At 50.3% G+C, this 493,596-nt stretch overlaps 17 protein-coding genes, 1 long non-coding RNA gene and 1 other non-coding gene across 33 annotated transcripts; 8 read left to right on the top strand and 11 right to left on the bottom strand.

Annotated features, from left to right (window-relative positions):
• Positions 1 to 163,220: 163,220 nt before the first annotated feature.
• LOC133354907 (flap endonuclease 1-like) lies at positions 163,221 to 185,525 on the bottom strand. Its single transcript, XM_061572090.1, has 13 exons — positions 185,169 to 185,525; positions 177,279 to 177,351; positions 176,438 to 176,540; positions 175,268 to 175,307; positions 173,548 to 173,579; positions 172,715 to 172,778; positions 170,730 to 170,812; positions 169,741 to 169,877; positions 169,201 to 169,261; positions 166,497 to 166,628; positions 165,889 to 166,046; positions 165,048 to 165,177; positions 163,221 to 164,351 (listed from the first exon to the last, which is right to left on the bottom strand). Exons 1-13 carry the CDS (start codon positions 185,248 to 185,250, stop codon positions 164,244 to 164,246), a joined length of 1,203 nt encoding a protein of 400 aa, XP_061428074.1. The 5' UTR covers positions 185,251 to 185,525; the 3' UTR covers positions 163,221 to 164,243.
• A 3,021-nt stretch (positions 185,526 to 188,546) lies between these two features.
• Positions 188,547 to 236,179, bottom strand: LOC133354798 (kinesin-like protein KIFC3). Of its 5 annotated transcripts, none has more exons than XM_061571918.1 (20): positions 235,511 to 236,179; positions 231,246 to 231,359; positions 227,993 to 228,077; positions 213,379 to 213,821; positions 210,851 to 210,925; positions 208,252 to 208,386; positions 206,056 to 206,253; positions 204,328 to 204,501; positions 202,003 to 202,150; positions 201,112 to 201,242; positions 200,546 to 200,693; positions 199,033 to 199,214; positions 198,509 to 198,613; positions 198,171 to 198,301; positions 197,512 to 197,635; positions 196,112 to 196,241; positions 194,684 to 194,913; positions 193,749 to 193,877; positions 192,362 to 192,421; positions 188,547 to 190,504 (listed from the first exon to the last, which is right to left on the bottom strand). In XM_061571918.1, exons 2-19 carry the CDS (start codon positions 231,321 to 231,323, stop codon positions 192,395 to 192,397), a joined length of 2,673 nt encoding a protein of 890 aa, XP_061427902.1. In that variant the 5' UTR covers positions 231,324 to 231,359; positions 235,511 to 236,179; the 3' UTR covers positions 188,547 to 190,504; positions 192,362 to 192,394. The 5 variants fall into 5 exon arrangements, with proteins under 5 accessions (XP_061427902.1, XP_061427903.1, XP_061427904.1 ...); XM_061571919.1 differs by having other exon boundaries at positions 200,546 to 200,657; positions 235,511 to 236,178; XM_061571920.1 differs by lacking the exon at positions 210,851 to 210,925.
• Positions 236,180 to 239,718: 3,539 nt separating this feature from the next.
• OGFOD1 (2-oxoglutarate and iron dependent oxygenase domain containing 1) lies at positions 239,719 to 252,872 on the bottom strand. The gene is made up of 14 exons (XM_061571999.1): positions 252,537 to 252,872; positions 251,175 to 251,326; positions 250,339 to 250,385; positions 249,724 to 249,824; positions 249,056 to 249,172; positions 247,551 to 247,642; positions 247,005 to 247,133; positions 246,106 to 246,219; positions 245,345 to 245,424; positions 244,962 to 245,155; positions 244,260 to 244,556; positions 242,703 to 242,837; positions 242,190 to 242,248; positions 239,719 to 241,213 (listed from the first exon to the last, which is right to left on the bottom strand). Exons 1-14 carry the CDS (start codon positions 252,802 to 252,804, stop codon positions 241,034 to 241,036), a joined length of 1,965 nt encoding a protein of 654 aa, XP_061427983.1. The 5' UTR covers positions 252,805 to 252,872; the 3' UTR covers positions 239,719 to 241,033.
• A 921-nt stretch (positions 252,873 to 253,793) lies between these two features.
• Positions 253,794 to 265,430, top strand: FBXL6 (F-box and leucine rich repeat protein 6). Of its 4 annotated transcripts, XM_061572004.1 has the most exons (13): positions 253,804 to 254,038; positions 254,377 to 254,535; positions 254,593 to 254,615; positions 255,762 to 256,226; positions 257,079 to 257,179; positions 257,680 to 257,838; positions 258,249 to 258,318; positions 259,401 to 259,532; positions 260,303 to 260,410; positions 261,060 to 261,191; positions 261,522 to 261,753; positions 262,299 to 262,539; positions 263,027 to 265,430. In XM_061572004.1, exons 4-13 carry the CDS (start codon positions 255,837 to 255,839, stop codon positions 263,187 to 263,189), a joined length of 1,728 nt encoding a protein of 575 aa, XP_061427988.1. In that variant the 5' UTR covers positions 253,804 to 254,038; positions 254,377 to 254,535; positions 254,593 to 254,615; positions 255,762 to 255,836; the 3' UTR covers positions 263,190 to 265,430. The 4 variants fall into 4 exon arrangements, with proteins under 4 accessions (XP_061427987.1, XP_061427988.1, XP_061427986.1 ...); XM_061572003.1 differs by having other exon boundaries at positions 253,794 to 253,860; positions 254,377 to 254,615; XM_061572002.1 differs by having other exon boundaries at positions 253,804 to 254,237; positions 254,377 to 254,615.
• Positions 265,431 to 265,568: 138 nt separating this feature from the next.
• LRRC14B (leucine rich repeat containing 14B) lies at positions 265,569 to 269,567 on the top strand. Its single transcript, XM_061572005.1, has 2 exons — positions 265,569 to 266,731; positions 267,936 to 269,567. The coding sequence occupies exons 1-2, from the start codon at positions 265,797 to 265,799 to the stop codon at positions 268,573 to 268,575; spliced, it is 1,575 nt and encodes a 524-aa protein (XP_061427989.1). The 5' UTR covers positions 265,569 to 265,796; the 3' UTR covers positions 268,576 to 269,567.
• A 744-nt stretch (positions 269,568 to 270,311) lies between these two features.
• LOC133354847 (sphingomyelin phosphodiesterase 5-like) lies at positions 270,312 to 307,248 on the bottom strand. The gene is made up of 8 exons (XM_061572000.1): positions 307,030 to 307,248; positions 286,960 to 288,331; positions 285,050 to 285,125; positions 284,591 to 284,740; positions 284,075 to 284,164; positions 275,007 to 275,070; positions 274,516 to 274,663; positions 270,312 to 274,145 (listed from the first exon to the last, which is right to left on the bottom strand). The coding sequence occupies exons 2-8, from the start codon at positions 288,199 to 288,201 to the stop codon at positions 274,047 to 274,049; spliced, it is 1,869 nt and encodes a 622-aa protein (XP_061427984.1). The 5' UTR covers positions 288,202 to 288,331; positions 307,030 to 307,248; the 3' UTR covers positions 270,312 to 274,046.
• Positions 307,249 to 312,606: 5,358 nt separating this feature from the next.
• GSS (glutathione synthetase) lies at positions 312,607 to 334,494 on the top strand. Of its 2 annotated transcripts, XM_061571964.1 has the most exons (14): positions 312,607 to 312,706; positions 312,881 to 313,025; positions 320,320 to 320,472; positions 321,505 to 321,650; positions 323,808 to 323,883; positions 325,654 to 325,793; positions 326,592 to 326,708; positions 327,523 to 327,603; positions 328,349 to 328,426; positions 328,736 to 328,805; positions 329,346 to 329,537; positions 330,822 to 330,903; positions 332,066 to 332,255; positions 333,869 to 334,494. In XM_061571964.1, exons 1-14 carry the CDS (start codon positions 312,612 to 312,614, stop codon positions 333,990 to 333,992), a joined length of 1,689 nt encoding a protein of 562 aa, XP_061427948.1. In that variant the 5' UTR covers positions 312,607 to 312,611; the 3' UTR covers positions 333,993 to 334,494. The 2 variants fall into 2 exon arrangements, with proteins under 2 accessions (XP_061427948.1, XP_061427949.1); XM_061571965.1 differs by lacking the exons at positions 312,607 to 312,706; positions 312,881 to 313,025 and adding an exon at positions 316,726 to 316,866.
• Positions 334,495 to 335,056: 562 nt separating this feature from the next.
• LOC133354826 (protein lifeguard 1-like) lies at positions 335,057 to 350,407 on the bottom strand. Its single transcript, XM_061571974.1, has 7 exons — positions 350,227 to 350,407; positions 345,188 to 345,381; positions 344,523 to 344,635; positions 343,737 to 343,937; positions 342,719 to 342,847; positions 342,162 to 342,305; positions 335,057 to 341,349 (listed from the first exon to the last, which is right to left on the bottom strand). The coding sequence occupies exons 2-7, from the start codon at positions 345,369 to 345,371 to the stop codon at positions 341,200 to 341,202; spliced, it is 921 nt and encodes a 306-aa protein (XP_061427958.1). The 5' UTR covers positions 345,372 to 345,381; positions 350,227 to 350,407; the 3' UTR covers positions 335,057 to 341,199.
• A 2,334-nt stretch (positions 350,408 to 352,741) lies between these two features.
• LOC133354823 (chondroadherin-like protein) lies at positions 352,742 to 363,774 on the bottom strand. Its single transcript, XM_061571968.1, has 7 exons — positions 363,145 to 363,774; positions 359,740 to 359,961; positions 359,166 to 359,410; positions 358,525 to 358,930; positions 356,136 to 356,314; positions 354,833 to 354,890; positions 352,742 to 354,121 (listed from the first exon to the last, which is right to left on the bottom strand). The coding sequence occupies exons 1-7, from the start codon at positions 363,226 to 363,228 to the stop codon at positions 353,780 to 353,782; spliced, it is 1,536 nt and encodes a 511-aa protein (XP_061427952.1). The 5' UTR covers positions 363,229 to 363,774; the 3' UTR covers positions 352,742 to 353,779.
• LOC133354965 (U5 spliceosomal RNA) lies at positions 362,156 to 362,273 on the top strand. Its single transcript, XR_009756653.1, has one exon. It is a non-coding gene; the product is annotated as a U5 spliceosomal RNA (small nuclear RNA).
• A 2,023-nt stretch (positions 363,775 to 365,797) lies between the features above and the next one.
• LOC133354825 (sulfotransferase 2A1-like) lies at positions 365,798 to 373,626 on the top strand. Of its 2 annotated transcripts, none has more exons than XM_061571973.1 (7): positions 365,798 to 366,220; positions 368,875 to 369,107; positions 369,934 to 370,142; positions 370,580 to 370,706; positions 371,162 to 371,256; positions 371,858 to 372,038; positions 372,639 to 373,626. In XM_061571973.1, the coding sequence occupies exons 2-7, from the start codon at positions 368,897 to 368,899 to the stop codon at positions 372,758 to 372,760; spliced, it is 945 nt and encodes a 314-aa protein (XP_061427957.1). In that variant the 5' UTR covers positions 365,798 to 366,220; positions 368,875 to 368,896; the 3' UTR covers positions 372,761 to 373,626. The 2 variants fall into 2 exon arrangements, with proteins under 2 accessions (XP_061427957.1, XP_061427956.1); XM_061571972.1 differs by having other exon boundaries at positions 365,799 to 366,220; positions 368,870 to 369,107.
• A 2,560-nt stretch (positions 373,627 to 376,186) lies between these two features.
• RMDN1 (regulator of microtubule dynamics 1) lies at positions 376,187 to 384,530 on the top strand. Of its 2 annotated transcripts, none has more exons than XM_061571969.1 (11): positions 376,187 to 376,726; positions 378,867 to 378,973; positions 379,576 to 379,691; positions 380,283 to 380,379; positions 381,103 to 381,265; positions 381,575 to 381,664; positions 381,762 to 381,817; positions 382,176 to 382,263; positions 382,379 to 382,409; positions 383,054 to 383,187; positions 384,298 to 384,530. In XM_061571969.1, the coding sequence occupies exons 1-11, from the start codon at positions 376,616 to 376,618 to the stop codon at positions 384,316 to 384,318; spliced, it is 1,014 nt and encodes a 337-aa protein (XP_061427953.1). In that variant the 5' UTR covers positions 376,187 to 376,615; the 3' UTR covers positions 384,319 to 384,530. The 2 variants fall into 2 exon arrangements, with proteins under 2 accessions (XP_061427953.1, XP_061427954.1); XM_061571970.1 differs by having other exon boundaries at positions 376,193 to 376,726; positions 379,579 to 379,691.
• A 171-nt stretch (positions 384,531 to 384,701) lies between these two features.
• LOC133354821 (beta,beta-carotene 15,15'-dioxygenase-like) lies at positions 384,702 to 396,883 on the bottom strand. 2 transcript variants are annotated; one of them, XM_061571966.1, is made up of 11 exons: positions 396,695 to 396,883; positions 395,188 to 395,316; positions 393,772 to 393,901; positions 393,309 to 393,456; positions 391,733 to 391,880; positions 390,712 to 390,929; positions 388,604 to 388,873; positions 387,659 to 387,764; positions 387,064 to 387,158; positions 386,433 to 386,544; positions 384,702 to 384,929 (listed from the first exon to the last, which is right to left on the bottom strand). In XM_061571966.1, the coding sequence occupies exons 1-11, from the start codon at positions 396,756 to 396,758 to the stop codon at positions 384,772 to 384,774; spliced, it is 1,578 nt and encodes a 525-aa protein (XP_061427950.1). In that variant the 5' UTR covers positions 396,759 to 396,883; the 3' UTR covers positions 384,702 to 384,771. The 2 variants fall into 2 exon arrangements, with proteins under 2 accessions (XP_061427950.1, XP_061427951.1); XM_061571967.1 differs by lacking the exon at positions 384,702 to 384,929 and having other exon boundaries at positions 387,059 to 387,158.
• Positions 396,884 to 399,846: 2,963 nt separating this feature from the next.
• Positions 399,847 to 411,476, bottom strand: LOC133354814 (V-type proton ATPase subunit d 1). The gene is made up of 8 exons (XM_061571955.1): positions 411,255 to 411,476; positions 406,797 to 406,968; positions 405,856 to 406,034; positions 403,638 to 403,717; positions 402,863 to 402,940; positions 402,509 to 402,685; positions 402,153 to 402,230; positions 399,847 to 401,582 (listed from the first exon to the last, which is right to left on the bottom strand). The coding sequence occupies exons 1-8, from the start codon at positions 411,382 to 411,384 to the stop codon at positions 401,421 to 401,423; spliced, it is 1,056 nt and encodes a 351-aa protein (XP_061427939.1). The 5' UTR covers positions 411,385 to 411,476; the 3' UTR covers positions 399,847 to 401,420.
• Positions 411,477 to 413,394: 1,918 nt separating this feature from the next.
• On the bottom strand, positions 413,395 to 441,426 carry LOC133354879 (cadherin-2-like). Its single transcript, XM_061572031.1, is given in 17 exon segments — positions 413,395 to 418,724; positions 419,272 to 419,621; positions 420,017 to 420,247; positions 420,894 to 420,939; positions 420,941 to 421,125; positions 421,525 to 421,667; positions 422,245 to 422,495; positions 422,894 to 423,079; positions 423,532 to 423,666; positions 425,981 to 426,153; positions 428,814 to 428,958; positions 429,879 to 430,034; positions 431,419 to 431,565; positions 433,573 to 433,700; positions 434,347 to 434,413; positions 436,766 to 436,936; positions 441,358 to 441,426. Coding segments are annotated over 17 exon segments (2,802 nt in total). The 5' UTR covers positions 441,412 to 441,426; the 3' UTR covers positions 413,395 to 418,490.
• Positions 441,427 to 444,747: 3,321 nt separating this feature from the next.
• LOC133354881 (E3 ubiquitin-protein ligase RNF166-like) lies at positions 444,748 to 453,185 on the top strand. The gene is made up of 7 exons (XM_061572033.1): positions 444,748 to 444,930; positions 447,815 to 447,971; positions 448,745 to 448,869; positions 449,851 to 449,965; positions 450,985 to 451,092; positions 451,984 to 452,045; positions 452,543 to 453,185. Exons 1-7 carry the CDS (start codon positions 444,818 to 444,820, stop codon positions 452,568 to 452,570), a joined length of 708 nt encoding a protein of 235 aa, XP_061428017.1. The 5' UTR covers positions 444,748 to 444,817; the 3' UTR covers positions 452,571 to 453,185.
• NELFCD (negative elongation factor complex member C/D) lies at positions 452,249 to 473,298 on the bottom strand. The gene is made up of 15 exons (XM_061572032.1): positions 473,075 to 473,298; positions 469,822 to 469,931; positions 460,169 to 460,278; positions 459,857 to 459,966; positions 459,533 to 459,640; positions 459,160 to 459,312; positions 458,687 to 458,817; positions 457,898 to 458,063; positions 456,489 to 456,623; positions 456,010 to 456,149; positions 455,493 to 455,607; positions 455,219 to 455,314; positions 454,203 to 454,343; positions 453,213 to 453,342; positions 452,249 to 452,784 (listed from the first exon to the last, which is right to left on the bottom strand). The coding sequence occupies exons 1-15, from the start codon at positions 473,144 to 473,146 to the stop codon at positions 452,753 to 452,755; spliced, it is 1,749 nt and encodes a 582-aa protein (XP_061428016.1). The 5' UTR covers positions 473,147 to 473,298; the 3' UTR covers positions 452,249 to 452,752.
• Positions 473,299 to 473,613: 315 nt separating this feature from the next.
• C49H5orf22 (chromosome 49 C5orf22 homolog) lies at positions 473,614 to 487,382 on the top strand. Of its 4 annotated transcripts, none has more exons than XR_009756634.1 (9): positions 473,614 to 473,947; positions 476,312 to 476,457; positions 476,965 to 477,114; positions 477,786 to 478,689; positions 481,090 to 481,152; positions 482,093 to 482,211; positions 484,665 to 484,769; positions 486,208 to 486,347; positions 487,154 to 487,326. XR_009756634.1 is itself a non-coding variant. In XM_061571988.1 (9 exons), exons 2-9 carry the CDS (start codon positions 476,336 to 476,338, stop codon positions 487,263 to 487,265), a joined length of 1,680 nt encoding a protein of 559 aa, XP_061427972.1. In that variant the 5' UTR covers positions 473,615 to 473,954; positions 476,312 to 476,335; the 3' UTR covers positions 487,266 to 487,382. The 4 variants fall into 4 exon arrangements, 3 of the variants coding, with proteins under 3 accessions (XP_061427972.1, XP_061427971.1, XP_061427973.1); XM_061571988.1 differs by having other exon boundaries at positions 473,615 to 473,954; positions 484,665 to 484,734; positions 487,154 to 487,382; XM_061571987.1 differs by having other exon boundaries at positions 473,615 to 473,947; positions 484,665 to 484,734; positions 487,154 to 487,382.
• On the bottom strand, positions 482,134 to 484,103 carry LOC133354837 (uncharacterized). The gene is made up of 3 exons (XR_009756635.1): positions 483,032 to 484,103; positions 482,547 to 482,592; positions 482,134 to 482,225 (listed from the first exon to the last, which is right to left on the bottom strand). It is a non-coding gene; the product is annotated as an uncharacterized LOC133354837 (long non-coding RNA).
• Positions 487,383 to 493,596: the final 6,214 nt, after the last annotated feature.

Raw genomic sequence — 493,596 nt, forward strand, 5'->3', positions numbered from 1 at the left:
CCCATAGCCACACGTGTTGTTCGGGAAAATGTCTGACATTTTGCTCCACATGCTGGGATATTCAGGAAATTAATTGGGTATTTCGGAGAAACGTCAGACATCACGTCGAACAACGTGGTCCAAAACTCCTATCGGAGAGAGCCGTACGGCGCAACCTCGACAAATCGCACACAATGGCATTACTGGGGACTATTTAGACGGGAGGGAATTGTCCCAGCACACTCTCCCTTGCTGCTGTTCCGCATTCATCATGCATTGCTGGCTCTGCTCACCAACACGAGGGCCACCCATGGCTCACGCCCTTGGACACCCTGTTAGCGAAACGTTGACTATGGTGCGAAATTAAATGAGAGAGATATTTTACTCCAGCTCACAACACCCGGACAAACATGTGCTCCTTGCAGTGTTTGCCACGCCACGTCACCTCCTGGTGTACCCCTCAAAAGTCCGTGGAAGCATTGCGCAAATGATGAACCTTGTTCAATAACAGAAAATGCAAAAAAAATACAAGGCAATTATAATTTGCCTGCGGGGGATATAACTACAGGTTCAACTAAGAGAGATGTTTTTTTACGGCCAATCAGCCACAGCATTCACTTTTGTGTGCTGTACTTTTAATTTCGTGCATCGCCATTAACACCTTGTAATATTGCCAAGTGTAACAAGCTATCAGATGCAAGGGCTAGCTTTCTCAGTAATTTTGGAGGATTCCGTGAAATAATTTAATCACCAACACTGTACGATCTAGCATGATAACATGTGCAACCATTGTATTTAATGTTAACCAAATAGATCTTGTAAAAATCTGCATTTATAAAAAAAAAAAGAATCACACATTTTTATTCTGTACTCAAATCAACGACCTCATGAGACCCATTCATCTGAGAATGTGTCCCAACATGCATTGTTGTATTTTTTTTGAAAGTTGCTCAGCCTGGCGCCCGAGGCCTAAAAAGTGAATTTGCCGGAAGCAATCATCACGATTACAGTTGCAAGAGATAAAAGCTAACACATTTATTTAATTGAGCGAAGTTATTACGTGAGTTTATGAAAATGACGATGGCAAGGATCAGTAAAGAGAAGCGTAGTAGTAAAACACGGAAAAGATGAGATGTATGTATGTTGAACTTCTTTTACACCATGCGTTATCCAATCGTGCTAATCGGCAGTGCGGGAGAAGGACACCACGCGAAATACAACAAGCCGTAAAAACAGTCAGAGGTGAGACAGCCAGTCTGGTAGACTGAGCCCTCATTATGGATGAAGGAATCGATGTCACAGGAATGGTAACCAAGGTAGTAGCAATCGAAGAGTGATAAGGAGGAAACTGACTCCTGGTGAGCGAGTGACTGGAGTAACTCAGTGAATGCTGGACCATCAATCAACCCGAGTGCCTTACGTTCAATTCTACCACCACCAATCAATGCACTTAAACTCAAATTAACTTGATATACACAAGTAAGAGACGTCACTTTGACTGTTAAGAAATGCCAGCGAGCTTGGACAGGATCCGTCACTCTGGGACGCTGTTCTTTCCGTTGTGAGTAAGCCACCAGAGCTGTGCGCTTTTAAAATCTAGATTTATAACTCACTTCTGTATTACTTCTTCTTGTGTTTAGTTTGTTGTCCTTCCCACCGGCACCTCCGATTAGCAACGGTTGGCTACGCACGGTGCGAAAGAAGTTCAACATACATACGTATATGGCCAGAGAATGATGGAGTGGAAGCCAATTGATAGAGCGTGGTCAAGAATGCATCTACTGTCGAGATAAAGCAATGAAATAAGCCCATGTGCAGGGGCTGTATGGACCAGTAAAGTACATCATGTGACCATGGGGAGGAGTTATCCAGCAGTGGATCAATCAAAACTGCTGCTGATGATGATGATGACATGCTACAACATGAATGTAACACCGTTATGACAAAAAAACACAATCGCGAAAGTATAAAATTAACGATCCCTTGTACGACAAAACAACAATGTAAAACGGGTGTGAAAACAAGGCCTCGAGTCTTCACCAGCACAAGCACCTGTATTGGGTGACGAGAAGCAGACACAAGAGACCCCACACACGTGACGCAACACCGATTCCAATGCGACCCGGGAAAGAGTGTAATTTTAGAAAATGAATGATGATCACCATCTGTAATTTAAAATATAAACCCAAGTGAAAAGCCGACAAAAGCCTTGAGAATTGAACAGCGAAATTAAATCACGAGAACCTGATGCGAGGCTTATTTTGAAGGGTGCAGTATATGCCCTACACAATTTGTTGTTGTTGCTATTACTTGACAGCTCTTTATCAATCCACTGCTTTATGAAAGCCTCCCCATGCCACATTGGTCAGGGGGCGGGGGGGGTGTTCGACCAACCTGAGCCATTGCTAGTTGGTGGAGGAGGGAAGGGGGTTCACGACCAGTACCGATACCAGACGTGACGAAGAATCAAACTCAAGCAGCCAGATTCAGAGCAGAGTGCGCCAACTACTGCACCACCACTCCCTCTATGAAAACCAAAATGGTGGGGGGGGGCGTATTTGGTAATAATAAAGCTGAATAAGTATAAGGATATCAGCTCCAGTCTAGCCCATGGGACCCCAAGTGGCAGCTAACCCTGTGCGCCAAAAGGTGGACGCAGCAACCAGCCTGCACATGGAAGAAAAGGGGGCAATTTTGCTATCGGCGTTTCCGAACACGTACATCAAGTGCTTGGACGTTACGGGTGAACGGATTACGTTCTCGGACCAGGGGGGCTTTGTGCCTCTCTCGTGGCTGGTCCCAGAATGGTGGGCACGGTGGCATCGCAATTTGCGTGGGGTGGCTTCAAGACGGCATCAATCTCTCTGGCCCTCTCTCTCTCTTTCTCCCGTGGGCCGCTGACTGCACGTCGGAGTACTTGGCAGAGCGTTATGCAGACGGGGACCTTTGTTTCCATTTTGAATCGACTTATTTTAATAAAAGCTCTGAACGGGGGAATAACATGGTCCAAATATTTTCCTACAATTTATTTTCATTTCTTTGACGATTTTAAGTGATGAATGCACAATGCCGGCAAAACTTGAACGCGCACTTTTTAGAATTGTGTTTTATTTGCTCGCCGCGTACATCTCTAAGCTAATCGAAAAAACAGCCCTCTCGGGGCCAGAGAAGCACATGCGAAATGGTAATTTGGTTTAATTGTCTAAAGGGAGATTTTCTACATTATTGTTCCTGTAAATAACTCTAGCAGGCTATGCATACAAAAGGAAATGCATAAATGCATGACGTGCAGGGATTTTATATGATACAGTATGAATAATGCAAGCTCTGCGCAAGGCATGTTGCTGAAACTTGCTTTATTATTTGGGGGATTCATAAATGATGAAATCACTTGGAGGAAAGCAAGAAGAGCTCCATATTAATGTGTGTTCAATAGTTCACTTTGTTGAATAAATAGAATTCCAATGTCTTTTTACATTAGTGCCAGATGTATGGTTATGACAAGTGACTGTAAATGTAATAAGCGGAGCTCAAACTCCCGACAACACTGCATCGAACACACAAGAAATGTTCCCGGAGAGAAGATGGCGCGCAATCAGATTATTACTCAGAGAACACACACACACACATGCCATCTTTCAGTGACTGCAATGTGTGTTTGCGTGTGTGCCCCACGGCTCCCGGATTCGCCAATATGTTGGCGTTAAAAACTGTTATTGTATGGAAACATGTGTTTACCAAGATAGCTGTCAAAACGTCCCCTGCGAGATTGGTTGTTATTCCAATTTTCCTTTCTGCGCCATCCTCCCATCAATGAATTATGGTCATTCATAATTCATTCACAATCCGCGCACGAATGGGAACTGTCCGTCACCTGCCAGATAATCGAGATTTTTTAAGTTCCTCTGCCTGCAAAGATGGTCACGTTGGAAATGGTGTGGCTAAGCAATCGATTATTCTAAAGTTAAACGGATGTGGAAGGGTAGAAGAAGTGTGCATTAGGTCGGCGCAGCACAGAACAAAGGTGCAGCGTTTTAGCGAAAGAGCAAAAGCAGCAATTGGTGCCAAATGGCTTTGGTTTTTTTCACATTAAATATGTTGTTGCCTCAAGCCAACAATGCAAAAGATAAAAAAAAATGTCATGGCTGTCAATTTCTCTTGTCTCTGAAAACTCCACCAAGAGTAAACTGTTGGTGAACGACGTCTCCCCCTTCACCACAGACATCTCCCTTCGTCACTACAGACGTCGTCTGGACCGCTCTGGCAATGTGCACAGGCATACCGTGCCGGTGGGTCTACACCCAACATTCAAATGTCCACGTGCCGCTCTGCGATGGGCATTCCGGTTCGAACCGCATTTCGTTTAGCACGACGTCCAATGATTTGTCTTCCCGGTGCGCGAAGCGAAACATCGGACGTCGGGACGAACAACACACGGGCTACAGCCGCATCAAGGCGTCGGAGAGCTGTCGAGCACATCCGCGGACAACTCGCGCGGTGTTGGAATATGTTTGTCTAGTTATTGTGCGCTTGCCTTTACCGAAAGCAAAGTTTTAGCAGAGGAAAGGTCAAACGCCCACCAGTGCCCAGTCATTAATGTCGCGGGTAATTAGCAGAGTGTGTTCGCTTGACATGCTTGTGTGCAAAGACAAAGATCCCCGCGTAGCCTTAACAGACTGCAGGGGCAAGTGCTGTTAGCGGGCACCGAAAAGGCCGGCACGGCACACGGGGGGGTGGGTGGACAGAACCACGCCCGGCCGCCTTTGTCTCCCTAGTGGCGATGTTTACACACCACACTAGGTACTCATTCGAGGCGTGTGTTTAGCCATACACGGGTAAATATATTCATAACCCATGCTCCCCTACAGGTCACAATACATGGACATTAAATTCCACCAAGAATGGCAGAACTAACTATGCTCTTGAATCCCGCTGTATGAAACGGCATTTATTTTCCTTGTTCGTGAGTGATAAAGAAAGAAAAAACTTCTACAACGGCTTTTAGAGCTAAAATGTGACTCAACTAACATACATGTTTGTGAAACATCAAACAATGAGCCCAATTCGACAGAACTTCCTGAAAGCAGTATCATTACTCTCGAAAAAATAAACCAGGCAAGCTATGGCGCATTACCCAAGTCGCCACACAACAGTACGCAGACAAACCCCATATCCACATTTGTATTGCGAACGAGTTAACTCGCCCGAGCGAGTGGCAAGCTGATTGGCTGGAAGCCAGAGATGATGGATGGGCGCTCCAACTCGCTCAGCATGTCGGGAGGGTCAAAACCCTGCGTGTTAGCCTACAATGCTCCTGGCCACCCATTGACGGGCTCTGACAGGGCTCTCCGTTAGAGAGTCCTTGGCTCATTACAGCCTAGGTCAAACCACCTGCTTCAGGGCTCGCTCTCCATTCTACTGAGACATTGGACTCTGGGATCTGGAGAGCGAGAGAGAGAGAGGGAGTGCAAGAAAGCGAGGCGGCGAGAAAAAATCGCGAAGAGGAGATGGTCAGATAACGATACAGTATACACGGAGAGAAATACGAAGGCAGCAACGAGAGGTAACAAAGCAACAGGTAACAAAGCAAGGGGCTGAACGTGAAAAGGAAGGAAGACGCATCATTTTGTGCAGTCAAATTTGTGCAGGTCTCAAGTTGCACTTACAAAAATTGACCGCATGAATCTTAGGTGGGAATAATGAAAATGGTAGGGAAAGCAACATTTACCAAAACAGATTTTGACATTTTACCAAGATAAAAACGCCTTGTGGCAAAACATCTTATGAAACAAAAAGCTCACGTGTGAAATTCTACGAACTCAAACGGGAGGTCTCGAATCCCTCCAAAGATGTTGAGTGGCGTTCTAAAAAAGCCGATCTCTCATTGCGCAGTTGATTATTAGAATGGCTGTGATAAAAGTGAAACTTGAAGTAAGTGAATTAGAGATGTTGACAATCCCCAGCACCAGCCCTCACTCTCAAACAAGCCTCCATCCTGCCATCATCTGGCACTCGTGTAGGCGCATCAACAGGTTTATATTTAAATGCAACCCCGAGGAGGCGTATATAATCATGAAAGTGTAAAATCTAACTGTGTGTTAGGTCTAAAAGCTTGGTGGGAAATATAGCCGCAGTGGTTATGAACAAAAATAAATAAAACGTTACCACATTGGCGTTGGCAAAAGTTTAAGTCTGCTTACAACCAAATCATTCAATCTGCACCCGATCTTAAGCTCAGCAGATTTTAGCCTGATAGGTACGGATGATCACCGAGGCTTGCCAGATGACGCCGTGGGGCTGTTATACGATCAGGAGATGGCAGTATTGGGCGCTCCCAGTATTGGGTGTGCCTGGTGGGTTGTCGCCGACTTATCAATGTCCTCTCAAGAGAACTCTCAAAATCTCCGATGTAGGACCCTCCCTGAAAATGTTTAATCTTGAGACTCAGTGATGCTGACCTGCGAATATAGTTGTACTAACCGTCATAGAATCAGAATCTGTATTTATACTGGAGGAATCCGATGAGGTATAAAACACTTTTTTACAGATGTCCAGTAGGGGCAGGTAAGAGCGTTACAACAACAAACAATACAAACACACGATCGGAGTGCAAAGTACAAGAAAGGTAAACAAATCACCCAAAAACACACAAACACACACAAAAGTAAAGCATCCCCATCCTACCAGTCAAAGTCCGCTGAATTTTTTATTTATTGTTCAGAAGTGACTTGGCCACAAATGATAACATAAGCGAGCAATTACAGCACTGCTTGATTACACTAAATGTTCTGACATTTTAATGGCATTTTTTTACCCCTAGACAACCAACGCTCTCGTGTTTGAGACCATTGTGTGCCCACCCATAAGACGTCGCGCTTGACGACACTGCGGTTCTCACGTCAGACTCATTTTGATTATTCAGAAGCGGTGCTGGCAGCCGTGGCACGCCAGTCTGCACCGTGCAACGATCCCCGCCCTCGCCTGCCACCAGCCAATGTGCATCTACCAGCAGAGCCCATACCAATCCACAGCTGGATGAACGCGTGCTCAAAATCGTGCAGTTCAGTTGCTCGGCCGTCCGTCACCACGCTGATCAGCGCGGCTCTTGAAGCCGGGAAGCATAAACACGAGGGAATGCACGTTGAGTGCAACGTTGTATTTTTCCTGCACTGCAGTCCGCTGTCCACACAGTAGTAATTCTGCAGCCAGTAACACCTGTTACTGGTAGGAACCTCCTGGTTACACCAGCCCACATGGGATTATTGTGTCCGTCTGTACGTCGTGCATCCAAAAATGGGAGTGGTGGGGCTGAGTGGAGAGGGGAGGGTGGGGAAGGGCTGGGTGGGGCTGGGTGGGGAGGGAAGTGTGGGGAGGGGAGTGTGGGGAGGGGCTGGGTGGGGAGGGGCTGGGTGGGGAGGGTGGGGCTGGGTGGGGAGGGGCTGGTCACCCCGTGGTGCCCTTATAAAACTCAACGTTTAACCTACTCACGCCGGCTTGTGCCCGCCCTCACAGTCGGGTATATTTGCGGAATACACCACGCCGCCGTTGACCCTGGCCATTGACCGAGCAACCCAACGTTCCTACCAGCTCCCTCCGCAGGAATGTGTTATGTATGGCAGTCCCTCATCCAAGCACAATCCAGGCTCAACTGTGCTTAGCTTTCTAAGATCAAAATGTGTTAATAGGCACCAACATGTACGAATTAATTTTTGCAGGGTGTTCTAACAAAGTGCTGTCTTAATTTTGGAGCTTTCGTGACTGCAGGAATTATTCTTTGGTTTTTTCGGTAAAGTCACGTATAAAAATAAAATAATAAATTAAATAATAGCATACGACGTTCTGTCTCCCTCTAAGCCTGCTTACCTTACTCCCCTCCCTTCGTACTCATTGACATGTAAATGTTTTCCCTACCCCCTCCCTCTCTCTGCCTCCGCCCCCCTCTGTCTATTTAAGGCCACCCCACAGAGACGATCACCTCTCTCTGTACCTGGGTTGCTCTCTCTATGTATCTTGGTGATATCTGTCTGCTTACATGTCTGTCTATAGTTTTCTGGTTATATTCTATGTCGCTATTTCATTATACCTGATGATGATTGCTTGTGTTGCAATCGAAACGTCGTATGCTATTATTTAATTTATTATTTTATTTTTATACGTGACTTTACCGAAAAAACCAAAGAATAAAGTGCTGTCTGCATATTTAATGTCAATAAACAGGGTCCTGTGGGGTCGAGAATGGCAATTTAAAATAAGCAAGATTCCACTTTATATCATTCCTTTGTTTCAGCAAAAGCAATTTGCACGTTCAAGATGTGGCAACGCAGCCTAATGAATGGGATCACATTATAGCCTCTGCTTTGTGCACAGGTTTTAAACAATACTTAAAGTTCAATTCCAATTAAGGCAAAGTTTTAAAATGAATCTTAATTCACTACGTCAATCGGGGGAAAATTGTGCTTGATATGGGTTGGCAATTGCTGAGAAAAATGAATGAGGGGGTAAAACTTGGCATCGGAAAACACATTGCATTTAGAGCGTACAAACATGCCCCGAATACGCACAGCAGGCGCCTTTCATTGCCACTGCAGTGTATTGCACAATATATCGTCTCAAATTACAGGAGCAACCTGACCCATTACCTAACCCGAGCCTCATCCATTACGCGACCTGACCCATGACCAAATCTTCATTTCTCACTGAATACTTGACGGGTCGCTGGGAGACTGAATGTGGTGTGCCAGGTATCCACAATATTTGCCGATATGGAGTCGAGCTCCACGATCCATCAACTGGCTGTGCTCGGTAGTGCACTCCCGTGATCCAGCACTGTCGCGAGGCAACGTGTTGGCTGGAGGATGTCGATGAGCGAAACTCCCAAACCTGCTCGGCTGAGAGATGTGCAGATGCAGCAACTCATTTTGTGAGCCCATCTGTGTGGAACATCGAGGGGTCAACGCATCACATATGTGGTGGGTTTCGCCAAGTACTCCAGTTCCCCCCCCCACACTCACACTCCATATTTATAAAGGAACCAGGCCCACATCCCATTGCAGAACCCGTACGGAAAAATAGTTTTGAGTCTCGTTAAGGTTTTGCAGATTGCAATTGGCATTGTTGTAATCTAGTCGCAAAAGCACGTTTTCAGTATTCTTTGGTTCTTTCGGTAAAGTCACGTAGGTGAAAAATAAAAATAACAAATACATTAATTAAATCACGACGTTTCGATTGCAACACAATCAATCGTCATCAGGTGTGACAACCACAGCAAGAAAAGTGTATTCATCAACGAAGCATGTTCTGCAAAGCTATCCATGCTACTTAAAAAAGGGGCAAAAACAACCTTGTGCTGGAGCAAGTTTTAGTGTCCAGAGCGGAGATTCACAGAGCATGACAAATAACTCACAAAAGGACGAGCGCGGCCGGTGTAGCTGAAATCAGTTCAGGCGTCTCTGCAATGCCTTCTTGTGATCTCAGCCGCAGATATATATTTGCAAATACATACGTTTTTTGGGACACTAAATATCCCATCTCTTTATGTAAAGAAAAGGCCACTTAACATTTTCTACTGCTTACAAAATTGTGCCCTTTTTTTAATGCCGACAAATATACAACATATTCACTACCGTTGTGGCATATAATTGGATACGACCTTTGCAAAAAGAATTCATCCCGACAAAATTATTGTGAAAGATGTTTATGTTTGCCTTGTAATTGGAATGTGACAGAAAAAAAACCCGGATCCAGTACCACAATTCAGACCTCGGGGAGAAACAATCGGCAATTGATTTGATCGTGGTCATGCAAATTGTATAAAACTGTTGTGTTCCCCTGCTCCAACAAGAGATTAACAAACAAGGCGGAGACGTCATCGAGTTCATGCACGGTTTCTCTTACGCATCCCAAAATGTGATTGTACACTTAGGTACGGTCTTTAATTAGCGATAATAACGGTGACGAAACAAGATGTCACCCAGTACGTGACGCGTGACGTTGCATAATGATGTCACACGTGACGATGTCATGGAGGAGGTGAGCACGCCCAGGCCTGCGATGTCAATGCTAAGGCCGAAAAGGCTTACTACTCATTATAGAAAGGGTTTTTGTTTGCTACATTTTTAGTACCCACTTAATACATTTTCGACAGCGCAAGTCCATAATACCAAACTCAAATTTCATTCGTATTGGACTCATCATTACGAGAGTTATCGCGAGCCCATGTCGCAGATGGACAGATCTTCAAAACAAACAAACGTCGCAGCTTTCTTTTCGTCCCAGTCAAGGTCACAACGCACAACATCGGCCCCACCTTACCGTGCTTGGTTTCAGTTTCGCAATCAAATGGACGTCAAATGTCGAAGCCGACAGGACCCCGCGCCCAGCGCAACATATAAGCTCACTCACCCTCCCATGTGCCACCTCTGCCCGGCCCTCCTCACACGCAGTGGAGGCCACAATCCACCAAGTGGACCACCGGTGCTAAGCTCGCCATTGTTGGAATTTAACTAAATACAGGACACACGGACCGCGCACGAAAGTGCGTCGCGTTCATTTATGGCATTTGACATTTGTTAAATGTATTACGTTCCGCGCCATTCTTTTCGTGCGAGGCTATGCTATAAAGACGCTGCGTTTCACAGACACGGTATGCAGTAACTTCACAAAAATCTGTGGAGGGGGGAGAATTTAAGTTTAACCCAATTGCTTAATTAGCAGTTAATTTTGCTAATTTAGACCGTGACGCTGGCACACAATGGCCTATTTTGGAATAATGTCAGAGGATCTTTAACGTATATGCCGTAGAAGCATATGGCACGCATTTTTCAGGAAATACACTTGCAGCAATAATTCAGGGCAGCCTGCCTGATTTGAAACCACGAACCTATGCAACGAGTCGACTACGTGCCATCGAGTGTGCAACGTCCGTGCTGTAGCAATAAACCGGGAAACATGAGATAGAAACCTTTTGCAAGGAATCACGTCGGCATTAACCACACGTACTTGTGGCGAACATGCAAACAAACACGCTCTGATAATATATGCATTGTTTTTATTGCCAGAAAGGTTAAAAACGATTCTTACTGTCCATACTTTGATACTGGCAAACAGGTCTCATGATATAGCTGCTAACCCCGAGCTATAAATGATCTGATACGCACGCATTGTCTTCGTACTGTTTGCCTTTTGGCGTTCTCTGGTCTGACACCGGTGAGACTCGGCCCTAGAGAAGGCTGTCTCTGGTGTAGGCCAATCGGCTTCAAAGACAATGCATGTATTTGCATGTTTACCACAAGTACGTGTGGTTAATGCAGACGTGATTCCTTGCAAAAGGTTTCTATATGGTCAGTTTAACACGTAGACTTTCGTGACCAATATCATCCATAATAGAGGTTTTTTTTGGGTTAGATCGCGTGAATATATAAATGTGTCGTTAAACCCGCCACCACCCGACACAGCCAACTAGTAAGGGTTGTCACGTAAACAGAACGTGGCCAATTCGTCACTCGTACATCACTAACCGGTATGTTGGAGAGCCAAGCCACAACATTTACAATCTGTGTACGAAGTTTCGCCAGTAATTACAACTAGCTTCATCAGGCGACAGCCAGATTTGTGTAGAAGTCTAACTGTTTCGTTCCTTGAACATCTTAAAACCTATTTTATTGCTAGAAAGGGTACAACCTATTCTTATTTTTCATAACGTGCTGCAGCTAGTCCACGTACTTAAAATATACTGGCACATGGGTGCTTGATATAACAATGCCATACAATTCAAGCTAGCTATTTATATAATTAAAGAGAGTATTATAGTGAACAAAACCCCATCTGAAATATGCACTGACCATAATAATGATTGACAGGTGGGAAGGGCGGGTCACTAATCTGCCCGATGGTTGGCGAGTGAGAGCAGAGGAACACGACGTGGATTAGAGAACACGCGCAGAAGGGATAACGGCCAACGGCAAAGCAATGGACGCAGTAGCAGCCAACGGAGCGAGCGCACCGAGAATGATGTCCACCACAGAGTTGCGAGGATCAGATCCGCTCGTGCCCAGGTGCCAGGTGGATTGTTGCATCCCAAGACAATGATAAATCGCGAGGGCTTTGGGAGGCCTTCATCCAGCAGTCCATTGATCATGGCTGATGATGTTTGCAATCCTCACAGTGCTGGCAAGTGAAAGCAGGCAATCACAGATTGCCAAAGTGGAGAGTATGAAATAGAGCAGCCTTGGCTTGTCTGCTTCGCCGCTTTCTCATTCCCCAAACCTCCTCCATCTCGCCCACATCCTTCCCGAGCCCCAGTTCTTACCCCAAGAGCCCCCCAGGGCTTCTATCTAGAATAAGGGCCGCAAAAATTGACTTTTGCAGTCGGCCTCAAGGCTCAGGTTGTGGGCTCGCATTCATTCCGTACACTTACGATCGGCTTGCCACTCCACGTAATCAAATTGTTCTCACAGATAACATTGCAGAGAGGGGGAAAGGGGAAGGGAAAAAAACAAATTAAACGAACAGGGAAAATAAAATAGAGAGCAATTGAAAAACGAAAGTTAAATTGCATTTAAAGACATTGTACCATCCCAGATGATACCAACAAACATCCCCCCACCCCTTTATTCTATAAGATGCCAAAAAACGCCGTCTGTTCCTGACATCGAGCAGGAGTCGTATATTTTTGAAGAGGTCCTTCAGGGTGTGCTCAAGTCAGCCCTATGCTGTGCACGACGGCCTGGCAGTGAGCAAGAATGTTAACAAGAAGGAAAGTGACAAGACGCTTGCCCTGCCTCGGGGCAAAGCGAGAGTGCTGACCGCAACACGTGAGCTTCTTCTCAGCGCAAGCCACTGTCATTGCAAGCCTCCACGCCAGCGGTGATCTGTCAGCGAGCAATCTCATTTAGTCAACCGAATGCATCTCAGGATTACAAGATCTTCGAAATGTTTTTTTTAGACGCGTAAGAAAAAATATCACTACGACTAAAGCCATGGCTATTTCAAGTACTGTATACGACAAGGCTTTTTGCATGGTATTGATTAGGAAAATACGTAATTGCAACACTACGCATTCTGCATTTATAAAGCATTCTAAATGTGGCCGCGTCTTTCAAGGCGATGTAGGAATTGACATGCAAGTAGAGATCGTTTAAAGATTATGAAAAAAAATGTAATGGAATATGCGTAATTGGTCCTCCAAGATATTCATCAATTGTAAAGATTCGGAAGAAAATTACAATTAATCAGCCGCGGCTTGTGCAGGCTTTCCATCCGCAGTTTTTTGTGAATTCTCATCAAGGCACAAAATCCCACCAGCACAAAAATATATCTGGTCAGATAAAAAATTGGGATCCAATTTTGGTTTCAATACCGAAAGTAAAAATAATTACCCTGTTATCAGTTAATTCCCACGACATTTTTTGCAAATAGCCTCTTTTGAGTTGAGTTTAGTGCTACATCATGCCACAGCAACGCTATGAAGTGAACTGGCATTTCTAACACTCGCCTTTGCAATAAACCATCGTTTCTCAAAAAACCCTACGAGAGTATAGATTTATGATGCTGTACCAATGGCCACAACTGCAATGGACATTTCCTTTGGTCTGATATCAGATGGACCCCTTTAAGAGTAAGCTAAATAGAACGTATGATGATTTTATAACAATAGTCAATTGAAAGCAATTTGTCAATCTACCTCTAGATAATGGCCTCTCCAAGCCACCGGCGTCTCACGATGCTGCGATGTTACTATTCACCCAGCACGTGCATATGAACTGATATATTCATAATAATATATAGTAGTTAATGTACAGCCTTTTGTCAATTCTACGCGGAACGAATGCCTTCCCATGCCACGTTGGTCATAGGGGTTGTTTGACCATACTTCAGTATGCTGGTCAAGTACGCGTTAGTTAAGTGGGCAACGATAGATGGGCGCCACAGTGTTGAGATGTTAACTACCTCGCCTGGTGTACAGGCGGTCCTGGGTTCGATCCCGACCCTGACGCCTGCTGCTGTATATTTGGAGTTTGCATTTTTCTCCGCGTCCTCCGGTTTCCCCCCCCCCACATTTAGAGACATGCGTTCAGAGTATTTGGCTGCTACAAATGTCCACGTGATACTGTCACTTCGTTAAGCTATCATTTGAGGGATCGGTTCTTTTTTCCAGGTAAAATAAAACATTTTAGTTTAGTTTGATATCAGCCATGGCCAGGAATCAAACTTAGAGCGCCATGTGGAAAGGGCAGTGGGCTAACCACTGCACTATCCGCCTTGGTCAATCCACGACTGGGTGAAAGCCTACCCCAAGCTGCTGCTGCTGCCACCACTCACAGTCCTGTGATGTAACACTTCGACACGTGCTTGCACCCACACACACACACCGATGTATGTATATAGTTAAAACAAATTCTCAAAGAACAGCTGGGATATTGTGTAAAAAGAAATAACATAGCAATGTGGTTGAAAGCATTCGCAAACTCTGTTGTGCAAATTACAATAAAAAAAAAGTTTTGGCCCTCGTGAAATCCCACTGGTGCTTTCATGACATTGCTTGCGCTCTTGGGTAGAGGACACAGCAAAGCACACATCTTGTGATATTTTAAAACCATAAATACGTATCAAATAAAGTCATCCGCAATGCCGCAGAAGAGTAAAACAAAAATGCCGCTTCTTATTCGTCTGGGATATGGTTTTCAATTCGGAACTACGGGAATGTTAGTCTGATAACTTGTCTTTCATGTTGCCGATCAGAGGAGTAAAGGATGTGGCATATTCTAAATCATTAAATTGCCTGCATAGGCACACAGGCACTCCTGTGCAAACTCCCGCAACTCAGCAAGACACAAACCTTATCCGCTCGTCTTCTCATCAGCATTTTAAGAAAAGACCCAGTAGGAGGGAACACGATCTCCATTCTCGAGGCACCAATGCAAGAGTAGCAGAGCTTTTGAGTTTCGGGCATCAAAAATAGGAAATGTCCTGGCAGCGACAGCGAGTTCTTTGGTGGGAGCTGCTCTTTAGACCGGTCAAGATCAAGGCATATCTCAGATCTACACACGCACGTTCATTCTCAGCTATCACGCATTAGCCCTGCCCAACATCCACAGTCACTCAACTTCCCAAAAGATGCATCACAAAAGGTGTCTGCGGATGTACTCTATGGCCCTCCGCTTTGTTCTTAGGTTGGAGCATTGTGTCCTGGACCGTTTGGCACAATGTCCGACGTTTCTTCAAGAACCGACGCTTCCGAGCGAAAACTCCCAGCACCCGAACTGATGCGTCAGACATCGTGCCGAAGAAGAAGACGAAGACGACGCAGTACAACAGGACCACACATCGCACGGCTAAAAAAACAGAGATCTCACTTTTTTAAATGGACGCTATACCCCGATCCAGTCAACAACCCACACGCTGGATCAAGTCATCCGATTGCACGACACGTACAACATTAAACGGCATCACCACTTATCGTCTCCCTCCTGGAGGGGATGGTGCACTGTACCGCGAAACGGAAGACAAAACCCTCGCTAAATCCTAATTGCGTGCAACAATAGGTGGCCTCCAGGTGCATCGCCATCAACACGTGTTGGCAAAGCAGCGGCGGTATATATTGTTGTTTGTTTATGCTCACTTGGCCGAAATCAAAAGGCAAAAACACATTAAACTGTGATTATTCATGAAATGCAAAATAATGCATTGCGCGATAATGCGTCTATGCTACCGTCTTTCGGACGGTAGCATGAGAAAGAGCTTCATAGCTCATCGTATTTCTCCAGAACAGATAAAGATTCTGATTCCGATTGTTTGGCACGATGTTCCGTCGTGCTGAGAGGTTTCCTCAGGAACTGAGTAACACATCTGAGCGCTTTGGTATTTATTTTTTTCTAAATAGTTGTTCTGGGATAATTTAGCAGAAGATTCATTGCAAACCTGTAGAATGAGATGTGACAAGCAAGGAATATTGACTACATTGCCATCATGTGTGAACATGTTATTACACATTGGTAGAGTTTATCAAAACAAGGACATTTCTTCAACGCATCCACTTGTTTCTTGTCAAAAAGCACTTTCTTTACAAGATGTTTACAACAACAAAAACAATGACAATATTTGAACAAGGTACCTTAGACACCTCTTACAAAAGATGACAATCTTAATGAACAATGCACGTTAAAATGTTGAACTTGCTTTCCAACATGGAAATTTTTGCTAACCACACATTAAAAAATTACGCAGGAGTTGGAGAGGCATTGCTGCTCTCTGCGCAACAAATCCGCGCGGAGGGTTTTGTTTTGGCCAGCGGCGAAAAAAAATGGTTTGTGAAAAGAGCAAAATATAAATCAACAAGCTCTCCGCGTGCATTATTATTTTAAGATAAATTTGCGAAATGACTCGGCGCGCATAAACTCACGCACATTTCTCAGCAATTACACATTGCTAAGTAATTCATATTCTAGCCCCCCCCCCCCCCCCCGACATAACAATTGCGCTGCTGTGGATTTCAATTGCCCCCACATGAGAGTGATAGGGGGGGCTCATTTCCATTTCCCTCCCCAGACCCAGTGCCATTATATTATTTTTTTACTCCCTTCCGAAAGGCAGTACCTGGGGGATAGCTTGAGATGCGCTAAACTCCCCGGCCATCTGGCAACGGGGAATTGCAGCTGTGTGAATAAGAGCGTGCAGATGTGTCGAGCGCGCAAGTCTGTCGGCGCGGCTGGCTGAGTCTTTCTTGTTATCCGCGCGCTGTCGATGCCGCGATCGCGATTAGGCAACGGGGTGTCGTGTCGCTGCCGAGGTCTCACGATGCAGATAGCCCACATAAAGGATGTAATTCACATGTTTTTATCCCCGTCGTAAAGTCTACAGATCCGTCAAACGGGAACTATGGCGGAGGTAAGCGAATGGTCTGCTCGGTGGCAAAGTCTCGAGTCCCAACTTTGCTGACATCGAAGAACTCCGATCGACGCACAGTTGCTCTTCTCGCACGCTACGCAGTGGATGCTGCTGCTGCTGCTACAGCTGCTACTGCTGCTGCCACTCGACGACCTCAACGCCGGCGACTCAGGGGCCCACACGTCTTTGTCCAACAGTCGAGGGAAGAGCGCGCGGGCAAACGAGGCGGCGAGCGATTCAACGAATTATTTCCGCCCGTAATGGGATCGGACAGGAAATGTAACGCTTCACAAGACGTCGAATTTACAACAACAACAACAGTGACATGCTTGGCAAATCACGCTGATGACCTTGAGGTCAGGTACACACCGTTCTGAAAAGTAAACAAAGGGACGATTTTCAGGAGCATCAGCGAGCGAAGCGGGGGCAGGCGCCGCATTCCCACATCACCGCCCCGGAGGATGTCTGCTGCAAGTACAAAGTGGATTACACAGCTCCGAGTTCTTTACTAATAGAAAGGGCGATAAATTATTGACAACTCACTTGACATTGCGCCACTTTTAAATGCAGATCATTTGATTTCCAATGCCGCACGCCCTGCGTGCGTTCTTTTTTTTTGCCTTTCGGAGAAGCAGCTTGGGTGGTGATCAGCGGGGATTAGGCTTGCTCTTCTGTCAGCAACTCATACACTTTTGATACACATCCATACGCCGCGTCACTCTCTTCACCTCTATTTCCCCAGTGTGCATTATACAGTAGATGGCAGCTGTGCAGTGATGCGTGGCAATTTTGAACATGCTTGCAGAGGCTCAAATAGTGGCAACTTTACCTCTCCCCTGCCCCCCCCCCCCCCCGATGCATTAAAATTGATATAGAATATGCAGTATATTAGATAATATATGAGATGTGCGAACTGTAACGAGATATTATTCAAGAGCCAAGCACACACACACATACCGTACTTTGAGGTTGCAGGCTTTAGAGACGAATTTGTGGCCAGGAACTGAATTTAAAAAATTATCTGGGTGAATAAGCGTTAATCGTCCTTGCTATCTACAAACAAAAAACGCTTACATTCTCAAATAAGTGGGTGGGCCTTCATTGGCTTTGAGTCACCCCCACCTCGCCCCACACACATCGCTAAATGTCAGTTGTGCCGTAGGCAACGTGTCATGAGACAGAATTCATTCGGAAACCTCAGAGAATTGCTGCGGAAGACGCCTTTCCACGCGCAACTTCTGAAAAAAGCATTATCAGAATCAAAGTATTTGTTTATACTGGAGGAATCCGATGGGCCATGAAGCTCTTATCACACATGTCCAGTTGGAGCGGGTAAGAACGTTGCAACAATAAACAATACAAACACACGATATAGAGTGTAAAGCACAAGAAAGGTGAACAAATGACCCTAGAACAAGCATTAAAACCATCCCCATTCTACCAGACAGAGCCCGCTGAGGAATTAACTTATTTTTCAAAAGCGACCTGGCCACTAATTATCATTTGGACATTTATAGCAGCAAATAATCTAAATAGTCTAAACGCATGTTTCTAAATATGAACAAACATACGTAACATGTTTTACTCTAGAAAATGATTGAATATGCTGTTGATAATGGAGGATATATTAAATAAGTTTAAATATGTTGACGAAAATCAAACATTATAAAGACTTAAAGCTTTCGTGACTGCAGGAATTCATATTCTTTGGGTCATTAATCGAAAAAAGACCTGATCGATTAATGGGAGACTGTCTACAGGAAAGCCACCCATACGGATGCCTACCTAAAACCTGACTCCCACCACCATCCATCCCAGAAGAATTCCCTCATCAAAACTCTACACCATAGAGCTCGATGTATTTCCGACCATCACCACCGAGCCAGTGAACTGGAGCACATACACCAAGCCCTCAAGAAGAATGAATATTCAGACTACACAATCCGTAAAGCTATCACCCCAACCGTTGGGAAAAAAAAACATCTGAGGACCCAATCAAAACCATCACCTTACCATACATAGCAGAGGTCACCAAAAATATTTCAAAAATCATGAGCAAACACAAGATCCAGGTACGATTCAACACAGTACATAAAATTCGTGATCTGATCCCATCTGTGAAGGATGTGATCCCTGACATGCAATACCCCGGCCTCTACAAACTTAGCTGTCTGCGGCAGCAGCTACATTGGGGAAACCAAGCGACATGTCTCGGACCGGGTTCGCGAACACAAGGCAGATCTGAAGCACGGTAGGACCAATACCTCGGCCGTGGCTGCTCATTGTTTTAATGCTGTGGGCACACACGAAATTGATATTGCCAAGACGAAAGTACTCTGCAAACCCACTGGCTATCAGCAAAGATTCGTCCATGAAGCCATCCAAATATATAAACGCAGACACAATTTCAACCGAGAAGATGGGTACAAACTGAGCAATCATTGGAAGAACGTTATTAACCTGTTGAAGTCATGACTGGCTGTGATGTTCCCTTCCTACCTCCCTATGTTAGCAGTTATTTTCGACTCTCTGAGTTACAGTCACTAACACAGCCACCGCTAACTGTGTTAGTAAATGGCGGCTTGCCATCCTTTTCCACCTCCATGTGGCGATGTTCTCTTCCGAGCTCTCTCTGAGCTTACATTTACAAGCAATGTTTTAAATTGACATGCTAATCTCTCACAATACAATGGCCACCCCCACAGCTTCGTTTGTAAAGACTTCTCCAATCTTACATTTACATGCAAATTTCATCTCTAGCCCTGCCAACTGACCCTTGGGCTACACCCATCTCAAACCTTTATAACTCCTGACCTTAGCAGCGCTCCCACCATATCCTTGTCCTGCCCCAGCAGCTCTCCCACTATATTTTTCACCTGACGACGATTGCTTGTGTTGCGATCAAAACGTCGTGATATTGTAATTTTTTTTATTTGATCTATCTACGTGGCTTTACCGAAAGACCCATAGAATATAAATTAAGACTCAAACATAGCAATACATATCATGCCATAGTAGATGTGGCAGTTACAGGTACAGAAGACCGACCCGGTTAATTTCAATTGTCTCTAACACTTCAATGTTTACTTATATTAAGGGAATTCTTTCGCCCGAATACTCTATTCATTAATAGAGTATTCTTTAAATCCTAGGAGAATTATGTTTTTAAAATTACGTATTATCGTGCCATTTTACCACACGAAGAGGCAGATTACTCTTCGTGCTCAGAGTACAGGGTTGTGAGAAGAACAAGAACGTGAGTCAATTCTTATTGTGTTGCAGAGCAACGAATTCGCACTTTGTGTGCATACACATATATTTTAAATCTACAAAATGCCGGGTCCGCAATACTGAAATGTGTTCAGCAAGGGCTGTTACCAGCATGTGCACTAGTTGACCCGGCGTCCTCCCTGCTCACTGCGGCAATGATCACGCTTAGCAGAGATAATAAGTGGTTCACACTTGCATGCTAGAGCAAGGGTATAATGAAGAGGAATATCGCCAAAATATATTAACTCTGAGGACATCAAAATGAAAGCTGCAAAAGCGGTATTGTTCTCTTATGAAAAGTCAGCGCACTAGCGGTGGTGTGTCATTTTCTGTTGATGAAAATGCGACAGTTTTTACAATGCCATGCTATTACTTTGCGAATATTTGGCTTCAGACACCGTTCACAACATTGATTATGATATTCTTGTGTTTGTGTTTTTTGTTATTACATCATTGGCATAGCTAAAAAATAAAACGTGCATATTAATGTTACATTATAGCTTTGCAAGCATTGACTTTCAGCGACCAATCACAAATAAAACGTATATTATTAATTCTTATTTTTCATTTAAGGCAGTGGTATTGCGGAATGCGTTGAGTTTATGTTATTCACAAGTAAAATCATCAGCATTTCAATCAATCTGTCCACAATATATGTGTAGTGACTTTGAATGAGTCACTGTAGCGCGTGGCGCTGGGATATTGGTAGCCAATGGAATTATGGGTAGCAGTCCGTTCTACCAGTTGGACCTGTGGGCAAGGCGCGGAGCCTTCTGGGGAATCCAGAAGGGGGCGTGGCCATGGGCGGAGCCTGGCTGCGCTGGGGAGGATAAAAGTCGAGCTCCGACTCACAGTCGGGGCTGCTGCGATCTGGAGTGGAACTTGTCGTGCCGTCGTCATCGTGATCCTTCACCCTCTTCAAGCTGTGGGTCTGGCAGCGTGTTGGCCGTCCCGAACCGGTGTGTGGTTATCCTCTACGGAAGTGAAGGCTGGAATAATAGAGAGAGTACCTCCTATTAGTGTCTGTGAATTAGTACACTACAGATGTAAGCAAGCAATCCCTATATTGATCCAAAGCAATGGCTCAATTGTAATCAAGAGCTTACACTGTAAAAAAGAATGCTTTTACGCTCTTTAAATGTCTCAACATCCCTGCAGCTTCGACAGGAACAGAAGGAAAACAATCCACAGTGCATACAAAATCACGCCAGACAAATACAAATACCAAAAGGGGCCACACATCAGTGACACACAGCCGTCTTGAGTAGCGATAGGTTCCTCTTCAACGTAATACATACACACACATACACACACATACACACACATACACACACGTACACACACATACACACACATACACATACACACACATACACACACACATACACACACATACACACACATACACACATACACACACATACACACACACATACACACACATACACACACATACACACACACATACACACACATACACACATACACACACATACACACACATACACACACACACATATACACACACATACACACACATACATACACACACACACATACACACATACACACACACATACACACACATACACACACATACACACACATACACACACATACACACACATACACACACACACACACGTCCAGCAAGTTTTGGTGCGTATTGTTCCAGGATTTCATTTTATGCATTTTTGTAACTGCATTTTAAAAGGGCGAGGAGTGTCCTGTGAGCCATTAGCATTCGGCCATGGGCCCAGACTGGATAATTCACTTGGTGGTGCCACCTGAGGTGACACATTTAGTCGTTCAAATTTTATGATTTTATTATATGATTCCCCCCCCCCCCCCGCAATAACAGTGAATTATGCGATGGCCGTTTGAAATGAGTGAATTATCAAGGAATTCACTCTTATTCGCTTCATAAATAAATCAGCAAAGTTCGTATTAATGGCCAGCAATGTGTGTGCTATAAAATGAACATCCAATGACACAATTAGGTCATGAAATGAGTACATACTAATACTCTTTGTTTGTTTTTCGGTAAAGTCACGTAGGTAAAAATTAAATGAAAAACAACTCAATTAAATCACTTAAATGTGATTTAATTTGGTTGATTTTTCATTTACAACTAAAATTAAATCACTTAAATGTGATTTAATTTGGTTGTTTTTTCATTTATTTTTTACATACGTGACTTTACCGAAAACACCAAAGAGTATGAATCCTTGCAGTCACGAAAACTTCAAATCTAGAATACATACTAATAATGACAACAACTCGCTCAATTAGCAAAGTAGACACGAGTGTCGATATGCAAACAACTGAACAAATGCAGTCGTACAAATATTGGTTTATCTACCACAATCGATCATTTGCAATTCATGAAAAGCGCCCTAAGAAGCATTCTTTGAATCGAATTGAAATTAGCCAACATGTAAAACAAGTTACTAACACGTGCCGATTAGTTTTGAGAAGCGTGATCGAACAACCCCCGAGACCGCCGTGGTGTGGGAAGGCCTTAATCATCTAGCAGTAGATTGAAAAGGGCTCTAAATCATTATTGAATTTAGTTAGTGTGCAGGTGCTAGGCGGAGTGTTGTATCGCAAGACCATGAGAGATGGTGACAGCCTTGGGGAAGATCTTTATCCAGCAGTGGATGGATCATGGCTCATGATGAAAGTGTATTGGGCACATTATATTGCTACGATCCACATCTACTATCTGTGCAAAATAATCTGCAAACATCCCTTTAACAATATTTCATTTAGTGCTGACCATCGCACTTTTAAAAACACTCAAAGGACAATGCATAGGTGGGCTTCTCTGCAGTACACATTAAATACAGTAAATGCCAACTTAATATGAAATAATCTTTAATACATTAATTGTTCTATTGTCCAAATATAGTAGGACTCCCATAAGCTTGAGTACTTTAATATATTCAGTGAATATCAACCCAAAAGCAGCAAAATATATATATATAATGGTAACACTAATCCTATTAAGGGTTATATCTCTTGCAAAATAAGCCAAATTACGTGTCGTTTTTCTCATTGGGATTCAAGCCAGCGAAATACCCCGAGGCCATGTAACTAACTGTGAACATATAAAACAAGCAACAAAAAAATTGTGAGCGGAGATACATTTCAGCAGGGGATTGTGCCAGCCTTGCATACATTCGTCTTGCGGACAGGACTTGCGGCGCAGACACCAGTATCAGGTCACCGCACTAACAGCTTACGAGGCGCCACGGTCTGTGTGGCACTTGTACTGCTTGCACATGTGTGTACATATATATACATACACGCTAGAGTTGCCACCTTGGACATACAAAAAAAAGGGACATTTCATGCAACGAAGAATTTCATCTCGTAACGCACGGCACCATATTCGCTCCCACAGACAATCAGGAAACCAGCCGCACATGAGCCGACACGAACAGTTGCCCAAGATCTCACAGTCCTCTACACATTGATTACAAACCCACACGTTCGAGGGGGAAACACCATGCCACACCGACGGAACAGACGGAAAACCACTTTTCTTTTTTGCTCCACCACCTTGTCCTTAGCTAGCCAGCGTATGAGCACCTACTCGACACACCCACAGGGAACAGAAGTCCCGCAGGTTTTTCGTGCAATTCCCCAACACTCGCCCTCCACAGTGCTGAATTACACGCGTGCATTGCTACCACCACCGCCCAAAAATAATTATAGCTCACAATATCGAAAGAGAAGAATTAGCTGTAAATGTTTTTTTTTACAAGAACAAATATCCTCCCCCCTCCTATAGCGTCAATGGATTGCTGTGGCAAGTGCTGTTAGCAGACCACGTTCATTGATGTGCTGATTTTATATACAACATTGGCAACGGATACATTCAAAGGATCCAGTTTAACGGAAAACTCCGCACCCGCCTTTATCAGTCACGTTAAGTATTTTTTTTATTCTTATAAAAACAAAAAAGTGCAGGTCCAACTGACCCCAAATATGTTATGCTTCGCATGGCTCATCAAGCCAGGAGGGAAAGGAAAAGCATATTTTCTAAATACCCTTAGTTCACAGAATTCTTACAGTCGACTGCAAAGAACGTGCACAAATTTACGAGCTTTATAATAGGTCAGAACGGACGCCACTTAGTTTAATAATTCAGAGAGTCGCTTCAATGGGTTGGCCATGTCTTGAGAACTCCAGATAGCAGAATCCCTACGGTCACATTAGTCACAAAAGCAGCAGCAGAGGGGAAAAAATCATTATAGACAGTGGGTGTAGATAGGAAGATTTTGATAAGATACATGCGTGGAGGCAAGGTTTTCTTGCGGTGACCTTGAAAAGCAGATCCTTTTATTACAAGCACAACGTGAATGCTGGTCCGTAACACTTCGATTACAAGCTGCGTTCGATAGCTTCAGGCTAATCACTTTGATTTCACTACATAATGCCACTGTCAGAGAAACAGTTTGCATTTCGTAACATGTGAAAATTCCAGACCGGCTGCAATGAACAAATGCCATCACTGTGACAAAAAATACATGTTTATTAACGTAGCCAAAGATGGAAAAAAACGACTCAAATTCGCCATCAAAGTGAACGTGCGCGTGACAATGGTCAGATAATTCATGGATAAACATAATGCCTCGTGTGGAATATTAGAAACATAAAAAATAACCTGACAATTGATCAAAATATGAGATATAGCCGACCTTAACGCGTGTGCAAACAATGCGATGATTTTTTTTACATTTCCATAAGCAATTATGCCTGGTTGTATATTGCATCTTACCGTAAATGTTGAAAAAAGTGTTTTTATTGCTTTTCAGATAGAGGAAATGAATGCACTACTTTCTTGCACATAAATCAAAATTGCGGGTGATGAAATATTCACAGCTCCTCATAGCTGGAAGTAATGCATTAGAATATTTCCATTAATTATTAAGAGAAGGTCATCAAATGAGACGAATGGGTGTAACAAAAAAAATCCGAAAATTTCCGTTTCAGAAGAACACTGAAATTTCACCTTGACACAGGGCACGTGGTCCCAGGACGATTGGGGAAACGCAGCAGGTTCGTGAAAAGCAAGCCGCCACAGCAGCCGTTCCCGACAACTGCTCTCGACTGCAGGCCCCGTTAATGCAACACGCAACTGGAAACACACATGGCGTGCGTGCGTGCGTGCGAAAAAACAAATTTTCCCCAGCGCCAAACGTTTGGCCTGCGATGTTTTAAGAACAAAATTTCACGCACGAGAAATCACAATGTGGTAAAAGGCAATCTGTAATCCATTTACACTCACAAAAAGTGATGTGAAGGTAATATCACATTTCTTACATATGTGCATTTAAACGTATTTTTTTTGTATTAAGAAAATATACTCCAATCGACAACACAACACTTATACAAGTTCCTCAGGCTACGCCCTGAATACCAATTATTTATTCAATTCATTTGTGAGTTTGAATAGGATTTTTTTTTCTAAGCCATACACTGCATTCAAGTGCTGTTCGTCCACGATTTGCCAAAAGGCCAATTAATAATCTGCGTGGAGTGGCACCACTCTGCTCTTCTTATGCCAGAATGTAAAAGCTTGTTATGTCAGCCAAACAAACCCCCCACTTTCAAACTGCTGCATATTAACACTTTAATAACTCTCGTTAAATATGGTCAAGGTCAATAAGGTCACTGCAGTCAAAAGCTGGTGATGGCCATGGCACCTTGCAGTCAAATCCTTCTTTTTGCCAAGTCCTGCAGCGGTTCCAAAGTCAATATCCACCTCCAAAGGTCTGTGCTCTTACACTACCCCCACCATTTGGCTCGAGGGCTTTGTCCCGTTAAGTCGCTGATCCCTGTGTGTGCCACTCCAATTCCCGTCTTGGCGAAACTGCCATATTCCATTTGTGCAGATGTGTCCCACCCATCACAACCTCCCCAGTTCCCGAATCGTGTACCCTTGCCACATTCCATTCCGAGCCCTCAAAGTCGCGTCGCCTATGTCCCTACCGTGGGGCGGCAGGCCACCTACGGCATTAAACCTGCCGTCGGTAGCTTCTGAGACCAGCGCGAGCATCTATTCGATTCCAGCTGATTTTTATTAAAGCGCAGCTCACCAAAAGTTTTTTGTCTTCAGTGCGTTTCAAAACCAAAACACACATCATTGTCACTCGTATTGCACAGACCCATCTACGATTCAGCACCCACCGCGACGCATTGCCTCAGTTTGTGATGCAAACTCGGAAACAGACACGACACCTAGAGGCTTATAGCTTCCACGAGAAGTCCTTATGCGGAAAGGGGAGATTACGGTTAGGCCTCCTTAGCCCTCTGGTTATGTAAATATTTTAGACGCGAATAAGCATGCGTGAGTCGTATCCTAGCACGACGATACAAGCATGTCCCTTCAACTGATAGCGCACTTCAATTGTATCATTTTGTGGTTCAGCAAGATTGCCACATTTACACGCTTAAATGGTGTTAAACCGGCCCAACGTGGTTTACCGATAACAGTAATTTAACGCAAATTACTGAATCTTTAAACTGACAAAAAGTGGCGACTTCAATACTGTGTTGCAACGCACGCAGGCGCGCGCGCACACGGGAAATGACGTGCAGATACAGTTGGGAAGGGAAGATGCCTGTTACCTTTCATGGCCAAGTTGATTGGAGTTGCCAGGAAAGTTGCCACCGGTTCTTAGTTTTCCCAGGATCATCCTCTTTTTAAGGTAGCTGCTGTCTTGGCAAAGCTGGGCAAAAAAGGTGTGTTTCCAATGCATTAAATTACAGCTGTTTGTCAGTTGCATAATAGTCAATAATCCACCACTCAAGACAAGGCATGTACATGCATTTCTACCCCGCTTCCAGCATTGCGAGATATTCGTTTTCCCATGACATCCTGCTTTTTTTGTACCTTAGAATGTGGCACCCCTACTTGACAAGCATGTTGTGTTTTTTACACTATGAGATCTCTTTTACCAGTGGCAAAATATAATAGTAGGTTTTTACCCTTTTAACTGGTACAAAACTGACACCTTTATTCAAGGCATCATGTTTGCAATGACCACAACACAAGTAGTCAAAAAAGCAAACAAAAAGAAGCAACTCTGATAAGGATGATAATATGCACTGTCCTTGAAGTTGATTGGCCCACACCCGAGACGGCTTTCTTTAGAGCCTAGTCCCCATTGGTGTAGGGCCAGATGACACCAGAAGGCGTACAACTCAAACACAGTGCAATATCAGAGTATTGAGAGCTCGGGGTAAGCATTTACACTATGAGATCTCTTTTACCAGTGGCAAAATATAATAGTAGGTTTTTACCCTTTTAACTGGTAGTTTAACTGGTACCAGTTAAAAGGGTAAAAACCTACTATTATGTTGTGTTTTCTTTTTTATGTATAAGTATCCAGAGTTTCACAGCTTATATTACACTCCAAAACGGAGGTCAAACACTGCCATTGCTTCCCACGGCGAATGCTCGTTGCGTTTCCCAGCAGGTGTCCACACTGAATCCCAACACAGCTGGGGGAACATGGGGAAAACCAAGTTCTCCCCAAATTCAACACGGAGGCTTTGCGCGTCAACGTTGTGATTCCTACTTAAATCGGTCCTCCTTCCCCGCACTTTGCCAACGTTAGATGTGGCCAATTGTCACGCTGATGAGATGAAACGTCTCTTTTGTATGCAGCCATTGTTCAAAGCACCGTCCACACCCGTTGAGAACGTACAAAAGATGCTCAAATCTTATTTTATATTTATCAGATTTTTATTTATCAAAGAGGAATTCAAAAGTGTGAAATAAACCCATTCTGTGTAAATTTCTGCCTATTTTAGTGTCATTAGTTGTACCTCACATTTAATTCTCAGTCATCTCGGCCTTCGGAATGTAGGGCGAATAAATAATGTAATTATTGACATTGTGATTGGTCCCAAGTGGATGGTGCCTTCTCACAAGAATAAACCTTCCCACAATGCACTGTGCCAGCAACATTTTACAATTATATGTTTCATATCAATTCGTTTATTTGGGAGTTATACTTTTTTATATAATTCCAGGATTTGTCTGTTACTCAATAGCTACTGATCGGTAACTATCCATACGCCTCTTTAAAAATTGGTCATCAGAAAACATTTTAAAAAGTAATCATCATCAGGCCCCATGGTGTTAAGTGCAGACTCCAACTATTATTAACACTCTGGCGTCTCGAGTTACGTGCTATGAAGAAGGGACATTTTCCAACACAGCACGAAGTTTACGAATAATAAGCCTTCGATTCATTACCATTATAATATATTAAGAGTAAAACATATCTGTACGCATGCATAACACAGTTATCCAATTACACAGTACTGCTGGCATCCCTTGACTTACGAACCCCTGACTTTACGAATACCCGTACTTACCAACCAGCTTCCATGAAATATAAACAAATTAACATTGACTTAAAACGCGAAGTCGCAATTTCAAACTGAACCGCGGAGCTATTTTGTTCAGAGGAGTGATGCTCCGCCAGATATAAAGAGTCAGCCTCGCGCTGGGAGTGAGTTTTGCCAGTAATTGCAGCTTGCATCATCACGTGACAGCCTGGCAAAAAGTCGTACTCGAATTGTAAATTTTGTGGGTGTGCTCTCCAACACACCGGTGTGCTGTATTAGTAACGAATTGGCATGTTCTGTTAATGTGACAAACCTTACTAATTGGCTGTGTCGGGTGGTAGCAGGTTAAACGACGCATTTATATCATGAGCCCTCCTTTGCCCGTACCAAAATATACTAATAGGGATTTTCCCCTTTTTTCTGGCAACAAAACTGACACCTTTTGCAAGGAATCATGTTAATATTAACCACAATACTTGCAGTCAAATGCAAAAAAAAACAATGTGTGTGAATATATATTACAATACACTATGTTTATTTGATTTATGTCACTTTTTAATACTGTACAGTATAAAATATAGTCTTCTTTTTAATATAAATTGCCTTTGTTTATAATATTAATGCTAAGTTATTAAGTATGAAATGGTAAGTTAGGAAGGCTGGGAACGCATCCTCATGGTACCAATGTTATAAGTTATTCAGTATACGAAGTTGTGATATGGAAATGAAGATCCATCGAGATATTATTGTATTATATGTTTATTTTGAAGGCCAAAGTGTAGTGAAGTGAATTGAGTGTACATTAATTGTGCATCACTGCCAATGAAGCAGCAATACTTTATTTGTTTAAGCTAGATTACAAATGTATGTGCATGCTAAAAAAATTGTTACATATCTTAACTTGCTAACCATATCGAATTAACTTGTATGCTGGCAATGTTTAATCTCCCGTGACTGCACACCGATTTTCAAAGGACAAATGGCGTTCAAATATTTAGTTTTCTTCATAAAATATATGCGATTCGTTCCGATTGGAGCGGCATAATTAGTTTTAGAAATAAGTGTGACAGCCCTACTCCCTCACATTAGCGGTGTTGGTGTGTATGAGATCCATTATGTAAACATGTGTCTTCACACGACAAACCATAACGAAAATCCCGGCATGCTTTGCATGGTCATAATTACTTTGCCGTGCTTTGCGCATATTCCAGCAAACAGTCTCGTGATTAAATTTGTATTTAAAGCTTTCGTGACTGCGCGGATTCATATTCTTGGTTCTTTCGGTAAAGTCACGTAGAAGGGAAAGCAACACAAGCAATCGTCATCAGGTGTGAAAAACAAACTCGTGATTGCCACCGGCTCCGCAGAGTTGGACAAAAAACACATTCGCGTCTCGCGATATTTCATAGGGCGGGGAGGGGTGGGATACAAATGAAACATAAATTGCCGTCTTAAGTTCAAGTCCGCCACCTAATATCTCATCTGAAAATCTTTAGAATATCTACATCCGCTGAAGCGTGGTGCGATTGGTGCAGCCAAAGTGCTGAAGATGATTCAACAATTGCATTGGGGTCGAGCCAGCAACGGGTGCGTGCCGATGCTCGGAGCTCAATGCTGCTGGTGCCAAAAAGCCGGGCACGGGTTTTTTTTCTCTGCGACAAATGCGTGGCCCTTGTTGTGCAATGTTGTACACAACAGAAGGAAATAAGTGGCTGATGAACGCTTGGCTCCCCGTGGGGCTTCTCTCTCCCACTCTGACCCACAATCTCCCCAATGAATAAGCAGCCGATCTATCCCTGACATGTCGGCAACTTTTTTTTACTTTTACACTTTTAGAATAAAGCTTACCTTTTCTGCTTTTTTTAAATACGCCCTGCAGCCATTTAGGATATAACCTTCTTGACATTTCCTATTTCTTAATACTGTATTCCATTTCTGAATGGATTAAAATGGCTGTGCTTATTTAACGGCTGCCAAAACACTTGCTGTATCTCAGAAGCTAACTGAAATGGAATTTTAAATTATACACACTGTTTACGTATCCACACACGGGCTCGTGTGTTTTCCACCAGCTGCCAATCATCATGAAGTTATTTTGCCTGACAGTGACTTTTCTCTCCCCCCACCACCACCCCTTCATTCAGCCAAAACAATTTTACACGCGCGTATACACATTGGCGGCGCACTGTCGCTATTAACTTCGACAAACCGAGTTGGATTTCTGGCCACAGCTAGCACCAGTGGCAAGTGATATCTGAACTGGTCTTGTCCCCCCCCCACCCTCTCCCTCGCCACCCTTTCACCATCCCGTATGAACCTGTGTAGTGAGGTTATCATCTTGCCCCTACCAACGCGGTGTTGGGAGGACTTTATTGTGATGCATTGTATTATCTAGCAGGGGATAGGCAAAGGATGTAAAATAATTAATACATTGGCATACATATTTAAGGTGTTTGACAAAATTGCCTGTAATGAGCTCAGCTGGCTTGAGCCTGGATATATATATAATTCGTATTGTATTATTATATTCTTGAAAGGCACCTCTGATTAGCATGGATGGATATGTATGGTGCGGGAAAAGGTCTACGTACATACGTAGTGTCATTGATGAAATAAAATAGTAAAAAATGTATATTCTTGGTTCTTTCGGTAAAGTCACGTAGAAGGAAAATAATAAAATAATAAATCTATCAACGAAAAGTCGATTTTATTCTTTTATTATTTCCCTTCTACGTGACTTTACCGAAAGAACCAAGAATATGAATCCCTGCAGTCACGAAAGCTTTAAATCAAAAGTAAAAAATGTGTTTAAGGCCAGTGTTACTGATGAATGGGAGTGCTTTGTTAATTGTGGCTATGCACCCCTGCCAACGCAGCAGCATCACCAAATAGTCGATTTTAATGTCCGCACGTTTGTGTGCGATGAGTGCGTTCACGCGATGAAGCTTCCAATCGTAGCCAAACACTCCACTAGTCAGTGAGACCCAAAACTCGATGACCCCTCTTATGAATAAACACACGATATCATAACATTATATAGCACTTATAGAGCCCAGATGGGACACCAATCATCAAATAGTGTTTTGTTTTAATACATAAGCTGGCGTTTCAAAGTATTAAATGCCACGCATTATGAGATAGTGTTTGTGTAATGTGCATTAAATGAGAACCGCTTGTCTGGGATTTCCTAAGTGATCGCTATAACCATATCTATTTTAACAGCAATTTATGATGGCCTGAATATCTTACATTGTATGCATATATATAAAACACTGTAAACATATCAGTCCTATTGCTCTCCGATGGGATTTCTGAGTATACCGCGTGTGGTTTCGGCATCATATCCGATGTTTAGTTCCATGTGCTGGAAGCTTCCTTCAAGAACTGGATCATTTCACTCTGGTTATGTCATTTGCTGAAGAATTGAAGTAATCCGTTGCTGATGAAGCTTCAAGCACGTGGTGTGAAACGTCAGACGTCATGCCAAACAGCACGCGGTACAACCAGTGAGCACATCGGAGAGTTGCGCAGCGCAACTGAGGACATCTGCGTTGCAACGTCAGTCGTATTCTGCGGCAGTTTCTAACTATCGATTTAAAGCTTTCTTGACTGCAGGGATTCATATTGTTGGATCTTTCGGTAAAGTCACAGGTGAGGAGGGCTGCTTGTGTTGTGGCCGAAACGTCATGAGAATTGTAATATTTTTTATTTATTTTATTTCATTATTTCTCTTCTACGTGACTTTACCGAAAGATCCAAGAATAGTTTATAATTTCTCTATAAATAATTGCGTCACTCTTTCAATGTCGCATGCATCCTCTACTGCTATTCTGTTGTATCCATCCCAGCTTTGTTAAAGTCACCCGCAAGAATCTGTGGCGTTTTGAGATTGAAAGCTTTTTCAGTATGGCACCCTGTATGTGTGTGTGTTGAACTTCTTTCGCCCCGTATGTAGCCAACCGTGCTACTCGGAGGTGCGCCTAGCCCCTCTGTCGCTATCTCGGCCACAGCCCGTTTGAAATCCTTCCCAAAGTCTATTCTATTCTGCCTCGTCTTCTCATTCCAAGTCACCGTTTCCCGCCAGGCTTTGAAGGGCCTCAACTCCATGTACAAGTTGTGTCAATTAAATCGGCGAAGGAGCAGCCCTGCCCTGGCTCGTTCCATTGCCGGCATAAGGGTCTCCACTAGAAGCGGCGTCCTGGAGAGGGTACTTGGCCTACTTTTCCACGCTGGCCAGATGTCCCGGAGGAGGCGTTAAGCACCCACACTCAAATGAACAAAGATGACAATTGGTGAATCTCTCATTTACTTGATACAGCAAGCGTGCTGTGACGGTTCCACCTGAAGACGGAAGCTTGTGTTGCCTCCGAAACGTCGTGATTTTTATTTTATTTTTATTTTACTTTTATTAATTTTAATTTTACATTTTTTTACCTACGTGACTTTACCGAAAAAAACCGAAGAATATGAATCCTTGCAGTCACGAAAGCTTCAAATCTAGAAACAATTGGGTGAATCGTACAACCTTACGTAAGCCATGTTGGCGAACAAATACGCGGCAGTTCCGCGACCGACGGCACCCTGCGGAGAGCAAAAGACCGCCACGAGTCTGTTGGGATGCACACAGTTGGAAATTGATAGCCAGAAAAACTCAAACATATTTTTACATCTTATTGTTCCCTTTTTCTAACTCCTTTTTATTTCATTTTTTGCTGCAGCTGCTATGTACATGAATGATGTGCGTACACCAGGGAAGCCACGATGTTGTCTACCGCAGCAATCACATTCTCATCAGTGGAAAGTAAAACAAGAGCTTATTGCATTTAGACATCATAACCTTCGTGTTTATTCTTTATTTTCATTTCATATACATATGAGGAGGCTGAGGTGTGGAGGTGGAGTGGTGCCACAGCTTTCATTCAGACGCTGTCTTTCCGACAGACCTGTTCTTCACCTGAGGACGGCTGCTTGCGTTGTGGCCGAAACGTCGTGAGAATTATTTTATTATGTTTTATTTTTATTATTTTATCATTTCCCTTCTACGTGATGACTTTACCGAAAGAACTAAGAAGATGAATCCCTGCAGTCACGAAAGCTTCAAATCGAAATTTGGTGCCACAGTGTTTTGCACACTTGTGCCGCAAACCTTGAGCTTGAGTTTGATTTCTTACCATCGGAGACATCAGTTGCATGTGATACCGAAACAGTGCGAGCTCTTCTCCAGCATAAACCCAACATCGTGGTGAAGTATGGTCAAACAACTCCCATGACTGGCATGGTATGGGGATCATAAAGGGATGTACATTATACATAATTATTATACATTTTGTAATATGGACCTATTTCTAATATATATGCACTTACACTGAGTAATCTTAATCTACATGTTTTTTCTATTGTGAGGATTCCATAAGCATGCTGATGATGTTTAAAACACAGTACTCAATCAGCACGAGCAAACTCCTACTTTTTAAAATTAACATTTGGATTATTTTAATGACATCTTTTTGGCCAACGAATAGTCTGTTCAATCTTACTTCTCTGTGCTAAATTGTCCCTGTGCGCTTCTTAAAACCAACAGTGCCAGGTCTTCACCTCGCCGATTGAGATTCTCTTAATCCCAGAATAAATCCCGATTTTCTCCTGTCAATCCGCTCGGTGTCGAGTGAGAATTTCTCACGCGTCACTCGCTGCCAGCATGATCACTCGCAAGCATCGGCTCTATTTAAAATGTATTTTGCCATTTTGCTCATTTCTGAAACTATTTTCAGAGCATTAACAAAAACAATCTTCACGTTTTTTTCCTTCTGATTCACAATATTTCTGAGTCATCTTTTTTTTAATTTGTTAAGTCAATTGAATATTTTTGTGATATTTGAATTTTCTAGCAATCCTTTCCTCCGAGGCATTCACCAAACATGGTTCTGATATCAGGCCAATTATGAAAGGGAGATGCCAAAGCAATTTGTCACCCACTCGTAACAGATGGCTGGCGTATTGAGAAACTCTGAATTAACCTGCGGAAGAGAGGCCCAGTCTGGAGAATATGGAGAGTGACCCTGACTTTGCCTTCACAGTCCCGACTTGACAGAGCAAAGTCAAACGCGACGCTTATCCGCGGTGGGCACACTCAACCGCCGGTTAAATATGCCCGTCACTCCGAGGTCACCTTTTAACGCTCACCGATGCTTTTTTTTCTGTTGTTGCGTTTGCAAGTCGGCTTAAATTAGTGGCGCTAACCAAAAACCTCTCTTTTTAGACCCCCCCCCACCCCCCCAACTCCCAAAATCCTCAATCACCCCACGAGCCGAACGCCGTTTCAAAGGGAACAGCAAAAAAACACTGCTCGTTGGTAGCCAGTGGAGATCTTCAAAGATATGAACAAACAGCTCGTGTTAAGGGCATAAAAAAGGCTATCAGCCTTCACTGACTAAAGGCTGAAATAAATTAAATAACGTTCTTAGTTTGCAGACATTTAGCTAAAAAGGATGGTGGTTTGCGTCTTATCGGACAGTTAACCTTGAATGCATGCAGCCGCCTTCTTTTAGAACACCAACGGAGGCCTGACACAGAAATGGCAGCAGGTGATAACAGAATTACAGATATAAATTATTTGATGTATATCTGGGCGTCAGTTTTTTTTTAATCTGCGTATCAATGTACATCGTTTTAAACAATTCGCTGCGTTAAATCGATAAAAAGGGGATTTCAATATCAAAAGTGATATCATATAGAGTGCCTCACGGAATGAAAATATTAGTTGGAGAAAAGGCTGCGTTATTTGTAATGTGCCTTGTTCTAGCAATATAAGCGTGCTGAATTATGTGTGAGTTTTACAATGTGCCCACGCATGTTTTAAGTGCTGTGACTGTGCATGTGTCCCACTGGCTGGATGTAACGAAACGCAATTGTCATACAAACCAGTGGTGCTTGAAAATGTGTAATTTACCAACGTGTTCTATAATTTGAAAGAGAAAATTGGGACCAATCTAAATTCCTTCAGCCACCAAAAGAAATGTGTGTACCGACTGTCCAGACGCCGCCTGTGGCTTCGTGATTTATCTCCACGCTGTTCTTGCAACTCAGAGGTGGCTTTTTCAACCCAACCTCCTGGCGCAGCAAGTTTTGTAAACTCCACAATCCTAGATTTGAAGCTTTCGTGACTGCAAGGATTCATACTCTTTGTTTTTTCGGTAAAGTCACGTAGGTAAAAAAAATTTTCTATATATATATAAAATAATTATTTTATTTTTATTAATTTTTATTTAATTTTTTACCTACGTGACTTTACCGAAAAAATCTAAGAGTATAAACCCCACAATGCCTGTCCATCCAGCCGTGGAAATGGGTGCGCCACGGTGAGCGGGTCACGTGTCGTTAAGTAAAGTGTAGGCATTCCTACTTCTACCGTGGCAGCTGGGCCAGTGTGGAAGAGTAGACCAAAATAATCGCGAGGGGTGCTCTCTAGAGCTCTGTCTAGTGGAGGCCCATCCACAATTGCCTAAACTCACCTCCACCGTTACATTTTTACTGCAGCAGAATTTTTAAATGGCAATTGAATGAGCTCTAATTCAATCTATAGGACAGATTTTTAAGTACTGATGCAGCTATAAATACATCCCTTCACAGCTAACTGAATCAGCAATGACAAATATCTACATTCTCTGCTACACAATTGTATTTGGATGTTTGTTTCATTCAAATGACAAAACCAACGAAAAATGAAATGGTGCTGTCGGTAGCATTTCCCAGAATAGTTCTTCAACTGTTTTCATTGCATTCTTTTTTACTTGATTAATGGGGCAAACCGTTGATATTAAATACAATTTTATGTATACACTGTAATCGATTTGTACAGCCCTAAATGAAATGGAAAGGCACGTATGAAACAGGGGCAAAGAGGTGGTGCGGTAATCTTTTTAAAGGACTTGGTCTCATCAAACACTTACAGAAATATCCAAATTTTCTACGATTGGCTTCATGACCACATTAAATTCCCTTGCTTATTTCAGAGGCGAAAATTGTATAATTTAAACCACATTTGTATCGGCTCTTTTTCTTTACATATATTGTATACCTCATAAAAATAGGTAACGTCAATTAAAGGGCCCTCTCTCTCTCTATCTTTTATACAAAGCCGCTCTACCTTATCGAAGACACTGTTGTGTGGGTTTCCTGAATGTGAATTTAAAAGGTCTACGTGTCACTGACAGGAGGGGGAGCCCAGGCAAATGGTGTGTCTGTCATTCCAGCTGTGAGATTAGTTGAATCATTTAACCCAGGCTGCATGTGGCCACCATCCGAAAATATGGCTCTTAGTTACAGGCAGCTGCCGCCCCTCAATATTATGAACGAGAGTGGGCCATTTCCGTGACAAATACCCAAGTCAATTTCCAGTGCCAAACAGCCCTGACGACACATTACGTGCGAGTGTGTGCGTGGTGCATTGTAAGAAAAGCCACGTACCCAAACAAGAATTTCCTCTCTACTTAAAAAAATGTATTTGTATTTTTTTTTATTTCACAATAATAAATTATGCATTAGTCCCGTAGCGAAATTGTACGGACTCTTTATATGTATAATTAGCATGTAACCTTAATATAACAATTTAAATGCCAAAAGCATCTTTATACCAGAGAATCTCAAAACGCTGTGCAAGGCATCCATATAAAAGATGTAAGCAGTGTCCACACACACACGCGTGAAACACAAACCTAAAATGTGTGTAACGTAGCAGTGGTATCACAGAGGAGGCTCCTCGGCAAGGCTGGCATGGACCTCCACTTGTACAACAGCCCTTTGTCAATCGACTGCTCGATAACAAAGTCCCCCCATGATGTGGAGGTTGTGTGGGGGTTACTATGCCATACTTCACCACGATGGTCAATGCGGGTTGAAGGGAGGGGTTTAAAGATATGGGAGCATCGAAGTACAGAATAAGCATGTATGTTTCTGCACTGCCGTTTGCTGCCTGCAGCGTGTTGTGTAATGTATGTAGGAAATCAATCAACAATGCAACTAAAACTTTAATGGTTATAAGGGTCCCACATTTAGCAAAATATATGTATACATAATCACACGTAAAACTAACATTCCTCTGTACATATTGTGTGCAAATTAGTGTAAAGTATATATGTGCCAATTTTCTGAGCGTGTAGGGAAAAATAATAATTTCCGTGGGTATTTTTTTTCTTAAGTAATGGAGCCACGATATGTAACTCATATTTGTCCAAGGGATGTTAGACCAGTGCAGGGCCGAGGTAAAATAATGACCATTAATCATACTTCAATTTCATGTCAGCACTGAGTAAATCAATTAAAGCCGTCGGAGCCTCTCATTTCTCTTTTAATGCACAGTTATTTATGGCCTGAAAGGACAGACTTTTTTTCCCCTAATAAATTGTATACCTGGGCACCTGCTTTATTAACATCATAATTTTTACAATCAATCACCTGAGTCAATTATCATCACAATCACCGCCATTACGATCAGCAAGATACCGCTCCCATCATGACTGCGGCAGCCTGGCGCAGCTGTACTACTTGCGATTCGCAGCCGCAAGAAGGCTCTGGGTTTTATTCCTCACTTCTTCCTCCACTCTGCATGTGTTTCCTCCGGATTGTCTGGTTTCCTTCCATAGCTAAAAACAAAAACAAAAAAACATGCAATAATAAAACTAGCATTGGGTCAAACATCCCAGCGCTGAAAGCCTACCTGCACATTTCTCAATTTTGGGATGACAATTTAGCAAAAGAATTGTTGGTGGGAGCCTCCTAAGATAGGGTCCTAGGACTCGGAATACATCCCCAGGTAAACAAGCGGAGTAATAACAACAACTGTGCCATCACTATCAGCATCTGCAATATCATTAAATCCTTTATATTAAGTTCGCTTGCTTGCTTACGACCGTGCAAATCTTTCGGTCGTTTTTTAACCCACTTCCCGTGATCCAATCGAGCTGACATTTTCCACACAGACTCGTTGTGCGTGACAATTAATGTTCGTGAAAAAAATTTCCAAAATGTTACACTTTTTAGGACAAAAATATTATATTTAATTATCAATTGCTTAACTGTGCAATGCAATCATCTGACCCATAGGTGGTAGCCATCTCAAGCCAGAGGACGAGAGGACTCTAGCCGCCACGCATATAAAGGATTTATAGTGAAAAACTTTGTTTTTACGGGTTATACTTGTTATCATCACGGCCCTACCTTCACAATGCTGTATACGCAATGAAAGCACTCTCATTACCACACTTGGTAAATTGGATTTGCTGGACTTTGTGACCACTCGATATTGGCACATACAATAGAAGAAAAACATCTGTTGAATGAGAATAGTAAGAATAAAATCTAATAATTTTCAGCCTTACATCATTCCACTGCTGGATGACAACTTCTCCACATCGTGTCTGCAAAGGGGCTGCTTGAACATACTTCACCACACTGATCAGTGTTAGCTGATAAAGTAGAGCCCGTCCGGTTGAGGTATCGCACGCCACTGACATTAGCCATGACGGAGAATCAAACTCGGGTCACTTACGTAAGATCATTCATCCTTTATTAAGGATATATAAACACAGGCGAGGCATTTACTAAAACGATGAAAATAAAACAAAAGCTGTAAAACTAGCTAAGTCTAATTTGTGAATTCAATTATAATGACAAACATCCTTGATTTGTTGTGAAAATCTACCAATATTAAATATATTCGTTTTTAAATGTTACACTATTTTCTGCTGTTCAACATTCAAATAACTACATTGGTAATGCATTTAGCAAAAATGAAAAAGGTAAAGGTGCAGCCCTGGAAGGGCCTCCACTCGAGGAAGCTCTCGGAAGCCACTCAGGAGTAGGTTTGGCCTACTCTTCCAAAGCTGGACCAGGCATGATAATTGTTTTTTTACCCTTCTATCTGGCAACAAAACTGACACCTGTTTTTACAAGGAGTCATGTTTACATAGACCACAATACCTGCAGTCATAATGCAAACCAAAAACATAACTCTGATAATGTATGCACTGTCCTTGAAGTTGATTGGTCCACACCCGAGACAGCTTTCCTTAGAGCCTAGTCTCACATGGGTTGGACCAGATGACGCCAAAAGGCGCGCAACTCAAAGACAATGCACCATCAGAGTATGAGAGCTCGGGGTAAGCATTTACACCATTGGAACCTCATTTGCCAGTAAAAATGATAATTGTTTTTTTACCCTTCTATCTGGCAACAAAACTGACACCTTTTCTTACAAGGAGTCATGTTTACACAGACCAAAACACCTGGCCAGGCATCTTTGAAGAGTTGGGGGTGCCCACGCTTTACCCCCACCGCATTCGACCTGCCGATCAACTGTGGCGGTGCCCATTTCTCACCGCCGATGAGCACGGTTGGCTGCGTCGCGGGTGTCAAAGAAGTTCAATGCACACGCGCTGCTGCCGCTTGGGTGGACAGAGGAAAGTAAAGAACTTGCACGGTTGATTCAATGGATGACCTCTATATTCATACCACACCCCCCCAACCGGCCTGTCCCACCTCCAAAAAAACTTGGAATAAGCCACCACAGCCATCACGGGGACTAATGCCTCAGCGACGGCAGTGCGCTCAAAGGAGGGGCAACATGAATATGTTTGCCAATGCGGATACGTTTTTGAAATGTTTACGCCATATGGGGGGGGGGGGGGGCATTTGTGTTAACGATCTCGAACGCAGATAACACCGAAATCAACCGCTGAGATCGTCGCGTGAACCGTGAACATCGCGGCCATTAACGAATAAGACGCAGCAGCGAAAAGTGTTTGTGTGTGATGGCAGCGATGGTGGTGCCGCACACACAATTTGTAAACCCACCACCGAGACGATATTACTGCACGAGCCATGGACAAGCAAGTAACATTCAATAAATGTTTGCAGCAAAACAATTACTTTGCGGGGAGAGAAGTGTAATTTAAAAACGATCAGGTCTTGCCAATTTAAAGGGCTAATTTCATATCGCTGTATTGGTGCAAGACGCGAGGCAATATCTACTGGTTGAAAATGAAGGCGCACAGCACCGTACGGGCACTATTTAATTAGCAAAAATATGAGTTGATTGCATTTTTCTGGTAGAACAAATCAGCATATTTATTTATTTTTAGACTGCAGGAGGAATCCGATGACCTATGAAGCTCTTTTTCACAGATGTGCAGTCAGCAAGTTACAACAAACGATACAAAATCAAATGGTGGGGTACAGTGTGTGTGGCAGTACTGTCAAAACTTTTCCAGCGTGGAAGAGTAGACCAAGTACCACTCTATCGATCGGGGTTCTCTCTCTCCAGAGCTTGCCCCCAAATGAACTTAAACTAAATTACAGTATTTTTATTTTACCAGGTAAGGCCCATTGAGTTCTCTCCCTGCATAAGAACTTAAAATAAAAATGAAAGCACGTGCCCTTTCGGCCATGTGTGGACAGCATGACTGTTGTTGATTTCGATCGGCCAATGCAGATCAACTATTGGGGGCGTCAGTTGCAACTGTTTGCATTCTCTCATCATCATCTCAGAGTCATAATCCTGCATGTAGGCTGAGGAATCCGATGAGCGAATGTAGATCGCACGCTGTAAAGTGACATTCTGAACACAAACCTCCACATCTCATTGCCGTTAAAAGACGCTCGCTCTGTTAGAGTTACCCACTGACACGCAAGGACCGAGAGCCGCCGACCTAAACGGTGGAGTAACGGGCGTTAACGCCGTTCCATTATGAACGCGGCACTGGATTGTGCTTGGCCGCAAGGTGAGTCAAAATATCCCTTAGTTAGACCACTGTGCACTGACCTATGAGAAGGATACATTTAGGATTTATTGGAAATGCCTCAATTGTTGGGCTAAGTGGGTGGAACTGAGCTCATCCGACATTAACGTTTTCCGCAAAGGAGCCTTTGTCCTTCATCTGAGTAAAAGGAGCAAACGCAAGCCCAAAAACTATATCATTTGCGTTGCTACCTTGGAGATATGATGTATAAAAAAACCAGGACATGTCATGGGAAGAATACTCTCACACAATACCAGAAAGTTGGGAGATCTGCTTGTAAATGCGTTGTCTTGAGTAGTGTATTATTATTATTATGCAAGTGACTCAATCCAAGACTATTAACGCCGCGGGAAGAAGAATGGATTTTTCAGAATAGCTGCTTTAAAATGAGGATGTTCTAGGAAAACGTGGACAAGTGGCAATCTCACATAGAAGCTATCACCACAGATTGGCCACCATCCGTGCTGCTATCCGATCGCCTACGCAGCGGCAGCTACATTTGCCGGTACAATGGTTTTGTGCATCACACTTTGCTTCATGTTTTTTTGGGATGTCTGAATCACTCTACCGATCAAGCACTTCTGCATGGATAAGTGAGTGGGTAACTAGGTGGGTGGTTGAGTGAGTAGGTGGGTAGGTGAGTGGATGAGTGGGTGGGTCGATGGGTGAGTGAGTAGGTGGGTGGGTGGGCTGGTGAGTGGATGAGGGGGTGGACAACTAGGTGGGTGGTTGAGTGAGTAAGTGGGTAGGTGAGTGGATGAGTGGGTGGGCCGGTGGGTGAGTGAGTAGGTGGGTGAGTGGATGAGTGGGTGGGAAACTAGGTGAGTAGGTGAGTGAGTAGGTGGGTGAATGAGTGGGTGAGTAGGTGGGTGAGTGAGTGAGTAGGTGGGTAAATACGTGGGTGGGTGGTTGAGTGTGGGGAGTGGTGGCGCAGTGGTTAGTGACCAGTTGAAACAATGGGTACAGGTTTTTTTTATCCTCTCACCGCTTCTGTCCACGCAGCAGTATACCACAGTGAGTCATGTGTGGTGTGGTGAGGTACGGGTACGCGCAGCTCTTCCAAGATGTGTGCCCAGTATGGAAGAGCAGGCTTAAATGCCCTCTAGAGATGCTCTCGAGTGCTCCCTCGACTGGAGACCCTTTCGCCAGCAGTGGCTTCAGCAGATACTTGCAGGAGTGCACTTACCAAGAGGAATATGCCCACGTTTCCTGATATTGTTTAACAACTGTGTCCACCGGACCGCAACGTTCAGAATCCATTGCATCGTGAAAACGATCATGGCCAGGGGTCGAGCCTAGGGGGAAGAGTGGCAGTCAAAGGAGGGAATGCACCCGAGGTCACGTCCAACCCTGGAGATCGTATTGCACGCATGATTATAGATTGCATGTCCTCATACTCGATATCATGTACGTGCCCCTAATCCATATCATTGCATACACATTGTAACACTCTTTTTTTTGTAGACGTATTTAAACGGCCTTGCATCTATTAACATGCCAATCGCAGCAGCACAAATCGCGCTCTGAAGTTTAATGCGGCGGGAGCGGCTGCTGCTCACTCCGTTCCTGAGATTGCCACATTGTCGTGAATGTATAATAAGCCCCGGTTTGACCAGGTGCTCTTACGAAGCCCTGTGCCTCTTGCCCCCTATTTAAATAGTAATTGCAAATTGAAATTATCTAAAATTGTTAAAATAATAACTTCCCAGTACATGCAATGTCAAAGCTGAATTTTTTAAATTGCTACACAGGTCGGCTCTGTTTTCATGCTTGAAACGTTATCTCATCTTAATTCTGTTACACCTTATCCAAATATATGTATGAATAATCACACTGTACTCATCATTTATAGCCCTTTTGTAAACCAACTGCTGAGTGCACAGCGTCGCAAATTGAGTAATTTTTGCGGTGTCATTTTCAAAAATCGAACAAAAATTGGACCCTGACGCCAGCACACGATGGCCTCCTCTTGTGATTGACCTCAGTAGATCTTTAACGTCCGCTGTGAGTGAAGCAAACGGCGCGTGTTGGTGGTGGTGGTGGTGTTATTATCATCATTATCGACTGCCGCAGTAATAATGAGCTTTGTGAAGAAGAAGATCTTCGGGAGAATCGGTGCAGGCACCACTTTGCTGCCGGCCTCAGCTCGCGGGTTCGTAGCGCGTGGCACGAACCACGGTGCCACGTGTCCCATCACAGACATGTTACATGTGGCGACAGTCACGCTAATCACTTGCAACGGGAGGGAGGGGGGGATTTAAAATTTATAGCGTCAATTCCTGGTCCAGAGCTCTCTATGTTTTTACGTAATGCAGGGGCTTCCGAATGACTAATTGTTAGCACTAATTATATCTGTGGTGAAACATTTTCCACATCAACATTGCCGTTAGCTTTGCTTAGCACGGGAAATGGATGTGGTGTACAGTCATCATTAAATTCTTTTTTTTTTAAACAAGAGAAGTCGATCATTTCAGAAGCCACTATTTACATATGCAAATAAATACATGTTACACGAGTGGGAAGTCTGTTGAGATTAAATGACTTGCCCCTGCTCACACACACACACCTACTCCCCAACAGCATTCTCCGATCCATTGTATGGTTGTGAAATGAGGCCCACAGCACACGCCCCTTAGTGGATTTATATCATCATCAGCCATGGTCAATCCACTGCTGGATGAAAGGCTCCCCAAGTAACCGCCACCTCTCACAGTCCTGTGATGCAATAGTCCACCCAGGACCTGCACGCCAACTGAGTTGGTCGCTCCATCTCCTCGGACGTGGGACTTCCTGGATGCGTTCCGCTCCCTTGCGACCACTCCGTTGTTACTCTTAGCCATTGGCCATCACGATGTGACCTCTCCAAGCCCACTTACCTTTCTAACAGGACGCCTCGGCACGCTTCTTTGTGCACGTTCAAGTTTTTGATTCTGTATTTTTTTTTATTGGTGACCGTGTGTCTGAAGCGTACGTCCATAGAAGAGAGTACACACCGATAAAAAAAACTAAAGTACACGTTACAAATATACAGTAAGATCATGAAAGTAATAATGGTAAGATACAGCCCTTTCATCAGCCAGATGCCACGAGTCACAACACCACCCTGACTAGTTGTTTCTTGCCGTGCACTCCTCGACTTTTGAATTCCCCCCTTCAACTCTTTGTTGCAAGCGCTGATATCACCTTGCCCGATTCAAGAAACGCGTTGTGCAACTTGTCGCCGTTTGTTGCTCTCCGCTTGACATTTTGGGTCTTTGGGCCTGTGCCCAAAAACTGTTGTTTTTTAAATATATATATAACATGAATTAAAAGATGTCTGGCCAACAAAGAAGAGTAGGCATTTCACAAGTAGTACTAATCGCATATCTGCATTTCCATAAATATGCTAAATTCCTATTTATATGCAAATTCTTTTGTCAAGGCGCCCTTCCCCCCTCCATCCCAGCTTAAATAGTCGCTCCAAGCCTGGAGTGTGTCATTCAGACTTTGTCTTCTCGACAGACCTGCTCTCCACCTGAGGACCGATGCTTGCGTTGTGGCCGAAACGTCGTGAGAATTATTTAATTGTTTTATTTTTATTATTTTATTATTTCCATTCTACGTGACTTTACCGAAAGCACCAAGAAGAAGAGTAGGCCAATGTACCCTCCACAGCGGCTATTTAGAGCTCCCTCTGCTGCAAGCTCTTCTGCTTGGAGTGGTGTGACCAAGATTCTTGACAAAATTAATTTCAAACGTTGTCCTCTCGCTGGTGTCGCGCCTGTTCCTTTACAATGCTCGGCGACTATTTCCGAGTGAAATATTCCTTCGTAGAAATTAAAACAGCGACTATATGAAGATGATGTTCGCTCTATTGACTTCGGTCTCACGCTATGCAGTCGTTACTGTGGTTCATTAAGCTTTCGCACATATTCATGTGAATAAAAACCAAATGTGAAGCAATCACAAGTATGTGTGTGTGTGTTTTAAATGAACACGTTGCAATGTTGTGGATGCAGTGGGCTGTGCACGCCACGGCAATTGCTACGCAGCGCTTTGCCGTACATCCTCCACTCTTGCTCCTGGCACTCCCCCTCCACCTCTCGTTCACGCCGCACAGCCGTAACTTATTCTGTGTGGACAAAGTGCATTTTTAGTTTGGATTTAACACCAAACGCCGTGTGTCTACGAGGTTGCCGCGTGAGCTTAAAACTTTCATGAGCCAAACGAAAGCACAAACAACAACAACAACAACAAAAAACGCTCCCACCAGCTCGCTCTCAAAAAGCGCTCACCTCCTGTTCATATCCCTGAGCCAGCGGTGACAATTCCACATTCTTATGGTGGGGACGAGTCTATCCATGGGAAAAGCACTGTTGACTTTCACACAAAGTGGTACTCACTTTATCGACCCCCTCCTAGAAGGATGATTGGCTGCATCAACCTGCAACCATAATGATGAACTCGCAGTATTCTCTGATGCTCTTCCGCCGAGCCACCTGGCTCTCGGCAACGTTACACCTGGCGGCATGTGGCAATTTCTTATGGGGCCCGCGCATGATGTAAATAATTGGCAAATCCCTGTGCAGGCTGACATCCCTTCCTCGCCGTGATTTCGTGTTCGACCGCTGCGGTAGGAGGCCAAGCCGTGCAATCGGCACCGAGCAACTCGTAAACACCGCCACAAGACACCCTCGCAGCAGAGGCGGCTTCCCATCTGCTCGCCACGTGTCGTGGGGGGGGGGGGGAGGATCTGGCGTAGTCATGCCCAGGGAAAGTTTCGGGGGAATTGACTGATAATTTGGGAACGCTTGCAAAACTCATTAAGGGGGAGGAAGAAAAGAGGGTGTAAAAAAAAAAAGTTAAAACAAATGTTCGGTTTTAGAGACGCGGATCCCTTCCCGCCACGCAGCGCGGATATACCAGAGGCGCTGCCAGATGCGTGAATGCTGTAAACACAGCAGGGGGAATTGCACAATTTGGTGCGGCAGGGGGCAAGTGGCAGTAGCTCATGCTCGCTCGTCGTTAGCGGAGCGGGGTCTCGCAAACAGGCCGCAGAGTGCGGGAGGTGAGGCGCAGAACGCGAGCGTCATGCCAAGTGCGCTTCGCTCACGCGTGCCTTTTACGCGCAGCGCAAAGTCCTTGGCGCAGAGGTTCGCGCTGCCTTTCCACCCACGCAAATGCCCGTGCAGGCGGCTTTGGCTCCGAAGGCTAGAAGCGTGCCGTGCGAGTTCCTGCTCCGCTGAGCACGCCGTGCCCCGTGATGCACAGGGAGGACACACTCAGCTCGACGCCGCGACTGCACGCGAATCACAAATGCTCACGACGCGTAAACAATAGCAGTTTATTAATACGTGTATTTGTCGATCTAATGAACTTCCTTCGTGTATATTTTGTGCCTGATATTTTTAACTGTCGTTTATTGTACTCCACAGTTAATGAATATTGGTGTTGCCTTTATTGCATAAACCTGAAGAAAATTCCATATTTGAAACAACAGTGCATTTTTATCCCAACAAAAGAAGCGCGAAAATTTGACTTCCATATGCGCATTACGTTTTTTTTCGTTTTTTTATGCTTAAATTTGTATAATTTAACCATAATTCTCAACATTTCACTCTATGCAGGACACTGAACAGGAAGCCAGCCTGGTTCTCAAACTGGCGAATCCAACACTGACCGCTTTCACGTGGGAGCAACTCGCCTTCGGAAACCATGATGACATCACCGGGTCACGGGGTCAGGGGGTCGAGTGTGTTGTGAAGACAAGTTCAAAATGACAAATTATATTAAAGTTTTTTTTACTGTTATAGCATAAGCCAAGGGCAGGGGAACCCTTTTTTTACCCCTCACTGAGGATCGAATAGGACTTTAAAAATGCAGACCAAACGTCGGTCATTTCCGTCGCTGCAAAGAAGCCGTTGCAGTAGGAAGTGCCCAAGCACGGTGTTAAAATCAACGACACCAATCTCAGTACACGTTCGTCAACAACGCTGCCTTAAAAGAATAAACAATATAGAATATGCACCGCTGGAAGCGATAGCCTTCTACAAAACACATTAACGGACAGGCCAGAGATGGCAATCAATTACGGGTTTAAGACTGGACTTAACACCATGGGGCCTAATGAGAATTACATTTTAAAAATGTTTTCTGATCACCAATTTGGAAATTAGCATTTGCATATTGACCGAATAGAAGTGATTGAGTACCAGGACACGCCTTTCAATAATCAAACGTTCATTCGTTTCTCAGTCCGCTTGTCCTGGTGAAGGTCGCAGCGCCAGCGTGTTGAGTAGGGCGGTCCAGACCTCCCTTTCCCTGGCGACAGACTCTTATCTCTTCCTTGGGACTTCCCAGGCGTTCCCAGGCCAGCTGAGCGACATTGTCCTACCAGGGCATCCTGGGCCGGCCCTGGGTTCTTCGCTCGTATTACTCAATAAAGTAATTTATATTAAAAGTATTTTTTTTCAATGTTGCTGCCACAATATTCAAATCAAGATTGGCACAATATTGTTCTTGTGAGAACAAAGGTGGCAGGACCCCTGGTAGTGCATTCCTGGGCCCAATCACCATCTCACGAAAATAAATTTTGCTGCCAAACATTCCTCTAGTTGAGAAGTCTCAGAAATAAAAAGTGGAGCAGAACTATGTCACTAAAATAAACGAAATTAAACTAAAGAATAAAGTTTGGCCAGCACTTATCAATGAAGTTATGTTGTAAGTAAAGGTGATGCATTAATTCAGTCCTGTCGGCTGAATGGTATGATGAATGGTATTCAGTTTAAATATTAGGGGGCCTGTCCTCTTTCTGGTCGCATTCCCACCAGCGGCCAAGACAAGGCCACACATCAGCAGAGTCATTTGGGGCTGTGGTCCCCACCACCGCAGCGACGAGCCACCGATTGAACGTGGCTGCATAGCGAGTCGACAGATGTTGGACAAATCTATCACCAAGGCCTTACCGGTTTCTCCAGTGTAATGGAGGCCACAGCGTTTGCACGTGATGCAATACACCAGATTGGTGGAGGTGCGTGGAAGCCCATGGTGCATTTTTTGTATCCGCGTATGAGTTTATGCGAAGATACACGTGCTGCATCTTCTCCGTTTGATGGGACGGTGCCTGGCTTGCGATTATGTATTGCTTGTGTTTCACTTGGAGCTGTGTACTAGCAGGCCCATGAGGTTTGTGTTTCTGCGGAACGCACATAGAGAAATCCAATTGTTAAATGTTGTTGATTTCTCTATCACTCCGATATGCTGAAAGCAGTAATTATTTGGCTACATTTGTTCACGTAATTACTTCATTAATTAGCTGTCGGGTGGAGAAGGGTGCACGACACACATTTTATTCACGCGACCTGATCCAAAAATAAATTAGCCTCAATATTGTTGTAGTTGACATCCGCGTGGCTTTACCGCAAGACCCAACGATTTTAACAGGGTCTGTTCAACTTATCTGTTGCAAAAATGTGCAAGTGCACTTGCACATTTCCATTGTTAAAACCAAACCTTGAGAATCTGTGAACCTAAGGTTATTGAAGACCTGGGAAGCATGGTTGGTGTGTTATTGCCAGGTTGAAAACACTCCCCTATAGAATCCAATTAGTGTGGCTAAGAAGCTTGCTGTGATGGATAAATATCGTTTGCGGGCCATTTCAAAGTGGTAGGTTTTAAGTGGCCGAGGGCTGTATAGAATGAAGTCTGGTTCGTGAGCAATGGGTTTCCCACCGCTGCCTTCACCTAATCCAACTGTATGTTAAACCTAGGAGGCATATTATCATTATTATAACACAACTTACAAAAAAATATAGGACGTTTAATGTCCAAGGAAGAATTGCAAATTTCCCAGGACAGCTAACTCAAAAGATGACGATCATGGGGAGAAAGAGAAAACTAAAACAGGACAGGTTGCAACACCGGGCTGGAGGAGCCAAATCCACGGAGTCACGTGACTTTTGAAATGTTGGGATAAGAAAAAAAGAGCCCAAAATGGCACAACACGGCTTGGGCCTTTCATCGGTTGCCATGGAAACACAGCGGCAGAGGTTGCCTTGGCCCTTCTGCACTACTGCTTTTGTTCTTCAACTTGGAGAAATGGGATGACAAAATAACTTCCATTCAGATGCAGAAAAATACTTGTGTTTAGCACCGGCGGTGTTATGGGCAGGCATCATAGGCGGTTGTCTTGGAAATAAAATATATAGGAGCATCTCTGGAAGTGTTGCCGCGGCGCGGATAAATCTCATACCAGCACTCAACCTGCTGCTGCTGCTAGCTGCTGCTGCTGTTAACTGCTGCTGCTGCTAGTTGCTGCTGCTGCTGCTGTTAACTGCTGCTGCTGCTAGCTGCTGCTGCTGTTAACTGCTGCTGCTGCTGCTAGTTGCTGATGCTAGCTGCTGCTGCTGTTAGCTGCTGCTGCTGTTAGCTGCTGCTGCTGTTAACTGCTGCTGCTGCTAGTTGCTGATGCTGCTGTTAGCTGCTGCTGCTGTTAACTGCTGCTGCTGCTAGTTGCTGATGCTGCTGCTAGTTGCTGATGCTAGCTGCTGCTGCTGTTAGCTGCTGCTGCTGCTGTTAGCTGCTGCTGCTGTTTGCTGCTGCTGTTAGCTGCTGCTGCTAGTTGCTGATGCTAGCTGCTGCTGCTGCTAAGATTGCAATTTATGACATTAATTGTGAATCCTAACTGTTAACAATGCATGGTAACAGTGTCCTTGAGAAATTTAAGGAAAAGAGATTGTCATTCAAAATCACCGTGTAATTAAATGTCATTAACTTTGAGCAGTAGAAAATCCAGCTTGAGGACTCTTACAGACAGCACTAAATAGGACATGGTTATGACAAACATCTTATACAATGCCGACATAATTTGAGATAATGTCACTGCTTGTGGTCCTGGATCCTTAGGACATTAGTGATGCATAATGGCTTTATGATGGCTGTGACAGAATTTATATGCATAATTGGAGACAAACTTACATTTTGTCCCGGGTTTGAAGCATGTAGTGATTTAAAGCATAAGGGCAGGGCAGTTATTTGGATTAAAAACAGAAATTTGTTAAGAAACAAAAACAATTAAGAAATACAAATATAAATGTAATTGCAGCGCAGAATATTTAGTTTCGAGTTGGAAATTTGGAGTCGGAAATATTTATTCAAAACTAAGGCTGCAATGATGCTTCGGTGCATGAATTAACAAAAAAACATTCTTGACCAAACTGACACATGCATCGATTTATTTATCAAAGAATCAATGTTGCTCTTCGCAATGTATCCCTCATATTGTTCTCAATGCAAATGACCGGTTGATGCAATGACCAACGCAGCACAGGGAGTTGGGCAATGTGATGGAGCCAGAATGTGGCTGGATGTTACGGGACGGAGATATTTGTGTGGATGGACGCAATGGTGTACACAGCACAACCGTTCAAAAGAGGAGACATTACAAGAAAGTCTATGCACAAGAGAGTACAAACAACAATTCAGTACAGACAAGACGAAAAAAAAAGTCAGTTACAAACGTGATATTACTGAAACATTCTGGACACACGAAGACTGTGCTCCCTATGTATGCCAGACGGGACAGAGATAAGAAGACGTTAGGCAATAGTTAGCGGTCAGTAGCACTTTCTACCTTGAAACCGTATTAATAGGGAACGGGTTTAGCTTGTATTAACTGAGTCCCGTGATTAATACACGGTATAATTATACAATTGAGGTATTTTCTAAGTTTGTAAAAAAATAAAAAATTCCCTAAAAATTCCCAAAATTCCCAAAAAATTATCATAGGCAAATGAATTATTTGAATAAAGAATCAATAATCGGATCCACACAGGCTCCTTTGATGTGGCCGGTGCCATCATCAAATTGCCCAAAGACGGTTTGTTCTGGATGCGAAACGATTGCATCCGCTCGGGATGCAGGCTGCTTGGTGCATTGTTACATCGCAGAGACCTGGGACGATGATCAACAGCTTCATAGGGAGGCCTTCATTCAGCAGTGGATTGCTCATGGCTCATGATTATACTACAGGTAGGAACAACAGTTCCACATTGCCCACCAGGGATTATTTTTCTGTCGTGCATCGCCCCTCCCAAACATGTACACTCCCGGATTGGTTGAAGTGCGTCACGTGACGGCGAGCTTTCTGTCGTGCACGAATGCGCTGTCCAACCAAGTTCCTACCCCTCGCCAAACTTCCTACGCATTTCACAAGTAGTACTAATCGCATATCTGCATTTTCCATAAATATGCTAAATTCCTCTTGATATGCAAATTATTTTGTCAAGGCGCTCTCCCCCCCTCCATCCCAGCTTAAAAAAGACGCTCCAAGCCTGGGGTTGTCATTCAGACTGTCTTCTTGACAGACCTGTTCTTCACCTGAGGACGGCTGCTTGCGTTGTGGCCGAAACGTCGTGAGAATGACTCTATTATGTTTAATTTGTATTATTTTATTATTTCCATTCTACGTGACTTTACCGAAAGAACCAAGAAGAAGTTCCTACCTGTCCACTCCGAAGGAACGTGTTGACGACGACGATGATGATGATGAGAGCTCATTGAGACAGACTCTTTTTCCAGGGAGACCTGGGATGCAACGGACACATACAAACAACACGCAAGGGGAACGAGGAACAACGGGAAAACATTTTGACAATTGCAAAACACAAAAATGTAAAGAAAAAAAAATCCATAACCGAACTCTCTTAATAATACAGTTGTTTGACGGTGTGAAATATGAACACAAGCCAACAAACTAACATAGAGACAGCAGCAGATGGTAGTGATCGAAAGTATTCACATTGAGGCTATCGAAACAACTAGCTATGAATCAAATGTATCCTGCCTCTGCTGTCTAGACACTGAATGTCGAACCCGGTCCAAAGTTTGGTTGTCTTGAGACAACGCTACTGTGCACGCCAAGAAGGTCGTGCGACTGATTGGTGGCATATGAAATACCGCACGGAACTTGTATATGTTGTATGTGGACAAGACGGTTCGGTGCAGGAGGACAGTGTTGTCAGCGTGTCTGTTTATTTATATTCTCCAGCACGATGCTTGTTGTTATATTTGATCAATGTGCCATCGATGTTTTCAGACTTTGTTCACCCCTAAAAAAACATTTCGATTTACTTGTGATTGGACTTTAGAGTTTTCTCTTTAATATTCACACTTGGCAAGTTCACAAAGCGAATGTGCTTCTTGCGGGAGCGGCTCGCTCCTTCGCGTCTCTGCAGTGCACCCTGGCGGCCACTACGCGTAACGTCCACGCCCGCCGCGTGGCGCGCACGATTCAAGCACGCGCCTCTCTCACACGCCTGGCTGGCCACTCGCTCCTGGCCACTCGCCCCTGGCTTGCCAGGCACTCGCCCCTGGCCACTCGCCCCTGGCTTGCCAGGCACCCGCTCCGGTTGGCCAGGCACTCGCCCCTGGCCACTCGCCCCGACTGGCCAGACAAAACAATACAAGTGATGTGCTGGTTGCACCATTGCATATTTTCTTCACGTTTTATTGCGTTAAATAATGAAGACTGTTCCAGCTTTCTTTCTTGCGACCTATTGTTTTCCGTGAGCTCATTTTCTTTGGTTGTTAAATTCAGCCGAAGCTGTTACAGGCAGAGCTCCAGAAAATATATTTGCCTAGCCCCACCTCCCCCTCCAAACGCTGTGCAATACAATCCATTGTTGTACTGTACTTCTGTGCCTCCAAGTCTATGCTGCCCTCCGTTACCAACCCACATGGTGAAGCACGGCCATATACGACCTGCACGTCATGAGATCGATTTTTTTTTACGAAGGTTCGTGGTGAGTTCGAACCTGGTGGGCCATCGTGGTTAATACTGCACGTGTCTTAACCACGCCGTGGTAGACGCCTGCCGCTGCACGGACATGAAAGATCATCTTGAAGTCATTCAAAATGAGCAGTCCACTGTGTGCTGCTGGCATCATGGTCCACATTTGAAAACGAATTAATCCTAAAATGACTCAATAGGGATGAACACACAGCAACATCCCGGCCGATTAGCAAGACGATACCCCCACACAAGTGACGACATCACATTTGCCCCCTCTAGTTAAGACGAGCGGAGCAGGGGGGGTTTCTTACACAACGTTGGCTGTCCGACTGATGATGCTGTCTGTTAATTACTGTCGAGACGTCACGGTAATCGAATCGTAAATGCTGTGGGTTTCCTCTCCAACACACGGGCGGTGTGCCTAACTAGTGACGCATTGGTATGTTTCGTTTACGTGACAAACCTTACTGAGTGGCTGTGTCGGATGGTGGCGGGTTTAACGACGCATTTATATTTACGCAATCTAACCCAAACGCCTCCATGATGTCTGTGAATCACATGGCACCTTTGCGATCGCGCTGAGCTAAATTGAATTGAGCAAAATGCCAAAAGTGCTACATTATGAAAATCATGAATTCATCCTCCGATAAAAAAAAAACCCGTGTCACTTCTTGTAACGTATCCGTCACGTGACGTGCTGCTTGTACGGCGTTCACAGTCTCCGTCGATGCATCCGTAGAACTCGATGTAAACCAGGCAGGTATCTCTGTGCCGTCCTTAGCGAACCCGTCTCGTTCCGGCGATAAATTAACATCTGGATCACCGTGGCTCCTGCTTGCGGGTGACACAGCAGTGGGGGTGTGAGCAGCAGGATTTGTCAGCCTGGTTTTTTTTGTGCAAATAAAAGTGTGTGCATTGAAAACTCTTTTTTTTACTTTTTCTTTTTACCTTTTTTACGTGATCCCCTACACACCGTCATCCCAAAAATCAAAGTAACCATATCATATGGTAGATTGGCCATGCACCGAGTACATGTATCAGTCCACTTATACTAAAACCAAATTGTGTACATGTATTTTTTCGATATATATTTAATCAAATAGCAAAAACATAATGGTCCTTCTCCTGTTAAATGTTCAGTGATAAGGCACGTTGAGTCTGGATGGAATTCACAGTGGAAATATGCATCTTATTTTAATCCGCACACCTTCTTTCATAATTAGACGATATTCTCGCACACTTCGACACACATGTGACTCGTGTGTAGTAGTGTGCGCGAAGGAGCGTGTTTCTCTCTCTCTCTCTCGCAGATCTGCCGCAAAACACTCTGCCTGCTCCGGCGGTTAACTAACGAGAGATGTGTTAACATGAAGCAATATATTAACACAATTTATTCAGCTGTCAGTCAAGACAGCGCAAACAGCAATGCAACGGGAGGTCTTGTTATTCCAGCGCACGCCCTTAATGATATGCAACTGCTGGAGGTTGCCTACAAACACACCTCCCAAACAGCTGTGCAATCACATTGCTATACACTTGCTCCCGTCATTATTAGCAGTAGCAAATATCTTGTGACCGGCCCTCGCATAAACTGTTATATTTTTAATGAAGTCATGCATTTAACCTTTTAATTTTTTTTAATCCTGACTTCAAATCCACCCCCCCCCCCGTCCTGCCATACCAATCGTATTTAACACCTCTGTGAGAAACATCGATTGTTACACTGAGACCGAGAGAGGGCGGGGCGCATGGATTACAGAACATATGCAAGTCAGAGACATCACACTGAGTGCACAAAACAGATGGGGGGGGGGGGGGGGGCTTGGGCAGAATCCGTCCTGGAAGGGATGATGACCGGTGGTTGAGACGAATCGCGCAGTGGGAGCTCAACGTTGCCCAAGAGGACATCCATCGCGGAGATGGAGCAGACACACTCCAAATCGTGTGCGGGAGCAATGCGGATTGCAACATCGTTAGACTCTGACAGATGGCGGACAGCGGTAGAAGGCCGTCGTGCAGCAGCGGAGAGCTCATGGCTGATTATGACGGTGATTGATGTTGTGAGGATTCCACTGCCTCTTCTCACATCCACTGTGCTTTTGATTTCAATGGAGAGGACGTTGAAGAGTGAAGCAGCTGTGCAAAGGCAATGCTCGTTCAGACGTCGTATCGAGACGATGAGCTGATTGCACCAGACTTTGTGATTGCGCGCTGAGTTGGCACATCGGCTCGCCTCTCAAAGACGGGTGCAGTACAACATCGCGTATCCCACTTGCTGGGCACTGAGGTATAGGCGGATATGTGAAAGGGTCGGATAAGTGAATATATATGCAATGACAGTCGCACCTTGGACAAATCCTGGACTGGGTGTGGGCGGTGAATAGGTCAGGGTGGATATTTGACGGTCGGATATGCGACGTTGTACTGCGACTCTAAACGATACGGATATAAAAGGACATTTTAAATTGTGGCGATTCAAGGTAAAATGAATTACAACGGGCATCTTTCTTCATGCTGTCAAATTTAACTGCCTGTTTAAATATGTGGCTGCATTTTTTTTCAGCGAAATTTGCGAAACAATGTGAAATACCTATCAAGTGGTGATTGCTGCCTGTAGAAAAGACATACATTCTGGAAAATGTAATTTCACTCAGGTCAACCATACATCTTACTTTGTTTTCTATGTCCAGGGGTGTTGCCCTCAGAGAGGACAATTGTTAATAATGGTCACTTGTAAAGAAATGCAACAATAAATGAATGTGGGGCAAATCTACCGTGAACATTTGCATAATTATCACCACAATTTCCTTGTTGTTTGTATTGCAGTGAAACAAGTCTTCTGCAGGTTAGCACCTCAATAAAACCTTTGTCCCTATAAATAAACCATCAGCCCACAGCGGTCCAGCTGCTAATGTAGGCTGCGCACAATAAGGAAACGGCATAATTTACTCAGGGAATGAAATTTAAATTATTAATGCGTCCAATATTTCTGGCATTGATTTAAATTATGGCCCACTCCAAGGTTAATGTGTTGCCAATGCGGGAATTCATCTTAACGGGGAGGCTTTTAACGGACAGGTTTGAGTGTATTGCACCTACGTGACACATACCACGTAGAAAGGGCCCAACAATGCAAAGGTGATCGCACTAATTCGTCTGCAAAATGTTTTTCTCACATTCGCTCGTTGTTAATAAAGATTAAACCGGTTGTGCTGCATAGCTCTCCGATATGTTTCAGGGTCGTGCTGCGTTGTTTGCGCGGCACGATGTCTGACGTTTGGGAGCTTTTTTTCGATTTAAAGCTTTCGTGACTGCAGGGATTCATCTTCTTGGTTCTTTCGGTAAAGTCACGTAGAAGGGAAGTAATAAAATAATAAAAATAAAACATAATAAAACAATTCTCACGACGTTTCGGCTACAACGCAAGCAGCCGTCTTCAGGTGAAGAATGAGACAATGCCAAGCTAGGAGCTTATATATAAGCTGCGTTGGAGGTGGAGGAAAGAGCGCCTTAACAAAAGAATGTGCATGTGAAGAGGAATTTAGCATATTCATGGAAAATGCGTAGGAGGTGGGCGGGGGGGTTTCAAAGTCATATTATGCCCATGCATTATGCAGGATCAACAGCACCAAGGGGGGGGGTGCAGGGATTAGCAGTAACAAAGGAAAGGAATGTTAATGATATGTAGCTGCAGTTACTCAACCACCACGTAGAAAACTAAAGTATAAACTACATAAAAAACTAAAGTATAAATAGCATAGCACCATCAGTATACTTACTATACTCTACACTAAGCTGAGTTACTAACAGCAAGTAATACATTACAATTCTACGTCGTAAAAATTATATAATATGCTTCCATCTAAACTTTATTCTATTGCATCAACGAGCATATACCGTACTATATACTGCCAACATTAAATTATATACTGTATTGCTGTAAACCAACCTATATCTTATACATTTAATATAACACTATGTATTATTCTACCCACCCTAATGTGTGTCGAAATGGTTTATTACGTCCTTCCAATGATTGCTAAGCCAGAATCCATCTTCTCGGTTAAAATTGTCTCTGTGTTTGTATATGTGGATCGCCTCATGAACGAATCTCTCATGATAGCCAGATGGCTTGCAGAGAACCTCTGTCTTGGAGAAGTCAATGTCATGTGAGCCCACTGAATTGTAACAGTGATCTGCCACGGCTGAGGTGTTTGTCCTACCGTGTTTCAGGTCTGCCTTATGTTCACGGATGCGGTCCGAGACATGTCGTTTGGTTTCCCCAATGTAACTGCTACCACAGAGGCAACTTAGTTTGTAGACGCCAGGGTACTGTATGTCTGGAACCACATCTTTTACAGACGGGACCAGATCACGGATTTTATGTACTGTGTTGAATCGGACCTGGATCTTGTGTTTAATCAGGATTTTGGAGATCTTTTTTGTGACCCCAGCAATGTAGGGTAAGGTGATGGTCTTGAAAGGCTCCTCAACAGGATCCTTCTTGATGGTTGGAGTGATGGCTTTGCGGATTGTGTAGTCGGAGTAACCATTAGCCTTAAGAGCTTGGCGTACGTGTTTGAGTTCACTGGAAATGTGTTCATGGTCGGAGATGCATTGGGCTCTATGATATAGAGTCTTGATGAGGGAATTCTTCTGGGATGGATGGTGGTGGGAATCCGGTTTTAGATAAGCATCCGTGTGGGTGGCTTTCCTGTAGACAGAGTGGCTCATTGAACCATCAGGTCTCCTTTTGATTAGGACATCCAAAAAGGGTAGCTTGCCATCATTTTCGACTTCCATGGTGAATCTGATGGCTGGGTGTATGGAATTGATGTGGTCGAGAAATTGGTCTAGAGCAGGCCGGCCATGTGGCCAGATGACAAAAGTGTCGTCTACGTACCTCTTCCATAAGGTCGGGCGTAGAGTGGCAGTCTGGATGGCGTCCGTCTCAAATTTCTCCATGAAGATGTTGGCTAAACCAAACGACATGTCTCGGACCGCATCCGTGAACATAAGGCAGACCTGAAACACGGTAGGACAAACACCTCAGCCGTGGCAGATCACTGTTACAATTCAGTGGGCTCACATGACATTGACTTCTCCAAGACAGAGGTTCTCTGCAAGCCATCTGGCTATCATGAGAGATTCGTTCATGAGGCGATCCACATATACAAACACAGAGACAATTTTAACCGAGAAGATGGATTCTGGCTTAGCAATCATTGGAAGGACGTAATAAACCATTTCGACACACATTAGGGTGGGTAGAATAATACATAGTGTTATATTAAATGTATAAGATATAGGTTGGTTTACAGCAATACAGTATATAATTTAATGTTGGCAGTATATAGTACGGTATATGCTCGTTGATGCAATAGAATAAAGTTTAGATGGAAGCATATTATATAATTTTTACGACGTAAAATTGTAATGTATTACTTGCTGTTAGTAACTCAGCTTAGTGTAGAGTATAGTAAGTATACTGATGGTGCTATGCTATTTATACTTTAGTTTTTTATGTAGTTTATACTTTAGTTTTCTACGTGGTGGTTGAGTAACTGCAGCTACATATCATTAACATTCCTTTCCTTTGTTACTGCTAATCCCTGCACCCCCCCCCCTTGGTGCTGTTGATCCTGCATAATGCATGGGCATAATATGACTTTGAAACCCCCCCGCCCACCTCCTACGCATTTTCCATGAATATGCTAAATTCCTCTTCACATGCACATTCTTTTGTTAAGGCGCTCTTTCCTCCACCTCCAACGCAGCTTATATATAAGCTCCTAGCTTGGCATTGTCTCATTCTTCACCTGAAGACGGCTGCTTGCGTTGTAGCCGAAACGTCGTGAGAATTGTTTTATTATGTTTTATTTTTATTATTTTATTACTTCCCTTCTACGTGACTTTACCGAAAGAACCAAGAAGATGAATCCCTGCAGTCACGAAAGCTTTAAATCGAAATTTAACCGCCTCTACGGGGAGGGTTTCCACATAACTTTGAGATCCTTCAACAAGCTCCGGGATAAGAAGGCTCAGCTAATCGAGTCTCTCACCTTTCTGAAGAGATGCCGCGACTCTAAGGTAATACCAAACGCATTTACACTAACATCTGCTGCTGTAACTTCTTCTAATGCGAAACGAATTCTGTCTAGAACTAGTTTAGCCCTTATCTCAGAGAAAATCAGACTTACGCGCACCGAACTAGATCAGTTAGACAAGACACTCTACAAATCACACTTATCTTTGAGTGTAACAATGTCCACATCGGATTGGGAACATGTGGAAAAAATGACTGCCTCTTCAGCTGCCGCTATGTCGACTAAATGTAAGGACAACTTGATTTCCAAATTCAACCGCCTCTCAAACAAGAAACCGGACCCACACATTGAAAAGCTAGATGTTAACAAAGTCGTAATTAATCGCAGTAACAGTCCTATTTCTGAAGGTTTGAAATCCGTTTTAGCTAAAGGACTAAACTTTGCAGTCACACCTAGACACATACCAGTTAATGATATAATTGCTCGAGTAGATGTAGCTCTCAAGGGCTTGAGTCACATCGCTGCAGACGTAGCAAGATCTGAAATCTCTGTAACCCTCAAAAACGCTAAGATGCCAGCTAGCAACATTAGCAAAGATGAGCGTTTTGAATTAGCTCAATTAAAAAAGAGGGATGACATTGTCATCCTCTCAGCCGACAAAGGCAATGCCACTGTCATCATGGACAAAATAGAATACAACAACAAAATTCAAGAACTACTCAACGATGGCAGCTATACAAAAATAAAAAGAGACCCCACCAACAGCCTCGTCTCCAAAACCAACAACATCATTTCTGCTTCAACCGCATTAATTGATCAGACCAAACAGTTCTCGTTGAAACCTTCTGCAGCCAGGCCACCAAGATTGTACGGCTTGCCAAAGATACATAAAGAAGATACACCTCTTCGTCCCATTGTCTCTACTATCAACTCCCCCACTTACAAACTGGCTCGTTTTTTGTCCGAAATCCTACGGCCTTTCACTGGAAAAACCACCTCTGCAGTACTAAACTCTACTGACCTGGTATCGACAATCAAGGGGATTGCCCTGTCCCCAGACGACCTGCTTGTCAGTTTTGATGTGGTTTCCTTGTTCACCAAGGTGCCTGTGCCTGACACCATCGCAATCATTGAAGACTTGGTTCATCAAGGACTGAATGCTGGGGTACCCCCCCTGGTGAGACACTGCTTAACCAATACATACTTCACCTGGAATGGAACCTTCTACAAGCAAATTGAGGGCACCCCAATGGGCTCCCCCCTATCTCCGGTTGTAGCCAACATCTTCATGGAAAAATTTGAGACGGACGCCATCCAGACTGCCACTCTACGCCCGACCTTATGGAAGAGGTACGTAGACGACACTTTTGTCATCTGGCCACATGGCCGGCCTGCTCTAGACCAATTTCTCGACCACATCAATTCCATACACCCAGCCATCAGATTCACCATGGAAGTCGAAAATGATGGCAAGCTACCCTTTTTGGATGTCCTAATCAAAAGGAGACCTGATGGTTCAATGAGCCACTCTGTCTACAGGAAAGCCACCCACACGGATGCTTATCTAAAACCGGATTCCCACCACCATCCATCCCAGAAGAATTCCCTCATCAAGACTCTATATCATAGAGCCCAATGCATCTCCGACCATGAACACATTTCCAGTGAACTCAAACACGTACGCCAAGCTCTTAAGGCTAATGGTTACTCCGACTACACAATCCGCAAAGCCATCACTCCAACCATCAAGAAGGATCCTGTTGAGGAGCCTTTCAAGACCATCACCTTACCCTACATTGCTGGGGTCACAAAAAAGATCTCCAAAATCCTGATTAAACACAAGATCCAGGTCCGATTCAACACAGTACATAAAATCAGTGATCTGGTCCCGTCTGTAAAAGATGTGGTTCCAGACATACAGTACCCTGGCGTCTACAAACTAAGTTGCCTCTGTGGTAGCAGTTACATTGGGGAAACCAAACGACATGTCTCGGACCGCATCCGTGAACATAAGGCAGACCTGAAACACGGTAGGACAAACACCTCAGCCGTGGCAGATCACTGTTACAATTCAGTGGGCTCACATGACATTGACTTCTCCAAGACAGAGGTTCTCTGCAAGCCATCTGGCTATCATGAGAGATTCGTTCATGAGGCGATCCACATATACAAACACAGAGACAATTTTAACCGAGAAGATGGATTCTGGCTTAGCAATCATTGGAAGGACGTAATAAACCATTTCGACACACATTAGGGTGGGTAGAATAATACATAGTGTTATATTAAATGTATAAGATATAGGTTGGTTTACAGCAATACAGTATATAATTTAATGTTGGCAGTATATAGTACGGTATATGCTCGTTGATGCAATAGAATAAAGTTTAGATGGAAGCATATTATATAATTTTTACGACGTAGAATTGTAATGTATTACTTGCTGTTAGTAACTCAGCTTAGTGTAGAGTATAGTAAGTATACTGATGGTGCTATGCTATTTATACTTTAGTTTTTTATGTAGTTTATACTTTAGTTTTCTACGTGGTGGTTGAGTAACTGCAGCTACATATCATTAACATTCCTTTCCTTTGTTACTGCTAATCCCTGCACCCCCCCCCCTTGGTGCTGTTGATCCTGCATAATGCATGGGCATAATATGACTTTGAAACCCCCCCGCCCACCTCCTACGCATTTTCCATGAATATGCTAAATTCCTCTTCACATGCACATTCTTTTGTTAAGGCGCTCTTTCCTCCACCTCCAACGCAGCTTATATATAAGCTCCTAGCTTGGCATTGTCTCATTCTTCACCTGAAGACGGCTGCTTGCGTTGTAGCCGAAACGTCGTGAGAATTGTTTTATTATGTTTTATTTTTATTATTTTATTACTTCCCTTCTACGTGACTTTACCGAAAGAACCAAGAAGATGAATCCCTGCAGTCACGAAAGCTTTAAATCGAAAATTATTTTATTATGTTTTATTTTTATTATTTTATTATTTCCCTTCTCCGTGACTTTACCGAAAGAACCAAGAAGGAGTTTGGGAGCTTCTTCGGGAACTGAATCTAAGCGCTCGCTTCCTCCCGCGGTGATATCCGTTGCTGGCTGCTGCTGGCATTGCACGTTGCAGAGCAACATCGGACATCATGCCGAACAACACTTGGCACTGGGGAGCTTTGTGAAGATTATATTTATACTCGTGTCCCATTACCTTAGAGTCCATGAGCCTATTAGTAACAAAATGCAATCAATTGGGTCTACATCTGGGTGAGTGAAACAATACTTTTATGCTAAGCTCCGATTAGAATGGGTTGGCTACGTATGGTTCGAAATAAGTTCGACATACACAAGCTTTATCTACTGCCAAAGGGAACACGTATTAATGCTGTGTGCACAGATGAATATCAGGGAAAATTGCTTGCTCACAGCACTGTTGGCGGAAGGGCCTCCATAGGCAGAGCTCTAGAGGCCCAATGTTGGCCTAATCTCAAAAGGTGGGTGTGTGCACATTTATATATTCACACACGTTTCCCTTCACTAACTGTTCTCTGTTAAAAAGAACATCTAAGTGTTCTGCAGTTCCACCAAGGTAAACCCTCATATACGCACAAAGTATTGTAATAGAGTAATAGCGTTCCACTCGACCCTGGGCCCGTGTCAATTTTGTGGGAGCCATCCCATTGCACTGCTTGGTAACAACTCCTGCCGACACGGTTAAGCTTCCACTGCCGAGACCCTCACTCGTGACCCCAATACCCCCTACCTTGCTTTCTGAAACTCTTACCTCCCAAGGACCCCCCTAAATCATTAATCTCCTAACTTCAGATGACACAGAATGCTCCAGCGCGCTTCCTCAACCTCGTACGAGGCCTCGCATTACCCCGGTCCTCGGGTCTACCCCCACGTGATATCCGTGAGCACGAATCCAAACATTCTCACGTCTCCCACAATCCCTCGCGGCCCTACTTCTACTGATCATTTCTGCGCACATTCCACCTGAATCTATTTACGACCGCTCTCCAAAACATCCTAGTCTATATATATAAAAAAGGCTAAAGGTGCACCCATGTGATTGCTTACTAACACCGCTGCTGTCAGGAGAGACAAATATCTCGCAAGGGGGAGCTCTCGAGAGCCACTCTCGAAAAGTAGTCAATGTGGACCACTGTTAACTCGAAATAAACATTTGCAGACCACCATGTAATGATAAATAAGTATAACCAGTAAAAACAAAGTTTTTCACTATAAATCCTTTATATGCGTGGCGGCTAGAGTCCTCTCGTCCTCTGGCTTGAGATGGCTGCCACCTATGGGTCAGATGATTGCATTGCACCATTAAGCAATTGGTAATTAAATATAATTAGTTTTTTCCCTAAAAAGTGTAAAATTATGGAATTTTTTTTCACAAAAATAAATTGTCACGCACAACGAGTCTGTGTGCAAAATGTCAGCTCGATTGGATCACGGGAAGTGGGTAAAAAAACGATCGAAAGATTTGCACGGTCGTAAGCGCGCAAGCAAGCAAGTGAACTTAATATAAAGGATTTAAAAAGGAATGTTTCGTGAAGAAATATCTGCAACAGTTCACACCGTCACAGGTTAGGACCACTGCTCTGATGGGTCGGTTGATCTACTCTGCCAAGCTGGTCAAGATGTCCTAGTGGAAGTCGGAGTACCCACACTTTACCCCCACCACATGCGGCACGTCAATCATCACGTCTGTCTCGCCTTTCTCCTGACTGGATAACTGCACTCGGTGGGATCACCTTTGTGTGCAAGTTGAAATCAAAGAATAAAAATAATACACGTTGGGATCTGGAACATTCAGGACCCTCATGGACGACAAGTCTAATCGCGAGTGCCCATTTGGAGAGGAGCTCAACTCGTGAACGGATCACAACCTGCTTAACCCCAATTGTAGTCCAGAATCAAGAACCACCCTGGCTTCAGTCATCGAGCTCCAGGACACTGACAGTAGCGGCGTGTGTGCTCACTCGGGCGATCATTGAGGTCTTTACTGAGGCGATGCGCGGTCCCCCAACTCCCGCCAAATAAAATTCAAGGCGATACTCTGGAAACCTGCTGAGCATTGCCTGCTACTCAAACTCCATCTCTCACAGAATGCTGCATTTCCATAAATATGCTAAATTCCTCTTGATATGCAAATCATTTTGTCGAAGCGCCCTTTCCCCCCCCCCTCCCAACCCAGCTTATATATATGCTCCAAGCACGTGTGCTGTTTCATTCAGACGCTGTCTCCCCGACAGACCTGGTTTTCACCTGAGGACGGCTGCTTGCGTTGTGGCCGAAACGTCGTGAGAATTATTTTATTATGTTTTATTTTTATCATTGTATTACTTCCCTTCTACGTGACTCAAATGTGCAAGCACAGCCTTCGGCCACCTGACGAAATGGGTGTTCTAAGATGGCGACGTGGGATCCGACACCAAGCTCGTGGTTTATCAAAGCAGTCGCGATCCCCACCCTACTCTGCAGAGCCGAGATGTGGACAAGACACACGAGACGCCTCAAGGCGCTGGAGAAGTAGCATCAATGCTGCCCGCAAGAAGACTCTTCGAGTCCCGTCAGAAGGCGTGCAGATCGACGTTCGCGTCCGCTCGCAAGCAAACGCCACGAACATCGGGGCAATGATTAGCTGACACCAGCTTGGCTGGGCAGGTTTCAAAGACGTCCTCAAGGCCAAGATGAAGAAGTGCAACATTGGCACCCAACTCGTGGGAGACTATTGTCCAGAACCGCCCCATTTGGAGACGGAGGCTGTACTTCAAAAACCCACGACCACAACAAGGGGAGGGCAAAGCGAGAGGGGCAAGGAAGAGCGTGCCGCTGACCGAATCAACAACCCGGGGTCGACCATCCTGCTCGGAATGGTGAGCTGCGGCAGCCTGTCGATGCCGCATCGGCCTCATCAGCCGTATTCGGACCCACAGATGAGAGACACTGACACAAGGAAATCATTCTCCACTGCAAGGAATTGTCGAAGAGGAATACTTCAAGGGTTCCTCGCATAGGCGTCAAGAACCGGAAATGACGACAGCAGCCAGCCACCGCCTACAATCAGGGGAAGAAAGTGGAGCTGTTCGATTCCACATCCGAAGAAGCTCCCAGCACGTGGAGGGAAACGTCAGACAACGTGCCGAGTAACGCGCGGCACAACACGGAAAGCACATTGGAGAGCTCAAGTGATAAAGGTCCCTTTGAATAAGTGGCCACCACCGCCCCAACTATGACACCACACACACACACCCCCACCTCATTATTTTTCCCCAGCTCAATTTTTACACGCAACTTCCCCCCAAATTTAGTGGGAATAAAATTAAAACTAGTAGCCGATGGATGACCCGCGGTGGAGTGACAGCGCGGCGGAGTGATGGATTGTGCGACGTCTACGTGAACCCTGGTGGCTCTGACGTGCTTTGTTTTGCTTGACAGATGAGTGCGAGGCCTGATTCGTGGGCCTCATTGACAGGTTTTTAAAGATGTGTATTGTGGGCTTTGATTTTCTGTTTTTTGCATCCCAGAGCAAATCACTTTTAAGTGAGTGTGCATCGATCACACTTCTAATGTATTCACCAAGTCCTTTCTCTGAGCCCAACCCTTTTTTAAAATGCGGTGGTATTTTTTTCCCTGGTTCTGTGTTTTGAAAAACAAACGTGGTCAAGCATATTTATAAATAAAAACAAGAGACAGTGTGTATGTATGTACGTTGAACTTCTTTCGCATCGTACGTAGCCAACCGTGCTAATTGGAAACCATCTCCTTCTGCTTGCTGGACAGCTCCTCCTGGAATCTCGGCGTGTGTGAATGGGTTAAACGTGACGGGCGTAAATGGTTGCCAAAAAATGCATCCTCTTTTACTTAAAAAGTACTAATTCTGAGCAGGAAATTTGGTACGTAAGCTGCTCTCCCACATGCGCTTAACCCGTCAACCCGTCCCAATTAGAAATATCAGATGCGGTGTTCATCAATTCAACGGGGAAGTATGCACCTTTAACACTAAGCACACCCCCTGTGGCTTTTCCCCTCGACTCCACGTGGAATCAACTTGACCGCGCCGTTGTGATGGTCCCATTGACGTGAAATCAATCGACCATCCAATCGGTAGAGGGCGAATCATGCCTTCAAATATAAACGCACTAATAGTGAGGGAGGTGTTTTTTTTAAAGAACTACCATACATTTAACTTGTGAGTGAAGTGCATTGAATATAAAAACAACGATGTAACAGGTATTGTCCAAACATCCGATGCAAAACGATTATCTACATATGGCTAAATTTGTATCGTGCATCGCGACATCTTTTGGCCTCCGGTGAAACCTGCCAGGACTCTCCTAAAAAAGAGTCTTGAGACTCGTTAAGGTTTTCCAGGGTAAGCACGCGTAATAGTAGCAATAATAACAATTACCACATGTGTTTCTCACGTTGCGAGTCCGAATTAAAGTTTAATTAAGCAGGGTGCACACCTAAAGCGATCGATCGCGCAGACACATTGCTCTCAAAATTCGTCCAACTCAATCACCCGCAACTTCCTTGTCCACATCTGGGGGAGTGGTTGCGCAAAAAAAAAGGGAAGTGAAACGGCACATTCAGGATCGTCACAGCCGATCAGGGTGCGCGAACGTGCAGCACGTGATGAAGCGCGTCGCTAAAAATCGCCGAGCAGATTGCTTCAACGCCGAGTCCGTCTCTGCTGCGAACAACCGGTTGCGCAACTGCTCGAAACTGGTTGCAGAGAGACGTCCGCACGCAGACGTGTCGGTTGCAAGTTGCGCAACTGATGGCTTAGGTGCGGACCCACTTTGAGAACTCAAGCTTGATCACAACATCATGAATGAGATGACCTGCTGCTCACTCGTACGCGATTCGTCATCATCATTCACTCAAAATGATGCTGGTCTAAGAACTGAAAAGTAGTGTGGGCGATCCTGACGATTTGCAGTTATTTAGTTTTGAATTATGTCGGCGTGTTTCACAATGTTATTCCAACTGTGCTCTCTGCTTCAAGCCATGCGATGGAACCGATCGTTCAGAGTGGACAGTGGAAGTGGATCTCACAGAACTCCTTCTTATATCCATGCACGAGGGAGACGAGGGAGGGAGGGGGGGTCACACTCTCGCATGCTCTGCTACAGGTTGATTGCTTGTAAAAGAGCTGGCTCCGTATTGTCGTAAGAAAGCAAACAAGCTTTGGCGAGAGAGCGAGGCGTTGAGCTTGACATCCTGCGCTACTGCCAGTTAGCAAGCACTTTGACCCCCTGTGCTAAACATGCCGCATCAATATTGTAGTAGCTCGTGACTACTTGCGGGAACTGGGGGTGCATGGCAAGGGAGAGCAGTGGGGTGAAACGTGAACAAAAAATCCTCCAGTGTGTCACCTTGAGAATCGGAAATCTATGCAAACAGCCTCAATCCGTATTACCCACACCGTGTCTTTGTGGAGCATTGTGGGTAATCTAATATACTGCATGAGCAGAATTTAAAAAAAATTGTATTCCTACATTGAATGACTAACCAATACACGAGACCATAGTGCACATTGCGTCAAGATACATATTTTAAAACTCCGTTCTGGGTGTCCACATTCTTTTTAATCCATTAGCCGATTGACTTTCCAGACCAATGTTGTCCAATAGCATGTGTTTATATGTATGTTGAACTTCTTTCACAAAGTAAGTCGCCAAACGTGCTAATGGGAGATGTGGGGGAAGGACTACAGACCAAACGCAAAAAGCAATTCTCAAGAAATTCGATTTCAATCTAGATTTAAAAGTGAATACCTCCGGTGGCTTCCTAATATCGGAAGGAAGAGCGTTCCAGACGGCCGCAGAAGTACATCTGAAAGCGCGCGATGCAGTGGCCGTCATTGGTCGATGGCGAGCCAAAAGCCGCTGTGTGGATGACCAGAGTTCACGCGACGGTGTATACTCCTTGTCGAGAGCAGCAAGGTAATGTGGTTAATTTATTCTTACAAATCTGGTTGTTTCTGATGAGGCCCAGAAGGTTGAAACCATCCCAGAGTTTTCTTGCTTGAACAAGTGCTGTTGAGCAATATTTCTCTGGAAAGCCAACAAGCTGATGGACTGAATAATGCCGTTTTATTTACGTGTGGATTTGTACTTTGCACGACTATCGTGTTTTTGTATTGTTTGTTGTTGAAACGTTCTTGCCCCGTGTCTCTAATGGACATCTGTGAAAAAGAGCTTTATAGCTCATCGGATTCCTCCAGGGCAAATAAATATCCTGATTCTGAGAATAGACACCTAAAACATATGAATATTTATGTAATGGGAACTATAGATCTCGTGTATGGATTCAGTGTCATGTTAAATGTAGAACATTTTGTTTCAAGAAATCCGTTGTCTTGCTTGGAATGTGGCCAATATGTCTCAGAGACGATGTCCTGGCCCATTGGGACATCGTCCCAAAGATGTATGACCATCTGCAATTTATTTTATAGCAGCTTAGGCGTTTAAAATATAATGAAAACTTGAAAAAAAGCATCCATATAATAATCAAATCTACTTCTTGAGGTGATTCCGCGGCATAATTTTGAAGAATAGGTCGTATGGCGATGGTATTACATAGCAAGTTTTTTTTTTTTTACAAAATTCGTAATGTTCCTTAAAGCATTCATTTTCATTCATCAGGCATTGGAAATGCCCCGCAGTCGAGGGGACTAAATGGACCATACGTCTTTCTTGTAAGCATGCTCAAGCCAAATTCAATAACGGATGTCAGATATCGTCGTGTTGACAGCAACATACATCAATAAATATAGGATTTATGGCTATGAATTATTGCGTCGTAAAAGCGCATTGCAAGAAAACAAGATTATTGTTTAGAGTTTTCTTTGTACCGGCCATTAAAATTGACGTGTCTTAAGCTTTGCCAGGCACATTTCAGCAATGTAATCTCGTGCACACCGGTGTGTTGGAAGCCTATCACATTTAAGAACATTGCCTGTCTGCTGGCTTTGATTTCTGTATGCTTATTGCCTTCTAAATGAATTCCATCCGGGAAGAAGGCATTACCTTAAATGGAAAAAAGAAACACCATTTTTTTCCTGCAGAGAAACAATACAGATTGAATGCAAATGCAGCAAATGTTATACACCAACACAAACATCCAAGGAGAGAGATCAGTGGGGGCTTGGACAGTTGGACAGGACGCTGCTCTGAAAGGAGGATCGATGGCCGAGGGTCAAAAATAATAACAAAGTGACAACAAAGGAACGGGGACGCATCCGATAAGAACGGTCGCCTCGGTGTACGTCTATTGGAGAACGTTGCATACAGTGAGGTTCGACTGCTGCACGGTTGTTGACGCTGAGAAACCCCACAGCGCCTCACGGGCCACACATCACCATAGCGCTCAACGCCAGCTTGTGCCGCATTCAAACGAAACGCCTCGAAATCGCGACGAGAATCGGCGGAGGTGTCAGACGTCGCAGCCGAAGAAGAAAGAGGGACTACGGGCAGCTTGGCGAAGCCTTCATTCGGCAGTGGATAAACCACGGTAGATCATGGTGATGGTGCTGGTGGCAATGAGAACAAGGCACGGTTTGTTTTTGCCCTCAACCGACCATCACCGTTCATTTTCACGCTCCGTCCTCGGGCAAGGAGGGTGTCCCACAATGCAATGTCGACGAACTGCATTATGGATCTCCCTGCGGAGCAGCAGTCAAATTGGCTCTTCACACTTCCAGGCTCTCATTCCTGAAATCGTGGCCATGGCATTTATAGCCTCTGAAGAGTATTGCTTATTTAGGCACCTATTTAATACGGTAGTATTTTTACCTGCAGCATTGGTATTTCTACACAATTACCTTGATACCTTGCGGTTTATATACTGTAGTTCACTACTTGCGGTAGTTCTGTCATCCTTGTAAAGTGGGTCACAGTGGTGCAGTGGTTGGTGCTTTGCACTATGAGACCTACCAGCTAAGTTCAATTCCCGACCATGACTAATCATTCCTAAACAAGTCCCGGACCCAACCTCTCCCATTCACCAACTCGTGTGGCAAAGTGTGGTAAAACCACCTCCGCGTGGGGTAGTTTTACCACTCCACCAGCAGTAACCCGATGATGTAATTGCAGTACTGCACCTTCACCTTTTAATATCCACGTGCAAAAAGATGTGGGGGTTTTTTTTTTATCAGAGTAACAAACTCTTGCATTTGTACCCCGAGAATGTGGGCAATGTATTGTTGCCATAAAACAAAAGTGTCCCTGTGCGTTCCTCCCAGAAAAAGCCGAGGCAGAAAAAACACAAACATCAGCCAGCCGGTCCACACCACAGAGCGGAGCCAACCCACCAGCATGAAGAAAGCAGAAACGCTAACATCAGCCAGCAGTGGAATATACATCGATTAAGGAAGGACGTGAGCCGCTCATTTCAATTTCTCGAGAAGCTTCCATCAGCACGCGGTCCGAAACGTCAAGACACCGTGCCGAACAAACACGCAGTGCAACCCAGCGAATTATTTTGTAGGTCTGATAGATAAAAAAAAAACAGGCAGTGCGGCTTGCTCGTGAGTAGCTCACTCCGTGGTGACTCTGGGAGCACAAATTGTACTTCAATTGCACCGCAGGTTTTGACGTTTACCGCGGAAATGGACTTTGCGAGCTCACTGGAGCCATCCGCAAAGTTTCCTTGCCTCGGTGCGATATCACAGACATCTCTCCTCAAGCTCCGTCACAGCCATCGGCGGGCTGCAATTTTAAAGGGCGTTCACAAAGAAACGTTCTGCACACTTACAATGAGCATGTCAAAAATCTCATTAATAGCAACTCATTCAGCGGTCATGCAACTACACTCAGCTGAAACTAACCTTTAAGCTCACTAAAGCTGCAGAGAAGCCTTGGATAAGCCGCCACGCACAGCAACTGACAATTTAAGGAAAATATTGCCACAACGCACACTTTAAAATGTCACTCGCGTATTTGAAGGGGCTCAACATCAGTTGGACACACGTAGCAATATGCGCTCGCTATGCACATGCCAACCATCCCAACATAAATATAGCAAACCAGAGATAGCAGTAGAGACAAGGACGTTGTTCTTTCATTTAGACCGTGTCTAAATGCAGCCACATCTCAAGATGCCAGTTCAATAACGCGTAAGTTTTCCCGTGTGATTTCGGCAAGTGCCACGTGTTGTTCGACATGACGTTCCTATGTTTAGCTCCGTGTGCTAGGAGCTTCTTCGGGAACGAAACGATGAGCTGATGAAGCTTCCAGCACCTAGAGTGAAACGTCGGACATCATGTCAAACAAAACGTAGCGTAACCCGGAAACATAGCAGAGCTGTACAGAACTGCCGCAAAAAACCTGAACGGGAACCAATGCAGAATTTCTGTCATCGGCCATGATGTGTGGGACCAACATCAGGAATCCTGTTATCTGTGGCGTTAGCCACACGCTTACGCCACTTACCCGCTGCAAAGATGTGCAGATAATCGTGGACAATTGGAAGACGTTTGCTGCTCAACTCCTTTAAAACTGCAACAATATTTACGCATAATTTCATACCATTCCGCAAATAAACATTGGATGTATTCGTCGATTGAAGGGCGGGACACTTTGAACGAACAGGGCCCACTGGTGATCTGAGTTGTTTGCGGACCCAATGTTCCCACAGTAACGGGGGTCGGCAGAGCACTCGGGCGATGGATCAGTGGAGAGTCCCTCCTGTAATTCATAATCAACGTTTTTGGGTTTAGATCGCGTTATTTATAAATGTGTCGTAACCCTCCACCACCCGAAACGGCCAATCAGTAAAAAAGTATCACGTTGACAAAAGACAAATAGTTCACTGCTTTAGCCCACCGGTGTGTTGAAGCGTGAAACCACAACATTTACAATTTTTGAGTACGACGTTTCGCTGGTAATTGCATCCAGCATCATCGGGCAATTCGCCTCCTGTAAGTTTATTTCGGAGTGAAGCCTCCAACAGGTGCACGTCAGCGCTCAGAAAATGAGGGCCCGCATTGCCAAGATTAGCCATTGGACAGTCTCGCTGCTGGGCCCCCATCGACGGGTAAAAGCTCAACGAGTGACGCACGAAACGGGGGCAGGTTGTGCCCTCTGGGACGCGTTTAAAACCACGTTCCCGCTTTACACGACAGCCCCTCTGATCCAAGCACTGCCGTGAGCTCCGGCTGAGACCCTCTAAGCCGCCAAGACGAATCAAAGGTAATGAACGCCCCACCCACCCACCCCCAAATAACCACCCACTCTTTCTGAAACTTCACCCCTCAGCATTGTGACCTTGACCCCACGTCATTGATGTTCACCGACTGGCAGTGTCCTTTTATTGTCTCGTTTTCACTCAGAGGCTTGGACCTGATCCAGTTTTAAATGCTGGAGTCAATCGTGTAACGGAATTATCAAGCAGACCCACACACAACAAACACGCAAGATCCCTTGTAACCCTTCAGACTTTTGGGGCGAGTGCTGTTAGCTATTGCCAATCTTAATAAGGGCAGCATGGCACGGAAGAGGGCGATGTGGCCAGTATCGCAGCTGGACACCTTACGTCTCCACAGTGCTGATATTTGCACACCACACCAGGTACTTAAGGCTGGGTCGACCTAGGAGAGGCCCAGAACTGGTTGAAATAATTGCCACCTATGTCAACCGTGGCCGAGAATGTCATTTTGGTTGATGGGTTCGTAGCGCAATTTGACAACCTGAGAGCAATCACTCCACACCTTGATACTCCTACTGATGCTCCTCCTGCTGTTGTGGAGTGACTCGTGCAGCCAGCTATGGCTACAGGGTTTGGTGGTACATGTTATGTCGTTTGTGACATTTCGGTCAGTTCCTATGATCACTGTTACATTGCTTTTATGGCTTTATTTTGGTGCTTTCGAAAAGTGTTTTGGTTTGGCCATGTTTGTTTGGAGTACAGAGTTAAACTGATGGCTTTAATCTAAGTTGTCTTGCATCCCACTGGGATTTTTGCACACAGCGTTGGTGTACCGTGCTTTTTCTGGAAGATTTAGCCGTTTTTTCCTGGATTTTTCTGTTTGCGCATAGTAACTTTAAGATGTTTTCTTGTTCATGTTTTTTGTTTGTTGCGGTTGCACCCGATTCAAGAACCGAATGGCTCACAGGGCTATACCAAATAAATAAAACCGAAACCTACACACACACAAACACAAATATCCTCCACATAGCCGAATACGCTGTTGGGGCGAATGCTCTAAGCAAGCACCTGTTAAGACCAGTGCATCACACGAAGGGGTGGGTGGCTGGCATCACACCTGGGAATCTTTATCTACCGACTTATGTTTACACACCACACCGAGTACTCATTTAAGACTGATTCAACCTAGGGGAGGCCCAGGACCAGTTCCGATAGCCGTCACTGGTCTTGGCCAACTCGAGTCGCCGGGTTCGTAGTGCAGCGCGCAAACCGCTGTGCCACCGCTCCCCCTTGTGTGCACACCACTGGAAGAAGGCCGTCCACACCCCGTGGTCCGAGGTCGCTTCATCTCAAGTAATGATGTCGTTTCCAGAAAATGGCCATATGGTAACAAAAGTACAATGTCAACTTCAAACAATTATGAAATTCGCCAGGGAATGTGTCTGCGACAACAAGTTTGTTCGGCAAGGTTATTAAGGCGTGACTTCCAAGGAGTTGAAATAACCCCTCTGGCAGCAAGTTGTTAATGATGACACCCTTCCTCAGAGCTCCGTAAACCATGAAAGTAAAGAGTTCAGCCTATGACTGTCAATGTGTGGGAGTAGTAGCACAGTGGCCGGAACACTGGTATGAACCTCATGACCCGAGTTTGATTCCCAGACACGGCTAACGTCAGTGGCGAGCGTTATCTGAACAGCTCCTGGGCTCCCCTTTCACCAACCCTGCAATGACCAGCAAGGCGAGTGAGGTATGGTCAAAAACCTCCACGATTGACACAGCAAGGATTTTGATCTCATGACGTGACGATAGAATTAATCAATTATAGACAAAGACGAGAACGTGACAAATATGGCCAATAAAAACAGTCGCAGCAGGCTAGCACAGATTCCTTCGTTAACTTAATTATTGACCGATGGGCGACTGCGTGTAGTGTCTATTTAATATTCGTTCGAATGCCATTGTTTATTAATGAATAAATTGTGTCACGTTGACAAAACACAAACAGTTCACTACTTTAGCCCACCGGTGTGTTGAAGAGTGGATCCACAGCATTTACAATTTGAGTGCGCCGTTTCGCTGGAAATTACATCCAGCATCTTCGGGTGATTTGTCAGAATAGCGAAGCCGTCCAACTGCTCATAATTGTTGAACCCCATCAAAATTCGAGGTCAAAGGTGGGGGTGGGGGTATATGCAATTAAGTAATAGATCAGTAATCAGCCACTTAGCATGTGACTCACCTGTAAGGAATTGCAATATGTGTTGTGTATTTACTTATTAATACACTTCCTGGCTGCGCTGAGTCTATACTGTAGCTATCACAGCGATTGAAATTATTTGAATTCTCAATTTCAATTGATTCTCTAACTGATCTTGGCCAGTAATAATTAGTTCTGCATAACACTTCAACGTTTTCAAAATCAATTGAATGACCTTGTTTGCAAGCTAACAGCAGTGTTTGGGATAATGTAATGTTCCTTTGGTGTTCTTTTAGTCTTACGCTGATGTTACGTCCCGTCTGTCAACGTGACACAAGTTTTTTTTACTGATTGGCCGTGTCGGGTGGTGGAGGGTTGCGACACATTTATAAATAACGCGATCTAACCCAAAAACCTTTATTGTGAATAATACTGGTCGCGAAAGGCCAACGTGTTAAACTGTGTATTAATGTTGACTTAAAGCTTTCGTGACTGCAGGAATTCATACGCGTATTCATGGTCTGATTTTGCACAGAGTTAGCGGTGGGAGGTGGGGGGGAGGGGGGGGAACCACCGCAACAAACGGCGACTTATTTTTACTTCCCATGCAGCCGCTTTCGTTCTGAGGGTTCACGCCCAAAGCGCCCCCCCCCCCACCTCCCAAGACTTTGCGGAGTGGCCGACAGCGAGAGAGGGACAAAGCGCACAGCGACATCGTCTGTAGCTCGGCGCTGTGCACCCTCCACCGCCTCCACCTCCTCCGTCCACGACCGCTGCGAGTGGGAAATTGGTTCTTCCTCTTCCTATTATTATTTTTTCTTCAGCAATGTAGAAATTGCAGCGCGTGTGCCAGAGTGAAGATCGTCCAATGGACGCACATTGGCACCAACCCCCCCGATGCATAATATATTTGCCAGAGGTTATCCGACAGTGGCAAGTGTGGCCCACATCCATATTATTTACGTCGAGGATGGTGTATAATGAGGGTAGTTTATACATGCTGTCTCCACGCTGACAGTCTTGTTAGATGCGACCAAAGGGAAAGCCTTCAAAGGTGAACAGATAATGCCAGCTTTCTTTAACCCCAAAGGAAAGATTTTTGATGTTGAGGGCTGGCATAAGGGTTATAAACAATGAATTATGAATTCTAGCTCAGCCCTTTTAAAAAAAGTTTGCCCTGGAAAAATAAAAATAAAAAGGAAGCCCTTTTATAGCATGGAAACATGAAATATTAATAGTTTTGGTAATGTTCTTGCCTCGGGCTGCAAGTGCCATTGCATTTTGCGGAGATACTAGGTCAAACTTAACCTTTAAACTGCCAGAATTCCTAATCTGATGAATGAAATCCATCCTCTATATGTATCATTCACACTCGGGATGAGAATGTTTAAACAAATAAATGTCACGTTCAATTGCTTTACACACGGCTGAGAATTTTCAGAGGAAGCTTTGAAATAAAAACACACACACGGCAATCTTCGTTTTCATGTAATTATCCAATTCACAGACACCGTTTTTTTGCCTTCTTAATTTACAATCACTGTATAATTAAACTAACAATATAACGCAACACCTGCTACAATATTAATTGCTGCGGTAATTGCATTGCAAAAAATAAATAAAAATAAGTCCACGTAAATTAAATTTTAAAAATGTACGCAGATGATTTTCAACAATTACGGTGTCAATGTGTACCAAGGGCTGTCCATCGATAAGGGACACACAAATGTGTGGCTGGGCCCTGTGGAATAGACACATTGCAATTCGTTTAACTTTCATCACTGTTGCTGAGCACAGGATCAAAGATCCAAAACACGAACCGTCCAGCAACAAGCAGCACTATGGAAGGTATAATGGGTCACGGGTGATGTTTGTTTGGTTTAATCAAGAGAGGTTCTAGAGCCTGAACATTGCAAGAGTCGAGCAATGTGAGGAAAGGAGCGGAAAGAGAAGTGTGACCCTGAGCGTGGTGGTGGAACACAGCTTGAGTGAGACAACGTCAGTCAGTCCGGTGCACTGAGCCCTCGACACGAATGGAGGCATCAACGTTCACGGGACCCTGTAATCAAGAGAGTAGCGATCGAATGGCGATACGGAGGTGACTGACTGCTCGGAGGCATGCAGATTGGAGTGGACTCCAAATGACGAAGTGAGCATCCGATTCCAGACGCGATCCAAACGAGGGAGCGCGAACGGCAGTGGGGGGGGTGGGGGGTGCATCCGGTGTCGCTCCCACAGGTCACCTGCCGGTCGCGGCCGCCTCTGTGAGCTGCAGCCCCCCCCCCCCCCCCCCCCGCTTGCTTTTTTTGTCACGATAAAGTTTGGCGGCGGATTCCCGCATTGGGGGGGGGGGGGTGGCACGTGCCCCCCCCCCCCCAATGATCCGATCGAAATCCCTAATTTCGATCTGATCATTTGGGGTTTATTAGTAATAAATCAGCATTTTGAGACGGCCACTGCCACTGTGTAGCATATTATTAAGTGCCAGAGACTCTATGAGATGATTGGACAATAATCTGAGTCCATAATTAGCAATAAGTAACGGCAAAGCAGTTATACGCGACTCAGAATTGTGCGCAGTTGCGTATACAGCACACGGCTTCCCTGAAGGCATCAACACCTTCAGCGAGCGCGATGCCGATCACACCACGCGCTTCGAATTCGACCCTCGATCGATGGCTGCGCCATCGCCGCACACGCGTCGAATAAAAAGCAAGGCACAAGTCCTTACGTACTAACAACTCCTATCATTTTACATTGCTGGAGGGGTTGCCCCCCCCCCCCCCGCTACCTGAAATTCCTGGCTCCGCCATTGCGCATTTCGCTTATCGCACGGGCTTCGGCGCGCCGATCGAATGCGCAGGTGCGCGCGGGGGGGGGGGGGGGTCTCGTGACTCGCCGCTAACAATCGGCGGCATCGCGCCGCTCTGCGACGGCTGCACGCGCGTTGTGGCCGGGGCTTTCGCCTTCGCGGCCACGTGGGGAGAGGGGGCATCGCGAGGGCATTGGCTCGGCAAGGGACGGCGGAGCGCGAGAGGATGAGGACGCTTCTTTTTTGCAGAGGTCTGCGTGACGAGCCGCAACCTTTGACAGAATTTCGGGCATATTGTGTTATCCGGCTGCCCAAATTGGATGTCGTGGACGTGGTGAGAAACGGGCTCGGGCAAGCATAGCCGAGAGGTGTAAACCAGCATAGGGAACGCAAACAAATTGCTACGACAACAAAAATAATCAACACTCGTTCACAATGTGTGAGAGCACGAAAATAGCGGAACGTTAACGTGAACAGCCTTAAATGGAATGGAAATTGGGGAAAAAATCAACGAATGCATACGCTCCTTCTGAATATGCACAAAAAGATACGTGCGTCTCGTCTTTTTCACACATCGCAAATGCATCTCACGTGACTTTAGTCGAATGCAGTCTCTCACTCCTCTCTAACGTGACAACCGATGTTGAGCTCCCTTTTCAGCGTTCCCCTAGATTTAGCAACGTGTACGAACAAACAGTGGGGGATTTGATGGCTCGGAAAGGCTTGGGCGAGCTTCTATTACGGCTGATTTTGACCTCGCGCGGTTGCTGAATCGTGTTCAACACGGGCCCTCGTTTCCCCCGCAGCCCACATCGACTGCACACGAAGCAAATGTGGCACATTTAGCAGTTATTTACACATTATGTCGTTATCCACTTGTCGAGCACAAACACCATTTCCCCCCCCCCCCCCCCCCAGGTTTTCCTACTGCGTTTCAACATTGGAACAAATTGTAATGGGAGACTCGAGATGCCACGTTAGCATTACCACTAAAGGCAACAGTTGGAGTTTAACGCGGCGCCGCGTGGCACACCTAAAATGAAGCAACAAATCACACAGCTGGGCCAAACTCTAATAGCGCGGCAAAGCCGAAGAGGCTGGGAGCGCCGCGGCGCGCACGACGCGGTGAACTTGTGACCCCTGCGGTGAACTTGTGACCCCTGCCGTGAACTTGTGACCCCTGCCGTGAACTTGTGACCCCTGCAGTGAACTCCACTCGCTTCCTCGGGCACACCGCGAGACGGGCGCGGCGCCGCTGACGGCTGCGGAAGGGTGAAATCGCTCTTCGTGACTGCGCTGTCGTTAGCCACCTGCAGTTGGTTTCCCCCAACGGCGTTTTTTTTGTTTTGGCCCCGGCGGTTCAATTGAAAAGGGAGATTAGAAATGCTTGAGGCTTCACATTTCTAGCGCGACGCGGCGGACGCGCGACAAGCGGGACTGGGGCCTCCTCGGGGCGGGCGATTCAGAAAGCCAGCGCCGATAGCTGCGTCCTGGGTACGGGTGGGGTGGGGGCCTTCACGTTCTGTTTTTTTTTGTCCGGCGAACGCTGCGCGGCCGTCTGCTTCGCAGCGGACGCGAATCATCCCGTGAGGTTATTCGCAGAAGTAGTTAGGCCCCGCGTGTGCCTGCATCACGGTCCAAATTTGCTACGTTTCCAAAACGACTCGCAAATTACTTAATTTGGTTAAAGTACCGTTGCAACATTGCCGCTCCACCCCCCCCCCCCCCCCCCCCATTGCCAGGCAATACCCATTTGCAGCTCGGTGTTGTGCACATCTTGTGCCATGTGGGGTTGGCTGCCACTGGGGGGGGGGTCTCTTGTTGCCCAGACTGCTGCAGCAGGTCATTGGAATGGTCGAGATGTAATGTGGTGCAAGGTGCATTTAAGCAACGGTCCTGTGAATCCGTATTCCTTAGGACAGTGCTTCTTCTTAACCTGGGGTGCACGCACCCCCTCGGAGTGCGAGATTCCCTTTCTGGGGGTGTTGGACATGGTCAGGTTTTTTTGCGAAGGTAAATCACCGAAAGACAAACTAAGCACGAACACGTAAGTACAACTCACTTTGTTTCATCAAACCCTGTGCATTTATTGACATTACACATTTTTAACGATTGGGAACCGAAGGGGTGAAAGGCTGTGGTGAAGGTTAAGAACGCTTAGGAGCAAGTGGTGATGAAATACACCGCCTACATGTGTGTTATTAATGCGAGTAATTATGGCGTACGAATCTGTTTAAAATGTAAGCTTTACAAAAAAGATCGGGCTGCAATCAAGTGCATAGATTGTGAGCGCAAACGGAGATAAAAAATGAAATTAAAATTAATAAAAATAATAATAAAAAATCACGACGTTTCGGAGGCAACATTTCGGAGGCAACATTTCATTTTCTACCTACGTGACTTTACCGAAAAAACTAAGAGTATGAATCCTTGCAGTCACGAAAGCTTCAAATCTAGAATGCAAACAGAGAGCCCACCATTGGTGGTTGTGTGTTGGGGATTGTCCTCCAGATGGGTCTCCTGGCTTGGTGCTGTAGGATCCGGCGAGGCCCTCTTATAATTCTCATCGCAGTCAGTCTGGTCCATTCAGTCCCACCCACTGTGACAAGCAGTGGCCTGGATTGTATGGGCCTCTGGTGCACGGAATTAAATGGACCCCCGCCTCGCTATCCCTGTCCAATGTTCCCGTTCGTCTTCAAAGCCTGGCATCTGGGACCCTCCGGCTCGTAGGCCCTGGTGCAGTGGCACCACCTGCACACTCAATAACTCATGCCACTGTTGCCAAGTTGTAGCACGTGTGCCACTCACCCAATGCCAACACACAATAAGTCTTCATGCTTCAGCACCCAAGGTCCTTTCTTAAAACCTTCAGTCAACCTCTAGTCGATGGAAGGTTACCCATACTCCGCTGCTCCTTTAGTATCTGGCACGCTAACTTTACATCCCTGTATCGTCACTTTAACTGGGGCCTAAGTGGCCATTACGTTAAGTTACTTGCAATAACTGATTCGGCGTGAAAAACAGCCCAAAGGCAGCTTGCTCGGACCGTATTGGTTAAGGCCGCCCGCTAACGCTGCGGTTGTGGAGATTTCAGTCTTTGTACACCGCAGGGCGTTGTGGGTGTAGAGCTGCACTCGGAGGCATTGCGCTGACCTCTGCGTGTGAGGGGTCACTGGCTTAAGAATCCGTCTGGGGCGCGTTGTTGCTCGAACTGGCCTTCAGAGGGAACTGCCTGTGTGCTTCACTTACCGACGTTTCAAACCCGATAACGCGAACGGTGTGACAAGGTCACTGGGAGTCAGTGTCGTGGGAAACTGCAAAATTCAGGATTTGCATTCTTTTCAAGCACACAATCGCAACAAAATACTGACCGCTTAACAGGACTACCGCATACCGTTTTGTGCAATAAATAATATAGCTTCATCTTATACGTAGGTGATAGGGATGTGTTCAAATTTTTTTTACAAATTTAAGGACACATTTGGATCATTAGTTCACCGTATTGCTAACTCTTACGCCAGCCCTGAACATAATTTACCATCGGTAATAATATATTTGCACGTGCATTCGTGCTTACAACAGTGACATCACCCCCTGCCACGTGACACGACTTTTGGCAGGAGGAGCACAGAAGTGACGTAATAAGTGAAGACGCTTCTCGTGATGTCAAATAATCATATAATTAGTTTTTGTCCGCATCATCTGAAATGTTGAATCTTGGCTTGATTTTTTTTATTTTATTGTTGTAATTAAAACGATAATTGGGAGTACATGCTAACCCTCTCACCATTCTGTTCGATAATGCAATTAAGAATACGCGTGTTACACAGCCCCGTTTTCCAGGGTCGTTAAAAATCCGAACGCAATAAGTGGCGAGCTTCGTAACTGCCTCGTTGTTGTTGCTGTGTGTGCATCATCGACTCCACATTCTCAATGGGGCATCGCTTCGCAAGCCACCGCACCCGCCGCTTCGGGCGAGCTCGTGAACAGCGGGATGCGAGGGGCATCTGAGAAATCACACGCGCGGTCTCTCTCCGCGAACGGGCACGTGTCTCCAAGCAGTTCGTCGTACACTCCCCCCCCCCCCGCCCAGAGAAATGCAAGCGACTGCGTAAAACATTTATACGCCTCTAAATATTAATGGAACGCATCGTACGTGCGATATATTAACATAATTTAAAACCGCATTCCCCGCAAGAGCTTGCCGGAATGTAAAGTATCTTTCTGTACGTATCGTCACGCGCCTCTCCGGTGTTGTAGATTATTACAAGAAGATACTGTAACATCTAAGCGTTCCAAGATGTGATTTTAAATAAATAAAAAATACTGAACGGATATTTAAAATTACCTTTCCACTTTAGGTATACATTTTTGTATTGCTCTGCAACCATTTATTTGGACTCAAATTGCTTTCATTAGCCACTTTACATTGAGCTGGGCAGATGGTTCAGCGGTAGAGAAAGTGACCCAAAATCGGAAGGTTCGGTGGCTGCCTCTGCCCATCATCTCTCCAGGGCCATTCAAATTAGTACCACTTTATGGTTAAGTCCAAAGTGGTTGTCCTATGGATAGACCCGCCCCCGCCATAGAAATGTGGAAATTCCACCACTTGGCTAAAGGCTGTAAACAGTAATAGCCGCAACCTCAACGCTATTTTGAGCAGTGAATCAATTTGACGTGACCTTGCCTGCTTAAGATGCTTGCAAACACTCATTTTACACGAATCCCAATTGCATCCAAATGAAATATGAGTTTTATTTGAATTCGACATTAAAACCTAGCCACGGCGTCAAAGCAATTGACACCTCCTGCATTAGTGTGCAGCTTTAATCGGTGCTTAGTTCATTATCGGGGCAACATGAATACGGCAATTGTACCACAATCAATGGTGTTCGATTTAACCAGATCAATGCCGGCCAAGTCAATGCAGTGGGTGTTCACAATTAGATTGATCATAGACGATAGTGAACAATTACAAACGCCAATCATTTTTTTGAGACGAGCGGGGGGAAGAAAAAAAATGTTCTCAGTAGTTCACTGTGGTTCTGTTTGCGTTGCTTTTCAAAGGGACTGGATTCATTGAATGTCGCAAGTCCGACGCAAATGCGCCGGCATTTGAGAACGATAAAACGAATAATACGGGGATTTTTTTTGGGTTAAATCGCGTAAATATAAATGTGTCGTTAAACCCGCCACCACCCGACACAGCCAATTAGTAAGGTTTGTCACGTAAACAGAACGTACCAATTCATTAGGAGTACAGCACACCGGTGTGTTGGAGAGTAAGTCCTTTAATTACGCAGGAGAGCTTCACTGAATTTCGAGACTTGAGTTTTTAGGAGGGTCCTGCTTTGGGCTGTTTGGCCAATTTCATCAATACGTGTTTGACTTTGTAGGGGGGGAAAGTACACGGAGAAACTCTGCACCGACAGATTAAATCATATTTTTATAAATTTACTGTCGTCTGGCCACTAAACCCCATCCTGCAACACCGGGTAATTTCAGGCAGTCTCCCAGACAACTACTTAAAAAAACTATTTTTTATTTTACCAGGTAAGGCCCACTGAGCTACATAGCTCTTTTTCAGAAGCGACCTGGCTCCAAATGATTGCTTGACGAAGTGGCTCATTATCATGTGCTAATTTATAGCAGCCAAATATTCTAAACGCACGTTGAGTCTACATGTGGAGGGAAAAGCTGGAGGACCCACAGAAAAATCCACGCGACCACAGGGAAGGAAGACAAGCAAACTCCACATATAAATACGTCAGGGACGGGATCGAACCCACGACCTCCTGTATACTAGGCGAGGGAGTTAACATCTCGCCACCGCGTTCTCTAACCAGGCTCAATAACCACGCTTGTATCCTATGTATACTCTAAGTAAGATTATAGAGCAGGGTCGAGGAGCATGTGGGAATGGGGCGGGGAGCGGGGGTGACAGTCATTAACGTTCACAAGCATGCACAGTGGCCCATACCTATGGGGCAGAGTGCAATGCGGTGAGTTCAGTTTAATGGGAGAAACATTGTGTGTCGGCCTACTGGATCGCCTTGTCTTGACATGCATGCGAATGTGGTAATGTCAGGTTCCCGTTCAATGCTTTTGAATAGAGGATCTATAACATCTTTTGATGAATTGCAATGAATACAAAACAGCCCCTTGCATTCTCGATCACCCTTTGTGGCTCCAGAAACACAGAGGCAAGAAGTACACGTTGACAGCACATGGAGGAATAATAGAGCTATTGTAATTGGCACTGAATGTAAGTGATGCTTTGTCATTGGACACTCAAACATATAAACGTGCAAGAGTGCCACGGGATTGTTTCACACTTCTAGCTTGTTAAAGGGACAAATATAATTTTCAGCAGTGCAAATTTGTCACTGCAGTGCCGAAAAGTAGGCATAACCGCTGCCTTCCACTGGCAAATTGTTCGCTACAATGGGCCTCGCTAGGTTACGGGGGCCAAGTAATGGCTTAAAATTTTGATCGCAGGGGTGAAGTCAAAGGAGGAGAAGATACGGGGGACTCGATATGAGGCGCGGCCTCGGATGCACTCCGCACGGATAATAACACACACAGACACAACACGCAAATATCCCTCCTATAGACTTCAACAGACTGTTGGTGCCAAGTGCTGTTGGAAAGTGTCTACGAAGGCTGGCAAGGCACATTCGGGGGGTGCTGTAGACTAGCACCACACACCCACCCATCCACCTTTGTATCCCTCCCCTCTGTTGATGTTTACACCACACCAGCTACAGTACTCATTTTAGGCTGAGTTGATTTAGCGGAGGTATAGAATGAGTTCAGGTAAACTGTAACAAAAACATACCTTACCAAGTAAGGCCCACTGAGCGATATACCTGTAGCTCTTTTTCAGGCCACAAATGATAGCCCAACGAAGTGGCTTTTCACGGGGACATTTATAGCAGCCAAATACTCGAAGCACATGTTGATTCTAAATGTAGAAGGAAAACCCGGATGACCCGGAGAAAAATCCACGCAACCACGAGGAGAGAAACATACAGACTCCGAATTTACAGGCGTCAGAGTGAGGATCAAACCCACGACCTCCTGCATACCGGGCGACGGAGTTAACATCTCGCCAGCGTGACGTGAGCGGTCATCGTGATGCCGGGGATTCGTAGCACATTGCGCCGTAACCACTGCGCCACCGCTCCCCGCTACACGTGCGTAGCACGCCGCAGGCGAAGTGATCAGCCACCAATCTCGAGGACACCAGCTTGCGTCATGTTTTGTTCAATGCCGAAACGCAGTGCACGTGGGGCTTCCGTTGAGCACAAATGAAGCTCGCGGAGCATTTTATCCGCGTGGAATGCACGTAGCGTTCCGTACACAATCGCAACAGATGGCAATTAGCTTTGTGCACGTCGTTGAACAACAAGACATAACCATCACAATCAGCATTGGCTCCCTGTGTGCGGTAAAGCGGCATTTTTCCTAATCTAGATATTTCTCGTGTTGTTATTACACACGCGCGCGCGTGTGTGTGTGTGTATGTTTGTTTTTTTTGCTTTAACTAGCGACAGAAGAACATCCACGGCATTAAAATATGATCGACGGTATTTAGAGCACTAATGAATGTTCGGGAATTAACAAAATTGCCTGAAATAATAATAACGCTCGCAAACAAGCAAACGAGCACAATCATAACAACGACGTCAATGACAACTTTTCAGAATTGGCATCCAAATGCGACTTGTTCGGCTTAACATCGGGGGGGGGGGCTTTAAATTCCCCCCCCCCCCACTAACCCATATCAAAATTTGAAACCGCTTCAATTTTCTCCTAATTGGCTTCTTGAACCCAGTGGGGGCCCCCTTCCCAGGTCGACTCAGCCTGAAAACGAGCACCTGGCGTGGCATTTGCCGGCACCGGGGGGTGGTGGTGGTTGTGAAATTGGGTCACTTGAGCAGGAAGGAGGGGGGGGGGGCTCGGTGCAGCAGGGAGGAGGCAGCCTAGGGGCTGAGGGAACGGGACACTTATGGCAAGAGCAAGGCAAGCAGTTGCAGCGGCAGCAGCAGCAGCAGCCAAAGCCCCATTTGGCAAGAAACCGCAGCAGCTGGGGCCTCGTGGCCCGTGCACACGTTACCACTCACTGGAGAGACAAAGGTGACCGGGCACGGCCTGTAGTCGCACGCCCCCCTGCCGTGCTAACGGCCTACAACTCTCCGATGAGTTTCCGGGTTGTTAGCGCTCGCTGTCCGATGTGTTCGCTTCGCGAACCCGGGAGCACCTTCAGTCCTTGAAGCAAGCTGCCCGACGTTTCGCTCCACGTGCGCCGCGAGCTTCTTCGGGAACTGAATGGATCTGCTCACTTGCTTGTCCCCAGTTTGTATGGCACATGTAAAATGCCGCACACGATACGACGCGGCGTACGTCGCAGATGTGCCTGAGATGTGCGTAATTGTGCGGTGGGCTGCCAAAGGTATTTCAAATTCCAATTTGGCCCTCGGGAAGGAAAGTTTCCCCACCCTTATTATAAGGCAATTGACAAACATCTAAGAGTAGCAGTTGATTGATCGTAGTCGCAGGCGTCAACTAAGAGGCACATAGCAGATAGATCTATGGAAACAATTACGTTGTCAAAGGGACAAATGAGGGATGAAATAGTAAGAAGGAGAATGAAAATAAGAGGGGGTCACCAATGATGTCGTAGTCAAAGCGACGACAAAAAGCAAGTGCACATGGGCAGCAACGGTGTCATGAGAACAAAGAGACAAAAACGAACTGTGGAGTGGACACCGAGGGGAGAGAAGAGAAGCGGGGGGGGGGGGAGCGGAGAACGGTTGAAAGAGACGGACGGCAGCGAAGCGACTATTGCAGAGTTTGGAGGCCGCTGCTGCACAGGAGTAACTACGGAGCAAAGGAAGGAATGGGAGAGAACAAGGCAAGGTCGAGGCCCTCCGGTGGGCAGTCACAGGCTGGCGACAGCAGCAACAACTTGACGAGTGACGAACTTACCGCAAGCAACGCGGGTCACGTGTTGCCCAGGGCGGCGGACGCGTGCGAGAAGTTGTGTCGAGAGAAGGCGCTTTCGCCGCGTTATTAAAATGACAAGGAGCGGTGAAATTTTGGGCACCCCGAGCAGGTGGCGAGCTCTCTTCAAGTGTCACCTAAAGTTCCATTTCGTTAAAACACGCAATAGAAAGACAGATGGCGTGAGAACATGTTTTAATTAGAAAGTCCCAAAAAAATGCCCATTTCGACAAAAGCAATTTCAACTTTAAATAGGCAATGTGTAGTCAACATCGTGTGGCCTTTGAAAGGAGGGCATATGCAGCTACACGGGCCTGACATATCGCTTGTATAATTAGCATAGATTTTGTGGACAAATTGGCTGCTCTGTTCTTCCTAATAACCTTTGAGACTGAAGCGACAATACATCATATTAACTCTCTCACGCGCAGCTGCCTTAGGTGCAGCGATGAACTTTAATCACGGAACGGTGGCTTTGCACTTGTTTTTCCAGCAGCGTTTATGCAAACTGTCACGAGGGCAAACAACTGCATGTCGCTCAAACCTTCCACAGATGCTGGACTCAGTGACTTTATATTCATCGGTGGCGTTGTCCCGCAAGCCCTTCACTTGCACGGCAGTCAAAACCCCGCGCGGCACGTGCGGTGCACTGTGCGGTTAAGTTCCGGTGTTTTTTGGGAGGCGTCTTTTTTTTTCGGCACATTTACAGCCCGGGAGAAACTGCCGGTAGTTCCAGGGCTCTTAAAGCCCTCCAATAGCAGTGTCCCCTGATTCATTGTAAAATATAAGGGTGCTTAAAACACAACTATTTGTCTCTTTTATGTGAATTCCTCATCCACCCCAAGAAGTGTTAACCACTAATAAGCTCCACCGAGATTATGCATCGCATTCAAATACATCTCGGAATAATGACCAAGGAACAATTGTGGAAAATATTTTGTTTTATTCAAGCTAATTACACAGAAAGTTATTTAAGGTACAATTAGACAAAATTCCCAAACGCTCCTTTTTGCCAAAAAAAACTTTGAGAATACGCAGTCTACCCTGTATAACCGTTGTATTATTAGTCGTCTAGGTTTAAGATTTCAAAGATTCAGAGCAAATGAAAGTCGTAAACGCGCGCACGCACACACACTCGCACGCTCCGGCATCATTCGGCTGATGTCTACATTAATGACCAAGGACATAACGAAGTAAAAAAAAAATCCGTACATTATAAAAAAAGATGAAGTAACTCCGTGTGTGTATTATTAAACGAGAGTGGGTATTGGTGTATAAGATAGTTGCAGTGACACTTTGAAAACAATGGGGGAGTTCCCGTCATAATTAAGCATAATTAATTAATGGGTGTTCTGAATTATGGCGTTTTTTCCCCACCGTAATGAATAGAGTGTTTTAAATTATCTTTAAGTGATAAACTCTGTGCTATAATTGGGCCAGAATGCACACGAGCAATTGTCCTCAATGATTAAGAAATAATTTTTGGTATTTAAGGACAATTTGGCGCCACTACGACCACCAAAGCCAGCTCGTTATCCTCCCACACAAGCCACATCACTTTCATGATTGTCAATTTTTAAGCTGGCAGGAAAGTTTAATTTCAATGCAACTAGTGTTAGAATTACATTTTAAATGTAGTTTTAACAAAATTAATACTGTACGGGCACAGTATAATATTCTTAGCCAGCTGGCTGAGCAGTCGAGTAAATGGCTCCGAATTGGACAGTTTGCGAGTTAAATTCTTGATTGGGGGGGGGGGGGGGGGTTACTCAGCCCATCATTACCTTTGGGGTGGATAAAATTTGTTTCACATTGTGGGGAAGTCAACAGCTTTGTCCTGCAGAGAGGAACGTTGAATTTCCACCACAGGCTCAATAGCTGCAATCAGGAAATGAGCACTGCCTCAATCCTGATTTTGAGCAGGATATCACTTTGATGTGACTCACACATTACTACCAGACAAAAATATTTACATAAAGATGCGGACTTCTATTTTTTGTTTGGAAATTTTGAAAATAATGGGAGGTCAACAAATGTGTAAGGAACAAAGAAGTCGAGGCCATCCAGCTGGGAATTGCTCTCTCCGAGGTACAAAAAACCAGGACAGATGATGGATGTGAAAATATCTCAATACGGGAAGAGGAGAGAACTGAACGGAAATAGTTTTTTTTTCTCGAGCGGATGTCTTATTATGCAACTAACACAAAAAACCTGGAAATTAAATTACCCCCCCCCCCCAATCCCCCGAGATAATATTTACGAACTTCCCAGGAAAACTACCTAAAAAAAAGAGGGCCATAGTGGGAAAATCAGTTCAGGTGGATGGTGGCATAGATGATTACTTAAAAGTGAATCGTGCAGATCGACAGAAAGTGACTTTCGCCAACCGCAGAGGGAAAGGAGTGGAAGAAATGTGCAAAGACCCAGCGTCAGACCCATCATCAGACCCATCATCATACCTATTGCCAGACCCATCACCAAACCTAATGCCAGGCCCATCATAAGACCCATCATCAGACCCATCATCATACCTATTGCCAGACCCATCACCAAGCCTAATGCCAGGCCCATCGTCAGACCCATCATAAGACCCATCACCAGATCCATTCCCAGATCCATTGCCAGATCCATCACCAGACCCATCGCGAGATCCATCACCAGACCTATCACCACACCCATCACCACACCCATCACGAGACCCATCGCGGGCCCATCGTCAGACCCATCGTCAGACCCATCACCAGAATTATCGCCAGATCCATTACCAGTTCCATCGCCAGCCACCGTGTGCAAGGATGATGGAAGAAATAGAGGTAGAGATTATACATGTAATGTTTTTCTTTGTTGAAGCTGATACTATGAACTCATTGCTTGAAATTATAAATATTTATTTAATTCCACGGGTAAATCTCAACAGATGGTAGCCGCAGGTGGTGGTGGGGCTGACACTTCGGTGAAATATTAAAAGTAAATGGTTTCAAATAAGCATCAAAAACAAATTCCATCACTGCTATTTTTTTTAGCCGACACGCTTTTTAAAGCAAATAAATTAATAAACAGATCATTCCCATCCAATTATCCAGTGTACTGAACACATGGCACGCATTAAATTAATTTACATATCCTGGTGAACTCATACTCAAGTGTGCTGAGGAGGCTTCAAGGGTTCGTAAATAAGCACACGCGAGGGAGTAGAAGAAGACCGTTTAGACATGAATGAAATAATAACGCACGCATATGAAATACACAAGAATAATAATAAAACCCACCCCTGACCCCAATTAGTAGAATCCCATTGCAGAGGATCCACTTACTTCTGTCGGAGCTGCACTTTGGGCTCGCACGGCTACACAGAGTGCTCTCGCCCGCGTGTGATAAAATAGTCGCGCAAACTTCCGAACAGGGAGAAGCAGGTGTGCCGCTGGTGAACCCATCTCCCGGCTCTCACATTCAGCGTCCTCGGCTTGCAAGCGCGGAGGACCAGGAGGTGAAGCGCTCCAGACTTTACGGTGGCAGCAGGGGACAAGATCCCTGTTAATTAGTGCTGTGCCAAGCGGCAAGCGATGCCTTAGTCAGCCCTCCACGGGCACATACATCACACACCCTGCGACGCGTCGCACTCCAGTGTGTCCAATTGTTTTATGACCTCATTAAATCCTACTCCGACTTCTCTTAATCAGCATGCTCCCAGATATTTGAAAATATATTGTAATGATGGCAATTAAGTTCCCCATTTCTCTTATTAAAATGCCAACGATGATCATGCAATACTTTAAGCCATTTCTCCCCATTGGCTTGTGTAAGGTAATGACATTAGGCTGTAACTGAATTTGTTAACCTTTGCGATGATGTATCATCTAATAACCGATACAATTTCCCTATCAATTACGCTATTTGCCGTGCCCTGTAACCAAGAGAAGTCACCTTTTTGTGATAAATAATGGGAAAATACAGCCTCGGCCTCTTTTCATTGTACACATACATTGTCCAAGAACGAACTTCACTGTTATACAAAGTCATGGGTCGTCCCTTTAGCTTCACTGCCTCGTCCACACAGAGCAAGGATACGAAGCGGTGGGGTTGTAAAATAATAGATTTTAGAATTCTACAAAAGCCCGCGGCTCAGAATCGAACTGCGGTATGCTCAGAGGGCTACTACCTAGGGGACCCCATGGAGACATGGAGGTACAATGCCACATACCCCCCCCCCCCCCCATTCATTAGCCACCAAAAAAACACGGGTGCATTGTGGGACACTCTTTTGTGTGACGCTGGAATCAAATGTATACCTCTCACCCCCAACCCTTCCTCTGGGCAGCCCTGTATGCTAATTAGGTAGAATGACAGCACAGTAGTGTAAGCAAAACCCCATGGAATATTTATTGAGGAAATAAAAAGTTGTTGTTTTTTTAAAGGGACCACACATTTGTAACGGTATTTTCGTTCAAACAAAAGTACATTTTCTCTGGCTTTGTTATTGCCTTTGTGTTCCACCAAAAGCATTCGTACATTGGGTGTGATAAATGCGTTGAGCAAAGCTCGATAGAGGATTGCACAATTATTTCTGCCTCATTGAGAGATAATCAGAGATTGGCTTCTTGCGAAACTGCAGCTCCATTACCATCGGTGTGATCAGCGTAATGTTAACGGATTGGTAGGGTGGGTGCCCTTTTGCTAACTCCCTAAGCACCTTCGCTTAACGACCCCATCACGGCTATTATACCAGCATTGGCCAAGCGCAATAACTTGTTAATATGGCTTTTACCAAAAAAGAAAGGTTTAGGGTGAATTGAGGTTTTTTTTTTTGCCGGTCGTGTTATTGCCGTGGCCTCATTGGTTCATACGATCGTGCGTCATCTCCAACGAGCCTACGAATGCCGTGCGTTGGACTGGAACTGCAGGATTGGAGCTGGATGCACGCTCAGTGTGGAATGGACCTCTTAACCAAAGGTAATTTCATTTGTCGAATTTGATTGATTGAATTTGAATAAAACTGTTTCATTAGCCTTGGGACCGAGTTTTTATACTTCAGCCACACTTAAGCCGCACACACATTCAAGTTTCAGGATTATTCTGTTTTAACCAGGTGAGAACTCAAAAGACCCAGATAGTCTCATTTTCAAGAGCGACCTGGGCCATTCGTCTACCAGTAGGGAGCAGTGGTTGATGAGTATACATCCAAATGAGTCATTTGCGAGTAATTTTCGAATTTTGGACAAAAATTTGTGGCTTTATTCCGGCACACGACGTGACGACACAATGGCAAATGACGTCACGGAGATCTCTGTTTTTCATTTAGAAACAAAACGCAGGCTCGCAACAGCGTATCACGAGACTTGTACGATCCAACGTGGCTGTTCGTGCGGGATACTCCCCAACGCAGCTGTACATATCCGATAGGTATGGGGGAGGGGGGGGGAGACGTCACTGAGATCTTTAACGTCCATTCCGATCGGACGGCGCATATTCTGGTTATGACACCGCAGTATTAATTGGGGCGGTCGCTGGATCCAAACCGTCAACCTCTGCACGGATCGGCAAAATGGGCGACCACAATGCCCCCCCCCCCCCCCTCGGTGACCCAAGTGCGGCAACCAGGGCAGCCGCTATGTCACTCTTCAGGACGCGAAAAGCAATTTTTCGCGACATAGCAAATATCACAGAGTCACTTTCCCCTAACTTTGTGTTTCTAAACGTTATTGTATCGCTCGTACGCTTTTCTGCACTGCCAGTATATATGAAGATTACTTATAAGTTTTTCAACCGCAGTTCGCTGAACAAAAGCCTTTATTTTGCGACTTTGCAACCTATAAAAACGTGGCACGCACGTGCTGTCAGCTACACAAGATGTAACGAAATAGCTTGCGGAAATCACGGCGTCATGTGACCACGTGCCGTCAATTATCCTGGAAACCACCTTGCTCAGGACAACTGCTGGCAGAAGGACTTTCACTGGATGGAGCCCAATGGATGCCCCTTTATAGGATATCAACCCTAATCTTAAATGCTTTTCGTACCTCTTCCAAAAACGTACTCGTGCTTTACCCCACCACACGTGGACTTGCAATCGACGAACTGAGGCGTTCCCATTTGTACTGCTGCTGGTGGACAGAAGCGGCGGGGTGAGGGCATTTAAGAAACCTTGCAGCGATGTACGTGTGTTGAACTTCTTTCGGCCCCGTCCGTAAGGCAACCGTGCTGATCGCACCGGGAGGTGGAGTCAAACCGGCCGATAGCTAAATGGCAATCAGTTGGGAATGTATTCATTCTGAATCAGGCTCTAGCGCGGTGCAGGAAGGTGAGCGATAACAGCGGTGGTCTGAGACGCACAGACACTTCCCTCCCAGATGCTCCTCGCGTAATGAGCCGCCCCGTGTGAGCTCGTGACCAAGCTTGACAATGGCATTAATGAACAGCACCTGCTATGAGCCCCATGTCAATAGCACAACCATTCCCCCGTAAGATTAAAAAAGAAAATGTAAACGAAATAAAACGTGCAACAATTCCAAAGTGCGCCGCAGCGTGGGAAGATCTGAAAGGAAATCTTCTCCGACCTCATCGAAACGTGACCTAATTCTACGTATTGCACGCCTATAACGTGCCGTGAGTATGCTCATTTGATGCCCGTAACATGCAGCTGTTTAAGTGTTTATCTGAAAGAGAGATATTATTTAATGTGGCAAAGGTATTTTTTTGTTGTACAGATGCAGACTGGCAAGCCGCGTGGAGTATTGCACCGAATCGAATGCGGTGGTTTTACATTTTCAGTTCGAATAATTTCATAGGTGTCTCTCACCGGTAACAATACAAAAAAAATTATCCAGCAATCTAACCATTAAAAAATAGGAATCGGTCTCATTTTTCACGGAAAAATAGCAATTTTCAAATTAGTGAAGTGAGATCTTCGTCTTACGCCGTGTCGACCAGAAGTGATTTTTCTTTCTCTAATTATATGTTAACTTAATTTCGTAAATGAAATGAAGGCTTCTGAGGATGTTATCCTGCGCAGCTGGCGAGCAATGCCTCTTTCTGCAATCTTTCTTGGCCTGGGCCATTCCCCAAAAGGCCACGTCTCCTTGCTCCCTAATGATGCCTCCAGCATGGCATTGATTTTTTTGGGTTATGTTAAAAAAAATGACCCTTTGCTCTTTTTTTGCTGACAACACACATCTTATATCGCACAACAGATTTACCGTGCCGTCAGCCTCACACTGCCAAATCCCTGCAAGATGATCTGGATTCCATCAATAGATGGAGTTCCTGAGAGGACTTTCAATCTCTCTCCGTACATCTGTCACGCAAAAAAAACAGCAGGATTTTCCCTTCACTCACATGAACTCAACCATAGAAACCTGATTATCCGTTTCTTCTAGACCCATGATTTATCTCCTCAATGTCCAGTGGCGTATCGAGGGATTATTAACCGAGGGACACGGGCTGGTTCCCTTAAGGCAGCGCTGTATCATTTGGTCTCGTGGCCATCAATTGTGACCGCAGGAGCCATCAAAGTTTTGCGTGGCCAGCTCGCACGGCCGAGTAGGCGCCTACCTTCGGGGGAGGGGGTGGCGGTGATGCTGGCCCCGGCGGCAAGTCACGTGTTCGCCGCTTGTCACGGAGATTCTCTGCTCGAATCCGGAAGGCTGCCCTGGTGAATGTCGCGGTGTGTGTGTATTAACCGCAGACTACCAGCAGCCATAGCTGGTGCCGGATTAAGCTTGTACGGGGCCTGTAGCATATGTTAGAAAGGGGCCTGAATAAAAAAGAAACATGTAAATATTAAAACACACATCTTTTACTTGCATAGTAAAGTAATTGTATTTTTTCATTTGCTATACAGACAGATAATACGATAAATCGCTAACCTTAAACACCCAGTCGTTCATAAAAGTTAAAGGCAGTATAGTACTATAGTAATAGAGCAAGTGCAGAGTCACTTAACTGGAAATGATAGCTTGAAAGCATTTAAGGCGGGTCCCTTGAAAGTGCGGGGCCCGTAGCATATGCAGCTATTTTTGCTACTAGGATAATCCGGCACTGGCCATAGGCCTTGACAACAATTGTTTAAAGGCGCTTTATACATTTAAATTATTATTGTTATTATTATTTGCTGGCAAGGTGGACGTGAGAGGTCCCGTGAGGTCGCACCGGAACAGTGAGCACGCCGTGCGTGTCGGCGTCACAGTGGAAATTCGCTCGGCTTGAGAAAATACCGGCAAAGTTACTCTGTTGGGATGACACACACAGCTACGTCGGCCCCTGCTGTGAAACTCCTGCAGCACCCTTTGTTGATAGCCTCGTGCGAAAGGAAGGGCGGGAATAGCAAATGCACTACATTGTTTCGCTCGTATTCCTATGTCGCCGTGACACAAAACGCTGCTTGTGTCGCGCTGCCTGGAAGAAGCGGCGTGCTTCAGCGTTTATTGGGCACGGATGGGGCGGGAGGGACCGCGATCTGAACTCGAGATTCGCCCAACTGGAGAGGGCTCTGGGACAAATAAATTGGGATGCAAGTGAGCTCAGTAATGAGGAGTTAACGAGAGAATTCCACACGTTTAAACGGCGGAATACTCGTTTTTTTGTCATAGAGGGGAAACATTACGGTTGTTATGGAGGAGTGGGATTCTTGGTCTCTCCGAGATTCAAATATGGATTATTAGTTAGGATTCAAAGCCAAGGATCTCCTACACTTTCACTCTGTGTGTGTGTACTGTATGTATACGTGTGTGACCAAAGGGGAGCGGTAGTGTAGCGGGTAGCGCAGCGACCCGGGTTCGATTCCCGATCACGGCCAACACCCAGTGACGATTATCTGAACCGATCCTGGGCCTCCCGTAGGTCAACTCAGCCTCAAACGAGTACCTGGTGCGATGTGTAAACATCGCCACTGGGGAGACAAAGGCGATCGGGCGTGGTGCTGGCCACCCACCCCTTCATGTACCGTGCCAGGCTTTCAGAGGTGCTCGCTAACAGCACTTGCCCCAACAGTTTGTTACAGGCTATACGGGGGACCTTTATATTTGTCTTACTCTCTAACACGAGCTCAATGTCCCCAATTCCATAGCAGTTGTGTGTTCCAGGCGTCACGTCACGAGACAAAGTGCCCACTCAGATTTCTCGCGGAGCAATGCCGACAGAGACTAATAAGGTAGAATCAGAATATGTATTGATATTGGAAGAATCCGATGAGCTTCAAACCTCTTTTTCACACATGCCCAGTAGGGGCACAGGGAAAAAAACTTTACAACAAACAGTATTTTTAAAAAAATCACCCAAACACATACAAATTAAACTAAACCATCCTGATCCCACCAGGCAAAGCGCAGTTCTCATATAAGCAACACAAGCTCGATTTGGACTCGGTGGTGCGGAAGGCCGTGGGCAACTTCTTTGACATCGGCACACTGCGTGGAATTTAGGCGAATGCCGCTCGCTTGCTCCGGAGCTGCGCACCGACACCCAAGCCCCCCGCTGCACCCACAGAGCCGAGGGGAACGTCCTCGCGTAATCGCGTGATCCTTTTGCACAACAACAACAACAACAAAACAGCTCGGTCGTGCAGTATGCGGTACAAACGAAGTTTCCGATTTGGGTTGGTTCAAACTCGAATCGACCGAACATTTTCATCAGATGCGGTGTGCCGCGTGAGCTAGTTGTGCCTGCACGTGTTTTGGTGACGGTACCCATCGCATTGGTCGCGCGCGCATGGCGAGGTGTGTGGCGCGCGCATGGCGAGGTGTGTGGCGCGCGCATGGTCAGGTGTTCGGCACGAGTGGAGTACTCGTGCTCGACTCACGCCAAGAGGTCGCTATCTATGTAGTGATGATGATGACGCCGAAATCTTCACCACTTCCGGCGACAGAGCAGGTGTTTGGATGTTCGAACACCTGAATAGATACGTTTTGCAAAGGCAGCAAGCCTGCGTTAACCACACACCACGCTTGTGGCAAAATATGCAAACAAAACATGCTCTGATGCGTTGACTTAGAAATGTATTAGCCTGCACCAGAGAGAGCCGTCGTTTTGGCCTTGCCTCATCACCAGTGTTAGACTCGAGGACGCCAAAGGGCGGACAGTACAAAGGCAATGCAAGAATCAAAGTATTAACAGCTCGGGTTGAGCAGTTAAAGAAGGCTGTCGCTTTAAAAAAATGCAATTGATGGGAGTGGTAGTGCAGTGGTTGGCTTGCCGCACTGTGGATATGGCGACCCGAGATTGATTCACTGCTCGCGCCACTGGCGAATGATGTCCAAACTTTTAGAAACAGAATCTTGATTTATTTAAACTGGTCTCGGACCCCCTCCCTCCCCCACCGCCTTCGCCAGCCGACACTGACCAGCATAGGGAAATATGGTCAAACAACCCTTCATGACGGACACGGCAATGAGACGTCGTCATCCAGCAGTGGATTAGACGACGCTTCCTTTCTTCCACCTGCCCGACCAGGATGCATCGTACTCTGCCGCCGCTTTTATTGAACGATCACACTCATTAATCCACAGAGCAAAAAAAAATAGATAATAATAATCCCCGCACCCACCGTTACAATTCATGTTGGCCCGTGAAAAATACCACAACAGAGAGTTCAAACAAAGCCAGAGCATGCTGAATTGTCTCCTGCAAGGAATCCTTCTCCATTAGCAGTGCCCGGTGAGGACGACATCGCTCCTCTCCTTGCCATCATCCATTGATTCATCGCGCCGTTCGGCATTGTGATGTCACACGGAAGAGGTTAAATCAATCTCGAGAACCCCGCCGACGTAACTGCGCCGCACCTCGTGAACTCTTCACTCCGTGACCTCGGCGCAGCACGGCAGGGCACGTGGGACCACTGCCGTCACCTCCGCACGTCACGCTTCGGTTTGTGTTGTTGGGTCGGTGTGCATTATTAAAACCTGCCCAAGAACCTCGCCGTTCCTCATTGCTGTCCCGTCTCCTGCTCTCCTTTTGGCCTCTCATCACACTCACACTTGCCCTCCCCACCCCCCACCACCACCACCCTTCGTTACACTCCCAGTGACACGGTAGCGCGTTTGCCCTTTGTTGCAGAGGTTCGTGTTTCGTGCCCAGCGGCCGCCCTGGTTAATACTGTGGGTGTCATCATCATCACCCACAGCAGCATCGCTCACACCATCACCCACAGCATCATCACCCACAGCACCATCACCCACAGCATCATCACCCACACCATCATCACTCACAGCATCACCACCCACACCATCATCACCCACAGCATCATCACCCACACCATCATCACCCACACCATCATCACCCACAGCATCATCACCCACAGCATCATCACCCACAGCATCATCACCCACAGCATCATCACCCACAGAATCATCACCCACAGCATCATCACCCACACCATCATCACCCACGCCATCATCACCCACAGCATCATCACTCACAGCATCATCACCCACAGCATCACCACCCACACCATCATCACCCACAGCATCATCACTCACAGCATCACCACCCACACCATCATCACCCACAGCATCATCACCCACAACGTCATCATCATCATGCACGGCGGCAGCCCTGGTGGGTAATGCGGTGTGTTACCCGTAAGCACGTGTGCTATACGCTTCGAAGTGGAAGTCAATGATCCCCAGACAATGTTAAAAAAATAACAGGCCATGTGTGCCTGCGTCACATTGCAAATATGCCACATATTGAAATTTACTTGAAAACTACTTAATTTGGAAAACGCTACAATGCCTCCTGTTTGCAAAACCACTGCGGAGCCTGCTTGCTGTAACCCCGTGCTTTCGCGATAACCTCTCGTTGTACCAGCGGTGACAACAGCAACAATTGTATCCATGTTTTGATTTGATTTGCCACCAGCAATCTGCTGGGTTTTTTTGAAGTTCCAGTTTTGATATTCACGTATTTCTACACTGAGACGTTGATTTCCTGACCTCCTTTAACCCCACTCTTCCTGATATCCATGCACCCAGATCGATCTGGTGGACCTCACTAATTCTCCACCGGTCCATTCTTCTGATTGCTTATGACCAATTCACCAACAATAAACCACATTGGCAAGAAAAAAGCGTATCTGTTTATGGCCGTGTTTTTTTATCGTCAAGTTTTAGGCAACCCTTTGATCAATTTATCCAGCTTCCAATAGGGTACGTTCCTCGTATATAAATTCCCCAAATAAATGGATACAGTATTCATTATATATTTAATAATGTGTGTTTACGTTTAATAAAATGTCTGCTATTGTGTGTGTCAATCAACACCCTGGACAACCTTGCAAATGAGATGTTCCATCTCAAGGGATTTTGCAGCTGAAAATATTTCTTCGTAATAAATTAAAGAGAAAATAAAAGGCGTTACAAACGTGCGTTGGTGGCTATGAGCGCCTGTAATCCAGCGCTTGGGAAGCAGCGAGGGCTCGGTGGATCGCACAAATGTTGTGAAACTCCAAAAGAGAGGTTTGTGGGTTAGATCGCATAAATAGAAATGTGTCGTTAAAGCCGCGACCACCCGACACAGCACACTGGTGTGTTGGAGAGTAAACCCACAACATTTACAATTCGAGTACAACATTTTGCCAGTAATTACAACGAGCATCATCAGGCGACAGACAACGCTCGCTTCATCACACGACAATCAACTCTAATTGTCACCTGAGGATGACCCAAAAACCTCTATTATGGTCGCGAAAGCCGACGTGTTGTGACCTGCATTCGCGCGTGCATCAAGGTGCCATACTCTGGCTCGCCAGGAGAAGGTGGTACAGCAAGTGGACGAATCCCCATCCGTTTCCATCTGTATGGGGATAGAGTTTTGCTTCCTCGCGCGTGCGGATTATCATCGGGTGCTCCGGTTTTCCTCCCCCTTGTATAAACACTTGCGAATTGACTGAAAACGTCTGAAAATTAAAAGCGAAGACCAAGACCCTCTCGAAATAGTCCGACGAATCGGTGTGGCTATCCTGGATGAATACGTAAATTAATATTCGTTTTATTAAGATTGTGTTCGTGTTGGATACTCCTTGGGAGTTGTCGCCTAACCGTCACAGACAGACAGGGAGCTGACGGTTTTCAACCTTAATTGGAAAGCGTTCACATTCAGTTCCTTTAATTCATGAAGACTCTGGGCAGCCCCCACTGCATGGCAACACTACAGGGGGCTCCGTGAGCTGAACGGAGAAAGGAACATGACAGAGCATTTAAAGAGAAGCACCCACACACACACAGGGAGAGAACGCGCAATCATTATGGCAGAGGAGAGGCAATGTTGCCAGTAAAAACCGCAGCTCTGTCGCATTTACTAAGGCATTCAGCAGGTGTTACAGCCATTGTACACACTGGCACCCAATTCCATTGTTTATAATTAAACCATATGTTGAGTGCTGGAACGCTGCAGAGAGTGGGGGCTTGTGTGCGCAGGGAGACAAAGCGTGTTTACTGTTGAACTGCGATAAGGACATTTTAGAAGTGTGTTCTTCGTATGCCTGGGAGCGATTTTTAAAGGCACGTTTTTTGTCACACTATTTTTTTTTTGCTTATTTTTTTTTCGAATCAAACACGGGCACATGATGCATGCTCGGCTCGTACATTAAAGGGCGTATAAAATAACTGGTCAGCAAAGAGTAACAACCGCGCGAATGTGAACTTTAATGCAAGCATAATTCGCGAACAATCCCTCCATCTCCATTCAATTGCAGCCGTGAATGGATTGATCAAACCTAAAAGCCAATCCATTATGTGAGCCTAAGCCTATATAAATGCTGTCCATAAATTCATGTATACATCACAAATATCAATAATGCAGCTCCTGCGGGATTAGTCTCAAGCATAATGGCGACCTGTTAGGCTTTAAGAAAACCACTCCAATTGTTACTGGAGTGCATAATAATGATGATAATAATATATAGCCCTTGGTCAATCGACTACTGGATAAAGCTCTCCCTGGTACTGTGTCGGTCATGGAGGCTGTTTGACCATATTTCACCACGCTGGTCAGTGAGGGTTAGCAAAGGAGACGCAGCACCGGTTCAGATACCACTCGCCACTGATTTTAGTCGTGGCCAGGAATCAAAGTCAGATCGCCGGATCCATGCACCACCATGCCGTGCGTGTTGAATATGGTACACAATGCAGCTGCAAGCACTGAGCATACGATATACCAGTTAACACTGGTATCTTATCGCTGTCGTCATTACACGACGAATCTATTCGGAAATCTCGCAGAGCAGTACGAGGATGTGTGTGTGTGCCCGTTAAACTGGCTCCCCGAGGGATTTCCATAGAAAGTGTTCTGAAAAATCCTTCAAGTGTCCTTTTTATCTTTACACACTTTGTGTGGGGGGGGGGGTAGGGGAAGATGGGACACATTCACACATATTCGGCTATAAAATCGTTGGTATAATTCTCCGAGCTCGAATTTAATGACGGTTGATTTTTTTTTTTGTTGAGTGGCCATTGGAGGCTTGGGTTTAGCCCGGCAACTAGCCACAGTTGAGAAGCTCGTTGAGTCGCAGGTGGCTGTGGCATGGCTGTCGAGTGCACCAGGCGGTGCAACTGCATCGGGGTCCACAGGCTCTGGAGGAATTAGACAGGGTGAGGACCCACTGAAATTCGTGCGCCATGGCCCCGTGGCAATTTACGCGACACCAATGCCAGTCCGGATGCGAACCGAGGCTCCCATCAGTGCCAGCACAGCGCTTGTTCTGACCTCTTAGCCACCTCGAAATCGTGATTTTTTTTTTCGTGTGGCCAGTCCATTCGTGGTCAATAGTAATGTTAGAATGATCCAGATATCTCTATTTTCAAAGACGGCGGGGTAGGATGTGTAACAGCGAGCCTTGGACTGAGTAATGGCAATGTTGCATGCTATGTCTGAGCGTGCCCTGCAGCCCCTGAAATGATCATGATGCACATTTCACTCCAGTCTGTCCCGTAGGATCAGAGATATTGATGTTTAAAATGTGGACACCACTTTCGCGCCGCCCTGTATATGAAGCTAAATTCAAAGTGTAACTGAGCATGGCAACGTTGTGTTGCCATGATCCGGTATCCACTCTATTAAATAATAACCGCATACTTTCCAACCGTGTAGATTCCAGCGGTAGGTTCTTGCTGATTTCTAAAACTTTTTCTCCAGTATAACGGAATTTCAAAGAGCATCACACCCAGGGCTTAATTCCTCACTGAACCCCGCTAGCTGGGCTGCGTGCATGGATAATTATCAGCGTAAGACGCTACCAAGGCATGCGTATCTGCGATTATTTTCTATCATTGTACCCTACATTCCTATAATCCTATAAACAGCCTTATAAAAAGTATATGCAGTATTAAGCAGTGACTTTTTAACATTTTAAGTGGAATTTTTGCGATGAAAATTGGTATGCTGTAAACGCGTTTCACAATCGTTAGCACGCCTTTCAAATTGGTGAGATTGGCAAGTACACAACAGTGTTCTACGGCATTGTGTGTGTCTTACTTAATCGAAGCATGGTCTAGTACCGAGTCAATGGTGTTTCACATCGTATCGTATCTGCAAGTCGTGTAATGACACTTATGATGCATCGATCAATATCGATGCTCACAGATGCACGCATCAGATCGCGCCGTACGAGAATTTATATTTTATTAATTTAGCATGCGACATGTCACATGTGATGGGTTCGCAGAGTAACTGCAGTAACAATGTTAAACGAATGATCACGACACGTTATTATTATATTTATTATTTTTATTGAATTTCCAAGGGATTGACTATTCACAAATCTGCTAGTCACGTGACTTTCTCTAAATATACTGTGTGTGTTTGTTGTGCGTGTGATAAATTGCTCAGCTTAGCTCTGTAACAAAATAATCATCACAATCGTACACCTATATATAAGTAACATACATTAGCACAGCATTGGGCAGTTGCCCTACAACGACTGTGGGCCTTTTCATTCTGCCCGAATTTAAATGTACGCCTAATTTGACAGCGAAATGCAGTTTGGCTGGCAGAGTTATTTGTGGAGGCTACGCGCGCAAGGGAGAGTAATTAGTAAGTGGGAGGAAGAGATCGCAACCTTTGAAATTAAATATGCCCTAATCTTCATGCGGAGAATAAAAACCCCTGTTGACGCAATTACATAAATTAAGTGTGTCAATAAACAGCCCACGGGCCACCACTTGATTCAAGATGAACATCACAGTTAACCGTGTTGTCATACCAAATTAAACGGCCAGCACGAGAAAGCCCGTTCCGCCGTGAGATTAGACGGGCGCCTTGTACAGATATATGAATAGCAATGCCTAAAAGGGGCTCACAAATGGCGCGCGAACATTCCACACGACCACCACCACCCTGCTCGGACAATACAATGCTCTCGGCATTGCACAGACCACCAACTCAGAAGAGCTTCAAGTCTTGCCCGTCCGTCCCGTCGGGCAACAAGTGAGCCGAGCCAGAACCCAGCGCAGATGTGGGTAGCGTTAGGAGAAGGGGGAGGGGGCAGATGGGGGGAGGAGGGGGGAGGAGGAGGAGTGACTTACGGTAAATGCTTGACAGGGCTGCATTGCCATGAAGTATTTGTGTAGAGGCGTGGGAGGAAGGGTCGTAGTCTGATGGTGGAGCGGCGGTTGGGAAGGTGAACAGCGAAAAGAACAATGTTGGGTGTGAAGCCAAACCGTTAATAACTTTGATCGTCTGACAGCAGAAAGCATTTTTGCGAAATGTGTATGGGAAAGATGAACCCGTACTTCCCACCCACAACAGGCCACTGTGATATAAATCAAAGGCAACGTTGTCCGAGCCTGCTCTGCAAGGCAAGCAAGCATACTTTTGAACAGATACAAGTTTACACTTTTTTTTTACAAGCATTGGCAGGAGTGTCACACAATGATTTGGACCACAAACTCAAGAGACGTCTCACCGCCTACTGGAATATTGGTTATTTTAGAGCAGGAGTCGAAACGCTGTGGGAAAAAATCCGTTTGCAAGAACGCAATTTACCGCAGGCTTTTTTTGAGAGTGTCCACAATAGGCGGGGGCTTTGTGCAGTTTTGTGCTCTTTCAATAGAAATGTCCTAGGTAATTGACCGAAGCAGTTGACATTTTTCTTGCATACTACAAAACAAGTTTGAATCGGGGCCATATTTACGGGCATCACAAACCACGCAGCATTCACGAGTTTTGACTTGTTTTGCTGTTTATGCAGTTGCTTGGCACATACGCTAAAATGCCAAGCGGCCAGCAACAAATTGGAATATCAGAGTTGTAATCGATAAGAGTTCACAAGTTTCTTGAATTGAGCAAGATTATAATTATGGCTTGGGAAAATAGATCATGGGAGGAAATTCCAAAGTGGAGCAGAGCGAGAGAGGAATCAGAACGAAAAGCGTTGTGAGCTGCAGTGTGGTGAGTGGGTGTGTGGTGTGTGGGTGCATGGGTCGGTGAGTGTGTGAGCGAGTGGATGAGCGAATATGTCTGAGTGATTGGGTGAGTAAGTGAGTGGGTGGGTTGTTGTGACCTACAGTGTGGCGGTTGGAACACGGTGGATCATATGAAACGGTCAGTCTGACAAAATAAGTCATCAGCATGGGAGGATGAATCAATAAGTTAAGTTCACGGGGACAGTAACCATGGTAGTAGTAGCGATAGAAAAGCGATAAGAATGTGACTGACCCCCAGTGAGCAAGAGACAGGAGTACATCATCAATCACCCTGACTTCTTTACTCTGAGTTAGGAACTGGGAGCTCTATTTCAGATGTGACTGCATCTTTGGCCGAATACGCAGAAAAAAAACAAGCTTCTTAAATTTATTCTGACCCAAATTAGTAGTATAATCATTCCTTTTTTGGGAATCTATAATATTATCCAAGATATTATCTCTAAATTTACTCCACTTATGCGTGAGCAAAAATTACCTTGGTTAATAATAAATGAATTATACTGCAAAAAATTGCCAGATGGGCTCATGTCAACGTATTTGTTCATAATTATAGGACATCATACACTAAAAATTAATGACCAAACTCTGTGTTTTTTTTTGTTCTTGGCATTTTAATGGCCACAGTTGCATTGTTGTTCTTGGACGCTGAAGGAAAAAGGAAATCTGATGGCTTCTGAGCAGTTCCACTTGAGGATAACATGAAATTGCAGGAACATTGCGTGGAAAATAGAAACTCCTATTTCAGTTTTCGCTGAACGCTTTTTGACAACCGACGACACTTTGCTCTTGATAAACGGTCCGCGTTGACACATTTATTTTTGGAACGCGGTTCTATTATTTTAAGAATGTATGAAAAATATGTTTTGGGCCAAGAGGTTAATATGGTTAGTGGCAAGCATTGGTTCACGAGCATTTAAGTGACAGGCAGGGCAGCAGTCCTCAGTCAATCCATCACATGCACATCAAACTTTCAAACTGCTGCATAACATCGCACGTTTCCGTTCCCAAGCTTCATGCAAGTTAACCTCTTCGGCACAAAAAGTTTCTTACTCCAGGTGGCCAAGAGGGCACGTCAATGATTGTTATTTGTTTACCTCGTTCTTGTGAGAGCGCTTTTGACAATCCACTGCTGGATGAGGGCCTCCCCACAGCTGTGTAGGACACACTGTGTATTTTATTTTGCCTCACTCACCACGCCGGTCAGTGCGGGTGATATTAGCCACGATCAGGAATAGAACTCAGGTTATCAGGTCGATAACACAGTGCGCTAACCACTGTGCCACTGCTCCACCCGCAACTTGTTTTGAGATTTGTAAAACATTAATAAAGCACGGTACTTTATACGAGTTTGCGAGAACGATTAAGAGCAAATGCACAATTAATGTGACCATATTTTAACTCCTGGTTTAAATACAGTATATAACAAGTTGCACAATTCACTTTCACTTAACTCTTTTAAACACGCCTTTTGTTATGAACTGAAATTAATTGAGCTTAATAAAGCGGGCATAGTTGTTCAATCTCTGGAAAGCACTGCAACAACAGCCGCCATTCACCGCGAAGTGACGGTGACGCCACCAAGGCGCCTGTGCCAGGCTAGGTGCACTTTCATGGCCACGTGAAGTCTCAAACGCCCGCTGGCAGGAGGTCACGGGATAGAGCCAGGAGGTGCCGTGGCTTGACTGCCTGAGATGACTGCCCTATGCGCCACCTGTGCCCCCTCCTGTGCCAACTGTGCTCACAGTGGCGCCCACCTGTGATCTGGAACTTTGGAGGCGGCAGTTTTGGTGGATTCACACAGATTTGTGAAACTTCCCAAACCCCGCTGGCTGCCAGGGCAGCGAGGCAATGGCAGGACCGCAGGTTGATGGGAATCCATCTGTACGGAGCATAAGAATGTTGCCTCCTCGCGGCGAGGGTGGGTTGGATGGGTGGACGACCGTAGCCTCCACCCCCCCTTGTCACCCACAGGTGACGATCGGGGATGGCTGCTGCGGTCGGATTCCTCGCTCGCTCATCCACCACGAGGGATCCACCACGAGGGATCCACCACGAGACACCCCCCACACTTTGGCCGGCACCTTTCCAACTCAATGGTACCCAGAGTCCGACCACCACCTGCGCGGGCAAGATGTGTTGTCGGTCGACTTGAGGGCAAAGAGGCAACTCCGACTCAATGAGGCTCAGCATGCCCCCCGGAAACACGGGGTCGAGGCTGGATTAGGATGATGCGGGCAGCAAGCTGCTTCTGCCCGCTCCAACAGTGCAAAGTGAATGTACAACTCGGACCTCGCGCCACGACTGCCAAGCGACAGCCGCCACCTCCTCCCCCAACACCACAACCACCCACCCCCAACACCACAACCACCCACGATCACCACCACCACCACCACCACCCAACAAAATACATTTTCGAACTAAGTTTGGAATCATAAAAGGGCTTGCTTGCTGCTGCTCCGTGCGGCCCTGGCGTGTCGCGGCACGGCCGCCCCGGTGATTGGCACTGGCCGAGCGAGGGTGGAGACGACAGAGAGTGGGGAGGGTAGCTGCTCAATAATCCATTAGCCCTGCTCTTCAGCTCAGCAATCAACAATCAGACAGCGCGCGCTCCGCTCCTTCGCATGACACTTCCACCGAAGGGCCGATATTCAGCCAGGCAGCACAGAGGCACTCCACGGCATACCCTCACTCAACGATCAATCAGGCCCGCCGCGTATTACACTGTAGCACAGTGCAATCAGCAATACAATCCGACTCCATGCTGACCCGTGTGCTCTCTGTAAGATGACTGCTCGCTGTGTGCGCGTGTGTGCGCGGGGTTGTTTCATGGACAATTAAAAGTCCAGTGGAGCGAGTATTTCTCACCTCGTCTCCGTTTGGAAATCCGACACTAAATTGACGGACGTATCAAAGTAAGTCACTGAAGCAGCTCCGAAACTGTCGCGTACAATGTCGAGCGGCTATATTACGCCTGTCCAAAGCAAAATACGTCTATAAATTATACATGTCCGTTTGATGAAGGTGGGGGAGGGGGGAGCAGTGGTTGAGTGGTTAGCACACTGGACTTTAAACTCAGTCGCCCCAGATCAACTCCCAACATCAGTGGTGAGCTTTGAATCTCATCTGGCCCTGGTCCTGACCTAGCCCCCCCCTCGCCCCTGCTCTTCAGTAACCGTCATGGTGAAGTATGGTCAAACAATCTGACAGACAGTGTGGGGAGGCCCTCATTCATCTGTGGCTTGCCAATAATGTCTGTAAACTACTGTTTATTTTATATGTATAAATTTATCTATGAGCTTATGCTAACTCTGCTACTGTAGTTTTTGTTTGTATGTGTTACTGAAATGTACATTACAAATGTCCCGTCTTGCGAAATGTTTTATTATATTCATTATTTCGCTAGATTGATGAGCCTAAGCTTTTGCCAAATGTTTAATCATTCTATTCAACCAGGCAGTTATAATGGATTTTATGACCAATACGCTCTCGTGTCAACACTACAAAGCAGGACATTGATTGGCCCATCACTCTTAAAAATATGCCAATCAACCAAGCAGTAAAGTGGCCTTTCCCGTGACACTCCCGACTCTTCATGCATACAAACGTCCAATACGCAACGATCAGAATGATAAACACCTGAAGCCAAAATACTAATCCAGCAGCCTTCATACCTAATGCGCGGACATAAGACAATCCGTGAAATCACGCAACACCAATGTGCGAGGATTTGTTGTGCTGCCCTGCAGCTACTCTCTCGTGTGTTTTCGATTTGTGCCGTGTGTTATTTTGGCACGATGTCCGACGTTTCGTTCTTCCGCTCCTGACCAGCATGTGGAGCGAAACGTCAGACATCATGCCGGACAAACACGAGGTACACCCCGAAGACACGTCCGGGAGCTAAGGTCAAACGGTTTCGTGCGATGGCTTTTGAATGAAGTTGCAACAGCTGCATTTTCCTCTCCCGATTTCCCACTTTAACACTGATTCACAAAAGACAAATCCAAAATAATCGAGGGTTTGTTTTGGGTTAGATCGCGTAAATATAAATGTGTCGTTAAACCCTGCCACCACCCGTCACGTAAACAAAACATGCCAATTATGATCATTGGTTTTTTACCCTTCTATCTGGCAACAAAACTGACACCTTCTTTTACAAGGAGTCATGTTTACATAGACCACAATACCTGCAGTCATAATGCAAACAAAAAACATAACTCTGATAATGTATACACTGTCCTTGAAGTTAATTGGTCCACACCCGAGACAGCTTTCCTTAGAGCCTAGTCTCACATGGGTTGGACCAGATGACGCCAAAAGGCGCAGAGGTTCCAATGGTGTACATGCCAGTTGGTTACTAGTTCAGCACCCCCGTGTGTCGGAGAGTAAACCCGCGACATTTACACTTCGAGCACGACGTTTTCGCCAGTGATTACAATCGGCCGATCAACCTGGTGGCGGATTTAACGACTCAGTTATATTGACGCGATATAACCACCCCACCCCATCCCACAACGTCTATTATGGACCAAATTGGTCGCCAAAGCCGACGCGTTAAACGAATGAAACAGGCACACGAATGTGAACTAATGCCGATTGCCGGATTCTTTTTGCTCAACGCTCTCTCGCAACATTCGTCTCTGAGCCGAAAGTCCGATCGCTGTACTGGGTCGTCTGCTTCGGATTTTCTTTCTGCCCCTGCATCATTTCCACGCCTCTTCTCTCGTCGCATCCACCGTCTTTGTACCTCGCGCCGCCGCATCCTCCCACGTCACCCTCGGTCTCCCTCGACTCCGTCGGCCTTGCACTGGCGGCATCTTGCATCCACCTTCTCACCGCACCTTCTTTGTATTTTCCCCAAGGCTATTTGGTAAAAAAAGGACGAAAAATATATCGCGCGTGCTTGCACACTTTAACACCTCGTCGTTGGTTATTCTAAAGGAGCCTGGGCTCGAATTAAACTGCTGACATGTCAATATTACCGCAGTGTGGACCTCGCGGCAAGGTAAGCCACCAGTGGCCTCCCATCGCGCGGATTTTTTTACTTCCTAATCGCGCCTCGTGTCACCGTTTGTCGACACCCTGCCAGGGACCCATTTGCGTCTCATTTGTTCCAACTCATTGGTCTAACAAATGGCGCACTGTGAGCAGCTGTCCTTCCAGACGCATCCTCCCCACCGCCACGAGATTATCGACGTGGCTGAATATTTCCGAGCGTGGGCACGAAGACACGTGTCCGCTGCCACGACGCGCGCGCACACGACGCGCGCGCACACGACGCGCGCACACACGACGCGGTACAGGCGGCAGGGCAGGGCAGTCCGGCGCGTCGGGCGGGATTAGTCGCCAACTCGGGTTGCCACCTCCTCGCTACGAAAAACACCGGCACACGTCAAGGAAATTCATAATTATCTGTCGCAAGAGGTGTGAACTCCAACTGACTGAAACCCGTGATCTTTAATGTCTCAGGAAGGCTGCATCGGAATGGTTGGCCAGTTGCATTCATATGTTTCTGAAGGAAATCAAAGTACCCACATAAAATCCCACCTGCATGCGATGCTAATGCTCCTGGCCAAATCAGGAGAGGTGGCAACCCCTTATTGCCAATGGACGAGCACTGCTACGTTGTCATTGGTTTCCCGACCATCAAAGCACTCGGGGTCCGCTTGATCACGCGAGAAGGGCAGCGTTGCAGTTGTCATTAAATAAAAATGCAAGGGCACTTAAGTGTTCAAAATCGTCAAAAAGAACCCAGAGCCAGACGCATACTCTGAGTCAAGGGCCTTTTCGAAATTACGGACTAAGTTCTCGTGTGATTTCCAGTTTGAAGCAATCACGGTGCATAATGTAAGGGAGTCAGGATTAGACCCTGTCATGCTGGAGACAAACGGTTGACGAAAGGTAGAAATAATGAGTGTAAAGAACGACAGTTTTGGATTTTCCTACAAACCCTCTTGGTCTCCATTGGTAAATGTTGGGGGGTGCACACTGTACAATCTGGCAACCTGAGTTTGATTCCTGGCGAAGGCCAACATCAGTTGCGAGTAAGCTTCACCAATCCACATTGACCAGCGTGGTGATGTATGATGAATAACCCTCACGACTGACTGTAGAGAGACCATCGTCCAACAGCAAATTGACAATGAGGTGTACATTATAAGCGTGATACGTGATTAAACACTCCATTTGTTCCTTTGTTTTAAATATTTCTTACCCAATGTTCGCACTCTTAAATGAATACTAAATGTTGCATCAACAAATGTGTAAGTTGCGTCCCGCTTCGATGTTGTATTTTAACTTACTGATGTCCCATGAAGACGGGCCAATGCGCAAAACGTCACGGATTAAATCATGTTTGATTTAAAGGCAGTATTGTGAACAAATGTGTTGAATTTTGATTCAAAGCTTTCGTGACTGCAAGGATTCATATTCTTGGTTCTTTCGGTAAAGTCACGTAGAAGGGAAACAATAAAATAATTAATAAAAATATAAAACAATACAATTCTCACGACGTTTCGACTGCAACACAAGCAATCATCATCAGGTGTGAAATCCACAGCAAGACAATTTTTTAAAAGTGGCGTTTTTTTCTTAACGTCAGGACCACAGACAGCGATTTGGCAGTTGTTCAGATGGACGAGTCCATCTATGTTCGGAAAAGAGGAGGGGGGAGAGAAAGAAAATGGAATGCGGTCTGAAAGTTACCGTAAGCGTGAACATAATAAATTAAGACCCGAAATGGTTTATCAAATCCTTCCAATGATTGCTAAGCCAGAATCCATCGTTCATGAGGCTATCCACATATACAAATACAGAGAAAATTTCAACCGAGAAGATGGATTCTGGCTTAGCAATCATTTGAAGGATTTAATAAACAATTTCGGGTCTTAATTGATTGTGTTCACGCTCACGGTGACTTTCAGACCGCATTCCATTATCTTCCTCTCCCCCCTCCTCTTTTCCGAGCATAGATGGACTCGTCCATCTGGCCAACTGCCAAATCGCTGTCCGTGGTGCTGGCGTTAAGAAAAAAACGCCACTTTTTTCACATTTTCTTGCTGTGGATTTCACACCTGATGATGATTGCTTGTGTTGCAGTCGAAACGTCGTGAGAATTGTATTGTTTTATATTTTTCTTATTTTATTGTTTCCCTTCTACATGACTTTACCGAAAGAACCAAGAATATAAATGTGTTGAATGTTTTCGTTCACCGTGCTTGTGCAACACCGCAATGCGACATCGTAAAACAGCATGTATAATTTTAACTTGCTGTACGTTTAAAAAAAACTTTTGCAGTCCAAATGTGTAAACCTTTTATGACTTTAGTTAAAAGAAATAAAGGGATGCTATTGATCATCTCTCATTTTTTTACCATGACCTTAAAAAGGAAAACCATTACGGCTTCACGTGCAGCTGAATCAGCGTTGCTTTCCAACGGATGCCTTTCATCGTGTATCTTGGAAGAGATTGTTGGTTTGTGCTACTTAAAAATTAAATATAAAGACATAAACACACATTAATTATCCCTCATTAGCATGCATCCCTATTTAAAAAGAAAGCGGGAAATTTGTCGTCAACAGAATTTCAGGTTTAATTACAGTAAATCAAACGCATTCACAGTTGTCACGCGCTATAATTAAAATGGAATTTTCCTTCAAAGTGTACTCCAATGTATGTTTGCCATGTGGAATGCTGTTATTAAAACATTCCTAATGCCAACCGTGAAACCAGGTTACAAAGACAGAGCAATTTATAAGGGCCTGGCACATGCGAAATTAGATTAAAAGTGTCTTGGTTTGGCTCTGCGAGCTCCAAGTTCTTTGCCCAAGGGGCAGGTTCATGGCTTAAGCCCTCTAAAGATAGTATCTTTCTCACAGAGTGTACAGGAGGTTGTGGGTTCGATCCGAACCCTGACGCCTGTATATTTGGAGTTTGCGCGTCTCTCTCCAAATGATCGTGTGGATTTTTCTCAGGGTGCCTCCGGTTTTTCCTTACACATTTAGAATGAACATGTGTTGAGAGTGTTTGGCTGCTATACATTTCCACGTAATACGCCGCTTCGTTGAGCTATCATTCTTAAAAGGTCGCTTCTGAAAAAGAGTTATATAAGTGAGTGGGCCCTACCTGGTAAAACATTTTTTTAATAGTTATTGCCTCCAAAATCACTACCCCCACCTTCACCTGGCAACACCACACTCCATTGTGTAAGCAAAACTTGGTTCTATGTCTCTGCATGTAAATAAACACTTTCTTTGTCCATTTGGTTTTCCAGAATAGTATTATCCTTAATATGAAAAGATGTCGGAGGTGGTTTACCCCTTGTCTTCCTCAACAGTGTTTAATAGATGACGCCATCACTGGACTATGTTTAATATTATACGCACGCCCGAGATATGATACAATTACTTTTTTTCCCAAAAATGATGTTTGTCTCTTGCAACGAAATACATACGACACAATGTAGTGCTGGTCAAACTGCTTTGAAAGACACACAACAACAACCGCGGTTCGCCACTAAGTGGCGGTGACATCGCCATGGCGCTTGTGCCAGACTAGGTGCACCTTGAGGCCACGTGAAGTGTCGATGCAGATGCACCACCTGTGCACCCCACTGTGCCAACTGGCTGTGTTTTAGCTTCTGGCACTGTTCATTATTGTGAACATCGTTCCCTCTGCCCTCCGTTGTTTTGGAGGGCAACTGCCTCCAACTGCTTAGTAGGGGGCCGATATTGACACTGCTGGTACCAGTCATTGGCAAGTGCAATAAGCTCCACATCCGTCTTCCCACATAAGTGCATCTCTTCTCTAGCCAATGCTGCGCCTGTTTAACCAAGCTGCTTTGCCATGCGATGGCTGGACATGAAACTATATGCCCCAGCCAATGCTGTGTAATGATTGCGGGCAACCAAGGCAGTTTCCATCTACTCAGCAACCCGCGACCACTGCTCACCCTTGCAGCATTGCACGGCTTTCCGAACCTCCGAGCGAAAGCTGCAGCAAGCCTCCTAGTTTGTGGACGTGGGATGTTGTAGACGGGTCAGAGCCGGCCTGCAGCTTTCTCCCAGCTAGCACAGCGCCTTCACCATCATTGGGGGGCTCATCTTCGTCACACGAGTCACAGCACGACTTGCCCTGAATACAGCCACTGAGTGGGTCTTGTGCATCCACTGAGAAAGGACTCGAGCACTGGAAAATGCGAGAGAGAGAGAGACTGAGGAAGCACCGTGCCATCATTTGTCTTGAGACTCATTGAGATTTTCCCAGGCAAATAACTAAATAAATGGGTGTCAATAAGTAAAGACAAATTAATGTTATCAAAATAAAAAAATTGTCAGTGTTTGCTAAAAAAACTTTTACTAAAATGTAATCCGTGGTATGTGTTGCCCAAACTTACATAGATGTAATCTTGAATTGAAGCTTTCGTTACACAGATGCACCTTCCATCACCATCAATGGACGAAAACTAAAGTTGCGTGTGAATACATAGCAACGTGAAGCAGAAAGCTGCGTTGTAAATAGAAACATATTTTATATTCAGAATACGTTGTTGATTTTTTTTTATGAATTATCCAATAGCAGTTGTGGCACATTCTGTAATAATTAATGTTGAAGCCAATTATTATTTGGAATCAAGGTGATTATATAAATAATCCATTACCTTGCTATTGGTACAGAATGTTTAAGCCCACATTAAATACACATAATTGTGTACGTGTTTTAATATAATCCATTAATTCTTAGTAAATACCAGCAGGATTACACAGGTTCGGTACATTTAACCTGTATATTGACAATTTAAATATTTGAACATCACCGCGTAAGATTGTGCTCACATAATTTAACTAAAACCCACGGTGTTTTCATGTTTTTCCAGAGGAGGTTTCCATGAATAAATGTGTATTAATATACCCCCAATTATAAATGTTTTCAACTCCTAAGCCTGCCTACGGGCGCACGTTAACTCCTCTCTGAGCAATCTACCTAAAAATTATCGTGTGAGGGTACAAAGAGGACATTAATGAGCCCAGCGCAGCATCCATGTCACGGATGAGTTACCGGATGCAAGAAGAAGTTAGCGAGAAAAGAACACAATGATATTTCTATGACTTATATTCATGCTTGAATTTACAGCCTCGCAATAATGAAAATTCAGAGTGAGAAAGCTCATTGCATGCAGACTGGTATTTCGCAGCATCTTAAATCACTATCGCGCAGCAATCACGACCGCACAATACATGATTGTGAACTCAAACTGTCCTCTTGCTCCCGTAGAAATATTAACACGTTTTAAAAAAAAAAAACGACACAAAGCAGATGTCAAGCGCTTCCAATTATCAATAATGAAGCCACGGACTAGGGCGACGATTGTATTACTGGCATCCGTCGCGGACGTCAAAAGGGTTAATTTTTAAGCGCCGGCTGAGATTGCCGACTCGAACGCGAGAGATAAAAGGCCAGTTTGATCCAAACTGACTTCGCACCTCACGGGTGAGGCCTCTCGGGACGAGATCAAGCGCGGTGGCGTCTCCCACCCGGGCCCCCGGTGAAGCGAGCGTGAATCAAGGCCCTGCGAAGGAACGTGGCCACGAACAAGTGACCCCCCACCCACCTCTCTCTCCAAACCTCGATCCCTCCCCCCCCCTCGCCCTCCGCGCCGCACCTCCCTCCGGAGATCGTTAGTCTTGGCCTGTGATGCCGGTGTCGGCGCCGAGATGCGGCTCCTCCGGCGACTGACGCGTGCCTGTCTCTGAGCCTGAGGGTCGTGCACGCCGCGCATCGAATGCGCCGCGCGGCCGTCGCGACGAGTATAAGGGTTCATCAAAAGGGAAGAGCACGCTTCGGTGTACCCGCGTGTGTGTGGGGTTTTTTGTTTGTTTGTCTGTCCGGAGAGGGGGCACACAATCCGCCAGGACGTGTCGTCGTCTCGTGGTGGGAAGGAGAAGACGGAGAGAGAAGACTGTCTCTCTCACGGACTGAATGGAGAGCTACAATCACGTGTAAATGTGTCGACTCGTGGTGAGAGTTGTAGATGTCAAAAAAGGCAAAAACGGCAGCGCTGGGTGGGACGTTGTGTGCATGATGGGGGGTGGGGAGGAGGATAGGGCCGGTTACCGAGACTGGCATTGGAGTGGTCTCCACGCGTGCTGAGACTCACGTAAAGACCAAAGGACCAGATGGAAGGATCCTGTCGGGAACATATCTTTGAGGTCACGCGACTCCTGCGAAGCAGCCGCGCTATATGTCAGAGGGTAGAACATATTTCTTGGTGTGGGTGGCATCAATGGCTTTGGCCACGATGACATCTTTGGTCTTGATCTCGAGCGGCGTACTCACACTATGCAACTGACAAACGCCACCAGGGGACGTTAATCTCCTGGAGTGGCTTACACATTCCCGAGGAGAGCAACAAAAAAGGACAATCCTGGGAAAACCGCGACAGTTTCAGCAGAAGTCTGCATTCGCATCCGTGCGGAACGCCTCTCTGAGTCTACGCCGGCCACTTACTGGGGCGGGGGGCTATATATACACGGAGCAGCGTGCCGAGTGACAGATACCGAGGAGGTCGTCTTTGTGTGAAACAAAAAATACGGTGCGCAAAGCCTCGACGAGCAAAACCTTCATACCACGAACGAAAAGGCAATGGGACTTGTGGCACGGTCGCGTGCCCCGAGTTTTTGTTTCTACGCAATAGCGGGATTCCAGCGTAGAACCGCGTCTCCGTACATGTATGCAGAGTATAAACTCTAAATGTGTTTTAGTACATCGGCATTCGGATTTCAAAACCAACATTATCTATCAGCATTAGTTCAAGCAAACAAACTCTGGACCGGTTTTGATCATCTGGGTCTCATTAACAGAGTCAGGCTTGTGAAATGTGATGGACACAATTCAACATTTTAATGAATCTGCCTTAATACCATCCACTTTTGAGCTATTCCACAAATGTGTAGCAAGTAGGGGTGCAATGGGCCTGTTTTTATGTGGATTTGGGGCACGCAAGAATTACAAATTCCGGAATTTCCACAATTTTTATCCGGAATCGGCCGTCATTTGCGCTTTAAAAGTGGCGGCATCCTGGCAAAAAATTCCCGCATGAATCAAGTCCTCGAAACAGCACTCCAGTCCTAATTAAAAATCCATTTCATACAATTAATTTACAATTAATTTTCATAATTACAGTTTCAGGCAGTGTATTTTAAAATGGGTTTGGCGTTAATTAGGCATGATCGAGTTGATGTTTACTTACATTAATTCCGTTTAATAGGCTAGAGCACAGGAATACTTCAGTGGTGTCGACACGGCATACCCAACTCAAAGATATATATATATATAAATACTTAAATAAGTCAAATCATATTTACCAATACTACAGCATTGCACCAAAAGTCATACTTGTAATCTTGGCTTAAGTTCTCTGCAATATTTAATGCCCCAACCTCAACTCCAACTCTCCACCATTCCACCGTCTCCCCCTCGCCACCACAACAGCGGGGTGAGCTGCAGGGAAATATTCAAAATGTTCCAGAGCTCAGACCTGTACAGACAGCTCGAGTTGAAATTAAACCCTGGATGTAGCGATAAAATACAAGTTCAGAAACCATCATATATTCTTGGGTCAGATGGCTGTGTCAGGTGGAGGGTGCCCGACACACGCTTTGCAATGCACGATCTGACCCAATCATCAATTGTGAATCATAACAATGGTCGCAAAAAAACTCCGTGTTACGAGTGCAGAACACAACGTGAAATTATTCACTTCCCTGAATAAAATCATTTATCTTTGAAATATTACACCTTACTCCAGGACCACTGCGCGTCTTTGGCAAGTCTCACCCACGGGCATCGCCACACCGCGCAGTTTGCCGACAAGAGGGCACGCTGTCGCTCACGTGGGCCGTGCGAACATCCATCGGTGGTTGGCGTGGTGGTGATGGGTCATATTCCAAGTCATACGTCGTGAGCCGCCACGTCACGTTGTCTCGGCTGGCCATACGCTCGCTCGCTCGCTTGCAGAGAAGGGCGGTTCGACGTACGGTGCGGCGTTTCATTCGGCGTGATGTCAGGCAAGCTGCTCCCGCTGGCTTGGCTCTTCCCGATGTCTCTAAGAGAAGAGGAAGAAGAGGAGGAGGAGGAGGGCGGAGGGAGGAGGACTCAAAGCAGGCGGCTCTCACTGTCCAGCGGTTCCTCCGGCGTGTGCGTTACTGCCGAGCCGTGCAGGTCGCGTCCTCGGTGGCTGCGCGTAGTTCTCGTAACCCTCCGCTGAACTTGGTCGGTGGACCATCATCAACAATACGCCTCAGCTGCAGTTCGGGTTGCCAAGAGGACCACAGTGGTGGGAGTTGGCCGCACAGAGACCTCGCCCTGTGACCGGAAGCTGTCCAGCAAGTCCCACAGACGGCGTGGCAGCTTCAAGACAGCTGGACGGACTGTATCATCCACGCTAGGGCACTGGTTTGGTTGAGATTTCCCCTCTCTTCCTCCTGCCAGGCGGTCTCTCCCAGCGGTGAAGGAGCAAGAATGAGCCTGCACAATCCTCCGTCAAACTAGGGAGACGCGACCCCCCCCCTCAATGCAATTGTTACAATTGTATCATTAATCAAACGGTAATTGCCGTATTTCTAAAGACAGTAAATTGGCTGTGTCATCCAAATTTAGATTATCTGGTTCCTTCAGGGCTTATGGAAATGCGCCATTAGTTTGTGTGGAGAAAATTGCGCGTTCGGATCTAAAATTAACGATCAGAAGGCAGTTAGCCCGAATAATCCAGCAGCCGTTACGATTTCGGCGTCTCGGCACAAATGAGGGTAGGTGCAATGAAGTCTCCTGTGATTTTGCCACAAGAGGAATGACCTTTCACTCTGTTAAACAAGGCAGAAAGCCAACACCTATCCACGCGGACAGCAGCCGGCGCCGTGGTAATTGGTTTAATGATGAGCCCATCTCTGTGGGCATTTTCCAGCATTAACTTAAGTACCGGGTTTGATGGACAAACATAGATGAGGAGAGGGAGATAAAACAAAATCATGCTTTGGACGGCTTATTTAAGCTTAGCAACCTGTTCGTTGTGACATTCTTCAAAAGGAAAAACAAAACGGCGGGCGAAGAAAAAATCTTTACCAAATCCCCAAAAGCGGCACTGATAAATAATGTTTCCTATTACCGCGTGGCAGCTTCTGGTGCCACCAATCAACTGTGCAGGTGAACGATCGATACGGCCCATGATCGCTGTTGCGTTTTGTCTCGGGCAGAAATGTGTTGGGGAACGACGCCTCCATCAGCATCAGCGGGTTACTAATTGCCGCCCCGTTTGCTGCAGACATTCGATAAACAGCAACGAAAATAAACCTTGAGCACTGGCGGCGGTCGACCGGACTCGGCTCGATGTTTACACTTTCGGTATCGTTTCTGAAAGTGTGGACATGTTGATACGTTTTTTGTTTGTTTTGTTTTGTTTCCCATCTTTTCACAAGATTGGCTTAGAATGTGATGACTACATGGGCCAATATGTCTTGTTTTTGAGAGACTGAAAAAGGAACTACAATCGACAGATATGCCTCTTTAAACGTCCTTCTGTATACATTTTCGCCATCAATTGTTAATGCATGCTTTTTATATACGTGTATAGAAATTCACCAGCTGAGCTCAAAAGTATTGAAAGTTCACGGCCAAAAAACTTAATGCGAAATGAAACTCTTTAAATGTTACAGTTTGTTTGTTTTGGCGTCACAAGGTTTTCCGTAACCTTTAAATACACAGGAGCGCCATACGCAGCAGGCTCAGGACTGAACCAGCAGCCACTCGTTGTGTAGAATTCGTTTAATAGTTTTTATTGGTATTCCACTTGTTTACCTAGAGAAATCTTAAGTCTGTATGTCTCCCATTTTTTTGGAGGATCCTGCAAAGCTATAGTAGTAGGGGGGGGGTCATGCATGATTGCTATTTATAATTTCTCAAGTTAGTTATTTGTGGTGCCATTTTTCGATTGTGGTTGTTGTGAGCGTCACTCCTCCGCTCTCCGTTGTTAATGTTGGAGGGCGACTGCCTCCAACTGCCCAGGGACATTCTTCTCGAGCCTCCTCCACAGAGGCCAATCGTGACACCGCTGGCAACAGTCATTGGCAAGTTAAATCAGCTCCACATTATTGTGCACCACGTAAATTAATCTCTTCTTTAGCTCATACTGCACCCATTTAGCCCCCTCTATCCAACCAATTAGAAGCGTATTTGGCATGCGGTAGCTGGGCATGCAGGCTACATGAGCGAGCCGATGCAGCCTCGCCTGCCAGAGGAGATCACTGATGGGATTGTCTACAGATCTTTCAAGGATCTGTGAGCTCCTTGCACAATCAAGTCTGTTTCAACCCAGGATGGATCGTAGGCAGGCAGTCTGAATATGTCAAACCGGTGCAGATGTTCCTTTAAAGGGCATCACCTTTTGCAAGCAAAGATAATGGAGGGCATTCATGTGGCTGAGAATACCTGGAGCTTCGTATGGAGCGATAGGCCAACTAGCTTCTACACAGCGTCACACAGTTGATGGAAAGATAATGCCACTCAACTGCCCCATCATTCATGGGGAGTTGAGGGATGTGAGTGTTGATGACATAAAATACCCAGGTAGGTGCTTTGTTATTATGGAGCTGATGGTAAGGCCCCATCTCTTCGTAGCAGACACCAGCTTCAGCGGTAATGTGTCCAACTCCTTCTCAGAGTGAGCAGCAATTACCAAATCATGTGTATAGCATTGGTTGAGCAATAGAGAACCATTTCTTAACTGGACCCGACCATTAATCAGCCTCCCCTTTTATCTTTACGAGATGGAAATTCCTGCGCTACAACCATGAGAAGCTTCTCGAACTATTTTGTCAAAGAAGATTTGAGAAAATGGCCAAGGACTCCGAAATCATGAAGAATAACTCAGAGCACTAGCCTGTTGATGGTATCATAGGCCTTGACCAGTTCAATAAAGCAGAGATATAGGTCATGTTGAAATTCCCTACACCATTGCTGTAGCAGACAAACAGAGATAATGGCGTCCGCGCAAGTCCGCGTGGTCTGAACCCACAATGGGGCTCTGCAAGCCTCTCCTCAGCGTGCTGCCTGGCAAGGCGATGTTGAATAATCCTTGCGAGGACCTTTCCCGGCACACTGAGGAGGAAGCAGTTGTCGCAATCAATGCGGTCCCCCTTTTTTGTAAAATTGAGGACCACCGGGGCATCCTTCCGATCCTGTGCCGCTCCCCCTGTGTTGCACCACACACGCCGCACAATCAGCACGCACACATTCACACAGTCGACATACACTGTCGGCACACACACACAGTCGTCATACACTGTCGGCACACACACACACAGTCGCCATACACTGTCGGCACACACACAGTCGTCAGCACAATGCGCAGCCAGCACGACACGCCACTCTCCAAACTGTGGACGTAGCCCCACAATCAGTGCCCTACCACCGCCCGCAGACGTAGCGGCCACTGCAACCTATTGGGCTGCATAGGGAAAGTGGCCCAAAGGACGTTAATGTCAGGACTGAGACAGAAGAGGCTGTTTCCGTGTCTCAATATTGCACACTTAGCAAGGGTTCATTGTAACAACACAAATAATTGGTCCGGGACCGGTTCTCTCATCTGCCTGGCTGGGACTAGCTGCCCGGGTAATTTCGCCGATCGTACATTACGGTTGGAATAAACCTTCACAATGAATACACTTTTGCGTGGATTGCAAACACGTGTATGTTTGCTGAAAGCCGTTACAATGCCCCTACCTATATTATTGCGTATTCAATCACGCAACATCACAGAGCGTGCCACTGGACATTGTAAACAGCTTTGCCAACCTTCTTGGTTCTTTCGGTAAAGTCACGTAGAAGGGAAATAATAAAACGATAAAAATAAAACATAATAAAATAATTCTCACGACGTTTCGGCCACAACGCTGTCTTCCCCGACAGACCTGTTCTTCACCTGAGGACGGCTGCTTGCGTTGTGGCCGAAACGTCGTGAGAATTATTTTATTATGTTTTATTTTTATCGTTTTATTATTTCCCTTCTACGTGACTTTACCGAAAGAACCAAGAAGATGAATCCCTGCAGTCACGAAAGCTTCAAATCGAGCTTTGCCAACAACAACAACAAAGACCGCCCGTGCATCCTGTTGGGGAAAGTGCCGTTTGCCAGCACATGGCAAGGTCGGCGCTGAGCAGGAGGAGGAGGCGTAACCAGGACAACGCCTGGACGTCTTTGTCTCTCTGGTACTGGTTTGAACACACTCTAGAGATGGCTCACCTTTCCGTTTGCAGCCTACGTATGTGCCAAGCACGAACGCATTTGATTTGGAGCACTGACTGAGAAGGAGACATTGGACAGGGTGCACGCTTGGACGGAGGAGCACGTGGTCCAGAGAACTCACGCGAGCTAGACTCCGGTATGCTTTGACTGCTCGGGAAATTCTGCTTGGGTCGGGGACGCATTGCTCTAAGGGACAACTTCTGTGGTTAGGCTAACGAGGGAGGAGCAGTCGATGGAGGGCAAACAGTCAGTGCGTGGACGGAAAACGGAATCAGCCTCGTGTCGTGGTGCCGAGATGGATTGTTGCATCGAGTGACTCTGGGCGTAATTGCGGCAGCTTTGGGGAGACCTTCATCCAGCAGTGGAAAGATCGTGACTAATGGTGATAACGACTCACAAAGAACAGTGTTTCACTCCAGGGGGTTGTGAAGGGTGGGAGCCATGGATGAAGGATGTGAGCAAAGAAAATGGATTACTGGGCTCGCTCACTGTTGTTATAATCATCATCGTCATCATCATCGTCGTCCTGCATTATCGCAATGCATGTCCCCCGATGTAGCCGAGCGTGAGATGAACTGCCTGCCCCGATGCGCTCTCGCCTGGTTTAAGTAAGACCCCGTGCCGCCTGCATTACAGCACGCGCACGCAATCACAAAACCCGTGTATTCAGATGTCACACGAATGCGCAATGCATTGGATTTTAATTGGTTTTAATTAACAAATATCACACACGCTAAAAACCCCGCTTATTATCAATTTACAACTGAGCACGTGGGGAGCTTGTGAGTCTGCGGTGCTGTCGCCCTCCAGTGTGAATTACCGACAGTGCAGGGGACGTTTTGGCACAATACAACCGTGTTAAGTGTCTTCTTCTTTTTTTTTACTTCCAACTAAATTATTCACACGATCTGCGCGTTTTAGAAAAAGCAGAATTGCTGTCAGCTGTGCCACTGCGCGTCAGCTAATGTGGATTGTGAGACTCAGCCACATTAATGCGAAGAGGCCCCCAAGCAAAATAAGCACGCGCATGCACATCCCTGTCTCGTTCCACTGCTGGACTAAGGCCTATCCGAGCCGTTGCCATCACGCGTGGGTTTTTTCCTCCGGATACCCCCAGTTTCCTCCTCATTCATTGGCCGATAACACCTTAACATAGAGAGGGCTGCAGAGCTCAGACACTTGTTGGCACCGGCTCATAACGCTGCTGCCTTGCCGCTTTGTCTGTGGCTCTTCCTCGCGCCTCTGAGTCGCTCTCTCTCTCTGTCTCTCTCTCTTCGCGGCCCGTCACAAGTTGACATTATTGCCAACAACACCGCACGCAAACTGAATATCCGCATTCGATATTCGTGACGAACGTCTCTCCACAATATGTTTTTCTCCCCCTTGGTGGCTGCTACTCCATCGTGCGTCTCGATCCCTTTCCAGTGACGCGTCCTGCCTAAACCCACGCACAGTCAAAAGCACACCTCTGACCTGCGTGTGTTCTCCACTCCACGTGGTCCAAAAAAAACTCTCTTCTTTAAACCGGTATGCCACCTTGTTTAATTGAACCTTTTATTTCCCCAAACATACTTCGTCAAATATGTGGACGATTAATTTTAAAGTAACTGAGTTTTTAAGAATAAATATCTGCACACACACACACAAACCCCCGATGAGAGATATAAAAGTTTTGCCCAATATTATCAAAGTTGCGCGCGTGTTGGATGCAAGCACACACTTCACCCATCAAGGCAGATCGATAGCGCGAGGAGGCAAACGCTCACAGGCAAAGCCAGGGGTCTAATTGACAGAAGTGAAAATCTATCTGTTCCAAATGTAATCGCCCGAAACGGGGAATTCCCGCTGTGCAAATGTTCACATTTGTAATGCACTTATTTAGCTTCCAGCGCGGTGCGTTGGGAGGGTGGATTGGACGCACGCGCACGAGTCGATGCGCCGAGTCAACACAGTTGCATTCGTCACGTGGAGGCGCGGCCGCAGTGGGGGCGTGGAGGAAGCTTAAGCGAACGAAGGCAAAAACTCAGAGCCCCCAATAACTCAAGCCCCCCCCCCACCCCCGAATTTATGATAAAAAGGTATACGTGCGCTCTGAATATCCACTGCTGGATGAGGGGGGGGTCCCATACAGCGAGTGTCCTGTGGCCATGGATCAGCACCCACCAAACATGACGGGCGTTAAAGGCTCGTGGCGGGCAACGTTGCGGGCAACGGAGAGCAGTGCAGCAAATTCCATTGTTGTTGTGATGCGCTTCTAAGCTCCCATGTTTCTCTTCCCCCCCCCCTTTGCCAAGCCCCCACTGACCGCAGTGTTGACGTACGGTCGTATAGCCCCCCATGACACCCACGTGGCATGGATAGGCCCTCATCCAGCAGTGGGTTGACAAAAGGGCTGTCTGTACATTCGCATGGGCCATAGCATCCTCTGGGCGGACGGATCGAGCATCAACCTCTGGCACATCCTGCACGTGAGCGGCACGCTTGGGTCGGAGGAGCCAGAGAATAACATCGCGTTGGTGTTCGTAGCGCTGAGGAGCAGTATTCGGGCATCCAGTTGACGTTGAACATCATCTAAGTCCTGTCGTCGAAGTTGTTGTAACGCCGTCAGAGCTGCGGCCATCAGAATAACGGCAAATGTGCAGAGCGCAGGTTGGAGATGCCTCGATTGTTTGATGTGCACACACAAAAAAGCAGGATATGGCCAAGCGCAGAGTGCCGTGGAAGTAATTTAGTAAACAGGGATCCTGTCAGATGGTGTGTTATTAACGGAGATAATTTTAAATTGGGCAGATTAGTATTTGCAAAAGCCAGTTGATGGCGCAAACTGAAACATGTCGGTGTGTTAGCTTTGACAACATTACACTCTCCGATGCTTTAGACAAGTCGAGGAACAGGATGGGACAATGACGACGAGATTCGAGGCTGGTGAAGATGAAGGCAAGGCTATAGAGAGAGAGAGGCTGCGCCGCATTTTTTTTAATCGAAATCCAGATCGCTTAGGATGGAACAGGGCATAATCTGAGATTGCATTGCTGATTTTAAGATCGTCTCAAAGATCGTGATGAGAGGGGAGAGCGTTTAAATATGGCGGTAACAGTTGGGGTCGTCTGTAGCACCACCTTTGTGTGTAATTGTGTATGCTGAACTTATTTTGCACCGTTTCGTAGCCAAGCGTGCCAATCGGAGGTGCGGGGCACACGACATCCAGAAAGGATGGATGCTTCTAGAATGGAAATGGGCTATCAATTTTCCAAGGTGGATGGACAACGTTTTAGTTTCATGGCTTATTGTTCAGCTGAGTTGCCTGCTGCTGTGTCTTGTACTGCGCTTTAAGATCCTTGATCTAGGTCGACTCAGCCCTCAAATGGCTACCTGGTGCTGTGTGTAAACACCGCCACTGGGGATGCAAAGGCGATCGGGCGTGGTGTTGGCCATCCACCCCCGATCGTGCACCGTGCCGGCTTTCAGAGGTGCTCGCAAGCAACGCCTGCCCCAAAAAGTCCGTTAAGGCTACGAGGGAGATCGTTGTAAGATCCTTAACGGGAGGCGCTTCGTGAAGATTATTATCGTCATCATGATGCCACGTGTGCAGTGCCAGGACCCCGTCAACAGCGTTTGTCACGACAGCGTCCAACGCTCGCGAGGCAAAGACCCCCCCCCCCCCCCCCCCCAGTAGTTCCACACAGCTCGCTCAGCTTCTGGGAGGACGGCAAGAGGGACACTAATTCCTTCAAGAATCAATAAATAAACAGCCATTCACAAGACGGCTGGCCTTGTTTGTTTCTTTGTGCCACACCCCCGGAGTACACGACGTTACACATCGCTCACGGCCAGCCGGTAATGGTCGAGCGTGCCATGCGAAGTCTTGCGACGCCTGCCCGCACGAGGCAGCCACCACTCCGCTGCCGGCCCTGCATGTCAGACCCCGAACCCGCAGTGCGAGGATGGAGAGAAAGTCATTTCGAGATCTTCGGGGGCGCCCCCAAGCAGCTGAACGGCTGAAGGGAGCCTCCGGATTTGTGTGTGAGAGAGAGAAAAATATTAATTATGGGTGCATAAAATATCCTTGGGTTTTTTCGGTAAAGTCACGTAGGTAAAAAATATAATAAAAATTAATAAAAGTAAAATTTTATTTTTTACCTACGTGACTTTACCGGAAAAAACCTAAGAGTATGAATCCTTGCAGTCACGAAAGCTTCAAATCTAGAAGCATAAAATATCAGCTCAAATTCAAATCCGAATAATAATCGGAAGACACAACGAAGCCCAATGAATCTCTCTCACCTCTCTATCTTGTCAGCATCGTTTTCTCTTATCTCACTACGCCGCTAACTATTGTCTATTTCTCTTTAATCGTCTGCCATACATCTACAACCTTTAGTCTCGATGTATCTCTTTATCACTCCACATGTATCATTTTGCTATATCTCTTCAATCATCTCCTGGGATGTTTTTTTCAGAAAAACGTCTGCTGTTACAGCCCCCCAATGAGGGCAGCAGCACCACTGCCGTCCGTTCCGCTGCACCCACCTAATCCGTGCATCGCAAGGCAGTGCGGGACAGCGGTGGGGAGAGACGTTCAGGACAGCATTGCCTGGTCCGTGCCTTTGGTTCCTAGACAATGTCTGTGCCGTCTGAGCCAAATCGCGCCGAGATGAGATGTAAATATTTATCTGTGTGATCTCACCCCCTTCAGCGCGACATTATCCGGTATTAATCGCACATGTTGGTTGCTACTGGATGTATTATTCATTTCCAGAAGCGACGCGTTTTAATGTGTAAAGAATGTCTCGTGGCAAAAAAAGAAAGAAAATACCCAATAAGGTGGACCGTGTCTTCCGTATATTCTGCCGAAGCACGCGCAGCATTTTACAATGGTTATGGCTACATTGCGATAATGTTAAATGATAAGTTCATTATAATGACCGTTAACTTCTACTGCGTGTGTGTGTGAAGTGGTCTTTTTTTCACTTCAATGCAACATTTTTGTGCTACATTTGCAGCATATTAAATGTATTTCTTGTGCAAATATTAAAACAAGCAAGTTACACGGTGTCAATTTATATGCAGCGATGTCAGAACAAAACGACTGTCAGATATGAGGCCTGTATTATGTGTACTGCTGCTGTAGTGTAACGCTTAGCAGACTGGACTTGCAAAGCAGCAGTCGCCAGTCCAACTTCATACGCTACAGTAATTTTGCTGGAGCAGTCACACCTGATGACGGCTGCTTGTGTTGCTTCCGAAACGTCGTGATTTCATTTAGTCGTTTTATTTTGGCACTGAACTTGAAACAATGGAACAAGTGTTTTAATCCCCCCCCTGCACCCCATCTCTGCCCACCCAGCGATATAAATGAGCATCAACGCAGTCAATCGACAGGTCGCTTATGATGGGATAAAGTATGAGTACTGCCACCTCTTCCCCAGATGGCGAGTTAGCATGAAAAGAGTCGGGAAAATACCCCCCAGAGCTCCCGCTAGTGGATGGCCTTCTACCAGCCGTGGCGTGAGAAAGCAATTGCAGGACTGCACCTTTACCTATTAATCGAGTCATCAAATCTTTCAAATGGTGAAACTGCCGTGACGGTTTATACTTACCCAACGAGATGTTGTTGGAGTGGGGGAATTTTCTCTCAACATAAACGTGGCTATCGGAACAAAATGCCGATTATTTCCGGACAGGATCACAGAAATGCTAAATGTGAACATTAAATAAACTGCCTGTGGGTTTTATCTCCATAACAACGTTAACGCAGGGTATTACTTTTCCACGTGACTTTTGGGGTCATTGGGGATAAGCACCAATTGTGGATAAGAGGTTCAGTGTTACACATATATATGTGTGTAATAAAGCTCTTTGAGGCAACTTCTGGATTTCGTCTTTTGTTCAACTTATCTTACAGTTTACTCCACGCTGCTCATAGGCAGCGTGAGAGGGACAGATATAAAGAGAGAGACGCACTGCCACGTGGCAACTCGGAGCCCCGCTCCCGCGTGGCCTCCCCCCTCTGTTCGTTCCCGTTCTGACCCAGTGTCGTTCGTCTCCACCCCTATTTAATACCCGGGTCACGTGGTACGTTTCCGCCAATCCTCGTTAGCCTGCATGGAATCTTCCAGGCTCCCTCGTAAGCTCCCGGGACCACGCCCCTGACTCATCTCCCCATTGGCTGTGGCCAAAGCCAGCAGAACCAATCCTTACAGCTGTCACCTTTCCATCACGTCAGGGCCATGCCCCTAGGCTTCCCCCCATTGGCTGTAAACCAGGACCGGCAGAGCCAATCACCATGACGAGTTGTGATACGTCAGTGAGCCGGATATATCCTCATATTACATTACATGTGTATATATTTGTGTGTAGTGTAGCGGTTAGCGCGCTGCGCTACGAACCTGGCGACCCGGGTTCGATTCCCGCTCACGGCCAACACCAGTGAAGATTACCTGAACCGGTCTCCCCTAGGTCGACTCAGTCTCAAATGAATACCTGGTGCGATGTGTAAACATCGCTACTGTGGAGACAAAGGCGGCCGGCCGTGGTGCTGGCCACTCACCTCCTCGTGTGCCGTTCCAGCCTTCATCGGCGCTCACTAACAGCACTTACCCCAACAGCCTAGTAAGGCTATGCAGGGGATCTTTGTCTTTGTGTATAAATATATACAGTATATGTATTGGGGACTTGATTTGCCAATATTAACATTTTCACAATGGTAGACTATAGTAGGTGGCACGTGACTAGTAGCCAGCCACAGCCATAGCTATACTGGATGTGGTGTGCCGTGTTCATAATATAATCCTGATTGCTGGTAAACTGAAATAGGTGGCGCGTGACGAGTAGCCACAGCCAAAGAGAGCGATATACTGGATGTGTTGTGCTGGTGTGGAATAAAATACAAGTAGCTGGTAAATTGGAGTAGACGAACGGCAAGTAGCCACGGCTACAGACGAAGCTATGCTCGGTGTGGACTTTCTTTCTGGGGAGCCGTGCCAGACAGATCTGGCTGGAATTAAGCCGCGTTTATATCACGATACCAGTATGCAATACAACGTAGATTTAAATAGCTTCTAAATACAACCACATCTCAATATTCCATACAGAAACAGAGGTACATGGGCATTATCAAAACATGTATGCCTGTTTACCCAAGAAATCCTCAGTGAGTCTCAAGACTCCTTTTCAGGAGGGTCCTGCACGCATTCGAGGGGCAAGGTTGCTGCTGTGCGTAATCGCAATCGAGTAAAAAACAAACCGAGACGTTTATTTACGTATTTGTATTGTGCTTTAAGTATGGGTCCTGCCAGGCGAATGCACAGCGGTAGCGATATATCCGCAGCGATGCTTCACGTGAAATATTGCAAGGGCAATATTCCTAGCGGACAAGAAGAAAAAAGCAATAAAAAGAAGCCTAGAGGACATTCCATTTAATCGTCCTACGAGACCCCCATAACAAATTTAAACAAATCCTCTAGGAATCCTAAATGCATTTTCTAGGAATCAAATAGGAATTTGGAACCATTGTGGAATATTCAATGAGAATGTTGAGGTCGTGTATATATTTCCTGTAAGGAATGGATGCTTCTCCAGTTGCATTTGCGGGACCCCCTAATGAGACAGCCATGCAAGCTCCCTCCTGTTTAGCAGCGCATGATCTTACCATCGTTTTCATAGGAAATCAGTTGCTTCATTTGCCTTGTTAATGATAGTGTTAAAGAACGTAACAATAGACCGCTTGCCTGACGTGTACGCGTGCTGACGGACAGTCAAGAAGTGTTTTAGGGGGGCTTTGGTTGGTGCAGGGAGGCCTCAAAGACGATTGGTTACGGCCGGAGACTTCAGCTGACTGGAAGAGAAATTCCAAGTTAAAAAGGTGGGGAAACGAGGGTGGACTGTCGGGGGCTAACGGTTGACAACCATCAGAGAAGGAGGACGAGGATTGACGGAGGAAAATTGGGGTGAGCGAACCTTCGAGAAAGGGGGCCTCGAGGAATAGACGAAGCTCCAGCGTCAAGAATAGAAGACCGAACTTAAGAACAGTGTTGGTGTCCACAGCAAAGGCTCTTAGTAAAGCACGAACGTGCGTTGGCGTCACTGCAGTAGTGCACTACGACACAATCACTGATACCCCAGACGCAAAGTGTCATTACCGGCAAACCGACCTCTTCTTGTACGAGTCCCTCGCCCTTTCCAGGCCGTTGAGGCCATGACCGTTCCCTTCACCGACATCTCCTTGCGGTCGTCTCTCCGCTTCTCTATCTCTGTCCGTCGCTGCATCCTTGAACTGGGCCAGCTTCTATCCCGCCCAATGTTCGACGTTGGACTCCCAGTGAGATCGTGGTCTTCCCTCGCTTCCTCAAGCACCTTGGCACGTCCATTCTATCGCCATCCTCTACAGCCGATCCCAATTCCTCCTTGTAACGTGCCTGCAATAGTGCAGTTGGCTCCACTTGACCTGAATTTGTAGGCCTTGAGTCTTTGTGATATCTCTCTGGGACTGCTCTTTGTGATAACTGTTAAGAATTATCCAGAAGGCGTTCATCTCAAAGAGCGGCTGACCGCCCTGTGCATACATCCCAGAATGCCTCAGCAACATTGTGTGTGGACCAGGTCCAAGGCACCGCACGCGCTGGTGCTGGACCCCGAATGGAATGTAGCGATGTCTCTGTCGTACCTGGCAATCAAGATCAAGCTCACGTAGACACACATATGTGGCAGTACAGAAAGTTGGTTAGTGGACCATCTGGGGAGTGCGATCACGCTCGTGCACATGGCGGTGAGCCGTCTCTGATTACTCTGTTTTCACGTTGTAGGCACAAGTGACGATCTTTCTTCGGGTGCTCCAGTTTACAAATTAACATCATTGGCCGGCCTACGCGAAACACCAGCAACGGCCTGGCAACGCCGGTGTTTCATGCTGCCAAAAACTTAAGTTCCTCAAGATGCTCCCAAAAAAACGGTGGAGGGAGACGTGAGACATTATTCTGGACAGCACGCGGTACAACCCGAAAAACACATCAGAGGGATGCGCGGTACAATCGCAGAAAGCTACGCGGTGGCATCCGAAATCTTTCTGGTTTGTTTCAACTGAAGCCGCTGTGCACCCAGGCACCGTTCGAATGTAAATGTAATCTCACGGAGAGTTAAAACTTAATACATTCTACTATTTGGAATTCATATTCATAAAAACAAATACGTACAAATTGGGCTTTAGCCATGTTGAGTGATTGGCAACCTAAGCGATTAATTCTGGTAGAATTGTGTCCCTTTACAATAAGTAGATACAGGGAAGAGCAACATTAATTTCCTTACTTTGTTTGCCCGACTTTACACGCCGTGACAGATTCAGATGTTTTTTTTCCGCAGGTTTACGTGAAACCTCCATTACCCAGCCTACGTGCTATTTAAGTAAACAAAATAAGCACGTGTCCCACACACGTGCCGGTACACACTTTGTTACAGCGCTTCACGTGCAAACGATGAAAACGAAAATTTGATCGCACGCATTTCTTTACCGCACATAAATATCGAAAATTAGATTTTCCCTAAAATAACCTGTGCACCATTTAGCCGAAAAATCTACTTCATCTTACCCACCGTAACAATATTTCCATTTTGACTAACACTTTCACGAGCAGGAGAGTACAATGACGCACAGTACGTAGGGAGTACATGTCATCCACTGCACGTCCGTCCGTACGCATGCGGCATGCTCGTGCAACGCACGTACATGCGCACGAACATATATAGGAAAACAATGATGATTTGAAAGAAATAAGCAACCTCTTGAGCCGCGACCCCATGACCTCGCCACCTCGACGTGGGTGCCCTAACCATCACACCAGTGGGAATAAGTGCGTCGAACATGAGAAAATTAGATTCTGTAAAACAAGCACTGTTATGGCTGATTTAGGCATAAAGGGCTTACTGGATGCGGCCACGGCAAACATATGGGCTTAGAGGTGCTGATTTACACACGTAATATCATTCTGCTGCGAGGGATTAGTCACACTCGAGCACGGGTAATCCGCACTGCGGGACAGACTGGCCAGACTTCGATCATCTTCTTCCCGGCTCGATTCCCGGCTATCTTACTCAGCACTCCGCTCACACGCACACAATAAAAACGCTGAAGGCATTTAGTCCGCGCCATCCTTCGGAATATCACACCGGCGGCCAAATAAAATAGCAAATCATAACGCTACAAGGGCATTCAAAGTAAATCAATGCCTCGCCACCTATTAACCTACAAATTTGCAAGAGGGCTCCGGCAATACATTTCAAAATGTACAGGACCACAGGTGCCGATTCTGCCTCGAGGGGGGGGGGGGTGGGGGGGCTGTGTGCACTCGTGTCCAATTTTGAATATGCTGCTGCTGCCCTCCACAACTGGCCCCCAGTGTGTGTCAGCTCGGATTTGATGTCGGACGGTTAACCATATTGGCTCAAGAGTGGATCGTGGTGGTCGCGAAACGGAAAGGGGGTTTTGCGTGGGGGGTGCGATGGGCTCATTTGCCGCGGTGCAACAGCCGAGCCTCGCTCTGGGCCACGACGGCCGTGGCCTTCTGCCCCTTCTCGCTAAACGCGAGGCCACGACCTATCGGAGGCAGCCGCGCCGCATTCCTTTGAGCCCGCCGTGATGCCTTACATTTTGCACTTTGAAAGGTGAGGTGCGTGCGGTACAGGTCCAGCCCTGCAATTGCCTGCTCGCGTCCTTGCTGGCGGAGGTGGCTCCACTCGAGGCGGCTCTTGAGAGAGTATCTCGAGCGAGTGATGTTTGGCCTATTCCTTCACGCCGGCTGAACAGCGTGGATAAGGTGGCGGTACCCGCACTTTACCCCACCACGCGCCACTTGCAGATCGACTGTGGCGTGACCATTTATACATACTGCTGCTGGGTGGAAAGAGGCGGGTGGGGGGGGGTTAAGAATCTGAGAATTGTTTCAACTGCCGTGCCGGGAGAGAGAATGGAACTGGTGGCTTCTGGTTTGTGAATCGAGTGTGTCAGCCATTACGCCATAGAATTTCCCCCTTTCAAAAGATGTTAATAAAACTCAGAGAACGACTGTTTGCAAAACATATTGAGGCTTTTGTGTGCCTGTCCCACGGTGTGCTGTGATGCATTTACATTTTCAGGGAATAAATCAGTGTAATGGTGCATTGTCATTACTCGGCTTTATCCCCGAGTCAATGGAGTGGCAGGTGAGATAAAGGGCTTACGGCATCAGTGTATGGGAGTTTGAGAGATTTGTCCATCCCCTTAGGTTGATTTAGTTTCCACTGTGGAGATGGAGCGATAAGATCAGCTCATTTGCGGGAGTGGGTTGGGTTTGCGACATCGTGGAACTGTGTGGCGATGGCGTGGAAAGGCCTTCATCCAGCAGTGGATTGGCAATGTCTGATGACGATGGTCTACTCGGGTGAGACTCACTCGGGCGTCAAATCATCTCCACGCTTCTATGCGCACTTTTCAGTTGAAAAAAAAATGTGTTTGTTTAATGACTGTGTTTCTGAACCGTGAGACCCTCTTAATATTACGCGTTTATGTATACCATAATTAAATATCCCATGACACATTAAACCTAAAATTACACCAAGCGCATTTGAGGATTTCATAATAAGTCCATCGCCTGGCTAAATAAGAAGGCAGACAAAAGCAGGAAGCTTTCCACGTATTTCCACTCACGCTGACACACACAAATGGAAGAATTTGTAGCCATAGAGGAACACACCAAAATTGAATACCACATTTTGTTGAAGACGGGATTTGGCGTGTTTGATTACCATCATTAGGAAATGTCACATCCTTCTGTGTGTGCATATGAAAGGATGGTGTATTATTCAAAATTAGGCGACGTGAAAATAGGAGCTCATTATTTTAATTGCTCCGTGATGGCATCTATTAACGTTATTGTTAATTGGAGATTCTTTATTTCATGAAAAAAAGTAAAACATAATGCACACTATATGGTGTATTGTATTTATAATGTGCAGTGAAAGCTCTCTTTTACATTCGATGTCACCGAAGCAAAAATGTACAGATAAATGCATCGTAGGTATCATCATGGATTTCAATAACAAATTCACTGAAGCTGAATTTTGTTTTCCGCCCAAGAATAACACGTGCTGTGTATGTAGGTTTAAAACATTCTCACAGGTAGACAGAGGCAAGTCCGTTGAGAATATTGTAGGCGATAAATACAAAGTCCATGCTGGATTGGATGAGGACGCCAGTGCAGGGATTGTAGTATTGGGGGGGGGGGGGGTTGGTGGTGACGTGGTTTGATTAATGGGATCGATGCGAGTTGTCTTGCTGTAAAATATGTGCATCACCTGCAGTTGTATTTTTGTGAAGGGTTGGGAGAGGCCATAGACGGTTTGTGGAGGCCTTAGAGGCAAGAGTCGTAGTTCAGACGCAGTGTCCCATGGGTCTCTGCACATGCATACCTGATAGACAGAATCAATTGCTGAGAGTGGTGGGTGATTGAACGCACGCAAATATTTTCCATGCTAATAATCGACATTCAAAATGTTGCACTGATTTTTTTTGTTTTTCCACGCATGTGTCAGCGGCCTTGTCTACGTCTCAATAACGTGTGTTACTCATAACAGCACGAGTGCCAATATCCCACTGTGCACACCCTAATATTCATTTGGCAGTGTTAATTAACAGAAACGGTGTTTAATACACAACAAACAAAACATACGCAGGTAATATTATCTTCCCGCGTTGTGAGATATTCTTGGCCAGATGATTAAACACATTTTTAGCTCAATTGTGTTTTTAGAAAAAGTTGAATTCTTGTGCTCTTGTTATATCATACGTATTTGGGTCAAGGAAATAAAACACTAAGAATTAAACGAACAACGATCATCACACATGGCAATATTTTCCAAAACCGACGATATCATTATCATGGATTTTTTTGTTATCATACGATACATCATAACACAAAATCGCCATACTGTGGCAATCCTCCCAGGTCACTCTTGCAAATGAGACCCTATCCTGGTCTCTTGAGTTTACACCTGGTTAAGCAAATAAAACTCGAAGCCCAAGTCAAACCCAGTGTTGTAGCATCGTTTATGGAATCGATGGAGGAATTGATTTGGGGAGCCACGTGGTACATAGTTCTCCAAGCCGAGACAAAAGTACCGTTCTTCGTTCACTTCAACCACCCAAACTCTGCTCATCAAAGCTGCAATCACAATCAAGGGAGGAAAAATTGACAACTGTGTTTTCGTCCGAATCATGCCGGCCGCTTGATTAGTGGCAGCAGTTGCTCTTATGTAAATGCTCGTTACGGAGCAGCAGTGCCACTTGCGAGTTGGCCGTGAACACAAAAGGCCATCCACGTTTCCATCTCCAGATTGATTTTCTTCTTTTTACGTGGGTGGGTGGGAGAAATGTGACACATCTCTTGTCAATCTCACACCGAGCATCGATTGTTCTCCTCGCGATAGCTTCATCATCGTCTAAAATCATGTCGATTGCAGTCATCAGGCAGTGAAGTATTTGTGTTCTTTTTTGATGTTCTCTTCGCTCCCTGTGAACATTTTAATTTATGGCCAGCATGGAAGAGTAGGCCAAATATCTCCTAGATGAAAGGCTCACTTTAGCTCCCTCTCGTGGAGGCCACTTCGCTAGCAGTCTTCTTGTGGACAACAGAAAGCCGAGAAAACATGTCCTTACAGGCAGATCACTTGATTTTGTAAACATAATGAAATCTTCACTCAAAATCCATCTCAGTTTTATTTTTTCCAATGCTATAACCTCTCCTTAACATTAATTCTGTAAATATATAACGGTACAAAACATAATTCAAGTGGCCCAATACGTCGGGTTCCTGCTCTTCAAGATTGCTCTGGAATCTGATAACCTCACTGGCATTATGGCAAGGCGTCTGTCAATGTAATTTTAATAAGTAAAACATTGCACCCAATATTCTCCACAGCTAGAACTGCACATGAAAGTGACCTTATTTAAGTTAACCTCCTCATTTCATAAGAAATCAGATTTTTTTTTACTGAAGCGAGTAGTTTAAATTTGAGGTATGAAATGTGAGAGAAAAATACACAAATAAAATACAACCAATTCGTCTCCCCAGAAATAAAACATTATTTTAAATATAATTACAATGCACATTCCAAGTAAAGCCCTGATATTAGTTCTTCACTCCACTGCTGACAGAAGAAGGGCCTCCATTAGATGGATCTTTACGGAGCTCCACTCGACGGTAATTTGGCCTACTCTTCCACGATGGTCAGACGCCTTGGAAGAGCGGGGGGAGTACCCACGCTTTTCCCCACTACACCCCGACCTGCCGGTTGCCTTAAGTGTGATGAACCCATTTATACTACTCGGTGAATAGATGCGAGTGGGATCTAATATATATTCACCATTCTTTCATCTGCCACGCCAGGAGATCGAACCAAAACCCTCTGTCATGCAAGTCGAGTTTGGCTAAGCATTACACCATGACAACATCAACCTTGTTACACGATTCCACCTTTTCAAGGCGTATCTTTGTATTAGTTGTAGATGAGGCAATGCCGCTGAAGTTGAAGGTGCCCGTGGTGGGCATTGCGTAATGCGCACTGATTGAATGTATCAGAGACTCGGGCCACAGACTGAAATCCAGGTGCAACCCTTAGGCACAAGGCACGCAGGACGCAAAACAGATTCGTCTACGATCATAATCTTTTATTCCTTACGTCTGCGGGAAATTCTCTCAAACCCTATCAGATGTTGTTTACTAACAGGAAACAACACGGTAATATGAAAAAAACTAAAATGACAAGGGTGTTGTGTTTCATGGTTCTTACGTCATGAATGACTTGACAGCCAGATAATCTCCTTGTAAAGTTATTCATTATATCGCCGTAAAAATAAAGCAATAATTATTACATTAAAACAAATTTTCAAAACCCCACGTCCCACTTTCCTGCCAACTTTTTGGGTAATTACGTTCCCTGTGATGTGCTCCGAAACCCAGTTCTTCTTTTTTGTTTAACTCTTAATCACGTGGCCACTGAAGCAGACAGGAAATTAATAACGAGCTCCTAATTATATCACATGGGGGCCGGTCGTGGAATATGGCAGGCGTTACTCCAGCCGCCGTGACGAATGGGACGTGATTTGCGATTCGATCTCGCGAGCCTGAAGGTCACCAGGAGTCATTCATTATCAGCGTGACCATATGGCGCGCGCAGACAGGCAACTCCCGGCTATGAAGAGGCACTCGCGAAGGGGAGTGAGCATCCGCCTGTGATACACGGCGGGAGCCTCGCAAGACAGCCGCTGCTTGCGACCGAGAGATACCTTGCAACGTGCTCGGGCATCTCTGCGAACGCAAAAAACAACAACAAGAATGCATTGGCAGAAAAAATGCACGAAGATGCATTTATTCGTTTTGTTATGGGTAGGGCGAAATTTGCAAGCGATGTCCTGCCCTGTTGTAGAAGTCTCCCACACCGGGCTTGCGAGCCTGTGGTCGCCCTGTGTAATGCAATGCCGAGCGCGACGGTCGAAACAACGGAGCGGATTTATCAAATCCCATCCCGCCACCTGTGATTACCCGGCAGTCAAAAACAAACAAATTGGTTAGTCAATCCACTGGCTGCCTTGCGGTGAGGTAAAGCGTTAGGTATGGCCTGCTCTTCCGAGATGTCTGAAGAGCGTGAAAGAGTAGACCAAGTTTCCTCGAGATGGATTATCTGTGAAGCTCGCACGAATAGAAGCCATCCCAGCAGCAATGGGCTGCACCTTGACCTATTCACCTCTACATTGCCACAGTTGTTTCGGATTTTGCCATCGCCTCCGATTAGCGGGGTTGGCTAAGTACGGTGCGAAAGAAGTTCTACATACGTAGAAATTATTTTTGAACACGTGATAATAATAAAAACACACGCACGGAGGAGGCGGTGTCACAGCACACTGCGCTATGAACCCCGTGACCTGAGTTCGATTCCGGGCCACGACTAACATCAGTGGCGAGCAATATCCAGAACTGGTCCTATGCTCCTCTCACCGGCGTGGTGAATCATGGGAAAACAACACCCCCATGGCAGACATGGCGTGGGTACAGGCCTTAATTACCTCCAAAAAAATAAGTATCTGGACCAAAAGGTCTCGTGAAAATAAAGCAGTGTTCACATTTGTATTGAATTGAGCGCGATGGTTTTTAAAATCGAGGCTTGATGTATTTGTGCCGTTGTAATTAATTGCAATATTTGCAACAATGGGAATGAATATCTAATTTATTGCTTTGTGATTCTTCCCCTCTGGAGGAGATTTGCGGTTGTCATGTTAAATTGCCGCTCTAATTTTAATTAATTACTTCTTATGAACAAAAATTTAACTTCAGCCTTAATTGGGAATAAGCCATCGCGATTGTAATTCCAATTCTTTTCAACACCCCGTAACGTAATTGACTGCATTCTGAAGACCCTGTTCTTATATCAGTGACCTTTTCACGTGCTTTAATTCACCATTTCTATATTTCTTAAAGGCCCGGAACATATTGCCAAGGCTTTACCGATTAGTTTCCGATACATCTTTTACACGACGCGGCTCTTTTACGTTTTCACCCGATTATTGTAATGGGAGGAACAACTGCGCCGCCGATGTCTCATTGAATGAAGGGGGCCGCAAGACCCAAAGTGTCGACCCCGCCCCTCTTGCTCCTGCGTCAGACCAAGCTGACGACCCCCCAACGGTGTGCGATCAGAATCGGAATCTTTGTTGATGCTGGAGGAATCCGATGAGCTATGAAGCTCTTTGACACAGATGTCCAGTGATGCAGGAGCGCAGCCACTGGCTAAGAGACACCATCTTGAACAACATTCATTTAAATTTCTTCGCAAGCAAGGTTACAAATTAACGACGATTGTGCCCATGACGGAACCTTCAATCACGCGGTAGCGAGCAAACAGCAGGAGGCGCGTTACTGAGTCGGTAGCCAGTACGTTGTGTGGATTTAATCGAAGTATAATGCAACAGAACTACTCTGTTGTTTTTCTTTGCCAACGACGTAATCACAATCGAGACAACCGTTCGCTCGCTGGACAAGCCCGACTCCCGAAGTATGTCTGTGCCTCTGGGGTATAATGCCACCCGTATCTCGTTTGGATGCAAGTGGCAGATATCGGACACTTTCGTGGCTGATAGTTGAGAAAACTATCAGTCAAACTTAATCCCTGATACTGCCCTTGCTTAGATGGTATCCGCCAGAGTGGTTATCGCACACTAGAATCACTGCCCCTCGCCTCGATATTTCAAGGGTTTTAAGAGAAATGCCCAGAGCCAACCGGTTAAGAAGACATTGTTCGCAAGATATGGGCCACCATGGCACAACAGCACTCTTACAATACCCACTGAACGATATGGCTGTTATAGACATGTGCTATCTATATTTGGATATAATTCGAAACGCAAACAAAACATCGGGGCATTGATACACCATTTTTGATCCCCAAAAAAAAGATGAATTCTGGATTTAACCGAATGAATGACACCACAGGAAGTGACGTAACTTCGATGATGTCATGCCAATGCTTTATCCACCAAAACTGATGTGAAGTGCGACCAGGCATCGTCACTGTTTGTTGGCACAAAGACACGCCGAATCCGCGGTGGCCAATAAGCGGATCACAATCCACAGATGCGCGTGCAACTCGGGGCTCGCATATTTGTAATCATAATCTAAGGTCATCCGGAATTACAGAGCAATAAAACTCACGTGCCTAGATTCTGTAAATAGACATCTAAAGTTGCTGAAGACAAAATGGCAATTCTTGCTCTGCCAAAATTGGCTGATATTTTTGAGAAACTCACACCTTAGAAAATATGTTCTTTAAAATGTATCAAGAGCAGAGACCGAGCAGAAAGACGGGGCATCCACATATTCTCTTGTAAATCATTGACAAAGGTGTGCAGGACACCTGCTAGTCAAGTTTATTGTTTGTCATATTAGAAGGTGCCCTAATAATAACATTTTAGTTGGTTCTAGCGACATTCATGCAGATTGCATCTCACAACGCTTGACAATTTGTCACGCATTGTGGCACGAGGAAGCTGCAAGTGGGTGAGCTGGCACTAACACTTTTCCAAGCTCTGTGATCCTCCACGTACTAAGATGTTTTCGGCCCATTGATGAGTGTTTATACATGATCTATCAAGCTCAACCCACTGCTAGATGGAGGTCGCCACAAGAAGTGGACCATCTGCAATGTAACAATCCACCCGGCACCTGCACACAAGCTGCGTCCATTACGTTCATCCCACGGGGAGCCAGGACGTAAGGACGAAAGTACGGCTCTCTCGGGTTTGTTTTTCTTCTCTCGGGTTTGTTTTTCTTCCAAAAAACAAACCCGAGAACACTTGCTAAGAGGGCAAGTTGGGAGACAGGGAGTGCTCCAATTAGTGCTGAGTGGTGGTTATACGCAGTGGCGGATTAAGCTAGTGCAGGGCCTGTAGCATATGTCATAAAGGGGCCATAAATAACATAAAAACACCTAAATATAAAAACACAAAGTTTAACTTGCATAGTAAAGTAATTCTATTTTTTCATTTGCTATACAGCCAGATAATACGACAAATCGCTCACCTTAAACACCCAGTCGTTCATAAAAGTTGAAGGCAGTATAGTACTATAGTAATAGAGCAAGTGCAGAATCACTGAACCGAAATTGATAGCTTGAAAGCATTTAACGCGGGGCCCTTGAAAGTGCGGTGCCCGTAGCATTATGTAGCTACTTTTGCTACTAGGATAATTCGGCACTGGTTATACGTGGATAGCGAGTCGCACGTTTTCTGCATCGAGTGGCCTGACTGCGCGTTGAGCCCACGGCCAAGGTGCAGGAGATTAATCACGCACGGCAAACACGCCGCCTTCTTTATCTTACGTAACAATGCGACATCAATCAGCCTCGCGAGCCAGTCATCGCTCGTGTCACCTCCGCTGTATCCTCTATTGCTTCTGACTTGCCGAGTGTCAAGGCCACATGCGGTTGAGTTTCCGTCCGCATGTGTATGCGTGCGTGTGTGTTCAAATCCAGCACTTCGTGCAAATGATGAGAAACCCTCCATTGCAGCAGAGACATGCGTGCGCTGGAACGGCGTGCTGCTAAGTTGGTGGTCTTTGCAAGCCTGACGGGCATTGTACTCCCAGTGTAGTGGTCACATGACATGCTCGCAAGGAAACTGAGTCGTGCCTTCACGCCGCTTTGCGTGTTGCAAAATCCGTACGCGTGCATTGCGTTGCGTGCATTTGCATGACTGGTGCCAGCGGTGCCACCCCGCAAAGGATGCCACTGGGCGGTTGGAAGCGATCAGAGGACGCAGGGGCGACGCTCACAAGAGTGAGCGGTGCGCCCAGCGTGGCAAAAAAACGCAGATTGGGTGTCACAGTGGGGGGGGGGAGCTCAGTCAACCCATCTGGGTGATGTCACTGTCATTTAAGTAGTGATGTCACCGCCACGTATACAAGCTGTTGTTGTGGTGGTGGGTCGTGTTTTCTGCGCCGTATGGGTTAAGATCACTGCACTACGAACTCCGAAATCTGAGTTTGATTCTGGGCCATGGCGAACATCAATGGCGAGTGATATCTAACCCCGCACTCTGCCTCCCTTAGGTCTACTCAGCCATAAATGACTAACTGGTGCGGTATGTAAACATCAGCTCTTAGGATACACGGGAGATATTCACATATTTGTATGCGATTGCAATTAGGGCATGCATTGAACGGGAGTGGCTTGCTGAATGAGGTGATCGGGCAGGTCACAGTGAGAATGAATGAGGTGAAGGAGGTGCTCGTAGGAAGAAAATGTCGTAACCCTCCACCACCCGACACAGCCAATCAGTACGTGGCTTTACCGAAAGAACCAAATAGTAATTCCTGCAATCACGAAAGCTCCAAATTAAAATTAGTAAGGGATTTGTCACGTAAACAAAACGCCAATTAGTTACTACTGCAGCCCACCGGCGTGTTGGAGAGGACTCAACTTGTAAATGTTGTGGATTTACTCTCCATCACACCGGTGGGCTGAAGTAGTAACTAATTGACCACGTGACACATCCCTTACTGATTTGCTGTGTCGGGTGGTGGAGGGCCAGGACGCATTTGTACTCACGCGATCTAACCCAAAAACCTTTATTATGAATCATATTGGACGCGAAAGCCTCCGACGCGTGAAACAAGAAGAGACGGGACGGCGATGTGAGACATCGTCTACGGAAGGGCTGCGGAGAGACGGGGAGACGAAGAGGACGGAGAGAGACGCGTGCCTCCGTCCTGTCTGTGGACAGGACAATGAATGCGTGCAATGAGAGGGCGCCAAATGGACGTGTGGATCGAGCCACGAGGCGAGCCTTGTCCCACCCCTCCCCACTGGGGGCGCGCGCTTGGCTATCGTCAGCGCGCGTGCCCGTGTGTGTGTGTCCATGGTGGGCAACAAGGGGAGCGGTGGCGTAGCGGTTAGCGCGTTGCGCTACGAACCCGGCGACCCGAGTCGATTCCCGCTCACCAACATGACGATTATCTGAATCGGTCCTGGACCTCCCCTAGGTCGACTCAGCCCCAAAGTGAGTACCTGGTGCGATGTGTGAACATCGCCACTGGGGAGACAAATGTGGTGCTGGCCACCCACCCCCTCGTGTGCCGTGCCAGCCATCAATAGGTGCTCACTAATAGCACTTGCCCCCACAGTCTGTTAAAGGCTATACGGGGGATATCATCTGGTCGGCATCACACTGGCAGGTGAAGACTGCCCCCTGCTGCCCCATAGCATGTGGGACCGCGGTTTGCCTTCAACGAGCTGGTAGGAGTGCTGTTGGTTTATTGAGCTAATTAAATCATTCACTCGCTCATTTGTTTATTTAATTTTGCAACGCGTAGGTGCAGTCATTGTACTTTTCATTGTTTTACTTATGTAGCCATGATTCTTATTGAGCCCTGATTCTCATTTAGCCCTGATCCTTATTTAGCCCTGATTCTCATTTAGCCCTGATTCTTATTGAGCCCTGATTCTGTCACCCCAAAACGTCGGGTGCGCTTCGATGTTTATGTGCCAGCTTCAGTGAACCTTATGGCGGTACCCCGAGGTACCACAGTACCACAGTACCCCGGCTCTCGCACAATTTCCGTGATGCAGTCATGTTTAGTCTGTTGATGGTCGGCGATGAAGGCAATCGACTCATCTCGACGAGCTGTACTCACGATGCACCGCTACGGTGCGTACGAGCGTTCAGGGTTTCGGCGCAATCGTCCTCGCTGCGTTTGGACATTGCGGAGTAGCACCGATTTCGCATTGATTAGTACCCCAGTCGCGGAGTGAAGTACACCCCTGGAAAAATAGTGTCCCAAAAATAAAATATTAAATTGCCTCGGTCCATTTGGTATTATTTGGTACCCCGGGATACCGCCATGAGGATCAATTGTCGAGCGAGCAATTTTTCTTTTGAACACGCTGGTAGCAGATAATCGGGTTTTCCCCTTTCTGGCAAAGGAGGTATCATGATGACGCTGGAAGGAGACTTTCGCCACCAATATTATTCGGAAGAGGTTATTTTTTCGGGGGGCGGAGGGGGGTTAGATCGTGTAAAAATATAAATGTGTCGATCAACCCGCCCAACACCAGACACGGCCAATTAGTGAGGTTTTGTCACGCAAACAAAACATGCCAATCGGTTACTAGTTCCGTGTTGGAGAGTAAACCCACACCATTCTGGCCGTCGCCTGATGAGGCTGGTTGTATTTACCGGCGAAACGTCGTACTCGAATTGTAAATGTGGGTTTACTCTCCAACACACCACCGGCGTGCTCAAGTAGTTACTAATTGGGCAAGTTTTGTTTACGTGACAACCCTTACTAATTGACTTGTTGACTGTGTCGGGTGGTGACGGGTTTAACGACACAGCCCAAACAAGCATCTACTATGGACAATTGGACTCTTTATACTGGTAGGAACCTCCTGGTAACAGGGGATTATTCTGTCCGTCGTGCAGGGAGGGGCTGGGTGGGGAAGGAGGGGCTGGGTGGGGAGGGGAGGGTGGGGAGGGGAGGGGCTGGGTGGGGAGGGTGGGGCTGGGTGGGGAGGGGAGGGGCTGGGTGGGAAGGGTGGGGCTGGGTGGGGCTGGGTGGGGAGGGGCTGGTCACCCCGTGGTGCCCTTATAAACCGCAACGTTTAACCTACTCACACCGGCTTGTGCCCGCCCTCACAGTCGGGCATATTTGCGGAATACACCACGCCGCCGTTGACCCTGGCCATTGACCGAGCAACCCAACGTTCCTACCAGCTCCCTCCGCAGGAATGTGTTTGCGATGGCCGCAGGTTGCATCTCCTCCTCCACAGAATGAACAAACTCAAAAAGCGCGCAGCCCCAAGCCATCACGTTGATAAAGGAGCGGTCCAATCACAGCATCGCTACACCAATACACACACACAGCAAACGCCAAAGCACCTCCACCGACATCCATTGACGTGTGCTGCTCATACGAGCTGAATTAATAGTAATGATCAGATATTACCTCGCATCACACCCTCCAGCACTCACCCGCATGTACCCGCCCCACACCTGCTTTCTGAAAACACGGCCATGGTTAAAATTCATCTTCATGTGGCAGGCAGACGGCTAATTTCATTACACCGTCCATAAATATTCCTCTCTCTCTCTGTAATCGCATTACGTGCTTTTGAATTGTGCGTTATGGCTTCGTCTGTGTGTGTGACAATAACGCATTTGCCACACAAACCATGCAGACATGTAAACACACAGGCAAGCACAATGTGCGAGACGAACACACACAAAAATTACAATCAATTAATTCCAATGCCGACGAGTACCCCAAGAAAATATATTCATAGAAAGGAGGAGATGTGAAGACGATTAGTCACTCCTCGGATTAGTCACTCCTCGGAGTGACGAATATTCTCAAGCAGGTGAGGAAGCTGATACTTTGATGGTGTGGGCACGTGTTGAGAGAGAAAACGGAGATGCAACCAGGAGGGCTTTGGAGATTAGAGACTCAAACTGACACAGAACCATCGACACACACACACAGACAATCACATATACAGAGACTCATATACTCGAATAGAGACCCAGAGACTCGCACAGAGACTTATAGACGAGCAACACTGTGGAGATGCGACCGGTGCAGAACAGAAGGAGGACCGAGGGGGAGATGGAAGGATGCGGTGGAACGAGATACGAGGACAGTGGATGTGAGCAGAGAGGAGGCACAGACTAGAGCAGTGGTTCTTGACCTTAGCTGCAGCCTTGTGCACCCCTTTGATTCACAAGCATTTAAAAAATATCATGTTAACAAATAAATTGGTTTGATGAAACAAAGTAGTTGTATTTTGATTTAAAGCTTTCGTGACTGCAGGGATTCATATTCTTGGTTCTTTCGGTAAAGTCAAGTAGAAGGGAAATAATAAAATAATATAAATATTAAACAATAAAAAATATCACGACGTTTCGACTGCAACACAAGCAATCATCATCAGGTGTGAAATCCACAGCAAGAAAATTTTCTCGCTGTGGATTTCACACCTGATGATGATTGCTGTGGATTTCACACTTGATGATGATTGCTTGTGTTGCAGACGAAACGTCGTGAGAATTTTTATTGTTTTATATTAATATTATTTTATTATTTCCCTTCTACGTGACTTTACCGAAAGAACCAATAATATAAAGTAGTTGTACTTACTCTTTGGTTCTTTCGGAAAAGTCACGTAGGTGAAAATAAAATAAAAAATACGAAATAATGTTTATTAATTTTATTACTTATTTTTTATTTTATTTTCACTTAGGTGACTTTACCGAAAGAACCAAAGAGTATGGATCCTTGCAGTCACGAAAACTTCAAATCAAGAATTAGTTGTATTTACGTACCCGTGCTTAATTTGTGCTTCGATTATTTACCTTCAAAAAAAAATCCGTCCACGTCTCGCACCCCCAGAAAGGGCATCTCGCACCCCCAGGGCGTGCAGCCAGGTCAAGAACCGCTGGACCAGAGGCGCGTGCAGACAGACAATCTGAGCAGCTGACCCCGAGCAAGAATGGGACCTTTGGCTTAGCAGTGCAATTCGAAGGACGAGACACCACCGCCTTGCCATCAGGACAGAGCAATAAAACACCCAAGGGCGTCACGCCGGCAGGTGTATCATCATCATCATCACCACTCTCCGTGTCTGCACAGCGACGGCGCTGGCCCAGACGCAGCTGCCGGGCTCACCCCCCCCCCCCCCCCCAGCTAGAGGGGGGGGGGCAGAGGCCCTCCCTCAACGCCAACGCGAAGTGGCAGACGCGGCTTCCGGCCCCGAGCAGCGCCGCGGTCCCCAGGCGGACGTGAACGAGGCGGGGTCCCCTCGGCCGGACCCGCGCCCCGCGATGTTCCTCCTCGTCGTGAGCCCTCGTGGCGTGCGGTCAGCGGTTTTTTTTTGGGGGGGGGGGGGAGAAGAGGGAGGTCAGTGCCGGGGGAATGATTTTGCTTTGCCGGACTTTGCAATTACGATGCACGCTGGGCACGAATCCCAACTCGACGCTAGTCAAGACGCTCTCTCACACCCCGTCTTGGTTGGGGGGGGGGGGGGGCGCGGGCAGGTGGCGTTGGTGTTCTTTGCCGAAAATCAGAGGAGCCGGGAATGTATCCGAGATGGAGCAGACGCCACCCGCAGGGTCTGTCGTCACGTGACTGGGGAAGACGTGTGCACGCTGCGTGTTAGAGACCCTGGATCCAAGACCCGTGGAGCAAGACGAAGAGACAAGAGGCACGTTAAGCTAAAGGTTCAGCCCTGCAATTGATCTCTCACGCCCCTGCCTGAAGGGGTTGCTCAAAAGAGTAAGTTGGTCTACTCTTCCTGGCTGACCACGCATCTGGGAATAGGTGGACGTACCCGCACCCTTCGGCACCACAGGCCACTTGCTGATTAACGAACTGTGGTGCGGGGAGGGGGGTTTAAGAAACGTGTCGCTTTGCTTCAACTGGGCGCTCACAGCGAGCTGGCGACGTCTCGTGATTGCAAGTGCTGTGTGCTAGAACCATTGCAACACGACAGACGATTAGCTCGGTTGGACACGTACGGTGCGAAATAAGTTCCAACTTGCATGCGGTGTGGGGGAGAGGCATACAAGGACTTAATAATAATAGCAAGAATTAATACGAAAGTAATAATAACGCATCCCAAAAACATCCACATATTTTCCACAGATTTTGGCCCCGTGACATTTCAATGCTTCCCCGCGTTTCCGCCGTGGAATGGGGGATGCCTTTTGGATAACGGAGCAATTTGAGCCTCGTCGAGCACAGAGTCAATTCACTCCCACGGGGCCCAGGTGATGCGAGCTGGAAGAACCAGAAAAATCCGGAGACCCAATTCCACTCTAATCTTCCAAATGCGTGTGATCATTCTGGTGGCCATATATGCATGACGTTAATACCCTGGTGGGAGGAGAACTGGGCCGCGGATGATCGTTTGAGTGAAGCGTGAGATATGTAACCCTGTGGCGGCGAGTGAGCACTCCGCATGCGAGTGTGTGTGCGTGGGGAGCGGTGCTCGCTAACAGCACTTAGCCCCGACAGTTTGTTAAGGTTATGAGGGGGTGGGGGGGTCTTTGTGTTTTGTGGGGAGCGGTGGCGTAGCGGTGAGCGCGCCGCACTACGAACCCGGCGACACGAGTGCGATTCGGCCACCAACACCGGTTATGTTTATCTTAACCGGTCCTGGACCTCCCCTAGAGACAAAGACGGCCGGGCGTAGTGCTGGACATGGCTAATATCAGTGGTGATAGTCTGAACCAGTATTGGAGCTTGCCCAATTCGATTCAGCATGAACATTTTCCCATAATAGAGGTGTTTTTAGTTAGATCGCGTGAACATATAAATGTGTCGTTAAAACCCGCCACCACCCGACCACAGCCAACTAGTAAGGGTTGTCACGTAAACAGAACGTGCCAATTCGTCACTAGTACAGCACGCCGTTGTGTTGGAGAGCCAAGCCACAACATTTACAATCTGAGTTGGCTGTGTCGGGTGGTGGCGGGTGTAATGACACATTTACATATTTACGCGATCTAACACAAAACCCCTCTATTGTGGATGCTATTGCTCGCGAGAGCCTGCTGCGTGTTAAACAGTAAATGTGCAACTGGTGCGGTGCTTACGCATCGGCGCTGGGCAGACAGCGGTGACCGCGGCAACTTCTGTCCAGTGTCCACAGCTCCTCCCTCGATGCGTGCTGCTCACCTTGACAGGCGCTCACGTGACAAGCACTTGGCCACAACCGCGTGCACTGCTGTGTGGGGCGGGAGGCGGCGGGTGGTTTGTGTTGCGCGTGCACAAAGAACCCACGTGTACACCACGTGCGCGCTGAGCTCGGTCGGCTTGATTCATCCCAACTCCAGCGGCCGATGCCCCTGACCTGGCTTCCTAAAGGCTCCGGTGTACACTCTAGACGACGCTTTCCCAGTGCAATGGCTGCTGGATGATGACCTCCCTATGCCCGATGTCGTCTGGGTGTTGGTTGTTTGTCCAAACATCACCGCGATGGGTCAGCGAGGGCTGGTGAATGCGTTGAGCATCGTTGTGATACCGTGGAAGAACGGCACAGAACAAACCCCGTGCAGCCTACGGCATCTGGTTTGTAAGGTGGTGGATAGGATGAAGGCCCGTCATGGTTCGACGCTTCGTACTTTTCCAACCTCCACTCCCCGGGGCAAGCTTTCTTGTGTGTGTGGTCCTGAGCTCAACACGTTTTCTCAGCTCTAAGCGTCCCCCTGCCCACGGCAAAGAGAAGTCGTTCTGGTGGGAGACACACAGCTTTGTGCAAATGTACCCTTTCGTGTGGGCTCACACACGGGCAGCAGAATAAAGTTGCGCAAATTTTGGGGGGAACATTTTTCTCTCACGATTCTGTAAATTCGCCACCCTGAGCGGTGTTTTATTACGCAACGGACAAAAATCCAGCGCTTCTCATGTCAAGGGAAGACGATTGCCTCAAAAATGGGGGTGACCCTGGGAAAACCAGGACAAGTGGAAACCCTGTGAGCAGTTCAGAAGCGCGAAACGCACATGCGGAGGTTTCACAGAGTCTCGTTATCAATGCAGAACCTTTTTGACCCGATCGCCCAAAAATACAGACGAAAGCGTGCAGCGAGTGCGTCCGTGGTACGGAAAAGTTTACATTTCATTACGGGTCCTAAAATTATGTTGCTACAGTGGGCGAGTTTGTATTTAATTGTGCTCGGTAATTTGAATCTACCCTCTCTTGTGGGCCAATTACCCTGCTGCCCTTTACGCATCTCCAATTAAGCTCCGTTGCTTCCATTCTTTCCCCGCTGAGTTCTAATTGGGCTTAACTCGTTAGCCTGCAGGTCCCCCCCCCCCCCCCCACCGTGCGTGCGGCCGAATTAAACCCACGTGACATGAGGCCCCCCCGCCGGCCTTGGCCATCAACCCCCCCCCCCCTCTCTCCCTCCACCACCACGCGCCCCGTGCATCACCACAGGCCACTGACAAAGTGAACGGGGCAGTGGAAAAATTAACCCTTAAAAACAAAGTTTTTCACTATAAATCCTTAATATGCGTGGCGGCTAGAGTCCTCTCGTCCTCTGGCTTGAGATGGCTGCCACCTATGGGTCAGATGATTGCCTGCCACCATTAAGCAATTGGTAATTAAATATATTTTTTTTCCTAAAAAGTGTAAAATTTTGGAAAAAACTTTTCACGAAAATAAATTGTCACGCACAACGAATCTGTGTGCAAAATGTCAGCTCGATTGGATCACGGGAAGTGGGTTAAAAAACGACCGAAAGATTTGCACGGTCGTAAGCGCGCAAGCAAGCAAGTGAACTTAATATAAAGGATTTAAAAAAGCGATTAGAATGCGTCGGCCCCCTCTTCTTTTTCCCTCCGTCGGAAATTTATCCCAACAGTCTCCATCGTGGGGCGGCAGTTTGTTTGTTAAGACAGGGAATGCTCGACAAAACCCGTTTAATGTAACACGTGGGCTTTCGCGACCAATATAAAACCCGTTTAAGTTGGCAACAGAAACGAGTTAGAACAGCACCAGCCACCGCTCCTTCGGCCTTCAAATAAACCGGACTGCTCGCTTTAATTCGACAAGCAATCGAACACACGGATTGGGGGTTTAGCTAATCATCGTTTCACATCACCCGATCTCACTTTCGCGTCGTGATCTTCCGGGCACAATGGGACCTCTTCCCGTGTCGTTCTCCCACTTTTCCAGAGTTCGGAGTTCGGAAGCGAGCGACGGTGACTACACCTCCGATTAGCACGGTTGGCTGCATACGGTGCGAAAAAAGTTGCAACGTACGTGCATGCATACATTCGGCTGTAATTTTTCGATTTAAAGCTTTCGTGACTGCAGGGATTCCTCTTCTTGGTTCTTTCGGTAAAGTCACGTAGAAGGGAAATAATAAAATAATAAAAATAAAACATAATAAAATACAATACTCACAATTATATTTTGTATTTTATTATGTTTTATTATGTTTTGTTTTTACTATTTTATTATTTCCCTTCTACGTGACTTTACCAAAAGAACCAAAAAGAGATTCGGCTGGAATTTTTTTTTTTATGAAGATTGAAGGTGTCGCGATTTGGCGACATAAATCTTAACCGCGTGAACAATTAAAATGCAAGCGGTTCGTATTCTCGCTACGTTCGCTTGTGTATTCACGTATTCAGCGCGTTGACGGCAGCGAGGGGTAATGACACCCGTGAAAAGAGAGGACTCTGCAAAGTGTCGCACACGGCGTTAACTTCATGTTCGACGCACGCGCCTTCATTTTCAACCGCGTGCCCATCCAACAAACAACGCGACATTGCCACGATGTCCGCAGACGACCCCCGCATTTGTATTTCCATTTTCTTTTACATAATCTATTTACGGGGTTTATTTATTTCTTTATTATTTTCAAACAACCCATCTTTGAAAAATGCAATCTCCATCCCATTTGGAATTGCATGAAGCCCCGACCCCCTTGTGACAAGATACACGAGAGATGCCATCATCGGTTTTAAATGGGGCCGACAATATTCTCGCTTTATATATTTATTTTATTTTAACAACCTTCTCGGAGCAAACGGAAACTAAACAACGGCAACAACCCACGACAACAACAACAACAACAAACCCATAGCCGTGCTCGGGCTTTGCGATTGGGATCATTTTGACATCGTTATTATGGAAGAACAAACGTAAAAAATTTACGAATGAGAAGGGGACACTCGAAACCCATTACCATCACACTTGTTCCGTCGTGAAGCGAATCTACCAAGAACACACGGACCACGATGCCTCCGTGAGCACGCCCCAGACCTCTTGTAATCTACTTTTTTGGAGTCGAACATCGGACAAAGATGCGTCCGTGTCTCCAGCCTACTATGACCCGAGCATCCTCTGCATTCCATTTACGAGCCTCATATTCAACTGTGAATGCAGTGAAGTGTTTCACTTGTCCACCGCTCGCTCGCTCTCCCCTCTCTCTCTGTCCGTGAAAATAACCCCTTTCTGAAAACACTGACACTCGGCTTTTTCTAATCATGCGCTGAATTCGTGAGAAAATCATTTGCTAACGCAAAAGTTGCGTAGGCTTTATACAGCGTACAATCGATATCATGCCTCTCAAGTGTATGTGTGTGCCGCGTTCCTCACTACCTTTAGCCACACGCTTTCATCATGTCCCATAAATGCATGGATGACGTTTATTTATCGCCCCGTAAAAGCCCATTGAGATCAGACGCTTCTCCAAGGTAGACCTGGGTCACACAGATACACCCTAGCAGCACACAGGCTCCAGAGAAACGCATGCAAGTCTATAATTAAACACAGAATAACAATACAAACTGTAGGGACAATTTAAAATGTCACCTGAATTTAAAGTTATTGTTATTGCATCTATGTATGTACAATGTCTGTGACCAAATCAACCATAATGCGCCCAACCTCATCGCTTTGATACTGAAAGCAAAACAGGGTTGAGCTGAACCTGGATAACACTCGGATGTCAAGATCCTATGTTATACTGTACAGTCTATGCTACCCGCTTTGACCAAACCGCATTCACCAGCAAAGTGAGGTCGGGTCAAATAACCACAACGATTCGCACAGCAATGGGGAGGCCCTCAACCAGCAGTGTATTCACAGATGGACCGTAGAATGTGCATCTACATTAAAATAACTGAAGAGTTGATGAGGGATAAAAAATCAAAAATCAGAGGCATTTTCTATATATATACGAAATTAATTACAACTTAAGACGTCACTCTTACACTACATTTCACCACTCAAATCGAAAGGAGTGCTTTGAGGGCTGTAGGTACCACTGCCACCTCCGATGCACAATACACCGGGCCAGATAATGGGAAGAGGAATATATATAACAAAACTGCAAGAGCGGAAGAACTGCATTTAAATGCATCATCTCGAGTGGTGTATTATTACACAACTGTCAAAAAAAACCAGGCGATATTAATGTCCTGGAAAGAATTCGAGATTTCCCAGGATGGCCGTGGGGAAAGCAGGACAGGAGGCAGCCCTAACTGGAGCGGTTGTGGCGTCGAAGGGGATCGGAGGTGGTCCTGGTGTCCACGATTGTCGTCAAATGGGGCCCTGTACCCTGGCGGGCTGGCGCAAGGGCAAATCCGTGCGGCAGCGTTTGGGCAGCCAGAGTGACCGCGGCCAAGTCTCCACTGCCCTGAAGTCCGCGTGGTTATTATTTTTATTCCGCCGGTTAATCACGAACGTTCATTTGGGGCACTTTTTATCTGTTCACAGCATAAAACACCACGGCGGTTATTGTGATTTCACAGTAATCACCCGAGTTGCTGAGCAAACTCCCTTCGGCGGCCCATGGCCTCTTGCCCCCCCCTCCTCCTATCCCCAGCCACAGGACAGCCGCGGTTGGCTACGTACGGTGCGAAAGAAGTTCAACATACATACACCTCAGCGGCCTGTCCGCAACCAGCGCCGCGTCCACCTCCTATCTGCCTCCCAGTCGGCATCCCACACTCACCCGTGACCTCAAATGTAAAACATCATCAACAAGCAAAACAAGAATCAACAAAACAGCAATAGAAAATGAACACGCACTTCTCGCTTTCAACTTTATAATTGTCCCACAATTTCTCAGCACCCCCGTCCCTGCCCCACCCCCCATCCAAACGCCTCCGCCCCGCCGCTCTCCCTCTGTCCCTACGCGACGTAGAGAGAGAGAGGGAGACACCCCCCCCCCCCCCCCCGTGTGTGAAACTGAAGGCATTGGTGGCGATCACCGGGCGCAAGCCGTGAAGTGACGCCGCTGGGAATGGGAGCCTGACAAGCCGCCTCTGTCAGAGGGGACCCATGTGCCGCTAAAGTGCACTCCGCCGCTGCTGCGGAGGAGGAGGAGGGGCATGGCTCGTCGGGAGCCGTGAAGATGTCTGATGAAACATGTGCCCTGTAAAATCGTGTCGTTGCCCGCTGTGTGGTGTGTGTTTGTTGTTGTTGTTGTTGTGCCTCGTTGCTTTTGCGCGCCCTGTTTGCGTTCGTGGCCTCGAGTGTCGCGCAAATCTGCAAAACCAGCAGTGGACGTGCCGCTCGTTGCGCGGCTGTAAAATTCTCTCCCACGTCACAAAAGCCCCCACGTGTCCCGAGCAGACTGTGGGGGCGGCCAAGCGTTGTTCGCGAGCGCATCTGAAGGCCGCCACGCGAAGAGGAGTGGGGTGGTCCAGCACCACGCCTGGCCGCCTTTGTCTCCCCCCTCCCCCCCCCCCCCCAGTGCTAATTAGTAGAAACACAACGCAGCAAGGCTGACTCGACCTCGGTTCTAATATCACCACTGTTACTGGCCGTGGGCGGAAATCCCACTCGCGATGGCTCACACACACACGCGCGCGTGGCATCGTGTTATGGCCATCGTCTCCCCTGATTGAAATGATTGTTGCTTGAATACCGATTCCTCAATGAGACGCAGTCAATTTCAACGTACGCGGCCTTCTCTGACAAACCAAATGTTTTCAGATGCTGCCGCTGGTCATTCGAGCTCAATGTTCGTTTCCATGCAACGCTTTAAGTGAGAGCCTCCGCTGGTTTCTGCAGCCACCACCCCCTCGTGAACAGGCTGAGCGCCACTGATCTGTAAAGGTGAAACGAGGGGGACGTGGGAGACGGGACAGGAGCGAGCTGCAGTGGTCCAGGGGAGGAGTCGTGGATTGGGGTCTCGGCAGCCGGAGGAGGCAGGCGGGCGGCACGCGGGCGGTGTTCGGCAGGTGCATGTTGGGAAGGAGAGCCCCCTGGTGCTCTCACATCGACAGTGCAAGCGGATTCCGCGCGCGCCTCCGAGGCAGAGGTCGCAACCGAGTACGCGATACCCGTACCCTACCCGTACCCGGCCAGGTACGGGTACGGGTACCCGTTTGCGACCCTGGTGCGGCCGGGTACGGGTAGGCCGTGAGTCACTGGTGAGTAACCGTTTGTCACTCATTTCGGGTAGGGTACGGGTGCGACCCTGGTGCGGCCAAGGAATCTAAACCCGTTTGCGACCTCTGCTCCGAGGCAACCAACCACGGACCCCATCATGGGGGTGGAGAGGGGGGAGCTGTCATTTCCTGCGTTCGTTGTAAGTTCATGAAGTATAAATGCGCGGCATTTATACTTGATGGACACGAGGCTTTCGCCACACGTGCGGCGTATGACTTTAACTAACCCAAGGTGGCAGGGGGTGACCAGCCGGCAGCAGCGCCTGCAGTTGCCAAAAGCATTAAAAGCAACATATTAGCGAGGGGGGCAGCCCTGCATCATCTCACTCACGCCACTGGTGGCTGAAGGGCTCTAGACAGCCTATGTACAGGGTATATTGGTTCTTTACTTTCTTGGAAGAGAAGGAAATACCCACACTGTATCCCACGACACATTAGGGGCCGTCCATAAATGACGTCACGCATTTTGGACGATTTTTTACCCCCCCCCCCCCCACATCGTCACACGGCGTCACAAAAAGTCAAACTCCCCTCAAATATGACGTCACAAAGCTCTGCCCCGCCCCCCAAAAAAATATAAAACATGCTTCAAATCGCTTTAAACTATTGTCATTGTTGTGCGTATGTTGTTATAAGAATTAGTGTTGTTATAACAAGTCAATATTTATTTAAAGTTGCGCATTTTCATGTGACGTCATATTTCTCAACCCCCCCCCTCGTCACACATCGTCACAAATGTCTGACCCCCCCCCCCGCCCCAGGTGCATGACGTCATTTATGGACGGCCGCTTACCTGTCAATGGATGAATACATTTCTAAAAGTATATTTATTATTATGCTTCCTTACCCAAAAAGCCATCCCAGAGTCTCAAGACTATTTTTTAGAAGTGTCCTGCTAAGTTTTCAGAGCAGAGGGCGATGTTGCTATGTATAATTCCAATTGAGCAATATGCAGAAGTGTTTTTTTTTGCATTGGAATGTTTGGCCAATACCAGTTGCATTGCAATTTTATTTTAGCTATGGAAGAAAGCCCGATAACCCATGCAGACCAGGAGGAGAACATACACATTCTACACAGATAAGTTCCCGAGTTGTAAATCGAACCCAGGTCATTCTTGCTGTGCGTCCCAAGTGTTAGCACTGCGCCACCCTCGGTGTGCTCGGGCAATGTTCGGCTGATCATGCTGGCAAATCGTGACTCGAAAAACGTCAAAGATCTTATGAGATCCGGTGCATTCCGAGTGATTCTTATCAGGTCATAGCCACTCCAGTGTAGCATGACCTAGATTGCGGGTACCTCCAACTGTGCAGATCTGACCATCGCAGTGAGTGTGTCTCTGCGTACGTCGAAACGTGCGTCTCCAGCAGGCGTCGCCCGGTCACGTGCCTTCTGATCGCCAAACCAGGGCCCGTGGGCTGGCCGCGGAGTGGCTGAAACTTGCACAAATAAGCAGGTGGCACAGGCAACCCAATTTCGCCAGCAATACAACGTGGCATCTGAATGCAACCACGTCTCCAGGCCCATCACATGAAACAAAAACAAATGTAGCTAAATGCACATGCGAACAAATTGAGTCTTAAGTGTTAACTGCACGGAGTTTTGGAGCGGTAGAGAATTCCAGACAAAAGGAGTAGAAGCTGAGAAGGAGTGACCTCCCGTGGAACGAAGCTTCACCGTGGGCTTTGTAAGAAGGACTTCATTACCGGAGTGGGGACAATGTGTCGGGGAGTAGAGTGAGGTGCGGGGGGAGAGGTCGAGGCAGGGGCAAGACCATGACGAATTGTAATAATAATCGTTGCAATCTTAACGTGAATCCGAGACTCCACAAAAAGCCGGGCGACAGCTATTGCAGTTCTTGGAGTCACGTGATCACGTTTTCTTACAACGGCGGAGGAGCCTTGCGGCGGCACTGTGGATGATCTGTAAAGTTGAAACGAGGGGACGTGGGAGACGGGGCAGGAGCGAGCTGCAGTGGTCCAGGCGAAAAGTCGTGGATTGGGGTCTCGGCAGCCGGAGGAGGCAGGCGGGGGGCACGCGGGCGGTGTTCGGCAGGTGCATGTCGGGAAGGAAAGCCCCCTGCTGTTCTCGCTTTGCAGTGATGCCCCCCCCCAGCTTTATGTCGCCCCCCCCCCCCCCAGCTACGAACGGGCCTATCCCAACCTCTCCTTATCAATCCCGATTGTTTTACTGCATCGAAACTACACCGCCGCTTGCAATGACCCAATTTTTCATTTCAAATCATGATCATGCTATGGACAAATGTTATAGCTGCTGTAAAGCGCCTTGGTAAAGGCGCTCTATAAACATCATTACGATAAGATAAGAAGGGGACATTACAGACCGTGGGTGAATGAGAGCTCCGGATATAAAATAGCCCCATTGGTTGAGTTTGTCTTTTTTTGCCAAAATAATATCTGAGTCCAGGAGATGCACACTTGACTTGGGAGATTTTATTTAGAACTTGTTTTTTTTGTACCAATTTGAAGGATCTCAGTCTTGTCGGTGTTTGAATGAAGATAGTTCGAGCCAATCCAGTCTAAAATTGCATCAAGGCAGCCTTGAAGATTGCAGACTGTGGATGGTTGACATGAATCTGTAGAAATCTGCATCTGGATGTCATCAAGCACAGAAATAACGTTCCACATTTTAAATGTGATGTAATTTTACCTGGTTGAATGTAAGACATTGAAAATAGCAGTGGGACAAATAAGGAGCCCTAAGGCATAAGTTACTGGTTTAAAAATATATTTTTATGCCAAATTTATGATTTAAAAAAACAACGATTTGATAAATAAGAACAGATGCAAGAGAGTAAAGTGCTTGACATGCCTACGTATGTCTGAAGGCGCTGCATGAGAATGCGATGGTCCACGATGTGAAATTCGGTTTTGAGATCGGGGAGGAAGAAACGCGAGAGACCCAGGACGCACGAAAGGAGCGTCTCTCCATAGGATGTTGGCCTCGTCAAGAAGCCAGGTTCCAGGGGATCGTCGATGGCAAGAGGCTAACTTTAAGATCAGTAGAGGTGGCGGTGGAGCCTCTGGTGTAGGCCAATCAACGCATATATAATTATCAGAGCATGTTTGTGTGCATGTTCACCACAAGTACGCGTGGTAAATGCAGACGTGATTCCTTGCAAAATTTATCTATTTGGTGTTTGAACATCTTGGCACCTGTTTTATTTACAGAAAGCGTAAAACGTATTATTATTTTTTTCTACCAGGAGAGTGTACACATTTGCATACATTACTTTGAAATCCATAAGCAGGTTTTTGGGTTAGATCGCGTAAATATATAAATGTGTCGTTAAACCCACCACCACCCGACACAGCCAACTAGTAAGGGTTGTCACGTAAACAGAACGTGCCAATTCGTCACTAGTACAGCACACCGGTGTGTTTAAGAGCAAATCTACAGCTTTTTTACAATCTGAGTACGACGTTTCGCCAGTAATTACGAGCACATTTATATATTTACGCGATCTAACCCAAAAAAAACTCAATTATGGATATTGGTCGCGAAAGCGTCCGTGTTAAACAGTACTTTGAAACCCTGGGAAACTGCTTCTGCTAATGAAAGCAGACCCAGAGGATCACCCCAAGTCTCGACTACACAGACAACGTCTCCCTCTTGTAGAAGATCTAAAACAAAACAGCGATCCGTAAAGGTCGGATGTTGACAGTTCAACAACCAACCGCATCGAGCGGGAGGAGGCGATGTTGAGGTGCGGTGCCACCAACAGCATTTGCCGTGACGACCTCTTTGACCTCGAACTTGCCTTCGCTGCGTCTGCCACGTGCAAATGCGGTGCTCGAGCGCGCGCGCCTGTGCAATTTCACCCAAAAACTGCAAACGAAGACCACATACACACATCCATTTTGTGGCTTTTATTTGTTATGTTAGCTGGACATTATTTCAAGTTACAACACACAGCTACAGCTACGTTGATTAGAAATATGCTCTCTTACGGTTAAAGCATGAACCACTCTCAATGGAACTTCACTTATCCAGGGATGCGGAGAAAAGCTGCGGCACATCCAAGCCGAGTCAGCGAGGGCGATTTGCCGTGCCGAGCCAGCACCAGACCGTGATACGCTGCTGGCATTAGCGAGACCTCTTAATCTGGCTTGGGGCCAAGCAGGGCCAGGAGCGGGGCAAAATGATGCATTAATTTGCGGGACGCGAGCCGGTAGACTGAGAGAACGCAGTGTCACCGCGACATCTACTCACATCTCGGCTCACTGGCGTGTCACATGAATCGGCAACAACTCGGAACACGGTGTCAAGGCGTTGACAACAATGCCTCGAAACTATGCTTCTGCAGTGGGAGGAGGGGAGGGAGAATAAAAACCAACCTGACGCCTCCCGAGCCGCGCCGCGCTGGTTCGGCACAGCCCCCGGTGCGGTTTCGGTTGCACAGGTCTCGAGGGATGAAAAGTAACAAATGTGGGAACACTTTGATGCAGCCCATTCGCTACGAGACGGCTGGGTATAGGATAAGGCAGGTTCCATTGCGTATGGCTTTGGCTAACACAACGGCAACGACGCGGTACAGACCGCCCATCTACTGCAACAGACACCACATCACAAAATATTGCACATGACACAGCACTGCCAAAGCACACAAGCGCTCGCATGTGGCACACAGCTTCATCTAAGGCAGGGCTTCCCATGCGCCGGTTCTCGCGACTCGCCGCAGTCCGTCTTTCCGAGCTGACCAATTTACTTAATCAGATTAAGTTGTTGCACACTAAACGCACCCGTCGATTGTTAAACACGTCCCACACACACACACACGCGCGCTCATGGGTGGTTTCTCTGCTCATTTTGAAATGGGAATCATTGCCCTCGAGTGCAGTGGCTCTTCACATGGGGTGCACGCATGCCCTGGGGGTGCGAGATGCCCTTTCTGGGAGTGCGAGACATGGCCACATTTGTGTTTAGAAGATAAATCATCGACACACAAATTAAGCACGGGCCCGTGAGTACAACTACTTTGTTTAATCAAACACTATGTATTTATTAGCATTGTACTGCAAGGCTGCAGTAAAGGTTAAGAACCACTGCTCTACATAATACTGGACACGTGAACACACACACACTGGTCTCTCTATCCTTCGATATCATCCCTTCCAAATCACTTGTCACACACATGTACAGCGACAAAGGTCCATCCATATAGCCTCAACCAACTGATGGCGCAAGTGTTGTTAGCGAACACCCACAAAGGGGTGGGTGGTCACTACTATGCCCGGCCGCCTTTGTCTCTCTTGTGGCTATGTTTACACATTCGCACCCGGCACTCATTTGAGGCTGAGACGACCTCGTGCAGGGCCTGGGACCGGTTCAGATAATCGTCATCGGTGTTGACCGTGAGCGGGAATCATGCGCATACATATACAAAGACACACACACACACGATGTTTCGACATTGATTCAAAGCGATGTTCCTATGCATCACCTGAAACGAGTGTGGCGATCAGGAGGCATGTACGGCGTATGTACGGCGTTGTGCATTGGGACGGAATTTTAAATTGGTCAGCTCGCAAAAGGTGCGTCGGTCGCGGCTTACGAGGATGGAGTTTGGGAGACGCTGCTCTAGGCTCTAAGCCGTTCCTTTAGGAAACATAGAACGAAAAAACGACACAAAGCAACACACACTACAAATCTTAGTTACTTTTTTTCTTTAAAAAAAAAAACCTTGCTTATAGAAACCTAAAAAAACCTCTATATAAATCTACAGAGACACTATTAAGAAATGTAAAATGTTCGTGTAATCGTGTACAGGTTGCCGTTCAATTTAAAACGGAGAAACGTGATGTCCGTGTGCTGGGCACTGACAATCGTAAGCAGGGACTCAACCGCAGCTTGGTTCGGTGCCGCGTCGGCGGCGTGGAAAATATTTCCGCACCGGCAACAGCCGCATCGAGTAATACAACCTCACGATGGCTGGCAGGCTACTAGTCACGCGCCTACCGCAAAGTCTACCAGCGTGTCGCAAAAATGTTGTCAGTGAGAGGTTAAGTCCTGGTTACCACCAGCACAAAGGGGGCAGGGGTCAGGGTTGGTTCACGTTGGGTGCAGGAATCTCAATGACTGGGGCACGGCACAGCCATTCCCGAACCAACGAAACCAGCCGCGCTGGCCCAGGTTTGTGCTTTTTATCATCATTACGATGTTGGCAGCTCCTTGGTCGGTTGGTTCCTTTATGGTGGGGAGAGGTTGGAGATAGGTCATCGAAAATGTTGCAACTGCAATACGATGCGGATTCGTTGAGCGACTGTGACCGCACCTCGATACGGTCTACGGAAAAAAGTTGCGCATGTCGTGTATTATAAAGAGTGTCTGTCAAGTCATAGGCAGAGGGGAAAAACAGGACATGAGTTTGGGCTTAAGCGCAAAGCACCAACATGACTCAAATGCACCAATCACGCACCATTGCCCGGACCTCTCAAGTCTCACATGCTCGTTGTTTTGCATTCCCCCCCCCCCCCCACGCGCTTCACATGCATGATAATCAGAACTCGTTTACACATTGGACACAGAAATTCCACTCCGGCCACTTAAATCTGTGGCTGGTCTCACGCCACCACGTGTCAATCCCACACCAGTCGCCCGAATAAACTCAATGCTTCGCCGCTTTTCCATCGTGAGAGGTCAGCATTAAATTATTCTCTCATGATTACGTGAATTTAGTTCTTACCTAACTTTATAGACCACGATTTTTTCAAAAGCTCAGTTTCGATACCGGTTAGTGCTTAGGAATACAACGATTTCAAGTGTGCTTCAATAAACAAAATATTATTTCGGTTTTCACGAGCACCATTTGTAATCCTAACCCGATTTCAAGCATTTTCGTCTTCTCATGCTCTCAATTGATTAAGGCTCTCTACTACAAGGTCGTAAAGACTACAACGCTGGTTGTTTTTGTTGTTGTTGTCGCATCTGTAATCGGACACCCCAACAATTTTGGCCTACGTCCTTTCAAAAGTTTTTTTTTAAGTGTGTCACAGAATATTACCGTATCCGGTATATATCGCGGGTCTACGTGGGAACAAAAAAAACATCTACAGCCTGTAGCTATATTTGGAGGTAAAAAAAATTAGAAATGTAAATAGTCAACAATGTACAAGTCATTAGATATCCTAAATATACAGGGGATTAATGAAGGTTTCATCCATTATTAAACAATTAGACGGCAGTTTCAGCTCTGTCAATTAAACTATGCGTGTCAGCAAGCACCTATTAAGGCCGGAATGGCAAATGAGGGTGTGGGTGGACAGCATCACAACCGGCCCCATTTGTCTGCCCAGTGGCGATGTTTACACACGCAACAGGTACTCATTTGGTGCTGAGTAGACGTAGGCGAGGCCCAAGGACTGGTACAGATAATCTTCACTGGTATTGGCCATGAATGGGTATCGAACTCGGAATCAATGGGTTTGTGATGCTGCGCGCTTACCACTGCGCCACTGACTCTCCCCTGTGCTTTGGCGATCAGACCTGGACACCGACTTGTGAATTGCTCCACACATCTAAACTCAACAGGAATAAATGCCTACAAAACGCCACGTGTCTGCCACTTCATTGGCAACACACACCGTGGATTTAAGAGGGCCCCAGGTGTTGTCCAACCCCTTGGGTTTGAGCGATTTGGACGCTTCTGCAGAGTCACCTTGAAGACCGCTCAAGTTTGTATGGGATAATATTCAACCGCACAGTTCAAACTGCTGTATAAATTTATATATGTATATTTCATAACAGATGAAATCTTCATGGTCACCCTGCATTCTCTACCGAAAAAGTCTAATTCCCGTAGGATGCTCCTTTCATTAAAGAGTCCTGCCGCAAACTGACGTTAAGAGCATCTACATGAGCAAGTGCTTAGTGAGGGTTTTACATCTCGACAAATGATTTGGTTCTCAATTTTCATGGCTGCACGAGAGACGGGAGGCCTGGCTGCAAAGCCAATGTCAGGCTAAAGATGTCCTCTCACCCTGCCACAAGGCACAGTCGCCTCCAAACACTCACGGCCCCCGGCAGCCCAACCTCTCTGCTTCAACAGCCTCCGCTTTCTAAACGCCGCAATTTAGGCTGTGATTTTGGTTCTCGAAAATCGTGACTTTTAAGATAGTCCGTGAAATCTCGGAAAATGCGGAAATACATTGGGTTACACGCTCCCTTTCTTTCCTTTCGAAAGTGTCGTACGTCAGGGGTAACGGGTGAGCCGTCCGAGCTAATCCCATTATCATTCCGTGAATGTTATCAACGGCTACCATGCCAAAATCTTAGCCTTAGGCATGATACACTGGGGCCAGTGTAGGGCAATTGTCTCAGCCTCCCTTGTACTATGAGTGACTGGCAACTCGGAAAGGAAATGGCATGGAGTGCCGGAGTTCTGTCTAACCAACAAGAAAAGAGATTGTTTAAAAGTCTGTTTTCGAATCATTGATTGAACTCCTTTTCGTGTTTGGTTTGTTTTAATTCCCCTGCACCTCCTACTAGCACGGTTGGCTATGTACGGTGCGAAAGAAGTTCTACATACATACATACAGACCTAGGCAGCATACAACCATGGGAAGTCATGTGAATTCTGGCTACAAGCCGAATGGAAATTGCCATCCAAGTTGCCTGCAATGGAAAGCGGTGATCAAATTTGTCCAAATTTGAGAAAATTATCACCTATGTTGAATGTCACCCACGATTGACCTAAAATCACCACTGCGTAGTTTTTTCGGATTTTACCACGTAATGTTCGGCATGATGTCAGGACGTTTCACTCCAGCATGTAGAGAGTGCTATTGCCCTCAAAGCGTTTGAGTGTATCATGGACTTTAGAGTAAAAATATATGCACTATCAATCTCATGATCACAACTCGGGAGCCCGAGATCGCGACTCGATTGAGTCGCGATCTTAGTTCCGGGGCTGGTCGCAGCAGTGAGCTATGTGACCAGTACTGCCGGACTTGAGCCGTATGGTTTTGGACCTCAGAGGTGAGGGCTTTAGATTAAAATGTCACAAACGTTATTACAAGAATGCTGGAGATTCCATTAAAATTATTCCAAGAATAATAACATTTCATTTAAAAATTATTCCAAAATGAAGGACTTTTCATAAAAACATTTCCAGGAAGGGCAATGTTCCCATTAAAAAATTATTCCAGGAATAATGGATTTTTCATTCCAAAAGTGATTCCGGGAATGCTGAAGTTTCCATTAAATTATTCCAGGAATAACAATGTTTCCATATCATTCGAGGAATTATGAAATTTCAGTGAAAATTATTCCCTGAATGACAGTGGCCATTAAAATTATTTCAGGAATGACAGTAATCGTGATAATTATTCCAAGAATGATGGAATTTCCTTTAAAAAATATGCCCAGGAACGATGAAATTCCTATATAAACTATTCCAGGAATGATAGAGATTCTTTTAAAATGATTCCGGAAATCCTGAAACCATACTATATTATTTTTAAAAAAGTTTTGCTGGCTGGATTCATGGCTGCCTGGCTGGATTTCTGTCTGGTGCACAAGTGCATGTGCACGGTGGTGACATCACCAAGCGTATCTGTATGACCGTCGCCCGTATTCCCCAGCGTTGAGCCAGGTTTGTGAATCTCGCTGGCGTAACGCTCCCCCACCCACCCTCCACCCCATGTGATAGGGGAGAGAGATAGAGGGAGGGAGGGAGGGAGGGAGGGAGGGAGGGAGGGAGGGAGGGAGGGAGGGAGGGAGGGAGGGAGGGAGGGAGGGAGGGAGGGAGGGAGGGAGGTAATAGAGCAAAATGGAAAGAGAGAGTGAGGTATAGCAACAAGCAGTGGGAGGGAATATTAGGGAGAGGCAAGAGAGGAAAGGGAGATGTGGGAATAAGGAGAGCGAGAGTGAGAGTAGAGAGAGATACAGGGAGGGAGACAGGGGGGAGGGAAGTGAGACATAGTGGAGGGGGGAGAGGAATATTGAGGGGGAGGGAGAAGAGGGGGCATGAAGAGAGACACAGACAGAGACAACGTGAGAAATAGAGATTCATCTCGATATACAGTGCAGAGTAGCGAAGAAAAAGGTTGTGAGAAACAAGGCTCTCGTTATCAGATAACGTTTTGCTGGCTGGGTGGGAGAGACGGACAAACAAGTGGTCACGTCGAAAGAACATGCTGGTTGCTGTTTTTTTCAAGTATTCCATAAATTATGGAATATGTTTACAACTCATCCCAGGAAAGGTTCAATCTCGATCGAAATTATTGCAGAAATTTGGAAATGTCCATATAATTATTCCATAAATGATGGAATTCCATGTAAATATTCCCAGAAATCATGGAATATTGATGCAAATCATTCCAGAATTCATGGAGTTTCCATCCATAAACTACTAAAAACCCTATTGTAAGAGTTAATGACAATAGTGTCATTAAGGCAAAACAAATGTTCCGTTGTTTTCTTCAAATGGAGAAAAAAATATCAAATCACTTTTTTTCGTTGTCCTCACCTCCGACTCAACTCTGCTCCACGACCCCAGCCCAACGAACCGATACCAACCACTAACCCCCAGATGCTGACCGCACGAGAACCAGCACCTATCCTTCTCTCCCTACCACCACCACTACCACTCACCCACTACCCGCACATCACTAAACCCCAAGCGTTGTGCTCCTCCCTTCTTCTAAAGGAAGGTCACAGCCGCCCTCGATGTGCACTACTGTCACTACAGGAATGAGAGTGGTGGCGGAGTGGCCTCAGTGCTGCGGGGGTGCGTTACAGAACGCAGGCCGGAGAGTTGATGGGCAGTGGTGGCCCAGTATCTTCCTCCTTCTCGTCGTCGACTTCCTCCGCATCCTCCAGTTTTCCCATCTTCCCGCCCGCCTGCGACAAGAGGGAGCGTCGCAAGTGAGCCACGTGCACAGCGGAAATTGACTAAATAACGATGCCAGTGAAAGCGATTCGAGACGGACAGTATGTACCTCGAATTATTGTAAATAACTCGAATGAAAAGAGCTTTTTCCGTTAATTATAAGAATGTCAGAAGAGATTAAGAATCACTAAATGTCTTGGCACCAAATTTCTGCACAAATGTCAGATTAACTTGAATCTATTTTATTTAGATAGCGTGTGAACAAGTCACGTGAATTGGACAGCAAAGAGAGAAGGATCGAGGATTCGGACTGTCATCCCACTCCTGTGCCCAGCATCGCCGATTGCCCCTCTTGACCCTCTCGTCCGATTGTTTGGGACCCCCACGTTGTGCAGCGTCCCAATGGCGACCGGGAATAGCTCCACGTGGGTGAGCGGGGTCACATCCCTGTCAACGCCTTATCAGTGCCCTACCTTGTTACAGACCAATTCAGACCTTAGTGGTCACCCCGTGCCCTTATAAATCTCAACGTTCATCCTACAAAGTCCCATCGCAAGGGGGAAACACAAACAGACAAATATATATATATGCCCGTATTGAAACGGCTGTACGCCGTATGGAACTGGAAACTGAATTTCCCTGCACAAGAATTCGGGGTAAAGCGTGTGGGTTGACAGCTGTGGGGTCGCGATGGGTGCTCTCGCTACCGCATCCTCCTCCGCTTGTTCCGCCTTCCGCTGCCGCTTGCTGGATTTGAAGATGCTGTCAATCCTCTTCTGCTTGGTCGCCTGCGAGTAAAACCTCAGTCGCTCCACACCCTTGCGGATGCGATCCTCCCTGCGCTCCGTGATGCGCACGCACGCGCGAGCACGCACACACACAAAGATCCTGTTTTAGCTTTATACAGCATCGCGACGAGAGCTTTTTTGTTATTCCAGTTCGATCCTGATTGTGCAATCACTGTCATGTCATGAGATACGTGATCCATTTGGAGCTCTCTCACAACATGAAGGCCCATGAAAGCAGATATCGCAGAACTATTTCTGAGATCCCTGCAAGTGGCAGCACTTTCCCATCCACCCTGCTGCAGAGTAATACTGATAATAATGCTTTCATTTTATATAACGTTATTCATGCCAACAGCATCCTACAATGCTTTGCAATGCTGTTCATCACATGACAGTCAAAGCGATCATTTAAATTCGAAGATTAAAATGTATACGACGATGTCACGTGGCATATGATGTGTTACGTTGGGAGATGATGTCACGCAATGACGTCAACAAAAACACCAAGACAAATTATTTAAATCTTATTGCCCAGTTTTTGGGGACTATTACCTCAATGAATGTGGCCGGTTTTCTCTGGGGTAAGTCCCCAGTTGCAACACAACTTGACGCTAAGCTTCCATTCATATTGAATCGCCTTTACGAGCGCCAACGTGACTCCCCCCCCCCACCCTGCAGCCCATTCGAGGCAGATAAACGGCGCCGACGCGTTGGTCGGAAAAGCGTGAGGTCGCAAAAAGAACAAGAAGGAAGGCCTCACTTGATGACATGCTTCTCCACCGCGAGGAACTGCACCAGGCCCTCCTCGTCCGGAGTAGAGGCCACCAGGCTCTCGGGAACCCCCTCCAGACACACGGACGGGTTCTTGAAGAGTTCACGGGCTCCCTTGAAGTCCCAAGCGGTGGGCACAGTAAACTTCTGCAATGCACCGACAAAGTCACCGCCCGTTGTCCTGTCAGAATCGGCCAAACGCAATCGCACTGCAACGCACCTCTGTGGTTGCGTTACACTGTTGTGTTATTACTCGGCAATTTCTGCAGAAAATCTCACTGAGTCTCAAGACACTTTTTTCAGGAGGCTCCTGCCGAGTGTTTTGCAGGAGGGGGTCGATGCTGCGACTGCTGCTGTTGCGTGTGATCTCCAATAAGTAATATACACCACTTGTATTGGGTACGCATTTAGTTTTTTCAGCTTGCTTTTTTTACTTTACTGCCGCTCCATTGTTAGTCATGCCCACCTAGCCAAGGCATTTCCTGCCCACTCACTGACATGATTTGCGTTCTCGAATCCGTTTGTTCGTCTTTCTGTCTCTCGGCGTGCTACACCACCACCACGTTGGCCGGTGTTTGTCGCGAGCCCTCGTCTCACCTTGGTATCCAGGTGCTTCAGGATGCCCTCAATGCTGTGGTACTTCCTGATGAGGGGCAGGGCCTTCTTAGGGCCCATGCCAGTGATGGACTCGCAATAGTCACAGCCCAGCAGGATGCAAAGGTCAATGAACTGCACAACGCAGGGAACACACGGTGCAAGCACAGGACACGCGTACGCCGTTAGCCCAGGCGGTGGCCTGGTTCGGACCCAGGTTTCGGCCACCTGTGATTACAACTCGAGTTCTCTCGTGCAGTGAGTTGATGATCTCAGCTCGGTCACCAATTCCTGCATAATTTTATTTAATTCCAGGTCTTAGAAATAAATACAATTTGGTTACAGGGCAGGCGGGAAAGTGCTGTCCCCTACTGTGTGGACCAGCGGTAACTAGAAGTGATCTCAGAGGAAGGTCTGTGATATCCGCATCTGCGGACCATTTCCTAACATGAATGGTTGCACTGATCTGCGAGAGCTATGAATAGATTCTTTGTTTCATTGACGTGATGCCAATAACACGATTTGGATTAAATTTGGAGGGAATTTTTTTTTTATGTACATTAACACATTTAAAGGCATGCATCAATGAGACAGAGAATAAGTGAGCCTATTGTATTTGGAAGTGAACAAAATATGATTGCAAAAAATATATACTTGGTGACATAGCTGCATTGGCAGTGGTGCACAAGCACACGTAACATAAACATTCAACACGTCTCCAAATACTACCACTGCAGCTTTAAAAGAAAGGTTTGAAATGTGAGATTTTGGGCAGTGCCGCTTCTTTACAGCACACAAATAGACACCATTCTACCCCTGCGGCCTCTCTACGCTCGCTGACTTAGACACATTGCTTGATATTAACCAATGTTGAGGGGTTTTTCACGATTTCGGAAGATTCTTTTTAGCCTGACAGTTCACAATCTCTAAACGCACCACGCGTTACGCCGATTCGCTATTAACGACGCGGGCGACAAACCTCCACCTGTAATTTCCCCATCAAACCCACGGTCCGGCGACATTCAAACACCCCTGCTGGCAGATAAATCCATTTACATTGGGGTGGATAACCCCCGCTGCTTTTTTGGCCATGAACCCTCCTGCCAAATTCATCGCCAAACAGACAACAGGCATCACTGTAACCTTCCACGTAAAGCTCTTCCGTCACGCACGATGAGGCCCAATTAAAGTGAGTGTGCTGATCCCTCTGCTCCCCTGAGCTGTCTTTAAAAAGAACCTGGGGCCTGGGCTGCGTGAACGGAGGAGAATATTAAACGCGCCACCACCTGAGACGCAACAGCGAGACGAGCCATTCCCCACCCCCCGCCCCCAGCAAGCGTGACATGCACACTGACACGATCTTTAATCTAAGGGATGCTTTCCAGAAGTTTGGTGGGGGGAAAGAAAGAGAAAAGTGAAGTGGTAAAAAGGTGCTTCCGTGCAACAGCTTGGCTTCCACGCCACTGCTGACAGAATATTCTCCAATAGAGGGAGCTCTAGAGAGTCCTAGAAACTCTGAACAGTAATTGGCCTTCTCTTCCATGCTGGCCAGATTAAAATAAACTATTACACTTTTATTTTATTTAAGCAGGTAAGGCCCCACTGAGCTACGTAGCTATTTTTTTCAGAAGCGATCTGGCCACCACAAACGATAGCTACATTAAGTGGCTTGTCATCGTGTGGAAATTTAGAACAGCCAACTTCTCTAAGCGCATGTTGATTCTAAATATGGAGGGAAAAACAGGAGGAAAAATTCACGCCACCATGGGGAGAACATGCAAACTCCAAATATACAGCAGGTGTCAGGGTTTGTTTAGAACCCACAACCTCCTGTATACCAGGCGAGGTCGTTAACATCTCGCAACCTATTGTCTGTGGTGAAGAAATTTACCCAGCTGGGTGGAAAGAGGCGCTGGGGGGGGGGGGGAGGTGAGTTAAGAAACTTGCAACTTTTTTTCAAGTGCCACGCCGTGAGGTCGAATCAACCCAGCGACCTCCAGATTTCAAGTCCAGTTTTCTAACCATTGTGTAGTGTCATTGATGATGTGAGCGGTACTGTGTGTGTGGTGTCATTGGTGACGGCACTGTAGTGTAGTGACAGTACAGTGTGAGCGGTACTGTATGGGCGGAGCTTCTCCCTGGCACCGGATGGGCATACCAGGGAAGAGGCTGGGTAAACACGAGGGGGCACGTGACCAGATGAGGTGGTAACGAGGACCAGGGTAAGGGTGAGAGGAACACGTGAGGTGGATCCTGAACCCTCACGAAGGATCTGGGAAAGGGGCGTGGCCAAGGGCGGGGCCTGGCCACCCCGCAGAGGATAAAAGCCGAGTCCCGGGGGCGACCGGGGTTGGTCCTGGCTGGGAAGAAACCTTCGTGGTCGTGATCCTCGATCTCTGGGTGTCGCACACGTGGACCAGGCAGCGCATTGGCTGTCCTGGTCCGATGTAGTAGTTGTCCCGTCCAGAGTGTAATTAGCCATTTCCCCCAAGTGTATAGAGTTAAGTATAGGACAGATGGGTTACCACCCTATGTCGTTATCCCGTTAGTGTTAAGAGTTTGTGATGTTAGTTAATAAAACATGTTGCCTCCAAGTTCTAGTGTGCGCCTCGATTGAACCCATTACAATTACACCGCAGCAGCAGCATCTCTCTTTGTACTATATTAGCGTGCGCGGTTAACCCCGCTTCTGTGTGTAGAATCCCACCTCTTCTTGCGTCAGCTTCAGACCGGCGAGCACCTCCGACAGGCAAATTTCTTTGAGAGTCCTGTGCACAAGAATAGAGAGATCACCAAAACAATGAAGAAGAATCGCACGTATGTGTGGATTCTCTAGCGTTTTCCAACACGCGTTTGTCCTCGGATCTCTTAGCAGTATACGGATGCCAATGCAAGTATTTTATGCCATTTTATCACCGAACTGTGTGCAAGTTTTGGACAACCATCTATTTAATATGGACAGTTTTCTAGAGGGCAAGTCCCTAACTGATGGACAACTTTAAACTAAACTTCCATGTACATTGGATCATCTGTACAAAGAGTTATAATGTCCTGCAAGTTAAAGACGGACGGCCAAAACCTAATTCAGCCAAGACTTCAAACCGGAGTTAGAAAGTGGTGAAACAAAAAACATCCCAGTCGCTACGAGGAAGACCGCCGCTGCCTCGCGCGCCGCGTGGGTGAGAGACGCGTCGCAGCGCCGGTGACGACGATGAGGGGGTGTCACGCGACCTGCGTTCGCTCTTACGGGTTGTTGTGAATCTTGAGGCCACGCACGAGCACCGGCGTGCCGAAGGGCAGCGCATCCATGTCCTCGGTGGCCACCGCATACGCCTTCCCAGCGAGCACTAGCGCCGCGCACGTGGCCTCCGCCTCGCTCTTGGCCTGTGCCGGGCCGGGAGACAGAGAGAAGAGATTTAGCAGACGGGACCACAGCTCAGGTCGCATGCAACATTAAAATATTTCAACCGTAGAATTAAAATCTGTAAATGACAAGAAAGCCCATCACAATAGAGAAATCAGCGCCGGCAAAAAAACAAAAGGTTTCAGGAAACACACAAACACGTGCACTATGTGTGTCAAAAGCTGTCAGCCTTGTATGGGAAACCATCGGTTCAGAAGAACTGCATTGTGGTCCATTTGTCTTGATAGTGATCGAGGGTTCCCACGTGTAAGCATCACAGCTGGGCAGATTCCTAGATTCACTCCTCATCAGCGTTCTTGTGAACCACCACCCGGTCACCCCGAGCACCAAATCTTAGTCCAAGCGCCCAGATTAAATATTTTAATTCTTGGTACCACCTGAGCTGACAAAAATAGTGCTGTGCCAACATCTTTGAATTGCCAGTAAGAGTGAAACGTGCAATAACCCTATTTAATAAACAAGTCATCAAATAATCCACTTGTATTATTCACATACAGAAACTGGTATCACTAAATATTTGCTACCTCTAGTGGTAATTAAAGTTTGTAAGTCACTAGAAAATGCATCACAAGAGAAAAATTCGTGAAGGCCGGAACCAACCGATTTAATGAAGCACAATTGTGTGCATTGCATGTACAAAAACTTTCAGACAAAAAAATTCTGTTCTTTTGAGCTGGTGGTCTGGATAAGGCTGAGAGCTTTTGTACATGCACTGCTGCACATCTCTGTGTGCTGTTAAACCTCGAGTGGTAGCGAATTCCGCTGTGGCTCATGGGCCAACTTGTGGAGCAAACCCCCAGTGCGTGGTCTACCTTAATGACGGGCACTCCCATGAGCTTCAGCATCCTCATGCACTCCTGCTCAAACGTGTCCCTCTTCTCGGCACTGGTGAGCTCTGCACGTCACACACGGAGGGCAACGAGCGATCACGACAAACCAGGTGACAACCTCCATCGCGCTCGTCTCCTCCAGGTGCGCGATCATCGCTCACCTCTTCACAGAACCCATCTCAGATTTGCCCCCCCCCCCGTGAGTCTTCCCCCACTGGTCACCCGAGGACAGGTGCACGCCGGTTGGGCGCGGGTTTTAGTGGCGTGGCTATTGAATGCGCTGACGGCGCAACTGCCACCCGAGGCCTGCGGGCAGGAGGAGCCCAGGCGCCAGGCTACAAAGAGGGGGGAGATCGGAGAGGAAGGGGGGGAGGAGCCCTGTTTCATTCCGTGCAACAGGTCCCGTGCTGACCACACTCCACCGCTGGGCATGGCTCACGTGCCCGACTTCTGAAGAGGTCCATTACATCACCGTTATGATAGCGAATCGTTATGATTCATATGTGTGTTAACATATTTCGTGGTGTTAATATTCTTTTTTCTTCTCGGAGCTTTCGCGATAAAATTACATAATTGCCAAAATACATGAACGTGATTACGGTTAAAGTACATGTAAGACGTGTTGCACTCTACTCCTCTCTGAGGCATAAGTTTAGAAAAATAACGAGAGAGCTGACCAAGCGATCGGGGAGAAGAGGGGAGCGGACAAGGAGACCTTTGAGGGAGAAGGAAAAAAAGTGGGCAATCCGGCACGGCCTGCATGCGTCGCAGAGAAGAGTCGAGAGCCAGCGCGTCCAGACGACTAAAGCGTTCAGGCCTCGGCAAACCTCGTGAAACGAGGACGTCGTACACCAGTGGGGAACATTGAACAATGGGAATGTTTCCCGATTCTGTAATGTCAAGAAGCTCTTCCAGCGGTCTCTGTCCAAGCGCGTGCCAACCCCATCCCATGAGTGCGCTCGCACTCTTCTTCTACGGCAGCGGTGGCCAACTGGCGTCTCCATAAGCCGCATGCGTCTCTTTAATCCACCAGATGTGGCTCTATAAAAGGGGCATAACGTAGGGCGCCATGGTGGCGAGATGTTAACTACCTCGCCTGGCATACAGGTCATGGGTTCGATCCCGACCCTGACGCCAGTATATTTGGAGTTTGCAAGTGTCTCTCCCCGTGGTAGTGTGGATTTTTCTCCAGGTCCTCCGGTTTTTACCTCCATATTTAGAATCATGCGTTGAGAGTATTTGGCTGCTACTATAAATTTCCACGCGACAAGCCACTTCGTTGAGCTATCATGTGTGGCCAGGTCGCTTCTGAAAATAGAGCTAGACAGCTCAGTGTGCATTACCTGGTAAAATAAAGTTGACTAGTTTATAGAACGCACTATCACAGTAGCAAAGAACAATGAATGTCTCCTCTGCTGTGCCGAAAACTGTAAAGATATAAATACACACTTATATATACACATATATATACACTTGGCTCTTTGCAGAACTCAGAGGTACTTTTTGCCTCTTGGCCTGTTACAGGTTCTTCTACGCCACCATCTGTACAACAGCTGCCTCTCCACCACATGCTCAGAACCAAGAGCTCCCTGTCCAACAGCTACCCGACACTGTTTTCCACTCCCGTTGCATTCCTCAAGGTTGCGTGTAAAATGCAGGGCACCGTGTTTATGCGGAGGGGCCAACCGGAGCCCGGCGCTGTGAACACGCTGGATTGGGCCATGCATCGACGTCATTCCGCGGGCCACCGTGCAGTTCAACACACCGGTGTGTAACGAATTGGCATGTTTCGTTTACGTGACAAACCTCACTAAATGGCTGTGCCGGGTGTTGGAGGGTTTAACGACACAGTTATATATTTACGTGATCTAACCCGAGAAAAAAAACCTCTGTTATGGACAATAGTGGTCGCGAAAGCCTACGTGAAGGGTAACTGGTTTCCTCGTGTTCCCCGCCGCGTTACTCACCGGTCCACCCTGGGGTCGTCGAAGTCTCCGCCGGAACTGGCGAATCGGTGGCCTCGGCGTTTGCCTGCGACGGAGAGAGACAGCGGTCAGAACCCGGCAGGATCCGCACTCCTTCACCAAACGGCACTGAGCAATACAACCACTAAGTGGCGGTGAGGTCACCACGGCGCTTGTGCCAGGCTAGGTGCACTTTAAGGCCACGAGAAGTGTTGAAAGCCGGCTGGCAGGTCATGGGACAGACCCATGTGCCATGGGTTGACTGACTTGGGATGAGCAGCACAGCGCATTACGGTCAAACAACCAGAAGACTACTACCACGGAATCTGCTTGGTCAACTGCAGTGGATCGACAAAGCTGATGATAATTATTACCGATTATTGATACGTGTAATACTATATTTACACCAAAGTTTTTTTTTTCTTGATAAAGAGATTCTGAGCTCTTGGCTTGGTCAGTGACATAATGTTTATATTTTGTAGCAACGCATCACGCCGCCCCGGGAGAAGATCACCCCAGTTGCATTACACCGTGCCCAAGGCCACAAAAAGGTTCTTATATTACTATAGTACTATACTGCCTTCAACTTTTATGAACGGCTGGGTGTTTAAGGTTAGCGATTTGTCGTATTATCTGCCTGTATAGCAAATGAAAAAATAGAATTACTTTACTATGCAAGTTACAAATTTGAGTTTAATATGCGTTTTTAATTTATTTTGGGCCCCTTTATAACAATATATGCTACAGGCCCCGCACTAGCTTAATCCGGCACTGGGTAGTGATGATGATAGTAGTGATCTAAACACCCAGGCAAGAACTTGATAATGCCTACCGACCTTTGCTGCAGCCTCCTTGGCCGCCCGAAAAGCTGAAAACAAACAAAGAGAAGAACAAAGTTTTCACAGTCGTTCTACAAACTCAAAGACACTTTAGTGATAAATAAATGTTTGTTGATGTTTAAACCAAATACAGCAGACTGTCAATTATCCGCGCAATCGACGCAGAGCACGGCTGTGGATAATCCCAAATTGCGGATAACACAAAAATTTTAATTTGCCGCGGATCTCTGTGCCAAAAACTAACCATCGACTGATCGATGCCAGTGCTCAGTGAAAATAATATCACTTCCCTGCTCCGGCCTACCAGAAGAGTCTTTCCACTAAGTGGACAGCAGAGCCACGCCAATCAAAATCAATCAAACTCTGCCCATTGTTATAAAGATATGGAACTACTGTATTGGAGAGGCGATCACGTGGATTTCGGATTAACCGGAGCACATATTTTTTCGGTTTTAGCACGTGACTTGTAATACACATTTCCATGAATAACAATCTATCACTGTTTTTAGATGATTAATTTGTGCTTAAGGGAAAGTCCACGGGTTATTAATTTATGTCAAAATGTCAGGCACGTGTGTGGCACATTAGGAATGGATCACTCTTTTAATTATATCCTTGTGCAGCAAGGGAGTAAAGTATGGTTCTGTGAAGGTCCTGATGTGCTGTGCAGTGCATCAATGCATGTGTGTACAGCAGCATGTGGTGACCGAGTCGGGCCTGTAGGTGGCTGGCAGGGTTAATGAATAACCGCACGTGTAAACCAGCCACATAGTTAATGGCGTCTCGGAAGAATTGCTGCGTGTAACGCGCGTTGTTGCATTTTACAGAGTGACGGTGCTGTTCTTCACAAGATTAATATTAACTACAATAAATAAATGTGCTTGCCCTCGATTTGGAGCACCTGCCCACGTCCTTCATTTCGAGTGTGCAACACGTGGTTAATGCGCAAATCGGATAAACCGCACGCGGATAATCGAGAGTCTACTGTAATTGTCTCTTTTCGTACTGGTTACCTTCCCAACTGTACGTGGTCTGGTAACAACAATCAAGTCTTTATTGACGAAAAGCAAAGGTCAACCGCAAAGCACAGCCTTCCAACAGGCAGCATCACCACTCCAACCATGCCGTCCCAAAAAAACAGGGAGAAAAACGCAAACTCCATCCCGTTTTAACGCAATGCACACGTGTGCACCTAACAATGCATTGTTGCATGGAGCTGGGTACAAGACAACAGTTAGCCGATTGGCAGGTCGTGAGCAGTGGAGTAATGTGCAGTCACTCCCACCTATCCCAACGTGTCTGATCAACGTGAAAGGGAAGACAAAATGCCCTCTTTATTTTGCTGTTATGGAAGCCCTTCTGCCAGCAGTGGCATGAGAAAGCAAATTGCAGGGCTGCGCATTTACCTTCTCTAAAAGTGCTGTTGTAAAGGAGTCGGGGTGCTCGACTCAAGATGTCCAGGTACCGCATCACGTGACGTACCGTAGTGTTCAACAACAACAGCAGCAACGGGTACTTCCACTGCTACGCGAGTCGAAAGGATCAGCACCACGTTCGTCACAGACACTGTCCTTGGAGCAACAGCGACAAATCATAGGAGCCTGATGATGTTTGGGACAATTAGCTGTTGTTCAAAAAGAGAGAGACTTTGACCGAATTACAAATGGAGAAGCTGCTCGCATCGCAGTTGTTTAATTCTTTTTATTTCAATCAATACCTTCGATGGCGACTTGCCTCACCGCTGCGCGCTTTTTCAGCTGAAAAACAAACGCGGCAGAATCCACGGTTACGACGCAGTTCACACGAGTCTTCGCTTGAATTTAGATTTAAAGCTTTCGTGACTGCAGGGATTCATATTCTTGGTTCTTTCGGTAAAATCACGTAGAAGGGAAATAATATATTTTTTATTATTTTATTATTTCCCTTCTACGTGACTTTACCGAAAGAACCAAGAATATAGCCTTCACTTGCATGAGAGAATCACAGCAGACATTTATTTGTATGTGCTGTGATATTTGCTCGAAACATCTCAAATATTTTATATCATCGAGTTTGCAGAGAGTGATGGTGCAGTGGCTAGTGCATCGCACTGCGAACCTGGTGAACCTGAGTTTCCATACCTGGTCAGGGCTAAGATCAGTGGCGAGTGATATTTGAAGCGGTCCCTGGGAATCCCCTTCACAAACCCTTTTGACCAATGTGGCGATGCACGGCTAAACTAAAACCCAAGCCTGATGCAGCATGGGATCGCCTTCATCCACCAGTGGATTGAGAAACAGCTGTAAATTATTTATATTTTACTGCAGAATACGGTGTGGAGCAGTGCACTGGACTGTCAATATGATGACCTGAGTTGGATTCCCAGCCCTGGCTCACATCGGTGCCAAACACTTTCTGAATTGATCTTGGTTCCTTTCTACTTCACCAACCAGCACGGACGAGTATGGTGAAGTATGTTCAAGCCACCCCTATGGCCTAAAGGTGTAGGGATGCTTTCATCCAGCATTGGATTAGCAAAGGCCAGTAAATCATAACAGGCTGTAGGGGCAAGTGCTGTTAGCGAGTAGCACCTATAAAGGCCGGCATGTCACACGAGGGGGTGGATGGCCAGCACCACGCCCGGCCGCCTTTGTCTCCCCAGTGGCGATGTTTACACACCACACCAGGTACTGATTTGAGGCTGAGTCGACCTAGGGAAAGGCCCAGGACCGGTTCAGATAATCATCACTGGTGTTGTCCGTGAGCGGGGATCGAAGTCGGGTCGCCGGGTTCATAGTGCGCCGCGCTAACCGCTACAATAACGCTCCCCGTCACACATGTACAGGCACACACACGTATGCACACGTACGCACACGGACGCACACGGACGCACACGGACGGCCCTTACCAGGGGAGCCTTGAGGATGGGTGGGGGGCCATCGAACACGAAGATGGGGAGGATTCCCAGCTCCATGAGTCCCACCGTGCGGTAGAACGTGCCCAGCAGGTGGCTGCACAACAGATGGAGTCACTGTCAGTGGCATCGGCAATGTTACATAGAACTGTAATGTTACATAGAACTGTGATGTTACGTAGAACTGTAATGTTATGTATAACTGTGTCCGCTTGCTAGAAGACTTACCACGCCACCATTGATGGGAACTGCTCTAGGATCTGCTATTGGATCTACAAGACAGATTAGTGTGACGTGCGATGGGATCTGCTATGGGATATGCCTCAGTGTCTTCTGGTGGACCTGTTATTCGTAACTCAACACTTTATTACACAAGTTATGAGATCTGCTGTGGGATATACATTGAAATCTGCTATGGAGCCAAGAGATTGAACCTGAGATGAGTTATTAAATTGTGATCTGCTATTGGGATCTGTTATCGAGATCTGCTTTTGGGATCTGCTTTTGGGGTCTGCTATTGGAGTCTGGTATTGGGATCTGCTATTAGGGTCTGCAATTGGGATCTGATTTTGGGTTCTGCTATTGGGGTCTGCTATTGGGATCTGATTTTGAGATCTGCTTTTGGGATCTGCTTTTGGGGTCTGCTACTGGGGTCTGCTATTGGGATCTGCTTTTGGGATCTTTTATTGGGATCTGCTATTGGGGTCTGCTTTTGTGGTCTGCTATTGGGATCTGCTTTTAGGATCTGCAATTGGGATCTGCTTTTGGGATCTGCTTTTGGGATCTGCTTTTGGGGTCTGCTATGGGACTTAGGATATGGCCCCGGGGCGCGCACCTGTGCCGCATGTAGCCCATGCTGCTGGCGAACTGGTGGAGGAAGATGGAAGCGTCCACAGCCAGGCGCCGATCTGCGTGGGTTCGGCACAAGCGGGGTGAGAGTGGACAGAGCGCCGCAGTCAGTCTCAACCTTCCGGAAAACACGCACACCGTTTCGTAAGCCATGTGCTACGTGGTCAGAGGATAACCGTACTCGCAATGGATTGTTCAATCAATCTGTGAGGAGTTTTGCTAATCGGGGGTGTGGGGGAAGCACAACAAACTCAACACAAACGGCAGTTCTAAAGAAGCGAGTTTTCAATGGAGATTTAAAAGTGCACAGCTCCAGTCGCGAGTGCAGAGGTCGACAACCGAAAGGACGAGAGACAATTTTTTCGAACTCTGTTTAAAAAACAAAAAACAACTCAATAATTCACGAGCCGCAATGCACCGTGGGTGAATACGAAACGGAGATCCTCAATAAATAACGTCGCGAAGCGGCGCACTGAAGCCGAGCCGCGTACCCCTGGGGCTAGAGTGACTAGCCCCTCCCCCTCCTCCCCCTGGGGCTAGAGTGACTAGCCCCTCCCCCTCCTACCCCTGGGGCTAGAGTGACTAGCCCCTCCCCCTCCTTCCCCTGGGGCTAGAGTGACTAGCCCCTCCCCTTGGGGCTAGAGTGACTAGCCCCTCCCCCTGGGGCTAGAGTGACTAGCCCCTCCCCCTGGGGCTAGAGTGACTAGCCCCTCCCCCTGTGGCTAGAGTGACTAGCCCCTCCTCCCCCTCCCCCTGGGGCTAGAGTGACTAGCCCCTCCCCCTCCTCCCCCTCCCCCTGGGGCTAGAGTGACTAGCCCCTCCCCCCCCTCCCCCTGGGGCTAGAGTGACTAGCCCCTCCCCCTCCTCCCCCTCCCCCTGGGGCTAGAGTGACTAGCCCCTCCCCCCCCTCCCCTCCCCCCCTCCCCTGGGGCTAGAGTGACTAGCCCCTCCCCATCCTTTACCGAAAACACCTAAGAATACCTCCCCCTCCTCCCCCTCCCCCTGGGGCTAGAGTGACTAGCCCCTCCCCCCCCTCCCCCTGGGGCTAGAGTGACTAGCCCCTCCCCCTCCCCCTGGGGCTAGAGTGACTAGCCCCCTCCCCCCCCCCCTGGGCTAGAGTGACTAGCCCCTCCCCCTCCTCCCCTGTGGCTAGAGTGACTAGCCCCTCCCCCTCCTCCCCCTGTGGCTAGAGTGACTAGCCCTCTCCCCTCCCCCTGGGGCTAGAGTGACTAGCCCCTCCCCCTCCTCCCCCTGTGGCTAGAGTGACTAGCCCCTCCCCCTCCTCCCCCTGTGCTAGAGTGACTAGCCCCTCCCACTCCCCCTGGGGCTAGAGTGACTAGCCCCTCCCCCCCCCCCCTGGGGCTAGAGTGACTAGCCCCTCCCCCTCCCCCTGGGGCTAGAGTGACTAGCCCCTCCCCTTGGGGCTAGAGTGACTAGCCCCTCCTCCCCCTCCCCCTGGGGCTAGAGTGACTAGCCCCTCCTCCCCCTCCCCCTGGGGCTAGAGTGACTAGCCCCTCCCCCTCCTCCCCCTGTGGCTAGAGTGACTAGCCCCTCCCCCTGTGGCTAGAGTTGTTCTGCAATCATCTCGTGAGTGCGGTGGTTCTTCCTCCTGCCAGGGGCTGCACGCTGCACCCCCTGGGGGCACGAGATGCCCTTTCTGGGGGCGCGAGACGTGGCCGGATTTTTTTTTAAGTAAATCATCGAGAACACAACTTAAGCACGGGCGCGTAGGTACAAATACTTTGCTTACATCGAACCACACGTATTTATTAACATTTTACTTTAGTTTTTGAGGCCGTCTATAAATGACGTCACGCACCTAGAGGGAGGGGTCAGACATTTGTGACGATGTGTGACGAGGGGGAGGGGGTTGAGAAATGTGACGTCACATCAAAATGCGCAACTTGGAATAACTATAGACAACACGTTCTACTTTATTAAATAGACTTTTTAATGTTTTCTTTTACAACATCAGAGTGCAGCGCCACATTAAATACGCACTACAAAGACAATAGTTTAAAGCGATTTAAAGCATTTTTTTATTTTTTTTGGGGGGGGGGGTGGGGCAGAGCTTTGTGACGTCATATTTGAGGGGGGTCTGACTTTTTGTGACGCCGGTGTGACGAAGGGGGGGGTCAAAAATCGTCCACAATCGCGTGACGTAGTAGTGCTTAAATAAATAAGTAAAAGGGAACATTCCTGCATCGCCATTAATTTGCAGCGAGCTTTAGAGCTGCGACGCATTTCGCAGCGTCTCACGGCGTCTCAGCTGCAGCCGCACCATTGCTGTTCACCCCACGTTGTTGAACAGCAGAGGGCAGTGCCGCTAAAGAAGAGCCACATTCTATTTGACAACGGCTCCCAACGCCTCTCAGAGTCAATTCAGTTTTGGACGGCACGTTGGCGCCATTTGCATCATTAAGCGTAAAAAAAACAACTCTAATGCATATTCTTGGTTCCTTCGGTAAAGTCACGTAGAAGCGAAACAAAATAATAAAAATATTTTTTTTATTATAAATAATAAAAATATTTTTTATTATTTTCATAAAATAAATGTATTTATTATTTTATAAAATGAAAAATATATATAAAATTAACAAAAATATTTTATAAAATAAAAAAGATGTTTTCTTATTTCAATGTTTCCCTTCTTACGTGACCTTACCGAAAGAATCAAGAATATGACTCTAATGCAGTTAAATATAAATAATTAACATCTCGCTGTGGCTGTGATCTGCCGTGTGGTAGTCCGGCACGGCGAGTGGAGCCACTCATCCAGCAGTGGATGGACCTTGCAAACCAGACCCCAGAACTGTGGGAACGTCCTCATTGTATCGCCTGTTAGTAGCCAATGGCAAGGGCTTCGTCCGCTTTCTGTCGGCTTCAGCGTCACACTCTACGGGAGGCAATTCATTCGGTGTACTGATGATGAGGGTTGTCATTGTATGAGTGTTTAGGGGCAGTCCATAAATGACGTCACGCACCTGGGGGGGGGGGTCAGACATTTGTGACGATATGTGACGAGGGGGCGGGGGTTTGAGAAATGTGACGTCACATCAAAATGCGCAACTTTAAATAAATATAGGCAACACGTTCTACTTAATTAAATATACTTTATAATAAATGTTTTCTCCTACAACATCAGAGTGCAGCGCCACATTCATTACGTACTACAATGACAATAGTTTATAGCGATTTGAAGCATGTTTTATTTTTTTTTGGCGGGGGGCAGAGCTTTGTGACGTCATATTTGAGGGGGGGGTCTAACTTTTTGTGACGCCGTGTGACGAGGGGGGGGGGGGTAAAAAATCGTCCAAGATCGCGTGACGTCATTTATGGACGATCCCTAAATACGAGATTGATGGATGGAAAGGTGTTTTTTTATCTTTCAACGTTTCGAGCCACACGCATAGACGACTTGATGCCAAGACAAATGTCATGTTTCATCATCCCCCCACCAGAGCATCATTAGGATGTACATCAGTCATCCATCGTGCGCACACACAGGGCGATCCATATATAGATGCCCCACTCAATAGCAGGGAGAAATGCGCACACACTGTGCATGTCTCTCCACCAATCTCATTGCATCGATTCATTCGATCTGATCATTCCCTCCTCCGTAAAGCACGAATGCATCGCTGTCACAGTACTCTCGCGGTTGCTGAGAAGAAAATAAAGAGATCCCATTACAAATGAGTGGGGTATCTAACAATGGATCACCCCTGTGTATAATCCATCGTGCACTGCCCCGATTTTATTTACTCGCTTCACACCCTAGACCGGCCAGGAGCGTTGCAAGGTTGCGAGTTCAAATCCTGATGGAGTTGGTTGGTTGACAGCCAATCGTACCCTCCTTTGCAATCCCCCGAACACTTTGTGGGGGAGTTAAACGGTGGTTATTCAATGGATATACTCACCCCCACCATAGGAACGTGGAATCTCCACCCACTGTCTCAGGGACATATAAACAGAAGAAGGGCACCTTCCTCAATGCTCCGGCTGCGGAGCAAGACGTCGCTTTCACTTCTCCGACCTGCGTCACGTGGACATTTGGCATTCATAGTTCACTCCCTCCGCCGGCAGAGGGCCGGGGGGGGGAGGTCATTGCCTGGTTCACGAACGTGACCCCTGAGCCGCAGTGTTGGAGACGGGGGGGGAGCTGTGTGTGCGGCTGGTGGGGGGAGGAGGGAGGCAGGGGAGGGAGAGGCGGGGAGGCTCTCGATCACGGCTTGGGGTGAATCGAGGACGCGTCGCGGGATGGGCACAGCCGCGCTCCGGCCGCTAGGTGGTGGTGGGGGGGTGGTGGGGGGGCTCTGAGCCGTGTGCGGCTCGCACAATAGCAGCAGCAGCTGCTGCTTCCACCACCCCCATCACCACCATCACCACAAAAACAAAGATGTCCTGTATAGCCTTAACAGACTGTTGGAGGCAAGTCGTGTTAGCGAGCCCCTGTGATGGCCGGAACGGCACACGAAGGGGGGAGGGGGTTACTGGCATTGGCCGTGAACGAGGAAATCTAACTCGGGTGGCCGGGTTCGTAGCGCACACACGCGCACACACACACGCGCGCACACACACACGCACACACAACAGCACGGACACGCATATAGCTCTCACAGCAACACACACAACGAACACGCACCCGGCTCACACGCATTGCGCTCAGCAGGGAGGGTTCCTTTTCAGTCGGAGCAGTGTTTGCGGGCGGGGGGTTGGGCTGCTGGGTTTAAGAGGCCCCGAGAAATATTCCAGGAGAAATAATCCCAGACTCCGCAGCGACCACAAAGACAAAGACCCCCCCCCGCCCCCGTGTAGCCTGAACAGACTGTTGGGGCACGTGCTGTTAGCGAGCACCGACGAAAGACCGGAATGGTGTACGCGAGGGGGTGTGTGGCCAATACCACGCCCGACCGCCTTTGTCTCGCTAGTGGCGATGTTTACGCACATGTACTCATTTGAGGCTGAGTCGACCTAGGGGATGCCCAGGACACGGTTCAAATAACCGTCAATGGCGTTGGCCGTGAGCGGTAATCGAACTCGGGTGGCTGGGTTCAGTGCAGCGGGCTTACTGCTCCACCACGGTGCACAACACAGCACACACACATAGCACTCACACACAGCTCACCCACAGCTCACACACACACACACCTAGCACATAGCTCACACACACACAGCACAATCACACACAGCACACACACACAGCTCACACACACCTAGCACATAGCTCACACACACACACAGCTCATAGCACACACACAGCTCATAGCACACACACAGCTCACACACACACATACAGCTCACACAGCACACACACAACTCACACACACAGCTCACACACACACATAGCTCACACACACATAGCTCACACACACACAACTCACACACACAGCTCATAGCACACACACAGCTCACACACACACAAGCTCAGAGCACTCACACACACAGCTCATAGCACACACACAGCTCATAGCACACACACACAGCTCACAGCACACACACACACAGCTCACACACACACCACACAGCTCACACACACAGCTCACACACACACACATAGCTCACACACACACACACACGCGCGCGTGTGCACATTTCCCAGTGCGCGGCTCAAATAAACACGCCGCGGCTCGCCAGACTTCTTGCCTCGTAACTCGCACAAAGAAGTCGTCGACTCGCGCGAGGAACACGACAAAGACAAAGAAGAGCCCCCCCCGTGTAGCCTTCAACAGGCTGTGGGGGCAAGTGCTGTTAGCGAGCACCTATGAAGGCCGGCACGGCACACGAGGGGGTGGGTGGGTGGCCAGCACCAAGCCCGGCCGCCTTTGTCTCCCCAGTGTCGATGTTTACACACCGTACCAGGTATTCATTTGAGGCCGAGTCGACCTAGGGGATGTCCAGGACCGGTTCAGATAATCGTCATTGACGTTGGCCTTGAGCGGGAATCGAACTCGGGTCACCGGGTTCGTAGCGCAGCGTGCTGACCGCTACTACCACCGCTCCCCACACACACACACGTACACACACACGTATACACACACGTACACACACACACGTGCACATACGTACACACACGTACACACACACACACACACGTGCACATACGTACACACACACACGTACACACGTATACACACACACGTACACACACACGCGTACACACACACGTGTACACACACACGTACACATGTACACATACACACACGTACACACCTCGCAAAAATAACAGTGCCGACTGCAGCACAAAGCTCTGGCAAAAAAAAACACTACATGGCACAGCGCCAACTGCACAGCCCACAAAAAAAAACACTCGGCTACTCACACAGCCAGCGCACAGCTCAGAAAAAAATGTTACACCGCTCAACAACACGGCACAGCGGAGATGGTGACTAAAAACACATACAGCACAGCTTTCACATAGCATACACGTAGCTCGCAAAAAAAACCCAGGAAACTAGCAGTACATATATAGCTCACAAAACAGCTCGCAATACAGCCAGCGACATTGCTCACACACACAAAAACACCGCCCGACTCAATAGCTGACCACACACACCACCACACAGCTGACCGCTAATACGGTAACATATATGTAGCCCGCACACAGCAGCGAATAAGAGCAGCCTCCCTCCCACCCCGCCTCCAATATCATGCAGCAACACCAACAGCAGCAACAACAATCATCATTCGCAACAGCCTCGTTTGCATCCCTCTCCCCGAAACAGCAGGCACCACCACCACAAGAGATGATTGCCGATGGTGTCTCTCTGATCGTCACAGTCGCTCGCTCGCACACCGAGACAGACCCCCCCCCCGGCTGCCATCTCGAGCAGGGAAAATGCAAATCTGCCCCCTTGTTGTTTTTTTTCAACATTTCATGTCGGGACGCCGATCACGGCCATTGCTCCCTGCGCGCCCGCGCGTGCATGCACGCAGATGACGACGGTGGTGATGATGATGATGACAACGGTGGTGATGATGATGATGACGACGGTGATGATGATGGTGGTGGTGATGATGATGGTGATGATGATTACGACGGTGGTGATGATGATGATGACGGTGGTGATGATGATGATGACGGTGGTGATGATGATGACGACGGTGATGATGATGACGACGGTGGTGACGGTGATGACGACGGTGATGATGACGGTGGTGACGATGATGATGACGACGGTGATGATGATGACGACGGTGGTGATGATGATGACGACGATGACGACAGTGATGATGATGAGGACGACGGTGGTGATGATGATGATGACGACGGTGGTGATGATGACGGTGGTGATGATGATGACGACGACGATGGTGGTGATGATGACGGTGGTGGTGATGATAACGACGACGGTGGTGATGATGACAACGATCGTGATGATGACGGTGGTGATGATGACGGTGGTGATGATGACGACGACGATGATAACGGTGATGATGACGATGATGACGACGACGATGATGACGGTGGTGATGATGATGATGACGATGATAACTGTGATGATGATGACGACGATGACGACCAGTGTTGATATTGACGACGGTGGTGGTAACGAGGACGACGGTGACGCTCATAATGATGATGACGTCAATAACAACGGTGATAACAAAGACCAGGGCGACGTTGATGGTGCCGATGATGATGGTGGTGGTGGTGGTTATTTTTATGACAACAACGGCGACGCTCAACAATAATGTTGATGAAGGCGATGATGTTGCACGGCTCTGCTGCTAACCACCGCTGCAGATGCTGATGTTACTTAGAGCGCTTGTGTGTATGTGCGAGTGTATGTGCGCGTGTGCGTGTGCGCGCGCGAGTGTGTGTATGCGTGGGGTGCATGCGGGGTTTAAATGCCTCCCAGCTGTGCGCTCCTACCTCGGTAGTCCTCGAGCACCTTATAGTGCACGGCAGCGCCCGCCTCGTCAGAGATCAGGTCGGTGAGCTTCAGAATCCCCATCTCCGTGTCGAACCCAGTTCTCCGACGCTGAATGAGCAGCGGGGGGGTGGGGATCGAGAGATTTGGGATAAACGATGTCTTTGAGTTTTTGTTTTTAGCAACGGTCGTGCAATCGAGACTCGCACAGCGCAGCAGAATCGATTCGCCACCCCGCGCTCGTGCACGAATCGCGAAATGGCGATCTTGGAGTCCCTTTAAACAGAGCGTGCACCGCAAGCAGCAGCAGCAGCGAGCGAGTGAGCGAGCACACGCACGCGTTGCTTGCTCGGCAGCGCCCTTTAAATCCCCGGCCACTCGGCGGTGTAGCAGCAGTGGCCACGTGTGGAGGAGCGAGGGATATTTATTCTCTCGTTTCGCTGGTGTTGGTGCGGCGAGCAATGTAACGGTTGCGGTCTTGCGGGAGGCACTCTTCTCCCCCTCCCTTGCACGCATTTGGGATTTTGCCGTGCGCGTGTTTTCATTGAGCGCGCAGAGAGAAATGCGAGCGAGCCTGTGTGTGTGTGAATGTTACACGGTGTGTGGATGTCATTCATTGTCGGTATTACACTTTATTTAATTCAGCTTCATCGCTAAAGTACCACACTGTTATATTCGTTACGACTCGCGTCGCACCATGCTCAGAAGCAGCCAGCGTCGATTCCGCTGCTGGATGGAAGGCTCCACACCGTCACCATCTCCCGCGACCCACCAATGCAGCGATCCACCCGCAACTTTGTCAACACCCGTATCTCTCTCTCTGTGCTTCCTACCGCACTTAGGCACGGTTTGTACCCGATGTTAACTTTTTTTTCTAAGCGGAAGCAAGAGCGGGTAGATGCACTTAATACAAACTTACCATCCCTCAAAAGTGTAGATGTTATTTGTCGCTGTTTACGGACGAACCAAACTTTTTACGTCGAACAAAATTCTAGGCAAAAAGAAAAATTCGAACATCGCCATTCCACCCCCAGCGCGATGGGCAGGTGGGACAGCTCAACCGCACGCTGTCTGCGATGCTGTGCCACGTCGTAGCGGACGGACGGACAGACTGGGACTTACACATCCCAGGAGTCTCAGGGGCTAATCGGAAATCACCGCACGCGTCGACTGGCCTCTCTCCCTTGGAGAGACCCCAGAGCCAACAATCGAAGACCACCAACTTGTGGCTCTCCCAGCTAAGTCCGTCACGTGGCTGGCTTCCCTCAGATTGCCACTCGAGAGACCTTGACGAAGAGGAGGAGGAGGTGGGGGGCACAGAGGGAGTCATCCAAGTGATGCCAGAGAGGAGCAGGGCTGGAGCGAGCGTGCCGGTTGATGGACTTTGAGATCTGGAGCGGCAGTTGCGGCGGATGTACCGGTGTTCGTGTGTTGTGATGTAAATGGATGCTCCCCTTTAATCGGCGTACTAGGAGGTACTAGACGCAGGGATAACCTGTGTTAACCATGTCTGGAAAATGCAGGGGCCATTGTTGGTCCTGACGCCATTCTCCCCTTTGAGTTGGAGCCCGTGTACAGCGTTGAGCAACAACTATGTAAAGTAATCTCATACTCGTGGGGACTATATCCCCTTGTGAAACGCGTACCTAAAGAGGGTATATAAGGTGGAGCCCGAACTCAGTTCAGGGCGCAAGGCTGAGGCAAGACTGGAAGAAGACGACCAAGACGGAGTGCAGCTGGGCTGGGTTCAGCGGAGCTGTACCGACTCTCTAATTGCAAATAAAGACTTACCCTTGTTGAAATATATACCTCCAAGGAACTCCTTTACACAGATAGTACAGGCGACCGCGAGTGACAGAAATATCAGTGATTTAAAAAGGGTTAGCAAGCTAAACGTTTCCACCAACGTGGTGACCATCTAAGTTGATGACGATTTTAAAAAATCCCAACAAATTAAAATTGTCAAAGTTGGTTCCCAAAACATGGAGCCCGGTGCAGGGCCGTCTCGTCAAATGGGCCACAATCAGCACTGTGCCGAGGGGACTACGAAAACTAAAAGGCCAACAACAAAAAATGTTGACCATATTTTTTTGTTTGTATTATAAAAGATTTAACCAAGAAATCTTCTTGCATAAATATGTATATTTAGCAAGGATTGGCACAGTGTACATACAAAGAGGCAGTCATGTCAATGTTGTTTATCATAAGGTGAGAGACATTAACACCGCAGGTGAACTTAAGATTTTTTTTTCATTGCAAAATGAGCAAATAACATCTTCAAATGGCCTTTGTCACACTATCATTCTCAATCGAGAGTAGCCCCCATGCTTGGTCGGAGAAATGTTTTTTTATCAGCTTTAGCGAGTGACAGCGGTGGTAGTGGTAACATAGGCAGCAGTACCAACTGTATAAAGTTATCACGGAAGGCCGACGAAACAGAAGTGCCTAGTGCCTACAAGAGCCTTAATCTGGTCCTGGCGCGTGTATGTATGTATGTATGCTGAACTTCTTTCGCACCGCACATAGCCAATCGTGCCGGGTCAGCCTAAAATCCTAATGTGCTCAAGCTCCCGTGATAAACACACATCTACAGTCTCCATAACCGGCGAACCACATCGTTTTGTGTTTCTCGAAGTCTGCCTATAATTTCCACCAAACGAGGCAGAGCCCGCTACTGAACGCTCGTGCCCTATCCACACGGCGACATAGAGCGAGTGCATCTCAGTTCCGTCTCCGCACCGACTCTGTACATTTGTTTAGCGAACAATGCAGACTGCATTACACATTCCTGCGGAGGGAGCTGGTAGGAACGTTGGGTTGCTTGGTCAATGGCCAGCGTCAACGGCGGCGTGGTATATTCCACAAATATGCCCGACTGTGAGGGCGGGCACAAGTCGGCGTGAGTAGGTTAAACGTTGAGTTTTATAAGGGCACCACGGGGTGACCAGCCCCTCTCCACCCAGCCCCACCCAGTCCCACCCTCCCCACCCAGCCCCTCCCCACCCTCCCTTCCCCAACAAAAAGCCCCTCCCCACCCAGCCCCACCCAGCCCCCCCTCCCCCCCCAACCAGACCCAACCCCACCCAGCCCCACCCCCCATCCTTGGATGCATGATGGACGGACACAATAATCCCCTGTGGGCTGGTGTGACCAGGAGGTTCCTACCAGTAAAACTCGGCAACTAAAAGAACATTAGTCACCAACGAAAAGAACCACCACACCATTATCAGCAGCGCCACTTTCAAATCCACCAGCGCCATCAACAGCAGCAGCTACCCGTCTCATCACCACGACCGAGTCCACGCAAAATATTTTCGTGCAAATGTTTTGAGAGGTGCAGGCAATCCGATCACTACCTCGGTGAAAAATCAGACTTCAAGTTGGAAAAAATGTGGTCATTTTAATAGTCACGCATACGAATACAGAGTATACATAGTATATACGGTACATATCAAAGATGCAGCACTGTCGTATGGCTATACACGTACGGCATCCTCGTACTTTCACGATGCCGTGGCCATCAACAACGGCAACGTAGAAAATGTGCACATTAAAAACGGTAGAAATCCTCAGTTATATCATATAAAGCGCTTATACAAATTTAATTTAAAATCAAACGACCGCATTCAATGTGCCTGACGCACAAACGAGATTTGCGTACGCAGGCGTTTGCTCACGTGCACAATCTTAATGAGAAGATAAAAAGGCGCTCCATGTCTCAAAGCTGCATTGCCAACACAACACTTTTGGCTGGTCAAAGTTTATTTTTCAAACTCTTTGCAGTTTCGTTATTCCCCCCCCCCCCCACCCAAAAAAAAAACAGAGCAAATTTTATTTTCAAATAAATATTTGTTCGCGCGGAATGTGCGTTCGGTCACTGCATTTGTAAACTCGTCCGCCCTGTAAGCGCAGCACTGCACACGTAGGGTCCTCTTGCCACAATCCACCGCTGAATTGAGGGCCTCACCCAGAGCAACGCTCGATTTTTGTTAGCATACTTCACCACGCGGGAAAGTACGCGCTTGGTCGGGGTGGGCAGCATATACGTGGAAGCATAGAAGCGCAGTACAACAATTGTATTGCACTGCCCCTCCATGACCCAGATCCCATCTCTGAAGCAACCTATGAAACCTGTAAGGTATGGCACAGTCACCCATCCAAGCACTATCTAGGCCCAACCCTGCTTTTCGTCCAAATTCTGACGGGCATTGGGTGCATTGCGGGTGATTCGATCATAGGCACGTACGCACACTTTATAAAAACAAACAAAAAACAACCTTGTGTTTCTGGACACACCCGTCAGCTTGGTCCGTTCGGTTACCTCGTTTCTCAGTTCCCAGCTGGGTTGCCCGGTGAGGCAAGTCAGCTTCCACACCTCTCCGGTGTCGCAATAGGCAGCAGCAGCGGCGGCAGCAGCAGTTGCACTCTCAGAGGTTGGCCGCGCAGGCAGGCAGGCACGCACGGAGCGTAGCCCTCGAACGTAGCGCGAGAGAAATCGCCTGTGTCCCGCGCCGATTGCTTGTCAAGAGTCCGCTGGACATGGGGTCACGGCCAGACGCCTGTGAGCAATAGGCACTTGCGTGTGGGGGTTGTCGTCTTGTAGTTTTCTCCGGTATCGGGTGCATTCTATTACCAGCAGTTGATAGACCATGGCTCGTGATGATAATGTGGCGTGGGTCTGTAGCCCAGGCAAGCTCCTTCACAGCGCATGGCTCATCCGGGGAGCCGACAGACCAACAGATGCTCCATGTTCCGTATGTCACACCCGGTCTGTGTGGCTGCCGCACCGCTCTGAGACGTTGAGAGCAGTGGTAATGCAGGACCACTGGGGGCCCCGGGCATAAATTTAATTTGTGAGGCCCCCGTTCCCCCTTCAAAATATATACAAAATCATAGTGAGATGACAGAATGGATAAGAGACTAGAGATAAGAGATGTAGATAAAAATATCAGGGGTGGTGAGATTGCGGGAGAGAGATGCAGATAAGATAGACGCGAGATAAATTACTAGGTTTGTTGTGTTAATTGGTCTGTTATGTTTATTAGGATTTCAATTCAAGCTCATACTTGATGCACCCCGATTTTTCATTAATCCGTGGCTCCTTGTGCTTCATGGAGGCCTACACTTTTGCTTAGTTTGCTTATGCTGAGCACCGGTTAAAAAGCTGTGTCAGGGCATCTTGTAATACCAGCAGAGATACCAAGACAACGCTGAAAACCAGTTCGTCAGAGTCCATTCCTCTTGGCGCTGCTGTCTGCCAATCTTGCCAGATGAGTTGGAAAATGATCCTCTTGTCCAACCTCCCAGAGACAGATGTGCTCGCCATGGAAAATTTCTCCTGATTGAAAGAAAATATTGACATAGGACAGTGCGTCTCATTACTCCGAGAATATGAGGCTCTGTTCCTATCATCGTTACATTCCTAATCAATCTAAATACCAACAGTACGCTTATTTTGTTCTATTGCAGCATGGTGGAAGAGACGCAGTGGCCTGCGGAGGCCTTCATCCATCAGCGGATTGATCCTGGCCGATGATTATGTTTTGAGAATGCAATTGTTTTTTTCCATGTTTCTATTTTTAAAAAATGTCAATACTATGACGGTCAGTTATTTTGTCAAATCGACTGCTGAATGAAGGCCTCTTTATGCCACATCTCATGTGGGGGTTGTTTGACCATACTTTACCCTGCCGGTCAGTGCAGACTCTTGAAGCGAGGGGCCCAAGTCCAGTTCAGATATCGCTCGCCACTGATGTTAGCCGTGACTGAGAATTAGACTCACGGTTGCCAGGGTCACAGCACAGTGCACGGACCGCTCCCCTGAATGTCTTACCCCTAATTTCATGAAACGGTGCCGAGGCGTTACACGAGACGGAGAGATTCCCATTCGGCACTCTCCCAGAGAGCGGCGTAACTCCACCCCATGTGAGAGAACAGCACCCGGAAATGTGATATCACTACTTTTGAGGTCCCTTTAATTGCCTCATTCACATAGTCAACGACAAGGACCCCTCCCCCCCACCGTGTCGACTCGTTGGGGAGAAATGCTGTTAGGCGAGCACCTATGAAGGCCAGCACGGCACATGAGCGGGTGGGTGGCCAACATCCACCACACCCATCCACCGTGTTCTCGCCAATGCTGATGTTTACACACCGCGCCAGGTATTCATTTAAGGCTGAGTCGACCTCGTGGACGGCCAGGAACAATTCAGATATTCGCTACATGTTATCGGTCGTGAGAGGGAATAGAACTCGGGTCGCCGGGTTCGTAGCACAGCGAGCGAACCACTGCATGACCACTCCCCGTTAGTTGCATTTGTCGTCACACTTTCTCAAGTGTGTTGCCACAAGAGATGTTCAGTGACGTGACAGTCGAAGCAACATTTTCAGTCCTCATCTGGAAAAATGTCAAATTCAAGTAGAAAGTAAAAAACTCCACGTAAAACATAAAGAGTGTGTGCAGTCATTGGTGACCGAGCCGATTTCATCAATTCTCTGCACTCAACAAACCCGGTTTTCATCACGGCTGTTTGCCCCGATTCAAACCTACGATCGCAGCAGTGCCACGTCGGTGTCCACCTGAACCGCCCAACTGCCACCACGATGATGTATATTTATGTTAATTTATTTTCTCTGTGATGATTTTTTTCTTGTAATGTGTATTCTCGTCATTTATGTACTCGTTTTTTATTTGCTAAGTAGTGGGGGTTTTTATTCTTGGTTCTTTCGGTAAAGTCACGTAGAAGGAAAATAATAAAAAACAAATACTATAAAATTCTCACGACCTTTCGATTGCAACACAAGCAATCATCATCAGGTGTGAAAACCACCGCAATTTTATTGTTATTATTTTATTTTATGTTTCCTTTTTCCTTCTACGTGACTTTACCGAAAGCACCAAGAATATGAATCCCTGCAGTCATGAAAGCTTTAAATATAAATTTAGTAGTGGGGGTTTGTTTTTACCATTATCTGTGTGCGGAACTGGATAATTGATGTGCAGCGTTGTAGGATGCAACTGCAAGAATGACGCTCTATACGATTAAATCATTTGTACAATTATTTAAAATCATTTGTACTATTATCTAATCCTGTCTTGTAAAAACATACTTTGCACATCTTAACGCGAGTTCCGTTCGGTGTAAAGTGTTCATCATCCCCGACGACCGTGATGTCCTCACCAGTGCACACTTACCAAGAGAAGCCAGCCTCCGGCAGCTTCCACTCTTCATATTCTAGAAAGTCTTCCCTTCACCTAAAGAAAGAAAACGGGTGAATAAATTGATGAAAAATAAAAACACATTTCACCCTTTTCTGGCAATAAAACTGGAGGTGTTAAGACGTTCAAACACCAAATATAAACCTTTTGCAAGGCATCAAGTACTGCATTAACCATATTTGTGGCAAAAAACGCAAGTAAACATGCACTAATAATATACTCGCGTTGTCTTTGAAACTGATTGGCCTACAGCAGAGACAGCCTTGTTGATGGCCTAGTCTCACCAGTCTTAGACCAGAGAACGCCACAAGGCGCACGGCAGAGAGGCAATGCAAGTTCCAGAACACTTATAGCTCGGGGCGAACAGTTATATCTACCTTTTTGCCAGTCTACAAAATGATGAAAAATAATAATCGGTTTTACCCTTTTCTGGCAATAAAAGGTGTTAAGATGTTCAAACACCAAATAGAAACCTTTTGCAAGGCATCAAAAGTCTACATGAGCCACAGGTGAATAAATTTACAATTAAAAAAATTACACTTTTCCTGCTAGAAGTAACGGTGCAGCCCTTGCAATTGTTTGTTCACGGCACTTCTCGCGGAAGGGCCTCCCGCTAGAAGGGGCCCTGTAGACCCTGTCTAGAAATGAAATTGTTTGGCCTACTCTTCCACGCTGGCCAGACGTGTTGCAAGAGCCTGGTGAAGCCACACTTCACCCCACCACACGTGGCCTGCCGGTCAACTGTGCTGTACCCATGAATACTGCTGGGCGCACAAACGTGGGCGGGGTTTTAAGAAACCTGCACCATTGTTGGCGAGCGATTGAACCGGCGAACTCTGGACTGCAAGTGTAGTCTGATAAGCATTACGTCACCACGGCAGCATCCGCATATAATCCCGACTTGCACTGCACAGAGTTTATTGTTTCACGTCGATTCGTGTTCGTACGCACGCAGTGTCTTCTATCCCTCGTGCGTCACGGGATGTTTTTGTTCATGACTTCTGTTCGCTTTCACTCTGCTGTTTGCTTCATTGCTCGACTTTGTTTGTTTTCTTTTGTCATTTGGGTGGCTCACGTGCCACCGTTGCAAATGAGGTTCATGCAGCCTCGATGCCGCCTTGCAATCGGTGTCTATTCGATGTCCGAACATCTTTACACCTCCCGTGTTATTGCCAGAAAGGGTGAAATCCATTCTTCGTTTTCATCATTTGGACACTGCCAAAAAAACGGGTCCCTTAGACATCGATCTCGTGAGAGTTCCCACCCGGTTAAAACTAGGGGGGACAAACATTTCGCTGGTGGGAACAAATATTGATGGGAGGTGCAAAATTAAATTTCACGGTCTCCACGGCCGATCACCGACCTCCGCTGGCATCGTGGCGTCCGGCGGCTCGACCCGGCGGGCGGCGGGCCCCAGCTCCACGGCGCGCGCGCGCTGCGCAAAGTGCAGCGAGCAGATCGTCTCGGCCGCGTGACGCGCCGCCGGGGCCACCTGGTCAATCGCAGTGCAGACGACGCGCGTTTCATCACAGCTGGACCGCGTGCTGTTCGGCATGGTGCCCGACATTGCACTCCACGTGCCGGGCGACACGCAGCGCGGCCAAAGAGCACGCGCACCGGAGAGAGAGGCTCCGTACAGCAGCACGGCCGCCAAAACCTGCACAGTCGTAGGATACTACGCAATTGGGATTTCATCAAGTGCTTAAATGCGACTCACCGCGTATGTACATGCAATCGATCAGATCGTAGAGAACAAAACAGTGGGCCATTTAGAAGCCAACCAACCACTGCGCAGAGGCGCGATGCGAGAAACGCGGGTGAAATTGCACGATTACGACGCGGATTGACATTGCTTCCAAATGCACCAGCGTCTGAACACGCTGCAGAAACAGCGGGCGTGTTTATTGTAGAGAGAGGCAGTCACTGATAGGCAGAGGGAGAGAGGAAGGTGTTGAGGCCTTGGACTTGAAGAGAGGCAGGGGAGGCGACAACTGCCGATAAACTATTGCTTGTAAACACTTTCTTTGGTCTGCAATCACTTTCGTCATGAGCGATCATCTCAAATAACCCTTGTTTCTGGCGCATTGAGACCTACTGTATGGGAGCCACGGCTTAAATAATAAATGATGATGATGAAGACAGCGCGGATAGCTGTAGGGGGGAAGGGAGTTCCATTCAATGGGGGGCAGCAGCGGAAAAACAAGAAACCTTTCGTGACCTGTAATAAATCCCCACCGTCCCTCCGACCCGGCCGTGGGCAAGCGCTCCTCCTTCCCCGCACGGCTCGCGAACTCTCACCTGGATGACCATGAGCGTCTTGCTCTCCCGGGCCAGCGAGTCTTGCAGGAGGTACGTGAGCTTCGAGTTCCGGAAGGGGACGTGCGCCTGCTTGGCCCGCAGCGCTTGGATCACGTCCCCGAGCGCCGCCAGCGAGCGGTTGATGTTCTGGGCCTCGCGGAGACGGTCGCCCTCGGCCCGCGACTTGGCGAGCCGCTCCGAGCCCGCCAGGTCCACCAGGTTCAGCCTCCCTGCGACCGAGTGCCGAGGGTCATGTGCGCTGTACATGCACAATGTGTCTTTACTTACTTCAACGTTTATCGATGAACCTACCACATTTCTGGCAGGCTCGAACAGGGACATGCGGTGAGTTGAACAGGCCCTCTCTGTCTCAGTCCCGGCCACTTTTACAAAGCCACGCCGACTCAACCTCTAATCCCGCACAGTGAGCATGTTGGCCCCACCCGCTGCTTCATGTGCCCCAGCCCACTGTTCAGGTGCCCCAACCCACTGTTCAGGTGACCCCGCCGACTGCCCAGGTACCCCACCCACTGCTCAGTTGACCCACCCACTGTTCAAATAGCCCCACCCACTGTTAAGGTAACCCCGCCCACTACTCAGGAAGCCCCGCCCAATATTCTTTGAGTCTTTCGGTAAAGTCACGTAAGTAGAAAACAAAATAAAAAAATTGTTTTAAAAATACAAAAATTATACAATTAAAATGTTTTGTTTTTCTATCTACGTGGCTTTACCCAAAGACCCAAAGAATATTAATTCCTGCAGTCACGAAAGCTTTAAGTCAAGATTACAGCCCCACCCAATGTTCAGGAATCCCCGTCCACTGTTCATATAAATCCGCCCACTTCATATAAACCCGCCCACTGTTCAGGTGCCCCACCCACTGTTCAGGAAGCCCCGCCCACTGCTCACAGGCCTTGCCCATGGCTCAGGTGGCCCGAGTCGCAGAAAAGGTTAAACCGGGGATAAAATCCTGATTTTTGCAAATGCTTCGGATCACCGGGATGGCCTTTCTTTGAACCGGCACTGCCCCAGTCAAACCAAGTACATTTAGCAGACTTACTGCAAGTGTGCCAAAACTCATCAGGTTTCCAGTCGAAAACTTGTGGCAGTTTTCGGCAGGCAAGGCCTTCGAGCAGCAGCGGGGGGATTAATGTCAGCGCAACGCCGCTCACCGTGGCCACGAAGCCAGTGGTCGAGTGGGCGTCGCCATGTAAAAGTGGGAGGGGGTCTACGGAGGGCAGGGGAGGCTTGCCAAGCCCAACATGTGTCCTGGTTGAGCCTCCCGGGAAATGTGTTACCTCTCCTCCACAGACCCCCATCCCTGCCCCAACCCCCGCCGCGACCCCGCAGAAACACAGCTTGGCCACGCATCGGCATGGCCACAGCTGCCCGCACGGTGCCCGCCCGCCCGGCCGGCCCTGCGCGCACCTCGTGTGCTGGTGCCCGTGATGGAGTTGGTGGCGCTGACGGTGACCAGGATGAGCGCGTGGGAGCGCGAGCTGTGCTCGTTCATGTTGGTGCAGTGCGTGGCGCGGTTGCTGTGGCCGAGGGACACCAGCTGTTGGGAGACGTCAACGCCGCGGTGACATACGTCTGAGAAGTGGAATGTGTTTTCGCTTTCACTGCGAGCATTAAAGTAGGAGGCGAGCAGCTACAGAGCAACCCACCACTTTCACGGGGGACACGTCACGCTCCAGTTGATTTACAGGTGTTCAACATTCCACTTATAATTCAGAACTAAAGGTAGCATGAGGATCAGAATTTCACCAAAAACACGTGAACACTTCCCCCTTTACAAAAAAAATCCTGGTTTTTTTTCAGATGGCGTGAGCTGTTATTATCATTACATTTGACTTGGAGAGTGAAAACAACATTCAGCGTAGAACACTAACGTCTCGGCAACCACTGCTTCACTGCCATCTGCGGGGGTCGCAATGCAACAGACATTGCCAGCAGGTGCGTAACAAATGGAGCACGGGGGGAAATCGCAAGCCCAATCATCACCCGTGCGTTGCGGCAAATGGATAACGGTGGGCGTGGCTAAGGGTACAAACTATACGCTCTTTTTTATTTCACCAGGTAAGGCCCGATGAAGCGACCTGGCCACAAATGTTAGCTCAATGAAGTGGCTCATAGTGTGGAAATTTAAAGCAGCCAAATGCTCAAATTGCATGTTGTGTTTCTAATTGTGGTAGGAAAAACCGGAAGACCCAGAGAAGAATCCACGCGACCACGGGGAGAGAGAGAGACACGCAAACCCCAAATACACACAGCAGCAGGCGTCAGGGGTCGCAATCAAACCCACGACCTCCTGTATACCAGGCGAGGAAGTTAACATCTCCTAGCCACCGTGATGATGATGGTGAGAGAGACACGCAAACCCCAAATATACACAGCAGCAGGCGTCAGGGGTCGCGATCAAACCCACGACCTCCTGTATACCAGGCGAGGTAGTTAACATCTCCTAGCCACCGTGATGATGATGGTGAGAGAGACACGCAAACTCCAAATATACACAGCAGCAGGCGTCAGGGGTCGGGATCAAACCCACGACCTCCTGTATACCAGGCGAGGTAGTTAACATCTCCTAGCCACCGTGATGATGATGATGAGAGAGACACGCAAACTCCAAATATACACAGCAGGCGTCAGGAGTCGCGATCAAACCCACGACCCCCTGTATACCAGGCGAGGTAGTTAACATCTCCTAGCCACCGCGGCGCGCCCAGAGACGAGAGTGGTCGCGATCAAACCCACGACCTCCTGTATACCAGGCTAGGTAGTTAACATCTCCTAGCCACCGCGGCGCGCCCAGAGACGAGATTCACCCTGTGGACGTCGCCGAGCGAGGACACGGGCTCCTGCCGCAGGCCGGGCACACACAGCTCGCCGCTGCCGTCGGGGCAAAGTCGGATGTCCAAGCGGCCGTGCCCCTCGCTCCCGAGCAGATCCCTGCCACACGAAGACAAAGATCCCACAACCCCCCGCCGTTAAAGCCTTTGGCAGACTGTTGGGGCAAGTGCTGTTTTGCAAGCACCGATGAAGAACGCACGCGCACGTACGCGCAGGGCGGGGGGGAAGGGAGCGTCGTTACGTGACACCTTACAGCGTGGTCAGGGCTCATGCTGCATTTCCATGGACATTCTAAAGAGAGATCTTTTTCTCTGTGGAACTCAACCTTTTGCTCCACCTCCCTCACCCCACCCACCCTGCCCCCCTAAGGCCAGAGGTAAGAGATCACATTCAAACGATCTTTCAAAAGTAAAGAAGAGTCCAAGAGTTGCGCAATGCTTTTCGCGAGCTGACATCTACTATTTAGTCATTTTCAGCCACGTGTTTTGTTAGCTCGCCTTTTCACTAATCGTGTGAATGTAGCATCGGTGCACAGCTGCTGAGGCTGCCAAGTTCTGCCCGTCCCGTGGGACAACATCGACCGACGGGCCCCTGCCCGCTGCCATCGCTCGCACTGCTCGCAAGAAGCCCTCACCGCAGAGTCTCGTTGTAAATCTCCAGCATGCTGAGCGACAGCGTGTACCGCCACTCATCCTGCCGCTCTTCCATCTCCTGGAAGAGGTGCTGCAGCGCTCGCTGGTTGATCCCAGGCGCCTTGGCCGTGCCCTGCGCGCGCAGAGGATGCTGACGATGGTGATAGTGTACTTCTATGCTCCTTGGTCTCCGCTGCCGACCTTCAACACGCACTAGTCCGGCGTGGTCGAATAACCCCATCGCTCGACCCACACGGCGCGGAGAGGCCCTCATCCAGGAGTGGCCCTACGCGTGGAGCCAGACGCGGGACGCGCCGTGTTCACCAGCGAGGGAGATTACCTCCATGGTGTACGTCTTGCCCGAGCCCGTCTGGCCGTAAGCAAAGATGCAGATGTTGTAGCCATCCACGCAGGACATCACCAGGTCCTGTACCTCCCTGAACACCTGGCGGGGTAGACACATGCCCGTCGAGGTGTCTCGAGGCGGAAAACGTGCGGCGGCGCGAGCAGGCGTGCGTGCGTGCGTGCGCACAAGACCAGCAGCTTCCACCTCGTTTGAAATTCACACGGCACGTCCGTTCGTCAGTAAGGAATAGCATAGCAAGGCACTCCTGTAAAATAACCTCGAATAAATAAATTCAGCACAATTCATCATCGTTATCATGTCATGATCGATCCACTGGAGGATGAAGGCCTCCGACCGAGGCTCCTGTGGGACCCCGAGTCGAGTCTGCGGTCGCAGTTCACGAACCAAACTGGTACAGTGCAGGCGGCGCCAGGCACAAGCGCGGCCGAGTGTCGGGGGCGAGTGCGTGAGTACGTGCATGCGTGAGTACGTGCGTGTGTGTGTGTGTGCGCGCTAACCTCCTCCTGGGAGGCGTGCGGGGGGAAGACGCGGTCAAGCTGGAAGGAGTGCTGGCGCCCTCGCTGCACCACGTGCACCGCGCCGTCGTCCTCGGGGTCCACCTGCACCACGCTGTGCGCCGGCGTGCCCTCCCCGTCCTCCTCGATCGCCGGACGCACGCGGCACAGCACGCGGATGTTGCCTAACGCGCGTGCGTGTGTGCGTGCGTGCGTTCAGAGGGGTTCACCGCCGCCTACCGGGCAGGTTCACATTCAAGCGCGCGGCTCGACGGCTCTGCCGTTCTGCACGACGCCCGACGTTTCGCTCCGCGAGCCGCGAGCACGGGCAGGAGCTGAAGGAGTGCTCGGCACGTGGAGCGGCGAGGCGCGTCGGACGCCGTGCCGTACAACTTGCGGCACGCGACGCGGAAACGATCGCGGAGCTGCACGGCACAGACGCGCAAAACCTGTGCCGTGACCCTGTGGTCAAATAGCGTGGACGCTCTGCACCTCGTGGCTTTCAAAGATATTCAACCAACTAAGCGGGGACACATTCTCACACCTCAGTCGGCACACAAGTGTTATGATTGTTCGTCCGTACGTTTATTTATAATATTCCTTTTTCCCAGAACCGTCAACCAAGTGCACCCCACACCATTACACCAAACGAGCTACGTAATCCACGTGCAGGACTCATTGGCACTGCCACAGCGCGAAACATCGTGTAAATGCGAAAACCATAAAATATTATGAAGTAACAATCAACATGCAAGATGCGGTTATTTTGCCTTGAACGCGCTCGTAGTGTATCATTATCCCAAGACATTTTCTTACAGCTCTACCATTTACACGCCCGAGAATCGATTCGTGGAGCACTCTCAGGGAGCGACCTCGGCACAACCACCAAATCATTCTCAAACGCATTGTGACCGCTTTCCGCTCAGTTCCGTCCCACTTGTGCCAAGCCGCCCTCATCCTTGGCCTACTTTAGGCCAGGCCCTTGGCACACATGAGGCCACTTAAAAATGGCTCGCACACAATAATTACCCATCACTGCAAGCTCCTTAGCCACACCAGTCGGGAACAAGAGGGAAACATTTCCAGCCTGGCAGCAGCACATGATTTCTTTGTGTACCTAAGGTAACTTTTGTTTTCTATCCGTGCGCTTAATCTGCCTTGACGTAACCCAGATCATCACCCTTGCAAAAGAGGCAACGACTTTTCACGATTCTCACCGGGTGTTATTTTCATCTCCTGATTAAACAACGGCCGATATTTACCCATCCCTGCATACCGATTGACCGGCATCTGTCACTGACGGCGACAGAAGTCACGGGGCGTGTGATCGCCCGCCCTAAGCTATTTCAAGTCCTAATCTGCTCTCGGCAAGAGGAAGGTTCCCTCACAACTGGATTAAGAGGCTCCGATTGATTGACCGGATGAGCTTCAGTGCCCTTCGCCGCACCGAGCGGGCGGATAGCGCGCGTCTCGCAGCCTTAGCGTGGCTCAAGCCGATTAAGCGCGTCCGTCGTACCCCGCAGCTCCACCAGCTGGTTGTGGTATTTCTTTCTCAGCGCCATCTCCCGCTGGTACCGCCGCTCCATCTCGTCGCACCGCTTCGACATCTCCTCCACGGCCCGCGCCAGCTGCCGCGGCGAGCACACGGGCGGCACAGAAATCCCCTATGTAATTTATAATGAAACAAATCATATTATTATTGCTGCTGCCTAGAAGACAGCAAGCCGTGAATTAATATTAAATATACATTTTACGGGTGTAATGCCTCTGCGAATCAACAGCGCAGTACAAATGAAATTGGAGCGGATAATAACTGTTGTAAAAGCATCCAATGACGATGCTGTGCTGAGTCTTAAGTTTATTCCAGTGGAGATAAATCTCCTGCAGTGGGGGCTCTCACAACCCACGACGGCAAAAGCACTCCACATGACAGATTGTGTCCGACAGATTGACCAGCATGCCAGAAATGTCTCGCGGCCGGACCACAGACTGCTGCCGGCCACCGGCGTAAATCGCGACGCCGAAAGGGAACGATCGCGGCACGTTTTATCCCGCGCGCTCGCGACACCGCGGGTCACTCACTTGGGTCTCCACGTTGGCCACGCTGGCCTCCAGAAGCTGGGGGAAGCTCTTGGTCTCCTCCTTCAAGCTACGGTAGTCGCTCGCCAGGGACAGCAGCGCCGGGCCGAGCGCCGTCAGCCGGTCCTGCACATCTACACCGTGGCGGCGGCACCGGACGGAGAGGAGCCAAAGGTCACGGCGGCATTCTCCGGAATACGACAACGCACTTTCGTTCCTGGATTATGAAGTTGATGACGGTTGGGGTGGGGGGGGGTGTCTTATAATCCGCTGTGAGGCATCCGTGCGGTCTCCTCTTGCATTGGGCTGCTCAGATCCCATCCTGCCACCAGGTGGCGCGATCGGCCTGTGCGAGGAACGGCGCGAGCACTCCCCCACCCCCTACTCCCTCGCAGCGTGTTGACTCGGGCAAAACTAAGATCGATTAAAAATATATAATAATTATAACGTTGCATGGAAGGTGGATACAGTACCTCTGGATTGGCAAACTGAAGTCGTGGTTCCCGTTCTTTTAAAAGGGAACCAAAGGATGTGCTCCAACTACAGAGGAATCAAACTCCTCAGCGTCCCAGGTAAAGCCCATACCCCAAGAGGAGCTTGCAGCCGTGCCGGTTAGCAGGTCGTTAACGATCGTTCCGTCCGTCCTGCTCGGGGCGGCAGTTGCGCTCCGTGCACATTTATCCCGTTCAGTTACGCACACCGTCCACGGACGACGGTTCAATTTCGAAAATCCCGTATATTCCGTTTGCGTTCACGTCACCGTCCGAATCCCCAATCTCCCTACGGGTGGAACATCCTCGCCGGAGCGGCACGGCCGTCAGCGGGCGCACCGGGCACCGGCAGAGACCCGGCGTTGCTGCGAGGAGCGAGCGAGCGAGGGCCGGGCGAGCTCACCCAGCACGTAGGTGTGCGCCCTGCACAGCTCCGCCTGCGAGGCGAGCGCCGTCTCAGCCACCGCTCGCTCCTGCAGCTCCTCGAGGCGCTCCAGCTCCTCGCGGAACTCCCGCCGCGTCAGGGCGGCCTCCTGCTCCGCCGCCTCCAGCTGCGGAACGGCAGCACGCGATTACACTCACACACCATTACACGCACGCACACACGTTTACACGCACACACACGATTACACACACGCACCATAACACACACCCAAGACCATCTCCCGTACCACCATCACACACACGCGCGCGCGCAATCACCACCAAACGCACACACCATCGCACATGGCCACTACCATCACACCACGAGACAAAAGCAAAGACCCCCTGGTCATAACCTGAACAGATTCTTGGGGCGAGTGCTGTTAGCGGGCACCTATGAAGGCCAACACGGCGTACAAAGGGGGTGGGTGGCCATACTTCACTATTGCTGGTCAGCGTGGAATGAGCACCTCGGATTAGCACGGTTGGCCATGTGTGGTGCGAAAAAAGTTCAACATGCACACACATACATACGGAATAATATTCCCGCTCACGTCACGGCACGGGGTATTCGGTGCTCGGCCAATGAGACGCCGCGTCTCAGCGGCGCACCTTGGCTAAACGTTTGTCATAAATAGTCGAGTTAAAATAAAAATCAGAAACCGTGGGCACTAATGCAGCGTTCCCATGCCAACACGTCTCACACACAACCCTCGGGGACATGGCACCGCCCTTTAATTACCCCGACTGAAGTGGGATTTTATTCGGTAAAGCGATTTTTGCCTTCTGGGCGACAAACACATGACTTCACCAGCCACAGCGGGCCTCAAAATATATCGCTGGAACGAGGGTGTGTCGTCAACCTCGCCGATTCCGCGCACAACTCGTTCAACCGAAAACGCTTCTGTGCTGTGCCGTGGTGATGATTATTTTCACTTTTTTATCCGAGTTGCATTTTTCGGCATGAGCGCCGGTGGTGTCCCCCCCCCCCCCCCCCCCCCCCCCGCAGACAGAGGAGAAGCGCGAACGCTCATTAGCCGCCTTGATACCTGTCTTGTTTTACTTTCAGGGTGATTCGGTTGCACCCGTTACTTTCCTTGACACCCGCCCCCTGGCCCCTTACTTAAATACCTAAACCTCACCCCGCCGCGGTGGCCCGGCTTGTGAGGGGCAGCAGCCCCCCCCCCCCCCCCACTCTTCCTACCCCCTCATCTCTCTTTTAACCGGGTTAACTCGCGCCATCGGGTCGAACGCGCGACACAACGCGCTTGAAACGCGCCCGCGCATTGCCTCGGTTAAGAAAAAAAAAGATCACAGGACCACTTCTGAGGTGACCTCAAACGATTTTTTTTGTATCTACACCACGAGAGGGCGCTGATCCTGATCCAACGCGATGGGTTGGTGGGGTTTTTTTAATTCTTCGAATGAAGGTTAATCCAAATGATTTGACGCAACGAATTCAACGTAATGGCTTTTTGCGAAATCATTGGTGACCGGGCTGAGACCAGTCGACTCGCTATGTACGGGAATCCAGTCCAATCGCACGCGGCTGAAACGTCGCCACGTCATGGAAGAGGGGAGGAGCTATATGCCAATGACTGGATCCTTTACCCGATTATGTTTGGTGTACTTCCAAACGAAACGTCGTCTCTAATTGCCACGTTTGGCTGTGAGGATTGCCTTTCTTCAATTTACCCACAGAGTTGAAATAGTAAGTCGGCAGGTTAAATTACAAGTACCGGCAGACAATCTAATTTATTTGGCTGTGTCGGTTGGCGGAGGGTTCATGACACACATCTGGTCAGATCATGTTTGTGGCCTAACCCAAACATCAATTAGAGCTGAGAAAACCCGAGACTTTGAAAGTCCACGGATAACCGACAGATTTCCCAGGATAACCCTAACGGACACCCAATGGCACCCAGTGTCGGATGATCCTAGTAGCAAAAGTAGCATATGCTACGGGCCCCGTACTTTCAAGGGCCCCGCACTAAATGCGTTCACGCTATCAATTCCGGTTCAGTGATTCTGCACTTGCTCTATTACTATAGTACTATACTGCCTTCAACTTTTATGAATAGACTGAGTGTTTAAGATTAGCAATTTGTCATATTATCTGGCTGTATAGCAAATGAAAAAATTCTATTACTTTACTATGCAAGTAAAAAAATGTACGTGTTTTAATATTTACGTGCGTTTTTTTTATTTTAGGCCCCTTCATAACATGTGCTACAGGCCCCACAGTAGCCGTGCTCCTCGGCTAGAGCTCCCCCCCCCCCCCCCCCCCCCCCCCCCCCCCAGGCACCTGCAAGCGGAGGTGCCTCTCTGTGCGCTGCGATCCGTGCAGCAGCTTGTGCAGCCGCTCCCGTTCGCCCCGCAGCTGCCGCAGATCGTCTTGCAGCGCCGCGTTCTCGGCCTTGAGCACGTGGGGGGCCTTGCCCCCCCCCGTGGGGTCCGGGTCCCTGGGCCTCCCCATACCCTGGGCACGGCGAGACCCGCGAGCGCAGGCACACGCAAGCACGCTCGCATAAGCACGGACACACCCAAGGCTAACAGTAATACTAATGACAGATTACAGCACTTTTTCAATCCACTGATAGATACCAAAACTAAACTTTTTTATTTTACCAGTTAAGTCCCACTGAGCTATAGAGCTCTTTTTGTCGAAGAGACCCGGCCACAAATGATAGCTCAACAAAGTGGCTTATCACGTGGACATTTATGGCAGCTAAATACTCAAATCGCACGTTGATTCTGAATGTGGACGGAAAAACTGGAGGCCCTGCAGAAAAATTCCACGCGACCACGGGGAGAACATGCAAACTCCAAATATACAGGTGTCAGGGTTGGGATTGAACCCACGACCTCCTGTATACCAGGCGAGGTAGTTAACATTCAATGAGCACCTATGAAGGCTGGCACGGTGCATGAAGGAGGGTGGCATAGGCAGCATCACCGCACCAGGTACTCATTTGAGGCCGAGTCGACCTAGGGGAGACCCAGGACCGGTTCAGATAATCGTAACCAGTGTTGGCCGTGAGCGGGAATCAAACTCGGGCCTCTGGGTTCGTAGCGCAGTGCGATGACCGCTACACCACCACTCCCACCACATGCACACACGCATGCGCACATGTTCGTACAGACACGCGCACACACACGGATGGACACACACACGCAGGAATATGTATACACGCAAGCACGTACATAGGTCACGCGAGGACGTGCTTCTCACCACAGCTGCCGCAGCCGCCAATGAATGACGCGATATTTAAAAGCATTTTTTCATTACCCGTAAAATCCCTGGCTACTTTGAAGTCTCGTACATAAACGCATTAATTAAGAAAAAAAATTGGGACATTTTCTGCAGGGAGGCAGGTCAGCGCTGTGCTGGGACCGCGCATAAAGGAGACGCACTCGCTCGCTCATTAGTTTGCTCGCTCGTTAGTTTGCACAATCTTTCGCTCGCTCATTCGCTCGCTCATTCGCTCGTTCACTCGTTCACTCACGCTTTCGCTCATTCACTCGCTGCCACGGCGACATCTACCGCAGGGTTCCCACCGCTACAGGGAATGAGTTCCAAGCACCGAAACGCAGCTCACAACAATTCTCTTTCTGCTTCCTTCCCTGTGCTGCTCCTCCGACTGTCATCTCTTTGCTTCAAATCAAAAAGCGTGTTCACTCTTCCCTATTACACCAACGATTGTTCTATATCTTTTGCCGACCTCTAGGCGTTTTTGGGCCTGCGCTCAGAAACTGCAATCGCCAGCGCGTGAACCGGGAAGGGGCCCCTACGCAAATGAAATGATTTCCCAGAATAAGGCCAAGAACGCGGCGCTGCAGGACGATCTGCGGAGCGGCCGCACGGAGCGCGGTGCATAAAGAGGCACCTCCGCTTGCAGGTGCCCGCAGTGGTGGTGGTGGCGGGGTAGGCGGAGGCGGCTCTCTAGCCGAGGGGCACGGCCACGGAGGGTGCCGTGGGTTATCCTGGAAAATCATTTTAGTCCTTTGTCGACACTTCAGAGCAAGCAAGCACCTTCATGAGTGACATCATCTTCCCGTTGCTGAGCAGCGGCGGCGGGCTCCTGGGCTGCCCTGCCGAGCCAGTCTCCTTGCCCTGTCCCTGTTGCTGTGCTGCCCTGACGCCGGGTTGCTCCAGCTCCTCCAGCCTCTCGAGCCTCCGCTTGAGGTCGTCCTCCAGCTGAGCGACCCGCGACTTGAGCCGCAAGTTCTCCTTTGCGCGCGCGGCAGTGAAACACGAGAGCGACGGCCATTTTGAAAACCAACACAGAAACAAGCGGCGGCGACCGCCGCCGAACGTGGGGGTCAGGGGTCACAGCGCCGAACTGGCCCCGCTGAGATCAAGGGTTTGAATCTGGCCAAATACCAACGGTTGAAACGGGTTGTCGAGTCTTGCCTCAGCCGCCAATAACATCCAAATTGGGTTTATTTCTTCACTTAAGCTGGCTAAATTCCAACTGTGCGAATTCAAGCAATCATGTTTGATTGACATGCCACAATAACTGTTCACCGTGGGGCCTTAGTGTGGAACTGTGTCCGTGGAGTTTATGTGCTCCCCCCGCACCCCCCCCCCCGTACCCCCCCCCCCCCCCCGTACCAGGCTCCTGCTGAGTTATTATAAAAACATGAAAAAAACAGATCCACTTAGTAGCTGCAAGATACTCGACACGACACTGCTCTAGCTATCCACACGCCCATACAGAAAGGGCCACCCACCTCCTTGCAGGCCTGTGCTCACTGGCCTGTGTGTGTCTGTGTGTGTGTGAATGTGAATGTCAGCACAGCAAGTGAACCAGGCGGAACGATTTTATACTTAATAAGCCTGGGTACTGCAAAGGTGCTATGTTTCACAGACGGGTGCAATCTGATGGTACAGGGCATTGTTGCAAAACGGTTTTATCCAATTCATTATTTCCGTAATTTGCATGTAATTATCAGGGTTGGGACCGAACCAAATTCGGACCGCGACGCCGGCGGCACGTGGCATTACTCTCTTTCAAATAACTCCAGGGGACCTTTAACATCCACCGTGAAGCAGACGGCACGTATTTTTTCACGGTTCGTATGCCCGCAGCATTAACCAGGGCGGCCGCTGGGCTCGAACTGCGAACACCTGCAATAGCAGCAACAAGCGGCGGACGCGCCACGGCTTGGCCGAGTCGGGGGGCCCACAACGCCGCGGCGGCGGCGGCGGCAGCAGTAGAGGCCGCCCGTGCCATGCGTCCGGAAAGGGCGTCGTCCCCGAGCCGGCACCGAAGGCGTTTGGGGGCGGAGCCCATGGAATTAAAAACCTCGTCCGTCCGCCAAGCGAGGCAGCTCCACTCGGCATCCCCTCCAGAGCGTCACGGCGATATCGGCGCGAGCAGCACACGGCTTAATCCCACACGCCAGCTCCGCCACCAACCCCTGATCAAAGCTGACGCGCTGCGAGGATAATTACTCAAAGCCGCCTCGCTCTCTCTCTCTCTGTGCTGTGACACGAATACGTCTGGTGGCTTTTGATTATTGCCGGGTTCTAACGTTTGTTGGTTCTCTTAACGTCAAATTACTTGTGAAACACAAAGAATATCACCGCCGGCTTAGCGCTGAAGCTTCCGAGAAACTGCCGCTCAATTCACTGAACCCTGTGATCGATGGATGCTACAGGACATATGGAAGTCAAACTATGAGTGTTTAGGGAATACATTAATACATTTTTTTAAATGTACAAGGGACTGTCTCAAAATTAAAATAGGCGAAATATTTTGTCCATCACCCTTGTATCAGCAGGCAAACTCCATACAGAGCCAGTTCAATGGGAGAAATCCTTAGGGAAACCCTCAACTAACCTTAACCCATCACCACACACTTATGACCATCAACCCCACACCACCATCCCATCGGCCTGGTGGCTCAGGGGTAGAGTGAGGGGCTCGCAATCAGAAGGTTGCGAGTTAAAATCCTAATTGGGGATTGACTCAGCCCATCATCTCTCCGGCGTCGATTAAAAAAATACCGCCTTGGGGGAAGTCAAAAACTTTCCTGAAGACTCTCCGCCACCACAAGAATGTGGAATTTCCACCACTACCTGCGCAGGGCTGTAAACAGGAGTTAAGCACTTCCTCAATGCTCAATCCAGCAAAATCTCGCTTTGGCCATCCAATCGCCAATGTCCCACCGCCACCGTCCCATCGCCACCGTCCCATCACCACGTCCCATCAGCAGCACTCACAAGGTGCAGGCCCTGGTGAGCAGTCTCGGGGAGCGCCGTCGTGGGCGATGGAGGCTCGCGTGCCGCCAGCCTCCTGCGCAGGCGCTCGTTGTCGACGCGCAGCACCTCGATCTGCTTCTCCGAGTCCGTGGAGACCTGGGGGCGCACGGGGAGAGAACTTGTGAGCAGCTACAGCCGCAGTCACACAGGCGCGCTTTGCAAGTTGGGGCTGCCCGTCCCATTGGCGAACAACTCCCAGTGGTTATTGGTTCGATTGCAGATGCACGGTGTCACGGTAGACGTCGCGAATGCTCGCAGATCCCTCTATGCAGGGGTGCACACAGACACACCCTCTCCAAGTTGAGAGTGCCCTTCTCACGAATGCATCCCGCTGGTTATCGGTCAGATTACAGAGAGGACCGGAGCAGTCGCGTCATCGCCCCTGGTTTACGCCGCGCGATATCCGCCGGGGGATGCTCGAAATTTCCGGCGGTGCACAACGGCAGTCGGGTCGCGGCTCTGCGACTGCGCAGGTCCACGCGGCCGTGCCGCGCGGCTCCCTCCGCAGCGCGTTCGCTCGGGGTCGCGTGCCCGCCGACGTTGCTCCCGAAGAAGCGCCCGGGCACGTGGAGCAAAACGTCGGAAATCACGGCGGGACATTCCCAAAACCACACCGGGGGGAGGTCGTGAAGCGGCGGGAGCGGACGTGAGCGCGCGGCGCCAAAGCGGAATAACCGCGGCACTTGGGCAATCGCTCGCGCGGAATTTGTACTGGAAAAAAAAAAACTCCACCACCCCTCCCCCACCCCCCCCCCCCCCCACCCTTCACCACCTCGGAAGCGCTAAATATTAATAAAGAAAACGTCAAAGCGGGACGCTCCGCCGGGGTTGACTCGCTAATCGTTTAATGCGCGCGCGACCTTGGCGACGCGCACATGCAGTGATTAATGGCCCTCGCGGCTTGCGGGGGGGCAGAGGGGCCCCCGTCTTCGTTTGGCCGCGGGCGACGAGGCACGGGCAAGCGCAGTCGATGGCTGCCGGCATCTCCCCCTCGCATCACCGGCCACCGCGGCGGGCGCGAGTGCTGAGCGGCAGACACGACCGCTTGCACACGGGCCAAGACGGAGCGAGCAAATTCTCAGCAGGCTGCGGCTCCCGGTGTCCGGCGCGGAGGGGCGCTTAACCTCGCAAGAGGCTACCGCTCGAGCCTCCGCCGAATCGGCGCCCAGCCGACGCGAAGCCCCGACACGTCGTCCTCAACGGCGTTACCACACCGCGCGACGCGTCCGTCATTTTTGCCGATGAGTTGAGGAGCATATACACCAAAAATGTGCACGCACGCAACAACAACAACGACGACGTGAAATACCTTTCCAAAATGTGGTTTTATGAGAGGCGGTAAGTGAAGCTGGAAAGCTGGCAAGAACATTTTAACCACGTGATTTCTCGATTGTGGATGGCTGTTAGAAGCAGAAGGCTGAATTACGATAATTTTCACAAATCGTTGTCGTACCACTACTACGACTATAAACGAAGTGTTTATTATGTTTCATTCCCCATTAAAGTGACGAACGAAGCGCAGCATGGAGTGAACCCCTGTGTACTGTAGACGGTTGCTTTGCTGGGCACCAGTGACGGTAAGACTATGACAAAGGTGCCACAATCATCACTAAAACAACAATGAATAAAATCACTTGGACGACGAAGTCCTCCGCGTCTCTTGTGAATCAACTCTGGAAAAGAATCGCGACCCCGTCTCATAATCGTAACCAGTTAATCGACTCGCCGGAAGGCCAGTGGCTCATTACTCGCCAAATGGACAAACCCCGGCGCGATAGAGGGCCTCAGCACGAGCGCCGCCGGGGATCACATCTCCAGAGATTACCGCGAGGGGGGAGAAAGAGCTGGGGGAGAAACGCATTTGCCTTGAGCAGTGCGTCACTGTACACTCGGCGGTGAATGTTTATTGGGATGGGGGGGTCGCTGTGACCCGTGACCCCCCCCCCGTGCTCTCCAATCTGGGCCCCACCCCTCCTCCTCGTAGCACTGCCCAGTGACGGGGCTTACACCTTGTAACGCGCTGGCACGGCCGTGCAGTGGAGAACAACATCACCGTGTGACTAAGTTAGTGTGGATTTAAAGCAGACCCCATGAATGCTTGCTTTAGCCACTGGTGGTGATGGCGGCGGTGGTTATGATGATGGTGGTGGTGCTGATATTCATAGCAAAGGTTTTTGGCTTAGATCGCGTAAACATAAATGTGTCGACACATTTATATTCACGCCACCTCACCCAAAAACTTTTACTATCAACAATATTGGTCGCGAAAGCCTACATGTTGAAGTGGTGACGGTACCGGTAGTAGCGGTGGTGGTCGGGGTGGTGACAATGATGGTGGTGGTGTTGGTGGTAGTGATGGTAACGGCGGCGACGGTGGTGGCGTCGGCATTGGTGGTGGTGATAGTGATGGTGATGGCGGCGACGATGGTGGTGATGGTGATGCTAGCGGCAGTGGTGGTGGTGGTGGTGATAGTGATGGTGATGGCGGTGGCGGTGGTAGTGGCGGTGGCAGCTCCCAACTAACACGAAACGCGGCGGTAACCGAGACCCCTCCACTTACGATGGGCGCGTGCGCCAGCGCCAGCACCGGCGGCATCTCTCCATTCTCCCGCATGTCCTCCTCCACCGCCTGGGCCTGCGCCACAGAGATTGAGCCGCAACCCGTCAGAGATTGAGCCACGACCCGTCAGAGATTGAGCCGCGACCCATCAGAGATTGAGCCACGACCCGTCAGAGATTGAGCCACGACCCGTCAGAGATTGAGCCACGACCCGTCAGAGATTGAGCCACGACCCGTCAGAGATTGAGCCACGACCCGTCAGAGATTGAACCACGACCCGTCAGAGATTGAACCACGACCCGTCAAAGATTGAGCCACGACCCATCAGAGATTGAGCCACGACCCGTCAGAGATTGAGCCACGACCCGTCAGAGATTGAGCCACGACCCGTCAGAGATTGAACCACGACCCGTCAGAGATTGAGCCACGACCCATCAGAGATTGAGCCACGACCCGTCAGAGATTGAACCACGACCCGTCAGCCCAGCGATGGGGACTCACTCCGCCATCGAGCACAATCTCAGAAAGCAGGACCCATGTTTTGACATGCAAGCAACAAGAACAGGTCAAGGTGCAGCCACCCTGCAACTGCTTGCTCACAGCACTGCCGGGGAAAGGGCCTCCGCTCGAAGCAGCACCTCTCGAGAGCTCCACTCGTGGGGTTATTTTGTGACTCTTCCACGCTGGTCAGACCATCTTAAAAAGAAGTGGGAGGAGTACCCACACTTTACCCCATCGCACGTGACCTAATGGCGATCAACTAATTGTAGTTGTGCCCATTCGGGCTGCACGTGGACCGAAGCGGGGTCCCGGAGGGGGATGTGGGCGGATTGAAGAAGATTGCCCCACCGTTTCAACTGCGGGAGAGTCGGGCGATGGAACATTCCTAGTCTCGTGTGCGTTAACCATTATGCCTAGGCAGCAACCCGCAGGCCACTGACTAACGTATCATTCATAAAAACCACACTTTTTAAATCCGTGATTTTCTTCAAATTCTTTCACACGCTCTTTATAAAGTCACGAGGTACTCCGCCTATTATTTGTTTAATTCACGCAACTTCAAAACAATCAGGGCCTTGTTCGAGGCGGCCCTGAGTGCAATGTGTTCACGATGGTGATTAACTGCAATTCCTCAGGCCTCAAGAGGCCAAACCGCAGAAATGAGGACTCTGGTTAGAAATAAATGAGCCTAAATGAGCTGTACACACAGAACTAAAAACAAACTCCGCACATTCGTCAACAACACTGTGGACTTCAAAATCGACGTTTCGGGGGCAATGGACATTATTTTTGGCACGTAAAGGGCCATTTGCCCAAAACGTCACCAATTTTTTTTTCATTTTTAAGGCCAAAATGTTATTGTCTAATGTATTGAGGTGTTTTTTAATATATATATTTGTGCTTGTGCACCACCAGCAAAGCAGCAGAAGCACCACCACCAAGTAGTTTGTCTACGCAGACGATGCTGACGCTAACGGAAAATGAATGACAGCGTCAAGCGGGGGATGACGAACCAGATGCCGCGTGACGAACGTGCCACAAGTGCACGGTCACTTCTGCATGGCCGTTCAAAACCTCCGCTGCTTTGCCTGCTTCACGCAGGACCGAGGGCTTCGCCTCTCATCGAATATTTTCCAGGTCGCCGGTCAACCGGTCAACCGGCGACCTGGCACGTGACTCCGTAACCACGGCCATAGTGACAGGAGGCAATACTGGACGTGGTGTGCCGAGCGGCGAGAAATATGTTTACCTGGTCGCCAGCCCCAGACGGACCCGGCTGAAACTAAGCCCAGCGCAGCAGCCATTGGCAAATTAAATAAATCACTAAAATGCTGCCACACGGCGCCCAGGTTACGCATCAGCCGCCCCGCGACAGTTTCACGAGGATCTGCGCTCACAATTAAAATTTTAACTGGAATTCCTGCCGCGCGAACGAACGCGAGTGCACATTTACAACAACGAAAAAACGCACGGCGGAACTAAAAAACACACCACTCCTGTTGAGTTTGTGCACAAAGAGGGAACATGAACCATGGGTTGTTTACCACGCCCGTCAAATTGTGGTGGCGATGTCACCTGGGCTGAATTTCAGCCGGATCTGTCCAGATGTGATGTTCCACACCCGGGACGCCACATCGAGAATAATACCTCTCTCTGTGGCTGTGGTTGCTTATCGTGTGCCTCCTCCAATCTACTGGCAGCCTAGCAACTATGCAGTGAGATATGAAGCCCGCAGTATAACACGATTGTCCATGAGAGCATGCTGATGGCGGTGGTGGTACCCCATGGCTGTAAGTGGACATGTGTATGCAGTATTCCCTCGCTATTCACGAGTGATACGTTCCAGAGATACTCTTGAAAAGCAAATTTCGCTGATAATGACATTGGCCTATGAAACCCTATCTTTAAAATAAATGATTTTAAATTAATCTCATCACTTTATCTCATCACTTCCTTTCTCTCGCAGCGCAGCTAGCAAGTTCGTGAATAACGTGGCAATACTGCACTCGGCACGCGAATACGCTAACCTGCGTTCTTGGGCCTGGCGCTCTCCGATAGTGCTGCTCCTGCCAGCTCTCCGCGTGGCCACCCGCAGCCGCCCGCTCTTGCCTGACCCTCCAGGCGTCCGCCAACGTCGGGGCCGCCCTCCCCGCGGCGTCTCCGCGGGCGCAGCCGTCCTCGTAGTCGAGGCCGCCCACGACGCTAGACCGCCTCCTGCCCCCGTGGCCGTCGCAGGGGCCGCGAGCGTCCATGGAGTCCGAAAGTCGCTCGTTCAGCGGCGCCCGCAGCTTGACCGTGTCCGTGGCCGAGCGCTGCCCGCCGGCGCCGCATGCCTCCGCCACGGGCCGGCCGGCGTGGCGGAGAAGCGTTTCGCCGCCTCCGTTCTCGGCGGCGCCGTCCGGGGATGCCGCGAGAGCCTCGTGCTGTGGCCGCGAGAGCGTGGGCCACGCGAGCCCCCGAAATGACGGCTCTGCGCGGAAACAGGCGCGCAGGGAGAGTGAGCGCGACATGGAGGAGGGCTGTCCAGCTCGCTCGGGGCTCGGCGCGCCACTCTCAGCGCGATCGCACGCGACGACCTCTTTTCACAAAGTGGGGCAAATTTCCCACACTGCACCCTTTATGAGTGCTACACGCCGCTGGCCGCTGCTACTGCTGCTGCTGGTGTCAGTGCCGCCGTTGGTGTCAGCGCCGACCCGCAGCCAGAATTGGGTCACCGTGTCCCGACAACCAATTTGCAAAGCGGGCGCTTCAGATACGCCCGCAACAAGTTTCACATGCAAGTTTGTCGACCGAGTATTTTGTTGGCGTCGTCGTCATCGTGCGATTACCCACCAACCCCCCGAGGCTCCCAGGCAACTCTCGTCAAACTGCTGGCGGCACAGGCGGCAACTCTCGTCAAACTGCTGGCGGCACAGGCGGCAGCTCCGCGGAAGAGCAGCGGCAACAGCGTGTAATCACCCCCCACCCGCAGCAGCCTCTCGAACACGAGCGGCACAACAGGTTTCCTTCAACCCCGGAATTTGTCGCCACACGCCGGCTCGCAATCGTGCATCAGCACTGTCTGGGATTGTCTCTCGCTCGCAGCCGCCACCAGGCGCGGCGGAGCGAGCGAGTTTCCTCTCCCAGAGCCCAAGTCACAACATCTGCGCCGCATTGGTGCACGCGCACGCACGCGCACGCACGCACGCGCTCGCCGTGTCTGGGAGCGGAGAACCGCGGGCACACCCTGGAGCTGTGACTCATTGCGCAAGAACTCCCCCCCCACCACCACCACCTCCTCTCATTAAAAAACACGCGCGCACACACGCGTGCACACACACGTACCTCTGTATCTCACGAGCAAAGCCACCCCGGAGAAGCGCTCGCGAGTGAGCCAGCCCTCTGCGAGGCCCCCCAGCATGCGAGGAAATGGACTGTGGAATGTGCCATATATGGAGAGGGAGTTGACTACGGCACAGAGGCCACGCCGCAACTAAGGCCCCCTTCTCTCCTCCCGCCAGACGCTTTCCGGCACCCCCTGGTTTCGACGTCCGCCCGACGTTCGCAGCTTCCGCGCCCAACGTCTCCAGCAAGAGTGTGAGCCGCGTGCGCGAGAAGAGTTCACGGCGAGCCAATTAGCGAGACAATTAGCGCGCTTTTCCGTAGCGCCACAAAGTGGATTTTAAAACGCAATGAGGGGGAGAGAGAGTTTGTGAACAGTTGGAAAGCGGCCGGGGCCGATGAGCAGTGCACGCGGTTTCGGAGCCTTCAACTCTCGCGCGAGCGCTGCTGCTCTTCCACTCAAGTGAATCTCACTCGGGGATTCCACTGAACATCGATCATCGCCCCCTGCTGGCGGGCCAACGCCCCCGGGTCGCTCTCGCAAGTGAGGCTCCTCTGTCGGTCCGTCGAGTCCTCACCCCGATAAACAAACTTGAACTTGGGCTCCAACCCTCCCCGTCCGATCACGGCTCGGCTGTCCCACTGGGCAAAAGACGTCAACGCGATCGGACAAGGGGTGGGTCGGGTGGGTGCGGGGGGAGGTGGGGGGGTGGTGGGGGGGTGAGGAAGTGGGTGGGGGGGTGGGTGGGGAGGTGGGTGGGGGGGGTGTTGAGGTGGGGGGGGGGTGTGGGAGGAAGTCCCGGACCCGGATTCTGCGCTCAAACGCCGCACGCGCAGCTGCGAGGGACGTGGGAAGCAGCTGAGCTCGCGCGCAGGGAAATCGCTGCGGCGCTGTCGGAAGTTTAAATGTGGCGACGCTCACCTCGCACAAAGGGCGGGGGGGGTGGAAGTGGAAAGTGGAGGCGGGGCAAGGCGGGGGGAGTGAGGAGGCCTTCTGGCAGACAATGGAAGAGGCCAAGTGGTTTGTGAATATCGGCAATGAGCCGGAGAAATCACCAGGCGCAGAGCTCCACGCCGTGTCTCCAACGTGAAAAATAACACAAATAAATGTGTCAATCGGCCAACTGGCCACACAGAGCAATATTATCCAGCAGACTTTGTGTAGACTGTGGTGGGTTTTTTTTTTGGGGGGGGGGGGGGTGGGTCTTTCTGGGTCTCATCGGCAGTCAGGCTTGTTGAAGGAAAGCTGTTGCGGGGTTAACTGGTGTTGTTGGCAAGAGTACTCTGTCTAAGCTATGGGCTCCTGGCGGCACCAAAGAGGTTGAACCGGTGACCTCTGGATTGCAAGTCCAGTGTGCTAACCATTACGCAAAGGCCCCCTTCCCTTTTATGTCTGTCCATAAGTGCCGGAGGTGTTGCCGTGTGATATTTGTAAGGGTCCTGCTTTTCGCCCTTTTATAAATGATCCGCGCCAGGTCTTCCTTGTTTAGATCAGCGAGAGAGCTAAAACCAGACACCGCTGCGTCATAATGAGTGGGCACACGCGTGTAATCACTGCAATAACCGCATCATGCGCTCATCGCAGACTGAAATGACAAACACCCACACCCGGACGAAATAGCCCGCAGTGCAGCCACCCCCAGCGACAAATGTTGATTGCATTCTGTTTTGCAGACAACCGGCACTTTCACAGTCCCCACGACAAAGCCACCATCAACATCAACCGACTGCGCCAGAAGTAGCAATCGGCCACGATCTTTCCAAGCAGCTGCCCACAACAATCCCAACAGCCTTCATCATCATCGCTCGCCAGTGTGTGTTGTTTAACGCAAGGCTGCGTGGGTCAGCTGTTCCTCGGTTGAATAAAGATGTTTTATCGCGTCGTTTTTATGGAGATTCGCTCCACAAAGGTAGATAACAGGGCCCTCTCTCTTGCCTCTTCTGCTAGTGCCGGCTGAGCTGGCATCATGCGGGGACGACCGTGCAGGAGTGGACTGAAGCTCTCTGTGCAAAGCTTTGAGTACGCTGGGCGACTTACCTCCTGGCTCGTCAGTTTCATCCCACGCGACAATCACTTTTAAAATTGGATGGGCCAAACGTCGCAACGCAGGACCCTCCCGTAAGAGAGAGTCGTGAGAGTCGCCGAAGCGTTTCTGGATAAATAAAGGACATCAGTTCGTATTTATCAAGTAACCCATGACCAAATCACTTAGAATGCGACCGATTCTCATCAAATATCGGAAGCTAAGCAGTGGTACGCCTGGATATGGGAACAGTCACCATGTCCTGGGCGGCCACCATGCATCACAGGTGCTACAGGCCACGGGGCTACATTTAGCGCAGCACAGGGGAGTGCAGCAAAATCCAAAGTTATGAAATGCTGTGCCCCCCCCCCCCCCACACCTGCGATCCTCGCCCTCACTAACTCATGGACAACTATCGTCAAAATAGCTCCCGCATGCCATGGGGGAGGGAGGTGGTGCTCATCCAGCAGCAGATTGATACAACATCTACACACGGTGCTACAGCCACCTGAGCTTCACTCCCAGCCGCGGCTACAATCAGTGACGGGTGACATCTGAACTGCTCCCCACACCTTTAGTAACCAACCCGCACCGACCAGCGCGGAGAAGTCCGATCGACGACGAGCCCGCAGGGCGACCCGCACGGCGCGGCGGGTCGCTCGCCCAACACCGGTGGGTCGACCAAGGTGCGACAGGCCGCGCGAGGTTTCACAACGCGGGCCACTGTTACCAGTCAGGAATGCCGCTAGGAATCCGAGCCGCAAGGCCGGACGCGGTATCTGATGCGGGAGGGCGACCGGGAGGGATGGGCGAGTCTCGGGCAGCAGAAGATGACTGTCAGACTCCATCAGACTCCACGGTGGTGGGTAGCGTGACCTCAAACTCTTGTGTCCGCGGGCCTCGCTAATTATGTGCCATGAATATGGGCCACTGCGCACAACGTTGCCGATTACATTTTTTTTTAAGGCCGCGGCGTTTTTATTGATGAACGCGTTGCATTTGGTGTCCTCAAACGACTGCCAAAACAGGTTTAGCTGCTGCACGACGCTCAAGCTAGCAACAGCCACACGACGCCTGCTAACGCAATGTGAGTCACGTCAAAAGTGGCGTTCACAAGGAGGCACACTTTCGCCAAGGTGCATTTGAGTGCGCTAATTATAATTATTTATTGCATAAAGCATATACAACTAAGATGCGGTTCTCCATCCACGGGTGGATAAAATGACATCGATGACGACACCGGTGGTTAATTTATAGTGCTTTGTGTCAATCGGCGAATTAAAGGCCTCTCCCCATGGCGTGTCGGTCATGAGGGTTATTGGACCATGCTCGACCGCGTTGGTCAATGTGGACTGGTGAAGTTGTGGAGGGGAAAAGCCCAGGATCGATTCAGATATGCAGAGAAATACATATTTTACTTGCCACTCGTACCGCCAGATTCATGGCGCTCTGCGCGAGCCAGCACCGCTTCTCTTCCCCCCTCTTGTAAATCTGCTCATTTACCTAAGCGTGGCATTTACGGTGCATGTGGAAGATAAATAACCACTCCTGGGGTAGTGGTGGGGGGGGGGGTGGGAGAGGGGCGGAGATGTGGTCAGCTCGACAGGGCGGTTGTCACTCCGCATAAGCAAGGACAGAGGGTCAAGGCGCAGCCCTGCAGTTTCCTGCTCACGCCACTGCTGGCGGAAGGGCCTCCACTTGGGGCAGGTTTACAGAGGCCCTCTTGCCCCTCTGGCGAGGCACATTGCAAGAGGCGGAAGTACCCACATTTTACCCGACCACACGCGACCTACCCATCGACCAACTGTAGTGGAACGATTTATACGGCTGGGTAGACGGAGGCGATGGGGGCGGGGAGCGGGTAGCAACCTTGCCCCGAGTGTTTCAACAGCCGAAACCGGGATATCGATTAGGATCGGCGACCTCCGAATTCCACGTCCTGTGCGCCAACCATTACCCCACGGCGGCTCCCCCTCTACGCGAGGTGAAATGTCTTCAAAAGCCACGCCAGAGGGGGGCACATATTCCACACTCGTCTCCGGCGCGACCCCCATCTCTGGCCGCCGCAGATTACCCGGGAAATCTCGACATCGGCGGAGAAACAAAACTAAAAATAAAGAGACGCGAGGGGATTAGCGGATTATTGGCCTTACAAATGCTAATGCGTGGGGGCTTGGCCCTGGGCAACACCCAGCACTGACCGCTGTGTTGCAGGGGCACGGAGGCCCGCGAGCACACTGCATTTCACATCTCACGGTGGAGATGCCATTAAGGTGGCGGTGACAGACAGCAGCGGCAATTAAAGTTGTACAGCTGGGACATGCTAAGAAATGGAATTATAATGACGTGACTATTGTTACGCTTGTTCACACAACAAAGCCCAGATGAGTCTCAAGACTTTTCATTCAGGAGGGTCCTGCCAAGTTTCCACGCTAGGAAGCCACGTTGCCATGTGGAATCGTCTCCGAGTAAGTTTGCAGGTATTTTTTCAGCGTTGGGGATGTTTTAGCCAATACCAGTTACGGTGCATTGGTCGGGTTTCTTTTTAGCTATGGGAGGAAACTGGAGAATCCCAACGATAATCGTGCTAAACAGGGGAGAACTTACAAACTCCAACCACTCCCACACACAGTGTGCGGAACAGGTCCGAGGGCGGCACACAAACTCCACAACAGATCGGTGCCCGAGTCGGGAATCGAACCCAGGCACCCTGCCGCCCGAATCGACACGGTGTTCGTGACGAGGCGCACGGAGCGAGGGGCGCAGATAGAGCTTCCCTGCGCGTGGCCACTCCGATGGCAGCCCCGGTCAATGTTGACATGTTCAAAGTACCAGTGTCATCACGCAGCGTATCGTCATCATCATAACCGCACTCATCGACATTCATCATAAACACGACAAAAAGTTGTTACTGTCATCATCACGCACTCTATTATATCGTCATCACCATAACCGCACTCATCGACATTCATCATAAACACGACAAAAAGTTGTTACTGTCATCATCACGCACTCTATTATATCGTCATCACCATAACCGCAACCATCGACATTCATCATAAACACGACAAAAAGTTGTTACTGTCATCATCACGCACTCTATTATCATAAATCGTTCACACTGCGTATGATCATCACAAAGGCTGTACTCATGAACATCACAAATGACAATCATCAACACACAGTATGTTATTAGTCATAATCATCACCACACACCATCGCTGCAAGTCATCACCACCGCAGTCAATTATCGCCACACTCCCATAATCACCACATATCACTGTCACCGTCACACAAGATATTGTCATCATTCCCACACATCAATGTCACCACACTTATCACCATCATATAAATTGACATCATGTAACCACACACAATGACAATGCTCATCATCACGTAACACTCATCACCATCATTTAATCATCATCATCACAGCACTCATAATTATCACTGCACTCATCATCACAATAGTCATCAGCAGCATATCACGATCATCATCAATCACGTACTCATCACCACCACATCACAATCAACACCACACTCACCATCATCATCACCACACCAAGTCATCACCTACAGTATATTCATCATTATAATATCATCCTCATAACACTTATCACCAGCATACAATTGACATCATGTAACCCCACACAATCACAACGCTCATCATCACATAACACACATCACCATCATATAATCAGCATCATCATCACAGCACTCATAATTATCACTGCAATCATCATCACAATAGTCATCAGCATCATATCACCATCATATCACCATCATTACCAATCACATACTCATCACCACCATACCATTATTACCACCAGACACACCAAATCATCACCAACAATACACCCATCACGCAGAAGGCCGCGGAGAGACACACACACACACCGCCAATATACCTCCCATGCCGTGGTCAGGCTGCCCGCCACCAGCAGACGGCACGGGGGCAGCAGTGCCTGCCGCCGCTCGCTGCCCATGTCTCAGCCGCGTGTGTCGACTGCCGTCCTCGCTGGGGTCCGTGGTGGGGGGGTGGGGTAGGGGAGTGGGGGCTGCTGGGGAATGTAGGTCAGCGTCTATGGGGGGAGCAGCAGCAGCAGCAGAAGGAGCCGCCTTACGCCCCCAATTCAAGCTCATCGCCCACGCGGCACGGTGCGTCCCAGCCGCTTGTGCGGAATTAAAATTGTCTTGGATTGATTTCATGTTGAGCTATCAATTACAATGCTCATACTGCTACCAAAAATAATCCACGTCTCGAGTTTCCTGGCTGACTGCTGGCTGGGCTCCTGTCTACCCCAACGGTAACTCTGTTGTTCGTGGCTGCTGCGGCCCGTTGTAACCGAAACTAGCTGGGTAACTGGCTACACGGGATTTTCCGTATAACAAAGAAACGTTGCATTGAATTGGCGGTAGTCGTTCGGAAGACATTTGCGTCACAGATAGCGACAGCGAGGAGATGTGAGTAGCCAATACAGAAGACTGACTCCACGGTTCATTTAAAATCGCTCTAACTTTTCAATTCGTGCTCCTATTAATTAAACAATTTCGCCGGAAAATCGTGAAAAATAAAGTAAACCGTACAATACATTTTATTGCCTTTAAAAGCAGATCACGTTCAGTGCCAGGAGTATCGTGAGCGGAGTATGATAGCAATGACAGCCGTCTCTTGTTTTCCCGTTGCATGGCAAGGAAGCTTTCTCTACTGGCTTCAATAATAACAATAATGTACGGCCCCTTTCGTCAAGAGAGCAAAGCCACAACATTTACAATCGACGATGTGTGTCGACTCATCCATCGGCCAATTCGGTGACTTGTGATTCTTAGCAATCGTTGTGGGAGTTTGCCTGCAGCGGGCTGTGTTAACAGCTCTCCCATGCACGAGACAAAACACAACGGTCAAGGGAGCGCATTTCTCACGCGTAGCGGGACTGATAAATGTCGCACAGCACCCCCGGTAATCGTATGCAAATTGGCCGCTGGTTTTCTCTACGTCTCAAAATCCAAAGCCGCGCCTTGGCTGACGCGCAGAATGTTTAAGCTGCGCCGTCACAGGGAGCGGGGGCGTTCGAGGGTCGTGCGGAATAATAATAAAACATAACGACGTACAGCTCTTTGTCAGCCGCTGCTGGGCGAAAAAGGCGTTCTCCACGTCGTGTCGGTCATGGTTCGGAACGTTTAAACAAAGCCCCCGGCAACAAGCGGCGCATCCGGGGTGGCACGTGGCGCACGGAAGACAAGTGTCTTCATGTGCGTGGCGACAATGAGTGGCGTTTGTGGAATACCGAAACCGAGCCAGAGCGAGTGGGCCGATGGTGGGCCGTGTGCGTTCGTGCGTGCGCGGGTGCACGCGCGCGTGTGTGCGTGTGCGCGTGTTCGTTCGGTGCTGTCATTTGGAGAGCGCCTCCCCATGTTCCTCTATCGAATTTCCTCCGGATTACGACGCCGCTGTAACGGCGGAGCCGTGCGCCGTACGCTGCGCCACCGCCCGGCAGTGGGACGGACACAGCAGAGATGGCGACGGGCCGAGCGCGCATTTACCGGCGTTGGATTTTTCTCTGCATCGTCAGCACTTTTTCCAATTACGCGGCATATGGTGCTTTAAATTAATCCAATACTGCACTCCTAACGATGATGGAGTGCGCACTCGGACACTGTCGATTGACCGCGAAACAAACTAAATTAAAATAACACTCTTACATTTTATGGCATTTTTGCTTTCGGGTAAATCCGTTGGCGCGTGTTCCTGTTCGAGAGACGGAGCATTCACGAGACACGCGCTGCAGCCCGGCGTGTCCCTCGTTGCTAAACCAACGCAGCGTCCGGCACGCACAGTGGTGGTGGTCGTGGTGGGGGTGGGGGTGCGGGCCAATTGGGGCACCCCCAAGCAGAAATCATCTTTGGAGGCACCCTGCTCCCCCCACCCACCACCCCTTTCAATGCATGAAAAATCCTCGTCAGATGACAGAAGAGATACCGATAGATTTGGGAGATGAGAGAAGAGAATTTTCCAGATGAGATGAGAGATGTAGTCAGGTGAGAGCAGTGAGGCAGCGACAGGAAAGGGATGGGAGAGAGGCAGTCATTTGCTTTGCGAATGGCCATCGGATTCGTTGTGTTTATCAGCATTCGAATTTGAGATGCTATTTGGTTCACCCCTATTAGTCCATGAGCCAGAGAGAGAGGGTAGTCAGTACCCCCGGGGGGAGGGGGGGGGGACAAATGCACATTATGATTTTTGACAAAGTCTGGTGGATCCCAAGAGAAGGAATATCATCGGCGATAGTGGTGCAGGACTTGCTGTCCTCTCTGTGTTTTCACTCCCTCCATGGTCAACCCTCGATTTCGTCAGTAGCTACTAGATCTATTCAATTGTGCAACAGGATCTCTGTACCAATCTCCTGCAGCATCTTTATTGGTGAAGTCAGGTTATTAATAAGTATAACCCGTAAAAACAAAGTTTTTCACTCTAAATCCTTTATATGCGTGGCGGCTAGAGTCCTCTTGTCCTCTGGCTTGAGATGGCTGCCACCTATGGGTCAGATTATTGTCTGCAGTATTAAACAATTGGTAATTAAATATTTAATTTGTTTTCCCTAAACAGTGTAAAATTTTGGAAAAAACTTTTCACGAACATTAATTGTCTCGCACGAGTCTGTGTGCAAAATGGCAGCTCGATTGGATCACGGGAAGTGGATTAAAAAACGACCGAAAGGTTTGCACGGTCGTAAGCAAGCAAGCAAGCACGCAAGCACGCAAGCAAGCAAGCGAACTTAATATAAAGGATTTAAAAATGAGAGCTAAGCTCGTCAAGCATCTGCACTTGCCAGTGTAACAAACGGCATTCAGCTCTTCCCACTGCGTTGCCATGGGCAGCCTCCCTATTTGACTTTATCTTCAATTAAAATTCCGAGCACTCGTTTTTTACACGACACAGACCAAAGCTGAAAGTGAATGTACATATCTCGGCGCACGTTGTAAGAAGTTATTGGTGCACGTATCTATCGATTGAGCATTGGGGTCTTCTGAAGACCCTTTGTCATTTTCTGGTGGCAGTATTCATCAATTTGTGATGGGGAAAGGTGACCTCTGCTCCCATTTTCTTTGCAGTGAAAATGCGAATCAGAATCACCATCAACCACCTTACTAATACAGTAAAACATTTTCCCATTGCAGCAAATAATTATTGCATGAGAAAAGTTTTTTTTTTTCATCTTGTGCAAATATCTCTTACGTGCCATCTGCTTCTTTTAAAATAGTTAATATTAGTGTTTTTTTTAAATACGCATAGGCTCTTTTCGTTGATAATTTGCATCTACGCTACGTATATATATAGTAACCGCATATTTTCTTTGCATTCAGGTAGCCTGGTGGAGGCGGCGTAGGTCTCGAAGTAGTTTAGCAGGTAGCTTCCAGTTTCGTTTAGGAAAAGACAAAGCATATCAAGTCCCACAGTCCTCGCACCCACCTTGCTTGCACAGCAGGGCAACCGTAGCCGCCCAGCCCCGGATAAACACGTCAACGGCACGGGAAATGCTGACGCAAGCAGAGTCATCCCGCTGCGGAATAGGCCTCGGAATTCCTGACAGTGCGTTGCGCTGCCCTGACCCAAGTTGCATGGCCCCAGCAGCAGCAGCAGCAATAAATAACGATGCCATTCATCATTTACTCAGGCACAACTAATGGAGTCTCAAGAGCAGTTTTCAGGAGAGTCCTGGCGAGGGTATGTTTGGTCTATTCTTGATAATTGTTTTTTTACCCTTTTATCTGGCAACAAAACTGACACCTTTTTTTTACAAGGAGTCATGTTTGCATTTGACCACAATATCTGCGGTCGGAATGCAAACAAAAAACACAACTCTGATAATGTATGCCCTGTCCTTGAAATTGATTTGTCCACACCCGAGACAGATTTTCTAAGAGCCGAGTCTCACAGGCGTGCGCCTTTTGGCGTCGTCTGGTCCAACACCATGTGAGACTAGGCTCGAAGAAAAGCTGTCTCGGGTGTGGACCAATCAATTTCAAGGACAGTGCATACATGATCAGAGTTGTGTTTTTTGTTTGCATTCCGACTGCAGGTATTGTAGTCAATGCAAACATGACTCATTGTAAAAAAAGGTGTCAGTTTTGTTGCCAGATAAAAGGGTAAAAAAACAATTATCATATTTTGCTACTGGCAAAAAAGCTTCCAATGGTGGTCTATTCTTATTTAATGCCCTTTACCCTGAACGGACTGAATGAGTCTCAAGATTATCTCCAAGAGGGTCCTGCATTGGGCCGTTTGGCATACTTTCCACACCCAATCATTGTGGTTATGCTACCGATGTTTAACCCCAGACACCGAGGTCTGATTTTCTAAGCAAACACTGAAATAGCGAAAACCCGATGCGAGTTGAGATTTGCTAAATTGTTACGCGGTAAAAGGAGGGAAAATAATCGGCAGATAACCCCTTCAGTCGGTAGGATTTGGCCAATCCCATAACAATGAGTGTGTTCAAGGAAACTGGAGTGCCAAAAAAAGCCCAATGGGCATACGAGAGGACAATGCTGAAAGGTGCAGCACAGATGGGTTCATGAACACATTTGCCCACAGCAACCGTGATGGTAACATCGTACTGAACGTTAAGTAAACGAAGTGGGGGCTTGCGAGAGGACTCGCCGATAGACAGGGCCGACGTCCAAGGCTTACGTCGGAGCGTCCGAGAGAGCGTCCGACGTGCGGACGGAGCGGCGATATCAGTTCTTGAGTGGAGCGTGGCTATATGGACCGTCGCATCACGTGGTCGTGAGGAGGAGGCCTTCATCCAGCAGTGGATTGAGCACGGATGATGATGATGAACAAAAACGTAATAATAACAATAACGCCATGGAAAGGTGTAACTTTCACTCGCTCTGCTCGTCACATTATGTTCTTGTTTGCTACGACAACAACAGAGATCTACAGCTCAGATCAACGGTCCGTGCTCTGTACATTCACGAGCGTTCGTAAATTTCACTCCAAATTGTTTTTATTGACAATAGTGCTCCCCCCCCCCGCCCCCCCTCTCAGAGTGATTCCCTACTCCCCAACGGGGCACGAGCAGCCCTTGTACCACACCACGCTAACCCCCATCGCCTCTCCCGCAATCCGAGCCGTTCAAATGATGTCCATTAAACAGCGCTGCTGTCAGCAAAACGAACCCATTGTCAGCCTGCGTCTGTAAATAATACCGTCATGCCGGCAACGCTGACCCGCAGTCATGGTGGCTCCTGATAATAGGAGGCGGTGCAGCGTCCCATGGCGGTTTTTATTCGAGGGGTCAGATTTCAGATTTTGTCAGGCAATGGGATACTGGCGACGGCTCTTGGCGTACTGCAATGATATACAATATGCCGTCAAAGTCATTTCCTGCTCAAATCAGCATTGAAGCGGTGCTCATCTGCCGGGCTCGGGACTTCGGGTTTTCCGTTTACTCACTTTGATTTCGTGACCCGAACGCCGTCCAGCGAAGCCATTCCACAATCCGATCATTCCATATGGGGCCCTCCAAGTCACAGGGCACGGCCAATCAACGTCAGCGTTTCCAGTTTCAAATCACGAAGGGCCTGCAGCGCGCAAGACGAGTCCTCCACAAAAGCTGACATTAAACATTTACGATGACCGAAATAAAATATGAATGACGGTACGGCAGTGGTGGGTGGTGGAGAGTGGGGGGGGGGAGACGGCTGCGGGCGACAGCCAGGAAATGCCAGCGCTGTGCCAGCGTAACTTTAGATTTCGCTTCGACCCTCCGCGTCCTTTGTGACGCCACTCAGCGGCTGCAGTCCACCACAAAGCCACGCAACCCCCCACCTCATTTTCCACGTCCGCTTACTCAACAGACGTACTCAATGGTGCTCAGTGCAATCACCCACCCCCCAAATTGGAAATACAGGTAGCAACATTTTTTTCAATAATAATAATAAACGTAAGCTTGGGGGTGATCTGACCTAATCCAACCTTGCATGTAAAGTAATTTCAAAATGTTTTCAATTATTTCTCCCCAGCCGTGAAGCGTACAGGAGAAGGGGGATGGGAGAATGGATCTGACCCCCATGGGGTGCGCCTCGCGGCTCATGGCAGCACGGCCACACGCAACTCGGCAACCTGATCCACTCATCCCGGGATGATCGCCGTGCCGCCAATCCACATTTACAATGGTCGCGGGAAAGTAGCGCGAGGCGCTCGAACCTACTGCCTCGGTTTCTGTGCGTTCACGTTGTGCACGCACATTGACGGCACGATTAAGATGCTGCCCGACACGTGCATCGAAACGTCAGACGTCGTGCTGAGTAACCGGCAGTGACAACCTGACCTCACAGCAGAATGCTCGCACCCAAAAAAAGACAAGGATCTCCTTACAGCCCAAATAGACTGTTGGGGGCATGTGCTGCGAGCGAGCACCTACGAAGGCCGGCACGGTACACGAGGGGATGGGTGGCCCACACCATACCTGGCCACCTTTGTCTCAACAGTGCTGATATTTACACACACCGAGTCCTTGTTCAAGGCTGAATCAACCTCGGGACGGCGCAGGACCAGCTCAAATATTTGTCACCGATGGTGGCCATGAGCGAAAATCGAACTCCGGTCACCGGCTTCATAGCACAGTCATCTAACCACGACACTAGGAAGCCACTGGAGCTATGCACTTTTAAATTCAGATTGAAAACTCTTTTCTTTAAAACTGCGTTTTGTGTTTAGTACTGTTGTTCTTCCACCGCACCTCTGATTATCACGGCTGGCGACGTACTGTGCGAAAGAGAAGTTCAACATACATACGACAACCATTCCTCATTGACCCCACAACAACAACAGCCACCATTCAACACTAAGTGGTGGTGACGTCACCACGGCGCTTGTGCCAGGCTATGTGAACTTTAAAGTCACGTGAAGCGTCGATCGCCCGTTGGCAGGAGGTTACGAGACAGACCCAGGTGCCACGGGTTGACTGACTGAGATGACTGAGATTACTGGCCGATGCACCACCTGTGCCCCCTACTGTGCCAACTTTCTGTGTTTTAGCCGCCCGGCGCTCCGCTCGTTGTTGCGAGCGTCGCTCCTCTGGAGGGCGTCTGCATCCAACTGCCCAGTAGCATCCTTCACGAGCCTCCTCCACAGAGGCCGATCTTGACACCGCTGGTACCAGTTATTGGCAGGTCAACTCAGCTCCATATCTTCTCATACCACATCATTCCACCTCTTCTCACACTCGCACAGCCGGCCAAAAATCCACACACCGCTCCATTTTGAGCAACCATTGAGAGACCTCACCTGCAGAAGGAGCAGGGCTGTAGATCTCTTCCGCTGCATCTCCCATCTCCTCCCGGGCCCCCTCGGCTTCCCCGTGCTGTCGAAGCTGCACCGGCAAACAGGGGACAGCGGCGTGAGTTAACCACACAAAGCCACACGCGGGGGGGGGGGGGGGGGCGACACAGTGTGCAGAATGGCTTAGGGTGGGCAAGCCCCACCAAGTCACTCAGCGTTGGTATGGTTTTGATTATTAACCAGATGGTTTTGATAAGACTTTACAACAACGCACATTTACATGTGCAGCACATTTGTCAATACGCGGCAGGATAAAGGCCTTCCCCCCCCCCCCCCCCATGCCTCGCCTGAGACATCGGTTAACGGTTTTTCGGTTAACGTTTCGCCTCCCATAGGACCCCCATGGTTTCGACTAACGTAAAATTTTCGATTAGCGGTATGTTTACATTATATGCACGCGGGCGCTAATTTGGCCAATCCGTTAAGACCTCACTGGCTTTGTTGACATTACATTTTCTGTTTTGGCAGTGGAAACAGCTCTCAATTATGTTTTACTTATTTTTAAACTAATAAGTGAATTCCATTTACAGTTATTTCAATTAACAGTAGTTTTCGTGGAACGGATGTAAAACGTTAACCACGGGACTACTGTGCTCGACCATACTTCACCATGCTGGTCACAGCGAGTTGGTGAAGGCAGGGAGAACATGCACCCAGGAGCACAGAGGGACATTCGACCAATGGATGTTGCTGCATTGCCACTGGTGCACTCAAAATAGCCCTGCAGCCATCTCTGGCAACCTGTAATGCATGGTGGTCACTCATTCAAGCACTATCGAGGCTCGCATCCACGTTGCTTCGCTTCCGAGATCCAATCAGCTAGGACACGTTCCTGATAATGTTATCCGAGGCTTTGGCTACACACAAATGATATGAATTAGCCACGTGATTCTCATTGCCCGTGTAAATATTGCAAATAATAGGAATACGTTTGCACGCTGGGCAGCCACTTCTAAGTCGCAGGAAATGGAGATAGAAGCAACTCCTCTCAACCATGAATAATCGTGCAAAATTATCCAATGATGGGCCACCAATAACAAAAGAATGTGGGTAATAGGGGTCACTTATCTGACCAGGTAGCTCGGCGGTCGAGCAAGCGGCTCGCAATCGGAAGGCTTGTGGGTTCAAAACCTGGTTGGGTGTTGGACTCAGCCCATCATTCCTCTGGGGTCGGTACAATGAGTATACCCCCTTGTGAGGAATTCAACGGTGGTGGCCTTTTGACTAGACTCACCAGAGGAATGCGGAATTTCGACCGCTGGCTTCGGACTGTACACGGGAGAGGAGCATTGCCCCAATGGTCGTAGGCGCAGAGAATCGCCGTGTGCGTTACTCATAGGAGGGGTTTAGACTCAAAACTTTCGTGACTGCAGGAATTCATATTCTTGGTTCTTTCGGTGAAGTCACGTAGATAGAAAAGAAAAATCGAAATTAGAAGCAAAAAATCATGACGTTTCGATCGCAACGCAAGCGGTCTTCTTCAGGTGGAGAGAAAAGAGAGGGGAGGGGAGAGGAAGAAGACCGCTCGTGTTGAGATCGAAACGTCGTGGGTTTTTTGCTTTTAATTTAGATGTTTCTTTTCCATCTACGTGATGGCACATTCACATTGGCAGGCGGGTGGGAAATAGCGGAGAGAGTTGAGAGCCGAGGTATCAGTGGCGCCCCCTGGACCACTGCGGCAATGGGAGAGATGATGATGGATGAGGATGACTAACATTCACTGCCTGGAAAGGGGATCATAAACCCACCATGCCTAACATCACGCTCTGCTATGCAATCTCTGCTATCTTTGATGTGCACAATATCAAGACATTTGGCAGTAAAATGAGTCAATCCAGAACAAATGCTGCCTACATACCACAAGTGCTCTCAAGCAGTAAACAGATTATATAAACAGGAGTGTTGGTATGCGGGTGTGACTGTCTTTTAAAGAATTTAAGTGGTAATGCATATATATGAATTACACGCGACTTTTACTTTGTGAAGTCAGGCTGCGGAAATTGTGATGCTTGCCTCAGAGGGTGAAGGCAAAGGTGCAGGTCTGCGTTCCACTGCTAGTGGAAGGGGGGCTGAGTGAGTCCTTCTAAAGTGAATGAGGTCTACTCCTCCAAGCTGGCGGGACGTCTTGGACGAGGTGGGTGTACCCACACTTTACCCCACCACACGTGACCTACCTACCAATCGACTATGGTTGTACCTATTTATCCTGCTGGGTGACGGTGGGCCGGTGATTTTATAAACACGTCCCATTGTCCCAACTGCTGCACCAGGAGATCCAAACGGCGACTTCAGAATTGCGTGCTATCCATTACACCACGGCAGCTTCCCCGATTGTAGTCGAGAAAAACAATCGCCCTGTCCCGAGGACACGCTGGTCCCGGTGTGTTCATAATGATCACGTCAACAAGCCGTGTATGTTACCCGCTGTCACGTATGAACGCGGATCAGAATCTTGGACGTTGATTGAAAGAATGTGAAACAAGAGGTGAAACTACGCAAAGCGTGGAGAGACGCACGCTCGGAATTACACCGAGAGACATAAATAGGAACACGTGAAAACGACGCCACTTGAATAGATCATCTTGCTCTGCCGAGACAATGAACTGGCCTTGGGCAGGATACGTCGCGGGACGTGGGAGTGGCAGCCAAAGGAGACAGCACGCCCGAAGTTATCGTTCGCCGGAGAGATGGAGTGATGAAATGAACTCGTGCAGCAGCTGGATGGGATTATTGCATTTCCTGACTGTAGGGAATGCCGATAGCATGGAGATGCCTTCATCCAGCAGTGGAATGACCTTGGTTAGTTATGACGCCACGCATACGATGCCACTGCGGTCATGGGCCCCTGCTCAACAGGTTCTGTACCGGCCAGGGTGCGTGTGCAGCACCCGGGGGCCAACGTGAACCACAACCCACTCGCTTTTGTGGATGTGCTCAGACCGTGCGGTCGCAGCACACTGTCGACGAGGGGCCGCTGAGCGGACTCGACGGTGGTCTCGGTGCCCCCTTCCCTCCACGCTGCTGGTTGAGAATATCAAGAAGGGCGCGGCAAGAGACGAGCAATGTCAACACGAAGCGGGGGTGCTCGATGTGGAGCTGCAGCAGCTGCGGAGGCAGCAGCCACCGCCGCCGTGCTGCTTTGAGCGATTGCCCGAGGAGCCTGTTGGTCTGCAGAAGATGAGAGTTGGCACGCAATTACCTCGCGACACAAAGACAATCCATTCAGCTGCTCCTCCAACACCGCGTCGGTGCCGATATCTTCTGTGGCTTCAGACATCCCTGGGGCAGGGCACGGCACTCCGAGACTCGCGAGCTGCGTGGGATATGGGAAGAGGGGGGGGGGGATACACACACGTGACCGTACGTTCTATCGTCTTGCAACGCATGGCAAACACCTGTGTGTCCGGCTTGAACTGCACATCGCCCGGCGCGGGGTCAGACAGCTCACTACACGTGCTGGGACCTTGTCCAGGGACTGGTCTCTTCCTCCAGGAACTGCATTTTTCCTGAAGACGCTCACAGCAGGTGGAGCAAAACGTCAAGACGTCACGCCGAACGACACGCAACACAACCCACAAGCACATCGGGCAGCTGCGAGGCATACACCCACTGAAGCACCAGCTCCAACTGGAATGCTCAACCTGCTGGGCTGACTGTGCAGGTCACATACTTGCAAGTTACGTGTAAATACTTAATAGTGTTTGTGTCTCCACTCTCAATTAAGCACGGGGTGGTGGTGCATCTCTGTTGGCTACCCAGAGTCAGCGGTGGAAATTTCACCTTCCTGTGGTGGTGGTGGTGAGTCTATCTGTAACAGGGCCTCTGGTAGTGAGTCTATCTGTAACAGGGCCTCTGGTAGTGAGTCTATCTGTAACAGGGCCGCTGATGGCTTCCCAGCAAGTGGGACGACCCTCAGGCGCGAATGCCAACTCAGGCGCGGGCAGCGGCGACTTGTGGCTCCAAGTTGAGGAGGCCTGGTGGAAGCGGGTTTCTTGACGACTGCAGTGATGGTCGATGATGATCGTTCAACATAATGATCGTTTGGATAATGTCGATATTCCCGCACTGGTGCTGGGCTCCCGCCTGGGAAGCTGTGTGGGCTGTGAGCTGCTTCGTCCGGTGGAAAAAGCACTGATAATGAAGTCAGTTTCTCAGTGGGTCTCTATGTGGGCCTATGGATATCTATGTGGATCTACGTACCCCTATGTGGGTCTATGTGCAGTACCTCTACGTGTGTATGGGTCTGTGAAAATCTGCGGGTCTCTGCGCGAGTCTTTTGAGTCTTGGTGCGAGTCCATGGGTCTCTACGCACCTTTGGGCCTCTACTCAAGAAGCCACTGCCGTCACGTTCCAGTGACACGATAAATCCACCTGCAAAGGGGGCATCACGGGGCCGATTTTGTGACTTTCTCAATCTTGCAGCTCACAAGCCGTCACCTGAGCACACAGTGCCGGATGATCCTACTAGCAAAAGTAGCTACATATGCTACAGACCCCGCACTTTCAAGGGCCCCGTGCTAAATGCTTTCAAGCTATCAATTCCGGTTCAATGATTCTACACTTGCTCTATTACTATAGTACTATACCGCCTTCAACTGTTATGAACGACTGGGTGTTTAAGGTTAGCGATTTGTCGTATTATCTGGCTGTATAGCAAATGAAAAAATACAATTACTTTACTATGCAAGTTAAAAATGTGTTTTAATATTTACGAGTGTTTTTTTTTATTTAGGGCCCCTTCATAACAACAGATGCTACAGGCCCCGCACTAGCTGAGTCCGCCACTGCCTGTGCATCATTAGCGTGCACTGCAACGCTTTTACTGAATGGCAGAAGTGATTGAGCGACTCTATGCCCTGGCTCCTGCTCACTCCACTACAGAACCACGCTCGCAGTCATCCTACACTGCTCTGTCGTGTATATAACAACAACAACAACAAAACTCAACATCTTCGTCAAAAAAGGCTGCCTTCAAAGGAAACAGTAGTCACTAATGGGCGTGTTGTTCACGTGACAAACCTTCCTGGCTGCGTCGGGTGGTGGAGGGTTACGACGCATTTACACTTACGCGATCTAACCCAGAAACCTTTATTGTGAATACTGTAGTATTATTAGTACACTTGCCGACTCGGGAAAAGCCTCACTGGGTCTTATTATTAGGAGGATCGCGCCAAGAATGTTGTTGTGGAATACCAATTCAGTAAACGCGCTTTCCTTCCGATATTAGGACGTCACAGGGGCTATGCACTTTTAAATATGGATTGAAAACTAATTAACTTAGAACTGATTTTTTGCGTTTAGTTTGTTGTCCTTCCCCCGCACCTCCGATTAGCACGGTTGTCTGCGTACGGTGCGAAAAAAGTTCAACACAGTGCATGCAATGTTTTTTTTAATCCTTTTAAGGCCACGGTGCTTATTGACGAATCTGTTGAATGTTCGCGTCGTTTTTGCTGGCGGTGCAGCAAAGACGACAGCATCACCACAATGGTGCGTTTCTTTTTCTCGAACTGTGTGGGCATGGCCAGCCCTTGCCACCTCTCCCAGCTACCTGCGTTTGTCATTTCAGTTTCCAACAACGATATTGGGCGCGCCCAGACATAGCTCAGAGGTTAATAATTGTCCATTATGCCTGAGTCAGACATGGAAATGCCAGGCGCACGTTAACTCTTTGCTTTGTGATAGTGCTACACAGGCAGAGCCAATGTTTACAACTTAGAGATGCAAACTCGAGAATGTGACCTCGCGAGAGAAAACGAACAAACATTTAGCATTAAATGGCTGTGGAATTGTTAATTATTATTTTTTAACTATGTACATTTCTGATTGAGGTTGTTTAATTTCTGGGTAAACGTTTAATACAGTAATTAGGGTCGAGTATATATTGACATAAAACTTTCGTGACTGCAGGAATTCATTTTCTTGGTTCTTTCGGTAAAGTCACGTAAATCGAAAACTAAAATTTGAAATTAAAGAAAAATAATAAAATAAAAATACAATAAATTGAAAATAATAAAAGCAAAAAACCCACAATAAAAATGTAAATTCCATTTAATTATAAAAATATATATTTACGTGACTACCGAAAGAACCAAGAATATAGGGTCGAGTATATCTGTGATCCAGCAGCTGGACAAGCTGGTCCCACTTCTTTGATAATGTCCACGATTGTTCCATCTGCTCTGGCCACGTTCCGCATTTCACACTGTAGCTGGACAGTGTGGTGTTTGCGTGTGACATCTGGAACCTCCTACTCACCTCAAAACTTTTCGTTTCCTAAGCGAAATCATCTATATACAGATGAAAAATAATATTGATATAATTACTCCACTTGTATTATTCTATCATACCTGCTTCGATCTATTTGAAAGTTGTCAATTCTAAAGATATCAAAACACTTGAGGATTTCCCTTAATATAATGAATATGATGATATTGAATGTTTTAAATGTTGCGATTAAAGCGTCCCAAATTTAATGTCTCCCACTGGATGTACCTTCTCCAATTCACGTAATCCTCTTCCTATCTGTGTTATTCCAAGTACGCATCTCTCCAATGGCTCTTTGCAAGTGTGTTGCTGTGTGTGTGTGTAAAGTATTGATGACGACTACAACAGCAACATCTAAACTGCTCCTACATCTTATTCTTAGGTTTTTTCGGTAAACTCACGTAGGTAAAAAAATACAATTAAAATTAATAAAAGTAAAATAAAAATCACGACGTTTCGGAGGCAACACAAGCTTCCGTCTTCAGGTGGAACCGTCACAAGTGATACAGCACCTGAAGACGGAAGCTTGTGTTGCCTCCGAAACGTCGTAATTTTTATTTTTATTTTACTTTTATTAATTTAAAATTTTTACCTACGTGACTTTACCGAAAAAAACCTAAGAATATGAATCCTTGCAGTCACGAAAGCTTCAAATCTAGAATGCTCCTACATCTACCAGGCTGGACGGGTCGTCTCAACGCCGTGTTCAGCGGCCAGCATTGCAAACGGCACAACGCTCATTCTGTCTGCTTGTACCACCGCTCCCACGGCTTCGCAAACTCGCACAGACCAGCGCTGGTGAAGTATGGTCAAACAAACCCCCCAAGGCATTGTGTGTCGTTAACAACAAGGGCGTGAGGGCCTTCGGTTCGCCGATTGACGACGGGTAAGTAAATTATCATTGTCATTTTGGGGGGGATTATGAACGTATCACAACGTGCAGCGACTTGCATGCCGCAGCTGCAATAAACCACACTCCTTAATCCCACTAATATCTGGTAGAGTATATTACTCTGTACCACCACAACATCGAAGGCAGACGAAAATCGATTTCTTCCAGACCGTCGCTATTCCGTGAAGTCCTTGCGTCCTCTGGACTTCACGTGGCGACAACGTTCAGTGGGAGACCCCCCCCCCCCCCCCCCGAAGCTACCTACTCCCGACGGCTGTGGCTGTGAGACTCCTCGCACGTGTCGTTACCTTTCATCTCGCGTGCATGTCGGCGTGGAGGGAGGGAGTGCCGGCAGGAGCCAAGTCCACTCTGGCTGCAGCCAGAAGAACTTCTCTCGCCGAAACGCGACTGCTTGGATGCTCTCGGCGAGAAGAGGCAGACAACGTCCCTCTGCTTACAATAAACACCCTCCCCCACCCCCCTGTTCTCAATGTCCACGGACGAGTTCAGGCGCACGCGGCAAACGCAATCACGCTTCGAAGATCAACCCTCGTCGCCCGCTCCTTCGCTTCTTGTTCTGTGCGGGGGTCTTGCTGATCCGCGGCAGCTGCAGACGATGCTCACGGAGTTTCCCACCTCCCGATGCCCAAATCGCAACGACCACGAGCGCGACGGGGGGCAGCGCAAAGCCACAACGAGCTCCACACGGACTCCGCTGGGAGCCGCAGCAGAGAGGGGTGGTGGCTGTTCCAACGCGCAAGTGAGCAGGCAAGCTGCGGAACAGGTAACTCCGGTGCCGGCAGCAGCAGCAAACGCACTCTCGCGGACTGCCCACGCAAGACAATCTGCGCGGAGACTCCCACAAAGTGAGTCCGTCGCCTTGGCACTTGAGCCGTGTGGACTCGTGATGGACTTGGCGCGGCTCTGCCACTCGCTGGCTTGGTGCGCGTGTGTGTGCGTGCGTGCTCGCGAGAGAGCGATACATGAAGCGGTCTTTCCGCATCGCCGACTCCAAGCCCCCACCACACGTGCGGCACATTCCAGGGCAGGTGTCGTCACGCCCGACACGGACCGAGCGACGGCCACAAGCAAAGCGGACGTCGCGGGCAGCGGCAGCAGCGGCGTGCGGACGCGGATCGCGAGAGAGACGCGGATCGCGAGAGAGACGCGCCGGAGAGCGATGGGGGAATGCGCGGGCCACGCGTGGGGCTTCGTCCGCCGAGCTACGGCGTCTGCGAAATTAATCGCGCCGCCTGTGCAAGTGATGGCAGTGTTCGGTGCGACAAGGAAAGTCTGCGTCACCCCCCCCCCCCCCCCCCCATGGCTTTCGGGAAGGTGCTACTTTTGCAATCTTTGGCTTTCTCAGTGGGTCTTAGCTGGTGAAATAAAAACAAATGTTTCGTTTTAATTCCAAGATATCGAAGCTTCAGTCGGGCGAGAGCGCGCCGAGATGGAAGATGACGCTGTCAAAGCACCCGAAATGTCTCGCGATCTCGTCGGATCTCGGAAGCGAAGCAGGTCCCAGCCAGTTCAGTTAGTACCTTGTGACACCGCCAGGGCTTGACAGGTGTTGGAGGCATGCGGCTGCGAGGTAGCCACAAGTATCCCTCACCCCACCGTGTCTGTGGTGGATTGTGTTCAAGTGCTGTTAGCGAGCACCCGTGAAGGCCCACGTGAAGCCACACATCATGGAACTGGCCAGGACATTCCTGAACGAAATAGTCATGAGACTTGGCGAAGCCTTCCCAAGTAAATGTGATTTCTATAAGAAGTCACAGTGCGTTTTTTTAGTTAGTTGAATACGTTTGGAGAAAACCCATGACAATGCAGATATAAACACATTGGCATTTGCGATCATTATCTGGAGGTTCGTGGTTGACTCTTGGTGGTTGAAGAGCTGACGTCTCGAGTCACCCTGGTGTTGAAAGTGGAGGATGTTGCCTAAACCCCGGTCTTTAAACGTCATGACAACCGAAGATACTGTGGTATGCGTATGGAAAACGCAATATATTGTTGTGCACAGAGCAACGCGACATGCCAATAAATGTTGCCAAGCCTTGTTAGGAATCATTCATTCCTCCATAGCGTATTTATTCCTTGACATCACCCACGGATTTCGGCCACGCTCAAGTCTGCGTGAAAATGAATGGATAAATGAGGCGAGCGGTTCCCCGTTCCATTTTCCCCTCTTCTCTTCTCTCACCGAGACTCGCTACAGCTGTGGTGTTAGTCAATCCACTGCTGGATGAGGGGTCTCCCCATGCCGAGCCAGTCACAGTGGGGCTGTTTCATCACACTTCATCGCACTGGTCAGTTCGGGTCGTTGAAGGGAGGGCACGAGAGCGGTTCGGATATCACTTGCCACTGATGTCAGCTGTGACCTCGAATCTAAATCGGGTGGCAATGGTTCAGAGTGCAACGCGCTAACCACTGTGCCACCGCTCCATCCCAAAGCTGTTAAACCCACACAAAAAAATCACATCGCCACAGCAAATGGCAGGCTTGGGCAAAAAGATCCCTGCTGCTATTAAACTGTCTATCAGCGAAAAATATAACAAAGAAAATAAATTCAACCTAATTCTGTGCAGACGGCACTAAAATGTAAAAGGCAGCGGTGGAAATGTGTTGAATAACCAAAGTTATTTGAAAGGACAAGAAGTAAACAATTAGTTTTTTTTATATTTAAAGGTGTTGTAATAAAGCACACAGATAAAACTGAGAAAGGTGGAAAAAGTAAAGATTGAAACACATGGACCGTGGTCTGCAGTTCTTCAACGTAGACGCAGCGAAACGACACAAACTCTCTCCTGAAAGCCCTCTCGTCGTGGCTGGTAGACCACGACATTGGGGGCAATGCAGCTCCTGAACATACTGATGCCATCATACACAATGGACAATATGAAACACAACGGAACCTAAACACACAAAAACTGGATGCATAATCAGAGGGTCGAATGTCTCTATCGATCCTGCTGCCAAGGGCCGGTGGTGATTGAGCCATCTGCCAATACGTGCCTCTGGCAATTGGAGACTCGGAGGCTGACAGCTTCTCACCCAGGGAAGACGGGAAATGTATTGAGACTGATTAACACCGCTTAAAGAAACATTTTCTCGGGTTTATGAGTTTCCGATTATTACGTTTTGTTTGAGTGAGGTCTGCATAGAATTCCTCCACGAGTTTCGCCATTCTGCCCCTATCAAGTACAGTGGATCCATCTTACTTAGGGCTCATTTGTGATTCGTTCATCGACTTCCGTTCTGCCGTTTCCATGGACCCCATTGCTTGTTATGAAATCGCCTATGATTTTTTGTTGGATTGTTGAAGTGGATTGTCCAAAGCGACTGCCAGGTAACGATACATATGCCAACTGTTAAAAACAACTCATCAGAAAACATTTATCATCTGACTCGGCGGTGTAAAGTGTAGTCCCCAGCTCTTAGTAGCCACTATCTGACATGTTCCATGAAGGACCATTGCCCGAAACATCAATTACATATTTATTTTCCTCGAACGCGGTTGGGTTTTTTGTGGTTGTGCACCACTGCCAACGCAACATCAACAAATGTTTAACAAAAATTGTGCTGTTCTCCGATGGATTTTGTCAATTATTTTATCCAGTTTGACAGTTCTGTACTGTACATTATTTGTCATGTTGAGAAAGCTTTTTAATCACTGCAATGACATACGGATCATATACAAGACACTAAGAAAATGAAAATACGAGCTAAAAAAATGCAGCCGCATGGAGAGACGTATGCTTGGAATTACGTTGCCCAGTCGGCGAAGCCGACATTGACTGTCCTGATTAATGACCGATTTGGTCCATTGACAGACCTCTATTTTTTAAGGATGGAATTTAAACACCATATTGACTTAAAGGAGGGGCAGGGTCAACGTGATGAGAGGCGAGAGAGAATAGGTCGGAGTGCATTCTCAAAATTGGATTTTGATCACGGAAAGAAACATACCTGTGCCTACAGAGGAAAGATTTCAATCGGCGCAAGCAATGACGTTTGGATCATAAACATGGGCTCTGGCAAGTTATTGTTACGCTCGTTTACCCAGGAAAGCCTGAGTTTCAAGGCTATTTTCACGAGGGTCTTGCCAAGTACTTGCATTGTGTCACCTCAATGCAGTACTTTTCAGATAATAATTCGGCATTGGGATGTTTTGGCCAATGCCAGTTGCATTGTTTTTTTTAGCTCTGGAAGGAAACTAAAAAAATCCGGAAGCCCTCCATGCATAACAAGGGGAGAACACAACTCCACACAGACAGAACACGAGAACATACAACTCCACACAGAGAGAGCAAGAGAACACATAACTCCACACAGACAGAACAAGGGGAGACCACACAACTCTACACAGAAAGGCGTCCGAGTTGGGAATGTAACCCACGAGCTTCTTTTCGAGGCACACGTGTTAGCACTGTACCACCATGTCACCCACATATGGGGGAACAAGGAAAAACGTGCATGTTGGGAATTAACTCGAGACAGAATGAAGCACACTCAGTTCAAAGACAGACACATCGTGTTCTCTGTTGGTAACAAGGTTCTTGGACAAGACACGCATTGCTGAGACACATTGCTGTAAGAGATGACAGCCGGTGCTTGAGACTGACAGTGGTAGGCGATGGAGACATTCCCGATAGGGTGACCACTGTGGAGACGGAGCAATGAGATCCGCTCATTTGTTGAAATTCTTTCACACCGTACATAGCCAACCGTGCTAACTGGAGTGGGGAAGGATGAACTAAACGGCTCATCTCATCACAAGAGCACGAACTACGGCATTGACATTGGAAGGCCCATCCAACAGTGGATATATCTTATCCGTTAATGATTAACCCACAATAAGAGACTTAAAAATTATCCTCTCGTGGGTATGATTTGTTTAATAATCGAAATGTATTTTTTTACCTGTCCTTTCTGTCCTGGAAAGCTTCCAGGCTGCACTCACACACATTCTACTCCATGGCATCTCACAGCAACGACTCATAACATTCTTGTTCAAATGAAAATAAACACAGAAATGTATAAAAACCAGGCATTCCATCATCTCAGGCCTATACCTGTAAGATGGAATTTAAACATCGTGAAGTGTGGATGGATTGCAAGGCACGGAAGGCGATATAGATCAGAAGCATCTTCTCAAATGTAAAGTTTTACCCGAAACCTCGATGCACGACTTGCCAATACTCACTATACTCATGTAACATATCGTTTTGCTATGGATCAGGGAATGCCATGAATCCCACTTTAGACAACTTTGCAGATCAAGTGCAAAGCTAAACCTTGGGTAAAAATGTCGTTTCTTTTTTTAATTCTCTGCCAAGGGCAGGTCCACGGATCTATCTCCATTACATCCAAGCGCACTCCCTCCTATTCACCTCAACACCTTGACTCATAGTTGGTGTGGGTCTCCCATTAGCTTCACCTCAGCCGTGCGTGCAGGCAACAACCCACACCCATGGCTTAATTCCAGCCGGGTCTAGCCAGGTTAACCCGAAAAAAAGTATTTCCACCTAATTTAGGCCTAGTCCAACCCCTTAGGCCTTCTCCAGTCTTGCCAGAGAACTGTAAAATATTCAGTGAGAAATTAAGCCCTCCCCTCACCAGATCCAGTTTTACGTTTAAACATGCAGTTTACATTGTACTGGCATACCCCTGGGGTATTACATGTTCATCTACATCAACAATTTTATGTTCCCATAAAAAATAAAAAAACACAATGTAAACATTCAAATTGATTGACGTTTAATACCTGTTAAAAGTAAAATTTTCACCACTAACAGTAAAAACAGAGAACACCGGGGCAGCTGCTGCTTTTATTTCTCATGGTAGACGAAGGAGAAGTCATAGAAGGCGGTGTCGTCATCGTCGCCACCGCCGTTGGCCACAGCGCTGCTGCCCACGCTACGGTGGTTGACGTGCTTCACGAACTTGAGGGTGTCACGGTCCCGGTACACCAGCGCCAGGCAGTTGTTCTCCGGGAACACGGCCAGGAGCTGCTCACACAAGACACACGCACGCGCGGTGAGCACACGCCACGCCAACACTCGTACGGTAACACACTCTACCCTCAGACACGCACGCACGGTGAGCACACACCACGAAAACACTCGTACGGTAACACACTCTACCCTAAGACACGCACGCGCTGTGAACACACGCCACGCCAACACTCGTACGGTAACACACTGAACCCTAAGACACGCACGCGCTGTGAGCACACACCACGCCAACACTCGTACGGTAACACACTGAACCCTAAGACACGCACGCGCTGTGAGCACACGCCACGCCAACACTCGTACGGTAACACTGTACCCCAGCACACACACACACACACGCTACCCACACTAAGCACGCACTATCCTAACACACACACTAACAATAACACACTCTATCCTAAGACACGCACGCTCAGTGACACACACTAACAAACGCACACCACCCCAACATGCATATACACAATACCACACGATATCCCAGGACACACACAACCCAAGTAACAGAGTACCCCAACACACATTATCCCAACATGCACTACCCCAACAAACACGTACTTACAATAACACTCGCCCAACACACATATACGCTCACAGTAACACAAAGTAGCCAACACACACTCTTCACCAACGCACACGTGCTCCCAGTAACACACACTAACCCAACACGCACACAAAGGAAACACTGATTCTTCATACCTGTGGAGTGCGGACAATTTTGTTATTTTATATTTTTTCTGCTGAATTAATTTTAACGTTAGCTTTTCCATTTATGTTCACGTGCATTGCTCTGTACATTGTGCTCATGTATTTTTGTATTCACATTCTATATGTGTCACTTAGTATCACGCCTGAAGGCAGTGTTGGGAAATAAGCAGCCAAAGCAGTGAACATTACTTCACTGGCGAGGTTTTCATGAAGCCCGAGTAACCTGCATTAGTTCTGACACCAAAACATTCCGCGTGCAACTCACTTCCTCGTCCTCGTCTTTCGCTACGTACGACGTGAAACCTCCCCAGTCCGAATCCCAGTCTGTGAACACAGCAACACGTTGTTTTTACAGTCACCACTCAACAAGCAAAGAAACGTGCACACGCGCGCGCCTACAAAAAACCAACACGGTAAAGCACAGGCGACTGAGGCGTACGACCTGTAGAGTAGTCGATTTTCACAGCTCTACTTCACAATTGTATTTCATTGTTTTTCAAGCTCACTTGACAGTTGTTCTCGAATGCACTTCACTGCAGTTCACTCCACATGGTTGGACAGAGGCTGCAGCAGGGGGATTTCAGGAACTCGCCCATTGTTTAAAGTGCCACGAAGCCGCGACCCTCTGGATGGCAAGTCCAGCGTGATAACCATCACACCACGGCAGCGTCCCCATGGACCCTGACACAATGTACGATGTGCCGCAACGCAGCGTCGTGATGTCGCGGCAACACACTGGCGATTAGCCACGTTCAGCGTCGTGGGTCAAGCGTCGTACCGCTGCAGCCGCAGTAGAGCAGCAGGTCAAGGGCGTAGCGAGCGTGCCGAGCGTCGCGGTCGTGGATGAGAGTGTAGGAGCCGTGGCGCCAGCGTCTCAGCTCCCCGTAGCACCGGGGCACTGCGCTATTGCCCCCTGCGGAGCAGAAGGAGAAGGGTAACTGCACCGCGCCTAAGCCTCTGCGATCCAGTGTTTTGAAGGCACGATTATAAAACCCGCGACTTTTAAGGATTTACTGGATGTGCGAGTTTTCTCCAGGTACTCCCAGTTTCTCCCCGTTTATTCCCATATGTGGACTTAGATGCTTTTCTGAAAGAATACATATTATTGTTATTAAATTCAATCACTACATCCAAATACGGCGACATGCACAGCCTGTAAGAAATGGCATGGGGGTAGGAGAGTTCACACACTTGTAACTACATCGACCTGTGATGATAACATCTACCCGACAAGGAAGCTATCTAGACGACAGAGTAGGTAAGATTTTGTATATAGGCAATCCACCACCTGACAGAACATTGTATACATTTAACAAATTCCTCCACCGATGACCAGGAGTTAGCCAAATGGAATGCAAGAGATTCTCTAAGGGGAGGGCCAAATTGCGTGCAACACATTTTATCGTGGTGGAATGGCCAAAATATCCGACTCTTTATAAAGACATTCACAGAACCAGGTTTGAGCGACTTAAGTTTGCCAGGTTATGAGTTCAACTTTATGTTCAAGCAAGTACTGTTTATTAAAAAAAATTTAATGTCATTGTAAAAATCGCCTGATCGATAAACATAGCTTATGTCCGCCATATTTTGTCAAATAAATGCATGAAGAACCGAGAGAAGACGATGCCAGTTTTGTGTGGCTGTCAAAGAGAAACAACGACATTTTGCAAAATTCTAGGCGATTCAACGGGTCTCTTTGATGCGTTTTCGACTTGTACCACGCTCTGCGATGTTTGATGTCTGACATTTCACCCCCACATTCTGGGAGTTTGTTTATGATCCGGAAATCGTGTCGAACAAAACACGGCAGACATGAAAACAGATCTGTTAGAGCGATACAGAGCGACCGCAAAAAAAAACCTTAAGCAACAGCAATTCAACTTGTACAGTAGAACCCCTCTTAAATGACAGTAATTGGTTCCATGAAACCGGTCGTTAAGCGAGTATAGGAAATACATGTTAAAGGATTAATTCGTTCCGATAGCATCGAAAGTTACCGTTTTTCACCAAAAAAGGTACTTTATAATATTTAAATAGATATGAATACATAATGATACCAACAACATTATAAACACAATATTAAAAGAAACATGGTTAATGAATGCATTAATGAATATTTACTGTACATACAACAGCCCGTTTTTAACAGGGAAATGGTAAGTAAGCAAACACATTGGCATCTATGGAGGCCCGTCGCTAAGCGATTCGTCCTTAACTGTGGTGGTCGTTAAGAGGGGTTCTACCCTATCAAACAACACAATTTGGATTCCAACGTAAACCAAAAGTGCATGGCAACCGCAGTTGTGCCAGCGAGATGCTCGCGATGCCTCTTCACCTTTGTCCGCTGAACACGACGAGGGCCTCACAGAGGGCCCCAACGAAGGCCCCAAGGGCCCCGCCGAAGGCCCTGCCGAGGGCTCCACCCCGGCACCTCCCTCCCGTGACGCCGTTGCTCCACCGGGGGCCGGGGACCCGCCCGTCGTCCTCTCTGCATCATCACCGTCATCTCCAGCGGCACCGAGCTCGTCTTCGCTCCCTCCCTCGCTCTCTTCGCCGTCTCCCTTGGCGGAGCTCTTCTTCACCCTCTGAGAGCCCCCCTCCTCTCTTTGCCTGTTTTGGTGCTCACCGTTGCCTGGCGAGGGACACAGGCGCGATGATGACTGCAGGCAAGGGCATTAAGAGAGGAATTTCAGCGAGAGAGTACGTAAAGTTGTACGACCATACCCTGGATGCACTGTAACATGGCAAAGAAACTTGATAGACCACTTGAATTGATAAGGCGTTTCCATGTTTTTCGGAATCACTTGAGGTATCACAGTTCATTCCTAGAATTGTTCCGCTTGGCCTGAATTCTAGGGGGGTGGTGAGGGGGAGGGCAACTCGAGTACATTATCAAGTTCTGTCGTTCATGGGAATTGGATAATTCAAATACAATGCAGTGACGACACTATGACACCACCCTGCGTTTCAACCCTCCCGTCCCTCAGTCTCCATCTCCCCCCGAGGCCACACCACGCCTCATCATCCTTCATATCACCTTCTCCCCCCGACTCGCCATCCTCCTGGGACTCCAAGTCATCGCTCTCGGAGCCAGAGTCCCCCGACGCCAGGAAGTGCAGTTTAAGCCCCGTGAAGTTTGCGAGCAGCAGGAAGAGCGCCTCGGAGCGAAGCAGCTCCAGACACTCGCACACCGGCGCCGGCAGCAAGCGCTCAGCCGCAGCGTCGTAGCTCCTGCATCACAGAGCCCCCGCAAACGAATAACAAACGAGTCGGAACTCCCTGGGCTTGAGGGCGGTCGTTCAAAATATCCCCCGAACTTAATTTGGTTGCGATAGCGGTGAAGGGAATAAGTTCACTTTGGTGGTTTTATGAAATGGCCCCACTGGCTTGTAGAGCGTTGGGCGTGCGGACTGCGCGGACCTGTAGTGCGGTGGCCCTCGCCTCTCCCACTCGATCGTAGACTCTCTCACCGCATCACACAGAGCCTTGAACTTCTCTTCCTAAGCAACACGGAAACACCAAGAACTTTTAACCCCGTCGCTGTCCGCCCGAACACATATTTTGCTGTTAACGCTAATACGATTTTCACACACTGTCTTGCAATTACACAACTAGAGCCTTGCAAATGATCATGAATTGTTTTTCAGGAGAGCGTTGTAAAGCCACAGGTCAGAATTCTAAAATGTTTGGAAATCCTTCCTGTACGCATGAGAGGTGCAACTGTTCACTCGCTTCAAGACTTAATGTATTGTCTTGCTATTCCGTGTCGACATTTGATTGATAATATTTAGTTTCGCATGGAGATGAACGCAGCAGTCTCTGGTGGTCGGAGCACTCACATCAATACGTTTTATATAAGAACACGGACATGAACTCCGACTCAAGCGATGCAATGTATGCATTGTGAACCAGAAGAATGGCTATTATTCGACATAACATCACTCATCACTGCGCCGCCACGTTATCCCCTTCAACGTATCCTTCAATTTTACTTTAACAGTAAGGAACGTTTAGGCGTAATGAATCGTGTTTGACTGTTAAAACGAGCTCAACTGGCTCCGAACCCCCGACTGTCATCTAAGCACACCAGTTTGCATCACTCAGCACTTGGGGAGTCGGCGCGTTTGACCCCTCGAGCTGCTGTGCGTGGACGCGCCGTGAACCGACTCCGGGGCGGTTACCCGCAGGAAGCCCTTGAGCTGTATCTCGGACTCGCGCTGGAACTGGTCCTGGATGGAGGCCTGCGTCTCCATGTCTAGGTACAGCGGGTTCAGCCACTCCAGCAGCACCTGCTCCTGTAACAAGCACCGGCCCACCACCAAAGCACTGGCCGTCAGCACATATCCACCTTCAGTGATCCATCAGCAACAATAAAATGTGGTAAATAAAAAGTTTAAATGCGACCGCATCTTTAATTGCCGTACATAGCAGGGGGAGTACACACTCGAGCGACCGATGATCACCAGGATGAGGGCAGGACAACAGGCCTGACCATTTCATTTCTGTCCCTCATGGTCCTGAAATGCCCCCAAAACATTCTTGCACATGACCTCAGCTCAACGCTCCATCGAAATGTTGTTCAGAGACCAGTACCGCCATGATTATTACTACGGGTGTATTGACCATAAAATACCTGCCGTCTTTTGCACAGTGAAACTTAAGATCCTGTTATGTCATTCGAAAAAGAGAAGGCCATGTATGAGTGTCACGGTCCAAATTTGAAAATTTCCTCCAATAAATTTTATTGGGCAAAACCCATATTACTGCAATGCCCCCTTCTCCTGGCAGACTATACCCATCTGTGAAAAATAGCACCCACGCGTGACAGTTGTTTGCGCTATAACATTGCAAAAATGCCGCAAATACCAAATGTATGAAATGTATTTATTTAAACATCAGGGTATTTTCTTAAACACGTTGAAGTTGATTAATATAATAACTTTGCTTACTTTATTAACGAGCAACCCACACATCCGTCTGTCCCTCCCTCTGGCCGTGAAAGCCAGCCAGCAAAACTTGTTTCTAACACAAAATCATTATTCCACCGCCGCCGTCATGTGCAGCGGCAAGCCGCCCTTACGTCGCGAGGGAGGTGCGGCGTGAGAGCGAGCGGAATGTGCAGCGAGCGCTTGAGGCGAGGCAAGCTCGGGCCGTGGAACCAGCCGCCCACTGACAGACGGCGCTTACTCTGTGAGAGCACCTCGGACACCTGCAGGCAGCGGCGGCGAGGGAAAAGGGAGAGTGGCGGTGGGCGCAGTGGGTAACACAGGCTGGCATGTCGAGTACGGTCAGACAGCACCCCTCCACCCACGATCCGCATGGTGTGGGCAGATTCTCATCCTGCAGCGGATTGACAAATGTGGCTGTACATGTTCGCGTACAAGCGGTTCACATGTGTATACAATTTCAGATCAGTCTTTATTTTGAACGAAATTAGTTATATTTAGTCAACAACAATCTTTTGCCAATACAAAAAACATGCCTTTATCGTATTAAGACTTACGTAGCAATGCAGTTCCTAAAAAAGCTCAACTGAATTGTCAAACTAATTAGCTGTTCAGCACCACTGGGTACGAGTGGGAGTGTTTGTGGTTATGGTTGCAAAGGCCCGCCATCCCAACCTCACCTGGTGGTAGGACATGGGCGACACTTCAAAGAAAACCAGCGTGTTCCAAGCAGGTACCAGTGACTTGACCACACCGAGCGGATTCATGTTTTCTGTCGCACAAGACAGTCAAGAGAGCACCACTCCGTCATGATGTCCGAGTACCAGTTGCTTGGTTTACCATTTAGGAAGGGTCCAGGACCCGGTATGTCCCCCAGCACAGTCACAGGTTCATCAGTTTCAGATTTACAGCCACTAATTGATTTTCTTATAATTTATCATCAGACGATACTTGATCCACACAGTAGGGGGCAGCATCTTCCCAAACACCCACAGTCACCGAGAGCAGTTGCTTGCACAGTCAAACCCAACATGTAAAATCACTGCTCAAAATTATTCACATTAGGTGCCCAACCAAATAAAATGTAACCGGTTTTATAATGCACTAGCGGTAAGTACCCGGCGTCGCCCGGGCAAAAAAGACAGACACACAAATCGACTTACACACAGACATCGACCCACACACATAGAAACACATCGACTTACACGCACGCACACACATATAGACTCGCACACACATATATAGACACACATAGACTTACACACACATATGGACTCACACACATACATACGACTCACATACACATTGCCCTACACACACACATATGGACTTACAAAGACAGACATATCGACTAAGAGACACACACAGGGACTTACACACACATGGACCCACGCACACATATCGACCTACAGACACACATAGACTCACACATACAGACATATGAACTTACACACACATATCGACGCACACACACACATGGACTCTCACACACATACACACATTGGCGTACACACAACGACTGACACACATAGCCAAATCCTCGTAAGCGCGTGTGCACAGACGGACAGACAGACAGACAAAAAATGCCTTTTATAGGTTAGATGGTAGAGGGCTGACTGGACTGAGACCATCATCTGACGACAACTGAGGACCCGGTTGGATCGTACGCGGCTGCCTAGATTCAAACCCAGGATCTGAGGTGTGAGCTCAATGTTCAGACCTCTGAGCCACCTGGCTATTTACTTCCACTCCCACTCCATTGCACAGCTTAACCGTCCCACACACCACTGGTCTTTGCTGCCACTTTAAACTGCCTGATTGCAGTAGCTTTTGCACCCGAACCACAAACACTTCTCAAAATCACATTACGTCAGGCACCGACATTGCTCTCCAGTTTCATCCCACACAAAGCAAAGCACTCTTCAGTGGAATTTACCAACATCCCAACACAGGATTCCCCTGAAAAAAGTCGTGACACTTTCCTGGGTATATAATGGTATTACTATTGTGTTAGAAAAATTAATAGTTTCCCTCAAAAATCTTTGCGACATCTTATACAGGTTAATACAATTTTACATCAGCCATCACTGAGAGTTTGTGAAGCATTCATTACATTTACTGAAAATATTTTTTTGGCAGGGGCCCCTATGAGCCATGTGGCAGGGGCACTTGGGACGGGCCTCACCATCCACACTGAAGAGCTGCAGGGCACCACCGTCCCCCTCGCTCCAGTCCGGCACCAGGTAGAGGATGTAGGCGACGCGTCGGCCCTCCAGCTCGTCGTCGTGACACAGCAGCACGTCTACGGAACGCGGCCACGCGGCGGTCGCGGACGTCACAACGTGCCAGAAGAGCGTGCACTTCCCACAAAGACTTTATACCATCAGGATTTAATGATTTGTATGGATGGGGTGCTTAAATGCCACAGCAACTCAAAGCACCTTACATCACATCTCATTTCAACAATTCAGCTTCACTGCTGCAGCCTAGCCAGGTGGGGGACTATGTTCCTATGTGGAATCCTAATGATGTAATTTCCAGGAATACATGTTTTCATTGCGATGTTTGGCCATTACTAGTTACGTTTTATGATTTTTTATTGACGACAGGAAACCGGAGAAGTTAGAAGAAACCCATCCAGAACAGGTGGAGATCTCCACACAGAAAGGCATCCGAGTCAGGAATCGAACCCAGACACTTCTTGATGCGAAGCACAAGTGTGCGATATCTAGAAAGACTGTGTTCTTCTGCGCTCTGTCTCTGTCTCTTGTTGTCCTTCCCCCGCACCTCCAACTAGTACTGTTGGCTACGTACGTGCAAAAGAAGTTCAACACACACTGTCTCGCCGCTCACCTGTGTAGTCGTACTTGGCACAAAACATGTCCACAGTGTCCTCGAGCTCCACAGCGAGAACTTCCGACAGCCATGCGCGGAAATCCTGGTAGAGCACCGTCCTGGGGTGGCCGCACCACCGGCCAGAGCAGCGTTACAAACCCAAAACACCCGGTCAATCAGCTGATCGCCGTGTTGCCACTAAAAAGTTTCCCGAGGTATTTAATCGCTGAGCGAGAATGGTAACTGCGCAGTTATTTTGTCGTCCGCTGGCATTTTAAATGCTTAAACTCATAGGGGCTACATTGTCGGTAGCAGAGGGCAGTGCACGTGTACTTCTATGCTACCCGCCTTCACCCACCCGCACTGACTAGCTTAAAGGATGATCTAATAACCCGATGACCCACGTAGCATGGGAACACCTTCATCCAGCAGTTGATTGGTGCTTCAAGATCTACTGCATGCGAGGCACAGAATAAATGATAACTGGTGATGACTGTTTGACAAAGGAATGTATTACTGCTCGAAGTGTATAATTTGAGGTGTGCATATATTTAAGGGATTGCCGTGATTTGCTTAGCTGTTAATTATGAATCCAACACTATTCCCCTGAATGAGTAATGCACAGACACAAACCTTAGTGCAGAGATGCATGACTCTTGCCTCTCCTTCAAGTCATCCGACTGTGTGAAAGAAACACACAGCAAGGTCATCATCATCAATGCTAGAGATATAAAGATTAATTATCAGCTATGATCAATTAGCTGCTGGATGAAGGGCTCCCCATACCGTCACATCTTTAACTTTTTTTGCTCGCCTTTTACGAATATGTATAGATGTTCAAGAGGGTAGCGAGTTTGCCGAGGGAAATGCAGCGTTCAGCAAGAGAAGAATGCAGCAGACAAGACGAATGGGCAGAGAGTTTACGAAGAAACTCGTGAAGAACCTACAAAAAACTGTAATGTTGCGTGCGGATGTTTTTTATATATATAAATATTTAAAAGTCTTCAGATGTGAGTAATCACATCGATTGGAAAATATTAGATGGAGAGAAAGCAAAATGTGGAAGTTCGGGAGCAGCTTCAGAAGGAGAGAAGAGACATTTGAACAATCCAGAAAAGACAAACGATGTGTATTGGGCACATTGTCAAAAGTAGTAGTCTGATCTTGATTTGAAGCTTTCGTGACTGCAGGAATCCATACTCTCTTGTTCTTTCGGTAACTTTACCGAAAGACCCAGAGAGTAGGTAATAGTCTGATGAAGTTCTGGAAGGAAAGAGGCCAAGCGGCAGATAAATATGCTGCTGTATGACTTGAAGGAAGCGGGCATGGCACACAGATACTAAGAAGTAAGCTCCAAGATTGGACAGGATGGAGGGGATTTCAAGCGAGGGATGTGTTATCGGGGCACGGAACGAAGTTTCAGTGGCCAAATCCCTTGAGCCGACAACATTGCGGTGAGTGAGGACCACCTGCTGGAACTTGTAAAGGTCGTTGGACTTGTGGTGGAAGTCGAGGGCGAGAAGTTCTCTCTGGAGTCGCCCCAGGAAGCCGTCCTCGTCTTGCAAGAAGTTGGGGATCACGGTGTGCGGGAACGGGCCGGGGCACACCGCCAGCCCCGTGTCTAGAGTAACAAACACACACACACAAAGATCCCCGTATGTTCGCATACCGTGTCAACCCATACGGTTTACCCGTATTCTTGTACATTCGGCGTACTGCCGTTTCAGTACGGGCATAAACACAATTTTTGTTTATCTATTTGTTTGTGTTGATCCCTCGTGATGGGACTTTGCTGGATGAACGTTGGTATTTATAAGGGCACGGGGTGACCAATAAGGTCGGAATTGGTCTGAAATAAGGTAGGCACTAATAAGGGGTTGACAGGAATGTGTTCGCGAGCAGCATCTAATGAAGGCCGGCCTGGGGTCGCCTTTGTCTCCCTCGTGGCGATGTTTACACATCATCAACGCTGAGTACACACGGCACCAGGTACTCGTTTGAGGCCGAGTCGACCTAGGGGAGACCCAAGACAAGTTCACACATTTGCCATCATGAGTGGAAATCGAACGGTGGTGGGCCACCGGTTTTGTTCGCACAGCGAGCTAACCGCTGCCCCACCGCTCCCCGCAACGCCACAAAGACAAAGATCCCCCGTATAGCCTTAAGAGACTGTAGGGACAAGTGCTGTGAGAGAGCACCTATGAAGGCCGGCACGGCAACACGAGGGCTGTGGGTGGCCAGCACCACGCCCGGCCGCCTTTGTCTCCCCAGTGGCGATGTTTACACACCGCACCAGGTACTCATTTCAGGCCTGAGTCGACCTAGGGGAGGCCCAGGACCGGCTTAGATAATTGTCAGATAACAAAACAGTAGTCTCAAGCTCAATCAACACCATAATTGTGGGCGACAAGAACATTCAACCCTGCTATCTTCTGTATTTATGTTAAAACTTATTCGGCTTGGTACTGGACATCTGTAAAACCCAAAAAAACGCTTTATAGCTCATCGGATTCCTCCAGTGCAGGTTCCCCTTGAGCCGGCAACTTCTCTCGTGCTGAACGAGGTCCCCCCCCAGCGTCCTCAATCCTCCACCTGGGCAACTCTTTATAACTCGGAATGCACTGGACGTCTTTAAACTACGGTACTCATGAAACCAAAATGCCTTCTTCACCACAGGCCACCCTCAGGGATGTGTTATTGGGGTGGTGGTGGTGGTGCAGGGGGGGAGATGGTGGGGAGAATAACCACGTCCAGATTGCCCTGTGGATCGTGACACCCCACCAGATGGGGGGAGTGTGAGGACACCCCGAGCTCCTCTCTCTGTCACTCACCTTCAACAAGAGGGGCCCCATCTCTCCACGCCGCGCTCACCCGGCTCCGCACCGCCGAGCTCAGAATCCTCTCGCTCAGCGAGGCCAACTCGCTTCTCGCCTCCTCCCTCCCATCGTCTCCCGCCTCCTCCTCCTCCCTCCTCCTCTTGGCGTTGTTGTTGTTGTCGTTGTTGTTGTTGTCATTGTTGTTGTTCGCGGCGGGGGTGGTGGTGGTGGTGGTCGCCTCTGGTTCTCGTAAGTCGCCGTCCGCCGGCCGCTTGGCACTCATCGCGTAGTTCTCGCGCCGCACTCCACGTGCGTGGCGGGCGGGCAGGCGGTGACCACCACAGAGGGGCAAGACGAAGGCGCCGTTTCTCGTGGAGGTGCCGCGCCGCCATCTTGCTCAGGGAAAGCGCCCCGTGTTTGTGTGGACACTGAACCCCCTTCGCCATCTTGCTCAGGGAAGGCGCCCCGTGTTTGTGTGGATACTGAACCCCCTTCGCCATCTTGCTCAGGGAAAGCGCCCCGTGTTTGTGTGGATACTGAACCCCCCCACCGCCATCTTGCTCAGGGAAGGCGCCCCGTGTTTGTGTGGATACTGAACCCCCTCCGCCATCTTGCTCAGGGAAGGCGCCCCGTGTGTTTGTGTGGACACTGAACCCCCTCCGCCATCTTGCTCAGGGAAGGCGCCCCGTGTTTGTGTGGATACTGAACCCCCTTCGCCATCTTGCTCAGGGAAGGCGCCCCGTGTGTTTGTGTGGACACTGAACCCCCTCCGCCATCTTGCTCAGGGAAGGCGCCCGTGTTTGTGTGGATACTGAACCCCCTTCGCCATCTTGCTCAGGGAAGGCGCCCCGTGTGTTTTTGTGGACACTGAACCCCCTTCGCCATCTTGCTCAGGGAAGGCGCCCCGTGTGTTTGTGTGGACACTGAACCCCCTCCGCCATCTTGCTCAGGGAAGGCGCCCCGTGTTTGTGTGGACACTGAACCCCCTCCGCCATCTTGCTCAGGGAAGGCGCCCCGTGTGTTTGTGTGGACACTGAACCCCCTCCGCCATCTTGCTCAGGGAAAGCGCCCCGTGTTTGTGTGGATACTGAACCCCCTTCGCCATCTTGCTCAGGGAAGGCGCCCCGTGTGTTTGTGTGGACACTGAACCCCCTCCGCCATCTTGCTCAGGGAAGGCGCCCCGTGTTTGTGTGGATACTGAACCCCCTCGCCATCTTGCTCAGGGAAGGCGCCCCGTGTTTGTGTGGATACTGAACCCCCTCCGCCATCTTGCTCAGGGAAGGCGCCCCGTGTTGACAATGGAGAAAAGTGGCCCGGCTGCAATCGCTCCCTCGGCCTCGTAAGCTCGCTCTAACTCGAATGAATGAGTTTGCTGAACGTGCCGATCCCTGACAATCGACTTGTCCCCCCATCACCGTTGAGAGCCGCTTGTCAGTGAAAACATCGCCGCTTCAGAGGTCGACGACGTAGGCGGTTGTCCTCTCACGCCGAGGCGAAGACGGCGGCGGCGGCTGCAGGTGGCTTCTTCTCTAAAGCTCCTCAGTTCGCGCCCCCACTTAACGACGACTACAGCCGAATGGCTTCACGAGTTTGCCGCGCCGGCCCCTGCACGGTCGCGATGTACATTGTCGAGTGTTTGAGCGAGAGGCCATGGGGTAGAAGGACCGGAGGTGGAGAAGGAGGAGGAGGACTCCATGCAATGTCCATGAAGTCGAAGTGAGAACATCGCCCGGGCGCTGCCAAGTCGCGTCTCCCACGCCGGTCCAACTGCGGCTCTCTTACTAAGGCAAGCGCCGCCGCCTTCTCGTGTACAACAAACACAATCTAATTTAAACAAAATGTTTGTTTTTAACAGGGAGACGCGCATTTGCCTCGGCATCAAGACGCGGCGAACCACCCTCGCGTCCTTCGCTGTCGATGGCCGTAGCCGCCCGGCTGCCCGCGTCTGACAACGACGACGGTGCCTGCCACCACCACCACCTGGGCACCACGAAGGCCCTCAAACCCCTCGGCGGTGCCTGCCACCACCACCACCTGGGCACCACGAAGGCCCTCAAACGCCACATCGGAGGTGTCGCGTCCACCACCCCTTGGGTAACCGCGGATGCGCGGCGCCGCTTGTGTCATTGTCGTTGTTGTTAATCGATGAGTCGCTGCCCTGCCTCGATGTGGCCGTGGCTCTCGTCCATTGCCCGTAAGTCGCTTCATCAATGCGGTAGCAGCAGCCGTTGATTGTGTGCGGTATTTGGGTTATGATTTTTAAAAATCGAATTAATTCCCCGATCCGCCATTCACTCGTGGTTCGATGGGTTGATATGCCCGTGCATGATTCGCAACCTCAGTTAATTCCGTGATGTGTAATTATGTTACGTCATTCTATCATATCAAATACCGTTGCTGAATCGGTTCATTCATATTAACAATTCATTTTATCATCCATCATTTCCCACGGGTAATTCCTTCCTTCATCCATTCCTTTAACCTATCTTAAAATTATTCCTCCAATCATATATTCATTCTTCCTCCAGTTTGTTGTCTTGCGTATGGCATTAATATGTTCAAGAGCTCAATATCGAGGCCTCCCAGCTACGAGAGGGCTTCAGCAGAGAGAGTTTGTGTAGTTTTGCGATTCCTCCATTAAAGGAGCGCAGACTACCGTTGCTTACTATATGGGCCATAGTTTGGGTTGTATGGCCACAATCCCACTGTGGTTTTTCGTTAATTTACCGTGAATGAAGGAGCTGTGAGCATCAGGCCTGTTGATGTTCTGATGTGGTTCTTAGTTACACCACCAGTATGTTCAAGGAATGCCAAAGCCAGGAGGTGCGATGTTTGGGTCTCGAATGAGGTGTTTATGACTGGACGTCCACATCGTCCCACTCCAGTATTTGGATCTGCGTAAGATTCTAGGCAAATGACAGAAGGGGTGATCAGTCCTACTTAACATTGGTCAATGCTAGTCGGTCAAGACGGGAAAAAAACGTTGCAAGGCAACAGTGCAGTGAAACAACTGGTTTTGCTGGACTGCCCTCTGCATGCCCACAGCATAGCCTAGCAGCAGTCAATTACATCAGTTATGTAAGCATGATGCAGGCCCAAACATGCTTGGCTTCTGAGATCTGGCGAGATCCGGTGCATCATGGGTCATTTAATCAAAGGTCTGTTTTATCTGATGTTGTTGAAATCTGTTCCTGTGTTTGTGCTGAAACCTGCCGTCTTTAACGCATGTTGTAATCATAGGAGGCCCAGAAATAAGGAGCGGTGCCGTCCACCAAGAAACTCTCCCCCATCCTCCCTCGCACTGCAGCCGCTCGGATGGCCTCAAGAGAGGGCGGCACCGTGCCGTCCGCCAAGCGAAAGGCATCGGCGGTGATTGCCAGCGGTGTCTCCAAGAAGCCCCGAACTAGTCGCACCTCTCAGGCTGAATTGACCGTGGTGCAACGCACGGACAACGACATGCTCGTGATCGAGACGAGCTGGAGCGGATCGGTGCTAAGCGGCAGGAGGAGGGTGAGCGCCGGTGCCAAGAAGGGTGCGAAGAGCAAGAACAGCGGCGGCAAAGGGAAGAAGTTGAAGACGCTTGCCAAGAGAAAGCACGTCAAGAGCACGGCCTCCAAAAGAGCAGAGACGAGCGATAATTCGAGCAAATTTGTGTTGGAGGGCGGCAAGGCCGGAGCCTCGGGTTCCACAAGAGAACCTATGGGGGTAAGTGATATGTTTGTGAGCAGGCAAAATTCCATTGAGGCATTGAGACTGGTCTCAGTCACAAGTGCACGGATGAGTCATGGGAACACCGTCTACTCGTAAGCGTCTAAAAATGACTTAAATAATAACTTACCCAGTTGTGTTTAACACACACTTCAAGATGTATTGCATGGGCAGTGTGGTATCAGGCCTGGTGCTTGGGGAGTGCTGGGGTTGGCCCTGCTTGACCTATTGACCCTATGCCCTTTAACAGTATAGATCACTGTTACGATGGCCCCCCACACAGCAGCTCTACTGCACCCCCTCCCCATCCAAGAGGGGCTGGAGCCGGGCCTGTGTGGTATAAATAGTAAATGATGATAATACACATTATGGTCACGTTTTATTTGCACAACTCTGAGGTCACTAACCTGCATGGTCTTAAAATGTCTGGGGAAAAGGCAGCCTTAACATCGCTATGCATCGGGTGGAAAAGCTTTTCCTTACTGTCACCTGAGTAGGACTTTCAGAATACCTTTGGCAGGTTGCACATTAAGGCACCTCAGTGTTGTCCAATAATAGGAAGAATAATCAGCGGGTCACCTTTAACGCACTCATGCACAAATGAGATGCTTGCACCTGCTGTCCTGCTCTCACTAACATGCTGATGTCGGGTCACAGTTCCCATGTAGTCGCGTGACTCGAGAGCAGTTGAGGATAAATATCATTTGCTTTCCACTTCAAAGTGTGGTTGTGAAATTAAGTCGTGGACCCTTATCTGGCCCAGGGGCTGCAGGTTTCTCATCCCTGCTCTTTAACCTCGTGTCTCCTCTTGTGCCCCCATGCCTGTTGGCCGGGATGGTGCTCGTGGAGGAGGAAGACGTGGGCTGGGGGACGCTTCTACCCGAGGCGGTGCTCATCATGATTTTCCAGTGCGTCGTGGACGGGGACGGTCCCGTCCCGTTCCTCTGCAGGTTAGAGGCGCGTCGTGCGAGCGCACTCGGGACACGCCAGAGAAATCGGCGGTCTCGCCACACTCTTGTGCGCGCTTGTGCGCGCTTGTGTGCAATGGCGTAGCTATCCTGTGTGCAGGCGGTGCAGCTGCACTGGTGCCCAAAGGCCGGAGGGGCCAAGCCGCCGGACTATGAGGAACGAGAGGGGCGGGGTGGACAGCAGGCTCCATTTAATTCTTTACACGAGGGCGTGTGCCAAACAAGTTATGCCACTGCTTGTATCTATTCCAATGCCATGATACATGAGACCCACGTAAGACGTTCCATGGTCTTAATTTGTCTTTGAGTTAGTTTAATAATATATTTCCACCAAGGTTATCGGATTTACCCCCAGATCTAATGAAATTGTGCACATTTTTGTTGATTTAGTCAAAGTTAATTTTGAATGGAGAAATCACGAATGAGCGCAGCTGCGGATGACCACGACGATGATGACGATGGACAGTAATGACCGGCTGCAGGGCGGCGCGCGTTTGCTGGCTGTGGCGCGGCGCCGCGGAGAGCCCTGTACTATGGCGCCGGGTGCAGATCTCGCGCTGCTGTGTGGAGCCGCAGCTGATGGGTCGCTCCTCCTCCAAGAGCCAGATTAAAAGCACCCTCTCCTGGCTCGTCTCAAACAGGTAATGTCCCATTCTACTCCTTTTTCCATTGGCTCGTCTGAGCCGCGCCGGGGCTGTGTCGAGCTAGGACGGCGTGGCGTAGGAAGGCACCGGGTTGTTTTTTTTCCCCATAGTTGAAGCAGCTATGCTATGTCCTCACAGTGTTAATAACTGACGTCACACGCAATGGACACATAATTAGCCCCAATCCTCTTCCATCTTGGCCCCGAGGTAGATTTTGATAACTTATGAGGCCAGCATATCAATGTTTGGTCACTGCTTGGCAAAGCAAATAACGAGTGAAAAGCACTAGTGGAGAGCATTGCGATGACCTGGTTCAGGTGTGACAATGGAAAAATGTCAATCGCGTACACCCAATAGTTGTCTTCGGTGGTTGGTACTGATGGTGGAATGGCTTTGTGTCTCCACAGGCTGTCTCTGATGCAGGAGTTTCAGCTGAGTGGCTGGAATGACCAGGAGATGGTGGACTACGCCGTGCGGGTAAAGGGCATCACTTAATGGAAATAAATATAACCTACAATCTTTTGTCAATCTACTGGTCAATGGTAGAACAAACATTTCTGCCGCACTGTTTACACGCGATTGCTCTCAATTTTTTGTTAGCGTGAGCCATTGCCCTTAAGCGAAAAGGAAGTGACATAATTAAACGTACGTTTAAATAATAGCATAGAATATTTATTCCTTGGTATTTGCACTTTTACATATGTTTATGTTCATCATTATTAAAGTTAAGTTGAATAACACAATACGATATAATGTGTTAATATATACGTACAGTGTATATGTTTAAATTTAAACAATATATGTTTATAACCCCAAACCCTATTTTCATTATGAGCTTTGAGTATTCATATTCCCGGATTTAATCTTTGCGGCATTCTCCATGAACATATACCCCGTGAATATTAATGGATAACTATACATGGCAAAGGGTCAATCCTTGAACCACAGTCACAGAGATGGCACGTGGCTCAGGGCTCAAAGTGTTGAAATACTGTTTTGACATCATTGAGATCCTCGGTTGAAGGCTGGGCAACCATCCATGATTAAATAATTTTATCTCTTTGATGTGTGTGCCGGTTTTGGCATGTTGTTCGGCATCATGTACTGTGAAAGCCTATGTAGCAGTATTCAATAATATTCTCAAGTATAGAGAGTTGGTGATCTGGGTCACCAATCGGCTGCACGAAATAACCGTGAACTCAAAATTGTTGGGGGATTTTTCTCCCCACTTAATTCGGTACACGTCAACTCTCATGGAAAATCATAATTGATTGTGATTGCCATGCCTCCATGGCATGGTGTGTGATATGACAGACAACTGACGTGGGTAAAAAACAAATGAAGACCTCTAAAGTAGGTCAGCGATGTCGGTTTCCAGTGGCTGTTCTCTAGCAAGGGTGATGACGCACACCGTGTTCTGCAAGAGCGCCAAATGTAGAGTTCACCTAGCGACATGAAAGACGATGGCACAAGTGGAATTCGATTGCAAAACAAAAACATTTAATAAATACAACACAAATCGCTCCGCCTCTAACCTTGCCCCTGGTTTTAACGCACAGGTTGTGAGCTCGGAGTGCCAGCAGCTGTCGTGCGTGCGCCTCAATCGCTGCGCCAAGCCGGGCAACGAGACGCTGCTGCTGCTCGGCCAATCCTGTGCCGGACTACACAGCCTGGACCTCAAGGACACCAGCGTAAGGAGCCGTCCGCTTTGCCCTGTCCCACGCACGACTCTCTGCCTCTCTCCTTTCCGTAAACAACTCCTCCCCGTGGGCAGGCAGCGTGCACACCCCCACACCACCCTCTCATCTGCCCTTGCTGTTGCTGCCACCAGATGAAATCTCGGTAACAGGTGTGGAGTCTCGGCGCACGTGCAATCGTTTTTCTTTCACAGCGCGTGACTTTTAAGTCTGCGTGACTTTTAAATAAATGACCGTTGTACAGACTGCTCTCTTGCGTGTGAGATTGAAGTGTACAGGATTTTACAGCTTTTAAAAGAGAAACATGACAATGAAAACAAGGCCAGTTTGAGCCGTGTTTTGTCCTTAAACTGACCTGCCATGGGCTACAGTTGCTTCAACTTTAATACACACGAATGTCATAGTGTCAACATGTGTTATCACACACTCTTTTGAGTACGGTCCATCACAAATACGCATTGATCACACAGTAAACTCTTTGGAACAACTCTGTTTTAAGTCTATTCCAAAGTCTTGGCTCACGTTTTTTGGTGGACCCTGGAGGATGTGACACTTGCGTCATCGATTAAATATTTAAACACATGGCCGCGCTGCACACCGCAGGACCAGTGAACTCTGAACATTATTTTTGGAACCGCCCAGTGAAACACTGAGTGGCAGGAGTGGTAAGGATGTTGTTTGTAGTGGGTGAACACCTATGTCCTGCAGGTGTCACAGACGGTGCCAGCATTTCATGTCCTGTTGTCTCGTGCCCCGTCGTGCAGGTGGAGATATCTTCTGCCGTCGCGTTTCTGGAGGCTGCTGGCGATCGCCTACAGAGGCTGTGGCTCACAGCATCGAACAACCTGAACGGCATCTTCACAGCCATTTCCGTACGTCACCAAGAGGGCTGCGTGGCCACAGGGCCAAGGAGCCGTGAGAAATGGGAGGGGGGGGGAGGTGGCCTGAAATGAGTGGTGAAAAGCAGTGCCCCATTCCTCACGCACACACATTGGAGTAAACAAGTACGGCTTAGAATATGAGCTGTAATTAGTACACAGACCTGGTATGAGCTCCGGTTTCTTCGATTTTAATACTTGCACCTCACGGGATATACTTGTTTTGGGATGACTACTGAAGCATGTGACTGAGGTCTGCAAAACATGGCCCAACTGTACGTGCTCAACCAGCACGCCCCCAATCTACTGCTGGATGAGGGCCACCGCTCATCATGCGGTTTGTGGGGATCATTTGACTGTACTACACCATGCTGGTCAGTGTGGGTTGGTGAAGGTGGGGAACAAAGATGTGAGACCTTAGAAGTACAGTACAACAACATTTTGCTGTACTGATAAAATAACCCACAAAGCGGCCTACGACACCTATTTTTTGCATGGTGGACATGCATCCGAGCACTCTGCTCAACCTCCCATATCTGATGAGATCATGTCACCCCTAGTCATAATAATGCTGTTGTGTTACCGAGTGTCTTTGTGAGTTGTGGAGCAGTGAGTGAGGTGAGGTGTGGTTTGCGATTGGCAGAGCAACTGCCCGGCACTGCGTGTGCTGGAGGTGGACACGCGGATGCCCATGAGCCCCGAGATGTCGGCCCACAAGCTGCCCACGCTCAGCTTCCCCTTCACGCGACTCCAGAATGGCTGCCCGCACCTGCAGGTGCCGCCCCCGCAACCACGTCCCATGTCGTTACCACATGCCGCACCGGGCCTTCACAGGTCACTGTTTCATGCGCCTCAATGGACCTGTATTTAGCCACTCCAGGTTAAATAAAGGATAGATCACGCTTTGATCTTGTTGTTCTTCACCACGCTGGTCAATGTCTGTTAGTGCAGGGGTCTATGAGTAAATATTCTGTATAAACGTTTGGTAGTTCCACCAAATTTCACCCAATAGCTGGTTTCCTGCTTCTTTGCCAATTCCAGTGATTAAATCTCGTCCGGCACTCTCTTCTGTTCACACTGTGCCTCTGCCCTCTCCCCGGCGTAGGTTCTGCGGCTGATGAACATGTGCATAACGCCATCGGGCCGCGTGCAACCGGACCAGGACACGGGCGGCTTCCCTGAGCTCCAGGAGCTCAGCCTGGCCACTATGGACCGCTCCTCCATGGCGGACACCACCCTGTGGCAGCTGCTGCACCGCTCGCCCCGGCTGCGGCTGCTGGACCTGCGCGGCTGCCCCTCCATCACGCCCAAGTGCCTGCTGCAGCTGCCCTGCTACGGTGACGATAACAAACGCGGTGACCATGTGCCTTGTGGGAGCGGGGGCGCTGATATTAGAGGACGCGTAACACATGTTCTTGTAAAATCGAGCGCCAAGGCAGAGTTCACAGGCAGTGAGATGGAGGTGTTTTCGGAGACGACATATGATGGGAACTGACAGTGATCCTATATAGTCACAACTCTGTTGAGCAGGACACGTGATTCGGATGGACAGCTCCAGGTTTCTCAAAGCGGTCTGCTACAGCCAGATAAAGAATGGCGCGCATACAAGAAGCAGGCCACTCCACCATAACCCACCACCTTTGTTATCACCAGCAAAACCATCACTAAGTAGTGTAACCATCAAGTGTATAATAATAATAACAAACAGCATTGTTCGATCAAGAACTCGGGAGGCGTGGTACAGCTGTTCGGGGACTCAGGTGCCGGGGCCATGAACAGGTGAGGGGGAAATTGCCCGATTTCATTCCCTGCACCAACACCGGTGCCACACCAACCAGGCTGTGCCACTGAACCCCGCACTGTCGATCGTGCGGGCCCGCAGACCTCGAGGAGCTGTACCTGGGCCTGTACCTCGGCACGGCATGCGAGGCGCGGCTCAAACGCGACGTGCAGCTTGTGCTCGCTCGCTGGGCCCACAGCCTCTCGGCGCTCGACGTCAACTCCCAGCCCTGCCGAGAGGCCGAGCTGGAGGAGGGCCTGTTCAGTCTGGCGGTGCCGCGCGCGGCCAGTCGCCTCGAGACACTCAACCTCGCGGGCACCGTGGCCACCGTCGCCGGGGTCAGGTAGGGGCCTGCGCTGCGCTGTTCGCAACACAACCCTGAGCCCCTCGGCAAGGGGGGCGGGGATGGCCTCCCGACCGATCTACTGCTGGATGAAGATCTCACCAAGCCGTTACCATCTCACTGTCCGTACATTAGCCAAATCGAGCCATTGCTATTCGACAGGGTCCTTCAACTGGTGGCCCCGTAGGCCAAATGTGGCCAGCAAAGCCTCTTGGAGAGACCCGCTGAGCCATATGGCTAGTCGAGTCTATGAGATCCAATGTAAAATGAAAGGGATATAAACAGGGGACGGAGATGAGAGAGCTGTAGACAAGAGGTACAGATTAGTGATGACATGCACACACATTATGACGTGGTGTGGCACACCAGTTTTCTACACGTCTCACCAGAAAATATTGTTGAATATTGCCACACCAGACCCACACTGCTGTTCTTGCCACATCTATACCGCCGGTAAACACTGTCCCCATCCCTGTTTCTCTGCCAGTGCCGTGCTCCGGCACTGTCCTCGGCTGTCGTCTGTGAACCTCACGTCATGCCGGAATCTACCGCGGGGGCTCAAGAGGCTGCACCGCACCCCGGCCGAGCTGCAGGAGTTGCGGGAGAGGCTCTTGCCAGGCCCCGCGGAGTCCGGTGACACGGTGCCGTGAGCTCTGCGCGAGGGCTCCCATTCATTATCCGCACGTCACCCATCCAACGTCTCATCAGACTTTCCCTTGCTGCCTGCCCACATGCATATGCACTCAGGATGATGAGGTTTCGATAAAATATATTGGATTTTTAGGGGCAATTTTGGATCGTGTTATGGAATTTTTAGATCATGCAATTTATTTAATAGTCTTTGTCCTAACACAGGTGTCGCACGATGCCACGTGGTTTGGTTCTGGATCGAGTGGGCCGGCTCAAAGCCACGCTTAACTTGAGGTAACTCTGAGCATGGTCTTAGCTGTGCTCAGGATTCCCACGAGTTGAGACTCAGCCAAGCCATGGCCGAGCCACTCGTGTCTTTGGAATACAGAAACTATTGTTTGCCTCGATGCAGTTCGATTACACTCCATCTGTGGTGCTCATGAGAACTAAAATGAGGTTTTGTACCTTTGTAAAACTTTTTTTTTCAGTAAATTCCACCGTTGACCGGTGTTATTATTTACATTTAGCAATATCCCGCAGAGCTACAAGACATATGCAGAGAAGGCTCTTTGGAGGCGGGCCTCATGTGTCTACCTCCGGCACCTGACTTACAATGCCGCACTGTCTTTTTAGCGGAGCACAAAAGTCCAGGGTAGAGGGAGGGATAATGGCTCCCCCACCAAGCCCCAATATGAGAGCCTGGTCCTTGGTAGAGGTGGGATAGTGTTAATTAACCCCACGACAAGAGGAAAGGGATTTATACACTGGCACTTGTTCTACCTTCGCTGGAATTCTACTTTCTTAGCTAATGGTGGCACGAGCCTATGCTGCATCCGATCATACAGTGCAGAGACGGAAGTGAGGGGTTGTGGGTAGAGTGTGGGTTAAGTCAGGTGGTGAGGGTAGGGCACATGAAGCCTGCATCCAAAGAGCCTTCCCTGCAAACAGATATTGCTAAATGTACAGAATAAGAAGACCAGTGTACGGCGGAATTGTAATGGGAAAACGCGTCTCGTATGTTATGGGCAGGGCAATCGCAGTCCGGGCACTGGGGAGTTTGGTGCCCTACTGCGTTTAGAGGTGGCGGAGGAGGCGGTGGTCTCCCAGGTGCCTCGCTTTGTGTATCTACGTGGCGCCCACTGGTGCTATCGGGGCCACGTTACCCGGTGGAGGTGTTCTCTCATCAAGGTTTGAGGCTTGTGGAAGGGGCCCAGCTTTGAAAGGACCGGGATCCATCCTCCATGGTGCTATGACCCCCATCGTCAAAAGACCTGCCTGCCTATTTTTCTGCGCATGTATGTTTAACATAACGCGAAGGCGTGCTGCTCACAAACAGCAGAGAAGGCACGACTCCCATCGTGGCTTCCATGCTTTGGCATGTGACCACCACATTGTAAAACGCACTCGGCCCTTGCGGTTTGTGAGCGGCAACACTTTTGGATTTTAATTCTCCTGCAAACTGCTCCCCGGATTCACCTTTTGCAGGAAATCAGTGTTGCAGTGTTGCCTCCTGTTTGAGGCCACAAACACGAAGACGAGTGTAAAGTGTAAAGTTCGTCCTTGCAGATACTCTGATATTTCCTGTCAATGGGTTTGTGTTTCCCCATGACCCCTTTGTTGGCACAGTGACTGTGTTGGTCCCAAGGTGACCCCCGTGGAGCAGTTGTGAAGTGCTGTCCAGTAGTGACGGCGCCCCAGGTGGCAAGATGTCAACTACCTCGCCTGGTATACAGGAGGTCGTGGATTCGATCCCGACCATGACGCCGGTATATTTGGAGTTTGCATGCCTCCCCGTGGTCGAATGGATTTTTCTCCTCCACATTTAGACTCAACATGCATTGAGTATTTTGCTGCTATAATTTTCCACACGATAAGCCACTTCGTCTAGCTATCGTTTGTGCCAAGGTCGCTTCTGAAAAAGAGCTACATAGCTCAGTGGGCCTTACCTGGTAAAATAAAAATAGTTTAGTTTTTTTACAATGTCAGGCTGTTCCCTAAACCTCATTAAGGCCTCATCGTCTTCGCTTTTATGCTTTTACATGTAAGAATTGGGTCCTGTGGGATTATGGTGCTCAATATTGTTTGTAATGGATACATTTGCATTTTTTAATGGTTACTGTGTTTTGATCGATGGGCTAAAACATAAATTTGTACGAAGCCAACTAAAAAAATTTGTGTAGTGTGTCATGTTTGATGTAAAACAAAAAAACTTGGATACATGTTTGCCGTTACTTATCATCACAATAAAATATTCAACGATGTTATTGACCCCCGCTCCCTTTTGTGCGCTCGGAAGCAAGCTACCGATCCACTGTTGCCAGCTGCATTCCCCGCAGTTGCGCAGATATTCATCGTCCACTGGTACGCTAACCTTGGAGCACGCCAACACCGGATCGTCTGTCCACAGACACCCCGCACTCCCACTGGCCCCTCGTCCCGTGCCGTGGCCAATGTGAAGTTGCTGTGTAAACACTCGACAGCTGCAGACAGCGGCAGCGCTCTCCATCACGCGCCCCGCTATAAATACTTGCCGCTAACTTTAGCCGCATCTGTGCAGACGGTCACCTGACCATCGCGCGAGTGCGTTAAGACCGGCTTGCTCCTGCGAGGGCAACACAGTTTCCAGTATGACGGCCCAGGGTGCGGCCACGATGAAGTCGCTGCGGTTCGCGAGCGCTCGGGTGCTGCTGCGACACGAAACGGACGCGCGTCTCGTGCTGCCGCAGGTGTCGCACGACCTCTACCCTCTCCTCTTCAAGCTGTCCTTCCTGGAGGAGCAACCGGAAGCGTTGCGCCTCATCGTGCGCCACTGGCCGCTGCCAATACTGAGCGTGGGCCATCTGCTGGGCCGCACGCCCGACTGGGAGCAGGACCTGCGCCAGCGCACGTGCCGCCTGTGCCTGCAGGCGCTGCTGGACGGCCTCTGCGACTACGTGCGGGACGACCGCAGCGGCCCCGCGGAGACTCCGGTGCGCTACGGGAGGCCGTTGCGCCTCGTCGACCTCACGGGGCTGCGCGACGCGGAGACGCAGGAGTGCGAGTGCGGCGCCGGCATGGGCCGCTGGGCTCGCACGGAGGCCCTGGCGCGGGCGTGCGTGGAGGCTCAACGGGAGGAGCGGGAAGCGGGCGCCCTGGCTCGACACGTCGAGGTGCTGGCCAGCGCGTTCGTGACGCAGCGCAACTACGGCGTCGTGATGGACGCCCTGCGAGCGCGCGGCACGGGGCCGCTGGCGCTCCGGTGCGTGGAGCTCCGAGCCGACAGCCTGCCGTGCGACAAGATTTTCGAGCTGCTTGGCGCGGTCGACCTGCCCGTGCTGTGCCGTCTGGACTTGGTCCACAATGTGCGGATGAGCCCGGGCCAGCTCGAGGACCTGCTCATGGACTTCCCGATGCCGGCCCTGCGCGCCATCACCTTCCCGACGCGCGTCGTCGACGTGAACCTCCACGAGGCGGACGACCCTCACCTTGACGCGCTGGCGCTCGGCCTCGCCGGCCTGCCCCTCCTGCAGGAGCTCAACCTGCCCTTCTCCATTCTCACGGGACACCTGCGCCAGCTGCTCAGGTAGGCGCTCGCCCCGCGTGAGCTCGGGATTCGGGGTTGTACGCATGTACGTGTGTTGAACTTCTTTCGCACCGTACGTAGCCGACCGTGCTAATCGGAGGTGCGGGTGAAGGACTACAAACACAAAAAGCAGTTATTCAGACTCTGTCTTCTCGACAGACCTGTTCTTCACCTGAGGACGGTTGCTTGCGTTGTGGCCGAAACGTCGTGAGAATTATTTTATTACGTTGTATTTTTATTACTTTATTATTTCCATTCTACGTGACTTTACCGAAAGAACCAAGAAGATGAATCCCTGCAGTCACGAAAGCTTTAAATCGAAATTTAACAGTGACATCAGTTTACGGTTTTTTCGGTTAACGTTTCGCCTCCCGTAGAACCCCCATGGTTTTGACGAACGTTAAAATGTTCACGGTATGTTTACGTTATGCACACGGGTGCCAATTTCGGCCAATCCGAGCGCTCGTAAGTTGGCTGAGCATGCCCTCGGCCAATCAGCGACGCCCATTTATGGGCTTTTAGACTTCGTCTAACTTTGTTTACATAACGCTTTCTGTTTTGGCAGTGGAAACAGCTCTCTTGCAGACACAGTGATTTTTATTCACAACATAGCCCACGATCAAGATACAAAACAAATGTGACATTGCATCTCAATCACAAATCACTGCACCGACACCACCACGCTGTTAAAGAGCAGCTCAACTAACGCAAACGATCATTGGGCTGTTTCTATTTTAAATTGACGAGCTTCATCATCATTTGCGAACTTCAGGGTTATTCGAAGTGCAATAGCCCATTCCGGGTGATGTGGCGGGAAGGGAGTTCAACGTTTTAAGGTCGCACTTCTTTCATTGAAATGCGTCGAGCATTCTTGCATCACATGTATCCGTGAAAACCTCACAGAGTCTCAAGACTTTTTTTTTTCCCGAAGGGTCCTTCCAAGTTTTTTTTTTCTCATAATATGGGGCGACAATTACTGCTGTGTGTCATCCCAACTGAGTCATCTGCAGTGTAATTTTTCAGTCACATTGTACGCGTGTTATTTATCTGTGCAATGTTGCGTCGCGTCACGCCCCGTCATTGCAACCTCCAATTAGCGCGGTTGACCGTACGGTGCGAAAGAAGTTCAACGTACGTACATCGTATCTTGTCGCCGTGTCTCACTTTCGCGTCTCGTTGTCTCGGCCGCGTGGCACCAGCGCAGCGCCCTGCAGGCCCCGCTGCGCGTGCTCGACCTGTCGGGGTGCGAGCTCAACCACGTCGACCTGGCGTATCTGGCCAACAGCGAGCACGCCGTGGCTCTCGAGGACCTCGACCTGAGCGGCCACAGCCTCCCGACCCTCTACCCGGCCACCTTCTTCAAGCTGCTGCACCGCGCGGCGCTCACGCTGCGCTCGCTGCGCCTCGAGGAGTGCGACGTGCGCGACCGGCACGTCGCTCTCGTTCTCGTCGCGCTCGGCCCCTGCCAGCGCCTGCAGCGCCTCGCCCTCATGGGCAACCCCATGTCGCGCCTGGGCCTCAGGCGGCTGTTCGCGTGGCTCGCCGGCTACCCGACGCTCCGCGTCATCGAGTACCCGGTGCCCACCGACTGCTTCCCGGCGGGCACCGAGTTCCCGCCGTCGGACGAAGCCCTCGAGGCGCACGACCGGCAGAAGCTGCGCGAGGTGCAGGGGGAGCTGGAGGCCATCCTGGTCGAGGCCAAGCGCGGCGACATCGCCACGTCGGCGCCGCTCTACGGCAGCTTCGACTCGGACGTCCGCGAGACGGGCGCGGAGGTGGGCGCCTTCATGATCAGCGCCTTCCAGAGCTCCCTGCAGGGCTTCCTCGACTCGCTCAAGAGATAGGGTGGGGGGCGCGGCGATGGGAGATGCGGATCGGGGGCCCACGGGGCTGGCGGGCCGAGTTTGGAGGGTGCCCATGAGCCTGGATAGTTGCTCGGACGGGCGGCCATCGCGCACCGCCGACAGGGAACTGCAGGCTGCTGCGGGGGCTACGTCGTGGGCAGCAGAGGGCGGTGCAGCAGAATCCGGCGTTGTACTGCACTTCTGTGCGCCTGCATCTCTGCTCCCCGCCTTGGCCAGCCAGCGCTGACCAGCGTATGGTCAAGTGGTTTCCATGAGCCGTACGGTGCGGGGAAGCCCTCATCCAGCAGTGGATTGGCAGAAGGGCTTTGCATGCACAGTACATGCAAACGGCGGCAACGGCAGAAGAAGCAGCCGTGGGTTTTCTGCCTGCAGCTGTGCTTGCGCGGAAATGAGATGTAGTGAAAATGAAATCTGCGAGTGCTGTAAATGTTCACTTGACTTGTCGTGGTCTTGATGGTGAAAGTGTTCATTTAAAAAAAAAACTGTATATTTGATGGATTAGGATTCTGATGGATGGGTATTAGTGCTGATATACCTGTGATATACTTGGGTTAGAGTTAAGGGTTTTTATTGACCAAAGTTACAAGAATACACATTTATAATCGAAGTTTTTGTAGATGATTACACATGTGGTTGGTTACCAACGAGAATCGTGATGCAAGGAGATTGATGATGATGATTTCTACCAGGTGCACTTTATATTTGTTAATATTTTTTTAGGATGTAAATAGGCTTCAACGTAATGTTTTTGCATTGTAGTCATTGTGATTTGGTTGCTGCCCGTGGCATCATGGTTTGCAACACTGGACTTGCGATCCAGGGTGCACCGGTTAGACTCCCATCTCCCGGCATAGAAGCTATAACAATGGTGGAAGTTTCTTAAATCCCCCCCATCTCGATCCATCCGATAGTAGAAATGGACACACCACGGTGAAACAATCGGTAGGTCAAATTTAGATTTAAAGCTTTCGTGACTGCAGGGATTCATATTCTTGGTTCTTTCGGTAAAGTCACGTAGAAGGGAAATAATAAAATAGAGCAATATTGTTTTATAGTTTTATTGTTTTATTATTTCCCTTCTACGTGACTTTACCGAAAGAACTCCCAACTCTTACAAAACGCCTGGCCAGGATGGAAGAGTCGGCTAAAATACCCTCTGGAGGGGCACTCTATTGCTCCCTCTAGAGGAGGCCTTGCCACCAGTGGTGGCACGAAAATGAAATTGCAGGAGTGCACCTTTACCTTTTTACCTATCGGCGTTGGGATTGCCCTGTAGATGTGAAACTCGGTCAACCCAGGTGTGCGTTCCTCACACGAGGCCAATGGTGAAGGGCCATGCCTCGCTACGCGAACGAGGATGGCTACAATGCGACCCTGTGACCCAGGTTGCTTCACATCACTTTCGTTTTATTTCATTAACACCTGCCAACACCTGCAATCGGCAATTGTGCCGACGCTTATATACGAACACAGAGTGAAAATTAGAAACCAACACGGCAAGGTGAAGCATATTCGCTGTGACGTGAGAAACGGAGATAGGTATCGCTGTAAAATAAAAATGTACAGATGGCAAATGTCTCGATGGCGAGGTCTTACATCGGTTCACTCGCCTTGGTGGTGCTTATTTAGATCAAAGAGTTTTGCAAGAGAGTCTCAAAACGACTGGGACTGGTCTACGGGGTAATAGATTTCGTTTGTTCGGTGTTTGGCGAGATGGTTTTCCCAGAAGGAGGACAAAGTTCCGATGTTTTCAAGGTTCTTGTCCTTCCCTGCTCAGAGAATCACTGGGGGTGTGACTGAACTCCTTTGTAAACAACACAATAATAATTTCAACTTTATAATACGCTCCACAGTATTCACTCACTAAAGTAGACATGGAATAACTCGGAGGCACGAGGAACCACAGACCAGCAAGGGAGTGACGTGATGGACAAGTTCAAACAATATCCTGAGCTTTCAGTCCTCTGTATATGAAGGAGTTATTTTCCAATTAATGCGCGTTTACAGGTGTCTTCACAAATCTTCCTCCAAAATGAAGCCAAGCTCTAGTTGATGGAATTTACAAAATATCACAATGTTCCAGGGCCCTTTGATAATAAGTCCTGAGGCTCGGTGAGATGTCCTGGGTAAACAGTTGGCATTATCATATTCGCGACTAAGCCACATGCTCATTTAGGATGAAACCATTTATTTTTGCAAACCATAAAACATTACAGAATGTAAACTTAACAAAAAGAATATATGTTTTGCCCAAATACCATGCCCTTTATTTTACACTTTCATCCCAAAAGTTTTTGCTCGTAGCTTCTTACACCTCGACCGTAATAGCGAGTTCAGTCACCGGTTCCGCCCAAAAGTCCCCATAACACAAAGCGAGCTCAAAGCTGCCCAGAGCCGCCCCGAGCGCCCGTGGGCCTCGCTGCAAACGGCCCAGCCCAGTCCACAATGGCACCTCGGTCAGCAGCTCCTCCAAAAACGGGACGCGTTTTATTTTTTTGGCAACGAGAGGTTCACAACGGCCAGCAGCCGCCACTCGCCAGCATGCAACATGAACCACCCCCACCCCTCCCCCCTGCCGGTGAAACAGACCCACGCGGCATCACTTGCTTCGGCTCGTTACGCTTGGCCACATGCGGAGGGCGTTGAGGCGTTTCGCTGCTTTGGTTTGGACGTTGGATCTCTAGATCCTCGACCTTGTACACCTTCACCACAAGCACACACGAGCCACGCCATCACGGGGCCTTCCCGGTACACGTGGTGTTCCACTGGCTATTTGCAGAGCCAAGACGAACCAAATCTGCGATAGGCCAGCATCGCAAAAACCTCCGAATCTAACTTGGGGGGGGGGGGGGGGCACGGCAAGGCCATGGGCAGAGCTAACAACACGTTTGTTGTATGTGATGTCAGTCGGTACACTGTGAGGAAACGGCGTCGCCACGGCATTTGTGTGGATCTCTCGACTCGCTCGTCATGTGCGACGTCAGCGGCACGGCTCTGCTCTGCATCTGCAGTGGAAAAAAACCAAACCCAGGGCTTTCTGAGCCGTGCTGGGTTGGCTCGGCACAGCTCGGATGTACCGGTGGGAAAGGGATATGAGCGAGAGCGGCCGGTTAGCTCGGTCCGTCAAATTTAATAAAATTAATTTAAACAACAAGAGGGGTCTCCGTCCATGCCACCATAAAATAACGATCCTCGGATTCTCGAGGCCAAAAAAACAACTCTCCCGAGGATTTCACGGCAACTTAAAACAAAACAAAAATCACAACACATTCAAAGATAAAACTTAAAAATGTTAACTCCTTAAAATCGCGGCAGGCAAAAATCCACTTCTTAATATAAGTGCAAGAACGGCATTCAAGGCGGTTCCACACCATGCAGGGCCACCAGGTGGCTCTACTGGCTGGTTCACACCAAGCAGCAGCGCAAGCAGCACCAACCCACACGGGAGCTACCGCGGGCCACAGTCACCCCTCCTCCTACATCGCGGGCACAGACTGGCCCACCATCACGGCTCACGAGGCTTCCTTACGACTGTAAACTGTTAAAGCTGACCGCGCGGCTGCTGGCCTGTTTCTATGTCGACACATGGCCCTGTAGAAGCATAGGGAAGCAGGGATGCCTCGACAGCCATGCGATCGCATCCACCCTCTCAGGCATCATTCAGTAACTCCCATGCACGCGCAGGAACTCACACCGCGTCCCTTTTAGGCGATTTTGCAAGACCACCGCTTCTCAACGTCACCGCGGCGCCCCGAGCGTACTGCCACTCGCCATCCGTGCACCTAAACGCTGCCGCAGCAGCCCCCCACCCCCGCGAAAGTGGAATGTAAATTGCACTCGCGCGAGATTGCATTAAGGTTATTGGGGCTGGCGGGAAGATACGTATAAGTGTGTACGCATAAACTAAAATATCCGACGACGATATCAAATTCTGCAAGAAAGGAGCGGCTTTTAAGAGACGCCGTAACCACGGTGGCCCCTCGTCCCTTTCCGCCAAACCGCCCACCGCCAGCACCATCATCGGCACTGGATGGCTCACCAAAAAAAACATAAAACCAGACTCGGGGGAGAGAGCTTAATCCGCCGTAATCCCGGACACGGGTTATGGCGCGTTGCCTCGGAGTGACCCCAAACACGAGCTGACCCGGTGGAAGTCCTCGCGGCTCGAACAGCTGTCGCCGGGGGCCGCGAGCCTTGGAGTCGCGCGCCGCGGTTCCCACTCTCGACGCCAACCTTGAGGTTTGAGAAATGTGCGACCGCACGCGTGCGCGTACGTGTGTGCGCGCCTCATTGCCGTCAAAATATATTGGCTTTGTCCGTCTCATCCTAAGCTACGACTACGAAATAAACAAAGGCGTTCAATCTTCTGAGCAAAGCGTCCACGACGATGGACTGCCAGCGGTTAGTTGCAGCCAAAAACAACAAAAAGCTAAAATTTCCGTGTCCGTATCAAACCGCATCGACTCGGGTGTCAGTCCGTAAGAAAGCGACACTCGCGTGCGAAAGCGGGCAGCCAACGTCGCCACCATCCAGGAAACGGCTCCACGAGGAGGGGACGGCGCTCCCTATGCCGCTCGGGGTAGAAAACGATGCGACGTCGCCCGCAGCCTCCTTTGGCGCCCAGAATTTTCATTTACTGGCCACATCGAAAACTCTCCCGGCGATGAGCGCGACGCTAATTGGATTGGAGCAGCATCTGAACGATTTCGCGATTCGTTTTTTTTTCGTCCAGTGGGACCGAGTAATACGAGAACCGCAGTACTCCCCCCACAGTTTACAACAGCCGAGAGCGCTACCGCCACCGGGATTGATTTTTTAGCTGTAGATTAAAGCCGATTCATCGACTCGAGGTTATGAGAGACACTTCTATCGTGACAGGTCTTTTTTTACATTCGTGCTGTTCCATTCCCCCTGTACCGTTCCCCATTCTGCTGTAACATGCACCAATGCCCACTTTATCGAGGGCAATATTAGCACGTAAAATAAAAACCGATTCATTTGATCGTTTACTCAAGCCCCTTTAAATATGGCGGCCGCCGCCGATCCCGCCTCAAAATCCCCCACGAGCCACCAAGCAGCGCGAACCCCACCGCCGAAGATGCCTCACCCATCACCTCCCGTCCAGTGGCACACGTGGGGCACAGAGGTGAGACCTTTTTTTGTTCCTAGCTATTTCCATCACACGCGATCTGCCGACAAATCGATCACGGCGGCGTACTCGGATAGGCCAGCCAAAGTTCATCTGCGAGAGCGTTTCCCGTGACGACGGGGAGGTGCAGCTGTCGATAGCGAAACGTACGCAGGTCGGTCGGTCAGACTGAGGCCACAGGCCTCGGCCTAGGTCAGCTCAAGGGCTGCACCGCGGCGCGGGATTCCTCCTCGGTTTGTGCCGCACGCCGAGAGTCGCCCTCGCATGCCGCACGGCGACGCAGGATCCGACGCAGGATGCTCTAGGGCTCCTGGCGGGCGGAGATGCGGATCTTCATCGAGATGGGGATGTGGTCGGAGAGGCCGGCGAGCTGCGTGATGAAGGTGAATTCCTCCACCTCCTGCATGGAGCACCAGAAGCAGCGCGGTCAGAAGCAGCGAGCGCCTCGGTCGCCGGTGTCCCCCATACCACCCCCGCCCCCACCCATAGCCTTGCTGCCCCTATGCCTAAGGTTGAAGATGTCAGCCGGATGCAGGCAACCACACGCCTTCCTCTGCACACGAATAACTCTCTGTGTCATTAAACCTCTGTCCAGTGGCAGGTCCTCAGCTCAAACTCCCCCCCTCTTCCCGTCCTATTTGAGCTTTCTTCTTCCTCCACTGAACGGTCTCCCCGCCCTCCTTCCTCCAACTCGCCAAGCAGAATCGTTCTCTCTCTCAACCCCCCCCCCCCCCCCCCATTAAAGAATCAGTGACGGGCCCGGCTCTCACCAGCGTGCTGAGCGGGGTGGTGTGCTCCTGGCAGTGGAGCAGGTAGTCGATGCGGCGCCCGTTGGCCGGCACCAACTCCGGAGGATCTTTCGAGTTGAACGGCAGCAGAACGATGTACTCCCGCCGGCTCTCCTCGTTCTCCAGCACCCTGGGCACGGACGCACAGGATTGTGGGTAGGCACGGCACAAATAACTCTGGGTACCGTGCGCACTGCATTGTGGGTCGTGGCGGTCGGTGCCAGTCGGTGAAGGCGGGCAGCAAGTGAGGTATAAGAGACTGTACTGCCCACCATATCACACCGCAGCCTAACAAGCTGGCATGCACGGGGGGCACCCATCCGAGCAAATGCTATCCAGGCTCAACCCTGCATAGCTTCCAAGACCAGGCGCATTCCTGGGTCCTTGGTGACTTGGTCATCAGCACACAGCACACGACGATACTCTGCAGGGTACGGACACACGAAACTCTCTGCCCCGACACGTTCACTCACTTCTGCAGGCTCTCGGGGTGCGACACCTTCTCCTTGTGAAGCTTTAGCCAGTGCAGCAGCGTTCCTGCGGCAGACGCACGAACGCACAATCAAACGGAGACACGAGGATGCACAAGACTCTTGGGAAGAATGATAGCCTCACGCACCAAAGCTCGGGCACGTCTCTCGCTCTCCGAGCCCGGCCCTTGTGCTCCTCGCGCTTCCCTCTCGGAGATCGGAAGCTCGGCCGTAACGGGGAGCCACGAGAGGGAGCGACGGTAGCGCGTCGCGGAGACGTCGGTGTGTGGGGGATGGCCACGGCCGCCTCCTCCGCACCAAACGCACGTCACTCTCACAGGCTCCAAGTGTGCAGGCGGTGTAACTGCACAGGGGCCCACGGGCTGGAGGGGCACGGGCACCAGGCTAAGGATAAAAGGGGAGAAGTTGTAAAGAGGGCCCTCATTTTGAGTTTTTTGCGCCAGGGCTGATGCCAACCACGTGGCACCACTGCTCTAAGCTGTGCCCTTTATTTATTTTTTGCTTTATTCCAATGCAGCTGTTTATACCAAGGCCGGGAAACAAAATAATGCCACGACACGCCAGGGCCTGTTTTCCACACGTACATCACCTGGCTTGCCACGTGCATCCACGCAAATTGGTAAAGGTTTCCTCCACGCGGAGTTAATTCCATCCGTCACGCATTAATGAGGCCAATCTGGCAAAACGCGGCCGTCTTCCATTACAAGGGCAATCGGCGCATTGGGGGATTCGCAAGCGGAAAAACTCAAACCGTTCGTGAAACAAAGAAAAATGCACAACAGGCGACGTTTCAAGCAATGGTCATACTTCGTCGCACATAAATAGAGAGGTCAGGGAGATAGAGTAGATACGAGTCGGAGAATGTGCTCTATACTGTTTTGGAAAGATGACTGTCGCCTATATTACATGTTTTTCCTTTGAAAGCAGCGTTTTTGGTGAAAGCGCTGAGATTTTTGTGCAATCCAAAGGCCGCCGCTTCGATCTCGCCTGCCTCGACAGTCAACGGCCGTGTTTATTCACCACTGCTGCCGCCCCCCCCCCCCCCCCCCCCCCCCGAGGCAGCCACTGCAGCTTCATCTCTGGTGATTCCTGGCCAAACGCGGGCGAGGAGGGACGCGGGTGGTGCCAATGGATATGGGGCCGAAGCCGGCCGAGACATCGCGGGGCTGAAAGGCCTCCAAATCACAAAATTGCACATCCCTGGGGAAGCCTCAAACGGAGCGCTTTGGCTGAATGCATTCCCGTTTTGAATACCCCTGGGAGAAAGAACCCCTTTACAATCCGATAATGCAGCGGCAGCAGCAGCAGCGGGGAGGGCGTCTGCCGAGCGGGGCGGTGGTGGCTCCCGTCGCCGGGAGAGGAACAAATGCCTCCCCTCATCGCAAAATTACTCAACACGATTCGGAGCTAGCGCGGGAACCTCCCCGTGCCCGCGCGTCCGTAATAACAACTGCGGTTGCGATCGAGCACGTTCGGAACCCGCGAGCCTGTCACGAAAGTGCTCTGTCGTTGCCTTGCCAGTACACAAGGCAACGACAGAGCGGAGGGTCTGGTCTGCCAGTAAGGGGCGCTGCGTGGTTTACCCCGTGAATTGACTCTGCGGGGGGGCACATTTTTTTCATGTGGCAAAATTGTCAGTCAATGACGTGAACGGGATGTTTTAACGTCAACCGGCAGATATTTATGGTCGATACGCTCGGTGGTTCTCGATGCGCCCATGTGGACGAGGGGCGGCCGCCGGGCCTCGAACGCCGAACGTTCCGCGAGCGAGCAAGTGACCCTGTGACGCGCTCGGCAAGAGGAACCGTCGGCGGACCACGCGGCGTATTTAATGAGTCCGTGTCTCCCGCGCGAGAGTGGCCTTTCCCCTAACTGCGTGTTGCGGGTCGCTCCCGCTTCAACCTCGGCCTCAACCGCGGGGGAGGGAATTTCCTTCATCGGCTCTCTATCAGGGAAATGAAGACGAGCGACGCTGACGGACGCCGCCGGCGGCGGCGGGAGTGCACGGCGGCCCACGCCGCGGGTCACAGGCACTGTGCCGCGTTCATTTTGCAAAACCGCCGAGTGGTGCCATTACCGGGCCCCGGGTCTCGGGAGAGGCAGACCAATTACCGCGCCAACTCACCCGCCTCCCTAACGGGAGAGCGGGCGTCACACGTCACCTACAACATGTGCAGCACCACCACCACCACCGCACACTGACATGACACACTCACACCAGCACCATCACACATACACACATCACCACGAAACACACAGAGATCACTACAGGACACACACAGAGCCTCAGCACACATACATATAAACACACCGTCACGACACATGCACAGGCAAAGATAAATATCCCCCATATAGCCTGAACAGACTGTAGGGGCAAGTGCTGTTAGCGAGTAGGACCTATTAAGGCCGGCACGGCACACACGAGGGGGTGGGTGGCCAGCACCACGCCCGGCCGCCTTCGTTTCCCGAGTGGGGATGTTTACACACCTCACTAGGAACTCATTTGAGGCCGAGTCGACCTAAGGGAGGCCCAGGACCGGTTCAGATAATCGTCACTGTGGGAATCAAACTCGGGTCGTCGAGGTTGTAGCGCAGCACACTAACCACTGCGCTACAGCTCCCCAGGCACACCCATCACACACACACCACACCAGACACACACACACCAGACACACATCACACACCAGACACACATCACACACACACCACACACACACAACACACACACACACAACACACACACACACCAGACACACACACACACCAGACTCACAACACACACACACCACACACACACACCAGGCACATCACACACACACCACCACTGCACCCCAAGCTCATCCTCTGTTGATCATTGTCCGGCACCGATTTGCGCTCGCGCATCCTGCCCACACCCACCAACCTCGACTCCCGCATCGAGCGCAATCTTCATGCGAAAATCAACACAGCGCCTTGCCCCAATACAAAAATCATTCACGCGCACACGTACAAACGCGCTCGCACACACACACAGACTGCCTGCTCAATAATCATGCTAGATTGCATTTGATAAGGGGATTAGCTCCATCGCAATTTTCCCCGAGACCAAATATTAGACATTGTTCATTTTCCACGCGTGGGTCCACGCGTCTCACGCGCTCCCAAAGAGCGACTGTTCGAGCCACCGCGTCCGCGGCGCCGGCTCCGAGGTTCGCCATCGCCAGGCCATCGCCAGGCCACCGCCAGACCATCACCAGGCGTTTCTAATGACCGCCGTGACGGCAGCACGAACCCCAGGGGCGCCGGTGCTCTGGGTCGCGCCGCCGAGCGTCCTCTCTCCTTCATCGGGAGACTGGCGCCAGCACGCACAAGACAAAGACAAACATCCCCCGTGTAGCCTTAAACTTTTGGGGCAAGTGCTCTTAGCGAGCAGCTATGAAGGTCGGCACAGCACACGAGGGGGTGGGTGGCCAACACCACGCCCGGCCGCCTTTGTCTCCCCAGTGGCGATGTTTACACATTGCACCAGGTACTCATGTGAGGCTGAGTGGGCCTAGGGGAGGACCAGGACCGGTTCAGATAATCGTCACCGGTGTTGACCGTGAGCAGGATTCGCACCCGGGTCGCCAGGTTTCATAGCGCAGCGTAGAGCTAACCACTACACCACCGCTGCCCGCACGCGTGCGCCAGGGCCGGCTGAACGCACTCCGCCGCTCGATCGCAGCTGCAGTCGTCTGCGCGCAGACGCTGAGAGCAGCCTTCGGGTTAAATACGCACTCAATCAATCTCGCCCTTCCGTGGCGGCACCGGCAGAAGCGCGGAGCCTCGCGAGGACCAAACAACAGCTCGGCATCTCGTCAACCAACAGGGGCTTAACGGCGGCTCGCAGCGCCGGCGAAAGTTACAAAACGCCGTCGGCGGAGTTTTACCGCTGTTCGCATTCGCCGCGCGCGCGCCGAACAAAAACGGGGATTTTTGTTTGTGCTCGGAAACTAATCAGGGGCCGATTTCTTTGTCTTGTTTCTCCGCTTCCCTCGGGGAAGGAGGTACAGAGGCGCCCGCAACCGCCGCCCCAAAGTCGACAGCGGCAGGGGTTCGCGCAAATGAGTGCTTTTCAAATGAAAAGTGCAAATTAATTTTATAGCAAAAATAAAAAATAACCTAAAAAAAGCCATGAGCAACAAAACTAATCAGAAAAACAACCACCACCACCACCACCCACGCTCACCAGCAACGTGGGCGGAGCGCCGACGCAGCTGCGCCAAGAACCCAGCCACCCCAGTTCAATTCCCGCGGTGGCCAACATCACTGGCGAGTGCGAGGTCGATCTGAGCCAGCCCGGTCCACTCCCCCCCTCCCATCCTTTACCAAGCTGCACTGACCAGTGTGGGGAAGTATCGCGCAACAACCCCCACGACCGGCACACAAACATCAGGAGGTCATAGGTCGCACAAAAGTCACCATCAACCCTATGGTCAGAATGACCCCTGATTCATCTCTCACTGCAAACCACCTCCGCCCAGCCCCCCCCCCCCCCCCCCGTGCTCTCCCCCTCCAACCGCTTTGCTCTCCCGGGCGACAAGTGCGGCCTCATCATTCTCCGTTCCCTTTTCACCTCTGGTTGCCACACGGCACCCCACACGGCACCCCGCCCGCCGCCCGCCGAGAGAACGGCGCGCACGGTTCGCGCTGCGGGTGCCCACGGCCGGTTTTCGTTTTCATCTAAAAATTCGCGTGCGTCTTCGCCGCTCGTTAATAAGGTCCCCCCCACCCACATCTCTCCCCGTAACCTCCGGCTTACCCCGCTACTTCTCTTCCCTCCCTCTCCCCTCTTCCTCCATACAAGCCGGGGACCCCCCAGCCACCCCCCACAATGTTTGTTTCCACATCCCCTCCCCTCGCCCCACATTACATCTACAAAACGATTGCTCTACGGACTCGACTATTGTTTTTTTTACGTGAATGAGGCAATAGATTCTCCCCCCCCCCCCCCCTCCGGGGTTGACTGTTCCCCCGCTTAAACAGACCGAACGATTTGGGTGCATAGCCCTGGCGGCTACTGCCACGGGCCTCCGTTGTTGTGTACAACAAAAACCGTTCGGTTCACGGCGACGATACCGGACACCGCGCTGCACTTGGTATCCCCTTTAAATGACGGCGCCGCGACCGCCGCTTGCGATCCCCGCTGGGGGCCGCCCCAATTACAAACCCCACGTAGATGTACCACAGCGCGCTCGGTGCGTGACGCGTCCATCTGACTCGCACGCCACATGACCGGGATGCTGCTGCTGCGGTGTGTAATGGTTAGTAGCACACCGGGTTTGCGATCCAGAGGTCGCCGGTTCAATTCCATCTCCACGGCGCGACAGCTGCGACGATTGGGCCAAGTTTTTCCCGAATTCCACCCGGCCACTGTCCACCCAGTGATATCAATGGGTGCAGCACCATTAGCCGGTCAGCAGGTCACGTGTGGTGGGGTAAAATGTGGGTAAAAGCCACCACGTCTCCCAAAACGTCCGTCCAGCATGGAAGAGTAGACCAAAAATACCCTCCCCAGAGGGATGCCCTGGACCTCTCTCTCTAGCAGAGGCTCCTTCCGCCAGTGTTGGCAGGGAGCGAGCGAGCGACTGCGGGGGCTGCACCTTTGCCGATCGTTAAAAGCTGCCAAACGATCGCGCATGCCGAAGCCGAAGCCACGGCGCGGCGAGACGCCGCCGGCGAGCCGCCGCCGGCGAGCTGCTCACGCGGAGGCCCAGAGAGAAGCCCGGGAGGCGGGCGGCAGACCATTAGCGCCCCCCCCCCCCCCCCCCGCTACGTGGTGAGCCGTTGCGAGCCTCGGTTAAACTCCGCAGAGACGCTTATGAGACATTCGCTCAGCTCCCCCCCCGGAACTGCACTAGAGTTATATCGCGGCAAATCGCAGAACGTTATGGGTTCATTGCTCAAGTCATTTATCGTTTGAATGGTGAACTTAAAACGTAAGGTTTCTTGGCCAATGCTCGCACAAACCAAGCGGTGCTTTGTTCCACCACCAAACATTGCTCACGCAATAACGAGCAATCCCACGATCACGTGACGTCACTTCGGGGGCGAAAACAAGGAGACGGATAATCATTTCATGAAATTGGGAATGACCATCCCACAGATATGGTGGCAGTTAACAAGAGCTACATAAGTATTGCGAGAATAAAACAATCTGTCGAGTTATATTATCCAATAACGAGCGAAGGTCTTTTTGTAATACGACCTAACGTCCGTGTCCATTGGCCTGCGTGCCATTCCGAGCAAATGCATATTGAGCCCAGCGGGCATTTATTTGAACGATAAAACTCGGCCTCATCAGCAGGGGCGGTCATTATTCACCAAAATGACGCTGGGCGAAAGCCCTCCATGAACACTCTGGTGTGCGTTCATCGCAGTACCGCAAACCAAATAATTTATTTTTTGTTATATAGTTATCTTGGGGAGAATTTTGGCGCAGTGGTTAGAGCACTCCGCTGTAGCATCAACCCCGGCCACAGGAGGAGCCAGTGGTGGGGTTGGGGAGGCAAGTGCCCCCCCAATGATCCGATCAAAATCGCTCATTTCGATCGGATCATTGGGGTTTATTAGTAATAAATCGGCATTTTGCGACCCCCACTACCATTGTGTAGCATATTATTATAGGACAATAGTCTGAGTCCATAATTGGCAATAAGTAACAGCAAAGCAGTTATAAGCAACTCACAGAATTGTGCGCAGTTGCGTATACAGTACACGACTTCCCTGAAGGCATCACACACCTTCAGCGAGCGCGATGCCGATCACACAACGCGGTTCGAATTCGACCCTCGATCGATGGCTGCGCCATCGCCGCACACGCGTCGAATAAAAAGCAAGGGACAAGTCCTTACGTACTAACAACTCCTTACTCACTAACAACTCCTCTATCATTTTGCATTGCTCGAGGGGTTGCCCCCCCGAGCTGAAAATCCTGGCTCCGCGCCATTGGCCCCGACTATCCTTAGGGGCGAGTGATAACCTAACCTGCCCTGAGGACCTGCCTTTCACCAAATGACCAGCGTGGTGAAGTATGGCGTCGGGTGGCATTTATCCAGCAGTGTGTTGACAAAAGACACTCAGACGTCATTCTTAATGTTGCTATCGTCAACAACAGCGACGAGCTTCAGTGTTATGTTTAATTATTGATATTCGCACTCACGCAAAACAAAGACAAAGATCCCCCCCGTAGAGCCTTGAGCAGGCTGTTGGGACAAGTGCTTTTAAACGACCATCTATGAAGGCCGGAACGGCACACGAGAGAGCGGATGGGCCAGCACCACGCCTGACCGCCTTTGTCTCCCCAGTGGCAATGTTCACACATCGCACCAGGTACCGCTTTGAGGTCGAGTCGACCTAGGGGAGGCCCAGAATCGGTTCAGATAATCGTCATCGGTTTTGGCCGTGATGACGCCGGGTTCGTAACACGGCGCGCTCACCGCTGCACCACCGCTCCCGCCCTCGCGCACGCACGCACGGCGCAAACCGACACAGAGTCAGAGCGGCAGGAGGCCGTCACGTGGTGTTTGGCAGCCGCTACGCACGCACCGGCGACCGTAGGTCATCTCGGCACCGCTCGGCACCGCCGTCGAAACGTACAGAGGAGGCCACACAACGCGAGCTCATTCCGCACGACTCCCTGCAGCGTGGAAACACGGAGGTCGTAACGCACGACTTGGGGGGCGGGCGGGCAGGTGGGCGGGCGGGCAGGTGGGCGGGTGGGCGGGGCACATCGACGGTCCCGCACGACCCTCGTTACGGTTTCCCCGTGCCGCGGCAGCACCCGCGGAGACCGCCGCCGCCGCGCGAGTGGCACGTGGCAGCGAACCCCCCCCGGGGGGGAGCAGGCAAGGGGTAAATTGATGCCGAGTCGCCTCGACGGTCCCCAAAGCACAATTACGCCGAGTCATCCCGTGAGCTGCAACGATGCGCCGAGTCGTCAAAATCGCCTCACCGAGCGGAATCACGACGGAGCCATCGAGTCGCTCGACAGAGCTGAAATTACGATGGGCCGTTAAGTTGTCCCACCGGGCGCAAGGATGCCGAGTCGTCAAATAAACCCGCCGCGCCTCGCGATCCTGCACCGCCGTCTCCGTCCGCAGCGGCGGATCTCGCGCCAAGCGGTCCAAGTCGTCCCACGAGCAGCGGATACGCGGGCGCGCGGATTCGCCTGGCTCCGTGCGTGAGCAGTGACACGGACCGTGCGTTTGTGATGGCACGCGGGACGCGGGCAGGCCGCAAGAGCCGACCGCCGCCGAGCTTAAACAGCGGGCTTCATCAATTGGCAGCCCACGGGACAGGCGTGGCTCACGAAGGGCTCTTGGATATGAGAGATACGAGCCGCCGGGATATAACGCGAGAGAGAGATTCGTGAAATGAGAGAGAGACATGAATGAGGGACGGAGACGAGAGAGCTGCAGACGAGAGACGCTGATCGGTGGTCTCGTGCGGAGGTGTAAACGACGCCAAGCGGCATCAAAACATTTGCGGGTGTAACATATACGACTTCACGTGGCATGCCATTGTATTGTGCGGCCTACGGGTGAAAATATCGTTGAATGATCCGACTTCAGAGGTCGCCACCGTGTTTTGTTTGCAATGCGAGACACGCACGTTTGGGTTTTACCCCCGCCCAGTAGGATTTCCCGGTTGGGCTGTACGGCTCTCCGACGTTTTGGGTCCTCATGTCCTTACGGTGGTTTGGTGTTGAGTTGTAATAGAGGTTTTTGGGATAGATCACGTAAATATATAAATGTGTCGTTAAAACCCGCCACCACCCGACACAGCCAACTCCTAAGGGTTGACACGTAAACAGAACGTGGCCAATTCGTTACTAGTACAGCACTAGTGTGTAGTGTAGTGTATAGTGTAGTATACTAGTACAGCACACCGGTGTGTTGGAGAGCCAAGCCACAACATTTACAATCTGTGAGTATGACGTTTCGCCAGTAATTACAACCAGCTTCATCAGGCGGCAGGCAGATTTGTGTCGGGTTGTGTTGAGCTCCCCCTTTGGGGAGCGCGGCACGCACCGACCGTCCACGGCTTGTCCCGCCCGGGCGCCAGGCGGCACGGGTCCGTGTAGTGCGAGAAGAGGCGGTGCTGCTGTTCCTTGCGGTCATCTGGAGCCACATGCACACACACACACACGCATTACACATACACACGAGGATTACACAGACACGCATTACACATACACACTCGCAGTACACACACACACATACGCATTACAGACACACACACGCATTACATATACACACTCGTATTACACACACACGCATTACACGCACACACACACGCATTACACGCACACACACACACTACACGCACACGCACACGCATTACACGCACACACACGCATTACACGCACATGCATTACACACACACACACACATGCATTACACACACACATTACACCATGCATTACACACACACACGCATTACACACACACGCATTACAAAGACTTTACACCGAGATGGGGCTGCCGCCAGCGGGCTCCTCCACCCCCTCCACCTCCCCCCCCCAACGGCACCACCAAACCACCAACCTTCGGAGGAGTTGTCGAAGTTGAAGTCCCCGCACAGGACGTCGAAGACGACCAGGTCCTGCGGGCGCGCCGGGTCCGACGTCGCCTCCACGAACTCCTCCTTCCACTCCAGCAGCCGGTCCAGCTGCTCGCAGCGGATGTCAGCGTCCTCTGCGCACGCGGCACACACTCGTGAGGAACCCACCCATGCCCACACGTGTCCACCCATGCCCACCCACATGCGCCCACCCACGCCCATGCCCACCCATGCCCTCACGCGCCCACCCATGTCCACCCATGCCCAAGCCCACTCACGCACGCCCACACGCGCCCAGCCTTGCCCACCTGCCTACACTTGACAGGAGTCTCCAGAAAACGAGTCTTCAGACTCAAGTGAGGCATTGATGGGTGAACAAGTGCAGGAGTAATAATACAATTATAATAGAATCCAAACGACCCTCGCGATTTCGGCTAGGTTACCTTCCAGGGCTTGCAGATGCGTAGAGGCGATGTATCCCACAATCCTCTGGTCCTGCGCAGTGCTTCCCACGTGCACCTGAGGGTGACACCACAAGAAGCACGCGCTTGGTTATGTGTTTTGTACATTTGTTTGGGACATTACACAAGGCCTCACCCATCACGCAATGGGAATGTGGACTTTCCACCGCTGGCTCGGAATTTAAACAGGAGACGACCGCCAAACGCCTCGACGCTCGTGTTGAGCCCAATGAGCTGTCATTTCCTTTTTCAGAGGCAACCTCGCCACGCATGATAGCTCACACTGAAGTGGCTCATGTCATCACAAGTGATCCACACGCATGTTCCCTAACTATGGTTGGCAAACACCAGAGGATCCAGGGGAACATTCGAATTCCAAACGTACGGGCATCAGGGGTCGGATTCGACACCAACGACCTCCCGCATAGCAGGCGACAGATATATTAATCTCACCACCACGGTGACCATTTCTTCAGATCTTGGAAAATAAGCAGGTACAGGTGTTCCAAGCTGCTGCTGCTGCTGCTGCTGCTGCTGCGCTACATTTCGAGCAGAGGGTCCGGCCAAGTTTTCGCAGTCGATGTGATTGATGTTGCTACGTGTGATCCTAATTGAGTACTTTGCAGAAAAGAAAGAGATGTTTTGGCCAATACCAATTCTAAATGCCTTGTATGGGTTTCATTAGTTCTAGGAGGAGACCGGAGAACCCGGCGAAAATCCACGCAGAACAGAGGGAGAACATACAAACTCCCCTCGCAGACAGACACTCGGGTTGGGAATCAAACCCCACCGGGCCTTCTTCCTGCGAGACACAAGTGTCACCACTTTGCCACTCTACCGCAGGGATATCTCATAGCTGGAAATGAGCAAACCTAAGTACGGTGCAGTCAAAACCTAGAATTCCAGGGGGGTGGGGGGGGAGCCACCCAACCAACCCAACATTGCTTGCGTGGCTCTGCCCAGAATCGACTCCCCCCCCCCCCCCCCCGGGGCAGTGTGGGGCCTCCCCCGTGTGCCAGCAGCGTGCTGTTTAATCACACCGCTTCATAAATTCATGAGCAGTGACCCAGGAGCCTGGCTGGAGGCACTCAATCCCATCAGCGCTGCACGGGCAACGCAGCAAAGTAATAAACCAACATGACTAGGATTGATCACAAGGCTGGGGGAGGAAAAATGACGCTGCCCAAAACACACCATCGTAATTAAACAGCAGTGAGAGTCCATAATGGAGGTGGGTTTTTGTTTGGCCTTTTGGGATATAATGTCCAGTGATGTGAGAATGGATGGGGAGTTAAGCCGCCAACCGTCTCGGTTTGGACAGGACAGTCTCAGTGGTTTCAAAAAGTGTGACCCAATCTCAAACCCCTCAACCCCCCCACACCCCCGCCACCCCACTTCTCCAAAACTCTTGTGAAAACTGGGATTTTATACCCGATTTTAAATGTTCTGGCTACCCGAGTAGTGGGCGGGGCTAACTGAGCAGTGGGCGGGGCTAACAAAATAGTGGGTGGGAGCTACCAGAGCAGTGGGCGTACCTTGCAGATTTGGGCGGTGACTATCCACAGTAGGCAGAGCCAACAACAAGAGTGATGAGCGAATCCCCTTGCTGTGCGGGGCGGGCCAAGCGAGTTCTAGTGGGCGTGGCTATGAAAGAGTGGGCGGAGCTAACGGGAACGGGCTCCCGCTTAGCACGCATCCAACGTCGAGCCCACCAGAAATGCAGGTAACTTTACTGGGATAGTAGTGGCGAGGGGGCATCGATCAACGCGTGGTGAGCCACGCAGACACTACCGCGGCGGCAAACTCTGCCGCCACAATTTGCGAGCGACGGCGAATCCGATGCCGGCCCGCAAACCCCCCACCAATGTTCGCCGCCACCCCGCCTCCCTCACCTTGGCGAAGAGGACGCCCTTGGCGGCGAGGATGTCCTCCTTCCGTCCGTTGGGGTAGCAGTGGTAGGCGGCGTCCAGGATGGGGAAGCGGCTGGCGAGGAAGAGGCCGCTGTTGAAAAACTTGAACTGGCAGCCGTGGAAGGCGTAGACGCCCACGTCCGACAGGATGTAGGGGAAGCAGGGGTGCAGCTGCTCGCACAGGTTCGCCGCCGCCCGCTTGTCGAACACCTCCTGCAGGCACAGGAAGTCGAGGTCCGCGGGGAAGAACGGCGCCACCTCGCTGTAGATCTCCTCGCCGGTCTTGCTCGCCCGCTTGCGCGAGGCCTTCGCCATCCTCTCCGACAGGAGGTTGGCGCAGGCGGCGGAGCGGTCGTTGTTCGCCTGCGCGTCCCTGCGCCCGTCCTCCGGCGGCGCCGCCTCCGTCCCGTTGGTCATCGCGTCCCCGTCCCCAAACTCGATTTTGACGCTGCAGGAATCCTCCTTGCCCTTCTCCCCACCGCCGCCACCAGTCCTGTCGTCTTCGGGCGTCTCCCTGTCGATGTACTGGATGTCTTCCCGGCTGCCCTGCTGCGCTCCGCCGCGCTTCTGCCCGCCCTGCTGCGCCGACGTGTGCGACTGCAGGGACGTCGTGCGTCTCAGCGCCCCGTACATGGAGCCGCCGCCACCGTGCTGCTCCGAGTCCAGAAGGCTCGTGTTGCTCTCCGACGTGTCGGTGGGCGAGTCCACCAGGATGCGGATGGGCGGGCGGCCCACCCCGTTGCGGATGCGAAGCCCCATCTCGCGGGACCGCCGCTGGGTGTGCGACAGGTTGCTGAAGCGCGCAAGCGAGTCGGGCAGCAGGCACACGTTGGCCGACGCGAACGAGAAGCTGCGTCCGCCCTGCCGCAGCAGGTCGGTCAGCGGCGGCCGCTGCCTGCTGGCCTGCCGATCCTTGCCGCCGTGGAAGGAGGAATACGCGTACGGCCGCCGCGCCGACTGCAGGGGCAACCACACGAGGAAGCCGAGCAGCGCGAAGGGCAGCGAGAGCAGGAACGCGAGGAAGACCGCGGGCACCAGCACGCACAGGTAGAGCGGGCGCAGGTAGCAGGCGTCCTGGGCGCGCTCCTCGCGCTCCTTGCTGGTGGAGACGCAGATGGCGATGAGCCGGTCGGCGAGCCAGTAGGCGGGGAACACGAGGGCCCAGGCGGCCGCGTGCAGGCCGCGGCAGCACGCGTTGGGGAACGGCGAGCGGTGCAGCACCATGGTGGCGGCCGCCGGTTCCAGCGGCCGGTTCCAGCGGCCCTCCTCCTCCGCCCACTAGACACCGCGGGGGTGGGGGGGCCGTGCGGCGAGTGTGGCACTACCAGGCATCATGATGCCAAGCAGAGCTCGCCTGTACGCACACACACGCACACCACATGCCTATAATAGAATAATTATACCTACATGACTTTACCGAAAGAACCAACGAGTAATAATAGCATAGGCTGGAAAACTGTACGTGCCACGCAACACACATGTAAGAAGCGCACAACTATGGCAGTATTTTCGCGAGATATGACGAGGTGTTTTAACATCCTACCACCTGTATTAACATCCTAAAACCTGTATTAACCAGTGACGTGCGGTGAAGTCAATGGCTGGGGAGGCACTGGCTCATGTCAGAGCCAGATTCACACAATGAGGGGGGCGTGTCCTCACTGAGGGGGCGTGTCCTCACTGAGGGAGCGTGTTAGACACGTCCCCCTCAGTGAGGCAGATGTGATAGCTGCCTCTCCTGGTGCGTTTTCATTGCAGTTTAACGACGAGACCAGTGAGCCTAAATATCTTTATACACACACGTGAAATAAGTTACCTGGAGTATGGAAGGCGAGGACATGAAATGGGGTCTACAAACATCACATTGGTGACACACTGAGATAGTAGTAGGCACGCGCTTATTGCCCGCGCTCCATCCAGTTACTGAGGGGTTGCGCAATCAGAGGGGAGGCTGAGCTTGTCGCTGCCTCACCTCTCGTCTCTTCCTGTATTTGCAGCGGAGCTCCGCAAATTTGGCGATTTTGACAATAAAAATGATTGGAATCGTACAGAAATTACATTTATAACACAGATCAGTGGAAAAATCCTATATTTTTTTTTGTAACGGCTATTTTCATTGGAGTATGACATGTGAGGCTCTGCCTCTCCTTGCCTCTCCTGACTGCACGTCCCTGGTATTAACATCTTAACACCTGTATTATTGGCAGAAAGGGTCAAGAATTTATTTTTCATCATGAAGCACATAGCCTCTGTGTGCATTCTGCAAAAACCATCAGTATTTCCTGCAGAGGTGCATTGTGGTCCTCTTGTCACCGTTAAGACAAACTTGAGCAGATGTGACCGGCGGCAGATGCGCGGATACGGCAGACGCGGCTCACAAAGTCCGCCCCTGCCCCCCAGCGGGGGGGTGGGGGTGTCCAATTACCGGGTGACGTGGGTTGTGACAGTCTGTTGTGGCTGGGGACACTGGGAGGCTCCCAGTCGCGGGTGCGACACGCGGGCGTCTGTCGCCCACATGAAGGTTTCCGCAGTTGTGCTGCCGCATGTCGCTCTCTCTCCACCCCACCCCCCCTGTGTTTTAGCCTTTTTTTGCCACTTTGTGTCGTTTTGGCACGATGTTTCCGACGCTTCGCTCCACACAGCTGGAGGCTTCTTCAGGAAGGGAATGTTGGGTACCCTGCCGAACAGCGTGCGGTGCATCCCGAGAGCACGCGCCGGGGAGCGAACGTCTAGCCCGAACATTTACGGACACGGAACGCAAATAATAATAACATTCGTGCAAAACTGGCCACAATTAGTTCAAAATTAGGAAACATTCCCAGGGCCATCCCCATATCTCAAAGTCTTTGAATGTAATGAGTGCGCTCTGGAAAAAGAAAGTCGTGAATAAGTAAAAAAAAAAGCCTTTACGCTGAAAGAGCGCAGCTTTGCCAAACACGCTCCACTTTAATTGCGCGAGTGCCGGCCGTCAGGCAGCCCGAGAAAATAAATCGCTCTTACGATGAGATTAACAGCACGGCCGGCACGAGTGGCACCTCCCCGGCCCGAACGCGACGGTCCGGGCCGCACGCGGACCGGAACGGTCCGAGCGGCCGTGAAGTTAGAGCACCGTCGTCCTCTGGACGGACTTTGGCGGCCGCGCCTGGGCGCTTTGTCGGCGAGCCGCGTGCATGGCGAGCGGGCGCGAGGCTGCCTGCTGACCGCGCGACGCTCGCGACTCAATCGTCCCATGGACTGCTGTGGCTGCAGAGAGGACCGTCATTCCCCGTCGTCATCGTCGTCGTCATCGGCACGGTCGTCGTCAGTCGCTAGGAGGGGGTTGTTTGACCGTACTTCATCAAGTCGCTCAGTGCGGGCTGTCACCTGGTTCAAATTAAACTTGACGAACGAAGGATTTTTCACCGCCGGCGATGCAATTTCGATGTTGGTATCACATCACCAAGTACTCCTGCTGCCACTCCCCACACCCCCACAGCTAGCACTAATGCCACATTGTACAACGCACTGACCGCATCTTGTGGCACTGCTATCTGCTGTGCCGCATTCTCAGCCTGGATTTGACGGAGAGGTACCTGGCATTTCACCCCCACTGCATCCCCCCTCCCCCCCAGCAACCACCACACACATTGGGGCAGAAATCCAGGTCCGTCACAGACTAAAGTAGGTGGCGTGCAACTTGGAGGCACGGCCATAGCAAGACTGGGTACGTTGGACGTGGTGTGCCGCCGTTTGTGGCGATGTTTTCCGGCTGAAATTAAACCCCCCGATGCCGCTGCTCACAATCGACGAACGGAACGATCGCGGCTCTTCCAGTAAAACATCACAGAACCGCACGCGTGCGCACGCACCCACCACACGCGGCGAGCGTCTGGCTAGCGGCGCCGTTTCATTCGTATTAAATAAGGCAGCCCCGTAGCACGGAAAGAGACACACGCTTGGAATTACACCGACGGACAGAAAGAGGAACGTGTGGATCAGAGAGCATACGGACGTTTAAGCCATCGCATAGACTGGCAACAAAAAGTGGGCATGGGCAGGATACGTTGCTCGAAGGTGTGAGAGCCGGCGGTCGAGACGAACAACCGGGGTGGCAGGCAGAAGAGGCAGTGCGCCCCAGAGGTAGTCCACCACGGAGATGGAGCCACGAGATGAGTTCGCGCGCGGGCGCTAGGCGGCCTGCGAGAGACGAGGAACGCTTTGGGAGGCCGTCGTCCAGCGGCAGTGGACAGATCGCGGCCGATGGCGACTGAGATGGGGGAAGCACGTAGCGGTTCAGGCCGTGGGCTCAGCGGCGCGGGCCTACAGGGAGTGCCGTGCGGCCCCATAATCTACGGCACGCACGCGGCCCACATGCGGCCCACACGCGGCCCACTACCTCACGTCGTATGGCCCGTGGGCACGATTGGCACCAAAACGATAATCATCCATCGCTCTAGCACTAATCGGGTACTAGACGGGGGGGGGGGGCGTATGTTGACGAGGCGACAGTAGTGCGTGACTTATTTTACAGTGCTCGGTGACTCCTGCCACTGCAAGGGCTTCACCGTATAGCGCGGCTTTACACACAAGACGCTGCGATTGGGCCGTTAGCAGATTAAACGCCGCACAATTGAGTGTGCGCAAGTCCCCATGGGGAAGATCATCTAAAGAGCATTCATCACTGCCGCGTCAGGGCCGCTTCAATCCGGCCGGTGAAAAAGCAGCAGACAATCGATGAAACCTCCTCCTCCTCCCCTCCTCCAATTTTGTAGATAATTCACTTCCACGCCCATCCATAAAGCCCAGCCCTCAGTAAACACACACATTTCTGTCACGCACGCTTGGAGTTACATTGAGAAACGAAACAGGAACACATTGTATAATATAATAATCATTATTTCAGCTTGCGACGTGCCGCCGTAACGCAGTAATAGCTCGCTCTAGAAGAGAGAGAACGACTCGGAGGCTGGACCACAGACAGGCGACAAGGCAGGCGCCCGGCGAGTCGGCGCTCCCAACAATTGCCCAAGCTCTGCGGTCCTTTATATGTATAGAGGTGTGATCAGCATAATTAACGAGTGCTTACATGTGGGAGGAAGACGAAAGACCCGGTGAAAACTCACGCGTGCAAGGGAGAAACACTGTATTCCGTGCAGCCGGAATAGGCGGAGTCCGCATTTTTTCTGTACCAACTCCTCGACGGCCGTTCCCAAAATGCACCAGCGCAGCTCACGCGTACAAAGTTGCTGAACTGCACTGAACGGGCTGCACTGCGTCAATCGAGGACCTCTCATCAGGCAAAACAGCGGTGTTGGGTTTAACAGGCCGCACCCTTGCCGATGAGAATCGGAAAGATGAAACCACATTGACTTGGGGAAATGCATTATGATTTGATAATTATCTAATGGAACCGAATGTATTTTTTTGTTTTTAAACAGACAAAAAACCTTTACATCTGTTTTAAAACCCTCGTCTGTTTATCTCTCGGTGAATAGACAAATTGCTGGTGCGATGCGATGACGTTCAGTCAATTGGCTTGTTCCGCAGTAATCATTTCAGCGAGCATTTTCAAGTTTTATTCTCAAAAAGCAAAATCAAATCTCTGCACGAGAGAGAAAGAGAGCGATCGATGGGGCTGCCAGTTAGCGCCCGAGGTTCGTGTGACTACACGAGAGCGCGTGACTGTGTGGAATCACGTGACGACTCAGGATCGCGTGACTATGTGGGATCGTGTGACTGCATGGGATCGAGCACGCGCACTTTCCCCACGCCATTAACTTGCCTCTCCACCGCCAATTGCCACACTCACATCCGTGTGAGAGCCAACAGAAGCTTTTAACAACAACAAAAATCATTAATTACCGGCATTGAAAAATAATGTTCCGCTTGCGTGATTTGAAATGAACGATAATTTGGCACAAAAGCAACGCACCAAACTCGTGGCGCCCCGCTTCACCATGATGCAGTGATTTGGTCGCGGTTACAATTCAACTCAAAGAATCGATCGTTTTTTTTGTCAAATTTTTACCATCTCGTTGGTACGGTTTCTCATGGGATAACATTCAGCAAAAAAAACACACAGAGGATCGCATTAAGACTAAGTAGTTACGGGACAATTACGCAATAATGGAGTGCTCTTGCCAATTATTTAAAGCAATTGAACTGCTGACAAAAACCCAAGGCGGCGTTAACGAGTTTGGAGAATAAGTGTAGAGAGCGCTGCATCAGAAGACCCATACTTCTGAATTCTGATGGACTAAAACATCTCATGTTAGTTCATGTTGGCAGGCAGAACCTGTCTCACTTTCCTTACCAATGGGGAGATATTACCCTCAAAATAACAGATGTTTTTCTTATAAGATATTTGGTGCGGAAATCTCTCATTTAACAATGGGTGCCATTTCTTCCAGGGCTTCATATTGGGGTGGGGTGGGGGTGTATGTCGAGGTGCGGCGGCCAGGAAAATCCCTCCGCACCCGGCACACCACATCCAGTACAGTGCCGGGCTATGCTAGTGCGGGGCCTGGAGCATATGTCATAAAGTGGCACTAAATAAAATAAAATAAACACTTAAATATTAAAACACATACATTTTTCACTTGCATGGTAAAGTAATTGTATTTTTTTCATTTGCTATACAGCCAGATAATACGAAAAAATCACTAACCTTAAACACCCAGTTGTTCATAAAAGTTGAAGGCGGTATAGTACTATAGTAAGAGGAAGTGCAGAATCACAGAACCGGAATTGATAGCTTGAAAGCATTTAGCGCGGGGCCCTTGAAAGTGCGGGGCCCGTAGCATATTTAGCTACGTTTGCTACTTGGATAATCGGGCACTGATCCAGTATCTCTCTCTCTGAGGCCGGCAAACACCCAGCGACAAGCGCCGGCTTGCTGCTGCTGCTGCCGCTGCTGCCTCCTCCGACCATGTGCCAGAAATGGAGCTCTCCACTCACAAGCCCCCGTGGGCCACCGGCCGATGTTCCTCGGCGAAGGCCATCCCGGCCGCTCGTATTCCACGCGAGGAAGCGGTTGGCATGGATTATATTGTCGACAAAATAGTTTGGTTTGAGCTAACGTTGACTCGCGAGCGGACGAAACGTCATCAAGCGTGTTCCTGACCGCGACGACCATCGTCGCTTGCTGCTCGATGTCACACCTCACACGATTGTAAAAACACGTCTCCAAAGCGGAGACGAAATTCATAAGCGCAGCTGCACATAGGCAGTACCTAAGACTAAACTAAAAAACTAATCTTTTTTTATTTTACTAGATAAGGCCCACTGAGCTATACAGCTATTTTCCAGAAACGTCCTGGCCACAAATGATATCTCAACAAAGTAGCACCCCCCAACAACCACAGCGTGCAGCGGCCCCCAACAGACTGGTCAAGTAAATCCTTAGGATTGTGCGGTGGGCCTTCATCCAGCAGTGGATTTAATCGCACAAAAAACTCTAGTACTAATGTAATGGACAGAGCACGGCTCTCCCTCAGGCCAGCAGTGGAGAGTGCGTCTGGCTCCCTCACGGCAGCAGTGAAGACAGCGCGGCTCTCTCGGATTCGCTGAATTGATACTGGGTGAGTGGCAGCTGAACGGTTGCGGGCTGGGGGGGGGTCTATGTGGCCAGACTCAATCCATCTCCTTTTGTATGGCCAATGGCCAATGAAAAGCAACGATTAGAGATTTGCGTTGTCAGTGTCTGCTGCCATTCAGTCGCATACGCCCGGAGCGAACGATGCTGATGCTGCTGCTGCCACTGTCGGGCAAAGCCCACAGTCGCTCCGTTTGAAAAGCAACTACCAGTCAGAACAGCAACTGATTTAAAGACTGAGATTAAATTCAGACAAAGATTTCACGAAAAACTGCACAGGTTGTCGCCAACTAGACAGAGAATGACAAACACAAACAAACAATGCTCAGCGAACAACACTGCAAATGCCACTTAAGATAATGGACTTCGTGAAATCCACAGACGACGACTTGACTAAGGATACGGCCCGAAGTAAATAATCGTTGCCAAACTCACATTGGTCTGGGCGAGGTGAGCAGCGAGAGAGTGGGGACTGCAAAACATTCATCAGCCGCGGGCGGGCGGGCGGGCGGGCAGGCGGGAGGCGGCGGTGGGCTCGTGCGTCACAACCCGTTGCCACGGCACGCCGCTCATTCCCTCGGACATCATCTTAGCAGCGGCACTCAACTCCCGCAGGAACGCAGCGCCCGCTGGCTGTGGCCCTCCGCCGGCAAGGACCAGCTCTAAAATCACAACTCCAGAGTGTCCATAATAACTCAGGGCACACGGCTCATTTAGCCTCACAATGGGCCCTCTGCATCACCGTGGCACCTCCCGTAATGCCGTTTTGCGGCAACGTGCGGTTAATTTACTGCCGGCACTTCGCCGCGTGCATTTGCTGGCCGTGACGCGTGCCGTTCGGGCACGGCGTCCGACGTTCCGCGCCCGGGAGCCCGGCAGCTTCTTCAGAAAGTGAATCCAGAGAGAGAGAGAAAGTTGAGTCGCTCGAATCGGCTTCGAAAGAAAGCTCCCAGCAACGTGCAGCGAAACGTCGGACATCGTGACCGATTGACACGCGGAGAGATACACATCGTGATTTGACTTGCAATGTCAACATGTTTACACGTATGGAGTTCGACTGTTTAGAGGCTTTCTCATGTTGTTCTGTTTCTATGCACTGGGAGTCCACTCAGATACCAATTTCAGAGCCGGTCATCTGTCAACGTTATCTGGACGTTATCCATTTGATAAGGGCACCAAAGTGTAAAGGGCAATCTTCCATGACAAGTCGGCCAATATATCTGCTCTCTCCTCTGAAGAAGAAGGAGGAGGGCTATTGCCTAAAACGTGACTCTACCGTGGTAAGGCAGGGCTATGGATACATGTGTTTATTATTATTATAATACTGTACATATTAACAGATTAAACTCTTTAGAAACCAGAGAATCGCTTTCACGCAGCGAGACTGAGCCACGGGTGCCTCGCCCACTGCGTGAGGCATGTTTTAACGGGAAGGATAATACCCAGTCTCTCGTGACATGCACTCAAACTAAAGATAAATATGCATTCACTAGCCGTGTTTAAAAACGTCAATGACAGAACGCATTTTAAAAGTACAGTGACAAAGTTAAAGCACGGCGGAATAAAAATCTGGGCTTTGTAGCCCGATCAAAATCCGTCACCGGGGTCACACGCTCCACGAACCGTCCGTCGCCCCACGACAACCACGTCGCTTCTCCGAGGTGCTGCCCGGCGCTCACCACCGGTGGCCACCGACACGTTGCACAAGACGTCCTCGTGCATTCTTAACAGCGATGACAATTAACGCACACAACGCGCACGAGCAGAGGCGGCGTTTACACACAGACGGAGCCTCGCGGACACGGCTCACGGACACGGGACACAGACACTGCTCATGGACACGGGACACGTCTCATGGCTCACGGACACGGCTCACGGACACGGCTCACAGACACGGCTCACGGACACGTCTTACACGCACGGCTCACGGACACTGCTCCACAGCTGCCCTGCCCTGAAGGATGAATACCCCTTTTTCCACTGCAGATCCGAGCTGCGCTGGCGCCGTGGTTAAATAATTGGGCATACAAAAAACTTGGGAGGAGGGGAAGGCAGGACACAATCAATATTATACAAATGTTAAACATAATAGATTTTTTGGGGGGGTTAGGCAACGTAATGATCAATTATTAATCATTCTATCAGCTGGGACAAAACAGAGAAGCGACAGCTGCCACGCCATTCACTGCTGTTAAATATTGTACCAACACTTGTTTTATTTGACTGTAAGAATTTATAATTGGAGGGGGAGGGTGGATGGGGGGAGCTCAGCCCCTTCCACCCGCCCCCCCCACCTGACAATTTGGGGGTGGAAGACGATGCTCGGGAGAGCATCATCCAGCAGCGGAGAGATAAAGGACTGCAAATTACCGTACAGCGCACTTGCTGCTGCTGCAGCAGACATTGCACGTGTGTTGTCGATGTTCTCGGTGCCAATTGCTACGTGACACACCGTGAGCGGAATACCGTTTAGGAATAAAGCTTTTGCACAATGGAAATTAATTACACGTCAATGACTAATGCCTCCGCCATGAAAGCTCCGATTAGGCTGGCACGGTACTCGGGTGGAACACAGCACAAGGTGCTGTGGAACGGCAGAATTAAACCTCGCTGAAGCTGCCACAGAGGCCGTCGGTTTGACTCCCCCTCCCGGCATGGTGGTTGAAACAGTGGAGCGAGTTTCTTAAATCTTCCGCCAACCCCCAAGCCCGCCCGCCTCTCTCCATCCAGCGGTATCAATGGGGCCGACCACAGGCAGTCTGTCGGCAAGTCGCGTATGGTGGGGAAGGGTGTGGGCACTGCCGCCTCTTGTAAGATGTCTGGCCCGTGTGTAAATGTGTGCCGAATGCTAGACGGGGCTATCCAGAGTGCACTCTCGTAGTGGCTCTTCTGCCAATCAAGCGAATGTAAGACTGCACCTTTGGACTTTACCTCCAGCAGAAAACGAGGTAGTAACAGATTGTAAATGTCGGGAGGGCAGGAGGTGGGGGAGGGATGAGAGACATTTTCTCCAAGCGGCTTATTAATTTGGCTTTGCGTGAGATGAATGCAAATCTACGCGAGACGCCGTGGAACGGGAGTTCTTTGCCGACTCAGTCGTTCCCGGGGATTTCTGTTCGGCACCGACTGCGCAGACAATGAGCCGCCGGCTTTGGCTGTGGCACCGATTGAGCGACAACGGCAGAGACACAACTTCTCAGCATTGCGCAACTCCTCGCCCGGTTCGCCAAAAACTGCGGAGTGCTACTGTTAGACACAAGTGGATGGGGAGGCGCAGTTGGAAAAAACAAACATTTTGCGGAACAAGCTGCGTGGTGGCTTTATTTTCCATCCTCTATCGCAATCATGAAATCTGAATTCACCTCTTATCTAAAGCCTCCATGTGCAGTCCAGTTCTCTAGAAACCCAACTCCGCAGGAAGAAAACAGCAGCTTGTTTGTAAGCGGTCACTCGGCTCACAGTCCATCAGCTTTTAGCCGCACACACAGATTGAACTGCCCCAAGCTGTGCAGTGCAGCTGCTGTTTAGTCACAATGCTTGCTGCCTGCAGTTGAAATAAGGATCTGGTGGATTTGCCACGTAAAAAAAAAAATGCAACTTGCGTAGAAAAAAATGGCACACCCACACACCTTGCGGAAGGAAAAAAAATCCAATTTATTTTTTAAAAAAATATCCCAGCCACAGCCGGTTCGTTAGCCCACAGCCTTACTGCCTGACCAAAGGCAGGGTCAGGCGGTGTGGGCGATGTGAAGGCTTCTGAAAAATACTGCAGAAAATAATTATTATTTCGTATTTACCGCCACATACAATGCAAGGCGATCATGAAGGCTCAATTTTTCACGGACAAATGTGGGCCGATGTTGCCACGTGGTTTTAGCCATTCCGATCATTTGTGGGACATTTTACATCTTTCGCAAATTAGGGACCGTGATGCCAGCACTAATGACCTACTCTTTCAAAATAACAGTTATGGGATCTGCTACATGCACCGTGATGCAGATGCCGTATATTATACAGCTAAAAGTTAATACAACGGCAGTATTAACCAGGACGGCCTGCTTCGCTCGAATCTCGAACCTCTGCAGCGAGCGGCAGACGCACCACCGCCACGTCTCCCTCCCCGCTAACGTGAGAAGCGATGTTTCTAATCATCGATTCACTCGAGTATCGCGCACGAAAATCAGAGCTGTTACCGAGGTACATTGCTGCTACCGAGGTACATTGCTGCTGATTGTGAGGTTAAGACCGATGTGTCCCCACCGCCGCCACCGCCGCCACCGCCGGCGTCAATGTGCCGAGACATCATCTGCACCGATGCGCTTGCTGGTCCCACATGATGTGAAATCGATGCGCAGATATGCGAGCCTCCACAAGCAGCGTGCAAACGTTCCTGCTCGGGCGCGCCAGCGAGTCTCGGGGTACCAGCTAGCAGCCTCTCGTGTAACCCAGCTCAGCCTGGCAGCAGTGTTGATATTGCGGATATTTGTCATCAACGCAGTGGTTTATATTTGATCTCAACGACGACCGTTGGGCGATGACAATCATTAAGCAAGACCAGGCCTATGACGACTGCAGGCAAAGAGCAAAGTGGGACTGACTGCTACGAGATGAAAGTAACGGGATCCGAATAAAGATGCAGACTGGGATAATCTAGTAAAGTTACTCACGAGACTGCGGTGCACCGAGGAGGGCCAAACATGGGCAATGGCGCAATGTGTCTATAAATGTTTTTACGGAGCTCACCGATTGGCTGAGTAGATTAATATCGGTGGGGCGTGGGGGGGGATTTTATGCCCTTCACACCAACATTTCATAACTAAGAGTAGGGGCTAAAGCTTTGACTGCTTTAGTCGGCCAGACGAAGAGAATGACGAAATTAAAGCCACAGATTAAGCCTCGACTAATACCACAACGGCTTTGTCGTTTTGGTGAGACCCAGACTGTGACTCGTATAATAAATGGCGTCGTAGCCTTTGTGGACCATCCGGGGATATACACGCTCAAGGGAAAGGATGGAGACCTCAAAAGCACACGGGACCCATTCGTGAAAATTCCATTTAACCCCCCCCCCCCCCGCGTCCCTCGGGGCCCAGTGCTCACCAAGGACGCGCACCTTGTTCACTGCACGAGGCCTCCCCCTGCTGCAGCTGACATGTACAACTCCTTGCCCTCCTCCCACAGGTTAGCCACTGTCTCCCCCCCCCCCCCCCCCCCCCCCGGGCACCACGGTTGACGAGATGTTAACTACATCGCCTGGTATGTAGGATGCCATGGGTTCGATCTCGACCCTCACGTGATCCCGACCCGAACGACGAGTTTGTGTGTTTTCACTCCGCGTGGTCGCGTGGATTTTCCCTCCACATTTGGAAACGTGCGTTTATAGTATTTGGCTGCTCTGAATGTCCACGTGACAAGCCACTTTGTTGAGCCATCATTCGTGGCAGCCAGGTCGCTGCTCAGTGGGCCTTACCTGGTAAAACAAAAACATGTTTTTAGATTAGTTTCAATTCCCTCCCCCCCCCAACGCATGTTTATAAAAAAAAGAGAATGGCCAACCGCGTAAAATTCCAACGATGAACTCTGCAAATAAGGATTGCGCAAGACCTGGAACGCAGGGCGGCGGTGTGCTCATTGTCCGAGTGTACCACGCGTCGTAAAACGTGGATAGGGATTTTTTGTTTCTATGAATGCCGACTCCATTACCACCGGCTGAGAGACGGCCGGTCGATGCACTGCAAGCGGCAGCACGGCGCGGCGCGAGCCCTGGCGCAGGGCAAGAAACGACTTGGCCAGCCACAGCCCTGGTGCAGTTGCACCTCCTGCACACCCCTGCACCCCGCAATCGCCCAGGATCTCCTGTCGAACCCAACGGATGAGATTGGGGCTCGGTACGCCTCACTCCACCCACATCCCTAACTGCCGAGTGTTATTGTACGATTATTATTGTTGTGCTGCTGATTTACCCAGGAAAACCTCACTTTTTCAGGATGGTCCGGCCAAATTTCCTCGCAGTAGGAGGCCAACGTTGCCATGTGCACTCACAATTGAGCAATTTGGAGGTAATCTTTTAGCATGGGGGTGTTTGGCCAATACCAGTGCTACATTGTATGTTGTTTTTTTAGCGATGGGGAAAAACCAAAGAACCCGGAGGAAAACCAAGCAGAACGGGGGGGGGGGGGGGGGGGGGGGTAACGGACACACTCCACACGGAAAGGCACCCAGCTAGGGAATCGAAACCCAGGATCCTTATGGCTGTTGGATACCCTGCCCACCATTAGCAATGCATAACCCTGCCACCGCCCACTGCCTCAGAAGCAAGGAGCTGAAAAATGGTCACGTTGTGTTTTGGGGCTGACTGAGAGGTGCATTTTTACCACCACGGAAATCTGTGCGGGGAGATTAAGAAATGTTTTTTAGATCAGCCCCATCGCTCCAAAACCATCAATCGGAGGATTGTCAGCTGTTGAGCAGCTGGAACCACTCCCCATAAAAAACACACAACCAGCCAAAGATGCCAACTAAAGATTGAGTATCAAATTGTAAAGATTTTGCTTGCGTTTTCACGAAAAAATCAATTGCCATATGTGCTCACATAACAACTCGGTAGAGAGTTATAGTTAAAGCATTTACATTATTGCACCCCGAAACAATTTAACCTGAAATAAATTAATTACGAATCGTAATACTGGTCGTGAAAGCCTGCGTATAAAATGAAAATTCAGTCTGTGTCTGTACAGAGTTACTCATAGAGATAAACACAGACTCATAGAGGCCATGTCTCCCCAAAGTACAGAAAATTGGTCTTGTCCATCCCATGCAAACCCATTCATTGTCCTGACTGACTAAAGTACCATGTGTATTTAACTGTGGAGACACTGAAAGGAGTTCTTTTATCCATAATGCTTCACAGAAACACACAATGGGTTTGCATGCGGTATTGCTTTTTGCGCCAAGTGCGGTCCCATAGTTTAAATGGAGTGCTCTTGACGATAACATCTGGTGATCCAGCAGAATCTATGCAGCAAGCCTGACTGCTGATAAGACCGAGAATGTCAAAACCAGCAGTGAGATTTTTTTGCTCTGATTGGTGATGTCGGCCCGAAAAGCTAAATATTTTTTCTCGCTTGTTTACCCAGAAAAAGCCTCAATGAGTCTCAAGACTCTTTTGAAGGAGGCTCCTGCCAAGATTTTCGCAGGAGGGGTGATGTTGCCATCTGTAACCCCAACTGAGTAATTTGCGAGCAATTGTTCAGCATTGCAATGTACGATCAATACCAGTGACATCGTGTGTGCTCTTCTCGTTATGGGAGGAAATCAGAGAGCCAAGAGAAACCCGATGCAGGATAGCGTGAGAACTTCTCAGAGAAAGCTGCCCGAGCTAGAAATTTCACCCAGGCATTTGTTGCCACGAGGCACGAGCATTACCACCGTGTGCTACCCTGCCGCTTATATTTGTTTGTACCTCTTAACTTTCAATTCCATCTTCTCCGACCCACCCGGCAGTCATTATCGCTTCTATGCGACAGCCATCACCCGCTGGTGATTTAACCTGAAAAAAAAGAACTGGGATCTGTCCCTGCTGACTGCCGCTCAGCGTTCTGAATTCTGTCTCCGTCTCCTGCGAGGGTGGTGAGCACCACGGCGGACAGCTGCTCTTCCCCGGGCCATTGTTTCGTGCGTCCACCTTGAAAGTGCCAACACAGCGGCGGCGGCGAATACTAAACAAGCGGAGACACGGGTCCGAACGCGCACAAGGACCACTGCCAACAACAACGGAATGATTCTCTAATCGCATCGCTGGTGCGGGTCGACGGCTCTCATGCACCACGTTCCACTAATTGATCGCCAAGTCCGATCGCTCGCCTACTCGGCGAGGCGTCAAAGGGACCGCGGGGGAAACGGACGCAGCGGGGAGGAGGCAGGCGCTCATGGGGATGAGATCGGTGCGAGCTCACAGGTCATGCGTCTCCATGTGTTTGACAACGATGTGGGTTACGTAGGCCTAGTTCGTGACAGGCTCCCTTCTCAGCAGACAGCTCCTATAATATAATCAAAGACATTGCCGGAATAACCACTAGGCACAGGGAAAGGTGGTGCTCGGCGGTGTTGTACCGATGATCCCAAATAAAGGTGAATACAGTTGGTGGTGGCTGCTCTGCTACAAACTGCCATCTGAACCAATGTTTACAAGTTACAGGTGACCACTGTACAGCTCGCATTGTAAACGCATCGATGGCGACAATGCCTACTGTGTACCGGTTCAGCAAACAGGTATACGCAGTGAGCAGAACACACGTGTAAAGTACATACAACAATACGAGTGGCAAATCGGCCTCACAGGGACACTGTACAATGGTCAAAAGGAGGCATCGTGGGGTATGGTCACTATGAGGTCACCCAGACCTGGGCTGCACCTTAGAGAGGCCAGGAAACTACCAAAGTAGAGGTTTTAAACCTGGCAGCAGTGGCTGGCACGGGCCCTGGGTGCAAGGAATGAAACGAGCCTCACCCTTCTCTAATTTTCCAGTGCAGCTGCACCAGAGATCGCAAATGGGTTTTGATTCCTTACCCGTACCCGTACCCGGCCACACCAGGGTCGCAAATGGGTACCCGTACCCGTACCCAGCCGGATACGGGTACCCGTTCCCTACCCGTACCCGTACCCTACCCGAAATGAGTGACAAACGGTTACTCACCAGTGACTCACGGCCTACCCGTACCCGTACCCGGCCGCACCAGGGTCGCAAACGGGTACCCGTACCCGTACCTGGCCAGGTACGGGTAGCCGGGTATCGGGTAGGGTACAGGTATCGGGTACCCGGTTGCGACCTCTGAGCTGCACCTCCTTCCTCCTCCTCCCTCCTCCGCTGCGCCGTCGCCCTGCACTCGCCGTGCATCTCGCACGCGCTCTAGCCACCGGCGGGGTGCGACAAGGCCAGGTCGTCACGACACGGATTGTGTCTCTGTAATAAATAGCAAAGGCTAACATTTACGCAGTTAACGATTGCAAAATAACTATTACAATGATCCAAACTAGCGAGATAAATCACACACGGCCCACTTTTCGGTCACGGTAAGATTTCAGTCGACTCGAATGACTAATATAGCAGTGGCACTCGTCTCCACTGGCAGCCTGAGTCAGTGGTGGACATTCCACATTCTCATGGCAGGGGCAGTGCGACCAATGTTAACTTCCTACAAGGTGACACTAATTTTAAATGTTGTCAAAGCTCTACCTGCCATATGAAACTGTGAGCCACAACGAGGGGAGGGAGATCATTAACGAATTGAGAGCCAAAGAGGACTTTAGACACCTTGAGCAAGCTTCACATGAACGCACACACTTCCTCCATCACTGCTGTCACCACAAGAGGCCACTGCAGTGACACAAGTCACCAGACAGAGATACAATTAGAAACACAATCCTCTTGGTTCTTTCGGTAAAGTCACTGTCTTATCGACAGACATGTTCTTCACCTGAGGACGGCTGCTTGCGTTGTGGCCGAAACGTCGTGAGAATTATTTTATTATGTTTTATTTTTATTATTTTATTACTTCCCTACTACGTGACTTTACCGAAAGAACCAAGAAGATGAATCCCTGCAGTCACGAAAGCTTTAAATCGAAAATACAATCCTCTTGCCAGATCAAATATACTCGACCGTAGATCCTCGGCGGTGACCGATAAATATAATCGGCTGGTCATTTCAAAACGGTAGGCCCTGCGTGACCGTGCGCCGCATGAAATGACATCGCGGGCCGTACGTGGGCCATGGCCTGGATCTGGGATTTGGGCGGTATCGGAGCCGTGGGCCGTAGCTTCCTCACCCCTGCTCTAACCGCCCTGAGTACCGGCACCCCATAGACCAGCTCTGGATCGTACACGATGTCTGTGCACAGGTATGCGTTGGCGGACATCTGATACACGGCAGACACTCGACAATTGCTTTCCAGGTAAGCCCAGGTGAGGGCACGCCCACACCACTGCAGTATCAGTTGCCCATCATCTCACTGCCACGTTCACGACGTTTTTACTGTCACTGCAGACATTACCCCACTGGCAGATGTGAGCCACACCAGAATGGGGCTATCATGGCTCGAATGGTTTTTCCACTGGTTATTTGCCATGCTACTTTTGAAAGCATTTTTTAGTATTGTATTTTATCAGCTAAAGCCCACTTAGCGACCTGGCCACACATCATAGCTCAAAGGAGTGGCTCATTGCATGTGGGAATATATTGCAGTCAAATAATCAAAATACATGTTTCTAAATGTGGAGGGGGAACAACCGGAGGACCCGGAGAAAAATACACGTGACTATGGGAAGTGAAAAGACACATACTTCAAATATACAACAGGCATCGTCACAGTTGGGATAGAATTCACAACCTCCTGCATAGCAGGCGAGGGAGATAACATTTCACCACCATGGTACCCAGCTGAGCTGGAACCAGAACGCGATGCGCGAGCCGTCACAAGAGTCGACAAGACATCTGAATGTGGCTCAGGGCCAAGCAGGGCCAGGGGTGGGGTAATGCGAGGACATCAACACGTCATCTACATGGTTTTGAAACTTGTTGAATGCGTGTTACATAATAAATAAATACATTTATTTTACCAGGTAAGGCACACTGAACTACGTAGCTATTTTTCAGAAGCGACCTGGTTACAAATGATAGCTCAACGAAGCGGCTTATAATGAAGACATTCACAGCAGCCAAATACTCTAAACGCACCTTTCTAAATGCGAAGGGGAAAACCAGAGGACCCGAAGAAAATCCCACGAGAACACGCAAACTCCAAATATACAGCAGGTATCAGGGCGACGATCGAACCCACAACCTCCTGTGCACCAGGTGAGGTAGTTAACATCTCGCCTGTGCAGTGGCAAAAACAGACCTGGAGCCTCCCGCGCTGTACCAGCGGGCTGGGAACAGCCCCTGGCGCGGCTCGGTTGTACAGTGGAAAAACGGGACCGTGAGAGCAGGGGGCGTGTTTCTCGAATTTGAGGAAGCTATTAGGAGCTCGTGAAGTGGCACACTGAACTGGAGATAAGCACCGTACACAGGGAGGGCACGCAGAGGCAATCCCCTCAAGATTACCACCTCTCGCATCCCCTCCCCATACGAAACGTTGAGTCGCTGAGAACACAAAACGTGTTTGTTGAGGCTGTTTGAGGAGGCCCACAAAGGCGACCTTTCTGGAGCTCACCTGGCACCACCAAAGCTCACCACCTACCATTTACATAACCTTCCACAACGTCATATCCCCTTCATATATCCCATTCTTATGACATCCCATCCACACCCCCATCACATCATATCTCAACGCCATCACATCCGAGCCCCATCACCCCTCATCCCCATCACCCCTCATCTCCATAAAGTCCCACCCCCATCAGCTCGTCCCCATCACCTCTTATGCCCATGACATCTCAGCCCCATCCCACACCCCATCAGATGAGCCCTATCACATCCCCATCACATCCCAGGCCCATCATCTCTCATCCCCATCAACTCTCATCTCCATCACATTTCAGACCCATCAAGTCCCATCCCCATCACATCCCACCCTCATCAGCTCCAGTCCCCATCCATCACCTCTTATGCCCATCACATCAGCCCGATCACATCCCCATTACATCTCAGCCCCATCACATTCAATTCTCATCAACATTCATCTCCATCACATCTCAGCATTATCATATCTCCATCCCAATTACATCTCAGCCCCATCACATCCCGTACCCATCACCTCTCATTACCATCACATCTCAGCTCCATCACAGCCCCATCCCCAGTACATCTCAGCACCATCACATCCTCAGTACATCTCAGTCCCATCACATCTCAGTCCCATCACAGCCCCATCACATCTCAGCCCCATCACATCCCCAATACATCACAGCCCCATCACATCCTCAGTATATCACAGCCTCATCACATCCTCAGTCCCATCACAGTCCCATCACATCCCCAGTACATCACAGCCCCATCACATCCTCAGTACATCTCAGCCCCATCACATCATCAGTATATCTCAGCCCCATCACATCCTCAGTACATCACAGCCCCATCACATCCTCAGTACATCTCAGCCCCATAACATCCTCAGTACATCTCAGCCCCATCACATCCTCAGTACATCTCAGCCCCATCACATCCTCAGTACATCACATCCCCATCACATCACAGCCCCATCACATCCCCATCACATCCCCATCACATCCCCATCACAGCCCCATCACAGCCTCAGTACATCACAGCCCCATCACATCCCCGGTACATCACAGCCCCATCTCAGCCCCATCACATCCCCAGTACATCACATCCCCATCACAGCCCCATCACATCACATCACAGTCCCATCACATCCCCATCACATCCCCATCACAGCCCCATCACATCACATCCCCATCACATCACAGTCCCATCACATCCCCATCACAGCCCCATCACGTCCGCGTCGCTCTCACTCACCGGGCGCCTCCCGCGGTTCCGCGTGCGTCGACAGCTCCCGACTCTCCACCCTCCTTCCTTCCCTCTCTCTCGCCCGCCTCTCTGCTGCTGCTGATGCTGCTGCTGCTGCAACTACTGCTGGCCTTGCTGCTGCCGCTGTTACTGCCACAGATGCTGCTGCTGCTGCTCATGCGACGCTCCGCGCGCTCTTCCTGCTTCCGCGATCAACCTTGGCCACGCCGCCCAGCGGAGGAGAGGGAGTGGAGAACGAGCGGTGCTGCTGGTGGTGGTGGTGGGGGGGTGCAGGAGGAGGAGTTAATTTTATCCGGAGCTACCCGAGGCTGCGCTCCGGAATGTGTTACTCCGCGCTCTGTGACTGGGTCGGAGTCCGGGAGTTTTGGAGGGTGGGTAGGTTAGGAGGCAAAGCCCCCTGAACAACATTCTATGGAAAATGAAGTCCCGAGTGGGGAGTGGGACAGCGCAGGTGTTGGGTGTCTGCTGGCCAAAGTCTCCACTCGCGATCCAGTGTCCCTGCAACAGTTACCCCCCGTCCCACTCTCGTGTCCACGTCTCCGTTGAGCCCAGCTCTTTATTGAACTCGCTTGGGAGCAGTTAATCACTGAACCGGGGTCTTCGTTGAGGGTCAAAGAGATACGTAGAGAGAGTTAGATATGCAAAGGGACACGTAAAGTGGCAACAAAGACAAAGGTTCCCGTATAGCATTTGACAGGCTGCTGGGGCAAGTGCTCTTCTTAGTGAGCACCTTTGCGGGCGAGCACGGTAGACGAGGGGGTGGCTGGCCAGCACCACGCCCGGCCGCCTTTGTATTCCCAGTGGTGATACTTACACACCAGCTACTCGTTTAAGGCTGAGTCGACCTAAGGGGAGGCTAAGATCCGGTTCAAATATTCGCCACTGTTATTGGTCGTGAGCGGGAATCGATCTCAGGTGTCGCCTCGTGTTCGCTACGCAGTGCGCTAACAACTCCGCCACCACTCCACCCCCCCACTCATTGAATGCCTTTGTACGCGCACAGCGAGGCACAGACGCTGCGAGAGACAGAAGCATTGACACACAGAGGCGGAGAATGTTGGACGCGCTAATTGAGTGGGGTTGTACGTTCACGTGGGGTCAAGCCTTTGTAAATAATCTTGCCCTTGAGAATGTTCCCGGATAATGCGTCGGTCAGGTCACCAATTGCAAGCTCCCATTACTGAACAAACACCGCGCACGGATTTTGCTTAAGTCAAAGAGCCAGAACCTTGCCTTTAGCCTGATATACCATCCCTCCCCTGCTGTCCCACGCCGTCACTAGGCATTCTCAGGGTTACCCATGTTAGTACAACATGCCTCTCTCTCTCTATTGCACCAGGGCTTTCTGCTCACCCGCCTCTGTGTGACCAGACCACCCGCAATGCGCCCAGCCTCATCATCAGTGCCGGATTAAGCTAGTGCGGGGCTGTGTAGCATGTGTTATAAAGGGGCCCTAGGTAAATAAATAAATAAACACACATATTTAAACACTCTTTTTTTACTTGCATAGCAAAGTAATTGTATTTTCTAAATTGCTGTACAACCAGTTAATACGACAAATCGTTAACCTTAAACACCCAGTCGTTCATACAAGTTGAAGGCGCTATAGTACTATAGTAATAAAGCAAGTGCAGAATCACTGAACCGGAATTGATAGCTTGAAAGCATTTAGCGCGGGTCCCTTGAAAGTGCGGGGCCCGTAGCACGTGTCGCTACTTTTGCTGCGAGGATCATCCGGCACTGCTCATCGTAATATCGGAAGCTCCGCGAGAATGTGAGCCTCGATATTGCTTCGAGTGGCGCCCCGCCATGCCTACCAGGTGTTATCGGCTGCTGAATGTCTAATCCTTGAGACAGCAGAGGGCAGTATTGCAAATTCCATTGTTGTACCGTACGATATGCTTCGTCTGACCGGTGGGCAAGACTAATGGACGGAGTGGCAGCCAAAGGATGGAACGCGCCAGAGAGGACATCGGCTGTAGATCGAGATGGAGTGATGCAATCAGCGCTTGTCGCAGGATCGTGTGAGATTATCGGCAAGTTGAGGACGGGCCCGTGCTATCCTCCAGCAGTGGATGAATCAAGGCTGATGATGACGTTGATGAGAGACCGTGAGGTTATGAGATGATAGTTGTCTGAGGACTGCGGTGTGTACGTGGGCGTCACGAATCACTTCCTAGAACACAACGGCAAATGAATTATTGCCCGTCAAGCCACCACCACTTCTGGGAGACGCTTTGCCCGAGCACTGTTTGACTGCTCCAGGTGGAGAGGCGGTCAACGAACAACGTAACGGCCTCACGAGAGAAAAAATACATCCGGCCCGGAGATGGAGTCATGAAATTGAGCCTCGTTGGCACACGTGCGAAGTGGATTGTGAGTCTCAACGCGGAACCGTGAGAGGCGGCGACCGCCTTGGAGAGAGATGCCTTCATCCAGCAGCGGATAGATCTCGGCTGCTGATGAAAATAATAAAGTAATGCAAGCGTCGCGTCGGATCGCGTTTGCACATACCGCTGGTATCCACTTACCTGCCGTTCGCCTGTATCCACTTACCTGCAGTTGTAGCCAGAGGTCGGTAGGGTGTGCCAGCCAGTACGAGGGGATAGAGAGGGAGCTGGTCTCAAGGGAGGCTGGGTTTCCCTCCCCTTCCCCAGGTGGGGGGGCTGGGAGGGGGCCCTTCCAGGATCTTCTGGAAGGTTCCAGAAAGGGGGCGGTACCAGGGGCGGAGGGTCCCCTGGAGGTGTATAAAAGGGGCACCCCAAGCTCAGCTCGGGGCAGTGCTACGAAGACTGAAGACCAGCTAGACTAGGACCCTGGGCCGGGTCGAGCTGGGACCAGTGGTCGGGACCCGTACCTTGGCTGGGTCGGGTCAGAGAGCCTCCCCGAGGGCCACGATAGCCGGAGGACTAAGAGCTGAGCTGGCAGATAGCCTGGAGGCTGTATCTCGCTAGATAGGGGACGTTAAGGGAGTTTTCTGTTAGTTTAATAATAAACCGTGTTGCCTCTACGACGACGTCTCCATCATCCTTAAGAACTCACTACACAGGCACTGGCAGGCTTTCACGAGCTGCTGTTAAACCGGTAACCGTTTTCACAATCGATTGCCAGTTTCAAATGTCGGGAACCGGTCATCATTTCCAGTGCAATGTTCATACTAAATGCACTGATTGACATGCCCAAACGTACAAACGTCACTGCGGCCTTAGCCACAGCGTGGTAATTTGCCCTCGTGTGTCGATTGAACGGTAAAGGTGCAGCCCTACAATTGCTTGCTCACATCACTGTAAGGGCTTTCACTCGAGGGGGTTCTGGAGGGTACTTGGCCTACTCTTGCACGCTCATCAGACGTCTTGGAAGAGGTGTTATGTTATATAATGGCTTAACATTAAGTGTCCCTGTGAAGTGTCAGCTGAGCGGGAGACAAACTTTTTCAGGAGCACTTCTTTATTAAACACCTTCAGGTTCACAGGTTCGCCCTCGCGCTCCCCTTAGTTGTCTAGCCCAGCCCTGAACACAGGCCCTGACCGTGTAACACCGACGGCGCCGACCGAGACAGCCAAAAATTATCCGGCCACGCAACATCTCGCGAAGACGGCAGCGACGAAGGCGGCGAAGACGACGAGACGAGTCCACTTCCCAAGAACCGGCAGCCACGAGCTCCCACTCTCAGCTGCTTTTATGCTACGCGGCGTGGCCTGGCTCCGCCCTGGCCGCGCCTCCCTTCTCGAACCCACTAGCGGGTTCCAGGGGCTTCCAGATAGGGTCTTCCATGACCCTTGCCCCAGTTCATCCGCCCTGCCGACACAGCCGTGTAGATGCTCACTGACGTGTACGCTCGTCCACCGCAGTTGCCTTTGCTGGACAACAGGCGGCGCTGGGTGGTATGTACTGTGTCTATAGGTCTTGTGAATTTAAATGGATCCTCATTATTTGTATGGGTGTGAGTGGATGGATGTTGTGCGAGTCTATGGCTAGTGGTGTGTGATTATGGCTTCTGGCGTGTGAGCATGGCTGAGGTCATGTATCTCGCATGCCCAGCCACCGCATGCCCAAGCAGCTTCTGTTTGGCCGGATGGAGGGGGCTAAACGGGCGTGGCACGGGCTAGAGAAGAGATGGAGTGATGTGGTACAGGAGGATGTGGAACTGAGTAGAATTTCCGATGACCGGTACCAGCGGTGTCAATATCGGCCTCTATGGAGGAGGCTCGTGAAGGACGCTCCTGGGCAATTTGAGACAGTCGCCTTCCAGCAACAACGGAGGGTGGAGGGGCGACGCTCACAACAACGAGCGGAGCGCCATGCGGTTAAAACGCAGCAAGTTGACACAGTGGGAAGCACAGGTGGTGGTGCATCTTCCAGTCATCTCACTCACTCAACTCATGGCACCTGGGCCTGTTCCGTTACCTGCCAGCGGGCATTCGACACTTCACGTGGCCTCGGAGTGCACCTGGCCTGGCACAAGCGCCGTGGTGGTGTCTTTGCCACTTAGTGGCAAGCGGCGGTGGTTGTTTTGTGAGCCTATGAGTGCCGCGTGAGTCGATGGGTCCTGTATTAGTCCATGGGTGCGTGTGTGTCCATATGGGTGATGTGTGAGTATGGCAGCCGTGTTGGTCTGTGGGTTCTGTATGAGTCTGAGTGCCGTGTGGGTCTATGCTGCCCCCTGGCGGTCAGATGACGCGAGGCTATGGGTGTTGCGTCATTACGGCTGCTAAACGTGAGTGCTGTGTGAGTCTCCATGCCAGTCTGTGGGGTTGCTGTGTTAGTCTGGGGAGCGGTAGTGTAGCGGTTAGCGCTGAGAACCCAGCGACACGAGTCCGAATCCCGCTCACAGCCAACACCAGTGACGATTGTCTGAACCGGTTCTGGGCCTCCCCTAGGTCGACTCAGCCTCAAATGAGTACCTGGTGCGGTGTAAACATCGCCACTAGGGAGACAAAGGCGGCCGGGCGTGGTGCTGTCCACCCACCCCCTCGTGTGCCATGCCGGCCTTTATAGGTGCTCGCAAACAGCACTTGCCCCTACAGTCTGTTAAGGCTATACGGGGGAGATCTTTGTCTTTGTGTTAGTTATGAGTGCGATGTGAGTCTATACTGCCCCATATGGGTGCTGAGTGAGTATGGGGTTGCTGTTACTTTATGGATGCTGTGTTCAGTCTTCGAATACAGAGAATATGGCCACGTCATCCCCACTCAGTAACATCCTGCTGCTACCTCCACAATCCACAACGCCACGGTGTCAGGAGGGTGGGATGTCTCTGGAACGGGGAAAAACGAATTACTACTTGAAGTGACTCAACTCGTACAAACATTTCTAAATACTAAACTGCTCCCACGTTCACTTACAGAACTGCTTAGTCATGTTGACGCTGCATTCCTGTCGCAAACCATCATCAGTCCCTCCGAGCTGATCACACACCAACTCAGACCTGATTGGTCATCCTGTGCCCTTACAAATCTCAACCTTCATCCTACAAAGTCCCATCACAAGCGAGAAACACAGACAAAAACAACGATTTTGCCAGTATTAAAAACGTCCGTACGCCGTACACGAACACAGGGTGAAGCCGTATGGGTCGACATCAAGACGACGCCGCAATGTCCGCAAGCTGCTGCGTGACGACTCCACGTGCAGGCGGAGCGGGGCGACCTCTTGACCCCACGGGGTGGGTGCTGCCGCTGCTGCTGCTGCTGGTGGTGGTGGGCGGCTCCTCTGGGTGTGAACATTGAGCAGGGGACCGCCCCTGCGTGTAAACTCTCTCTAGAGCTCTCTGGCACGGGCAAAGTCGCTCGCACAACTCTTCGTCACCCTCCTCTCGCTCTCTCCTCTCACTCCGCAGACACCCGGGGGCCCCGGCTGCTGCTGCTGCTGTGTTGGACAAACCCGCCACGGACTCTGCGTTCATCCCCGCTCCGCGCCCGCGTTGTCCTGCATTCACGTCCCTCTTCCTCCACACGTTGTCTCAGCTTGCCGTGGGCTGCGAGGTGAGAGTGAACGATGCGCCGTGGGGGTTTTTTAATGCGAAGTCTCATTGAGCTGTGGAACACACACCTCTAGCCACCCTTCAGTTTGTGTAGAATCTCAAACGAAGTTGAGTTCATGTGTACGCATGGGCCGAATAGATGGGTGACCGGGGCATTCCAAGTACGGTACACGTACCTGTCAACCCATTTGGTTTACCCCGTAATTTTGTACAGGGAAATCGAGTTTTCAGCTCCGTACGGCGTACAGCCGTTTGAGTGCGGGCAAACACAATTTTTATTGTGTCTCTGTGTTTGTGTTTCTCCCTCGTGATGGGACTTTGTAGGATGAACGTTGAGATTCATAATGGGCACGGGGTGAGACCAATCAGGTCTGAATTGGTGTGTAACAAGGTAGGGCACTGATAAGGGGTTGACAGGTATGAGTACAGCAATGGATTTGTTTTCTTTAATCTATTTGTCTGGCGTGTTTTGGACGTCAGCTCGCATTGCGCGGGGTTTCTCTGGGTTGCAACACACCTGAAGCCAAACTCGCGTTAATTTTTAATCGGACAAACACCCCCCCCCCCTCCCATGTAAACAGCAGCAGCAGCAACATCCTGAAACAAAAGTCTCGAGACTCAGGAGAGGGTTCCCTTGACAGAGCTAATTGTGAAGTCTCAACTTGCACGTGGCTTTGTATTAAGGGGGCAGAGACAAGGGGGCAGATGGAGGGAATCTACTGCTGGATGAGAGCCTCCGAATGCCGCGTGAGTCATAGGGGGTTGTTAGACCATACTTCACCACGCTGGTGCGGGTTGGTGTAAGTTGGGAGCGTAGACGTTGAGGTCATAGTACAGTACAACCATTGATATGTACGCCCTGCTGTCTGTTGGCAACGTATTTTAAATGTTGTGGGGGACAACGTACGCCCCACCGCCCTCGCTGGGCAGGTGGGGCGCAACGTTCGCCCCTTCCGCTCCCTCCTCCACCGCATCGGTCGGCTCCTGTCGCCCCCCCCCCCCGCGCTAGCGCCCTCTCTGGGGGACACGGCGAAACTGCTGGCTCACTGCCGCACGGGGTTACTCCGCACTCGCCCGTGTACACCACCACTCACCCAACGCGGCGCACAGCCGCACGACCGCACCCACACCTGCGGGCGATTATGTCCTAAGACGCGCGCACACGCTGCGGCTCCGCGTCCACTCCTCTTGCAACGTGTCGCTCCACACGCAAATCACCGACACCACACCGATGCTCTGTGCTAACTTTTATTCGCGGTGCAAATACCCACTACCTGGGGGAATGTTTCGCTAGAAGAGCCTAGCCTAACTCTGCCTGCGTACCCAGTCACTAAGACGTCCTACCACGTACCTCGAAGCTGTACTCACGGCATCGCATGTACGCTGTGAGAGTCGGAGGGAGAAGGACAAGAGGAAACTTTACCTACCGCTGCCTCGTAGCAGCACTCGCTGGCATCACACGGACGCTGCGAGCGGCTCGAGGAGGCAGGACGGCAGGGAGTGGGTCTTGACGGGCCGGAGGTAGAAGACGTGAGAGCGGAAATCGTCCCGGGCTACTCTTTATATTTCCTAAACTTCAAGGCCCAGGGTGACGTCGCACCGCCCAGCCAATCGTGCGCGCTTACCTGCGCCGTCGCTCGTTTTCTATCCCTTCCGTGGCCTAATCCCCCCATTCCCAAGGGCCGCGATGGCATTTGTACCGCGCGACCAACCGTGCGCCTACCTCTGGCTACCGCCCCCCTGTTACCGTGTCCTCCATCGAGTGCCACGGGGATGTCACCGGCCATCCATTGTCCCTCATTGCTGGGTATCTGGAAGGGCATCTGGCTGGCGAACACACACCCTGCAAGTGTGTATTCGGTATGAGGGCCGATATGGGGGGAGGGCGGCAGTGGCGCTGCGATTCTCCTGACCTCATGCTCTTCTTGCTTAATATTCCACCCTCAGTCCCCCCCCCCCCCCCCCCAATGTCTTGAATAACTTATTTCTGTTTGCCCAGTGAACCTTTTCTTTCTGCGCCCATACAATGTTAAGCCAATTTAGGGGCACCGCAATATAACCTGTCCTGCGAGGGTCGGCCAATCTCCTGGCACCGGGAAATCGTGGGACTTTCCCTCTAGAGGCCCTTCGGATTAAAACCCGATGTGCCAGGCGATCCCCCGCCAGGACACTCCGTGGGTGCGCTGCGTGCGTGTGATCAGTGTCGGGGTCAGGGGGGAGTTGCGACGCTTGCCGAGTTGCTCCGTGGCACCACAGTGTCTATTTATTGGATGAATGTGTAAGTAACTTTTTGGATATTTCGGTAAAGTCACGTAGAAATAAAATAATAAATAAAATAAATATATCACGACGTTTCGATTGCAGCACAAGCAATCATCATCAGGTGTGACAACCACGGCAAGGAAATTTGTATTTCTATTTTTTATTTTTTTTATTTTTCACCGACGTGACTTTACCCAAAGAACCAAAGAGTATGGAACCTTGCAGTCACAAAAACTTCAAACCTTGTAAACTTATAATGCAATACAACACAGAGAGTCGGCTAAGATAACAGTCAACACTCTACCTGGTTGATTACGTTCTTCCAAAGATTGCTAAATTTGAGAAAGAGACAAAACACAGACACGGAGACACACAGACAGACACACAAGCAGAAAGAGACAACACAGAGACACAGAGAGAAAACAAACTTAGTAAAATTTGTAAATGCAATTCAATGCAACGCAGAGAGTCGGTAAACACACAATTAACGCATAGCTTGGTTGATTACGTTCTTGAATTTATTTTATTTCTACGTGACTTTACCGAAAGAACCAAAAAGTAATCCCTGCAGTCACGAAAGCTTTAAATCAAAATTCAACACATTTGTTCACAATACTGCCTTTAAAGCAAACATTATTTAATCCGTGACGTTTTGCGCATTGGCCCGTCTTCATGGGACATCAGTAAGTTAAAATACAACATCAAAGCGGGACGCAACTTACACATTTGTTGATGCAACATTTAGTATTCATTTAAGAGTGCGAACATTGGGTAAGAAATATTTAGAACAAATGGAGTGTTTAATCACGTATCACGCTTATTGGATGTGTAAGTGGTGTGCTCTCATTCATTCTCCAAGTGCTGGAGTTCGCGCCCATAGCTAAAAGTGCACGTGACGTTGGCGGTGGTGGTCATCGGGCGACTTTGATCGATTTGGCATTCAAAGAAGAGGCGGGGTTGTTTCAGCCAAGGCTCGTTTGGTTCTAGATTTGAAGCTTTCGTGACTGCAAGGATTCATACTCTTAGGTTTTTTTCGGTAGAGTCACGTAAGTAGAAATAAAAACATTAGAAATAAAATATTTTCTATTATTATTTCTATTATTTTTATTATTAATAGAAATAAAATAATTTCCATTATTATTTCTACTATTTATTATTATTTATTTTTATTTTTTACCTACGTGACTTTACCGAAAAAAACCTAAGAGTAAGGCTCGTTTGGGTTTTTATTCAAGAGCGCGTTGGGCTCCGATGTAAAACGCGAGCCGTGGCACCGGGGAGCCGTGACGGCGCTCTGCCCCGACAGTCTGTTCATGCGACATTCGTGCCCAACAGAAGGTGGTGGTTGTTGTTGTTGTGGTTGTTGTTGTTTTCGTGCCAGGCGACTCACGGATTTGTTTGCGCGATAATTTCCGCGGGGAGGAGGGGAGGGGACGAAGGGGGATTGGAAGCGGCTGAGAGGGAAATTAGCCAATCACGATCGCGCAGATTAGAGTCACGTGGGGCGGTGCAGCCAATCGGAATCGAGGGTGGAACTCCAAAGTCACGTGGAGACGGGAGTAGCGGAGCATCGTGGACCGGTAAAATCATCACTCGTCCATATACTACATAGTTTACACTACATCATCACGAGCCCATATACTACATAGTTTACACTACATCATCACTAGCCCATAGACTACATAGTTTACACTACATCATCCTGCTGTATATACATCATCACGAGCCCATATACTACATAGTTTACACTACATCATCACTAGCCCAGAGACTACATAGTTTACACTACATCATCACGAGCCCATATACTACATAGTTTACACTACATCATCCTGCTGTATATACATCATCACTAGCCCAGAGACGACATAGTTTACACTACATCATCACGAGCCCATATACTACATAGTTTACACTACATCATCACTAGCCCATATACTACATAGTTTACACTACATCATCACGAGCCCATATACTACATAGTTTACACTACATCATCACTAGCCCATAGACTACATAGTTTACACTACATCATCCTGCTGTATATACATCATCACGAGCCCATATACTACATAGTTTACACTACATCATCACTAGCCCAGAGACTACATAGTTTACACTACATCATCACGAGCCCATATACTACATAGTTTACACTACATCATCACTAGCCCATAGACTACATAGTTTACACTACATCATCACTAGCCCATAGACTACATAGTTTACACTGCATCATCCTGCTGTATATACATCATCACTAGCCCATAGACTACATAGTTTACACTACATCATCCTGCTGTATATACATCATCACTAGCCCATAGACTACATAGTTTACACTACATCATCACTAGCCCATAGACTACATAGTTTACACTGCATCATCACTAGCCCATAGACTACATAGTTTACACTACATCATCCTGCTGTATATACATCATCACTAGCCCAGAGACTACATATTTGCACTGCATCATCACTAGCCCATAGACTACATAGTTTACACTGCATCATCCTGCTGTATATACATCATCACTAGCCCATAGACTACATAGTTTACACTGCATCATCCTGCTGTATATACATCATCACTAGCCCATAGACTACATAGTTTACACTGCATCATCCTGCTGTATATACATCATCACTAGCCCATAGACTACATAGTTTACACTACATCATCCTGCTGTATATACATCATCACTAGCCCATAGACTACATAGTTTACACTACATCATCCTGCTGTATATGCATCATCACTAGCCCATAGACTACATAGTTTACACTGCATCATCCTGCTGTATATACATCATCACTAGCCCATAGACTACATAGTTTACACTACATCATCCTGCTGTATATGCATCATCACTAGCCCATAGACTACATAGTTTACACTGCATCATCCTGCTGTATATACATCATCACTAGCCCATATACTACATAGTTTACACTACATCATCCTGCTGTATATGCATCATCACTAGCCCATAGACTACATAGTTTACACTGCATCATCCTGCTGTATATACATCATCACTAGCCCATAGACTACATAGTTTACACTGCATCATCCTGCTGTATATACATCATCACTAGCCCATAGACTACATAGTTTACACTGCATCATCCTGCTGTATATACATCATCACTAGCCCATAGACTACATAGTTTACACTGCATCATCCTGCTGTATATACATCACTAGCCCATAGACTACATAGTTTACACTGCATCATCCTGCTGTATATACATCACTAGCCCATAGACTACATAGTTTACACTGCATCATCCTGCTGTATATCCATCATCACTAGCCCATAGACTACATAGTTTACACTGCATCATCACTAGCCCATATACTACATAGTTTACACTGCATCATCCTGCTGTATATACATCATCACTAGCCCATAGACTACATAGTTTACACTGCATCATCCTGCTGTATATACATCATCACTAGCCCATAGACTACATAGTTTACACTGCATCATCCTGCTGTATATACATCATCACTAGCCCATAGACTACATAGTTTACACTGCATCATCCTGCTGTATATACATCATCACTAGCCCATAGACTACATAGTTTACACTGCATCATCCTGCTGTATATACATCACTAGCCCATAGACTACATAGTTTACACTGCATCATCCTGCTGTATATCCATCATCACTAGCCCATAGACTACATAGTTTACACTGCATCATCACTAGCCCATATACTACATAGTTTACACTGCATCATCCTGCTGTATATACATCATCACTAGCCCATAGACTACATAGTTTACACTGCATCATCCTGCTGTATATACATCATCACTAGCCCATAGACTACATAGTTTACACTGCATCATCCTGCTGTATATACATCATCACTAGCCCATAGACTACATAGTTTACACTGCATCATCCTGCTGTATATACATCATCACTAGCCCATAGACTACATAGTTTACACTGCATCATCCTGCTGTATATACATCATCACTAGCCCATAGACTACATAATTTACACTGCATCATCCTGCTGTATATACATCATCACTAGCCCATATACTACATAGTTTACACTACATCATCCTGCTGTATATACATCATCACTAGCCCATAGACTACATAGTTTACACTGCATCATCACTAGCCCATAGACTACATAGTTTACACTGCATCATCATTAGCCCATAGACTACATAGTTTACACTGCATCATCACTAGCCCATAGACTACAACACTGATCCTAATACCCTTCCTCTTCTCCCTATCAGCAGCCTCGTCTTGTACCTGGTCCCTCACCGCTGCGTTCATCCTCACGCTGCCATCGCAGCTCCGTGCAATGCGCCACAGGAACCTCAATGCCCGTGTGTTGGAGGAGTGGTGGCCCACTGGTTAGCACACTGCCATGAACAACCTGCGACCCGCAGTTAGATTCCCGGCCACGGCTAACTATGGTGGCTCAAAATAATTATTTTATAATGTTTTATTTTTATTATTTTATTATTTCCATTCTACGTGACTTTACCGAAAGAACCAAGAAGATGAATCCCTGCAGTCACGAAAGCTTTAAATCGAAAATTATGGTGGCTCGTTATAATCTTAACCAGTTTGGAGCCTCTCCTAGGTCACCTCGGCCTGAAAATGTGTACCTGGTACGGTGCGTCAAAATCATCTGCGGGGAGGCGAAGGTGCCACATCATCAGCCAGCCCCTTTGTGTTTCATGGCAGGGTTCGTGGGTGCTGTGCTCGCAGCACTTGCCCCAACAGTTGTAGCGTTTGTTTCCGGGATGTGTTGTTCTGAATGATGTCTGACAACTCGCTCCAGCCTTTTTTAGGAACTGACAATCATCACTGAATAAGAAGAAGCTTCCAGCACGCGGAGCGAAACATCTGAACGTCGTGAGAATCGACAGGCGGTGTTACAACCCGAAACAAACCCGTCGAATATTCCAGACAGTGCAACCGTGAACACCTCCACAGAGGTAATTGGGAATGACGCTCGCTCGCGTGCGTTGTGTCGGCAGCGTGCGGCTCAAGAGATGGAGGCGCTGTGCTCGGTGCCTGTGGACGTGGTGCGGGACGTCGCTCTGCTCAACTGCCTGGCCGAGGCGGCCAAGGACTTTGCCTTTCACAGGGGCATCGCCATGAGAACGCCCGAAAACCCCAACGAGTCGGAGGTGATTAGCAGCGCGGGAACGGCATTCCAGAGGAGGTTAAGCTCATGCGTCCGAATGGGGCTTGGCGCAACATGACTACAACACTGATCCTGACCAAACTTAATTTGGAGCTTTCGTGACTGCAGGAATTATTCTTTGGTTCTTTCGGTAAAGTCACGTATTAAGATAAAATAATAAATTAAATTAAATACTAGCATACCGCAATAAATGGCAAATGGCTTTTATTGCAGTATGCTAGTATTTAATTTAATTTATTTTTTTATTTTAATACGTGACTTTACCGAAAGAACCAAAGAATGATCCTCACCACTTCCACACGAGGTTGGGGGGGTGGGGGGTGGTCCCCAGTCCACACTTGCCCAATCCGTTACCCGCCAGAATGCCCCGAGCCCCCCGATGCCCCGAGCCCCCCAATGCCCCGAGCCCCCCGATGCCCCGAGCCCCCCGATGCCCCGAGCCCCCCGATGCCCCGAGCCCCCCGATGCCCCGAGCCCCCCGATGCCCCGAGCCCCCCAATGCCCCGAGCCCCCCGATGCCCCGAGCCCCCCGATGCCCCGAGCCCCCCGATGCCCCGAGCCCCCCGATGCCCCGAGCCCCCCGATGCCCTGAGCCCCCCAATGCCCCGAGCCCCCCAATGCCCCCCTCCGGTATCTCCTCGCGATTGGTGCTCACCCCTTCCACTGTTCCCCGCTCCACTGCCCCCCCCCCCCCCCCCCCCCCCCACTTTTTCTGGGCGGGAATCCTCTCCATGCCCCCTAACCCACTGTCCATCTCCATTCCTCCTCCCTGACATCCCATACAAGAGCACGCAATTGCAGGGCCGCACCATTCCTGTTGCATACATATTACATTGCCAAGTGTGCATTGCGGCAAAGGCCCAAATTTGGCGTTGCCTAACCAGTCGAGCCGTCCCATGCAGAGTTTGTGATCGTGCCCGCCGGGTACTGGGTGTTTAACACTCGCTGTGTGCCGTACAATGACTTGCTGGCGTGCGTGTGTTTCTTTCTGCCCACGCGCCCCCCTGGCCTTCAGCGTGTGCTGTTCGCGCCCTTCACCCTGTTCCCATCGGTCGTCCCCACGGCGCTCTTCCAGCAGGCCATGGAGGTGCAGTGCGACTTTAACCTGCTCATAGACCGCGTGAGTCAGGACCACGCGTTTCTTCAGGAGACGTTGAAGAGGTAAACATGCCAGTTGGTTCGGCGCTCTCCTCTGGTTATCTGCAATGCCTTCTCGCGTCTGTAATGCCACATTATAGACGTGAGAAGGAGAATAGTTCTTGCATTCAGGGCTTAATATCTCGTGGAATATTTTTCAGAGCCCCCCTCCCCAAAACACCCAGAATGCCCCCCAGCCCAACCCCCACCTCTTCCTGTAATGTCTTGCACACGCCACTGCTGGTGGAAGGGGCCTGCACAATAAAGAGCACCAGAGAGCGCCAGAGTATTTGGCCTACTCTTCCACATTGGCCAGACGTCTTGGAAGAGATGAGGGTACCCACATTTTACCCCACCAATCAACTCACTGCGGTGTTCCCATTTATACTGATGGGTGGACAGAGGTGGGGTAATTTAATAGATTGATCTACACCATTATTTCAACTGCCGAGATGGGAGAGCGATTTTTAACGATGACCTCTGGATTGCAAGTCCAGCGCCCTACTAACCATTACACCATGGCGGCATCCCTTAATGTAAAATGTTACGCTGATTTAATTTCAACAATTCAGATAATCTCATGCATCCCATAGCTGTCCAGGCATGTGCCATGTCAGACGGGGATTACAAGTGAAATCTCTGCCAGTGCGGTCAAATGTTCAGCACAAAGGCGTGACGGCCTGCGTCACGCCTTGGTGTGAGCATTAACGTTGGATGTGCTGTGCGTTTCCACGCATTGGACAATAACTGCTGCTGCTGTGGTATAATGGGTAACAAACTGGACTCGCAATCCAGAGATTTCGAGTAAATTTGATCTCGTGGCACAGATGGGCATGTTTTATAAACCATGGACACTTGTGTTTTGTAAACCTCCCTTCAACGCCTCTGTCGACCCAGCGGTTATAAATATTTATAGGTACACCACATTTCGTCAATCGGAAGGTCATGTGTGATAGTGCAGTAAAGTGTGGCTACTCCCACCTTTGCTCTTCCAAGGCGTCTTGGCCAGTGTGAAGAGTAGGCCAAAATATGCTCTAGAGGGGCCTTCCTCCAGAGCTTCCTCCTAGCAGAGGCCCTTCCATTGGCAGGGCTGCACCTTAACCTTCCACTTTAAGTAATCAATGGGCACCCGTCGTGGATATTCCTGGACGCCGCAAGTGTGGGCCGTCGTTAAATACGAATTACATTCGTGTGCCGTGTGGGCTGCAACTCGAGCCCTCGGGTGACTGCCGGCTGCAAGATGTCCCGTTGAGGTTTTCTGAGGCCACAGTTTGGGGACTGAATGCACTGATCCTTGGTGGGGGCTTTTTTTTCTCCCACATTATTTTTAGAGTGAACAAGGGTGTTGACGATATATGTTCTCCTCGAACATATGGTCGCGTTAGCATTTTGAAAATGCGATATAGCCGAAAATATACCCGCGAAGGCTGCTGTAATTTAAACACTTGTTTGCCAAACGGAGAATTTGTTTTCGTAGCGAGACTGCTGTTTTTGTTTGGCCAACATAACAGCAGTTTGTAAGTCTTGTGTCCAGGTTAACTATAAAGGAAATTGTTTCAAATTGTGTACAATTAATTTCTTCATTGCCTTCACTGAATGTTAAGACTACGCAGTGATGATTTACGATTAGCTCTTTTCCACTGGCACAACTGAGCTGTGCCGGGATCGATGCCAAGCCAAACCAGCATGGCTTGGGAGGTGCCAGGTTGGTTTTCTACTGCAGAAACCGAGCCATGCGACTTACGTGACATGCAATAGACGATTTGAGATGTGTTCAGATAGCGGGATGATGCTATTAACCTCATGATGCACTGATCTCATACAAGCGGACGTGTGGCCCCGGGCCATATTCAAATATCGTGCGAGTCGAGCCGTATATGGTTTGGTTCCAGCTTGGCACTGAAATAGCCAGGTGGTAAAGCCACCTGTGCCATGAGGGCCTTGTGCTGGCTCATCTTGAATATGGCCGATGGTCGAGTCGGCGTTTCCAGATCTGTCACGGGACACACAGATTTTCTCTAATTTAGACTTATGGTAATGGCCTAAAGTAATGTGTGGCCAGCCCTCCCCCATTCAGACGGGGGTTTTGGTGCAGTTGTGTGAGAATGCCACGTGTGATGCGTGCTTGCTGCTGTGATACGTGCTTGCTGCTGACACACGCACGCGGTGTTTTGATTTCAGCACGGTGGACTCGGATGAATTCTCGGCGAATGTCTTCAGAATTTTCCAGCGATTGCTGGATGAAAACATCACAAAAGTTGGTGTTTATTTTACATATTTCATTTTACAACTGGCAGCGCATGCAAAAGTGAACCACAACTGATTCAGAGTAAAGCATCCCGGGTTGCTGTTGCTTCCAGGCACAATGAAAAGCTAAATAGTTACCAATTACGCTGTGTTGGCGATTTAGGCTAAGAGTAGGAGGCACTCTATTTATTAACAGCCTTCACAGTCCACACAGAGTAACTACAGCTCCCAGTCAGGGCAGCTGGCAGACTGCCCGACTGACGACGCCGAGCAGGTGAAGATGGCGGCGAAGACTCCAGCAGTACGACGAGGGGATCCCACTCCAGGCGACAGCCCCGAGCTCTCGCTTGGGGCCCCCTTTTATCCTCCCAGCGTGGCCTCGCTCCGCCACGCCCCCTTTCTAGAACTTACTAGCGGGTTCCCGGGCTTCCCTCACGTGCCCCCTCTGTCACCTTTCCCCTACATCCCTTTCTCTGGCTTATCACGTGACCTGCTGACAGAGGGCTGCTGTACCTGCAGATCCCCTTCTCTGCCAGCAACCAGCGCTATGCTCTGTAGTGAGCAGTTCTATGTCACGACACGTACTATTTTAAAGCCCTGCATTTCTCAGGTAATGATAGTGAAATTCCACGTCACTCAATTATGATGTCAAACTACGTCTCAGTGTGTCTCCCACCTTGTAATTATCCATATTTCTTGCGATTGTCCACACAGGCACTCCTTGACATACGCGATAGATGTGTTCCTGGAAAAGCGCACGTATTTCAAAATCGCGTGTGTCAAAATAAATTTTCCCATAATAAATATTCGTAAAGGAGGGGGTTAGGGGATTTCACTCACACGCGCAGACATAATCGCCTATATTATCCCGGCTTATATCAGTACAATACATGTACACACATTATAATACTTAATATTAAAATAAAATAATGGAAACTCTAATATACTTCCTCTAAAATGAAAATAAAGAAGTACAGTATTACTTACTTGTAACTAGCGCGGAGTTGCATTGTGGAGACGAAGGGAAGAGCGATGGTGTCGACGCGGCGAGACGCTGTACACTGTAGCGCACTACTTATCGTAGCGCACTGGCTGCTGGCAACGCCATTAGGTCGCGGTGCCAGGCGAGTGTGGTGTACGTCGCGTTGCGGATGACGTCTAAATACAAAGCGTGCATTATTCCTAAATGGTGTACCACAAAAGCACGTAAACTGCGGATTGCCTGTATGTCATACCAAGTCACGTTAATGTATTAATAGCTCGAAAGAGATGCATGCTTGGAATTGCAATGAATGATAGAAAGGGGAACGTGTGGGATTAGAGAACATACACAAGTTCGTGACTTTGGCTGTTGATAAAAGTGTGGGCTTGGGCAGGACATGTCACTGGAAGGGTTGATGGTGGTGGTCTAGACAAACGATGACGTGGCGACCAAAGAAGAGGGAACGCACTCGACAGTACGTGCACCGCAGAGATGGAGCTATGAAAGCAGCCCTTGCGCAGTTGCCGGATGGATCGTTGTACCACGCGATCTTGACAGAAGGCGACAGCTTGGGGGGAGGCCTTCATCCAGCAGTGGATTGATCGTTGCTAATGACAAGACAACACCCGACGCAGCGTTTGGGTTAGTTGGTGAACGGCGGAGAAAGAAAAGCCACCCATGGTACAGCGCTCCTTCGTCGAGTTGGCACGCGGCTACCTCTCGATGTTGTTGGATACTCCAGGCAGTGTACCCTTACGCAGTAGTCCTGAGTGTCTTCACTGTGCGCTTCGTTCACAGCCGGTCGTGCTGGGCCTCAACCGGTCGGACTATATGTTCGACTTGCATGCCGACGGCGCGACGTCGCTGAAGCAGATCGAGACAAACACGTTCGCCGCCAGTTTCGGAGGCTTGTCGTGCAGCACGCCGGACCTGCACAGGTGAGCCAACGCTGGCGCAACGTTTGCCGTGGCAGCGATTGGCCGATGGACGAGCAGTGTGGTCGGTTTGCTTGAAGATGGCCACATTGCCTGGGTCACAATTGAAAAAGAGCTTCGGAGCTCAATGGGCCTTTCCCAAAATAAAGCGGCCGAATTGGTGTGTGCTGATTGCGCGTTGGGTTTGTTATGGCGTACGTATTGGCGAAGAGACGGACAGCATCTTTGATGCGTTCCGCGACCTTTTCCTCCGGTGACATACGTGCAATGCACAGCCCTTTGTCATTCCACTGCTGGATGAGGGTCTCCGCATGTTTCGATTTAAAGCTTTCGTGACGGCAGGGATTCATCTTCTTGGTTCTTTCGGTAAAGTCATGTAGAAGGGAAGTAATAAAATAATAATACAATTATTTTATTATGTTTTATTTTTATTATTTTATTACTTTCCTTCTACGTGACTTTACCGAAAGAACCAAGAAGAGGTCTCCGCATGGTTTACGGCTCATATTGGTTATTTGGCCACCCTTCACCACGCTGGTCAGCACGGGTTGGTGAAGGTGGGAGCATACGCGTGGGAGCATACTAGAGTACACCGATGACGTTTGCTGCAATTCCCTCTTCTGAATATCTTCCCGAGATGCTCCGAGATCGGGCACATGCCGGATGATCTGTTCATAGCCTCATGACTCCTTGTGACGGGTTGCTGCGGCACCTCTCTCTCTCTCTTTCGGGTGCCACTCGCCCGCACAAAAAATCCGAGCCGTGTGTCCGTGGTGTCCGTGGTGTCCCTGTGTTACGCAGGCATGTGCTGAGGCTGCTGGGGACACCCGGGGAAGGCGTGGAGGTCCCCAGCAATAGCCCGGCCGAGGAGCTTGGCAGGGGCATCGCGGTGGCCTGGGAGCTGTACGGCGAGCCCAAGTAAATCCTGACGCGCCCTCACCCGCTCACTTGCCAGCCCTGCCGAATTTAAAGTGGTTATGGTAAAGGAGCAGCCCTGCAATTGCCCACGTGGGCCACTGCTGGCGGAAGGGCCGCAACTTAAAGAAAGGGAGCGCTATGAGAGCCCCCTCCGGAGGATCATTGGACTACTCTTCCACGCTGTGATTCAGACGTGCGAGAAAAGATGGGGAGTGCCTACCCCTTACCCCACCACATGCAACCTGGACTCATTCACACTCCTGGGTGGGCAGAGGCAAGAGGTGGTTTAAAAAACCTGCGCCATCGTTTCTAGTGGCATATCGAGAGATGGAACCGGTGACCTGGATCACAGGTCCAGTGTGCGCTGATCTTTACACGCTTGCAGCATTCCCATTTTACGTGGTATCCTGCCGGCAATGTTGCTTCGTGTAATCCCAATTGAGTAATTTGCAGCGTCTTTTTCAATGTTTTTTCCACGATACTGCCATGCAAAGGCCCGAATGGTCTTCAATGACATCGTGGGATCTTTAGCGTACACCGTGAAGTCCGTGGCACCTGCATGGTGAATTACGGTTAATGCACCCACAGTCGTAAGCGGAGCGGCCCGCCTAATTCGAACGCAGGGCCGCGTCACCGCCCCCCTCCCTCCCCGACGCGCGACACCCACGTCACGCAGGGTGACGCGGCCACGGCCAGAGGCTTGGCTCTCGTGGAATCTGTCTCCGGACGGGACACGCGGTGAGCGAGGTTCACGCTGTGGCCACGCGCCCTCGCCATGACCCACGTGGCGCGCCGCTCTTGTGCTGCCCCGCAGGGCCGCGGTGATGTTCCTCGTGGAGACCGACTGCAGGAATATATTTGACCAGCGTTGTGTGGAGTACGCCCTGTGGAAACGGTAAGGCTCCTCCATAATAGAGGGGTTTTGTTGGGTCAGATCGCGTCAATATATCAATGTGTCGTTAAACCCGCCACCACCCGAAACAACCAATTAGTAAGGTTTGTCACGTAAACAGAACGTGGCCAATTCGTTGCTAGTACAGCACACCGGTGTGTTGGAGAGCAAAGCCACAACATTTACAATCTTAGTACGATGTTTCGCCAGTAATTCCAAACAGCTTCATCAGGCGACAGCCAGGTTTGTGGAGAAATCCTCCTGTTTTGTTCCTTAAATAGAGGGGTTGATGTGATGACGTCACTTGTGAGCCCTTCTTGAGCAACAGTGGGGGCGGGGGGGGATTAATAAATGCATATAAATGACTGGGTATCCATTGCCGGTTGGGTGATTTATATGGTAATCAATGTACACTTCTCACACACCCACGCACGGTGCGTCTCTACACACTCACTGCAAGCTCTGTGACTTATTATGTGCTGCTGGCAACAGGGCTTCCACTAGAGGGAGCTCTATATAGCCCCTCTAGAGGTTTTATACTATACTTGTATGCCCCCCTCATCTATGCTCACCACGTTCTCCAACTTGGTGCCATGAAATGCGGTCGGATAACTCCCACGGCCTACCATGATGCGGTGATGCCCTCATCCAGCGGTCGATTGACAAATGAACTGTGGGCGTGTACTGTCCGTGTTGTGTGCCGTGCCTGGTGTCGCCCATCGCCCTGCGGCTTTGGTGTGCCAACCAGAGGCATCAAGGTGCTGCGCAAGACATTCGGGGACGTGACGAAGCAGGCGTCGCTACTTCCCGACCGCACCCTGCACGTGTAAGCAAACATTGCGCAAAGAATCGTTATGCGGCCTGACCAGGGCTAAATTCTCCACACACACCTGCTCGACTCCTTCAGCTCGAGTTCACTTGTGTGTTCCGTGTGAGTTTGCGTGTGTGTTCTGTGTATGTTCCGTGTGTGTTCTGTGTATGTTCCGTGTGTTTTACGTGTGTTTTACGAGTGTGTCTGTGTGTGTTCCGTGTGTGTTCCATGTGAGTTCACGTATGAGTTGACGTGTGTCCTCACATGTATGTTCTGTGTGTGTTCTGTCTGTCCTGTGTGTGTTCCGTGTGCGTGCGGTGTAAGGAACGGGACGGAGATCGCGGTGGTCTACTACCGATCTGGTTACGCGCCCAACAATTACTCTGGACCTAAGGTCAGGGGTTCACTAAGGCTTGCCTTTCCTATGATTTGCAAATGCATGCACATGTGTCCCAATGATAAACTTCACATGCGGGTGCTAGAGGCGTGGTTATTGGGTGCAACAAGGACACTTTTTAATTCATATACAATCTCAATGCAACAACTACATGAGGGTAGAAGGGAGGTTTGTCATGTCAGGGAAATGCGGCAAAGAGGAGAGAGTGCGACCCTGCGGCACAGCCCGGGACCAAACAAACCGAGTCCAGCACCAAGAACTACGACGAGCGCCAAGGACGCAATCCACGTGTTGCTGTTCCTCGTTGTCTGATTGTTGACATAAAAAGTGCCGATGTTTCATTTACCAGCAATCACGAAAGTTCACGATGGGGCATTGCGTGTCGGTGATTTGATCCTGACGTCAGTCTGGCTCGTGCGAGCTGTCGCGAGCTGAATAATCATCGTTGACTCATCGCTGAGCGTTGCTCATTCGAACCAAGCGGAGGAGGACGTGCGTCGATGCCACCGCCTGAGTTGTCGTCCGTCGGTGCCGCAGGACTGGGAGGCGCGCGAGCTGCTGGACCGGTCGCGCGCCATCACGTGCCCCGACATCGCCACGCACCTGGCCGGCACCAAGAAGGTGCAGCAGGTGCTGGCGCAGCCCGGCTGCGTCGAGCGCTTTGTGAAGGACCCCGCGGCGGTGGCGCGAATCCGCACCACCTTCGCCGGTCTCTACTCCCTCGACATGGTATGATGGCGCACGCGGCGACGCCTGCCAATCGCGCCGCTCGCTCTCTTTCCGCTCGCGTCTTAACGGTGGAGTGTTTGTCATCCGTGTGTCGGGTAGCGCACGAGTGATGGATAACTCGCGATAATAAATGGCAGTGTGATTAAAGGAGGATCGACTTGGAGGAGGGGTGCTCGAGTCTGTGTGCACCGGGGCGCAATGCACACGAAGGCCCGGGCCGATGATGATCATCGTTGCAACACGATGAGGTCGCGGGTGAAGAGAGGGGAATTATTACTTGGCTGGATGGTGAGAGATGGCCGTAAGCTTAAGCGAAGGCCTTCACCCAGCAGTGGCTTGACCCTGGCTAATGATCGTGGTGCTGACGAATTCACAATGGTTACGGGTAAACAACCCACAGACAGAGAAGGAGGCACCCATGAAATGAAATGGATGTCCTTTGCCTGCCGCGGTTTCTCATGACTCGACATACAGGGAAACGTACCCTGGGGCACAGGGCCTTGCCGACAAGCGTGCAGACCTCAACTTCTAAAAGCACTCTGAAGTATTGAGCAACAGGGAATACGGAGAGCATGTCCTGTCCTCGATATTTTGGGCTAACTCAGGCCACAGCGTGCCGCTGTGTATCCATTTCCCTATCAAAACCACCTCGTTTCCACGAAGACTAAATTTAGTCGATTTACAGCTTGTCATTTTAATGTTTGACTGATCAACAGTTTCATAAATTACCCCGGTATCCATACTCAGGCATCGCCCCCTACTGATAAAACTTGGCAGGACCCTCCTGAAAAAGCTTTCACGAGTTAACAAGCGTAACAATACTAATAATAAGAAGAAGAATGTCACATTAAAACACATGTTGCTTCAAAGGTATAAGGTAACTTTTTATAAATGCACGCATTTTATTGACTCGATCGGTGTGGAGTTTGCGACGTTTCTGTGCAGCGTGGAGATGCGGCGAGCGAAGAAGCGGCGTCACTTTGTGCGCCGTTAAGATTTTCACTTTTTCGCAGCGCGATTTTTCTATTCGGTTTTTGAGTTTCTTTTAGGGGTCCCCAAAATAAATCACTTGGCACAGAATGCGCGGTCACGTTTTGTTGTGTAGGCTTTCGCGACCGGCATGATTCTAAATATATCTTCGGGTCAGATCACATGGTTAAAATCTGTGTCGTACGCACTCCTCCACCAGACACAGCCAATTATTAAAGTTGTCAGGTAGAGGGGTGGTGATCCGCAGCAGAACCATTACCCTGTTCACCTGTGGTGGCACGGGTTTTATTCCAGAACGAGGAGGGCGACCGAACGGTGGCTTTGGCGATGGCGGATCCTCACCGCTTTGTGCTGAAGCCGGAGCGTGAAGGTGGAGGTCAGTAACTGTGCCACTCTCGTGCACCCCGGACTCCCCTCCGTCTTCCCCGTCTACCCCCCGTCTCCCCCCTGTCTCCCCCCTGTCTCCCCCTTGTCTCCCCCCTGTCTCCCTCCTGTCTCCACCCTATCTCCCCCCATTTTCCTCTGTCTCCCCCCTGTCCCCTTCCCCCTGTCTTCCCCCCTGTGTGCCCCCCACATCTCCCCCCACCATTGTCCCCTGTCCCCTGTCTCCCCCCTTCTCCCCCCTGTCCCCCCCCCCCCAATCTCCCCCATCGTCCCCCGTCTTCCCCCGTCTTGAATCGCTCTCCGCTTGTAACGCACGGCAAGTAGGCTCGCGGCGACGTGGCGATGCCACGATTTATCGAGCGATATTAAATCCACGTTATTTATATCGTCCCTTTTGCTCATATCATCGGTTGTTTTACGTCTGTTTCATACTTTAGTTACTGACAAAATTATATGTGATATAACAAACTCAGGAATTAAAGTTTGTCAATAAATAGCTATTAAATTAGTGCTTTGCGAAATGTTTTTCAGAGTAATTGATGGCATAGCAATTATACGACATCATGATTTTCGCAGGTCTTTGAATTGTTTAAATATATTGGTGTAACTGATGGCATGTGCATTTCCAATGGTAAAGTTGCAAGGCTTATGACAGGCTTATGTTGATTGAACTTCAGTTGAAGAATGTTCATCTCCGATTAGCACGGTTGGCTACGTACGGTGCGGAAGAAGTTCAACATACATACATCTTTATTCTTACTTAGAAGTAAAGTAACCCACAATAAGAACGATACAAGTACACATTTTTGGAAAACTGATATCGCGATAATCGTGGTGGTATCACGATGATAAATGTCTAAACATTTGTGCCAGGCGTCATTTTCTGTACCTCTGTTGGGATAACTTGTTTGTTATTTATGCCTTTTGTTTTCATGCCATTTCCTGATGTATGTATTCATTTATATTTTCTGAAGGTTATTTACTTTGATAATTGAAATAGATAGGATTTGGCCCTGAATGTAATTATGCATATAATTATTGTACAGCGTTGTGAGATTCATTTGCCACGAATTATGCAATATAAAACTTAGTTATTATTATTATTATCGTATCATATCGTGCAAAGCTATGAATCTCCTTGCTGGGTCTCGCAGGGAATAACATTTTTGGAGACGACATCACGGAGCTGCTGGGCAGGATCGGGCACAGCCCGGAGCGCACGGCGTACATTCTCATGGACAAGGTGCGCCCGCTGGCTGTGAGGAACGTGCTGGTGCGCTCCGGCTTCCCGCTGGCGCCGCTCGACTGCGTGAGCGAGCTCGGCATGTTCGGCATCTACGTCAGGTATGGGCCGCGCGGCGCGGTGTCGTGCTCTGGCGCGCGTCACTCCCTCCGTAAGCGGTTGGAGCTGTGATGGGCCGACGCAGTTTTAAGGCGGCTGTCGCCGGCAATAAATCCAGCATAATTTTCTATTGCGAAAAATTGAGTTGTCCAAATCCGAAGATGTAGATGGAAACAAATTAGAATAAAAATTAAGTGAATAAAAATATCACGACGTTTCGATCGCAACACAAGCGGTCGTCATCAGGAAAAGGGGTTAGCCTCTAAAGGCAAACTGTTTATAAAGGTTTGGAGATGGGCGTAGCCCAAATGTATCCGCAGCACCAGGAGTATGGGCAGGGCAGCAATGCCAATGCAGCAGCAATGCCAATGCAGCAGCAATGGCAATGCAGCAGCAATGCCAATGCAGCAGCAATGCCAATGCAGCAGCAATGGCAATGCAGCAGCAATGCCAATGCAGCAGCAATGCCAATGCAGCAGCAATGCCTATGCAGCAGCAATGCCAATGCAGCAGCAATGCCAATGCAGCAGCAATGCCAATGCAGCAGCAATGCCAATGCAGCAGCAATGTCAATTCAGCAGCAATTCCAATGCAGCAGCAATGTCAATGCAGCAGCAATTCCAATGCAGCAGCAATGCCAATGCAGCAGCAATGCCAATGCAGCAAAGGGCCACCAAGAAATCCCTGCACCCCGCTCCACACCACACTGCTGACGGTGGAGGTTGATTGACAAGAAAACACAAGTCAAGTCATAACCCAAAATCGTTGATGACATCTTTCTAATGATTGCTGAGTCTATAACATTCCTCTCGGTTGAAATTGTGTCTGTATATATGGATGGCTTCATGAACGAATATTTGTTGATAGCCAGTCGGCTTTCAAAGTACCATCGTCTTAGGGAAATCAATTTCGTGCGAGCCGGCCGCATTAAAAGAATGATCAGCCACGACAGAAGTATTGGTCCTACCGTGTTTCAATACAATTGAAGAACCCTGCAGGAGACCGATCAATGCTTCATTAAATATAATTTTATGTCTTCATTGGCTAAGACGGAACTCCGTCGGTCTAGGCCACTCGTGGTCGCTATGGACCATCGCCATGCATTCACCCTCGTGCATCACTTGCACTGGTCCTTGGTGAGTTGAGCGGGGGCGACGAGTGACGCCGCTGCCCACGGTGCTGCCGCTTGTGTAACTAAAACTACACTTTTTTTTATTTTACCAGGTAAGGCCCCCACTGAGTTATATAGCTCTTTTTCAAAAATGATAGCTCAACAAAGTAGCTTACGTGGAAAATTACAGCAGCCAAATAATCTCAACGGTTGTTGTTGGTTCTAAATGTGGAGGAAAAAAAACCTGAGGACCCGGAGAAAAATCCATGCGACGACGGTGAGAGACGCAAACTCCAAATACACAGCAGGTGTCAGAGTCGGGATCGAACCCACAACCTCCTGTATACCAGGCGAGGGAGTTAACATCTCCTAGCCACCGTGATGATGATGAGAGAGAGACGCACGCAAGCTCCAAACATACAGCAGGCGTTAGAGTCGGGATCGAACCCACGACCACCTGTATACCAGGCGAGGTAGTCAACATCTCGCCACGGTGTGTTGCAGGCAGGGCGGTGCGATGGTGCTCAACGACTGCGGAGGCCACCTGCTGCGCACCAAGAGCCTGGAGCATGCAGACGGCGGCGTGGCGGCCGGCGTGGCCGTGCTGGACAACCCGCGGCTCGTGTGAGCGCCCCGCACACTCGCGCTGTGCTGTGTATCGATATTGGCGCGTACTGCGCTGGCTATGTGCACCGAACGAGCTGTGTGTACTTGATTAGCTGTGCATTCCACACTTACCATATGCACTTAATGAAGTGGTGCGTACCTAATTAGCTATGCGTACTACACTACCCGTGTGCACTTATTTCGTGGTGTGTACCTAATTCTGTGGATATTACACTCAATTTAGAGGGCTTGTGCTCATGTTATTTTAAGTGGTTCACTTGGAAGTCCATTAATGAACCATTCTCCATTCATTGACCGTTTGTTAAACACTGTCATCATGCGTTTGTACGCAACCCCTTTTGCCAATCCACTGCTGGATGAGGTCGTGGGGGCTGTTTGATTATGCTTCGCCACTCTTCAACTATGTTTACTTCATTTATAACTTGACGATCTTAGAAGATTCACAAGTTGCAGTGTCGTTGATTCTGGTCTTGGTGCTGAAATAAAGGACTTGTGCAAGCGTGTCTCAAAGTTTAGGCTCTTGCCGTGGCGTCATAACTGCGGGTTAACTCTAGGTTATGACGTCATATACGTAGCTCACGTCCCCCTCCTCCACAGCCTGGGAACACTGGGAATGGCGCTTGTATGTACGTAGGTTGAACTGCTTTCTCCACCGTACTTAGCCAACCATGCGAAGCGGAGGTGTTGGGGAAGGACAAAATTAGGCAGGCCTCCCACAGCTAGGATAGAAGTCTCCTTACTCTTTGGTTCTTTCGGTAAAGTCACATAGTTAGAAATAAATTAAATTAAACAAATCACGACGTTTCGATTACAACACAAGCAATCATCATCAGGTGGGAAAACCACAGCAAGAATATTTCATTTTTGCTGAAGTGGTACCTTTTACCACGGGACGGGTTCAAATATCGTTCCGAGTCACGAGTTGGCACCGCAACAAATGTGACGGGTTTCGGTAATTATGAATGTGTGCGCACTTTGCATAAATGTTTTTTTGATGACAGAATGAGCCTTGCGTGCACACGGCTCTCGGGACACATTCACATGACGCACACACAAACACACTCGTGGTTTTTACATTAACGATTTATTGCTGAAATACACACAGCGATGAATTGTAAGGGTTTCAATTTCATCTTAACAGCGAGTGGACGATTGCGAATGCGTACACGCTGTGGCCGAGGATGTGTGGACGAGCAGAGCACGTGTCATTCCCGTCCCTCGAACGACCCACGAGCACAGCCAAACCACAAAGCGCCAGGCCCTGCAGTGACCAGGATTAATCGAGTCAGTTTGTGTGATTAAGTCTTCGTCTCGTCGATAGCACGACGGTGGATTCTGTCACGTTGGTGTGTCATTCTCTTAAGTCTCGTCTACCGCAAGAGTCCACCATGTCGTTCACGATTAGTTACTACATTTTAGAGGTACGTGCCACTACAACCTCCCCCCGGCAATATTACCAGGTCAACCAATCAGTCAACTTTTTCTACGTGAGAATATAATACAACAAATCACAACGTTTTGGGCGCAACACAAGCGTCCATCATCAGGTGGGAAAGGTGATGGACGCTTGTGTTGCGTCCGAAACGTCGTGATTTATTTTATATCTACATGACTTTACCGAAAGAACCAAACAGTATGGATTCCTGCAGTCACGAAAGCTTCAAATCAAAATAGAAAATAACAAATGACCATGTTTGGTATTCCTCGTTGCCCTGTCTCAAATAACGCTACTAAATTCGTGTCTTCGGCTGCGCCTTCACTCAAGACTGGGTAATGTTGGTTTCGTCATCGTCACGCCTCGGTCTTTGCTGGTGAGTTAACAGGGGTGGGGAACGTCCGGCCCGCGGGCCGTGTCAGGCCCACGAATTCATTTGGTGTGGCCCTGCCAAGGCAACCGCAAGCGGGACTCGAAATTCAATAAATCTCGGAGCAAACCTGGAAAAGCAGTTGCGAGTAGCAGCAGCATCATCAATACCAGAGAACATCACACGCCTCGCCAAAGAGAAGCAGTTCCAGCCATCACATTAGTGGTGAGTAAATTAATTGTTTGACCAAATATAACGGGCACATTTTTAAGTTGATAATGTTGCATGGCCCGCGAATGATGTTATACATATCCAAATGGCCCTTGGCAGAAAACAGGTTCCCCACCCCTGGCCTATAGCCATCGTCACGATTGATGGTTTTTCGTCCACTTAAATCTTCGTTGACTTAAAATAAATACACATTTTGATTTGAATGCCCTCTAGTTTCATGAGCAAACGTTAACACTGCCTAAGGGCGGCCCAAAAGAAAGCATGAACTCCCTCGCCTGCCACGCGTTATGAGAACTTCACGTGAATGTGGAGGCCGTGTTTCAATGAGGCATTGTTATTACTCTTGTTACCGGTTTGTACAGCGAGGTCACGCCAGGGAGTGATATGTATAGTGGGAGGCGTACGGCGAGGTTGCAGCTGGAATTATATTAGCTCATGAGCCATTGCTTTCGGCGACGTCGATGACGGGGATGAAGACTGGTCTCGAGGTGGGTACACGATGGTGCCCTGCTAATTAAGGGGACTCGCGGCGAGATGGATGCAGGTGTTTGAGACTAATTGTGGACGATTAAGACGACAGCAGCAGCTGTGTGTTATTGTTCAGTGTAATGAGAGAGTAATTTAAGTAAATTTGGCCTTTGGCAGTAAATTGTAATTCCATTCGACGTTACCATCTAATGGATGACAGTCATGCTGATGAGGATAACGATGAGGGTTAATCGCGTGGATGCGCTCACGTTTCCAGCCGATACTGCCACCCTCTCCGAGGTGAGTTTGTGCTTTTTTGTAATCGACATTTACAACCTTCCTTCACAAGAGTGCTCTTCCTGACGAACAGCAGGGCAAAGCAACACAGCACCCCACGAAGTCTTGCGGAGAACACACAGACATCGCTCGTGCACTGTAACTGCGTTTTAAACGTCGTGCAGTCACCTGACAACATTCTTCTGCCCATGCGTCTAAATCTCGTCGACCGCATCGCTCGGAGTGCACCGGATCTTATCAGATCTCGCAAGCTAAGCAGAGAATGAGCCCGGCCACAGTGTTGGATTAGCGACCGCCACGCATTCAATCGCCTCTTTGCATGCCACTCCAGGACTGTAAGTTGACCGCAGTGCAGCAACATACATCGTTGTACCGTACCTCTATGCTCCAACATCTATGTTCCACACCTTCAACCCGCACTGACCAACGTGGTGAAGTCGGGGTCAAACAGCTCCCGCGGTGCGCGAGGAAGCCTCTATTCATTCGGCAGTGGTTCGACACGAGACGCGCTCTGGCCATGGAGCACGTGGGCAGATGTGGAATGTTGGCCGTACAGAATTGAGATCGCAAAGGTCGTCACGTCGCGTGCCACCGAAAAGTGGCATCTGTCTCAGCCCACCTCGAGGCCAGCAATGAAACACTGCCTGAAAGTGGAGGCCCTTCCCCACCCCCCCCCCCCGGCAGTGGGCGTTCTGAGCGAGACATTGCAGGGCTTCGCCTTTGTCTACCCCGCGGTTCCACCGCCGCGCGAGCTGGTGGGCACGGCGCACACGCACTGCGTGACTGTCACCTCTCTCTCTCTCTCCATACGCACCGCTAATTGTAAAGATAAATCATTTTATTATACAAATAATTAGGAGTTTTTTATGAATTAAAATTGTGCTACTTACACAAGATTGTAAGGGTAAACACCATGAGCTTCATGAATAGTCACACTTTACCAATGAGTACACATCAAGCATAATAGACCCAGAGTGAAAGCCTCACCTCACCGGTAAGAGTTTGTTATAGGTGTCGAGATCAACACACGAAATGAATATGCAACGCCACTTTCATGTGACGCCGTTTTGGTCACAATCACTTCAGTTGTTAAAACTATACCGAGCAGGCGACGTTTCGGGCAATGGGTCGTTCACATAACTATTTCTCAAAAAACGTCACCTCCAATGTACGGTTTCCTTTTAAGTATATAATGATGAATGTCTTGCGGTGTTTTGTTAATTGTGTCCGTGCGAACACCGCTGTCAAACGCACCACCACTACCAAATAATTTGTTCGGTTAACAGGATAACATTTTATCAGCGAGGGAAACTGTCGCGACCTGCAAGTGACGTAGCTGTCCGCACGGCGTGAAATGGCACAATCTGCCGCCCAGAGCCCGCGCGCCGAGGAAGATTGTTTAGACCGCGATGTTTAACTTCGTTTGGGTCATATTCTTGGTTCTTTCGGTAAAGTCACGTAGAAGGGAAATAAAATAATATACATATAAAACATTACCGAAAGAACCAAGAATATGAATCCCTGCAGTCACGAAAGCTTTAAATCAAGATTTCGTCGGGGTCGATGCGGTTACACGCGCGACCTCGCGTTTCGCGGCGGTGCCCCCCAAACTCACGTCGCCAAGTCCATTTCGCACAGCTCCGTGTGCCACTTCGCGTCCCGTGTATATTTCGTGTTTGTTTTGATTGCACCGCTGTTTGTGTGCGCGCGCTTTGTCGCACTTCCCGCGACTCGAAATCGCCGCCGTGTTGCAAACCGAAACCCACCCCGTGAGCTGAAACGACACAACACAAGCCTGCCGGAAAGCCTTCCCATCGCCGGCGATTTTACTCCGTAAAACACGCGTCTGTTGGTCACGAAAGAACGATACCATTCAATATACCGCTACCATAATTTACCAATGCAAGTAACACAAAAACACAGTTAATGGGTAATGTAGCCTATCATAACTTTTTTTTTTACTATTAACGTTTACATATTGCCAGGAAAGAATAATTTAACAAAAATTAGGAAACATGTTTCTAAATACTAACACGAGTATCGTGGACCTTGTGTCGTACGATTAGGCACGTCGCAGCGTCGCCACGACAGGGCGATTCTACACAAACGGTGCCAATAAAATGTCCTTGCAGCCCCGCCTGCCGGCCGGCGGAGTCTGCTGCTTCTGTGTCATCTAAAGCGTCACGCGACTTCCACACCTGCACTGCGTGGTGGTGGAGCCCAGAGCTCTGATACATCTCGATATGACGGTGCGGTCGGTGCTGATATGGCGGCACGGGTACACGGGCGCGTTTGTTAGCCATTGCAGCAGGCAAGGATGCCAATTTAAACACGTGGGGCAATGTAGCCAACCTATCGATAGAAACACAACAAGGCCAGAACGCAGAGGTGACACACGCATGAGGCCAACGACCCAGCAGTTGGGCCGCATCTCACGATCACCTTAAAGCGAGGGCGGGGACCTTTAACGGAGGGCCGAATATTACTTTTAAAGACCACAGGCTTTACCAAACTCCAGTCGTCGCGACCCACCACGTCTACCAACTTACTGCTCCCATTCAAATGAACACGTGCCACGCTGTACGTGCCTGATGATAGTTAAACACGCCCCACGTGACGCGCCAATTAACGCTACGTCTGTCACGTGGCACACGTGCATACACACGCGCAGACATCTCGATCTTCATTTCAATTGGCTCTATTAACGCACGCAGCGTTAATTGATTCAGCTCGTCGCGTGGGACGTTTAACAATCATCTGGCTCGTGACACGAGTTCACTTGTATTTGAATGGGGAGTACGTCGGTAAAGACGTCGCATGGTGAGGTCGCGAGGACTGAAGTTTGGGAAATCCCTGCATCATTAGCAGGCAACAGCACGTGAACACACACACACTTCAGTCACTGCAAGAGGCCCTTAAAAACTATTAATGGGTTCCCTAAAATGAAGCGTTGCAAGGTCGAAAATATCCCCCGTGGTACTCGATTTGCACCGCCAAGATGCTTGAAGGTGATGTTAAATATCGTGTGTGGCCCATTTCCAAGTGGTACGCCTGGCGCACACAGGCCGTGTGAATTGAGGTCGGTGCCATGGGCCCCCCACCCATCCCATGACCTAGATATGCTGTACAATGTCACGACAATTGATGGGGGGGCGTACACGGGCTGTGCTGGACTGCGCCCGTATCGATCACAAAGTGCAATGCTGCCACAAGCAGATTCACATGTATTAACTCACACACGCATTTCCACACACCGATACACGGACACCTCATGCGCACTCTGCGGTCGCGCGTGCCCAACCTGCTCACTGGTTGGCTACATTCTATGCGATGGTAGCCGATTGCAAAAATTTCAAATCAAGAACCTGGCCCAATCGCGCACCCTTCCCCGGCTAATTGCACACAAATAACACTCGGTGTATCTAGGCCTTCAAACTCCCACTCGGGAACTCCTCCACCCAAGCCCAACCTCCACTGTGAGACCAGAACATGCATGCGCACGGCTCTCGTTAAACATACGGTGAAAACACTTTTGCTGTTGACACACCTAGGCAAGTGGAAAGGAGGTAACATTATATTTGATAAGTATAATTTTTGCTTCTTAAAGGTAAGAGGATTTGCATTAAGTAAAGATTAATTTTAACATTTTGGAAAGAACATATATTATTTTTTACAGAAATTGTTTACACAACAGCATTTAAACCAAGCAGACAGCCTCAGTCGTTCTACACTCTGCATTAAGACATTGACTTATTAATCCATGAATACCAATTTCTTAAAAACAGTGAAACTCAAAAGCCAACTTGATATGTGACAACTCTTCATGTGCTAGGAACGTGGACACACTGGGAAGCGAGAGTCGAAGATCTTGGCGCATGAGAGAGAGCCCGGACCCTCCCAGGTCTCCACCTTGCCCCGTGCGAGGCTCTGGAGAGTAGGGAGGGTCCGTGAACTGATAGCGAAGTGGTTTAAAAGTCTCCTGCCTCTCAATTGTCTCCAAACCTAACTCATTCCAAAGGCCCTATGCTGATGCATGGGTTAGCCGTATTAGTTGTCGCCCATCCAAGCCAATTTTTGTTTCCACTTTTAAATAAATTATTTCGAGGGTTATTTCATTCTGCGCATTACACGGCATGAGGCTGCCTTGCCGCAAAAGTCTATAAAACTGTATCCGAGCATTTTCTACGAGGTTTCTGCGATATTTCTGAGGTGAGCACGGATGTCTTGACGCGGAGGTCACAGCGGCGTTGACCATGGGCGACGACAACCTCCCGCTGTTGCACCTCGACGGGCTGAAGCTGTGTGCAAACCTCTCGTCGAAAAACGAGCCAAACGTCACCGAATACGCCACGAATCCCTAACACGAAGACACATTTCCGAACAGGACAAAGCTGGCGCGTCGTGCACTCAGTTGCGAGAGTTGCCAATGATCATCAGGATGTAGAGGAAAATGTTGATGACGTCCGTGTAGAGGTTGAGGGCGGCGAAGATATACTCCTCAGGGCTCAGCGCGTACTTGTGGTTCCCCATCAGCAGCTGCGTATCCACTGCGAGGAACTGTGGAGAGGACAAATCCTGCTTAGCAGCAGCATCGCCTGTAAAGTGTCTATGCAACATTGTTCATGAAAACCTCTTGTTACAGGGTTCTTTCAAATGGGAGCCCGTGGGTCAGATGAGACCGACGAAGGCTCTTGAAGCAGGATGCTGGGCCGTGGCCTGCCGAGAGATATCGCTTGCCAAACCACAGAGCTACATTGCGCAATGGAACAGGTGAACAAGGGATCGAGATGACAAGCTGCAGACGTGAGAAGCAGATTTAGTGGTGACAAGCACATATTTTTTGGTGCCACGACGCTGCGCAACGAGCAGGGCGCCGGTGGCTATGCCGCACGCCTGAAACCCAGCACTGGTGGTGGATTGCACAGATTCGTTAAATTCCTTCCCTTCCCATGGGCTGCGAGGCTTTTAGGGAATGGCGGTATGGCAGCATAGCCAAGTTGTTTAAATTCCATCTGTATTCCATCTGTCCGGGGATTGAGGGTTACCCCCTCCGCACGAGTGGGTTTTTTCCTGATACTCCGGTTGCCTCCCGTACGTATAAAGACTCATTCAAGGAGTTAGCCTCAATTCCCAAGATAAGTAAACAGAGCTTCGGAAAATGTTGGTAATGATGGTTCTGGTTGCCTCCCCACTGGTCTTTGGTTTCCCACGCCTCCAATGCGAGAAACAGTACGCGTGACACATTCTGCAGCCGTTTGAATCACGCCGTTACATTAAATAAAACATTGCAATTATTATGGTTGTCATAACATGTGCACATGAGACTAGGACGTTAAGATGCCTATGTGAGTGACATCCTGGAGACTCACCACGGTGAACAGCAGGGCCCCCAACGCCCCGTAGACGATGTTGAGGATTTGATTGCGCAAGATGATGCAGAGGATGGAGAAGAACATCAACACGACCAGCATCACCAGCAGCACGCCGTTGCAGGACGTGAAGTCGTACTTCGTCTACGGGACAGACGGTCACAAAACACAACCGTCGGCTTGACCGTCACGAACACCGTACAACAATCTGCGCACCTTGCGTTAGAGATATCGTTTGGTTTCGCTTGGCCAGGGCATGTCGCTTGATGGGATGATGGCCGGTAGATGGAGAATAACGATGGAACAGCAGCCAAGGGTAGGCAATGCTCCCAAAGAGGTCAACCGCGGGGATGGAGTGATGAGATCCGCCCATATACGCATGGTCGGTGGCTTCTTACATCACACGACAGAGACAGCAAAGTTTGGGGAGGCCTTCATCCAGCAGTGGATTTATCATGACTGATGATGATAATGATTTGCACATCACTTATCAATCAGGGGTTAGAGCATCCACGCTGCCGGCGTGAACGAATGTAGAATACGGTGCGTTTGTTTACCTGCATAGAGAACAAGATGACGGCCACGCAGACCGCCACTGTGATGCCCATCGCCATCACAACAGCGTCGGCCTCGTAGAAGGTGGCAATCATCCCCACCATGTAGGACATGCACAGCGTCAGGATGGACTGCACACGCGACACATAACCATTTTCATTCGACGGCATTGCTGACACCACAGGTACAACACAGTGTTAGGTAAACATTGTGAGAGGCCACTGGGGATTCACGAGCTGGGCGACACTGGCCGAGGTTTCTTTTAATGACATTGGCGATGAAACGGCCTTGACCACCCACTCAGCCCAGGACAGGACCGCTCGGTAAAATCGTGATGTCATGTATTTGTGCTTGTAAAAATCAATTATTTTCAACTGTCACCTCTGCAGCTATCAGGTTCCACATGCATTACAATGGGGAAAAGGTATATATATTCTGAAATCGAGTCGGAACCCCAAGTCATGACAAGTCATGCAATCATTCTGGGGTCGGTGGGAGAAGGCAAATAGTTACATTGCTACATAAGCATTTGCTTCAGGCTATGTGAGACAGACATTGGAATGGGACCCAGAGATCCATGACCATAAAGACCCAAGACGTTCCAACAACTACAGGATCTAGCATAACAAATGATCGTGATATGTGGTAGCATAAATGGCCATAGCCCCAAGGAGCTCTTGATCTTGATGCAGAAAGCAATCATAAATATCATGTTGGATATAAAGGAATAAATAAACAAATCCCACGAAGGTATGAGACTAGTCACGGAATGACAGTCAAAGGACAGAACACAGCTGAGAGGTAATCACTGCAGAGATGGAGTGATTATATTCATTCATGTGCAGGAGCGATTTGAATAGTTGCATCACCGGGGAAGCCTACAGCAATTGAGACAACTATTGATGAAAATAACGGGGGATAAAGAGGTTCCTGATAACACAGCTTGCCCAGAAGTTTCACATACGCCACGCTTCCGTGCTGCTGCATTGTGCAGTCTGAAAGTCCTGAATGACCACGCACCAGCGTGATGATGTTCCAGGGATGCTTGCGGCGGAATTCCCCGCAGCAGCTGAGCGCGATGAGACAGGCGAAGAAGACCGCGTAGGAGGCATAGTAGAGGCCGGGAGTATGTTTAACGTATGTCGAGACGGCGGGTGAAAAGCGGAAGGTGCACACGAAGGCGAACGTCACCAGCAGCTGGGCAGTCAGGACCAGGTACACCTGCACGCAAACGCACACGCACAGCACGTCACAATGTGTCGGGGCGGTGACACAGCCCAGCCGCTTTGAGTCCGGCGGGCAGCCCTGGCCATGATTGCGCGTGTTTTATCTGTCGGATGCACGACGTCTGCTTCACGGATCCCGTGATGTCGTTCAATATGAGTAGGCCATTGTGTGCCTGTGTCGTGGCCCAAATTTATCATCGGGAAAAAAAAAACTGCAAATTACTCAACGGAGATTATACACAGCAATCATTGCCCCCCTACTGGTACATTAATACCCACTTGAAGGACAGGTGTTGAGTGACCTTATGCCGTACAGGGGCAGCTGCCACTGGTGGTGGCCATTTCAAACCATTGGAGATATGTGATATAAGTTGCCTTTATGTATAAAGGCTTTTACATGCTCCAAAGTAAAGGGCCCTGTATCAAACACAAATTCTCATTATTCTGCTCTGTCGGTTTTCGTGGTTATAATGTACGGCCCTCGGGTGTGCTTTCAGTTTGTGACGTCTGTTGCTCGGCACGATGTCCATAATTGCCACGGAGTTTCCACCGTTGCTTCTCCACTACAAGCATGACTTACCTTTCTGATGAAAGCGCGCCGCACTGTTTTGTCAGTCCAGTCAGAGATATTGAAGTCTTCATTGTCGTGGTACATTGGCGGATGCTCATCATTAAAGGCAGGAGCTGAAGGGCCTGAAACAAATCACACACCCTGTTGAGATTTCACCTCTGATATTATTAAAATATATATATTTGTCTCCCAATTTCAATTGCGCTTACTGGAATCGGTAATTCCAAGCGAGGATGTATTCACGCTCTGAGCCACCTGACTTACTCCAACATCTTAACAGATTTTCAATAATTTGTGTCAACCAGGGAATGGACAACAGCGAGACCTTCCCCCGATTGTACAGTTGCTCACAGTCTTATTTTATCCGGGAAATCATTTTCCTACCATTACCCCCGTAATATATAGGTTATATATTATTCGTCTTTCTTATGGCGAGGAGTTGATCAAGAATGTTTACAAGTTCATGTCAAGGATGGTGAGTGAGCCCAATGACGGCTTCGGACGTAACCACATGGTGAATATCTGAAATGCTGCTAATGAATGATCGCAGCCGGCAGTGGTGTTACTACGAGTGCCCATGGTATGAGAATGGTGAAAGCAGTCGCACTATGAGCTATCCTTAATTGATCATCGGTGTCGGAAATGAGATGATTATTGTGGATGTGCAAGAAGACCTGGAGCTGGGTGGTAGGGTGTATCGCTGTAGCCCGGACCCCCGGATGAAGGGCCGGGGGACGTCAGGTAGGGGGGCTGCACGTAGGGGGGTGCCATGTATCCGGGCTGATCCGGGTTTCCCCATGACTGGCTGTCCTTCGGTGCATTGGGCGGCATCAGGGGAGCTTTCTCGCTGGTCGACATGGTGGCGTTTCTGTGGCAAAACAAATCACAGCACAAACGTCATCATCCAGCCACCTCCATTTATACAGGACACAACAACCATCATCATCCAGCCACCTCCATTACACAGGACACAACAACCATCATCATCCAGCCACCTGCATTGCACAGGACACAACTACCATCATCATCCAGCCACCTCCATTATACAGGACAACAACCATCATCATCATCAAGCCACCTCCATTATACAGGACACAACTACCATCATCATCCAGCCACCTGCATTGCACAGGACACAACTACCATCATCATCCAGCCACCTCCATTACACAGGACACAACAACCATCATCATCCAGCCACCTGCATTGCACAGGACACAGCTACCATCATCCAGCCACCTCCATTACACGCCACTGCAAGAACACTGCAGGCTAGCGGAATAAAGTGGAGCCACCTGCCATCTCGAACAGAAGTAGCTGCCCAACATGCAATACATGAAAGTTATTGTAATTGGCTTCCCTACTATTTTCCATATGGGCAGTTCCACTATTTCGGATGCGGATCTTAAATATGTGGGTGTAATCATTAAGTGACATTTTAATTTTGCGTAGTACATCAATCAATTACGACTTTAAATTGGATAAAATGATTTGTTCACCTTTCTTGGTACGGGAGAAATGCCCACAGAATACCAGTGTTAGACGTGCTTAGATTAAATCTCTTTTTCATCCCCACTGGGATGGTGATGGTATATTCAGTGTATTAGCCACATTTTCTAAAAATATAGATAACAACTTTGAAAATGACAAGCCATGTGTTTTATGATTATTTAGATGTTTTGCTCAATCTGTGGAACTGCCCACATAAAGTACTTTTCAATGTTAACATGACAATGTGACAGGCAATCTTTCCAACATAATTAGGAGTATTCTCAACAGAGCACGGGTTAAGGTGGCGATACAGTCATCCCACTCGGCATGAAAAACACATTTCTGCCTCACTGCCAATATGCAGCCTCCCCATTCATTGATGTTCATTGATAATGATTGGCCACAAAGGCCCAGGCAACGCAAGCCTTCTGTACAATATCTGCTCCACTCATCACTAGTACCTCCAGTCCTCATCCCGCATGTGCACACAAAGATAAAGGTGCAGCCCTGCAATTGTTTGTTCATGTCAATGCCTGCAGAAGGGCCTCCATCAGAGAGAGCTCGAGACAGTCCCTAAAGGGGTATTTCTGGTCTACTCTTCCACAATGTACAGTGTGGGAGTAAACTGCCCTCTACCCCAACAAAAGTGTCATGCAAATCGATTGTGCTGTGCCCATTTATACTGCTTGGGTGGATTTTAGAAACGTGCTCATTGTTTCAGCGCGTGCACAAAACAAATACAACATTCTCTTTGGTTCTTTCGGTAAAGTCACGTAAGTATAAAATAAAATAAATCACGACTTTTAAAACAGTCTGCCTCAGCAGCAGACCATGCTTTCCCACCTGATGATGGACGCTTGTGTTGCGCCCGAAACGTCGTGATTTATTTTATACCTACGTGACTTTACCGAAAGAACAAACGAGTATGGATTCCTGCAGTCACGTAAGCTTCAAATCAAGATTAAATACAACATTCTATTCTGCCAGCAAGAGGGCTGGAGGGGCGGTTCAAGGTTTGGCCTGTTGTGCAATGAAACCGACCACCTAAGTTCGACTCCCAGCCATGGCTAGCATCGGTGGGCAAGTGATACCTTAACGAGTTCTGGACCTCCACAACATTCACCAACCTGCACTGCCGACGGGCAAGGTGCAGTATTGTCAAACAACCCACATCCAGCAGCGGCTGACACGCTGTACATTTTACTCGGTCTCAAGCCTCTTTGTCAGGAAGGATCTGCATGACCGGAACGATGTGGCGAGGCCTTCATTCAGTAGTGTTGTTTTACAGAAGGTTCAAGATGGAAATGTTCAGTAAAACTTAAAAAACACAACCACAGTGCAATCTTGATAACCTTTGCGATGTAAGAATAGCACAAGGTACCACGTACGTACAATGGATTGACAAAAATAACTCTACAGTACATTATTTTCATCAACAGCTGTTCAGGCTTTTTGGTAACCACTTTCAGCGAAACTCTCTTTAGTTGGCAACACAGATGTTGTGGACAGGCTAGCGCCGTGCTGATGAGCTGCAAGGCAACTTTAAACGATGACGCGCGTGTACTTACGAGAAGCAAAGCTACATGGGATGACAGCAAGTCATTGACCCAAGTAAGCCCGAAACTGAGGCTTGTTCCTCTTTCCAAAACCGGAAACTACGAGCTCTGCTAGTTGCAGATGAGACCGTGTCTCCATCAGGCCCCTTTAGGCAATTAAAGCAGCTAATGTAGTGATATTAGAAAAAAAAATAAGAGGACACCACAAACCCAGTGCAGCGAGAAAGTGGTCATGACGTAATACATCTGGCTTCTACATTTTACATGTAGGCTTTCACGACCAACATGATTATTAATAAAATGTGTCGTGAACCCTCCTCCACCCCGACACAGCCAATTGATAAAGTTGTTGTCACATGAGCAAACGTGCCAATGTATCACTGCTTCAGTAGTACACCGGTGTGTTGGCAGATAAATCTCACAACGTTCAATTCTGGGATCTGCCTGATGATGCTGGTTGTAACTTTCAGCGAAACGTCGTACCCATTCAAATGCTGCGAGATTTATCTTCAACACACACGTGTGCTGCAGCAGTAATTAACATTGGCATGTGTATTCACGTGACTTTATTAATTGGCTGTGTCTGGCGGAGGAGGGTTGACGACACGCATTGTATTTACAAATCTGCTGCTACTGCTATCATCAACACAAATCACTTGCTGCTGCTGTATTAAACAGACTGCAACGAGATTGGGGGGAGAGGGCAAGACGGCGTCTCTTGTTGTTGTCATTGTCATTGTGATGTAGCGATGCACAACCGAGAAACCTGCACATCGGCTGATTTAATCGCTCCATCTCCAACGGTGCACGTGATATATCTAGGTCACGATCCATCCTTTGGCTGCCACTGTTATTGATCCTTGACGAAAGGCCGTCATCCCTTCGAATGACATGTCCCTTGCCCAAGCGGTTTGGAATTCTGTGTTCATTATCCGCTCCTTCCCCTTTCACGCACTTCTCCACTTTCGTTTCCTCGTGTCTCTTGACCAGGTTGCCAGTAAAACCACGCAACCATTTACATAGCAAGGGCATTTGAAATTTCTACTATGGCAAGCGGACAGACAGACACACACACACGACCCCAGCGTCCCATCACAACCACGTTGACGATTAAAGAGGCAGTGTTAGCAGCACGCTGGGCTGGCTGGTCGCAGGCAACACGCATCCTCGGTAAAGAAAACATCGTGGCGTGAGATGTTGTACATCACGTACAACGACGTTTAAACACCGATGTGTGTCTGCTGACAGGATGAGGGCTGATCTGGTAATATTATTCCTGTGTGAGAGTTAGGAGGCGTCCTCTGAAGGTCACGAAGCCCCTGGCTGGGCCTTACCTCCTCTTCCTGCTCCAGCCAGCTCACCTGCACCACCACCACCACCACGGGGCTCTACTGATTAAACCAAACATTTGGCACCGATTCTCGCCGGATCAAACAACCCGTGACTTGCTACACAAGCTCAGGGTCTCAAGCCAAGAATCCCCACTCAAAATCGGACCGCCAACAACAACAACAACAGCACAACTAGGCTGGACCCTGACCCAACACAGTCCCCGACAGACATATCCACAAAGTCTGCGCCTCGGTTGCATGCCACGTGGTCGTTGTAATTGGTGTCCGAACATCAGGGATCGGTATTTATCGTGGAGAAACCCGATAGACTATGAAGCTCTTAACCATGCAGCTGACCCAAAGTCCCAACTAAAAGCCACCTATACCCCCCCAGCCCTAACAAACAACATTGCGTGGCCACAGAACACATCACTCGCGTTGAGCGATGCCGATGATGATGATGATAACATCATACACGGTGGTAGTATCTACAGTATGCTGAACTTCTTTCGCGCCGTACGTAGCCAATCGTGCTAATCGGAGGTGCGGTAGTGGTTGATACGGTAGTGATGTTATGGGGAAGGAGTCCGTGATTGTTTGATGATGGTGGTGACGTGTTTATTGATGATGATGCTGATGGCGAGTGTGAGTGTACGCAATGACGATCGTGTTCATGATGGTGAGATTGTAATTTCAGCGTTCGCTTCTGCCGTGATGATATCGCTTAAGTTCGACGATAATCCCGCTATGTTTAGAGTGGTTAAGTAACCTGTGCCGTCCATAGCTTAATAACAACAGTCATAATGAAAACGTCTGATATAATCGCCGTTACATGGCAACAAGCCATTGGTGATACCGATTGTTTAAACGGTTGGTGATGACGGTGGTGGTGGTGGTGATGGGGGTGGTGATGATGATGGTGGTGGTGATGGTGATGGTTGTGGTGATGGTGGTGGTGATGGTTGTGGTGGTGGTGGTGACGATGATGATGGTGATGATGGTGATGGTGGTGGTGATGATGATGGTGATGATGATGGTGGTGGTGATGATGTTGGTGGTGATGATGATGATGGTGGTGATGATGATGATGGTGGTGATGATGATGGTGATGATGATGGTGGTGGTGGTGATGATGATGGTGGTGATGATGGGTGGTGGTGGTGATGATGATGGTGGTGATGATGATGATGATGTTGGTGGCCGCGCCATCACGAAGCGACTCCGCGTCGCAGTCGACCCCGAGGCGACTTCAAATCTCGCTGCGTCACGGCGGCGCGACATCGCGGGGGGGCTCAGGGGGGCCCAGGGGGACCCCTGTAGGGGGCCCAGTCTCACCGGGAGCTGGGGGGGTCCGCGGCTGCGTCCCGGGGCGAGGAGTCGGGGTCCCTGCGGGTCTCTGCGGGGCGACGAGTCGGGGTCGTGGGCGCAGCGGCGCTCGGGGGAAGCTTCCGGAAGTGGAGTGAGAGGTCCGTGACGCGCGCGTGACGCTCACAACACTCACCAGACTCCTCCCACTCCTCACCTCACTCATCACACTCACCTCACTCATCACACTCACCTCACCCTCCTCACCACCACACTCACCACCTCGTCACCAGACTCCTCCCACTCCTCACCTCACTCACCACACTCACCTCACCCTCCTCACCACCACACTCACCACCTCGTCACCAGACTCCTCCCACTCCTCACCTCACTCACCACACTCACCTCACCCTCCTCACCACCACACTCACCACCTCGTCACCAGACTCCTCCCACTCACCACCACACTCACCACACTCACCTCACCCTCCTCACCACCACACTCACCACCTCGTCACCAGACTCCTCCCACTCCTCACCACACTCATCACACTCACCTCACCCTCCTCACCACCACACTCACCACCTCGTCACTAGACTCCTCCCACTCCTCACCACACTCATCACACTCACCTCACCCTCCTCACCACCACACTCACCACCTCGTCACCAGACTCCTCCCACTCCTCACCACACTCATCACACTCACCTCACCCTCCTCACCACCACACTCACCACCTCGTCACCAGACTCCTCCCACTCACCACCACACTCACCACACTCACCTCACCCTCCTCACCACCACACTCACCACCTCGTCACCAGACTCCTCCCACTCCTCACCACACTCATCACACTCACCTCACCCTCCTCACCACCACACTCACCACCTCGTCACCAGACTCCTCCCACTCCTCACCTCACTCACCACACTCACCTCACCCTCCTCACCACCACACTCACCACCTCGTCACCAGACTCCTCCCACTCACCACCACACTCACCACACTCACCTCACCCTCCTCACCACCACACTCACCACCTCGTCACCAGACTCCTCCCACTCCTCACCACACTCATCACACTCACCTCACCCTCCTCACCACCACACTCACCACCTCGTCACCAGACTCCTCCCACTCCTCACCACACTCATCACACTCACCTCACCCTCCTCACCACCACACTCACCACCTCGTCACTAGACTCCTCCCACTCTTCACCACACTCATCACACTCACCTCACCCTCCTCACCACCACACTCACCACCTCGTCACCAGACTCCTCCCACTCCTCACCTCACTCATCACACTCACCTCACCCTCCTCACCACCACACTCACCACCTCGTCACCAGACTCCTCCCACTCACCACCACACTCACCACACTCACCTCGTCACCAGACTCACCACCTCACCAAACTCCTCCCACTCCTCACCACACTCACCACCTCACCAGACTCCTCCCACTCCTCACCACACTCACACTCACCTCACCCTCCTCACCACCACACTCACCACACTCACCACATCACCAGACTCCTCCCACTCCTGCTCACCACCATCACACTCACCTCATCACCAGACTCCTCCCACTCCTCACCACACTCACACTCACCTCACCCTCCTCACCACCACACCCCTCAACCACCACTCACCTCACCACTCACCTCACCAGACTCCTCCCACTCCTCACCACCACACTCCTCCTCCTCACCTCCACACTCCTCACCACCACACTCCTCCCACTCCTCACCACACTCCTCACCACCACACTCGCCACACTCCTCCCACTCCTCACCACCACACTCACTCACCACACTCCTCACCACGCTCCTCCCACTCCTCACCACCACACTCCTCACCACCACACTCCTCCCCCTCCTCACCACACTCCTCCCACTCCTCACCACCACACTCACCACACTCACCTCACCACACTCCTCACCACCACACTCCTCACCACCACACTCCTCCCCCTCCTCACCACCCTCCTCCCACTCCTCACCACCACACTCACCACACTCACCTCACCACACACCTCACCACACTCCTCACCACCACACTCCTCACCACACTCCTCACCACACTCGCCTCACCACACTCCTCACCACACTCACCACACTCCTCCTTACTAATTGGTGGTGGCGGGTTTATCGACACATTTATATTTATGCTATCTAACCCAAAAACCTCTTAAGGATCCTAATAACCTCACCTTTACCAAAAAATACAGCATCAATAATAATAAAATAGCACTCATACTGATCCTCGCACAACACATGCTTTATATTCTTGGTTCTTTCGGTAAAGTCACGTAGAAAGGAAATAATAAATTAATAAAAATATAACAAAAATTCTCACGACGTTTCCACCACAACGCAAGCAGCTGTCCTCAACAGAATTTTTATTGTTTTATTTTTATTATTTTATTATTTCCCTTCTACGTGACTTTACCGAAAGAACCAAGAATATGAATCCCTGCAGTCACGAAAGTTTTAAATCGAAATTGAACACATGCTTTATTTGGCACTTTTTACTACAGGTTAAATCGAGGCACCTACAGGCTTCATTGCAGCAAGAAGGTGCCGTCAGGCTATTTGAATAGTGGAGTGTGGGTGTTCTTCCCTCAACCATACGTGTTCTCAACGTCCTCCTGTTTCTTTTACCTAAACGCAAAGGTTCCAAACATGATTCTCTTGAAACAGTATTGAGGATCACTGAAGCTTTCTTGTGTAAATAAGAAATTATTTCGTGTCAGTGGACATCACCGGCCACAGTTTATCAGCAATGATTGTTAAATGTTGGTCCCAGCACAGCGGCAAGGCTTGTCGTGGCATGGTTATTACACACCTGATGCTAAATCCCATCAACACGTTTGTGGAAATGTCATCAATGTCCTCACTCACTACTCATGCCACCCTTTGTTACAAGTTATAAATGTGTTTAAAACAGCCCAGTGACCTGCTGAGAAACTTGTGTAAATTCAGAGCTTTACATTGCAGAGTGTGATCGATGTTCAGCCTAATGCAGATATGAACATGCATAATACAACTGAATTGATCAAATGTCTCAAAATAACACAGCAAGACACTGTAGAACATTATACATTACAACGTGGATCTATGTAGCAGCGTCTAAACGCAACCGCATCTATAGACACGTTATAGAAACAGTGGACACTATTTCATTTATCGAGGCCGTCAGTCATAGGCAGAAGAAAAAAGGTCTTGAATTTGACACGCAGGGAGTCAACAGCACGGACGGCTTGGGGAAGGAACTCCCTGGTTGTGTTGTCAGGCTATGTTGCGTGTTGCTCACTATTGTGTCAAACGTAATTAACATCATTCCTTGCTCCACGTGCTTGGAGCTTCTTCATGCCTTGATCATTGTAACTGAATTGTTCAGTTCCTGAAGAAGGCACCCAGCATGTGAAGCAAAACATTGGACATGATGTTGAAAACACATCAAAGAGCTCAGCAAGACAATCGTGATCATGAGATTTTGTGGAGGGCGAGCGTTTTGATTTTTTTTTTTACCAATGAGACCAAACACATGAGCGCTTCTGATATCACCATGATCATCAATCTCCCCGCGCCCTCGCATCCCTGCCTGCCGGCCCCAACACCGCCTGCTGCCCTTGCTTCCCCTGCCGCTGCTGCCCCCACAGCACCCCACGTGCCCGTGCGCGTCTCGACAGGAACCCGCACACGCAGCCAAGTGCCGTGAGCAGCAGCAGCGTGCCCAGCACGGCACCCGGCGACGTTGGCGGCAGGCGGGAAGACGCCGGCTGCTTTCCTCCGAGCAGAGACCCGTCAGGACCCGGCAGCCACACGCCATGGGGCAGAAGGTCCGAGGCGAAGGGCGTGTGGCCCCCTGACCCCCCAGACTGGCCAGAGAGATCTGCAGGCCGCCCGGCCACCGGCTAACAGGCAGACGCGACGGGGGAAACCAGACCATGCGTCCGTGTAAGCGGTGGCGTAAGATCCTGCAAATTAACTGGCTAATGTAAATGGACAACGGAGAGGTCAGAAAGAGGATGGCATATGAGGCAGTCAAGCACGGTTGGCTACGTACGATGCGAAAGAATTCCAACATACATACATGTATGTATACATGACACTACATTGGCACGGATATCCACTCATGATGCGTACTGAATATCAGTTCCGAGAAAAACTCATTCAATGGAAACCAACGCAAAAATCATCTCGAGACTCAGTGGGGGTCTCAATGTACAGCCCCTTGTCAGTCCACTGTTTGAAGAATGCCGCCACACACTGTGCTGATCCTGGAGATTGTTTGACCCTCCCTCAGTCAAGTGATACAGCGTCAGTTGTTGAAGAGGTAGCCTTGGCTGGGAATCAGCCATGGTCATAGCACAAAGCGTTTGCCCCTGCAACATTATTGTTTCACGTGACAAACATACCTTTGTTTATTACACAAACTTGCAAGCAAATTTTATGAAGTATCGCACCTCCATCTGGCTGTCTTAGAGGCGGTGCACTTAGGAGATGGAGCGATTAAGGATTTGCCAAAGGGATCAATGTGGAACGGCGTGAAATATGTAGAGGGTCCTGGAGCAATTGACGTGGAGTTTGATCGAGCAGGTGACCTGAACTCAGATGCATCTCACCTTCTGGGGTTTCGTTCCACGCAGCTTGGTTCTCGCAGGATTTGTAGTTTGTGTGGTCCTTCAGCAGAAACAAACAAACACAAGCCGGGAATGGCACAGATGTTCATTTAAAGCAGGGGCGGTGAATCTACTGCCCATGGGCCTATAATGATCCACTACTTCATTTCATACAGACAACGACCACTTGAGGCCTGTCGCTTCAAAACGGCCTGAAAGCAATCCGTATTAATTACTGTGAGCATCTTAGCTGCACTAATTCAGTACTAGGAGGGGGAGTATTTTTAACCTGGCAAAAACACTGCTTCTAATTGTCGCCCTCAAGTTTATCATGGCAAGGGCCTGTTTTTAATCGGTCGTTATTGTTGCGTTATATTTGGATAACGCTGATGTGTGTATTGATGCGAGGTTGCCCACTAAATATATGTGAAAGCCATATTTGTTGCTCAGGAAGGAAGAGGTGACCGAAAAACAACCATTTATCTTGCAAACAGTACCGGATTAAGCTAGTGCGGGCCTGTAGCATATGTTATAAAGGGGCCCTAAATAAAAAAAATAAACACTCAAATATTAAAACACGTAATGTTTAACTTGCATAGTAAAGAAATGTTGTCATTGCTATATAGCCAGATAATAAGACAAATCGCTAACCTTAAACACCCAGTCGTTCATAAAAGTTGAAGGCAGTATATTACTATAGTAATAAAGCAAGTGCAGAATCACTGAACCGGAATTGATAGCTTGAAAGAATTTAGCGCGGGGCCCTTGAAAGTGCGAGGCCCGTAGCATGTGCTACTTTTGCTACGAGGATAATCTGGCACTGCTTGCAGATACACATCTAGGTCGCGTGTCCTGGACTGTCTCGCACGAGTTTAAAAGTATGATGAAAAATACTGCAACGTTATGGTTAAGACGTGCCATTCTACTAATATGGCATGCTCGTGAGGTCACGACAACGCCTGCTTTGGAGCTCATGGCACAACTGCATCAGACTGGTTCTGCCGGCATCGCCCGGTTGCTGCTTTGTGAAAGAGAAACACAAAACGTAGATATGTACAAAAAAACCTTACAATATTGCTTCTCAAATACTCCTTACCTGGGCATGTATATACTCCTAATGAAAATCCATAGGTCTGTAGCTCATCACAGCAGGACTCAAACTGTTATCCCCGTGTACCGTCTGAGGTGCTCACAGACATTTGATAATCGTGACTTTAAAGCTGCGCTTTTGTTTACAATCTGTTTACAAAAAGCTATTCATTGTTTGGGTTGAGTCATAAAGGCATTATTAGATATGTCCTCTGACCTTTGCATAGCGTCGCCCGGCATTCCTGGCCGGCCCGTCCTCGTGGTGGTGGTGGTCCTCCTGGTGGTCGTGGTTCTGGTGGTCGTGGTGGTGGTGGTCAGATCGTGGGGGCATCGCGACGTGAAGACGTTACGCCCGGCCACCCAGGCCGGGGACGCACAGGTAAGGCCGTAGTACACCTGCCAGGAACCGCAACAGCACCGATTACTCGCCCGAGTAATTGGTGGCATTACGACACTCAAGAGTACATTGTAACGTGAAAATAGATGAATACAGAGAACATATGCAAATTGTAGACGTCATACTGACTGTTAAGGAAAGTAAGTAGGCTTGGCTAGGAATCATCGCCAGGAGCGATAACGGCTGGAGGTCGAGACTAACGGTGGAGTGGCAGCTAAAGGGAGGAGCTATATGGAACGTTGCTTCAACAGAAAGTAAGAGATGGCTTGCGGAGGCCTTCATCCAGCCGTGGATAGATCATGGCTTGAGTATGATTAAACACGACAAGAAAGAATGTAAAATAAATGTAATTTCCATTTAATTTGGTCTCAACAAAACATGATACGGGCCAAAATGTTCGCCGTGTCCTCAACGCATTGTGACTTTTAACGCTGACGTCTGCGGATGTCAACACTGAACACCAATTCTGCCGCTACCCATTCGCCATTTCTAAGCATCAAAGAGTTGTTTTTTCCGACAACAAAGAACGCAACCGGAGAATAAATACCAACACTTTAAAAACAAATAACAAGAACATTGCACCTGCAAGTGTGACTTAACTTTGCAATTATGACAGTCACTATTGTGCAATTATTATCTGGCCAAGGTGTCTGCTCAGTGGTAGAGCAAGCGGCTCCTTATCGGAACGTTGCGAGTTCCATTCCTGGTGAGGGGCTTGACTCAGCCCATTGCCCCTCCAGAATCAATAAAATAAGTAACACTCTTTGAGGAAGTCAACAGGGGTTGTTCTATGGGAGACTTTCTCCCTCATTTGAGTCTGGAATTTCCGTTTCTGGTTCACGGCTGCAAACAGAATATGAGCAGCAAATCACTTTGATTTCATATCCTCATCACCACGGATCCCTATTTGAGTCTCCTACCATCTCTTATGAATCCCCATCCACACCCCTGGGTCCCCATTCCCACCAATCCCAGATCCTTGTCCCCATCTCCTGTCTCGATCCCCATCCACACCCCTGGGTGCCCATTCCCACCCATCCCAGATCCTTGTCCCCATCTCCTGTCTCGATCCCCATCCCTACCCCTGGGTCCCCATTCCCACCCATCCCAGATCCTTGTCCCCATCTCCTGTCTCGATCCCCATCCCTACCCCTGGGCCCCCATTCCCACCCATCCCAGATCCTTGTCCCCATCTCCTGTCTCGATCCCCATCCCTACCCCTGGGCCCCCATTCCCACCCATCCCAGATCCTTGTCCCCATCTCCTGTCTCGATCCCCATCCCTACCCCTGGGCCCCCATTCCCACCAATCCCAGATCCTTGTCCCCATCTCCTGTCTCGATCCCCATCCACACCCCTGGGTGCCCATTCCCACCAATCCCAGATCCTTGTCCCCATCTCCTGTCTCGATCCCCATTCCTACCCCTGGGTCCCCATTCCCACCCATCCCAGATCCTTGTCCCCATCTCCTGTCTCGATCCCCATCCCTACCCCTGGGCCCCCATTCCCACCCATCCCAGATCCTTGTCCCCATCTCCTGTCTCGATCCCCATCCCTACCGCTGGGTCCCATTCCCACCCATCCCAGATCCTTGTCCCCATCTCCTGTCTCGATCCCCATCCCTACCCCTGGGCCCCCATTCCCACCCATCCCAGATCCTTGTCCCCATCTCCTGTCTCGATCCCCATCCCTACCCCTGGGCCCCCATTCCCACCCATCCCAGATCCTTGTCCCCATCTCCTGTCTCGATCCCCATCCCTACCCCTGGGTCCCCATTCCCACCCATCCCAGATCCTTGTCCCCATCTCCTGTCTCGATCCCCATTCCTACCCCTGGGTCCCCATTCCCACCCATCCCAGATCCTTGTCCCCATCTCCTGTCTCGATCCCCATCCCTACCCCTAGGTCCCCATTCCCACCCATCCCAGATCCTTGTCCCCATCTCCTGTCTCGATCCCCATCCCTACCCCTGGGCCCCCATTCCCACCCATCCCAGATCCTTGTCCCCATCTCCTGTCTCGATCCCCATCCCTACCCCTGGGCCCCCATTCCCACCCATCCCAGATCCTTGTCCCCATCTCCTGTCTCGATCCCCATCCCTACCCCTGGGCCCCCATTCCCACCCATCCCAGATCCTTGTCCCCGTCTCCTGTCTCGATCCCCATCCCTACCCCTGGGTGCACCCTCCGGACCCCCGACCTCTCCTCGTACCCGCACTCTCGCGTCCAGCAGCCGCTGCCGCAGGGCGCACACCGCGTCCACGTCCTCGCAGGCCCAGGGGTTCCCGTGCAGCACGAGCCAGCGCAGCTGCAGGGGCCCCAGCGCGGGCCCCGGCGCGGGCTCCGGGCTGGTGCTGGGGCTCGGTGCCACGGTGGTGCTCGTGAGAGGTTCGCGGGGTCGCGGGTTGGGAAGGGGCCCCAGGGGAGGCAGGGGGTCGCGGGGGGGCAGGTTGAGCGCCGGCGGCGAGCGCAGGCGGTTGTTGGACAGGTCCAGCAGCTGCAGCCCCGGCAGCTCGAGCAGCAGAGCGACGTCCAGCACCAGCAGCTGGTTGCCGTGCAGGTCCAGCACCTGCAGCGAGCGAGCGCCGGCAAAGTACTGCCCGTCTGCACGAAGGGACCTGGGGAAAGGGGGCAGAGCAGGAGGAGGACTTTCTCTCTTTGTGGGTCTCTGTGTTCGTTACTGGTGACTGCTCTGAGACTATGAACTCGCTACACTTGACCACCCGGATTAATCACGGGTGGCCAAAACCCCGATTCGAAACCAGGGACACGACAGCACCCGCTCTGCCCCGTGAACCTTGCTTCGGGTGAAACTCGTCGCTAATGTTCCTTGGGAATTTTGCGAGCACTCACGTGAGCGCGTTCCCGTGCAGGTAGAGGCGTCGCAGGTGCACGCAGCCCGCAAAGGCACGGCGTGGCAGCTCTCGCAGTGCGTTCCCGTGCAGGTAGACGTCACGGAGTCGCGACAGCCTGGACAGACCCTCCGCGGGGAGGACCCGCACGCGGTTGTCGGACATGTCCAGCGTGCGCAGTGCCGGCAGGTCGGTGATCAGGTCAGCCGGAACCTCCTCCAGCTCGTTATCCTGCAGCTCTAGGACCTGGCGAGGGACCACGGGAGAGGTTTGATTTTTGTTAATTAACACCAGGTGAAAACTCAGGAGATCAGGATAGTCTCATTTTGCAAGAGTGGCCTGGGTCAGCAACATGGAAGAGGTTTAGAACCCACAGTGGGGGAGGTTGGGACTCCACGTGGAGGAGGTTGGAATCCCAAGTTGAGAAGGTTTGGACACCACATAGAGGTTGGGCGGAGGTTTAGAACCCACGTCAAAGAGGTTTGGACTCCACATGGAGGAGGTTGGAGATGGTTCGGAACTCCACGTATCGAACACACAAGAAGTGTGACCCCCCTCCCCCTCCCCCCCGCCACCTGGAGTCGCAGCAGGCCCTGGAAGACGCCTGCCTCGAGCTGGGCGACGCGCGAGGCTCGAATGCTGAGCCGCTCGAGGCTGGACAGGCGCGCCAGGCTGCCGGCTCGCAGCACGCGAAGGCGGTTGCCTCCGAGGAAGAGCTTCTTGATGGGACGGTCGTTCTCCAGCAGGGACGGGTCCAGCAGTGGGACCTCCTCCAGCCCCTCGTCGGCGCACTTGATCTGCCACAAGCGATTTTATTACGTCTTCTTGATTCGTTCGGTAAAGTCACGTAGAAGGGAAATAATACAATGATAAAAATAAAACGTAATAATATAATTGTCACGACGTTTCGGCCACAACGCAAGCAGCCGTCCTCAGGTGAAGAACAGGTCTGTCGGAAAGGCAGCGTCTGCCGGAAAGACAGCGTCTGTTCTTCACCTGAGGACGGCTGCTTGCATTGTGGCCGAAACGTCGTGAGAATTATTTTATTACGTTTTATTTTTATTATTTTATTATTTCCCTTCTACGTGACTTTACCGAAAGAACCAAGAAGATGAATCCCTGCAGTCACGAAAGCTTTAAATCGAGATTTTATTACGGTTAGAGGCTGGGGTCAGGAATAGGGGGTAAGTAAGGATAGGGTCAAGAATTGGTTTAGGAATATGGATAGCTTTAATTAGGCTAGGATTGGGATGAGGATTTTGGTGAGGGTTAGATATGGCATTATATTTGTTACTGTTTGATTACTACTGTATATATGTATGGGTGAAGCTTGGGGGGGGGGCACGGGGGGACAATGTCCCTTTAAAGTGGACAGCTTCATTTATTTTCGTTAGTTTGCAATTATGATAAAAATTCATTATATGCACCTGAGGTTCCTAATGTGAGGGACAAAGCGAACCCCACCCCAACAATATAGAGGATACTTAAAATTTTTAACACTTATACGGTACTATCGTTTTTGATGGAAAAAGAACGGATACTACACTAAAACATTTTCACAAATGTATCTTAATAGCTTCAAAGAGTCTGCTCCACTTGTTCGCCATCGTTGTCAACGCGTGGCCTGGAATCTTCTCCAGGTGGTCTCCAGAGCTCGGAGGAGGCAGCACATTTCTCGTGATGTTGTTGCACTTTCTCAGAAGTGTTCACATTTTTTTGAAGCGCCCCCCTTTGTATTTAATAACCCTGCGTAATATATCCTCAATTATTGACAACATTCAATCGGGTCAGTCGGTATTAAACATGTTCGTTTATCAAACATGTAGAAATGCGTACAATGTTTTAGATTTGCTACAGCTTGTGCCTGCTAAATCGACGACATGAAACACGCGGGCAACATTATATATTTATTTATCGATTGTGAGATCGATTGCTCAGGTCTGCGCCCGCCACACCGGAGCAATCGATCGATCGATCGCTCACACGAATACAGAATATTCATAATGTTTGTGTTGGACGGTTGAACATGTTTTAATAACCTCTTGATTTGATGATTTCACACGTTTGGTCGACAATTGAAGATGCATCAAAATACGTAGTTTAACGTTTTGCCGGAAAATGTTGAGGATTATGCGGAGTACGTTTGGGGCCGTCCATAAATGACGTCACGCGATTTTTGACGATTTTTGACCCCCCCCCCCCCCTTCGTCACACGGCGTCACAAAAAGTCAAACCCCCCTCAAATATGACGTCACAAAGATCTGCCCCCTCCCCCCAAAAACCCCTAAAACATGCTTCTAATCGCTTTAAACTATTGTCATTGTAGTACGTATTTGATGTGCCGCTGCACTCTGATGTTGTAGGAGAAAACATTTATTAAAACGTATATTTAATTAAGTAGAACGTGTTGTCTATATTTATTTAAAGTTGCGCATTTTGATGTGACGTCACATTTCTCACCCCCCCCCCCCTCGTCACACATCGTCACAAAGGTCTGACTCCCCCCCCTCCCCCCATGTGCGTGACGTCATTTATGGACGGCCCCTTTTATATGTAAGGTACTGTGCAGTATTGCCGAAAAATGTACCATTTATATACTTCATCAGAAATCAAACATAGCAAGACATATTCCTTCGCTAAAAAGATTAAAGGATTGTTTCGTATTTAATGTTTTTTTTCGGACCCAGTTTTCATTTTCTAAAAGCTATCGAAGGTCTCTGATTTAACGTCACTTCCGTCCGCCATTGGTCCAATCGTCTAATTTATGCACAACCGAAATGCAGTGCGCACGAATGTATACTGTTTTCTTTTTACGTTAATAATCTTCGTATGCATATGAATATCCGTCAAGTGAACACTAATCCGAATTTATATTGTACCGTGGTTATGTATTGTTAAAATAAAACTAAATGTGAGGCCGCGAAGTAAGGGACCCATAGGATAAAGCGAGTTCGTGGTGGTATATGTACCCACGTGTGGGGATGCAAACGTTAACTCTGGTTTCTCTTCAAAGCGAATAAATCTTTCGCCTTTTACTAAAGATTTCCGTGGAGAGGAACAATCCAAGGAGATTGAAACCAATTTTTCGTTACCCTGCTTCGGCAGGGTTCTTTTGTAAAACAAAATGAGATTTAAACGCATTCCTGCGGAGGGAGCTGGTAGGAACGTTGGGTTGCTCGGTCAATGGCCAGCGTCAACAGCGGCGTGGTGTATGCCGCAAATATGCCCGACTGTGAGGGCGGGCACAAGCCGGCGTGAGTAGGTTAAACGTTGAGTTTTGTAAGGGCACCACGGGGTGACCAGCCCCTCCCTCCCCACCCAGCCCCTCCCTGCACGACGGGCGGACACAATAATCCCCTGTGGGCTGGTGTAACCAGGAGGTTCCTACCAGTAACATGCCATATATAAAGGTTATGTAGCACGCACATCATTTGTTGCTGAATATTAGTTTTTGGAGGAACTTTATACATAGCACGCGAGTGGACGATGTTTGTAAAGTACATACTATGAATAAAACATGTTCATCTACCTTTGCAAGCTGACTGAAGGTCCCGCAATGGATTCGAGATAGGGACAAGGTTAGGAGATGGGGTTAAGGATGGTGTTGGAGATTTGGGTAACCCTATACTCGTGGTTAAGGATTGGGTGGGTCCTAGTGTGTGCATCAGTGTGTGCATGGATCATATGTATGATTCATGCTCACGGCCAACACCAGTGATGACAATTATCTGAACCGATCTTGGGACTCCCCTAGGTCGACTAAGCCTCAAATGAGTACCTGGTGCGATGTATAAACATCGCCACTGGGGAGACAAAGGCGGGCAGGCGTGGTGTTTGCCACCCACCCCCTCGTGTGCCGTGCTGAGCTTTATCGATGCTGTTAAGGCTATCCGGGGGATCTTTGTATTTTGTGTGTTACACTGATTATGTGTCGCAGTGTGCGCGTGTCGCTGGGAGTGTGTGAAGCTGCCGTGACTCACGTAGTCCCTCCAGCACTCACGGCACGGGCACGGCGCCAGCACCGAGCCCAGCGCGCACAGCACCAGCAGCAGCAGCTCCTCCATGCCAGCGGACAGCTCCCCACACAGCCAGCCCCGAGGCAGACAGCTGTCGATGTGAACAGCTACCGATACAGACAGTTCACTAGACAGCCAGCTGCTCACACAAACCACCCCCGAGACAGACAGCTACTGGGGCAGACAGTTCCCCGCAGAGACAGCCTCCAATGCAGACAGCTCCCATAAACAGACGGCTCCCTGTAAAGACAGCCCCATTAGACAGGCACCTCTCTATACACACAGCTCCCCACACAGACAGCTCCCTTAGACGCACAGCTCCCCACACAGACAGCTTATAAGCCACTGCCTCCCGTACTTATCGCTACCCTCGTCCTCTCGCTCTCTCTCCCCGGAGCTGTTGCTGGAGGCGCGTACGTGGTGATGTGGGGCAGGTGGGGCAGGTGGTGGAGTGCCCTGGGCCCTCTCTCCCCCCACCTCTGCTCTCAGTCCTCGCTGCTTACAATGGCAAATGGCTCTTCTGCAGAGAGTCAGAGAAGCCCTTCAAGGTGATGCCCAGCTGAGCTCTCACACGAAGCATTCAACAGAACCCGCAAGTGCGTTCCGTGCAATTGGCTGTGGTTGAACCCTCAATGGTCTCCAGGGTGCTTGCGTGGAGGGCTCTTGGCTAGCACAGCACAAGTTTGGCATCAGGCAAATCTGGCAGCAGAGGCGATTCGTCGACTCAGTCGATTAATCGACGCGAAACAAATGGCTGGACCGACCGCTTGTTTCGCGATGGTCGTTCGAGCTCCTTCGGAAATGCCGGCAGCTCAATCTGCCCCCCCAAGGCGAGAAACCCCCCGGCTCCCTCCCCATGTGATGTGTGCTCAAGCACGGTACGACGATTTTTTGTGATTTTCCAATGGAATATTGTATGAAAACAGATACATTCCACGACGCCTCCTTCTTGTGTACATCTCTCCATCGGCCAGTCATCTCAGTCAGTAAACCCATGGCACATGAGTCTGTCCCGTGGCCTCCTGCCAGTGGGCGTTCGACACTTCACGTGACCTTAAAGTGCACCTAGCCTGGCACAAGCGCCGTCGTGACGTCACGGCTTAGTGGAGAATGGCAGTTGTTGTTGTTGTTGTAGTACAACGGTCAGCACGCTGCGCTACGAATCCCCGACGACGCCCGGTTCGATTACCGCTGACGTTCTGCACCACTGACGGATTTTATCTGAACCGGACCTCTCCTAGGTCGACTCGGCCTCAAATGAGTACCTGGTGCGGGCGTGGTGCTGGCCACCCACCCAGCCCCTCGTGTGCAGTGCCGACCTTCATAGGTGCTCGCCTACAACACTCGCTCCTACAATGTGTTCAGGCCATGCGGGGGGACCCTTCGTCTTTGTAAATGTACGTGCATAAATACAGGGTGATAATAGGGGTTTTCCCCTTTTCTCTGGCAACAAAACTGAAACCTTTTTACAAGGAATCATGTGTGCATTAACCACAAGACTTGTGTTCAAAATGCAAACAAAAAAAAACACTGATAATTGATGTATTGTCCTTGAAACTGATTGGTCCACACCAGAGACGGCTTTCTTTTGAACCTCGTCTCAATTGGTGCTAGACCAGAGGACGCCAAAAGGCGTACAGCTCAAAGACAATGTACTAGCAAAGTAATGAGGGCTCGGGGTAAGCATCTACATCATTAGGGGAAAACCCCGATTATTATATTTTGGTACTGGCAAAGAAGGTCTAATGATATATACAGGGTGCTTCGAATAAATGTTAACACTTACATGGGACTGTAGTTTTTAATGAAAAAATAACGGATAATACTACGCTGTAGCATGATAACAATTGTCATGTTAATAGCTTCAAAAAGTCAAAGAGTCTGCCCCAGTTGTTCGCCGTCATTGTCAACGCGTGGCCTGGAATCTTCTCCAGGTGGTCTCCAGAGCCCGGAGGAGGCAGCACATTTCTTGTCGTGTTGTTGCAAATTCTCAGAAGCGTTCAAACAAAGTTGAAGCACCCTTACTCATTGGTTCTTTCGGTAAAGTCACGTAGGTATAATAAAATATGAATTATATTAAATACAATTTTATACCTACGTGGCTTTACCGAAAGAACCAAAGAGTATGGATTCCTGCAGTCACGAAAGCTTCAACTCAAGATTGAAGCACCCTGGATATGCAAATTGATGTCCTCGTGGACCACACAGCCAAGTGACCCAAATGGCGCAACTTCAAACCGAACCCGTCCTGGGCTACCCTTGATGTCGACTCGTGCTGTGTTTGTGCTCGCCGTGTGCTGGCGGGAGACCGAGGCAGGGTCGGTGACCACCGCGCTTCGTGCCCGGAAGCTCACACAGAACAAGGTGTTGCATCATCGTCGTCTCTCTCGTGGTGGCCAAAGAGGCACGGGGGGGGGGTGAAATTTTCGCAAGCCGAGGGGGGAGTCTCTTGCCTCAGTGGGATAGGAGACCCGAGTCACCGACCCACAACGAAGTCGTCGATCGCAGCTTCCTGTCGATGCGTCGACCTGACGGTCCGATCGCGCCGGGTCCGTTAGGAACGCACGAACGCGTGTTTGTTGCGGTTGCACCCGACTCAAGAGCCGCATGGCTCACAGGGTTATACCTAATAAATGGGATGAAAGAAATGAAATGAACCGCACCACCGCCGCCAACCAACCACTCGGTCACGTCGACCGGGCCCGCCTCTGCATCGAGTCAACAGACCCCCTGGCAGCGGGCAAATCTGCCGCATCAGCAGTGGGCGCGCGTCGTGGGCGCACATTTTTTTTGCGCAGTCAGAACTCTGCGGCGTTTGCGTGGTCGTGACGCGTCGCGTTCCCTATTCCGAAATCGGAAACCGCGGTTTTTGCGGGGCCCCTTATCGCACCCTCTCAGGGCTCGGCATGACGCCACCCCCTTCGCCGCCCCCTGTATGCCATGAGTTGTGGTCCGGAGCGAGGGGGTGGAGGGAGCAGAAGGGAGCGGAGGGATCGCCACTGAGTCGGAGACCGTGAGCCGAGAGGGACCTCTCCTGCAGGTATGCGCACGCGTAGCCTCCGCACCCGGCGTGGATGTACACCTGGGGTGCATGTGCACCTCGTGTTAAGATAAATCTAGTGCGAATGTTCACCTGGGGTGCATGTGCACCTCGTGTTACGATCAATCTCGTGCGAATGTTCACCTGGGGTGCATGTGCACCTCGTGTTAAGATAAATCTCGTGCGAATGTTCACCTGGGGTGCATGTGCACTCCGTGTTACGATCAATCTCGTGCGAATGTTCACCTGGGGTTCATGTGCACCTCGTGTTAAGATCAATCTCGTACTTCCTCGTTCCCGCGTTCACCTTACTCCGCTTCACCTCCTCTGCCAGGCTAAGCGCCTGCTTAGCTTCCGAGATGCGACGTTCTCAGTGCATTCCCGGACAATGTATGTACATGCGGGGGCCGTGATGTTTGATCATACTTCACCAGCCGGGTCAGTACGGTTCGTGAAGGTTGGGGCGGGAGGGATGAGTGCAGAACCACAGTTGTTCTGGCGGTGTTTTTGTTTGTTTGTTTATCAACCACGAGAAACACACACAGCGATACCTGAGTGGAAACATGGACCCTTAAGGTACGGGATAGCACCAGACTCAGCCGGGATATCAGCATAGATACATTGATACCAGCAGAGATAGAGATGCAAGCAGAGATACCAGTAGGCATACAGGGAGACATCGGCAGAGTTACAGAGATACCAGCAGAGATAGAGACATTCGAGAAGAGATCAGGAAATACGAGCAGAGATACCAGTAGATCTACAACGATGCCGGCAGTTACACTGAGTTTCTGGCAGTAGGTGGAGAAACGGAATTTGATATCATGCACATACATTCAAGAGGCTATGGGAAAGTAACTAATCGCCTAGGCATTGGAGGCGAGAAATGTTTGTGCCACTACCAAATAAAATAGGAGGAAATACAATGTGAAACATTGCAGAAAAATGTGGTTACTTTAATTTAGCATGCAAGAAAAATCGTGGAAAAGTATTAATGAACAGAATGGCAAACAATTTACCATCCACACATCACATGTATCCACCCGTCAACTCACCATTCACTCCCCAATCTACACCTCCATAAACTCACCCACACAATCACCTTTTCACACAACCATTAACGTACCACTCACCCATCCACAATTCAATAAACTCACCCACCCACACATTCATCTGCACCTCCATAAACTCACCCACCCACACAATCGACTCACCCACCCACACTCACAACCACAAATACAAAGAACCCCCGTATAACCTTAACAGACTGTTGGGGCAAGTTCTGTTAGCGGGCACCTATGAAGGCCGGCACGACACGCGAGGGGATGGGTGGCTAGCACCACGACCGGACGCCTTTGTCTCCCCAGTGACGATGTTTACACACCTCACCAGGTACTCATTTGAGACTGAGTCGACCTAGGGGAGGCCCAGAACCGGTTCAGATAATCGTCACCGGTGTTTGTCGCCGTGAGCGCGAATCGAACTCGGGTGGCCGGGTTCGTAGCAGCAGCGCGCTCACCGCTCCGCCACCGCTCCCCCATCCACAGCCCTCAGGCGCGAGCAGCTCGCGGGCCGCTGGGGTTCGTGACGTCACACATCCAGTACCCCTCGCTCTACGAAGGGGGCGCGTTCTTAAAAATTAACGCGTAAGGGACCGTCCATAAATGACGTCACTCGATTTTGGACCATTTTTGAGACCCCCCCCCCCCCAATCGTCACACATCGTCACAAATGTCTGACCCCCCCCAGGTGCGTGACGTCATTTATGGACGGCCCCTAAATACGAAATTTGGTAAATCGTGATGGCTTTTCCCCATTAATTTTATGAAAGTAAAAAAAAAGGATGTGTTTCGGACAGCCATTGAAACTCTACGCCTAACCGAAAAATGTACCCACCTCTATCGCTTTTCACACCACAACAACAAAGAAGATACATATTAGAATGATCGAACATTAATTTATTTAAAACGAAAATAATTATCCTTTTCAGGGAACTCTCCGTAAAAATCTGCACGTCGCAATGCCTGGACAGGTGACGACGTGGAGACGTCAGCGTTTCACTGCAGCGACTCCGTGACGCTGACGCGGAAGAGGATGCTGCCCCAGCCTCCGGGCGGCTCCTCGTTTGATGGCCTCGTGGCGATTGCCGCTGTAGCATTTCGTTCACGCGGAAAAATTCGTTCACGCGAAATTCCGTAAACCGAACGTTCGTAAATCGATGGATACGCTACGGTAACCCCAATCAAATCCTTATAGACAAACAAAAAATCAAGCTCATGATTCTAACGCCACGATTAAACTCAACGTTAATTGAAATTAATCCATTCGCATATTATATACTCTTTGGTTCTTTCCGTAAAGTCACGTAGGTATAAAAAAAATTGATTATTTTGAAAACATTTTTTTAGTTTTTTCTTTTATTTTATACCTACGTGACTTTACCGAAAGAACCAAAAAGTATGGAACATTGCAGTCACGAAAACTTCAAATCAAGATGAAATACAAGATTCTCTTCTGCCAGCAAGAGGGCTGGAGGGGCGGTTCAAGGTTTGGCCTGTTGTGCAATGAAACCGACCACCTGTCTGATGATGATGATGGTTGTGTGTGCATTATTTATCCTCAACGCCCACACCTCACTCCCTTTCCCAGCACAGAGAGCAGTCACCAAGGGCAGCTATGGCGGGGCAGCAGGAGCAGCAGGATCAGCAGCAGGAGCAGCAGCACAACGGCGTGGCGGAGACGCAGCACGAGTCGCCGAGGACAGCCATGTTTGCGTACAGCGGGATTCTGTTCCCCAGCAACATCCACAGCGCCGAGACGCTGGGCTACGCGCGCGAGTTCCCCGTGCGCTCCTATGACCTCTTCGTGGTCACCTACCCCAAATCAGGTGCGCGTCGCTCGCCCGCGTCGCTCCACGCAGTGGCGTGACGAGCGCGGGGCAGGCAGCGGGGTGCCCTGCCCCTGACCCTGACCGCTGGTGGCCAAAGCGACGGGTTGGGTGTCCCCTTGACAGCCACCGTGAGATTTGTTTTCAACAACAGTGTCAAAGAACCAACCACTTGTTTAAAACGCGGTTTGAATTTTTTTTTTTTAGAAAATGCTTCGTTGACGTTCGATGTCGTATTTAAGTTGAATTAGGCTATATATAGCGGCGATATGTAATAGCCGAGGTGCGACCGTGCGAGACAAATCAAATATTGGGGTCCCACCTAACCGATTGCCACACCACCTGCGCTGATAATGTCGTTACTACGCCACTGTCTGTACGGATACACGTGCACCTTGCCTGGCACAAGCGCTGATGTCGCGGTCACCGAGTTGGAGATTGGCGGCTGTTGTTGCTGGTGGGAGATTCTTTTACCTGTGCCAGTGTACAGGTGTGTGGGCACCATTCACCTGTACACGGAAGAAACCCCGTGCCACAATTTGTTCTGTACAGGTTGTATAGTGGGGGATGATTAGAAAACTCGTGGCAAGTATAATGGAGGTGCACAACAGTTCGATAATTCATTTTACAGTAATCCGCACCTCATACTGGCAGCGCAGCAAGGCACACACAAAAATAAACAAATAAAACCAAAACAATCACAAAGTTACGGTAAACCGATATGTCGATAAAATCGTCATGTCGTGACAATTGGAATCGTTTCGCATCGTGGTTAAACGATATCGCGGCGACGCTGCAGCAACATTGCCCCGCGCGCACGTCACAGGCACGACGTGGATGCAGGAGATCGTGACCCTGCTGTACAGCGACGGAGACCTGGGCCCCGTGCAGTCGGTGCCCAATTGGGAGCGGGTTCCCTGGCTGGAGCAGGACACGGGCAGAAAGCACCTGGAGCATCGCGCCTCTCCCCGCCTCATCACCACCCACCTGCCCTTCCAGCTGGCGCCACGTGAGATCGGCCAAGCCAAGGCCAAGGTGTGTTGACGGCGAGGGGGGGGGGTCGTCTCCATGACTGGCTGCCCTCGGTCTGTTGCAGTTTTCCACTTTGTGTCCTTCCGACAGATAATCCCGAATGTTCCGAGCGAACTTTGTCGTGCGTGCTTTTAGCTTTGCTCGTGTTTATATTCGAGTTCAGACCTTAAAGATGCAAGGTTATTCATGAGTGTGTACAGCATTGCCTGCTGTGAAAATAAATGTAAAAACACACGGAACAAAAGCCCGCAAGGGTGCATGAAGAATAACGGAGAAGTGCATGCTCGGAATTACACCGAGATGTTCAATCAGTCATCATGACTGCCAGGAAAGGTGTCGCGAGAAGGGATGATGGCATGGCCGGTGGACGAGACTAGAGACAGCTTCGTGATATCGTGCCAACCTCACTGACGGTCGCCCCGTGTCCTCGTCTGGGGAAGGTCATTTACATGGCGAGGAACCCCAGGGACATCCTCGTGTCCTCCTACAACTTCCACAAGATCGCCCGCTTCCTGGAGGAGCCCGGCACCTGGGAGGAATTCTACGACAAGTTCTGTGAAGGCAAAGGTAGGGAGGAGGAGGGTCGCCTGTGGGACAGATTAATGTAATCGTTGCACCACGAACACCAAATCAGAAAAGTCCCCCCCGACGTCACTTAGACATACAAAGATCCCCCGTATAGCCTACACAGACTGCTGAGGCAAGTGCTCTTTGTGAGCACATATGAATGCCGGCGTGGTGCGCGAGGGGCTGGTGTTGCCAGGACCACATTCGGCCAACCCTTGTCTCTCCCGAGTGCTGATGTTTTCACACCGCACCGAGCATTCGGTTAAAGTTGAGTCATCGTCGGGGAGGCCAAGGACCGGTTGAGTCCACTTGCTGCTGATGTTGGTCCGGCTGCAATACCTCTCTTACTGTTGGTGCAATTGCAAAATAAATATTAATTGCGATTACAATTCATGAGAACTGCACAATCACAGTTGTGGTTGACTTCTGGCGTGGTGGTCCCGGCGTTCCCGCAGTGCTGTTCGGCTCCTGGTTCGAGCACGTCAGGGGCTGGCTTGAGAACCGAGACAAGGTGGACCTCTTCTTCGTGTCCTACGAGGACCTACACCGGGTGAGGATGACGACGACGATCATTGCCAGGCGCCTACGAGCCCCGACCCACGATATGAGACTTGTGGAGGTCGTAGGGTCACGGTGACCTCGACAGCAGAAGCGCGTTTGCGACAGTTTCACGGTGCGGCCGCCCTGGTTAATGCTGCGCGTGTATCAACCATCAGTGCTACGCCGCCGACTGTTTCGGCAAACGTGAAGGGATCCCGGTGGACGCGATTTGAAACAGAGCAGGCCACGTGTGCCGTGGTCATGGTCCAAATTAGGAAAATTCCACCAAAAGATTACTCCAAAATGGGATTGCACAGAGCAACATCGCCCCCTGTGGAGCACGGTGCCTTCGCGATAGCCCTGCGCTGTAAGAATGTTTCGAATACCAAATGTAGTGGTGACGTGATGAGATTGCGACGTCTATCGAGTGCGCAGGTGGTGCAACGGCACGAGGGCCCAAATGGCTGTGGAGGAACCCAAGCGGCGGGCGATCGAGAGAAGGGGAAATTGCAAAAGTCTCCCCGCCCCCCATAGCATCTCATTCCTCTCACCGTGGGCTCACGCCACTTATCGTTCCTGTTTCGTTCGCGGCGGCAATTGGGAGAGCGCAGGACTTGGAGGGGGTCGTGCGCCGACTGTGCCGCTTTGTGGGCCGGGAGGCGAGCGACCGGCTCACGGAGGTTGTCGCCTCCCACTGCCGCTTCTCCAGCATGAGGGAGAGCCGCATGGTCAACTACTCGCTCGTCCCCGAGCAGTGGATCGACCACAAGCGCGGCAGCTTCATGCGCAAGGGTGCGTGCGTGCGCAGTGTGTGCGCAGTGCGTACGCAGTGCGGTCTGTAGTGCTGTGTTTTGCATAGGGCCCGAGCTTCTTTTGAGGCACCCATATTATTATTATCAGATATCCCTAATCGCACCTCCGACTAGCACGGTTGGCTACGTACGGTGCGAAAGAAGTTCAACGTACATAATTACGTATTGTGTTTGATTGTCTCCGCGAGTTTCTCCGTGTATGTCTGTTTCTATCTCTTTCTCTCAACCTTTCTCTGTGCCTATCTCACATTTCCACGTCGGTCTCTTTGTCCATTTCTATCCATCTCCGGGTCTGTACCTGTCTTTGTGTCTGTATCACAATCTGTGTCATCTGCGTGGAACTCTGAATGCCATACTCTCACATGCACGGTGTATTTTATCCGGTTTCCACCCACACAAATCCAAAAAATCATGAACGTTGTTTTTCCCGCACCTCCAATTACCACGGTTGGTTACGTACCGGTACGAAAGAAGTTCAACATACGGACATTGACCAAACATCCCAACGTAGCAAAACCCCGATTGGAAAAATTCCCTCGTGGCTCCATGTGACCTTGCCCCCACGTCTGTGTTTCGTCAGGAGTGGTCGGCGACTGGAAGACTCAGTTCACGGTGGCTCAGAGCGAGCACTTTGACGAGCTGTACGAGGAGCGGATGCGAGGAGTGACGATGAGCACCTCGTCAGAGACCCTGGAGCCGTGACGCGTCACGGGGGATGAGGGGTGCCACGTGGCCCAGTGGTGCACCCAGGGAAAAATAAACCGTTCAAAGGCAGGAATTGATTGCCAAGGAATTATTGGATATATGCTGAGTTTTCATCGTCTCATTAATTGTACTGTATCGAACTTTAAATATGCATCGATAATTATTAAGTTTTTTGCAGTTTAAAATTTCTAGAATAAAAAATGGCCTGATATACAATGGCCATCCAATGTTTTTAAACAGATTAATATAGTGGCCTCTCATGCTGGAGGGCTCCTATATTATTAGCGATGAAGAATCGATATCAATCGCCGAGTCAACGCATTGTTCCATGCCTACTGTTGAGCTTAACCATCCTGATGGGAACTGAAATTGTCAAGAATGTTACTATTACGATGTGTTTAACACATACTCTATTGATTGCTATCATTGGAATATTAAACTGTCCAGTACTTGGTGTGGTACTTTGTGTGAAGCGGTGATGTTGAACACAAATGCGATGGAAAGGGTTGATTGTTGCTTCACGAACTGCTTTCAGTAACCGGTTGCACGGAATATTAAAATTGTCTTGACCAGATGAGTGCCTCTTCTCTGCCCTCGTGAAATCGGTGTTTCTATTTTACATGTTCACCAAATCGATCTGTGGAAAATCCTATCATATGCTCATTTACTCTTCCTAGTATCCAGTCTCCACGCTAATTCAAGAACAAGGTGCCTCACGGGGAGTGCCCTGGGTATGTTGCATTTCTTTCGCACCGTACGTCTCTCCGGCCCCGAGTAGCCCACAGAACACCCCGACACATCGCGACTGAGAAGACCGCGTGCCCCGGACGGCGAGACATCACCCAACCCGACTTCTCACACTCGGCGGCGTCACCGTCGTCCCTTAGAATGTCTCATACTCAGTTCCACGGATGTGTTAAACTGTTATTTATACAAGACCTAATTTCAAGGTCACAAGAAATAAATATATACAATTCCTGAGACCCCATCAGACTTTTGAGTTCATTGGAAGTCACAATCTGGATATGTTGTTGCGTAGGGCAGTCGAAAGTGTTGCTAGATATAGGGAGAGTGGGATCTGTATTCTTTAACGATTTATATTATCTCAACATCATAAATGCTGCAAAATGGGACCTTTTTCTTATTTTTTCATATAATAAATGCAATCGATATGGTAGTCATTTGTAATAATTAGTTGACCTTATCGATCAGTTATTTTGTTGTTGTGCTTGTATCGAATGTGATCGTTCGGACATATCTATATCTATATTCGGCCTATAATTAAAGGGTCAAATGTCCACGCACGTGGCCCTCGTGTTGAGAAGCTCCACCGCGGTTTTTCGAACCCCTTTACGTTGTGCATAAGGCACTTGGAGTTCACTAAACGTGAGCTATCAACCCGTGCGTGAACGCAGCTCAAGTGACACACAGTATGCACCTGGATGAAACAAAGAAGAAGAGGCATTACAATTTCTGGCAATAAAGCAGGTGGTGTTAAGATGTTCAAACACCGAATAGAAACCTTTTTCAACGAATCACGTCTGTATTAACGACACGTTCGTGTGGTGGACATACAAACAAAACATGCTCTGATAAGATATGGCGTTGTCTTTGAAACTGAGTGGCCTACACCAGAGACAGTCTTCTTCAGGGCCTAGTCTCACCAGTCTCAGATCAGAGAACGACAAAAGGTGAGAAGCACGCCTTAGGGCGTTCTCACCTGTCTACGTTGTTTATGCAACTTGATTCCAGGCAAGGCTTAACTCCTCTGAATGTTTACCAAGCCACTGCGCGTGTTATCATTATTGAGGCAGAGCTATGGACAGAGCGTTGAGGTGGACATCACCTTGCCTGCAAGTTGCCTCGGTGACACAATCATCAGATGCAGATAAGGCACGCAGTATTATCTGGATAAGGCACGCAGTATTATCTGGATAATGCACAAGACACACTCATCACTAGCGTCGCCCAGTAGAACAGTAGTACATACAATAAAATAAGCAGACAAACGCACACGTAACAACTCATCACGTGAACAAATAAAAGAAAAAAAAATTACACGTCCCATCAGCCAAATGGCCTTCTGGGAGTGCACAACTTAAGCAGCATTTTAATACACACAATGGACAGGAAGGACACGATCAAAGGGCTCGCATAATGCGCATGTATAATGTACGTTGCCTCATTAACCCCCCTCCCCCACTTTTCGCAAGAGCGCAGAAGTGTGGTCACCACGTCTACGCCTCGATATAAGGAACGAAAGAGGTGGGCTTCTCCACAAATCTGTCTGTCGCCTGATGAAGCTAGTTGTAATCACTGGCGAAACGTCGTAGTCAGATTGTAATTGTTGTGGCTTGGCTCTCCAACACACCGGTGTGCTGTACTAGTACACTACACTATACACTACACTACACACTAGTGCTGTACTAGTGATGAATTGGCCACGTTCTGTTTACGTGACAACCCTTACTAGTTGGCTGTGTCGGGTGGTGGCGGGTTCAACGACACATTTATATATTTACGCGATCTAACCCCAAAAAACCCTCTATTATGGTTGAGCAGCATTGGTTCACAACAAGCAAAACTCTGGACCGGTTTCAAAATTAAGTGTCTCATCAACCCCAGTCAATCTCAAAATGCCACGGTGGCTTATGGGATCATGCAAACAGGCGTAATGATCGCATGCTTATGTTGAGTCTTGATTATAAGACGCTCCGGAAAGAAAGACGCACCCTACAAGTAACTTTACAAATATCTCGTGCCGTGCCGGCACCCCCCTTGCTCCCGAGTTGTGACGTTGACACCCCACGCCGGGTACTCTTGGACGGCGGAGTCATCCTCGGGGATGATCGCCACCGGTCCAGGTATTCGCCACTGACGTTAGCCGTGAGCGGGAATCTGGGATGGCTGCGTTCGTAGCGGAGCGCGCTAACCACTACACTACCGTTCCCCACACACATACAAAGACAAAGATCCCCCGTATAGCCTTAATAGACTGTAGGGGCAAGTGCTGTTAGCGAGCACCTATGAAGGCCGGAACGGTACACGAGGGGGTGGGTGGCCAGCACCACGCCCGACCGCCTTTGTCTCCCCAGTGGCGATGTTTACACACCGCACCAGGTACTCATTTAAGGCTGAGTCGACCTAGGGGAGGCCCAGGACCGGTTCAGATAATCGTCACTGGTGTTGGCCGTGAGCGGGAATCGAACCCGGGTCGCCAGGTTCTTAGCGCAGCGTGCTAACCGCTATACTACCGCTCCCCACGTACACACACATACACACACCAACACACGTACACACACCAACACACACCCACCACACACATACACCAACACACGTACACACACACACCAACACACGTACACACCACACACACACAGCCCAACACACACAGCCGAACACACACAGCCCAACACACACACACCCACCAACACACACACACACACCAACACCACACACACGTACACACACCCACACACGTACACACCGACACACGTACACACACACACACCACACACCAACCGACACACACCACACACAGCCCAACACACACACACCAACACCAACACCACACACACGTACACACACACGTACACACACACAGCAACACACACACACGTACACACACTCACCACACGCACATACACCAACACACCAACACATACAACACACACATCACACACACACAACACACACCCCGACACACGTGTGCCCCCTGACCCAATTGGAACCCCGACTCGACCACCCCCGCGCCCTCGAGGCGGACATCGCCCACACGACTGCCGCTCGTCTCGCCGCTCGCTGTCTCTCGCTGTCTCTCGTCTCTCGCTGTCTCTCGCCGCCGCCGCCGCCATGAGTTGGAGGAGCCTCGTGTCGCGCTGCTGTCGGGGGCCTGCAGGAGGAGGAGGAGGCGCGCGGCTCGTGGCGAGGGCGGCCGAGACCCTCCGGCGGCGCCCGGCGCCTGTGAGTGGCCGAGTGCGGGGAGACGACGCAGCAGCAACAACAGCAGCAGGAGCAGCAGCGCCCTGAGACCGCGGCCCTGCCGGGTCCTGCGGTCGGGGAGGGGCAGGGGGCAGGGGGGGTCCCGAGACTCGCGGCCGCGGTGTCCTCCACGGACAGGCGGACGGACAGAGACACAGAGACAGAGAGACATAGAGAGACACAGAGACACAGAGACATAGAGAGACAGAGACTCACAGAGACAGAGACTCACAGAGACACAGATACTCACAGAGACAGAGACCACAGAGAGACAGAGCCTCACAGAGAGACAGAGACACAGAGAGACAGAGACACAGAGAGACAGAGAGAATGGCGGGCGTGCGGATAGCGACGGACCCTCAATGACTCGGGAGAGAGGAGACAGTCGAGACAGACTTGCTACACTCGCTGGCTGTGCTCGCAGTGAGGGGCACCGAGAGCCTGGCTGGAGCACGGTGAAGCACCGCTGCTCCACCCTCCTCCACCTCGTTGTTATTGCCGCTGGCTTGAAACGCGCGGGTCTCCCTACCCAACATGGCGATGGTGTCCAGGTTCACCCACCCCCACCCAACATGGCAGCAGCCTTGCTCTGATTGGCTGTGGTGTCGTCACGTGCTGCCTGGAGAGGCTCGTTGAGTTTCATCGGACAACTGCACATCCACATTGGTTTTTGTTAGATCGCTTAAATATATAAATGTGTCGTTAAACCCGCCACCACCCGACACAGCCAACTAGTAAGGGTTGTCACGTAAAAAGAACGTGCCAATTCGTCACTAGTACAGCATTAGTGTGTAGTGTATAGTGTAGTGTACTAGTACAGCACACCGGTGTGTTGGAGAGCAAAGCCACAACATTTACAAACTGAGTACGACGTTTCGCTTCATCAGGCGACAGTCAGATTTGTGGAGCAATCCACCTGTTTGTTCCTTAAATAGAGAGATAGATGTGCTAACGTCACTCGTGTTAAACCGCACATCCGTTCACATACAGCTCACCAGCTGCAGCATGCACACAGTGCATGCTGCCAGGTCAAACACACTAACTCCTACTCCCTGTACTGTGTGTGATGATGCAAGTGGGGTGTCTGGACGTGTGTGATGATGAGTGGGGTGTCTAGCCGTGTGTGATGATGAGTGGGGTGTCTGTGTGTGATGATGAGCGGGGTGTCTAGCCGTGTGTGATGATGAGCGGGGTGTCTGGCTGTGTGTGATGATGAGTGGGGTGTCTGGCCGTGTGTGATGATGAGTGGGGTGTCTGTGTGTGATGATGAGCGGGGTGTCTGTGTGTGATGATGAGCGGGGTGTCTATCCGTGTGTGATGATGAGTGGGGTGTCTGTGTGTGATGATGAGCGGGGTGTCTGGCTGTGTGTGATGATGAGTGGGGTGTCTGGCTGTGTGTGATGATGAGCGGGGTGTCTGTCTGTGTGTGATGATGAGTGGGGTGTCTGGCTGTGTGTGATGATGAGTGGGGTGTCTGGCTGTGTGTGATGATGAGTGGGGTGTCCGTGTGTGATGATGAGTGGGGTGTATGGATGTGTGTGATGATGAGCGGGGTGTCTAGCGTGTGTGATGATGAGTGGGGTGTCTGGCTGTGTGTGATGATGAGTGGGGTGTCTGGCTGTGTGTGATGATGAGTGGGGTTCTGTCTGTGTGTGATGATGAATGGGGTGTCTGGCTGTGTGTGATGATGAGTGGGGTGTCTGTCTGTGTGTGATGATGAGTGGGGTGTCTAGCCGTGTGTGATGATGAGTGGGGTGTCTGGCTGTGTGTGATGATGAGTGGGGTGTCTGTCTGTGTGTGATGATGAGTGGGGTGTCTGGCTGTGTGTGATGATGAGTGGGGTTCTGTCTGTGTGTGATGATGAATGGGGTGTCTGGCTGTGTGTGATGATGAGTGGGGTGTCTAGCCGTGTGTGATGATGAGCGGGGTGTCTGGCTGTGTGTGATGATGAGTGGGGTGTCTGGCTGTGTGTGATGATGAGTGGGGTGTCCGTGTGTGATGATGAGTGGGGTGTATGGATGTGTGTGATGATGAGCGGGGTGTCTAGCCGTGTGTGATGATGAGTGGGGTGTCTGGCTGTGTGTGATGATGAGTGGGGTGTCTGAACCTGTGTCCCTTACAGGGGGCAGCCCGGAGGTTCGAGGGTTCGGTGCCGACGGCCGCCACGTGCAGAGTGTGGGCGACCCCTGCAGGAGCTGCTGCAGCTGCGGGGCTGTCAAGATTGTGCGGGTAAGCAATCCCCGGCGACTTCCACACAACGCCAAACCTTCCAGAGCCCCACCACCGTCCGTCTCGCCTTGTTTGCCAGTTACCAACGCAGCTTCCCGTTTTATTTTTTTCGGGTTGTGCCCGCGTGTCTAACGCCGCGATGTCCAACGTTTCGCTGCACATCCTGGCAGCTTCTTCAGAGGCTCGTGTGCACAGTTGAGTAGCTACGCCACTTGAATTGGGGGGCACCCGTGCCAAGGGACTCGGATGCGCCCGTCACCAACCTGCACTGTCAAACAACGCGCCGCATCACCACGGGCCCCAAGTCCCCAGAAGCTCTGCGTCCACCAGCCGTGGCATTGCGATGGTGCAGAAGCAGGGGGGTGACGAGAATCACTGGGTACGGACATCTCAAGGCAGTCGCCACGTAACGCAGGGCCTGTCATCGTGACCGGCCTGCAGCGAGCCTTCCACCCTTCATGTCGCCTCAAAGTGCACCTGAGCCTGGCACAAGCACCACGGCATTGTCACTTTCACCGAGTGGCGAATGGCAGCAGCTGCGATTGAATCTGTGAAGAGGCCCGAATGTGTGCGTAGGGCCACGGCGTGCGTGCGTGTCCCAGCAGCCCTGGCGTTGTGCGTGGCCTCCGGTGGGCCCTGCTTGGTGGTGTGGCCGGCTGGGCCGGGGTCCAGATGTGGAGGCCTCCCCTTGCGGCCGCCCAAGCCACCAGCGGCTCAGGTGAGCGGGAGACACTGGAGCGGCACGGCTCAACCGGGTGGGAACAGTTGTGCAAATCGAACACAGTGTGGATTCACGTCGCAGCGTTTAAATGCGACCACTTCTCAGGGCGACGTGCTGCAAGTGGGCTCCCCCGTGTGTTTCCACATCTGTGACGCATCCGGCATGTTCACGCAAGTTAAAGCTGTGTTCACACTCCGGTGATAGCTTTTTCAAGCGCTGGCCATATTGGGAATACGAAAAATCCCCCGAGAGCCACGACGTTTGTAAATGTGACGTCGCCCTGCGCGTTGGTGGCGGACTGCCCGCCAAGTTGTTCAGCGAACGTTTGCTGGCCGGCCAAAACTAAGCCACAGGCCGCTTGCGTCCCGCAGGCCCACTTGCGTCCCCCGGGCCCGCTTGCGTCCCCCGGGCAGGAGGTTGCAGACTCCAGTTCCAAAACACACCTCCGTGTTGACGCCGATTCAGATCGCGTGCCCATGCTCACCTCCGTCCTCGCCGCGACGACGCCGCCGCCTCGCGCTGCCGGGTTGAGTTCGACCTTTAACCTTCCCTCTGTGTCCGCGCGCTGCGACGACGCCGTGTGTCCAGACTACGCGCTGGAGAAGCTCATCGAGCAGGCGGATTACCTGTACGGCACGCTGGAGTCCGAGAAGCTCTACCTGCTGCTCAAGGAGCAGGCGGACCGGTGACGAGCACAGCGCCGGCGCTCTCTGCCGTTGCCACGCACGCGACGGTCCATCGATCCATCGGTTAATGCCGATGCCTGCGCAAATTGCGTTGTGCAAGAGGACGTATCGGTTGCATTTTGGCAATTATTTCGTTTGTGACCAAATCACCGGGAGGGGGGTTGGGGAAGCGTCCACTCCCAGACCTCGGAATTTGAGTTAAAATATTTATACCGGAGGAATCCGATTAGCTATCAAGCTCTTTTTCACAGATCTCCAGCAAGAACGGGTCAGCAAGTTACAACAACAAACAATACAGGAGTGCAAAGTATAGGTAGCTATACCAGGTATTCATTTGAGGCTGAGTCGACCTAGAGGAGGCCCAGGACCAGTTCAGATAACCATTACTGGCGTTGGTCGTGAACGGCAATTGAACTCGGACCGCCGGGTCCATAGCGCAGCACGCTAACCACTACCCGGCTCGCCGCCACACACACGTTTGCACGTGTACACACTCACAGCTGCTTCTGTTGATGTGTAACAAGACAGTAGAGAGGTGGCAGTGACAGAGAGTCGGCGACAGACACGGAGAAAGAGCGATAAAGAGAGAGAGAGAAAGAGTGGCGAGACGGAGAGAGATGGAGACAAGGGGGATTCAGAGAGGTGGAGAGAGACAGAGAGAGACGCACACACAGGGGCACGAGAGTGATGGTGAGAGAGGGCTTGTCGTGGTCGCGCCCCAGGCTGGACAGCGACGAGGTGCTGTGGCGGTTGGCACGAGCGGCGCGCGACCTGGCCCAGCGGAGCGGCACCACCACCGAGGAGCGACGCCGGCTCACGTACGAGGCCCTGGACGCTGCCAAGAGAGCGCTCAGCAAGAACCCAAGCAGCTTCGCCTGCCACAAGGTGCGGCCTCGGGGCCACTGCTACAGGCAAAAGGAACCGCCAATTGAATTGTAACGTTCTGAAAATCAACGCTCTCGCCTGCCCTTATCATGCCCGAGTGGCAGCACTTTTGCCAGTTTGTTGCAGTGGTTCACGGTTCAATCCCATGATGCTTTGCGGGTTTGCAATGACGCTTTGTGCTCTTAACAAACGGCATTGATGGACTTTGCGGTTCACGTCTGGCCTAGTGATCTTAGAACGCCAGTTATTGCATTGGTGATAGAATTTTAACTTCGCTGAAGTTTAAATTCCTCTCCCATCTGCGCACAGTGGTACGCCATCTGCGTGAGCGACGTGGGCGACTTTGAGGGAATCAAGGTGAAGATCGCAAACGCGTTTGTGATCAAGGAGCACTTCCAGGTAAGCCGACGACCCACACGGGGGGGGGGGGGGGCACGAGGCACACCGGCAGACGGGCGCCGCGGCTGACACCCCCTCCTTTCCCTCTCCGCCACAGAAAGCCATCGAGCTGAACCCCAGAGACCCCACGTCACTCCACCTCATGGGATTATGGTGAGACGCATCCTCCGTGTAGATTTGAACAGACCGTTGGGGCAAGTGCTGTTGTGTTCTATAACAGGCAATGATTATCACTGCTAAAAAACAATTTTCGCTTACTTCACGTGAAATTCCAAAAGCAGACCCCCTACGGTTATGGTGAAGGCTCAGTAATGAAGTACCTCTGTCCATGAGTTAATCTGCCCATATGCCTGTTCTTCAATCTGTCAACCCATCTGTCCATCCGTCTGTCCATCCGTCCCTTCATCCATCAATCTGTTCATCGTTCCACCCCTTTGTGCATCCATCCATCCATCAATATCGTCCGTCTGTGCATTCCTCCGTCCGCTCGTGTGCGCGCACAACACCCCAGGTGCTTCACGTTTGCCGAGATGCCGTGGTACCAGCGGCGGATCGCCGCCGTGCTGTTCGCCTCCCCCCCCAGCGCCACCTTCTATGAGGTAGCAGCCGCGACGCCGGCGGTTTGCGAGAAGCGTCACGGCGGCTTTCCCGTCGGTGTGCCGCACGCGGAGGGAGGGCCGCGTGTGACGCGATGTCCCCCGCTCTGTTTTCCAGGCACTCGAGTATTTCAGCGAAGCCGAGCAAGGTACCGCCGCACCTGGCTACATGCGTGAGACGAGCAAGAGCCCTGTGGTTTAGAGCCCTGTGGCATTTGTACTGGGGACGTAACAGTTTTGCCTGCGGTGCAAATGGTTTGTTGTGATTTGAGGTGATGAATTTATTCAAGATGTTTTGTTTAGCGATGCGGAGAATGTAGCCCCTGTCATGGCTGCAGGGTGCATGATAACCCACCTGCGTACGTCTACGGATACAAAAAATAATAATTTCACGGATAAATTCGAGGCACGAATCATACTCGTAAGAATCGATTTTAATTCGTGAATCATTATACGCCGAGTTTTTAAAGTTTGAGATAGCACCCCACGTAAATTAAGCACGCAAAACTCCCTGCGATTTGCCAGTTCGTAACGGACGTCAAATATGAACTGAACAGTCAACATATGAGTGGCCGTCCGTTGTTCATGCCCGTCAACTTTTCACGTCAAGTTGTGTTGCTATTTGGGACTCACCCCTTTGTTAATCAAACGATTGCCCCAATACTTGGGAGGCACAAACCCGGTGGCTTCCATAACCGCTGCCTAAACGCACGTTGGAACGTGTCGGGGAGAGTCCCTGCGTGGGGGCGCGGCTTGTTTGCCAACCGACCCCACGTTGGCCGTTCTGTCCCAGTGGAGCCCAGCTTCTACAGCAAGAACCTGCTGATGCTGGGGAAGACGCAGCTGCGTCTGGGGAACGTGCGCGGGGCGCTGCTGTGGCTCACCAAGGCGCGCGACTTCCCAGCTCGTACCGACGAGGATGCCCAGGTTGGAGGCGCGTGTGTCTCTTTGTCACGACGGAAGTTTTGTTTTTAAAGTTAAATTTTTCCCCCACGTTGTATCCTGTCTGTCGCTCTCGGCGTCGCCATCACGAGTCGGAGAATCCATTCGGGATTCCCGCAGAGCAGCGCAGCGCGACCCTTCGTGTTAAGAGAAAGGCCCCGCGGAATTGGACATTGCAGAACCGCGTCTGAGATCCCTCCAAGCGAGCGAGGGGGGGGGGGGGGATCAGCACTTTACGCATCTACACTGCCAAAGAGAATCACGTCTGTCACGTCCGTCACGTTCGTCACGTTCGTCACGTGACAGACGAAACGGATATTTTAATCCTTACGGCTGGAATTTAGCCAAATCAGGAGCGGAACCAAATTGACCTTTGTGCTTTTTTTCATGTGCAATTGTCCCGAGAGTGGGCTGAGAGCATGTCTCCACTTGACAAAGCACAACGACATGGACCAATCACAACGACGTGAGACTGTGTGTGTTTTCGCTGAGAGTGCTATGAGAATAATGGGCCATTGTGTGAAATGCCATGGTTTGTATCTTTATTCATTCCAGGCAAAGGTGCTCCTGATGAATGTGTTGAGTTTTTTTTTCTCTACTCCGATGCCCGTCTGTGATTCTTCACCGAATATTTTGGCCTCCCGTGTCAAGTAATTGGTGACCGGGCTGAGACCATCAACTGTGGCTACACTTGGTTGCCCAGTTTAATCACAACCCGGTCTATGTGAGGCTACGAATCTCTCTGTGAGTTTATGGGTCTCTCCGTGAATCTGTTAGTCTCTATGCGAGCCTGCGGTTTTATGCGTGCGTCTACGGGTCGAAATGTCAAGCCATTGGTGACCCGGCTGAGACGATCAACTCACCGCACTCGAGAACGATGGACCGTACTGTAAACCACGGTAGCCTGCGCTCCTTTGACGGAGGAGGAACGGCAAAAACTACACCACCTCTCGTCGTGGCCAGCAGCCGAGCTCGACATTGGCATCGAGCTCCTGCACGTATTGCCATCGCAACGCAGGAGTAGAATTGAACCTGAGAATGCGGATTAATCGTGCGTGCCGCAGGCACTGACGCTCTCCCGCCCGCCCGCCCCAGGTGCAGAAGGAGGCCTGTTGAGTTGCTCAAATCGTGCACTGGCAAGGGGGAGCGCAAGTAGCTGGCGCCGGGGGAGTGGGCTCCGGCAGTGCCGTGGCGTGGCAACGCTCCTCTTCCGCACTCGTCGGATGAAGACGACGCCGTTGCTTCCGAGTGAAGAACGTTTGCGCGACGTAATTGTAGTCGCTGAGGATTTTTGTAGCGATCGGTGAGAATAAAAACGCAAGAAAAGCGACTGTGATCTTTGGCGGGTTTGGTGTCTCGCTGCCTAGCTGAGCTCTAACCACTACTCGCGAGGGCCGCCACGATATGGGGATACGAGGAGATATCGTGCGATATAACGTCCACCATATTCGTGTCGGCCGTTTTGCTAAATGTCGTTCGTTACATTGAGATTATTGTACCGCCTAGCGAATGGTTGTTGCTTGGTGCTGCAGTCGTACTGAGCGAGGCAGGCAGGGGGAGGAGTGGTCGCTAGGCCGAGTGGTCGGGGATGAAGATGCCGTGCATGTCCATCGGCAGCAAGGAGGGGGTGCGAGCGCGGCCCAGCTCCTTCATCTCGCGAGCGTCGATCACCACGATGTCCACACCCCGCGCAGTGTCGTGCGACGCCGTCACGCACAGCAGCACGCCTGCAACACCGTCGCAGCACCGTCATCACGCACCATCGCATCGCACCGTCGCGCAGCAAGGCATGGCACACCTCGGCCACGGCGCAACACTCTCACGCCACGCCGCCGTCGTCACACCGTCACCACGTAACGTCGCACCGCAGCAGCACACTACGCCATCACGCAACAGCACGGCCGAACACGCACGTCGCAGCACTCCATCGCGAGGCATCTTACCATCACACACCCTCCATTCGCCCACAGCAGCACGTTTCACACAAGTATACGTCCATACGGTCGCGCATATTCACAGAGATGTATGCCCACACACCCACGCAGTAGCACAAATAATGTTGAGAGCAATAAACATGGAATTTTCAGCTTTTCAAATGAAAAATGATGGAAGTTCAGCGTGCTAAATGGTTGAGCACACTGAACTTACAATCCAGAGGTCTGTCGTTTAGATTCCAACTCTGAAACAACGGGGCAAGTTTCTTAAATCCCCTCTCCCCCCTGCTCTCTGTCTACCCAGCAGGAGCACGAAGGGGCCCAACAGTGAGTCGATCGGCAGGTCGCACTTGGCGGCGGTAAGGTTTGGTTCTGGCCCATCTCTTCCGACACATCTGGTCAGAGTGTAAGAGAAGACCACTTGCCCTCTTTAGCTCCCTCTGTTGGAGGTTATTTCGCAAGCAGTGGCACGAGCGATACATTTAAGGCTTCTGAACTGAGAAGCGAGGGCAAATATACTATGTGGTGACTTGGGCTACCGTGCGGTTTGTACATTTGCGAGTGCCGGTCGGTGGACTCGTTATTAAGGTTCCTTTGGAGTCTGTTACCGGTTCTTGAATTTCGGAACCGATAACCAATTCTTAAAAATGGTTCCTGGTTTTGCGTTTAACGACGCTAGTTTATACCCACTCACCCACACAGACACGCACAGTCACACCAAGACATTTCCCCCATTTCGCCTGAACAGACTTGGGACAAGTAAGGTTGGAGAGCAACTATTAAGGTCGGCACGGGACACGGGCAGGTGGGTGGCCAGCACCACACCCGGTCTATGGTGTCATTTTCACACCACACCAGGTGGTCATTTAAGGCCACGTCGACCTAGGAGTGATCTAGGACCGGTTCAAATATTCAACTGTTATTGGTCATGAGAGAGCATTGGACTGGGGCCACGGGGTTACTGGCGCAGTGCGCTAACCACTGCACTACCGTTCCCCATACACAGCCACACATTCTAGATTTGAAGTTTTCGTGACTGCAAGGATTCATACGCTTTGGTTTTTTCGGTAAAGTCACGTAGAGGGTATTAAGTCTAGATTTTAAGTTTTTGAAAAACTTTTTTTTTACCTACGTGACTGTACCGAAAAAACCAAAGAGTATAGAGCACAGCCTCACAGTCACACACAGGTGTTTTCACACACAGGTGTTTACCCGCACCCCCAGCGCAGTCACGCCCACACGCGCGGACACATGGAGCCGAGTAGCAGTAGCGGGGCTGCAGGAGCCGTCACTGACCGTCATCCTCCGCTGAGGCGTCGGGGCTGGCCACGAACACGGGCTCCCCGCACCACCCGTTGTCCGCCTCCCAGAGCCGCGTCTCGCGAGTCTCCAGGTCCAGCTTCACCATCTGCGGGACGACCAGAGCACAGCACCTGCTCTCGGTGTGTCCGTGTGTGTGCCGCTCCCAGTGGGGAGCACAGGCGGTCCCCATCCACCGATCACCTTGAGTAATCCACGACACCCGCATCTGTCCCGCAGCCTCGTGCCAGCGAGCCCTCCACGATTCACTTTGCAAGCTTTCTAAATCAACATCAGCACTGGAGAGGCAAAGGTGCGGTGCTGGCCGCACCACCCCCTCGTGTCATGTGCAGGCCTTAACAAGGACTCGCCAATGGCACTTATCCCGACAGCTGTTGTCGGCTAGAATAAGGGTCTGCGTCAATTTACGGGTGTACGTGTGCACGTGTGAACGTTGTACATATGAGCATGTGCTTACACACGTATTTCTTGTGCGTGTGTGTGAAGTATTCACAATGCACGAGCGCTGTCCGTGGTGCTGAACTCGCTGTGCGACTCCATGCTGCTGAACTCACATGACTGGCCATGCTGCTGAACTTGATCTCACACACACACACACTCGCCTTACTCTTTTGCTGGTGATTCCGCCGTCAAACTGGATCGCGAACAGGTACCGGTACTTCTTCCCACGGTAGCGGGGGTTGATGCAGGGAAGGTCAATGTCTGCAGGAGAGAGAGGAGAGGGATAACGAGGAAGTTGGGAAGGAACAGCAACAGAGCACTATTAACGTTCTAATAGATAGAAGATTTAACACGATTCTTTGAGCTATGTTACAAGAGCTTGGGGAAACAAAGTCAACGGGAGGGAATGAAAAGTTGAGAAGTGCAAGGGCAGACGCAGAAAGATAATTGTAGCGACCTGTCATGTGGTGGTTAAAATCAGTGTCGATGAGACTAAACAGTCATTTGACTGAAGTTCACGGGAACAGTAACCATGTTAGTCGTGATAGAGGAGTAACAACAAGACCACTGACCGCTAGTAAGTGAGTGGGTGATTGGAGTGAATCATCGAGCGCTGGATCACCAATCGCCCTGACTGCTGTTTATCTTGAAATCTACTGGGTGTAGCAGTGAGCTCGGGGCTGGGTGCTCCACCCCAGATGTGACCGCAGCACTGCGGTGAGATTGAGGGTGGAGCTGGAGATGCAGAGCGGAGAACTCGCCAGGGAAGAGTTCCTCGGGGATGCATTCGATCTTTCCCTTCTTCTGCAGCAGCGCCTGGGCCGTGGTTCCGCTCATCGTCACCAGGTTCGATCCCAGCTCCGCTCCCTGTGCTCGGAAGAACAAAAGAAAACGACCGCTTGACACCACCAACCCACAAACTTGCAGATACACACATCTACACAACAAAGATCCCCACATATACTCTTAATACAGACTGTTAGAGAAAGTGCTGTCAGCAAGCGCCTATGAAAGGCCAGCACACAAAGTTACAGCACTACACCTGTCCACCTTTGTCCTCCCAGTGCTGATGTTTATACAGATCCAGAAACATAAGATGCAGATACATAACGATAGGTACAGAGGCACATTGATGCACACATAGATTCATAAACAGACATAGATTCACAGACGAACACAAGCCCGTAGAGAGACACATTCGGACACAAAAAGATCTGCACATTATACACGTACAAACACATACACACTTACGGATACACACAGATAAAAACAAAGACGGCCCCGTATAGCCTCAACAGACTGTTGGGGAAAGTGCTGCGAGCGAGTACCTATTAATGCTAGCACGGTGGGGGAAGTCATCAGTGGTTGTCCTATTGAGAGACTCTCTCCCGCCATAGAAATGTGGAATTTCCACCACCGGCTCAGGGCTGTGACCAGGAGGTGACCGCGCCCTAGGTCAGGGGTTGGCAGTCTTTCTGGACTGCTTCGTGACGTCGTTTATTGAGGACGACCGTCTCGTATTCACCACGTACCGCATTGTGGCTCTTGAAATATTGAGGGATTTTTTTTTAGCTTAAACCAAATTCTAAAATAAAATTAAAATGCCCCTTCTTGTTATTTCGTTTGCCCACCCCTTGTCCTGGGCGCTCGCCCGAGGAGGGTCCTCCTGCCGTCCCGTGACCTCACCTGCCGCCCCGTGACCTCACCTGTCGCGGGCCCAGCGGGAGCACGTAGCGCAAGCCCCTGGAGGAGATGGGGGGCCCCCCGGTGTTCCCGACCACTGCGTTGGGCCCCCTGAAGAAGAAGGCGGAGTAGAGTTGATCCGTGCTGTAGGCCATCACGTCTACCACGAGGTTTTGGCCCTCGTCGTCCTCGTAGGCGTTGGCGTGGTGGTAGACCACCATGGGCCCCGCGTAGTACTGGGGTGCCTGGGCACCGCGATCCGACCCCGAGCGGTCCAGCACGTGGATGTAGGTCTGCGGCAATGGGCGTCTCTGTACGTTAGCGATGTCGACGATCTTGCGACGGGGGGAGAGTCATTGACCCAAAGTCTTCTCAAGCGCAAACACACGCACAACACAACAAACACACGCACAATACAACACACGCACACACAATACAAACACGCACAACACAAACACACCAAACAAACACACACAACACAAACACACCAAATACACACAACACAAACACGCACAACACAACAAACACACGCACAACACAAACACACGCACAACGCACAAACACACAACACACACACAGCACATACACACACACACAAACACGCACAAACACACAAACGCCTGGTGCGTGCGAGGCTGCGTGTTGGCCAGTAGACGGCAGTGCAGCATAACCCCTTGGTGGCGAGTTGTGTTCGTTACAGGTCGTCAAGCGGATTAAAAGCGGTGAAAATGTATATATTTTCAAATTTCGTGTTTTTCTTTTACCTAATATATAATGTTCATTGCTAGCAGAGAGATGTGTTTGAATCCCTTGAAACACGTCTGCTGTTATTGCTTGCAACTGCTGCTGTTCTGATACTACTGGTGCACAGTCTGCTACTACTCATGTAGCTGCTGCTACGACCGGTGCTACTGATGGTGCTACTGATGGTGCTACTGATGGTGCTACTGATGGTGCTACTGATGGTGCTGCTGCTGCAGCTGCTGCTACTACTATTGACGCTACCGCTCCTATTTGTTTCGAGCGCTATTGACGATCCGATCCGAGTGTTGGTGCTGCTGCTGCTGCCAGTGGAATTGCTGGGTGCTGCTACTGCTGCTGTCATAGCTGTCAACCCACAACGGTTTACCCCGTATCCTTGTGCAGGGAAATCGAGTTTGCAGCCGTTTCAGTGCGGGCAGCCAAACATAGTTAGTCTATTTGTTTGTGTTTCCCCCTCGTGATGGACTTTGTCGGATGAACGTTGAGATTTGTAAGGGGCACGGGGTGACCAATACGGTCTGAACTGGTGTGTAACAAGGTAGGGCACTGATTAGGGGTTGACAGGTATATAGTAGTGTATAGTAGTGTAGTGTATAGTCGTGTATAGTAGTGTAGTGTATAGTGTATTGTGTAGTGTATAATAGTGTATAGTGTAGTGTATAGTATAGTGTATAGTAGTGTAGTGTATAGTAGTGTAGTGTATAGTGTAGTGTATAGTGTAGTGTATTGTAGTGTAGTGTATAGTAGTGTAGTGTATAGAGTAGTGTACAGCAGTGTAGTGTATAGTAGTGTAGTGTATAGAGTAGTGTATAGTAGTGTATAGTAGTGTAGTGTATAGTAGTGTAGTGTTTTGTGTAGTGTATAGTAGTGTAGTGTATAGTAGTGTAGTGTTTTGTGTAGTGTATAGTATAGTGTATAGTAGAGTAGTGTATAGAGTAGTGTATAGTAGTATATAGTAGTGTAGTGTATAGTGGTGTATAGTAGTGTAGTGTATAGTAGGGTAGTGTATAGAGTAGTGTATAGTAGTATAGTGTAGTGTATAGAGTAGTGTATAGAGTAGTGTATAGTAGTGTAGTGTATAGTAGTGTAGTGTATAGAGTAGTGTATAGAGTAGTGTATAGTAGTATAGTGTAGTGTATAGAGTAGTGTATAGAGTAGTGTATAGAGTAGTGTATAGTAGTATAGTGTAGTGTATAGAGTAGTGTATAGAGTAGTGTATAGTAGTGTAGTGTTTCTCCCTTGTGATGGGACTTTGCAGGATGAACTTTGAGTTGTATAAGGACACGGCGTGACTAACAAGGCAGGGCGCTGATTAGGGGTTGACGGGGATGTACTGCTGCTGGTGTAGCTGCCGGTGCTCAACTCGTACCTTGCCGTCCGGCTGGAAGGAGAGGCAGCTTGCCATGCACGCGCCGCGCACGTAGGCGGAGAGAATGCGCGTCACGTCCATCACGTGCGGCGTCTCGAGCAGCACGGCGCGGCGCGCGCTCAGCCCGAAGCTGTGCACGTAGCTGGGGCTCAGGCGCTGCCGGGACGGCACCGAGAGCACGTGGCGGGCGCCGCGCAGCCCCGCGCACGGCTCGTTGCCTGCCCGGGGAGGCACGGGGGAGAGGAGGCACGGGGGAGAGACACAGGGAGAGATAAGGGAAGAGACACGGGAAGACAAGGGGGGTGGGAGACAATGGGAGAGACACGGGGGAGAGGCAATGGGAGAGAGACACGGGGAGAGAGACACGGGGAGAGAGACACGGGTGAGAGGAGGTACGGGGGAGAGGAGACACAGGGAGAGATAAGGGAAGAGACAAGGGAAGACAAGGGGGGTGGGAGACAATGGGAGAGACATAGGAGAGAGACACGGGGATGGCCAAGGGGATAGACAATTGGAGAGACAATGGGAGAGAGACACGGGGAGGTGCAGGGAGAAACACGGGGAGCGGCGCGGAGAGACACTGGGAGATGTGGGAAGAGCCACGGGAAGGCGAGGCGTGACAAGGGAGTTGACATAGGGACAAAGGGGAAACACGAGATCACGGGAGATATGGTGGGGTCAGAGAAGACATGGAGAGCGAGAGAGACACGGGGACATAGCGACACGTGGGTTCATGGGAGACGGGTGTCGACCGTTTAAGATAGAAGCGTCCACTTAGTTACCTCTAAACCTCAGATTGGTGCCCCGTGCCCCTGTGTTTCCCTGACCGCCAGTGCTCCCATTCCACCCATACCCCTTTGTGCCCATGTTCCCTGTTCAACTGAACCCGTCTGGTACCCCATGCCTCCACTCCCCCATGCCTTTTGTCTCCCGGTATCTCATGGAGTCCCCATTCCCCCGTGTTCCCATATCGTCCGTGTTCCCCTTGACCCCGAGTCTCCGTGTCCCCGTGTCCCCGCACCGGGCAGAGTGGGCGGCACGGTGAAGAGGCAGTACTTGGTCTTGCCCTTGTCGGCAATGGCCGTGCAGATGTTGACGATGGAGCCGTCCGCCTCGTAGTGCGGGTGAGCGCTCATCAGGGTCGCGGTCAGGAACTTGGCCATGTCCACCTGGGTCGAGGCAGCCGCGAGGTTGGTCATGTGACCTCTCCCAACACCTCTGGTCAGGTGACCACCCCAACACCCCTAGTTAGGTGACCACCACCCAACATCCCAGGTCACGTGACCACTCCAACACCTCTGGTTAGGTGACCACCCTCAACACCCCTGGTCATGTGACCACCCCAACACCTCTGGTTAGGTGACCACCCCAACACCTCTGGTTAGGTGACCACCCCAACACCCGTGGACGCCGCAGTGGTGTAGTGGTTAGCACATTGGACCTGCAATCTCGAGGTCGCCGGTTCAATCACCTGGCACGGCAGTTGTAAACAATGGGACAAGTTTCTTAAATGCCCCCCCCCCCCCTCATTGATACTGCTGGATTGACAGAGTCGATTGGCAAGCCGCGTGTTCTGGGTTAAAATGTGGGTTCTGACAACTCTTCTAAGACGTATGAAATTGCAGGGCTGCACCTTTATCAACATCCTGGTTTGGCCAGGGACTGTCCCCGTGGTGTCAGAAAGTCTGGTGTCCCCCCCTTCCATCCTGGATTTTTTTGTGAAAATCGAGATTCCATGAATCGGTTTTAAATGCTCTGGCCTCGTGTTCAGCTCATGATGCTGACAGAGGGACGGGGCCGATTGAATAATGGGCGGGGCTACCTAAACAGTGGGTGGGGCTACCCGTGCAGTGGGAGGAGCTACATACATAGTGGGCGGTGTTAGCCGTGCAGTGGGAGAAGCTACCTAAACAGTGGGCGGTGTTAGCCATGCAGTGGGAGGAGCTACATTAACAGTGGGTGGGGCTACCCGTGCAGTGGGAGGAGCTACATACATAGTGGGCGGTGTTAGCCATGCAGTGGGAGGAGCTACATAAACAGTGGGCGGTGTTAGCTGTGCAGTGAGAGGAGCTACATAAACAGTGGGCGGTGTTAGCCGTGCAGTGAGATGAGCTACATAAACAGTGGGCGGTGTTAGCCGTGCAGTGGGCGGAGCTACATACATAGTGGGCGGTGTTAGCCATGCAGTGGGAGGAGCTACATAAACAGTGGGCGGTGTTAGCCGTGCAGTGAGAGGAGCTACATAAACAGTGGGCGGTGTTAGCCGTGCAGTGGGAGGAGCTACATACATAGTGGGCGGTGTTAGCCGTGCAGTGGGAGGAGCTACATACATAGTGGGCGGTGTTAGCCGTGCAGTGGGCGGGGTTAGTGGTGGAGTAGGCGTGGCTGACAGGAGTTGGCTGCCAGCTCACCACGTGCTGGTTGAGCCTGCCGGAAATGTGATATATTGTATTTTATGAAAGGCCATGGTGACAACGTGTGCACTGACGAACGCCAGGGTCTCTCTACGCGACCCCCCCCCCCAACCTCACGTTTCTCAGGACACGGAACGAGACCTGAGCCAGCACCTGGGCCAGGACCCAGGTGAGGATGCGGACCTTGTCCAGGGTGTCGAGGGTGTCGGGGTCGAGGCGCCGCATGACCGTCGTCTCGGTGCACGCGTACACGTCCTGCCCGTACCGCACCACGTTGATGAGACAGTTGTCCGTGTTGTCGGGCACGATGTTCCTGAGATAGGTCATCGACCTGGCCAAATCGAGACATTCAACGTTACGTCATCTCACACACGCAGCAGAGACAAAGATATCCCCCCCCCCCCCCCCCCGTGTTGCCTGCGCAGGGAGATGGGGCAAGTGCTGTTTGCGAGCACCTATAAAGGCAGCGCAGGAGGCCAGCAGCATGCCCAGCCACCTTTGTCACCCCAGTGCTGATGTATACACCTTGCACCCGGAACTCTGTTAAGGCTGAGTCGATCTGGGAGAGGGCCCAGCAACGGTTCGAGCCGTGACCCTCTGCGACAATCGCTGTGCCACGCCACCGCCTCCGGGGTGTGCGAAGTACTTCTCCAGGAGGCCCAGGCTGGGGTCGAGCTCCACCCTGGTGCCGAACTCCGGCACCACAATGCGATTGGCCGCCACGTTCTTCTTGTAGGTGTCGCTCTGCAGGTAGCGGCTCGAGAACCACACGCGGCCTGCGCGCGTCACGCACGCGGCACAGCACGTGGCACATGTGAAGGAGGTGGCACACGTCACACGGGTGGCACACGTAACATGGGTGGGACATGAGGTGGCACGGGTGACACGGGTGGCACGGGTAGCACAAGAGGAGGTGGCACGGGTGACACGGGTGGCACACGTGACACGGGTGGCACAGGTGACACGGGTGGGACAGATGGCACAAAAGGAGGTGGCACATGTGAAGGAGGTGGCACACGTGACACGGATGGCACACATGACACGGGAGGGACATGAGATGGCACGGGTGGCACAGGTGACACGGGTGGCACAGGTGACACGGGTGGCACACATGACACGGGAGGGACATGAGATGGCACGGGTGGCACAGGTGACACGGGTGGCACAGGTGACACGGGTGGCACACGTGACACGGGAGGGACATGAGGTGGCACGGGTGGTACAGGTGACAGAACGGTTGTAAGGTGACACCTAGTTTTGTCTTTTGGCATATCCATTGGGCCAAGTTCATCTTTAACGCACACAAACAACTCGGTCCCTAACCCTATCCACAGCGAGTATTCAGAACAAAGCCTTTGAGATCAGACGCGCCACACCACTGAAGTGCACTGCACCGAGGACACAAACCCCACGTGGGTCTCACTCACGCTATCTTAATGCCCCTAGCACGTGGTGTTCCATCGCTTCAAACTACTGGGAATGTGTGAAACATTGCTTGATTAGCTCATCGGATTCCTCCAGTGTAAATATTTTAATTCTGTCCCTGGTGACTCTCTCTCTTCTAACTCAAAATTTGAGGCTGAGCTGTTGACTTTTTACGATTACTTCGCTTGTAATTGTCCTTAAAACATATTCATGTTTACATATTAGTGCAATAAACCCATAGGCATCTGTATTGTTTCTGAAATTGGATTGTACTATGCACGGTGGAAAAGTAATTTGAGTAATTTTCACGATGGAAATTTTTCCTTTTCATTATAATTGATGACTTTGCAGTATTTTCGATTTTTTCTGGGATCTGTGTGTGCTCGCGAGATCAGAATATTTATCGTGGAGGAATCCGATAATCTATTAAGCTCTTTTTTCTCACAGATGTCTCGCAAAGTGGACCTTTGAGATCAGTGCCCAATTGCCTAAAGCCTCTGGAGCTCTGGCCGTGATGACTTCTGTAACTTGAGCCCGATTGCGTCCCCACCCACCCAGCCAACCTCCGACCTGAGCCCTGCAGTGACCACCACCGCCACCCACCACCACCACCACCCACCACCACCACTCGACTCACCGTCGCAGAAGCGAAACTTTCGCAGGAGCGCCAGGCCGTCGAACCAGTGCTGGTAGCAGGAGGGCCCCACGCAGTGGCGGCCGGGGCCGTTGCGGATGAGACAGCCACGAAGCCACCCGGGCACGGAGCCTACACGGTGCAGACACGTGGCCTGTCAGATGGAGGGCCCACCTCGCACTCCATGCCTGCAAACCAGAGGCGGTCCCCATTGTGGGGGGGGGGGGGGGCGAGTGGCGCGGCCGCACTGTGTAAGGGGGCCAATTGATTTTGGGTGATGCTGAGTCGGCAGTGGTGCACAGGCGCAAATAATGCACACGCCCATACACACGTGTTAATGATTGTCCTCGACAGACAAATGTTGGGAAAATGTACCTTCATAGCATATCTCTCTCTCTCTGCTATGAAGAAGGGGCATTGTGCGGAACGTCGCCGATTACATACTTTCTTTTAGTATGTAACACGGGTCGTGTTTGGTTTCTTGTCGTTCCTCCGCACCTCCCATTAGCACGGTTGGCTACGTACGGTGCGAAGCGCCTTTAACTCAACGGAACAAACACAATAACTGCATTCAATCACCGCAACTCTGCCGGCGACTGACTTAGCAGCACGAGCAGGCTCGCTACTGCTGGAGTCGCCGATTGCAACCCGCGAAGGAACCAACGACGACGACGACTCAAGGTTCACCTGCTCCCAAGTGGGTGCAGCCCTGCTCCGTGCCACTCGTTCGCTCCCTCGGCTCTCTGCGGACGGAAGAGCTTCGACCGGCGGGAGCTCTGAAGGGCATTTGGTCTACGTTTTTGGAGACCCACGTGGTCTCTGGAGCTCTCGTGTGGTTACACAAAATTCACTTGAACGCTCGACCTCCACGCTCACCAGACGTCTTGAAAGAGGCGGGCATACCCACACTTGACCCCCTCACCCCGCACCAAAGTCGACCTGCCGCAGATCGACTGTTGTGCCCACGTATGCTGCTGGGGCAGGGTCCACGAGAATCGTCCCACTGCTTCAACGACCGCGCCAGGAGATGAGAGGCAAACATCTAGCAACCCTCACACCACGGACGCCGCGTCTGTGTGTTACGCGACCAACGAACCAGGTAGCTGGTGGGTAAACATTGCGAACCGAGTCGGGGTATCGCACCAGTGTACATGGCGAGTTAGAACTAGTCACGAGTACGCAAGCGTACTCTTGCTGGAGTACGCTTGCAGGAGACTACCTGTATGAGAACGGGGTTTCCCCTTTTTTCTGGCAACAAAAATAGGTGTCAGTTTTGTTGCCAGATAGGAAAAAAAATAAAATAAAAACAATTATCATATTTTTTACTGGCAAATGAGGTTCCAATAATGGAACAAAACAGGTGTTAAGATGTTAAAATACTAACTTAAACCTTTTACGAGAAACGAGGTCTCATGATGAGGCTACCTGTAGTTCCGATGCCTTCAAGAAGGGTGGTGGCACACACACACAGACACACATCTGTGAAAGGACCGCCGAGGCCTGCACTCACCCTGCACCGACAGCTCCACGGGATCCGGACACTCCTGCTCGTGCTGCCTGCCTAGGGAAGCCATGGTGGCAGGTGGTGCGGGAGTGGGCAGGGGGCAGGTCGAGAGCGAGGTGGCGATGCAGGAAGCAGCGAGGCACCGTCTCGAATTGAGTGCCGGATACTCGAGATCGTTACTCCAGTCCTCCCTTCTCAGCCTCGTATCGAGAACAGATCAAGGTGCACGGGGTGAAGTGGCAGACATCGGTCAATCCAGAGGAGTATAATAAACGAGGCGCAAAGTCCTGCCACATCCAACACCGACACGTGAAGACGAAATCCTCGACAGCCGAGTAGGTGTTGTCACTGGGGGTCATAAAAATAGGCACACCAAATGTAGATTTCAACATTAATTAGCTTCTTGTGGTTAGCATGGATTTGGAAGCAAGTATTGCGCTGGATTGTCACCGGCCGCTTCTGCGGCTATCTGGAACGCTCTTCCTTCCAAAATTAAAACGCCACTGGAGCTATGCACTTTTAAATCTAAAATGAAAACCTATTCCTTTAGAACTGCGTTTTGTGTTAAGTTTGTTATCCTTCCCCTGCACCTTCGATTAACACGGTTAGCTACGTACGGTGCGTAAGAAGTTCAACACACATGCATACAATTAAGTGTATACACTTTGAAAAAACACGTTTCCTACTTTTCAGGATAATACAATTGTGCAATCAACTTGCAATACATACCCAATCGCCATTCGCCACTAAGTGGGGGAGAAGTCACCTCGGCGCTTGTGACAGGCGAGGTCCAAAGGCCACGTGGAGGGTCAAAAGCTCGCTGGCAGGTCACGGGACTGACTCGGGTATTACGGGTAAACTGAATGAGAAGGCCGACAGACGCACCATTGGTTCTATCCAGTGTGCTAACTGAATGCGTTTTCGCTGCCAGGCATTCCACTCGTTGCTTGCGAGCTTCGTCCATCCGCTGTGCTGTTGTTGGAGGGTGACCATCTCCAACTGCCCAATAGCGTCGTGCACGAGCGTTCTCTCCACCGCGGGTCATTGGCAAGTCGAGATTCACATCCTCTTGCACCACATCTCTTCTGTAGGCCATGTCAAGCCCATTTAATCCCCTCTAATCAAGCCAAACAGAAGCTGATTGTGCACGCGGTGGATAGGCATGCAGGTGACATGCCCCAGCCAACGCAGCATCACATGGCACAGCTTACGGTTGGGACTGATTTGTGAGCCCATCACACAATCCAATCTAGGTAAATCGAGGATGGATCGTCAGCAGGCCAGGCTGTACGATTCAAACTGGTGCAGATGTCCTTTGAAGGAGTCCACGTGGGCATAGCTGTGACCAAGAAGCCCCGAAGCATCGTGTGGAGCGACAGGCCAGGTAGCTTTCATGTAGCGTTATTCAGCCGCTGAAAGATAATACTGCTTGAATGATTCTGAGTAAGACCTCTGCTGCCAAACCAGAGCTGGTCATAATTACATTGCTCAGATATGGGAGCTCCTCCACTCTACAACTGCCCCATCACTCAATGATGATTAGGCCTCACCTCTTCGTGCCATTCTCCAGGTTCAGCAGGAGTCTCTCCAACTCTTCAGTGAGCAGCAACCACCAGATCAGCATTTAAAACATGGTTGACCAATAAGGAGCCCTCTCTTGACCACATCTGGGCATCGACCAGTCTCCCATTGCATTTGTACCAGATTTCAATACATTCAATACGGACAATGGAAAGCTTCTCAAACTATATTATCAAAAAATGTTAGTAGTGTAAGAGCCAGATGACATCCCTGTCGCACCCAAAGGTGAAAAGGAGATGGCTCTTGACTGTCACGTAGCTTTACCTGGGCCTGCTCACCATCATAAAGGTCCTTAATGATTGCGAGCAGAGGGTCAGAGATCCCCCCTAAAGCACGAAGACGAAACCAAAGGTCTGGCCTGTTTAGCGTATCATAGGCCTTGGCCAGTGAAACAAAACAGATACCATTGAATCTCCCTACACCTTTGTTGTGGCAGATGGACAGCGAATTTAGATTTTTAAACCCAATGTACGAAAAACAATCTATTGTGGCAGGAATGGGTGGGGGGGGGGGGTATTTCCAGCCGCAATTGTGGTCGTGGGAACGACCACAATTCCACTGAAGCATCTCCCATGCCAAATACGTATGTAGTCATAACTCAAAACCTTTCCCACAATCCTCGAGTGTCGGTTTGAATGACATGCAACACTTTATGCAAAACATAAAAATAGGTGTCACCTAGTCAGGTGGCTAAGTGGTGAGACCACTCAACTGGCACCAAGAATCGAGATTTACCTGTGCTTAAACCAGGAACTCAAGAAGTTGATGGTAAATGACTGCACAAAAACGGAAGAAATATGGTTCTGTGCTTAAACGTCACTAAATTCCAGCGTTGAGAATTGAACATTTTGCTTTGTCACCAACACTTCTGTGGCACGGCAGATTGGGAAGTGCTGTCCCCTACTCTGGGAAGCAGAGGTCACTCGAAGGCATCTTGGAGATGTGTCTAACTTCTTTTGCACCATACGTAGCCAACCGTGCTCATCAGAGGTGCGGACCTCCAAAACATCCACTTCCGTGAGCCGTTATGGATTGTCTCATGAAATGTCGATTGGGATCAAAGTGAGTGTAAAGACAAACCTTTGAGTTATCCCCGTGAACACGAGGCTATTGATGTCTCTAAAAAAAAGTTTTATTTTATTTTACTAGGTATGGCTCAGAGCTACATAGCTCTTTTTCAGAAACGACCTGGCCACAAATGATAGCTCAGCGAAGTGGCTTATCATGTGGACATTTATAGCAGCCAAATCGTCTAAACGCATGTTTCTAAATGTGGGGAGAAAACCAGAAGACCCGGAGAAAATCCCACGTGACCAAAGGGAGAACATGCAAACTCCAAATACACAGGAGTTGTGATATGAACTGCCGGGCCAGTTCTCGGATGCAATGCGAGTGTGGTTATCGGCGAGAGTTGTGTATGGAAATGTTCACGTCGGGCATTAAGCCAATGGCACGCTTGGAATAAAATTTGGAAAAGAAACGAAATTCATCCGCACAAGTTGAGTTGTACTCAGCAAGTACGCGCACTCCTTGAGCACAGAGCACGGCACAACAGCAGTCACACAAACACGACCGAGTAATTGTTGAGTCATGATTGTAAATACAGCCATTACGCACAACACGACAACTCCATCGACAGAACACGACAACGGAAATATATATATTAATCATCTCCCGGCACGCAACCGAGGCGGGCATGTGAAGAATTTAAATACATCACGGGGTAAGGCGGCCACGTGGCTAAGCTAGCGCCGCTGAGCTCCTGGGTTCAAATACAGGCGGCCTTCGATGATTACACTGGGCTCACAAACACGCGAGTTGATGGTCTCAACCCCGGCACCAATGACTGCACACACAAAATACTCGTCAGATTTAATTTGGTTTTGTACCCAATTTCACTTATTCCAGCTCCGAGAATTAAAAACATCGGTTTGACTATCAATAGGAGGAAAGCATTAACTCCTAATGTGGGGGGGGGGGGGGGGAATAGGTCACAAAAAGGCTTCTCTGAAGTAGGTTGTCATGTTTTTTTCATGGACCATTATCTACCACAACGGATTGCACTGCTCTGCGAGATTCCAAAAGATAATTCATCCCACGGTTGACCAACGAAAAATCACAACTGGAATAAAATTTGGTGGAAAAATAAAAAAGGCCCTTGTTAAAAAAATATATCATGGCCCCAGAGCCCAGTAGAATTCAGATTACCCAGAAACAAAGCCCCTTGCGGTACCCCCTCTCTATGCGTGGCGGGGGAGAGAACGATGTCTCGCCCACAACAATCATGTGGGGGGGTCCACCTCTCCGTGTGGGGCCTCACACCAAGTATCGGCGTTGGCCCAGAGGATCTTCTTAACCATTCGCCGCCAGTTTCCCGGACATTCACGCTGCGACCGATAAAATAGCGAACACCACACTGAGGTGTGCATCTCAGGGCTTACCCAGCCGGAGCCAGCCATCGCGAGCCTGGAATGTTCTTTTAAAAGCTCCGGGGGGGGGGGGGGGGGGGGGGGGGGGCGATACTCAGCGTGTGAAACGTTCTACAAGGTCAGTGAAGCGGGTACGGGGAAATGAGCGAATGCCAGAGACCCCAAAAGTAAAGCACTACCCTGCAGCATACAAGCACGGACGGCCCGTGCTGCTGGTAGCATCAAGCGCCGTTCAACCACCGCCGTCGCTCGCCGTCAGAAAACAAAACATCAATACAACAGATTTAGAAGCATCTTAGCAATTCCGTTTCTCGATCTCTTTCGATTCCAAAGTGACGAAACGCTGTGAAATTTACGGACGGCTTCCGTGGCTTTTTTTTCACCAATCAGGCCGTGAATCAGAACGGGCATGAGGTTTACAATGGGGCGGGGGGCGGGGGCAATAATCTAACTTAACTCTACACAATCTGCACCAACACGGACAACCACAATGGTGCACATTGTTATTAGGGCTCAGGGAACATCTCCTTATCTGTTGGCATACACATCACAAGCGTCGTTCCAGACTGCACCATAAAGGAGGACAATGCTGGCGACGCGCGGGAGGTTAAAGGGGTGCAGGCGTTGGTGGGGTCGAGGGAGTTCTGCGAGCGATGATGGGGAGAGGGAAGGGCAACGGTGCGAGGGAGGAGCGAGGGGAGGAAGAGGGTGATGCCGCCCGCTCAGAAGATGGCAATGTAGTTGTCGATCTTGGCGCGGTGGCGCTGGGCGATGCATTCGGAGATCCACACGACGTTGCGGCACTCCTGCTCCTTGAGCTTCACGTAGGCGTAGAAGACGCCAAAGTGGAACTGATTGATGAACGCCAGAGAGTTTAGTTTCACCTGCAGGGCCGGAGGCAGCACACAGGGGACAACCAGCACGCGAGTGTGCGGGTTACACGACAGCTTGCCGCTCGGTATTACTAGACTGGGGTGGGTAAAACGCTGTCAGAAAGCACCTGTATACAACACAAAGATCCCCCACGTAGCCTTGAACAGAATGATGGGGAATGTTATTAGCGAGCACATATGAAGGCAGGCAGAACCCACGATGGGGTGGTGTAGCCAGAACCACGCCCGGCCGCCTTTGTCTCCCTAGCACTGGTATTTACTCACTGCAGAAAGTTATGAGTCAACCTAGTACAGGCCCAGGACCAGTTCTTTCATTCTATCTCCTTTTTTTCTCCCTCCTTCCGTTGGCTCCCAGTCTCTTGTTAATATTGCCATCTGTCATTTGATGTCCTAGTCATATAATGCCCAACAGTGGCTTTGGAAATTCCATTCCAAAACAAGAATGAACGGAGCACGATTTTAAAACAATAGTTCTCACTGATGTCACACGTGGTTCTGCAGGCTGCGAGTTAGCAACGAGGAAACTCGCCAGGAGCAGGCGGCAGGGCCGACGGCACTGACCTCATGCTCGAAGAAACGGTCCTCCAGAGTCTTGTCCCCGGGGCCGCTCCCTGCACCCTCAAACAGCTGCTTGTACTCCTGTCGGGGTGACCGCACACAGGCACCGTCAGGGGGACCGGGACCGTCTCTGGGCGTGCCCACTTGTGCCAGGGGCACGGCTGGCATCAGTCTTGGATTGGCTAGGCCAAGCTGGAGGCCGAAGGCCTTTTAGGCTGAGGCCAGCGTCGAGGCCAGCGTCCAGATGAGTCAATGTCACGGTCAACGTGGGTTAGTCGCTCACTGGGACGCAGCAAAGGTCATGCCGAGGGTCGGATTTAGCAGTCACGAGCTACGCCTCTACGGTTGGTTAGTCTCACCGGGTAGTAGTCCGCCACAGCCTTGACCTGCTCCAGGTCCTCGGCGCGGGACAGCAGGGTGAGGCCTTCGGGAAAGAGGCGTCCGCAGCGTGGGAACAGCCGCGCCCGGTCCTCCTTGGACAGCTCCGTGCCAAACGAGTTGATCGTGATGACGAAGGCGCGGCGGTCGGCCTCAAACTGACACAAACGATCGAGGGATCATCATTCGCCAGCCACACCTCCCAGAAAACCACAGCTAACCACCCTTGCACCATCGTCTATATATACACACACACGTTGTCTATTCAGATGTTTTACAAGCACGGAACCCTCGTGAAAAACAGGGCCTTGAGTTGGGGAGCGGTGACCACTCACCTCCAAGATAGGGCACATCACATCCTCTGTGGTGCCCCCCAGCTTCTTGCAGAATTTGTAGAAAGATTCCAGGTAGGCCTGGGGGAGCATCGAGCAAGACACTGGGTCATGGCGAGCCGTTAACAAACACCACACACACAGAACACAAGAGTGCACACACGATCCGCATACAGAGTACACACAGTTGACACACATGGAACACAAAGTACATACATATACAGATGGTAGACACAGCGAGTATAAATAAATACACAATTAGGCACAAACCACATAGAACACAAACATGGTAAATAAATGCATCGCACTTTTTTGTCCATCCACTGGTGGATGAAGCCCCTCCCCCCCCCCCCCCCCCCCACAGATGTATGGGTCGTGGGAGTCGTTGACTGTACATCACCACACGAGTCCGGGTTGGTGAATGCTGGGAACGAAGACGTCGTCCCACATCCTATAACCACCTGGTATGAGTGCCGATTCTCCATGAAAGCACCATGCAGGCTCAAATCCGCTTCGCTTTCGAACTGCTGATGTTATCGGGTGCACTCGCAACCATCAGGCATTGACCAATAAATTGTTCGAGGTTTGCAACAAGTGAGCAGTTGTCAGTGACTTATGGTTATTCGTAAAAAAACAAGCCGCAGCATCATGGGCACGGCGGGACGACCACAGTATGTATGTTTGTGTGTTGAACTTCTTTTGCATCGTACGTAGCCTGCCAACCGTGCTGATCGGAGGTGCACGGAGGTGACAGAGCGTGCTCAGGAGTGGCCCCTACCTTGTACAGCGTGTTCCGGATGATCTCAATGTTCATCTCATCCAGATCCTGCTCCGAGATGCAGTCCTGGAAGAAGGGGGCTGTGGAAACACCGAGGGCGAAGGCTCAAGGCATGACTACATGGGGGAGCAGTGGCATTTTCAAAAGGACCACTTGTCTCGCGTGGTCTCTAAGGGTTTGTTTCCATCCCCTGGCAAAAAGTAAGTTGACTACTGCCCCTGGTAGTGGTGAAACTCTTATCTTTTTTTATTGGGTACAGTGCACTCTATAAATCCAGAGGCTGGCACTGCTGGTGTACCATTGTTGGCATGGGCCATGGTTCAAGGAACTGAATAGGGTTGCTCCAATCCAATTTCTTCCATTTTCGTAGCCCAGCACCTGGGCTCCCCCTCCTGTACAGTTGTACCTCCTGCACACCCGATAACTAAGCCGCCGGCTTTGAAATCTTATTTGTTCCACGGATGATCCCGTTCAGCCAGCTACAAGAGGGATTGCTGTTGCGCAAGCACAACACCAACAAAAGCCAAGGACAGAAAGATCCGTATTGCAAAAAACGAGCGAGTACAGATCCTTGAGCAACATTGCACAACTTACTAATGAGGTACTTAATGGTGGTGAATGAAACGCACTAAAGTAGAAGAGAGAAAAAAAACAACCGGCGCAATTATGAGATCAAGAGGCACCGTAAAAGAGTTTGGTAGAGGTTGGCACCCAAGTGTCAATGGGCTGGGTTAGGTGCGAGTCCGTGAGCTGCCGTCACCAGACGCCGTGAACCTTGTCAGAGAATGCCGTGCCTAAGCCACTTTCCGACGGCGCTCGAGCCAGAATTAAGTTTTAAAATCTACACATATCAACCGTACATATTAACCATATTAACTATAATTGCATTTGGAGTGTAAAGCCACCTGGTGTCTCAGCCAAGTGGACTTTGACCACGTCTTCACGGAAAAATTATGCTTGGTGTCGCTCCGAGGTTAAACTGGTGCCAAGCAGATCAAAAGTGACGCGGCAAAAAAACGCTCGTACCCTGAAAAATACTATTGCCGTCAATCAGAAATGGTTTGGGAGCTCACGGGGTTGAAATAGGTTCGTTTGAGGGTGCGGCACAGCTGTGAATGGGAAAGAAGGGGATGGATTGGCATGTAGTTAAGCAGCCGGGAATCGCTATTGATTGGATGAAGCACTGCTTGAGTTTTTGTCTTTTTTCCAATCCAATTGTGCTGTGGGCCAGGGGGTGAAATATTCGTTTGGGACTGAGAGCAGGGCATCACCCCATGTTAGGGAACGGGCCTGCAGTAGTTGACATCACAGAACTTCTAGATTAATGAGGTTATATTTTTAAGGACGCATATTTTCCCACCTAACCTGCTATTGCAGAAGTGTCTGTTGAATGGGGGTTGAGCTTGATACCTCTTTAAAACTCAGAGATGGATTTTTGCCAAATTAGCAAAAAAACAACATTCAATGTGCTGGTATTGTGTGCAGTCATTGGGTCATCAGGTTAAGACCATTAACTCTCTACGCTTGGGAAGCTGAATTAATCAAGGGCAGATACAATCCGCATTAAACCCAGGTTCTCAGTGGTATCAGCCCTGTGCTCTGTATGTGCCACCTGGCACCACAAGGAGCGGTGCCTCAAACAAAAAGCTGTCTGCAGTGTGATCAGGAAGGGCTTGTCCACATAAACCCCCGAAGCACAAGGTAGCAGTAGAGAAGGATGGATGTACAATAAAGATGTTTCCAAATGAAGATGGAACCGGTATACAGTGGTGTGATCATCCTGCAGCTGTCTAAAATTGTGGCCAGAATGGACTCTTTTGACTTGGTGGTCTAAAGTAAGATTGTGTGCATTATGCCCAACAGTATGGCGATGTCACGTAACATGTAAGGCATGATGGGAGGACCGATTCTATAGTCACAATGAACATTTTCCTCTCTAGAAATACCCTTTCGTCAGAGCTTAATTTGAGCTGAAGCTACCCATGTCGGCGACACGTAAAATATTGACGCCCAGCACACCACATCCAGTATATTACTATAGGTCGGGGCTACTAGTCACGTGCCACTTCCTGGTCCACCAGGGACCTGGAAAACAAATCATAAGCAGTTTTAGATTAGGCACCGGTCCTTTTGTGTGCAAGTCCAATTGCTCTCAGTGCTGCACATGACAGTGCGGGCTGGTGGTGTTGGCGGAAGGGTATCACCCGCGTCATCTCACCGAGCGGCGTGTCCACCAGGATGGCATTGTAGAGCTCAGCGGGCGTCTGCGCGATGTTCACCGCCTCCATTTGCTCGAAGCTGCCCAGCGGGTGGCATTTCGACACAAGCTCGGCGATGGGCCGCTGGTGCAGCGTGCCGGTGATCAGCAGGATCACGTTGTCGATCATGTAGCTGTACCTGTCCCACGGGCAGTGGCACGAACACTCTATCTTAGTCAACCGGGTCTCGCACAGCGGACGTGCTCTACGCAGCAGGCTTATTATGCTCACAATACATTACTTGAATTTTGTAAGAATTATTTTTGATCCACATAAGTAGTATGGGGGGAGAAGCAGTGGCGAATGAATTTTCACCAGTGTTTGCTGAAGTCATGTTGAACCAATTAAATACAACATATACAGCTTTATCCCGATTATTTAATTGCGAGTGTCAGAATAAATTTTAATCAATTCATCATTAAATGTCTATCTACAAGACAAGAGCTATTTGTGTTTGAGGGCCGTGAGCATCTAAATACCGTTCCTCATCAGGGACAAAGGTCTTTGAATAACCTCCATTGTAAAACAAACAACATCACAATACAATGTGGATTTATATAGCGGTCTCTAAATGAGACCACATCTCACAACATTCAATAGAAGTAATGGGCATATTTATGTTGTAGAGTGAGGCAGTCAGTCATTGACAGAGCAAACGAGCCTGGACTTCCAGACCACAAGCACAGCAGTGATGAATGTGAATTACCAAGAACTACAAAAGTTACAGCTCAGCGACAGATCGCAGAAGCAGATGGCACCGCTGCAACAGCAGACGATGGCAGTCGGTGGTACAGTGATGGCATCGGGCGCTTTTTTAATTGTAAACGTAACTTTACTGAGACAGGGCTAAAAAGAGAGAGAGAGAGAAAGTGGTGCTGTGGTGTAGCACGGAGCCACACACGTGATGTAGTCCAGGAAGGTGGCGAGCGGCTCGAAGGCATGGTTGCGCATGTGGCGGAACTCAATGACCATCTTCTCCTTGAGCTTGTCGTCAATGACAGAGACAGCGAGCGGCGACGCCTCATTGGCCAGGAAGTGACCGTAGTCCGTGCTCTGCAGGTGCAGTTTGAGATCTGCGTCACACACACACGGCACAGGGGTGATGACGAACAGAGAGACACTTATCCTCCCACCGCCCATGCTCGGCACTGCGCTTAACCAACCCCTTACTACCAGCAAAGACTTGAGCAGTTGGCGAAGTAACCAAGGCCTCCTGTCAATGTGCTAAATCAATCTCTAATCGATGGGTAGTAATTTCTTCTATGCTGTTGCTCCCCCCCCCCATGTCTTGAAGTTTTGCCAAATTAGAATTACAAAAGCGTTGTTGGCTAGCTTTACAATTAAAATGCGATTGTAATTCATTACGAATTACACGACTGCAAATGAGCCCAGATCAGTCCCTCAGCCTATGACTGACATTTCAATCTATCCAAAAGTCTGATCGGTAGTTCCACAAAGAATGTAAGGGTGAGGGTGATCCCTTCATCAGAATAGTTTACAATCCGCTGTGGATAGTTATTATTGTAAAATTTCTCCACATATGACAAAATAGATTTAATAATTCACTTTTGTCATCCACTTACTCTGGCTACTCTAAAGCAGCCTACTTTACAGACAAGCAGATTTCTATGAGTTAAAGTGTTTTTCCACCACACCCTTCATATTTATAGTTTCAAATAAACATTTTTTGTCTCGTTGGTACAATAACTCTCACTCCATTAGTCTAAATTTCACACGTACTATTCTATCTATGTAGTGCTTGTGTAAGAATTGATTTTTAACTAATGAACGGATGCATCGTTACCATGCCTACAGAGGCCACACGGACAGAACAGTGGTCAAACGCCCAATCTGCAACCCCTTCGTGCACACCGCTCAATGCACGCCTCCAAGACGTGCAGTATAAACACGCTGCCCCCTGTGCTGCAGAAGAATGAGATTGGACGACTATGGTTAAGCCAGCAATGAGAACACTCGGGTTGTTCTCAGCTCTAGTTAGGGTTTGGCAAATCCAGCTTTATCCGACACAAGTCTGGCTCTGGGCTTCAGGGACCCATAACTGTGTTCGCATGGACAAACTTGACAATAAAACTCAAACAAAGGACTGACTTTCAATCAGACCGAGGGATATACACGAATCCACGAAATAAAAGTATCCCCACTGTAAGACATTTTATCAGGTTATGTTTTCCACTCCAATTTTTTAGGAATCATCTCAAAGACGCACTCTATATCCAAGGCAAAATCCTCAGTTCAGGCATTTTAATAGAACCTATTCCATTACAATAAAATCTAGATCAATTTCACGAGAAACTAAGCCCTGACAGCAGGAGAGCGGGCAGTGAAGGGCAATGGTGCGGCAGTTTTAATTTTGTCCCACAACAGTAAATGTATCTTGATCCACAATGTCCTACATTGCGTGAATTACAGGCACAACACCGATAATCGTCACCATATATCTTGCCTGCAAATAAACGTATTCTGCATGCAACGCGGGATAGCGCCGGTAACAAGACGGGCCACCTGATTGATAACCCCTGGCCCTGATTAATGCTTTAATTGGACGCAGGCTGACAATTAGCCTGGCGACATTCCACACACAAGGGCACAGGGTGATGCAGCTCCACCGCCAGTCACGAGATGAGGCTCAAACCATCACAAAGCGGCCAGCCCCGGCTTCGTCTGAGGCCAGGGTAAACAGTAAACATTGCGGCACTCGCCCTCCTGCCCTTGAGGCTCACGCTGGCCCCAAGCTGAGTGAACTGGCCTGGGCGAGATTGAGCCCTAGGGGGAGCAGCAGGAATGAGCAGCAAGGAGTGCTGGGTGCTGGGAGAGGAGATCTGGCCTCTCAGCTGGCAAAAAGGCTTGGCTTTGATGGGCACACGTGTTCCGCCATATCTCTGCTAAATGCGAGTTCAATACAACCACCCCCTGGAAAGTGCACAATCTCACCGGGGGAATGTGATGTTACATACTGAGGCTGCTAGTACTTACTCAAAATAAAATGTATTACTACACTCCAGAATTATACTCACCACTTCACCAACCCGTAATGACTAGCGTAAACAAGAATGGTCATACAACCACCACGACATGCATGGTGTGGGGAGGCCCTCAGCCGGTATTGGATTGCCAATTGTTATACATTTACATGCCAGCAACTGAGTCCAACTCCTACTGACTCGAGACACTGACCTCAGGTACTACTCACTGAATCTACTGGTCAGAATCAGAATCATTAATTATCCTTGAGAAATCAAATAGACCATAACTACCTTTGACTCCAGGAACTACGCACTTTCAATCACAAATTAATCCTGCCAATGAAGACTCAAGTTGTTACGAACTCCAGCTACTACTACTATAGTTACAATGGACTGTTGACCTACTTCATCTAACAGTAGGCAGATCGTGACGACTCCAGTCGCTGTTCTTAGCACGAACACTTAATGTTAAGTGGCATCGTTGTACAAACGCCATTCTTTATCAGATGAACATGTATCATTTACAAACGGGAATGTCTGTTATAATAAGCTGATTATTAGCTTCATATAGGTCAATAACGTTGTACACCTAATCCCGGGCTTGTGGGATGGACTCTGCTGTAGACGTTTAAGGATGAGCAGTGACACGTCTTGCTTGTGAAGGTGAATCGGCTCTAACATTGCCCATATGTAACGCCTCTGCAGGCCACACAATACCAGTAGTGTAGTGGTAACAACAAAAAGACAAACTGTATAAACAAACATATGGAAAAAAAGCCATCTTCTTGAACTGAGAAGTCGGTAAAATCAATGTATAAGCGTTTACTCTAGACTACACCATTGAGCCAATACATGCAAGTTTAAAAGGCACAACCCCAAAAAACCACATCCCAGATGTGCAGCCCTTTGCCAATCGACTGTTCGATTAAGGTCTCTCCACGCTGTTGGGGTCATGGAGGTTGTTTGACCACACTCCATCGTGCTGCTCAGTGTGGAATAGTGAACGGTGTCAGTAGCGGTTCAGATACTACTCGCCGCTGGCATCAGCAATTGCCGAGAACCGAACTCTGGTTCATAGTAGGGTTGTTAACCAATAACCCGCTAAACCGGTAACCAATTTTAGAATCGATTCCCGGTTTCGAAAGCCAAAATACGACAAATGTTTCAGTGGATTTTTACAAATGAATGTAGATTGGCACGCGCGAATGTACAAACCAGACGGCGACCGAAGAAAATTTTGCCTCCGTTTCTCGGTTTCAAGGTGAAGGTGCAATCCATAAATTACTTTCCTGCTCATGCCCCTGCTCGTTGGTGAAAGAGCCCTCAAATACAGGGAGCTCTGGGAGGGTATTTGGTCTACTCTTCCACGGCGACCAGATGTATTGGATGTGAGCGCACCCACACTTTACCCCCCCCCCCCTTCACCAACCCGTACTGAGAAGCCCTGGTGAATTTGTGGTGAAATAACCCCGGCACGGTGTAGCGTGGCTGGATACGACTTATTACACTAATTTATCCACGAAAGCCTCACGCAATAGTAGATAGTTTTCAGTAGGTGCCAAAATTGGGATGTTTAAATATTCCATTAATGGCAGGAAACAGGAATACCTCAAAAAGACTACAGATATGACGAGGAGAGGGGGGGGTACGTACATAGCCACACAAATTGATTCAGTAATAACATCGCTGTACTCACAAATCTTTTGACTCTGTGAGCAGAGTTTGCGACACATCACCAACCAGTTAAGCCAGGCGAGATCCCCATGAGAAACGTCTCTTGGACAAGGGAGATCTGGAGTGCTAATTGTACATTTACAAACTAATTTTTTAATCAAACCACTGATTGACGAGGGGGTCCCCTGCACGCAGTGGTTATTGGGGACTGGTGAAGGCGGAAGACCATGGTATACGGTACACACGATGCCAAGGCAAAAATACAAATGACTGATCATAAATAACGTTACGAGTTTAGCAAGGCATCATCCCTCCCTCCGCGCTCTATAACACGAGTACTACCGCTTTTGTGAGATTTCTACAGCGGCCATTCTACAGCCTCGCTCCCCCACGCGATCATCATCATCATCATCATGTATCCACTGCTGGATGAAAGCCACCGCATCTCCGCCGCAGAAAAGCGGGACTTTCACCACAAGCTGAAGGCTATAACCATGAGATTAACGCCTCAGCAGGGGAGCGAGTCAGGCCGGAGGAGAGAGAGAGAGAGAGACAGGACGGGTTAATTGAGAATCAAAAGAAGCGTTAAGAAAACGATGAACGTGAGACCAGGCCGCTCTCGGGCCCCCGAGGCTCGCCTGGCCGCCCTACCGATCACCGTGCCTCTTATCCCGCACCCCGGCACCAATCCGCCGGCTCACCCTCGAGGGTCTCGCACTGGATGAGGTTCAGGTAGTCGGCCTGGCGCAGGATACCCGACTTGAAGCCACGCACAAGCCCCTCCAGGTAGCCATGGTCCACGTTGAACGAGAGCTCAGAGAACCGCGACATCTTTTTTGTTATCGTCGCTGTCACCGCCGCCGCCGCCGCCGCCGATTTTCTCTGGGGTGGGGAAGACGAAGGCCCGGGTCACGTGACGAGCGAATGGTGCCGGGGTCACGTGACTCACGGTGGTGGGGGGGGGGTGGGGCCTTTGTCGCGTAGGAGGTGCTGATTTATGCAAATCAGGGCGCTGCGTAGAGCGCGCCTTTTCATTGGCTGACGTGCCGAGAAGGGGGTGGAGCTAATCCGACCTGACGGAACCCCTGGACGGTCACGGGATTGTGATGTCGCGAGCTGCTATTGGTCAGAGCGCTCAGAGGAAATTGTTCCCCGCACGAGACCGCGTGATGCGGGGCGCCAACAACAACAGCAGCCCAAGTTTAAACGCCAGGTCGCGGTGACGTCACCGCGGCGCTTGTGCCAGGATAGGTGCACTCAAAGTGCACCTGACCTGGCACAGGCGGCACCCGTGAGTCGGAACCAATCAGGAGCAGCTGGCGTTGGCGCGCCAGGTGCACTTCGCATTCAAAGTGCACCTGGCCTGGCACAGGCGCCGCGGTGACGTCACAGTCACTCATTGCCGAATGGCGGGTATTGGTTATTGGCACTTTGAGGCCGCGTGAAGTTGTTGAAAGTCTTCGCTGCTGGCAAAGGAGGTCACGGAACTGACCCCACAGGTGCCGTGGAGTTGACCGACTGAGACGATTGGCAGGCGCAACCAAAATGCCCCCCGAGTTTGGTTGCATCTGGAGCCAAATGCGTCTGGAGCATGCACCATCGCCAGCTCCTGATTGGTTCCGCCTCACGAGGGGGGCTCTTTGGACGGTCACGTGCGAATGCGACGTCGAACGTCACGCGCTCGCCACTGTCACGTGGTGCTAACACCGCGTACCCATTGGTCGAGGTTCATGGGATGGAGGGGAGGAGGCATGGTGCCTGTGGGCTGGGGGGGTTAAATATTTGATGCGTCGCTGTGATTGGTCGTCCCTGCGAGCACGTGACTAGCGCCAGCTGATCGTGCCTCACAACACAGAGGCATGGTCTCCCGGAGCCACGTGCTCTTAAGAGTCGCGTGTCAATCCTATAACCGTGTATAACGGGTGCTATAACAGGCGTTATAACGGGTATTATCAGAGGTATTAGTGGATGCAGGGTTGTTGGCAGAAGATGCCAGTGTAGCACAGTCCAATGTATTGTATTATTTCATTGCCGGCCCTAAGTCTATACTCCTTATTTTACTGACCAGTTTGGTCAAATAGTGCACATGACCTGCACGGCGTGTGGAGGCCCTCATCCAGCAGTGGATTGGTTTAAAGAGTTGTACTTGTTATGTCCAGCGCTCTGATTCATATACAAACATATTACTTCCTCCATATTACAACTTCCTGCTGACACCCGTGATACAGTACCCATCTCTAAACCGTTGCTGTTGACTGCATTTATCGCAAATGTTAAGACTCTCAGTGTCCAGCATCAAAGCCCAAAACTGCCAACATCTGCAATTCCTCGTTAAAACCCCCGCATTATTTGCATGCTCCCAAATCTCTCAGTTGTGATTTACCCATTGTGATCCACGAGTGTTTTTTCGCTCTCCACGGTGCTGAAAAGATCCCTCGCCTATGTTCCCCGTGTTTGTCCAAATCACCGGGCATGCGCCCGATCTCATCAGAATCTCAGGGGCTAAGCAGGATGGAGCCCGAGGTAGGTAGTGCTTGGATATGCGACCACCGTGTCAAACAAACAGGAGGTGAGCGCTGTTGTGTGCAGCATCAGCAGAGAGCAGTGAAGTAAAATCAATGTCAGTTGCCGTACTTAGGTGCTGCCATATCTGTGCTCCACGCCGTTATAAACCCGCTTGGACCAGCGTGGTGAAGCATATGGCTAAAGTAACCCCCCCCCCACCCCAATGACCTTCGCGGCATCAGGTGAACCCTCACTCAGCGTGGGATAACGGGCCGGTACACTTACGGTTCATTGTCGAAACCCACGTCCCAGTGAGTGGCTTGGCAAGGGGCGGTGCAAAAGTGAGACACAGATTTATTTGAGTAAAAAACAGAAGCCGTCGTCACTCCGCAGCGAGTAAAGCACAGGAGGCCGGATCACAGATGAGGAGTCGTCGGCACGATGCAATCGACAGCACTTGTTGCCTCGTGTCCCAGCCCCTGTGAACGCGCAAAATCTCGCAGCTGAACGGAGTACAAAGAAAAAATAAACACATCGGGAGGTAGTACAGCATGTCCTCGAAATACCGGAGATGATTCGGTGATGGGGTACATGAAGACCACATGCATCCTATTCACAGCTTGCAATGCGAATTCACTTTTTTTACTAGTACAGTACTGCCCGCGTATTTGCGCGGGATACAGAGTCGGGGTGGAGGGTGGGGTGTGGGGAGGCGAAACGTCGGCACGTACGAACCCGGATCAATGCGGTGGGATGCATGTGACGTCATCGCGCAGATGTGCGTATGACGTCAACACGGATCACATGTCCGCCCGCGCGCCAGCCAGCCTACCACACTTGTTCCTAAATAGCATGATGTGATTCTGTGGTGTATATATGAATACACTGCTGAATGAGGGCCACCCCATACCGTGCAGGCTATGGAAGTTATTGTGGCCTTATGCTCAATACTACGCCACTGAAACCATGGGAAATCATAAGCCAGTTCTGTCACGCACAATCCAATATTATGCAGTAGATAGTGTTTCAGTAGAAACCCACACTGAGAGTGCCTGCCTTGTGTCGTTCCTGAGCAGCGGAGAGACGCGGCTGGCGACGCGGTTAGCATCGTGGCTTTGCACGATGGCTTGACTGAGCTTCGGGAGTGCGATTTTCAATATCCCTCCAATCTTGTGTTCAAGTATTAGGGATGTTAAAAAAAATCCCTGCTATGTGCGGGACAAGGTATATCCGCCCACGCTACTCCCAGGTTCGGTGGCCAAGCGGTGGAGCCAGCTGCTCACTAATCTTAAGGTTGTGAGGTCAAATCACGGTTGGGGGGAATGGATTCGTTCAATCAACCATCCCTCCGAGGTCACTAAAATTAGTATTGCTTTGTAGGGAAACGAACAGTGGTTGTCCTATGGATAAACTCAAACCCGCCATAGGAACGAGGAATTTCTACCACTGGCTCAGGGCTGTAAAATAGCAGGTGGGCGCCCCAATGATCATGTGAGCTGAACATCACTTTGGCTTTTTGTTATTTCGAGGACACGCCGTGGCTTTGTGTTGAACACTTTAACTCGGCGCTGCTAAAACACGGGGCACGCGACGACTGGACGTGCGTGACCCCCCCCCCCCCCCGAGTGGGGACGCGACAAGACGGCGAGAACGGCGCGTCCACGTGGGACGCTCGACAGCACGACACGACGACACGACGAGAACCTCTCGCGCCGGCTCCACCACCACACCTCGGCCCCGCCAGTTGGGCAACCGAATCGCCCGAGCAGGGTCACTCGAAACTTGAAAGTGGCCCAATTATTTGGCGACACGCCGTTACTGCTGCGTTGGCAGCGGTGCACAAGCACAATTAACAACAGCAACAAACTCAACACGTTTCTCAATAACACTGTGGCCTTAAACGTAAGATAATATAATAGACGACGTTTCGGGTAATGGACCTTCTGTCGTAAATTTGTATTTGAAAGCACCAGCTGTTATTGACCAATGTATTGAGTTGCTTGAAAGCAGAGTCTCCCCGTCCCTACTGCGCGCACGCAAGCGGCTGTGGCAGTTGCTCGCGGTTGGTTGCAGAGACGAGCCACAGTTGCATGCAGCCAAGGTTGCGCGACTGATGGCGCGGTCGTGGTGGACTCTGGTGGATGACTCCGCTTCTCCGCGGATGCAGCAACGGCGGCGGCAGCGGCGCCGCGTGGCGCCCCGCGAGTACAAAACGCACGGCAGCGGGGGCTGCGTTCCCCTTATCCACACACACGGGCGCACGCTTTACAAAAAGCCGGGCTTTAAAAAGTGGACGAGACGCACACACACAGACAGAACTGAGAGGAGGCCGCGGAGGTAGGCGCAGGCACGCGCACGCGCGCGCGCACGGCAGCATCCTTGAAGCATGCATCACACTGGGGGGGGGGGGGGGCGACCCCGTGCGTCGCTCCCCCACCACCACCACCACCCGCCGCCGACCCCGTGACATCAACACTCGAGAGGAGTGGGGGGGGGCGAAAATGCGCTGCAAGCGTCTCTCCTCCAAAGCTAGCGGGGGACAGGGCACGGAGAGACAGAGCGAAGAGAGAGGGGGGGGGGGAGACGGGTACTTGCTCCGGGGTTTGAGAAGTGTAACAGTAAAGCCGATCTGGCACGTGGCATTGCTTGGCATGGGAGACCCAACCCCCCTCGCCACCTCTTCCTCTCCCCGGGATCCGACTGTGGCGTGGTCAGGGGCAGTCCCCGTTCCCACCAGGGTCCGTCTGCCGCCACGTGCATAAAACACCTTTCGCGAGATCCCCCCCCCCCTCCTAATTAACACGAATTTAAAGAAGCGGCTAGGGGAATATTATAGTTAAGTGGTTTTATATAGCCGACCTCTGGGCCCCTAACCTCCCGACAGCGTGCTGTGCTGGCTTACGGCCAAGCGGGTTCAATTAATCTAATTGGCCTAATTGGCCGCAAATCTCAGCAACGGTTCTAAGGTCACAGGTTTATTGAACTAGGTTTGCGCAAAGGCGCAGCTACGTGCCACATGGCCCTATCACCGATACACGCGCCAGAATTCGTCGGATCTCAGACGCTAATCGGGGTTGGGCCTGCTTAGTTCCTTGATGGGTGAGCACCAGGGCTTGCCAGGCGTTGTAGGCATGGGGCTGCGAGGAGTGGCCAGGAGATGGCAGTGCCAGGTGCACCCCCCCCCCCCCCCATCGTATGCGAGTTGGGGTTGTTTTTGTTTACTACAGTTTTCTCTGAAACGAAGCCAAAATGTAATAATGGATTTGGCCAATCATGCAAATACTGCAGGGCTCTCCTGAAAAAAACTAGTTTTGAGACTCAGCGAGAATCTCCGGGGTAAGTAAATGGCATGATGCTGTCACTGGCAGTGCAATGGTTGCCACGCCAGTGGGCCTGCGGTGCTGTACACATCATTCGGTGTCTCGTACCTGGGCGATTTGCAAAGTTCATGGTCAACGTGGGTGAGAGGGGGATCGCGCCTGGCTTTCGCGGTTGTGCTACCGTATGGCTCTCCGCCGCGTTTCCGGCTCGTGCCGCGCGATGCTTGGCACGGTTGTCCGATGTTTCGCTCAACGCGTGCAGTTCCTGAAGAACCTCCCAGCACGTGGAGAGAAACGTCAATGGTGCCGAGCATTGCGCGGTACCACCTGAACAACAAAAACCGCCCCACGTGGGCGAGCGAGAGGGTGGCCGCGCCACCACCACCGCCACGTGTTTGCCTGGCGGCGAGCAAGCGTGGGGAGCCCCCCCAGAGCCCAGGCAGACGGTCTCACGAACACCCCTCGCGGTCCTTTCCCTCGCACAGTACGCCTACACGGCGAGCCCTTTGGTCAATCCACTGCTGGATGAGAACCTCCCCCTACGCCATGCGGGTGGTGGTGGTGGGGGGGTCTTAGATCGTACAACAGTTGAAGGTGGAGCGCATAGACGGTTGGGCGTAGTACAGTACAACAATTACGTTTTTTTTTGCACTTGCCCTCCGTTGACTAAGCCAGCGCTCCTCTCCTTTGAGTGAGACCTCGCACGGCAAAGGGGAATCCTGCCCGACGAGGGAAGGGGTCATTGCGCCAAAATCCCCACAGCCGCCAATGGGGGGGGGGGGGGGGGGGCAAACGGCAAGGCCATGCGATGCGTTTTGGCCGTTTCGTTGAGATGCGAACACTTTTTTTTTCAAACGTATATTTACAGCATTGGACGCCGCGGCGTTCATCGAAGCGACAATCGTGTCACGACAATTTATCCTTCATCGCGAGGAGGAGGAGGAACAACGCCGCCACGTACAGAGAAAGGACGCGAACACAAAAATGGAGCGGTAAAGAAATCACGTTGGTATTATTATTATTATCATCAGACTTAAGACAAATATCACATTCTCCAGATTATAAGATGCTCTTGAAAGTAAGACGCACCCCTAACTTGTGCCTTGTGTTATGCATATCTGGTCACGCTCACGCAACTGCCAGACTTAAAAGACACCGCCCTACCACCCGCAAGGTTTGCTGTAGAATCGAGGGTAGGGATCAATTGCGTCTTGCAATCAGGAGAACATGGGGATGTTTGCACGATGCAACTGCCGCGCCAACTTGTGAACGAACCTGGCCAAAGGTGTTTCGTGCAGCCAGCCCCTGGGGCAAACACGGCAGGCGACATCTCACCGGGCCACCGCCACCAGCACAATGGTTAAAAACGCCAAGCACGACCACCACGGCCACCACCTCTCGGTGACGGGCGAGAAACGAGAGCTCCCGTGTGGAGACTCGGCGAGGGCCGCGGCGTGCGGGGAGAGGACTGAGACCTCCAACTCCACGCGGTCGCTCCGCCATCACGCGGCGTGCCCAACGCTGCCCCAGCTCGCGGCTGGACTCACGGCCCACGGGACCCCCCGCCCCCCCGCCGGCTGAGGGGGGGGGGGGGGCTCGTCCACGAGTGGTTTCCATCGTGGGCAGCGGCCCCGTGCTACTCGGCGGCTTCTTCCCGTGATCGCAGGGGCTCCCCGCGTCGGAGACCCCGGGATCTTCACGAGGCCGCGGCCGACGGCGCCCAGCCGCGCGGGCGTCAAGCGCCAAGCCTCAACGCCCGCGGGGCTTCTTCCCGAGAGCTCTGGTGGAGCGGGTGGCCTCTCCTCGCCCCGCCGCGGGGGGTGGGTACTCCGGTGTTGTGGCCCCCAGGACTTAAACGTATCCACGACTGACCCGCCGCATCCAGGATACCTCCCCTTTTGCAGGTGGCTGTGGCTGGCCAGGGCCACGCGCCACCGACCCCACTCTAGGTAGCGACGCGGAAAATCATCGGTGAAAATGAAGCCCGTTCGGAAAAAGGGCTGAGTAGGTAGGGATGGGTGGGGGGCAGAGGAGGAGGGCACGATGGGATGTAGGGGACGAGACTTGGCACTGGAGACTTGGCACGAGGCGAGGGGTCGTCCCCGCCCGCCGCTACTCGTGAGAGCCGTACATGTCGGCGAGGCGGCGGAAGCGGGGCCCCCACTCGCGCAGGTAGGCGTAGTCGTGGTCGGGGTCTCCCCCGGAGGGGCCCTCGGTGCCCCCGCAGCAGCACGAGGACTCGAGGGAGCTGAGGGAGCCCGCCGTCGAGCCGCTGCCCTCGTAGTCGAACATGAGCAGCGAGTCGTACGGGGGCGCCGTCGGGTCTTGGTCGGCCGCGCGGAGGCTCTGCGTGGGACGCGCGCGGGAGCACGGGACGCGCCGGTGAACGCTCCCGGGTGGAGACGTACGAGCGAAAGTATGGACACACGCACACACGCAGGTACAGACGCGCAGACACAAGCGCATGGCTGTGTGTACACGCGGACACGTGGACGCACATGCAACAACAAAAATCCAACGCACAAACACTGACACGCGTGGATAAAGCATGCGCACAAAGATTAACTAGTGCACACTGTTTAATCGCTGCACGTGCAAAAGCACTCTGCCTTTTCCAGACCACCAGCTCAAAAGAACTGCAATGCACACCTCTGTTATTGAATATATTCGTTTCCAGCCCGCATTCATTCTTCTGTTGGGATGGGTTTCCCCGTTATTTACATGGACACAGGTGTACGCTACACACACAGATGCGTGGACATGCAAGCACGAACACGCGTGCACTAACACACCCCGCCACGGTTTGCCACTCTCACGACCCACACACTCCGCTCCCCCCCCTCCCCCACCACCGCGCCAGGTACTGATTAAGTCTCCCGTTCCCGCTCCTCACCTCCCCGATGAAGTCCATCATGTCGGAGGGGTGCTGCGGGGGCCCCGCTGCCCGGCTCGGGTAGCGAGGGCCCGGGCTGGCCGTGGGCCTCTCGTCCAGGCGCCGGAGGGCCGTGCCGGCATCGCCGCCGCCGCCGCCGCCACGGCCGGCGCACTCCGGCCGGCGCAGGGGAGAGTCTCCCGGGCGCTGCAGCTGGCTCAGGTCGTAGTCCTGGTCCTCCTCGCCGCCGCCCTCCTCGTCGTAGCGCAGGATGTTGTCGCGTACGTCCTCCTCCGACTCGAACAGCAGCTCCTTGGCCGCGTGGTCCTTGTCGCGGCGGCGCGAGTACGCGGCGAGCAGCAGCACCAAGACTGCAGGGGACACGGGGCATGAAGCCATGGGAACACGTGGGGGACACGTGGGGGACACGGGGAATGAAGCCACGGGGACACAGGAGCCATGGAAGCACAGAGAGCAGGGGACATGTGAGTGCGAGGACATAATGACTCGTGGACAGAGGATGTAGGGGCATGTGGACATCGAGGCACACGGAGACGTTTTAATGCGAGGACAGAAGATAGAGACGTCAACACAGGGAGATGGGGAGAAAGACGAGATAAATGTGGGGACATGTACACGGGGCAGAGACACGCGGTCGCAGGGGCACGGGGACACGCGGGGGGGAAGGAGACACAGCACTCCTGCACAAGCGAGCACGGTGGTGGTGGGGGGGTAGTGGACGGGACGCCCGGCTCTGGAGTCTCACCCAGCAGCAGCAACACGCAGGTGAGGATGGCGATGATGGCGCCGGTGCCGAGAGCGGCCACGAGCGGCTGCACGAGCGCGCACTCGCCGTCGTCGGTGCAGACGCAGACCTTGACGAGCAGCACGGAGACGTTGCTCATGGCCGGGTTCCCCGAGTCGGTGACGCGCACGGGCACCGCGTAGCGGCCCACGGGCAGCTGCGGCACGCGCAGCTGCAGCTCCACGCTGCGGCCTGCTTGGGGCGGGACGCGCGCACAGAGAGAGGTCGCCCGGGGAGTGGGGAGGGGGGGGGTGGACCAGGGATGGCGCCGCGTTCGCCGCTCGCTGTTGCGGAGGTTCGCGGTTCGAATGATGAGGCAGGCCACCCTGGATTAATCCGGCAGGCGCGTTTGCCGCGATGACGCGTCGCCCTGGCTTCACAGTGCACCTCAACGATCCCGTGACGTCGTTCTCAACGAGTAAGCCATTGCATGCCTGGAGCCAGCCTTGACTCCCTACATCCCCTTCATTACTCCACGCCCCCAGATTCCCCTCGTCCCACTGGGCTTCCTGGATGCCCATCCCCTTGTCTTCACAGACCCTCCTCCCCCCTTTACCTCTCATCATTCCCCTTTGCCCCCTCGACCTGTTTGATCCTCCTTCTGTCCCCTCGTTGATCAAGACCCCCTCCATCTCCTGAACCGGCCCTGTAGCATAACCTTATTTAAAGGGGGAATAAAGAAATGTTAAACACAAAACACGCCTCTCCGGAATCCATGGATTCCTCTTTGACCCTTAAACTCCACGTTCCCTTTCAACCTCTCAAACCCAGGCTGCCCTTTGACCCCTTCGACCCGTTTTGGGGGGGGGACCCTCTCGAGGGTCGGGCGCCGTCGCACCGTCGATGCGCCTGATGGTCCAGTTGCGGCGCACGTCAGGGGGCGAGGGTGCGAAGCTCGTAGGAGAAGGGCTGCCCGTTGGGGTCGCCGTCCGCGTCCGTCGCCGTCAGGTTGAGGGAGCGGCGCGCGCGGGGACGCAGGCACAGCTCGGCCTCGCGCGACAGCAGCGCCGGCGCGTTGTCGTTCATGTCCACGAGCTCCAACAGCAGCGAGCCCGTGCCCGTGCCGCCAGCTGTGTACATGCACAGACACACAGACACACAGACAAAGATCCCCCCCCCCGTGTAGCATCTGACAGAGACTGTTGGGCAAGTTCTGTCAGTGAGGAGCAGCTATGAAGGCCAGCACCGCACACCGCGCCAGGTACTGATTAAGGCTGAGTCGACCTAAGGTAGGCCCAGGACCGGTTCAGTTAATCCATTACTGGTGTTTGCCATCGGCGGGAATCGAACTCGGGTCGCTGGGTTTGTAGCGCAGCGCCCTAACCACTGCGCAACCACTCCCCACCTAAATATATACGCAGCACGGACAGAGGAAGCCAGGTACAGGAGGCCAGGTGGTCGTGTGTTGGACACGCGGCGGGGTGTAAACGAGGCCGTGGGCCGCACACGGCCCGTGCCGTGGGCCTCACCGCCGTCCGTGGCGATGAAGGAGGCCACGTAGGAGCCGGAGGAGACGAAGGGAGACTCGCGGTCCAGAGGTGCCGTGGTCACCACACGGCCTCCGAGCGCGTCGACGGACAGCCAGCCCGCAGGGTCACTCAGCTTCGAGAACCTGGGACAGCATCATTGGCATCATCATCGTCATCGGCACCAGCGTATCCGTGTGAGTGTTTGGGCGTGTGAGTCTATAAGACAAAGATCTCCCTCATAGCCTTAACAGACTGTTGGGGCAAATGCTGTCAGCGTGCATCCCAGTGTGGAGTGGTGGTGCAGCGGTTAGCGCGCTGCGCTACGGACTCGGCAGCCCGAGCTCGATTCGCTCTCGCGGCCAACACCAGTGGCGAATTTTTTTAACCGTTCCTGGGCCTCGCCTAGGTCGACTCGGCCTTAATTGATTACCTGGTGCGGCGTGTAAACATCGCCACTAGGGGTGGGGGCAAAGGCGGCCGGGCGTGGTGCTGGCCGCCCACCCACCATCGTGTGCCGTGCCGGCCTTCGTAGGTGCTACTCGCTAACAGCACTTGCCCCATCAGTCTGTTTAGGCTACACGGGGGATCTTTGTCGTTGTAAGATGTAATCACTCCCATCTGCAGTTTCCTGTCTGAGTGCACGTGCGCGTGTTATTATTGGGTGTGTGCGTCCGTGCGTGTGCACATGCGCACGTGCGCACGGCCTGCGTGTTCACCCACCGCACGGTCTGCCTCATGTCCGAGTCCGGGTCGCGGGCCGACAGGTTCCCGATGGCCGTGCCGGGCGTCACGTTCTCGGCCACGCGCACCGTGCGCCGCTCGGGCCAGAAGCGCGGCGCCTCGTTGTCGTCGCTCACGGCCACGGAGACGGTGGCCGTGGAGAAGGGCGCGTACGGGGAGCCCTGCAGCTCCTCCTCGTTCTTCGCCTCCACCAGCAGCACGAAGCGGCGGTCCACCTCATAATCCACGGGCTGGGGAGTGAGGAGGACGGGGGTGGGGGGGGTGAGGAGGGCGAGGAGGGGGTGAGGAGGACGGGGGTGGGGGGGGGTGAGGAGGGGGGTGAGGAGGGCGAGGAAGACGGGGTTGAGGAGGGCTGTGAAACCATTTGCTTCCTCACGGTCATAGGCCTAACGCTAATCCCGTACACTAACAGCTAGACACTAAACCATAACCCGAGCCCTGGACACTAACCCAAGGGTTGCCGAGAGCTGAACACGACCGTTGGCGGCATTTAGAATAAAACAATCTCAGCTGTCCAGCCGGCTCACCATCACTCGGTCCTCCTCACCCGCCGTCACCCTTCGCTCAACCCAGTTCCTCGCCCCACCACCCGCCCCGTCGCCGTGGCCTCTCGCTCCGGGGCGCTCACCTTGACCACGGTGAGGATGGCGTTGTTGGTGAGCGGGTCGGTGTGCACCGCAAAGTGCCCGCCGGGGTCTCCGCGGAGGACGGCGTAGCGGGCGCGCCACGCGGCCGTGCCGGGTCCGTCCAGGTCCAGCACGCTCATGTTGGCCACCGTGACGTCACGCACGTTCTCCCGCACGTAGCCGTAGAACTGCGGGCGGGGGTCGGGGGTCACAAGAGCCACGCCGGGCCGATCGATCCGACACGTCGATGCTGTCGCGCGCTCGTGGGCGTCGCATTATTCAAGAAAACGCGGCGGCGGTGATGGTGGTGCCTCGATGGACGTCAAAGGCGTTCTAGGGTGGAGGTGCACTACCACAGAGCTGCTCTGTCGTGGAGCCTCCCCACCGTAGAGATTCCCCACTGCGGAGCCGCCCTACCATGGAGCTACCCCACCGTGGAGCAGCTCAACTGTGGGGCCGCCTTACTGTGGAGCAGCTCTATCGTGGAGCCACCGACCGGGGAGCCACCCTACTTGTGAGCCGCTCTCCTGTGGAGCCGCCCCACTGTGGAGCAGCTCCACCGTGGAGCAGCTCCACCGTGGATGCACCCTATCAATGGAGCCACCCTTCATAGAGCCACCCTGCCGTGCAGCTGCCCTACCGTGGAGGTCCGGAACTCGGGTGGGTTGTCGTTGACGTCCATCACGTGGATGACCGCCAGGGCCGTGCTCGTGAGGCCGAACCAGGTGCCCTCCATGTCCGTGGCCTGGATGCGCAGCCTGTACACCGGCTCCTTCTGTCACGGCAAAGTTAGCGAGCGCCTATTGGAGTTAGCGAGATCCTGCCACCGCAACAAGAATCCCCTTGCGCTCAAAATAGGTCACAAATATCCCCCCCCCCCCCCGTACCCGATTAGGTTGGCTGCGATGTTTGGATAAACGGTGGTTGAGTGCCGTTTTGAAGTGGCAGGTCTCGTGCGGCCGTGGGCCGCGTGAAATGAGGTCGTGTGCCGGATACAGCCCACAACACCGAGATTCCCCAACCCCTCGCGCGTGACAACACTGTTGACGCGACGGATCCTAAATATATTCACTGACGTACCGCAAGGATGACAATCGATATTAAATGGTGAATCTTTACACGCCTAGTAATCATCAGCAGCCATGGTCAATCCACTGCTGGATGAAAGCCTCCATGAGCCACCTTTATCTCTCAAGATCCCACCATATAATAGTTCGACCAACACCTTTACCCGAGCTGATTTCATCGCTGCATCTCCTCGGTCAATGTATTCTCTGACACGTTCCACCATTAATGCGAAAAATATGAATTACCATCCGTAAATTTTCCGCGAAAAAGGTATCCTGACAAGGGATTGGCCAAACATCCCAATGCAATTGGGCCTTGCTACAAAATATCAAGGCCCAGCTACAGCTTTATTAGAATTTTGTTCAGCTTTGCAGCTTTGCTGAACAAAATTAACAAATATTATTACTCCTATTGTGAATAGTATTAACAGTTTCAAGAAAGCAGAGGTGCCATAATTACACATTCCTGGGTTATTATTTTTAGACTAAGTGGGCCTAAGGGAATTTCACTCCCGGCGCAAGCTTAATTTGATTCTCATTAAAATCGCCACTTTTTTAACTTGGCGAATGGCTGATGTCACCGCGGCTGGAATGGGGGTTTGGTGCCGGGGGCTTGAGGTCACGGATGCGGGGCCCGGGGTCCCAAGATCTGGGATCCGGAGGCACAGGGCCTCGTGTTGTGACCGCCACGGCTGCCCCCACGCGGGGCCCCAGCTCATTACCGCCGTTTAAGAGGCGGCGTTACGGGGAGCGGAGTCCGAGCGCGGTGCCTCGCACACGGCACGTAGGGGTGGGTTGGGGGGGGGGTCGTTGCGTCTCGCGGCACGGAGACTCACACACGCACGCACCAACATGCGTGTACGTACCGCATCTCATCGGTCACACACAAGCGTGCACGCGCGCGCACGCACAGAGACAAATGACACAGACACACTGAACACGTACATACATGCACGGGTATGAATGCGTACACGTAAGGCAAGATACACACGCGTGCATAACAACACTCAGGCACACCGTGCAGTGCCTCCGGCAGATGGGAGTGATTACATCTTGGAAAGACCAAGATCCCCCGTATAGCCTTAACAGACTGTTGGGGCAAGTCGTTTGGGGCAAACGAGTAGCTATGATGGCCGGCATGGCACACGAGGGGGTGGGTGGCTAACACCACGCTCGGCCGCCTTTGTCTCCTCAGTGGCGATGTTTACACACCGCACTCATATACTCATTTGAGGCTGAGTCGACCTAGGGGAAGCCCATAACCGGTTCAGATAATCGTCACTGGTGTTGCCCGTGAGCGGGAATCGAACACGAGTCGCCAGATTCGTAGTAGTACAGTAGCACAGTGCACTTTCCGCTACACGACTGCTCCCCCACAATACACACATACACACGCATACAGAGACACACACATCCATAGAGACACACACATACAGACACATACACGGGTATAAGGCTGAGCGTATGGTGTACGAGAGATGGCAATAGGATCATGAAGGTACGCTGCTGAGGGTACAAAACGTAGCTATGATGCTGCTGGTACGATGCTACATGTACCATGCTGTAGGTTTCATGGTGCAGGTAGCATGCTGTGTGACTATAGGTATCATGGTGCAGGTAGCATGCTGTGTGACTATAGGTATCATGGTGCAGGTAGCATGCTGTGTGACTATAGGTTTCATGGTGCAGGTAGCATGCTGTGTGACTATAGGTTTCATGGTGCAGGTAGCATGCTGTGTGACTATAGGTTTCATGGTGCAGGTAGCATGCTGCAAGCACGTCTGTCTAGGTACGATGGTGCAGGTAGCATGCTGTGTGAGTCTATAGATGTGATGGTGCAGGTCGCGTGCTGCAAGTACGCCCACGATGGTGCAGGTAGCATGATGTATGACTATAGGTTTCATGTTGCAGGTAGCATGATGTATGACTATAGGTTTCACGGTGCAGGTAGCATGCTGTGTGACTGCATAGGTACGAAGGCAGCGACGCTCGAGGGCGCACGCGTTTGCGGGGAGAGCGCACCTCACGGTCGAGCCCGGAGGCGATGGTGCTGATGAGGCCCGTGGCGTTGTTGATGGTGAACATGTGCGGGAAGGGCCGCTCGGGCTCCTGGGACACCACCTTGTAGCGCACCATCCCGTTGGGCTGCTCTGCGTCGTCGGCGTCGTCCGCCCGCACCCGCATCACCGGCGTCCCTGCCGGGCCGGCACCCACCCGCGGTCAGCGCCGCCTCGCCGCTCCGGCGGGCCCTACACGGCCGCGCTTCGCCACCCACTGGAATGTTTTTTTTTCTTTTTGAAAATCGATTTATTTTACGAGCACTTTTTCGACCATAAACGTGGGAAGTTCCACATCCCTCTGGCGGAGCAGAGTCTATCCGTTGGACGTCCAGTGTTGACTTCCGCACGGAGTCGGTGCTCGTTTTATCGACCCCCCCCCCCATGTCCGCCCCGCCCGAAAGATGAAGGGCTGAGTTAGCCCCCCACGACCAGGGTTTGAACTCGCCACTTTGTCTGTGAGCCGCTCGTTTGCTCTGCCGCCAAACCAGCGGGACGAGGATGTTACAATGTTTATTTTTTTCCGGCTTTATCCGGTAACCCCATTACGGGCTTCACCGCACAGATCGAGCCGTCTGGGAGCAGCGCGCCGGACGAATTCGCCTCTTTAACGGGGCGGCAGTTTTAGACAACGGTGCTCATGCCACTGACTGTCAACCCGGCAGCAGTCATGGGGTGCACCACGGCTAGACGATCGGCGGGTCACCGCGTGGGGTGGGGTAAGGTGTGGGTACGCTCATCGGATTCCTCCAGTATGAATAAATATTCTGATTCTGACATCTGGCCAGCGTGGAAGAGGAGGCCAAAGGCCACTCTAGAGCTCCCGCTCGTGGAGGGCCCTTCCGCCAGCAGTGACGCGAGCGAGCAATTGCAGGCCTGCGCCTTCTTCTTTCTACGGGACTCGAAGGCAAAGTGCATCTCGCGCGGTGACTTGTGCCGCCGTGCGGTTTGTACGTGTTCGCGCATTGCCAATGCGGTGCGTTCCTTCCTGCCATTCCACTGGAGACGATTGTCGGCTCGCGAACTTTCGGAGCGGTGTGGGCGGTTTTTCCGAGGTGAGTTGAGAACGCGCGCATTTCGTGGTCATAACGAGAACCAATTCCAATATTTTCGTCGTCGAGCGCCCTTTATTGATGGCCCTCTGATGGCATCAATCTCCGACTCCCACCGCATCACGTACTGATTTCAGGCTGAGCGGACCTAGAAGAGTCCGGAGTGAAACAGACCTGCCCCCCCCCACCCCCATTACCCACGAGAAGCCGCTGTGTCTCAGTGTAAGCCACAAGGTCGGAGAGGCACACACCGAGAGCCGTGGTCCCGAGGGGGAGAGATAAAAGCGGGGAGATGCGGAAGAGATGAGAGAGGAGAGACGGGGTGGAGCGGGGGGTTGGTGGAGATGAGGGTCGAGGATAAATGGGAGAGGAGAGAGATGTGAAGGGAGACGTGATAGGGTTAGCGGGAGATGAGGGAGAGAGGGGTTAAATGACAGATAATAGAAGGGAGGTAGGGGGAAATGAGGGAGAGAAAAAGAGAATGATTAAAATAGAGAAGGGAGATGGGCAAATTGAGGGGAGCGGGGAGGGAGGGATGAGGGGAGGGGGATGAGGGGAGAGGGGGATGAGGGGAGAGAGACGAAAAGAGGAGAGGGGGTTCAGAGGGGGCAGGGAGAGGGGGTGGGGGGAGGGGCGGGGAAAGGGGGCGGGGGGAGGGGGCGGGGGGAGGGGGCGGGGGGATGGTTCAGTGCGCAGAGCGGCGACGTCGTCACCGGCAGCGGAGTGGACTCCTCGCCGGGGGAGGGGCCGCGCGGCGCAGGGGAACGGGGAGCGGGGAGGGGAGGGAGCGGGGAGAGGAGGGAGCGGGGAGGGAGCGGGGAGGGGAGAGGGTGGGAGGGAGGGAGCGGGGAGGGAGCAGGGAGGGAGCAGGGAGGGGAGGGAGCAGGGATGGAGCGGGGGGTGGTATGGGGGGGGGGGTAGTGCGTTGGGGGCTGGACGCGTCGGCCCGTAGCCACTTCCAGCCCGCCCCGCCTGCGGCCACGCGAGGCCTACCGCGGCACACAACACTTACACATCGCCGCGGCGAACATCTTAGCAGCAAATGATCGGGTACTAGATGGGGGAAGGGGGGGGGTCGAGTGTTTCCAATTTGTGCTTCGTCCTGTCTGTCACGCTCGGTCGCCTTCTGTCAGTGCGCGGCCGCTTCTCAGTGGCGGCCCTGACGGGACTGCGGTGCCCGCGATAGGCACAGGGGGGGAGAGGAGCGAGGCGTCGAGAGTGGAGCGCTCCAGCAGTGGAGCGGTGGAGGAGAATGGAGACGTGAAAGGGGGATTAGAGTGAGTAGTGGGGGATCACGGGATTGGAGATTTGTCGAGGGGGACAGGAGGCGAGCCGAGTGTGTCCCATCGACTGGGTGAATCTCCGCTCCCCCGGGGGGCCACGGTGGCCGGTCGGGCCTTGAGATGGGACGGAGGTTCGGGGGTGGTGAGAACTCCCCTGCGATGATGGAACGAGCAGGCGGGGCCACTCATCCATCACTCGGCGCTATCGACGCGCGCTCCGCCCGCGCGTCGATCGAACGCGACGGAGAAGCCCCCCCGCGTAACGCCCCCCCCCCGCACCTCCCAAGGACGGCGCGATCAGCGGAGCGTAAGGAGTAACCCCCCTCCCCCTGCTCCCCCACCGTACCCCCCTCTTCATCCCCGCGTCTATTTAAGCTGAATGATGCCGGGAGCGCGGCTCCCCCCTCGCCCGTTAACCCGTTCCGTCTACTCGGCCCGCCCGCCCGCCGGAGCGACCTCTCACCGGGCGGGGAGCCCTCGGGCACGGAGCCGTTGTAGACGGCCTGCGAGAAGTCGGGCTTGTTGTCGTTCTGGTCGATCACCTGGATGAGCAGCTCCACCGCGTTCTCCACCTGGTTGCCGTTCAGGTCCACGGCGTGGCCTCGCAGCTGTGGAGACATCAACACCGTGAGGTGCTGACGTTGACCCTCAGGGCGACACGCTGACCCTCACGGTCAGACCCTGACCCTCACAATGAGACTCTGACCCTCACAATGAGACCCTGACCCTCACAGCGAGTTTCTAACCTCAAGCCCCTGCGGACGATGGTACCGATATCTGCTCTGGCTCACACGGACCGCGCCACCCTTCCTCCTCCTCCCCCTGCCCCTTGCAGGCCGCAGGCACCTGCCGCCTGGTAGGTGGCGATGCGCTCACACACCTGGTAGCTGGCGATGAGCTCACTCACCTGGTAGCTGGCAATGTGCTCACTCATCTAGTAGCTGGCAATGCGCTCACTCACCTGGTAGGTGGTGATGCGCTCACTCACCTGGTAGCTGGCGATGTGCTCACACACCTGGTAGGTGACGATGCGCTCACTCACCTGGTAGCTGGCGATGAACTCACACACCTGGTAGCTGGCGATGTGCTCACTCACCTGGTAGCTGGCGATGTGCTCACACACCTGGTAGCTGGCGATGAACTCACACACCTGGTAGCTGGCGATGTGCTCACTCACCTGGTAGCTGGCGATGAGCTCGCACACCTGGTAGCTGGCGATGAGCTCACACACCTGGTAGCTGGCGATGAGCTCACTCACCTGGTAGCTGGCGATGAGCTCACTCACCTGGTAGCTGGCGATGAGCTCACACACCTGGTAGCTGGCGATGAGCTCACACACCTGGTAGCTGGCGATGCGCTCACTCACCTGGTAGCTGGCGATGAGCTCACACACCTGGTAGCTGGCGATGAGCTTGCACACCTGGTAGCTGGCGATGAGCTCACACACCTGGTAGCTGGCAATGTGCTCACACACCTGGTAGCTGGCGATGAGCTCGCACACCTGGTAGCTGGCGATGAGCTCACTCACCTGGTAGCTGGCGATGTGCTCGCGGTCCAGCGAGCGCGTCACGTAGAGGCGGCCCGTGATGGCGTTGATGGTGAAGACGCCGATGGGAGGGAGGTCGGAGCCGGGGCCCGTCACGCTGTAGCGCAGCTCGCTGCTGCCGTCCTTGTCGGACTTCACCTGCACGGCACCACGCCCCCCACACACCGTGAGACGCGCCCCAGCTCCCGATTAAGGAGGGGGGGGGGGGCAGACGCGGGGACGTTTGCCCGTGGACCCCCACGGATAGAAAGAGCGCGCGTTTCATTTCCTCACTACGACACGTGGGGCGGTAACTGCACTGCCCATTGTGCTGCTGCCGCCGCTGCTTCTGCGTAGCTCCCAGCGAGGTCGGCGTGTTCGAGTCGCGCCGCGCGTTGCTCGGCACGATGCCCGACGTTTCGCTCCACGCGCCAGGATACTTTCGCAGAATTTCAGTTCCTGCGGGAAAGCTCCAATCGCGCGGAGCGAACCCGAATTCTGAATCTCAGCTCCTGCGTTTGAGTCCCAGCAACGGATAGCATCACGAGTGAGGAGTAATTCTCCGAATCGGGTCCTGTGCATCCCCTAGGTTGACTCGGCCTCAAGTGTGCACCCGGTGCCATTGTGTGTAATTATCAGCACTGGGGCGACAGAGGGGGCCGGCCATGGTGCTTGCCACTCCGCCACCTCGTGCGCCGTGCCCCCCTTCTTAAGAGGTGCTCGCTAACGGCACTTGCCCCAACAGGCGGTGAAGGCTACACGGGGGATCTTTGTAATGTGTGTGTGGCGGTGGTGGGGAGCAGTGGTGTAGTGGTTAGCGCTACGCTACGAACACGGCGACGGGAGCTCGATTCGCGCTCACGGTCAACACCGGTGACGATTATCCGAATCGGTCCTGGGCCTCCCCTAGGTCGACTCAGCCTCAATTAGTACCTGGTGCGATGTGTAAACATCGCCACTAGGGAGACAAAGGCGGCCTGGCGTAGTGCTGCCCCCCCCCCCTCCTTCGTGTGCTGTGCCGGCCTTCATAGGTGCCCGCTAACAGCACTTGCCCCAACAGTCTGCGCAGGCTATTCGGGGGACCTTTGTCTTGTGTGACGGTGGTGGCGGCGGAGAATGGACAGCAGGGAGTCTGATGAGTGATTGGTGGGAAGGGGCGCGGACACAGACGGTGATGCGAGGCCTCGGTGTGGGCCCATGGGTGTCTGACGAGGTGAGTATGTGACGAGGTAAGTGGGTGTGTCACGGGGTGAGTGTGTGACGAGGTGAGTGTGGGTGTGACGAGGTTAGTGGATGTGTCACGGGGTGTGGGTGTGACGAGGTGAGTGCGTGATGAGGTGAGTGCGTGTGTGACGACGTGAGTGTAAACGTGGTGAGTGCGTGACGAGGTGAGTGCGTGACGAGGTGAGTGTGTGACCAGGTGAGTGAGAGTGTGACGAGGCGAGTGGGTGTGTCACGGGGTGAGAGTGTGACGAGGTGAGTGCGTGTGTGACGAGGCGTGACGAGGTACGTGTGGGCGTGTGATGAGGTGACGGCCCCTGACCGTGACGAGGTGCTTGGGGAAGGGTCCCCTGTCGTTCTCGGGCACGCTGATGGGAGGGATCACCCAGTCGCGCTTCTGGCGCCGGGAGGCGTCCCCACCTCGGCTGAGCTCCCTCCACGAGAACACGCGCTCGCGGGCACCCACAGGCTGGCCGCCGTCAGCAGCATCGACGGCACAACAACAACCATCATCATCAGCAGCAACAACAGCAGCAGCATCAGTAGCAGCAGCATCGTCATCATCATCAGCAGTAGTAGTAGCAGCAGCAGCATCATCAGCAGCATCAACAGCACAACAACAACCATCATCAGTAGCAGCAGTAGTAGCAGCATCAACAGGACAACAACAACCACCATTAGTAGCAGCAACATCATCATCAGCAGCAGTAGTAGCAGCAGCAGCATCAGCAGCAGCATCAACAGCACAACAACCATCATCATCATCAGCAACAGCAGCAGCAGAATCAGCATCAGTAGCAGCAGTATCGTCATCATCATCAGCAGCAGTAGCAGCAGCATTATCAGCAGTAGCATCAACAGCACAACAACCATCATCAGTAGCAGCAACATCATCAGCAGCAGCAGTAGTAGCAGCAGCATTATCAGCAGTAGCATCAACAACCATCATCAGTAGCAGCAACATCATTAGCAGCAGTAGTAGCAGCAGCATTATCAGCAGCAGCATCAACAGCACAACAACCATCATCAGCAGCAGCATCATCAGCAGTAGTAGCAGTAGTAGCAGCAGCAGCAGCATCAACAGCACCACAACAGCCGTCATTATCAGTAGTAGAAGCAGCAGCAGCATCAGAACGACCACCAACACCACCATCATCATCTTCCGGACAGTGATGAGCAGCTATAGCGTCATTGTCACGACAATAATCATCATCAGCCAGCAGCATAACCACAATCATCATCACGACAATCAGCATCATTTATCATTATGATGACAATAATAATCATCATCAGCATCATGACATCTTCAGCAGAAGAAGTAACATCATGCCGATTATCTGACGCATCAGTGTCATCATCAGTACAATTATCATCGTCACGTTGACTATTTGCAACCTCGCCACTCTCATCACAATGTTCTTCATCATCCTGGCGATCTGTATCGTGACCGTCGTCATCACGCCCATCGAGGTGCCATATCCTTGCTTAACAGTAGAATGTTGTACAGCAAATGTGAACCAACATCATCTGTGCCTTTGGAATGAGATACAGCGTTGCCCCCTTTCCATGCGTGGGGTTTTCTCCGCGTGCTCCCGGCTTCCCCCCACGTGTTTGCACGACTCCAGTAACGGGGTGAAAGCCTCTGAATGTTGAGAGAAGCGATGAGGAATCGTTGGCGGCAGGAGGCCGCTCACCGCCTGGCAGCGACCTCCCAGCCCGTGTCTGTGGTTCCTCCTCGGCGATTGTGAGCTGCGATTTGCATGGACGACGACGACGCTACACAAAAACTACTCGCGAAATTGCGTGCTTAGATTGCGCGTTTAGATTGGGTGTGTTAGATTGTGTGTGTTAGATTGGGTGAGTTAGATTGTGTGTGTTGGATTGTGTGTGTTGGATTGTGTGTGTTAGATTGCGTGTGTTGGATTGTGTGTTAGATTGTGTGTGTTAGATTGTGTGTGTTGGATTGTGTGTGTTAGATTGCGTGTGTTGGATTGTGTGTGTTAGATTGTGTGTGTTAGATTGTGTGTGTTAGATTGTGTGTGTTAGATTGCGTGTGTTGGATTGTGTGTGGTAGATTGTGTGTGTTGGATTGTGTGTGTTAGATTGGGTGTGTTAGATTGTGTGTGTTAGATTGTGTATGTTAGATTGTGTGTGTTAGATTACGCGTTTAGATTGGGTGTGTTAGATTGTGTGTGTTAGATTGTGTGTGTTAGATTGTGTGTGTTGGATTGTGTGTGTTAGATTGGGTGTGTTAGATTGTGTGTGTTAGATTGGGTATGTTAGATTGTGTGTGTTAGATTGCGCGTTTAGATTGGGTGTGTTAGATTGTGTGTGTTAGATTGTGTGTGTTAGATTGTGTGTGTTAGATTGTGTGTGTTAGATTGTGTGTGTTGGATTGTGTGTGTTGGATTGTGTGTGTTAGATTGCGCACTTAGATTGGGTGTGTTGGATTGCGCGTTTAGATTCGTCCACGTGCCTTAGAGTCGCGGCGACCCGGTGGGGGCCCGTGGGGACGCGGCTCCGCGGGGGAGCAGCGCTGCGCCCCGCGTGGCGTCCGCTCCACGTGCGCACCGCTCACGTTCCCCGAGCACGTGACCACCTCCACTGCGGGGGGAGGAGGGAGTGTCAACGTGACGGAGGGAAGGGGGGTCAAGAGGTCACGCGGGTGACCCGCTCACCTACCGCTTGAGTAAAAATGGGATGAAGAAAAACATGACCACAATTCTTTTGTGCCGGGAATCCGCGGCGAGATAAAAACCCCGCTTAGAAATCGACAGCCTCCCACTTACGTCGGAAAGGTTCACGTAGTAGCGATACATTAGTGAGAAAGAAAGAAAGCAAGCAACCGAACAATACAGGGAAAGCGTGAACGGAATTTATCGGGGAGCGCAGCGTCATAGCTCAGCCGAGCTGCTTCACGCCGGGTTCCGTAAAACGGGAACTGGGATCTCCAACGCGGACGCGACATTCCGACGGATCGCCGTGTTCCTCGCGAAGAGACCGCGTGCGCCGCTCCAGAGATGGAATCCTCTGGCGCACGCGCCGTCCCCGAACTGGAGGAGGGCCTTTTGCTCGTGACTCGGAAGAGTTGGCAGCTGCGAGTCTCAAGTTACGGGGGATCATCATGGGGAGACGGAGCCGAATCAACGACTCGCACGTGAGTGGCGCGTTCTGGACGCAGGTGACAAACGCCGGGACTTGCTCGGCAGACAGGGGTGCGAGAGAGAGCCCAGAGGGGCTGGGTTCGTACCCGGGTGCAGACGCTGTCCTCGACTCGGAGCTTCGAGGACGCGGCGCGCACAGACTCCGAGCAAGGCCTGCAGATTCACACAAAGACAACGATCCCCCGTATAGCCTGTAACAGACTGTTGGGGCAAGTGCTGTTAGCGAGCTCCTATGAAGGCCGGAAAGATACACGAGGGAGTGGGTGGCCAGCACCACGCCCGACCGCCTTTGTCTCCCCAGTGGCGATGTTTACACATCGCACCAGGTACTCATATGAGGCTGAGTCGACCTAGGGGAGGTCCAAAACCGGTTGAGATAATCGTCGCCGGCGTTCCCCGTGAGCGGGAATCGAACTCGGATCACCAGGTTCTTAGCGCAGCGCAGCGCTAACCGCTGCCCCACCGCTCCACACCACGCAGACAATCCACAGCCACACACGCGCACAATGACAAAGACCCCCGTGTAGCCGCATGGAGCCTATGGGGGCTAAGTGCTGTTAGCGAGCACCTATTGAGGCGGGAGTCGGGGGAGGGGGGCACGTTGATGGCCCCACTGTGAGGGCCGGCTGGGGCGAGCCTCCCGGTTGTGCGCGCTGGTGCAGGCGAAGTCTCGAGACGTCGGACAAGAGGCGCATTCAGACGCAGGCGAATCCGACCCATCGACACAAAGACACGCGGGCGGGGACGCGCAGGGACACAAAGACAACCGCGTCGATTCGCACAAACGCGGACGCGCTCACGCGCCGCCGCATTAGAAATGCACGAAGACAAAGATCCCCCCCGCATAGCCTTGACAGAGTGTTGGGGTACACGCTGTTAGCGAGCACCTATGCAGGCCAGCACGGTGCACGCTCTGGTGGGTGGCCAGAACCACCCCTGACCGCCTTTGTAGATACTAATTTGAGGCTGAGTCGACCTAGTGGAGGCCCAGCAACGGTACAGATATTCGTTACCGGTGTTGGCCGTGAGCGGGTTCGTAGCGCAGTGCGCTAACCGCTACACTACTGCTCCCCACAGACACACACGCACAGGGACACTGACATACACACCACAGACACGGCCGGTACACAAACGCAAAACATACAAACGGACACATGCCGCACATACACACCGACACACTCCGTCTGCCAGAGCGGCCATCCCAGCCCCGTCAATATATAACAACCTGCACATCGCACCCAGTATTTTATATATTGCACCCTGCACATCGTACCCAGCTCCCTGCACATCGCAACCTCGTTTCCGACAACCAGCACCATGAATCCTGCACCCCGCATGCCAGGGTCTCGTGTCCCCTCGCGTCCCTCCACCGCTCGAAGTCGACACCCACACTCCCTGCACCCCCTGCATCTCGCATCTCCCCGCGCCCCCCTGTTTCCCCGTGTCCCTCTGGACACCACGCCCTGACATATCAGCGCCCTGCTACGGCTATTCACGTATCACATGCGCCTGCATCCTACCTAACTATGCCCTGCATCACTCTACGCTGCATCCCTCCACTCTGCCTCTCTGCGCTCACGCTGCACCCTGCTTCGTCTCTTCACGTGCCCCCCACCTGCGCATTCTAAACTACGCATCCCTGCGCCCTGCCTCTCTGCGCCCAGCACGGTGCACCCCTCCATCCCTTGTCTCTGCACCCAGCGCAATGCATCGCCTCTACCCTGCACAGCTCACCCTGCACCGTGCACACTCTGAACGCCGCGCCCTGCACACCGCGCGCGCTGCGCCCTGCAAATCGCACCCCGCTCAGCGCACCCCGCTCAGCGCACCAGGGATGGAGGGGGAGGTGTGCGCGCAGCGTGACCACGACGATGATGATGGCGGTGACCCGCAGATGATGATCATGATGAGGACCGCCACAACGATGCTGATGATGATGATGATGACCATGGCAACAGCGGTGTTGATAGTGGTGAGGATGATGATGGTGGTGGTGTTGATAGTGGTGAGGATAATGATGGTGGTATCGATGATGATGATGAAGAGAGCGAGAGCGCTGGTGACGATGGTGATGAGTGTGATGATGATGATGGTGGCGGTGAAGATGGTGGTGATGATGATGGCGGTGATGGTGGTGATGATGATGATGGTGGCGGTGAAGATGGAAACAGCGAGAGCACTGGTGATGATGGTCATGGTGATGATCGTGGTGGTCGTGATGATGGTGGTGGTAATGATGGTGGTCGTGGTGATGATGATGGCGGTGGTGGTGGTGATGATGGTGGTGATGGTGGTGATGATGGTGGTGATGATGGTGGTGGTGATGATGATGGTGGTGGTGATGATGGTGGTGATGTTGGTGGTGATGATGGTGGTGATGATGGTGGTGATGTTGGTGGTGATGGTGGCGGTGTCGATCACCGAGCCAGGCGGCGCTCGCCGCAGCAGCACAAAGGAGGGGATCGCGGGGAGCGAATCGGCACCAGACGAAGTCTCCCTCCTCACCTCAGCCAGCACCGCCAGGGCCCACAGCACCCACGGGGCACGCATGGTGCTGCCAGGGCCCCTCGGCGGAGCCCGCGGGGGGCAGGGAGACGCGGGGCCCCCGTGATGAAGAGCGAGAGCTCCCCGCTCCTCTCTCCTCCTCCTCCTCCTGCTGCTGCTGCTGGATTTCGACTGTGGTGACGTCACCGCATTAAGATTCAGTCCGCATCAGAAAATCGTCGCGCCTCTCCCCCCAACTCCTACTCCCGCCCACCCCCTCCTACCATGCCCCCCACCCTACCCCCTACTCCCATGCCCCCCCACCTCCTACTCCCATGCCCCCCCACCCCCTACTCCCATGCCCCCCTACTCCCATGCCCCCCCACCCCCTACTCCCATGCCCCCCCCCCACCCCCTACTCCCATGCCCCCCCACCCCCTACTACCATGCCCCCCCCCACCCCACCCCCTACTCCCATGCCCCCCCCACCCCCTACTACCATGCCCCCCACCCCACCCCCTACTCCCATGCCCCCCCCCACCCCCTACTACCATCCCCCCCACCCCACCCCCTACTCTCATGCCCCCCCACCCCCTACTCCCATGCCCCCCCACCCCCTACTCCCATGCCCCCCCCACCCCCTACTACCATGCCCCCCACCCCACCCCCTACTCCCATGCCCCCCTACCCCCTACTCACATGCCCCCCTACTCCCATGCCCCCCCACCCCCTACTCCCATGCCCCCCCACCCCCTACTCCCATGCCCCCCCCACCCCCTACTCCCATGCCCCCCTACCCCCTACTCCCATGCCCCCCTACTCCCATGCCCCCCCACCCCCTACTCCCATGCCCCCCTACCCCCTACTCACATGCCCCCCTACTCCCATGCCCCCCCACCCCCTACTCCCATGCCCCCCTACCCCCTACTCACATGCCCCCCTACTCCCATGCCCCCCCCCCACCCCCTACTCCCATGCCCCCCCACCCCCTACTCCCATGCCCCCCCCACCCCCTACTCCCATGCCCCCCTACCCCCTACTCACATGCCCCCCTACTCCCATGCCCCACCCCACCCCCTACTCCCATGCCCCCCCACCCCCTACTCCCATGCCCCCCCCCCACCCCCTACTCCCACCGCCCGAGTCACTTCGTCCCCCGTCTCCTCGGCCCCCCAGACGCCTTCCCGTATCTCATCCTCTTCCCGTCCCTGCGGCTTCTCGCCTGCCGCTGTCTCAGTCCCACAATCTCTCCATCGACTCGCCCTCGCTCCGACCGCCAATGCTTCCCAGCCCCCCTTTGTCTCTCTCCGTGTATAAATCTTTTCCACTTCCATTGTCTTGTCTCTCCTGAACCCCATTTACCCCTCCTCTCCCCCACCTCTCCAGCTAACGATGTCGACCCTTCTGCACCCAAACCCAGCGCCCAGCATTACATAACAGGGGCACTTATCACGCGGTGCACACATCGTACATGACAGACACATCACTCGTCGCAAAGTACTGTACACACATCATACATGACAGGAAACATCACCCATCGCTCTTCACCCAATCACGCACAGGCCCGTCCATCCGTCAGACAAAACACACCAGCCACACATCTCGCATTGCGCATGGACCATAACCCATCGCGTCACACATCACGCACTACAAAGCACACAACACCCATCACGCAACCTTCACCACACCACCTGCACCATCGCGCATGACCGCCAGCGGGAGCGGTTCGAATCCCAGCGGCCGCCCCAGTTATTTCCGTGCGTGCAACGTCCGCGATAGCACTCAGTGCCCTCTCCGTCACAATGGAGGTCACGTGTGTGCAGGCGTCAGGGAGACACGTTTGCCCGATTCGAAAATGACTTCGCGAATTCCTCAATTGGCATTTCACAAAGCAGCAGCAGCAGCAGCAGTCATCGCCCCTACTGGCAGACTAATGCCCCAGGTCGCTCTCTTGGCAGACGAGACTCCATCCCGAGTTCTTGACTTCTCACCACATCGTTAAACAAAATCAACTGAACACGTCACCAATCACAAAATAAAACAAAGACAAAGATCCCCCGTATAGCCTTAGAGGACTATTGGGGCAAGTTATGTTAGCGAGCACCTATGAAAACACGAAGGGGTAGGTGGCCAACAACACGCCCTGCCGCATTTATCTCCCTTGTGACGATGTTCACACATCGCACCAGGTACTCATTTGAGGCTGAGTCGACCTAGGGGAGGCACGGGACCGGTTCAGGAACATCTTAACTGGTGATGGCCGTGAGCGGAAATCGAACTCGGGCCGCCGGGTTCGTAGCGCAGCGCGCAAACCGCTACACGACCGCTCCCCATCACAACACAAACCATCACACACCCAGCCAGTGGGGGGTCACGCTCCCACCCCTCAGCCGACCACTCGCTCCAGCAGCACCAACCTCGACCAGACCCCAGCGGCAGCACCAATAGGAGCAGCACTAGCTCCAGCAGCAGCAGTACTAGCTCCACCAGCAGCAGCAGCACTAGCTCCTGCAGCAGCACTAGCACCAGCAGCAGCAGCACTAGCACTAGCACCAGCAGCAGCAGCACTAGCACTAGCACCAGCAGCACTATCACCAGCAGCAGCACTATCACCAGCAGCAGCACTAGCACTAGCACCAGCAGCACTATCACCAGCAGCAGCACTATCACCAGCAGCAGCACTAGCACTAGCACCAGCAGCACTATCACCAGCAGCAGCACTATCACCAGCAGCAGCACTAGCACTAGCACCAGCAGCACTATCACCAGAAGCAGCACTATCACCAGCAGCAGCACTAGCACTAGCACCAGCAGCACTATCACCAGCAGCAGCACTAGCTCCTGCAGCAGCAGCACTAGCACCAGCAGCAGCACTAGCTCCTGCAGCACTATCACCAGCAGCAGCACTAACTCCTGCAGCAGCAGCACTAGCACCAGCAGCACTATCACCAGCAGCAGCACTAGCACTAGCACCTGCAGCAGCAGCACTAGCACCAGCAGCACTATCACCAGCAGCACTAGCACCAGCAGCAGTAGTACTAGCTCTAAGCAGCAGCACTAGCACCAGCAGCACTATCACCAGCAGCAGCACTATCACCAGCAGCAGCAGTACTAGCTCTAAGCAGCAGCACTAGCAGCAGCAGCAGAAATGCCAGTCAGTACAAGCAGCACTCTCAGTACGAACAGCAGCAGTATCAGCAGCAGCAGCAGTATCAGCATCAGCAGCAGAGGCGTCCATGCCCCGTGCGTCCTTGGCGTTTGATCCTCGATCCCGCGGGGGGGATGAGAGGAAGGTGGGGGGGATGAGCGATTGCGATAGAGTTTGGATCAATTTCCTAGAACCCTCCCCCCAGAGAGGGGGGAGTGGGGGGGGTGCAGAGGGTCGCAGTCACAAAGACAACCGCGTCGCCGCAGCCCGACTCGACACCTCGACTACTTTGCACCACCCGCCCACTCCTCTACTCCACACCCCACCCCTCCCCTCTACTCCACACCCCCACCCCTCCCCTCTACTTCACACCCCCACCCCTCCCCTCTACTTCACACCCCCACCCCTCCCCTCTACTCCACACCCCCACCCTCCCCTCTACTTCAACACCCCACCCCTCCCCTCTACTTCACACCCCACCCCTCCCCTCTACTTCCACACCCCACCCCTCCCCTCTACTTCACACCCCCCCCACGCCACAACCCACCCCACCACCCACCACCCCACCCCACATCCCCACCCCCACCCCACACCCCCACGCCTCTACTGTTCTACTGCATACCCCCACCCCACCCCACACCCCACCCCACACCCCCACCCCACACCCCACACCCTACCCCTCCCCACACCCCACACCCCCACCCCTCCCCACTCCCCCACCCCACACCCCACCCCCCACCCCTCCCCACTCCCCACCCCACACCCCCACCCCACTCCACACCCCCACCCCACACCCCCACGCCTCTACTCTTCTACTGCACACCCCCACCCCACCCACACCCCCCCCACACCCCCAGCCCTCTACCTTCTACTGCACACCCCCAGTACACACCCCCACCCCCCCACCCACACCCCACCCACCCCACACCCCACCCCCACACCCCCACCCTCCCCACTCCCCCACCCCACACCCCCCACCCCAACCCCACAACCCCCACCCCACCCCACACCCCCACCCCACACCCCACCCCCCACCCCTCCCCACTCCCCCAACCCCACACCCCCACCCACCCCACCCCACCCCCCACCCCACGCCTCTAACTCTTCTACTGCACACCCCCACCCCACCCCACAACCCCCCCCACACCCCCAGCCCTCTACTCTTCTACTGCACACCCCCAGTACACACCCCACACCCCCACACCCACACCCCACCCCACACCCCACCCCACACCCCCACCCCTCCCCACTCCCACCCACACCCCCACCCCACCCCCACCCCACCCCACACCCCCACCCCACCCCACACCCCCACCCCTCCCCACTCCCCCACCCCACACCCCACACCCCCACCCCCCCACCCCCCACCCCACGCCTCTACTCTTCTACTGCACTCCCCCAGTCCACACCGACGCCGCCCCAGGCGTGGCGGAGCGGCACGTGAACCGCATCACCCACGAGTCACCTCGAGCCCCTCCATGGCAGACGTCTGCTGACAACCATGGGCGCTCGACAGCATAGTGATGGTGGTGGTGATAATGGCGAACATGATGGTTGTTGTGGCGGTGATAATACTGTATCGATGATGGTCGTGCTGGTGGTAACGATGGGGATGATGATGGTTGTGGTGGTGATGATGGGGATGATGATGATGGTAGTAATGACAGCGATGATGATGACGGTTGTGGTGATAACGATGGGGATGGGGATGATGTTGGTGTTAGTAGTGATGGGGATAATAATGATGGTTGCGGTGGCAATGATGGGGAGGATGATGATGGTTGTGATGGCAATGATGGGGATGATGATGATGTTGCTGGTAGTAGTGATGGGGATAATGATGATGCTTGCGGTGGTAATGATGGGGATGATGATGGTAGTAGTAATAAGAGCGATGATGACGGTTGTGGTGATAACGATGGGGATGATGATGTTGGTGGGAGTAGTGATGGCGATAATGATGATGATGGTTGCGGTGGTAATGATGGGGATGATGGTTGTGTTGGTAATGATTTGGATGATGATGGTTGCGGTGGTAATGATGGGGATGATGGTTGTGTTGGTAATGATTTGGATGATGATGGTTGCGGTGGTAATGATGGGGATGATGGTTGTGTTGGTAATGATTTGGATGATGATGGTTGTGGTGGTAATAATGGGGATGACGATGGTTGCGGTGGTAACGATTTGGATGATGATGGTTGCGGTGGTAACGATGGGTATGATGATGGTTGTACACGCCGTACACACACGTGCACACTGCTGCCCTGTGTATTCACACAGGGCTCAGTTGCCTAGCAACCTGCGCTCCGCACTAATCGCTCCCATTGATCCGCGACCGCTCCCCGCACGCGGCTCCCTCGAGCCCTTCAGGCAGGGGGCGCCTCTCAGATACCCCACACGGGGGTACCCCCCCCCCCTTGGGACCCCGTACACATACACAGGGATATCCCCTTGGGACCCCATACACGGGGGTATCCCCTTGGGACCCCGTACACAAGGGATATCCCCTTGGTACTCCCACACGGGGGTCGCCTCTTGTGCACCATGGGTCCGCTCCGCAGGGGTCTGTTCGCATCCTCTGTGAGACACCGTAATCACGGCTTCCACGTGGGCCCCCCCATACACAGGGGGTCCTTGTATCCCCTTGGGACCTGAACAACACGCAGCAGTGTTGGCGTGGCGGTGAGCAGACAGCGCTACACTGCTGCTGGCGATGATTCTCGTGCTGCTGCCGATGGTGACGTTGCTGCTGATGACAATGACACTTACTCTTCTGCTGATGATGATCATGATTATGACGATGGTGCTGATGACAATGACACTTACTCTTCTGCTGATGATGATGATTATAACGATCTTGCTGATGACAGTGTCACTTACTCTTCTGCTGCTGCTGATGATGATTATGACGATGCAGCTGATGACAATGACACTTACTCTTCTGCTGCTGATGATGATGATTATGACGATGGTGCTGATGACAGTGACATTTACTCTTCTGCTGATGATGATGATTATAACGATGCTGCTGATGACAGTGACACTTACTCTTCTGCTGATGATTATAACGATGGTGCTGATGACAGTGACACTTACTCTTCTGCTGCTGCTGATGATGATTATAACGATGGTGCTGATGACAGTGACATTTACTCTTCTGCTGCTGATGATGATTATAACGATGGTGCTGATGACAGTGACATTTACTCTTCTGCTGCTGATGATGATGATTATGACGATGGTGCTGATGACAGTGACATTTATTCTTCTGCTGCTGCTGATGATGATTATAACGATGGTGCTGATGACAGTGACACTTAATCTGCTGCTGCTGATGATGATTATAACGATGGTGCTGATGACAGTGACATTTACTCTTCTGCTGCTGATGATGATGATTATAACGATGGTGCTGATGACAGTGACATTTATTCTTCTGCTGCTGATGATGATGATTATAACGATGGTGCTGATGACAGTGACACTTACTCTTCTGCTGCTACTGATGATAATTATAACGATGGTGCTGATGACAGTGACATTTACTCTTCTGCTGCTGATGATGATGATTATAACGATGGTGCTGATGACAGTGACATTTACGCTTCTGCTGCTGATGATGATGATTATGACGATGGTGCTGATGACAGTGACATTTATTCTTCTGCTGCTGCTGATGATGATTATAACGATGGTGCTGATGACAGTGACATTTACTCTTCTGCTGCTGATGATGATGATTATGACGATGGTGCTGATAACAATTACACTTAATCTGCTGCTGCTGATGACAATGACACTTACTCTTCTGCTGATGATGATGACGATGCTGCTGATGACAATGACACTTACTCTTCTGCTGATGATGATGACGATGCTGCTGATGACAATGACACTTACTCTTCTGCTGCTGCTGATGATTATAACGATGGTGCTGATGACAATGACACTTAATCTTCTGCTGCTGATGATGATTATGACGATGCTGCTGATGGTGATCATGATGATGCTGCTGATATTGCTGCTGTGATTTATGATGACAATGGTGGTTATTTTTGCTGCTGATAACGACACTGCTGATGATGTTTATAAAGCTGCTGCTGCTGATGATGGTGACAATTATGATACAGTACTGTCTTTCAAGGTTACCACAACACGGCTGATACAACTGGTGATGATTGTGACGCTGCTGAAGGGTGTAGTTTTTGTACTCTTAGTTTTATATTCTTGGTTCTTTCGGTAAAGTCACGTAGAAGGGAAATTATAAAATAATATAATATATTATTATAACATATTATATTATTATATTATAATTTCTTATATTATTATATTATAAAATATTATATTCTTTTATGATTTGCCTTCTACATGAAATCAAAACTCTTAGTTTTATTTCCTGCCACTAGAGGCGCCCTCCTGCTCATCCCCCGTCCCCGGCCCCTCCCCCTCCTCGGCTCCTCCCCTCACCAGGCTCCTCCCCCTTCTTCGGCTCCTCCCCTCACTAGGCTCCTCCCCCTTCTCGGCTCCTCCCCTCACTAGGCTCCTCCCCCTCCTCGGCCCCTCCCCCTCCTCGGCCCCTCCCCCTTCTGGGCTCCTCCCCTCTCTCGGCTCCTCCCCCTTCTCGGCTCCTCCCCTCCCTCGGCTCCTCCCCTCCCTCGGCTCCTCCCCCTCCTCGGCCCCTCCCCCTCCTGGGCTCCTCCCCCTCTTCGGCTCCTCCCCCTTCTTCGGCTCCTCCCCCTCCTTGGTTCCTCCCCCTCCTCGGCTCCTCCCCCTTCTCGGCTCCTCCCCCTCCTCGGCTCCTCCCCTCACTAGGCTCCTCCCCCTCCTCGGCTCCTCCCCTCACTAGGCTCCTCCCCCTTCTCGGCCCCTCCCCTCCCTCTGACCCCGCCCCTCGTGATGTCGTCAGTGGCGGCATCGTCATCATGGCCTTCTCTCCCGTGGCGGCCGTGGGGCCGCGCGACTCGCTGGGCGCCTTCATCTGCCCCATCTGCCTCGAGGTGTTCACGGCGCCGTGGGACACGGGCTGCGGGCACACGTGAGTGCAGCGGCGACCTCTGGGTGCACGCCAAGTCCCCTACACAGTCACCCCCCCCCCCTGTTCACCAGCCGCTCACCGCGAAAGCCGGGACCAGGGCGCGGAAGTTGGAACCGGGTCAGGGCTTGCGGGGTTGGTGGTGGTGGTGGTGTTGGTTGGTGGTGGTGTTGGTGGTGGTGGTGTTGGTGGTGGTGTTGGTGGTGGTGTTGGTTGGTGGTGGTGTTGGTGGTGGTGGTGTTGGTGGTGGTGTTGGTGGTGGTGTTGGTGGTGTTGGTGGTGGTGGTGTTGGTGGTGGTGTGGTGGCGGTGTTGGTGGTGGCGGTGTTGTTGGTGGCGGTGTTGGTGGTGTTGGTGGTGGTGTTGGTGGTGGTGGTGTGGTGGCGGTGTTGGTGGTGGCGGTGTTGTTGGTGGCGGTGTTGGTGGTGGTGGTGTTGGTGTTGGTGGTGTTGGTGGTGGTGGTGTTGGTGGTGGTGGTGTTGGTGGTGTTGGTGGTGGCGGTGTTGGTGGTGGCGGTGTTGGTGGTGGCGGTGGTGGTGGTGGTGGTGTTGGTGTTGGTGGTGTTGGTGGTGGTGGTGGTGTTGGTGGTGGTGTGATGGCGGTGTTGGTGGTGGCGGTGTTGTTGCTGGTGGTGTTGGTGGTGGTGGTGTTGGTGGTGGCGGTGTTGGTGGTGGTGGTGTTGATGGTGTTGGTGGTGGTGGTGTTGGTGGTGGTGGTGTTGGTGGTGGTGGTGTTGGTGGTGGTGTGGTGGCGGTGTTGGTGGTGGCGGTGTTGTTGGTGGTGGTGTTGGTGGTGGTGTTGTTGGTGGTGTTGGTGGTGGTGGTGTTGGTGGCGGTGTTGGTGGTGGTGTTGTTGTTGGTGGCGGTGTTGGTGGTGTTTGTTGGTTGGTGGTGTGTGTTGGTTGGTGGTGGTGTTGTTGGTGGTGGTGGTTGGTGGTGGTGTTGTTGGTGGTGGTGGTGTTGTTGGTGGTGTTGGTGGTTGGTGGTGGTGTTGGAGTTAACACACACAGGTGTATATGGTGCAAAGATGCCCCATGTAACATTTAACAGACCGTTGCGGGGGCAAGCACCGTTAGCGAGCACCTGTACAGGTGTATGCATCCACAGGTGTGTGTAGTTAAGTTAACACACACAGGTGTGTGTGTAGTTAACACACCGGTGCAAGGTGTGAACGTGGGTTGTGGTTTAGCATGGTTAATGCAGTCTATAACACAGTACACGATATGTGTGTCAGTGTGTAGAGGGGCACGCTTTGACTAAAGGTGCTTTCCAGAATCTCAGCGCGTTGGGTGTAATTTTGTGGCAGTGGTTCATCATCCGCGTATGCAATGCCACAAATCTAATTGATTATGATGAGATGATTGTAATCACAAAGCAGTACCCCCCCCCCCCCGCCGCTAGTCGTATTGAGTCTGGCAATGACCGTGCAGCATGTTGGTGAATAAAGTGTTCTGTAGACTGGCAAACAGAAAGAGGAACTAAACACTCGGTACAGAAAGAGGAACTTGCGGATTAGAAAACAACCAGGGACATTATTGCGATGTAATGACAGAGGGCGTGAAGAGATGGTGATGGTCAGTGTTCGAGACTATCGACTGAGTCGCAGTCAAAGGAGGGAAAACGCGCCCAGGAGGATGTACCACTGCAGAGTTGGAGCGACGAGATTGTTGTGCGTTGGTGGGATTGGGATCGTGGCATCGCAGGCCCATGAGAGTTGGCGCAGCCTTGCGGACGCCTTCATCCAGCAGTGGACTGCTCATCGCCAATGGTGATACTTTCTTCGTTGGAAGGAGATGTTTAATCACTGCAGTTACGAGTCGCGCGCACAAGATATGACGCTGTCTGTCGGCAGCGTCATCTGTGGAGACAGGAGGACAAGGACAACAAAAACATGAAATTGCAACACTCGCCTGTCTTGTACACCGATCCTAATCACCGTGGGGATTTCCCCATGATCAGTTTGGTTTGAAAAGCACGGTGTGTACGTGGATTTCCCGCTATCTGCATGGCAGAGGATTTTACAGCTGTGTACTTTAGTACAGCTGCCTTCTGCACTAAATTATTTCTGGTCCTGAACTACATAGCATCTGGTGCTGTAGTGCACTGTTCCTGAAGAAGCTCACAGCTCTTGGAGCGAAACGTCGGACCTCGTGCCCGAGCAACGCGTGGTACAACCGGGAAACGCTTCACAGAGCTGTACCGCACAACCGCAAAACATTGGCACAGCAGTTTTGATGCAACTGCTCTGCCACGTGGAGACCTAGTTCAATCGACATAAAGTTGTGATCGTCTGCGTTGTTGGTGGTCGATTACTCGGGGAGCTTTGTAAATAGTGGCTACCCAGACATCCTGGCTCCTGAAGGTGGGAAACCCCCTACAAGCCACGCCCAGCACGGCGGTGGCTGATGATGCCAATGGCATCGCGAAGCCCCGCCCATCACCTGCCGGCGGCCAGAGCCTACGTGGGAACAGAGGTGACCATGTTTTTGCAATTGTATTGTGTAATCCGATTCGTCAAGATATCGACTCGATGATCGGTGGCGTAATCCATGAGGCCGCGCTCTCGTCTATTCACGCTCCACCTGATTATAGATCCACCCTGGAGATTTTTGGTTTGCAGGATTCTAGGGATATTCAAATGTTGGCAGATATGCAGCTTAAACCAATATATCCACAATTACTTGAATTACACCCCGAGTGCCCAGTCCAAGCCAGTGGATGACAATAATGGCCGAGTGGCAGGGAACGCGCCCAAAAGGACGCCCACCGACCCAGCTGGGCCGGCGAGGCAGTAGGGAGGTGGTGGCAATCGGGAGCCCCAGCCGGGGCAGGTGATGCTCGTGCCGTAGTGGTAAACAGTGCCGTGGCTGTGTCCCGCCTTGCGTGCAGGTTCTGCGAGGCGTGCCTGCACCGCTGCCTGTCCACACAGCAGCCCCAGTGCGCCGTCTGCCGTTCCCCACTGGCCGCCAGGGATGCGAGGCGCAACGAGGCCGTGGAACGCACCATGGCTGAGATGCTGGCGCCGTGCTCGGCCTGCTCGGAAAAGGTACCGCTCCGCTGGCCCCTAACCACCCGCGCCCCCGTGGGGGCGACGAGGCCAGGCACGATGCACGGCGCACGGGTAAAATACAGGCACGATGCACAGCGCACGGGGAAAATACAGGCACCCAGTCTTGGTGTCGATTTGAAAATAAGTTGCGTTCAGTCCGAGTTTGGTGCTGCGAGCATTTTAACTCTGGCTCCCACGTGGCACAGCTGAATTATAAAGAGGGCAGGCGGATCTTTGCTGCAATGCCCTGAAGCCAGAATCTGTGATGAGCGCCGCAGGCCGGTCCCCCGTCATAACCTTGCAAAACTGAGCCCCCCATCCCATCACCCCACGTCCCACTTCCAGCTGACTACCGCATCAGCTCACGCTCCTCAGAGCACGGCCAAAACCAGAACTCGTAGTAAAACCGCGGCACGCAAAACAACTGTGGGTGAATGCAGTGCTCACGGGGGAGTCGATTCCAGATGAGAACGCAAATCAGTGGTGCTCGTCGCTCGAGGGCACAAAGCCCTCTGGCATCTCGCACGGCCACACCTGTGCCCTCGGAACCCTCCATTCAGAGACCTGCGTCTGAAAGCTTAACGCGTTGTTACCCGTGAGAAGTTTGCGTCTGAAAGCTTAACGCGTTGTTACCCGTGAGAAGTTTGCGTCTGTGTGCGTACCAGTCCCGATCCTCCCGACCGCTCACGACGTATTACGTGCCCCCTCCCCCCCCCCCGGGTTTTGGCGCCATCGATCAGGATCGACGTTATCGTCCGTCTCGCCTACAGGTGCGCGTGTCCGACTTCCGAGCTCACACGTCCACCTGTGCACAAGCCCAGAAGGCGCAGATTGCATTCCAGACGCCCACCACGACTGCTGCCAGGTACGGCCGACGCTGCCGCTCCCCTCAGAGGTATATATTAGAAGGACGAGCTCAAACTGTGGAACGCACCCATCAGACTCTTGTTCACATCCTGGGCAAATGCAAACCAAAATGCGGAGAGTCTATGGAAATGTGGGCCTGCGTTGTCTGTGTGCATATGGTCCCATGTGGTTGTGAGGCCTGACTACTGTGTGATGGTGTGTCTGTGAGCCTTGGTGTATGTGCATCTGCAAGCCTGTGCATTTCTCTCAAGTATTTGGCGCTTGTGATGCCCGTGCCTGTGTTTTTGTCAACCTGGGTCCACGCACCTCTGTACGTCAAGCTTCTTTTGCACCATACGTAGCCAACCGTGCTAATTGTAGTGCTGGTGAACTGCCATATGTATATGCATATATGCCTTTAGCATAGCTCCAAGTTACTTCCATGTGGGAACGTCTTAAAGCATGTCTCTGACCCCCAGTGTGTATATGCATGTCCCATTTGCCTCCACACCACTGTACGTGTCTTGTCTGCCTGTGGGACCTGCGTGCCTCAATCTGTGTGCCTGGGCCACAGCCAATATCAGTGGCGAGTGATATCTGAACAGTCCTGAGCCTCGCCGAGGTTGACTTACCCTTCCAATTAGCACCAGGTGCAATGAATAAGCCTCAGCACTGGGTGGGGAGACAAAGGTGGCCGGGCATGCTGCCTGCCTCGTGCTCGGCCACAGCACTTGGCCCATCAGCCTGTGTAGGCTACAAAGTGGTCCTTTGTCTTTGCTGTCTGCTAATCGTGTGATGTGGTCAGGTTGGTTCTGGGTCTTCCCTAGGTCAACTCGGCCTCAAATGAGTTCCTTGTGCGGTGTGTAAATATCGCCATTGGGGAGACAAAGGCAGCCGGGCATGGTGATGGCAACACTTTCCCGTTGTGTGTCGCTGTGCCGGCCTTCATAGGCGTTCACGAATAGCAATTGCCCCACCACGGTGTGGTAATGGCTACACGGCGGATCTGTGTGTGTGTGTGCGACTGTAGCCTAGGCCCCAACCGTTTCACGTTCATGTGCCCGTACTGTGGCACCCGCAACCTCGACCAGGACGACCTCCTGCGGCACTGCATGGAGCGGCACCACTCGGACCGCACGCGCGTGGTACGTGCCAACATGCACACACGCACGCACGCACGCACGCACACACGCACACACGCAGCCTCACGCACACACGCAGCCTCACGCACACACGCAGCCTCACGCACACACGCAGCCTCACGCAGCCTCACGCAGCCTCACGCACACACGCAGCCTCACGCAGCCTCACGCACACACGCAGCCTCACGCACACACGCAGCCTCACGCACACACGCAGCCTCGCGCAGCCTCACGCAGCCTCACGCACACACGCAGCCTCACGCACACGCAGCCTCACGCACACACGCAGCCTCACGCAGCCTCACGCACACACGCAGCCTCACGCACACACGCAGCCTCACGCAGCCTCACGCACACACGCAGCCTCACGCACACACGCAGCCTCACGCACACACGCAGCCTCACGCAGCCTCACGCACACACGCAGCCTCACGCACACACGCAGCCTCGCGCAGCCTCACGCACACACGCAGCCTCACGCACACACGCAGCCTCACGCACACACGCAGCCTCACGCACACACGCAGCCTCACGCACACACGCAGCCTCACGCAGCCTCACGCACACACGCAGCCTCACGCACACACGCAGCCTCACGCAGCCTCACGCAGCCTCACGCACACACGCAGCCTCACGCACACACGCAGCCTCACGCACACACGCAGCCTCGCGCAGCCTCGCGCAGCCTCACGCACACACGCAGCCTCACGCACACACGCAGCCTCACGCACACACGCAGCCTCACGCAGCCTCACGCACACACGCAGCCTCACGCACACGCCCCAACGCAGCACGCAGACACCCAACCTCATGCACACACCCAACCTCACCGCACCAGCACGGTATACACCAGCACACACACGTGCCAAGCCTCGCCACTGCACCAATGTGGCACACGCCAGCACACGCATGACCGTCCCTACCTCACTAATAAGGCTTGCGGCAAACAGCTGGGCATAACTCTCTGCCAAGGTGACACGTGGTGTGGTGTGTGTGGTGTCTGTGGTGTGTGCGTACCCAAGGTGTGTCCAGTGTGCGCATCAATGCCATGGGGCGACCCCAACTACTGCAGCTCAAACTTCATCCAGCACCTCACGCACAGGCACCGCTTCTCCTACGACACCTACGTGGTGAGTCTCATTCCGCGTACCCCGCAGCTTTACTTTCCCAGCCCCCGCGGTACAGATCAACACTTCACCGGGTCAGGGCTGGCTGGGCAGCTCCGAGGGCGGAGCGGCCAAGCCAGGAGGACTGCCGAGATCCTGAGTTTAAATCCAGGTTTAAGCCGCCTGTGATCACACCGGGTCCTCAAGTGGAGTGAGTTGGTGGTCTCAGCCCAGTCACCAGCAACTAATAGAGACTCGGCCTCATGTAAATCGAGTGTTATTAAACCGGGTTCTCAAGCGTAAAGAATTGATTTCTCAGTCCGATCTCCAATTATTGCACGCAAAAACCATATTGGTTCTGAATGAAATTTGGCTAATTCCCAGCTCTGAGAAGTAAAATCCACAGGTTGACAATTGCATGACAGAACCAGTGGGGAATTGCTGCCCTCTGCTGCCTGTTGTCCAGAGGTGTATTGAAGGGAACTGGGAAGTCACTGTGATATCTGCGTCCATGAGCCACTCTAAACACAAAGGGGGGTGGCGGGGGTTGTACGGCTCTGCCAAAAATCTGGTGCCAATAGCACGATTGGGAAAAAAGGAGGAAAAAAAAAACAAAAGAATGAGACTTCAGCTTACAGGAAGTGGGTATGGGCAATGCCCCCCCCCCCCTTGTTACCCAGGAAAGCCTCACTGGGCCTCAAGGCTGTGTCTTCATTCACTAGTTCTGCAACTTCTTGAAATGTTTTGGAGCAAACATTTTATTTTACTTGTAGTGATTTGAGAACCATGATGCTAGCCGGCCAAACTCTTACTTGAAGTACTCAAATTCAATTTTTTTTTATAATTTGGATACATTTTGGAAAAATGTAAAAAAAGAATTGCGATTTCTGACGAGTGTGTTTTGCACGTGTGCAGGATTACCAGGCGGACGACGATTCCACCCTACAGGAAGTGCTGCAGCGCTCCCTCCAGGAAAAGTAGCCCCCTCTCCCTCCCCCCCCCAGGGCCTGCTCACACTAGCTCATGTCGCGGGGCAAGGGGAGACTCACTGAAAAACCCACGCTCACCACCGTGTAAAACATACTCTTCAGAAATATTGTGGTCTTCAACAAGGAGGCATTACTCTTTCTCGACCAGATAATTCTGATGAAGCAAACTATAGCAACTATCGATCAATATATACCTTGAAAGTATGCTTTATTTACAAAAACAGGTAACGTTGGGCGCTTTACATGGGTGGCAGCATAACTACACTAACGATCTCGGGACAGGGATCGTGTTCTGGGACGTCCACTGTAAATCAATAAAACGCTGCGCTGGCGCCAGCGCAACCATTGCAGGTGCGGCTGCGTGTGAGAGTTTCGCGGGGGAGGCTTGAACAGAAGGCTCGCGAGGGCTGTGATCGTTTTTTTTCCATGGTTCGTCGTGGAGGCTGCTGTTGTCAATTCGTTTTTTTATATTTATTTTTTAATAGAATTAAGCGAGTGGACAATGTCGCGTGAACTCCGCGATCTTGATGCGGCGGGGCGGAGAAGGATGTTGGACGGCGTTCGGGTGGCGTCGGCATCGAAGATCGGCGCCCGTCTTGTCCGTGGCAATTCCCAGCAGGGTGGGAGCCCGTGGTGCCGTGACAACACTACGGACCGGCACTTCCACACCGCCCTCCGTCCTTCCGTCAGTCCACTCAGTTGCCGACGAAGTTTGCTTTACAATGGGCTGGCATAAAAAAAAAAGACAGCAAGCAGAAAAAAAATCATGATTGCAATGGTTTTAAATGCAGCAAAAAAAATATAGCTTTGTTGGGGTTAAAATATATATTTATATATTTTTCTGTTCTGAACAAAATAATTGGCGGCAATTCTTGTTGGAAAGGTATAATGTACCCCAGTCGACCCCATACCTCTCCCCCAAACCCCTTTTCCCCCCTCCCACCATCCCCTAATTGCGGCTGTCAATCTCGTTAATCGTTTGTAAGTCTGGCTGTGACGCAAATGTCTGAAAGGCTGCTGCACTTCCAGCGTTTTCGTTTTTTCGCTTCTCAAATTGTTTGCGGACGGGTGTTTTGTCTGTGAGATCACTCAGCAATAATTAAAGGACGTAACCCCGAAGGCTTCCCACGCGAGGTGGCGGTGGTGTCTGCTGACCTATGAACTCCGCGACAGCGTCGCTCTCGCCCTCGGGTTTGATGGTCCCCGCGATGCTGTCGCTCTCCAGGATGGGCAGGAAGAGCTGCACGAAGTCGGCCGTGTACGGGGGCGCGATCATGTCCAACACCTGACGCGTCGACACGCCGTGGGGTTCCGCGTTAACACGGCCAGCGCTTTTAACACAAGTCACACCGCGGTCGACACATTAACACGGTAAAGTGCATTGACGCGCCGCACATGGGCAACACAAGGCGCGACCGCTCAGAAAAAAGCGCACGCGGTGGATTGGAGGCACGGGAACAGAGGATTGTCATCGCACTCAGCATTAGTCCGCACCAGCGGAAGGGAACAGCCACACGAGGCCCACCACTTCAAACCAGCACACAAACGATCTTTCTCCATCACTGCAAGCATCTCGGCCACCCTAAACGGGTACTAGAAAGGAATATTGTCAACATAGCAACACTTGATAATTGTTTTTTTACCCTTTTATCTGGCAACAAAACTGACACCTTTTTTACAAAGAGTCATGTTTGCATTGACCACAATATCTGCAGTCGGAATGCAAACAAAAACACAACTCTGATAATGTATGCACGGTCTTTGAAATTGATTGGTCCACACCCGAGACAGCTTTCTTTGGAGCCTAGTCTCACATAGTGTTGGACCAGATGACGTCATCTGGTCCAACACCATGTGTCCAATTTCAAGGACAGTGCATACATCATCAGAGTTGTGTTTTTTGTTTGCATTCCGACTGCAGGTATTGTGGTCAATGCAAACATGACTCCTTGTAAAAAAGGTGTCAGTTTTGTTGCCAGATAAAAGGGTAAAAAACCAATTATCATTTTGTTACTGGCAAATGAGGTTCAATGGTATAGCAACACTTTATAATTTTAGCGTGCTCGGCCACTTGTGGTCACCGCGAGGCCCTCTCGACCCCATATTGCCGGTAGTTGTTGGGCACGAGGCCAAGCTGGGCCTCGCCTCGGTGACGAAGTGCCGTATGAGCGAGATGTCCGTGTCCTGCCGCTCCAGGCATTTGCGCATGTAGGCCACGACGGGCAGCACGTAGCCGCGGCTCAGCAGGTGCACCATGCGGTCCAGCAGCGTCTTCTTCAGCTCCAGCTGCACAGGCACACACCATTATTAGCATTAGTTCACCATAATCTCTACGGTGCCTCGATGTATAATTTTTTAATAGGCCGAGCAGGCACCTTTCCTCGCCTAGATCATCTGCTGGGCTTCCCAGGAACTGGTCGCCAAGTTAATAGGAGACTTTCAGGCCCGCATTCCCTGACTATCGTTTATTACACCGACATGAGCAATGCTTGAGTTTACTAGCTCGGTACCATGCAACTATGTTGCAAAATGTAAGCAATGGAACTGCAGAGCTTAACCTAGGCTATTGCATAACCACCTCTGATGTGGAATGTGCCCAATTGCCAGATCTTTGAAGCTAAGCAGGGTTGAAACTGGATAGTCTTTGAGTGAGCTACAGCCATGCGCGGCAGGTGTCATTGGCAATGGGGATTAGGGCAGCAAAGAGCAGTGGTGCAACATCTATTGTACTGTACCTCTGTTCTCATCTATGCTCCCTGCCGAGACCAACTCACACTAGCCAGTGCAGCAAGGTATGGTTACATAAGATTCACATGGTGTGGGGAGGCCCACGTCTGGCAGTGGCTTAACATAAGGGCTTAAAAAAGAAGGCAACACATTTGCTCTTGACGAGATTGGAAGCACCGGTGCAGAGAATGAGGCCATGAAAGATGTGGCTCAAAGTTAAAGGGGCCAGCCTGTGAAGGACTGTGGATTGGACATGGACATGAAAGGAATGGAGAAAAGGGACCGGGGAAAGAAGACCCCATAAGTTGGAAGAAAGCCAGGAAGGAGAAAACTAAAGGCGCAGGAGAGAGCTGCCCCATTGAGTTTGAGCTTGAACTACGGTTCAAGTCCCGCGGTGCGCTTGGGGGGCGCTCGGACTGCGTTGCGGCGTTCACCTGCTCCATGACGTCAAGCTGCGAGTGCTCCGTCTCAAACAGCTTCACCAGCAGTAGCAGCACCAGCGGGTGCATGAGCTGGTGGCACGTGCTGATCTGCGTGCACGCACGGACGCAAGGGGAGGTGCACGTATAAGGCATTGGGGGTAAAGCTACCAAACGTCATGGTGGTTTCAGGAAGGCCGTCCTTGTGTCTCCCACGAAGCATTTGTGAATATCGAGATTGTCCCGGCACGCGCGGCGCAAGGGATCATGGGCCGGGAGGAGGGCCGACCTCGTCCAGCAGGGCCAGGTGCAGGGGCGTGTGGTCGGTCTGCAGCTTGAAGTAGCTGGCCTCGCTCACTGTCCAGTCCACCCAGTGCAGCACGCCCATAGCCACCACGGGGAACCTGGGGGCACGCCGCACGCACGCCGCACCGCAGTCATGCGCGGGGTCAAGGGTCGCCGTGGACCGAGGGGCCCGATGCAGAGGCAGTGCGCTCTGAACCGATCCTAAATTGTATTCACGACACTACCACTCCACACCCTGAGATCACCACACATTGACGCACCCCAGTTATTTGTCTGCTGTAAATTATGAGTGTGTGTGTGGAGGCTATAAACAGGTAATGGGATTAATAATCCATGCAAAAGGTGACTTCTCGACAACACCGTACTGCACGTGACATGCAACGCATAATGGAAGGACCAATCTAATTGTGACAATCGTCCCTTCTGCTGTCTAGAAACCACCGTTTGCTCCGTGTATTGTTACCCCCAAGCCCAGTGGAGGCACACGCACAGCGTCTCACCGTATGCACTGGTACAGGGTGGCCAACTCGGCCACCAGCTCCGAGGCGCCCTTGTTCTCGTTGCAGCAGAGCGTGTGCATCGTCTCGATGGCCTTGGAGGTTGACTTCAGCTCGTCTTTGTTTATGTTCACGCGCTTGTTCTGCAGCACGCGCATCGACGTCGGCACAGCGCGCGCAGTATTACCACCACCACCAGCAACGCACTATCAGTATACACCACGGCCACCGCACCCCAATACCAACACCACCACCTCCTGCACAACACATTTCAATACGACCGCTATCCGTGTACGCCACTCCCACCAGCACACAAGCCCACCAAGATAAAAATTCTAAATACAATTACTGTACAACTTTTGGGAATCTTATATAGTGATAATTCGACATCGTGGCATATAAAATTGTAATTAAGGGCAATCCTAGTCACATGCCCAGCGAGTAGCGTTTCTGTGCGCGTGCGCGGTGCGGGCGACGCAGACCTTCTTCCAGCTCTCGATGACACTGGCGGCATACGCGAGGATATAGATGTACTTGTGCTTGTGGTCGGGGTTCACTTTGGCCCCTGGCTTGAAGAGGGCCTGCATGAAGAGGTCCATGAAGGCCGGCACGCGCACCTGCACGCCCACCGGTGAAGTCGTGCTCAGTCACAACGCCTCGAGCACTGGCCCCCACTCAGACCACGTGGCACGCGGTCGCTGGGGGGCCCAGAGGGGTCAAAGACGCTGAACCGACTCCGCTGATAACTTGAGTTTGAATCCGAGTTTGAGCTGCTCAACTATCGTTAAACTGGAGTCCGAGGTGTATGATTGGCATGATTCGCATAGAGACCCGCAGACTCACGGAGACCCATGGATTTGCGCAGATTGAGTTGCGATTAAACTGGGTTTTCAAGTGTAACGAGTCGATGGTGTTAGCTTGGTAACCAATGACTGCACAAAAATCCGTGACCACATTCAATTTAGGTTTTTGCTTAATTTGGAAAATTCCTTCTCCGAGAGTTAAATAAAATCTCAGTTTGACTGTCGTTCAAAATTTCTCTGCAGCAAGGTGTGTGGGGCAAAGCTGACCCCTAGCATGCGGAATGAGAAGGTCACATGAGAGAATCCCAGGAGGCAAGTTCTACGATATCTCCTCCTAAGAACTGTTTCTCCAACATGGAGTGCGACGCGGTGCTCTGCGAGAGTTCCAACAAACGTGTCTCACCGCAAGACGATACCGAGAGCAATTGGAATAAAAGGTGGGATTTTTTAAAATAAATTCGGTTAGACGATAAAAGTTCTCCGCCCACCCTCCACCAGTCTCTGATGACTGCACTCAATTGCGTTTGATGCCCAGAAACATGCGAGAGAGTCCATCCAGATCCTTGATTCACAACGTGGGCTATAAAAATGATACACAATTATTCTAAATTGCCAAATGTCCATATTTTTAAGGTGCCTCTCAGCTTCCATAATAGTCCACAGAAATTACCGGGTGGTGGCAAAACCTATAAAAGGTATGTGCTGGTGTCTGTGTGTAAATATGGGGAGGTGTGTGTATGTGTACGTGTGAATGTATTTGTTGCGTGTGTAGGGACAAGTAGTGTCGCGCTTGGGGTGCGCTGCGCTACAAAACCCGACGACCTGAGCTCGATTCCAGCTCGCGGCCAACACCAGTGACAATGATTATTTGAACCAGTCCTGGTTCTCCTCGAGGTTGATTCAGCCTCAAATGAGTACCTGGTCCGATGTGTAAACATCGCCACTAGGGAGACAAAAGCGGCGCGTCGTGGTGGCCACCCACTCCCTTGTGTGCCGTGCTGGCCTTAATAGGCGCTCGCTAACGGCACTTGCCCCCACAGTCTGTTAAAGGCAATATGGGAGATCTTTGTCTTTCATGCAAGTGGTACCAGCTCGACAGGAGGCGGGTCCAAGCTGGTGAACATCTTGTAGAGGACGGTGATGTCGGCCGGATTGAGAGCGCCCTTGGAGAGCATGGCTCCCAGCGCCTGGCACGCACGCGGGTACGACGCCGCGCTGCCCAGCGCCAGCGTGATCTGGCTCACGTCGTGACCCCTGGTGAGCATCCACCACACAACCAGCAACACCATCGATTGGCTTTTTACCCTCCGATTGTGACCCCCACATCACGCAGTCATGGCAAGAAGAATCCAATCGGAACTCTCCAGGCCAGGAAGTCCAATACATTTATAGCAGCTTTGTTAGGCGAAATTATTGTCGCATTTACACTTTGTATTTAATTACAAATTACAATTGTGATTGACTCCAGGTCTGGCTGTTGAACTGGTTTTAGTGAGTCAACACTAGTTGCTTACCTTCATGAAATCAGAAGAACAACAGCCAGACTTGGGGTCAATTTCAGCTATAACTGTGTCATTTGTAATGAATAACAATCACAATGTAACTGTGAACCCAGTTTAATCACAGGGGGTTGAGAACCTGAGTTCAAACCCGGCATCTCAGCCGTGCCATCTCCACCGATCTGACCTCCGATCCACTCGGCCACCTCTGGCGACACTCGGCAACTCGGCAACTGCCGGAGTCTCGGCAACTGCCGGAGTCTCGGCAGAGTTATCCATCCAGATCGCTAACGCCGGCCAAGAGCGAGAACGACCCGGAAACCCAACGGTGTCTCTGTCGAGCTCCGCCGCTCATGCCACCACCGCGGCCGTGCTCACCGGTCCTGGGCGTACTTCTGCACCTCCTGCGCGATCCGACGCACCGCCGAGCCGCCCTGCTCCTCGCGCGACAGCACGCTCATGATGCACTGCGCATACAGGTACGTGTGCTCCCCGTGGCACACCATTTTCTGTCGGTACACACGCACACGTACGTACGCGTTCATGCACAAACAAAGATCCCCCGTAAGACCTTTAACAGACTGTTGGGGCAAGTGCTGTTAGCGAGCACCTATGAAGGCCAGAACGGTACACGAAGCCCGACCGCATTTGTCTCCCCAGTGGCGATGTTTACACAACGCACCAGGCACTCATTTAAGGCCGAGTCGACCTAGGGGAGGCCCAACACCGGTTCAGATAATCGTCACTGGTGTTGGCCGTGAGCAGGAATCGAACCCGGGTCGTCTGGTTCGTAGTGCATCACGCCAACCGTTGCACTACCGCACGCATGCACACAGAGGGGAGGTATTTACAGCAAACTCGGGCAGGTGTTTGTCCAAGCTGTCCTCTCCTCCATCCAGCAGCGTGGCCAAGGATGTGCGCAGAACGCGAGAGAACACTTCGAGCTGCTGGCAGGCTGTCGACACGCTTGTGATCTCGCCCTGGTGTCCCGCGTCGGATATCAGCTGCTCACACACCACACACCACACGCATAAACTGTATTGCACTGCATGCATTTTACGGTCTACCCTCAGAACCATCGATCACCATAACTACAACCAGCACCTGGCCACACAACCGCAGCTGCTCAACACAAGGCCATCTCCTCTTCCGGGGAAGCGGAGTGTGAAGTAGCTGTGTGTGGGTGTGTGGCTGGGGTAGGTGGGTGGACGTGTGGCTGGGCACCTTGACGGTGAAGTTCAGCATGAGGCAGTCGGGGTGGCTCTCGGCGAGCTTGTAGAAGAGGTCTCTCCAAGTGGCGTGAGCGATCATCTGCTCCAGCCAGGCCGGTGTCTGACAACAGACAACAACCACACTAAACAAAGAGCCAGCGGAAAGTCGTGCGAATGGTAAAAGGCATCGCATACAAGTCCAGTCCTGAAATACTGCTCTAAATACGATCTGTTACACACCTAATATTTAACACGCTGCACAGACAGCAGCGTGAATATCGTGCTGAAAAGTCAGTGCGGGTTTCCTGCGTTAAACACGAAACTGCAGTGCACATACCTCTCCCTCTTCTGTGAAGATCGAGTCGGCCTTCCGTGGGTCAAAGTGCTTGATGAGGATCGTCTTCAGGTGGTTCTCCACCATCTCCTGCACCTGACCGGGTTCCACTCCTGCAGGGTTTTTTGGCAAAGGCCACACATCAAATAAATAGTCCAGAGATCTTCTCCAAATTAAAACTGTTTTACTTCATCAGTACTCGAGAGAGGATGAGGCTGGGTTGTGGTGGTTAGCGTTGGTGGGGCAGGGTGGAGTGACGGCAGTGCACGGCGGTAGCCCAGGGCGGTCTGGAGTGCGTGACCCAGTGGTGACTACCTGTCTGCATGAGCCACTCCGCCAGGAGGTTGACCGTCTGTGCCACCGCCGTGTAGTTCTCCGACAGCAGCTGGATGACGTTCTCCGGAGAGCCGCCTGCTTGGAAATACCTGCCGCCAGCAATGACAAGCAACCCAGGTGCCGCCTCTGCCTACCGCGGCAATGCTGCGTTGTGCACGCGCGCATTGCCCGTGTGTCAATCCACAGCTGCCCGAGGGCCTCCCCATGTCTTACAGCCAGAGGGTTATTTGACCATATTTCACCATACTGGCCCGTGCAGGTTGGTGAAGGTAGGGGGAAGTGCCACACGTCAAAGTATTTTGCTACACTAACCACAAGGTCTACAACACCCATTCTTGTGCTTGGTGGTCACCCATGAAAGCTCAATCCAGGCTCAACTCTACTCAGCTCCAAACGGTAGACAGATTGGGAGGCTTGGCGGGTGATTGTGGCTTAGCAGTTGGACAGGATGAGGTTGCTTTACATGTGCTTTACTCACATCATGTCAACATTCTCAAAAGCCCAAATCGTATCTGGAGCACTGGTGAGGAGTGATATCGATTCAGCCTTTGGCACCCCTTCCATTATCCCACATTGACCATCGTGGTGAAGTATGTTCAAACAACCCCCATGAATGACATGTCACGGGCGGCCTTCATCTATCAGTGAATGGAATTTGTAATAATGATTGTCTTACAGCCCTTTGTCAATCTCCTGCAGGATGACATGCTAATGCCCTTTTAGACCAACATAATCAACAGGCTAAGACAATATAGAAGACAGACAATACAGTTGGGACAAACTAATTTATTCTCGAATTGTGGTCATGAATCGTGGCAACTCATTGAATCTGGGTGGTGTGAATCTGGGTGGTGGTAGGGGTGTGAATCTGGGTGGTGGTGTGAATCTGGGTGGTGGTGTGAATCTGGGTGGTGGTGTGAATCTGGGTGGTGGTGTGAATCTGGGTGGTGGTGTGAATCTGGGTGGTGGTGTGAATCTGGGTGGTGGTGTGAATCTGGTGGTGGTGTGAATCTGGGTGGTGGTGTGAATCTGGGTGGTGGTGTGAATCTGGGTGGTGGTGTGAATCTGGGTGGTGGTGTGAATCTGGGTGGTGGTGTGAGTCTGGGTCGGGGTGGGGGTGTGAATCTGGGTGGTGGTGTGAATCTGGGTGGTGGTGTGAATCTGGGTGGTGGTGTGAATCTGGGTGGTGGTGTGAATCTGGGTGGTGGTGTGAATCTGGGTGGTGGTGTGAATCTGGGTGGTGGTGTGAATCTGGGTGGTGGTGTGAATCTGGGTGGTGGTGTGAATCTGGGTGTGGTGTGAATCTGGGTGGTGGTGTGAATCTGGTGGTGGTGTGAATCTGGGTGGTGGTGTTGAATCTGGGTGTGGTGTGAATCTGGGTGGTGGTGTGAATCGGGTGGTGGTGTGAATCTGGGTGGTGGGTGAATCTGGGTGGTGGTGTGAATCTGGTGGTGGTAGTGAATCTGGGTGGTGGTGTGAATCTGGGTGGTGGTGTGAATCTGGGTGGTGGTGTGAATCTGGGTGGTGGTGTGAATCTGGGTGGTGGTGTGAATCTGGGTGTGGTGTGAATCTGGGTGGTGGTGTGAATCTGGGTGGTGGTGTGAATCTGGGTGGTGGTGTGAATCTGGGTGTGGTGTGAATCTGGGTGGTGGTTGAATCTGGTGGTGGTGTGAATCTGGGTGGTGGTGTGAATCTGGGTGGTGGTGTGAATCTGGGTGGTGGTGTGAATCTGGGTGGTGGTGTGAATCTGGGTGGTGGTGTGAATCTGGAGTGGTGGTGTGAATCTGGGTGGTGGTGGAATCTGGGTGGTGGTGTGAATCTGGGTGGTGGTGTGAATCTAGGGTGGTGGTGTGAATCTGGGTGGTGGTGTGAATCTGGGTGGTGGTGTGAATCTGGGTGGTGGTGTGAATCTGGGTGGTGGTGTGAATCTGGGTGGTGGTGTGAATCTGGGTGGTGGTGTGAATCTGGGTTGGTGGTGTGAATCTGGGTGGTGGTGTGAATCTGGGTGGTGGTGTGAATCTGGGTGGTGGTGTGAATCTGGGTGGTGGTGTGAATCTGGGTGGTGGTGTGAATCTGGGTGGTGGTGTGAATCTGGGTGGTGGTGTGAATCTGGGTGGTGGTGTGAATCTGGGTGGTGGTGTGAATCTGGGTGGTGGTGTGAATCTGGGTGGTGGTGGGGTGTGAATCTGGGTGGTGGTGTGAATCTGGGTGGTGGTGTGAATCTGGGTGGTGGTGTGAATCTGGGTGGTGGTGTGAATCTGGGTGGTGGTGTGAATCTGGGTGGTGGTGTGAATTCTGGGTGGTGGTGTGAATCTGGGTGGTGGTGTGAATCTGGGTGGTGGTGTGAATCTGGGTGGTGGTGTGAATCTGGGTGGTGGTGTGAATCTGGGTGTGTGGTGAATCTGGGTGGTGGTGTGAATCTGGGTGGTGGTGTGAATCTGGGTGGTGGTGTGAATCTGGGTGGTGGTGTGAATCTGGGTGGTGGTGTGAATCTGGGTGGTGGTGTGAATCTGGGTGGTGGTGTGAATCTGGGTGGTGGTGTGAATCTGGGTGGTGGTGTGAATCTGGGTGGTGGTGTGAATCTGGGTGGTGGTGAATCTGGGTGGTGGTGTGAATCTGGGTGGTGGTGTGAATCTGGGTGGTGTGTGAATCTGGGTGGTGGTGTGAATCTGGGTGGTGGTGTGAATCTGGGTGGTGGTGAATCTGGGTGGTGGTGTGAATCTGGGTGGTGTGTGAATCTGGGTGGTGGTGTGAATCTGGGTGGTGTGAATCTGGGTGGTGGTGTGAATCTGGGTGGTGGTGTGAATCTGGTGGTGGTGTGAATCTGGGTGGTGGTGTGAATCTGGGTGGTGGTGTGAATCTGGGTGGTGGTGTGAATCTGGGTGGTGGTGTGAATCTGGGTGGTGGTGGGTGTGAATCTGGGTGGTGGTGTGAATCTGGTGGTGGTGGGGTGTGAATCTGGGTGGTGGTGTGAATCTGGGTGGTGTGTGAATCTGGGTGGTGGTGTGAATCTGGGTGGTGGTGTGAATCTGGGTGGTGGTGTGAATCTGGGTGGTGGTGTGAATCTGGGTGGTGGTGTGAATCTGGGTGGTGGTGTGAATCTGGGTGGTGGTGTGAATCTGGGTGGTGGTGTGAATCTGGTGGTGGTGGGTGTGAATCTGGGTGGTGGTGTGAATCTGGGTGGTGGTGGGGGGTGAATCTGGGTGGTGGTGTGAATCTGGGTGGTGGTGTGAATCTGGGTGGTGGTGGGGGTGTGAATCTGGGTGGTGGTGTGAATCTGGGTGGTGGTGGGGGTGAATCTGGTGGTGGGTGGTTGGTGGGATATGTGATCTGGTGGTGGTGGAATCTGGGTGGTGGTGTGAATCTGGGTGGTGGTGTGAATCTGGGTGGTGGTGTGAATCTGGGTGGTGGTGTGAATCTGGGTGGGTGGTGTGTGAATCTGGGTGGTGGTGTGAATCTGGGTGGTGGTGTGAATCTGGGTGTGTGGTGTGAATCTGGGTGGTGGTGTGAATCTGGGTGGTGGTGTGAATCTGGGTGGTGGTGTGAATCTGGGTGGTGGTGGGTGTGAATCTGGGTGGTGGTGTGAATCTGGGTGGTGGTGTGAATCTGGGTGGTGGTGTGATCTGTGGTGGTGGTGTGAATCTGGGTGGTGGTGTGAATCTGGGTGGTGGTGTGAAATCTGGGTGGTGGTGTGATCTGGGTGGGTGGTGTGAATCTGGGTGGTGGGTGGTGAATCTGGGTGGTGGTGTGAATCTGGGTGGTGGTGTGAATCTGGGTGGTGGTGTGAATCTGGGTGGTGGTGTGAATCTGGGTGGTGGTGTGAATCGGGTGGTGGTGTGAATCTGGGTGGTGGTGTGAATCTGGGTGTGGTGTGAATCTGGGTGGTGGTGTGAATCTGGGTGGTGGTGTGAATCTGGGTGGTGGTGTGAATCTGGGTGGTGGTGGTGAATCTGGGTGGTGGTTGTGAATCTGGGTGGTGGTGTGAATCTGGGTGGTGGTGGAATCTGGTGGTGGTGTGAATCTGGGTGGTGGTGTGAATCTGGGTGGTGGTGTGAATCTGGGTGGTGGTGTGAATCTGGGTGGTGTGTGAATCTGGTGGTGGTTGTGAATCTGGGTGGTGGTGTGAATCTGGGTGGGTGGTGTGAATCTGGGGTGGTGGGGTGTGAATCTGGGTGGTGGTGTGAATCTGGGTGGTGGTGTGAATCTGGGTGGTGGGTGTGAATCTGGGTGGTGGTGTGAATCTGGGTGGTGGTGTGAATCTGGGTGGTGGTGTGAATCTGGGTGGTAGGGGTGTGAATCTGGGTGGTGGTGTGAATCTGGGTGGTGGTGTGAATCTGGGTGGTGGTGTGAATCTGGGTGGTGGTGTGAATCTGGGTGGTGGTGTGAATCTGGGTGGTGGTGTGAATCTGGGTGGTGGTGTGAATCTGGGTGGTGGTGTGAATCTGGGTGGTGGTGTGAATCTGGGTGGTGGTGTGAATCTGGGTGGTGGTGTGAATCTGGGTGGTGGTGTGAATCTGGGTGGTGGTGTGAATCTGGGTGGTGGTGTGAATCTGGGTGGTGGTGTGAATCTGGGTGGTGGGTGTGAATCTGGGTGGTGGTGTGAATCTGGGTGGTGGTGTGAATCTGGGTGGTGGTGTGAATCTGGGTGGTGGTGTGAATCTGGGTGGTGGTGGTGAATCTGGGTGGTGGTGTGAATCTGGGTGGTGGTGTGAATCTGGGTGGTGTGTGAATCTGGTGGTGGTGGATCTGGTGGTTGTGAATCTGGGTGGTGGTGGGGGTGGTGAATCTGGGTGGTGGTGTGAATCTGGGTGGTGGTGTGAATCTGGGTGGGGGTGTGAATCTGGGTGGTGGTGTGAATCTGGGTGGTGGTGTGAATCGGGTGGTGGTGTGAATCTGGGTGGTGGTGTGAATCTGGGTGGTGGTGTGAATCTGGGTGGTGGTGTGAATCTGGGTGGTGGTGTGAATCTGGGTGGGGTGTGATCTGGGGTGGTGTGAATCGGGTGTGGTGTGAATCTGGGTGGTGGTGTGAATCTGGGTGGTGGTGTGAATCTGGGTGGTGGTGTGAATCTGGTGGTGGTGTGAATCTGGGTGGTGGTGTGAAATCTGGGTGGTGGTGTGAATCTGGGTGGTGTGTGAATCTGGGTGGTGGTGTGAATCTGGGTGGTGGTGTGAATCTGGGTGGTGGTGTGAATCTGGGTGGTGGTGTGAATCTGGGTGGTGGTGTGAATCTGGGTGGTGGTGGGGGTGTGAATCTGGGTGGTGGTGTGAATCTGGGTGGTGGTGGGGTGTGAATCTGGGTGGTGGTGTGAATCTGGGTGGTGGTGGGGGTGTGAATCTGGGTGGTGGTGTGAATCTGGGTGGTGGTGTGAATCTGGGTGGTGGTGTGAATCTGGGTGGTGGTGGGGTGTGAATCTGGGTGGTGGTGTGAATCTGGGTGGTGGTGTGAATCTGGGTGGTGGTGTGAATCTGGGTGGTGGTGTGAATCTGGGTGGTGGTGTGAATCTGGGTGGTGGTGTGAATCTGGGTGGTGGTGTGAATCTGGGTGGTGGTGTGAATCTGGGTGGTGGTGTGAATCTGGGTGGTGGGGGTGTGAATCTGGGTGGTGGTGTGAATCTGGGTGGTGGTGTGAATCTGGGTGGTGGTGTGAATCTGGGTGGTGGTGTGAATCTGGGTGGTGGTGTGAATCTGGGTGGTGGTGTGAATCTGGGTGGTGGTAGGGTGGTGGTGGGGGTGTGAATCTGGGTGGTGGTGTGAATCTGGGTGGTGGTGGGGGTGTGAATCTGGGTGGTGGTGTGAATCTGGGTGGTGGTGTGAATCTGGGTGGTGGTGTGAATCTGGGTGGTGGTGTGAATCTGGGTGGTGGTGTGAATCTGGGTGGTGGTGTGAATCTGGGTGGTGGTGTGAATCTGGTGGTGGTGTGAATCTGGGTGTGGTGTGAATCTGGTGGTGGTGTGAATCTGGGTGGTGGTGTGAATCTGGGTGGTGGTGTGAATCTGGGTGGTGGTGTGAATCTGGGTGGTGGGTGTGAATCTGGGTGGGGGTGTGAATCTGGGTGGTGGTGTGAATCTGGGTGGTGGTGTGAATCTGGGTGGTGGTGTGAATCTGGGGGGTGGTGTGAATCTGGGTGGGTGGTGTGAATCTGGGTGGTGGTGTGAATCTGGGTGGTGGTGTGAATCTGGGTGGTGGTGTGAATCTGGGTGGTGGTGTGAATCTGGGTGGTGGTGTGAATCTGGGTGGTGGTGTGAATCTGGGTGGTGGTGTGAATCTGGGTGGTGGTGTGAATCTGGGTGGTGGTGTGAATCTGGGTGGTGGGTGTGAATCTGGGTGGTGGTGTGAATCTGGGTGGTGTGAATCTGGGTGGTGGTTGTGACATTCCTGGGTGGTGGTGTGGAATCTGGGTGGTGGTGTTGAATCTGGGTGGTGGTGTGAATCTGGGTGGTGGTAGGGTTGTGGAATCTGGGTGGTGGTGTGACTCTGGGTGGTGGTGTTCTGACTCTGGGTGGTGCGTGTGAATCTGGGTGGTGGTGTGCATCTGGGTGGGTGGTGATTGAATCTGGGTGGTGGTGTTGAATTGGGTGGTAGGGTGTGAATCTGGGGGTGGTGGATTGTGAATCTGGGTGGTGGTTGTGAATCTGGGTGGTGGTGTGAATCTGGGTGGTGATGAATCTGGGTGGTGGTGTGAATCGTGAGGTGGTAGGGGTGTTGACTCTGTGGTGGTGCGTGTGAATATGGGTGGGTGGTTTTGAATCTGGGTGGTGGTGTGAATCTGGGTGTGTTAGGGTGTGACTCTGGATCGGTGGTGTGAACTCTGGGTGGTGGGTTGAATCTGGGTGGTGGTGTGAATCTGGGTGGTGGTGTTGTGATCTGGGTGGTGGTGATGAATCTGGGTGGTGGTAGGGTGTGAATCTGGTGGTGTTGTGTGAATCTGGGTGGTGGGGTGAATCTGGGTGGTGGTGTTGAATCTGGGTGGTGGTGTGAATCTGGGTGGTGTAGGGTCGTGTGAATCTGGGTGGTGGTGTGTTGAATCTGGGTGGTGGTGTGAATCTGGGTGGTGGGCTGAATCTGGGTGGTGGTGTGAATCTGGTGGTGGTGTGAATCTGGGTGGTGGTGAATCTGGGTGGTGGTGTGAATCTGGGTGGTGTGTGAATCTGGGTGGTGGTGTGAATCTGGGTGGGTGTGAATCTGGGTGGTGGTGTGAATCTGGGTGGTGTGTAATCTGGGTGGTGGTGTGAATCTGGGTGGTGGTGTGATCTGGGTGGTGGTGGAATCTGGGTGGTGGTGTGAATCTGGGTGGTGGTGTGAATCTGGGTGGTGGTGTGAATCTGGGTGGTGGTGTGAATCTGGGTGGTGTGAATCTGGGTGGTGGTGTGAATCTGGGTGGTGGTGTGAATCTGGGTGGTGGTGTGAATCTGGGTGTGTGACTGGGTGGTGGGGAATCTGGGTGGTGGTGGTGTGAATCTGGGTGGTGGTGTGAATCTGGGTGGTGGTGTGAATCTGGGTGGTGGTGTGAATCTGGTGGTGGTGTGAATCTGGGTGGTGGTGGTGGGTGTGAATCTGGGTGGTGGTGTGAATCTGGGTGGTGGTGTGAATCTGGGTGGTGGTGAATCTGGGTGGTGGTGTGAATCTGGGTGGTGGTGTGAATCTGGGTGGTGGTGTGAATCTGGGTGGTGGTTGAATCTGGGTGGTGGTGTGAATCTGGGTGGGGTGTGAATCTGGGGTGGTGTGAATCTGGGTGGTGGTGTGAATCTGGTGGTGTGAATCTGGGTGGTGGTGTGAATCTGGGGGTGGTGTGAATCTGGGTGGTGGAATCTGGTGGTGGTGTGAATCTGGTGGTGGTGTGAATCTGGGTGGTGGTGTGAATCTGGGTGGTGTGAATCTGGGTGTGTGGGTGTGTGAATCTGGGTGGTGGTGTGAATCTGGGTGGTGGTGTGAATCTGGGTGGTGGGGTGTGAATCTGGGTGTGGTGTGAATCTGGGTGGTGGTGTGAATCTGGGTGGTGGTGTGAATCTGGGTGGTGGTGTGAATCTGGGTGGTGGTGTGAATCTGGGTGGGTGTGAATCTGGGTGGTGTGTGAATCTGGGTGGTGGTGTGAATCTGGGTGGTGGTGTGAATCTGGGTGGTGGTGTGAATCTGGTGGTGGTGTGAATCTGGGTGGTGGTGTGAATCTGGGTGGTGGTGTGAATCTGGGTGGTGGTGTGAATCTGGGTGGTGGTGTGAATCTGGGTGGTGGTGTGAATCTGGGTGGTGGTGTGAATCTGGGTGTGGTGTGAATCTGGGTGGTGGTGTGAATCTGGGTGGTGGTGTGAATCTGGGTGGTGGTGTGAATCTGGGTGGTGGTGTGAATCTGGGTGGTGGTCTGGGTGGTGGTGTGAATCTGGGGTGGTGTGAATCTGGTGGTGGTGAATCTGGGTGGTGGTGAATCTGGGTGGTGGTGTGAATCTGGGTGTGGTGTGAATCTGGGTGGTGTGTGAATCTGGGTGTGGTGTGAATCTGGGTGGTGGTGTGAATCTGGTGGTGGTGTGAATCTGGGTGGTGGTGGGTGAATCTGGGTGGTGGTGTGAATCTGGGTGGTGGTGGTGTGAATCTGTGGTGGTGTGAATCTGGGTGGTGGTGTGAATCTGGGTGGGGTGTGAATCTGGGTGGTGGTGTGAATCTGGGTGGTGGTGTGAATCTGGGTGGTGGTGTGAATCTGGGTGGTGGTGTGAATCTGTGGTGGGTGAATCTGGGTGGTGTGAATCTGGGTGGTGTGTGAATCTGGGTGGTGGTGTGAATCTGGGTGTGGTGGGGGTGTGAATCTGGGTGGTGTGAATCTGGGTGGTGGGGTGTGAATCTGGGTGGTGGTGTGAATCTGGGTGGGTGTGAATCTGGGTGGGGTGTGAATCTGGGTGGTGGTGTGAATCTGGGTGGTGGTGTGAATCTGGGTGGGGGTGTGAATCTGGGTGGTGGTGTGAATCTGGGTGGTGGTGTGAATCTGGGTGGGTGGGGTGTGAATCTGGGTGGTGGTGTGAATCTGGGTGGTGGTGTGAATCTGGGTGGGGGTGGAATCTGGGGGGTTGACTGGGTGGTGGTGTGAATCTGGGTGGTGTTGTGAATCTGTGGTGGTGGGGTGTGAATCTGGGTGGTGGTGTTTGAACGGGTGGTGGTGTGAATCTGGGTGGGGTGTGAATCTGGTCGGGGTGATCTGGGTGGTTGGTTTGGGGTGTGAATATGGGTGGTTGGTGTGAATCGGGTGGTTGGTGGAATTGGGTGGGTTGAATCTGGGTGGTGGTGATGAATCTGGGTGGTGGTGTGAATCTGGGTGGTGGTGTGAATTGGGTCGGTGGTGTGAATCTGGGGTTGGTGGTGTGAATTGGGTGGTGGTGTGAATCTGGGTGGTGGTGTGAATCTGGCCGTGGTGTGGTGTGCATTGGGTGGTGGTGTGAATATGGTGGTGTGTGAATCTGGGTGGTGGTGTGAATCGTGTGGTGGTGTGAATCGGGTGGTGGTGTGAATCTGGGTGGTGGTGTGAATCTGGGTGGTGGTGTGAATCTGGGTGGTGGTGTGAATCTGGGTGGTGGTGTGAATCTGGGTGGTGGTGGGGGTCTTGATCGCTGGATGCCCACAATTTGGAACATGCGATGAGGAGGCCTCACCGCTTGAGCGTCGTGAAGATGATGGGCTCCATGATGAAGTCCCGGCTGGCAAACCTCATCAAGCACTCCCTCTGCGTCTCCTCATCGTCCTCCGCGTACTCCTCCTGTTGCTGTACATGGACGCACCCCAGGGTTGACAAATCAGCGACTTTATCGTGAGATTTATTTTACTTTTTGGATTTGCCTAGCGACAAAATGCTGTCAAAGCAACTGTGACACATAACAGCAATTTCCACTGCAGGACATAATGCAGATTTTAGAGTGGTTCCAAGTATGCATTGAGGACCCTGTATTGGTGGACTACTTGGTATATTGTCTTTTGATGTGATCCCGGGTGTGCAGAGTGCGGTGGCGACCTAGCGGGAGGGCATTCGCTGCTTTTTGCAGAGTTTTACGGTACGATTCCTGCAGCTGCCCTGGCTATTACTACTTCGGGTATACCGTGTGCTTCACAGTGAACTTTATACAATCCCCTGATTTTATTTAACAAGTCCAAATTTGCCAAATCTCAACATTATCCGGTATTATCCATAGCAATCATCGCCCCCCTACTGACGGACTAATGCCCCAGGTTGCGCTTGCTAACGAGACTACCCCGGTCTCTTGAGTTCTGTCGAGTAAAACGTGTGCTTGCTAATTATCGAGTGACATTGTGGCTGATATGCAGTGCCGGATTAAGCTAGTGCGAGGCCTGTCGCATGTTATAAAGGAACCCTAAAAAAACAAATATTAAAACGCATAGTAAAGCAATTGTATGTTTTCATTTGCTATACAGCCAGATAATACGACAAATCGCTAACCTTAAACACCCAGTCGTTCATAAAAGTTGAAGGCAGTATAGTACTATAGTAAGAGCAAGTGCAGAATAACTGCACCGGAATGGATAGCTTGAAAGCATTTAGCGCGGGGCCCTTCAAAGTGCGTGGCCCGTAGCATGTGCAGCTACTTTTGCTACGAGGATCATCCGACGCTGCCGGCATGTAATGTTGGCTGTGTTTCGGAAGGTCTGCAGACGTTCTTCTGCTTTGGAGGAGTCAACAACACTGGAGACAGCCAGGGGCAATGCATTTGTATTTCCCCGAGGTTATTCCCCCGACCCGAACCCTTGTCTTGAGCCCCAGTTCTGAAGCTGACCGTGACTCTGGTGGGACGAGCTTTGTCCAGCCCCTTGTGAATCTACTGCTGGATGGAGGCCACGGCGCTTCGTGTCAGTAGTGTGGATTCTTTAACCATAACTTCACGCTGAAGTGAGGGTTGCTCAAATATAATGCGGAGAAACACGGGACGGCTTCCGACACAGAAGCATCACTCGCAGTGCGCCGACCACTGGACACCACCGCTCCAGCCCCCAACTCAAATCACGAACGCCATCAAATGTGAAAGTGTCATCGTCTTGCGAGGAGGCGGACGTCAAACAAGCAGCCCGAGCGGGCAGCCCCCGTTCCATCGAGTCCGCTGTGGCGAGGCAAGCCGAAGGAATGCATCGTCATTGCCCCGTATTTGTCAGCCTCGTCATGGATGATGGCAGTGGACGTCTAACATTGAGGTGGAGGGGACGAGTGATAGATAACAATTAGTGGGTATTGATATCGATAACTAGTGGGTATTGATATCGATAATAATTAGTGGGTATTGATATAGCTAATTAGTGGGTATTGATATAGATGATAACGAGTGGGTATTGATATAGATGATAACGAGTGGGTATTGATATCGATAATTAGTGGGTATTGATATAGATGATAACGAGTGGGTATTGATATATATAATAATTAGTGGGTATTGATATATATAACTAGTGGGTATTGATATAGATGATAACGAGTGGGTATTGGTATCGATAATAACGAGTGGGTATTGAGGCGGACCCGAGCACGACTCCCAGAGGCGGGAGGAGGAGGAGGCGAGAACGCGCCCGCGTTAGCAGGGGCACATGCAGCAATAGAGAGATGCAGAGGAGAGTATATGTGTGTGTGAGATGCAGAGGAGCGGTGTGTGTGTGTGAGATAGAGAGATACAGAGAGGAGCGGTGTGTGTGTGTGTGTGAGAGATACAGAGAGGAGCGGTGTGTGTGTGTGAGATAGAGAGATACAGAGAGGAGCGGTGTGTGTGTGTGAGATAGAGATACAGAGAGGAGCGGTGTGTGTGTGAGATAGAGAGATACAGAGAGGAGCGGTGTGTGTGTGTGAGATAGAGAGATACAGAGAGGAGCGGTGTGTGTGTGTGAGATAGAGATACAGAGAGGAGCGGTGTGTGTGTGTGAGATAGAGATACAGAGAGGAGCGGTGTGTGTGTGTGAGATAGAGAGATACAGAGAGGAGCGGTGTGTGTGTGTGAGATAGAGAGATACAGAGAGGAGCGGTGTGTGTGTGTGAGATAGAGAGATACAGAGAGGAGCGGTGTGTGTGTGTGAGATAGAGAGATACAGAGAGGAGCGGTGTGTGTGTGTGAGATAGAGAGATACAGAGAGGAGCGGTGTGTGTGTGTGAGATAGAGATACAGAGAGGAGCGGTGTGTGTGTGAGATAGAGAGATACAGAGAGGAGCGGTATGTGTGTGTGTGAGATAGAGATACAGAGAGGAGCGGTATATGTGTGTGTGTGAGATACAGAGAAGCAGTATATGTATGTGAGAGATACAGAGAGGAGAGGAGCGGTGTGTGTGAGAGATACAGAGGAGCGGTGTGTGTGTGTGAGAGATACAGAGGAGCGGTGTGTGTGTGTGTGAGAGATACAGAGGAGCGGTGTGTGTGTGTGTGAGAGATACAGAGGAGCGGTGTGTGTGTGTGTGAGAGATACAGAGGAGCGGTGTGTGTGTGTGTGAGAGATACAGAGGAGCGGTGTGTGTGTGTGTGTGAGAGATACAGAGGAGCGGTGTGTGTGTGTGTGTGAGAGATACAGAGGAGCGGTGTGTGTGTGTGTGAGAGATACAGAGAGGAGCGGTATGTGTGTGTGTGAGATAGAGAGAATCGGTATGTGTGTGTACACGGCAATGACGATTAAGCAAATAGAGCCGCGCAGAATATAGCGGCGGCAATAGCCAGGGCACGAGAGGGACAGAGACGAGGCGCTAATCGATAGAGCGGACAAACACATCGCTGAGAAATACAACAGACCAAAGCCCTAGACATGCTAGGCACTAGACACAGCACTAGAGACGACGGCCAATTAAACAGGAGGCACCGCAGATAAAGAAACGTAGAAGCCGCGATTGTTGACCAAGGCCTCATTAGGCCCGGCGCCTCGCCTCGCTACCATCTCATCTTGGTCCTCCCAGTTGGCGCTGCCGCTGCTGCTGCTCGCGCCCCCAAAGTAGCCCTCGTCCATGCCGGGGAATCTGAGCTCGCTCTGGGCGAGGGGGCCGCGTTCTTTCCTTCTGCCGCTGCGACTTGGGTCCAAGTTTTTCGGCGCCAACTACGCGAACGTCTCCCGCCACGGGCGAAGCGCCGCTTCTCATAGGCCGCGCCGCAGCGGGGCGCCATCTTGGTCAGGGAGCGCGCAGCCATCTTGGTGTGGGTAGAAAGGGAAGCCATCTTTGGTGGGGGGGATCATATTGGTTCGGGGACAGAAAAGCCATCTTGGTCAGGGAGCGTGCGGCCATATTGGTTCGGGTACAGAGAAGCCATCTTGGTCAGGGAGCGTGCGGCCATATTGGTTCGGGTACAGAGAAGCCATCTTGGTCAGGGAGCGTGCGGCCATATTGGTTCGGGTACAGAGAAGCCATCTTGGTCAGGGAGCGTGCGGCCATATTGGTTCGGGTACAGTGAAGCCATATTGGTCAGGGAGCGTGCGGCCATCTTGGTTTGGGTAAAGAGAAGCCATCTTAGGTGAGGGAGCAACATTAACCATTGTACGAGTTCCGGTGGCGACGCGCGTCCGATGGGGAGGGAACTTGTCTCCCCGAGGTTACAAGGACGGGGGGACTCTCGTTAAGGGAGCACGACCCCTTGCAATTCCATTGGGAGTGTCGGCAGACGTCTTCACTCCGGTCACCACCCCTACTCTCCCTACGCAACATGGCCGCCCACCCAGCGCGTCCCCATTGACGTCCAGACGGAGGCGATGGCCGGGCGGCGTCTGAGGTCGTACACGTCTCTGCCCGTGTGGGTGGTGGAGGAGCACAACGATGTGAGAGGTGGTGGAGCAGCTTGATCTGTGGGGACATGATTGGTGGTGGTGGTGGTGATGAATGAGCTGGTAGTAATGATCCGGCAGTTGATTGACCATGGCTGGTGGTGGTGGTGCTGGTGATGAACGATTGTGATGGCGATGTATCTTGGCTACACATTCGAAATGTGTTCACCCGCGACGTCTTTACACGTTCTAGCGGAGTCCACACACTCGGGACTTTACTTCCCAGGTGTAGACGTTGCATCTCGAGGGATTTTATTTTCCAGGTGCAAAAATTTCAATCGATAAGTTAAAGAGGCGCTTAAAAAAAACCCCAAACGATGAGTGGTGGCCTGGTGGTGATTGTGGTGGTGGTGTGGTGGATGCCCTCCCCTCGTGGCCGACAAGATTTGACGGTGAAGTCGTCCACCTGTGGGGAGATGGAGCCATGAAAATCCGACCGTGCAATCTGCCCAGGTGCTGGGCAGATTGCACGGCTGCCAACCCCGTGTTCTTGTGCAGGGAGATGGAGTTTGCAAGTCCATACGGAGGCGTGAAGCCGTTTCAATGCGGGCAAACACAATTCTGTGTTTCTCCCTCGTGATGGGACTTTGTAGGATGAACGTTGAGATTTGTGAGGGCACGGGGTGACCAGTCAGGTCTGAGTTGGTCTAAGAAGGTTGGCACTGATGAGGGGTTGACAGGTGTGGGATTGTTCAGGTTTCAAGTTGATTTTGTTTAAGCAGGTGAGAGTTCTGGAACGAGGAGAGTCTCTCCATGGAACATGTTTGGCAGTGTCCAAGATTATATTTAAAAAACAAGAATAGATTTTACCCTTTCTGGCAATAAAACAGGTGTTAAGATGTTTAAACACCAAATATAAACCTTTTGCAAGGCATCAAGTCTGCATTAACCATACTTGGGGCAAAACATGCTCTGATAATGTATGCTCTTAGGTTTTTTCGGTAAGGTCACGTAGGTAAAAAATAAATAATAAAAATAAAAGAAATAATAGAAATAAAATAAATCACGACGTTTCGGAGGCAACACAAGTCTCCGTCATCAGGTGGGACCGTCACAGCTAAATTTACTATATCAAGGAAGTTATTTTTTTACTTCGATTATTTCTTTTATTTTTATTATTTATTTTTACCTACGTGACTTTACCGAAAAAACCTAAGAGTATGAATCCTTGCAGTCACGAAAGCTTCAAATCTAGAATCTGATAATGTACTTGCATTATCTTTGAAACTGATTGGCCTACACCAGAGGCATCCTTCTTGATGGGGTTGTCTGGCCAGTGTTAGACCACCGAAAGGTGAACTGAAGAGAGGCAATTCAATTATCAGAACACTTATAGCTCGAGTCGAGCAGTTATATCTATGGGATCTTTTTGCCAGTATCCACGATTTGCCACAAGTATGTGTGGTTAATGTATACTTGATTAATCTTGATTTGATTACTTGCCGAAGGTATCTGATCTTGACTGAAAGCTTTCGTGACTGCAGGAATTCATATTCTTTGGGTCTTTCGGTAAAGCCACGTAGATCAAATAAAAAAAATATCACGACGTTTCTATCGCAACGCAAGCAATCGTCATCAGGTGAGAAATGTTGCGGGAGACCTGGTGGGAGCGCTGCTCAGGTAAGGAGTTATAAAGGTTTGGGATGGGCGTAGCCCAAGGGTCAGTGGGAGGGGCTAGAGATGATATTTGCATGTAAATGTAAGATTGGGTAAATCTTGACAAACGAAGCTGTGGGGGTAGCCATTGTATTGTGAGAGATTAGCATGTCAATTTAAGAAGTTTGCTTGTAAATGTAAGCTCGGAGAGAGCTCAGAAAGAGCTATCGCCACATGGAGGTGGAAAAGGATGGTAAGCCGCCATTTAGTAATTCAACTAACGGTGAAAGACCAAAAGAATATGTATCTATGCGATGTTTGTATTATTTCCAGAAAGGGTAAAACCTGTTCTTTTCATCATGTCGGAGAGTTTCATTAGCAAGAGTGACCTGGGGCACTAGTCCGCTGCCACGGCGCGCTGTGTGTGTGATACCCATTGAGTAATTTGCGGTTTCATTTTATAATAGGTCCCTGACGTCAGTTACACAATGGCCTACTCGTGCGAATGACGGGGATTTTAAAGCCCACTCATGAAGACGGCGCATAATATTGTGATATTATAATTACACCCACGGCAACCAGGGCGGCCGCTGGATTTGAGCCGTGAACCCCCGCTATGCCACATCAACACCCAACATCGCAGGATCGTTGGACATGGCGACGGGTCTGATGACGGGCATCAGGGCATGCTCCTCTGCCCATGCGCTGATGGCCCGTGTCCCTCTTGTGTCTAATACGTGTCTCCTCGTGTCCTGTGCTCAGGTCCTGCCTCACATATACCGGGCCATGGGCTCCCGGCACCTGCCCATGGAGGGCCTCACCCTGCTGCATGTGGACGCACACCCCGACCTGTTGCTGCCCGTGTCCCTCCCTGCACGCACCGTCCATGACCCCCACACGCTGTTCAGGTGCGAGGCTTCGGGCACTGCGGCTGAATAGTAGATGTAAAAGCTACGAGGTGCCTGGCACTGCCGGATTTTGGGCCAGGAGTAGGGTGCGGGTCAGTGGGGGGTGAGATGTTTATTTTTTCTATAACACAAATATTTTTACTTGGAGAATCCCTTGAGACGGAACAACTCGTTTGCAAATGTGTCCTAGGTCTCAAGTAACACATAGAAAAGGGCTTGTACTAGTGGTTGCTTATTTAGGGCCCGTGAGATGGCTACTACATCTTTTTATATACATGTGTAAAAATAATCACGCTTGGTCTTCCTCGGTGCACTCGTTATTTTAGCCTCATCATGGTCACTCTTAGTTCTTTAGTGGGAACCAGTCCTAGTTGATGATTTTCATCCATTGTTGACGAGTACAAAGTATAAAACTTTGTTGAGTAAATCTTTCGTCGCTAATTTTATTTACAACATTAATGCCGATCGCTACGCCACGTCCCTCCCGCACGTTCCCCCCTGGCACAGCGAGCTGAGCATCGAGAACTGGGTGCTGCCGGCGGTGTTTGCGGGCCATGTGGCGCGCGTCGTGTGGGTGAGGCCACCCTGGGCTCGCACGATGCGTGAAGGCCGACACAACTTCTGCATCGGGAGGGACCCGGACAGCGGCACCATCAGGCAAGGCCTCTCGCAGTCGCGTCGCGTGTTTGTTCTCGTCAGCATCTGGAGGTCATTAAAAACCTTTCGCGATGCCTCTGGCAGATTTATTCCAGTTCTCATGGTGCAGGAATTCGTGTTTCACTGTTTCCAGTTTTTCACATGATTCCATAAAGTTTAGGGTGACCTCGAACTTATTTTCCTTAATATTTTGTTTTTTAACATCTCCTTGCTGTCTCCACCTCTTCTCTAAAGTGCCTTAGAATCTTTAGAATTGCAGCACTATATATATAATTATTATGCACAAAATACTCAACAGCAGTCGTTGCAATGTTTATAGTCTCCGCATGTAACTATATCTTAAAACACTTTGCATGAATGGACTGCATTAGTGAAGAAGGTTAAATGGGAGTGGAGAAAGGTAGGGGGGGCGCACGGAAGAGGAGTGAGAGGAACGCCGTGGCACAGCCCAGGAGCAATGAGCACAAGCCCAGGGGACAAAGTAACTAGGACCCAATGAGTGTCATGGTCGTTTCAGGGGGCCAGGGCCCATTGCCAATTATTCACGTGGCCCAAGTAATTCCATCAGTCGTCATGATGTGATTGAAGACTTCAATATGTTTGTTTAGTTTGTAGCCTAAATGTAACAGTATCGTATTTGCGTACGAATTGCATAAATCGTGTTCCGGCAGGGTGAGTAGCACTGAGAGCTACTTCCTGAGCGACGCTCTCTACCTGCCGGAGGGCCGCCTGGAGGACGCTAAGCCGGTGGCGCTGGAGGTGGTCACCCTCCCGCTGAATGCCGACGATGCTGGCGCCAGCACCGATGTCCCGGCTGGCAGGAAGCGGCGACTTGAGCTGGAGGAGACAGAGTCAGCCGCACCCCCCAAGGCGGCGCACGTGGAGCCTGGGGTGGCGCAAGGTCAGGCCGCATCATCCGTCAATTATCCGGAGTCTCGCTCACGGCGAGAGGAGGCGAGCGGGGCACATGTGAAGGCAGGACCATCAGCTGACAGAACATCACCTGGTCAGCAGACATCAACTGACAAAACATCACACAGGCAGGAAAGGAAACCTGAGCAACCAACATCAACCAAACGGTTAACATCACCTGGGCAGCAAATGTCACGTGACAAAACATCACAGAAACAGCAAGCAACACCTGGACGACAATCAGAACCTGGCCAAACGACATCGCCTGAACAGGAAGCGTCACATGAGCCTGCAACATCACCTGCACAGGAAATATCACCAGTTGAACTAAGAAAATCACCAAAGCCGGAAACATCCACTGCAGAGAAAGACCCATCACCCACTGAAGAGATGTCACCCGCAGATCGACATTTGTTGCCCGAGGGGGCCCCAGCAGGGCCAACGAGAGGGCCCGTTCCACCGGGGGTGACCGCCGCAGTGAACGGCCCCCGTGGCCAGGAGTCGTGCGATGTGGATGGTGCGGGGCACCGGTGGCGCGGGGGTGTGCGCGCCGTGGCTTTGAGGCTGCTGGAGGCGTGCCCCGGCGACGGCGCCACCCTAATCCTCGACATCGACCTCGACTTCTTCTCCGTGAAGAATCCGTTCCGCGACATATACTCGCAGGTGCGCGCTCGCCTCACCAAGCATCGCAGACGGCCTGTGGCAGGCAGCCCAGCTCGGCTACTTTCATCGGTTCAGTAAAGGCTAAGAGACGCAGTGCGCACCAGAAATAACGTGCGCAGATATTGCAGTCATCTTCACATTTAAACTTCGCTTGTTTACATGCCTCAGCAACTCAAAGCGCCTTACGTCGTAAATCATCGCTAACATTCAAAGGTCACCGCCAGTGGCGTCTGGTCCTTGTGCGGCACAAGATGATTCAGCACCGGCCGTTAAATGGGCATTAGTCTGCCAGTGGGAGGCATTATCTGAAATCACATTTAATTTGTGGGTACATTTTCAAACTTTCCAAATTTGACCATGATGCCAGAATACAATGGCCGACTCATGTCGAATTATGTCACGAGCTCATTAACGTCTGATGTGAAGCAGATTGTGTGTACGGTATGTTACGGTTAGTACACCAGCGGTATTAAACAAGGCGACCTGCCAGATTCGAACCATGAACTTCTGTAAAATAAGCGGCGACCACGCGATTGCCAGGCCCACGTCACCAATTATACCGTGTCCTCCTGGACATAAAGGTTTTATTTTTAGGTCAATATCAAGATGTCATGACGGCTAAAGTGGTTAATGCCACCACACCTTGCTAACGCTTTCTATCATCTGCCAGATCCCACAGCTGCTGCTGTACTCAAATATATATATTTTTTATTCCAGAAAAGTTATGAACCAGAGAGTTGTTCAGTGTAGTACTGTGCAGTTTTCGAAATTGGATTGTGACTTTCGGTAGATTGTCATGTTCTTTTCTTACCCTTTCATGGTGCTTTTTAATTATTTTTATGACGCAAAAACGCATTCTAAATTTATCTTGGTGAATATAGCAGGCTTTTGTCCATAATACGTTTATGCTGGAGCACACCACCCCTGAATTAACACGATATTTTGAGGACACGGTGTACACTAGCAGAGTATTTTTCAGGGAAATCATCGCCAGCGCGCTCGCATTTAACCATGAGCCGCTATAGCAGCTCAGTACGGTATTGGCAAAATGACGGAGTTCAGAGAATACGGAGTTTGTTGAAAATTGTGTTCAGTGAAAAACAATTGGCCTACATGGAACACAACATCGCGTATTGTCACCTGTGGTCTGATTGGAAGTTTTCATCCCCAGTTGCCTGCTAGCTGAAAAAGCAATGAGATTTTGACAGATTTGGGCAACTAAAGTGTTCTATTACGATACAAAATGGTGCAGCAACGGTTGTCCTACAGTTGACCGAGTGCATCGTGACTTTTGCAGTTGTGCTTCTGGGAGCCTCGTATATTGGCACGGCTTCAACGAGGAGAGTGGTCCGTGCTTTTCTTAGATGTTGTGCTGATTATTGCGTCCATTATCCACTCTAATCTCAGCATGTATCATCTTCTTGTTTTATGTTCAACTTTTGTTCTCCGTATGTCCTATCGGTGTCTTGTCACGAGGCAGTGTTCACTCGGAACTCTCGCAGGGCAGTGCGTCGCCCCCGTGTTGGATGGCGGCATGCGAAAAGAGATATCAGAACTCATTCTGTGAGTCCTTCAAGTGACGTTTTATTAATGCATCGTGCCGTAGAGATGCCCGTTACATCGCAATAAAACTGAAACGTAAGTTTTTAATTCTAAGAACTAAGACGTTTTGTCACATTAAATGAAACGCCAAATCATTTTACCCTAAATCACAGCGGTACAGGCTTAATGTCTCCTTAATGCGATGATGCCTCTTTAATCCACTCGCCGACGCCCAAAGCGACGGCAGGAAGAGCTGAAGTGAGACCACGAGGTGGCGCTACGTCACGTTTCCCACGTGCAGTAATTATAATCCCGTGTATGGACCCCAGGAAACATCTAGAGGTCACAGGACTCTCTCAGAAGGATCCTGCTTTGGGACGATGTTGGGCCAATCCCGTGATTGAGTATTTGGCGCCATGTGAGAGGAAACTATTACTCACCCAGAGAAAACCTACTACTCATACAGGGGGATATCACTCGATGCTCTGCTCGCCATGCATTGCCCCCCACCCCCCCCCCCCCGTGTTCCCTTCTCCTCGCCTCATCGTTTCACCTTCACGCGAACACAGGTACAGCAAGCGACGGTCCTGCTGGCATCTGTCCACTGCAATGAGCGGAGCTTTGGAACTTGCAGAAAAATACAAGAATTTGAATTTTAGAACTCCATTTTCTTATACACGTTAATCCTTTTGTCACTCAACTGCTGGATGGGGGCTTCCCCACGTCTGTGCACTGGTCAGTGCAGGTCGGTGAAGGCGGTGTGAGCAGAGACGTGCAGAAGTACAGCAAAACGGATTTTGCCCGGGTCTTTGCCGCCGTGCGTTTTGCACCGTAACTCACGATCGCGTTTGTCGACAGGCGGAGCTGGCGCTGCTACACGACCTCTACGCGTTTTCCCGGCCAGACACGGACACGGAGGAGGTGATGGCATTGCTGTGTTGAGCTGCGTTTGTCGCGGAGGGGTTTTACCTGGGCTGGACAGTGCTCCTATAGCCTGATAACGTGCTTACCCGCACATATGTACACCTGGATTTAACTAGACGCGCGAATTAACGCATTGTCTCTTTCGCACAGGTGGTCTGAGCTGCATAAAGTCATTTAGGGTAAAATAAATAGAAATGTCACAAATGTAGGTTCAATAATAATTTAGAAACAGATTTCCAACGAACCCCTCATCATTAAGCAAGTTTAACGAGATTGCATAAAAAAGATTATATGTATACACGTCAGTCTGATGCAGGATGAGGGTCTTCCCACGTCATGTGGGTTGTTTGACCATACTTCACCACGCCGGTCAGTGTGTGTTGGTGTGGGTGGGGAGACGTGGGAGCATGGGGCTCATGGAAGTACGGACAAATGGGATTTTTAGGCATTGCCCTCTGCTGAAATCATAGCCCAGCAGCAGGACCATTGCATTGCTTTTGAGGTGCAGCCCTTGGTGACCTCTGTGATGCATTGTGGTGGTTGTGAGTCCAATGGTGGCGTGCGTGTGTGATTGTAGTGGTGAATGCAGTGGTGGTTGTGATGAATGTGTGGATGTGATGATTGTGTAGTGGGGTGGTTGAAATGATTGCTGTAAAATTTTTACTTAACTTTTGTGACTGCAGGAATTCATATTCTTTGGTTCTTTCGGTAAAGTCACATAGAAAAATAATAATAGTGAATACAATATAAACTACGACGTTTGGATCACAACACAAGCGATCATCTTCTGAAGATGATCGCTTGTGTTGTGATCGAAACGTCTATGTTCTATCTACGTGACTTTACCGAAAGAACCAAAGAATATGATTGCCGTAGTTTTGATGATGGTGGTGGCTTACATATGGTTGTGGTGGTTGTGGCGGTGGTTGCTGTGCAGGCTCTGGTGAGTGCCGTGAGACGGCGTCAGCAGCACCTGGAGGAGCTGGAGCTGACGTTTGTGGAGCTGAGCCGAGACGATGGCCCCCAGAGCCTGGAGGTGCTCGACAGCGACCCACGGTGATGCCCCACGACTGCACTCACCACACACACCCCAGGCTGAGTGTCGAGACGCCTCGACCAAACCACACCAGCGCACCCATCAAGACCATATACCACCCACACACGCATCACCGCACCCATTGCACCACTTGCGACTTATCACGGCCGTCTCAATCAAACCGCACAATCGCCACCGTGCTAATAAAACTGCGTGTGCCGCCATGCCATTCGCCACCAAACCGCACTCACCCCACGACGTGCATTCGTGCTGCATCATGCCCCCGATCGTCTCCAAAATAAATATGAAAATCTAAATGTAAATGAAGGTGCCATTCGTGCAGATGAGAGGTTACCGAAGAGTGACCTTGGAAACCAGGTCCGTGAAGCCACCCTCGGTGCCTGTTGGCAGACGCACGGTAATGTCAGAATCAGAACCAGAATATTTATTTATACTGGGGGAGGAATCCAATGAGCTAGAAAGCTTTTATTCACAGATGTCCAGTAGGGACGGGCAAGAACGTCACAACAGCAAACGGTACAAAAAACACGATTGTAGTGCAAAGTCCAAGAAAGGTAAATAAATCGCCCAAACACATACAAATGAAACTAAACCATCCTACCAGACAAAGCCTGCCGCGGTATGAACCCGGCCATCAATAATATAACTCAACGAAGTGGCTTATCATTTGAACATTTATAGCAGCAAAACTAATCAAAATAGTCAGGAATGTAAATTTCATTGTCTTGTCACCACGTGACGATGATAACGTGACTATAATAAAATTGGTACAAAGAGAGGAAATGATTGACTGACATGGCAGGGGCCGTGCGTTCGTACGAGAGGTTTCTTGTGCGGCGTAGATAGTGGCACAGTTCTTTCCCTCTGCGTTCTTCTGTCTTCCGCTGCTCTTCCAAGAATCATCCCTCGATCACCTCTCACTACCACAAATGACAAATAGAAACCACTCCACGTGAATCAATAACAGTGTCACTGCAGAAAATAATAGGGGCTCTTGCGGGCACTGGCTGCCCCCCGATTATACGGGTCGTTGCTCAAAATGTCAGCCCGTTTCCAAGGCGGTGTTCATGACGACTGTGATGTGATGAGTTTTTATATATTTGTGTTCAGCCACAGAACAATTTGATGTATTTTTTTATTCTTATCTGGATTTTATTTCAGAGGCTAGGTACCTATTCCACATTGCACTTTGATGAGCTCTTGAAATGACATTTCCTGAACAGACAAAAGGAAAAGGAGCTCTTATCCTGTTCATGTGCAAGGTTTGAATTATATAAAAAGGATTACTGGCAGGCGTTCAGGTGTTTAAACACCAACTAGACAACTATTTCAAGACATCTAGTCTGCATTAACCACGCATACTTGTGGGGAAAAAATGCAAAGGAATGTGTTTCGATATTGTACGCACTCTTTGAAAGTGATTGGCCTTCACCAGCGACGTACTCTTCCATAGCGTGGTCTCTGCCAAAAGGTGAAAAGTACGGAGATAATGCGAACACAAAAGCATGAATAGCTCAGGTTAAGCAGTTATATCTGTGCGACACTTTTGCCAGTATCAAGATTTGAATGCCAAAAATGGTTTCACCTTTCCTGGCATAAATATCTTGATAGTGGTGAAAGGTCCCCATAGATATGTAAGGTTTGGTTTAACCCACATTTCTGTAATCTGAAGGGAAAGTTTACCCATTGTACCTCACCCTGACAGACTGTGTTTGACGAGTGCACTTAAGCAGTGACCTTTCTCCCTCTGTCAGAGACCGTTCCAACACGGTTTTGAAAAGAATCCTGGCTCCACATTGTCCAAGAGAGGTTGAGAATGGTTGAATATTATTTGAAGTTTAAAAGTTTTATTTAAATTCTTAAGTGTATATTTGTCTTGATTTAAAGCTTTCGTGACTGCAGGGATTCATATTCTTGGTTCTTTCGGTAAAGTAACGTATAAGGGAAATAATGCAATAAAAAATATATAAAAACAAAAAATATATTTTTATTACTTTATTATTTCCCTTCTACGTGACTTTACCGAAAGAACCAAGAATATGTATATTTGTAATTTATTTTGTAAACTGAGCATTATTAAATACGTGAAATTGTTTGTCCTTAGAGTAACAAGTCTGTGCTCTCCATTTGCCTGGGTGAAAAGTGGTGGCGATCTGTCCTTGCCCAGTCCTGGTCAGCCTGGCTCTAAAACTCATTCAAATAAATGTTCGCCTATGGGCAATCTTAGTCTTTGTTTATTGTAAGTCTATCGGCAATGTTAGTCTTTGGGCAATGTTAGTCTATGGGCATTCTAAGTCTGTGGGCATATTAGTCTGCAGGCAATGCAAGTCTGGGGGCAATGTAAATCGATGGTCAATGTTAGTCGATGAGTGAAAACTGGGCATCGTCCTTTCCCAGTCCTGGCCAGCTGGCTTAAAAACTCAACTCACGATTTGTACATTTTTAATTGCAGGTGGACGTCACTGGTCAAGCTGGTGACAAGTCTCAAGAGCAGGCTGAAGGAGCGGCCTGACTACGCGATGGTGACGACCCAGTCGTTCTCACCGTGCACGCAGCCGTGGGTGGCAAGCCGCAACAGGGCAAAGGGCGGGCTGTGATGAAACTCCGCGGGGGGGACGGTCAATGTTGCCCGGATGATTCCACGAAAACACGACGGTGATTCCGTCACGAGCGATGTGGCCACCGGGCAAACATGCCTACGACCAAATCACCCAGCAGGCACCTGATCTCGGCAGCTAAGCAGCTGCTGCTAAGCCTGGATAGCGCTTTGATTCGGTGTTGAAGGTTGTTGCCGTGGTGCTCTATTGTGGGCAGCAAATTCCATTGTTGTAGAATACTGCGCTGAACACGTCCGTGCTTCCTGCTGATATGAAGCCGCACTGACTAGCGTGGCGAAGTATGATCAAATAACTCCCACGAACCCACAAGGCGTGGCGGGGAGGCCCTCGTCCAGTAAGCGGGTTTACAAAAGGGCTGTACGTATTTGCGCACAAACGTACACACGTGCGGGAGCAATACATCGTAGTAAAAAACACGGGGAGAATGGGGGATAAGACGTGAACAGAAATAACAACGGAGCAGGGAGACGCTGGAGAGATTTCCCCCAGGCAGCCAACTGGGGCGACAGGGCCACCAAGGTCAAATCAAACAATTGGCAGGAAGTGTCCAATGTGCAATTAAGCTACAAACACAGCCTGATTCTAAAACCACACAACACAATGTGGAGTTACACAGCACGACGTCTGGCCACGTCTCAAGACGCTGCGTGGAAACAATGGGTGTGTTCATTTCATCGAGAGAACGAGGCGATCCGTCATAGGCAGAGGAGAAAAGATCTTGATCATGGACTTGAACAGAGGCACGGATTGCTGGGGGAGGGAGTTCCAAACTATGGGGGCAGCAGAAGGAGATGAGCGACCTCCTGCTGAACGAAGGTCGACTCGGGGCGTCGACTAACAGCCTTGGTTGCTTTATCTGAGAGTTCGTAGGGTGAAGCAGTATAGTTACACGGTCTTCTTATTCTACTCTTCTTCGCTCCCTGTGGAGCATAAGGCCGCAACACGCCCACGCCATGCCGGATGGTCTTTAGCAGCTTTCTCTTATGTTCTTGTTGCAGCTCCATAACAATTCTGGGTTTTCCGGGGTGGGATTGTAGCCCCACGCCCAACCTGGAGAACCAGGGGTTGTCCATTTCGTCTGTCCTCTACCCTTTGATCAGTCCGGCATGGTTGGACCTACTGGGAGCCCAAGGCTCCCGCCGGCTTTTTTCTCTAAGTCATTGGAGGCACACAAGTTTCTCTACCACGACAAGGCGACAACCCACGAGAGAGGGGAGAGATAGGAGAGTCGTGGAGGGGAGTGGAGTGAGATGAGAGGGGAGAGGGCACACCCTGCCCCACCCTGCCCAACGCTGCCCCACGCTGCCCCAGTCCTCTGCTTATTGCGGTTTACGCACCCAGTCACGCAACCCCTCCACGTGCGTCGCGTGCGTGCAGGTGCATCAGGCGGGCCTGACGTGCGACGACCAGGAGCTGCCGCATCACGTGAGCTCGCAGCCAGAGCTCAGCGCCCTGCTGCTCGGTCTGAGGGATGCGCTGTGCGTTCTGCCTGCCCCCACCATCGTCACCATGGCACGGTCTGCTCGCCTGCTTGCGCCCTCACCCCGTGTGTGTGTGTTCTTGGTACAGTCCTCGTGCATACTGGCCTCGTGTTTGTGGTTCAGTATTTGGGGAGCGGCAGTGTAGTGGTGAGCGCGCTGCGGTACGAAGCAGGCAACTCGAGTTAGATTCCTGCTCATGGCCAACGTCAGTGATGTATGTTTGAATCGGTTCTGGGCCTTACCTAAGTCGACAAGCCCTAAATGAGTGGTGTGGTGTGTAAACAGCACTGCGGAGACAAAGGCGGCCAGGTATGGTGCTGGCCACCCACTCCCTCGTGTGCTGTGCCCCAACAATCTGTTAAAGTCTACATGAGGGATCTTTGTCTTGTGGTTCAAGATGGATGAGCACGCACCCCTTTGTGTGTGTGTTGTATTGGTACAGTCTGCATAAATACTGGCCCCATATGTGTGGGGTGACAGTACATTTTGCATCTATCCTGACCGCTTATGTGTCTGCGTATGTGTCTGCGCATGTGTGGTGTAGTGGTCAGGAAACTGTGCGAAGAATCCGGCGACATAACATCAGGAGCGAATTATATCTGGACTGGTCCTGGTCCTCCCCCCACATTTGGTCCAAAAATGAGCTCATGTTGCAGTGAGGAAACATCAGCAATGGGGAGACAAAAGTGTCTGGGTGTGGTGTTGGCCACCCATCCCTTTGTGTGCCATGCCGGCCTTTCATAGGTGCTCTCTAACAGCACGTTGCCCCAACAGGCTGTTATCGGCTATACGGGTGATCTGTCTTCTTTGTGTGTGTGTTGTTGACCCTGTGTATGTTATAGGTCCAGCCTGGACGACTACTGTCCCCCAGACCAGGTTGAGGAGATACAGGAGCGCGTGCTGGAGATGCTGGAGGATCTGTACGGAGACCTGGAGGTGCACATGGAGTATTAGAACACGGGGCGCACGGTGACAAGCGGAGGGACTTGTGGAGACGCGTTGAGACATTTGCGGAGACTTTGCCCTCCATGCTCGGTTTTGTTTGTTTACAATAAAAAAAGAGCAAATTTTGAGCACACTTGAAGGACACATTTTATCTTACGGTGTTCTATGTGGTCTAAATCTGCAGTTAACACAATTTCAAACTCTAGCAGATCCAAAGAGGCAACTGCCAGACTCCTCGCCATCTTAAAGATTCTCCATGGACCCGTGTCTGCCTACCTCTCCCCTCTCGTCTCTCTCTGCTCCCCTCCAAGCACTCTCCACATACTCTCCTACCTCTCATCTCACTCTACTGCCCGACACACGTGGCAAGCCAAAATCCATCCTCCAGCCACGCTGGGCAGCTCAGTTTCCATGGCACCCTTGCCTGCCATGCAAATGGCTCGTGCATCATCATGGCCTCCTGCAGGAAGCCACGAACAAAGGAACACGTGTGGAGAGGGAGGCTAAGAGGGGCATAAGGGGGTGTAAGAGAAAGGGAAAAGAGGAGCGAATGAGAGAGGGAAAAAAGCATCTACATCGTCGCTGCCGCCACTACTTGGGAATGGGAGGAGGAAGTTTGGGGAGGTGAGGCCGAGCACGTGTGTGTGTGTGTGTGCTGTCTGCACAGCCGCGTGGCCAACGGCGACGGCACGTCGGGATGGGCCATCGAGGAGGAACGTCGATCGAGCGAACACTCGATGTCTTTAACGTTCTGGTATTAAAATCTTGGATAAGGGGGCAGCTATTCCATCACTGGGGGGGGGGGGGGGGGGGCGTGGAGGGGAGGGGTCTCACCGAACCCCCCTCCCCATTGAGGCCTCCTTTTCATGCAAATATGCAAATAAATGACTCCAAATCAGCTTCACAACGTTAAGGCTGCGGGCAGTGGCTTAACACAAAATCACGGCGAAATCCAGCGATACCGATCGGAACGGGCTGCCAGATCGGAGAAACTGCATCAGCAGCAGCTTCGCTGGCCACAAGGGCGTTGCTACCACAGGGAAATTGTATAACACGATTTTTAAGAGCCAATTGAAGCATTAACCCAGTTACGGGCCACAACGGGAGAGACTGAATCAAATGAATGACATAGACGATTTCGTAAAGAACCGGGCTTGGCAACCTGCGGCTCTTTCAGGACTGCTTCGTCAAGGACGGGCTCGGGTTCACGTTGCACTGCGGCTCTTGAAATATTGAGGCGGGTTTTTTTTATCGAATTTGGAAAAACAACAAATTCTCTTTGTTATTTTGGTTTTTCACGTTAACGAAACATACCAATTCGTTAGTAGTTCAGCACACCGGTGTGTTGGAGAGCAAACGCATAACATTTACATTCTCGTACGACGTTTCGCCGGTAATGACATCTGGCATCATAAGGCGACAGCCAGAGATGTGCCGGGTGGTGGCGGGTTGAACGACACGTTTATATTTACGCGATCTCAACCAAAAACCTCTGTTGTGGATAATGTTGGTCGCGAAAGCCTGCCACCAGTTAGGGTTCTGCGTTTACTCTTTGGTTCTTTCGGTAAAGTTGCGTAGGTATACAATAAAAAATAATTTTACGTGACTTTACCGAAAGAACCAAAGAGTATGGATTCCTGCAGTCACGAAAGCTTCAAATCAAGGGTTCTGCTACATTGCGGTCTTTATATGAAGATGTGTTCAGTGAATTAACATGTCCGAGGAAACTGGCTCATGTAGAGAAAACTCGCGCATGCTCGGGGGCAAAACTCTGATCCCATGCAGATGGAACAGATGGAGACGGGTCCACACTTTTCTGTACCGCCCCCTCCTGGCAAGTCAGGGCGAACGGCACCTCCTCGACGGGAACGGGAAGGCAGCGTCACGACATCTGTGTGTGCGGTGACCCACCAACTCTCGCTGCTGCCTCCACAGCGCTGGGCTACAGGCGGCCACGCACAGCAGCGTCGCCGCCACTACTCGGTCCCAAACATTCTGAGTGCCCACGAGGTCGTCGCTCTCGCCGTGTGTCCCACACGCGTTCTTAGAGAGAAGCCCATTGCCACCGCAGCGACGATTAATTTTCAGTGACCGCATGCCAATTCGTTACTATTACTAGTTCAGCACACCGTCGCCGCCTCATCTCATCTCGACGCCGGGCTCCGCATCGCAACACTGCGCGGTGCGCGACCACAAAGAGAGAGTGGGGAGGGGGGAGATGGAGGGATGACGTGAGACAGTGAGAGATGGATGGAGTGAGTGCGTGAGACAAGGATGGTGTGAGCGAGTGAGGGGTCGTGTCAGTGAGTGAGGCATGGGGTGATGGTGTGTGATGGGGTGATGGTGTGATGGATGGAGTGACAGGGATGGTTTGAGTGAGGATGTAGTGAGCTATGAAGGGAGTGAAGGAGTGTGCGACGATTGCTAGCTACGTAAAGTAATAAAACATTTTTGTTAACGCTAAATCACACTACAACGCTTCTCTAATTCGCAACAGTGGCGCCTGATCATCGCGCCGCGGACATTCAATGCATTTCGATTTAAAGCTTTCGTGACAGCAAGGATTCATCTTCTTGGTTCTTTCGGTAAAGTCACGTAGAAGGGAAGTAATAAAATAATAAAAATATATAACATAATAAAATAATTCTTTATTTTATTATGTTTTATTTTTATTATTTTATTAAACATAATAAAATAATTCTTTATTTTATTATAATTCTTTATTTTATTATAATTCTTTATTTTATTATGTTTCATTTTTATTATTTTATTACTTCCCTTCTACGTGACTTTACCGAAAGAACCAAGAAGATTCAATGCAATGTCGAGGTCCCCCTCGACTTGAGCGAGCAGACGAGGAGCGGCCCTGGGTGAGCTTCGCCCGCAGCCCCCCCCCCCCCCACGACGCGCCAACGTCCTGGCGCTCGCAGTGCGCGGCTCCGTGCCACTCGGTTGTGTGCTCGCTAACATCGGCGGCGTGTGTCGGCCTTCGTAGCTGCTCGCTAACACCACTTGTCCCACACTACAATATTTTAAAGGCTATACGGGCGATTATCTTTGTCTTGCATGTTATATTATATAATCTGGCCCGTCTGTGTGTACGCATGCACGTGTGCGTTTATATGATAGTTAATAACACACTAACGCACCCCGCCCCTCCCCCCAGCTGGTGAGGGTTGGGGGGGGGGGTGCTGAATGAACAGCGCCGGTGGATGCGGCGCTCCGCACACAAATGAGATTTGCGTACAGTGTGCGGTGAATATTTAATGAGCCGGGCACCGTCAATCGCGAATGAATAAACACATTGACAGCACCGACCCTTCACATCGCCCAGAGAGAGCCCCGCTGAGGCTCAAGACTTATTTACAGGAGGGTCCTGCAAACATTGGGATATTCGGCACAGGGTTTTTGTTTTTGTCCTCGTCGTTCTTGAGTGACTTCACGTCCATGTAAAAAAGAAGAGATAAAGGCATAGACCCTGCTCACTCCACTGCTGGCGGAGGGCCCCCCCCGCCCCCACTCGAGGGAGCTCGAAAGAGCCCTTGGCGAGTTTAGCGCAGCCCCACACGGGCGCTCGCGAGCGATGCTCGTGCTAAGGACTCGGAGAACTCGGGTCCGTGCGAGTTGCTGTGCACTCGCTGCCACTCCCACGGGGAGTGGCAGCCTCCTCTCAAGTTTGAGGCTGCACAACCCTTAAAGCGTTACCACGCCCCCTCCCCCCGGCCCCATGGGAAGCTCAGCACCACGTTAGGATGGCGAGACGGACGTGGCCTTAGCAACCTGGGGATGGGGCGGGGGATACGGGGGTTTTGGTGGGGGGGGCAGTGATCTTGACTGCAGGGGGTAGGGGGGAGGGCGAAATAAAAAAAATATTGGGAACCACGAGGATGCAGCAGCATCATTACAACTGCACGATTCTTCAAGGCCATTGCCATCCCGTCCTCCCCCGTGTGCCCCCTCCCCCGGCCCCACCCCTATGTCCTTAAGGCCACAATAAGGAGAGATCACAATTGTCCACGCCTACGCCTTCCACGCGGCGTTAGCAAGGCGCTTTGTGTGTCCGCTTTGTCAGTGTGATAGAGAGAGAGAGAGCAACTCAATTATCGCGAAGCGTGCCGAGATGGGGGGTGGGAGATACCTCGCGGGGAAGCTACAAGTCTAAAGAGGCGACACGACTGGTAACGGGCGTAGGGGAACCTTCATGGTCCAGCAGTGGAGTGAGAATGGGCGCGTGACACCGCTGCGAGTAGCCAGGGCCAGCGCCTCCTCGGGGCTCCGTAGGATTGCGACGTCTCCAGCAAGGCCACGCGTGCGTGCGCACAGCAATATTTTTCGGATATTTTCCAAAAACTCAGCTGGATAAATACATTAAAAGAAAATACAAAATGTAATCCTCACCAGGGCACCTCCTCCCCTCCAACCCCATGTTGTAAACACGTCTTCTTCTTCCACACGTGTGTTCCATTCATGTGGGGTCCGCTGTCTAGGCCAACATTCTCCACGCTGCCCCTGACCTGCGCCATCTCTCTTTCCACTCCTCTGGCCACCATGTCCGATCGCACCACATCCCCCCACCCCCCCAACTATTATTCTGCCTTTCTCTCGATCTCTTTCCTTCCACTTGCATCACTTGCACTTCTGACCCACATAATGTTCCTGTTGTATTTCCACGTGACCGAACCACACCAGAGCCTTTTCTCTCTCGTTTTCTTCTCCGTGAGCTCTACCACCTTGAGTCTTCCTCCCGCTTATTCATTTCTCACCCTACCCTTCCTCGTTAGACCCCAACATCCACCGCAACATGGTCATCTCTGTGACTGCCATAGCTTGGTCCTCACTCTTTCTCGTGCCCCAGCACTCGGCTCCATGCAACAGCACCGGCCTCACCACCGTCTTGTACCATACACTACACTATACACTATACACTTTTCCCTTCAACCAAACTGGGATCCTCTTATCGCACACCACATCGGTCATCTCCCGCCATTTCAGCCATCCAGCCCTTGTTCTTGTTCTCATCTCTCCTTCTAGTAATCAATCATCACCACATCGTTGCACCCAGGTACTTAAAGTCGTTCGTCTTCATTAACTGGTCACTTCCAATTTGCAATCCTCTTCCTGCATTATTTCCACTGAAAATTTCCACCATGAACTCCGTCTGTGTCCGACTGATCCACAACCCATTCCCTTCAATCTTTTGCACCCAGATCTTCAAATCATATTCCACTACCCCTCTGCTTTCACCGCATTGCACAATGCCGTCTGCAAACCACATACACCAGGGGGGCTCCCCGTGAATGTCTCTCGTGAGTGAGTCCAGCACCAGGATGATGAACAGGAATGGGCTCAGGGCGGAGCCTTGCCCACTCCCACTTTGACTTGAAAGCTCTCCGACACCCCACGGCTGCTCCGCACGTGCACTTTCCCTCCTTCATACACACCCTGGATCAGCCGGACATACACCTCAGCAATTCCTCTTCTTCTCGTACACCACCAGACGAGCTCTCTAGGCACTCTGTCGTACGCTCTCTCTAGATCAATAAACACCGCCATGTAGGCCCCATGTCTTCTCTCTGAACTTCTCCATGAATACTCTACTCAGTGCAAAGATCGCATCCATTGTCGACTTTCCCCGTCTGGATCCAAACTGACTCTCGCCAATAGCCACCAGCCACCTCAGTCTCCTTTCTGTAATCGTTTTCCAGAGTTTCATGGTGTGACTCATCAATGCTATTCCTCTATAGGTCTCACAATCTTGTAGGTCACCTTTCCTTTTAAAGATGGGAACCAATCTGCTCTCTTTCAACGCATCCGGCATTTTTTCTCCATCCAGATTTTCCCAAACAGCTCCATCAGTATTTCAACACCCTTTTCTCTCATTAATGTAAACACAATTCTAATCTCATCTTACTTCACTCCATTATGACGTTTCATGCTCCCCAGAGCCTCCACCACCTCTTCTCTGGCTGTAGTTTCTGCAACTACTTCAATTGTTTGATATTCTTCAACCATTTCGCATCTTGGGTTTTCCACATTCAGCAACTTCTCAAAGTTTTATTTCCATCTCTCTCTAACATCTATCTCATCCAAGATTGTTCGCCCTCCACTGTTCTTCACCAGATTCACGTGGTCGATGCCCCTGGTCTTTCTCTCTCTGGCTCTTGCCAAACGGTATTCCATCTTCTCGCCTTCTTTGCTGTCAAGCTCCTGGCAGAGTTGTGCTAACGCTGTTGCCTTTGCCACTGCTACCACTCCCTCTGCCTCTCTTCTGGCTGCCAGGTAATCATCCAGATGGCCCTTCTCTCTCTCTCTCGTGTCCTGCCACTTCTTAAACTTGGCC

This window comes from Lethenteron reissneri, chromosome 49 (genome assembly GCF_015708825.2).
Source record: "Lethenteron reissneri isolate LAM-NWPU_2019-01 chromosome 49, ASM1570882v1, whole genome shotgun sequence".
Lineage (NCBI taxonomy): Eukaryota > Metazoa > Chordata > Hyperoartia > Petromyzontiformes > Petromyzontidae > Lethenteron > Lethenteron reissneri.

What these genes read in the sequence shown, in the direction of transcription:
- LOC133354907 (XM_061572090.1), bottom strand. Translation starts at nt 185,250, where the DNA reads ATGGGGATTCTGAAGCTCACCGACCTGATCTCTGACGAGGCGGGCGCT. An exon ending in ATGGGCTACATGCGGCACAG is followed by an intron (nt 176,541 to 177,278) that starts GTGCGCGCCCCG and finishes TCTGTTGTGCAG; the next exon opens with CCACCTGCTGGGCACGTTCT. An exon ending in TGGGAGTGCCCGTCATTAAG is followed by an intron (nt 169,878 to 170,729) that starts GTAGACCACGCA and finishes GGCCCGGCACAG; the next exon opens with GCCAAGAGCGAGGCGGAGGC.
- LOC133354798 (XM_061571918.1), bottom strand. Translation starts at nt 231,323, where the DNA reads ATGTCTGAAGCCACAGAAGATATCGGCACCGACGCGGTGTTGGAGGAG. An exon ending in GCAAGACGTACACCATGGAG is followed by an intron (nt 198,302 to 198,508) that starts GTAATCTCCCTC and finishes CTGCGCGCGCAG; the next exon opens with GGCACGGCCAAGGCGCCTGG. An exon ending in CGCTCGGCGACGTCCACAGG is followed by an intron (nt 196,242 to 197,511) that starts GTGAATCTCGTC and finishes GTCTCCCAACAG; the next exon opens with CTGGTGTCCCTCGGCCACAG.
- OGFOD1 (XM_061571999.1), bottom strand. Translation starts at nt 252,804, where the DNA reads ATGAGTGCCAAGCGGCCGGCGGACGGCGACTTACGAGAACCAGAGGCG. An exon ending in GCAGCTCTTCAGTGTGGATG is followed by an intron (nt 247,643 to 249,055) that starts GTGAGGCCCGTC and finishes CTTGTGCGACAG; the next exon opens with AAAACATGAATCCGCTCGGT. An exon ending in CGCCCATGTCCTACCACCAG is followed by an intron (nt 247,134 to 247,550) that starts GTGAGGTTGGGA and finishes CGCTGCCTGCAG; the next exon opens with GTGTCCGAGGTGCTCTCACA.
- FBXL6 (XM_061572003.1), top strand. Translation starts at nt 255,837, where the DNA reads ATGGCCTCAAGAGAGGGCGGCACCGTGCCGTCCGCCAAGCGAAAGGCA. An exon ending in TGGTGGACTACGCCGTGCGG is followed by an intron (nt 258,319 to 259,400) that starts GTAAAGGGCATC and finishes TTTAACGCACAG; the next exon opens with GTTGTGAGCTCGGAGTGCCA. An exon ending in GCATCTTCACAGCCATTTCC is followed by an intron (nt 260,411 to 261,059) that starts GTACGTCACCAA and finishes TGCGATTGGCAG; the next exon opens with AGCAACTGCCCGGCACTGCG.
- LRRC14B (XM_061572005.1), top strand. Translation starts at nt 265,797, where the DNA reads ATGACGGCCCAGGGTGCGGCCACGATGAAGTCGCTGCGGTTCGCGAGC. An exon ending in CACCTGCGCCAGCTGCTCAG is followed by an intron (nt 266,732 to 267,935) that starts GTAGGCGCTCGC and finishes GCACCAGCGCAG; the next exon opens with CGCCCTGCAGGCCCCGCTGC.
- LOC133354847 (XM_061572000.1), bottom strand. Translation starts at nt 288,201, where the DNA reads ATGGTGCTGCACCGCTCGCCGTTCCCCAACGCGTGCTGCCGCGGCCTG. An exon ending in GCATCTGCAAGCCCTGGAAG is followed by an intron (nt 284,741 to 285,049) that starts GTAACCTAGCCG and finishes CCGCGTGCGCAG; the next exon opens with AGGACGCTGACATCCGCTGC. An exon ending in CTTCGACAACTCCTCCGAAG is followed by an intron (nt 284,165 to 284,590) that starts GTTGGTGGTTTG and finishes ATGTGGCTCCAG; the next exon opens with ATGACCGCAAGGAACAGCAG.
- GSS (XM_061571964.1), top strand. Translation starts at nt 312,612, where the DNA reads ATGGGTCGACATCAAGACGACGCCGCAATGTCCGCAAGCTGCTGCGTG. An exon ending in TGGATGAAAACATCACAAAA is followed by an intron (nt 323,884 to 325,653) that starts GTTGGTGTTTAT and finishes CTTCGTTCACAG; the next exon opens with CCGGTCGTGCTGGGCCTCAA. An exon ending in GAGTACGCCCTGTGGAAACG is followed by an intron (nt 327,604 to 328,348) that starts GTAAGGCTCCTC and finishes TGTGCCAACCAG; the next exon opens with AGGCATCAAGGTGCTGCGCA.
- LOC133354826 (XM_061571974.1), bottom strand. Translation starts at nt 345,371, where the DNA reads ATGTCGACCAGCGAGAAAGCTCCCCTGATGCCGCCCAATGCACCGAAG. An exon ending in ACCCTACCACCCAGCTCCAG is followed by an intron (nt 344,636 to 345,187) that starts GTCTTCTTGCAC and finishes GATTTGTTTCAG; the next exon opens with GCCCTTCAGCTCCTGCCTTT. An exon ending in CCTGGAACATCATCACGCTG is followed by an intron (nt 342,848 to 343,736) that starts GTGCGTGGTCAT and finishes TCGCGTGTGCAG; the next exon opens with TCCATCCTGACGCTGTGCAT.
- LOC133354823 (XM_061571968.1), bottom strand. Translation starts at nt 363,228, where the DNA reads ATGGAGGAGCTGCTGCTGCTGGTGCTGTGCGCGCTGGGCTCGGTGCTG. An exon ending in AGGGCCTGCTGCGACTCCAG is followed by an intron (nt 359,411 to 359,739) that starts GTGGCGGGGGGG and finishes GTCCCTCGCCAG; the next exon opens with GTCCTAGAGCTGCAGGATAA. An exon ending in CCGGGCGACGCTATGCAAAG is followed by an intron (nt 354,891 to 356,135) that starts GTCAGAGGACAT and finishes TTTCTGCTGAAG; the next exon opens with GACCACACAAACTACAAATC.
- LOC133354825 (XM_061571973.1), top strand. Translation starts at nt 368,897, where the DNA reads ATGGCGGGGCAGCAGGAGCAGCAGGATCAGCAGCAGGAGCAGCAGCAC. An exon ending in TCGGCCAAGCCAAGGCCAAG is followed by an intron (nt 370,143 to 370,579) that starts GTGTGTTGACGG and finishes CGTCTGGGGAAG; the next exon opens with GTCATTTACATGGCGAGGAA. An exon ending in CAAGTTCTGTGAAGGCAAAG is followed by an intron (nt 370,707 to 371,161) that starts GTAGGGAGGAGG and finishes GCGTTCCCGCAG; the next exon opens with TGCTGTTCGGCTCCTGGTTC.
- RMDN1 (XM_061571969.1), top strand. Translation starts at nt 376,616, where the DNA reads ATGAGTTGGAGGAGCCTCGTGTCGCGCTGCTGTCGGGGGCCTGCAGGA. An exon ending in TCCGGCGGCGCCCGGCGCCT is followed by an intron (nt 376,727 to 378,866) that starts GTGAGTGGCCGA and finishes TGTCCCTTACAG; the next exon opens with GGGGCAGCCCGGAGGTTCGA. An exon ending in CTCCACCTCATGGGATTATG is followed by an intron (nt 381,818 to 382,175) that starts GTGAGACGCATC and finishes ACAACACCCCAG; the next exon opens with GTGCTTCACGTTTGCCGAGA.
- LOC133354821 (XM_061571966.1), bottom strand. Translation starts at nt 396,758, where the DNA reads ATGGCTTCCCTAGGCAGGCAGCACGAGCAGGAGTGTCCGGATCCCGTG. An exon ending in CCTTCCAGCCGGACGGCAAG is followed by an intron (nt 388,874 to 390,711) that starts GTACGAGTTGAG and finishes CCATTGCCGCAG; the next exon opens with ACCTACATCCACGTGCTGGA. An exon ending in TCCCGCTGGGCCCGCGACAG is followed by an intron (nt 387,765 to 388,603) that starts GTGAGGTCACGG and finishes TTCCGAGCACAG; the next exon opens with GGAGCGGAGCTGGGATCGAA.
- LOC133354814 (XM_061571955.1), bottom strand. Translation starts at nt 411,384, where the DNA reads ATGTCGCGGTTCTCTGAGCTCTCGTTCAACGTGGACCATGGCTACCTG. An exon ending in ACCTTCCTGGACTACATCAC is followed by an intron (nt 406,035 to 406,796) that starts GTGTGTGGCTCC and finishes CCCGTGGGACAG; the next exon opens with GTACAGCTACATGATCGACA. An exon ending in ACCGTTTCTTCGAGCATGAG is followed by an intron (nt 401,583 to 402,152) that starts GTCAGTGCCGTC and finishes CCGGCCCTGCAG; the next exon opens with GTGAAACTAAACTCTCTGGC.
- LOC133354881 (XM_061572033.1), top strand. Translation starts at nt 444,818, where the DNA reads ATGGCCTTCTCTCCCGTGGCGGCCGTGGGGCCGCGCGACTCGCTGGGC. An exon ending in GCTCGGCCTGCTCGGAAAAG is followed by an intron (nt 447,972 to 448,744) that starts GTACCGCTCCGC and finishes TCTCGCCTACAG; the next exon opens with GTGCGCGTGTCCGACTTCCG. An exon ending in CAGCGCTCCCTCCAGGAAAA is followed by an intron (nt 452,046 to 452,542) that starts GTAGCCCCCTCT and finishes ATTTTTTAATAG; the next exon opens with AATTAAGCGAGTGGACAATG.
- NELFCD (XM_061572032.1), bottom strand. Translation starts at nt 473,146, where the DNA reads ATGGACGAGGGCTACTTTGGGGGCGCGAGCAGCAGCAGCGGCAGCGCC. An exon ending in ACCCTGTACCAGTGCATACG is followed by an intron (nt 455,608 to 456,009) that starts GTGAGACGCTGT and finishes GCGTGCCCCCAG; the next exon opens with GTTCCCCGTGGTGGCTATGG. An exon ending in TACGGCACTTCGTCACCGAG is followed by an intron (nt 453,343 to 454,202) that starts GCGAGGCCCAGC and finishes TCGACGCGTCAG; the next exon opens with GTGTTGGACATGATCGCGCC.
- C49H5orf22 (XM_061571987.1), top strand. Translation starts at nt 473,882, where the DNA reads ATGGCCGGGCGGCGTCTGAGGTCGTACACGTCTCTGCCCGTGTGGGTG. An exon ending in CAGACACGGACACGGAGGAG is followed by an intron (nt 481,153 to 482,092) that starts GTGATGGCATTG and finishes GTTGCTGTGCAG; the next exon opens with GCTCTGGTGAGTGCCGTGAG. An exon ending in GTGCTCGACAGCGACCCACG is followed by an intron (nt 482,212 to 484,664) that starts GTGATGCCCCAC and finishes TTTTAATTGCAG; the next exon opens with GTGGACGTCACTGGTCAAGC.